Source organism: Hylaeus anthracinus, unplaced genomic scaffold, assembly GCF_026225885.1.
Source record: "Hylaeus anthracinus isolate JK02 unplaced genomic scaffold, UHH_iyHylAnth1.0_haploid 11982, whole genome shotgun sequence".
Taxonomy (NCBI): Eukaryota; Metazoa; Arthropoda; class Insecta; order Hymenoptera; family Colletidae; genus Hylaeus; species Hylaeus anthracinus.
Genome location: NW_026534330.1, coordinates 2738192 through 3225778, shown reverse-complemented (window position 1 = coordinate 3225778; position 487587 = coordinate 2738192). Strand labels below are relative to the sequence as shown.

Genomic DNA, 487587 nt, shown 5'->3' with positions numbered 1-487587 from the left:
CCATCGTTTGTACCTGTTGAGGCGAGTGTGTATACTCTAAGCGTTTCCAAGACGCCGCTCGCGAACGCTGACCATTTCTATCGACTTAAACATCAACTTCCGACGTTGTGTCTCTTACTGGAGAATCTTCGGTACGACAAAAGACTGGGATTGTGGGACTCGCCTTCCAGAATATTATAGCAACTGCAAAGGAATTTTCACGCTTCCTTCAATCTCGACGTCTTTTCCGTGACTGTTGATGTAGTGGACTGTCGATTAACAAGATCTTTTTAATTTCTTGGTTCATGATTCATTTTCGTACTAGATTGCACGTAGTCTCTCCCACGATAAATGGAACATTTGTTTTAAAGAGGAGGATCAAATTGATCGTTACATAGAAGTACACAACGAACTCGATCCTGAAGCTAATCGTCACCCTCGAGAACGAGTTACGAGCACGCATAAAACAAGCAATGAAACAAGCGCTAAGAGCTCAGTCGGGCAAAGATAAGCCGGGGTGTGATAAGGAGAAGGAACAAAAAGAACGTCGCGGGGATGAAAGAAGAGATTTGAAGAGAACGCGGGTGAACGGAGAAGGTGGGTGAAAGGGAAGAGAAGAAGAGGGGTTCTCGCAGGCATCTCGTCAAAAAAGATGAAGTCACCGTGGTTTTGGGGCGGCACAGAGTAGAGGGGTTGGGTTGAGTTCTTCAAGGTAGGGGCATGCGCGGCGTCCGGGGGTGCAGGATGGCGTTGGGGGTTAGTCGCTTGCCAACAACACGACGTGTAGCTCGTGCATCGCGATCGCTCGGTTTACCTGCCACACAAACGTCTTTTCTGCCTGCTCCTCGACGCTTTCGCGCAACCATCGACGCGTCGAGTGCTCTCCGTACGCAGTGACGGGTGGTCGAATACGAAACCGCGCGCGGTTCACCTTTCTTCCGGTTCCCCGCGAGAACTTGGCGCACCGACACTGACAACTGACGGAGAAGAAAGTTTGGATTCGACGATCGAATGTGCGCCCCTCGATTTTGTGTGTTTTCGCGCCCGTGAAACGGACACTTCGCCTCCAAAGTGCTCGTTAGAGGGGTTCCGAGGTTTTCCTGAGAGTTTCCACGAGAGCCAGACCGGAAGGATCGAGGATCTTCCGCGAAGGAAAATGCTTCACTTTGAACTCGTGCAACCGGAAAGCGTGGCCGTCGGAGGATCCTGGTGACGCACATCGGAGATGGACAACACTTCTTTAGAATTATAAACTAATGGAAACGTAGCGATATATTCTCTACGTTCATCGCGTTGAAGAGTTGCGTGGATTAGCTTGCATAATGTTATTTTGTTCTAATACCCATTCAAAGTAACGCGTGATTAATTTACGAAATTTTCTTGCGACGATTAAATATTATTTGATTCTTCGATCGCGCTTTCAATTAATTAATTAAGCTTATCGGGAGAAACTCACATTTACTCAACGTCGAAAATAATTTCATTTCATAATTCAGACTGGTAATTTTCGATATTGTTTTGTTCTAGCATGTTTGCACAATAACATATGGAAAATTTGCGAAACTGTTCTGGAAAACAGTAACAGAAATAATATTTGGCTTCCTCATAAACCATGCTTTTGAATTTAATTAATCAAACTTGTTCAAATATGGTTTTAATCGTTCGATGTGGAATTTAATTTAATTTCAGAGATACGCGTGAAACACGCTTTTTCTTTCATTCTTTAATATGAACTCTTGGTTCATCCGATAAATTTGTCCATTTCTGGTGGCGGAGCGAACCGATCTCGAGAAGAAGGTGCTCGTGGACGGAGGTGTTTGTGGAATTTCGCGTGGGATCTTCCTCGATCGGACGATTGATTTGCCATCTTGTGCATGACACAACAAAGGTGTGATGCAAGTGGACCGGATGTCACCGCGATATTACTGCAACGTGTTACCGTCACTGCAGTGAACGACGCAAAAAAGTGCGCGTAACTTCGATCAGGCTCGCACAAGGCTGCATTCCGTCGCTTTTTGGATCTTACGCCCCGCAAAGGGCCATCGACCAGAAAGAGAACGAAGGTACGACTACTCTGTAGCGAATTTTCGACTGGGAACGCGGCACGATTGAAGCGGCTAGCATGCTTTGTAACAAGACCAGCGCGTAGTGTATTCCTTTGACGAAACTCTTAAGCGTTCCGAACTTAGCTTTGGAAACAAGCTGGGTTTTCTCTCTAGCGTCGACCATGGCAATGCCAAACGCATTTATACGGTAATTAAAGTTAGGTTTAAAAGCAGCTTTCGACTATACCTCTCCATTGAGCTACCTACTCTCCTATTGCTGGACGATACAGGATGGCAATCGCAGCACAACTGGAAAAGAGATCTTCGTTCAAACGCAAATAGGAAACGCAGAATAATATTTTTTTAAATCTACAGCACATGTTTTTACATAGTATTTTACTAACGAATACCACGATATTTTTTGCTTGAGAATTTTTAATCTTTGGCATTGACAGCAAATCCAATTCAGGTTTCATTATTCGCCTATAAAGTAGCCCAATTTTTCGATGGAATTCCATTTTATCAAAAATGAATCTAGGGTAACTTCATAACGGACAGCTCGTACGTACTCATATACAATGTTGCGTGCACGTAACATCACGTTCGTTACGTTGTTGATACTTGCATTAGTCGTCAAACTCGGGCAAATATTTTGCGTAATGCTGGCGTATATTGTCACTAATTATAGAACTTTGTTTCCCGCGTAACAATGGGATCGCTTTATTTGTATGACTAATATGCGCGACCTCGTGCGTCAATACACAATGGTTTTCAGTTGGTTTCGCGATTTCATTTCGAATTTCTGTCTCCTAGCTAGACTGATTGAAAGAAGGGATTGTATAATTCGATCAAGTTCTCTGTTTAATGTGAATCCTAAAAATAGTATAAAAATAACAAACGACGGTGTATTGAATAGATCAACAAGTAAAGTCTCGAGGGTTGAAAGCTGAAGCCCCATTCGTTTCGCGGCTATCGGAGGATCTAGCATCAAATTTTTCCGTCAAATAAGCAGCCCACTCTCCTTGCTGAATAAGCTAGGCTTTCGAAAAATTTATGTACACTTCGGAGAGGATTTCTCTGATTACGAAATTGAATTGGCCTGGGCTTTCTACGCGTCATAGCGAGCGAAACTAAAAACGGGCTGCGCTTGATCGAATACCTTCGAATTCTCAGGGACAAAAGATAGTTTACTTTTAGCGCGTTACAATATTTGCCCTGCACTTCTACGGTTCCCCAATTCTGTTTCGCTTCGATTCGCAATAGACTTCCCGCGCGTCCACTGTAAAAGGGGCAGAAGAAATTCGTGCAAGTCTAGTATTATTTATACAGCGTCCCATGGGTTTTCCGTATAAACTCATCCAGCGTGTTCCGTGACTAAAAAGAGTACGAGTACGTCGTACAAAAATGAATCCACGAATGCTTTATTAGAAACTTGGAACAGAAATATAGAATTACACACAGTTGAAAGTAATATACTTTCGTTGTTTGAGAACGTCTGTACGTGAAAATCCTTATCTCTTGTTTAATCCGGATAATCGAGGTTCTCTTGTGCATCTATATTTTCAAATAAATTCTAGCTTGTTTCTCCTTTACTCCATGTAATACTTCTTCAGAGGAGAACAACATAATTGGTTCTTTGAGGGCAAAAACAGATGCTGTTATAAATGAAAGAATTTCATAAGAATTCCCTATCTATATAAAGAACGAAGATAAAAATCTAACAATCGTGTTACATCGCAATATCTCGAAATATCATCTGTACCATATTTACGCGGCTACCAATTTGTAGGAAATGGATCGCGTTATCTACGTAAAGTATCTATTTTTCATTTCAATTAAGGAAACAAACTGCGCGCCAACCAATGGGAATTGTTTACCATGTTCCTTTGGGAGGGATCCGTCAGTTTGACATCGATATGTGCGAGCATCGCGTGTTGTTGTCCTTTTCGCTGGAATCGAGCAAGTGGCGTACCCGTACATTAAATGCTCGAATTAATTGAAACGAAGGCAGTCGTTCGTGCGGCGTTTCGCGCTTAGGATCTCGATGTGCTTTTCGTCCGGGTCGATTTTATTCCGGTGTGCTCGATAAATACCGTAATCTCGAGTCATGGCAGCGCAATTACCGTGAAACGTTAGGAGGGACACTCGCCCGTGTAATTTGGTGTGGATCGTTCCCGTAATTCTTCCTTCGTGCGTGACGCGAAGTACGGCGAGGGGTTGGACGACGAAAGGGGGCTGTCTTCGAAAACATTATAACTGAGAAACTCAATCCAATTGTTTCCGACGTAATATGTAATCAGCCGCATGATTCTTGTCTGCTAGATCTACGGCTCCTAACCTGGCTATTTTATGCAATCTTATCTCTTCCTCTTCGTGGCGCGATTTGCAAGAAACCAAATTAAGAGTGCATTTCGTTAAAAGCGTTACTGTTTAGATTAGCTCTTGAGTGTGTAATCTAGAACGCTTACACAAAGATCAGAATAAATAGGAATGGAATGAAACTGATAGGATGTTGAAATTATCCGTGTGAACTGTTTCGAACTGTAATTATTCAGATTAACATCGCGTGAAATACACGATGGCATGTTTAACTTAAATCCTAAGCATACACTGATACGAAACGTGTTCAGTGTGTCAACATACATGGATCACGGAATAACAATAGATTTAATCTTTCGTTAGCGGGGAACACTGGCCTCGTGTAATTTGGTGAGATCGTTTCCGTAATTCTTCTTTCGTGCGTGACGCGAATCATAGCGTCGGGGGTTGGTCGAAGAGACAGGGGTAGAAGCAATTGGAGAGGCCCACTTTTCCCAGACGGAAGTTTTGCTCGATGCCGGTGTTTCGCGCGGATTATCATTCCGCGGGGCGAAACGACAGCAGCACAGGCGGGATTTCGAGCATAACGGCCACTCGAGCCGGCCGATTCGCTGGCAGTCGACAATTCATCTTCATTCCCGAAGCGTAATTTCGGCAATTGCTTTCTATCGATCGAACGGGCCTGGTTATTTCGAAATACAGAGAACGTTTCGTACACCGCTGAATGCACAACACCCGAAAGAGGAGATTACGCCACCGCTTGTTCTACGACGAGCTTAGAAACAATGGCTCCCGCGAAGCGTTTTCGAAGCGCTGCCAGGCCCGGGGATGTTCGCTGATTTTTCGACGGCCGCGCAAATATATTGCTCGCTAATTGCGAATAACGCGGAAACTTAATTAGCGCGCTCGTATCGCCAAGCTATTTTGTGTACGTCGACCCTCCGGAGCTTCCTTGTTATACGAGCGTCCAGTTCTCTCGGTTCTGTTGCCTCCTGGCGATCGCTTAAATCATATTCACGGATGATTTCGATCGAGCATTTCGAGCCTCATTTTCCAGACATCCTGCATAATTCGTATACCGTGGAGAGAAGTAATTACAAATTGCTAGTCAATTTTCCACTCCATCATGACAAATTGCGACGAGAGTAAAAGTTTCACGTTTCAGTGTTTAAAGGATCTTACTCTGGTTATATCTGCTCGCGCGATTAAATAAAGCAGGATTAGGAAAGAATTAATCGCTAGAATTTTAAAATTAGCGCAGGTCGTAATTCCAATTAAGAAACGCGGTAGGTACACCCGCCAGAGGAAGATGTGAATGTTTTACTTTGTTGTAAGCTTTCTGTGTGTATAATGCTAAACCGTGTTGTTTCTTTATCCCCAGAGTGCACAATTGAAATGTTGCCCGACAGACCGAATGAACTGCAATCGCAGTCAAGCGCGTTGTAGTTTGCAGTGGTTGGATTTTTAAAAGAAAAATAAAGCTGGTATACAGTATTCTACGTATAGCTGAAGGGACTTTTTCCTGGAGATATTTAACAATTTTTTTCCTGGACAACTGAAATGCAAACTGCCTGCCACTTTATATTTATTCACCGTTGGCGACCCGTCAACTTGAGCTGCCAACGTATAAAAGAATATTATATTCCTTGGCCACAAAAGTTGCGTCGCAGCATATCATAGATACAAATTTAGTTTTAAATTCTATGGAACAATACTTCCACGTCCGTTAATTTTCGACCTGTTTTTATCCGAAATAAATGTTTCTTTTCTTTTAAATTATATTAAAAAATCCTCTCGATACGAGAGTATTCTTTTTTTTTTGCATTTTCATCACTGTTTATTTGGCTCGAAAATCGACGTGAAATCCTGGAGGACTCGATGAATCGACGACGCTACGCCTGTTCTTTCGTGGCGACCTCGCAATTACAGTGTTAATTAAACGTGGGGAATAGCTCGAGCCTGTAATAACTGCTAATCCCGTATTATTACTGGACATCGATTATAACAGTTTGGGAACGTGACGCGCGACTATGTCTAAATTGAATTAATATAATGCGTAGGCAGCTTGGCGGAAGCTCGTGTGGCGAAGAGGATGAAAGGGATGGGAGAGAGGTGAACGATATCTGTTTCTGGGACTATCGGTATTGACGCGATTGCGGAAGAGGGGCAATGGATAGATAATTAATTACTTTTATTACAATTAGTCGAGCGCTATGCAGACGACTCCGCGTGTCGACAATTTAGCCACTTTGTTAATTGCGATTCCATTTATCGACGTTTGCGTCAGGGTCTCTAACGAAAGAGGTCTCCAGCGAAAATTTAAGAGGTACAGTTTTATTAATTGCAGGAGGACTTCAATTCAAACTCGAGGACCCAACTGAAATCCACGTTCTTCTGAGTTTTGTTTAAAGAAAATGATTTCACCTATCAGTTTCACACTTTCCTTGTGTCTTGCGTGAAATCTGGTAACCTTTTGACTGGAAATGGAGAACCTTCGCGGACAACAGAGAAATGTTCACTGTAATGTTCACGCGTTGAAAAATTCCAATTCGTTTTAAAGTTTGGTGTACAGAATCGAAGAGTGTACATAACTCGACGAAGAGTTTGCCAACTTTTTGAGTTCTGTCATAATGCTTCGCAAGCATATTCCGAAGACTTCAAATTTTCAGAAAGGACGAAGAAATCGTTTTCCTATGTTCGATAACGCGAAAGGATTTATTCGTGAAAAATCTCATCGCGCGCGTAAAATAAATTTTGAGTTTAATCTATTAAACAAGCCGGAATATTTGATCGGCGAATTACACGTCCGATTCGGTCCCTATTCGAGAGATTTATTACCGCTGAGTTTCGAATAAACGGCAATCAGGCGGGAAAATTGCGGAAGAGAGAAACGATGGCTTTTCATTTTCTCCTTCGTCTCGATCGCATTTTTGTCCCTGGAACGTGACCCGCAGGTGTCAGCCATTGTAAAAAATTCCATTTCGTCGTTGGACGTTGACGCTCGGGAGCCAATAATGATTCTTGGACGTGCCCCCGGTTGCATTTTCTCTCACCTGCGAGAATACTGTCGGGACATTCGACTGTCAGCCTAATGGTGGCCAGACCAGGCGACGAACAATTTTTCTCACGATATTCTCTTCCCCCTCTGCGCACCCGTGTGTTCCATATACGAGAACAAAACGGGTATTACATCCGAATACGGGCACCGTCGTGTTTTTCGTTGGAAATTCGCCGGACGTACCACAGAATTACGGTATTTCTGATAGGTCACCGTGTTTTATTCGGTTTCGTGGATATTCGGTTGGTCGTGTAATTGGACGCAGATGCCACGATGGCTTCCTGGAAGCGCTGATACGCGCGCTGTGTATGCATTTACGTGTACGTAAGCTCGAATAACCCAACAAACTTTGTGTTTCCTTTCTCTCCCCCCCTGGTATGTGTGCTTTTTTCTTATTTTTTTTCTTTCATTTTACCCCAACGTAACGCGCGTGTACCGGTTGCAATTGGTTGGATAAAAGTTGTTCCGTGTTAATAGTAATAACGTTACCCGGTATACACATGACAGGGAAATCCCTGGTAATGGAAAAGTACGGAGATGCGGCAACTAATCCCCTGTAATAATATCACGGACGCGCCGGGAACGGGTCAACTATTTCGAATTAGGTCGTGGATAGAAGAACCCGTTGATACCGTTGCGCGGAGTACATTTGAATATACATGCAAATTTGAATCGATTAACCTACAATAATACATCAGGAACGCAAGGAATACACGGAGAATATGTTTTGTAGCCGTGTTCGCCGAGTGGTGAATGCAACATCGCTCGGTGAAACGCGATGTATAGTCTGTGTGCTCGCGAGAGCGGCACGACGGGTTTGAAATCGATGCAAGACTGCCAAAACGATGTTATCGAAACCCTTGGGAAGGAACAGATGTTCGTCGAGGCTGCATTAAAAGGGTACGGTTGCGGAGGTCGGGTTTAATTCGATGACGGATCGTCTACATAAGTTATTAAGCCGCTCAGGGTGTGTTGACTTCGCGCGAACCAACGTTATACGCAATTTCCGCGTTAACGGTTTATTATAAATGCATCGTTAAACGCGACGCAAGATAGTCGTGCCGAAAAGTAATTAATTCAACGTTACACGATATGTCGCGTTCGACGTTATAGTATTTTGTTCCATTTGTCAAATGAATTACAAACCCTGATAATTATCGACTCTGGTAGCAACACGAGAATAATTTTATAACGTATTTTGTCCTATATAATTATAAAAATAAATTCCGTTTATTTCGATAAAAAGGAATAACCTAATATACACGAGATGTAAGGGAATGTTATGGTTGAACTCACGATTGACTTTCCTCGTGAAACATACGTAAATCGCGTATCATTCCTCGAAACAAATTTATATAGAAATTGTATGACCGAAATTACATTACAAAGTCGCGATGAGGAAGTATGAGAAACGGAGAGATTAGTTGCCGTAACCGTAATTACATCAGTCGCGGTTCCGTGTCCAGCAACCTTTGTGTTTCTTCTCGAGTGCTCTTTGATAATTAGGAGAAAGTTGTGTCCGTCTAACGAACTACCGCGTACTTTTAGACGGATACAAAAGCGAAAAGAAACGCAATCCCGAGTAGTAATTCCAAGAGAGGTGGACAATGAAAGAAAAAGACACGAAAGGAACAGGATAAAGGAACGAACGAACACAAGGCAACAAAGGAGTAAACGGCAACCACGGAGAAGTCTAAATAAAACAACGAAAGCGACGGGACAGGTAGTTGCACAGCGCGCGTTGAGGTACAGAGAGAAATTCCAATTCCGGAAGAAGAGGGATGGACGCAAAAGAAAAGCGTGGGTGTAAAAGCAGCTAACAGGCGATCCAGGAAACGCTCGATGCTTGCGCGTTTGCAGCGTTTAATTCAATGGCTAGCGAATAAATAATGTACCTTTGATAAAGTCGGAGACCTGACTCGGTGCAATTGACCCGAGAGCCAAAGAAGCTTAATTATTCAAAGACGAGAGGAATCCGTGTACGTACGCGGCACCATCGCCACCGTTTCACATCGGATCGACCAGCTATTTCATTTAGCGAACGGATCCCCCACCCGCTATAATCCTTATCGTGTGTATTAGCCAGTAATCTTGCCGGCTGAATAAGGCTTTACACTAGGTATGCCGCATTAGCACCGATCACCGCTACCTGGGCACCGGTTCAATTGGATCGTCGAGATCGTAGCAGGTATCAGGAAACCGCCAAAGGAATTACTTTTCCCCATTTAACCTTTGCGTTGAACGAGGATTCTTTAAGGGCGCCCCGGAGAAACGTACGCGGATCTTTCTCATCCGGGTCTCTGAGATTAATTGAACGAGTCGTTACCGTTCACGAATCATCGATCCGTTCGCGATTCGTCCACTTTGTTCGGGTCGTCTCCTTTGCCGCGAGATGAATAACGAAAAAAGAGACGTGGAAATTTTAAAGCTGCACGCTTTTGCCTTCTAGCTTCCAAAGGTTAAAAGGATGACGAACCGAGCTAACTCTGTAAATATTGAACAATAATATCCGGTGGGCAGCGTTTGGGCCACGAGCCATAATTTAAGCACCGCTATAGATCAAGGACGGAGCAACGATAATTAACATGCAGTAACAAGGTTACATTAATACGCGGCTTTCAATCTTGTTAAATTATGGCAGGTGGCGTGGCGTAACGTTCGTCATTGTCTGTTGCGTGCAGCGATTATCCTGATACCAAATAATTTGTCCACCTTGCGAGTATTATATCGAGAGTTACGCGAAGTTGATAAACGCAGCTGTTGTTGTTTTCAAATTGAATGCATACGAAGATATTTTGATCGAATTAAATGTAAACGGTACATCTGATTTCCTTTCGTTGAATTCGCATCACCGTAATTAATGGTTTTGCATTAATTATTCCGTCATCGTCGTGTGCATTAACATAAGTAATTACGTATTAAAATAATAATTAGTTATTTCAGATCCGTCTACGATTCAATTAATGAGGATTATCGAGTCGATATTGTTTAAGCTGTTCTATTGTGTCAATTTTGCCATTCCTTGATTTTTACACTCGTGATCACACAGGGAGAATATTTGTTTCTAAACCAAACGAAAAAACCCAAACTCTGAGAAAAATCAGAGGTAACCAGAACCGACGCTGAAGCATATTAACGAACGTTTGCAAGTGTGGTCGATTATGAGAATAAAAAGCGGGGCTGCAAAGGGCCGCAAATTTTATCACGGCTAATAAGAACTCCGTAGCTCCAGAAATTTTATGAGCGCTGCCCGCGCATTACTTCAGCGTTCCGATAGCGTAACACGGTAATAAAAGCAGACCATTTGAAAAATGCCTCTGCCAATAAAAACGTGGCAGACCATTATTCCATGGCGCGACCATTTGTGTAACTAGCTAATAAAGCTTATCATGCACGGAGATTGTAGATTAGCAATGTCACGGGAAATCTGTCCTCGATATTGTTGGACTTTTTCAAAAGAACACTTCGGTATACATTCATACTCAATGATAGCAAAGAATTTCTTTATTTCATCGAGAACAGGATCATTATTGGTCTAATCATTATCGATTATTTCTACTCCTGTACGTAACTATTCCTGGTAGTACAGAATTATCGATAGTACGGAACATCGATGGAAAACAGATAATATTAATACTGTACAACCGCCAGTGATTACACTGGTCAGCGCAAGTAGAAACAGTTAGTTATGATCAAACACGCTCTATAACTAAGTTCCCCCTTATTTCATTCTTATCACGATTTCCGCTTGTGGTTACAATAAAATTCATTTTTTGTTCCTGAAAAACGAGAATAGCCGTAAGTACAGGAAACTCGAGTATCAAAATGAGTCAATATTTATTATGCTCGAAACCCTAGACGAAGTTGAAAAATAAAACCCCATTAACGCGTCCAGTTGCGGTCCAAGCGCACAATGAAATCTCTGTGGCGGGCTTCAGTGGTCGTTGCTGTGTTTTAATTACGAAAAACCAGTGGCGAAATAGCATGCATCTTTGCGCCTAATCCGATACGGTTGCGGTAAAAATATTGGAGTATTTTCTCGCAGATGATAGGGTGTGACAATTATTTCGCGAGTTCACAGGAAAACCGTACAACCGGTTAAAGCGACCGTGAACTCGTGACAAGTTCCCTCTGTGACGCTGATTTGAAATCGAGTTCATTCTCCAATGCCTTTATTGTTCAATTTTTACGGGACACGAATAAAAAGGTGGCGCTCTTAACGAGGAGCTTTGTTTTCCGTTTCATTTCCGTTAGTACAGGACAAAAGACACCCCTTTCCATGGGCGCACCGCGAAATTTATTTTCAGGTCTATCCATCGTTCTGGATTAATCCTCCGAGGTCTCGACTGACCCTACACGTTTCTGAATAATTCACGATCTAATTTGGCTAGCGACAATGGTTTCGCGATAATTGTTAATTACGTTTGAATGTACGATACTGTGTCGCTACGTTTTAAACGTTTCAATAAAAGGGCAACCTTCGGCCGAATAGAAACAGCACATTCGCCTCTTCCTTTTCGGTTGATATCCGCATGAATCTCAGATTTCCTCTCCATTCATTCGGCCTCTTTTCAGACTAGCGTCGCGGAAATTCAAGCTCCGCTACGAAACTACTCTACCGTCCGCGCTACAACCTGAAATCTAACGACGAAGACACTCACAGTAACGAACGGTCTCGCGTTTCAGCCGGCGTTGCGGCTCTTATAACTCGGCTACTATACCGTCCTGATTTAACGAATTCGTTTCGAATGCACCTTGAAATCGTATCCTGAATGGATTAATTTATGCTCGGGTAAATTCGAGTAGAAAATTATGTTTCCGCGATGAAATAGTGCTCGCTGGGGAAAAGTCAGTGGAAAATATACGTTGGCTAAAAGTTTGGAAGAGATTCTGCGAATGGTAATAACGTTCTAATTGGAAAACGTTAATACGAACGACTACAGTATCAGGCGACGGATTCAGTGTCCTGAACAAGGGAGCCAGATAGGACATGCAATTGGAAACAGTCTGGGAAGAGGCGGCGACGCTCGTAAACGAATGCAAAACGAACGAGAGTGAAAGAGCGGAAGAGTGAGAGAGAAAAGGGTACAGGAAAAGGGGTTGGAGGATGAGCACTAGTAAGTAGCATCCGGAAGGTTGACCCCGCGGTACAACCCTGGCCATTATCATCCAAGCGAAAGAGAGAAGGAGGAAGAGTCTGGCCTTTGCATAACGTACACCAACTTACCGACCCGTCGGGGAAAACGTATTACAGTAATTTCACATGCAAAAGTTATTACCTGAAATTGTCTGAAAATTGCTCGCGAGACCACCCTTGGTGTCCCATCCTCTGCTTGACCTTTCGCCCCTTCGCAGTCAATTCCGCTGTCTTTTAAAGTAAACCAACGTGTACACGCTCTTCGAGTCGTGACTTACCTCTATCGCGCTAAAGTATTTATTTCTCGAGCTTTCAGTTACGAATACAAATTTATTCGCGCTGCAAATAAGTAAATATATTGCTTTTCTCTGATCATGGTACGATTGGTAGTGTTTGTTTTTATTATCGTTAATTTCCGAAAGGTTCTCCCTGATACCTGAAAGCTCGCAATTGCAGCGGGGTCTCCAGAGAAAATTTCTCGCATCGAGTTTCGTTTTCACGTAACAGTACGACGTTCGTTGCACCCAGAAACAGGTCGACTCGCCATTTTTTCCCTCGGCAGCTAGGCGACCTCCTGAGATAGGACAGATGGCGTGACGAATATCGCGTTCGACTGGTAATTACCAGCTGGAGGGTATAACGTGGGTAATGAAACGGTCAGACGTTGCCGTTCCCAGTGGGAAAGCAACCCTTCGTGCCACCCTGCGGCTACCTGCAACCCTTGTCTCGAAACCGAGCGGGAAGACTTATCGGATCCCGCTAACTATATCAGGCTTACGTCTCTTTCGGTATCCGGGAAACCTCATCGGAAGTGACTTCATTTCGAGTCGTTTTAGAGGTCGTTCCAGGGGCCCCAAACGTGGAAACTGTACGCAAAATGATATATACGGACGGAATATATACGTATGGAATACGTACCATAAATTGATACAGTATCGGTGATATTTTACCGATGGTATAATTTATAATTGCGACGTAAAATGGTACTTGGCAAAACTGACTTAGTTTAGAGGGTGAACTCGATCAGGCTACGTTTGGGAAAAGCATTGTGCGGCGCAGACACGCGTCAATCGTGGCAACAGTAAAAGCCTGTGGGAAGGTTTTGTCGACGGGTAAGTGGTTTTTCGATATAAAGTCGATCGCACTTTGAGGCCAAAGCGAACGTGTAACCTTCCTTTCACCCCTCCGAACATAATTTCATCCTCAATACCGTGAGTGGTTCTCGCGAATTTCTGTACCCTCTTTCGCCGATACATTACCTTTTTCTTTCTATACGCGTGCAAGATGATACGCCTAAGAGTAGCGAGAAATCCGATGGAACACCACCTCTTCACTCCCGTCCCATCGTCGACGTCCTTTCGATTTCTCGGAAAACAGACCATCCTGACGTTATTTCTACCTCCCCCGTTCGATCTTCCTGCAGCTTACTCGATCGATCTTTTATGCCATTCGTTCCACCGAGGCACGGTACCAGCACGTCGAGTTTCTGGCTTCAAAGCGACCATTGCCGATAACCGCGTTGTGAGATCGATACGAAACTTGAACCTGTAAGAATATTTCGTTCCCGTGACGTTATTCCAGTTGGAGAATCGCTGCACCGTGGCTCACGTCTGGAGAAATACCTCGCAATGGCTTAAAAAGCGTACAGTAGTTGCCTGCATGAGGCAATTTCGACGTAAATCTTTTCAAGCTTCTCCGAAATATTCGGTAGAATCATAATTTTTTGTCGTCTCTCAATTTGGTTCGAACCGGAAATTTATTCAAATTTCGTGGTCGACCGTTGATGGAATAAAAATACGATACTAAAATGAAGTATAATAAATACACGCGCGTGATCGTCCGACCCAACACACGCGAAGACGTAGTACTCGTTAATAACCGTGTTGTTAACTATTCCCGTTTTTAATTAGCTCGGCGCAGCTATCTTGCATAAACTTTAATGAAAATATATTGCACGGGCGCGATAAACTATTACAACGGTAGTCCACTATGAAGTATTCGCGAACTTATCTCGTACGAGATACTATAAACTGCGAAACACGTTATAGTCCAAGCTGGTCGGTAGTATGTTCCTCGAGATTTCGTTGAAAATTTTATTCGCACTGCGGATTACTTATGAATGAAATTAAACTGAACTTAAATGTACGTGAAAAGTTTATAATACCACTACAACTGTCTGTCCTGATATCAATAAATTATTTCAGAAGGCAATAATTAAGCCCAGCGTGTGTTTCGTGGAGTTTCAAGCTTCTACATTTGCGTGAAAGGTCTGCAATAAAGTTAAAACATTATGAAACGGCGTGTGTGAAACGTTAAATTGTGGAGCGAATCTAATCCTAGGGTTTTCGATGGTGTAAAATTCTCGCGTGAACTTTCCGCACTTTTAATCTTGCAATATCCATAGCAAACAAGCAGCCGAACCAGCGGAGAACGTTTCGCAAATGAACAATTTCAGCCGTGCCCGAGTGTACACTCGAATCTCCCCGACATCGGTGTCTAGCTTACTTATTTTGCATCACGAATACCTTATCTCTCGACCGTTTCTGTTTTTAATTAGAGGCGCTGTAGGTATCCGAGCAGCACGCGAATCGTAACGATAACGCGCGTCCATTTGCGATAAACGATTCCCGTCGTTGAATTGCAAAGCGTTGGGCGGCGCCTCGGGTAATGCAAATTTTCATATTCTACCTACGAACGCACAACTTTTCGTTAAAAATTAATCGAACATAAAGGTTCGCGGATGTTCTACCAGTCACTTATCTTAACGTTTCCACTGTTACGGATACAACGAAGAAACGAATGTTCTTTACCCGAGAGGATATTACTATGTTTATTACTGTGTTATTAATATTATCTTCGATCGTCGTACGAACGAAGCAACAAGGCCCCGTTAGTATACGCGCATCAGATTTGAATCGCAGAATTAATGAAAATTTGCGCGCTCGTCTGTTTAAACGCGGACGCACGGCGGTAAGCCGATCGGCTTTGCTTGGCTTACGACTCTGCGGGACAAATAAAATATGACAATTAGCATTCTTTAGAAGCCGCAAACCAGGGGAGCCGTCATATCGGGCGGGGGTTTAAAATTTTCGATGACTCACCAGTGCTCGGCTATGGATTCCCTTTTACAAGGCTCGTGGCCACGCGTAAACGTAAATACGCTCGCGTAAATCCGGGCTAAGCCGCCTCTGTCCCTGTTTCGACTTAAGTCGTTAACCCAGGGTCGTGATGTAACGGATGGTGCGCTCCTCGACGGGGTGAAAATAAATTCGCGACGCGTTTTCGCGAAAGCAGGCCAATAAAAGTGGGACTCGGCGAAAGAGTGCCTGTGCACCCAGCGCGTCCAAAAATTCCTATCTCGGGTTCCCTTGTAACGCACACAGGCGCAATCGTGTTTCTCTTTCTCCTGCGAAAATTCTGGGTGGCTTGACGCAAGGCAAAGATCGATTTCTTACCTTTGGCGCATCGTCTATAAAGCTCTTCGAATGATAAATTCCTCACGTCTTATCTCATTTATAATGCAACCTGCGAAAATTATTGAGATGAATTTTGATATACCGTTCTCCCAATAAGCGCGACGAAAGCGTAACGGTGTTTAATATTAATGGAAATAAGAATTGCGCAATGCTGGAAACCCATGACGCAGATCGAATTAGGAAATGTTGAGCCCGCGAATGCGGCCCCATCCCCTGCTTGCATAAAACATGCAGGATGAGATTCTGTGTACTTTGAGGATGATCCGTGGGCGCATCTGTCGCGCTCATAAGCGATTCCCTGTCGTAGGCCCCCAGAGGCCGGTGAAAGACGACCCGCGTTGAATCGCGGTTAGTCACGCGTGTCAAATGAGCAAACCTAAACAGATTACGCGGCGATTGGCCGATACGGTCGTCGTCCATCGTCGCTCGGGGGAGTTGCCCCCGTCTCTGGGATTCTCGCTATCGCGGTGACAGATGTGCCGGCTAATTTCGAGTCCTTCCTCCTTTTTTATCGCTCGTTTTATAGTGTAGGGCGCGGTATGCGGTTAATGGGGTATTAGATGGAAGGAATTTCACGAGGGTGAGTCTTCGTTCCTCGCCACGTCGACGCAAGCGTCCCCGGAAATTGGTTCCATTGGGTTGTTAAGCGCGTCGTTGAAATTTGTCATATAGGAGTCGCGCGTACAGGTTTTATGGAGGTCAGTACCATAACGATTCACCAGAACATGAGCTGCTCGACTGAATTGATTGAAGGAAGGAAAGCACACTTTTGGACTTTCGAAGCAATTCATGCATTACAAGTTTTTTCAATTAATTTTCTATACTTTCTCTACTTATACCATCGATTATTAACCCTTTGCACTCGGAACCCTTTGCATCGTGAATCTAACAAATTTTGTTAGCGACGTCACTGCAAACATAAAGAATTTCTCATTCATATAGCTTCAAGAAAGCTATAAGAATTTATAATCAAGCCTAATAATACCAAAAAGGCACGTTTCCAAAGTTAGACTATTTTATGTGATGTTATGCCTGTATGCACGTAAAAGAACGGAAAAAGTGGATAGCTATACGTCGACTTTATTGATTAGCTATTATTAGAATATAGAAATGTTGTCCATCTACTGTGTGCGGTCCATATGTGCCTTAGCGCTTCATGACAAATGAATACGCGACGTGGCCGTGACGTACACAGGAAACGAGGGAATTACTCGGCAAACGGGGCCGGACGTGAATGATAAAGTTTATTTTGAACGGCGGAGATGCGGGTAGTATTGTTTTCCCCAGAGATTTCGCGTTATTTACTCGTTTCTGGACCGACAGTGGAAATGCGGGAAGATGCGAGGCGTTCAGGTTGTCCTCCAGGATTTTTCTTCTGCGGTTACGCCTTCGCTATACGGGGCGAGTCACGGAGATTCATCTCCTTGAGTTACTCGTAAATTGTACGTTGTGTGAAAAAAGAGGTTTATCGCATGGTATGGTTATGAGTATGCTCTGTTACTCGAAACGTTATGAAACGTCGAGCGGACACTTACTATGTGGAATCGGAAGTTGATAATTACCTAGATGTTTCTGTAATAATTTGTAATTTGTGTGACGCGAGGAATGACGTCCATTACGCTTAATGGAAGTGGGTAATTGCTTAACGAGCTAAATTCATACACGTTGAAGTACGTGTTTCAGTAGTTATAGCCTCATGCTGTGACGACGCGTTCTCCTCGTTGGATTAATAAATAAATAAACAAAAGCAAAAGCGACATACTGTCCATTGTACTTTCGTTTGAAACATTTGTTCGCGCAATAAACAGTTCGCAAGTAATTTAATGTGGCCGAATTGGGTGATTCACCTCGTAGACTTTCCCCGGCAATTATACACATCGGATAACACTTGGGGCAACCGTTATGTTGAAAAGTTTGCCAGCGAGGGGAACGCGGAAAAGTGGTGGGCGGATAATGAAAAGTATCGAGATAAGTATTGCGGTGATGAATTATTAGCGATTCATGAAATGTTTGGAATTAAGCTACCACCATTTCTATAAAGAAAAAAAAAATATGATAAGAGACGAATCTACGAGCAAATGTGATTTGAAAATGATCAGTTTTGTATATCAAAACTGGGATTCCTTAAAACTTCACGAGGATTCGCGACGAACGAGTGGCCGTTGAGCCAAATTTTCCTCGATGCACAGACGGAATACGTGAAGCCAGGAAGACGTTATGCAGCTGGAAGTATACGTCATGTCCTATTCCCTTTTCCCTTCCTTTGGTCCCTCGAGCCCAGTAACGTAATAGTATTTCGTAGTTATGTATACGTGGGAAATGACTCGCCGCCTAAGATCAAAGGATCGTCGAGGGAGTGAAAATCCGTGAGACGGACCGAAGCAAAAATTCTTTACCTGGTTGCAAAGTGCTTAGCTTTTTTGGCTGATATACGTCACCCATTCGACGCTCACCCGGCCGGAATCGGATCGATACCAGCATCTAATTTGAATTCTTCCACGATATATAAAGTACATAGATTTCGCACAACGAAACACTGTTCCTATTTCATTAACTGCGATCCTTTATCCTCCTCCACCCCGAATGTTTCTCGGTAAATGAATATCCTTCGACTTTAATTTACACGCAGTTCGATAGGTAGGCGAATATGCTTGAAATTACTGAAATTACAATCTGAATTCTGAAACGAAATTATATTTCACGTCGAACGAATGAAAGCGTATTCAAACGTTGGCAATAAATCGGTGTACAGTTTTTTTATTCGTCATCGATTACTGGAATAAATTGCTGTCCATCTCTGGCTGAATACTGATTCGAGCCACTGTATGAATTCACGTCGAGCTCGGGTAATTCGATTCGTATCGCGATTCTTCTAACAACGCGGAGCAATTCACGTTGTAGACGAGCGCACCCGAAGTCGATTCTTCCGATTTATCGTCTACGTTGCCCCTCTGCGAAAGTTTGCATTCGATCCAGGCCCGGCGCACTTTGATGGATAGGAAAACGCGCGGTAAAAACGCCGATGGAGTTGCAGCGCGGCAAACAGATGCTCCATCAAGGGTATCGATCTGTATAATTTATCCGATGGATGTAACAAAGTGGCAGGGGGCTGCGTCAGCGGTCCGTGGTGCTTCAGAATCGACATTAAAGAGTCCGTGCAACCGCAATTAAAACGGAGCCGAGCAGAGGCATCCAGTTCGGTCGATACCATCGAGGGGGTGACTATTTGACTGAAACCAGTGCTCGATGCAATCGCCCCACGAGTGTCTCTAGAGAAGATGGACAGAATTTGCAGCAGAAAAAATTATTATCGAGATAAACTATTTTTAACAATGAATAAAGTTAAACGAATTAAGTCGAGTCCTTTTGGCTTGCTCCCGGTGCTTTACAAGGATAAATAAAATTCAACGCGATGCATTGGAAGCACGAATAGTAGAGATAATAAAAGAATGGAAAATAACTGAAAATAAAATATTTATCGTACAATGAAATATTTCCAGAGAATATATAAAAATGTAACAGCCCGATGCAGTAATCACTGTATAATAAATTGACGAAATTTTTGATCTATTATGTACTTTTATTATGTATGATCAAATTGTACCCATCTTTGACGGTGCTTCGAACGTGATTCGATTCGAAGTTCGAGAGCCTCGATGAAGTCGAAAAAATTGCGTGAAAATCCATCGTGGGAATTTCAATTGATCCCAGGCGAGAAATCTTCCATTTGCGGCTTTACGTGATGACGTTCGAGAAGGGAGGAGAGGGCTACGATCGTTCGTTAACGTAATTCAATAAAGTGGGTAAAAGCCGAAATGGAAGGATGAATGTTTCAAGAGAGCGCGTCGTTCTAATTCCGACGAAGCAATTCAGCGAGCGTGCAGCTCATGAAGGAAAAAGAAGCAGCAACCATTTCTTTTTTTATCCATTTCACGTTGCACACCGAATGGCAAATGGAACAGCATTAAGTTTTCACAGTCTACCGCTTGGAAAATATGAATTTCAAGATTTAAGGTGACTCGAAAAAAAGAAGGAAGAAATGATTGTAACGCTCGATGCGGTTTCGTTATAAATTATTCAACGTCTCCTGCCGCGTAGGAAGGGATGCGGATGAGAGGGCGAGACTTTTTCACACGATTTCGTAACTTTTTATGGAAAAACAGTACCGCGGAGGCGGGAATGAACCGGAGCGGGGAATTTTTCAGAGGATTTCGTTCTGTTTAAACGAGCTCAAAGCGGAAGGATATGCAGCTGAACTCAGCGCGGACGACAGCAGCTTTAAGTATGCAAAAGTCTGACAATGAACGAAATTTTGATATTATTCCATCGTCGGTATTGCGAAAGGATTACGAGGAAAGCATTAGTTGAAATAAAATGGCGTAAACTGAGAGCCTTTCATTTTCTATACGAGCCTGTAGCATACATACACGAGATCTGTATTGTATCGTTATGCTTTTATAACCGAAGGATGTATAATGTGCCAACACCGTCGTGTAATTTATATTTATGTCAAAAGACACGGACATCGTTATCAAACCGTAGCGTTGGAAGTTGCGGTCAGGAAACTCGAGTGCTGCGACCAATCGGCCACCCATTTCAGAATCCAATGTCGGATCCACCGAAGAGTAGTGCAATTACTGACCGACGGCATTCATCCGAATATGATTAAACTGGAAACCAGAGTAGCAATTTCGAGAATCTGACAAAGTTCCCGATGTGGTGATCCGTGTCAAAGGGCAGTGACCAGTTGACTCCAATTAAGAGCGGAATACTCTAAGTTCTTTGCTCTCAGCGGTCTTTCCCGGCACTTTTGTTTCAAATTCCTGGCCAAAGAGTAGAGATGGAACAATGTTACCTGTTTCAAGGAAATAATTGCTGGCCCAAGTCTTCTAATTAGTTACGTAACAAAGAAGTATCGATCGACGTGGATAACAATTGTGCTCTCCTGTTTTCCTCCGCGGTCCATATTTCTTTCCAGATTGTTCTCATGTATTTCAGCGACTTCCTCTTGTAACAGTTCCTCTTGTACAGTATTATTTTTAATGTAAAGGAAGCAACACTTTTTTGCAAAATTAAACACGTTAGACTCGGAAGTGGTAAAGTCGTGAAGCTTTTGGGACATAACATATGAGGACAGAAATGGTGAATACGGGAACGTTAATCTTGTCCTTTGAACGAACAAAGCCATTGCGCGGATGCAATTGACACGAAGAGTGTAGGAAATGGGGCAGATTCCGTAGTCGTAGCGATTCACTCGACTTCCCACACCTTTATCTTTTCGTACTTCGAGAGCATTGAATACCGCGTTCAACAGCATCGAGAACGTTTTGATCGTGGCACGAACGTCGCGTTGAAATTCAGATATTCGTTTACCTCTTGGCGGTCTATTGCTTTGCTTTGGGAGAAATCCTTTGGAAATACTAGGCAAACCTCGTTCTCGTTTATTTGCCATTCGTGATTCAATGTTAACATGTGCTCGATGGAAGACACCGTAGTCGATGCAAGCACATCCTCAACTTTCTTTTAATTATAGAAAATTGATTAAAGATGATCTACAACGTTTAGGTTAATCTATACCGAAAGTGGATATGCATTTCTGGCAGAACGAATCAACGCGATGCACAAAGACGACGCTGCGCGTTAATTATGGCAAATGCGAGATCTTGATCGGAGAGCGTCTGAAATTGTAGAGCGCGCTCCGTCATAATGACTCGTCTTATTAGTCCAACATGGCGGATCGCTGAAGGATTAGCTTGAAAGGGCCTCGGCGTTGTCTCGTGTAATCCGGTTCGATTTGATTTCACCTGTACCCCGAGATCTCACGAGACACATCGGGCGTAGTTCAGAATCCAGCTTCCATCCCGTGGCTTATACCGTGACAAATGGCGAGGTTTCGAGATAACGGCAAGGAGATCCTGGATTCCTATGCCTCTGTCGATCGATCGGTTTCAATTCGACTTGCTACGTGAGATTCTCCCTCTGTTGTTCCGCTTGGAAAGTGAAATATGAATTCCTGGGCATCCATGTCCAGTCACGCGTATTGAAAAAATTGATGCACAGCAATCGATACACCGATGTTTGTTTCGCATTCGCGAAAACAATGGACGATGGCTGCCGTTACCAAAAATTCAACTTCACCAGGTTTTGCGTGAAGGCTATTACGAAGCCATATAATAAAGAGAAATATAGGTAACGAGTGGTGTCGTATTTTAGAATCGTACAGGTTCGGAGATGTTCCTACCTCCTCATTGAATTTATTTTCGTCTTCTCGACTCGCTTCCAGCCGACTTCGAATCTCTGGATTAGAGTTGAATTCTATCGTTCAGTCACACGCAATCGGGGCATAACGTTAGCTTGCTGCGATCACGGATCCGTAATACGAGGCACAGGTTAATTCGCTACAGCTTAACCTCGAATTAGTTTCATGTTCGAGCCAATACTGGATGGGTAGCTTATCGTTTATCCGTGTTTGATAAAACAGAGAAAGCGTTATATCTCGCTAAGAACCGTGGACCCTCCAACAGCCAATCCGCTCCTACCCAGTTATTAGACTGTAACTTGGAGTAACTCAAGTGCCTTGCACAGCATAATTCAAGGGATCCTTGACTCCCGAGGGTAAAGTTTCTGCGTCTTCCCGTGATCTCGGTAACACCTCCTTCCCTATACGTATAGCGCGGTCCAAAAGTTCGCACCCTAATCACGAAATACCTTTTACAGAATGTAAAGTTTCGTATCGATTTTCGGTACATGTTACAGTCACGAACTACTCACTGGTGATCTCTATTGTCACGTGTTTCAGACGGTTTCATTTAATAGATATCCACCTGCTTTTCACCTCCACCTACAAAGAACTACTCTCATCAAATCATGTCCCACGCGAAATTCAGAAAGACTCGTTGAAACCCCTCTTGTCAATCACCAAAAGTAAACGTGTTATTCAGATGATGAACCCTGTATATCTACCATGGCGCGCATGCATTGTCATCGTGGCGCAATTACTCAAACGCAATTCTATGGCACGAATATGAAACTCGAGCCGCTCGTGGCCCGAAAGTGGGAGTGCATAACGCGATATTGGTCGATGGTTGCGCGTATGCGTTTATAGGTCAGGCAGAGTACTTTTGGACTTTACTATATATTGCTGATACCACGTATCGCTCCAACTCTGCATCGCGTATCCCTCGCGGCCATGGCGCCAAAGTATTGCGATATTATCGCGACGAGATCCCTCTCGTAAAAACTCGATCGTTCCTCATCCGAGTCTTCAATATTTGTGACAGTAATAATTCCCGTTCAGAAACAGATTTATTTCTGGCTTCCTGCGACGGAGAAAACTTCCTCGAAAAGGAAACGGAGCTCAGGAGTGCTGGCGCGTAAAGAGTCAGACATGCGCGGCAGAGTACCGATGAGTTTCTACGTGCAACACTAAATAGCCTCTCTATTTAAATTTCGAGGCCTTACGTAAAGCAAACAGTGTAAATATTTAAATGCAATTCCATTTTATCGAGACTACAAAACGAACGAATACGTCCAAGGAGAGAGGGGGGGGGATCGTTAATTATGTATCTCCGTGTCAAATGCAGGTACATCGATGAATGGTTTACTAGACGAGGGTATTGATAAAACACATGGACAAATCCCGTAATTAATGTTGCTTCATTCGCGTGCACTACAGCGAACGATAATCCGCGAGTTCTGATGAAAACGAGACCCGACGTTATCTTCGCGGGGCTTATTATCGTCCAAGGTATTACGGCTTTCGAGTTCGCTACATAATTAACTCGATCGGCGGCACGATAAACGAACTGCTGGCTATTTTGCGTCGGTAGGAAGTTACAACATCATTTTTCCTTCGAAGCTTTCAAGGCCTAAATAAAATGTAACAAAGGTTGCACCGCGGTAGGTCGACAAGAGTTTCTTAAGAGGAATTTGCATTATCTAAGAACTCAGGCAGAAGGTATGCCGTTAAAACTGTGTGATACATATTTAAAATATTCTTTTAAGAGCGCATTATTCCGTGTTTTTGTGTGTGAACGCGAGATGCTATTAAAATGTCGAGAAATTTAATCGAACGAGGAACGTCCTGACGGCCGACCGCATTCAAATTTACAACCGATAGGAAAGACGAAATTCGACAAGATTCCTTATCGTATTCGAGCCGGAGGAAAGATATAACGGAAAGGAGGGAAACGAACGGTAATAAGAATTCCGATTCCCACTCGTTTCATTTCGAGTTCAGCGAGGAGATCCGTCTTGAAATTGTGGATCCTGGCAGATCGTTTTTTCGATAACTCGGTGAAATGGGCTGGCAAAAAAGGCCGCGAGAGGAAAAGAGATAGAAGCGCGAGGAAGGGAGAAAGGTAACGGATAAAGCCAGAAGATTCGACCAGAATCTCGAAGGTCCGCTCGGGGTTGGCGATGGGGACAAAAAAAAACTGTAATTTGCAGGAGACATTTGGAACTTATGAGAGGCCCCTGTCGGGAAAATTTACCGCGAGCAGCCCGCCTGGAAGAAGCAAAACGTGTCCCCTTTATTCAACTGTTTTTGTCCGACGCATCGGCTCCGAGTGCAAAGTAATTTCAGAACTCGATTAATCAAGAAGCAAATTTCGACAGGGTTTCGCGCGATCCATTAATCACGTCGGTATTACGTTTACCTTGAAATCCCGGAATCGTTCCGCTTCGAAGGTGATGAAAGCCTGACGTTGCAGTCGAAATCCTTCTCTCTATATTAGATCAAATTCCTGGCATCCTCGCTAATTGAAAACGAAGAACGCGATTGGAGCTGACGCGAGAGGGGATTCCCGACGGGCGCCGTTGGAAAATCGAGTCTCGGCCATCGATGCTCGAAACCTCTGTATCGAGGGGATTCGCAACGATCGAGATTATAAAGCGTCGAATCTTTATAAAGTATCGAATCTTTATAGAGTATCGAATTCTTGGAGCTCTTGAACATCTTGAAAGTCTCAACGAGACTTGAACGCTTTAATCGAATTCGCGGAGCCAGTGTACTACCATTATATATTGTATACCTTCTCGCACTGTAACGCAGGTAGAAGATATGTATCGATAATATGAGCATTTAGCTTTTGGAACTTGTACTGTTATATACTATTCTTAAAAAAACCTCAAAAGGGTTTCCATTTCTGGGTTAACTTAGGATTCTCCTTACTTCTCATCGAACGTCCTCTGTTACGAGTTTGTGCAAACTATGGTTTGTCCATTGCGAACACACGCGCACTCGCCATGAGTTAGTGCGTGATACTGCCGAGGAAACGATGATTAATAACGGTATAGGAGCGTACCATTGTGCCAGGTCGCGATCAGTCGACAGCAGGGTTCCCTATTTTCGCGTATCAGCGAAGCAATAAAACACGTCGGCCCTTTCATTGGCTGTACGTTCGCGGGCGTTCTCCGTTTCAGTCGTCCGGACGCGTTCTGTCGCGGATCTCCATTCTGATTCGAGGCTGACCGGTCGATTAGCCGCCGCCAAGACGATAAAGTCAGCCGCAAACATGATTTATTCCTTGATAGAGAACACAGCGGTGCGTGGTATTGAACTCCGTGGATCATTGAATTATCGAGAGTTATTGGGCTGGTCGTCTTGATTACGTTGATTACTCCAAGCGGAAAGACGTATTCCACGCCATCGAACGCGCTCAGGAGGATCCTCGTTGTGTAACCCTTGTAGCACCAGCAGTATTCAATTATAATTTTGTATAACGGAAACTTTAAGTCTAAATGCTTGCACTGGAGGCTTAACCCTTTGCGCTCGAGGCCTTTCTTAGCATCTTATTCACGAATGCCAAGAGCTTAATCAGGTCACCTTTACCTCGTCGACAATCATTTTGTCGACGCTTCGATTTCCAAAGAAATGAAACCTAAAGCAACATTATTGCGTGTATCTCTTCCAAATTACTGTCCTTCTAGCTGTCGCAAAAATAAAATTTCGCCCAGCAGAGGTGCAAAGATCGTGTGCGAATCGTTGGCGATCCGTGCCGCGTATCATGGTTCCATTCCCGGCAGCGTTCGCCACGCGTGAATGCCCACGAGCGCGCACACCCGCATTCGTGGAATATGCGGTTACGGTAGCGAGGAAGTGTAGGGAATTGCCGATTAAATGAGCGTTACGCTGTGAAAAATAAGCCGCTGGCCGGGTTGTCCGTAATAATTTTCCCATGCTCGCAGGAGAAGTTCAATCGACGGCTGGCGCAGCGTCAATTTCGACGTGCATTCGCCGGGGCGCTTGAGCCGCGCGCGGTTTTGAAATGTAAATTTACCGTGGGTAACAAGTGCGCGCGGCTCTGCGGCTCATAACGAGCCGACGAGGAATTAGGCCGTCGCAACGGAACCGCGTCGAGCCACCCGCGGTCAGGAAAAACGGCCGCGATTCGTTACGTTATCCCTCATCCGAACCGCGCGCCTTTTTTTCCAAGCGGAAAAGAAATTAGCTCTGTCAGGGCGAAATTTCACTTTAACGGCTGGTGAGTACGAAACGGGAAGCTTTGCTGTCGCTCGAATTTTGATCGTCTTGGTCTCCATGAATTTCTTGACGTTCCAAAGAGGACCGACTCCAAGAGTACACGAGAAATCGATTAAGAAATTGAATGTGTATACGTGAATCTATTAGTGGAATAAACGTCATAGTAATACATGAAATTATACACAGTTTTAATTACGATTCGTGACGTATGACGAATTCGTTTCAACGTCAGCAATCTTATCAGTCAATTTAATACATTCAGTCGCAACATTCGCAAGTCCCGTAGACGACTCTAAACAAAATAATCGGGACGTAAAATAAATGGTACCCATTTCGAGGCTGTAAAATTGTCATTTTATAATTTTAGTACCAGAAAAGTTCCTTGCAAACGTTGGCGGTTTTTTCTTTTTCCTAGCCAAGAGTCGTTTCGCAGTCATAAAAATCCCGCTCCGAATATCGACTTGCGATCGCCGCGGCCGGATCGCATGATCTTAAGTGCGTTCGCCTGCATCAGGATGATCGCCATCGCAAAACTCACGCGATCGAGCCTAGGTCCCTCCTTCAGGCCTGCAGAGATAGCTATCGGGATCGCGAGTGCGAGTATGTCACGGACTGCTCCTAGCGGACAAGCTGTTCGAACGTGGTCGATGCACGACCTGGTTTGGCTCCATTTGGAATTTAAGTCGGTAATACTATGCAGAAACGAAATTCGGCCCGCGGATAGGACACAACGGCGAGGGCGTGCTCGCGATGCATAAACTTTGATTGAATTTTAAACGAAATCTGTGGAATCGTAGGAACGATATTCGCGGTCTGAATAGCGTCGTTTGATCCGAACATTTTGTTCCTGTAATGGGTAGTATAGATTACTGGTCCGAATTTGTTTGACTTCCTTAACGTTCTCCGATTTTCGTGGTCGTTGAAACGTTGAAACGGATACGAGGGCGAGTCGATAACGATATGCAAGGAAGATACGCAAGTATGCAAAGCAGATGTAATTTTTTTTACGGCGGATTTTATACCGCCCGATGAGCGTGCACGTTCAGATTTCACCTTCCGCGGCACGATTTAAAACTTGATAAGTTAGCCACGTTCAAGTCGCTTAACCGACTATTTATTACGTCCGATGAATCAATTTTTGTACTATTTCGTGCCAAAAATGGGTAAATAAAAAACAAGATCGAACATTTAATTAAAATTTGCGATGAAGGTAGAAATATAAAAAATGTATGTTCACCTCTAACAAGAAGTATGCTCGACCGCGTGGGAGGTTTAATTAAGGCTAAAGTCAAGCGTACGGAATATTAATTAGATTATTATTCTAATATATGTTTATGAAATAGTCGACTATTTTATCTAATAGATGCAATCTAGCTTACACGATCGCAGCAATTTGGCCACGACTGTGTATAATAACGAGCGTCTCCGCTTTGGCTGAAATAATTTCCACGAAACGTGCAACAGTCGTCCCATAATGACCGAGGGTAGGGCTTTTTTAACGATACGTGAGGCTAGCATTAAATAAGGCTTGTGTAGGTGTTCGCGGTTTCCTGTAACGGTGAGCGAGCTGGGAAGAATTTTACGAGCTCGTAAACCTGGGATCCTTCTCTCGATGAATTTCATTAGGACGTGCTTTCATCGTGATCCACCGTGAATTCGCCCTGCGACGGAATTATTAACCCTTTTGATACCATGGCCCACTATAGGCATCTGTTAAAATTTCGCGAGAGGTTAAAAAGCGATCCAGCGGACCGTCCCACGCATCAGTCACCGGTTAACTCGGTACTCGGAAGTGGGTCGGATAACGGTTAACGTTATTTGGGAAATTTACTTATTCCGTGGTTCAACAACACCCTCAAAGCAGACCGCCGAGCGCAGGATTTAACTTGGCGAAACTGTTTCGGGCGGCGTTCCTCTTGCAGCGTTTGGATTTCGGCTCCTCTATTGAGTTCGCTGCGAATGCGATGAAAATTAAATTACTTCCTTTAGCATGAACTCTTCCTCGAGGCTATCGGAGTCGCGCTCCCGTTTCGTAGATTTCGAAACGAGTTGATGGAAAAAAAATTTATGCCCTTGTGCGTTACAGAAAAATCGTAATTAAATTGAAGTGGAATAGGAAGACAGAGATCAGACACGATTTAATTACTTCGCCGTCGATGGCTTTTTATCTCGGCGCAGCTCGCTGGCTGATGTGTCTCTTGTTTAAATTTTCACGTCTTTTACGCGATACTACAATAGTTATCTAAAAAAGAAAAGGAACAGTAAATAACAAATGAAAGATGAAAAGTATGACGTATAATACGCTTGAAGCGACACGAACAACGAGAAACTTTTATTCGAGTAAAATCATAAATCGTCGTCCTCCCAAAAAAGGAAGTGTTCAATTAAACATTGTTGGTTTCAGGTAACCTTATCGGCTCTGTCACGAATTTCGCTAAGCCCGATTGGAAACGCGTTTTTTATCAACAAATTCGCCGACCTATTTTCGGTGCGAGATAAAAGGGGACTCTGACTTATATCGTCGATGAATCGTCTCCCTAATTGACTGTCTAGTTAGTAGCACCGTTTCGAAATAAAATTAGTCGATGGCGTCGTTCGCTTGCAGGGCCGTTTCCCGACGTAACGTGCAGCATTTTGAGATCGCGTTCCGGTGATACATCGTCGGCGTTTCTTCTATTTTCGCGTTCGAGAAAAACCTCGGTCGGGTAACGACGATGAAGCTTGTAACGTAATCAAGCTAGTTAGCCGTGGATTTTGAAACGGGAGACCGCACCGTTTCCGCCCGCTCCTTCGCTGGTGGTACAAAAATTAACGAGGACACCTTAATGGTAACTCGAAACGCTCGTTCTATTCGTCCGCGGATCGCTTTCGTTACAATTTTCAGTGCAGGGAAAACGATTGAAAAATTTTTCGAGTTGTTAAGCCGACGGTACGTTTATGAGTTAATGGAGCTGATGTCTTTGTACGTGAATGTGAAACGTAACTAATTTTTTTGGTCTTTAGTACATTTAGTACAGTGATGCGACTGCAACCGAGTTTTTGTCTCGAGACTAACAAAGTTTGCGTTCACGTTCGTTGAATATTTTTTGCATTTGACACGAATATAGATTCTACAGAAACGGCACAACGACTAGTAACGCGAGCACGTATATGCTGTTTTTCTAGTGGACAGTACGGCGCAAAGAAATACCCGATTGGTGGAGGAATAAATGCGAAATTTGCCCTGTTCGCTCGATCCATCGATCCCCTGCTGTAGGCTCGTTTTTTATGCGCCAAAGAGCAGGCTCGTTGCAACGGATGAGAGATCGTCGTTGTAATTAACGATTCGCGACAAAAATGTGTTCCCAAGAGTTATTGAACGTGTTTGGCTAGTCGTCGCATGTAAAATGCTGTTCCTCTCGTTTCAACGGGTCATGCGGTGAATTGAGAGATGGCTTCACGCATACGTGAATGCGCCCCAGTGCAGAGCTTCTCAAACAGCGATCCACCAATCCTTAGAAGAAAAGAACCGTTTTTCTTCTTTTGCTAAGCATCGTTGAAAAAATTGAAACAAAGAAATGGAAACCTACTCGAGTTGAGAAAAAAATCTGTAAGACATTGATGTATTCTTTCGAAAGAAAGCTTTGAATTTGACTTTAAAATAATAGTAATTTAATCGTTCCTTGAATAGTTCTGAAGAACTCTTTCCACAGTCTCAAAAAATTTTCCTGTGTGGGTTCGCTGCAAGAAGTTTGAGAAGCCCTGTCGCAGTGTGTCAGTGGCTCATACGCGGAAAGAATTTCCAGTTGTAATTCGAGGTTGCGCTCCCCGCAATTTATTCGCAAGAGTCACCCTTGGGCTTTTTTTTTCTCTTGCTCGACACCGTCGCGGCTCTCGTTTCACGTGAAAAGTAGGTCGACGGATTTTCGTCATTGAACGGAAGTTACTCGGGGAGCTCTCGTTTCCTGCGTGCACCAACATTCCCTCGCGTGTGTGCTAGTAAGATGTTTCCGGAATCGCGGAGGAACAGGGACATCGAAGAAGTTTCGTGGCAGATTATCGCTTACATGAATTCCACTCGTGCCTCGGCTGCGAGCAAGTTTGTTCACGTGTCGCGCGTCTTTAAACCTTGCCTCCCGGTTATCAAGTGAGTGAAAATGGGCCGTTCACCAAACGATGCAGAAAGAAGATAAAGTTACGGAACTCTTCGAAGCTAAAACTCCTGCGCGGAGTATTTTTGTCAAATAGACACTGCGAGAACGGAAGAGTACAGAGTTATTCCACTTTCGCGCGTGTACACGTTCTGCTTTAACCTCCTCGGTCCCTGGGTTGCTTTCTTTGGTCAGAAAAAATATCCTTCGCGTGCCTGAATCCATTTTGCGTCCCATGAATGTAGCCCAATACAGGAACTACGCTGTATTCGTTTATTTTGATATTCGATTATTTCAGCAATTCGAAAACGCTCGAACAGAGCTTGATCGCGGGTAAAAATTATTCTAACGTCTTTGTACGTTACACTGTACGGAAGGCTGAGGAGGTTACTCCTTCTGCGACGAGGTAAGGTTACCGAGATCTGATTAAAGAATGTGTGTTTCTTTCACGTTCGGAATTGCTTCCGTTCGCGATAAGAGACATTAAAACAAGCATGCTTCACGCGTACCGTTACTCATTTTTCACTTTAATGGGCACACTGCTGGTCAGAAGATTTAGGAGGATTAGAGGAGGTGGCTGATGTATTTTGTACCCTTGCAATTTTCTTTTTATTCCGACGTACAACCTCCAGTTAGCAGAAATATTCAGTTTTGTTTGCGTATAAAGCTGGTAGTGGTTTAATTAGATAATCCTCTTACTTGATCGATGAGATTTTTGGGTGCCCCCATTTGAATAAGGTCGCTGAGTTTCCGCGTGGCTCGGAATGCAGTGCTATTTCGAGCCGAGGATGTTTCTATACGAAACAACGACCACCGTTTCCAGCCCGATCGCGAGTTCTGACATTAAATTTTACTTAAAGTTCGAAAGTAGGGTAATGCGTTTGCGAAGCAGTAGCTCAATAAGAAGGCAAAAATAGGAGAGAAGTAATTTCGTTTCCAACGAATTTCGGAAAGAAAGTCTCCCAAGGCTGGGGTGTGCGAAATTTTCCTGGCAACTTCGGCGAGCCTACAAGCGCAATCTCCGTAAAGTGTCGGCCGTTATGGCAGTTCGCGGCGTCCATGTATTCTCGTATCTTTCGCGGAGAGCGCACAGCCGTCGACCTCGCGTGTCAGATATAAATACATCTTTTCCCCTTGGATCCTTGAATTTCGTAAAATTCAATAATATTATCGTTAAAATTACCGTTACTTCCTCTGCAGGCCAAATTTGTCAATATCGTATCAATATGGGATATATATAGAAATATATAGAAATTTCTCTTCAATATTTGACACGATATATTTTATTCAAAATTTGAATTAGCGAGCACGTAGAACGTAATCGAATACTGAAACCAGTCTAGAGAAATTTCTGAGCACAGGGAGATGTACTCGTTTTGCCAAAACCTCGTCTCTCTACTGATAATTGAGTGAAACTCGGTAGGCGATGATAGTTCGATAACGCAACGAATCGCGACAAGCTTCAACGGTGGAATGCACAATGAGTTGTGCACCGTGGTTCGACGAATGCGACAGAGAGAAATTAGAAAGTTTTGTCCTTTCTTCGTGGTTTCATCGCGAGGAACCGACGCGCGGTATTCTTTGACTGTATGCTCGAAGAATTTCGTGGTACTCCGCGCAAGCCAAGGAACAAATTCCTCGGCGTACGAGCCTCTTGCGGAAAGAAAAATCCTACGGAAACGATTGGTCGCTCTCGTACACGAAGACGGACGACGAATTCCTATAGACGTTGTCCGGGTGTGAAGGGAGTTACAGTAGCGCGTGACGCGCAAAGAACGAAATAACTCTCGGCTTCGGTTATTTTGATTAAATCTCGATCGCTCGCGATACCAGGCGAGAATATATAGGTTGTGAATACATGTAAATTTTTGTTTACTACGAGTTAATATGTTGGAAAACGTTATTTTGACTAAAAGTGGAGCAATTATCGTAACTCCAGAGTGATTGCTAAAACATATTACTTTGTAATGTGATGCTTGCCAAGTTAAAAGCTTTTGCTGTTATTGCTATCTTCCATCGAACAATGATATATACAATTCGCCGGATACATGTATGTAACTTCTCCAGCCATGTAGTTATATTCGCTTCAATTTCTTTAGCGGGCCCGCTGGCTGACTTTCTGGGTTAATTCGTGAATCCGGGCCACCGTAATGGCGTGATTATTTATCTTCTAATCTTACTTTCGGAATCCACGAGTCGGATCTCTGAATAAATAACATTAGGAGGGTTTTCTCCTTTTCCGTAATAGTTGCGGAGATCTTGGAGGAATAAGTCCTGACTGCGATCTAGCAATTTAAGTAGGGTTACAGTCGTAAACAAACTGAGAAATCCTTAAAGATAAAAAGATGAATAATTTTCTATTTTACGATAACGAATTAATTCTCGGACAAATTTGTCGAGTATCAAATTCATGTAACAATTTTACTCGCAGTGAAAGACTAGTTTTTCTCCTCTGCTGGGGTGCTGGAGAAATACTGGGCGATGATCGGCTCACTTTGAATTAATTCTTTGTCCGATTGGAACAGTTCGATTAAATCGTACGTGTCTGGTCCTCACGGCTATTCAGAATTTTTTTCGTTCAGCTGAGCCAGCCTGGCGAGAAATGGTAACGGAAGATAAAAATGGAAAACGGATACGCAGCGAAATCGAGAGAAAGAACGGGTTGGGCGCGAGGAAGCGCGGAACAAGGGCGCAAGGAGTGGAATACGGGACAGAGAGAAGTTTTTCCTTTCGATTCGGCACATTTTGTTTTCGCTAGAGGAACTCGTCCCTTTAATTACGGAGACAGCGCCGAAAGACGAGCGAGCTTGGACGACGAGAAGTTCTCCAATTCTAAAGTCGGGAGAACAAGCCGTGGGGTTCATCAGCTCGAGATTAATAGTCCCCTCTGTTTGTTTTACTTTCCCGTTCGCTTACAACCGATAAACTTTTTCCGTGATTAATCGTGGCCCAGTCTACGTGCTTTGAACCCCGCGGGTTAGAACTCTATCACGATCGTGGAACACGACAGTCGCTTGTCGAAAATTTTTCGCTGGTTAGGTAACGAGTTCTCGATTGGTACAGTCTGAACGTTTAATTGGACCGTTTCGACTGGTTGAAGGGTATTTGAGGTTCGAAGTTCCGCGCCAATTGATTGTTCGATTTGACGCCGGCACTTCAACAGCCGAACTGAAGTGTAGGACAAAGCGACGGAATGCTTTATGTATTCGGATGCCATTTAAAATTAGAAACAGATAAAGCGATCTTTATTTTACCGAGACAATGCATGCTTCAACCTTTCGTTGTCGCAGCATTATTTACTTACTTCCTCGCATAAAATATCTCTTATTCCTAAGTGCTTTAGTATAGGGGCATTTACACCGCGTTAAATATGAACGGTGTAAGCTTGCGAAAACAACATTTTCCACGCTTTTATCGTGGCTTTTATACCGAAATATCGCAGACGTTTTTCAATGCTCGATGTGGTAACAAAATGCACCCTTTGCTTTCCTCGAGTCTTTTCAACGCTTCAAAGAAACGAGCGAGAGTATGCAGCTCGCGATTTAGATTGTCCGTTGACCGCGTTCTTTTCGAAATCTTAAGCAAATATAACCGTCATACGACACGACGAGGGCAAAAAATTTCGCTAGATCTAGTATCCATAACGCGGTATTCCTGGAACAAGTTGCACGGACACGTTTCTTTTCAACTGGTAGCTTTCACGTATCAATCTTCTCTCACGCGATGAGACTCGGTCATCCGACGGCTTCATCGGCCTGTCCGCTCGAACTTGTGCCATATACACGCAGCCATTTCAACTACAGCGCCGTGTGTGTCCGATCAACGATTTAGATAACGCATTCTCTTTACTTCCTACCCCCCATTATCCTTTATTTCGCCATTTCGCGCAGTCGTCGAGCGAACGTATTTCCTGAGAAAACAATCGGGGAAATAAGGGCGCACTGGAAAAAGGAGGCGAAGAAGCGGTCTTTACTGCGGCCCGAGCAAATAAGAGTGGCAATTTGCGCAGGGAATTAGCATCTTGCGTTGCTCACGTTCAGGTGCACGCTCGCCCGAACTGAAAACGTTACGCCCCTTGGGGAACGAGAATGTTTAACTAGAACAGTCTTTTTTAAATTCATTTGTGGTCTCCACACATTTCTCATACGGTGATATTGGATTCTTTCGTGGCTACTTAGAGTTTCAAGTATTTATTGAAAATTATTTTCTCGTATGAGAAATGCGACAGAGAAATTCATTAGAAAACTTTTATTTTCCACGGAAAATTCACTTTGCACGCAACACCGCAGTTTATCCAACTTTCTTAACGAATACGTTGCCGGTAACGCAAATTCTCAACGTTTGCGCGTGCTCGTACACCCTATTAGCATGTACAAATTTAATTAGCCCCCAAGAAGCTATCAAAAGATGGCCCGCTTGGGAAGTTTCCTTATATCCGAACATCTTCCACGTTCATTATCCCGTACAAGGAGCCCTTAATGAACGATTGGACTGGGATGGTTCTCGCGGTGTCGTCCTCGTTGATCCTTGCTCCTTCTATCCTAGCGGCGAATGTCATCGTGGATAGCTTACCTTGTTCTCATGACCTCTCAGAGATCGATAAAGATTCCGACTCACCTTTTAACTCACAATTTCATCTGTTTACAAGTCCTAACGTACTCGGTAAATGTTCACATTATCGAGCAAAGTAACGGCAATGTATGGTATTAGTTCGATCTTGAAAGCAGTTTTTAGTTCATCCCTACCATTCGTGGAGAAGAACCCGGTAACCATGCCGTGAACACGTTGTCAATGCTCGGAAACCGCACAAAAACTGTACGGATCTTCGTTCAGGGGGTGAACGAGAGATTAAGGTAATCCCACCTAACCGATGACGGTCGTTCCAAAGGTTTCAACAGATTAATTGGTAGATCGATCGACACTTGCGATTCGTAGCACGAAAAAAAGTTCGGCAGCCACTCGTATTCACGCTCGCGGGATGTGTCGCTTTTGTGCTCTAATCTAAAACGGATTGGTTGAAAAACGATACGAGAAACGATGTCAGTTCTCCACACGATAGCGAAACACGCATACTTATCGATTTTCCGTGCAAGGTTTTCTTTGCAAACCTGGTTTGCAGATTGGTTCATCTCTATGGTAAAATAATGAAATTAAAAGCACACAGACGATTACCCGTGAAAATCGTGGAGCTTTGATGTTCGCTCGATATTGTAAGTTTTCGTTCGATGCTTATCGTGTTACATTTGCACAGCGAAGAGCGTACAATCGGTCCCCGTCCGTGTTTATATTTTATTTAAAGCAAATCTATTTCGCCGCGTTTCAATTTTCACGTTGTAGCACACAGATGCGTGTGTTTTATATAAATATCCTTTTTAACAGATTATTGATTGATGTACACCGGAGCTTCGTGTAAACAGCGCGATGGGTTTTTCCATTTGGTGTTTGTTTTTACATTTTTAATTTATTAACTTATACCGAGCGCAGAAACAAGGTGGCAGCCAGTGACAGACGAATGGTTCTTTTGCTATGCCACTATTTTTTTCCTAGCATCGCACGCATGTCCTAGATGAAATGTAGATCACGACGCTCCAGTTTCCATTCTTCATTTCCTGCGTTTTAAACGTTCACTTTGAAGTCTTGTATCTCAGAAACCGGCGCAGACATCAATTTCAAACGAAATACGTTTTCAACTGCATGCTTCTGTCTATTTCCTGAGCATCATTCACGCTGAATTTCGTTATTCCGCTGGTCGTAATTTCAATTTCAATCCAAATGTGCTGTACTATTAATTACGTGAGATTTCGCGCATCAGGCGTGTGCGATTGCATTTTTATTATACGCTTTAACTTTATCAATTGCGATAAATTCTTGGCAGTTCCGGAGGATCAAGTCCAATCTCGTTACTCTTTCGAGATACCTCTTATCACGAATCATCTCGTGGTTGCGGAGTTCCTACATGAAATAACGCTTCAAACGTGGTAGTAATAAACTGTAAATGTAGCTTCATGTAACGTCGAACGCTCTTTACACGCTTGTACAGCAGAGGGAGCCTGCTCTCTAGTTTCTCATCGCTCGAGTAAGCATTAACGTACGAGTTTCGGTGTTTTCTACGAGCACGCGGAGCTGAGGTTGAATACGTAGGAACTCTAGATACACGATTCCCAGGCAGCCTCAAAACGCCCGAAGTTATCTCCTTGCCTAAAGCAGAATTTGAATTTGTTTCATTCACGAGGTATGTTGCATCGCGAACGCAGCCACGGACAAAGCAGTCTGAGATTAACCGTAGAACACCAGGAATTCACTGAATGGAGGGCATTTCAATTGCACTTTCGCTTATTTATTCTTGTAAAGTCGGCAAGGGTATATCTAATTTAAATAGTAAAAGTGTAGCTGTAGTTTCCATATGTTTATCCATACTCTATATGGTATCATATCGATTCACCGAGCTCCATTTCCTTTCTGAATATAGCATTTATTCGACGTTGAAACAAAATTCCCAGTCAGTCCCAAAATGTCAGAAGTTGTTTCTCTCGCCTAGGGCGAAATTCGTTTCGTTCAGGTTGTACGTTGCATCACGAGCGTAGGCACGGACAAAGCAGTCTGAGATTAACCGTACAACGCGCGGGATTCGTTGAATGGAAAGTATTTCGATCGTGTTTCCATTTATCTCGCGTAACGTTTAACCTCTTAGTCTCGTCTGCGAGCATTTCTGCACGGTGGCCGTTTTTAATTCGGCGAAGTCTTTCGCTCGGCGTCGAAACGCGGATACAGGAATACAAATGTATGTTCCCTTTAAATTATTCAGCGAATAAAGCGAGCATTAATCCGCGGTGGGTGAGCCTCGCCAGCCGTGTGCACAGTTTAAGATGAAGGGAAAAGGGGATGCGCTCGTTTAACCTGAAATCGGCTTAATGTCTTTACACCGGTCCGCCACCCCCCCCCCACCCCCCACCCCCTCCTCCCACCACCGACTCAACTCATTCATCCCATTCGTTATCGTCCCAACTTTCATCCTCTCGTTTCGCATATTTTGCACGCATACAAGTTAAACTCTCCGCGAGGATTCAGCAGGGATTCCTCTGTTCATTTCCACGACCGAGCTGATTACACAAACTTTCGCGGCGACGTTCGTATCAGTATGTAAATAGCGTGGCGGCTATCACTGCGAAACCGTATGACTGAGATCATTACCATGAGCCCCCGTTTCCCCTCCGTCCATTCCCCAAGCGTCCTTTACAATCTACTCAAACACACGCGAGTATATCAGTTACCACCGTTCTTCAATTTGCATTTTGTTACAATCAGATTGGATGATTTCACGCTGAGTTACGACACCTAAAAGTTTCCTTTTTTATAGACAATTATAAATGACTGACAGACGCAGTGACCGTCAGCGTCCTTGCCAGGTCGATGCAATTCCGAGAAATAGTAGCGAGCATTGTAGTATTTCCTGACAGGAAACCCCCTTTAAAGTTCCCTAAAAGTGAAACGTTTATATCTGTTTTCTCTTTCGACCGATTTGGATGAAATTTGGTATATACAGGGATTTTTGGGGGTCGCTGATTTAAAATCTGAACTCAAAATTTACGATTGCAAAATCAATGTGCGATGAACCGACTACAGTATCACGTCACGTTCGGAAGTTTAGGGCGAATGGCGGGCGTGAACCGGTTGCGGAAAGTTCGAACGGTAAGTGTGGGTATACGCGGAAATAAATTTGGAACGGGGAACGCGTTGGTTTCGCGGGCGATATCGTGATAATGCAAACACCGATAAGCCGGAAATATATTGTTACCTTTTTCGTTTTACTTTTTTCTTTTTCTACGCTTCAGCGATATTTTTCGACCGTTGAGGTATTGAATATTGTCATCGACTTCTTTTGTGTACGCGGGAAACGCCGAACGAATTCGGTGATACGACCGTTTGTCAGAAACGGGCGGCTGAAACAAAAATCCGATTAGATGTTACGAGGGGTAGGAAGAATTTCGCTTCGGTATCGTTCACATTTGGCGATTTATTATCGTTATTTATCTCCCCCCTTGTTTTTTTTTTATTTGCGTTAAGTTTTATCCTTTTTATTATCATGTTACGTGCACGTGGGGAATTATAGTTTTATTATTTTTTGTTCGCATGTTAACAAATATATTGCTCGTATGAAAATATTGAAAAGTCAAAGAAGATTTGAAAACTGAATGCAAAGCAATGGTTGAAACGTGACTGGCACGAGTGATAAATCGACGTTTGATTCCGATAGACGCGTACGCGTATCTACGAATTCAAACCTTTTTTTTTTAATCGAAATTTACCGGGTCTTTGTATAGTCGTCGACTGCACGAGTGCGTGTGTGTGCTTTGGGAACGCTCGTACAATTTGTTCGCGTTAACTCTACGAACATGTACACGGCGTTAACGGTACGCTCGTCGAATCAACCGTAACAAGCGACCGCAACAGTTACCGTCGCAATGAATTTCCTGGCTTTACGAGTTCTATGAGTCTTAGACATCGCGGAGCACGTTTGCTTCGTATCTTCTTCGTTGCCACGAATTAATACAGAGGCTATAACGATTAGAATTTAAAGAGACTTAGCGGAGCAAAGAATGAATTTTTTTTATCTATTTCCCACTTAAATTGGTATGCTCGTTTTTCTAATAAAACAAATGGTACGGTGTCTTCGCGGTAAGTTTGAACGTGCTTCATCAAGGGGAGATTCACCGCCACGTGTTTACAAGGAAGAATCGATCGTCGACCCTATGTAAATAGTATTAGAAAACTAGTGCAATTTCTGCGGCGTAACGGCCTAACCCCTTGCGGCACGCTATCAAACGCCCTGTTAAATATTTAAGGGGATCTCAGGGTAAAGGAGTATCGATTATTCCCATTGGTTCGATGGTAACCCAAAAGAATTCGTAATTTGATTTTAGATTTCCCGCACCTTATCACTGAATACTCGGCCGAGTACTCGCACAGGGAATTCTATTTCCATCCTGTGCGGTTTACAATTGAGTCTATGTACATATTTGCGAAAGAATTATTTTGCTATGCTTTGAAACCTGGTATGAACAAGTATATAAATTCCTTTGGAAAACAAGATCGAGGTAATGTCTCTCGCGCCAGGTGGGGCCTGGAGGGATAAGAAAATGGTTTGGAACCAGGTATATAACGCGGAACGTTGGTGAAGCGTGTCGAAGATTTCTCGTCCACGGAAACTTTTCGCGATCCATTTTTCCGTTCTCCTTCGTCTTGTCGAAAATACTTGACAAAGGTGAGCCACTTAAAGCGAGAGCTCGAAGCTGAACGAAGAAGGCTTAAGGGTCACAGGCCCTCCTACTTAAACCCATATCGATTGCAGGAGACTTGAACATTGGCCTGCACACAACGGAAGGACACGAAATCGCAGAGGAAGCGTATCGCGGGCCAAGAAGTTTGTTATATGTTATTCGACCAATAACGATATTTTCACGATATTTCTCCGATTTCATTTATCAATAATCGTATCGATATCAACCCTCTATTGCATGAATACGAAGAACGAACGTTGCTTCATCCTATTTATTTCTGCCTGTTACAGATAAGTACAATGAACATCTGAAACAACGACGTTACAAATTAATTGTCACCATGAGAGCGCTCCTGATCCTGGCAAGCATTCTCCTGAAAATACACCTTCATTTCAGAGGTGAGTACCGCCATTTGTCATCTTCTCCTTAAGCATAAGAAACATGGTACTCAGAATTAGCGTTGAATAACGGTCACGGGCGTAAATGTATTACAAACCAATCTAGTGTAACCGTGTAAATCGTTCGTATATTAACGTTACATGACTGTATACATTTTGTACAGTATCTGCATTCGTTCCTCGTGTTCTAAAACAACATAAGTGCATAAAATCCGCAGTCAGGATAATTGAATTCCCGAAGGACAATCAACGTTTCGTTAGTTAATGTTGCGAGAAATTAAAGCCACGTCTCGCTGTAATCACGGTCGACTGAATAGCAAGTGGGAAGTTCGAATGTGTGCTTACACGACGGGAAAGCTCTTCCGCGTTCGCGTTTCAGCCAGTCATTTTCGTGCTGACACAGAAAACACTTAATTCACTGTGCCAGTTGATAGCTGACAAGTAATATCCGGTTATCGTGTTCTTGAAGACCGCACAAACTTTTGGCTCGTTAGCACCGACAGAAACTTTCCGACGGCCATAAACCATTCGTTCCCGCGGAGCCGCTAGCCCGGCGAGAATTTATTCGTCGCATCGATTCCGTTCGCGAATGGCAAATTTCATTCGCGATTGGGAAATTTCTTCGACGCGAATTATCCCACGTTTGATATATTTTTAATACCCTCTTTGAAATCGCCGCCGAAACGGTGATCTACATACGCGTAAAGCACTTTCGGGAACGCGTTTCCAATTGAAAGTTTAATTAAACGCACGATACCTTTAGCGGGTCGGACATTTTACGATCTCCAATTGCCTGGAATTAATTTTAAGCAATTTCGCTTATCGTGGAACGATTCAATTTTGAGAGTCGTCCCGTGATTCGCAAGCGTTACTCGAGGATTTTATACTCACTTGGGCGTTTCTGTCGCGACGCTTCTGGAACGAGCTGGGGCGCGTTTCTGTCCTCATTGCGCATTCGTATTCTCTTTGATAAGGAGCTGCGAAGGATTCAAATTTATTTCAGCACGATAAATTCACCAGCTTCAGTGTTTCTGTCGTTCCTTGCGTAACCCTTTGTTCCTAAGGACCAGTGCTATTTAACTCTTTAAGAACGGGTATTTTAAACGAGCCTCGTCGTGCACATAAATTGTTTATGTAAATTGTAATCAGAACTGAGGTTTTTTATTTAACGAATTATGCAAACAATAGCCTCCTTTATTATTGAAATATATTGAACCTGGGCTGAAATAACAGCATACACTGTGTTTTATGAATTTTAAATGTATTTTGTATTTCACATGCAATATAATACAATTTTAATCAAATAAACCGAGGCACTGATGGGTGTAGAAGTTATGACTGGTTTCACATTTGATACTCCTGAAAATGTAAAGCAATCATTCATTTATCGTATTCGAAAATGTATGGAAATTAATGTAATAATTTCGAAATTCAACAAAGGAAACGTGCTCGTGTGAGAATAAACGGGAACCGATCAATTCACTAGTTATTGAAAGCAGTTGATTAATGACGTTTCGACGCGCATTTAATCGTTTCCAATATCTACGAAAATAAAGCAGTATTAATGGAAAGTTACGCTAAATATTGTTCTAAAAATAATATAATAGACTTGTGGTGACAAAATCATTGTATCGCAAGTACCTTTACACTTTACACTTTTTATATCTAAACCAATACCAATACTCTAACCAATACCATGACCAAAATCGAAATGTTAATTAAAGAGATATTTTCATGGATTTAAGACTCGTAAAAGTGAACGATACGAGTGTACGATATTGCGATACGTTATCATCGACGAATTCGAGGCTAGCCGTCGTAAACTTAGTTTTGTGTTCCTGAAACGCGTAGATTTTTCGACGCGTTATCGGGATATATAAACAACGAGCAATTATTGACTCGTGTCCGCATATAATTGTATTTTATTGTAACGTTAAATCCTGTTACACATTCATGCCAGTAATTGTTAATTGGTCCCATTTAAATTGTCTAATTTTAGCATCGCTTTGCAAGTTTAAAGGGAGTCGAACCAGTCGGTTCGTTTTATTAAAAAGGTTTGCGCGTGTTTCTCTGCAATTAATAATTTTGTGTAATTTTATACCATGGTTACACGTACATGCCAGGTCATAAACAGAATAATGACCCGTCTTTGAATCTCCTGTCGCGCGTTTGTACAGTTTCTACGTTCAGAATGGAAAATATATATTTTTGTCAAAATTTGTTAAATCAATTAAGAGAAATTTATTTAAATTTTTCTCTTCTGTATGTTGTTTTACTGATCTAACGAAACTTAAACAACAGATGAAAATACCACAATTTAAATATTTACCCGATACTAAATTTAAAAAAAATTCATATTTACTCAACTTTATTTTATGCTTTACGATGAAAGAGTGCAATGCCAATGTTTGAGTTCGCATAGAATACTAAATTTAGCAATTTCGTGGCAAAAAGAGTTGGAAAGGTTTCGTTACATCTCTCGGCGTCGAAGAGTTAATATGTGTATATGAAATATTCGTTTTCCAGAATGATTTTAATGGGAAATATCGAAAGAGACAAACGCCAACGTAAAAACAAATGAAAAATCATCGTACCCATCGTCGTTTATAACAATAGAATTATTTTATACTTACGTTTCAATTAATTTAATTTCTTTAATATTGTAAAAGCTGAGTGATACACTAGGATGCTTCGAGAAGTGAACATTTTTTCGATTCTAGCGAGGGTTTACGCGGTCCTCCAAATATTTTTTAAAGCTCTCTAAAAGTCGATATCAGCGATAACTTTTGGTTTCACGGTGCGGTTTCGGGGCAGCTAGGAAAGCGTTGGCAGTAAGTTTATCGAGCAGCGAGAATTGTCCGTTCGCACGTGCGGCTACAAAGTACGTCGCAGCGTCCGCACATGGCAGTATCTCGTCGCTATCGTTATGTACCTCGTAAAAAGACGATAATGCCGGACGAGAAGGTGCTTCCACCGGTCGAGAGAGCCCGTAACGTGACAGGACACGTCGAGGCTCGCGTAAAATACCTGGGTGTTAAGTATAATCGATCGAGGCCGCGTGGTGGGAAACGACTTTGACATTATAAAAATTATTCAGAAGATTGCACGCCGAGGTGTCGTGTACAAGGGGAAATAAAAGAATGCAAAAGTGAGATGGAAACAGGGTTCATTGCATCATAATAGTCACGAATCGCTAAATATATCATAGAACTATCACATTCACCATTGCTGCTCGATACACTAAATTTACTGAATTCAGCTTGTCAGTAGTAATAATTCCTCGAAGGAGAAATTAAAAGTGCCCTGCGTAGGAACGAGGTGGGAGTGTACAAAGAGAAGATCGATAAGGAACGCGTGCAAACCGAGTCGGAGACGTTTGCTAGTGTACTTTTCAATTACCAACGCGCCCGGCGGGCAAAGTCGAAGAAAATTATACGGTCAAACGTGCGCTGGCGGTGCCAATAAAAACCCAATAAATCGCGGGTGCTTCCGGGCAAGCAGGCGAATTTAGGCCGAACTGTCGGAAGAAAGAATGAAACCAGCCAGTCACCGTTCGAAGAAAATGGTTGGCTCGAGCCTCTGGCTCGATCTACGATCGCGTGCACATGCGCCGTTTCCGCGTGCTCGTGTTCGCGTGCGATTCCAGGCCTGCCACGTGACGAGATCTCTCCTTGAGCATTTCGGTCCCCGAGAGCAGGACGATCCGCGGGCTCGGGGAAGCAGGTCAGGTTTAACGAACCGTCGAACGAGCCCCGAGCAGGGTAACGAGAGCTAATTGCCGACGTTTTCATCGTGAACACGGCTCAAGTACGCGGGATAAATAGAGGCTCGTTATAGCTTACGCGACGCCTAGGCTCGAGTATGCATCCGCGGGAATTTTATTACGTAGCGAGCGAACTTCGCACGGGGAGCAACTTATTGCATTTTAATGTCATCGAGATTGACTGGCCGGGATCCTCCGTGTTTTGAAAAGTGTAACGTTCTGGGATCGATGATACGCAAAGGGTTCTTCAAATATTTGCTTACTGCAAGGGTCGCGGAGACTTCAAATCATATTTTTCTCGAAGCAGTCTACGCTCTTTAATCGCTTATAAATTCACTTGTTTTCGAACACTAATAGCGCACAACGAGCAAATTAACGCCTAGGAACATTTTCCAGTCGACTGAAATTGCAAAACCTTTCATGCCTCGAAACAAGGATAAATGAACTTAGCACGCGTTCAGAGTGGACGGCTTAATTGGTGGATTGTAGTCGACTTCACGGACGTTAAGAATCGCTGGTTTACTAAAAAGTAGTAAAGTCAACAGCTTAAGTCCAAATGCAGCTGAATACATTCTAACGTTAAAATGATAAAAAATGAAGACAATGCGACGTCTTCAACCTCTCTTAACCCAATTTAAAGACCGTTATGTAAGAACGGATGTCGTCGATCATTTTCAGTACCTCTCCGTAACATCCAATCGAATGCCGTTCCACGGAACCGATCCCGGCTCGCATTTCCAGGGAAAAATATGCGCATATCACGTAACCGCAAGTACAACCGATATAACGTCGGCGAGCAATCGACGCTGCGAATGATACCTGGAAAACGCTTGGGATGTTTAAGTGTTTTCGAAGTGAATTCCCACGGAGCCCCAGTAGATTTGTAACGGGCTAGCTGCTGCAAACGCGGGCCAAAGCCGCGTAATTGTCCTGACTAAGTTATTCATTTAAGCCACTTACGGCTACACCCGGGTTATGCGTTATAGTTGGAACGGGGGTTGCATTAATCTCGTGGTAGGAGAGAATTCCTCTCTCCGACCCACTGTTTTCGGCCTCCGACGCTATCGTGGCCCCTCGCCCCGTCAGGTACCACGAAAATCGTTCTTAATCTTCGATCGTAGTTTCGCTCAGACCTTAAAGCCGCCAGCTTTCGTGGCTTCGAAGCCTGCTATTACCGCCTAAAGCTCGTACGATTGCAGATGAATATTTTAATGCATCAATACGACAACGCGATATTAATATTTGCATCTGTATCTCGTATACTCGTACGTCATAGATGCATAAAATTTCACAGTCTGGTTATAATAAATTTAACGCTCGGGAGGGCCATGAGTGATGATGGATGTTTTTTTTTTTTTTTTTTTAATTTTGAGCAGACGTGCAATCCCCACGAGCAATATTAATAGCAAATTTTCGAAAGTCACGCAGCGAGAGACTGCATTAAGATCACTGTTTCATACTCGCTAATAAACACGGACTCGTAGTCGTAGCTCGGTAACCATGATACTTGTTCCACTATAGTCGTTAATCTTCAAGTTGACGAAACATCTAACGAGATCATAGAGGTATCATCTATGCTTTGCATACATGCTTTTGAATTTTCTTTTCCAGGAAGCCAGGCGGAGCATCAGCGATCATTAGGCGCCAGTAACGAGTTGTTGCCGTCAACGGGTTCCGAAGATAAAATTGAAGATGTCATCGAGGGTCCTATCAAGGAAGTCCTCGCCCAAAGCGGAAGTACAGCCAATTTACCATGCAAAATCACCGATCCTGTCGCTGGAACCGTAAGTGTTCTTCGCATCAGTGTTTCCATTCCTTTTCTGAACCTTGTCTTCCTTCTGAACTTTATATATATATAAAAAAAAAAAAAATAACAATTAATTCCTGGCTGGCCGTAAAATAAAGTTTTTACGAGTAACGTAACATTTATAAACTGGGGAAATAAGAGTTTAGGGTGGTGGCTCACGTGGTACGAGCTCGCTCGCGAACGATTCGGCTGGAAAATGCATTTTTAAGATACACCGCTTGTTTGGGGCGCGACGCGGCAACTGGTGTATCGTTTGAAATTAGTTTTCGCGCAGATATGCGAGACCGCTGGCGTTTATACATTCACAAATTATTTTTTTCGCCCGCGAAAACACGTTCGCGAGTCGCGTTGCTTTTTCTATCCCGGGGATTATTTTGACGGCAGAATCGATTCCTGAATACTTTGCGGAGCTCTATACGATGGGAAAAAATAAAATCGAGTCGAGGAAAATGAAAATAACGGCAAGCCCAGGTATCGAGGCTGCTATACGGTTTCAACGAAATCCAAAGAGCGATGGAAATAATGCAACGCGCGATTCGAATGTAATAACATAACCAATAATACCATCAAGTTGGAAAATCGACAAGCGAAAACTACATTTTTTTCGCAGAAATCGAGGTGATAGTGAATCCCGAGGCTCTTCCGTATGCGTTCCGCTATTCGCTGTTTTCATCAGCGCGTCGCTCCGCCCTCTTTTTCCTATACCGAGCGAACGACAAAACTCGATCATCTTAATTTTCTCTGCTTCTACTGGTCTAATAAAAGCTTTTTTTTTTTGGACCCAACTGCAGCAACTTTTTTCATCAAAATATCAAAATACAATTATATAATTAATATAATTTGGTTGGGTTCTATTCGGCGTCTAGTTTTCGGTAACTTATTTTTACATTCGTCATCTCTAATTAAAAAGTTTACTAATTTCATATTAATACAGCAGTATCTAGAAATTAATTACGACGAATATACCTGAATGAGCCACTTATCGTTAAACTAAATATAATTAATTTTAGTCGGTGCAGTGGTAGCAGGAAATACTTGAGTCGATCAGGTAACGTCGTTCACCCGGTATGTATCGGTATTTCATATGCCATCGCGTTTCTCTCCCCCCTATTCGCGACCGTTCAATTTTCATTTCCCGTCAGAGCAGCGAGACGAGCGATTTTCATTTAATTTCCGTTTGCCAGACGGCACACACGAGTCAGCGGAGAGAAAGGGGTTTCATGGTTAGATGACACCATTGTCCCTCGAATCTTAAAAAGTTGAGGAAACCTCGACGTATTTAACGATCGCTCGAAACGAACGCAAGCCACGGAAATGCGCGTGAAGTGTTCGTCGAGGATACTTCGGCCTCTAGTTTTCGGTGTTAAAGTTCCTTTATTCGTTAAGAAAACGCTGGTCGTAATTCTGGACAAGTGTTCCTTCCGTCTTGGCAGTTAGAAAGTTTGCGGAGCACGTAACACTGCTTGCCCGAAAGCGTTCTAAAAAAAGAACCGGGTAAAAATAAAACGCGTGCAACCGCTTGCTTTTCCAAAACGAACTGTTCCCGTGGAACAAACTTGGGAAAAACAAACATCAAAGGGGAGCACCAGCCAAAGCAAAGTTTCGTCTGGTGTTGTTCGATAGATTGCCGTAATACACACGCTGGGGTACCTCTAAGTTGATTGCCTTTGAAACTTTCAATCTATTCTCGAAATTGCTCCTTTCGCGTTATAAATTCAATTTTCGCGAGAGCCTGGTGCTGTCGCGATCGAGTCACAACCAAACGGGCGACGAATTCCAATTAATTGGAATGCCCGCTTAATACATCGACGAGAAGCAGACGAATGTGAAAAAATGCAAGAGTAAATTTTTCGATGAGAATGAAATTCACGTAAGGAATTAATTGAAATACAGAACAGCATTCTTCTGAAATTGCAGAAGTTTCACTGGTATGTGCGCATTCTAAAACACCCCTAGAATATATCGATACAAGAGTATCAATTTCGAACGTAAACGCCGCCATGGTACCAGACCGTGTCTGTTAACGCTGGTAGCAAACTATGACCAGCTGGCTTAATTATTCTCTATTCGACGGAAACTTTAGACACTGCCTAGAAATAGAAATAACCGACGACGTCCGCGGTAGTCCTACGCAATTCGCCCAAGATGAATGAATGCAGGGAGGATTTGGCTTCGCGGCCACGGTAGCTGCTGAACATTTGGCGCATGTTAATATTATACTGGCGAATTGTGAAAAATGTCGCGGTTCGCGGCGCGGTGTATTTCACTGCGGAACTTGTTCGTTTCGGGCGGTCGTATGGGTGCACATGGTGCTAGGGAACGGGTGCATGTGCGACCCGTTATTCGATGTCACGCGGAGAGACGCTGCGGGCGAATCGCACACGTTTCCAAATTTTCCACGGACAGAGCGAAATTTCGCAGCCAGATAATGCACTGTCGTTCCAAATTCTGGTATCCTTTAACTTCCTTAGACGAGAGTCTTCTTTGAATTACTTTAATGATTAGTTGAACACGTTCACTGTCACATGCAGTGTTGGATGACGCTAATATCATGAACGGTTAGTAAAGTGGAGCTTGTCGAGGATTTACTTTCCATAAATTAGAAGACTACTGTGTACTATTCTTATCGAATTAAATAAATGGAATTTGAAGAAACGGTTATCCTGAATGGAGGTCCTTCGAGGTCCTTTACCGCACAAACTGCAGCTCTTAGTCGTCGAATTTTTCGCTGGTAGCGTAACGCTATTAAGTTTAATTATCACCAGGGCTGAATTTCTGCAAGCGGGAGCTTGAGACTGTGGAAGCATTATTGCCACCTCGATAACAAATAGCTCGGCCACAGCTCTCGCTAATTTTCCTCCTACCCTCCTGAACTTTTAGACAAATCGTCCACACCTTTCTCTTGGCCTCGCGCTATCCTTTCTATCTCGTTCTTTCTCGGGTCCTTATATTTCTCCTTCAGCGGAACGTTTGCGAAATTCTTGCGATCCATGAAACACGGTCGTGCGTTTTGGAATGCTGAAAAAGTATTCGGTGCTTTTCTCGAGTCCTTTGCAGACAGATCTGTCCAGGTGATGAATAGATAATATATATTTTGGTACTTTTGTTCTTGAAAAGTTGAGTCCTAACAACATTATTTTTTTACGTGTTTATGCTGTAGCAAATGTCTCCGTAACAGGCTGACAATAATCGACCATGGTATTTTAGATTGCTTTAAATTTTGATTCTCGCATTGTCTACCAAGTAGCGGCTCGACTTCATTTTTCTTCACGTTCTGTCTCGGCGGTTTCTCTCGTCTTTTCGGTCTCGTATCCGCGACACGGTAGAATATTTCAGAATATTTTACGGGGTTTCGGCGTTAAACCGATATCATAGCAGGTGCTCTGTTCAAGTTTCCCAAAGAGAGGAAAAAAAAACGGGTCGAAGAAAAGGAATGACAGAAAATCCGGGTTGTGTATACAGAGCGTCGGGAAGCTGGGCCGTCTCGTTCGATACCGGTGGCGTCGAAAGCCAGATGTCGGAATCGAATTCCGCTCGGCATCGCAACCGACGAACGATTTCTTTATAGAACGGATCAGGTCGAAAGGATTTTCGAGGAATTTTCATTTCCCGGATATATATGTATTGGGATGGAATACTTGATATGCTTTTCGTAGGAGGGGGAGGGGGGGGATACATTCTTGTCGGATGGGGCTGGTAATTCTTTGGTCAAACGGTTTTATGCTCCAACGTTTCTCCGTTTCCAAAGCTTTAAGTCTTCCCGGTAACGGAAGCTCAGCAGCGCATGTTTTCCCTTGGCGAGAACAATTCCACCAGAGATGGATAAGCTTCTCATCCGGATACTATCTTTAAAAAGAACGGAAGGTAATCGGTTCTTTATTCATTGCTCGTTAAATAAGAGTTGGAATTTCACAGTGAATAGAGTATTAATAGACGTAAATTTTCAATGCCCTAAGAATCCGCGGTAAGAAAATTAATCTTAGACTACGTTTCATGGTATTGAAGTTCGTTCATTGTAGGATAAGCATGATGTCGAGTCGAATGGTACGAGTTAACAATAGCCAATCGTGAAAGTTACGAATAGAGTTCTTCGTCATTAGCGGGTAATTTAAGAGCGACGATTATTCACTTAACCGATGAACATTCAGGTGCCCGTTGCGCTCGAAATACTATTCCTGTCCGTCACTGACACATTCCACTTGAGAAAAACTTTGATTCACAGCGGCTTACAGTTACGTATGGACAGGATTAATTACGATCGTGCTATAAGCTTCTTACTTCAGACTGTCAATGTTGAACAATTTACGAATCTTGATGTGTACTTTTCGTTCATTACTCTTTCAGTTCGTAAATTTAAAATGTAAGCTTTCTTTTTGACCATGTTATCTACGTTACATAATTTGTTATGTTATTATAATATTCATTTGCTTCTTCCGAGAAGGATGTAATTTTAATTTAAGTCCTTTCTACCAAAGATCAAGGAATCCTTCTACGGCTTCTCTTCTTTGCCGAAGGATTTCCAAGTACTCGAACCCAAAAGAAACCAGCGAATATTTTTGTTGCACGGATGCTTCCCGCTACCGTTCAAAGACGCAAAGTTCGGAATACGTATCGGAAAGCATGTTATTTATGAGAATTTCCGAGAAAATCTACTTACTGTCTATGAATTCTTTACTTCACCAGAGTCCCGCGAGGGTGGAAAAACCCGAGTAACATAATCTGCTTACGAACAGCATGCACCTTCTTTCTCGATCTGTATCGACGAAACTTTTTCGCGAAATCGTGCGAGGGACGAAAGCCAATTAGAAGAATGCTGTTTTGAGTACCGTGCGATGCGGTGCGCTCTCCATTCTCCTCCGATTCTTTCGTTTCTCTTGATCCGCTTTCGAGCACTTTGTTTGCACGGTGCAACCTCCTACAGACGGTGTCTACGTCTGAAAACGAGGCAAACATCCCAATTATTGACACGATTCTCGACTATCGATCGCTTCGAACACGTTCACAGCATTCGAATGTCGTTGATAATTAATGAAATGAATTGGAAGTGTCGATGACCGCATCAGTTGCATTCACCGTAAGTAGAATCAGATGAAAACCGTAGGGCCTGTGAATATAGAACAAGGGATTCAACGTTGATCTCGCCGTCTCGTTTCGATCACGGCACCGCATTATTGGGTGTCGTATTATGCATTACGAATTCCAGGAACTCTCATCGTGAAAAGTAGGAAGAAACCTGGAGAACCTACGGGCACTTATGTAAAACGCTCTCTGTCCATCGTCGGGGAGCAAGTATACTGTCGGTAGGTTCTACACTGGCGGGGTGCATGAATAAAAGATGAATTCATCTATGTCTTGTGTACGGGCCGGAGACAGAGAAACAAGGGGTGTTGCCTTAGGAGACTAAGCGGTCGAACGAGGTCACGGAAGAGGTTAAAAGAACGGAGGAACATCGAGGAGAAAGGAAAACTTGAGCGTACTTTGGTCGACGAGATATCAATTTCGAAAAACATCCAGAGCCATTAAAAAATGTATCGTTCCAAGTGCACGAAAGTTTCTTCAATTCTAGTTACTAGAATCACAGTGTCTTCAAAGTCTGCGACAAATCGATCGCACCCTGTGTGTACGAGGCCTAGCTAGTAAACGAAATTTAGGGGTAGAGATAGAGCAATATAAGTTTGTCGAAATTGCTGACAACTCGCGGTAGAAATAAAGGAGCAGGATCGAAAAAGGAGAGTGGAAACGTCGGATTGTCTGTGAAATACAATTCCGAAAGTCGATTCCCGACAAGCAGCGAACCGTAAACCTGTGCGGCACGGGTCGACCGAGGAAACTTTGCGTGGCCAGGTCACGGAAAGAGCGACGAACAAAATTTTTCCTCAATAGAAAGTTGACGGTTGCGAACTCCTTGTTTGCGTATGTACGTGTCAATCGCTGACGTGCGGACGCCGTATAAATATCTTGAAATTCCAAGAAGGTTATCGATTCGAAGTATTTAGCTGAGATTTTACTGAAATTTTAAACAGCGATGTCTATAGATATGTACTTGGTTATTTTAAAATTTTTCGTCGTACTATTCCTTGAATATTCGACATACTGTGCAAGTAAGGAATCGCAAGCGAATCAACAATGGTTCGTTTCTCTTGGTATATTACTATTTTCAGACAAACATATTTAAGCTCATAATCGAATTATTATTATTATAAACGCGACGAGAACGAAAAATGTGAAAGGGTCCACCTCGTAATGTTATCAGGGCGGATAAGGAATCCCTATCCATACGTCGGATATAGCACAACATTTCGAGGTTTACGGGAAGGAAATAATTTGCTCGATCACGGGAAATCCATGGCCGGATTTCCGGAGGGAATTTCCAGGAACAGGCGCCTTAAGTGGGTTCCGGTCAAAGTAACGTTGATTAATGTTGTTCCAGGGAACTACTATTCGCGTTTGAGAGAGCACACGGGAACTCCACGGCCTGTGCTTAATTCGTTATCCCGCAAACTTTGCAGGTATCTTTTTCCGAATTACCACGCCAGCGCTGCGTTGCTTTCTGTAACAACAGCTAAAAACTATAATGAAATAAAGGCCATTCATTAAATCGCCGAAACGAAGTTGGTTTTCATTGAAATGCTATCGAGGATACCTGTTATTTTCCTTCGCCAAGTCGATTCATAGAATTTTTACAGTATTAGAACGTTGGTATTCTCAATCATTTGTTCTTTCGTTTCAATGTTTCGAGATTGAGCAGCTTTAAATATAATAGGACGTCACCAAGCCATCCGATATCGCGCTGCAATCCGAATGTAAAGCTTGATTCGTCGATACGACTCTCGACATCGTGTACACAAATTTCGCATGCAGTGTGTATGCTTCTAGTTTGTACACACCATTCGTTGCGCGAGCACGGCTTAATGCGTCGCGCGAAAACATTGAACATAATAATGTTTGTACACGATGAGCTTCTGTTTTGTATCGGGTGAAAATCGATGGGGCGTATTCCACGTCACGTTTTAAACGTTGAATTACATCTGCAAAATGTTAAACGACACGCGAGTTTTAACAACGTGTTCGAAGGTTATTCGACGCGGGAAACGTATACGTTGTCGAAAATGGATGCATCAGAATCGATTACAAGTCACCGTTACTAAATGTAACTTTCTGCGAGTTGGATGCAAAAGCAACTTTTATCGCGCCATAAATCTGTCGTTGCCTATTCATTGTGTACGGTTAATGCCACCGATTTACGGGAAAACCGCGAAACGAGGGGTCGACACAACGTCAATGAAGGTAAATCACGCGTTAAGTGCTGAACCATGTGCAGTAAAGATCATAACTGTCACCTGCCGTTACGGCACCTTCGCATTTTACGCTGTCAGCGTAATCCCGACTGCGCCATCGTTAGATAAGAGATACACACTCCAGCCAGTCTTGTAGTACACGAGCATTATCTCGTAAGGCGTTTCTCACCTCCTTTCCCGGCAATTAAACGATTAAACGCAGGAAACGATTATGCCAACGTGCCTGCGGACCAGAGCTAGGCAGTGATTACATCGTGATTAATTTGTGATTGTTACACTGCGAATTCCGTGCACTCGTGGCGAGCACGAAGGCGAAAAATGTGCGCATAAATTGTTTCGGGAGCTTTTTCCCCAGAAACCATTTCATTATTGAAACAAAAGTAATTACTTAACTAGCATCGCTTGAACTATACACTTCGAATGTTCAAAAATGTTCTAGTCGTGTCGTTTCCCTTGTTAGTAATCATAACCCGGGATGAATTTCTTGCCAACGTAGTTACAGACGCGAGGAGAATCTCGAGCTGTAAATTTGCGAATAGAGGAAGAAGTACAAGGTAATAAAATGAGCTCGGAAAACTTTGAGGAATAATTTGAGTGCAGTATTCTCTCCCAACCACCGCTGTTTCGCGAAGACCAGTGCGCAGGACTAGTCTTCAGCAAATACTTATCAAGCTGACCTCATTAAACTTTGTACACAATAAGCAGCTTTGGAAAATTAAAGCCTCCATGCGACGAGAGCCGCCTAAGGGCGCGTTCTGTAATCACCTGCCTTCACCTCGGCTCTGTCTTTTTCCTACCACTGGAAATAACGAATTTATCGCGACCAGAGATGGACGAAATTTTGTCGAAACAGCAGATAACGAATGTACCTATAGGATATTATTTCACATTCATTCGATTGGTACAAGAATACGTGGATTTTCCATTTCCAGTTCTGTGTACATCACGTTATCCCTAAAATTTATACGATTGCTAATAATTTTAGAAAATTGTATCTCTATAAAAATGTCCAGATTCCAAGCACGACGAGCGTCGATTCATGGACGACAATGTACACGTCGATTTTAAGCCGGAAAGTAAGCTATCTGGGGAACGAATGCTGAAACGAAAAAGCAATCTCCTAGGTATAATCTCTTAGATCGATGCCTGTCCCGGTCTGTCGTTGCAAGTTTTGCAACAGTTTCGTCGGTTTCGTGTATACATAGAAATCCGAAACGGAGGAGTTCTGAATAATCGAAAGACTCGTCGTTTGACGACGATGCGAGGGAACTGAGCAGTGCATAGCCGTAATATCCTGGCAGGCTTACGCCCTGTTCTAGTTCGTCCTTAACCCTTTGAGGAGGATTTGCTTCTCCGAAATTACGATGATCGTAATACACGGGACTGCACAGGACGTTCGTGTGTGTGCGCGATTTCTCAACGGCAGGCGAGAAAACTTTCCTCGTTACCGGAATACTTTTGAAACCATTCCCCTGATAACCGGCTGAACTTTCGATGTTCCCGGGCGAATTATGTGAAGCGCGCATCGGGCGACGATAGTAATTGTTTCAGCGTAATTGGATGGCGGTTTTATTTTACGCTTGAACCGCGAACTATATTCAAGTATTTGCGGACCTGTTCAACGCGAAATCGTTAAATTTTTAATTGGGAAACACTATCGGCATTTAAAACCAGCTTCAAAATAAATTCTTACGATTCATTGATTATTCAACAAATATAGTATAGTAATATAATAGAAACGGGAACCATTGTTTCCATCATTAGACTTCACAGAAGCGACAATATACTTTCAATTTAAATTTAGATTCAAATTGAAATGTATAAAAGTTGATTAGATATAGATGGAACGGTACGACGATTTCTCTCTAGCAAAAACCCTACAGAACGAGCAAACGAAATTTTTTTAGGAAAAAAATTTGTTACTTTTCTGGGCGAATTTATATACAGAGCGAATTCAATAAAGTGGAATCGTAAAATGTGAGTAATTAAGTATTGAGTTTCATTCTCTCGTACAACGATTTCTATTTAAATAACGATGTCAAGCTGAATATTCCGGGTAGCATCCAATAAGTGAACGTAATTCAACAAGGAGGAAATATAGTTCCTACGGAGGAAAAAGCCACAAAGGAGTCCACGATCGGTGCTCCGTGCAGCATTCCAGGTCGCAAAATGATCTATTCCGGCGCAACGAGTATTTGCATAATAAGGAAGTATATAATTCAGTTGGAGCGAAATTTCAGCGACGTTCCACCAGCTATAATGGCCCCGTCGAACGGGCTCTTAGCTCTCCGAACTAGTTTGTTAAGATCCAGCCAAGATATGAAACGGCGACCATAACGTTATCCCCTGATCGCGGAGGAGACATCCTCTACGGGTTCATGGCAATTCCCATTTGCGAGAGTAAGAATGGAGGGTCGAAGATCGGAGAGGCGAGGCTGGAGAAGGATGCTGCGGATAGCCGTTTCCAATTAAGCTTTCACCAGTGTTGGTGGCGCCATTCCTCCCCTCGAAAGGGTTCGGGTGTAGATCTACATCTGCGTTCGTTGCACGTACGCCTCTACGGTTCGGCGTTGTACATACAGGTAGCTTCGCGTAGTACAAAGAGTTTCTTGCCAGCGCGCGCTTCAATAGCTTCCCTTGGGAATTCTCGGAACATCGGTTGCTCGATTCGCGTCTAAGAAGACCGATGGTTGAAACAATGTCAAAGGAAATTAGGGGTCGCGTAATGAAGTCGACATTTTAGCGTCGTACGTGATTTGCATATCGCCGAGGGCTTTAATAGATTCGAATATCAGCCACGATCTCGTCGGGCGATGCATTACGTTGAATTGGGACACAGACCAGGGACCGTCGCGTTTCATTCGCTGGTTAGCGAAGTTCCACTCTGGGAAAAGGAACATACGCAGAGGGGATAAAGTAATTGAAAATTGAAAAGAGAAAACTGAATTACAGGAAAAGAGACTTCGTCGGTGGATCGTCTCAATTTATCATTTTTATCTCGGTCGTATCCAGTAGCTTTTTGCAACGTTAACTATGGTTTACGTATCAAGTGGACCAAGCGAAGGTTGTAAACGAGCCAGCACCTAATTCACTTGGCTAGCACGTCGATTGAAACGACGACGAGGCTAGAAGTCGAGAGTTCGTCTTTGCCTTTTCAACTTCGTGTTCGATGTATTCAGAAAGACACGAGCAAAGTTCGCATAACTTCTCGCTGATCGAGGGGAACTGAAGTTTCCTGCAACTCGTAGCGGTCTGGTGTCTGCAGCGACGGGACTGATAAACACACAGACACGCGTGTACTCGCTTGAAATATTGGATGGTATGCCGGCACGAGAAGATAGGTCCTTTTCAGGTGGAATCCAGGATTACAGGAAACACCCAGGATTACGATGGTCGGTGGTTTCTGGAGTGTCATATCCCTGGAAACTGGTTTCATTCGGACGAATTAGATGGAATCGCAGTAATTACTGCGATTAGACTGGGATAAGCATTAAACCGGGTCATCGTAGGCGGTCTTCGAGCCACAGATAGATTGATTGATAGCGATCGCATCTAATTCTGATTCGAACGCCGATTATCCAGTTTTCGAACGTCTTGAGGTAGACGAGGGAGTCAGCTAGTTGAAGTACAAACACGAATCGCGAATCACAAACCGTGAGACTTACTCAATGTTTGATCCCAGAAAATGGCAGCTCGAATAGGTTAAAAATACAGGGTTTACAATGATTACAACGATTTAAAGTAAAATGTTGAATAAAATAGCCTCGATGCTTTCATCAAACTAATAATTATTAATGATTATAAGCGTATTAATAGAAATAGATTGAAAATGGGTGCGAACCTAAAATAGGAATTTGGTCGCTCCATTGTATTTCACAGTGAAGAACAAAAATTTGAGCGAATGGCGCCGTCTGTTCGACGGAATTAATAAAAGTCACCGAGGCGTGGCAGGTTCAGCAAATCCGAAGCGCGTCGCGAGTTTCCAAACCGGGCACGATACTTTTGATACGCGTACCAACGTATTTACAGCCGAGTCGCATCTGTTTCACAGGAAACTCGTCGTTGCTTCCCCGCTTTACGACGAGTGGCGTGTACTCCAACGTGTACGCGGACTTCCGCGAGTTAAGCACGAGCCATGCTCGACTCGCATGCCCGTGAAATCTGGAAGTCAATTTGCTTTATTTTTCCATAATCCGTGCGTTCGTGTAACGAACAACTGGGATGCCGGCGTGGCATGTTTGAGCGAACCTCGGAGTTTTTATTCGATGCCGTGGCATGCGCTGTGTCAGGAAACGCAAGAAATTAATAAACATCTCTTAAAGGCTTAGAGGGTGCCCTTTTTACGTTTTTACTATGGATGCAACATAATTTTTATTTGCTTCGAATAAGTACAGGATTTTTAGTGGGTGGTCATCCCTAATCCATCAAGGAAAATTGGATTTCCCCGAATAGGTACATCGCTTCTCGAATTTGTCAATCTATATCGAATGGGAAGAGGATAATTTTAGGAACTCTGAGAATAGACGGTGGCGCAGCGACGGATGCCAGACAAATTGAGTAAAGTTTCGCGGTCAGTACGGTCACGAATGAAAATTGCCTCGAAATTAGGGTACGCTAATGTCCACCGTAATTGATATTGGACGCAAGCGCAGCTTACTATCCTGCTCTCATTGCCTGATATGATTCACGCTGTTTCCTATACATTGTTACCGTAAGTGGCCCAAATGGTTTTAACACCTATCCTACCATGAGTCGTTTACACCGCCAAATTATTCTGCCACATCTCTTGGCTACCAGTACGTCTAATTCTACTTTTTTTTTTTCTTTTCAACAAACTCGACCCTTCGCACGAATTTTATTTTATCCTTTGTTGAATGATCGATAGCCAAACCGAACAGCAAATAAATGTGAGTACATTCCACGGTGACTCTCATCTGTCTCTTGTTACAGATTACATGGGTGAAGCGGAGGGACAGACGGTTATTAACTGTCGGCACCAGTACCCACTCGATCGACAATCGATTTGTCGTAATGCATTCGAGCACTGATTGGGCACTTCAGATACGAGCTGTTACTCCGCAGGACGCGGGTATATACGAATGTCAGGTATACTCAGCGATGAATCCACGTGTAATAAAAGACGCGTTTCTACGTCGCGATAGTGCTTCACTCTCCTGCAACATTCCGCCATGCATATCATTCACTCGGCCGTAAACCCGTGACCGTATCCCAAATTTACGACGCAATTTTACCGTGACTTTTATGAAACATCTTTCTGCGTTCACAATAGCAGAAAACAGAACGAAACCACGATTTGAATCCGACGCGAAGAATGCGGTCACGCCATATCCTTAAATATCGAGTCGTGGTCATTTAATTATTTATTCGAAACTGCGGTCAAATCTGGTCAGAAATATCACCTAAAATGTCAGCTACAGTAATAGGCGCATGAACAAGGGAAGGCACAAAAGGTTAAAGAAGACGTGCCGTTAACCTCGGTCACGATCCTTCTACTAAATGTCACCGATCAGTTGTGATAAAAGTAACGCTCACCGTGGCTATCATTAGCATTATTAGCTTTCGGATATGTACAATACTAAAAAGTAGCACTCGGAGTAAACAGTCTTAAGTGATTCCATTTTAAGAAAAGATAACGCATTTGTACTAAGCTTAATTAAATCTGAAAATCTTTAAAATAGATTAATTAATAAATTTGTTAATGTAGGAGTAATGTTGTATTATCATTAATTTTTATGTATCATCCGATGACCTAGTAAATGGTCGAAAGCGTTCATATCCGCATTGCGCAAACACGTTCGTAAATCCTCGTGCCACGGCACCGTTCGCCATTTATTATTCGTTTAAAATTGATTTCACCTCCGCTTGGAACTAGTATTTCCGATAGATCATTAAGACGCTCGTCTTAGATGGTTCCGCGGCGTGAATTTACACGTCGTGGAGCAGACATGATAATCAAGCCCGAATCCTGGGGAAAGCAACTAGTCGCGTCGAAATTTCAGGTTACGTCGCATCCGGTTCAACGGAACTTCGTGCGCTTGAAAATCACGGAGGCGTACTCGATCATACCGGGAGCGCCTGATTTACATGTGAAGCAGGGCTCGAGTCTTCAGCTGGAGTGTCAACTGATGGCGGCCGCGGAATCGCCTCTCTACGTCTTCTGGTATCGTCAGGGTCACATGATCAATTACGACGAGGAGCCAGGCGTGAAAGTCGAGCTGACGAAGAGTGGATCGATTTTAATGGTCAACAAAACGAAGCCATCGCACGGCGGAAATTATACGTGCGAGCCGAGCAACGCAAAACCAGCATACGTGGTGGTTCACGTGATCGAGGGTGAGCGAAATCAATTTAATCCCTAATGTTTATTTCCATGTTTCGTCTAATTCCCTTGCGTATTTTTTTTTCAATACGTTTCAGCTTCGAGCAATTTTGTATAGTTATTTAAATATCAGTCGTGTTTTCGACGATTTATCACGGTGCAGCACTCGTAATCGCGATAAATGCAATTCTTTGGTACGATCGTTGAACTATACTATACGTCAAACTGTTTACATTCCAATGTATGTTACTGTTAAAGACCCTGGAATGTGTAAAAAGAAATTGGTTTTTCCAAAATGCTGGGCTAGAACAACCCCTTAAAATAAAAATGGAATGAATGGCTGTCACTCTCCTTGTTAGCACGCGGTGTCGAACGACGTATAGCTGGGGATTGGAAAAAGCTCTGGGTTCGTGAACCACCGGTGATATTTCTGTGGTTTAATAGATATCCGAGCTAGCGAAGGGTGTGACAAGCGGAGCCGAGCATCTCCTCTCTCGAACGCGCGCGTCTTTTCGGGATCGTCGCGCACGTGATCGGACTGCGTCGTTGGATGTCGCAAGAGAGAGACAAAGGACCGAGGAAAGGAGGCAAACCGTGTCGCGTCTTGTGCTTCGACTCGCAGTGTCCGAGCAGGTCGAGCTCGTTTAAAACGTGGTAGTTGCCCTCTGGGGCATTTTACTGCTCCTTTGCGAGTGCCTCCCTTCTTTTTCCTTGCTACTCTAGAGACGTCTGGCCTCACCTGCATCAGTAATTCTTAACCACCGTGTCGCAACAGATCCGATAAATTCTTATTTTTTATAGTTTGCAAAACAATCATTGCAATTCAATGCAGAAACATCGGGGAAACCTCGCCCCTCTATCAAACTCTATCGAAGAAGCAAACTGTCACACGTGAATAAATTTATTTCCTCTTATCGATAAGAAAGTTTTTATTCATATTTAACTCTTACTCCTTTCTCGCGTTTTTTTTTTTTTAAATATTTTTGTTCCCCTGTGTCATATCAAACATACCTCCGCGTTACTTTTAATTTCCGTAAAATTTTCTTCAGGCATGCATTAAGAAGATGACCGCGAGATGCTTCCGTTCGAGTCTTAATTGATTATCAAGATCGCGTTGCAAGGAAGACGTCGTTCGAACCGTGTCGCGGAGAAGGTTAAGAACCACTGCTCTAGACTATTCCGCAGAGAGCAGGGTTCTTTTCGCCGAGAATAAAGTTGGAGTTTCTAATCTCGTTTCAGAAGAGGAGAAACCGGCGGCGATGCACGGGGGCGACAGAAGGAACCTTAGCCCCGCAATTTTGGCGAGCAACTTTCTGGTGTCCCTTTTGGCGACCGTCAGCTGGAGGATACCGAGTTTCACCAGCCTCTACCCGACGTGAATCACCGTTGAACTTACGGCAGCTCGTGCCGTTAGCCGCGCCACCGCAACCAGGTCCACCTTCTTCCGCAAGGACGACCCCGGCGATCGCTTGGATCTTCGGGGCTCGTCTTTCCACTCGCAACTCCGACCCCACGAGGACGATACTGACAAGGACCCTTCGAGCGAGAGTGTGCGCGAACATGTAAAACGTGGAAATTGCGAATCAACGCCTTACTTGCGACGGAGGAGAGACTTTGTGTTCTCCAGGCGTCTGTCGCGAGGAAACAGCGACTCCTGCACCCTCCTCGAGAGGAATCAGGCTTGATCGCGATCTCAAGACATTGTTTAACGGCGAATACCTCTTGGTTTCCTTCCCTCGATGTCCTATCAGTTCTCCAACCCCCTTCGATTCTTCGCGACACAAGAATTTGAGTATTTTCGAGACCCTTCTGGCGGACTACGTGAGAATACGGTACTCTGACAAGGTGGTGCGAATATGCGGGGCGGATTGTCGGAGCGGTGACTGACGATGATCGCTGTGTTTGGATGGACGTTCTCTGAGTGATCAAACGAGCAGCTACCGTACTGAAAAGAGTTAGGGGGCAGTCTGGTGGATCAAAATAATATTCTTTTACAAATTACCTGGATGATTCGAGTCCTAGAAGCATGATCCTGGAACGATTGTGGTAATATACAGAGGGTTGGTATCGGACTTTCAATCGAACTCTCTGCGTGGTCTAATATTGTAGGCCAAAACTTTAAAGCTTTTCTTGAAACGTCATTTTTTTACACGGTGTGCATGACAATTCGAAAATTATTCGTCACAGTGTCTAAAAAATATCTCATTATACTACATTATGAAATTGTAAAGAAACATTTACAGCCCAAACTACCAGTCTGCCCTCGTAATCTGGGAATTTCTTTATCTCGAGCAACCGTGGGCGCGTTCGGAGTAACGATTACCCTCCCGTTCTGGAATTGATCTAGGACTCCAAGATACGTTGTACGGTGAAAGGTGAGAGAGTGTGCCGTTGGGAGGATCGCGCGAACCGGAAGTTCCTTCCTCCTTCTGTCCTACTTTCGCGTCGCAAGTAGGAACTGCTGGCTCGGGGAAGGCTTCTCTCTCGTCGGTATCTTTCAGTGTGCATGATGAGTGAATTGTTTTCTTCGTACGTGCATTATACATATATAAATACATACATATACAGATAAATATATATATTCGTTACGTACGCGTGAGGCACACAGAGAGCACCGGTTTAATCTTTCCACGCGATTACATACCAAACCACTGGATATTCGAGTAAATGTTTCGGATAAAACCAACCGTGATTCAAAAAGTGTATCCTGCGGTCTGCGAGGTTTCGTTCCAAACAGAGGCGCTTTCGGAGTTTCAAAGCCACTACCAATTTTTGTTAACAAAGTCATGCGCTTGGTTTAAGGAAAAAAGCATCGATTACAGGATAAACTGATAATTGAGGGAAAAAATGTTTGACTGTTTAGTGCTCTGACGTTTTTCAATGGTGTTTGAACACGTGTTAATTCTATATATATGCTCGATATGTCTCATCCGAAACTTTGTTCTAATGTGCTAGCAGTACGGATATACTTGCGAGAAAGTTTAAAATGGTACGCTCTTTATATGTGCACGCATAGGATGTAAGTTACTGCGTGGACTCGAGCAGGACGTCGTATGTATCGCTACGTGGAAGCGTATTCTCTATTACCCGCTTTCCTAATCTTCGGACGATGCACAGTGTACTTCTACATGAATTTATTTGATTTCATTGGGAAGCAAAACGATCGTGTTACAATTTTAGTTCATACAACACATAAAGGATTTAAAATATATATTATTGGCAATGTATCGATCGTTATTTTTTAAAGATTATGATTGATTTATTAAACCTAATATAACACACTGTGCGTCGCGGAAGATTCGTCGCGGTCGAGCATGGCGCGTACGCGATCGTCGTCGTCGCTCGTCCAGGTAAATGGAATCAATGTAAATATTACATTCTAACTATACATTCAATAAAACATTAATCGTGATTCAGCGAGCTACGATTCAATCGCGGCATCCACGCTCTGTTCGTCTGTGTTCCTCGTGAAACTGTTGTTTCCTCTTTAAACAGAGCCGGATGGTTTCGCATCCGTTGAAAAAAGAAGAGGAACCACGTCGAGTCAACTTCGTCGTTTATTTTCCCCGCTCTATAGGTAAACGGCGAGATAGGAAATTGAATGCAAAGTAGCACGTTCGTCGACGAAACGAACGTCGCGCTCTGAGCGAAGTTTATTTCGGGAAACTCCGGGGGCGAAAGTTGCGGAATAGCTTCAACCGATAAACGTACACGCTTGCTCCGACGGCGGATATCTCTCGAAGTCTTCGAACTTTGCACGGAGCTTTAACACGCCGGTAGGTGAACGTTATCGCGGGACCTCGGCGCATTATCTTGCTCTGGAATCCTGTTAAATCGGATTCATTCAACCGCAAATTCGGCCGGTGAAATATCGAAATTCGCCAGAGGCTGGATGACGTCAAGTCCCCAAACATTATTCCCAGCCCATGGCGCGAGTTTGTTGGAACTCTAGAGACGATTAATCGATAGGGCTCGTGGCCACGAAGCCTCTCTTCTTCGCCAATCATAAGTTTATTTACAGGTGGGAGAAGAAGAGTCCATTTTACGAGGTCTTCTTTAGTTACAACTTAAAAATATTACGATACATATTTTTTACTTGTACGTTTTTTCTGTTGACTAATTATGTAGCGTCGTAACTCATAGCGCTACCCTTCATTCGATACAGCAGCGCTGATATCCGATGAAATCTGTTGGAGACGACGAATGAAGCAAGAAGCGCGCTGCTCATAGCTCATGCTGTCTAAAATGACGTCGTTCGAGTCCCGAGAACGTCGAGCTGACACGCCGTGGAGGAGATACCCAAGGCAATTAGTACAATAGGAAGTTAATTTCGCGGGCAGGTGTTAATCAGCGCCAGTTCGTCTTTCGTGCCTCGTCACGGCACGGTACCGTGTTATCCCATTTCTTCCTCTTTCCCGGGTTCAGCCTCGCCGCCTGTCCTCTAACCTCGTTCTACTCGACCCGACCGTGCTTTCTTGCCTTATTTTCTACCTGGCCGCGCGGAACTTTCGCGATAAAAGCACCGAAACTCTTTTAACGGGTGCTAAATTGAAACACTACTGCAATAAAGTGCTACGACCCCGTGACTGCCTCTACAAAGAACGTTCAACCCCACGAACTTGGTTTCTCCTGAATACACGGGGTGGTCCACTTTTGTCTTCGTACGGTGTTGTCTTCTGTACTCGATTAAAGGTAACGCCTCGGTTTGTCTCGAAAGGGTGGTGTCATTGTCGGGACACTTTCGTTTCCGTTAGAGTCACTCTCAAGATTTAGACGAAACCCTGCTCGTTTTAATGTCACGAAAAATCGCACGTTCGCCAACGAATATTGGCCATTCCCATACTCCTTCTTTTGGGCATTAATTTCCAGTTCCCTCGTTCCTCGAATTCTTTGTCTTAATTTAAATGTCGACCACCCTCCTAGTACGTTTTCCAACGAGATTTCGTGAATGTTTTAATCGTATCCTAATTTTCCAGACGCTTCGCAGTAACAGGGAAAGGGGAAACTGTATGTATATGTTGAATGCAGCGACCCGAGTAGCTTCGGGTCGTATATCTTGAACGCGAGCAAAATTCGGGGATCTTAATCCACGATGAGAGTCGGGTGCGTACTAACGGTAAAGCTCTTCATAGAGACAACTATATCCTGTACGTACAAACGCGGGGGACGAAGAGGAGCCCGGGGCCGGCCGGGGGAACAGACGAAGGGATGCTCCAACTTTGCTCAACTCTCTTTGGTGGTAGCTGCGAGAGCAGCCAGAGGTGGGGACAGACTTGGAGGCGTTCGGGAAAGTTCGCTATTTCTTCAAAGAAGAATGAGTACTCCCGTCTCGGCGAGCTTGCACACGTAACAGGGTAATTCTGCGAGCAGCGAGGTGTCTTGTTCTTCGAGCACTCGTCGTGGAACCGCGAAACGACGCTGTACCGCTTCTTGGCCCAGTTGTCTGCATTGTTGTGTTACCGTAAAAATGTCGCGAATACTTTTGCTCGATTAAAGTGTCCTTTATTTTTTATTGATAAGTTTTTTGAGCATCGACGATCAGTGATACTTAAGAAGATTCTTCTTTGAGTCTTAGGCGGAAATCGGAGTCAAACCTTGTGTTTAGTTAGAATTCATTTGTTTCAACCCAGACGCGAGGCAACGATTATAAGCGGAATAAAACGGTGGCAATGGTTTCATTTACTAGGAAAGTCTTATCGACGAAGCATCATCCCCGATCCGATTAGATCGTAAAATCCGTGACGGCACAGTTTAAGATTTCGCTATAAATTCTGGCCGATAAACGATCTCGTGCACATTCGCAGAACACTTTGTCGCGTATATAAACATCAGGGTGTACGTAACAAGCGAACCGAGCCAGTTCGAATCGCTTTCGCGACAATCTGACCTCGTGTCCGACACACCGGTGCCAGCTCGGCATCACGATAAACCTGCCAACACGAGATTCGAGAAGAATAATCGAGTGTGCAGGTGTGCTTCCGTTCGATTAGACGATTCTCAAGTGTGACGGAAGGTGAGATCAAAGCGAGAAGTTTGCTCCGATTGTTTGCCCGACAATTATTTTATTTTAGGATTTTAGGATTTGCTGTATGATATAATACAGGGCAATCTTCCTAACGATCTTATGGGAGAGCTTTGTACCTAAGTATACAGGAAAAAACGATTTGAGATCACTGTATACGTGGCCGTGGGTGTATGTAATTAACGAAGTATACGCACGGATGTAATTTCTCTAATTATATTATGTTTGTCGTCGCACATCAAATAATAACAGTGAAAATACCTCGCATTGTCAAGTAAATACGGTGGCCATCGCTACAATTGTCCGTAGCCGACTTTATTAGATCGCACTCCTCGGAGCAGGTACGTTCCTGACTAACAATTGTATAAACAATTAAATTCACGCGAGTTTAATAATATCGTGCTCCATATTGTAACTAAATATTCAACATTTTCATGCCGTTTACAGTGTCAGGTAGGTACTGTTCGCACTTCAACGTTATATATTAGAGCCAAGGAACAAAGGTAGGTCAAATTTCTGTTAATAAAATTAGAATTAAGCTGTATTCGTTATCTGTTATTGGAATATAAATTTTGCATTGGAAGATGCACTTTGCAAATTTGAGAGAAAATTGCGTTGTGTCGCGTGGCTTATTCGATGCGTAATTTATTGTATGTATTTCTCCACTCCTATCGTAGATACGCGTTATTTGATCCCGGTATTGAAAAACACGTAGAAGAGTTTCGGGAATAAAACCATAGATCGCATAAAATTTCAAAGACTAATATCATGCAAACTTATTAATCTGAAATCCGTACAAGTAACTTACGTACATATAATATTTCCATGTTTTGATGGACACGAAAAGTGAAGCTCGTATGGAATACAATTTATCGTGCACGCTTTCACGGAGCTGCAGTGCGCGTTCAGTTTCATCAAGATTTAATCATTTTTAGAAAGTTGTACGTAACACGTAGTGATGCGCACGAGACGAGACGAAACGAGATTTCTACGATCACTAGTAACACTAATACGGTCCACCGTTGTTTTATAGAATGACAAATGTAAAATGAAATCAACCGAGGATTATGGTTGGTCGTGTAGAGGCGATACGGATGAAGATCGAGTGATTATCTCCGAAGTTGTAATGAAATGTATTCCAACGCACTGCAGTAAAAAAGAGCGTTCTGTTTTAAAAAATAGACGCGTTCCGTGTAGAACACCGTTCAATCTGTAAGATAAGTGAGTTCACTGGTGATTTTATTCTCCGTTCTCCATAGGTAAGAATTGAAACCTTTAACGTTTCACCCTCCATTCAGAGGCGAAATTGGAAAATTATTGAGAGGCGAATCACGCACTATGTACGAAGCGTCTCGCGATTCGATTTTCAATCCCCGAAGCGCCATCGCTCAGTTTAGGTAAAATAACAGGCTCTCTTGTTTCTTCTTGTTTTTATACAATTCAATTCTTCCCTGCTTCAGGGTAAAGAATACTGCCGATAACGACGCTTTTCTTCTTTATAAACGAGAGAGTATCGCATTACTTTTCTTAGTAATTGAACAGGTTAGTTCAATTGTACGATTTTTTACCATGTTTCCATTCGAGTAGACTTTTGAACGTAACCATACGAGGGATAGGTTCATTGGTATTTTTTTTATTGTCTCCGCGAACAACAGCGTTCTTTCCATGTTTAAGTCCGACAGCCTCGTGGGAAAGCTCGCGAAAGTGCTCGGATGGGATCGATGTAGCGCAATGTTTTACATGACCGGGAAAACGTGGAACCGACGATGGTTTCGCAGATTGGTCTGTAAACAGAACAGCATTCGTCGCTTCTGCCATGGGATACGTACTTTATTACGAGCTTCGAGTTCTGTTCAAACAAGTCTCACTTCACTCGTATCGCGTACACGCCGATACGCTTTAATATACGTACGTCGTGTCTCCTTTTGCTCGTCATTCTTGTAGGGTTATGAACTTCAGAAGCTGAGTCCTTGCAATTTCCACGAGAAAGAACAAGATGATGAAAACGCGACGGGCAGCGTCGTTTACCTGGGAAGCGAAAAATAATATTAAAATCAATTCTCTCTTCAGAAGAACAGCAAAACGATGAGTTAAACTCTGCTTAATTCTTTGCGGACCGCTGCATATATCAATTATAGCGAAATCCCTGGAAAGCCTTTGACGGGTATGTGATTCAACGCCAATATCGTTCCTCGTGGCGCGTTTTTTCATTTTTGTCAAAAAGCAACGCGATATTCGCTCGCTGGACCCCGTGGCTGCTCGAAACGTCGAGCTGTCGAGGCACGGAAAGGATGTGTCGATTTTTATTGCGCTGATTTTTGAGTTATCGGAGACGTGATTGCGAGCGGGCCAATTAAATGTTTGTCGGAAGCCATTCGTCATCGTTCTCGTCGTACGGCTTTCGTCCAATCTGGTTGCATTCGATACGCTGAGCGTCAATATTATCGGCGTATCGTGCTCGCTACTTCGATGCGACGCGATATTCCGGATCGAATACCCGATGCTGCCTACGTCATGGTTCCTAGACGACGAGCTTTCGCTGAGCTTTCACTTTTCACCCGCCTACAGCTACAACGCGACGTCGAGTTAGTTTTACGAGTTCTCGTGCCACCCACTGTAACGTAGTTTATCGTACTCGCGGGGATTTCGTGTTCCTAAATGCTTCGTCGACTGAGTCGTTTACCACTCTCGGATGGTTTGTGAATACTCCAGCAACGACTCCCGTGGAGCCCAACCAACTCAATGTATTCATTTATTTCATTATTTTTCTCTTCTCCGCTTACTTTTTCTTTTATATTCGTCAACTAATAGGACCCTCGATAACGATCCTTCGCGTTCTTCGTACCTTTACACGTTAAACGCTAACGCCGGCGCAGCAAGAAATTGCACATGAGATGATTGCTTCATTGCTGTCGTTGCACGAGCAACACTTGCAGCTATCGACCCTCGAACGGTTCCCGAGTCTATTATTTATCGAGCCACGGCATGGTTCGTAAGTATAGACTGCGACGTCGCAAAGAGAATAGCCGAGGTTTGTCAAGCTATGCATGCGCACAGTAGGGAGTTAACAGGTCGTAGCGGTCGCGAATTCGTCGCACGAATTCGATAATTATATCTCTGCAGCATTTAAAAATGTACTCGCTACGCCCTCTCTGAGCGCCATCAGGATCGCGTACGATATCGCGGAGTGGTGGAAATTACAGGCTGGATTTACATCAGCATCATTGGCTCCGTTGCGGTCGAACTCTCTCTTCTAGAGGTGAAAATATTCATGCAGGATGGACGTGGTTATTTCAAGCTGTACGTAGTATATATTCTCGTATGTAATCGAAGTTCTATCGCGTCGAAAACTGTGCCACGTTTCTGCAATCCCAGCAAACTGAACCTCTCGGCGCAAGATTACTGATCGTCGGGAGGATGGTATTTTCGTAAGTAATCTTGTTCGTCTCGTTTACGCGACGAAACGTGCTTGTTTTTCACTGCGAACTACTTCCAAACTTCCTGATACTCAACGACGTTGCAAGAGTCACGATTAGGGGTTGAATGGGTGATAGGAAAGCGACTCTATCCAAAAACTATCGCGGGGCGTTCGTCTGAACGACCTCGATAGAAAGGGCGTGTGAAAACGAAGAGGTAGCCGCGAAGATATGAACACACGAAGCGATCGCGAGCAAGCCAACACAAATAGCGGCACTCCGCGCGGAATTGGAGCTCAGCCTTATTCTGCAGGAATATTTGTCCCGGGCGAGTAGCACGCAACGCGGCACCACTTTACGGTGAAAGATGCCTCGCATTACCCGGCTGCCAAGCCGGTTTTCCTCGGAAATACTACCAGCCTAGAGAGATACAAGGGGGGTTCCGATTGTGGCGCGTCTTAGACGTCGGTGGAATTGCTAAGATCGCGCCTGCCGCTAGCGGTACCGTCTTTCGTCGCTTTCTGAAACTTTACACCGAGTAGTTTGAATTTATGCTGTTTGGGTGTGTCGTTATATTAAGTTCAAGGGCGCTGAATAATTCACTACAAATAACTGAACGGTGTACATCGCGAGACAAGCGTGGAGCACGTTGGAGGAGGGAAATGTAGACTTGACGCTAGAATATTTATTCTACGTCGAACAGGTTTCTTGTGCAAGTTTGAACTTGGATAGAGTTAAGTTGACAGGACTCGAAAGTGACAAACGAATGTAAAATAAATGCAAGGGAACTTTTTTATAAAAAGTATTCGGTTCGAAACCGTCTGCGTCGCGCGAATGAAATTGTACGTCTGTTGAATATTCCAACGCTTGAAATTCGAAAATCAGTGTTACCATCGTGTCAGAAACGTTCTGATCGGCTTTTATTCCTATACTCGTAGCGAAGGAAATTCAATCACGTTCATCGGTATCGATTCGAACGAGCAGAGTTTCGGGAAACGTACGAAGCGATCCTGCTAGCGGAGCTTAATCCTGAAAAAAAAGCGCAGGGGACGGGATATGTGTCAATTCACGGAATTTAAAGTCGATAGGCAAGATAAAATCTCGATTTCACGGGACGAATGGCAAAGCACGTTCCGTCCCTATAAAGGAATGGACCCGTAGCTTCAAACTGGCCATTTCGCGACAAATGGTGACGGGTATTCTCGAAAATGCACCTATCGTATTTATTTGAGGTAGATTTATCACGAGAGCAAACAACTGGGCCAATCGTGCTCTTGAGTTAAATACCTCCCAGTCTTTCCGCGATATAAGTTTATTAAGTTCGTTCGATAAATCGTTATTGGCTTCGTAAACACGACTACTCTACACTTACGTTCAATCTGACGGATGCAATAGTTTCGGCGTTCTTTCAGGTCAATATTTGACCAGCAGAAATTCCGATAAAGCCGCGTCTAGTATGGAAACTCCGTGTAAACAGTGCCTGGGCCCAAGTTCTTCCTTCTTGTGGTCGCTCAAACGATTCGTTTCCTACGTCCGCTATGAATCTTTAACCCTTTGACAACTAATGGCGTGGCAAACTATGCCGTTTCAAATATGACTGCAGAAATAATGATTTTCTGTACGTTTCGAATAAATTTTACTTTTAAAGGTGCAAGGCAATCTAGCAGTTTGCAATTATTTAACTTATGCAAAGGTGACGGTATCGATTCGCTGCTGTACCGCTTGGTTACAGGAAGCTCTCGAAATTAGTGACTAGGACGCGACAATGGACACGCAAATGAGAAGAATACCTTCCGCGTGCTTGCACTCGAAAAGCGTCGCCGTAGAACCGTACCGTTTTCCGTACAGTAATTGTTGTACACGTACCTCGAGCAATTTGAATGCACGGTAGTCTGAACGCTCATCCCTCTTTCTGTCTGAGTAGCACGAATTTGCCCCAACAGCCACGATAAGAATCGAGCTCTTTTTCAAATCACAAAGGAGAAGGTTGAATCTTTCTCTCTATGCAAATGAACTTGCAGGCGTATTAATAACGCGCGCATAAAGACGACACGACGGTGCAATTGCTTTTTGGACAAGCACATATTCGACGCAGTCACGCCACTGCTATACGAGTTTATTGCAACGTCGCTGCATAATAATCAGTGGAGACCACGTATTGTTCGCTATATTTTGGTTAAAGGTATCTTTGTTTACATCTGATTAGACTTTTATTCAAATTTCCTTGGTCGAAACGTTTCTGTGATTTGGAGGAGTTTCTAATTTCACGTTTGCAAATCGAATCTCTAAATAATTTTGTTTTTAGACGGTACAGTACAAATTTCTACTGTTTATCTCGTTGATTCTTGAAATACAGCTCACTCGATTCGTCCAACGCAGCAATGTCTTCTTCCTCGTTAGGCTGCACGAAACATGCAGGTAGGAGTGCACTTTGCTTGCGCTTTCTACGCTCGGATGGACACCTTTTTGGGAGGCATTGAGTCCGTCACGGCTCAAGGGCTCCATTTAGCTTGGAGTCGAAAGCCAGTCGCTTTGTCGGAAAGGCCGCGAACCAAACTAACTACGTGGAGAAATCCCTGTTTTCCGCGAAAGGTCAGGGGTGCTTGGTTCGCAATCCCCGCAAAGCTGAAGGCGACACGCAGCGAAAAAAAGGTGAAGAAGTAATGGTCCGTGCGCGGCAAGCTTGGCCCTGATTACAGCTCTGTAGCGACGAGAAAAAATGGGAGTCAGTGCTTCAGCGTCTCTTACCGCTTCGAGGACCAAGAAATTTTATCGAGAATGTTGTTCAGATAAAAAATCCAATTTCTATCGATTCGGAAATATCAATTAAGGTTGAGAGAAAATTGAAAAATGACTATTCTCGTTTCTCCTGAAATAAACTTCGTACCTAACTTCGTGAATTTTTCGAACAAGAGATTCGAAGGTCCTGAAAATAGCCGAAGGTTGACCGTGGGGAGGAGGAATAAGCTGTACGAAAGGAAAGGTCTGTAACACTACGGGTTCCAAGCCGTATTCTTTGTGAAGCTTCGTCTTCGTGCGAATTTCCGAGGAATAAATGAGGGGTGGCATTTTTGCGACGACCCTTTTATTTAATTAGCAAACAAGAGCGGTAACTCGGGAAAAGAAAGCCATTTTCGCGCTGGGCTTAATGCCAGCAAAGAAGCGTCCCGTCGTTTTTGGGAAGCTGCAATAATTCCATGCCTTGAGATAAATATAAAAAAACCGTCCGAAGGATCAGACTTTCCTCGACGTACTTCAACTTTGCGAAACATCGACCTGGATGGTTGTTCTGATAGAAAGCAAGGGAAGTTTAATCGAAACGCTTAAGTAGACGGTTTTATCGTAATTGTGAACGTAAATCTTTGGCGAACGAACCAGCGACTAACAAGACACAGTTTCGATAAAAATTTATTTCCGTCAATCGAACAGAATTTCCATCTGCGCTTCGATCGCTGCCGAATGCTCCGTTCGTGTTCCTGGACCATTGGATTAGGACTTGGAGAAACCGTTTCCAAACGATCCGGTGATTACTCGTGCCGCCTGAAATTCGATTCCTCGATAACCCCTTGATCCCTAGTTGGAAATCCTTTCTCCTTTCTGCTCTGACCCGCTCCTTTCGAATCGCGTCGGGGTACCCCATAATCACGACTAAGAAACATCCAAGTGATATGACCCATACGTGCGTTTAATATTCATCGTACACAGTCTGATAAATCCGTCTTATATAGCCCTTATCTGTGAAAACATAGATCGCATTAACGGAGCTTTCAATTGATACCAGTCTATTTGAAGCGGAACAAGTTGCTACTTTTACGTTGGAAAACATAAATTTGATGTCAACAGTATTTCCGGAACTCGCTGAATACGATTTTGCCTTGCAAACCGCAGATTTCTCAGACAAATTGTGCGCATTGTCGAGCAGGGTAGCAAAATAAATGACAATTACGCGGTTCGAGGCTGCTCGGGTTACAATCGTCGGCTACCGACGAAAACTTACGGAGCGAACTTTGATTCCCAGCAATTGCTACCTGTCCGCCTCAGGGGCGCATAACTTTCAGCTGAAAATTTAGAGCGATCCTCGCGGCGTGAAAAACTGCGTTCGTGGACGCGACGTAACCGTAAAGTTTCAGGCGCAAGTTTTTTTCATGTCTTGCAGAGAAGTTATCCGCGCGTAATTGGAACGGTGTAACGGCAGTTCGCGATGCTTATTTCCTCTTTTTATGAAACGCTCCACGGAACTTTCCCGAACGTTTATGTGCGCCATGACGCAAACAGTCGAATGAACGTTACCCGTAGCGTCGCAATTCTACGCGTTAACAGTTCTATTTTCCGTAAATGAAGTTCTCATCGTTACAGGAAGGGTGTGTGTAATCGATCGCATACCAGGACGTTTTCGAAGACTGTAGGCTCGTGTTTCTGAAGAGAACGTAGATTATGTATCAGGAGAACCTGAACCAGAAGCGGTGGTACATTCCAGGATTCCAGGATTCGAGGATTATTGCGATTGTGTCGTTTCCAAGAAATTTCGTTCATTATAATTTCCTGGAATTTAACGAAGCTTTCGGCTAATTCTAAAGCTGCGTGCGAGGAGGGCACGATAGAAAGAGGAGGTGTCACCATTTTCAGGAAACTGCGAGAATTAATATATTCTTCTCAAATTTTCATTGTAGGGCAAGGAAATTCCTAAAAGCTTCAAGATCTTTTTCGTAGAAGTGGAGTCGATTATGATCTGAAAGTATCTCGACGCTGCAAACAATTTGGAGTCCAAAGTTAGAGAAGTTAATCCACCTGGATCGTGGCGCGTTACATCAGAAGCTTCAAGGAAGCAACTCGTTTGTCCGTGGTGGTATTTGGGGTGCAAGGACACAGACCGTTCGAGCGTGGAACGGAGAATATCAGAAGATCCTTGCGGATTACGTGCGTGATTGTACGACGGCGGCGTCACTTGCCCATTGTTCCTGCGATAATATACGAGCAGGCGTAATCCTCAAATTACGTTCCCGCGACGCGACGCTTCCGTCCATCCGTTTGCATCCGTCCGGGTGGCGCGCATCCACGATAATAGTTTCCTTGGCAATAGTTTACTAACGGGTACGTCGTAATACAACTCCAGTCACGCAATTTGATCTAGTCTTGTCCACCTTGCAGAAGAGTAGAGACTGCTTTAGAAATGGCGATAAACTTGTAGGAGTTTATTCTACGATTTTCTTCCTATTATGCTAGAGTCAGCAATTTTCAGTTTCCTTTAAAGAACGACGTGAACGCGATACACTTAACCTTTTTCGACGTTCGCTTTTCAGTTTGTAAATCGCGAAGGCAACGCCCTTAATCGAAAGGCAATTATCAATGCCTAGGCGCAGTCTGGTCACGTTGCGGATTCTCGGAAATCGTAGATTTGCTGGCAAACGAGGCGCGAGGAACAATGCAGCTCGATTCAATTTCGAATCGAAGCACTCGGGTGCGTGCTTGTGATGCTCATTCGCTTATTCTCCGCGAAACAGTCCGCGGTTCCGATCAACTTAATTGACATAGCCAATAATGAGACACCGTTGCTCTTCGGCGCATTTTGCAAACAGAATATTGTACTGTTAATTAAGGGGGTGGCTCGGGTCGAGAAGCAAGCAGAAATTAAATTTGTTCACCTGAAGAAGACTTTACTAACATACAGTGGAAACATCGTCCACTTTTCATATCTAATAAAAAAAGAAACCAGCTCGAAGGGTACCTCTCGCTTCGCGTCTCGATCGTTGCTATCGTGGTCGAACGAAGTTGAACAAACAGCCCATCTACTGTCTACATAATTACTCATCGGTAGACATTTCTTCTTAGCCAGATCGGTAAAGAAACGAGCTTGCGTAATGTTTGGAGCCTGGTAACTCCCTGGGAAGCAATTTCAATCCGAGCATCAGTTTTCCTGGCCTCGATTTACGTCGATTGCCGTTACTGGAGGAGAAGACTGCACGACCTAGAAACGCGTTAAAAATTGCCTGCAGCAGCCTGGTGGGATTACATCAGACGACAAACGGGTTCGAGGTTAATGGAAGGGTTTATCCCTTCAGTTCCGCGATACAACGAGCGGGATACGTTCCGCGACGGGCCGAGGAATCCCGCTGTATTTACAAACGGAGGATCGATCGAATCAACGGACGCGTTTATCGGTGCAATTCGTAGGCTCAACGACACGGATGGAGTAATTTAGCTTTGAACTTTGGGAGACCGTTCGCTCATGCGGGAAATTGATTTAGAGTCCGTCGACATCCTAAGCGCGGACTCGTCAAATCGTGCTTGAAATTGACGTCCCGTCGGTTAGGTCGGAACTTTCAATCGGCGCGAAACGCGTTAACGGATTGAACATTATCGCAGGGTGCTAGAAAAAAGTGTTTGATTTAGGGACTCGGATTCGTGCAGCAGTCAGAGTCGGAACGTTAGAAAGCAGAGTAGAAAGAGAACTGAGCGTCACAGCGAAGAGTTGCGATTTATAATAAATTCGATAAACATCGTTTCCTACGATATAATTGTTATCATAGCCACGATATAGCGTTGAACTACTTGCTACACTAGGCAGAGTTAGTGTTGCGACTTCTAGCGTTTCATATGCACCGAAAGACAACCGTTAAACTGTGCCCCGACAGGGTCATACAGACGCTTGTGCCAGTCGACGTAACATTCAACCGGATAACACGTGCAAGTAGCTGAGAGGCATTCTGGCAAAAGCAGGACGTAACTAACTTCGGAACTACGAGAGCAACATTTGTAACTCGCTGAAATCCTTAATTGCCGTAGGTTTACGTTCCCGTGGCTGGATCTGCAAACTGCTCAACCATTCCCCCAACACTTTGCGCCGAATCGCAGACCTTTTCGGGGAGTTTTCGGAGCTTAGCAAGATTTCTACTTTCTGCCAAATCGACGAACACAGTTCGCTACTTTTAAGCACCGATCCTCGGTATGCAGTTTTCAGTTGTTTCAACCGTTAATAATCGCGAGCTCGATTTGCAGCGGGTAATGGGAGGAAATTTTTTTTGCAGGTATATCAAAGACTCGAAGATTGAAAATTTAGTTGTACGATTTTATTTGAGAAGTACATTTCCGTAAGAAGTGAATTTTTCTAATAAAATAAATCAATGAGAATATGAACATCGTCTGATATAGTTTCCTACCTTGGTCTTGGACGGTATGACGCCATCGATTTTACAGAAACTCACAGTATCCCCGGTTGGCACGGAGGAAAGCTTCACGGTATTGATCTTCTCAGCAGTTTACCAGTCGTTGTAAAAGCTGGTAACCGAGTACACCGACTAAAGGTCAGTTTAATCTGTTCACTGGAAGAGGTTGCCAACAGCCAAACTTGTAGATTAACCATCAGATATTCAACAGAATGGACGAATTACGAGACAGACCACCATATCGATTCTGGCATGGAATAAGATCACAGAGCATTTGGCGGAAAGAATTAAAACGAACAGCATCCGAAGATATCCTGCATCCTATCTACTACATTTTCTGCTATTAATTCTTGCATTCTTATTTGTTTCAGATTTGACTACTACACCATCTTTTACAAGCTGTACTGCTTTCCTTCGAGTCGCCGTCAATTTACATAGCTCAAAGTGCATCGGATAATCACCATTAAATCCCAATAAAATTCACCCCTATCGCGCAAGTGATCCAAATCCGCCTCGATATATAATACTGCGTTGCTCGTACCGATTATTTCCGTAAGTACAATTACAGATTCGCCTCACCATGCACAGGACGTTGCAGGAACTATATATTATCCTCGACAGCAGATCATAATGCGGAGTGCGGCTTTGTTTTCCAAAGAAACAGTAGCCGGAGGATCTCTCGGCTACTTCGTAAGCCGCGTCGCGTTATCGGTGGATCTATCGATACATCGTTGGCGACAGCGAGAGGGTACGACGTGCTTTTCTACCATTAGCATCTCAGGAAAGCGCGATAATCAGCATATTCATGAATAACAGACTAGATTGGCTTGGTCGGTTGGACAGGAAGTATTTCAAAGTAAAATGAGCCGACCCCCGGCTTTCTGCGAAGCCCTCCATAAATATCAGATTCGCAAATTTCATTAAAGTTCAGCCAGGAACGCGTCGAAGCGCGTGTTAGCGGTTTTCAAGGTGATTCGACTTTTATGCTAGAGGATCCGCGGACCGAAAGGGAGTTCCACGCCTTAATCCTGCAATCTTCGCGGTTAAAGGGAACATTGAAAGGACGATTCACAGCTAGCGCGACGATATCCGACGCAAAGTGCTGCTTCGCGGATTCAATTCGAGATTAAAGAAGCCCTACGGGCCATCTGGGCATTCATCGACGCCAAAAGTCACAGTGATTACGGTTCACGCGAGTGTTGTGTACGCTTCATACCGTCGTCGCTCCCTGGAAATGCCTATCTGGTCCCCGAGCACTGTCTTTCTCGGCTTGCTCGCGCAAACGAAATCGACTTGCGTTTATCGACGGTATTTAGGAATTTTATTCGAATCGAAATAGTATTTTACGACTAATTTGGAGTTGCTTATAGCAGAAACCATCGGACCACCAAATTTGTTTCAAGTTTATTTGTAGCGTAAACTCCCGACTCCAGTAAAATATGTTGCTGGTTTTTCTTCTCTAAGCTTGAAATTTATCCTTTTCGGGAATTGCATTGGTCTCAATTAATATTTCATCCAAGGATGGGTGATCGACCATAATCCGCGTCATTTCGTCCAGGCAAAGAGGAGCGTTTCAACTGGAACCACCCTCAATCCCGTTGTCCGTAATGCGGATTATTTGTTTTTCGCAATGGGTGTTGTACGGTCGTCGCCCATTTACTGGAATTCGATGTAACGTCGAGTGTTTGTCGTGTAGCGATCGAGGGAAACGGGACTCGATAATATGTTTTATTTATTAAATTTATTTCACGTCTTTATGGCATCGTAACAACGCGAGAGACAGGTGGAAACGAACGTATGGTCTGTTACGAGCATTTGTTTAATGCAAATGGAGATCGAAATATCGTGCGCTGCGAGAAGTGGAAGCTAAAATATTGTCCGTAACATGCATTTATTTAATTCGAAATGAAATGTAAATATTTTCTGCTGCGAGAATTTGTTTAATCCACAAGGAAACGAAAATACTGCCCGTTGCAAACGTTTGTTTAATTGAAAAATTGTATGCTTATAGTAGAATAGTATTAAAATATTATATAAAACGGGTACATAACGCACAGATTATGGTATGGAGAGGTTCAGCAACAGCAGTTTTACAACCTAGACCTACCCCGCCTATCGGTGATCGAGATTTACGATCATGCGTTTTCATTATCGCGCGCACTATTGTCGTTAGCATGTCGAGGCGTAATTGCGTTTTCCTCGACAAACTTCTGCCCCGTGAGATGAATCCTGTTCATTCGGCGTTGCGTTTGCTCGGTACAATCTGAACGGTCATTTTCTCGTCAAGACAAGGGCACAATCGGATTTATCGCGATGAATTAAAGCCGCAGCCACACGTTGCGCCCGATTACGCGACGACGTGCAAGAGTTTTCATTACACGGCGCAGCCCACCGATCGCGTTTAACCCCGCGATTTATAGCATTAATCGACGTGTCAATCACTTTTGTTACGCTTGCTGGCGAACACCGTCGGCAATCCGACCGCGTTAGCGTACGTGATCGTAATTCGCGAACATATTCGATCAGGGACTTTGAAATTCGTTGCTTCGTTTTACACTTCTTTCTATTTCGTCGCGGAAAGTTGTGGGCACAAATTTTTAATTGAAAGTTAATACGATTATTAGCTTTAACGAGATAGCATTAAAAGTTCTCCGCGAGTAAGGTTTGTGCATATTTTATGAAGGTTACTCGGAGTAGCAATTGAGTTTTTAATGCAATAAAAGTGTGAAGAGAATTAGTAAGACATTTTCACGGTGAAGGTGAACGAGGGTATTCTTTAGTCCTGATTTGATAGATTCTATGAATGAATCGATTCCAAAAGCTATCATCTTTTCCTTTATCGTTTGCTTATGAATACACGTAATTCTTTTAAAATTATATATCACTGTATTTTGTGAAGCACAATGTCGAAACAGTGGTCCCATTTCTCTTAACATTCGACGAAGGCCTCTTGGATGGCGGAAGCAGGTCAGCTGGAAGTTCTTAAGTACTTCTTATATCATCGTCTATCTACACCCGGGGAAGTAAAAAATCGATACAACTAGCGAAACATTTTAATAGTAGCTAATACCTCGCTGAGAAGCAATATTTCTAGACATCGGACCGTTTATATCGACATTTCGTTCGTACAAATATTACAATTAAATTTACGAAATTGCTTACATAAATGAATACGATGATACCGATGGTACGTCACGATGCAGAATATATTATAGTATGATCGATTCGTGAAAAGTGGGGGTCTGAACATTCACTTACCGAAACAGTCTTTCTGGCGTTACGAGCTTCAAGAATCGGTGGAGGAATTTTCATAGTCCCAGAGGGAGCGAGCCCTCCGAGTCTTCGAGGTTTTGATAAATGGATTTGCAAGCTGACTAAAATTTTGTCGCGCGTGGAAAGTCCCGCTGAAGTTCCTTTGAGCTCCGATCAATTTCACGCTCGTAAAGGGCGACCTGCACTATTACCCGTTTTATGCGAGCCCTCTTATCCCTACTTTTCAGAGATCAATTTGGAAAGAACTGTCGGACGTCCGGTGACTTCCACTGTGAAAGGGAAACGAATTCTATTAACATTCGGTGAGGGGACGATATTAAAGTAAAACGTCTTTATCGTCCTCCTCTGTTAAAGGATTGTCGCGCGAACGCTGATAGTCTCGAATGGCAGCAAATAATTAAAAGCTCGTTTTCCAGAGTTCTCAAGCTCCAGTAGAGATAGACTAATTTATGCAAGCAAATTTGTCGAGATTTCATTCTATGAGGAACTTATTTGAGAATTCAAAGCTTCGTAGCTTTTATAAACTACAGGTATAAATAAAATAATGATCCGAGTCAGAACGAATACGGAAATGTCGCAGAAGTCAGTTTGAAGTCAGAGAAGTGTAGAAAGTAATTTGCTAGCAACTAAGTATCTAAGACATACGTTGCTTTAATGCTAGTTTAGCAGATAAAGGAACACGTTGTGTACAAGCTGTTAAAATTTCACGTCGAAGTCTTTGTTAGTTTCTGAGACATCGCTTCCGCTATCTCGAGAAATGTGGTATCGTGATAAACGGCTTGAAAGTTTCCACTTTCCGCCATCCTCTTCAAACTTTCATAAGTCTCTCAGTTGTTCAACTTTCGACTTCAAATTTTTCTGAGACATTCAGAACACAATAGACTGTATGAAAACGCAAAATAAATGTATACTCGACTCGTGTAGCAAGAAACATTCTCTAAGAAGTGAAATTAGTCTGTCAAAGAAGAGAAAGGGTGGATTATTATTCCAGAAATTGATTTCGCAATCGTCAGAATATTATTTTTATTTATTACGTCCTTTTATGGCGAGCAGTCAGACAAATAAAATTTCTTTTGGGCGTGTTATTTTCAAAATTAAACCTACAAAGCAGTTCCAGCTTTACGGTCAAAGAGCGTGTAAAGCTGGTCGTAAATTTCTCTGGTGCAATAAGGAGTATTTTGGAATAGCAGGGATACCGATGCCGTTCGTGTCTCTTTATACGGCGAAATTCGCTAGGAATGCGGAACAATCGCGCGCCGGGTACTTCGCAAGTAGGTACTTGCCGTTTTCCACGTACCAAAGAGTAAAACAGTAAAAAGGAGGAGGGACAGCTGGGTGACGCTGCTTCCACGTGACTTTTACCATTAGTGCACAGAGAGATCGTGTAACATTTAACCTTTTGCACTTCAATGAGTACAGCAGAGTATGGCCCATGAATAAATTCGAGTTTTGTATTAATAAACGAATAGAGGGTTCGATTTCGAGCGTTTGTTACAAGCTCGTGGGCATGAAATGGGTCGCACACTTATTTTCTCGACTTGAACAGATAGTAGGGGTATTTCGAACGTAATGGAAAAGCTTGCAAGGAAAGTGTTTGTTCGGTATCATTTTATCGGACTTTCCAGCATCACTTACGTTCCTTTTACACGAAAGTCCATATTCTTCCCTCTTGTCATGGCCAGAGAAGATAATTACGTAACCTGTTTTATTCGTGACACCCTGTGCTGCTACGTCACATTTATTATTCGTTAGCACTTACTCACGAGCTGCTTAAATTATGAATTAGGAATTATCCAAATTTTTGTGGGAGACACGACGACCTTACGCTGTCCCTATGAATATTTATCGACGCTTTAGGGCTCACCCTAGACATGTGTTCTATGACCTAAATTATGTAAATTAATTATGATTGCTCCTCCATAAATAAAACGCGATTCTACTATCAAAGGTTAGGAGCTAATCAAAAGTAGTTAGCAAATCGGAGAACGCTGTATTTCATCTATTCGCAATGACCGTACCGAATTTGCTAAGCCACTCGTGCGTCATAAATTAAAATTCATAATTGGCAAGCTCGCCGCGTCCTATAAGTGGCTAAATTTTGATCGAGGGTAGTTATTTATCCGATGAATATCTGAACGACGGTGCCGCTGTCGGGCGCACCATTGCGTGACGGTTCAAATATTTGCGTCGCCGAATGGTTCCGAACAATAATAGTTTATGCTTGAATTTCCAATCGTTCTTAAGTTATGGATATAATCAATCTACCAATTCGATGAAATGGATTCGTCGATACGATTCAATGGGAAGCCGACCTTAAAAGTTGAGAAAAAAATCAAGAGTGCTCGCGCAGTGGAAAATGTTTCATGTGAAGACTTTTAACGAACAATTAATAACGCAATCGCTTGGGCCGCGAGTGATCCGTTTCGGTGCACCCACAAATATCGCGTGTGTTTGTTCCCTGTTTCTCTTTGTTAGATCGTCGCGGCGGCGAATCGTTCCTAGCGGTCGAAGTCCATGAATATGCAGTCGCCGGCTCGAGCGACATTCACTCTTGAATTCGAGACGAATCTGCCGTCGAACGCGGCCACAGGTGTCTTTGTATAAATATCAACGAAACGATACAGCGCTCAGCGATTGAGTCCGCGGATGCTCTGTTCGCGAAATGCCAGGCGGGCTGAAAATTTTATTTAGAATTCAAAGTATACCTTGGTACCTGAATTGGACTACGTTGATGAATAATTAGTATCTATCGAATTTTCTGTATTTGTAGATTTAACTGTCTGGACTGTAACGATAATATAAACATATTATATATAAACTTGAACCAATTACGCTCTCGACCTAGATCGTCTCTGTTACATCTCAGAGTAATTGTTACCTTGCGTAACAAGTACAGAACGATATCGCTAAAAACATTTTCGATTCGTTCCTCGAAGGTTCGAAACGAAGTTTCAATTCGTTCCTCGTTCTTCTGTAGTTTTGTTGCGCACGTCGAGCAGGAATTTCAAAACCGCGCTGGATCGGAATACCCAGGAGATTCTCCAGCTGGGAACGAGAATCACGATGCCAGGTCTTATTGAAACGACCTCCAGATGCTCCCGTGTCGTCCTGACCTCCGACGACGTGTCTGGGAACGTCCGTCGTGATTTTTCGTCTTTACCGCATCGTAAAAAATAGAGGTGCGGTAAGGACGCGCTGTAAAACGATTTTAAGAGTCACCCCCGTGGTATCTGTGACCTGGGAATCGTGGCTCGTAATTTGGCCACGGAGGAACCCGTTTGCTCGTGACTTTCGCGAACGGATCTACTTCGCGGTCGTTCCAGCTCAGAGCAGCGGAGCGGGACGATTTTAATTAAGGAAACGATCGCGCTCGCGCGTTTTATCGGGTTTCGAAGGACTTACGCGTCTGCTGCGACCGTCTGCTGCAAACTCGTGTCCTCCACGATAGCACGGCCTTAATTATTTTTCCGATACTTATGCAAAACGAGCGACGACGGGTCTCGCAATCAACGCGCAGACGAGAACGCACGCGCCGTTGGCTTCCCGTTTCGACGACCTACGCGGGGGCGTAATTGTTGCATTACTGCTAATTGTCAGCGCCGAATGGCTCGATGCTGGGCTTGGATGGGTTTGAAAATTTAACGCGGGACGCGAGTGATACGCGGTTGGAACTTCGTTACGAGTCGGAGCTCTTTCGCAGAGACGCGGAGAATGTTTTTTCGCGTAGATGTTAATCAACGCAGTCCAGGTGTTATAAATTTTAATAATGCTCCGACCCTCATCGCCGTCCATGAATTGTGTAATTACAAAATTGCCACAGTTCGCGCCTCGCGTTTTTCACAAGCACCTCCTTTCGCATGAAAGGGTAATGCGCTTTCATACGAGGCAATTAACTGTTACATACGAATATGTGAAAGCCATGCTGGTGCAAGTCAAAGTTCTTTTGAATAGGAACAGGTTTTTTATCACAAGAGGAAGAATGACTCCGCTGTGACTTTCATGAATGAAGAGTGTATAATCTAACTCATAATACAGTAGACTTTCCAACGCCGAAACTTTACCATCAGGAAAATCAAAGTAAAAGTTTACTGCTGGAAATCGGCGAATTCCCGTGGGTCCCCTGTTTGCCTCCGGCGCGCAGCAATTGTGGCCACTCGTGCAACCTGTAAGATTCGCCGTCGCAGTCCCTTCGTAGAGCAGTAATTGTCTTCGTGTAAAATTTACGCTGATGGTGCTCGCGTGGACCACATTCGTACGTGTCTCGTAATTAACCAAGTAGCATCGAGCGATGGCGTTGTCACCCTTTGCTATTATCCTTCTGTTATTTTAAATTTATATAGCGACGATCACATTTCGATTGTTGAAATGTTTTACACGATTTATTAAAAAGATTCATTGTTCGAAAATCACGTCGACGTTGCTTCAACAAGTAGAACGTGTCGAGTTAGTCGAATCTCCGATCGTGGAGTAATCTAGAAGCGACCGCCCCAATTCATTTGCATAGGTAATGCGAATATGCCACGGGATATCTACGATTTCGACGTTTGGTTGACAATCCGCACGTGTCACCGACAATTTCTCTATCTCCAGATCGCTACTGTAAATGGGAGCTGTTCCTGCAGGTAACTCGATACTCGAGAATTATTCAGTGATAGCATAGGGTGCATCCTAACCCACTTTAACGGTAAATTTGAGAGATAAAATTAATGTCAGATGTTCATATAACGTGCGATCTCTGTGTTAGAATCTTTTCGCGTTAAAAATTTCTGGAAATTGTCCTAATTTTGAGGACGTCAAGGGCAGCTACGCGTCTCGAGCACAGATTAAGCCGCTAGAAGTGACTCCACTAAACCGTCTGTATACAATTTAATAACGTAGCACATCCAGACGCTGAATATTCCGCTTCTCGATGGAAATGGATTAATCAAGCATCGCGTTCCGCGCGTATCGCACGCGTGGCAGTCGGCACGCGAAAAGAAAGCTTCTCGTGGAAAATTTACGACCAGCTGCGTCTCCGTTGCCGCCGGTAACCCTGAATAAAGCAAAACTATTCCTTTCACGAAATGAAATTCTGCCTCGACGGAGCTGTTCCCTCTCGCGAGACACACATTTCTTCGTTTCACCTCGTTATTCCGTATCCCTCTGTAGCTTATGTGGCCCGTCGACCGCCCGAGCTAACAAGGGATTCGCTGTTTCCATGTCGCGAAGACGAGACGTGTCCTCACCAACACTTGATTATCACTGAGTGAATTTTTGTCGAATGTATTAGGACATTCCTGGATGGACCACCCATTAATCGGAAGTCATTGTTTGTTAATGCGTCCAGTGATGTGATTCTTACGATGGTCCACGATTGTTGATAACTGGCGAAACTATCCGAGATTTCAGTACTATAATTCACAGTGTATGAAACGTTTTCTTAGGTCAGTCAGGAGGAAGAGATCGTCTCGCTGCTGTGAAGCGCCGTTTGGGGACGCTGTGACAAACGGAAAATTGGAAACTATAAATTCCCAGTCTCCTCTCGGGCACGGATTCTACGATTCCGCAGAGGTACGTGTTAAAATACGTCGGTTATGAACGGTGGACGACGACGGCAAGGATTTCTGTCAAGCATTCTTTTCCTTCTATCCACCAACCAGAACGTTCTAATGACGCGAATGGCGAGTAAAGGCGTTTGTGTCGGAAACGCAATAGCGCTTCCAAAACTCTGATCGGGAATTGGTTAATTTCATGATTGGATACTAATCAGTTTCATTTGATGTTCCGAACTATGGAACTAATCAATTAGCGTTGGATGCATGGTTGCACTCCCGATAATTCTTGACTAGAGTTTCGGAGATGCAATCGTCTTCCCAGTATAGATGCTCCTTTAGCCATTGTTCGTTCAACGTTTGCACTGTATTCGAATTAAATACTGATTTTTAATGGTTGGCCCATATAACAATTAACGAAGACCGATAATTCTTGCCACGATTTTTGTATTCTTGCTAGAAAATTATATTTCAATAACTATTATAGGGGCCTCCTCGTTATTAAAACTAAATAATTGAACGTATTCGCAAAGTTTGAAATTAATATATCCCATCGTATTCCCTTAGGCACTACCATTCGCGTATTATTCTTCCCGCGCCACAGCATTACTTTCCCACTGTCGATAGAGACTGGCGGTCGTAATTAAAATCGGTAACCGTCACGACAAAGCTACCTGGCTCGGGTCCGTAACCTAACGTCATTCCGAAACGGCTGATCGTGCAAATTTCAGAGTTCCCGCGTCGTAAAAGGAAAAGAGGTAGCGAGAAGAAACGGACGGTTCGCCCCAAGAAGGAAAGCAGAGTGGTAGCGGATGATGGAAGAGGAGGACGCAAGCCAGAGGAGAGTCGCGAATTAGGGGTTGGTGGCGAGGAGAGCAGTGTGCGCGCTGTGGGGTTGAACAGAGAGCCTCGGGTGCTTCCCCTTCGTTGCTCCTCCCTCCCGAGCGATCTCTCACGAACCCGCTTCGGGATTCGTGGCGGTGTAGAGACTCCAGCAGACAGCCAGTCGCTCGCCGTTCGTTCGACAACGTGGCTCGGAAGTACTGTGTCCCGTCGATCCAGATGAGTCGTCCAGGACGACGTGGATGACGACGTCGACGACAATGCCTCCACTCGTCCGATTTCGCGCAACGTGGTCCAACCCGATCGCCCAGGAACGCCGATAGAAGCGTGCCTCGATTGCGATCGATGATCGTCCCAGTGGAATCCACAGGTACCCCAGTGGTGTCTCCGTTCGTCGTGCTCCAACTTACGCCCGTCCATTCGAAGATGAAGCCTTTGCTTCCTATGTGAACTCGATCCACCGAGTCATTCGTTCGTTAACGCGTGTGAAACTGCTCCGAGTGCTTTTGTGCGAGGATCGATCAGGTTTCACGTCGAGATGGATCGAGACTGGCATGGATAGATGAATCACAATACAGAATAGTAAAAGGAAACGCGAGAGAGGCGTCGGTCCAAACGCAGGACTTTACGCGAGACAGAAAATAATGTCGATTGTTCTCGACTCCGTGGATCGAATGGATAGCACGACGGGCGTTTGCGGATCCCTTTCGATCGAAGGATTCTTAGCATTCGGCGTCCTAGTGGTAAATTTCCTGCCAGGAGATTCGACGTCGATCGAAGGGTTGGTCGAAGGTCGACTGGTTCGGATTTAACTGGCATCTGATGAAAGTGTCCGGTGTCGTCTGCCTCGATCGTTTAATCGGTGGACCGGGGAGGTACCGAGGGATCCAGTTGAAAAGTCGGGGATCCCTTGATTCGAACGACTCAGTGGGAAACGTAATAAACCGAGACAGCACAATGCTGGCCGCTTTGGACTGAGCACAATGACAAGGGAGGTTTTTGATCTCGTTGCAAAATATTGAATCGATCTACTACCGGTGAATGGCAGGGCTTAGGACGACTTCCGTGTATTCTATGGTTGGGTCACGGTGCCGGGGATCATCCCCCTGACACACACGCAGCCATACAGGGCGGAATCGAGATTGAAAGAGACAGAGACGCACACTCGATACGTCGATCTTGCGCAGAATATGAGGATGGCACGAGGAGAACTTGGCGACAAACGCGTGACACCATGAGGAAATTGTCGAGCGAATCCACGTCGATTCCGGATTACACTTTGACCTACTGGATTCTCAGGTGTCGAAGAACTCGACGCCCTCATTGAAGCAAGCAGAACGGAACGATCCACAAGAACGTTTAGTGATCGTGATTTTGTGGCCAAACGGATCGTTAGGAATTCGAGGAAGAGGATCATGGGCGAACCTTCCAACGGAAATGAGGATGACACGGTGGTCAAACGTATGTAACGTATGAACTCTTATGGGAGTAGATTAGAGCAAATTAATTGACCGGTTCCTCGTTGTAAACTGAATATGTAATGATAGAACTCACTTTCTGTGAGGTGGAATAATTGAATCGAAGACAAAATGAATAAACATCTATTTATATAAATGATTATTCGTTAAAAATTGGTGTCTATTGTTTGTATCTTCCGATCCTAAATCACCGGATTGACCTCTTAGGCGTCGACTTCGTGTCCGCAAGGCTCGCTTGACCGAGAAATACCTCGCTGTGTCAAGGGTGTAGCCACGCGCGATTTGAATTGTTAAGCGGACCTTAATGGCTATTAATTAGAACGCACTTGGATAACGAAGAAAGGTAATTCGCATCGGGGCTCCTGGAAGACGGTCGAATTAGAGGGTGTGCAAATAAGGGGCGGAATAAGAAATCCTTCCCTCGTTCTCGGTTCATTTTTCGGAAGATTAATAACGCTTAATTGAGTTCGACCGTAATTATTTGCCAGTTCAAAGTAAAGTCATAAAACAAAAACAGTAAATGAAATTTTATTTGAAATACTAAGTGAAAAGTGGAAACATTTCCAAGCTCGTTGGGTGTGTTTATTCGGGCAGTTATTTAGTCAGCTTCTATTCGTTCAACGTGAAATTTAATTTCACTTCATAATCCAGGTTGCAATGTCTCGAATAAATAATTTGCATCTAGATCAGAATTGTTCTCTCATGGTCAAATAGTTCTTCTTTTTTTTATAATAGTAATTAAATAAATGATTTAATGGGTTCCTGATATACGAGTGTAATATATACAGCAATGTGCATTGAAAAATTGTATCTTTCGAATTAAAAAAAAAAAAGCAAGTAATTACGGTACAATCCAATATTATCGACACTCCTTTTAAAATACGTTACGTCGAGCGAGCAAAGTGGAATTAATGTCTCCGCAGTAATAATTTGTTAGAAGCAATTTCGTGGCCGATTATATGGGACAACGCGACGTATTTCCAAATGATTAGTCGTCGCATTTCTGCGATACAGCTCCGAGAATTACGGAGGCATCGAGAGGGTTAAACCCGTAACAATGAACCGGAAGGTGTTACGCGGTTCTCCCATAATTTCCGTCGTGTCAACACTACTCGTAGCACGATTAGGGAGATAAGGCTGGATTGCATGCGTAAAATGCCAGATATTCGTAATCTCGTAGGTCAAGAACCGTTTAATTAGCGCTTTTGGCATTCTCCCGGGGTCCAGGATAAACTGCAAGAATAATGACCGTCGAATTTCGTGCTGTCGGCCTTATTACGACCCATTCCATTGCCAGGCATAATGCGTGCTTCCACTACTTAACGCGATGAAGCTATCGTTTCATCGGAATAACTGCTTTTGAACGTTCTATGCTCGCGTTATGATCGGAATACAGATCTCCAGCTGTATTGACATGAATGGTTCACGTGTCTGTTGTTCGAATAATAGAATAAAGTCATCGTCGGTTACTCAAGCATGTATTTTGATACGGTCTTTGAACATGCGAGTTGCTTGCATAATAAAATTGATTAAACGTTATCGACCATCGAGTCAACCTCTTGTAATTAATGAAAGTTCGTCTTCTAGTAGCCATGTTATATTAATATCGTAAAACGGAACTGAAAATTACAAGGAACTTTCAAAGTACCCTGATAAAAGGTAAACGGAAACTTATTGTACTTTTGGTGGGAGCGATGAAGTGTTCGCTCCACTAGGAACTTTTAAAGGTTTAACCAAGACGTTGGATCGGTAACCACCACACTTTGAGGGTAAGCGATGGATTCGGTCGTCAGAACGTAAGTGGTATGCAAAAAGTACTTGTCCTGTTTTCGCTAAATTTAATGCAGCGTATGTTACCTGTTGCACTCGCTGTCGTTGCGTTCCTCCCAGTGTCTTAGGAAAGAAATTTATTGCGCTCCTTCTCCATGCTTGCTTAATCGCGATACTACGCTATAGAGATAGATCAATTCAGCGTTGTATGGAGTATTTTTAGATAGTTTAATCAAGTTGAGAACTTCATCGCTTACGAAATTTTGTCTCTTACAAATTACGTTAGGAATTAATTGGAAGAACGACACACAGTAATTGCAAAGCGTTTAGTGTCGTATAACATTGGATAGCTGTCGCTGTCACGGTAACGTCCATTGTTGCAAGTCGACACACGATTCATCACGATAGGAGTCATAAATCGTTCGTCTGTAGCTCCTATTAGAATCCATTCACCCTTCGTCGCTCTTCCATGGCAAACGATACACCGGCGTAAACAAGCGCTCAATCTCGTCCACTCTGTTCCGAGCACTCGTCGCTCACACTCGATCATACGCTTCGCAACTTGCAGATACCCCGTCTGTAATTCTAATCAATCGTTCGACGGGGCTTTGCAACGTGCCTTCGCGGAATACACGACAAATTGGAATTTCAAATTTGAATTTCATCGACTGGAAAAGATCGAAACCGTGTTAAAAACATGCAGTTTGATAGTTGCAAAGGATTCCTAATATTCGATTATCCTATATCACTGACGAAACATTGGAACATTGGTTTTGGCTGCCTTTGTCAAATTTCATTCTTGCTTATGGAATACTGTTCCATTGTACAACGGAACATCTTCGTCTGTGCCGTTGGAATAATTATAGCTGCTTCGGGTCAAGCTAGAGGAGACAGAAACATTTCCGTTTCGACGGAATTTCTTGGTAATTGGACGTAATTAATTATACCATTATTTCGCTGATTAATCTAAGTCGAGTCTGCCAGGACTCGGAACTATCCTTTTCAAGGTGATGCATCGACTCTTGCGCCACCCCGTTACATAGGTAGAGCTGCGAGAACGATAAATCTTAGGAGCCACGATTTCATTTCTTGCTAGACAGAAACCGCCCCGTTGAGCAAAATGAATTGCATATTGTTTCCGTGGATTACCTTTTACGCGATTCCGCGTGTATTTCCACTTTTACATCGGAGATATGCGCGCTGGATTCCAGAGAGCGTCTCGTGGAAGTTATCCGCATACGGGCTGGATGAAAACTCCCGCGTGTTATTCGTAGATCACGTCGAAGAATAGATTTCCCGTGTATTTGCGAACAATCCTGGCTGGAACATCTGGTGCTTCCTTTTGGTCGAGGAAATTTGGCGCGATGCTCGATATTCGCGGACGTCTGTTCGCTTGAATTACGCGATCCTTCGAGATTATCTTTTATTCCGGCACGGGAAAGCTCTTGGTACACTCCTGGGCAAAATTATGGCGTGTTCATCCTCGGCAGAATAGATCTGCGATAGGTAAAATAATTTTATTTTTGCAATTACCGACGACTGGACGTTCATAAATTAATCGATGGGGATTTCAGAAGTCCGTGGAAAATTTTCAGTCCATCGCGTTGAGAAATATTTACCATCGCCGTGAAACGGGAGATTCTAATTCGGCCCAGAGAACGAATCGAAGGTGGACGTTTAAACTGACGTGACTGGTGAAAAATGTACACTGCGTTAGCCTAGACGTGCGATCCCCCGTCGAAAAAAGGCGACGTTAGATCCGCGTCCTTCAGATTTACATGCGACCGAGAAATAATGTATGTAATTGTACAGAGAGCGCAAAGAAAGACAGAAAAATGGAAGGCGGACACGTCAATGCCGACATCGAGAATGAGATTTCAACGGTACATTCTTTACCGAGGATTACAACGTTACTTTGCATATTTACATATTCAGTTATCAAGTTACTCTCTTGTCCGGGACGCACAAAAGGACGCCAGTCGAGGGAAATGTTTATCATTCCGATGCAATTAATTATAAACTACGCGACACTCTTTTCGCGATCGTACTCCGTGGGGATTCGATAAAACTATATCATGATAAAACTAAATTCATGGACCAGTGATATTTTAATTCGCGAAGACATAATACATAATTAACTTATAAGGATAAGCAAGCAATGCTTCAAGTATTCCAACCATGGTCCTTCGAATTCGGAAGCTGCGCCGCCGCGCCGTACAGTTACGTTGGTGATCCTTGACAAATCCTCTTCGGTCTCGCGTTTTTGCTTGTCGAAAATCCAGGGGAAACAAAACGTGCTCTGACATTTGGAAATATCCTGACTGAAATAAAATATAAAATTTCGCATCGCGGAACTTGTTTTAACCGACGTCGTTCGTCCGCTGACATTTAACTAGGACCGACGCCAACGTTCGGAGTGGCAGCATTTTTCGCGATAAAACTTTCCTACCGAAAATTGAAAGCACGAATGCAACGGCAAGCGTGTTTGATCGAAGAATGATACGCGCTGATAGACGAAAAGACATAGAATTAATCGAAACGAACACATCTGGACACATCCATGGAGGAGATCTCAGTCGAAGAAAATGATTCTTTAAATTTTATTTGTATTTACTTAAAATTTGTATGTGAAAATAGTCAAAGAGCCATGGAACTATACATCATTTATGGGCTAAAATTTTCATCAAAACTTTAGACTGGAATGAAAGACTTGACTTTAAAAGGTGTGTTTCTTTTTTATATGCGAAACGTGATCTGAGTCTTAAAACGTATTTCTTCATGAAAAGAATGTTCGCAAAGTTCCTGTTGATTACACAACTTTCTTACCTTGTAGGTTGCAAAGTACAAAGAAAATAGCAAAGGAAGGAAATAATCGCGCACGGTAGTGCAACGTCTCTCTCCCTGTCCGACGGTCTTTCGCTTCTCTTGCGTTGTTTCAAGTAAATATCGCGTCCGTTACGTTGTCGCGAATCGAGCGTCGTTCATTATCTCGTAATGCGTCTCGTGCTTCCCGAGTCGGGGCGCAATGTGACTGGAGACATAAGCTATTTATCAGCGACTTCCATCCTTTTTCATTAAAATATCTTATATCCTTATATTCACGGCGCTACTATGTCAAGGTACTCAGGAGTTTAAAAGTGGCGTACTTGTGACCCTCGTTTTACCTCGTTCTCCCAGCGCTTTCCACTGCCATTACTCTCGCGCGTACAGGGTGAGCCAGCCAACACGCTCGCCTCGAATAACTCGTAAATTATACGTTGTAACAAAAATTGTTGTGTACGAAAGATGCATTATTTCCGTTGCCACCGGGCTATCAGCTCGGGTTATAATTTCTTTTGTGCTAATTTAAATAGACGCGTACCGTTTGCATTTGCCCTTTCGGGCTGAATTAAAGTACTCGCCCCGTGCATTTATCATTCGATACACAGGGCCATTACCATCTTCCATTTGTCATTTTTTTTTTTATTCGTTTCTTGATACATCGATTCAGGAGGGTGCATGCAACGCGAGGTACTTAGAACGCGTATAAGTCTTGGCCCTGATTACTTCTTCCTGTATGAGCGGTACAAGCCAACAATTCGTGTCGTTGCATAATTTAGAAGTTGTTGAAGGTGAGCCTGTTGGCTGACACGCCCCGTATATCCCAGGAAATTCCAAAACAGAACAGAACAGGAGAATCGGTAGGAACGAAGGGTTCCGGGGGATAAGGAGATGATTTCTGTTCTTAAGAGGGTCTCTCAGAGTCCCCGGGGTGATGCTCCGTTGAAGCCGTCTCGAGATACTTCCTACCTCCCTCTTTCCTGCTGTGTCTGTGCCGGAAGGCCAAGAGAAACACTGTAATGTCTGTCCATCTGTCAATCCTACCCCCCCCCCCCAGCGTGCGTGTCTTCGATCCTTTTACCTCCCCGTGAGGAGAGGCCGTTCCTCCGCAAATGTTAAGCCGAACCAGTCGCTGCAAAGGAGCCGTGAGTTTTCTTTTAATTCTGAGATTGCGCAGCGACATTCGTTTCCAGCGGATGAACGCTATCGTGATTCATGGATCTCTCCGTTTTAGCAGGAAGAAGAATAGACCTGCCCGTTGAGGCCGGTACAATTCGATCCTAACGCTGTGGATAAATAAAAATTTATCTCGGAATATAGAAGCGCGTAAATTACATTGGGGTGCGAAAGTTCTCCGACAATTATTCATTTTTTATTCTTTTTCCCTCTCTGATTTAAACAAGATTTCTTCCCATAAAAGAACAAGTACGTCCCTTCTTCCTCGCTTGACAATTGCTTCGAGAAGCATACCATGCCTTCCCGTGTTACATAATTCGTGGCTCCAAGCGAAGTTCCCAAAGTGCCGTCCCGAACAATTGAACAAGTACACGGAAAACTCGTTTCCGAAGCAGATTCCTCTGTCGCCCGAGCTGGGTTTCCTTCTTTGCCGCCGTACTGGCCACGTGCTTTGTAGGTTAATATTTAACCCACCATTCGGATCCAAGGCGTTCCATCCAGCTCGTTACAGGGCGCCGCTCGCGATCCGTAAAACCATTTAATTAGACTCTTTCAAGCTGAGTTCCACCTGAACTCTTTGTTGATCGCGGGAATAAAATTATAATACGAGGGGATAATCGAATCGCGATTTCAATATAATGGTAAAGACAGGGAATATAAGATGTAATGCTTGGTAGATCTGTTGAAGATAATTCGAATTAAAGATTTAGAGACGACTAGAGTAATACGATTTCGACGACTGTCCTTGTAGCGAAACGCCTGTTTCGGCAGCCGATTGGGTCTTTATTTAACAACGGGCACCGTCCTCGAGGTGGGCCAGTCGCACTGACCTCGGATCTTTTTCCCATTACAGAGATTCTCAGCAGGGGATTTCAATGATACGCGTCTGAGCTAGGGGCAGGCGTTCTGCGCGATCGGCGAAAGGGCCAGCCAGGACGCAGCACCTCGTTTCTTGCGTACACGGAGGATCAAGGGACCTTATCGCGCGCGGAACAGCGCACCAGAGGCAGCGAGGCCGAGAGGAAAAACGCTCGGACGCAGGTATCTGGATAACGGCCATGAGAATGCCAGAGAAAATCGAGGGAACGAATTTCCAGCCAGGACGTCTGAAGATCTCGTAATTGGCCAGCAGTCGTCCAGGAACGGATTCGAGAACGGTCGATGATCGAAATGGAGACCAGGACGAACGAGTCCCTGTCTCTGGTCGGATCCATCGTGAGAAACCTGTCGCTGAACCAGACGCGACACCCGGACCAATTGTTCTCCGTGGCTGCCACCGTTCGAGATGACGAGAGCATTCTCTCGAGAAACAACGTTGAAGCGTCGTCCAGAGGCGTCGAGACGGGCTGGTTCAACGACTCCAACACTGGTTCGACGTTCTCCGATTCTTGGTTCGGCGTGTCGTCGTCGCCATTCTCGTCGTCGTCACCCAGCTCCGACAATTACACCGGTATATCCGACCTGTTCGTGTTCGAAGACCTGAACGATTACATTAATCAGCTGAACGCTTTCGTTAATTTGAGCTACGCTGGCGTGGCAACCGATTTGAACTTGAACGGAACCGTGAACTGCACGTCCTCGATAGTCTCGGGTACAGCAGCAGATGTGGTTAGAGCAGGAAAGTGCGAAGGTGACGTTGACGAGAAACCGGACCCCAACAGCTGGTGGGCTCTGATCCTCGTGATCGTGCCTTGCTTGACTCTGTTCGGCAACGTGCTGGTCATCCTCGCCGTGGTTCGAGAGAGGGCCTTGCAAACCGTCACCAACTACTTCATCGTCAGCCTGGCTGTCGCCGATCTGCTGGTCGCCGTGCTCGTCATGCCGTTTGCCGTCTACGTTCTGGTGAGTCCGATCTAAGAGAATTGAAACGTATCTAGATGAAATAGTTAAGTAATAGCTCGTGCCGTGACCATGCCTTCGGCTCTATTTTCAATGTACATGAACGATGTACATTCGTTTCAGATTCATTTAAATCTTTCTCTTTTTCACTGGGTCTCTATGGAAAGGGGAAGAGATCCCTTATTCAATTCTATTGTCATTCATAGTGTCTTCGTCATCTCTCAGTCTTTTTCGCAACGTCAATGGAGAATAATTCATTACTTAATTCCTATGAATAAATTCGTGCTCTGTTTCGTTCGCACCCAATGCTTTCTAACTCTGAAAGGGTAGAGAATTATACTATTCGTGCGGCGAAGAAACTTGTATGGCTCAATTAGCAGCGCGTGGGTGAATGCGTAATAAATAGCATTTTTGCTCACACTTCTTTTATACCGCTAATTATTCTTCATTGCGTTTTTGAAACGAAGGTTAATTTTTTAATTTTCTCTCGACAAAAACCAACCCTTTTACTCCTCATTTATTCTCCCGTGTCCCTCCTAAATTCAATTCAACTCCAAACAGAGTACTGTCTTCTTATCCCTCTTTCTATTCGTTTAAAATTGTTGAGTGCAATCACGTTCCATTACCACTACGTTGTTATCGAAGAAATCTACACGTCTCCTCAAGTTACGCGTCCAATCTACAGCGACTGCTCAAGGTTCTCCCGTTTTCTATTAATTTTTGAAGAGTCTTCGGTATCTTCCACGGCGTCAAGCGCGTGCAAGCGTATTTCATTTAGCGTTTAACCAGAGAATTTTACGGGTCGGCGTTGCACGAAGGGTTCCGCAGTTAATTACGAGTCCTTTGTCCCGATAAAAAGCATAGTTGTCGGCCGTTATCTTGGTGCGGTTAATCAAAACTGTTTCCAGATACAAACTTCTTTGAAATTCGCGGCCGAACTTCCCGCTGCAATTAAAAGCCAGCATTACTTCCTGGCTCGCGCCGTCGTAGATTTACTTTCAGCGCGCAGTGGCAAAAGTAGGACTGGCTTGATTATGGTTAAATCAAAAGCACTTCGTATTTATTAACTTAGAAGGAAAGTACTCCCTTCATCTGCGAATTAAAAAATACAGTTAGGATTTTAATAAAAGCTCTGGCTGCTCTGCATCGATTTATTTGAAATCGGAGCAACTCTTCGAGGTCCTCCCGAATCCTGTGACCCACTTCAGCTCGCAACGCTCCCATCGAGTTACACCTCGACTGTCAAATGAACGAAGCAGGCAATTCTTTTTTACGGTGCCCCTGGTATTTATTTAGTTCTCGTTTCATTCGCGTTCGGGAATAAATTTCAATCTTACCAGGAGCAATGCAATTCCCTGATGGATTTAGTCCGCTTCATTACGGAATAATTCCGATCGTTTGCGCGTTTTTTTTTCTTTTTTTTTACGAACTCGTTTGTTTCTTACTAATGTATGTGCGCGCATGGCCCTTCCCTTGGACATCAAGCAGGAAATTTCATTTTTTGCGAGGTACTGCATCGACCTCTCGAAATTTGCGTAGCGTTAACAAATCTTAAAAATTTATACATCCAGGGCGGCATTTACTTTGCCTCGTTGCGTAAGGAATTTTCCTTAATGCACTTTTTTCCGCTGCAATATTGTATCAACGATAATATCGTACCTATTACGCGATAAGCGCCGAAGGCGTTACAATAATATACAAGATGCTTGACGTTGCAAAAAGGTTCCAAAGGTTCTCTGGTCTTGTTACGTTCGAAAAGACGAATAGAATCTTCCATCGGAATCGGTAGCGACGCCTTGAAATTTTCTTATTAATTTATGTTGATCTGCTTCGACAAGGTGAACGAACAGCCTCCCTGGGAAAGCTTGAGTTTCCAGAAAATCGAGAGCAATTTTCTAACAGAGCGGAACTTTGGGAAAGGTTGAGGTGAGCGCGCGATGCAAAACTTTCCCCATGAAGAAGAATAATAATTCTATGATTGCGAGGCGGTAGGGAGATATGTTGTTGGGTGAAGGAGGAAAGATTCGGATTGAAGGGTCGTAAAAGCGTCGTAAACGTCGAATTTCTGGGCACCGAGTCATTCGTATTCTATCCGTATCGCCCATTTTTATGAGAACTTTTATCCGAGCCACTCGAAATCACGGCACGACGAAAACTCCGCATTCAAGGCGCGATTTATTCGCGCGACCGATTTATTACGGAATTGCGCGCGGGAACTCGACCGACACGTCGACGAAACAACTGAATTCGCTTCTTCGTTGCACCTTATCGAATATCTCGTCCATGAATTATTAGGTCAATCGCACTTTCACCCAGCTCAACGCGTACAATGAAACTCTACGTTAAACTTCGACCAATAGTTCGTCCGTTCGTGTTTGGTAAGATTGATTTCGATTGATAATTGTATACAAATAATAATACAAGGATTAAATGTCAAAGAATTCACTTTCTCCTGCGTGTTGTTAATCGCCGAATCGTTCTTAGGTGTGAAAAGTATCCTCGTGAGAAATAATGAGCCACGTGGACGCTAAACGAGGCCTCCAACGCTGAATGCACGCATTGTTAAAAATCTGACGCGCCTCTTTTTCCCTGTTCAATCCTTGACCGTCACGCAACTCCCCGTATCATCGCGTACCAACCGTCACGTAACAGAGATATCATTTTACGTGTCACGGGGACTTACCCTGCACAACCATAGCTGGTTATCGTTTCCCAGCCACGGCTCACGTGCACGTCGAAACACAAATATTGCGCACGTACCGTTACCCTTCCTTCGTACTAATTAACCTTTCATTGGAACAACGGTCGAGTGTAATTTATGGGAAGCGGTATAATTTATTCCACGCGACTGATATGAAATGTAACGACCGTTAAATACATGGCCTTTGCGATATGCAAGAGGCGCTCTAATATTGGCTGTGCGATTTGTCGGGAAAAGAGGGAAAGTAAATGTTATCGCAATCGAAATTAGGCAGTTAGGAAACAGTTATAATTGGAAACGTTCTCTGAAGGATTCGAAGCACGTAATTCGGATTGAGCTCGCAACTCAGGAATGCTACATTTTGTTATTGAATTAATCCCGGGGAACACCGGTGCCTAAACTTTTTGCAAAGCACCTCTCCGTAAAAAAAAAAAAAGCAAACTTTCCGACCATGAGAAAAGTAAACGAAACTTTTTCTTCGTGTGTATTTTAATTAAATTACAACAGGTTTTCGAATGAGATATTTGTGAACTACCGAGTATGGAGATAAGGAATATGAAAAAAATTTACATAATAAAAGGATAAAGAACATTATGAAATTTTTGTTCGGATTAAACGGACTAGAAGAATAGCAGAGTTTTCGAGTCGATTATAAGTAGAAACGAGAAAAGTAAGACCAAGCACGTTATCACTCGATAAAAGTAACGCTCGCAGTCGATTAATCGTCGACGCTTCCACGATATCGAATTGGCCAAGACGGTCAAAACGTTCCAGGCTTTATCGAGATGATAAAATCGAGACGTCGGGGTCTGGATATTAACACGATGCAGCGTACTAAAATCCCTCGTTGAACGCTTAAACGATCGTTCGCAAGTTTCGCATTAAACGGTTTAGCGACGTGTGTGTGCGCACCCGTAAATGCGTAGCGACGATAATATCGCGACGCAAGTGTCGTGCCACAATCGAAGCACTTTAGTCAGGTGCCAGCGTCGAACTTGTTCCCTCCGTCGCCGAAATGCTAGGAGTAGTTGCTTCTGGCACCATGTCCACTCAACAGCTAGGGAACTTCTACTTCCTTGAGAAGCTCTTTTAGGGGACGATTAAATTTTTTGGAAAATCGACTTTGGATCATAGTCTGGGTCGTTAAACTGTGTCCTCGATAAAATAATGCTAGATTATTCTTACTTCTTCAGGATTACTTTACGTAGTATCTATTTCAGTTGAAAGTTTTATACAATTCTTTTCTACGCGTGTATTTATAGCTAAAAAGTATTACAATGAATGGATTCATGTTTAAACATACACGAATGGCTAGAGTGCATCGATCTTCTATGAGACGCTAATGTTCATTTTAGCCTGTTCGTATTTTAAAAGAAACTTGCGCCGAAGGTGGTCCCTGAGGATCACCTCGGCGCGGTCCTCTTACTCGTGACCTAACGCTGATTGGTAATTCGCTTTTATCGGTCCTCTGGTAGTTCTAAGCTTTTACGGTTACTCGGATCATGACTTTGCAGAAATTTTTAAATCCCTTCCCGAGCCATTATACGGGGCTGTATCGTCTCTTTCTTTAACAGCCGTGTCACTAGTCACGGTTGCAGTCGTTTAATCCTTACTTCTCCTCGGTAAAGGTTTCAAATAAGTAGGAAGCAGCAATCTTTATTGTCTTTAATTTCTAGTTGTTCATTTTGAAGTGTTTCGTACTGCGTGTGAAATTCTTATTTTCATTTTAATTGGAAATTTGCATCCAGAGTAAGTATTTTGACCATTTCTCCGCTCGGAAGGAATAAATTAATTAAGCAAAGACTGTTGGCGGCAAAGCGCGAATAATAAGAGACGGACGAGCGTCGTTCGTAATTTTCTCTATCGCTGGCCATTTTCCATACTATAGTCGTTTAATCGTTCCCGCCCAACGGTCGTAGTTTATGCGCGCATAACTCCCCGTCCAATTTGCTCGGTTATTAGAATTTTCATCCTTAGTTTTTTATTGCTCCATAGAAGTTTTTTTCGCTGTTGCGGGAGCGAGTTGGCCAACTTGATTCGACAACACGAACGATTCATTTCGAGGGATATTCTCCAAAGAATAGGTGGTAGAAAAATGTCACGTTACACTCTGTACAGAATTAACAATGACGTGTCCAACTGAGAATTAATCTCGAACATCGCGAAATTTTTAATGCTCGAAATCGAGCTAACCCCGCAAGACGATACACGTCTCCTTTTAGCGAAGCATTAACATCGTGCTTTTCGGTCACGTAGGTTCGGACAGCATGAGTTCTGCTTCGTATTCTAGCAGAAGTCATCTCGTTGTTATTAAATTTCGTCGAGACACGGCGTGAGCAGCTGCACGGGTCGCCTTCTCCATATCTCTCCTCCGCCCCGTTGCAATTCGGAGCAAACGTCACCGTAAATCTTATCGTGAATTTAAATGTAGGTCGACATTCGTTTGTTCTTCCTCGTGAGATCGTAATCGCCGCCCCTCAGTCACGGGGGAAATATACGTACGTCGAAAAGCGACGTTGGATTTTAATTGAAATCGAATTTTTCCAATTAGTTTCCTATCGTTCGTGTACGTTCGTATTTTTGTTACGCGCGACGTGCTTAATATTTCGTTGATTTACGAGGTTAGAGAGACGGTTCCGTGATTCGTCCCCATTTGGCGACGAGCGAGGGTGAGTTAGGCCCGTGTCCAAATACTGTAACGGGCGCCGTTAAGCATTGTTCGAAGGCGTAGAGTTTGTTTTTTCGTTGTCGGCCAAAAACACGTTCCCGCTGGTGCGATGGGCGGTGCAAAAAGCCATTAAGACACTTGAAAAGGGTCGTAAAAGGTCGACTTTTATGGGCGGATTCTCCCCGTAGACGCGCATCGTAGCACCCTGAGGTGATTTCATGCCAAATCGACCACCGTTTGGTGTCACGTTTAAGACTTAGGAAAATAATCTGGAAGCACGTGCATCGAAGAGGTCCTCGAGAGGGCGATTAATTCTTTCGCATTTATTTCTAAAATTTTACGTTAAAAATAGTAAATGCTAGAAAATTCAATATCCTCTGAAATAATACCAGGACAATTTCGCAACAATGTTCTCAGCTTTTTGGTGAACCACTAGCGCAGGAGGCAGTGGAAACCATTCTAGCGTCGCCCGCCAAAAGCTGAAAGAAAATTGCATCGGACAGAGCACGTGAAACGCGAGAAATAGAAGGACGTGGTTAGAAGGGGTAAGCAGAAGGGTCCGCGTGGAGTTCCATCGGGGGTGCACTAGCGTGACCGCGAGTAATTTCAACCCCTCTGGCTCCTTGTCCCTGTAATCCCTCCAATCGAAGAGGTAGCCTCCGCTGCTCGCCGTTTCACCGAGTGGAATAACACGGTAGATCGCCAGTCGGGGCAAGGTCTATGTTAATAACACAGATCACTTCATCGCATGCATGCTTATTTCTTGCCGGGCTCAGCCCAGTTTTGATTCGTGTTGTGTGCACAGAGGTTAACCCATCGGGCGGCTTGTTAGCATGAATATTAATGCTCGCGCCGGAGAAGCCACTTTTCTTCTGGGAATAGAGAGCACGGAACTCCTTGACCTTGCCAACCCACCTGAGAACGAATCAACGATTACTTTCGCCGACTTTCGTTCGCTTCCTTTCGTTGTTATTCTCGCGTTTGAATTTTAAATGCTTCCGACATTGGTCCAACCGATATTCGTCACGAAGAAATGTCTGTTCAAAAATAAATTTTCCTTCGACCTTATCCGCATGAAATGACACGTGCACCACCTACTTTTTACGTAATAGAATATTCATAACGCACTCATGCCACTGATACGATACAGGCAGGCGCAAGTAGAATTGGTAAACGCGTTGTCAGACGTACGTTGACTTCCCTCGTTCTCTCCACACCGTCTCCTCTCGCGAAGTTAAATGCTAAACGGTCTTGAGAGGGAAGGGCTCAGAAGCCATCGTTCTCGATCCCGTCTCGCCCTATTTCGAGATCGATCACAGCGAAACGCGACACCCTTGTGCGACAAAGTACGTCGAACTGTACGAAATTCGACACGGACGGTCATCGACGCTCGTTCTTCCCCCTGTACGCGTCGCGAATCCGGATCGGGCACGGGAAAATAAAACGAGACTGTGGTGACATTTACAGGAACACGATTCAAAGTTCGGTCGGAGGACGGTAGTTAAAAATTCGAGCCGGTGGGATTTACAATCCAAACGTGCGGTAACTGTAGTTTTCCTATTCCAGTGCTTCCCAGCTGTGTGGCGAATAAATCTTTAACAAATTAATAAAAAACCTGCAATGGCAGGTGAGTCTAGATACTGCAGAGAGTATTCTTTGTACCATTTGCCATTACCTACTTATACGAAGTTTATAGTAACCTTAAAGGGATGTAAAACGATCACCTTAAAAAGTGTTCGGATCAGAATTGCGTGTGGCAGCATCAAAAATTTTATGGGTTCGAAAGATTTATGTTTTAGAGGGGTATCACGTTAAAATCTGTATTTTATATGTTTTTAAATGTATTCCTATAAAATACTGTAATTTATTTATTCGATAAAGCATAGTTTAATTTAAAATTTATCTTATGACATTAACGCCGTAATGGATACGTGCATAATATGCATCGCAACTCAGTTCATGTTTTATTAATGATAAAACAAACTGTATGCGCAAAATAAACGAATGAAATTTTAATTTTATGAGTTCAAATTGAATCTCACGAGTATTATATTAATGTTCGTTAACTTGGTAAATTTTATATACATTGTATAAGCGTGTTAAGGTTTCCAGGTAAATATTAGCACGCCCTGAACGTTTCGCGATGGGGAAAAGGTTGGGAAGCACTGTTTTACGCAAAGGGTGGAACGCAAAAGCAAGTCGCGCGGTAGAGGTTCGGTTCGTGACAAAATTCGCCGATTACCAAAAAATGTTTTCTGCGCGGAACTAGAGCAGAACTAGAGCTGGCTTAAAATTCAACGGCTGACGGTAACGCGTTTCCGCTGTATATAAACGCACCGTAGGACAGAGTTCTCGACGTCGATCGCACACAGCGCGACGTCGAGTCCCTTCAGCTTCGCCACCACTTTCCCTGCGGCATTTTCGACTCGTGAAACACGTCGACGTCTTGCACGTCTACACAGACTCAACACGCATCCTCGTCGTTCCACGTAACCGCCATAATTTAGAAACACTCGTGCCCCATTTACAATACTCGGATATACCTTTTCTCCTCGTAGACTGTTGCGCTCTTGAAAGTGGTTGGGCATGGTCTACCATGCTGAAAACGCTTTACGTTTCATTCTTGCCTTTTTCTCTTTGACTGTATGTTTTCTTTTTCGAAAAGGAAATTGTTTCTTTGTTCCGTAAAGAAAGCTTGCGCGGTTATAAAGAAATGTATACCAACGGTTTCAGTCTCTATTACAGGTAGTTTAATTAACGGCGTACCGAGAAACCGAGAGACTAATGACTGACAAGAATGACCAAAGAGTAAACCCTTTTCTGAAGAAGTGAAATTCATGCAAGAAGGTTTTGTTCGATGCTTCTCTGCCACTAGCTTCGCAATCTCGGAGAATAAGATCCCAGCGTGCTCGACAGCGATACGACCGAGATACCTAGGATAGTTAACCGAGTGCTAAACTCGGTTGAATATAACCGCGAAGCCACTGAAGGAGGATGTAAAATTTCGTGGCAGATGGAAGCTGGCGCTCGTCAGGGAGGAGTTCATGTCGTTAGACGAATTTAGTTCGAATATGGGATGAAGACGTCACTCCAGATTTTAATGCAATCCGAGTCTTCTTTCGGATGCGTTCGTACGAATTTACTAGTCGTAGTCCTGACATATATCTTGTAGAGAGCACATATTAGTCCTTCGTTTCCACCCGTATTTCAATTACGGCTCAGCAAGCGGAGCATTAAACTTGTAAGTAATAATTGCGGTTGCAATCGAACTTTTACGACATTTTTCTTGGACGACGCGGGTTTACGTTTGTCGTAAACTGGCTCGCGGTTGCGAACGCGACAGCGGTGAACCATTTCAGATGAAATTCTGCGCATTCTCCGACGATTTGTGCTTTTACACTATCGCGATCGCGAGATAGTAAATCCGGGAAAACCGCGGCGGCGCTCTTGAACGTAATGGGAATGAGAGCGAAGCATGAGATTATGAACTTATGCGCGGAGAAGGAAACAGTGGAAAGTTTTAAAAGATCTGTACAAGGCGAACGATATAATCAGTCCAATCTAATAAGTTTACTTGCTGACGAAGAGCTTTGCTATAATTTATGTTGGGTGATTTCGTTCAGGGAACTGGAGAAAGAGAACGTATATTTTTTATGAGTTGATGGTTGCAAAGTCTTTAAATTAAGCTGCGTTATATTTGTATAAGAGACTGTAAAAAGACTGAGTAGACAGTAACTATCCAATATTGGGTATCAGGATCATGAACGTCAGCGTTATGAAAATCAACTTTTGAATCGGTCATAAATATTTTATTACCATCACTGAATCTGATATAGGATCCGTCGTAAGAAACTGGAGGCGACTGGAAACATCGACATTGTTCAAGATAAAGAAAACTTTGTGTCCGTTGAAGATAATCAGGTTGAACGTCGATCATGGTCGACATAGGTCGATAGGTTTTCTCGCTGAAAGCGAGCAGAGTGATTACCAAAAAAAGTTGGACAGCGAGCGTTTCGTAAATTTAGCATATCGAAATTCACTTTCCTCTCGTGACAACGCTGGAAGCCAACGGCCATATATCAAGTGAGTGAATCGACCTTAGCTGCTCGGCTTGAGTGTCCATTTTTCATCTGCACTTAGATGCTAACCGATAGGTTCCCGATCGTTCTTCCCAGCAGCGTCTAAAGAAAGAAACGGCATCGCGCGAAGGAAACCGTTCTCCCATCGCATCAGTCAAGTCCACGAAGACAAGACGAATATCTCGACGGTGATAAAATTGCTGGTCGTCATGGTACAAAGCGTCGAAGTTCCTTATGTTTTTCAAAAACCGCGGCAATCGATTACGTCCGCCAAGAAAGGTGACAGTCGAACCATTACCGAACTCATCATTTGTTCTTTGGTACATTGATCCACGTAGACTACGTGTCGCGTTACCTCTGAGGTCGAAAAACATTGGACATTCTTCTAGAGAATGAATGGCTATTGCATTTATCAAAAATGAAATCCATTTGTGTTTTACATTGCGACAACAATTTTACTGTTGATAATCAAATAAAATCCACAAGTAATCTACACTGTATCGATGATATTTAACTAAATCAGAAAGCGTCGCAGTACTAGTATTTCAAAACTCGTTTTAAACCTGACAGAGCTGTAAATATTTCATTCAATCAAGTATTTTAAAAAAAAAGTCTGTTATATTGTCCCTTTGCATCGTACATTTCGTTTACAAACGTGCAAAGCTTCGTCATAAAAGTCCCATCTATGGTTTAATCCTATAGAAAAAAATTTATCGAACATCGGATTACGCAAATCTGTTATGAATGTTCTCCGATGTCGAACTCGTCTGCGATTGATAATTTTTTTTACTGTGAGAAGTCGAATTAACTTGTAGAATGTATCCAATGAGTGACCCGCAACTCAAGGGTGGCCGATATTGCAAAATTCCCTTTGCCAGTGTACTCGCGATAAATTTGATTTCGATAAATCGCGGAATCATACCGTTTACTGAAAGAAAAATTTATTCCTTTCACTCGCGAACATTAACGATCGCGTTTTGGAGGGCCGCTGGCAATCGAGAGTTATAGATCTCTCGCAGATGCTAAATATACGACGTCATATTTCTCTCGAATCAACGTAAAGTGCATGAATCTGCCATTCCTCTGTGTCACCGTAATCCGACCTGATTGCGGCATGAAAATCGTATCCGTTATAACGTGACCCAGAAAGTTATGATCGAGCGAAAAGTTTCATAAATTATCGTCGCGGTACGTGAGCGACTTCTTAATTGATAGCTTTAGCACGATTCGATCAGTCATCGATGAAACCGATTAAGGAGGGCGGAGTACTGTTAATAACCGTTAGCTGAAAGTTAAATTAACGAAAAATATCTTGAATTAACGCATATTCGTTATAAAAACTGGTCATAGCATAGATGCAAACGAGAAAGAATGGATACACGAAGGTCGAGAGCATTTAGATGGATGGCTGACCAGTGCCGACTAATACTACTGCGGAGAGCACACGCTGCTCTTGAACGATGGGTAGTAGCATAGGTCCGTCTACGACCAAACTACTTGTACCGAATAACCTGGTACTCTAAAGTAACTTTCCGATATAAAATGGTTCGAAAAGAATTAATTTATGAAATAAACACGGATTCGTCCATTTAGAAGCCTGTGCAAGTGCAATACATACTGTTTCACCAAAACGAGGGATTCACTTTTCTCCCGTAACAATTTTGTGTATCTTCGCTCGGAAACTGCATGCGTTTTTTCTTCTCGTCGTCGTTTTGAGCCGTAAACAGTATTTGACGTCTGAAAATCGAGCAGAGGAAATTTTTAGAATTCCATTGAATTAAAAAGTTGAGATACGGCTATTTAAAGTACGGCCGTTGAATGAACATGGAGTCACTGCAGTATTTCCTCGGGCGGTTACCATTTTTGTCTATTTCAGTGGAACAATGAGAGCCGGTTATACGCAAGCAGAATTTTCATTTTAAACTACCCCACATTCCGATGCAATCTTCGAATATATTCCAATTTTGCGTTTTGTTGTTGCCGTGCATAGATTCGCGTAAACGATAGGGGGACTTTTATGTTCCTCTGGAATGGAGTTTTTTTATTAAACCACGTTAACCAAATAAAAGCACGGGAAACCAGAATGCAGCTACAAAAAGCGCAACCTGTTAGTCGTGCGTGTCGTTTTCTGTGACTTTTCTGGCGGACCATAATCGACCACGAGACGGTTCCATTATGACACCCCCTGGTGCACGTGTCGTTGGTAATGTAACACATGAAAAAACGCAATCTCGAAGAGCGTTAATTTTCCAATGCCCCCGAACGAAGCCAGGAACAATACCCGCCCACCGTGCCGCGGAGAAAGGTCATTTTTCAAAAGATCGCCGGATAATTACCGCTCCAGGGACCGTATCTCGACAAAGGACAAGCGTGAAACTTCCGAATGGAGACTGTTCACACTGGAACGAAACGAGGCATTCGCGATAAAAGCATTGCTGATAAAATATTCTCAGGGACTCGGTCTGTCGACTATTTCGAGCGGTGCTGGCGCTGTCATCGTTTCAGTGGTGTTGACACTTCTGTTCGCTTCGCGCCGCGAAGCTGTCGCAGACCTTGCAGAGGTGGCAACGTAACAGAAGAAATTGCAATTATTGTGACAGTAGTAGATGTGAATTTCATGGAGAGAATCTGCGTAGATCTCATAACTTCTCTCGACTGGTGGCTTACATTTGGGTGTTATTCGCCTGGGTAATTTCCTGTGATTCCTATGACGGAAAACGATAAAACAGCGTTCAGTGAAATACCTCGCTGTTAACCCGAACTAATGAGCTCCGGAATACGTGGTTGTAGCGTTGCTACAGGTGAACAGAGGCCACCTTTCTTCGCAGTATATGGTACATCATGAACTGGACTATTGCCAGGATCAATCAAATAGGAAGTGGGAAATTCGAGAAAACACAATTCTGCTCTCTATCAGGGGTGTGAAATTCGTTTTTCATACTACTCTAGAGGGAGGATTAGCATCTTTGATTAGCATCTCATACTGACAATACAATATTTTAATAATATTTTGCGTCTAATAACAGACACTATTGCTCTAATATTTTGATATTATTTTTCATGGTCCACTCCGAAATTGCGTTTTCTTACTTTTTATAACTTTCACTCGTGGTTCCCAAGAAAGAAATACAGTTTGGCTCACTAGGGGGCCACGTGGCCCCCGTTGAGAATCCTTCGTATAAATGAAATTGTGCCTGGATACAGGAAAGGGAAAGAAATTGTGTACAGAGGACCGCGTGTGGCGTTCGTTTTTAATTAAAAAACGGAACGAAATCTATGGAACATTGATATATAGAATAATCTATTTCGATACAAATCGTCTTCCCAGCGAGCGTGATACGCTACAGTCGAAGGAAAGACATCGATCGTGCCTGGTACAAAGCGATTCCCTCGTCGCTTATAATTTGACAGACCTACTTGGTCTCATTAAACTTTATCGCGGCAAAGCATTCTCGAACGGAAATGGAAGGAAGAGATGGCTGGACGGATTGAACCTTTTCTATCCGAAGTATTTCTGCCCGCACAATTACGGCACGTCCATTCGTCAATCTCCCCGTGAACGATCTTGCCCTCAATTGACGAGGCGCTCGCGGAACGAGTAATTTCCCAGAAAATTTCCTCGTTGCATTTAGGATCGCATTTGCTTCCACCGTCGTCGAAGAGAATAGGTGTGCCTTCCGCAAAAACGAAGCGGTGCTTGAAAGTCTGCGAAGACGTTGGCAGCGTAATTTTATTTTCATTGCTGGCACGAAGCAAACGTTCGATCCAAGGTATCCACTTAAAACTCGCCGCGAATTGTTACCTTTGCCCCCGTGGATTAATTTCTTTCCGTTTACCCACTACCGTGCTGGAACGACACTCGTTGCCCTCGGAGACGTCGGCCGCAATTTTAATCCCCACCTCGGTAACGTAATATCCACTTCCCACGTAATCATCTTGTAATTAACATCTACTTTAACCGCGAGTAATGTTGAAAATGAAAACGAGTCGATTAAAAAAGGCCGACCTACCATAATGTTCGTCGACACGGTTAGCGGCAATTTGAAACTTGGCCAGCTGGACTTCCCACTGCATTTACATCAACGTGGCGTTACGATGGCGAGCAAACTCAATCCATTCCAGCTTATTCCGTCGGAATTTCGTTGGACGGGGGAAATCGCTACGTCCATCGTGATGTTTATGGAAGCGAACGTTCGGGACATAAAATCGGCCACAGGGAAACAATTTTCTCGGGACAGTAGCGACGAACAGGACTAGATGGGGAGCCCCTCTATCGATCGTAAATTATTTGGATCGATGTTCGAACGAGGGTACGCCAAGTGCTGGGGGATACGTTTCCCTGGAAATCGACTTCTATTGTCCATGCTTCCGTCCCACGGATGCAGACATTCCTTGACCTCGAGCCACCATCCGAACGGTTGCTTCTTGGCTGATAACTGGAAATTGTATTCACACGGGATACGGATTGCGGACGGTGTAATCAAGTTTGTACAACTTGAAGAACTTCTGTGGAAACGAAACGTTATTTGTACCGGTGGATCATTTAAAAAAATACGCTGAGTTTAAAAGAGCCTTTGTGTCTTGGTGAACTGCCAAATTACAGCATGTTTGCGCAGACTTAATAGCATTTTTTTGCTTTCATAACTTACGTTCAAGCGATACGTGGAATTTAATAAAACCAGGTTGTCGAAGCTTCCACGGTAGTCTTCTTTCTTCGAGTTTCAACTCGAGCATTTTTCGAAAGTTTCAAACTTCCAGAAAATGTGAAATAAATTCCACTTCTTGTTTACACCAGTAAAAGAGGAAAGAGCCCTTAACGGCAGCGACAATTTAATGTTTTTATCGCTCGGAAAATTGTTTGGAAATCCTCTTGAACAGTTTGCCCATTTGTCGGAGCTAAGCGCGACTCGTACAATTGACAGAACGCATCCGTTAAAAAAAACAGCGTTGCGGGAAACCTTTTCCCTGATTTAATTAAACGTTCGTACGCGTTCGTAGCTTCGATTATCGTTTTATTGTGAAATACTTGCAGAAATACTTCTCGTGAAAGGAATTAATTGGTTAATCAGGAAATTCTCGTAATTATTTCGCCTTAATGAAATGGATCCAAGTGGCGAAGCGAAATCGTTGACACAGGGTGGCGTAAACGCTACCCAAGTTGGAGAAGTGAAAGTTGAATAGCCACAGGGTGGGACGTTAGGGACGGCCCAGCTCAGATTGTAATAGGGTGGCACGAGTAATCGAACCAGCTAGAGGGACCTATGGCTATGATTACATGCACACCTGTGCGTCGTTATAATTCCGCCACTGTAACTTTGAGATGTTCGCTCCTAAGTAGTTCAGAGAACACAGCAATCCGATCTGCGTGTTCATGCTACGATACCAACAAACTTATCACGGCATGTGCAAGCTAGGAACAGCGCTACGAAAGTAACAACGTGTCATCGAGTATTGCAGATGTCTCCCGAAAATCTGGAAGCGGTTCGTTGACGGAACATACCCAAGTTAAACAAAAGAAATGGTTCACGGTCACTTTATTATTCTTCGTAGGATGCCCGTTTTTCGTTCTGCACTTTCGGGTAAACTTTGTACGTTGGATCACGCACTCTTCCATTTTTACTGGCACGGATGGAAATGAACCGTTTCCCAAAGTTCCCCGGTAACTTGACGCGAGTAACGCACAGATTTATGACCTTTCCACGCGTTATATTTCGCGAGGATAACGCCGCCAGATCTCGTTCTATTTGCATAGCTATACCGTCTGGAAAGCGACAAAGTGATGCCACGTATAAATCTTTCTTCCTTTCATCGACGTCGCTTTGTCCAACGTCAGAAACAATGAATTTGCTTCCCTTCGTGAGGTGATCCTCGCTATTTATTTCTCACGTTTTGGTGAAAATGGCGCCTCGGTGGCGCAACACCAACGGAAAATCCACAAATCATCGAACTTTTCCTTTTCCTGGATCGCGGTTTGCGCAAAAATATCATTAATTCCACGTCTTCCTTCCGCGCTTCTCATCTATCCCCTCGCTGTAAATATAGTGGCCCGAAATGTTTACGGATAATCGATTACGAGCTCATTTCATTCGAAATACTTCAACCTTTGGCAACGACAGAAACCTTTGATTCCAGAGCTACGAAGTTCCTTCGGTTTCCACTCTTAGAACAGACGAGTTTTTTCTTTTAATACCAGTCAATTTAAGTTAAAATATATTACGGTTGATTTCTTATCGTACCGAATTCTTATTGTTAATTCATTTTCCATGGCTGATCTTCCAGGAATAATCGAGGCTCTATTGTAGTTTTACCGTTTTCCGTCTCTGTGCACGAGTAGTTTAAAGTGTGCGAACGATCGAGACGAAGGTGATCAAAGGAGTGGAAACTGACAGGACTTTGTTCCCTCGTGCAGACGACGCCTTTCTACTTTTCCGTTCTTTCCACTTCTAGCGAAAAAGGCAGCGTCGCGTGTTAATAGTCTCACGGGCTTTTCGATTTCGCGCTTCCTTTGATTCAACTTGGACCTGACGTCGCGCCGATCCTCGCAGTTCTTTCAACTCAAAATTGCTGCTGTCGCTCGGTGCCTTTGGCACCGTGTGCTTGGTACTTCGACATTCGTGAAACGCGTATTTGCGCGAGTCATCTGGAAACAATGTGACGTCTAGCGTAACGTGTGCCAGTGTTCGTTTTCTACAATTAATTGGAACTCGCGTTTCGTGGAACTTAAACTTCGTTACTCTATTTTAAAACTACTAACAAGCTTTCCACGTTGTGACGTTCCTCGGTAGACGAAGAAGATTTAAGTGAAAACCATCAGATTGGAGATCGATCGCCACTCTAGACGACAAATTCCATATGAAATCAAAGGTAACGCCAGATATATAGAGGGGGATTTTCTCCGAAGTGTAAAGGCTGTTAATCGTGAAGCGTTAGCCCACGATTACCTCGAGAGTATGGATAAAGGCCGAGAGAAGTTTCGATTGCAGACTTAGCCGACGGTCGCAGTTCCGTCGTAGTCAGGAAGAAAATAACGCGAGGGATATTTCTCGCCATATTTTGGCCGTTATCCAAGTCAAAGGCAGCGATAACGATGCTCCCACCAACCGTTGGATTGTACTATTACAGAAGTGGGTCAAAACGGACTGTGAAATAGCATTGTCGGTGCTCCTGTTTCCGACTCGTACGGCCATTGTTGCTAAGATAACTTTTAATTACGATCGTCACTGCCGATTGCCGTGAATTTACTTACCAATAGCCCGTAAACTGGTCTGGCTGGCGTTGATCCGTTCGACGGGAACGCTTTCAGCGCGATCAGCACTCGCGTGTATCGTTTTCAACGTGTCGAACCGTTTTAATCGAATGAGAAACGCGATTAATCGATACCAGAGACAGTTCCTATTATCGTGACTGTCTATTCAAAATAAAGCATGGCCGGTATCAGGAATCAAAACGGTTGGGCATTTTTCAGCGATGACCGCGATCTGGAAAAGGCACACGCGAAGTCAGGAACGGTTATCGCGGAAGGCATTTAGGGTCTTCGATCCGGAATCGGTTGGAGAGAATGAGATATTACGATGGCCCGCTGGAACTCGTCCAAAACATACACCGGATAATAATAAAAAAAGACTGTTACATTTGTTTCACGGTGAATCACTTGTGCTCTAAAGAAATACAAAATGCATTTATCAGCACATAACCGATTACATTTCTATTCGTAGTAATCGAAACCGGGGTCGTAGAACCGCGCGAACGTCAACATGTATCATTGAGCAGGAGGTTAAAGTTCCAAAAACCAAGTACGCCGAGTTCAGCATTTCCCAAGGAAGAATTCTTGCCGAAGCCGAAACGGCGTTCCCATAAAAACGCGTGCTCTAGTTCGAAACTGCCATTATTTGTCGTTCCACCGATTCTCCGGTTTTCTTCTTACGGTCGTGCCTTCCACCTTTAACCGTCGTTCGTCGCTATCCGTGTACCGAGTAAAGAACTTGCCAATCGCGTTTGCTTACGAGTCCCATCAGCCAGTGGGAATTTATAATCGCGTGTAAATTGTTTCTGTGTATGACAATGATTTTTCTAGAGGAGCACAATGTAAATCGAATAAAAAAACATTTTTCTAGTAAAACAGCGTGGAAATGAAGGGTTCGGCGAGAAGGGATGTACACGAAATTCACACTTTATACATTTGCATGCGAAGGGGATTTATATCCTCTTCCAATACATTTGCATGTAGATGGAATTTGCATCCGTTTCCACTAGATAATAATATTTAGTTTATCCTGGCACTTGCATCACTTATCAGATCAACTGTAAGAGCACCCGAACACTTACAATCCTGATTCGAATCGAAGAAAGCAATTACTTCGCCCTCGAAAAGGTCTTCCTTTATAATTGGATATTATTCGCGATGTAACGTTTTCCATCGATGCTGGAAAATAGAAAATGGGTGCTCGATAACGGTGTAAGCTCGCCCAGCCCGCGCTATTTATCGGTGATTCTGTTACGCAACGATCGTATTTACCAGGGAATTTTATTCTCCTGCCCGGCCATGATAATATTCTACTCTTTATCGTTTTGTTTTAACGGTTTGACGGCCTTAAAAGTTGCACGTAACATCGATAACGTACTATCGCGTACATCTGCTGCATGTTCATTAATATGGGCGACTTCGACGATTTAATATCGCGGTTGTGAACCTGGTTCCCTTTCGGAGGTTCGCCAACGGATATCGATAGGGACAAAATTTTGCAACTTTCGCACCCGCGCTTGCGTGCGTCTGCATCGTTAATTATCTCTCGTTTTATAAAAATTCGGCGACATAAAGCGACGCGGTGGCGTATCACCTGGGACAATAATTCGATTAAAAGGTATGTAAATGCGCGTAGAGTCTTCTTGCCGCGACGCTGAATGAAATCATGAGCGCGCAATTAAATACAATTTCGTGACGAGATGCGGAACAAACTTCGAGACATGACGGAAAACTACCAACGCGGAGACGCTTCGAAAAGATAACGGATAGACACGGTTGATTAAGGTAACGATGCAATCCTCGGCGATGCCAGAAACAGTAACAAACATTCAAACGAGATATACACGCACGGCCCAGCGAATGATTTAACGTAGCCTGTGGCTTGATTTGAATAAACCAGAGAACCTTGTTAGCTTTGGCAGGAGGATCACAGGATGCTCAGTTACTTTGTAATAATGTTGCATACACGATGCATCTGTTCGTTCAGTATAGATCTCTAGCACAAAGGACAAAAGAAGATACTCGTTAAGCGCAATATTTCAATTGTGCCATTCCAGTTGCTTCAATTAATTTATGACAAGTAAACAGAACTTATGAAGAGAATCGAACGGAACTAATTGCTCATCTTTCATTGTCATGATGAAAATCACCTGTGTCGCGATGTCGTATTTCAGGAAATCGACTGGGAATCGATGTAGAATGTTTGAAATCTGGGCGAGGATGAGTCGACGGGTTAAACGAGCGAAATGTGAAAGATAGTTTCGCGTATCCCAAATGACACGGTGTATCAGGATCACGGCGATGCTCCGCATAAATCAATATAATTCGCAAGCGTTTCAAATACGTTGTGCCACGCAGGATTTTCGCGTAATATTTGTCGACGGTACTCTGGGTAAATATTGTCAACGAATCGGGTATCGACGTTGTGGTGGAAAAAAATTTTTTTCGAGTATTGATTCCATCAGGAACGGTTTCAAATTCCATACGTTCGTTCGCGTAAGTTCGTTTTATCGCCAAGAAAACATTTACTACGAAAATATTATGTAACCCCGCGTTCGAAGTATGGAGATACAATGTGTATTTATCTCCTTTTATTTTCCTTCCCATGAAGGTGTCATAACAACCGGTTTATGTTGCACAACGAAGCGTGAAATACCAAGATAATATATTAATGACGTTTCGACCCTTGCTATGCTGAAGTCTATAATAGCAACAATCTGCTCGATCTAAATTGATCCAATGGAAACACACCCTTAGTTATCAGGACAAGGAAAAGCTCTATTTTTATACAACATTAGGTTAATTGCTTTATCGATCCCTGCCAGAATTTATTAAATGGGAAAAGAAGTACGCGGAGCTCGCAGGGATGTAACTCTAATATAATCGAAAATTCTGATATCGATTCAGTAACCGTTACATTAGAATTCCTCTCATCATCCATGGTCTGGATCCCTATTCGGAGGCCTAATCCGCGTCTAAACCCTATCCAATTCCTCGTCCCTCTCGGATCCCGTGATCGAGGGACGATCGGAACCTTAGTTTGTGGCGAAATCAGGCGATCATTCGAAATACATTAGCGTCATTAGCGAAAGAAGCTCGGAGAGCGAAGTGACAAAGTAGCAGGTGCTGTGCGAGAGTACTCGTGGGAATCGTGGATCGCGATTAGATGTGGAAGGTTTCAATGGCGTTCGGAAGGCACGTATGCCACTCAGGTATCGGAACGTTTTAGAGGAAATCGCTTGTATTTCATAAATCCCCGATTTCTGGTTCTCGGCTCGCGGGCTTAGCCACGCAAGGGTTCTCGCCGAGAACTTGAGGATCTCCGGGGATCGTGAAATTCGAGTGACTTTCATCCGGTGGCTCGTTACGCGTTATGAAAGAGGAGCGCTGTTTTAGCTTGGGGAAAAATGTTCGTTCCGCTGTTGACGGGTGAAAACCCTCCCAAGGAAATGAACGCGCCAAATTGACTCAAGAGAGTTCCACGCAATTCTTTATAAAACTGAGCTGCTCGTGGCACAACTCGGCTGAAACGAAAACAGCTTGTGGCAGAGATCATCGGAGACGCGCGGCATAATCAAGTTTTGCGTTTCGGTGGCAGATGTCCTTATATGCGTGATTTTTATTTGTTTGTGTAACTAGAAGTTATGGCGTCAATTTTTATTATTCGTATATCGCACAAATGGAAATGTTATATTTGTAGAGATTAATCTCAAAAAATGCAATCGTTCAGCAGTTAAGCCAGAGATACAGGATGGGCGAGGACGAGTAATACGTCGACGCGAGGTGATTCTTTGTGGAAAAATAAATTGGAAATGAGAAATAAAACTCCTCTGCACGAGGTTTCGTTTACGAGAGAAATCGATATTGACAATTCGTCCATTTGAATACGGATTTAGTTTCCGTCTGACCATTACACACTCTTTCTACTTGGACCGATGATTGCGAACACTGGAAGCGCTACGTTGTAATCTGTTTCTCTTTAATCTTGCTATACTTTGAATAGCTAGGATAAAAGAATGAAGATGGTACTGGCTCGAATAAGCCATTGTTTATTGTACGTTACACTTCGACTCTTTATTTCACTAATCTCTTTCTCTTAATTTATCGAAGATGACACGCTACTACGATGACAAGTTTATAGGCGGAATGTAAATTACTTTCGTGTACTTAATGTATCATATAACTTTGTACCACGCAAAATGAAAATCCTTGCCAGGCAAATGGAACGAAGAAGCAGTTCCAATGGCGTGCAATGCAATTCGTGGGTTCTGTGGAGTGCTAGATGTAATTATAGCACATTTGTCTGGCTTTTCAAACGGTAATCGAAGCTAATCGATACGAGTTCATACCACGACATAGTCAAAGCCATAGAGATTTGGTGGTAAACGGGAAACCGCTATAATCAGAAGTATTAGCTACAGTTGAACGGTTGTGGTTGCGGCTTCTCGTTACGTTCACAGATCTTTTGAACTAATTTTTACTTATGCTACTGTGTTGTTTTATCTAGCTTGACGAGCAGCACATTATTATTTATTTATCTGGTATTCTACTTTAGCGAATTTGAATAGTCGATGAGTCTAAATGCTTGACGTACCTATTCGTCGACCGAGTCGTTCACCTGTTGATGAACGTTCCGCCTACGGGATCAAAGGGATTTCCAGAAGTTGCCAGCAGCGCTATTGGGGAGCATGAGTTTTCGTCGAAAGCATGTTGCTAGTTCTCTCAAAGGCTTTCTTCTTATGGAATTTCAGAAGTTCGCGTTATTGCGTTAGGTATCCAGAGAAAACAGGTAACATTCGAAGTTGCTGTTGCTGCAAGAGGTGCATGGACACGAATATTTCCTAAAAATGTTCGCGTTTAATCGTCAGCGCCCGAAGCCGCGACGAATTTTGATAAGGATAAATTGGATGAGAAGTCATGGCGCGAAATCGTTTGTGTTCCGCTTCCCTATTGCATTTTCGACGATTGTCGAAACAACCGCGTGTGTATCTTCGCACGGCGATGATTCAGTGGCAAACCGGGAAAAATCGAAAGAAGAGAAAGCGAAATCGGACCATCTGTATTCCGCTGTTTCCGTTCTTTCGACGTGCGATATTGCGTCCATCGAGAGAAACAGCGACCCGAAAAAGCTTTTATTCGCTCGCCAGCTGGCTAAGGGGGAACAATGGGTAGTTAATCAACCGCGATTCGTTGGTGCGAGTCACCGTGGCTGGCCAGTCGGCGAAGCTTTCGTTTCAAAGTTTTCAATGCAACGACCAGTTGAGCGAGTTCGCGCTGACGGGACCGGCAGTCGACTTCTTGAAGAGTCGCCCCGATTAAGTGCTTTCTTCGGCAAACTTTTCCCTCGATTATCGTGGATAAAACCGGTTGCTTAAACGCTTCGTTCGGCGTAAGCAGCGTTAATTAATAGCTGCCCGAAGTCTGCTTCCTCGAATTGGCAAGTATTGATTGCTCCTCGCGCGTCGAGTGTCATGCACAACGCGGTCGTGTTTCGTATCGGAAATTAGGTTCGTGGAAACGATAGATGCGATCGAACGAAACTTCGATGTCGAACACGAGCGATCGACGATGTTCCCGCGTGTACTCTAACCACCCTGGTCTATCCTGGATCAGTGTTTCTTACATTTCACTATCCCGCAAAATACATTGAAACTTTTGCTTGACTATCTCGAATAGAATTTAATTACCGCTTCTATGGTTTACATATAACGCGCGAAGTTAAAGTGTTTAAAATTGACCAAATTTGTTATTTAGTTTATTTTCTTGTGCGAGAAAGTGCCTTTTCGATTCCTCGAGTATACAACAATTTTGAGAAATCGTGTCCCGGATTATTCTCTCGCAAGTTTATCGGTATCCGTTGAATTTAATCCAAATTATCGTCCGACGAAATATTGGAATTCTAAACCTCCGATAAGCTGTCCGGCGCACGCGAACTCGAAAACCCAAAAGTATCGTAATTCACGTGATCGCGTTTCCGTGTTCTATGGCCCGCATCGGGGTTCGTTATACATTCTGCGGCGTCTCCGTGTTACCACGAAGTTCTTGAAGCGGAGCACACGCCCGTGATCCATCAATCGCGTTCCCCCAGACCTGATTCCAGATTCCATCTAATACAGATCCGTCGACCTTTATTCGCTCCAGAGAGTTTGGGAAAGGGCACAACCAAAAACTAACAGAGTCGAGTACGTCCAACATTATTAACTTTAGAATCTATGATTCGATGAAGTTGAAACGAACATAGCAACTAGCTTGCGCGGTAGCATTCTATTCAATTTAAAAACTTGATGTTTATAGTTGCTGGATGAAATTGATTCCCTGCATATCCCTCCTCCCACTACTGACGCTCGACGATGGCTTCCGGGCGTATTCGAGCTCATATTTCGCGAACAAACGAGACAACTTCGAGTCGAACGAAACGGATCCGCCGTTTTTGTTTCTATAATCGCATTCCTTGAAAGTTGTACACGATTGTTAGCGAACTATCCGACCCCCCGACGAAATTGCGCGTCCGAAATGCTATAAACGCAGAGTTTGAATCTGCTGGATTTCCGTGATAAATAGCCAAGCTTAATAACATCAACCTGGATATCGGTGGGTTGCGGAACCGAGATAACATTCAGCTTGCCACCGTACTCGAAAGAAAGTTGGATAATTCCCGCTGGGAAACGGATTAACACGCGCTGACTGAAACTTAACGTTGCCATTCGCCGGAAACTTTTTATTCGTCGGTCAGGCGGTTAAAACTTGTCGATAACATGGACGATTGGGTCGACTGTTTACACTTGACGCTGGAGTTTTCGAGAATCAACCGACCAGAATTCAGTCGGATATTTCATTCACGCGCGCCGGCTTCAAAATGATCGTCCATGCTGATGCTACAAACACTTTAGGCGTGAAGGAAGCTTAATTAAATAATACAATTGGGAAGATGATGTTTGTTTTGTACGTATCACAGACCATGTCTAAAAAATTAGTTTACCTGTTCGAAAGCTTAGACTTCATAAAAGTATCTGGTAGGACCAGTCGAAACTTAGATATTGGTTTAAAAATATAAATTCTAAACAAATTTAGAGTAGCGCACACGCAATAGACAGGAAGACAATAAGACAATGTTATAGGAAAGCGGTTACCCAATGAAAGTAGCGAGACAATAATTGTAACACTCCGCGAGCAAATTTCTCTCTTCGAACGCATTGGCTTACCTCTTTTTCACGCGGCAGCGAGTCGCGAGCCCTCGTCGAAGTCGCAATTGCCCCCGCCCTCGATTCCTCACCCACCGATAAGAGCCACTTTTATCGGACGGCTTCTCATAAAAGGTTTCGCAGTAGAAAGAGGAGCCAGTCGATGGAGCCGCGATAGCGAATGAAATGGAATGTATTGTTCCAGCTCTGGCGCCCCCTCCGCCGAGTATCTCGATTTTCAGTCGATTGCGGGCTGGCTTGAATTTATTTCCGTCAAAGACCTGTCTTTCCAAGACGCAGGGACCGAAAGAAATCTTCGATTCAATGCCATTCAATGACTCACTTATTAACTTTCGTCGGTTCTCAAGAATTTGCGTTGCCGTATCGAAATGAGTTCTAAATTATTAAGCATATATAAACGCGATTATGTGCCTTCTTCTCAGACGCGTTGTTTGCTCGTTTTCGTGCACGGTCGCGTTCAGGCGAGCCCGTAAAAATGAATCGTCCAGTTTTTACGGCTGCCTGTCGGAGGTATTTCCGAAGGAGTTCTTTCGCTGTTTTTCCAGATCGTTTGCACCTTGACTGCGCAATTTTCAGCAAACTATTCGCATCTTGCCTCTGAAACAAGGCAACGTTATGAATCCGTAAAGCTTTAGGGCGGACACGTGAAACTTACGGTGGCCCGAGAACCAATTCGTACTTTGCTATCTTGTTAAATAGAAAATAAAACACGTTGTAAAGAACGTTCAGCGATTTTGACGGTACCTCGCCGGCGAATATTTCAATGATAATTTCAGGAAACATAAAAGAAAAAAACGACTGAAACGTATACTGCATCGTTTCAAACCTTTTTCTCGCCAGGCGTAAAACTGGCCTTCGTGTGGTTTCTGCTTTCAGTTCCGTCGTTCTGCCAGCCCTGCCTGTAATTCAATCATATTAATTACTCGTAATGGTGTGCCCTCTGGTGCCTCTTGAGGCACGACTATAGGACACCCTCTGATTAGCTTATTTAATGTCTCTTCAGGGTTCCTAGCAAATTTTCCCGTCGCCTGTAAAAACGAAGATGAAGGCGCCAGCGTCGCGTAAGGTTTGAAAAGATTCTGCCAGACGCCAGGGAAACGCGATTGTATCAAGTTTTACGATATTTCCGAGGCTTTGCTAACTAAACTAGTCTTAGCCAGCTTCTAACTTAGGATCTTCTCCATCATTTTTTTAACGCTTTCAGTAATAAAAATAAAATTATTCTTTGCTCCGTGACTTTTACGTCTGCGTAAAATTTAAATTCACAATTTTTGAAACGTTATAATGCTTCCGAACGCGACCAAGGTGGGTAACGAATTTTCACCATATTTGCAGAGCGAAGACTTCGGCAAGGTCGGTGGTTAAACGCTGCGTATCCCTGTCTATTTAACGAACAAGGGGCTGAAAGGAACAATAACTCCGGGCGATAATGCAGCGATCTACCAGCGGGTGCCGTAAATTATCTCTTTGTAATTAGAAGTAGGGTATTGTTATTAGCAGCATTAATTAACAGTCGGTATTAAAACGTCTAACGGCGGTTGATAATTGCTCGCGGATGGTTCAAAGCTTGCTTACGATTTTCTAACGGAAAACGCTGAACTGGTCGACGGTTAAAAATCGTTCGCAGTACAGCTCTTTTTAATTATCTCCGTTTTATTCAAACCTCCGCGGGTAGTTTATAGACTATTGGAAGACTTTGACGGAGAGAGACGTATCAAGTGAAATCTTTGTCAACGTCGCGCTGGTATACTTAAACGATTCAAAAGAATCGCGTTGTTATTTCCCGCTTATCCGTGTAACGCGATCGTCGGCTTTAATAAAACGCCGAGCGGGTTCCCTTTTCCCCGATCCGTTCAACGAGAGTTCCGTTGTTCAGATTTATTTAAGTCCTTTGCAAACGAACTTCTACTTTCCAAAGTAGAACGAGTCAATGTATAATCAGCCGCCGTAAGCGAGCAGAGACTCGAGAGTTAACTCTGACCATTAGAGGTACACCATTCAGCCTTTGATTCAACATCGAGAGTCGTTTCACGATTATTCATACATTACTTAATGAATACCAAAAAGTGAATATTTAAAGAATAGCATGGTAGTGGTCGCTGAGTGCAAACATTATGAATAGAGTTTAGGAAAATTAATCAACGAATTTAATTAGACCGAATAAAATGTACTGCATTTCACGCAAGCTTTTATTTTCTCTTTTCGAGTTGTACGACTGCTCAGTTCCTAAACCTATCGATCAAGACCAGAACGTTTCGTCGTTTATAGAGGTGCACTTTGGTATACATCTTGGGTGTAAAGGATCGTTCTTTCCTTTCGCGTACCGAAGCTTTTATGAGGCTCACTCGAAAGCAAAATAAACACCAAAGGTCCTATTAGCACACCTTTGACTGAAACGAACAACTGTACCCTCCTACGACTATAAACAGCTGCAAATACCCTTCGTTTCTTTTCCTCCAATGTTACTTACTATGGTTATCTTTAAATTTACTAGAATCTTAAGGAAATATACGAAGAGTCCTTTTGCAATACTGTTTAGCTGGATTCGTATCGAGGAAAGTATGGCAAATAGGATTACATTATTACAATAACAAATACCGACGACAATCCGAACAAACATAAGCAAATGGCTTTGGAACGTTGTCGAGCAATATCGCGCAATACGCTGACGAGAATACACTTTGCGCGATGTTTGCTGCGCCTGTTGATAGCTTCAGAGTTTCGTAGCTTTCTGGAAAGCCAGACGTTTAATAACGACCTACTCTCGCGCGGCTGCTAAACTACGCGAATCGAAAGTTGGAAACACAGCATCCAATCGCGTTCATCGTGATTCTATGTTTTCACGCAATTCATTGCGACGCATGTTACTAAATTAACTGATTTTCGTAGCCCTTTCTGGAATGGGAAATAGGAAACGCCTACGCTCTCTGCTGTACGTTCGTTTCGACCTCGTTCGATCCGTCGCAGATAGTCCGCGTGAAATTTACGTAGGTTCAGGTGAAACGATCAGTTCAAGAGGAATGAATTTCGCCGGATTAGGAGAGAGATTTACGGTTTTGTTTTCAGGAGTTGGAGCTCCTGTGCCGTGGAACAAAGGGGCTAGTAATTAGGGTCATGTTTTTAAGCATGCTGGAGGGTGCGGAATCCCTTGACCATCTTTTCTCTTCCCTCAGTCCTCGCAATTCCTTCGCCACACCTTCTCTACCGCCTCCGTTTTACTATGGAGTGTCATTCGCTGGAGCTCGCACAATTTGCAACCTGCCAACCGCGGTGCTTTCGGTCCATAAAACAAATTTCCACATACTTTGTTATTTCCTCGCGGGCCACAGATGTGTGCACGCTGTAAACAACTATTTTACAGCTCTGAGAAATATTTTATAAACCATTTCTTAGACGCACTAACGCCGTTTTACGGTGTTAATCAATAGGTTGGATTCAATAGATTTTCCAGGGGAAAAATTAAATATTTACATCGTTAGTTCATGGAGTCCATAATAAGGGATCGTATTAGTCGACAAATGAGTAGCATTGAGTCGTAAATCGGCGCGACGTTGGTCCGTCGAATGTCGTTTATCGATTGACAGGCGTCACACGGTTGAACATAGTTTTCCAAACACACACGGGCATGAACCAATCGAAACGGATACTCGAGCACGGTCCCTTGTTTCATCGTCTGTGAACGTACTCGCGAAAGCTCCTCAAAGGGCTTTTACGCGCGGCGGTGCCTCGAAAAATAATGCTCTCGAGGGCTGGAGGAGATTGGAAAACGGAGAAAAATGTTACTGGGCGAGACTCCGGGGCCGTTCACCACTCAGAAATGGAAAAGGGACCAAAAACTGCGCGTTGCGAGGGAACTGGTACGAATAAACCGTGGCGAGGTGGAACTACAGATCGCATTAGAAGGGAGTAACGCGTGCTCTAAGTTATTGTAATGATATACAGCGAGTCCTCCAGTTACCCGGATTCGTATGTACGAGATTGCGCCCTGCTTATGGGCTTATAAATATTTTGTATCGCAAATATTCAGTGGCTTGTCACAGTACCTGGGGTCAACTACAAAACCTCTACTTAGGGGAAAAAAGGAGTCGGCAACTGATTCGCAGAGATTATTTTCCAATTAATTGCTCATTCATTCTCTCTTACCCTATTATTCAAAAAGCTAATTTCTTTCCTTCAATTTTTCTTTCATTACAAAGAGATACAAATGTATTCTAAGGAGAGAGATCAGTTCTGGAGCCCGCTTAGGGTAGCGTTTCGACTTGAATTCATCCGCGTTGAATGGAACAAAGCAATTGAAAAGCCGCGAGAAAGAGATGATAAAAGCGTTTGGCGGTGCGAATCACGACGGGACTGTAGCAAAGAGAAAAGCGTGGCGAACGGTCGGAAAAGGAAGTCGAAGGGTGCTCGATACGAGTTTTCCGTATCCCCCGGGTGTATTGAGTGTTGGTTAAAGTTGGTAAACACACGAGATTGCGGGCGCACAAGCAACCCATAAATACATTTTGATGTCCCCCGCGGCAGAACGAGGGACACAAACGAGGCGAGGAGGAACACGAATCAATCCCGAATTTCCTCTCGGATGTCTTCCGTCGGGTCAACTTTTCCGATCGTTCAGCAAGAACCCAGGAAGTCTCATCCTGACAAGAGTAGTTGGCAAATAAACGGAAGCAGAGCGAGACTTGCGTTGTCTGATTTCTTTCTACCTCATAATCGTCGCATGATCTGTCTCCCATTAATATTTCCACATGTTGACGTGAAAATATTTAAAGTAAACATTGGTGTCCGAATATTGATGTTAGTCATTTCGTATGAAACATTAACAGCTGGCCTCGCGTTACGATGTAAGAGTACAAATGCAATTCACGCGCCAAACATGAATAATAACGACTCGCTGCGGATCGAGTGGGTGGCGCGACGCAGATTCTTTATGCTCTCGCATAACCAAGCCCAGAGTTGAAAGACGTGTTGCGGATCGCATTCATTTTTGTTTATCGCCGTCGTATAAGGCACCGCGGCACCTGCGTTTGCGTAGGTGTTTGAATTACAAAATTGCGTTATGTGAGAGCGGACGCAACGAGCAATTCTCGTTTTATAGCGACACGTGCGCTGCACATTTTCCAAGACGGTAGCGAAATTTTTCGGTTTTAATGGCGCGGCGAGCTTCATCCTATTATATTAAAAACGTTTCGCGCGCGCAGGCTGTTTCTCTAGCATGAGCTGCAAGGTAATATAAAATTCTTCCTCGAATATACAGATTTCTGAGAGCAATGATCACGACTTGTCGCAACCTCCTTGCGTAGAGATAATGAAATGATAGGGTGTCCTTAAAAAGGAACGACAGGTGTTTCTATGGAACAGTACCCTCTGTAAACGTGTTTAATTATTGACAACCGATGGGAACGCGGTAGAGCGTCACAGGAAAAGTAGAGGCGGTTAATATTTGATGGTTGAACAAATGTAACTGATTGGTATTTGCAGGCGAAGAAAGGCGAACGATATAAATGTCGCTGACTAATGAAAGGATATTAAATTGATCAGTTGGCGGGGTATTTCCTGCGCTGGCTTCCGGCTAGCCTCCAGTAGCGCCGAATGGCCGAAATGCTCGGTGGATCGTGAAACGTGTAGACACATCCAACGGTTCGATCGACGAATATTCGACGTTGGCTCGTGGTTCATCAAACTTGCATGTTTTTCCAACGATCATTGACACGTTGGCGGGAATGACGGAGAAGTAATAATTTTTGCAATTTCTCCGTGACACGAACTCGTGTTTTGTAGCTAATGACCTATTAAATTCGAAATGATCTCGACCTAGCTGCTGGCCCTTTTCAACACGGACTTCTATACATCGTTAAACGTACGCATTCGATTTAAATCCGTAGGTATACGTAAAAAAGTAAACAAAGTTGTAAAAGGCCTTTGAGAATCGTCCAGTGAAATGAAAGCGTTTTGACTGAGTTTTTGTTTAATACGAGTTCATAAAATAACACGGTTACCTGTGCTAGAGTATCAACAATGACACTGCACACTTTCAAACTAATAGTTGAAGTAATATTCGCGTTGTGAAATTCCAAAGCTCCTGTAGTTTTTCGTAGCGTGAAGAATTGTTTCCTCGTCCATGATTTCCCAGGTACCTCGCGCTGCTGCTGTCGAAAATACGAAGTGGAATCGGTGCAAATTGGAGTGATACCTTTCTTAACAAGACGTGTCTGACCAAGGACCGACCGCCTTCGTTACTTTTTCTCGAGGAAATGTTGCTACTCTTTTCATAGGTCAACGAACACAGTGTGGTTGAGAACTTTCCTGTTGTGGATGCTCGTTTCAATTTTATAATAATAATGCAATTCTGTACTTGTTCTGATTTAAAAACTTGATATATATTTAATACTAAGATAGATCGCTTTTTATCCGAATAAAACCATGTATTAAGCTGAGCGAGTAATGTTTCCGAATAAATTTCACACGAAGCCAGGAAAATCGTTGCGAGTAAAGTTCCTCCCCGACGGCGTCGAATTTCGGGGACGCGTATAAAAATTAATCCGCAACTAAAACTTGCAATTGGCCATTAAAATGAAACGTAATCCGTTTCGTTTTATATCATGACCGCCGCAGGATACACAAACAGATATTTAAAGCCTGTTTCAGGGTGTAAAGGTCGATGCTGTATTTCCTACGAAATTGAAAATCGCTTTGCTGTATAAATGATCAAAAACGGTAACGCTTTTTTTAATAAAACCTTTGTACGCTCTAAAAACAACAAAATGCCGCAGTTTTGCGCATCCTTGCCCCTTTTATTGTCATCTGCATCGACGCGATATTCGTCTTTGTAATTCAAGATACTTTTCATTCGCTTCATTCGCGAAGACCAGCCGTCGTTGGGAGTATTCGTGTTTTAACACTATGTTAAAATTTACCCATGCCAGTGGTGAATTCTTTCAAAAATTGAATGGCATCGAGTTTGATAATACTTTGATAAACCGTTTCTGAAATGAAGAAATTAAATTAAAGTATAAATCAAGGCAGAGAGTCAACTTCGTCCTGTAGCAATATTTCCTTTCCCTTATATTCAATAGCGCTCAGGAATGTAATAGCAGGCGAGTCTCTTGAAGAGATTGATCGCAGTAAAACATTTCAAAAACCACTTTGTTCGAGGACCCGTAACACCGTCATTTTGTTCGTTGTCGTAAAGTTGAGGACCCTTTCAGTTAGAGTCAGAGCAGAGGACAAGACGTTGCTCGATAAATCGTATTTGAGCTTTGAAGTATTCTTCTAGCATCGATCAAAGACACCTTCGAATGCTCTCATTTGATTCTGTAAGAAAGCAGACGAAAGCCTACTCGAAACTGAAAACAGCCACTCGTAACCGCTTTGCCCATCGAGGGCTTGCACTTGTTGCGCTTATATTAAATTTCTGCAATTTGACGCTTTCTCATACTTCCAATTAATCGATACTTCCGTCTCGATAATCTGCCAACGATTAATGGACAAATATATTGCGAAAGCTTGGAAAGAGAATATCTTTATTCGAGTATATAATACGAAGTGTGATTTCATCCGCAAAACTAAAAATTCTGAACGTTTTCAAACACTCTACAAGCGAAATAGTTCATCTGTAACGCAAAACCATTTCTGTTAGGTCCATGTTCCAGCTGAAGGAATGAAACCTTTTGAAAATCCTGCTGAATTCCCTTTCTCGTGGAATAACCCCATTCTGGTGAGGGGTTTCGAAACAGAGTTTTTAAAAAGTTGCGTTACCTTTTAATGCCTGTGAAACTGCGAACAAATAACTATTGGAAAATCCGTACTTTTGAAGTAATAGTGTTTAAGCACACAATGCATACCCTCTTTGCATACAATTCTCCCAAATTTTCTGAAACGAACGTGTTCGGCCAGCGTCCACAGTTTCAACTTGCGCTGGAATTTGCAACAATCTACGCCATGATATTATCTGCTATTGACATCTTCATGGTGAATGCTTACAGTCTCTAGCGCAAGTAGAAACAGTCAACGGTGGTCAGACAGTTCATCCAACTCGGCAGTAACACCTGAACTTTCTGGTTCCTTCACGTCCCTCATAAATCTAAGAATTTGCATCACACTGTTTCTTTCGCGATTTTCCGAACCTTACGCAATCGTAGCAGCCGATAAAATCGAATTCCAATTGAGTACGAAGAGGAGAATTCTAGAGAATCTAGACAACCGCGTGATGTCGGTGATGGAACGAATCAAATTATTGGGGTAGAAGAGGTGCACGATATATTGAAATATTTACAAGCATCGATGGAAGAATTTGATGAATTCGCATAGATGGATCGATGTCCTCTGGTATTCGATAGTGGTCCAAGTATTTCGGTTGAAATTCTCCATGACGAAGTCGAGCGAGAGGATTTCTGATAGACAGGATCCTATTTGATACAGAAACTCGTCGACTGGTAATTAGGCTCCGAGGGTGCAATCATGCCCGATTGATTGCCACATTAGCGCAGTAAGTAGCGAAACTAACGCATCGAACTCGTCGATTTGCGTACGCTGATGCTGGCCTTTGTCTCTATTATACGGAGACATAATCTTCACGATTCGACGCCAAGTATTTCAGTAATCGCTCTACCAGCGTTAAATCGTTACCCGGCGTGTAACTTGTTGAGCAACGGTAGATTATTATGCTCGATGAGTACGTAAAGTGGCAACATTCAAGAACAAAGGGATCGTAATGTTGGGAAATCTACGGGAAACAGGACAAATGCAAAGGATTTAAATAATATACCCAGGACATTCTTACTTTTTATTTGACGATACGAAATAATTCTTGTCCGAATTGTGATCATTTCAATCCTATGTGATTTTCAAATATATGTTTGCATGCAGAGAAAATAAAGCTAAAAAAATGAGAAAACTGTAAAACGTAATTGTGGCGAGTTTTTTTTTGGAGCTCTGCGAGGGATTTGTATTTCGGATCCGCTGCAGTTCAATCCTTTAGTCGGGAAAGGTACTTTCAGATGAAACGTTTGAATTTTTTTCATCGCGAACTGTCAGACTTTCGGATTCGAGCGGTGCAAACGAAAACGTTGGGAAATTAGTGTCCATCGTTTGGCGACTAGCGTACACCTTTGATAGACTTACTTTGAAAAAACGGTTCCTAAAAAGAAAATATTACGAAATAACAGAGGTCCCTAGGGGTAATCAGCTTTTCCACGGTTACCTATTTCGCGTCTTTGTCGTGTTTTGATAACCGAATCTAAACCTGTCGGAGGGTATAAAATATGACCACCGCGACACGATTGACACGAGCGATGCAGCTGTCAATTAGCCTATTGTCGGCAATTGCTACTTGTTACAGAGTTTGCAGGGTCTACAGATCGAACTCGATTTACATAGCGTTCGATTACAGGGCATAGCTAATAGGACATCGCTACCTATGGTCGACCTAATCCTGATTCGAAGTTTGATCGATCAAATTTTACGATCACCGTCGCACGCTACACTGACGCGTGTTTTGAGGCTATCGTGACCTTCTGAAATTCATAAAGTCTGTATGTCCGTGGATCTACGATATGGTATGGCCGTTTTCCAGCGTCTTTGTAGCTATACTCGAGCAGAAAAATTGACAGAGACTCCAATATCGATAGCGTTTCGTTTGAACATCAGTCTTACCTGGAGACCCGTTCTTATAACTGGAAGGAATTTCAATTTTCGTTCGTCCCGTGCATACAAACTTTTTCGTTTTGCTCCCACGGAAAAGAATTTCGAAGTGATTTACCTCGTATAGACAACCACAGCCATGGAGAGACAGTTTTTCTCCGAGCCGGTTTAGTTCCCGATCAAGCTCGCAGTAGCGATCACGAAGATTACCTGTATCTCAGCGACCATTCCCTGCGTTTCTACCTCGAATTTATCGGGAAAAGAGTGACGCCATACACCATCGCAGGACCCAAAAGAAAATTCAACTAAAATTCGATCGACCGTTTAGAGAACAACCCTTTGAAATATCACCTAAAATCCAGGATAAATTTTCGTGCGAATCACTCCTCGACGCGGAGCCTTTTGCCGAGCCGTTAACTTTCTTTTTCGTATTTGCTGTCGTCACTTTTTGTTCGATGCCGCTTTTCACCCGTCAGTGGGGTAGTTTCTATAATCTCCTTTACATCGCCTTACGGTCCATCAACTTTTTACAACGAGGTGCTGCTTTGTGCATTTTTCTCGGCCAGCCATTGTTAGAAAATTCTGTAACACACGCGTTAAGCGGAACATCAACTCAGTTGAGAAGAACGCGTCGGTTTCATAACGCGTTGGAACCTGTGGATTTAACCGGTATAAAGTGTTCGGTTGACGCGACCGTGAATGTATCGTTAATTTTTAAACGCAGGTCGAATATCACGCATCCTGGATCATATTTAATCGCATCGGATGGATCTGTTTCACTCCTGCCCTTTGCGTCCTTTCTTTCTCTATGGCAAATAAGCCGTAACGCTTTGCAATCCGATTTCAATCACTCGACCTCGCACGATGTATGGTAATACCACTGGGGATTATGGAATACCTTGCGGGGAGGAGTATGAAAACACGTATAAATCCATTGCGTTCGCTAGTCGGTGTTTTTCACGCTGTACGGAGAGAACGAAAGGTCGCGAATCGCGATTCACGAATGAATAAGTGCCGTGATTTACGGGCTGTGCGCGAATCTGTTCGGCGGAAAAAAATTCATTGAACACTGGGGAGTCGTTTTAATGGAGAATATTCAGCGAGTCGTGAGCCACTTTGTGGTCGAAAGTATGTTCGAACAAAGGCGGGCTACTCAATTTTCCAATTCCGCGGATGCAAGACGGAACCACCGAAGAAAACTTCAATCGCTCCGGAGTCGTGTTTGTGGTAAAGGCCACGGAGCTGCGGGCACGCGGATAAAGTTGACAAGATACAAATATTTCGCTTGGAACCGTGGCGGAAGGAATGACGATTGTTGCCGCGATGAAATAGGTCGCGAATCGGAGAGAACGAATGGGAACTGCACCGTGATTTATAAAGCTAAATGTGACTAAAGGTGCTAATAAATTGGTTGCCTTCCATCGGAGGTGTTCGAAGATGACAACGAGGCGTTGATCACGGTGACAGTACAAAACTGTGAGCTTGGAATTGAAGTTGTTATTTATGGTTTCAGAATAACGATAAACAAACGAATATCGCGAGAAGGCGAGATTGTAATGGATACTAAACTATGAGACCATAAAATGGCTATAAAATCATTGTCGAAAGGGGGGATGATATCCGTGAGATCTGGCACAGTTTGACAGGTTATTCGTCGATAAACGACTCTGTGGAAGTGACAATATCAAGATATGAATTCCTCCATACAATTTTTTGGGTCAACGCCATTGATGTCTTTCGATCTACGATCTCGATGCAGTTTATTGAAACAACAGATATTCGTGAAACGTGAACAAAAATTGATGACTCGAGAACCGGGTAACTAACCCTAGGAGACATACAAATATGAAATAAAAACACGAATTGAAATGTTACATGAAATTTACACATATAATAAGGCTCTTGGCTATGTTCCATCAAGTGCTTCATGTTTATGGACGAAATTCTATACCCACGCGGAACCTGATAGAACCGAGGCGTCTGTAACTGGATTTTCAAAATGTACAGGGAATATCGACCTCGATGATTCGAACAAAACTGTTAGCAGTTACATGACCACTCGGAAAGCGTATGTTATATATGGGAGTTGTCAGGGAAAAAGTTGTTCGCGATGCTAGTTCGGGCGGAAAATACAAGTGGTGGAAAGTGGAAAAAATGAGAGAGTGCCCTGAAGCTTTTGTAGCACGAGACTCGAAATTGCGTGGGTCCGGTTTTGCATACGTGACCGCTCGACATCGTTTACCTCCACGCCCGACAAACGAGTGAGAATAAAAGGCGCTGAAAAGCAGTAGTTTCGCGACCCAATCGACAAGCTTTTACCTTCCTCTTGGTGTCGCATGATTCTTCATAACCTACCTAGTACTTTCCAAAAGGTTTCACCATTTTTCCCCAGTCATGGTTTTCCAGCTCGCGGTATTCCACATTATATTCCGTTCCATTTTATCAATACAAGGTCGCAACAGAAATGAAAAATAAATAAATAAGACAGCATGAATAAGGCAACAGCGAAGAGCGTCAAGTTTCCCCGATTCGTGAGCCGAATTCCCGAGTGACTGGATGTGTTTCAAGATTCTTTATTCGCGACACGCCGATACATTAATCCCGGCCGCGTGAAATTTCTGCCTGCGTTTCGTCTCCTCCTATATTTCCGAGTGAAAATTCTGCAGAAGCATGGGCGAGATTTGCATTTGCGCGACGCAACGGTGATTTAATAAACAGGAACGATTCCGAGAGACGCGGCCGCCACGACGCCTCTAAGAAGCGTGCAAACGACAGCGACGGTAACCGACGAGTTTGAGGGCGTCTACGGGGTGCGGGAGCGTTTCTCGTTTGATCTAGACGCATTTTTGCAGGACGTCTTGGTATTTGCAGAAACACAGACGAGCAAATTGAACACAGCTAAGGAGACTTGCTCGGGGATTCGAAATCTCGCGAATGGAGAACAAGTCATGTACCTATCATAAAACCGATCCATATGTTCCTTATCGCGCAGAAAGTTCGACGACATCGACGCGAGGTGTTCAAAGGTTTCGCTGAGGTTTCGCGAATTACGCTACTGGCTTTATATAAGTTTGGAATTCGTAAATCCATTCGTAGTCTTACAGAGGATATCAAATAAAAAGGTTACAATCATGATACAACATATTCGATATAGCAATCGTTTTAAATCGCCGATTGAGGAATTTCGGGAGGTCCTCGTTCGTGAAATTTGGTGGTTCTGATTTATTTTGAAGGGAAGAGGAAGCGCCTATGTCGATTTCCCGTAGTTTGTGTATTTTCTCCTCAAAAGGAAACGAAATCTGCGAGAACTGGTCCTCATCTCGCAACAGGGATATCGAGGTTTCCTTATCGAAGCCGTAAGGGCAGCATCCCTCCCCGAAATCCGATCTCATTTCTTTCGGCAGCTGTTTTCCAATGATTAATGGTCGAACGGGCGATGATAGTTTGCTCGGGCGGCCGTACAAACGAGGCCAGTCAACGCTCTGTCACGGATCAATTTATTCGATATCTGGTACCGCATCTCCCTTTCCTTTATCGATATTCTAATCGAGGTAACCAGTCGAGTGGGAAAGCTATCGGCCCAGCGAAGTGCTTCTCGCCCCTCGTGTCGGACGAAAGCGAGAAAACGGATCCACTCGTCCGTGTTTTCGGTTTTATGAAAACGTATAATTCCGACCGCCGAAGATAATAGAAATCGATGCGTTATTATCAATGGATTATCGTCTGTTTGAACAATTTGTTTCATCGTTTCGGCAGTTGTCTCTACGCGTTTATTTAATTAACGATGATTTAATCGTCATTGTAATGAATCCGATGTATGGTCATGAAAATCCCGTGATTTAGCATCGTTAACACGAATTTAACCGCGATGAAGAGCATTTGAAGTAATCGTGCGGCGACAAGTGAATGATTAGCTATCATCGCAGTGAAATTTCTCTAATTAGTCTACCGAGAAAAAACGTTTTTGAATCTTTCGGTACCATTTGATGCGAATGATTCTTCTGACTTAGACTTCTCTAACACTTTTAATTAATTTCTATCCGCGGAAAGGTGCTTCCAGACGCGCGTAAACTCTCGAATAGCCTGCACATGGCTACATACTTTTGACCATATTTAGGCGTCATCGCAGAGATGGTAAAACGCCGGAGAAACTTTTCCATCGGTGCGATGGGAAGTTTGAAGCGATATCCAAACAAGTCGAGAGAAATCGGTCGCCGCGATTCCGCGCGGTCTTCTTGTTTGCTCAGCCATCGGAAGCGCAACTAGGACCGTTTTCGCGCGTTCGAGCCGTGCCTCGATCGATCCTCCCTGATTCCGTAGTCGAGACGTTGTCCCGAGTCTGACTGATGTTAACGTGGCACGGGACGAAGTGCGCTCCGCTGACCTTAAGATTAATGTCCGCGTAGATCGCTCGGCCACGATATCCTTGATAGCCGGGGAATAGAAAAACGCGGCAGTTGAACTTTTGCCGTGCGTGCTCTCATTATGCACCCGACGTTTAACTCCTCGTGGCTTCGCGTTGAAACGCGCCATTTGCAACAACGATCGGCTCGATTCAGGGCTGATTTCGAACCGAGGGCGAATAAAAAATTAAATTTAAATCGCCGGATTGTGTAGGCTCGTGTCGCGATACGAACGACGAACATTCGCCAAGTATTAACCGAGAGTAAATTTCAGCCACTGCTGGCCTGGATACGCAACCTCTAAAAAACTGTGCAGGTTCGTACGAAAGAAGCACTTTATTAGGTAGATATTTCGATCGTATATATTCATGGTCTTGTTCGATATTTCAAATTTGTTCAACGAAGGTATTTTGCAGTGGGATGAAGATTGCTTCGAAGTACAGAAGAATGTTTCCTTCGAAATGGAAAACATGAAGGAAAAGGAATTTTCTATTGGGGCGAGAAGGGCCTTCAGTTACTACTGTATGGATTGAACAAAAATTCAGAGTTACAACAGGGAGAACGCGTTGATAAGAACGGAAGTTGTTTAGTTCCGTTTCTGTTACGCTTTGATCACGGCCAGCTATAAATTCCCAACAACGTTGAGAGCTTTCCCGCGAATAAATCAAATCAAAACGTTGATCGTGCGGTGAAACCGTTCTTCCGTTAAGCTTTCGTATAATCGTTTCAGTTGGCCTCACGCTCGGGGAATGGGAATGAGAACGATAAGGATCGACTCTCGCGTGAGAAACACGAAGGCGTTACAACGCGTAAAATTTTAACGCATTCACAGGCGAAAGGTTTACACCATCCGAACGGGTGAAAAATAAATTACAGAAGGGCGGGCCGTGATAAACGGAATTACTCGTGCAATTTTCTGCGGCCGCGCGCCGGCAAGAGTGAGCGCACTAACAGTAAATTCAACGGTGTGGCATTTAAACACACCGAGGAGCTTCTAAATAGAAAATTACAGTCCTATCCCAGCCGTTCGAGTAAATTAACCTCAACGGCGCTTTAGCTTCATTTCAATCTACTCCGAGCAACTTCGAGCTGATTCGTTGGCGATTTATTCATTCGCGAACGAAGCGTCGACGTTCTGCTCCCTTTGACCCATCGAGTTTAGAGTAGATTACGCGAGGTGATTTTAACTATAAAAAATGTAGAGGACAGTTTTTTGTTTCTTCTTAGCTGTAGAGAAGGTTCCACTTAGAGACATCATATAATAGAGATCCTTCTCCTTTGAATCCTTAATTCAATCACCTAAAGTTTAACATTTAAAGGTTTTTACGAGTTTTAAAATTACCTCTGGATTCGCACGATGCGTTATGGATAAACTTTTTACTCGAGTTTGACCGTCCTTTCTTGGTGAATTTTTTATTTCACGGCAAATTTCCTTGCGCTTTAATATCCGTAAGACCATTTTGTATTGTGGAGTAACGTTTAGATGCGTACGTTGAAACGCATGATATATTCACAGCTGTTTCAAAGCAGTCGCGATAGTATCACAAGCTCGAAAGCGAGATTTGCGTAAAATGTAATGCAGCAGGAATTATGTCTACAGTCCTTTAAATAATGATATTCGCGTTACCCGCATCCTGTTTCATTTTTAATGCGCCTCGTCACATCCATCCGTCAGCCCTTCATTGGATATTAAATATTTGCTTTGTGCAGTATTTAAGGCATAAACGCTGCAAATGTAACGGAGTCTCCAACTCAATTAAACGTCGTTAATGGAGCGTTTGCGCGAACGACGTTGCTGAAATTTCTGTTCGCGGTGCAACGCGATTCGAAAATGTTCGAATTCGCCAGTGGTCAACCGTGATCTTTAACGGGGGAGATCCATAGGAAACGCGATGCTTGAAAACATCCCTTATGGAGTGCGTACCGATGTATGGATCATTATCGAAACAACAATATTTTGAAGAGACCTGGCAGCGGATGTAAAAGCAGGTAAATCCGTACTCTGAACATTTTTAGAGAGATGGTACGGGAAGTGGGTAATTCAAAATATACATTTTAACATTTTTTTCGGATGATTATTCAGTTTAAAAATGTTTCAAATTCCACATCGCTATTTAAACAATGTTTCCAGGCGCTATCCGAATCTATCGATTTGAAATTTCGAGTGCATGCAAAGTAGATGTCTGCTTATCTCCCCACCCAGTCGATACTTTTTAGGATTCCCGATAGAATTCAGAACTGGTGGGACAAAACAGAAATCCTCTTATAAAATGCATTAATTTTGTTAAATTTGAATTTTTTATACTTTATTCTGGTACCTCTCAAACTCTCAACTGAAAAAAATCCGAATAACCAGATGATTAATCATCTTTGTAATGGGAATTTCCCTTAAGGTGGCGGACGATTTTCGTCGCGTGAAATATTCGGCTACCCTTGCAGAGGACGCTCGCAGAAGCTTCGCTTTACACGCCTTGGCTGAGCAGGGGAAGAAATCAAACGGACTTCATCCCTAAGGCTCGAAATCGGATTACATCGACCTCGTCGATCTCTTTCCTTATCCCAGATACCCGGTACCGGCTCCATTTTCCCCGAGAAAATCGTATTCGGGGATGAACCGTGCGCGTGAAAATCGATGAGACGTTTGTGGCAGCCGTGGAATCGATGTCGACGCGTTACATCGGTACACGGTTCCCAAACGAAATTTCTGTGCGTTATCTCGGTGGTGTGGAGTCCTCCTCGCGCGAAACAAACGAGGCCGAATCAAATTTTTGAACGGATCTAGAGAAGAACCTTGCAGTGGATTAGACGCTACCTTAATAGAGCTCCTTTCCAAATATCTGGGAAGAATTAATAAAATGTCTTCACTTTTTTTATCAACAAGTTTTTAGGAGGATCGTATTTAAAATTATTTAATCAATATCAAAGACAGTAATACTTTCATTTAATCGAATTGGAATTTTCTATTCACTTAAATGGTAGAATGACAAATGTCCAAGACGACCTGAAATCCATTGTTAAGATGGAGCGACAGTTCATAGATATTCTACACTTGAAAATGTCGATTGTCGCTGCCGCAACCAATATAAGGTGGTACTTTTCAATCTTTTATTCTCTCGAACAGACGCGCTGGGACGCTCAGTAATGCATACCAACTACACCCGGCGATACTTATTTCGTCTTGAATAAAACGCGTACCTAGCTTGAATCGATCCTTTCACGATGTCTTCTGGAAGAAGACTGGAAGCCCGTGAGTTTCTTAGTATCTAGCTTATAAATGAGGCTTTCGATACACAGCCACTAATGTAAGCAATAATGCATTTTCGAAAATACCAGCAGACTTGGAATTCTCTTACTTAACTCCGATCGTTGCAACGAACCTGACTTCGTAACGAGGAAATTAGAATTTCATTGCTCCTCGTGATTGCGATCCTACTCAGTTCTAAGCAGCCTGGAAAATAAAGAGTCGCTGGGTGTCGCTGGGTGTCAATTGCCCAAATCGCACCTTTTCAGTTTATTCGGTATCACCGAATACGAGCACAATCTACTGAGGAATACCTAAAATAATTCAATAATTCATTATTTCATGATATCGTTCGATAATAAATGCTTAAACAATGTTACACGGAAGTTAGTTAGCAAGGATGGAACATCTTAAGTGGTAAAATTGCGCGACTCTCCTACGTCAAGTTCTGGAAAGTGATACCGCGCATTCTGTCGCCCAAGTCAGGTCTCGCGAAATTGCGCGTGTCACTCGGAAGGGTGGATGAGCAGGCATTAATAACTGACGGCGTTCAGTTAAGTCTCGTCGACTAATTGCAGCCTCCACGCGCGACCTATGTTTCCAAATGAAATCGCAACTAGGCTGCGCGATGCAATTTTACGATCACCGACGATTTCCATAAAACATCGTCGTTTGAGTGCTTCCTGTTCGCGCGAGCGGATAATTTGATTATCAAAAAACACGCGCTGCTTGGCGCGTGAATCGAAAATACTGTCCTGATTCTGGAACCGTCGAAACGAAACGCACGAATAATCGCGACGGGCAAGGATTACATTGACGAACATACACAGACAAACACACGCGGCCGAGTATATGTATTGCAATTAATTTTGCTCGTTGATTTTTCATTTCGTTCAACGAGCTCTAATATCACCGCGGGGACACGGTTTTCGGTCTCGGTGGAAGGGATTAAACAATTTCGTACGAATTACGGGAAAATTACGTTCACGCTGAGCAAAACGTGGAAAATTCTGTGTACGGACCCGTATACCGCAATCCGTGGGAATTTCGCGAGGTGATAAATTTCGCTTACGCATGGTCTTACATCAAACTGATAACGTAAGACTGATTCATACGGATGGACCGAATTGCGACCCGTGTGGCCTAACGGAGCTACCATAATATATTAGACAGTAAATCTGACGAACCGAGTTCACAGGTGACAGAAGTATGGAAATTGTTTGAATGCATATACTCGGTGGTTCGATCAGTGTCTGCTCGTATAACTATAATTAATACGATTTTCCTTGAAAAACATTGCCGAATCCGAACCGTAGGATGTTTCAAACCTTTGGCTACCTAAATCTACCGTTTCACAATAGCTTGGAGAAGTATTGAATTTTCCAGAAACCTCGTTAGGAGTTTCTATTGTTGCACCGTAGAACCGAGCCATAATGAATCGCTTCCCAAACGAGTCACCGGGGGCTCGAAAACAAAAGGGTCTGGCGAAAAGTTTGAAGAATGCGCCGAACGGTGTGCGCATCGAAAATTTTCCGTAGAACGGAGTCAGTGTCGGTGCAAAGGCGGTTGGGCGAAGCGAGGCGAGATAAAGCCTGTTAATTGGCTTCTAATCAGTGGCTCCGGGTAACGGGCACAGCCATTAATCTTACGGGGTTCCTGGTTCCGCCCCGCGGCGCTGCTTCTCTTCCTCCTTGCGCGTCGATTTTGACAAGATGGACCACGCTCGTCACAAGTCGGAAAGTTAATCTTCGTCCATTACTTGCACCGCTCGTATTCGTCCTTTCTTAAATTCAACAGTTTATGTTGATCCCCTACAGGATGTCCCAAGATACGTATGTAGTCTGGAATATTAGAAGTGTAAAGTAGCGGTGAAATATCATCTCGTGAGGCCAAGTATGAAATACAGCGCAAAGCCTCTCTTTTTTCAGGGTATACACGACTGAAGCACGCAGCTCAATTTCCTCAAGTCCTTTTTCTCTCGACTGATCCTTTCCCCAAATATCGCATCCTTCCATACACGGGAGCTTGCAAGTCTACAAATAAAACAGACCCTCTTAAATTCGAAGACTAACGAAATACGTATCTAGATAATCATTTCGAATAACAAATAGAACATAAATAGCGTTATTAAACACAGAAGTTATATTTGCTTTGTTACCATTATTATTTGCTCGGAATTTTTGGTAATAAAGAACACAAGGAAATGAAATCAGCACAGTCTGACCCATAAATACATGAGAAACGAGAATTACAGGTACTTGAAGAACATCTCAAAAACTTTCTGATCTTTTCTTCCGACTTGGCTGAAGGAAACTCCACGCGATACAAGGGAGTTTCTCGTCGATGCTCAAATCCCCTGCCGCAAATCGCTTTCCTTTTGGCCTTAATGTAACTCCGTTTTATACATATACGCGGAAGCAGTTGATCGGTTAATCTTGTTTACATCCCGCATACCAGATGGAGAGAGGGCTTTCCAACGTTCGAGAATCCGAAAGTTCAATATTGGTATCTTTGGTACTCAGGCGATTGACATGACGCCGCTCTGTTGTTTGTCGCGTTTATCCTCGGTCTGCTCAAATACCCTAAACAAAGTCACCCTCATCCAAAAATTTTAGACATTTCTACCAGCCGAACGTTGCCACAGCTGCGTCCAAATACCCAAGGAACACGCAATATTTCCAGAGCCATCTGAAAATTAGTTTACGATTAGATGTTCCACTGCAAGAAAATTCAAATTCAACTGGTGTCCATTCTCCGCGAGTTCAGCTCCCGCTAATTATGGCCCAAGTGCTTCGGAGTAATCAGAAAATCGCTGACTTCCGAAATGATAACGCCGTTTGCCCAACATGAGTCCTGCACCAAGAAATCGTGCGAAACACGCGCTGCAAGAGAGCTACTCGCAAAATAGGAAAATTTCGGTGCGTTTAGTTCGGTTGACGATTACATTTCGAATTAGCCTGCAAATTGGGCAGCGTAATTGCTCTTCCGAGATGTAATTAAACTGATAGCTATTTTCGTGAACCACCGGAAGAGCCACGTTAATTTCGCTACAACAGACTACCGGCGAGCTGCGAACCAGCTACCGTCGAGCTTACGCGCGGTTATCTAAAGATCGTGTTTGAACAGGGCTGCCTGGTGTTTAGGGAAAATGATATCCAGTACCTCTAGAACCCCCATGACGAATCGATATTTCTTTTTTTCGGTGAACCTAGAATTTGGTACTCGCCGAAGAAAGCGATGCTTTAAATAAGCCTCGAATCTCCAACACGCATTCCCCAGTTTTCCATGTTTTTCTATACATAAATTTCATTCTGTTTTGTCGGGAAACTAATTCCCGCAGATGGGGTCTTGAGAATTATCCCATTCCGACCCGAACAAATTACTTATGTTTTTCGCTCAAACCCTGTAATTTCTCGGGAGAAGATAAATAACGGAAATCGAGACGCTCCAGTCTACACAGTCTGGCAAATTACCAGTAAGAAGCTGTACTAGATGAAACAACGGTTGTCGTGTACATTTGCGTAAATCTATTCGTTTTATTAAAATGCGGAAAAAATTCTTTACTAAAATGTCCTGCACGAGTCTTCCGCAGACGACCGAATGCCGAGAAATCGAAGCAATATTAAAAACGCTTGCCAAACACTGTTTTCTCCGAGCAAACGTGAAAAATGTTGTGCTTGACAGCTGCAGCGGAAATGACGATATGAAAATCCCGAAAAGCTTCGCACCATTCCAATGTCCTCGATGCGCCGCGAAATATCGCAGAACAAAGAGGCCACGGCGAAGATCGATGGAAGATAAAAGGATAGCGGAATAAGCTCATCAACGAGGATGACTGGGATGACAAGTAAAGATCCAGAACGGAAGTGAGGTATGAGACGGGGGCGCGGAGAACTGGGAAACGAGCGGCGAGGTCGAAGAATTCGCGGTGGCGACAGAAAGAAGTAAAAGGAAGTTCGTACTCGGGCCACGGAAAAAGTGGAGTGAAAAATGTTCAAACGGAACGTAAACGTTCATTCTTCGTGGTGCCGTTGGAAAAGTAATTGAAACGAAACGGTCGACGGGGAAACAATCCCAGGAACGTCAACGCGTCAAAATCGGCTTCAAAAAACAGCGTTCTAACAAACGTGACGCTGGAAAGAATGAACGAGGAGTTGTTCGTCGAAATTGGACAGTGGCCCGACAAAAAGCTTACGCGATCGAGATCTTCGTTCGTCAACCGTGGCTCGAAAATCTCCCGCTGCCGCGGGCACGATCGTATTTCATTCCCTCTTTTTTTTCCGTATCCACTTTTCATCCACGACTCGGCAAAAATGATCGCGCGGAACACGGATCGCATTACCCCCGTGACACTGAACTCGGCTGAAAATCCAGTCGTATACGGGCGAAGAAAAGATGAAGCGAAGGAACACAGAAACCTACTCAGAGCCTTGGAATAGCGGGCTATGATTGGCCGATGCTATGCAAGTTATGTTTCCCCTCACATTGTTCACCATCCTGCTCAACCCTTCCGCAGCGCTTAGCCTCGCCTTATAACGCCACTGATGTTCGTCTTCGATACACGTTTAAGGATCCTGCATACCCATACACCTGTACACACGATCACGTACCCATCGTCAGCATTATCGACACATACCCACGCTACTTACGACTACTCGAGCACATTTGGAAGCAATATCTGTTTGTGGAAGCCCATTTGTGTCTACACAGGGTGCTTCATCGATACCGTTGTCAACAATGTTAGGTCAGTGTGTTTACGATAATGCCGCGGAACCTTTATCGCTGACGCACAATTGGTAATTCAGTATGTTAATAGATTAATACATTCGCATTACAAGCGTAGACCATGCTTCTCTTTAAAAACAGATACTATCTACGACGAATTCACCGAAACACCCCGTATATGCGTGAAACGAATGCCTGTAGACAACGCTTCGCATCCTGCAGTGGCAACGTTTGTGTGCAGCCTATCGAACTATTGGCAATACGGTCAATTGGAGTAGCTTCATCAACGTGGCGCAACACATACGAGCGGTTAAGTAATTTCTAGTCAAAGAGGCGTTATCCGTACGCTATAAAAGGGTGGCACGCTGGCGATAAGGGAACCGCACAAAGCGTTATGCTCGCAGAGTCGTTCAATTAGAATCCCGTAAGTTTCCTTTAGAAGGCATCGTCGCGGGGAGACGTAACGGGAAAAATACCGTCAGGAGAGGGGTGGTTTTTGAAGTTTGTAACATAGTGAAATGTCGGATAGTCGAACTGGGCCCAGTAACGGGAAAGCACGGCGAATAGCGGATGATGCTCGTTGAACTCTGATTAGTTTCGGTATCGAGCTCCTGTCCTCGACTTACTCGGCTTTGTAGTCGATATCTGCAGAGCACTGTATCGCTTCGAAAATCCTATTTGCTTTCGGCGCCGGTTAATCGCCACGGTTACACAATACCATTTCAAAGTTTCATATTATTGTAACCATTGTTTCATTCGATGCACTTGTTTCCTCCATTTGTTTCATTGATTCGTTTAGTAAATGAACTCTGTTATACAAATAGCAGTCGATGAACGTTGCATCGATTAATCAAGTAAAAGCGCTGTGAATGTCTATCCTGAAAAACGAGATCTTCCGACATTTCGGAGGCGGTGCCATCGTGCCGACTCGATGGCGCCGGATGGATGAAAGAGGATCGTTGCGAATAAATGTGTTTGCGTATACACGATCGGGTTAGGACTGATTCATCTTCGAACAGGCGGTTTGAAATCGATACGTGTCTCATATGAAAGGTACAGCACTATTGGTACATTCGGGCCCTTTAACTTTTTCCGATTTTATTGTCTCGTTATTGCAGCCAAGCTCTCTGTAAATTCCGCGGAATCCCGAAGCTTTGTGGAGCAAGCGGACGTTTGTACTTTTGCTCGTTACACTTGTATCAATCGCCTGGATTTATGCAGTGTGTTTAACATGTATAAAAGAGCATTCGTGGATGTGTTCAAGTTTATCGTCGACATTAACCTTTCTCGTTCGGAAAATCTGCTTTCCCGGAGGGCATACGCATTACTGGAAGTATTATATTTATTGCATTGCCCATAAATCCGTTCAATGTCCATGTAGAATGCTTTGACTATCGTTTATTATTCCACTGTATTTATTATAACGAAACTAGGAAAAACTAGGTATTAAATGAATACTAGTAAACGAGTTTCATCGATAATTCACTAATGAATTTAGGTACACGTCGTTCACACGTTAGGAAAGTTTTTGATTATCGTAGGGACTACTATGTTCCTCGGATCTGCAATACTGTGTAAAACATCCAGCAAACTTTTGGTGTAAAATGTTTACGTACGCATAAACATTTGCCAAACACCTCGCAAAGTAAAGTTCAGCTACACCTTCGCTAGAAATGCATCCCAAGACAGTTAAGGTTTCCGCAAATTTGAGCGTTGAGTCTGAACATGCGGGCTAAACTTCCTCGCCATTATAACGTCGAACAATAACGTTCGAACTCCGCTATTCGTGAAATTGAATCAGAATGCGCCCGACAAGCTTACATTTTTCTGTTTCTTCGATTCAGTCAACGTGCTCGCGAGCCAACTGTAAATTAACTTTCTTTATTGTTTTGTTGGAAGTCGGTTTTTCCTAAGTCTTCTAGCGTTCAATCTCACTCGAACGAACTTATTGCTCGCGGTTCGATGGGATGTTGCGCGCTCGATAGTTCTTTCTGTTTGCGTTTCAACTACAGCGATGCCGGAATGCATTTTATAAACGAATTTCCTTCGAAACCCCATCGTCTGTAACAACAGATCATGTTTCTATCATATTGATTGCGCGTCGATTGGAATTTGAACGCAATTAATTGGTTAAATTCAACCTTTGGACATAAAAGCCTTGCGCAGCCAATGCAACGACAATTTTTAACTCGCATTGCATAAATTCAACCCTAGTTTCCATGATTGTCGAATTCTGCGATACTGCATTTATACGTGCATTTGACCAAATTGTCGCAATAATACAGCTTTGTTGCGTCGCTCGATAACAAGCATCGAACGCTCGGTCAACAATCGATATAATAATATTTTCGTGATCCAAACATTAGCACGATAAATATTTACAGCCGCATATAACAATGTGCGCAACTTGCTGGCGAACTCAAGTACATCTCGGAGAAAATTAGGTCGATAAATTGAAGAAATTACGTATTCCTTACCATCGTTTTATGTAACACAACCCTAAATTCTTTTTTTTTAAAGAAGAATATATTTTCACCAGAAGGATTTTGACGATAGGAGATGTTTCGCGATATGAAGCTCACGCGAAGCGCGCGCAAATCCGCGTAAACGGGTGTTGATTGCCAGTTTTCAGTTTCACGCTGCGCTTGGTGCGTTTCATGGTCGATCGGTTTTAATTAGAGTATGGGAAAGGAAGCGATAGTGCACGAAGTCACCCTTAGTTAGAGTCCTATTCACCGCGAACCGTGGCTAAATTTTCCTCACGATTTAACCACGTTTCGTCGCCGTCGATTTCTCTCTCGACGTGGATTCATCCCGCAAAGAAAGAAAACATCCGTTTGTCAAGAAACGCAAGATTGTGATGTGTTTTTCGAATCCTTCTCGAATCGATTTTGAAAGTCATATCGCGCCGCTTTCTACGTTCTGTTTTCAATTACCCCTTTTTTTCTTTAACAAGGTCAGCGATCCTCGTGGACACGAAATCGTAGAAATGCATGCTCTCATTGCCACTATTTTTCGTCGCTATTGTCACATTTTCCTCGTTGGCGCGAGACAAATGTCCGCTGTTCATTTTAACGTTTGCGTTGGTCTCTTTGCCTTCCTTGGTATCGCAGTGAAATATCGTTCGATTGGCGAGCTCGTGAATGGTCAAAACTTTGAGCACAGAAGCACAGCGTTACGCTCGCCGTTTTGTCGAAACTATCGTGGAAAACGTTCGGAGCGCGCAACAAAATCGTGTAGCGATTGGCTGTTTTTCAGCATTTCTGTTTTTCGTCACGGAACGGGGTAAACCGTCGCGTTTCCGAGCAACGATCTTCCAAAACAAACACGAGTTTTTCGAGGGAAGACGTGAACGTCACGACACGGTGATTACTTCTTTTTTCAAGCTGTTAGATACATTTTCCGTTTCGATACTTTATCGAGGAGAATCTCTTCAGAGCAAACGCAAGTTACAGGTGGAGAAAATATTGTAGGAGTCTAAACGAAAAATAAGGCACGGGGATTCGACGCCACGATCCTCGGATCTACAGTCGACCGCTTTACCTACGCGACCAATTCCGTAGCCTACGTTTCGTGTTCTTATTTGACTCCTTATTGTTGGGTATGGGAGGCGCGGATACTACAATATTAAAGCATCTGCGAGGCTGTACTTTTTTCAAATGTCTGTGACCACAATAAGAATTTCAACGATTGTGCTAGTAATAAATAAATATTTGTTAAATTGTTGGGATCCCGAACTAGCAGCGCGCAACAAGTTACGCTTGAGGATGTAGCGATGCACTTGCTCGAGCTGTTGGATCGATCGCCAGTCGTGATCGAGGACCAATGGAGGTCCAATAATTCCCTTAGGATAGCGAAGCTCTCCCCTACGCGACTCGTTTGTCCTCAAAAGTTTTCGTCTGGCGTTTTGTTTCCGATGCTCGCCATTCGTTATCTCTATTTTCCCTTCATTTGCGTTTGTGCAGACTCGCACTGTATCTATTTCACTGAGCGTTCGTTTGACAACAATACGGTTCCGCGTTTATACGTTTGACGTGTAAGAGATCCGATTACTCGGAAACTTTTCCGCGCCGCGGGAACGCGACGTGTCCGTAGAGAAATGATGGCGCTTCGCGAACGAGCGTTTCGCTAGATTGCATTTCCAGCGATGATGTGCACTCGCAACAGTGAGAATTTTGAATTCCGTGGCCAACTGTGAACCAGACAGAATTTCACGTGCCTCCTGTACATTCTGAGGTCAGCCATTAGTTTGCACTCGCTAGATACTTAAGGAACTATCTGTTCATTGTAATCTACGGATAGAACTGTGCAACAAATAACGTATTAAGAGAACTTGCAACAGCGATTTATTCTACTAGACTACCTGTTTCCGTATTAATTGATTGATTCAGAATCTTCAGCTTGCAAGCATGAAGATGATGCTTCAATATTTACCGCAAATAAAAAGCCTTCACAAATCTATCCGTGAGTAAACTCGTTCTAGAACCCTGAAGAGTTTACTGAATATTTTCTTTTCGATCTCGGAAAGTGATCTCTCAGCTTTCTAGCGAAGCAAGCGAATCGTCTGCATCATTTCAGAACGCTGCTACGACGAGGATGAAACGAAACCTGATTCGACTACCCACTCGTATCGTCTATAAGAAAACTATTAAAGGACGCATTGATTTTTTTTCTTTTTTTTTTTTTTGTTGACTCGTCAAAATGCAGCATTCGGAGGCTGCTCCTCGATGAATTGAAGACGCAGCTATTAAGGAACACGATAAACGATTCTATTTTCGCGCGAGTCAATAGAATTAATTCAAATTAGACGTACCCTGATTTACCTTTCCTCGAACTATGTTTATCCATTAAATTCCGATGAAAAATTCTTATTCCAGATTCTCGTTTTACACAAATCTCGTCACTGATTAAACTGTAACGCGCTGAAAAATAAAAGCTAGAGACCAGGCGTAGCGGTTTCATTCATCTTCCGGAATAATTTACACTGGTTTGAAAATTTCCATCGCAAATCAATGGAGCAGCCCGTGTAATGTAGCCACGGAGAATCCGAGGCAGCGAGAGAAAGGAAAATATGGTAGACCGCATTACGTATGGGAAAAGCATACGAGCCGAGGCTGATAGATCAGTTTCACGAAATGAATGTAAAACGAGATACACGGCTAGATGGAGAACCAGAACTGTCGGCGGAAGATACAAGGCGAAATTAAGGGTGAAAGAGAGGGATATCGAGGCTGCTGGGCGGATTTCTTCTGGTGTCTAGCAACACTCTCCTGCGTCCTAGTAAATCTAAAGAAGATTCCAAGACCGGGAACTACCACGCGATGGATAAGTGACCGTAAAATCTCTTCACGATGGCGGATCGTTTCGCAAAAACGACATCGTTCACGGTGGGAAATGGACGAACGCTCGTAGAGAGTTGGGTCTGCTGGCGAAGGCATTAGGATAATACCGTAACCGAGCGAATGTCATATAACGCGAGTCGTAAACAGTGTGCTTGTCAATTTAAAAAAAGAATCAGTTTGAATTTTATACACTCATAGTGTATTTTCTGTGGACGATCCCAAACTGGAGGAAACGTGAATAGACGCTTGACAAAAGACTGTGAAATTTGTCTTATTTATTTGGGCGAAATACTCGCGACGGGGAATGAAAAGGATAGCTGAGAAGGGAAAATCGTTTTTGCGATCGACATTTGTATCGTCTATGGGAGAAAGAGGACCCCGACGGAACGGGAGAACAACAGGAGAACTTTTCTTCGCTGTCACCGCCGTACGTCAGGAGTCATAAATTATGTGACCTTACTGGTTCCCCGTGAACGTTTTTCCTCCTTTACTTTGTCTTCCTTGCCGAATTTTTGCGGTTTCCTATGCGTCCATTCGCAGGCTACGTAACCCGCAACGTCTGCGACACACATGTTACGCTCTATTGCCTTCTACAGTGATTTACCTTAAACTAGTGGAAATTGGCGAGCGGTAAAAGTTAGTTGAGAGGATAGTTCTACGATTTATTACGACGCCAAATGTGAATGCTAGGTGGTTCGAGTAAGACAAAAAGCTAGAAAATAAAAAAATGATAGCTGAATAAGGAAATAGATATTTTGTCGGAAAAGGCATTAGGTTACATTTGCAAAATGTCATGTCTCTTCGATAAAATTTGTTTCACTGCGTTCGCAAGCTCGTTTTTGTCGCAAACTTTCAGAAACCATATGGAAGAATACATTCTCCCGAACGACGCCCATCTTCCAGTCGGAAGAACGGCTCGCAACCGATCGTTCCTAAAATCTTCCTCCAACTGCTTTCAACGCGCCACGGCAACTATAAATTGTTTCATATCGAGTTTCGCGGCACACGGAAGAAATTGCTTTGTCTCGTCGAGACGACGGTGAGACGATGCAATCGATGAAACTCGTAAAGGAAGGAAGTTGGAAAAACGTTAGAAAGACACGGACCATCCACCTCAAGAAACGTCAATCGGCGGGAACGAAATGTGTAAAAATTGGCTGCGATAGCTCGAAACGATAGCGTGCTTTCAATCAACGATCGTATTTCTGCTTTCGTCGATTCAGCGTGTAATCGATTTACCCATGATGCTAGAATCGGTCAGTTAACTGGTCGTTTTTTCGGTTCACGACCTTGCCCGCGGTTAAAATTACAAATAACACTTAATTACGCTTAATTGCTTAATTGGCTCATTTGTGTAACTGCTGGACTACCGCGGTAATTGGCAAGTTCTGCACGTTCAACCTTTACACGACTGCGGGTTAATTTTTATGGTGCTACGTACACGAAAAACCCAATAACGACGGGCGTTAGGAACGGGTCGCTCTTTCGTATCGTGTCATGAATAACGTAATTGCGACATTCGATAAACATCGACGCGGAACGATAGTCATTGAACTACGTAAACTGAACTCGAACGCAACCTCGTAACAAGCAACATCGCTCGACTGTAGGACACCGATTTTTATGAAATTTTCCACACAAAAGGAGCACTCTACGTTAATTACATTTTACGCGACGGTTGCTCCGTACGTGAGGCGTGGAAATTTATAAATTTAGAATGAAAATAAAAAAACGTTTTTTGCTGTGCGAATATAATTAAATTATTCGAAGGTGAGTTCACTTTCGAACATTTAGAGCAACGCGTATACTTGTAAATTGTGTACGTAGTGTAATTCGATTCTTATCGAGACTGCCAACACGCTCGAGGAAATTGATATCAGCCGTCAGATGCTCGGCGACAACGTGTGCGCATTCTTTCAACCGAAATCGCTGGTCGTTGTTCTGAAAGTCGCTGCCACGATGCACCGTGACGGATTGTTTTTCCGATCTCGGAGCGCTTAAGTGCTTTCACGTCATTCAATGTCGCCTCGATGACTGATCGTAACTTGTACAGGCATACAGAGGTGCGAGACGAATGAAGCGTGCAAATTATCGCGCGCAATGTTTACCTTACCTAAGTTGAGGCTTCGAAAAACAAATCGAAAATAAACACTTGCTTTTTCAAAATAAAGAATAAACCATTTTCACGAAGAATGATCGAGAATTAATTAAGAGGAACTTCGATTTGGTTCGTAATTGAATGTAGAGAAACGTGATAATTTATTGCTGGGAGAAAAGTGACTAGTCGCGACGTCCTCGACACGGCCTATTTTATTGTTTCTATTTCCGATGGCTGTACATAACAAACGAGAGAGGTTTAGTCTGTCAGCGATTATTTAGGCTTCGTGTGGCTGCGTTAAGTCGTTCGGGTGGCTATTTGAATGACGTGGGCCGACGAAACGATAGGGATTTCGATTCTATTAGAATCAATGGGAGCCATAAATCGCTGCGGATCGTCTCGAATTGGGTTAAGTAGATTTCGCCTGTGAATATGGACAGCCGCGGTAAATCCTCTGCTCTAGACTTTGAGGAAAAATATGGATTCCGTGATTCTGAAAGTAATATTTTGGAACACGACGTTAACATTTACCGTTGAGTTAAGCACGTAAATTTTATTCAATCGCCTCTGTAAGCCTTCAGCTGTAACACCTGGGAATTATTAATCTTGAGACATTTCAAGACATCTTTCCTTTAATGAACTTTCAGGTACAGATTGCGCCTACTTGATTTACGCCGCTACGGCTTTCATTCCCTTAATTGATCCTGGAGAAGACTCTCGAAACTATTATTAACTCAACAATGGCAGATTAGGAGGGTGGAAACGGGAGCTGGACTCGAGTCGGTGTGGCTACCTGTAGAGCTGGAAGCCGAGGGCAGGTATATCGAATATCGAGCGAACGGGGAAAGTCGATTTAAACGCGGGTAACTGTGGAATCCGAAATCGGAAGCGAAGATGGCCCTATCGTGGGAAAAACGAGGAAATGGAAAACGGGGAACTTGGGGAAATCGTAACGAAGAGTCGGAGACGTCGAGGGGACGGAAAAAGCGATTTGGCCCGATTCCAGATACCGTAAAAAGGAAAATTACGACGTAACCGAGCACGCTAGAGCTTGTTACGCGGAATTTGGTAATTTCCAGATGATGGGGAATTAAGGCATGGTTAAGTGGTCGAGATAACACCATGGTTGTGCTTCGACGTAATTAACAACGACTGCAAGATCGAGAAGTAAAATGGAATTGCGTAACTAACGGAGATAAAGGAAGGACATGAGGGCGAACGCGAAGGGACAGAGATGAAAGCTCCCTCGAGGTTTTGGCGAGCCCTAGGATTGACTAGAGATGAAGACGATACGTGGGTGATCGATGCAATTTGCGAAGGTATAGGGGTTAGGAATCTTGGCAGGAAATGAAAAGGAAGTAATTGACTTACCAATTCATTTACTCGTATATCTATTTACGGAGACGTGATCCGTTCTCTATTGTTCACACATGTGGCCCTTTACGCTTGATTGCTAACGATAAGCTTTTCTCAAACGTTATCCTAAGGGAAATTAGAAATTGAAGCATGGATCTGGGACGCACGTGGTTTCTAGAAACTGTTAAAATGTTAAGTTGAATGTTTAATAAGCTTTCGGGATGTCAGTTCCGTAAACTTGAAACCGTAGTTTCGAGGAAAAGGACTTCGAGTGGTTACGCGAGGCCGCAGACATAAAATATTCATGATTCCTTAAAAATTCATCCCGGAAGAAATACACGTTCGAAAACTTTGTGCTTGTATTACATGAATATACATCACTTGCGATGTATACAAATATTTTTGTTTTTCCGAAAGCAGATTTTGTATTCAAAATGGCGCTCTCGCCCAAAGCTTATTTCATATCGCCATTTGAATTTAAAATTTGAAAATAAGATTCCTGTTTGCGGTTACATCCTTTATTCGTTCGCGTAGAATTGTTTGAAAAACTCTGATTCGGTCGAATGTGTGAATTATTTTCCGCACAGTTTTGGATAGCGTAGTTTCGAAAGGAATACAATTAGCGAAGTTTGAAGAACTGTTATTTCGATAATAAAGTTGAAAACATGTATTATATAAGCTCTATTAATAAGCTATTCTGGCACCATAATACTCTTTCTCGCTAGCATCGAAATCACGGCAGACAGCTGAAGCCTTTCATTGAAAACTCGGTCAACATACGTACCGATTTGAATCGCTTTTATTCCGTCGGACAATATGTTTGGGGCCACTTTCCAAACAAGCTCATTTTAATTCTCGCTCTTACTTTAATGATTTCCGTCTAGGCAGAACTCGAGAAGATCACCTTAACTTAAAGTTTCTTATACAGGATGAATGGCTGCTGCGACACGAGCATCCTAAGCTGGTTCACGTTGATACTCTGGTAGCGTGCCAGATGTTTGAACTCTTCCCCAAGTTGCATCGGTTAGAGGCCAGCTATTAGACACTCTCGAAGAATATTTCTTTGCTCTGATTATTCATCAGTCAAACATTTATGGAAATATATTCACACTGCTTTATTCGTATCAGCCTCTTACAATACGGTTTCGCTTCCAGATCAACGATCTTCCCTTTATAATATCCAATTAGAGGAGGTAAGTCATGCCTCACCGAAAATCCTCTTATCTTCCTAAGTGCTGCGACTCACGGCATGTTAATAATTACCACGCACGCTTAGGATTAAGGGGGAATATTACCTGCTTAAGTGCAGATGTCGATGTACGGCATCAGACATGAAAACTGCCTAGAGGGAGATACTTAGCTACTTGCTGTTATGTAAGTATACGTTATTAAATAGCGTATGCATTGTTACATAATAATAGCTATCTAAACGGTGCTGTTAATGCGACCCTTCTTCGATCGGTGAAAGTAGATAGGAGCAGATTAAACGAGGCGAGACCACGGATAGTCTCTTAAAAGATTTCGCACGGTGAACGAATTAGAATTCATCCAAACCGTCGGTAGGTTTTAATTCCGGCGCAAGCTTCGATTACACAATCAAGCCGCGATCGTGGACGACTGCGACTGCAGCAATCGCATCTCATTGGTACGCCACTCCGTGCACAGTCGTTTCGAGAGACTTTCATCGGGCGAGGAGATTTAATCCACCTCCGTGTCCTTCAATTTTAATACGGTGTCCGTAATCTCGGCTGGAAGGGGAGATCGTCTGGTCGATTGATTCAAGAAAACCTGGGTTCCGGTTTAGGATCCACGGTCTCGGGAGCGAAGAATCAAGGGATACGGGGTTAACGCGATCGAACGAAGTTCCAGAGCTCCTATTATCGCGGTAAAAATAATACACGAACGCACGTTCTCCAACGACGCCGAGAAGAAACGATGGTTTCTCGATAAAGGCGGAAGCTGAAGGGAGAAGGAGCGTGGTAAAGCGAGAGGGACAACTCGCAATTACGTTCTCGAGCTTCTAGGCAGCTAGGAACGGAGTCGAGCTAATCGATCGGTGCGTCCATTTCGCCCCCACTCCCTTCTCTCCCTACATCTCTAACGCTCACCCTCTGTCCCGTGCTTGTCTTCCACGTACTTGGCTTGGAAGCCCTTCGTCCTTCGAGGCATCGTGTCGTTGCAGCGGCGAGCTAGCGCACGAGTCGTCACACTTTGCGGTACGTTTCCCAGTTAACGTGTAAGCCGCATTAAACTGATTACGATTTACGGGTCGGACCGTCGTCGACCCTGTTGCGCCGCGTTAAAGCTTACCGCGGACAAATTTATTAAAGAAGACAAATTTTACAACTTTAATCATGCGTCTGCCACCATTTTGATCCCTCGTTTCGGGAAGATTCCAAAACTTAACACAAACGAATGGTACTGTATTTATTACGGTGATTAAGAACTGGTGGTTAAGACTTTAAAATTTTCCGATTTTATTTCACGCAACAGAAATTTATTACCGCCGAGGATAAAGCTGCTAACGAAACAGTTTCGCGGGACGACCGTGATTTTCAATTCGCGCTGAAGATCCCATCACGCGATCGTGTTTCAGCAAATCAGCGAAACTTTATGCACCGAGAGCTAGCAAATTCGTCTCGGTACAGCTGTCTCGCGTGCAACGTATCGCCAGTAAATTTCTTGCGCCGGTGTTCCTCGATTCTCAACCCTCCCGCAGATCTCGACTGAAGTCTTGTTTTAGCAAATGAATTTACCCTTGAAAAAGTTTTATCAACATCGAATAGTTTCGTGTATTTAGTATTAGGAATAAGGAAATGTTTTAGGCCCTGAGCCAACGTATCCACGCACACTGAGGTATCTGTGGACGTGAGAAACCCTGTCGTAGACCATGCTCGAAACGGTGCTCTTGATATTTCATGAAGTAACGAGGACTTTGCTTCAGCTCTTTAAAATGCGTCGCATTGCGATTTGTCACGCGATACTTGCCTTTTCACTTTCAACCGAGTATTGCGTTACATTTGCATAATCCAAATGTAAATATTTGTTAATACTTACAAAAACTGCTGTTAGAAGCACTTTTCCCATTTCACTCGCGATCGAGGTTACCCCTCTATGATTTTCATCTGTCATGCCCACGTATAGCTTTAGTTGACGGTTCAATTTTCCTGAAAGATTTGACAAATCGAGGACCATACGTCAGACGCGAATGCTTGGTATTATCGCGTCGTTAACAGCGCGTGAAACGTAACAATGTCGCGTGAAATGAGATAGCTAATGATGCAGATACGCGCCCCGGGGGTTCCCCTGGTGTCCGGGTAACAGTTCTGTGATTATTTATACGGAATATAGGGATCGTTGTGTGCCGCTCCGTGGTAGTATAATTGGGTTATCTGGCAATTTTCGTTTAATGCCTAAGCTTAAGCTGCAAGATTATCGATTAACACGGTCGTATGGCGTGACTTTGCGACAACGACGCTGTAACCGGCCTCGCAAATCGTTCGTAAACGGGCTACGTAACGTTTCCTTCCTTCGAGTAGCGACGGAGGCCGGGAATAATCGGGAAGTTTTCGGTCACGTTGCTCCTCCAGGGAAATTAACGATAAACCATGAAACTTCGCTATGGCGAGGGCTAAGTTCTGCGGTGCGCGAATTTACCATCGTCTACCGACTTCTTGCCTCTTTAATTATTACTTAACGATGCCAAAAACGCTGCGAACTAATTGGAGTAAGTCGCTCGAACCTGCGAACGCATCGTGGGAATAATTTACAGCACGATGATTTCAAGAAAATTTTGCTTTGGTACGGTGACTTGGTTGGGTCGTCTGACCATGGTTACCTCATTCTACTTGCGTCAGTGTTTGCAAACATTAACGATAGAAGTTATAATTAATTCTATCTAGTCAGAAAATGGCAATAAAGTCAGAGATGAGATATATAATACGATACAATCGTCGGCGTTGGTAAACGCCAACACAAGTAGAAACAGTGAGTAATGGTCAGACAAGGCTTAATCACGCAAGACGTTCATTAGAACGAGATTCGACAATTTAGACAGTCTTTTAGCACCGCGTATATGTAAAGCAGTCCTTCAAAAACCATTCTTCATTGATGTCATAGTTAAGCAGAGGGGAGGTAAGGTGGAATACTCGACATTGTTTGCCAAAGCAGCAAACCTTGATTTTGGAACTTCTGCTTGCATTTGTACATGTTAGCGTGTCGTCGCTAGTATCACGAATTTCACCGATCCCTGTATATTCTTTACACACTTGTCTACGTAATAACCAAGTTTCGGGAAGCAGTGACTCGCCAAACAACTTAAATTTGTGCTTTGACGCGCCTAGTGTTTCGACGATCGACGTTATATCACCATCGTCGTGACCTGAAGCGATTCGTTATAAATTCGCGAAAGGATACAATAGCGAGTGACTGCGCAACGGGTTGGTAATCAAGAGATACACGGAGTTGCGAAGAGAACCGGGACGAAGGTGTTCCCTCGTCGCATGCTGAGCGAGAAATGACTAGCTTACCAGGAGACCCGCGAGCTGTCTCGCGATAACGAGGCTTCCTCTACGAAGTAGGACGGTCGGCTTTTCCCTCTGTGAAATTTGAATATCGCTAATTGAACACAGTTTCTCTGCGTGTTTATTAATAAGTGGGAAACGCAGGCATAGAGGTGACGTCACTTGCCGAGCATGCAAATTTTTTAACTAGATGACAGCGTAGAGACACGACTGCAATCTTCCTTCTCGATCTCATTTCAATTTTCGTTATTAATTAACTATTCGTTATTTTATTTCTTACATTTAAATTTGTTATTGTTATTTTCCACGAGTTTGTTTCAACTCCCACGCATCGTCCAATGAAGGCTATCCAATTTGATATGATATGATACCATATAGATAACGCAGAGAACGTTGGAAGTAATTGTCCAGAATGATTCATATACGAATTCTCGGGGATCGATATTTCGCAAAGTTGCGCACGAGCTTCGAATATCGATAGTAACAAAAAAGCAAATGAAATTGCGACGCCATGCCCTCTCCGAGCGGAGCTCGTTAATTGAAGCCTACTCGTACCATTAGGTACCGCAGACTGCATTATGGCAGTGAAGGCTACCCGGTGAAACCGCGTTCTCCGACACCCAGTCACAATTGCGGTAAGTTTATCTGAGCGAATCGAAACCTCCAGGTAACAACGCGTCCAGATGCAACCGCAGGCAAACTCGGTGCAATTTGCGAGAACCGCTGGCCGCATCTATATCCACCTGTGTTGACCGTGTGATAAATGGTGATCAGATCTCGAATATACCTCGTAAGCGTATCACGACCTGTCTCCCCCTCGCTTAAATCCCATTATCGGAGAATCGAGCCGATCTTCATGATGGACTTCCATCTGTGATGAGTGCTGACTTCATGTCAACCATCCCAAAATGTCTCGATGAACAAGGGTTTCGGGATTCGTAATTAATTAATACCGAAACTCCGTCTCGTACTTCTACTTGAAATGCGATTAATATTCACGCTTTGCTTCGAAACATCCTGTATTTCCGAAAGGGATGGAATCGGCCAGCTATCAGAGTGTAATGGTACTTATTAACCCTCCATCGGACGCAATCGATCTGTCGGACACGAGGGACGGAATTTTGATGACGCCGTGTGTTTTAACCCCTTGATGCCCATCGTATCATTTTCGATACATATCGGATTATTCAGATAATTTTTCCATGCACGATATGGTATCAATAGAGTATACAGTAAAAATTGTAGTAAAAATAAATACAAAATTACATGAAATTCAATCCAGGAAAGATGGATGATATACCTAATTAGAATTCGGATGGAACAGACAGATGTTTGATTATCCTTGAACCAAAAGAGCGAGGAGAAAGACGATGCGTACTTTCGTTTTTCAATGTAACGCGAGACAAATGCTTGCAGCATCATCGTCGTAATCTCTCTAGCGATTTTCGACTATAATTCTATTATGTCGAATTCGCATAGGGCCGAGGCATTGATGCATCGTACTGTAACGTGAAGTTGACACATTCTCGATCAATCAGGCGTCACACGCAGCTGCTTTCGGATTCATGTGTGCGCGCGTGTATACGCTGTTAATCCTGCGCGGCCACTGAGCCGTTCCCTTCCTATTTTCATCGCTGCGCGTGGATGTTAAGTGGCGACCGATCAAAAATAGCCCCGGTACATTGGCATCGGTGTTCGCCGAGGCTCGACTTTCGATGAGCCTTGTAATTGAAAAGGGGTATGAAGAGCATCCCTTCAACGTGGCTCTAATACAAAATTCACAGGGAAAGATTAAGCCCGCGGTGCATTTCGTAGAGCGGAACAGAGGTGTCTCATAAATTTCTTTCAATTACGATCGGACCGAACTTTTAGCGTTTACAGCGGAATTCCATTGCGGCCGCGAAACAAAAGTCACGCCGAAATCGATACAATTTCACCTTAACGATGGCTAGAAATTCTGCCTACAGTGTCAATGTTTACTAACGGAAACGAAATTGAAACTAAATTAATACATACATGTATTTCGAGCGTTCGCAATACTCTAGGGAGTATATATTCCATCAGTTGCAAAAGTCGACTTTTACACGATAGTTACTTCGATAGAATTGCAATCTATGTACACTTCTATAAACATTATTTTTACAGCAATGTTATATTTAATATTACATCCCGAGGGTCGTAAAGTTGGAGATGAGAATACTTAATAGAAATTTCATTAAAGTTTTCAGGCTATGCCAACGCGGACACGGGCGTGGGAATCACTAAACCAGTTTCAAAAGTAGTATAAAAGGATCTTCTACACCGGAATTTACGACTCCGACTCCGAAACCTCAGAAACATCCGAGAGATCCCATTTACCTGACTGTGGTGACACGACAGTCAAACGAACGAGGAGACTAAACGGCTTTTACGATCGCTGATGCGCGATACTCGTACGAACCGGAGTTTCGCGACTCCTGTGACCATTTCGCGCGACAAATGAGTTAATTGTTCCTCTCTCGTAACGTGCCCTGCAACTTTCGGCGCGTCAGGATTTTCTCTAATCGCATCGAGTATTCCCTTAGTCGCGCCTTGGTGAAATTTTCGTTTCTCTTGCTTCCAGTGCATTTCATTTCTCTTCTCTTTGATGTCCCTCCGCGTTCACGGGAGTCGAAGCAAATGGAAAGAAAGGACGCGAGAAACAAAAGCGTAGAAGGCGGCCGCGCTGACACAGGGATTTCTTTTACGACATAAGTTCGGCTATGAATAAAATATCAAGCAACTTTTCCCGGGACTATTCTTTCGATCGACTTACCTTAAAGGCGCACAGGATGCTATAACCGAAACGATGGCTACCGCAGAATCAATGTCACCGTGTCACGTTAAAGTAAATTCAACTGTTTGCATAAATGAACTTGAAAAGTTCGAACGAGGACATTCTTTCGCAAGTAAGCATACCAAAAGATAATACGATTGCTTCCTTGAATTATATCGACGAGAGTGTACATATTTCGCTATCGTCAAAGGGTTCTCTAAGAAATGTCTCGAGTGGCTGGAAGAAATTCCAATATTTACCTCGGACTATAGGCAGCAGGATACTGGTATCCTTGTTTTCATCGTTTACGCATGCTCGCCGCGTTTACGTGTTAAAGGTGAGCTCTCGGTCTGTTTGCTTCACATACGAGAAGTTCCAAGCAAGTTATGAAAAAGTTTTTCCCGCCTCTCGGAAAGAAAAAGGTGAGAATTTCTCGCACGAACAAACCGTTCGCTAGGTTACCTCCGAGACTTTTTCCCTGCCAGAAGATTTAACGTCGTTCAGACGATTACTTATAGGTCTGTTACCTCCAAGTGCCTTTTCCGTCCCGAGAGTACTATCGAGTTAATTAAAACAGCTAATATTTTTAAAGGCGAAGAGAACTCGTCTGCGATACAGACGCGCACTGCGAAGGCTGATCCAACAAACCTAAGACCACTTGCCATTGACAAGTGAGCGTCACACAGTGATCGTTTCATGCATTTACGGTGTATACCGGTATAGGAAAAATATTCCAAACGCATGGAAAATAAATAATGATGTTATTATATTATATAAACGCGTGATATACATTTCGCGTATATTTTGCATATGTTTTCCATATTGGTATAAGTAATATCAGCGCATAAAATCCGCAACTTGATAATTACAAATACATTCACAAAGTAGTATATGATAGCTACAAGTACATACTTGACAGTAGGAACTATAAAAAATACTCTTACGCCAAATGTTCGACGATCGCACATTCATTATGCAGGGCATTCACAAGGGACATTTATTCGACCTTTGTCCGATATTAAACATTCAGGGCCCACGAAATATGCGGCAGCTTGCATGCATAATACACGTGCTTTAATTGCATTTATAATTACTATAATGAACGAAATAACTCGCGCCGCTCTGTAATTAAACAACACAGCGGTCGCGAACACGCAAGAAGCCGTTCAAATATTTGCTTTCGAGAAAGATCTTTTTTTCATTTTGTGCCACCATCTTTTGCAGACGGTCGGACTTCGGAGCACATTTGGTACCCTTGTCCAGCTACACCTTTCCTCGAGAAACTGGATCGAGGCTATAAGATGAAATAAAAATTAAATCTGTGCCGCAATTTAATTAACATTTCATCTGTCGGCGCGAGGGTGAAAATATGGGAAATTCGTCGCGAGTTTCTCAAACTTAACAAGGCGGTGCTGCAGTTTCCTCCTTTTCAATTGAATTTGCAGCAGTGAGATATTACCAGCAGGCGAATATTTTTAACCGACTTGCAACTTGGTTGCCCAGTCTCCACTCGAAGTTCGGACGTTTCTGCGAAACTTCCTGCGCGACGGACGTCGTAAAAGATTTATAACGTCTGAACTTTTTACGGTACAAAGTCGGAATTAACCGGGACGACGCTGGCATTCCGCGTATACCTTAATCGAACGAGTAAATTCGCAGGCTGTTAGTCGTATTATCAATCAGTTTCGGTGATTTGTTGCCTCTGAATTTGGGTCATTAGCTAAGGAAATTACCTAGAATCAGTCGACGCCGAGACCTAAAGTGGCCAGAGATATCTAAATCCATAGGTTGACGCATGGTACGCTCTACTACTGGAAAAGTTAACGCTAGCCTAGTTTCAGCTTGTAGGTCGAACATAGCCGAGAACTAGCGATATCCACTTCCTTGATCGAAGTGAAAGTAAGGCACAGTATAAAGGGAAGAGTAAGTATCAATTTTACGTTATCGAAGGGGTGATAATGCTTGTCGGAAGGGAGATGTTTATTGAACAGTGTGATGAGTGGTAATAACTGAGAATTAAATCAATATTACTCTCTCGAATGAATACCTATCGCTGCCATTCAATTGGGGAATATCGAATGGCGCTATCGATAACCTCGGTGAAAGCGAAAGTAATTCGGTATAATTTGAGCCCAATATACTTTGGTTCTCTGCTCTTCCACTGTAACCAAGATGCTGACCTAGAAACAGTGAGCGCCGACAAGCAGCAGTCAACAAGGGGTGATACGATCCCTCGACCATTTGCTGGCCGAAACTGATTGTGCTACTAGTCCAGGCAATAATTTCTCGGATAGGACAAAAGGGACCGTAGGACGCTCGTAGCCCGGATTATAGCATCGATATATTTCAGGGACAGATTCGGTACTCTAAAATTTATGTGCTTTTTCTTTATGACGGAAATTCCAGTAGAGATAAAAATGTGATTGATAAGTAGCCTCTATTTCCTTGTTGATGTGTGCCAACGAAGCATTATTTTCGGTCACACTGCAGCCATATATCAACACTTTAAATCGGTCTTTTCGTGCAGTCCTTTTCGATGCGAACACACGTAGTCAATTTGATCGTTTCTGTAATTTTTATAGACTGCATTGTTTCATAAATAAATATCGAAAAGGTTGTTATAATTTTCCACTAATCCACGTATTTTCTTTCCGTTTCAGGTAAGTTGCAGTCGCAGCCTGCGTAAGTCAGACTCAGATTTGCATACGTAGCGATGTCGAGGAGGAGACGAACGTCGACAGGTATCGGGATTAAATTCCAACTCACCGGTATTGAAAATAGTTGTCGAGATTCACGCGCTTCAACACCAAGCCGCAGACAAAATACCTCGCTGTTGAAACGTATTCGTTCTGGTCGTTCACGGGAAAAAAATATACGACTCCACGTTGCGCAAACCTGTGATTCGCATTCCGAGCGGGTCGTATTTCCACGGTGTAGTTAAACCTTTGCCCGACGCGACCGAAACGCTGCGCGCTGGCTGTGAGCCAGTGTTTGCGAAAACGCGAACAACGCTCTCCCAAAGTCGAAATTCTCGCAAGGGAAGTTCGACGATTCGGTTATTATATTTACAACCACGAATTTATGTGAATCGCACTCCAGGATATAAGAGTGTACTCCGCGGAAACTTCTAGTCTGCGAATATGTCCTTTTTGCAATTTCCTACTTCCCTTAAATTGCTTCATAAAAACCTCGGCATACCTTATAAATTTTCGACCATCAAATTTCCATGATTTGTAATGCTATTCGGTTAACTTCGTCGCTGTACTTTTCGCGAGACGATTAATATAATTGAATTTTGATGAATATTCGGAGTCGGGGCGTTGTTAATAAACTACTTGGAACGAAGGCTCCTCATTTACATTCAACTGAATTAATCGCCTCCGTAAAATCTGGAGTTTCACAAGAACGAAGTAGCTCTTAATTTCTTCGACGTGCAACGACGGGTGATAAGCGCGTTGCAAACAATTTCGCTGAAAATATTGAGAGGGCGGGGATGGAATTTCTCTGTACCCGGAGCAGATTCCTCTCCCGTTGCGGTCGCTCGCCGAGTCACGTATCAGGCATTCGTCCCGATGCCCATGGGAGAGCGGTTCTGCTGCCAGGAAACATGTGGACCGGAAATATCTCGTGTACACGACGAGAGTGGAACGTCACGGTCACCGTGAAGAAAGACTGAAGAATCCCGACTCCGTCGCGGCGGGAGGACGAGTGTTCCTTTCTCTGTGCCTCTGATTCTCTCCGCAGCTTTCATCCGCGTTTTGGAATCGCGCATACCGGATAGGAAATGCAATTTCGCGATAGACTCGCATCTGCACGCGAATCCACAGAAATCGACGACAGAGGAACGACCATCGAATCCTTTGGAAAATACGGATTCGCTGCAGCACGCGCTCGGAACTGATTGGCATCCAACCAGGTTGCCTTTCAGATTTCTATCGGGCCGATGTATGCATAATAGAACGTTCCTTCTCTCAAGGAAGCGGGTCTGCAGTTCATGAACCTGGTAACTTGACTGTTCAGCGTAGGAATAGCATCCAGTTAGCGAAGTTAGGTGGTAAGCTTTGAAGTACTGATGAGATTTCTTGCTCTTCGATCTTCGTAGTGCTCGTACTTTAACTGAATACATAGTGGCGATTGATCCCAAAAGTTTAGCGAAAGTGATTCATAGGGAATATTATCACTCGCCAATTAATGCAGATTAAAGGTCTGTAATTGATTTATTATTAGGGTGTTCCGAAATAAAAACTGCGACTACTAGATACTCTCTAATTACATTTAAACCGTTATAGAGTCGAAGTATATATTCCAATTTATTGTACAAGATTTTCTAAGCCACCCTAATATCTCGTTCAAAGTTTTCCATCCTCGATCTATTAGCATCTCGAAGAATAAAATTGAATGATCCTTTAATTGCAAAGGAGAAGTTTAACTTTCCATCTACTGCATATTTCAACCATTCAACGCGATGCAACTTTCTCGTGAATTCCTGAAACGCGAATATTTACTGGAAAGTTGGTTGTGTCTCGGGAATACGTGCATAGCGTCTACTTTCGAAGCAAGACGATTGTTTCTTTTGGTCCCAAGCGCTGAATGTGTGCCAGTCGATGAAACGCGTCGGGGGAGGTTTTGCGAACCTCTGGCGCGTCGTAAATCCTTCATGAAATAACACAGCTCCGACAAAGTTTCACAGCTGCGCTGGAAGTGACGGCGTTTGATCCATTCCCGTTAATTATACTCGACTAATCGTTGCGTAATCGAGTTATTCGTAACTGACGTGACGAATGCGATGGAATTTGATCGCTACGTTCAAAGAACCGTGTAAATTCCAACCGTGTAATTATTTTCCGTTCACTGTTCTAACGATAAATGCTTAACGATCCAGCTAAATCATGTCGCGTGTAAAATAGGCGAGGACTACGTCTCGTGGAATACCCACAATTTTTTCAGGCAATAATTTCGAGGATTAACGTCGACGATGCTCACCGACTGAGCATCGTTCCCTTGTGCACGAGCTCCCAATACCGGGGACGAAAACGGTTGTTGATAAGAGCACTTGGTCGACCATGAACGTTACGTGGTCGGTTGCAACTCGTAAAAAGTTCTGAAAGAAACTAGCGACGGTAAAAGTGCGCAGTAGTTAGTACTGAGCCGAGAATGGCATCTCGAAAGTGGAGGGCAATCTACCGTGGTCGCACGAATCTTGTTGAACTTGAACTGCGTTTAGGAATTATATACAACTGGACGGTCTAAAAAACGTCTCTATTTTATTTCTATTAAGTCGCCATGAGCATTTCTACATAGAATGTCCATTCCGAGCACTAATTCTAAACAACGTCCAAAATGTCCAAATAGTACAAACGCGTCGATATCTGGCTAACTCGATACATTTGTCGTGTAGCCGAGTTCGGAATGGTCTTTATCGTACACCCACGGGACAATGCTCGTTGTGACCAGGACTGCGAGGAACTTTGAAGGAGGATTTCCACCGAGTCCCCATTCAGGATCCTCTTGTTGCTGGCCAAGCGTTTCGTCGTTCGTCTTGGCTGAGTGCCGACAGTTGAGAAATGGAACCTTAGCAACAGCTGCTACGTGAAAAAAGTGAGCCATCGCGACGAATGGACACCGAAAACGATACTCCGATCACGTAATATTTTGTGTTCTGATCTGATCCCGAATCGAGACTTTACAGACATGAGACGCGACACGAGTGCCATCGGCAGATCGTTGGTGCAATCGACGTAGAAGATATAGAAGATCGAACAAGGATCAAGATTCTATTGCATTTTATTCACGTATACTGATAGTATCAGTATTTGGAGGAGCAAGCGCTTACTTTTTCGATGTTCAGCCATTTATTCTGTACGCGGTGGACATAATTGTCTTAACCCACATGGCGAGTCAGCAGACATTCGACGTGTTACTTCTCTGATTTAAGACAGCGAGGCACGTATCAGGCCATCGGAAACTTTATCGCGTTCTAGTTGGCTTCTTGCTCGCTTCTGTGGGAGTTTTCCTCCGGCGACCGAACACGGAAATCGAATTAGGGCTGCAGTACGGTGGCCTTTTTGAAACGCACTTTCACAATCGCCGAGAATAGAGCCCTGCCCTTGATGGACAACGCGCGCGTTCATGACGAGAAAGAAAGGATCGATGGCGACCGAGATGAACGCATCACGGGTATCTCGTTCGTTCGCGAGCTTTGTTTTCGTCCCGTTGAATGCCATTAATCGCGATTCGGCTCGTCAGGAAGCGAGGGTTTTAATTAATTTCACGCTCGCGCCGGCACGCGAAATGAAAACTGCTGCGCGCTGCGTGACAAGCCCAAAAGGGCCCCGCAAATTTTTACATGGTACGACCTCGACTGCTGGCTTTTGCGAGAACTCGCGTACTCGAGCAACGTGGCAACGATTTAAATTGAATCTGCAGGGCGTCAACCCGCTTGAAAATTGTGGTTCGCCGACGCTGGCCTTTTGCAGTGGCGTCGCTGTACAACAGTGGTCTACACATTTTTTGGAAAACGAACCCTTGTAAAATAGAAACAAATCCTCTGCGTAGATTTACGAAAAAATGATGGATATCGATTACATTTTTTAGTCATAAAACGTAGAAGAGTATTCGACTAATACCTTTGACCAAATCACTTGACAGTTCGTTGACTCTTTGAACCATTAGGGTTGTTAGGAAAACGCTGGTATAAGTGGTTTGATTGTTTCGCTCAACAAAGGGCTGGCAAATTGATGTTGAGGGAATCCTGACTCGTACTCTGACAGACGCCGACATAGCTTTGCAGAAATGGAGAACATAGACACATACCTCGGGAGATTGACACATATCTGAGGAGATTGTTGGCCTACAGCAGTATCCATCAAAGACATAGTAACAATCTTGACCTCTCGCGTATCAATCATTCGAGAACAATACGAAAGGGAACAGATATTGAAATATCGAGATGACAGTGTAGTCTCGAACAAGCAATTAATTGACATTTCGACGCGTTTACACGTGCAAGCTTACTAACTTTCTAAAATGGAATATTTCTACCTCTAGGAAAACTCTACACTGTGAGTTACATAGAGAGAAGCTTTGAAAGACTATTGCACGTCTTCGGTTGACAGAAATGTCAATCAGTGAATTTGGCGACAGACGGCGGTGCAACTCGTTGGGAAGATCCGATCACGGGACCAACTTAGCGTGAAAAATCCACCGTGGCAAGAAAGCTCCCTCGATAAGCTCCCGATATAAGCGAAGAACAGAGTTAGGAAGCCTGGAAAATCCTGGAACGAAAGTCGTGGGTGAGAGTGTAAGTAACGACACTTGTATTGGAGGTTAAGACGATCAACTTGTTAACGAGAGAGCTTATCAAATATGCTCGATAATCGACTCTTTACTTTCCACGCAGCGCGAACCGAAGCAACTGAAATGATAGCTTAAGTGCGAAATTTTCTGTGGATTTAAGGATTGAACTTTTACTTCGATGGAATTTCTCATGCAATGATATCGAAGAAGTAAGGGTAGAACTCGTGTCTCCGTTGATCATTAGCTTGTTAAGGCCGATATTCGTGTACAAATACTGAACGTTGAAGAAAGCAGAGCACGAATGCTTGCGAAACAAGTGGCTCGTAGTCGTTCGACTTCGACAGGAGGGTGGAAAGGGCGAAAGTAAACAGGCGTTGCATAAGCTTTCGAGACGCTCTTCGGACATTGGAGGATCCAGCGAATTACGGTTTAGCGGGCCAAGTTAATTCAAAAAAGAACCCGTCGCATAAACCGCCGTAAAGGCTGAATACCAATAAGGTTGGTCGACTTAATATTCTCCAAGTTCGTAACCAAGAGTTTCCTTCCGCCTGTAAACTGAACTCATTTTAATTCCGTGAGAAGCATCTTTGGCCCGTTCATTAGAAACAAACCAGCATTAGCAAAAGATAAACGATCAGGCTTCGCGTTAAGAAAGGCTTAAACAAGGCTATGCTACACATATAAATTCATGGTATACATGCAATTACAAATTTTTATAAGCTGGGTCTAAAAGGATTCGCAATGTAGTTCCTGTCCAAAAGTTTTAGGTAGATTTGGAAGTTCTCTGCAGAGTTGCCAAAAACGGGCTCGCAGGCACCGTGCGTAAAATTGGATGCGAGCAGTTGGTCGATATTTATCGCGCAACAACCAAAGCAAAACCCAAAGGCGTTAAATTTCTTAAAAGAGATTTCGTTTCAAACTTAGTCGAGACGATACTTTTCAAGACAACCATAAAGTCAATTTCACGCGCCGTTTGGTCGATTTCTGTCGCGAATTTAATTGTTGCGCGATTGGTATAAAAGACGCATGCAAACTATGCGATGAAATACTCAATCAGTTAATTCACATAAGCTGGACAATAATTCGCAATTGATATGGAGGGAATTACACGCGGTTCTAGCTCACCATTGAGCTGGGGGATTTACCGATTACACAAGGACGTGGAGGACAACGTTCGAACATGGCCGTTTATGGTAATATTGGGAGAAGATGTGAATCAGAAAACGAAATGTCAAAATGTGTTACTATGGTGCAAGTATAACTAATGAATAATATTCGGACATATTATCCATGCTGTTCGCGTAGCAAACATTTTATTTTATTTCGTTTTATTTCTCAGTTGTTCCACGTATTCAATTTATTCGTACAAGAACGCTACCTTCCAGGCGATGCCGCGAATTTTACGACATCGTGTATAGTCGCCTGAATGTCAAATTCAGGGTGCTGTTTCTCTGTAGTATTTTGTTAGGCGGGTACATCCCACAGGCTACTGAACCGTGTTTTACGAGATTCAACACGTATAAATCGCGAAAACACGTTGTTTAAACAGAAACAATTCAACCGATTCCCCCTAAAAGCAACTTAATTGAGGCAATATCGTCGTGTAAAAACAAGTATACTTCTATGAAAGTATTTACATGCGCAACTGAAAATCTCTGTGTACTGTTGCACTTGTTACTGCCTCGAGCGCTTCATACGCAGTGATTTACCGCGTTATTCGAGGACCGTTGGGTTTTGTTCGCGGCGTTAAACCAAGCTACATTATGCGGTGGTTTGCTCTGCGTGCATCGCAACAGGTTTACGATTCCATCATCTTCGTTTTAAATACGTCTTTGACTGACCAATTCAAGACGAAATTTTTTGAAGAATGAAAAGTCGAAAGTTACATTTCAAAGCCAAAAAGTACTTTCTTCGAAACGAACTTTACTACTGATCAAAATTTATCCCCTCCCATTTACGCTCTAATAGCTTACAATCGTGCACGATCGACTGCTTGCGTTCGCCAAGCGCGTTGTTTAAACTGCGTTCAGTCAATTTCCGGGGTTCTGACAAAACTTATTACGATAACCAGTAGCCAGTGATCGAACGTTCGGTTGATTCCTCGCGACCTGTCGTGCGACAACGAAAGTTTCAAACTTTTTCTCGCTGCTTTTGTAGCATCCGTAGATTCCGCGAACAATGGAAACAAAATCGAACAAGTAGAATTGAAATTGTATCGACGGTGTTCACGGACAAACGAATTGAAACTCTCCGAAAGGCAATGCATGGGATAGCTCCGGTTCTTTTCCACGATCTTCGACAACTTTAATGGTTACATTATTTCATTGCTTTTACCGTGGAACTTAAAATTACAAAAGTTTCTTTAATACGAAAGACGACGTTTCCTTTATTCCGGAGTATCTCGTTACATTGGATGTTCCACCGCAGGACGACGATATTGTAACGTTCGAAGATGTTTCTTCGTAATGGGAAAGACGTCGATACAAAGATACCCGAGCGCCCATCTAAACACTATTTACGTCTCTATAAATCGTCTCTTCGTTGCGTCGTAAGGCCTGGTGTATTCGGTAGAGACAGTATATTGAAATCGCCTACACAACAGACCATCGTAAACACGAAGCGTAGACCCTGAAGTTCTTTACACGTGTGGTTATAAACTGCTACTTTCTGTCGACACATCGTCGACGGCAGCGTCCAGTGTACGGAACCTTCTATTCTCAGGCAGCGTAAATTGTACTTTGTATATTGGTTGGTAGTTCCAAGTGTAATCTCAAAGTAAATCTAATAGGTAGAGATAATATTCATCTAGCTTAACATGAAAATCCTCGAGCAGCACAGGTCAACAGATAACCTTCTATTTTTATTTAGAATAATACAGAGCTTAACCAAGTGCCCAACCCTTTATGGAAATAATTAAACTTTACGCTTGACCTAGACTGTTCGCTTACATAGGGAACATAACGCAAAATAAAGAGCACTTAAGAAGAAGATCAAATTTTACAACGAATATACATGAATATGCTTCCTACAACAGTTTTCCATTTTTCCGAGCGTTATTCTTTGTTTCAATAAGGCTCTGAAACGATGCTCGACAGTCTTCCTTGAAATTTCCAGTATCAAATTTTTCGGAGACAATGTCCTCCTTGGGATTTCAAGGATAAGAAACGAAGATACAATTAACAGACACCTTGAAACGGTACGAAGAATACGGTTTAATTAGAAGAAAGGCAAGGACAATGACTCCGATCGTAGAAAAGGAAGACGACGACTGTTGTACAGATCAGCTAGTCTCCCGAGACGCCTGCGCCGTGGCAAGGAACAGAAACGCTTAACGTTATCAGCTTTGAGAAAAGGAATTTTCCGGCTTAGCTGGTCTTTCGTTGATAGCTGGATTAAAGGGCACGACTCTCCAGTTTATCGAGCATCGCTAGCCACGTGTAGGAAACTGATTCCGTTTGTGTAATGCACGCTTCAATGTATCGTAATTGCTTAGTTTCAGTCTATTGCGTATTCGGCATGCATTCAAACAACCAGCGAGCGTTCCTACCGGTTCTAATACCTATAAATTGAATATATTCTAATGGCTTAGAATGCTGCACTGCGCGCCAGATTCTCTTCTCTCTTCTCTAGATCGCGCACAGACGTCGAAGCTTGAAAAAGACAGTTGCTTTTTCTTCCTCGCGAGCAAACAACTTCACGTTCCGTCACTCCGCGTGTTTCCATTATTCCTCCGTTTTGTTATCGTTCCATTTTCTAAACTTTGTGTTTCTAAGATAAGCATCGATTCCTTGGCGCTACGGCAACGTTCGCGCAATACTCCCAGCGTTGTTTTGGAAAAGCTAGGATCACTCTACACGCGTCCAATTCCGCGGGAAGATTAACGAATGGTTTACACGGATGCCGAGTTTCATAATCGAAATTTCCAATTAAATTTAGGACTGCGTACCACTTCCGTTTATTTAAGCGTGGGAATTTCAACCGGTGTCATTAGCACAGAAATGTGCATCGCCGCTACAAGGGAAAACCAATTAAAATAATGTAATTCATTCGTCCCTGAAGCCCCGAAATTCGTTTCGACTGCCCGATATTGTCTGGGTCTGGACAAACTGGCGCGCTTCCGCTCGACGTTCGTAATCCCTGTTATGCTTATTGTCTTGTCGCTGGATCCAATTTCGTCGGCGCAATATTAACGGTTTTCATAACTTGTACACATATTGTACGCCCCGATTAAGCGAATTCTTGCACCTTGCGACTACGCACAGTCGTCTAATAGGTCTCGCGAAAGGGAAACAGTCGTTCGGTTCTACTAAAAATCTAGAATATAATAGCGCTTACAAATAAGGATCAGAGTTTGAATTACAGAATGAAATATTTCGTAGCGAACGCATACAAATTTAAACTGTTCAATCGCGCTAATGTAGCGAGCGAATCGCTTTGCATTGATTTCATTCGTCATCAATTATTCTGATAAAACGTTTTTCATCTCCGACGTCGTCGCTTCGAGGTTCGAGTTTCTTACATTAAAAGCAATTTCTCACGAGAAGCGACTTCCTCCGACCTGTTTGTACAATTTTTCATCGTTTGATGACACAATGGTTGACGGAGTTCCTCGGTCGTTAACTTAGCCTGTGTCACGCGAGTACAGGAGTCATCAATAATGCGCCTCCGATAGGAGTCTGTCAATTTTCATTTAGATACATTTGCCATGCTTCGATACACCAGCCGCGAGTTATTGAAAATACCAAATATCCCGGTAACTGTGCAAACTACTGCATCTTTGGCCTGGTGTGTAATTAAAATCCCATAACGCTCAGCCGGGCTCTCGTTAATTAAATACCTGATTGATCGATACCATAATCCGGTCTCGTTCGTAACCGATAACCACCGAATGACGCCATTATATTGGCGGTTTCGCCTCACCGAAGAGAAAAATCGTTGCTTGCCGGTCCTACTGAACATTCAAGGCGGCGAGTCTAACATTTTTCACATGCCCCTCATCGAGAGACGTTATTCGCCGCCATCGATGTATTATCTAGTGTCGTAAATTCCTTGGCAGGAAGGACGCGTTTTTCGTGCATGTTTCGCTAGGTTGATGATCCACGAATACATGAAGAAAAAAATATCACAGAAAGTGGAAGCTGCTTCTGCCGAAACAGCGATACTAGCGTCCCAATGTCGCTCCTGAAATCCAAAACACAGCCGATTGTTGTACGGCGAAGAGACGAATAGATTTTCAATTTCAGCAACGAGCAGCAATTTTTCAGACGACACGAATCACGGAGTTCCACGGCGAACAAAGAGATTTTCCGTAGAAAGGGATGAAAAGAAAAAGAGGAAAGCATCTTATCGGAGAGCGCAGCTTTTATTTTCGGTTCGAAGGGGTTTTTACGAGCAGGGAAAGACGCTCAAAGATTCGGTGGAAAAGTTCCGCGTGATCGATGGTAATCTGGCAACACATAAATTTCAACGCGCCCCGTGGTGTTTCAAATGGTAGCCAGAAGTAACCAGAAAGTGTTCGCAGTCGACGGGAATTCGAAGACTTTTACGGGCCTCGATTTACCGTTGCCGTTCGAAAAACTTTCTTCTGGCGACAGGACACGTGCATCGTGACCGCGCAAGCAAGGAAAGAAGTGCCTCTGGGACCGCGTGATCGATGGCTATCCGAAAACGTATAAATGCATCGTCTTCCTGAATGGTGGTTGTTACGGTTGCCATCAACGATGAAACGTGCCGAGGTCAGGAGATTCGACGAAAAAGGGGATCGTTTGGAAAGAAGGCGTTTCGTCATTTTATGTGGACGTGGTAAATTGCTCTGGATTGATTCGTTCCCGCAAGTCAAGCGCGGTTAAATGTCCCTAAATAGGATGACAAGACGTTTTAATATTTTAGCGTGAAGAGAAGATCGATACGATCTACGCACCGTCGCAAATACGATACTAGAATAGTTTACAAAAAGTGAACCATCCAAAGGTAAAATATTCATCGCAAAAAGAAAGTAACGTTCGCGTAGATATAGTTCTTTCTGCTCGACGTTCTTTTATATTCGTCGAGTTCCCGGACCCGAGAATATCGTTTCTGTCGACGAAATAAACTGGAAAAGCAAAGAACAGAGCACGCGGAAGGGAACACGACCGATGATATCGCAGAGAAGAGCAACGAGAACGAGCAAAGTAAAGAATCATCGTACTTTCTTAGATGATGTAATTAAATTCGACAAACCTGGTTAGCACCACGGACTCGTCCACCCGCTTCCATCAGGTGGCACAAAGTGGAAAAAAGGGGGACGTAGGCGAACAGAGTATCGAGGAAGTTACCGGATGTAACGTATTGGAACTTTGGAGAGGGACGCGCAGTTCTTGATGACGTGATTTAATTAGAAACCTTTTCGAGGAATCGCAGCTCGAACTGCACGATTTCGCAACTCTGGTCGAGAAACAGCGTCTTGGTGGGTAATGAGGTCGCTTTCGGTGGACTCATTAAATCCCGTTCGCCCGATATGGTCCTGTAAGGTGGAATCAGATGTTTCAATATTTTATCGACTTTCGAACGGTTTATGGAAACTCCACGGTTGTAATTAAACCGCGAACTGTAATCGCGGTTAGGGTGTTCTATTGTTTGCGCCAACAAATTTGCTGCGTTTTCGAGAGATCGGGTTTCACGTCGATAAATATACGTAGACACCCTGAGATCCAATTTAGTCGGGACCATAATCAGTTTTACAGGCTCTGTTTGTCTCCCGACTTGATATCAGGAAGGTTCGTGCATACGTCGACGCTCGCTGGACCATCGGTATTAAGCCGAAATTCCGGGAACGATGTCGTGTTCTGGTGATACGTCACGGCGTTTGCTCAGAGTCACGCTATATTAATGTATATTAATAGTTAATGTCGGCAGTGCATCGGACCAGACTAAATTTACCCGAATTCAATATTAACTCGTCCCTTGCCGTAGTAATATATTCTAATACAGTTGGGGGATGTCGCCCCTTTTCGGAACATCATCGTTCTGGGAAACGTTGAAGGTCAGGGAGTCTCGTGTTTGCCAAATGAATCAATAGTCGAATGACATCCTGACACACCTCGATGCAAAAGTAAGCGTAATAAGGAGTCCTGTAAGACACATTAAAAACCACCGTACCATAAAGATTCTTCGTAAAAATATCCATCGAAAATGGTTAGTAATGTTTCCCCTTGGAAGCCTTCTTTAAAAAGAAAACTGAGCTTGAATATTCGTCTGGTTCGACTCGGGTGTCTGATCATTACTCATTGTTTCTACTTGCGTTGATGTTTGGTGTCGGATAATGATTGTATCGCAAAGAATTCTAACAAAATTTATTACCGAGTGTATCAAACGTCACGATGAGAAGCTATGCATGCATATATCTCTGAATGTGTTTCACAATTATACCGAATCTTGCGTAAGGTTTCGTAGGCCCCTACATGAAACGCATCAAGGCCAAGCCGTGTGGTGTGACGTGTGTGCGGTTAGTCGCAACCACAAGTCACGAGGCGTAGCAAATAGACACGCGACCCGTATTCGGAAATGATTAACGGAGAACGGGGCACTTTCAGTTACGAACTTTGCGTCCGCTACGCTGAAACGAAAGAATTGGCTGACTACAGACGTGCGTTTCCACTTCGATGAAACGATTTAAGACTGTCCGCGTCAATTCAGTTGTTTCAATCTATTTAACCGCAGTAACGTGACAGAGATGGATAACGTAAGTCGTTTCAAATTATCTTCGCGTTATATTGTTAGTATTCTTGTATTTTGATGTTTCTTGTTATCCTCGCTTATAGCTCCCAATGCCACGACTTTATCGTTCCGATTTCGAGCATAAAATTTTATGCGTTTGCTCGTGGAATAAAAGTTCGACTGTGAAATATGGAATGAAATATTTCACAGTGAAAGGATAAAAATGTAACTGTTCGATCGAATAAATGTCACGAATAAGTTGATACGTGCTGGTTTGTTCCGAGATTTACTATTTGAAAAAAAGTCACGCCCATTTCTGTGTTTCCAATGCGAGTGCGTATTTGTACTTGTATGAATGAAACTGCTGGCAGACGGTTATCAGGATTTCATAGTGACATGCATGTATGCGCGCACAACTCAATCCGCAACGTCACCCGAGGTCTGATAATATGATTTTGAAACGCTTACCTGCCCAGACCTTGACGTTATTATTATTACCATATATTAATACCCCAGGGTTCATGTGCTTTGTTAGCACTTTATACACCATGCATTCGTGAGTGATCCAGTTTTAAAATATTTCAGTAACGTTTATACGTACGCCCCATTTTTCAAGTGTGTAGAAGGTCCGATCTTGGTAAGTCAACATTGTTCGTACGTGTTAGTCAAAGAGGCGAATGGATCCTTGGGACAACAGATCGATCTGGATCCCACGGACGTTTCCTTCTAGCAAATTCTTTCATCTTTATACAAGTCACTTTGCTGGATTACTTCAACGTTGAACTCGATTTGCACAGTACTCTTTTCTGAAATCGCCCCGATATTTTTCTTCCACTTCACGTCTTCGCAGCTTTTCCGATCGAATCCACCTTGTCGGTGCCCCGCTCCGTAAAATGTCATTATTTTCTGAGATAATGTGTCTTTACCCTTGATCATTGTAAAATAGTAATCTGCTTCTGTAGATTCACATGTCAAAGTTTTCTAAACCCACTCGATAATGTAACGTTACACTACCAATGTGTTATTCCTCATAATTCTCTTGGATTGTAATTCCCATTTCCCAATTTTCGCGTAAACTATTCGAGTTCATTTTTATAATCAGTCAGCTGTTCCCGACGTTCGTTGTTTTCTCCAATTATTCCGACAACCGAGAGCGAGAAACTAGCTTTATCGATCGCAAAGTAGCCGTTTCGTGGACGATTTAAAATTGCCACACCGCATTCTTTTCCAAAATGTATCGTACGCTTACTCTCGCGACATTTCCACGGACAATTTCGTGTCCAAACGTCTGTGCCTCAAATGCGCCGTATGTACATGGTAACTGTCCGTCGTGTACACACAGCATTTAACCCTTTAGCGAGGACATGCTCGTGGGATGTCCTGTAAGCATGCAATTCATAAACGCTCCGGATCGTTACGTTATATGGCCCGTGACGCGTAATACGCGCGATCCTCTGGGAAAACAGAGAATATGAAAATATCGCCGCGTGTCGTTAGAGACTCGCGGAAAATTAATAGTAAACGCCCTGTTGAAAAATTATATATCGTGGCATGAAAAAATTGTTACCATTTCAGTAAGAGTGATCTTTTTTCATTCTACAAAGCGATCGTACAGACTAGGACGAGCGACGGCTCGGTTTCAAACGAAGGGCCAAGAAATTCCAAGTTTCTATAATTACCCTCTACCTATTATTACACCGATTGATTTATTATTAATTTAACAAATATACTCGTACAATACTTATCGATACTCGTATTCGAACGGTGGTAATCAAGTCCCGCTGGTCATTATTAAACATCGATGTTTATTGAACGATTGGTATTATGCCATTTTCCAGGCTTCAATTCTGGTAATTATCAGACTAATTAAATATGCAGCGTCAATCTATTTTATCAGGTGTGCAGCGTTCACTCTCATAGATAATGTATTATAATTACAACGTGGACAGAAATAATTATGTTCTGGTTCGACTGAGCTATAATTACTTACAATATCCGAACACTCGTTAAACATGTGTCGTTCGGTTAATGTAGTAGTTTTCGTTCGTAACGCGGAGATTGACATAGCGATTCGCGCGATAACCGTGAACTTCTTTTTCATTCCAATCTGCAATAAGCGATGCGGCACTATATCATCGCGATCAATACCTGTCTCTTCTGATTTATTCGTCGGGTTTTCAATATCGACTGCCATACGCATGAGTACTAATTTCTCGATGTCCAAAAAACGAAATATTTCTACTGCCTGTGCTTCCATTGCCGCTAAAATTTCGTTTCCATAACGAGAGCATTCGTAATGAACTCGAAGGTCGGGTCCATGTTTATCTTCCACGATTTCATTCATCCAACCGATTCAGAAAAGTATTCCAGCTATAATCGTACTAATGTCGTTCACGCTCCATTTATTCTCGTCAAGAATCGATGAAAACAGTCGCTGTGATATTATTACGTGAGCGTTTTCACCATTAGGAGTTCCTTTAAAATCTGCTCTTGTGGAACAGATACTTTAAAATTTGATGTAGGACACAGATAGGAGAAAAGAGTATAAAATTGTTGCCTTTTAGCATCGTTTGCCTTGTCCAGATTATGACACGTCTAGTACACGCGGTCTTGGATGATCTTCATTCCTCGGACAAGAATGGAATCTTGCTTTACTGGCTTCGACGAGCTGCCTTTAATTTCCTGCGATTCTCAACTTTTCCGATTCAATGGAGGGGGAACAGCATCTCTGTTCACCCTAGTCTCTACCCCGGGGATGATTGAAGAAAAAGGGAGTCGTGGAAACGAAGGTTTCCGGACGAAGTCTGAAGATTTCCAGGACTTGCGTGCTCGAGGGCACAATGGGTGTTTTCAGGACCGTTTTAGGGTGAAGACTTTGAGAATTACAGCCTTGGAATCTCTTAGCTGAAGAGATTAATCTCTGGCACTTTGATCATTCAAGCATGATTTTCTAGAAATCTTTGGAATCTGCATCTTTGCATGTTAAATTATTTTTAAAACACACGTGGCCCAGGGTCTTACCAAATCTTAACTCGACACTGTCACTGGATGCTGGGGTTGGTCGTGTTCGCGCCTTTCGACGGAGGGTGAAGTCGAAGCCCTTCCAAAGTAGTCGAGCAATCGGAGACTGAGAGCAGGCTATGGCAAAATATTCGCGAACTGCGGCAACTCGAAGTAGTCGAAGTATCCTCGAAAAACTTTGGTCGCTAATATCAGCGTGGACACATGAAGCCTGACGCTTGCACGTTGACCTATACACGATGGCGTTTTCGGAGCACTTCGCAGGAAAAGTTTCCGCTTTTGCGCTCGCCCCTTGTCAGAAAAGTACGACGGTTTTTCGATCTATATTCTTGTCGTAAATCATACGCGAAAGGACAGAGGGAGAAGAGTAGATTCCACGAGTTTCGAAAAATATTTGAAGCGAGAATGCGTGATTAATAAATTCCACGCGATTGCGTTTTCCAAAGCCTAGAAACGACAGGAAAATTTACAACGCATCCTGTGGTACGTTCTGTAATAAAAATACGAAGTTCAGAGACGGATGCTGCAGGAAATACAGAAAGAAAAAACACAATCAACGAAGTTTATATTAAAAAGTTATATTCGGCGATGTTCGGCAATGAATTATCTAGCTGTCATTACTGTCTACTCGTTTTAATTACAGTACTCGTAACTGTAATTTCCTCCTATTTTATTGACATTCGCTTTGCGTTTCACTTTATTCCACGTGTGCTCTAAATACATTTATCATTGAAGTCGTGCGAGTATAGCCTTGAACGAAAACTCGGAAACGTTTAACGAGGACTTACACGATTTGGTGCACTCTCCAGTTTCAATGGCACTCTCGCGAACCTTCGTCCATTACCGTTTCATTAATACTTAGAACGTATTCCGATACAACGTTTATCGCGGGATAATCGTAGATCACCGAATAATTAAAACAGGCAGAATTAGACGTAAATTCCGAGCAAAGTACTTCGCCGTTGAGGTTCTGGCCAGATCCAGGAATCTCAGGTTCGCCATAAGGTAATTGATGAATGGCAATTACCGTCTAAGCTGGAAGCGTACTTGTCTAAAGCTTCCATTGAAACCCGTAGCTCCCAATACCGCAAAATGCACGGCTACGCATCATCCACTTAACGGTGAGTTAATTGCCGAGCCATCTATCTCACCCTTGCGAAGAACTCGAGCACTTCTAGGACGGTGCGGTGGGTACACGACTCGAGGTGACTGGTGTGACAAGAGAGAAAGCAATTTCTATGCATTTTTGAGGAGGAAAGGAATTAGAAAAAAAGGATTGAAAGAAAAGGGTCGGTAGAGGCAGCGTACCTTCAACTGACGGCAGCAGCGTTCAGCTTTAATTAACTTTTGCTAATGAGCGAGACAGAAGGCCTCTCGTAGTACCGATGTCAGAGTGCGCGCGAAATAAGGAGCAAGTAATTATGTCTGGAGGCGTCATTAATTAGGATACAGGGAAGTTCGTTTCGGTACACACGTGTTTGCGCACGCGACGCAATACGATTTTGCAGCACCGTTGCGAACCAAAGATCGAAACGTTCCCTTGGGTACAATTAATTAGCCTTTCACCTAAGTACAACGGAAAAAACGACTGGATCTGAGTAATGAATGTGCAAATAATAAACTCGCTACTGCAGATCAGCGTTTTCAAACGGAAACATTTAGACATATTTGCGTTATATTTTATTTTCGAGTGCTGAAAATCCAAACGTGTTAGGATTCTTTTTAATATTTTAACAGTATTTCTGTTCAATTAACTGTTTGTATACCAGTATTTGAAATTTAAATTACTTCTCTACACGTTCGAAATTGATTGCTCCGCGCGTCAGGTCAAGGAAAAGGCGTGGAGCCGGTCAGATTATTCGTGGACCTGGATGATTGCATTATTTGCCGTGGTGAAATCCCGTTTACCCGGACAAAATAAGCAAACCCTGCCGAGGATACGCTGAACACTAACGGCTAGTTGTAAAGTAAGCCTCGCGTCGGCGCCGTCGCCTCGAACGCACGTTAATTAAACGCGGATAGAGCTCTCGTCGTTGCACGTACTTTCCCGCCGGTGGCTTTCACAATAATGGTACAGACGCTTCTACAGAGAACTTCCGCCGTACTAATCGAGTTTTGTCTAAAATATTCTGCGGCAATTTCGCGTCCCGTCCTGCCGCTCCTCGAGAACACCCGTTAATATTAAATTGAACCGTGCTTCGTTGGTTTTTATTAACACTTGGCCCGGTTAAACTCGCTGGTCCACTCATCCGATAGCATTGCCTCTGATTTTTCTTCCCATCGATAGTTATTCATTGGATGAACGATGAAAACGATGAAGTCTTGTACGATAGCTATCGCGTAACTTCTTGTGTTGGCAGATTCAAACGATAAGGCTGATGCTACTCTGATCGCTGTACATAAGTTTCCCTTGCGTTCCACTAATCCTCGTTTAAAATGGCACCTAGAATTGCGTCGGTTTACGATATCGTGCGCTGTTTCTAGTCTTGTGCATATGCCGCCATTAACCGCCTGAGCGTTTATGATATACGTGCGTCGTAAATATGTGTCCACTCCATAAAGTAAGGTGGACGCGTAAACAACGGCGAGAGGAGGCATATAGAATATACGAGGGCATCGAGGCCGTGGCACGAGAATAGTTAAGGACAGAAAACGTGGCTCGCGAGGGACGTGTTCGTTTTAGCCGTTATTGTCGGATCGCATTTCGCCAAACAATATACTAGTATTTCTGCCAGTTGCGTGCGCGCTGAAACGCGAAACTCGATGTTATTAAATTTAAGATAAACGTGTCTGTTCCCGCGCTGAATTTTTCATCTCGACTGCTTCGCTATTACATACTTTACTTTATTAGAAAGCAAATGTCGGAGCTCGACATTTCGAATCTGGAAAAATGGCGTTCGAATACTGTCTTGGAGTCATGCATTAGCTATTTATACATAAAAGCAATCCTCGATTTGTTAAATGGCGCGTAGGTGGTACAGCGGAGTGGTTTGCTAATTTTCAAATAGATTCCACGTCGTCATTACATTTATAAAGTACATATAGGCGAGAGACAAATTACAGCGCACATATCCGTCCCAATATCGCCCATTGAATATTGATGAAGCGAGATGAACGCGTTAATTATGTATGAATCAACGTTTATTCCGTCATTAACATTCACACGGATACTACATAGTTTTGTACGCTGAACGGTTTATAGCTCTCGAATGATTACAATTGGTCACGAACTCTTCCTCTAATTACGAATTTGTCGTGTATTATTTCCAATTACGCACGACTCGTCACGCTTTTTCATTAATACAAAGGAATGCGATATTCCGTGATAGTTGCTCGACTAACGAGACCGTTGATATACGTAATTTCTGTAATATAAACTTAACGCGAAGATAATTGTGCGCATAATATGTAAATGTGCTCGATAATTTACTGCATTAATATAGTCGAAGTCCATAGCATATGCCAACTACAAAGTTATGCCTAAGCGCGAGGAAACTGTACTTCCAAAGTAGATCATGCCTGTCAATGATCAGACGTCTACGATAAGGAGTTTGAAGCGGCTAGTGGATGAAACGATTGTATAGCGCTTCGACGCGCGTGGACTTCAATAACATGTACTCAAGTTCATTACAGTCCCATGTTTTCATGTAAAAGTAATCGCATTAATGTGAATTAATAATTATAATAATACTAGTAATCGTTCGAGGGTATTAAATTATTTCTCTGCGAGACCGTAATTGCTTTTCAGCGTTCGCGCGAAACTTCCATCCTGTTTTGTAATAAATCCGACAAAGTGCGTCTTGTAATAAAGCTTTAAGTGCTCTCTCGCATTTGAGACGACAGAAACCAAAGGTACTGTTTTTCTAGGTCTGCTTTCTCGCACAAAGGAACGCGTGTTCGTTATTCCCTACGGCGAGAAGTTGGTACAAAGCAATAGAATCACGTACCATACTGGGTGGGATTTTTAATTAAAGACTTACGTCTCTGTGGCTCAGGCCTTTTTTAGGTGTTGACTGATGCGACGAATAGGTAGTATTTATTTTTGACCGAAAATCGATACGACAGTGAAAGTAAGTAATATATGTTTATTGCTTTGTAAACGTTAATTGCCATAATATTTTATATTCTAATGCTAATGCAGCTTTCTATGCAGTCGTATGAATACTGTAGGAGTGAAAGGGTTAACGATGATATACGTACAGTCTCGAAATCAATAATTTCCCTGTGCAATGCGTCACCTCGTTTGAACATCGAACGAGCGGATTGGTAAGTCATACACGCATCCGCTCAAAGAGAAATGATTGTGATATTCCAGTGAGCATTTCAAGAAATAAATGTATAATGCTTCTCTAAGAGGACTCTCATTCGAAGTACGCGACTAAATCTTTAAAAGACAGTTCAGCACTCGTTGCGAATGAAACACTCTGAAACGGCTTCAGCTTTCTAAAAAAGATTTCAAGATAAAGTTTCGCTACCCGAAAGCCCGCGGTCAGCCTTGAATATTTAATCAGGAAAAGCCTATAAAAGTCTGATTCAATAATTCCTTCGTACCCTCGCCAAAGGGGATTCCTCCATTTTCAATTTATTATTTTCTACCGTCATTTTCCGAACATTCTTCCTTCTCACCATTCGCGCTTTTACCTATTGGGCATTCATTAAAAATACATTACGTATTCCACCCTGTGCTTCTTCCAACTTGGTAAATATAAAATCCGCTTTATATGTGTATAATGCACAGGTGGAGCGCTAAAGTATCGCCAAGGTATCAGTCATAAAAACTGAATGCGCCATACAACTCGAAAACTGCACATACATTTTTAACAATCGTTCGATGGCTGAAAATACGAGTGGTTATTTTTCGACAAGCATTCCGTGGTTCAATGGTTACTTTTCAATTTGGTATTGGTATCCTTTCGATCGGAAAGACTATATCTTCGCGAGTTGGTCATCGAAAGCCAATTTTGCAGGATTCGACTTTTTGATCGTGCTGGGCCGTGTCTCAGCCACTTCCGGTTCTTCTGGCTGAACGCTGTGGATCCTCGTTTTATCGGTTTGTATAGGTCTTGGAAAGAAATATCGCGTACTTGATACGTCGGTGCAAAGTCTATATGTGTCGACGTTGCTATCGAATTGCTCTACGATCGTGGTACTTGATGTAGAAGAAGTTTGCGCGGATGCTCTCTGCCTCTACGGATTCGGTTAACTCTTTTCGTGCCGATAACAGCTTGGTTCTGTCGTCGATAATCATTTTTCCATCGAACTGTTGAAACAGGGTCTTGTTGAGGAGACCACTTTGAACATTTGCAAAAATGACACTGTGTTTAATCGAATATTCCACGTATATTCCAAACTTTTATATTTTTCTGAAACGTGTCATTATTTCAAAACGTTCAATATTTCTTTTTCAGCGTAGTCTTGGGTATAAACATGCTATGCTATTTTTATCGGTTCAGCGGAATATAAAATATCGAGGACGCCAGAAATGCGTGTATTTTTTTCACCGAAGCATTTCGCCCGACACGCTTCTATAGTAAACGAACTTTTCTTGTTAGAAGATATATAGAATTTCAAAGTTACTCACTGGCTGCCAAGTGTTTAGGCAAAATTTAAACTCAAGAAAATGACACAGAAACCCATAACGTGAGACGAAGTTAATCCAATGCTTTTCGATCAACATTCGTTCAATATTCAGCGTTAATTAGGAACGAAACACGGCGGAGAATCGAAAAGGCGAGAGAAATAGAGATCCGCAATGAGGTCGTGTAATTTTCCCAATTTGAATCTAATTTAGACAAGCCGATTGGACGAACGCATCTATGTGCATTCGTGGGGCGAAGCAGCAACGGACGGAAGAGCTTGAAAAGCTGGCCCGGAACTTTCAGGTTGCCGGAATATTTTTTTTCCTTTATTCCGGCGGTTCGCCGTACTGGCAATTACCGTGCCATTTACCGTGGCTGCCTGGCTGTCGCGCCTAACGCGGATTTTCCGCTTGCACGCGCCCAAGTTCGCGCCCGCGCGATTACCATCCAATCGACGGACGTCGATCGACTGCGGAGATGAATAAAATTTAGAGGACAAGTACTTCGTATGTTTAGATAATTCTATTCGGCTCGAACGAAATAATATACATTTGACGAAGTTACTGGAGAAATATGTAATAATTAGAAGCAACTCGCTAGCCAAAATAGTAAATCCCTGATTAATAGGACACCTGGCCAATCCACTCGTGAGCTTACAATCATTTCTGCCTGTTTTTTCGTCTCCGCGAAGGCACAAGCAGCGCGAAACTGATGTTGCTGACGATGTCCGTGATGAAAAATAAAGCAGCGAAAAAGGATAGTTCTTAAAAGTTTCTTAATTAATTAGAGCTCAAGTGGGTTACTGGAGCGACTATTAAGAAAAGTGGCGCAGAGTATGGCACAAGAGCTTGTTGCAAAAGGTTACGGTAACGTGTTACGTTATAATATTCTACACCTGACCAATAATTAGAATCGATAAATCATTCGTATGAAAGGGAACGTATATGTACAGATTGAAACGTTTAACAATACAAATTTTAACTATACTTGGATTTGCTACGATTATTGGACTTCATCTTATGAAAGTATTGAGGAATTGTGAAGGTAATTGCGCGTACCAGCATGGCGCGACTGTTATTCGATAGAGGAAGAAGATCGTTTTGGGATATAGTCAGCCTGGCTCGACGATGTCTACATTCTATTTGCTTGTAGTACTATATTCCCCTTAATTTCGTTCCCACTGTAAAGTTACTTCCGGTTCGGTGCGCGCAACAATCACAAAACTGCGGAACATTGAGGGAAGTTGCACCCCCCGATTTGCGAGTTTTTTTATCGTGAAGACGCTACTGCTTTGAAAAACGGCCACTGACCTTTAATTAAAACTTAGTACTTTCGACCGTCGGCGGAGGGCCAGTCTGTTTTCAGAGCAAAGAACCGAGCTTTTGCGTGTCAGCTTTGCGGCAACGAGATAACGCACGGAAAAGGTTAACGTTATCTCCCTACGGAATCCCGTTAATTTTACCATACAGGTGAACAGCAAAAATGTAAGATCTCCCGTGATCAATGACTCGTGTAAAGGGAAATGAAAAAGTCCTGTACCAATTTCCAATTCGATCATTCGTTATCGAGATATGTATACGCAGTTAAAATAAAATAGTGCGGGCAGCATTTGTTTACTCTACTGCGTAAAATGCCACAGTTTGAGAAGCACTGGTTTACGTTAATTCGTCTGTGGTTCGGGTTGCGGATGCAAAGTTCCGCAGTACGTAGTTTGAAAGTTCGCAAGTGTTTCTCGCGAGGCATCGTTCCGTGTTGTTCCTGCCTTTTGTCGCTTTCAATTCGTTCGGGTTATGGTACCTCGACCGCTTCTCGAGGGAGAGCTTAAAATTTTAATGTCTGCCTTACGAAGAACGGCAGAAAAATTTAATTATTTCGCTATCCAGTGAATTATACTACACTTCAACGATCCCATCCTCGTCCACCGGAACAGTACATGTCGATGAAACGTTAAACACCTCTGCAAGTGAACATTCCAGATGACTATGCATGCGTAAAAAATTCAACGCAGAGGGTACACGGTGTAAAAGCGAGCGTACTGTACCATTACAATTGCGCCGCTGGTCCGCGAGTTAGTCCAACGCATAACAAAAGAAAAATGAACCGAATGCATTCGCTGAAGTTTAGAACCAGCAACTTGCGAAATTAATAAATTCCCTCGGCAGTATTTCATTGCTTCGGTGTGATTTATAGAACTTATGTTGCACTCATGGGATCACGGTCTAGGGTGTAATAAATCAGTTGAATCTATTTTCTCGCCTGGTTACTCATCTGCTTTTATGTTTTCCTATTTTCTCTTCTCCGCGTCCGATTTTCGTGCTGACCCCGCCTCGCCCTCCATTTTCTCAGACGTCCAGCCACATTTTGTGTTTTCCTATATATTCTTCCCAGCACGACACTCGCCACGGGCGAATGAAGTGGCGAAATGACACTCAGCTGAATACACAGGAATAGGCAGGGATGGTCTCTTCGACTCGCGTCCAGAGAGCCGTTTACAACGCGGGTTCTATAATTAAGCGTTGCACAAAACGCCCCGGGCAAGGACCCTGCGCAAGGGTTGGAAGACGAACACGCGACGTTCTCATTAGTCAGCTATTTTGCGGGTCCTGTGTTTAATAAATTAGAAATTCACGCCCGCCCGAGTGAGTTTTCGAGGGCATAGTTCGATGGTGTACAAGATTCTATGCAACCACCATTGACGTCAACCTTGAGTTTCGTAACGAGTGGCGTCGCTTAAAGTAAAGATCTATTATTACTATTTGACGTTCAGGGCTTATTTTAATTTTGTGAAATTAAATTTAAAAGTGTACTGCTTCAACCGACCTGTTAATGAATTGAAAATGTCACCGGCTATGTAAACGTCGACATTAGATTATCTCACGCTAAAAATGTATTCTGCCAGCCGAGCATTTCCCAATCGATTCAAACGATCGAGTTTTTGCCCCAGTTCATCGTGCAGTCGCCACGTGAAAACGGTGTTCCTCAATTCCCAACGTGATAACTCGATCGTCAGAATTTCCACGAGTGGTTCGTCGTTCTAACCGAAATAATCGGGGTTTCTCGCGACCGTCAGCGAGATGTTATCGCGCGTTTAACCATAAATCACGCGTCTACGGTCGCGAAGAAGCTCCTGCTATTTGCCCCCCCGTGTCGTGACGCTCGTTTGCTGGCTAGTTTAATGAGTTATGCCAGCGACGAAGGAGCAATGTCGTCGGTTGCGAGTGCATTATGAGCTCGAATGTTCGAGGCGTGCGCGTGCGAGCCACGATGAACACCGCGCTGTTCAAGATACGATAACGAAACGTTGTTACCTCGCGAGCTATAGACCCAGCCACATTACCGTTTATACCGGCAATTTAACGTAATGCATATTAACATGGATTTCACGAGCGAGCGTTATCGTGGCAGTAGACAGCCAGAGAGCTTGAGCGAGAGAGATGGAGGCAGGTGAATGTAATTTTCTACGTGCACAAAGGGTGGAAACCGATTCACCGTCTTTGATCAATTTTCTTTGTCCCGTCGTGTTGGACCAAGTAGTCGCGGTATCAATGAAATATTGCAAAGATACATGTAACTGGGTATATCATATTGACAAATGACCTGTCATACGCCTTGGCGCGTAGCCAGAATAGACACGGCTGAACGGATAAATCGCAATGCTATCGGTGTTGCGCTCTGCACGTTGAAAGAACGATTAATCGCCAACCGGATTCCGTACTCACATAATTACATGGTCAACAGAAAGATAGCGAGAATTTTGCGGGAACTGATGGCGACATTAATTATCCTGATACTCATCGTAATTACCATATCTGTTGCGATGCTCTCCGCAGACACGAATAGAGCCACGGACACGTTTCCAGCAAATTTACCGCCGTGATGTGTATTTATGTGTTTATTTGACGCGAGGACACAGTTTCATATCAGGAGTGGTAGTAGAAAGCGCAGGATGAATTAACAGATAATTTTCACGACACTGCGGTGAAATACGCATGTGTCCAGGCTGAGAATTATCCTACACTTCGTTCATGTCATTTTATTTATAATCTTTTCGCGAATAAAAACTTTCCCAAAAGGAAAGATATCGATGGATCGATGCTCAAGAATTTCTTACGCTTTCCATCCCTTATTAGTTGCAGCTATTATCTATTCGCGAGACCTCCAGATAGGAGAAGCGAATATTCTGATCACAAACCAATGGAAACGCACAGGATGCGTCGAAACACCAGGGATTAATTAGCCTGAGTTATCGTTGCAGACAAATGAGTTGTCCCCAGATACGTTCTACGTAGAACAGTGATTATCGCTTACAAATTCCTGAGAGAGAGTCCCTGCTTCGGTTAATCTTTCCCGAATTACGTCGTAATGACGATTAAAGTTATACTCTTAATTTATAGGAATAGAATAATAAATTCTTTATATTAATGTCACAAAGAATTGCAGTATTCTTTAAGGCTGCCGAACAGATAGAACTCGGCAATAACGTAAATGGATCGTCGTGTACATTTTTATTGTGATAAGAGTAGATTAGTTTCTCCATAACGATACCAGTCGACAGGGCACGAATTCGCTACACAAAAGGCTGCAGGAGAATAGACACGATGTAAGAAACACGTGGACACACGGACCCCCTAAACGAAACGCGTCCCGTTCAATGACTACCCGGCTCAGCCATCGGTTCGTTCGTTTCTGTTAGGCCCGGAGAAAATCCGCGAAATTACTGGACCTTGGATAAATTTTTCATCGAGGGAACATTCGAGGAACGACCCATGTATTTCCCATAGGGGCTGGCTTCCCCTTTATGACCGGTCTACTGGTTCATGGTATAACAATGCGGCTTTAATACGATACCCCATACTTACGTTTAAATCTCTGATAATAGAGTCTCGTCGGCATTGTCCCATTCACGAGAGATTTAACATAATATTTGCCATTGAAGACCTACTCGGACCATTCAGCCTCCCGTTAGAATCCCACCCAGAGAAAGTGTTGCACTTCCTCCAAAGCACCTATCTCCTCCGCCTCCTTCTCTTCCCCTTATTCCTAGCTAGTTATTTCCCTGCTATAATCTTCCAGTTGGAATCACCGTCTAGAGAACAGGCTTTCTACGCGCATTGCCGTATATAAGCGCCTCTTAATCTCTGCGCCGCGTTGGAAATCAATTTCAACCCCCGCCTGGCGAATGCGAGATCGTTTCGTTTGGAAAATTGAAAACTCGATGTATGAATCATTTGCGAATTTTTAGAACCTGCGAACACTACTTTTAAAGTACGTGAAATTGTATTACGCGGTTTGCATACCAATTATGTGAATTTCGAAAGAGTGCACCACGAAAAAGGCAACCTCTCTTAAGTTTACCGCGATGTAAAAAGCGGGTGGAAAGCATTGTTCTACCCGATATATTCACTTGACTTTCCAACAACGCGTTTTACGGCTTCGTACGCTGGAAAACGTTTTGCATGGAACTCGCGTGCTAAAATTTGAGTCGAATAAGGGAGAATGCAAAGGACTATCGAGCTGCGAAATAGGCGAAGGTACAGTAACAACAATGTAATTTAATTCTGGTGTGCGAAGTTGAGTATCGGTAGATTCGTTTCAATTTTGTAACCGAAAGGAACGTCGAATGGAGGTAATAAAACAAATTCGTTTTAGAGAATTTTCATAGAAATTGCTTCGTGGCTATCTAGATGTTCGCGAGGCTGGCTGAACTGCATTGAAAATACCTCCACGGAAATATTCAATCGTAATGATCTTCATGCCCGAAGCGTACGACAGGAAATTAAGTAGGATAACGGATAGTACCTTTTCGAATAAAAGAGGAAAAAGGGAAAACGGGACGCTCGCAACCGCACAATTTCCTGGCAAAGCTGCTTTCATGCCGGCGCGTCTGAATTTCTTTTCTAGTTGCATCTGCGGCTAATGAGTAACGACAGTCAGCGGAGAAAAATTGTAAACAAGAGACAGTAATGATTGAATGTAACGTGGTACACTTATCATTCTTGAATGTGTCTACAAAAATGAACGATGAACATTTTGGATAGTAAATGGAAGGTGAGACGTATTTGCATTTTAAGTATGCATCGTGCATAAAGCTCATCAGAGGAAATGAAAATTTCACCATTGCGTCGAAGAAATTACACTTCTAACGCGTGACATTCCACGGACCCACATTTTTATTTCGTCCCGACGAAATGTACTTCAGTTAAAGACGGCATTAAGAACGTACTAAGAATTAACTTGGGAGTAAAAGACATTTAACGAGGGACTCGCAGAAAGTAGACTTGTAAAAAACGTCCCAAGGGAATACTTGACGAAGAACATTTCGTCTGCGTGTTTTGTCTTCTTTTCGTTTCATCATCGTGTACTTGGTTCGACTCGACCTTAAGGACACGGCTGACACGAAAGTGGCAAGAAAACGAGGCGAGTTTGTCGCAAGAACGCCCCTCGTCTCTTCGTGTTTTCCCTTCTTTCATATCCAAGATATTGAACAAGTTCAGAACTGTCCTCGACGCTTCGGGATCCTTTTTTGGCACTGCTGTTGCCGATATTTCTCATTTTATTTCGCGATTCCTGTCCCGCGGCGTCGGGAAACAGCAGATGGATGGTCGAAATGAAAACCGAAAGTCGAAACAGAACATGTCTATCCGATGGAACATCCGTCGAGATCGAATCGAAACGGCGAACAACGATAAACGATAGGAAGAAGATGAACTTCCGCGAAATATCAGTTACCGTAGCGTAAGCGGTGAGGTGAGCAATGAGAATTTATGATGCATCGAAAACAAGAAGAAAGCTTCATTTTCTCGCTACTACCGACTACAAGTTTTGATGGATAGGATTGGTTACTCGATTCATTTTACTCCTTCCGTGGAGTGAAAAGTAAGTATAACTGCGGAACGGTTACTTGTCAAGCTAATAAGGACCGATGCTGGTCAGCTCCAACAACAGATGATGAGTCTACGCAGTCTATACACAAAGTTTGCTCAAATTTAAAACTTGAAATGTTGTATATAAATAACGTTTCTGTTAAGACAAACAATGACACTTCTTACCGAACATTTATAAGCTTCTCCAATGGAATACTTGTAAAACTGTCCTCGTTTCGTAGCGTAGCTGCGACAAGGAATTCTTCGTCCTGGTAAATTGTTTTAAGTCGAAATCGTATCTTCTTCCGCAAAACTAGTCAGGAGACAATTTAAATTGCGCAGACGTCGTTACCTACTTGGAAGTTCGAGTCGATACGAGCGTAGTTTAAGTATCTAGTAAGTCCTAATTCCTCTTAGTTCAAGGTTCTTTTCCCACAGTCACGAGAAAGAGGTGGATAAATCTTTCGTGACTGAGAATAGAAGCCAGTGCTTATAATTAATTAACGAAGACGGATGGTTCGAAAGCCTCTTGCACAACTCGATGAAATTCAATTGTTCGTTGAAATTATTCCGCGCCACGGTCGTTAATCATTGAATAACGTCTTTTGATCGTGGCATTAAAATTTCCATAAAGAATTCTTGACTAAATATCCACCTAGCGTGCACCGAAAATTTCATTTTAATTAGCATTAACTTCCGCCGAGTGGAACACGCCCTCGGAATACTTTCATCGGAGCAACGGGCGCTTCTTTTCAAATGTATTAAACGTACAAAAGATTGTCGGACGAATTAGCAACAACTCTCAGCATCGTGGAAACGAAGACAATAAACAGTTTACTTAAGAACCCTCTTAAATTCACGCTTAAAGAAATTAAGCGTTGGAAAGCTTTCTTGGTGTTCTCGTATTCAAAGACAAATGGGGAATACTACTGCACATGCAGGAACTATGTTATGAACCGTTAAGGATCTTCTCGTTTCGTAGATGAGTGTCCAAAGAAGGAGAGCCTTTGATGGGTTCCAGAAACCGCGATCGATAATCAATCGATGAAAATAATTTCCTTCGACCATCGGAGGAACGCCATGGAAACTGTTATATGGAAAGTTTCCAGCGCATTCCTGCTACCTTGTGTCGGCGTTATCGTCGGAATAGTCTACTCCAAGTTCCTGGCTTCGCTTTGCATTCCCGAAAATACTTTTCTCTTTGGTCAAGAACAATGGAACTCGGTCGAAAGTTTCGTAAAACGTAAAGTCTGCCCAAGACGAAAACGAGTTCCCACAGAGAAAGTTATAATCGTTGAGTGAAAAATGCGCGAAAACGGCGGTGTCGTTCGTGGCCATAAAATGTATTCTGAATTCGGGGAAGTTCGTTTGCCGCGTGTACGACGCACACTTGAGCGAACGGACCCGACTGCCAGCTCGGTAACAAGTTGTTAAGACTACAATTAAAACTTTGCATTCCGCATCGTTCCTGAGCCGGTAAGTGTGCCAGCGTGCTCTACGGAATAGTCAAGTTTTCGCCGAATGAGCGAGTCGAGTGCTTCTCCAAGCCTTTTATGACACGCTCGGTTGACTGGAAAATTCTACCTTCTGCAGCTTCCTAAAACTTATAATTCAGGCTGCCAAGTGGTAGCTAGGTGCTGGATCTCTCTAGCCGTGCTCGCAATTTACAGAGCAACTTCAACCACGTGCAATCGTCAGAGATCGCATCGTGTTGTGAGTTATGGATCGAAGCGTAACATCTAGGAAGTAATGAAACTCTTAATCGCCGCTACGTGGAATTTCGACGCGAACTCGAAATTACACGAGATATTTCACACTAAGAGCATGTAGTAGAATACAACGAAATATAGTCACTGTCCTCGAAATTATCTTGTAAGAAAACGACGAATATTTTACGTCGCCGTCGAGGTCTCTAATGAAAAGTTTGTCAGCAACATTAGAACGAACTCTATCTCGGTAATTGCCACCGTCGGCATTCAGTTACGTTGGAAAATTACTGTTTGCCGTGGCATTAGTACCTACCGCAGTCCTTGGATCGAGATAATGGGTGATGCGCGCAGAATGTAAAGTACACAACCGTGATGCACTCGGTGAATCAACCGTTGCTCGTCTTTCTCGTAGATTCCATCAGGTACTCAACCTACGTTCCGTTGACGCGACCGAAGCACCGCAGGTGCATCCGATGATCAAATTGCCCGACTCTTATTGGCGTAACTCGTGTCACGCGTTGAATTGCTTGTTGCAGACGTTTCGACAGAATGACAAACTTCCCTTGGTGACGTATCTCGCTGTATCCTCATCGCGCACGTTTCACTCACTCAGCACACATACCGCTTGTGAGCAGCATTCCTTTCCTGGATCGATTAGTAATAAGAGCCCGCGATAACGCAATTAAGAATTCGCGACGTAGAAGAACGTGTTGAGAAGTGACAATTAAAACATAACAATCAGTTTATTTTTTATATATAAGTAATGGCAACAAACCGTAACAGTTTGATTGGACAGCAGTAGATGAATTGGACGCAACAAAGCACGAGCGATGGTAGTAGTAAGAAAGTAGGTTTCCTTGGTTTTTCCTGTTCTCGTTCCTCGCTTTGTAACATCCCAAGAACGGAGCTGCGACCAGTCTAAACGGATCGATCTCTCCTGGGCTCTCTATTGATATCGATCGCCTCGTAGCCAATTGAATTTACCCGCTCCGACGAATTTTTTTACCTGTCCGAGTGAGGAATTATTACAAGGCCTTTTGTACCTAGGAATTCTTTGTTAAAGTCCCGTCTGGGATCGTCGGGGCAGCCTCCAATTTGTAGGATCTTTTTATTCCTCCTAGTCGGGGATACGTGACCATGGCTACTTCGACGGTGGACTCTAATGAAGGCGATTACTTGCGCGCGCGTCAGGAGAGAAAAATGGAGAGTAAAAAATTGATAATGAACTCGACGGCATAACGAGTCGTGTCTGTACAGCGGTACGACACTGACTGGTTATCTGCGGTCGTGGTTGCTTCTAATTCGCGTGTCTATCGTGAGCAACGTTTCAGGAGATTTATCACGGGGTAAACGCTGTACAATTTAATTCATGAAGCTGTTTTGCGTACCGCTGTTCGAGGGCTATAATCATGCTAAAAGGCCAGCGCAGGGGTAACTATTTTTCACGCAGGCACGTTTGAGTCTGGCATTATTTGTTATGCAGGCAACGTTTAATTCGCGCGATTGGGGTGCCCGATTACGTGAAATATTTCATTTGAAACACCTAAACGTATACAGCGTTCGCGACGAAATCACGAAAGGCCATTTAAAAATTAGCTACACTATTGATTCATGCGCCTCAAACGGAAGGGTTCGTGCTCGTTGCGGGGGTAATTTAAATTGATATCTTTTGTTAGAGTCGCGCGCCAACCCTCACGCCCCATTCGCTAAAATAAAATGCTCGCTAAAATAAAATTCGTACCACCGAAATATCTCATTATGAGAATTAAACTGCTGAATAATACTTTACACGAGCCCTGCTCTCGATTTGTATTCGAGCTCCCGATTATTAGCATAATTATTTAGCCGGGAACCTCTAATTGGAGAAATGGTTTGCGCTTCGGTTGACGGAACAAATTGTGTACGTCACAGGAAAACTGCATCATGAAAATGCATTGCATAATTAGCGTCATGCGCGACGAACAACGGGAATAATTAGTCACATTGGCGAACACATATCGTCACCGTTACCTCCCTCTCGCTTTGTCTTCCATTGACACTGTAAATTCATGCAGAGATACTTCAGCCTCGGTTGTCATATTGGACAATAGCGACGGCGCTATAGTACGATGTCAAATGAACCGTAATGAACATTAATGGGATTGGCAACCGTAACGCCAGTAAAGCACATTCTCAGTGTACCGACCAATCAATTGGACACACGCGAGGTCCAAGCTTCGCGAGTCGTGTGGATTACGACTTGAAAGTGGCACGATAGTACGACACCAGGGCTAATTAGTCGGTCGTTCATCGCTGACGCTAACCTTTTGACCGCGGGACAATTTTTGCGAAAATTCACGGTACATTTGCGTAATTTTTATTACTTTAAATTAAATTCTATTCTTTTTCCAGACTCGCTGATAATGGTTAATGTTTATCAGTAGTCCGCACCTGGGCACCGAAGTCTTGTCTCCGAGGAGAAACAAAATCAATCAATTCTGTGCACGTATACACCCAGGGGGAGGAAACCGATAACCCAGAGACGTACATTGAGACTTTTCAACGAATTGACCACTCTAGTTGTTCTGGGACTACGTGCTGAGCTGCATCTTTTGTAATGGTCGCATTACCGGCTGCTGAAACGGCGATATCGATATGTTGCCACTGTGATTGGGTTCTTCTTTCGACGGAAACGAAGATGCAGGGTTATTAAACTATATAAATGGTGAAATTTTTATCTTCTACCAGTACTCGTGCTTGCTGCGAGTATTCGGCGAATCGAAGTGGAATTTTTTCTGGCCACGAGATCGGAATTTTCTAATACGCTCTTCGATACATTCCGGCCACAAATGTTATTTAATTGAACACGACAACTATCAACAGAATTGTTTTAAGCACTGCAACGTCCGCGATAAGAATTTTCATTATTTTAATTTTAAATATCTGATTTATGATATTATCCATGATAGTAACGGAGAAAACTACGCTGATAATTAGAAGGAGTGAAATTTAAGAGTTCTCTCCGTTGAGCATGCATTTTAAGGAAACTTTAAAGTATTTTATTCAAAGGCAGCTCGGGATCTCTGGTTACTTCGCAAAAAACTATACCGTGTTTTCTTCTTTCTAATAGGTCGCGTGTTTCTTCCTAGGTTTTACTTGAGAGAAACGTGATCGGGATTTACATAAGAACCACAGAAAAGCCTGAAGGCAGTGGAAAACAAGAGAAATGGATAAAATTTTCCTTGGGTATTGTTTTCCTCTAATGATCCTCTGAAACACGAATGAAATTCAATTATTCCTTGATTCTTCTTCTCGAAGTAAGTTGCCCCGATATGTAGTGGATCTCCTTAACCTTCTAAAAATGATACGATCACTAACTAAACAGAGTGCAATATTCTAGCAATATCGATGATAAAAAGTTTTAACAGAAAAAAGTAGTATCAAATTGTTGACGCGAGATACCTCGTTGCAAAACAATATCGGTCTTTAAAAGCATGTTTATATGGACCAATTTACCCCGCATTGAAAACTCGATACTTTGCGTTTTGTATACAAAGCGAAATCGACGAACAAAATAGCCCGTGTTTTATGTATCACGTGCCGAGTTTCGTTAAAACATTTGCCACGTATTTATAACTGCTCGATCGGTCGAAGTTCAAGCGCCACGATTCGCAACGTCCTATCGCATATGCCATACACGCATAACCTCGTGTTGCAGCAGTGTAACATCGAAACCACTCGTTTTGTTATTCGCTGCTGTTGCTGCACAGCCGCGTTTAACGGGAATATAATCTTCCTTATGGAGGAACCATCTATAGACCAATCGATGACGAAACGAAAAAAGCGTTAACGAGTCGTTTACTCAAGAGTACATACATCGAATCAAACGTCCATTCGAGATACTAGAAACGAGCTTAATCGCTTGAGTGGAAATCAACCAGAAATTCTTTCGCTGAGCAATCAGCGTTCCGATGGAAAAAAAAAAATATTAACGCAGAGAACGAGATACTTGTGAAATATTTGCGTTAGATATTCGATGCAGATGTATACGGTCTGCAATTTCCGGGCAATCAGAATTTTCGGAACTGCTCGTTTCCGACGTACAACATTATGTTCGAATTAAAACTCAGTTGGTGTTTGAACTGAAACCATCGTAATATGTTCAATTAACGTTCCCTGCGATCTATGCACGTGTGTTTGGAGGTCTGAAACAGCGTACATAATTTCTATGTATTATAGAACCGCGGCTCAACCTTTTCGAACGCCAGTCTATGCGATTATGCCTATTCGATCCATCTCTGGTACGCTCTATTTCCGACGAGAGGAAGCGAGACCGCTTTTCTTGTTCTAGTAAAATCCCGCGACGAATGAATTATCCAGAACGATTGAGCTGGGAGCACGAGGAAGGAACGGTATCCTTTTGTTTTTTGTTCGATTACGCTTGGATCACAAGAAGACAGGAAGAATCTCTGACAACGTTTCTCTTTTTCCATCCTCGCTGCCGTGGTGGCCATTAACCAAATAAAATAAAACACGTTCAGATATGGTATCTGAAATAAAATCTCAGAGTTAAAAAGCAGCGAATTCAAAAATATTTCTTACTCTGTAGATAAATCATTGCCAACCTTAAAGTGCGCATAATGTATCTATAATATTTATTCCAGTATTAGCTCTCACTATGCTCTCTTTAAATAACAAGTTACTCGAAATTGCTGTTTTCGTTGAAGTAGAGATGAGATTTTTATTCCGCAGACAGACGATGTTTTTTCGCAGCCCATATTTCAGTTGGTCTTGGAAGCCGAGTGTAGGGAATGCTCTGCAGTCTTATATTAAAATCTGAAATTATCCGAGCTTAGACTTTTCTTGCAAAAAATCTCAAAGAACCTTCTTTATCCGCTTGCTAATTAGAACACCCCTGTAAAGGTGTTACAAAAAAGAGAAATACTGCTCAGCAAGAAAAGTTTTGCAACAATTTATAAAAACAAAAGTCACCGAAGAGAACTTGAAATAGGGTTGCAAACTCTTTAATAATGTATTTAGTCAAATATATCAAAGGAATTCCTTTGATATCTAGATGAATTACCTCACTATTCTCTCTCTCTCTCTCTCTCTCGGAAAGAAGAAATTAATTTCATCAGATATTTGAATAATTCACGATGAAATGAATCGGTGAACTTCGAAATGGCGGTGATGTCCCAATATTAAAGTGAATAATTGTATAAATTACCCAGGAGCGCGGAATCGGAGACCACTACTGGGATTAATCGGAATATTTGCCCTCGTTACGTCGCCGTAATGGACGATTAAGGAAACCGACGTAACTTTGTTGCGAGCCTTGATAGGTATGTGTTTCTTTCGCGCGAACGACTCTCCAATAAATTGCTAAACGCGAGGGACGAGACGAACCGGTAGCGCGGGACCAGCGCAACATCCATGCAACTGTACTTTCCATCGACGTGTCGGCTACGTTGGGTATCATGTCGGCCGCTTAAACGGGTAACGGCGTCCCTATTAATTCTCGTATCGAGCGGCTGCAGTACTCGAAGCGATTCACCCATCGTAATTCAATGACACGCGGCAGAGGGTTGCGGAGACGAGGGTACTAGCGCGCGCGCGCCGCCCACCGATACGGAGCGTTGGTAAAATTGATTTGGAATTGATATAATCGGCAAAGTTAAGCCGACAGAGGGAGCGAGTTAGGCAGATGGACCTATTGATGGACACGGCGATGAAACGGATAGACGGGTATGGGCAAGGAGTAGCGAGGAGAACGAAGAAGATGGATGAATCGACGAACAGAGAAGGACAGACTTTGCCCGTGAAGTTAAACGCGCGATCCGATAAGGAGGTGCGAGAATCTCTGTTTGGAGGATGGGGGAAAAGCACTCGAAGACTCAATCGTGGATGAGGATTGTGAAATCAAGTCGATCGGGGTGACAAAAGCTTGCGAGAGGAACCAGATATTCCGGCGTTGCGAGTAGAGATCGCATCGTACCGGTAATTAGTTCCAGAACAATCAACGCGACGATATTCAAATCACTGTCTCGAGTGCGCGAGAATCTCGCACGACTGGCGAGTGATGATGTAATAATAATTATTGTGTGTCCCCGAGGGGTTCACGTGTCTTCCGTTTAAATCTCCCAATTTTATGTAATACATTTTCTTTTACAACATTTCGTAAATCTATCTCTAAATTAATTCACCATCCCCCGTTGTCAGCATCTTGGCGACTTTGAAAATAGATCTGGAGAATCAGCGAGCAATTTCCGTCGCGAGCTTGTCTGCCGTTAGGGTTCGTGACTTGTCGTCCAAGAACGATAAATCTTCGCACGTTGAAGTTCAGCACACACTTACAGACATCTCTAATCTCAAACGCTCGCGCTGCAATGATCGATCAAGGAGAGTCGAACGATCTGGCTCAGTTTCTCGATCGCGTTGCTCGCTAGTTAATTGCTTTCTAGGCTTTCCCGCTTTGCGTTCTCGATCTTCGCGGATTACAGGCTTTCATCCGAGACGAAACCGATACAGTTTGCTACCTCGAAATGTTTTACGAGAAATATTTATGGGTCTAACAATGGCGCCACTTATGGCGTAGCGGCAGGAAACTTTCGAAATGACTACTTCATTCCCGAGAAGATTCTACCGCGTCATCGTTAAGCTTCTGAGTGTCAGTTTAAACTGTGAGACTTGCTCTAGAGGAATAAAAATGTTCAGAAGCGTTCTACAGATATTGGCTAGGTAATCGACCCCTTGAAATTCCAAAGCGACATTAAAAAGCCATTAACCCGGCTAATGGAAGATTCCGTGTCCGGCCAGATTTTGACTGACGACTCTTGGAAGCGAGTTAGCTTTTTGCGGTGTGAGATGACTTCTCGAGATTAAAGTCAACTCCGTTGACAATTTTCGTTTCGATCATAGAAACGAAGACTCCTCCCGTCGTGTGTGGGTGACGTAGACTTTTCTGATATCTTGTATTTACCACGTTTACGTGTTGGATGGCGGAAATACCCAAAGCAAGTCCATTTCGTGGATTGAGCGTGTAGCGTAGGAACGAAACATTTTTGACTGAGTACAGAAATGGGCCAACTTGTTCATTCCTTGCTCGACGAAAATAATTAAACGAAGCGAGGATGAGAATCAGAGGTATACAATAATTCTGACGCTCGATTGTTTTCTTTTTCGTTTCTCAAACTATAAGAATGCTGGTAGATGACAATGAAACAGAAGGAAGAAAGTAAAGGAGACGTTCGGTGTAGCGTTAAGTATTTGGAACAGGAAGCCTGCGGGTGTCAATTTCAACAACATCTAAGTAGCGCAGGTGTCTCCATGTAGAAATTTTCATCAGCACCGGAGGAAGAATGAACGTCGTGCGATGTTCCATGCCACAGCGAAATATCGATTCCATCCCAAAGCTATTACACGGCCGTATGAGCAAAATTGTCACGGGCACCGTGCGAATATTGAAATAATCATATGTCGTGTAAACCTGGCACCTCGTTCCAGTCATTTTCTCGTAAAGGAACAATTTATACGTCTAAAGAGCGTGTCTCTTTTTATATCGGGACCAGTCGAGTGGCCAGCGAATTTCATTGAAATCGGAGTATCGTCGATTGCTAAATTGAAATGCAGTGTACCGATTAAAGCAACACGTTGTTAAATGTCACTTCCGTTCTGTGACGTGAATGTTTGGTAACCGATATAGCGAATTTCTATCGTTTTCAGTCTCTCATTATTAACAGTGGGGTGAAAGCACGATGTATTATATTTTTGGCAAACAATACACTCGAAATTTATTGATATTATCAATATTGTAATTTGACATGATAGTGGAATACAATCGTGAGAGAATGACTGTAACGTACCCGACAACAACGAAAACTGTTCGGTGAATATTTCGAAAGTTTTGAAAAATTGTGATTGAGTTTTAAATACGAATTGATTTTTGTTATTCATAACTTTTTGACAGAAAAATAATTACCGGTGCCTCGATGCTAACCTTTCATCTATCTACCGAGGAAGAAATAATGTTTCAAAAATGGATACGCTACGGTCAGTGGCAATATCTGTTCCCGCGATTTTATTGCAGATGGCACCGCGCAGGATATTGCTTTCCTCCACACGGCCGACCAGACACGGAGCATTATCACTCGAGTTTGATACGTTTCTTCCACACGCCCGTACCCTATTTCGGAATTCTCTTACTTCTCATGCTTTCCGCGATTCACATCACGACAGCCAGAGGGAGTGAATTGCTGAAAATATACCTACGTAACGGTTGATGGGAATAAAAACGGATAAGTCGGTAAAAGGTCGACTGAAACTTCGTTGCACGTGTATCCCGATAGCAGTTTATGAAAAGGGAGTGCACGCATCTATCTGTGCGCAAAGCATCGCAGAAATATCGGATTAGAGTTCAGGTCGAAAGTTTCTATGATTTCTCTTGCATACGATCAGCTCAAATCATTTTCTTCCTCTTCACGTTCGCAACTTGAAAGTTGCTCATTCATAAGACTTTTTCCCGGAGACATTTTATTCTTGGCCCTTGAAAGCAGACTTTCCTCCTCGGGACCAGCCAGATTGCAATAATGGAACTTCCTCGGACTCGTTGAACTCTTTCCTGGAAAACGTTCTCGAATCGTGCTTCAACGTCGAAGTCACCGAATGATACAGTTAAAGGACGATTCTTGTAGAGTCTTCATCGTTTGTCGATTTAGTTTCCTTAATCTGAACAATGTTTATTGTATTTAGATCGCAAGAAGAATTGGACGACGTGTCCAAGGACTAAGCCTGTGTTCGATGGACATACAAACGTTTCCTAATCCCTGTTGTCGCGTGCATGAAGGTATGGCATAGTTGAAGTAATTCGCTCGGTCTAAGCTACTGCGGACAACGTGGCGGCCATGCGAGCGGTTGGGCCAGAGGGTCAGAACTGTTTCGCGTTTCGGACACGTAGTTACGACTTAGCCTAGGATTAGATTAAATTTACCTAGCCATCTAACGTGGCAGGATAGCGTCCGCGAGGAGAAGACCGGGGAACAGCGTCAAGGAACTTGCCGAGAACGTCCGGGTTAACTTGCCATAAATTTAGATAGTCACGAAGTCCTTCCCGACGGCTTCCTTGAAACGAACTGTATTGTTGGCCACCACGGCAATTTGTACAGCTAGAAGCAAGACGTGGTTCCTCGGTGCGGAAGGTGAACATACATTCCCGTCGACCTAGCATGCTATACGCGAAAAATCATTCTTATATTGATACAATTCTCAGAGATCAACTTCAGAGAAACTTTAGAAAAAGTCTAGGAATGTATGAAAATGAAAATAATGTTGATCCCGTGGAAAAGCACGCGTCGATTAGTCCAAAATTATTTTTAATTAGATCCTTAAGCGAGATTGCGTAAAATCGGGTTTACGCAATAAACATCCAAGCCAATTAATAATGGAAAATAAGGGCGTGCAACGGGCAAGAAATCTCAATTAAAATCAGTTGACGATATCAAACGGTATTAATTAATTGTACAATGCGCACTTGCAACAGAGACACACTGAAACGAACACCGTAAAACTCCACGACACATTAAACAGAAAAGCAATTCATATGCGTTTGATACGTTTAATAACGAATCCGGTATCGAACAGGATCAAATCGCATCGTCGGATGCTACGCCGATTGTCGATACTAATTATAAATGGTCTCGTCTAACCCCAAGGTTAATTTGCCCATTAACGATGATAATCGGATATTAATGGAGATACGAGATAAATACAGTACCGTACAGAACGCTGTAATCGTGTTTCAACTTTGAAAGGCATCGGGTCAGCTTTTATTGACGCTTATTGACCGCATGACGCAACCATTTACCGAACAGCACTAATCATGATTACGCTGACAATTTTTAGCGTTTATTGCAAGTTTGTACATAATTTTTAAATACTCTTGCCACGCTATTGCGAATACTCAGCCTACTTCTAGGCGTTTGTACCCTCGAGTACGCGCTAATGAATAATTCGTCGGCTTTCACACCTTCGTGTCATTAATACGTTATCGGTTGAAAATTAGAAAAGTTTTAGAAATTCGAGGTTCCTAGAGGGGATAATCTTGCCACGAACAATGCTAGGAGTTGCTCGTTAGTGTCCCCTCGAGACGAAACTTTAATCACCCAGAAGAACGTCTAGCGTTCCGAAAGGATAAAGTCGCTTGTATCGGGTGCACAAAGAGTGGAACGTTCACTGGGCTGAGTTTTCGTCCCATGGGTTCGTATCACGCAAACTTTGATACTCACTACGCTAATTATTCAAACGAACTCACTTAGGCCGTTCGAGCTTTTACGATGGATCATAATGGCTCATTTTGTCGACAGCGTCAATGCCACCTGAGATAATATAACATTCTTTGTAATTGTATTAATTTTTTACTCTACACCAAAGAATAATACAAATATTCTAAGATTCAGTGTGAATGATCTACCGAAACATTGTTCTTACAAAAATACAACTCCTAAAGTGACAGAGATCTCTGAGAAGATTTTGATCACTGTTCCCTTAATTTGCACGAGTCAGACTTGCAGTAACTTGGGGAAGTTTCATCTTGAGTTTGCAAACTTGGACCAAAGGTTACCAGAAGTTCCACTTAAACCTACATTGCATATCAAATCAAAGAATTATATTAAAAACGTTTCTGTAGCAATTTACATTCGTAATTTTAAATAAATGTACAAAAATTTCATCCAAAGAACTGATGTGTACGAGCACCAACATAATGACAGAGAATTAGGAAACAGGATGAGGATATGGGCACCAGATTTACGAACATTGCCCGTGGATCCTGTTACCAACTTCTGAGACTCGTTGGATTTCGTCGACGGAACACATTCCACCTAGCGTCCTGTCGAAAACTAAAACGACTACAGTCTCGTGGCGTCAGCTTCATTTGGAGATGTTTGGAGCACCGAGATTACGTGAACGGTGTTGCGTGATCCACTGTCTTTTGATACAGTGATTCGTCATAATGTGAGAAAATCACCTGCCTTGATTCAAGTATCATTACCAAAGTCGGACCAATAACGAGAGCAATGTTTAGTTGTTGAATTTTACAAGTTGGCCAGAGGTTTCACGTGCAGAAGCCAACGTACCTGAGTCATGAGGCCAAAGAAGAATCCGTAACGCCCACTGAGAAAACGATAAAGTTTGGACCACGGTAAGCACGGCGGTGAAGACAAAGTACCGAACTTCTATTCAACCTGGTCTCGATGATCCGACTAACGATGAAGTTCACAGAGACGTTGTCGTGCTTCCTTGTTGTTCCACGATTCTGTTTCCCGCGAAACCAAACACTTCAGGCATCCTACTCGTATCCCGATGTTCGGTCATTATTCGTGATAGATACACAGAAGGGTTCGTTCGGTCGTTCGCCAAATTTCATACCGTAAGCGCAATAACGGTGCCATGATCGCGCGGAGGAGTTCGAAGTTTGGCAGATTATTGTAACAGAAGTAGGTAACGCAAGAAATGCTGGATACGTGTATCACGCTTTCCAATTAACTCTCGGATGCACATGGTATCGCTTTCGGTACACAGCAGTTCCAGATAATGTATGTTGCTATTATAATATTAACTGCGAATAAATCTTGGATATTAACCACCTGCATTCTCAAAAGGGTACGGTTTATCGTGGCTTATCAGGTGTGGGGAAGGTTGAATAAATTTTAATAAAAGTGATATATAGCATACTAAGGGATAACAAATGTATACCAACCATTCGTATATAATATTGTATATCATTTGTTTTGTCCATAAAAACAGGTATAAAACCGACATAAACTGTACCGTTTTGAATCTATTTTTATTTGCAATCTCGTTGTGTTTCTGACAAAGCTGAATGACGTGCACGACAGGAAAAAATGAATAGTCTCTGTATCTTGCAAAATGTAACTGTCCGTTATGAAAACCAATAATATTAAAGTTATTCAATGGTAAATTTATCGTCGAGGGGACATTCCAATTTAAGAGCCATTGTACTCGTGAACAAAAGTCCCTTTGTTTCTCGTATTTGGTTACAAAAATTTGTATCGAAGTGGACTGAATTTATACGAAACTGTTATGCAAAATCCATTAAATAATTTATTGCTCGTGCGAATACTAATTTAATTGGTAATGTGGTAAGAATTCTTAGTTTATCAAATTATCAATTTTCAATTTTACTGTTGCTTTCATATCAGTGTTTACACTCATCGTATCGTAGCTTATGTTTGCTTTGACAAAGTGCGCAACGTTCGCGTGGCCGTCCGCAGTCTGCAATGTGATAATAATGCCGAAAACGAGGTCCTAACGACCTCTTTGTCGAAAAGTTACGAACAAACTAGGAGAAACGAATCCCTGCGCGCCCCTACTGAACCTAGTCATTAAGGGTGACTCGCGGGGATAAAGTTTGCCGAAAGGCGACAAGACGAATGAAAGAACGGAAGACCGTAGTAAAAGTTCGACCGTGATATTGGATTCAACTCGCGGGAATGCCCCCACCTAACGCCTAACGTCGAATTCCTTTTACCGAGTTTAATTTACGGCCATAGGTTGATCCTTTGCGCTTCGAGGAACTTCGCGCGGATTTTAATTAAGTTTTTATTTTTTTTTCCTTTCCGGTGTTCCGTTTAAAGTTGAGAATTTGTTTGCTTAGCTGCTGTCGCGAAGGTGAGCAAGTGGAAGTTCGCTTCGTGGATCGGACATCAAAAGAAATTTCTGGATTCTTCTATGATTTTTTTTTTCAGATTTCCATTGTTAAAAAGACCGAAGAGTTTACACCAGGGTGTGCTGAATGACCTGTCGCAAAAAGCTGGAAACGTGGTGCAGAACTTTCCGTGCAACCCACTTCGCCCCTAACTTTGCGTTGCAAAACAAAATGTGCCACCTCCTGTGGCGGTGTTAAACCGTTGGCTTATTCAACTGTTTTATTTTTTTTTTTTTTTTTTCTAATCGCGTGGTTACCTTTTACCAAAGACCCATGAATATTTAGTAACAAGAAAGCCACGATGATGGAACTTTCAAGCGCGTAAAATTGCCTGTATTTTCGCGGAGAGGCACACGGATGTATCAGCCACGATATTAACAAGACAATACGGCGTGGCGCGCATCAGTGTTTATCGTGTGAGACACGCTGCAACGAACACGATCCGAGATCCTATAATCTCCGATTGTCGCTACGCTCGATGTTTGAATTATACATGATCTCTTACGAAGCGGGATTCTCGAAATATTTCCATACAGAAGATTGACAAAGCTCTGTTCGAGCATTCGTAAATTATTAAATGGGAGCTCATACTGTGTACCATTTTCTGGAAAGAACTTGGAAGTCGTGGGTGGGCCAGGTTCGGAACGAATCGACACTCTATCGGACACAGAAAGAAAAGCGGTACAACGAATCGCGAAACTTCGAATCGACTTCTTGCCCGAGCAAAGGACAAATGGTCGACAATCATGGAGATTCAAACTTTACCAATCCCGTTCGAGAGACTCCAACGAAACTTGGAACTTTTAGAACAGTGTAATAATGGAGCTTCTTGTGTGTTTACTTTCTATCATACAGAGACCAATTCGTTAAATGGACCTAGTCGCGAGACACTACAATCGGGTCGATGGCGATCGCTTCATCGAAGCAACTTCTTCCAATGGCACTTGTTATTTTTATTTTATTCTTCATCTTATTCATCTTTGAGTTAGATTTTCATACGGGGAACAACGTCGTTAAAAGCATATATAGTCAATTGGATACTTTATCCCGCGCGAGGTGTCCTGGAGCGATAAATAAATGACTCGATTCGAAAACAACAAACGCGTAAAAAGAGGAATTACTTTTTCAATACATAAATAAAGTAGAGGCGATACAAATGAAACCTACAACGAATATAATATTCACTGGTGTAACTCGAACGTTTTCAAATGGACAGTTCGTACGCGTGTAGTTCGTAAATCAATTTGCCGGAATTGTCGCGTTAAAAAGTGTTCGCAATCCGAAAGATCAATTCTGCAGTGGTTTCGACGCCTCTCCCAACATCCAGGTTTACACGATTGCAGAGCATCTGTATCTACCGTACAGCGACTAGAACCGTGTACGGTTTTTTCGATTCGTAAAATTCTATTTCTCCTTTTTCGAGCAACTTTCCATCAATTAAGAGCCGCGCGATTGAAAACGCGACCTAAATGCTGACACGATTCTGTTCGCTCGTCTCTCAATTTTCATGGTCGGTCGAAATTTCAATTCTCTACAAATAACTAATTCAGTAGTTGATTGCGACCTGTTGAAGCCATAGTACTAAATAAGGTGCAAAATCCAGCATTCTATACCTTCTTCCTAGATATTATTTTTCACTCGTTTTATAATTTTACTGTATACAGTCCGATTTTATCTGTAACAATTGTTTAATTAATCGACGTTACAGTCGCGTAATTGCGCGATCTTCACCAAGAGTATACACAACGTTTCGAGTGTGTTTCAGGACAAGGTCAGAATCTCTGCGTTTAATTAGGAACGTTCTTCCGAGAATGGTGTCAGTAATTTTCTTCTTCGTTTTGTTGCTTGAAATGTACGTCTTTAGCAGAGGAGGAAATTCCCGTAACAATACAATACACTTCTAAAGCTTTACCCTTCTGTGTAATTCTGTCGGCTGCTGGTTGAAATATTCCTTAGAGATGCTCTTTCAAAAATAGTACGCTTCCTCCGCGTCCCTGTTATAACTATTGCAATGCCCAAACACAAGCCAATTCTATCCGCTGACGTACATTGTGTATCGCCGACGCATCCGTGGCATGCTTATCCTTGAACCGAATTAGTCCACGAAAATACGGCTGGACAACAATTATTTTTTTCATCGCCATGAAATGTATGGCGGCGTTTAATCCGCGCTAGTATCGATCTCCCCGTGCCGTTCTCGCGCAAACGTTCGCCTATTTTTCAGAAAAATTTTCGTGACTCACATTTTCCCGAACGATCGTCGAGCAGGAATACTCGCAGCTGCTCTCTGAAGTATGAAATAGAGTGGTTCGTTAAAATCCAAGGATTTCGGTCGACTCTCGGAATTAATATACAAGGGGTGGCGTGGAAAGCGACGTTTTCCATTATTTGATTCGAATGACAATGAAGAGAAGAAACAGCCTCGAAGAAGGAAATTCCGTTTTCGATCCAGGCACGATTCAGGGGACAGTCCACGTGACTTTGTGTCCGTTCGACGGTCTGTGGTCGATTTGATCGCAGCTCAGATGGCGCAAATGGATTTCAATGAAAATTAACAGCAGCATTGTCGATCGAACTCTCGATACCGGTGCTCGAGAATGTCGAGTGTGTTGCCGTGTCCTTGATATCCTCTGCAACCTGCACGGCTAAACGCAGCGTATATACCACCGACGGATCTGCATTATATACGACGGTCGAGTAGATTATGTGAAGTGCATTAAAGCGAGCGCGGGATAGATGCAACTTGCAGTGCTGCCAATACATTCCATCTTCCACAGAAGTTCCAATCGACCTTCGGGACCTCACTTTTGGATGAGTTTGAGTATGACTAACTGGGACTATTGAAATCATTCCATATGTTTGAGTAAAAATTGCTTCGTATATCGGAACAAGAAATATTTCATATATCCAAGTAGAAATTGTTTTACGATCCCAGTCGTCTGTTTCGTAAAACCTACACCGGCAAACACACGATGTGTACAACTAACGTATGTATTTGCGTTATATACGTCGTTCGAATAGGTTACTCGGGGTTCATTAGGGCAGGTGTGGGTGAGATCAAAATTGCCATGGTGACAATGCACTTCTGGCTCTGTGGAACTTTCAGCTGACCTTCGGGACCTCAGTTTTGGATATCCACGAGTATCGATCCGGCCTCGGATTAATGGAATCGTCGAAATACCCGTGACAATCGCTAATTAATCTCCAGGCTTTGATATCCGAGTGAAACGACGTTGCCATATCCTAGACGTCAGGTACGTCGCGAAACTCCATTGTCTAGTATGTCGATTCTGTCCTATTATTCTCTTCCGTGACTTTTCCCGCGATTAATGGAACTCGCGACTCGTGGAAATAAATCTAACCACGAGTTCTCTGACTCCGGAAACGGAATCGTTGGGACACCTGCGGGCGTTTCAAATATAAACGAGCTCTTTTTTTTCGAAAATTTAGTAGACTGATATTTTAGCAAACAAACAAAGGGGTATTTTTTAACTGAGCAGTCATTAATTTTGGTGCGCAGCAAATCTACAGTTTTGATCCTAGTATTTGTGCCTATTGAGCCAAGTTTCTGCAGAAGAGGATGTACCAAGCGGCGATATTTCCCCTGGTCATGAATATGAGACCCTAAATTGGAAGATGGTGACCTTGTTGTTCCTTTCGGCAAGTAATTACGTGAATTAAATATTATCTGTAACCGCAACGTGACAAAGTTTCGGAGTTCCTATTCTCGTTCCATCCTAAATTATCCACACGCATGCGCGTGAACGTAGTCCATAATTCAGGGCAGCAGCTAAAACTTAAGGGCGGAAACAGTCCTACGGATGGAGTCGTGAGCTGGATTGATAGCTACGCTGTTCCTTGACTGTTTCCCGTCGCATCTTTCCCGCAAGGTCGATGGAATAATTTAAGGTCGACTTGTCCCGCTCCCCCTGCATCTAATTATAGCTCTCTCTGCAACGGCTATAAATTCCGCGATTATGTACATATCGTGAAGAGGCTTACATCGACCGGAAGTGTCGCTTTACCTTGACCTTTCTCGGATCCCTCGTGAGGTTTCGTCGCCCTAAGGGAACCCTGCTTAATTCCTACAAAAGGACCAGCTTCGATTTCGGAAAGCGGTCAAGCATGTCACGTTAACATCGGAACTTCAAGCTTCTGCGAGCGTGTCGTCCAATCTGCGAATTCGAAACGTGTAAAGGGCCTGATGGAGCAATGAGAGTGTAAACAATCCACTCGAATGGCATACGAGTCCTAAATAGCCACGTCTACAAATGATGAGAACCTCGTACATTTAGGATCCACCAAAGGTCTTCAAAGGCGTCTGTGAAACGATTGATAGCGACACACCAATGTTCGTGTCGTCCCTAACAGGTCAAGACGACGAATTTCGAGGGTCAACAGTTCACTTAATGACGGCCATCCCTGATCGATACGCAATTGCATTCGGACAGAAAGCTCCAGGAACGAGGAGTTAACAGCTATTTCGAGAGCCCATCGAAACGATATTTGCACGTGTTAAACGTGCTCACCGAACTAACGTCGCCCTAGGCTTGCGTCTCTTATTAAAGACGACGCCGCGCCATAGACAGCCGGCTGCCTCGTTCGTTATTTGTACGTTATTCACGATTGATTATCCCGCGCAGTTCGTGCGGCAGGAAATAGCTCCTCCAGCGGCGTAAGCGCGCGGCTATTTCGAAAGCGCGTCGATGTGAATCCCCTCCTGACGAGGGAGACGCGTTACCGAGCAACGCGCAACAGAGTTATGGCTGATTTAACCCGCTGCCGCTTGTGAGTTGGGTGAAGGGCTGCGAGAGTACGGGTTAAAATGAAGCGCTAGCTGGAAGATGCAGGAACAGACTTCCTTCGCGCTTGTAGGGGTCCTTGCACTAATGCTTTGTCGGTCTTCAGAATTTCTTCCTCTCAGCAATTATTAACCCTTCTACAGTTTGGTCTGGAACGTTAACAAGTACGGTGTTCTTATGCAGTGGACATGATTATAATCTCATTCTTATGATTGTTCGGGGGCCATTTATAATAAATGCAACTTTGTTTAATAACGAAAACCATAGATATTTCTTGATCCGTGTTTCATCACTTGTTTAAACAGCAAAAGGATTAACGTAAGGTAAATCCGAGTAAATTCTTCGAAGCAGACTCGGTCAATGTACGGCTGCACTGTAATCTCTTACATGATTTTCGACGTTAATTAATAGCTTGAATTTCCGTGGAATATCTGCTTGGCGGGCTCACGTTAATATTAGTTAGATATTCTAGACGGGTGAAAATGAAAAATCGAACAATCGCGCAGCGTTTCCAGAAAGTCGAGAATTATATGAACAAATTTAAAGGAGCGTTTATTGTTGATCCAAAGTTGTGACTCGTGCTTCCAACAGTTTAACATCCTCATCTACGGTCGGGGATCCTTATCAAGAGGAATTCAATCAACGAAGTGTTAAGGCGTGTAGCGATCAACGATCCAAAGTAGAAGTTCTTGTGCACAAAGTACACGGTATTCCCTGCGAAGCGATAATCTACGCTTAGCAGCTTAAAGGGGCTTTCCTCCAAAGGCTTAAACGTGTTGGAACAAATTTTGCATATTTCGCGTTCTAAGCAATAAGGATAACAGCGACGCGCATACCGGGTAACAAGAACACGCTCTACTCAAAGTAGACACGTGACTGTGACTGGCGCTGAACGCGCGCGTCCCTCTTAAATTACTTCGTCCTAAATACTTCATTGACATTTTGGCCGAAGCTCAGCTTCCGACAAAGACGCATTACAACGGTGCTTACTCGTATTCAGAACACGTCGGGATTTAGACTGTAGAGGACTTGTAATTAACGGCGCGTCATCGTAAATCTACGAGATCAACTCGTTCCGTTCGAAATTTCTGTTTCAAGCACGGTCGTTGAAAAGCGTCACACGCACTGAATAGCGGTTCGAACGTATCAAATGTGCGAATTGTTTTGTTTTCAACAGAAATCGTCATTTTTTTTTTTATGACAGAATTTGATATAGAATTCCACTTCGACTTGTTCTTGGTCTGTATTACATGCCTCATCCTGTACCACCGAAGATGAAGATGTAGTACCTTTCATGGAGCATGGAAAATAACAAACCAGCACGTACACCAAACGTACATGGAAAGTGAGTTAAAATAGAAGTCAAACGCGTAGGTGGAGATACATGCTGGAAAGAGAGCATTGGGAGCTATTGAACGCAGCGTGCTAAATGCATTGAGTAAAGTAGGATTGCAGAGCAGTTATTGCACTCGGTGAGAGGCCAAAGTTGTGTAATTTAACAATCAACAGGTTGTGATCAATCGCGTCAAACGCTTTTGTAAAGTTCGACCAAATAGTACATGGACTACGAAGAGAATCGACAGCACGGAGGACAGTATCACAGATGTGCAATAACGCTATTGTAGTACTCTAGCTGTTACGAAGCTCAGATTGGAAACCCGACACAACATCAGTCGAACCAATAAACCTTTGTGGTTGCAAGGTAGAAAGCTCTTCGAGGACTTTAGAGAGAAAGGAGTTCAGGAAATAGGACTACAAGAATTTAATGAAGAAGAATTAAGTGTTTTGGTGACAGGATGGACTGTGGAATGTTTCCAAACTGTGGGAACTGGAAACAAATAGCGAAGCTAAACCTGGTTGAGGCGATTCTTTTAAAGACATCAAAAGTATCCCGTATAGAAAACTATCGAAGAATAAATTAACATTGAAACAGGAATTCACGATAGAATGTTCGGTTAAGGATTAGTATTCCTTTATATGGAATATTAACTTGGCGTCTGAGGAGATTTTCCTTGTCTCGAGGCACGCGAGCAATAAAATTTCGTCATTTGCGACCAATAAAAGCAAACTTTATTTCCGTAATTCAACCGGGATCTCCTTGTCACGTTCTTTAAATTGAAATTCTTCTCCGATATGTCTGTATTCTTCTTGCTCAAGGAGTGAGACTTCTTTGAGAGTCAAGGGTGACAGCATTTCCAACGTTTAATGATATCTCGAGGGAAACGAAGAGGTACAGTCAAAGCAGCCCTCGAAAGAGAAGAAAAACGCGCATCTATCGAACGTAATAACGACAAACGCGAAGCGTCTCTGGGGTTTTATGAGATGGCGTGTTTCTTTGTCGCAGGAAATACACTTCTCTCTGAAACGTGCCGGTCCAATTTATTGTACGCTATAATTTAAGGAATATTAAAGTATAAGTGTAAGTATACGTAAAGTTAAGTTCGATTTTGATTTTATGTTTCTAAAGGACGCACTAAAGGACGGCGAGACCAGTAGATTTCTCCGAAACTTGTCATTGCCGACACCTTTAAGAGAATAAGTAGTAAGTGAAAGTAAAAATGGAACGAATTAATTTTTAGGTTTACTTGGAATAAAAAGGGAGAAACGCTGGCGTGAACAGCTGAAACAAATGTTCTGGAAATTTCATAATTCAAGCGATACTCTCTTCGTATTCCATTACCGCGTAACTCGTCAGAAACTGGCATAACATTTTAATTATGAAGCCAAGCAAACACGTTCCAACGATACAGGATAATAATCGCTCAAGTTCCGCGCAACGCTAACGGACTAATTACAAACTTACTTTTCGCTAATTGCTTCTGCAGTGCTATTTGTTTGCACGACTATATCGCTGCTTAAGGCCGAGGAAATTGCCCGTGAAGAATGCATAAATTATGCACCTGGTCAATCATGCATACGCAGTGGCGCGAACAGAAAATCTTGCTGTCTTTTTTCTTTCAAGCGTTCATTATTTTTGTCGTTGTTTCTTTTTCGACGCCACAAAAATGCCCTTCGCACCGGAAATAAGTGAAAAGCAGCACGACGGTATTAAATCTCCATCCTCAACGCGGCTCGCGACATTTTCGCGTTCCGACGTACCGGGTCTTCGTGACGGCCGAAAAATACCGCGAAAGTATAACTCAAATGCGACCGTTCCCAGCTGAACGCGGTAAATCATTTGGAGTTGTCCTATTAGCATAAAATATTTCCAAAATTATAAAATAATGACTACGCGTGGCGAGCAATTTATTCAACCTTTTTCAATATCCTCTTGCGATCATTTTTAAATTAAAATGGTGTCTGTTTATCAAACGCACGATCTGGCAGTGGATTGAACATTGATGTAGGGATGTACACTCAGGAGTTGATAAACATTTTGTTTTTCACGGTAAATTGCCAATATCTTCCGGGCGTTTCATAAATATCACGCATACACCTGCCTCTTGGAAAACATGCGACCGTTCGTTACTGTCTGTACGTCACGTTCGAAACGTAACTCGCGTATCTCACCGGTCGTATATTAAAGGGCAGAAGGAATACCATTGTATCGTGCGCACGTCGTATATTTCATTCACGTTATGGAGTCATAAAGTATCGATAGGCCGGTCGTGTTGTTCGCCACAGTTCTACGTACTGGAAAGTAAGCGTGCAGCATCTGGGTCGATACAGGCCGATATACAGAGGGGAAACGCAACTTAATACTATTACCTAATGCTATCTGCGAGAATTCGAAGTGCAGGGCCGGTCGATAGCCATAGGACTGAACAGATTTGCGATTTATACCGCGATTCTCTCTCGCGAATGAAACGTTCATCCACTACCGTTTGATTTGAGCTTGTGGGTACACGGATAGAGTGGTAGAAGTAAAAAAATTGCATTGGCAATATCGATGTTACATTGGGAAAACAGAGAATTTACTTGATAACAAACTGAGAATTCGTTACGTAGATAAAACTGAGTTAGTGGATCCGATACTTGATATTGGCGATATGTACGAATAGCGAGCGTAGGTTGTACCGAGATGGGAGGGTGATGGACCATGGATTGTTATGAACAAAATTGTAAAGAAACTTCAATTTTGATTTCAAAGTTCGATTTCCTCCACGTCGAATATCCACGTCCATTTTTTCGTGCCGAATCACAATCTTCTCAATAGTGTTACCTATTACGAAGCGTCCCATGTATCCGCGCCAGATAAAAGAAGCGTTTTACTCCGAATTTCGTATGCAACGAAATACGAACCCCTTAAGAAGTATCCGCAGCACAGAGAGATTCGGCATTAACGATAGTACTTCGGTTACAGTACTTTCGTCAATTCGCGGTCCGAATACCGAGCGATTCAATCGAATCGAGAAAAGCTGCGGTCGACGAGCATCGCGGCAAAGAAACTGGTACCTTTCGGAGAGGTCTAACGGAAAATGGGGACGAGCGTGTACGCGGTCGAGCGATAGGCGCGTTTCGTCCGCAGCTGAATTTCGAAAGCCAAGCACGGTTGTTCCGAATAAATCACGGGTTCGCTCGTTTCAGTCGACTGCAAAGCGCAGGTCCACGGCCGGGGCGGATACGCTCTCGAGAATAAAAAGGCGGATGAAGATGCGGAGGCTTAAAGGGAGGGTAAAAGAAGAAGCGGAGCGGCCGGAATGCAAAAGAGGAAAGATAAAGCTCGCCTTTTGATTCCGACGAAACGCTCTTTGATTCGCAGAGAAAGCTCTTGGAATGCCTTCTCCTGGGCGACAACGATTCTCCAGGAGGCTCGTGGACCGTTTGAAGCCGAAGATACGGCTGGAAATAAGAAGACGATAAATTCACGGGGCGAAATCGAGAAGGGCTCTGGCAACGGCCACTGGAATATTAGGTTCTGCGGAAACTTTTCTATGTTTCTTTTAACCTTTACATTGATAAAATAAATATACGTGTACAATACATAGATTAAATGATATGTTAATTTATTATTCCTCCTGAAGAACAGCGAGAACTTTCTATAGAGCCTGATACTTTGTTTCGTTGTAATAGATAGCGCGTATTATTTCATTACCAACAGCGTGCAGTTGTTTCACCGGCGCACTGGTAATTGCACACCCGTTTCCACGCGTTTCTGGTGATTTGCGTAGAATGCCAGTGCGAATCGGACACCATTAATTTGCGTCGAAACAATAGCTCTCCGATGTAATGAAAGTTAATTCCAGCGCCGTGATTCGGTGGCGAATTTAATCTTCACAGTTCGCCTATTCATTTTCCAGGTAAACGGATCTTGGAGCCTGCCAGGGTTTGTGTGCGATTTTTACATCGCGATGGACGTCACGTGCAGCACCAGTTCCATCTTCAATCTCGTAGCCATCTCCATAGACAGGTGAGGCAAATTAAGTTTAATGTTTGTAATAAAGCTTCTTCTATACTTCAATTTATCGAAATCGACACTGAACCGCAACGGAATATAAATTGCACTGCATTCGCGATACGTGGTATCGCAGAAGAATTTGTAACAGCGATTGCCAAGCAAAGAGAACACCCAAAAATCGACGAAATGCGGTTGACTGATTTAACCAGTTTACGTGACACGGGTAACAAACTCGAAGGTGGGTGAAAAGAACGGGTCGAGGTTGCTTTAGCGACCGCGGAACAAATTTGGCGTCACAATTCTCGGTAAATCAAATTTCCCAACGTCTCGACTTAAACAGCCACGAATAAGTTTGGAATTCAAACCGAACCGATTGGTAGCGCGTTGCTTCCTCTAAAAAATGCTGAACGCTCGCGGACAAGTTTCATGTTTCCGAGGGAGCTGGAGCTGGAAAAACGAAGCAAGCCGGATCGTTTCCTTGAAGTTACGGAAAATTGATAGTATTCATTCGACATCGCGGGGACTGTGTACACTAATATGAATTGCGTTTTCCGTTTTTCTTTTTACTTTTCCTTCCCACGAGTCGCATTGAACGCGGGACCATAAATTCCCAACGTACAAGCTGAAACTAACTTCGCGATACCGTGTCGCTCGTAGTTTGAAGCGGAAACCCGTTCGACCGGAAATGAGTTCGGACGAGTGAGTGATACCGCACTTCCCCGGATCCGCATGTTAAAATATGCAAGCCCCAATGCAGAGAAATGAGGATACTCTATTAAAGACCGTCTCGTTTTTCCTTCGAAACCCACGGAATCTGAATCCTCCCAACGCATTGTACGTCTTCCAGAAATTCTCACGGGTGAGCGTTAATTTAGCGATTCGATTAATCACCATTTCTTTGTGCTTCTTTTACGGCTGGAAATACGTAATCCTTGCGATTAAAAAGGGCGTAGCTGGTTACCGCTTACAAAGCGTGGCTATGAATATTTATTTCTGCTAAACCGTTGCCTCGGTATTTAATTCGCAATTATCCAGAGATGTCAAATTTTTGTTTGCTCTTTTATCAAAGGTTTGAAAAGGAAGTACGACGTTTACCGAGGTTCGTATTAATTCAGGACATAACTTAATCCAACGTCGATTCGAGGTAAAACGACGTCGATCGAGTCAAGGGACACTGTACCATGCGCGAAACTAATTTAAATTGCAGATACATCGCGGTGACCCAACCGATAAAGTACGCCAAGCACAAGAACAATAGAAGAGTTTGGATGACGATACTGTTGGTCTGGGCGATATCGGCCGCGATCGGCAGCCCGATTGTTCTCGGCTTGAATAACACTCCTGACCGAATACCGGACCAATGCCTCTTCTACAATACAGACTTTATCATCTACTCGAGCCTATCCAGCTTCTACATACCCTGCATTATTATGGTGTTCCTCTATTACAACATATTCAAGGTAAGAATTATCGAATATTGTTGGCAGATGCGGAGGGCTTAGAAATCTGTTCACTGGCCCGTACGTGAACATCCCTCTTCGGCCCTCCCACAGATGAAAATAGCCTACTATTTACGGTGCCTCTAGTCATACTAAAATAGTTATCAGTATTGTCTAAAAATCACATTTTCTTTGTCGCGTTTGTATCCAATTAAGGCAATCTGATTCCACGCGGAAAAATCACAGCGATCTTTTTTCTTCCGGGCAACTTGTTAGTTTTTTGCACAAGTAGCTCGATTAACTTTATTGCGGTGTTCTTTTCTGGACGAATTCAACGTCAGGAATACGTGTAAAAAGCGCGCAGTCTCGTATCATCCCTATAACGACGTCATACGTCGAGGGGTAAAATCCCCGAAATTATGCAGATATAATTTTAACGCCAGTTGGAGCAAAGTGTACCACGGATTCGGGATGTTTCGCAATTACGCTGCGGTCGATCGTAAATACGTTTGTTCCGACATTTTACGCTCACCGAGATTCGCACACTGTCCTGTTTACACGGTTTCCTTCGCTATTGCGGTATTAATTCCCAATGACGCAGAATGTCTCGACGCTAGACTGAAGCACACCTTAAAGTACTCCTTAAGCATGGCGTGATAATTACATTCCTCGCTTTACACGTCACGGACGTGAAAGCGCTCGAAGCTTCGCGTAACGTGAAATTGCATACTCGGAGCCATCCGAGCCATCCTTTTATGGGAAAATCCTCTTTCTTACATGCTGCTATCCCGATGTATGAAAAGTTAACGAATCGCATCGTCACGATACCGTTGATCGCGACTCGCCGATCCGAACGTTGACGAAAAATAAAATGAGTGGTTGAATTAGAGGGATGTAGTTTATTGTATCGTTCTGGAATAACTTTGTAATGGAAAGAGTCTGTACCAATTTTGCATTGTTCGTGTATCGATTGTTACTCGTTTGATATTTTTGCCCTTTCTGAATAGTTCTTTGTCGGAAAATATCAATGGTCAGGTTTGTAGTCTCGAAAAAAGCTGTTTGCTGTTTTAGTGTGGAATTGTCCAATTAGCAGTCTACCAACGGAACATTAATGAGATTCTCATGCGAACGACAGCTGCCTCGCACAGCCTGCTGAGGAATTATTCAATCGTTACCAAGATCGTTCGTAAATTTTGATCATATCCCGTCGCCTTGTGCCGTAGTCGTAAAAGCATCGTCGCGTGGTTTAATGTCGGGAGAGGAACGATTTCCTTCGACACATCGATGTAGAAGTATGAAATATCTTTCTTTTATATGTAGTCGTAACACGATCACGGAAGGTTGCGTTTCTCATAATGCACCGAGCATCTACAACGGAATTTCCTAATATATCCCGATGCGGAAAATATTTTCCCACGGAAGTGTCGCGATAAATCCCACTGTTACGATATGTGTAGTCGATAATGGTTGGCGGACGGGTTATCCGCCCGCGCGTACCATAGGAAGATTTATTTCACGCGTTCGCCGTCCTCGTTCCCTGATTTATCCTAAAACACCGATTTCAATCTACGAATAAACCATACCGTTAGCCAGAAAACAATCTACTCGGCGCGATCATTTTCGTAATAATCATCGCGTTTAGTAATTCTTTTATGGGCATAGATATGCTTCCCTCGCGCCCTGATTTATACTGAATCAGCATTTTCAATTTAACGTTTCCAGGCGTTGCGGAACAGAGCGAGGAAAGCGAGGGCCAACAGAAAACCGAACCTGGGCGATATAAAACCCGGCAGCATAATCGAGAACATCGCCAATACGCGCAGGTGAGTCGACAGCTTCGCGTCGATTTCGCTGTTCTATTCTTGAATTCACGAGGAATTTTCTAGGCGTTCCTTTAGCATCAGCTCCGGTTAAGGGAGAAAATGAATGGCAATTCTTTCACCGAGTTTCGAAAATCCGCGAGAAATTATAGTCACTCCGTGCCAGCGTAAAGATCCCTGGCGTCTTTTATTGCTAGTTCACGCAGAAATATCGATGCAATAAGTAATCCTTTGTTCGAAATTCTGCGAATCGTCCACGAGTTTGTCGACGGAGAACAGTCGAAGCCAATACTTCGTTGATTAAGAAAAGTGCATGCGTCGTTCTCAGGGATGGTCGGCTACGCGATAACGCCCACCTCTGATCGTTCTTTTGCATGACACAGTCTATGGGGAAAAATGCTGTTCCAATGTAAACTTATCGCCAAAAATATCTACTTGTGCTTTAATCGTGCAAGTCGTATATTCAACGCATGTTGCATGATTCCCATGAGAATGAATCCGAAATTCCACGCAAAGAAACCCAATCTCGACTTCCTTTATAGATCCCACAGGGTGGTTCGCGTAGAATAAAATCGCTTGATGCCCGGAGGGTTAAGTGCGGGGAATATATTCGCGAGTGGGTCGCGCGACGTCTTCCTCCACTTCAGCCAAAGACGAACAGTCTTCATTTGGAATGTGTCGCGTACTCGAGTAGAGTACCATTTTTTTCAATTTTCGCTCGTATAACTCTTGCATTCCAACGAGACGATTTCTCACGGAGATTGGCGTTCCCGAGAGATAGAATATGTCGCCAGACGAAGGAAAAAGCTCGCGTGGATAAGAAAGGCACGTAGACGCGAAAGGCTAAGGCGAGGTTAAGCCTCGGGCATCTACGGATAATACGCTTTTCTCGCGAGCAGGCTTCATTTCCGTTGTCCCGAGGTCGGCGCACTTGCCTTGAATAGCCAACTACTTCGCCTTCGATTTAATTGCCGGCTTTTGTGCCCATCTGTTCCCAACTGTCATACGTTTATTCATCGGCGAGCCCTGTTGGATCCTAGAGCCTACCGCTTTTCTTGTAAACCGATATGGAGGCACGTAGACTCGTTTGTCGGTGCAGATGATTTAAAACCCACTCCGCTCTATTTTGGTTTCTTCGAAAATAAGAGAAGGATCACCGAAGCGAATGCGTTCGCGGAACGCAGAGCTGCATCTGGGAAAATAGATCGTTTTCCAATTTACATTATTCTTCCAGTAACTATTTACTTATCAGGACTCCTGATTCCATGTTCTATAGATGTAGTCTACGTTCGTTTCGATACCCAAGATGAAAAGTCGATTTAATTATTATTTACATTGCGTATTGGAGTGGCGTTGTCGAAAGTGCTTACGAGCGTCGGTAGATGTAATTGATTAATATATTGTAGCGAGGAGAAGTTCGAGAGTGTTTACTTTTTGCGTTGCTCGAAGGGGAAAAGGACTTCCAGATCAGACTCATTGATGCGATCGGATTAAGAAGTTTCTGATCCGCGCGAAAAGTCTGTCGGATCTCAGCGCTATCGCCTGGCACCAGGGATGTTAACAACGACACAACGGTTCTCTAATTATTATTTATAGGTCTTTCCCAGGTCGCCGCAGTTACACAGCACAATGTATAAACACCGTCGATAAATTAGACTTAGATGTTTGTTGCGACGGTCACATTTTGGCTGCACGACCTCGTCTTTTCCCTCGGGTCCGATGTATTCAACATAATCTCGAACTCGCGTCATGCTCCACAAATTCTTCCTCTTCCTATTATTCTCCTGTTCTCCCGTGCCCTGTATCTTCAGCATCAACGTCGGCGCACTAGGCAAACTAAAATCTGATACGTTCACAGTGCATTTCATCCCAACAAAAATTTGTATACAACTGTTGTTTTCCGCCCTAGGTGTTTATACCTCCTATATAATCTACGCACTGTCTCGGGGCAGTGGTCGATCTCGTAAGAAAATCGCCTTACGCAAGACCTCCGTAAACAAAGGCGGTTCGCAAAGTTGTCCCCTGATTCCCAAACAAGACCGCTTCATCCCGCACGAGAATACCCATAAATAGCCCATGGCTGTGTTACGTTCTTAGATAAGGATAATGGTTTCAGATATTAACCCTGTCGGATGTTAAGTTAACGTTGAAATTTCCCGCACCACCGAAACTTCGCCATTTGTTTTCGCTGGCGCGCCGCGCGAAACTTCGGAAAACAAAATTATTAATTGTTTTCACGTGCTTGTATCGAGTATCAACGGCGAGAATTTACGACGGGCAAACTCCAATTTACGACTACGGAGTTCCGAAGAGTTGCGATCTCTAAATGGAACTGCGAATACCGAGGCTCTCGCCTATTCGGCCTGGAACGTCATCGGATACCTGTAATCCGATGACTGGAGCAGGCATGTCTATGGATGTGTTCATATTATCCGGATAATACTACAATCGAGTTTCGCCGATAATTTATACGCACATCTCGCGTTGATTTTACAGGCCACGACTCGAACGTGCATGCGTTATTCGAATTGGTAAACGATGTTCGAACTCCCGGTAACCGGTAACGGATTGATACTGCATATATCAGATTCGAACGAAAAATAAATACGTGGACATTTTTATATAGTATCTTAATTTGTGTTGAACTATATTTTTAATACCTCAGAATATAAATCCATTCACCCCCGCTCCAACTTCCCGTAGGGACGCCACCCACCGAATCGCGAAGATAACTTTCAACGAAGTAGAAGGGTTCCTTTGTCCGTCAGCAAAATTCCGTGCGAACGATCGTCAGACGCAAGCATAATCGCTTTGTGCATGATAAATTAATTTTTCTCCTTTGCCGGATTAACGTCGCCCGTCGTCGAGGAATACTAAAAGCATGCTAAGTGTAGAAGCTTTTTTTTTAGAGGCTTTTGACTAAGATCACGTAGTGGGTATTCTGTGGCAAGGTTTGCGGAGACCGCGCTGGGAGCAGCAGCCCTCGTGGCTCCCGGCATGGAAGAACCGACGAACACCGCGTCTGGGAGCAACGAAGACGAAGACGAGACACCCCTTGATCCCGTCGTGGTCATCTCGAACGACAAGAGCACGGAGTTCTTTTTAGCCACGGTCGTCGAGGAAGCAGCGTAAGAGTCCAATAAACTTCTCGCATTCTACCCGAGACGAACATTCGCGCTAAATCGTTGTTATCTTTCAATTTCGCCCGTTTTCTCGGCACCTTCGGATCCCTGTAAAATTGTTACGTCCGCGATTTAACGAGTACTATTTATATCGGGGACGTACACGGCCAACAAAAGTCGATATCGACGTTAAGGCGGGTCGTTTCGAAGACAATGCGCTTCGACGTGGATGTGAAACTTGAACTCCAACGACTGCCTAGACTTTGTATAGAGAGGAATATATAGGTCTTGTTAGAAGTTTCGTTTCGTGGAAGAATGGATATTTTATTATTTTATTTTCTTCTATGTACAGTCATTCCCATAAGTATTCGTACCCTCTATATCTATTGACGACATTTGTCTAAATTAAATGACAGGTTTGGTGCTTCCTAATAAATGTTTCATTAAAAATATTATGATGAAAAATTCATTTGGAAACATCAAATCTGTCATTTCATTCAGACAAATGTCCTCGATAGAAATAGAAGGTACGAAAACTTATGGAACTGGCTGTATTTTAAAAAATGCGCCATGAACTTATGAACTACAACGAGCAGCTGCCTTGGTGAAATGTTAAGAAAAATTGGTTTTCCGAACACCCCGACTAGTTCTTATAATCGAGCGTTCTATTGCGTACAAGGAAAGTGCCGAAGCGTGCAATTGTTTCCAGAAGGTCGTGAAAAGGACGCGGTATTGAAAAGTTGAGGAGCCATTCCCCCAAACCGCGAAAACTTTCTCGACCAAATGAACTCAAATCGAAACAATGGTGCAAGAACAAAGTCCAAGTCGGTTGAAACCGTTTAGCATTCAGAGTCTTTATGGTACTCAACGGATAAAGGACGAATATTTGATTTCCTTGCTCATTGGACGAAAGAAGTTTTCGGTTTCTTTGGAGGACGAAAGTCGATCTAAAGTTACATCTTAATTGGTTAGATTTGAGAATTAAGATAGCGTCGGTTCTTGTATGTCAGGACTGTATCTCGGTCTGGCATCTTCTGGAATTTCGCGAGCCACCGACTAATTGCAGTTCGCCCTCTATTAAGGAAGATACTCTGGTTAGATTTCACGATTAGCCTCCCGCCGTGTGACATTCTCAAAATGTCAGGTGCTAATCGAACGAATCGCAGGTCGTTCTTTTAATCCGATCCCTGGAACTGTTATTGCAGGAGAGGCACGCCAATTCATTGGCGCGAAGCGTGATCCGCGACCGCACACGATTGAAAAATAAAAGCAGACTCTCGATAAACTAGTTCACTGTGAAATCGATTCGTTTGATTGTCGACAGTCCACTGGTCCAGCAAGTTGGAGTGGTTACTTTATTGATTGAACGCGGAAGATGCAGTTCAAATGATGCTACTCGCGTAACTACATATTTTTCGCTGGGATCACCATACAATCCCTACGAATGTTCGTCTCAGCTTGTCGTCAAAACACTTCAGCTCGCAGGTTCGGAGTCACGTGAACGTGACTGGAAACGCTAAAATCGCTCGCAGGAATGCTACTGATACTCGAATTGCAGTTGTCGTTTCAGTGCAGTGGCTCAAGCGCAGCTGGGAACTCAGAGCGTCAGGAAAGATTCCGGGTACGACGGTGCTGCGAGCAGCATGGTGGTTCAGGACCCACTGGAAGCGAACTCCAGTCCTAGCCCGAATCCACGAGGTACCTCGGCACCGTCCTCTTCCACGTCCTCCTCCCCGCCACCTAGAGGTCCGGCTCCGAGCTCCAGCTCTCAGACCAAGAAGGACGGCGCCGAGACGAACAAGCAGGAACTTAAGAGGCTCAAGAGTACCGGTACCCTTCTACCTCTTCAGCTTGGCCGGACTCCGAGCGTCTTGTCTGGTTCGTCCACCTGTAAGAAGGATAAGAAAAACGCGGCCTCAGGCTCGAGGTTCACGATATACAAGGCTAACAAGGCCAGCAAGAAGAAGAGGGAAAAAAGCTCGGCGAAAAAGGAGCGCAAGGCCACGAAGACGCTGGCCATCGTTCTTGGTACGTCGCATTGATTATCTTTTATCGATGTATCATTTATTCTATTGAGTTCTACTGTCGGTAAACGTAATGAAAGTTACATTATGGAGAAATTGGTATCGATCCTCCGTATTAGAAAAATCCTTCGAAGATTCTGTGAATTTTCTTACTTTTGTTAACGAGCAACGCCACTGTCTCGTTAATAATACTTGCAGGTGTGTTCTTGATCTGTTGGCTACCGTTCTTCACCTGCAACATTATGGACGCGCTTTGCACGAAGCTCGAGGCTACCTGTCAACCGGGCGTCACAGCTTTCATCGTGACCTCTTGGCTGGGATACATGAACAGTTTCGTGAATCCCGTCATCTACACTGTGTTCAATCCCGAATTTCGCAAAGCCTTCCACAAGCTGGTCAGCTTTTAAACGGGCGATTCCGTTCACAATTGCGTTTGTCTTGGAACAGGGAGAATCGACAAGGCACTGGACAATCGAACAGCTCAACATTTGTCCCGGCGAAAGGTACGTAACATACATTTTTCCTCTTCGCACATCACTATTTATTCTTTGGAATTTTTGTGCATGTTCCCGATGAACTGGAATTTTTTTCTTTTCGTCCACGTTCCATATCAAAGTAATCTAAGAATAAAATAACTAGACAATTTTTGCTCACTTTTAAAAATCCAGTATTCTTTCCTAAGCTTCGTAATTAAAGTCATCGTATTATCGAAGAGAGAATTAAATTTCACGCCATCCTCATATTGTCCATCAGAGAATCAGACGACCGGTAATACTCTCTACGCAGGCGCATCCATCCGTCACGCGTCACTGTTCGAGTCCCTGGCGATGTCAAATCAAAGGTAACGTGCGTCAATGTTAAAGCTGAATTACCAAACGAATACTTAGACTAATTAGTCCGATAAAAGGAGCATCACGGTATTAGGCACGCGATAACGTGGATAAAATGTCAAATGGAATAGTCACATGTATTTTTACCATGACACGACTTTTCAATGTTATTTGTCTGGTAAATAATTTTCTGTTAATTGCATCTGTTGATACATTTTCGCCTTCGTCGAAAAACTTCGAGTAGTGTCATCTTCGAAATACATGTACGACGAGAACATCGCCCGAGCGGATTTGTCCGAGGTAGCGAACATGGCGTTAAAACGCAAGGGTGATGGAGCGTGTAATCGACGAGCGAGCACACGTTGTAGATATTATACTTCGTTGGATATTAAATATGCCGTGGCAGTATTACCGTAGCTCGTAAGATATAGCAATATTGTTTGGCTCAAAGCAAAAGAACCGAGGACGCCAGTTCTACGATGAACTGTTCCACGACCTGTACATTCGCGAATGCGATTCACTGTACTTATATCGGGTACCTTGAAGTAGAGAAGGGCTTGACGACATTGTTATTTATAAAATATCGATTAAGTAAAATTTATTTAATCGAAAAAGAATTACGTAGTGTTACATTTATTCGCGCAAACTTCGTCATTTTTCGTTACGTACGTTTTAACCCCAATTTTATAAACAATTTCATTCGATGAGTTATCGACAAACAAAAAGCCTGTCTCTAGTTCGAAGTACCGTCTTCTTCGAAACGATTCTATTGCCATTTCGCCAGTCGAGCCGCCTGCAATCGAAGTGCACGGCAGATCGAAATGCAAGTTTCCTGGGTTCTCGGGTCGCGAAACATGAGCTTTTCGCCAACTTTGCAAATCAACACGGAGACTGAGGGATCGGAAACTGTGTTCTTCGGTCTTTTAGAACCCACCCCCGCGCGGAGAAGGAACAGAAGTTTCACTCGTCGAACACGTCCGATACACTCCGTAACCATTTTAACTTTCAACGCGAAACCGTCCCAGAATAGCGTAGCTCGAGTTACTTATTTCTCGGACCATTTGAATTCAAACTTTTCTCGATATATTCAATTCGAGGAAACTTTTAAGAAGATCCGCTTTATCCCTGTTTTCCTTCAGTGCCGCTTAAGGACAAACACCGCAGTCACGATTTCATAAAATCAATTTTCCCTTTCGTGTTCTTTACTATCCAACCTTGCATAGAAGTGAAACCACTAAACTGATTGACTTGAAGATTCAACGGTATAATGTTCTCGCTGTATGTACAAAATTTCGTTTTAGACAATCTTAAAAAGATCGATGTCTTTTAAAGCAACGTGGAAAGGTGGTGCTTGCTGTCAATCATTTCCGCGTTATGTCGCCGTCGGTTCGAGCCTCGATCAGAATTTATGTACCGCGTATTGCGCGTTAACTGCTTCGAGCGTTCCCGTCCAACACCGAGGAAACGAAAATCGATATACGAGAAAGGCGTCCCCGCTCGTTTTTGCCTGTGCTACGAACAGCGCAGAGGAATTCTCCCGCGAAGATAAACATTGTACGTGCATGACCCGTTCGACGAAGCAGACAACAGGACACGAACGACGCATCGGAAATACCTGTATCGAACGTATCGATACCGTGCAGTGCCGCGCTTCTTGTTCCATCGCCGCGAGGGACCACGAAGTCTCCCACGAGCGAATTTTCAAACATATCAGTAAGAGTACGAGACACGATACCTGTCCGTACATTGGCATCCGAAACGCGTCTACACTGTCACACGTGTACCAGGGCGCGCGAAACGTGGAAGGGAAACGATATTTCTAAACCTTCAAAACAAATAGGACAAACGTACCAATAATAAACGTTATGGAAAATGTAATGTTACATCGTCCATATTAACATCGTATAAGATTCTCGATTTACTGAGAACGATCACGAAGAGTTTGCGTTTTCACGTCTGTGCTTTTTTATGGTCCGATCGTCGCCAAGGAAAGTAAATAAAATGAGACTCGATGGGCTTAACGCTCTTTCTACTTCCCTTTCCCGGCAAAACCAGCAAGATCGTGCAGTCTCTTAGTGCCGAGACAGAGTAAATATAGCCGGGAGGCGTACCGCCCGACTTCTTTGATACGATGAAGTTCCTTTTTCCGTTCGATTCGCTCATACGATACTCGAGACGGATTTCTAGCAAAATAAATACCGAGTCTTTAGCGGATAATGTCTTTGCAGCGGCGAAACTAACTCTGGAGTTTAATAACACGGAAAGTGTCGACCACTGGCGGCTCATTGCCGATTGGTACGTTTACCCTAGTTTGAGCAATTGAACGAACAAGCGTTTCGCGTGACCCGCGCTGTCGCAATAACGTCTACAATCAAAGCTTTTTACTCTGTATGGGTTCTACGAACACGTTCTATCACGTAGTCGTAAGCTTCCAATGTATATTTGTAAATAATCGTAGAGATTAACGAATTATCATTCGAGCCGCAGCGATTGGCGCTAAAGAGATCCTAGGTACACCGCAATTACTAACAAACACTAAAGGTAACGATAGAGAGTGTATCGCTAAACGCTAGGCAGAACAATAGGGAAACTTCTTCTCGATGAATTGTGATAAAGCTACCTTTTACTGAAACTGTGCGTTACGTCGTAGTTCGTTTCGGAGTGAGAGATCCTGATTACTTTCTTTCGCTCTTCGAGGTTTTTTCACACGGAAACGTGGCTGTCAGTGAACGGGTGTTAAATTTGCGTTACACGATGCAGGATCCTTTATAGTTCTATAAAACGTTTATGTGACATTCTCAACCCGTTGAGTATGAAATTATTATCGTTTGAAAATTAATGTTCTCGTTTTTACAGCTCGAAAATCACACGATGTCAAAAGAAATTGTAATACTAGTGAACGTCGTCTAAGTGATACTTGATGGGTTTCGTGAAGAATTATGAAAATCCGTTTAGTTTTGCGCGATAAATCCACTGTCGACCGACTGCAAACTTTATACTTTCGCGGTATTTAACTCTTGTTTCCGAAGAAAGCCCGGTGTAATGGTCGAAACGCTTAACTAATGACGACAATTTGTCATTGCTGCGAAAATTGCTCTTAGAACGAACGTATATACCCGATGTCTACAATTGCCGTACCAATTAGGAGGAACGAAAGACTAGCGAAAAGAAGAATTACTGTCTCATTTATACGCTTCCGCAACGCCGTAAGGAACTTTTCACTCCCGTTATTCCAGCCAGTGACGTTTTAAACGTGCTCCGATTCGCGGTAGATCGCGCCAGGTGCCATTTTACGCTGTCGCGAGATAAAGGAACCAGCCAGAGATTATTAATTGGCGAAGTTCTCGAGCTTCGCCCTCGATCGTTAACGGGGAAGCGAAAGTTCTTAGGGGCAAGGCCGGAAACACGGAAACGATTGTCGAATTTTTTCGCTCGCGAACGAACCTTTGAACCGAAACCAGAAGTATCATATTGCCATTAGCGTCTTCACCCTCCCGTACACCAATCCTTTTTGTTTCATTTCGCCGAAACGCGATAAGAAAATTAATGCGTCTTGCGAAATTGGAGCAACCGAAAACGCGTTTTATCCATTAGTTTATTGCTTCCCCTTTAATTATGTTCTAGAAAAAAGCCACACATGGAAAGCTTTTATTTTATGTCTCTTACCAACCTCCCTGTGTAATATAGGTCAGAAGTCGCGTAAAATCGGCAACTACCCCAGGTCTAGCTGCAAAACGTAATTTAGCCGAAGCGTGCTTCCGCGACGAGCGAAAGTCGACAAAGCCTAGCATTTTACACAGTGCTGATTTGTAGTATTAATTCTAAATCTTCATACAACAATTGTTTTTGTAATTTTAATTACGTATACAAAGTAGGATCCACCGATGCCTACCAATCCATCAGAAAGCCGAAAATTTGTTGTTGTTTATTAATATTTAATTGCAAATGAGTAACTGCCAGCTAACGATTCTTCTCATTTTCGGCGTTAGAAAGTATCGAGAGAAGTTCGTGTTCGAGACAACTTCCAGTGAGGCAATTGTTTCTTAATGTTCGAAGAAGTGTTTCAGAAATTTGCAGATCGATTCGTTGACAATTAATTGAAATATAGTATTTCTTCTCTAAATTTCTGAAAAACTTCTTCGAACATTAAGGAACAATTGTCTCACTGGAAGTTGTCTCAATGCGAACTTCTTTCGATGCTTTTTAACGATGAAAATGAAACTCCTGCGTAAAATCGGTGTATTTTTCTAACCTGGATACGTTCCCTTCTCTGTATATAGATATGTATGTACATGATAAACGTATGCAATGTACCTGTACACTATCTATGGGACGAGTATGGTGTGGCGCTGTACATCTGTGTAAATACATATATATTTAGTCGACGAAGAATGCGAGCGAACATGAATGCCTGCAGGAGGCTCGAGGAAAATTCGCCGGAATTCTGAAACGAACCCCGTATCACGCGAGGTTGGATTCCACCTCTGCGAGACGGGAGAAACAAAGGAGATTCGTGAAACAAATAATTGATCGAAGCGTAACGGCTAAAGTGTCCAGTGGAGAGTGTGTGTCGCTCTGGGTGCGAGAGAACTATGTTTTTCCTATGGATTTCTTAATTATTACTACGAATGGTCTATACAGGGCATAGATGTAAGCGGTGAATCTTTAATTTGCCGAGACTAACGATAAGCGAGATGAAACGAAACAAAGAAACAAAAATGAATGTCTAAAATGCTGTATGTACCGATGGCAATACTAATACATGTTCACACGCGAAACACGGACACGATCATTCAGAGACACGACAAACCGAACACACGGACACTTGTTAAAATTAATAAAATATAGTATAAATTAACGACGACTTTTCATTCTACGTGTCCCGAGTGAAGGTAAGTTTATAGCATAAGTCGTATACATATAATACAATTGCAAAACCATGCTTTCGACCATTGTCAGTATTCCGTTAACCACACAAAGACGCCTTTCCCCATATTTCTCCTCCTTTGTCCTTGCGTCCTGCGAAGTAGGAAGTCTCTAAATATCAGAACTTCAGATTCCCACTCGATGCAATTCACAGTGACGATGGTCATGTTCGAGAACTACAATCCTCGACCGAATCCAATCTGCAACGAAATCGTTTCACATCGACTTTTACGAATACCGCCGAAGCAAAGGGCGCCTTCGGGACTATGTAAGGGACTGAACCCTTGTTCTCGCAGACGTCCTGGATCGTTCACGTGAGGCCATTAACAGGCAAAGAAAAGGTGATGCAGCGATAAAACACGGAAAAGTAACGCGCAAGAAGGTCGACAGCGGAGTTTCTTCGTAATAAGAAAAACATACGGGCCGTTAGACCATTGTAGACTGAAAGAATCGCCGAGACAAAGAACAAACTCAACGATAACGTAGGTAAAACGTCGTGTGTCGGTAGTATTTGTTCGTTAAATGACATTTTCTTCGGCGTAACAACACTTTTGAAAACAACGCTTTATTTCCATGTCGTTGTAAATTATGTTACGTGTACTTATGATTAGATAACACCTACAACTAAATTATAAAACTATGAAACACTTTTCTTTTGTAGCGTTAACCTAGATTATGTTCGACTTTGGCAGTTTGATAAATATATTCCGTACATGGCCAAGTATATTGCAGTCCTTGCGTGCGTTTACCACGAGTACCGATTAAGCCCAACCTGGAAAAAAATCATAAAGAAGTTCTTTTAGTTCGGAGAAGTTATTAATATACAGAAAAATCAATTTCGTCAACGAAAGTTAAAAACTGGAAATCTGTTGCAATTAATATCCTCGTTACGCAGGCGTCTAGCTTTTCTCGGCTCCTTCCGCCGGTACCCAGACACAAACTCCTCGGGTTATAATTAATGTAAATAAGAAACTTGGAGAATGTTAAAAGCGCGTCTCATCCTTCTTGATTTACCTTTTCACTCCGCATTACTAATCCGAGCGTAAAGCAAATGTCTGCATAGTAAACTCGTGTTTTACCCAATACACAAAATGCAGACCAAGCGTCAACGTCGGTTGAATTATTAATTAAATTCCCCCATTAAATGCGAGGAGTGATGCGCAAGTTCATACCAAAATCGAGGTTTGTTAAAATTATCCACCGTTATGAAAGCAAACGCGAATAACGTCCAGATATCCCTTAGAGAAATTAAACGAAAATATAACCGATACCTTCATCCGATGGGAAGTTATAAATAATTGCGTACACAAAGCTACTGAAATTCAATATTTGTCAGTATATTTAAATTATATTTTAAATCGAATGAAAATGTACGTTATTTTACGTTACTTGGCTATCCGGTTATGCCAATATCTGAACAAATTCTGGAAAACCGATAAGATCGGGGAATTTTCGATCGATGCATAATAAATGTGACATTAATGATACACCGTATTCGGATAAGTATACCAGCATGCCGATATAACTGAAAATTCCTTGGGACGAAATCGCGAAACCGTTCCATTAAGGTATGGAAATCTCGCAATCGATGATTCGTCGTTTAAAATTCCTAAGATGTGCACACGCAAACGAGGCCCCGAACAAACAAACTTTCATCGCACGAGTATTTGTATAATATTCCTCATATCGAGGGGGATTTTTCTTCAAAAGCAAACCATCGGGCTCGTGCAAAAAGACTTTCTGATACGCGAATCACCAGAGTTACGCGATGCATAACCCGATATAAAGTCTAAAGCTCGTACACGAAGAGAATCACGAATTGCTTTTAGAAAGTTGAAGACATTCCAACCGCGACAATTTTAACTATTTCAAAAAATGAAATTGCCAAATTAAATTCAACGCCCAATTAAAATTTAGTGTTACTTAGTCAGAATTAGAGGAGGAAGAAAATTTCTTCGGCGCACCTGTGCTACCTTTCCAAAAATTGTTCTCGTTCGGCAAATGCGGTTGTTCCGCAGCCTCTCGAGACCAGTAACGCGCGTAATTACTCGTTGAAAATTTACCTTGGAGAAGCTGGTGTCGCGGTAACTCCGGCATACTTAAGCCCACTTTCGCGATGCCGAGCTCCAGTGGCCGTGGGGCAGGATTACTCGACCGTAAGGCATAATCCATCCCGCCGAAACCGCCCAGCTGCATCTGCAATCCTGCACAGAACCACACGGGTTTCGCGGGTTACATGGTAAAAGCGAAAAGGAACGATTTTAGACACACCTGTCACTAGCGTGCCTAGCGATGGTACTGTCAGAGAAGCACTACAAACTATTCTATTAACGCAAGTGCAACATTACAAAATGGAGAATTTTATTCACCGTCAACTACATCAATGTACATGCCAGAAGGTTCATAGTGAATTTATCAAATCAAATTAATCTCTGAAGGCACACCAGGTGGCGAAGGTCTGTAGGCTATAACCCCTAAAGCCCCATCCTTAGTGCTGACCTGTTAGGTACACATGAATCGCCCAACAATATTACGATTAAAGGTTTCAACCCTTAGCAAGGATCCTCGTCAAAGTCTTAGTTTATCGAGGATTCATAAGGAAAGTGTTGATGCGTTAATTTTTTTAAAAATAGGTAGATATACTCTCCCTTTTTGGCACACACTTTATGTAACTGAGATTCTATAAGGAGCTCGCAACATCGTTCGATATTAGACGCGTGTCATGACGTCTCATCGTTAATAAGCGTCATCGTTAGGCGTGCGTAATCGCGCGCGATCGATATACCTGTGGAGTACGAGAGCGGCTGACTTCTTGTCGCTTCGAATGGCCGCAGCTGGCCAAAATGTTGGAAATTCTGAGCCAAGTTCAAAGTTGGCATGCCTGTGGAAACGCCCGATGAGAGACTGCCAGGTATGCTCGCAGATATGCCGCTGAACCCGCCAGGTAGACTGTTGAATACGTTCGTAGACTGGGTCTCAGAGATGCTCTGGGGCAAGCCGGAGGCTAGCGTCGCACCTAAAACAGGAACGCGCCATTCTGTAGGTGCGACAGACATTTGTACGTTATGGAGCACGCACCTGCCTAACATAAGTGACAAATTAACCCTTCCGAACATAGCTGTAAAATTTCGAGAAAAGTATATTTCACTTTTGCATCTTTAGAATTTTTTTGACATTATGCTCCAAATTTAGAAGTATCTAACTTTACGTTGGTACAAGCACTATTTCGGTCGATACACGTAGACTCCAGTTCAATGGGGCAGCGAGGACTTAGAAACAATGACGAAGGTTCGTATAAAAATGCCAACTTGAAACCGAATCCTTTCCTCTTTCATCGGCGTATAACTTCTCGGATACAGTGTGCGGGCTTTACGTTCCCCGAACTCGAAGCCACGATAAAAAAAAAAGTGGGGAAAATGGAATCGTGGCCCGCATGCGGATGGCTTCGGCGACGATGGAAAGAAATCCATCGGAATTGGAGACACGCGGGAGCCCGGTGACTCGATGGAATTTTGAAAATTATAACCGTGTCGGACCGGAGTGGAAAAGTAAGACCGCCAATAAACTCGACGACGACGTGACCGCGACGTTCGAGCTGCCCGGATATAGAGTTAAAAAGATTAAATTTTTCTCGATATGGTCCCTCGGGGCGCGTTCGTATCTAACGATCGGGGAACGATTTGTTCGGAATTTTATCGGTTCGTTGAAAGCAGATACGGGCAGAATTTTTATACATATAACAAATTTGAAGTCGTGGAATAAAATAACCATGGAATCGATACCGTCGCTATTGCTATATGTTTCATTTTGTTCGTTAGCAACTGTTCGAAAGGAATCATACCTAAAGGGATATCAGAAGACGTCTGCGTGTCTTGAGTCACGAAGGTGGGTACTCTGGGCATCGTGGAAACGTAGTTTATGGACTGGATCGGTCGAGAAACTGTTGACAAAGTTGAGATCGGTATATTTGGCATATGGAGCTTCGGTCTCTCGGCCAACGTGTTGCCCAGCGGAATGTAATTCAGGGTTTCCGGTGAGGAAGATTGTTGGAACGATAAACCACGATTCGACTGAGACTGCAGCAGATAGCTCAACAGAGAGCTCTGCAAGTTATCCTTTAGCGCGTCCTTCGATTCCTGCGGAAGCACGTAGCTCGATACAGGACTCTGAATCTTGTTCAAGCTGTTGTTTAACACGTCTGGAAGCGCGTAGTTCAGCGGTAAATTTTGAATCTTGTTCACGCTGTTGTTCAACACGTCTGAGAGCGCGTAATTCAGCGGTAAATTTTGAATCTTGTTCACGTTGTTGTTCAACACGTCTGGGAGCGCGTAATTCAGCACCGAATTGTGGTCGTTGTTTTTGACAGAAGCTTTCGCCTGCTGCGACAGCAGATAGCTGAGCAAAGACTGCTGGAACTTGTTCTTCAGGCCGTTGGGGACGTAATAAGACGCAGCCGGGGTGAACCTTGACGGTGGGAACTCGACAGGAGTCATCGGCCTGTAAGAAGAATCAAACGACCTCGAAACGCACGGGATTCGTAAATGTGAATACTAATTTAATCATGCGGAGTGTCTTTCGCGAGATCTCCGACCGTTTGGCTGTTCAGCCGTCGGGAAATAACGTTCCCGCTCCGCGAACAGTGGAGAATACTTCAGCGTTGAAATATCTGGGAGTAACTGTTATACCCGGTGCGGTGGCAATCATAGTTCAACCGCAAAACGAGGTAATTCTTCGTGCACGAATAAGTTTGTTTACGAAGTAGCGAAATATTTCATCGAAAATCATTTTCTTCTCGGTTGCATCACAATTGACTCAACGCTAGGTAGAAATACTAAAGACAATTCGAGGACCATCTCTCGAGAACAGCGAAACAACCGAAGAGAAATGGTCGCGATCAGTCGAGCAGGTAAGCAATTTTGACAGTGCCATTACGTACTGTCTTTCGAAGGATATCAACGGCGATTCCGTGGTCATGACAGGCAAGCTGGCCATCGTGGGCATAACTGTCGATGGATGAGCCAGGTTCGAAGATTGCTTCGAGGTGACCGATGCGGCTGGTACCGTGGAAACTGTCGGCGTGGGAGGGTTGGTAGCATCGGAATCAGCCAACTGAAAGCAATTACCAACTTTTATTAGACCCTTTAAGACTCGCGGGTGCTACGTCGCTGGCGTGGGTCCGGTTCGAAAAGTTGTAAAAGGATCGAGGTATCGGGTGATTGAAAGTTCTCGAAAAGACCGTAGGACGGAATTTCCCGTTGATCCCGTTTTATCATCGCGTCAAAGAAACGACGTTAGAAGATCATTGCAACGAGAATTTCCGAATTTGTAATAATACGACAAATATTTTATTTTACACAGGAGGCGGTTTAATCAAATTATGAAACGCGCTGCAATAAAATGTGTCTTAAAACGAGGAATTAAAGCGACAAAGATTCGCCAACGTTGAAAGTGTATGGAAATTTTCCGCGGCATTTGAATCGAGGGAAATGGGACAGATAAAGCTAAGAGTTTTAAGAAGATGATCCCTCAGAGGTAGACCAAACACATCCACCGACCAAGAAACGCTAAAGAAAGTTGGAAATTCCATTGAAGTAATTCCACGATAGAAGAAGAAACAATTTGTAAAGATTCTTGGGATCTTAACCGATGTTCTCGGAATATCTTGAAAAAATCAACTCAATGAGATCGTATTCAAAAATAAAATGTTTGTTCTATCGTGGCGGTGTTTTTCGGTGATGTTTCTCGCATCCCTATGTAAACCGTAGTGGAAGCGTAGGAGAAGATAAAAAGAACAGGGAGACGTGCTAGCAGAGCTGAATGGCAAGGTGTCGACGTGCTAAGAGTGTATTTCGCTCACCGTATCGGATTTCACGCTTGGCATTGTCACCGGTAAAGCCATTTTCGGCTGGGAAGTCACAGACGTATGAAGTCGGGTGATAGTCTCAGCGGTGGTTGAGGTTGAGACAGTAGACTCTTGCAAGGGTTGAGCGGTTGGCGACGCCGACGTCGGTGTTGTCGTCGTAGTAGACGATTCCTCGTTCAATGGTAGAGCGTTCTCGTAGGGTGAAACCGGTGGCATGGAAACGTAACCGAGACCATGGTTTCCTGAAGAGCAAAGTAATCTTTCCTTTGTACGCTGCGCAGAGGTGGTTGTTTCTCACACTTTTCGAACATGTTTTATATTTAAATCGATATATATATATATATAGACAATCGTTTCGATAGTATCAGCAGAATACGATCTAGAATATGTTCTGGGATCTAAAAACCATTTACCGTGCTTCAAATACTCTTGATCCCTACCAAAGGACTCCGGTTGACTATACTTTTGATCTTTGTAAGAGTTGGTCAGCTTGTCGTACGAGTCTGAGTACCGAACATCGTCGCCAAAGGGTTGGGGTTGGTAAGAATACGGCTCGTTCAGTGCCTGGTCACGGAAGGACTGCTCGTTCAGTGCCTGGTCACGGAAGGACTGCTCGTTCCTGATGACTGTGTCTCGATCCCTGTACCGGTGGTCTCTGAACGACGTTCCGTCTATGAAGAACGAAGCCTGTCCCTTTAAGTCTGGCCCGTCTCGATAGGACGAGCTGTCCCCGTAGAACGGTCGACTTCTCGATGACGAATAATCTCTCAGGAACGGCTGATCCCTGAAGGACAGTCGTTCAGGATACGACGAAGTCTCCTGACGATAGTGTCGTTGCCTGTAGGATTGATACGGTTGCGTCTTGAGCGATTGCTCCCGGAATGGCTGATGTTGCTCGTGGAAAGGTGGGTGTTGCCTAGTTCCTTGATAAGGCGGGAAGTCCTCTAAAGGTGACAGGGTCCTCCTTTCATCCTTGTACGCGCTGACAACCACCGTCATCGCGATGATTATCCCCTGGAGGAAGAAATTAATTAGCGATCATTCCGTCGCTGATGGATGATATCACGGTGAACGTTGATTGACGTAACGACTCACCAGTTTCTTCATTTGAATTCCTTCAGACGAGAACTTTCCTCGGCTAGAAGACTGCGAGGTAGATCGTGCTACACGTGAAAATCGTCTGCAGTCGATCGATACCATCGACTTTCTTATATAGTTACTAAACGAATGAAAAAGCGAATCGCGTGTCTCTTCCACGCGCTCTTTTCCCTGGTTCTGTGCGTCTTCCAGATCAGGTACGAAACTGGATCTAGTAAATCACGTATATCCACGCCTTTCTCCTTCTATACGTTCTCCTTCTATACGAGGTTCATTGCCAGACCCGCAAAGGGCGCGATGTGTACTCGATCAGTCAAGACAAACTTGGAACGCAACGCACTACGCAACGTTAACCAAACGTTAGCCCATTAAATTTGTTCATTTCTGAAGATATATGCAAGAAGAAAATATATCTTATTCGTCGTCTCTATGGTACACCAGATCTCAACAGTTTTAGGCTGATTCTTCTCGTAAGAAGAAAAGGCAATTTTAAGCTTCATGAAGATTTATAGTCGACTGCTAAGAATATGTGTCGAATACGGTTACATGATAAAGTACCCATGGAAGGTTTAACAAGTCACCCTTCCGTGTACAACAAGGCTGTCATGTAAATCGATTGAATTGCAACCGATCTCTATTGAAACTGAAAACTTGAGCCATGAAATTTTTCATATTCCTTTCCGGAGGCAATCGATCTTCGATAAACGTCTTAGAGTGAGAGTGTTAGGGAACGTGTGATATACGGGTGTCTTAAGGTTTCCGCCAGGAACCACGGCGGGTGCTCGAGTGCACGCTGTTCGACTTTCAAGAAGGCAATAGCGAGGATAATAGGCGGTATACGTCACCTGTGTTACGTACGTTCGACATTACTTTTCGTATAAGATGTAGATAACCGAGGAGTGCAAAGTTCGCACGATCGATAAATACAACCCGCTACGATTGGATCGAATCGAATGCGAAATATCGAAAGCTTGAATATTCGAAATTGTCGGTCTGTGAAATGATTACCGCCGTTTATTTTAATTCCATACGCGATAACGTAACGAAATTAGACAATTTCATTGGAATATTCGGTGCATTCATCGACACTCGGACCCATCAAATTGCAGATCATGTCGATAAGGTAAACCTATCCCATTAATAAACCAACATTTGGATAAACGTATAATTACGAAAGATAGTTGAAAAGAAATAATCGAATATCGTTGTACAAGTGCGGAGGGTCCGATCATTAATTGCGCGTCAAAGCTTCTAATTTTCCGCGTGATTTTGTAATGAAATAATTATTAAACCGCGTATTCGTGTCATTAAAAATTGAATCGATGATTCCATACATTGGCACGTTCGCATGGAGTACGATAATAAAATAAATCAATAGTAAACATTACCTCCGTCGCGACCGAAATTGTTATGAGTTACAGCATGGTCTCGCCAGCGACAGTTTATTATAACGCAATGGCAATGTGTTTTCCCAGTAATCTAATCACAAAACAGATAACAGGGGAATGTAAACACAACGGGAGAAATTTACGTAAACGTCAAGTAGTTTACAAGAATTAGTTTTCCAAATTAAACGTCACGGTGCCTCTAGCAAGAAGATTGTTTAGAATTTAAATATTTGTTACGGAAATCCCATGCTTCTCGGACTATTCATTAAGAGATTATTCGTGTGCGAATCGCGTCAAATGAGGAAAATATTGCGCGATATCAGGATGCATCGTTTGCAAAAATTAAATTACAAGGCACGTCGTAATTCGCCGAGGATGAACGACGCCACGCAAACTAGGCGTCCGAGAAACTCATGCATTCCATTAGTGCTAGCTTCGCAAAGTCCAAATTTGTTAAGATTTTACGCGATACACAGCGAAACAATTTCTCTTATCTTCGACAGCCACGCTCCGACCTTAATTAGCAAATATTGCTGCACAGCATTCGATCGATCTTGACTGTCGAAAAATCGTTGGACCATTTTTCATTCTAAGCAGTGTTGGAGGATTTCAAAGGAGTGGCAATAAATTTCCTCGATATTGGGAATAAATATTCATGGTTGTATCGTATACCAATTAACCAGGTTAAAGCGAATCCTTTATATTCATTCCATTGAGAATCCAAAAAATGTATTAATTTTCAAGCCAGCGTCATTCCAAACGTTCCATTCATTTTCGATAGACGTTCGACCGCTATGTTCTCTAATTGTCTTCGAAACAAACAGTAATTTAGTTAAATTAATATTTTCCCATTGTTGGTATTGGTCAAACCGAGGTAAACTTTTCGATTGAAACGAGTAATAACGCTGAGTGCGATACTTGGTTAATAATTTTATGCCATACCACAATTCGAATAATCATTTGCATTAATATTGTTCGATTATCATTTATAATCAATGGAATATATACGCTTGCAAACGTTGCTCGGTAAAGGTGTTGTGTAACAGATTTAACGTTAAATGTGTTCGTAGGTATACTGTATGCGCTGCGAACAGTATTGCACACAGATTCTGTTTGGAAAGTAAAATGGGATACCATTTTGCTTGTTTGCGAGCTAACAGCTTGTGTATATAATTCTGTGGATTCGCATGAATCATAAGTTTACGATCGAGATTAAACCCCTCCAAGACCTAGTTAGGAAACAGTACCAGAGATTTACAAACGATATCCTGATGAAAATTCACGAATGCCATGTTTGAAGAAACAAGGTTCTTCGCGCGTCTGTGTAACATTTACGAGTAGAAATTTAGTCGCCTTTCCAATGTATTTTTCTTAGTTTAATTATACTTAGTTTAATAGATGCATCGAACCGTTTACAATCAAATTTCCATCGCTCCACGTAGAGTCCTATCGACGTATTCTATCTTATTCGTTATTATATCATTCGTTAATTACTTCAACTTGGAGTTATCTGATCTCGTCGATGAATTTTTCGAAAAATTCGAGGTAATTATCAAAAATTAATGGGTCTGCATATGCATAATATCGGCAAATGAAATGCTTTTTGAGGGTAGCTACGTTTAATTAACCGATTCGATCAGGTTTTTGTGTTTCGTGTATATAACGCGTCGAACTGAGGGAAAATAGGAGGAAATTATTTCTAACGTTTACAGAACGAAGAAGCACGATATGGGTTTCGTTATCTTTATGAATTCGCGAATGAACATGCTGCGCGGTTAATGCGATCATTTTCACCTCTCATGGAGTTAGAACTTTAGCGCACTGTCTAAAAGTTCCACGAGGCATCTCTTATTACCTACACGCAATAGTTGCGTGAAACGTTCCATCATTCTAATTAATCTACCGTTCGGATGACTGATTTCTGCTAAAACATTCAAACGTTAATTAAGGTATCTGTCTAGTCAAACTATGTACGGGAGAATTAGTGATGTTTGTTGTTTGTTTAAGAAAACTAGAACTGTCCTAATATTATTTCCAACAATATTGCGTACCAATTAACAATATTTCGAACGTTTTTCAGCGTTCAATTAAAATTGAAATGCTCGGTACAGAATCGTTGTCGAAATACGACGATTTAATTTTCGAAGTAGGTCTTCCAATTTGTGACGACATGTTGCTGTTTGTACAATTGATTTCCAATTGGATAAAATGTTGATTCCGCTGCGGCGATCGCGATATTTTTAGCGCACGCGCACTTGTGAACCCGCGATGGAAAAGAAAGAGGCCTATCTGGTTACTCAAACTTTCACGCCAAATAAGCATCGTGGAACCGGACGTCGGTGGACGGAAAAATTGTAAATTTTATTACCCAGACGACACGAGCTCGCTTCGTAAAATTGAGATTCGAGAGTCGCCTAATTGGACGTTTTGATCGCTGTCAAAATTGGCCAGTGCAAGTATTGCTCGACCACTGGAGTGCCCTTTTATCGTTGACTCTCGGTATTGTGCTTCCTAATTAACGACGTGTTGTGTTACGGCTGGCAAATAAACCTGACTAACCGTTCAAAAAAAAAAATATATATATATATGACAAAGAATAGCGAGCTTTTGCCTTTCGAGGTAGCCAATATTCTGTGTAAACTGCAGTGTACGTATCGTACCCGAACAGGAAATGTATACCACAGCTATATGCAGACTCTCTCAAAACACACTATACTATCCGAAAGGAGCGGTGTTTGTCGAACAGTATATATTGCCCAGAAAACCAAATAAACAAACATAAATATTAAATATTGTTCCATGGTTGGTAATAAATAAAGCGCGCAAATTGAATTTTAGCTTATTTAACGTATATTTAGAGCGCAGGTGTGAATCTCGTATTCATACTGGTTGGATTTGATGAACTATATACTAAAGCAACGAATACCGTACGAGATATATAAAATCAAATACAGTGGTTGTTTCTGCGAAATAAATTGGCTTCTTTTGGCTCGAATCACGTATTTTGTAACAAGTGTACAATCCTAGATACAGTAGAAAACATGAGTGTGTAGCTTAAAAAACGATCAACGTTAATGAACAGGGAGTACACACATCTCTTTTGTTGAGCCGTGTCTAAATCATTTTTCCGCCATTCTCGTAACAAATCAGAGCTGCACGAGAATTTGACGCAACCTCGCCACAAATCCACTACACGTGCAATTCATTACCCCAGTATTTTGGTACAACTTCGCGTACGCCAGCCTCGCGTGGATCGATACTCTTGTTTTATCTTACTTTTTAACTTTTTTACTCGACTAGTACCTCGATACCGTGTGTGTGGGGAGGGGGGGGGGGGTGTGATTAACTCGAAACGAAAAATGTATTAGGACAGGTATTTTATTGCCGCATCCTATTTATTTAACGCGAGTTGGGTAAACACAAAATGTCACCGGAGAAAATTGGAAATATCAACGGTACATCGAGTTCGTTCGCGCGGAATCGATTAATTTCGACTCCCTCCATCGTGATCGTAATCGAGCTTTTTCGCCATCATTTTCGTTGCCATTATTTAATTCCCCAGCAGCCAATATCCTCGGAATATTAACGCTGACGTCACATGACCATTTCGTTTCCATGGGATCAGCTTCCCGTCGATTTCTGTGACTCTGGTTTTCACTCTCCCGTTACTTTCGTTGTTGAGTCAAACTTCGTTCGAATCTACAATTATATTTGCGACACGATATATGATTTATACATGTCTTTTTCCTTTAATATCAATCATAACGGACACCGTGTTAGAGATATCCGAGTTTTATTTGTCTCAACCAATGGGCAAACCAACGACAGAAACGTTCACTGAAACAGTTCCTGGCGTTTCGCTCGATCTTCGATGCTTCAAAAGGCTATTCATCCCACGACGTTAATAGGCTCGCGAATCGGGTACATTCTTCGGTGTGCATTTTCTCTTCTCTCGTGTGCAAAGACTTCCAACGGCATACGCGTCAGGTAGGAAGTAAGAAATTAATTCATTCGCGGGAGTGAGATATTTATCGTTTTTCACTTCTCGTACCGGACTTTCATGGAGCAAGTTCGAGAACGTTCAAGTTCAGTCGACTCGACAAACTGGGCGCGGCAGGTTCCAGTCCGCGCGCGTCGTATTCATCTCGCAATGCGTACCATCGCACTGTGATTCGGAATTTTATTTTGGGATATCGCAAAGTTCCATTTTCAAGGAAAAATGAGACCTTCGAAGGGAACCGAGCTTCGTATATGTGCGAGCAATATTTATTTTTAAAGGGGAGTCCATTACAGATGTAATTGAATAATTAATGATGTTATTTATCACTTTCTTAGGGCTGAATAATCTGAAACATAAATTCGTATAAGCATTTGAACGTGTTTAGAGTAAAAATAGAGCACGATTCTCGGTTAGTGGAAGATATCGAAGATTGGTTTCGATCAAAAGTGAAAATGTAGGTCCTCGATATGAGTAAGGCGTGTCCTCGAGGCGTGTGCTAAAAATTTTATACTGATAGAAAATGCAAAGAGCTCGAAACGATTTTTCGATCGTTCCCAAAGGTGAAAACACCTTGATCGTTTAATTGGGGGGCGTATCGCGTTTGTCGCGAAGTCACTAATCGCGTGGCTTTTACCCGTCGTGGAAACTGGTCGGATGAGATTATTAACCGACTAGTGGATCGATCTTGCCGCTTAAATTAATTTCATTATGGTTACGCGCCGCCAAAAATGTCGACGTAACGTCACCCAACCTCGAAATTCATTCTCGCGCGGACGACGGCTTTGCATCTGCGTGTTTCCGCTATTTCAGAGACACACACGCATTACTCATGTGGACCCAGGGGATTTTATGTATGTTCGCGATGTTTCGTTTTGAAATTAAAAATATTCCTTTTCACTGAAATTTATTCTAAACTCCACCGCTTATAATTTGAATATTATTCATTTGTTTGAATGTAAACCGAATTGTGGTGCATGTACGTCATCGCACTGGCACCAGTGAAGCGCAAAGGGTAAAGTGTCACCGACCAAGAGGCTGAAACGTCACGAACAGGGCTCTCATTTAGGTTTTCCGATAACCAATTATGTTGCCTTGCTTTGGAGACTTATCGTCAAGATATTATTTAAAGAACACAGTGATAACTGAACGTGTTGAGTGTCCAAGGTATCAAGAAAGCCAATGAATACTGTTTTTTGTGTGTGTCATTCATGAATCAAAATCTGTTCAGAAGAATTGAAGTCTTATTCTCCGCTAAAATTCGAATCGTCTTTAGAAAAATTTGTTTCAGACATTTACTGATTGCCTTAATAGATATCGAAGACACCAGCTTATAAGTTAAAGTCAGTTTAATCGCTGCGTGTTGTCTTACGATGCATCAATTGCCATTTAAAGCGGTACAGCTGGTTCGTTTCCCAGAGAAAGTTGGCTCTGATATTTTCCAGCCACGGCCAAGTCCTTGAGATACATATCAAACCGGAAACATGCTAGCGACGATCTCAAAAGAGTCGCCTTCGAACTCAACCTAAACGTTAAAATTCATTTTAATTGTGGCGCATTTAAGTTTCCCCATCCATCAACGATTCATTTCTGCGAAAGTGGCTTTCGTTAATGTTTCTCGACGTATTAAATGGAACGATTAATCTTCGTTCGGAATATTGACAAGTTTGCTTGACAATGTAAATACACATCTCTTTTTTTGCCAGAACGTGTAGCAGGTTTAATCGACGAAGGATTCGCGCGCCAGTGATTCTCTGAAACGCTTGGACGAAGATCGATCGTGAAAATTTTGAAAACGGTGAGCTCGTGATGCGAGTGCCAAAGGGAATATTCACAGAGAGGTCAACATTTTAGAAAAGCCGAGGAGAAAGTATCAACGAACCTAGCGAGTAAACGAGCCAGTTTGCGGACCAGAGAGGGCGAGCTTATGGCAACGATACCGCAATGTCTCCAGCGTTGTGCCACTCTGCAAAAGTTGCAGCAGCAAAAATAAAAGAGATGATGGAAGAAGTCCTCTTACAAAAAACTTTCTCCGCTTGTTTCTTAATATTATCATTACTAGGAACATTGATGGTAGAAAAATGAAAAAGTGAACGATAGATTATTTTTAACGAGATAACAGATAAACAGCAGTTGCTTACTATGTATAGTGCACATCTTAGGATATGGACTGAAAGAGACTTCCTTCCGGTTATTCCCGAAATCTAGGCGTCGCGGTGTGCAAAACGCATTGAACGGAAAGCAGACTTAATTTGAGCGCTCGTTATACTTGCTTTCGAATTCGAGTCAAGTCCAGTTACTATGAACATAATTCTCGCCAATTCTAGATGCGCCATCCTCGTGTCTCGTTTAATGCTTCGCTTCGCGGCACGCTATTAGCCTGTATACACATGCATCGTGGGCTCGTCGCATTTAAATCGACCGCATTAAACGATGCGTCGCATTCAGCTGTGCCACATTTCGATCATCCGTTTACACAAAACGTGGTTTGTGTAATAATCACACAATGGCTTCATAATATGCTTATAATAGGTTTACAGTAGGTTCGTCGTATATTTCTAATGGGATCGTAATAGGTTTATCGCGTATTTGAATTCATGTATCTGCGACCTCTTTAAGAATGAGTTTGCATAGGTATAATTAAAAGATAATCAGTGAGAAAGATATCAGAGTGTAAAGAGAACTAAGTGTCCCAGTAAATTCCAAGATATAATAGATTTATCTTGCGGACGAGCACTTTTCTTGCAAAAGTCTCTTCAAGAACTCTCGTTGTCTCGCAGAATCGCGATACGTTTAGGGAAAAAACGACGTAGCGCAAATGGATCCAGTGCTGTTTAAACAATGCTCAGGAAAACGTTACGTCTATTTGTCAAACGGCTAGTCGTCCGCGGACAAGACGAGCGATCCATCTGTCCAGAAAAGAGAATTTCCTACGGGGAAACGTGTCGCATCGTGGCTGTTAAATTTCGTCCCTCGAGACGAATTTTCGTGCCCGTACGTTCAATTTACACAGCTACCGGTCGCCAGAGAGACGGCCAGAATTTTATTCAAATAATAGATGACGAATAAAAGCTCCGCGTAGTTATACATTTGCAACGTTTACTCGTTTAAACAGTCACCCGGATAAGTTTTTATACGTTCAACGTGAAATTGAGTCATTTGAAATTTCATTCATCTTTGGGATGCATAATTCATATCGTAATCTTTATTGATGAAATAACGCGCCAATAGTTTGTCTATTTCACACTTTAACGAAGCGTATAAAGTTGCGATTAGTGATGCGCACGAGACGAGACGAGACGAGACGAGATTTCTACGATCTCGATCTTGATCTCGAAAAATCTCAAAACATGCATATCGATCGCGAATTTCCTACTCGTGCGCATCGCTAGTTGCAATGCGTATCTTTCCTATTTTAAGCGTGACTTCTAGTTTACATATTTTATGATTTTGTGGCTTCTCTCCTGAAAAGAGCCCCAACAACAATGATAACTTTCAAAACAGAGAAAAACGAGAATGTCCGGTGAAACGTCCACGTTTGATTAACAATTGAGCGAAATTTTCCTGGAATATTTCTTCGTTGCATAGAATTTGACAAAGACATCGCGAATTGCGGCCGTTTATCGAACAGTATATATAGGAAATAATCGAACCGTGACAAAATCTTCGTAGTAATGTATTCGAGAGATTTGTTCTGCAACGTGGTTGCGCGTGATATAATATTCGGCACAATGGAGTCGAACGGCCGTGGACTCCGATTCGTTCATTCGTATTCGGTATCGAACAATACGCCGTTATCCAAGATCTAATTCGCGTCTAACAGTACGAATATAACACCGCGAAAATGCTGGGACAGTCGCGGGGAACGATTGGTCAATTTACTTGCAAAATTAACCAGCGAAAATTGCTCGAAAGAAATTTCAACGGGCCTCCTGATTGAGACGGTGCGCTGTCGTTATTGAACTAACTAACGACGAAGAAAAAAAGTGAGAGAAGCTGCCATTGTTAGGTCACAATTTTACTGCTTTTTACTATGTACAATTTCAACTCCTTGCAATTGTAACATAACGTCTACGGTAGTTACGGAGTTGGGGGCGCAAAGGGTTGATCCCGTGAATGCATTTAGTTATTTATTCGATGGTCGGATCAGTTCAGATTTTCTTCCGTCTGAAATCTTCAGCTGGTCGTATGGGAAGAAATCGTATAACGAAATTGATCGTAGAGAGGTGCTGACGGGGTCCATTTAAAGTGCGATTGGAATTTACAGCTGTAGTTCGACGCTAACCCGGAAAATAGCTGCAATAACATTTGTAGTTTGAACAAATGGAGGCTGCGTTCGATTCCAAACTGTACTAAAGAAATTCTATACGATTGCATATAATTATGTACTTCTTTAATAAATGTACCAGTGTTTGAAGAAACTAACGTACTACACCCATAGTAGCTGAGGATTAATACCCTAACAGCGGCCAGATTACCACCGCGCTTCGTCCGAGATATACACGGCGTTACTTATCATAATTAGCGAATGTTCGGACCGCAGTAAACAGCGTTGTTTGCTTATGCGCAAGAAGCACAGCAGGCAATGACAATGATTGAATCGTATTGTAACGCGTTAAATGGCGTAACACTGCGGCTCTTTGTGCGCTACGATAGACGTCGAAGAGGCCGTTAATTACGCGCAGAGATACGGCGCCGAGGAAGGAAGGAAGGCAATTACGAAACAACCCCGTTAATGCACTAAATCCTATGATTAAACGAGTACGCGATCACTCGCGCCAGCCTAAACGGGCCACGCCGCGTAATAATAATTTCATGGCGTTCGTTCAGCCTCTGAGACGCATTCTGCGAGGCGCTTAACGCGTCTAGGTGCCTTCGATCGCATCTATTCTGTCTTTTTGTTAGGAAAGCGTTGAAACTACATCATTTTTTAAATGAAATTTCTCCAGGGAGCGAGCTTCAAGAACGTTTTAATTCCATCTGAAGACTTTTCTACAAAATATCAAAGTTTCAAAGTGGTTAAGGTTTGTGGATCGAGTTCAAAGGCAAAGGAAACCTCAACGTTCCCACCATATTTTTGTTTCCATTGCGCCTCTGTCAAACGCAAACAGTTCTCACCAGGTCCCGAGCAAAGTATTCGAGAAGTAACCCAATCGAAAGTTGGCTGATTCGACCAGTCGCGTACGTAACGTAAATCACTCAGCCGTATCAGGGATAGGAGTTGGTCAATTTCGTTGCGGGTCGAACCGTCAAGGAAGGAAAGCAATTATGAAATTAATTCGTCCTTTTCTCAGGGCACGTTTTGCCGTGAAACGTACACGCGAGGGCCGATGCATCGCGTACTATACGTGCATGTCGATCACGCGACATATGGCACGGGTTAATACGTACCTACAAGTCACAATCCCTGGATGGATTTATTCGTTGGAATGGCATAATCTCATAAATGGAAAACAAAGACGAACGCCTTGTACATGATCTCCCATAACCCAAGCCATACCTCTGGGTTAAGCTAAAATGCAAATGAACCCAGTGGTCGCAGCAGTCGACGCTGTTTTGAATAAATAAATAAGAGGGATGTCCTGCACCAGAATTTAATTTACAAGCAAGCATCTTGTCCAGGAGCTGACGAATGTATCGTTATTTGGGTTAGTGAAAAGGTATGCACAATTGGATGCGCATTTGCGACCAGCTGATGGTCAGCGACACTCCGGGCCGACATCAAAGGAACGTCGGAATGCGAGTTAATTTTGTAGTCAAGGAAGAGAACGAGGGTTAAGAGAGATACAGAGGCAAGAAGGTGGATGCGGGCTGGTGGAACGAGAGAGATAGTCCCAACGGATCCGTCGACGATACCGAAAAAGGGAACCGTCATGCATATTCAAAACGAGGGTTTACATTGGTGCGGTTTGGCCGGTTAGTTCTCGCTCGCCTGACAGAAAAAGGAAAATAAAACGGTGGTATCTGAGCGACTTGTCTCACTCGTTACTCTCCCTTTCAAAGCCTGTTTCTCCCACGGTAGTGTTTCCTTTCCATCGTCGAAGAGCTGCAACCTGCACCAGAGCCGGGCGTGCCGAGCGACATTGAAATTGTTCAACGACAGGGATCAAACGTGTTTTCACACCATCGACACGTTTGGGTTTTGAATTGATCCATTTGTTTTAAATTATCCTGAAGAATGTTGTCCGACGATTTTAGACCGAGCGGGACGCGCTAATATTCTACAGATACCTTCCAATTAGTTACCTGTTTCATTACTGACCACCCACAGAGTGAATTTTATATATGTAGAAAAGAAATTACTCGAGTGCACGATGATTTAAACAGATCTCCGGAAATAATAATTAATCACAATAAACGAGATCCGAAAACAATACGATACGGACACGAATCACACTTATCCACGTATTATTTTGATTATACGTCCGCATTATCATATTTAATAGCAATTTACTGAACAATGGTTTAGAATTTCGAACGCTTCCTAAATTATTCCATCGTTCAGCTCAATTTTGGAGCATTTTGTACTTGGTTTCATTTCGTCCAATTAGTTCCTAATTCTCTCAATGATCTCTCTGTTGTCATTCAGCTTCCACACTGTCAGACAAACGGTAATGCTTATGAGAAAGCGAAGTTACAAATTTGCCTCGCATTATTAAACCTCCTCGAGCTTGGTGTACCCAAGCAGATGCCATTATTGGTGATTTACCATTTCCACGAAGTCTCGTTGTGACCTTAGATCGGAGGAAGTGAAGTCGTTTGGCCGTATCTATAAGGAAAGATGGATTACGCTGCGGGAGCGTACAAGCTCGGACAAGTTGCTTACTTGGACGATAAATAAAAACCATCATTGAGCCGTTCGGTCGTCCAAACCCCATTGGGATCGGGAATGCCACACCTGAGCGCACACCCGCAAAAGAAAAAGCTTTCCAAGCGGCACTGGTTTATTTCCCAGGAACCCGACCTGCCTCTTGTAACTAACAATGGCAGTGCCACGTGGGACTTTCGCATGATTGAACCGTTTTTCACGAAAAGAACTGTTCTTTTCGTTTTCCGTATGAAACCCTGATCGTTAGAGAGAAATACTGAAATTATAAGAGAATGTTCCGTTTTGAAATTAAGATCGAGTTTCAGGCCACTTTTCAATAGGAAATTGCCTCTTGGTAATTAATTACAGTGCTATAAGATTATCAGAGGCTCACACAGCGTCATCGTGATTGTATTTGACGTCTTAGAATTGCTATTATCAATTTTAAACACCAATTAATTGTGATTCCTGAATAAATGAATTTCAGGTTGTTGAATGCGCGCGTTTATGGGGCGTGAATAGGTATCGCCATCTCGCGGTGAGAGGGGCGAATTAAAATCCCGACCTCTGTACAGCGCTCCAGCGGGAAAACTCCCAAGTTTGTCCTCGATTAGTTCTTTTTTTAACCGGTAGATGGCGCCATTTGTCACAGGCAAAAAATTTATTTATAGCAAGGGTCTAAAAACGGTTTTCTATTAGTATTTTAGCGTTATAAACCTTCTGTAAGTTTTTAAATAACACAAATTGAATAGAAAATAAATTGTCGATAACCATTTGTAGTGGCGCCATCTGGTGGGAGCACGGTCAAGTTTGTCTAGAAATAGTTCTCTTTTTCGAACACTAGATGGCGCCATCTAACAATACAAATACCGACAATGAATTTTTCTATATATTAGAGGTATAAAAACATTTTCCTAGGTGTATATTAACGTTCCCAAGCTTCTATTGTGCTTACAAGTACATTTATTGCACGTAATCAAATAAATAAAGTAATAAAAAGAATGGTAGGTAACCGTTCATTTCGTAGCGCCATCTAGCGTTTAAAAGTCGGTACTATTTTCCTACAAACTTGGGCGTTTTCCCACCGGATGGCGCCACCCATTATAGGTTATCGAAAATTTATTGTTTATTTAATTTATGTTGTTTAAAAACTTTCAGACGGTTTATAACCTCAAAATACAAATAGAAAACCGTTTTCAGACCTCTACTATAAACAAATTTATTTTCTTTACCAAATGCCGCCATCTAACGATTGCAAAAGAACTATTCGAGGACAAACTTGGGCATTTTCCCGCTGGAGCGCTGCGGAGGTCGGGATTTTAGTTCGGCTTTCTCACCACGAGATGGCGATATCTATACATGCCCTATAAACGCGCGAATTCAAGAACTTGAATTTATTTATTTAGAAATTGAATAAGAACAATACCCATGGCACAATGTATGTTAACTGAAAATATTCTTTCGCTCAAACCTGTCGGAGAGCTTCAAACTATGAGGATAAAAGTGTTTCGTACGTTACAAAAGCATTAGAATTATACGAAATACATCGTGTCGTATGGAATTTGAATATACATTTTCCAATATGTTTTCAGGGCGTTTAGAAATTTATTCTGAATCTTAGGTACTCTCTAAAACTTAGTATGGTACTTCTAGAGCACCTCTGGTTCGTTGGACAGGAAACAAGTGTCCCAATTAATCATCCTCGCGACTGGATGCAATCCCGTCTCACGTTAAACTTGACCACCTGCCAGGAAACAAACATTATGCATCATGCACGACACTGACATTGTTTGGCATCGAAATATTCTTGGCTCGTCAAATTTTCCAACTGAAATTCTCAGTTTACCACGCATCGACTCGATCAAGTATCTTTGATGGAGCAGTTTAGATATTCTTTCGCAGCTAGTGTTGTGAGAGACGAACATTAGATCATCGTGGATTAGGTGGACGATTTATGATTGCCACCGATTGACGGAAACGAGACACGCGCATAACCGGTTTACCAATGACCTAACGGTTACGCAAGATTCTGAACTTTGCTATTTGCCATGCTATTTAAAAAATACTCTCCCCCTTTACGCTTTACACATGGAATTATGTACACCATGGTACCGATGCTAGTTATCTTAAGCTTCTCAAAGTCAAGTGGTTCTTCGTCTCATCGAATTCGTTGCACAGTCTGCAAAATTTTGTATATTTATTTCTTACGCTACAGTAATAGCGGAAGTGAAATCTCATTGGAAAAACGCCTCGGTTTTTTTTATCCGTCGCTCGTTTGCAATGGATGCGAGCGTATCACGGAGGCAAGAACATGTCAATATTCGGTTACGGTCAGTGGATAATGTTTTTCATGAATATTATATGATCGACGGATTATAGCGATCCGCTTTTATGCGATAATGATTATCATTATCGTTCCATTTATGGAAAAGTACCTCCATCGTACGAACGTTTATACATTTGGTTCATTGTTTCCGACGAGGGACAGCGCCCATAATTTTTCTACCGTTTCCCCACTCGTTTTCGCCCTGAATATTTCACTTGAGAGATAAATTAGTCATCGAGTCCGAGGAAAAGATCCTCTCCACAAAAAGCGGGCAACGTGATTTGACATTTAAATAACATTCAGCGCCGCGATGAGAGTCTGAACGCTTCCGTGTCTGGGTACTTATGGGACCAAGCTACTGCGAAGCTGGGAACCTAAATTATACCACTTGAATGGAAGCTCGTTTTGGACACAGTATATTTAGATTCTTCGACTGGCGAGTAATTAGATATCGGGACATTTCGGCAGCTTGCACATACTTATTCAACGTTTCAACAGCTCGAAGGATTTGCTACCACGAGACATAACATTTCTTTGAAGGTTCACACGTTCTCGTACAACGTAATTTATCCGAAGTTTCTGTCATAATGTAGCATAATACCTTTCAGGACAACGATACTTGTAATAATAACGCGCAATAAAATGAATCTACATACACGAGAAAAGAATGAGAATGTTGTTCCATCGAGTAAGAATTCTTTTACGATATAATAATTCAAGAAGGTACTCAAAGCGATCAGGGTTAAGAAAGGTGAAAAGGTGTTCTTAAAAATACCTCGGTTAGCCGTAAACTCGAAAAATATTCTACGATATCCCTGCATCCGTTTCTGTAGAGAATGGAAGTCTGAATCAGCCGATATAAATATCCTTCTTCGCGAATAGAGCGACGACAGCTATCTCTGCTCGCGGACAGGTGATATGTAAATAAACATGCCACTCTGATCTGCCGCGCTATCAAAAATAAAACGGGAACGTGATTATATTAGGGAGAGGAATCGAAAGGTCAACTGTTTCTTCGTTAGATTTTTTATTCTTTTCCGCTGTACAACTGCAGGAAACAATGTTACTCTTTAAATTTTCGTAGACATGATACCGCGCACGAGAAGTGTGAGTCGATCGTTGGTAGTATTTGGCCTGGACAAAACATTTTCGTGGCCCAGAGGATTTTGGCCTGTGGGTTCTATACTTTTCCCTAAGTAATAAATGTTCGCACGCCGAGGGACGATATGAAAGGGGGAAACCAGGCAGGTTTTGTCTAGCAGAGATCTCGATTGCCGACCAAGTAGACTGAAAACGGAGCGGCAATCCGCGATGCGAACCGCGGCACATGCGCGCAGGGGAAAAGGACGGTATCGAGCCAGGCTGGTGGCTTGCCCGTCAACAGACGGTGCCGCACCGTCAGTTTCTTCCGCCGCGCCTGAAAGGCGTTCAGTGTCGCACCGAGGAAACGCGCGCTCCTCGCAGAACCGTACGTTCGCTTTTTTTTTTTTCTTTATTTTCACCCCCACACGAGGCTGAAACGTGTGCGCGCGTGCACAGTAGCGTGCAACCCAGGTGCCTGAGGAACCGTGGAAGAATGTGATCACGACTTCCGCTCGACCGTCGCCGTCGTTCAGCCGGTAATTTCGCACACGGTAAGGCAAAGACACCTTTGCGCAAATCACGCTTCCTCCACGCTCGCACACGCGTGTGCGTGCGACGTGCGAACGTGCACGCGTGTACCAGACGTGGTTCGCCACCGTCCATGGTCACTGGACGTCACGAGCACGCGTTCCCTGTCTCGTCTGGAACCTTGACGATCGCTAACCGTGCAAACGATCGTACGACGTTCGACTAATTCCCCTAGAACCGCGATGGATGCTTCTATCGTCGAAGCTGGTCATCGAATTGCGTCGAACGCGGAGTAGCGAATCGTTCTCGGCTTGGAAACGGACGGGTGTTTACAATTTAGATGAAGGCGCGATTCAATTAAAACGTCGGTTTCGTCGTATAGCGTACTCGCAACTGCGATCAGAGAAACGTTCATCACGCGAGTGATTCCCGGCCGCTGCGTGAAGCCGCGAAGACGACTTCGCGCGAATGTTTGGCAAGCGAGACGGGAAGACATTACTTTTCGCGGTTCTCAGAACTGTACTGACGCGTTGGTTCGGACTCTGTATAACACGAGTTGTTGTTTATGCTATCGTAGAGAAATTAGTTTCTGACTATACATTCGGAATTTGATCAACGTTTACGCGACGAATGGATTAACTTAAAGGGCTATCGGATGAGGAATTACGTAGATGGTAAGTGAACGGTTGTCCAAGTTTTGGTGGTACGAACTTCTACCAGCCAAGTTTTATTTAACGAATATCGGTTAAAAAGTTGTTTATTCCTCCAAACTTCTATATCTAGATTCAGATTTTGCTCATCTCCTTATCCAGTTATTACGTTCAGAGAAAATTGGAGCTGCTTACGAGTTTCAAACTCAACGAATAAGGAAAAGTAGTCTTGGTTATTTTTCCTCATAGTTAAAGTTCCCTCGTTTTAATATCCTCCAGCAAATGGCTATAATAAAGGAAAATTAGATGTTTCCATGAGAGAACGCGCGAATCCCGTAACATTGTCTCGGTGCACTTTACTCGGTATGGTCTTTATTGGATTCCTGCTCGAGCACATTATGCAGAAGAGAATTAGCTATAAAAATATTTTAAACGTTTCCCATACCGTTTGGTTTATCCTCGATAAATTAAAATTCATTCTTCGAAACGAGGAATCATTTGAAACATCTTCGAATCAATGCAAATTCTATCTTTTATCGAGTTTGCAACTCGTTGTCGAATCCTCGTCGTCACAATTCATTAAGATTATAAACTGTGCCACGCGGAAGGATATTTTTTTAAACTGCGCCATGGACTTAAAAAAATTAAGAACCACTGGTTTACGCGATGGAGGCTTCTTTCAGCGAGACGAGCGTTAACATCAAGCGCTGTACACGCGCACACATTCCGCCGGCTGACAGTCGTCTCACGATACGCACTCGTTTCCCGTGGATCTTCTTCTTTTGCTTCTCCGTTCCTCTTTCTGGTTGTCTTTGGTGCTCATGCGTGCTACCATTGTGTTCTCCGTGTTCCACCCACACGCCCGCGTTTGTCATTCGTACGGTCCCGGCAGCTCAGGGCAAAATATGATCCATTAATAAATAATCAGGCGCCATTAGCTCCGGCGTATTGTGAGTTACTCATAATCGCGGATTGCAAATGAATGGGAATAAAATTAACGACAATAGGCGCGAAAAAATCGCGCAAAAACATGTTATGACTACTGACGCTTGCGTTCCGTTGGGAGCCTTCTTCGGAGCTCTAGTTTATTATGAGAATAATTATAGGAGGAAGAAACAGTTAGATGATTGTTTTTGTAGCAATAGAAATAAACTGCGTTAAACTAAGTTACAACTCTCAACTCTGTACAGGGCCTTCCTGAAGCATTCACACCTATCGCAGCTAATTTCATTTTGGTAATTTTGAAACCGAATGGACTGTTAGATGCAGCCAGAAAAGTAGCCAAACAAGAATTTGCTCGACGACGGAGAAGCCTGCCCTACCTTTAATTATACACGCTAGCACGAGTAAAGTGCATGGAAGGGTAGGTCGTCATGCTCGCAGTGGTGATAAATGCGATGATAAAATTAAACGCAGAGCCGTTAAACGTTTCGACCTTTAAGATTCGATAGCTTCCGGCGCCAAAGGGTTGGATGATATAAGAACGAGGCGGATAACTTTCTTTCCAAACTTTTCCATGATTCCTGTCCATTCCGCCCTACTGTTCCATGGAGTAGCGGAGCCTCCGATTCGGTGATCATCGATGGATCGTGCGATCAGCGAACGCCAAAGACACAGAGGGATAAGAAAGTGGGAGGTGAAGCGATGGTGATCCACACGACCCTGACTGGGAACCTCCCGAGGGATTTTCGAGGTCAAGGGGATCTGTAGCGTGGCCGGGTAACAGCGGGATAAACACGTCTCTTCGTAGAACAGATTCGACGCGAAACGTCGCGTCCATTGCTAGCTATTGGCTCTCGCAGTCGATCCCTCCGACCACCTTTGCACGTCGACGATATTAACGTGTCATCGTGCATCAACCACTTTATCTCCTGTTCACTCGCTTCCCTGTCCCCCTTTCCATGACTTCTGACCTTCTTGTCGGAGGGGAACCACGGCTCTAACGAGTGTAGAAACAAGGCGCCTCGGGTGTTATTCTCGTTAGTTCCGTGGCGACGCGCTTCTCCATTCTTCGCCTAAGCTAGCGGCCACTCGGCCACGGACTTTGCGCCATCTTAACAGGTGCTTGCTCGCGTCAAAATACAGCACAGACTTTCCACGAAGAAACGTTATTTATTCCGCGTCTTACCGTTTCGCGTACTTTGCACGTTCCGCGGTTTCGTTTGCCAAGCAAGGAGAATCTTTTGTTCCAACGACGTCTTCGACGCTCATTATTATACACCTTCATTATGCACACTTAGAGATACATAGCAATACGCAGAATGTGCAACAGCAAAGGTATAGTCTACGAGGTGGTGGCTCTTTAACCAGAGAGAAACGGAAAATGCAGAATAAAATGAACGCGAATTTTGCCCATCCTTGGTTTTGCGTCGTTCGTTGGAGAGACTCTAATGAAATTCGAGCGACTGGAGGATATCGTTATGCGTCGATGACGCGCAGATACTAGTTCGATCGGTTGACAGCTAATGCTTTCGAAGAAGTTTCCGAGAACGTTTGTCGCGGCGTCTTTTTCAGCGTATAGACGACAAAAACACGTTCATTTAAGCCATTCGATTAAAAATATATTAAGCGTGATTAGGAGTAATCGTATTAATGGGGACGCATGCAACTGACACGTGGTTTAATGCGTTTTTTATTGATTGACTTAAAGTGATACTTCGAAGAGTACGATCACTCTCAGACAGTACGCTAAGAGTTTTTCTCCTCGTTAAGAAGTACCATGGGAAGTTTACGTAACTCTGAACTGTAAGTTAAATGCTAAGATAATAACTTACAGAAGTTTCCAAGAACAAGTTGACGATCTATGTACGTGAAACTTGCATAACACGTTGACGTTTCGATCGCGTGCCCGAAGGAACAATAACACGAAAAGTACACGCGATACGTGATTGCGATCAATCGAGTGCCTAACTGTTGCGTTTCGCTTGTTTAGGGACTTCGAAAATCGCGCAGAAGCATACAGACGTCGCTATACATCGATTTCCTGTCTGTAGAAATGTTTAATTCATGTTCATTAATCAACAGAGACATATGTCAAATAGGAAATATGATAAATGGCATACATTTTTCTCGTATCGTTTGAATCTACATATTTGAAGATTAATTGCTTTATGTTTACACAAAGCAAGATCAGTTTACTAACTAACATTTTAATCGATGTTGAACCACGACATCTATTAATCTTGTTGTGACGTTACCGTGTTATATCATTGAGGAATCTGATTGTGTTTATTTATAATTGCGATGAGTTGAAAATAAAACCACTGTCAGGTGTAATGGTGAAATGAAACCTAAGAGAAGTTCGTAGCAGAAATTTCTTTTTTTTGGAGGTAGACCTTCCAAACGGTGTAGAAACCGTTGACTTAAAGTGATCGTCGAGCGTATTAAGCGATCGAGCGGTCAATGTCGCGGCGACTTGACTCGTCCTTCAATGCCTGCGCCCGAAGTTATGTAATTATCGATCCGTGAGCGGTAATTGAACCACGGTCACTCGTCGATTAATCTGCCGCTCGAAGAAACTCTCGCTGGCTGGTTACACGGCCTGTATGGCCTGGGGATAAGCAACGCCCCGCTATTCATCGACTGTGCAAATATTTTTTCACGGCGCTACGCTTATAATGTGTATCAAAGTGTAAATGTTTGCACTGTATTTACGAGCGTGTGTGCGCAAAGTCTAATGGCTACTTCGCAGGCGATGCTGGCCATATTTTAAAAAAAAACCCGTCCCCGGAAAAGGAACGCGAGCTGTGCTACCCTAAAGAGGTAAACGCATAAAAATGCACCGTCAACGTTTGCCATCGTCTACGCGCGCGTCCCCTTGCTTTTATCGGCGACTTCATTTTCCACTCGTGCTCTATCGACCTTCTATTGAGCAGCAATTTTCATTCACACTCGGGCGAAACCACGATTACGTAATACTGCACGAACCCGTTTCCACTTTACCGTAACGAAAGAAAATATTGTAACCGAGACAAATTTCGACATCACTTTTCACGAGAGTACACGTTTCAAGATCTCCAGATTGGACACGCTCGCGTTTAATTGACCGAAACTTTTAAACATGTTAACCAGGTTGCTTTGGTAGCCCTTCGAGAGAACTTTTCTGAAGCTAATGAGTTTTAAAGCTGTGCCTGATATATATAAGCCTGACTTTAGTTTTCTGCGAGTCGTGAACTTTTACTTTGCCCCGAAGGCTCACGAATAGTTTGAATGTCCAGAAAAACCCGAACAACTTGCTTTAAATTAAAAGATTTGCATGGTACGTAAATCAAACTTACAGGCTGCAGAATTTCCGTTGCTTGTTCAATCGTACAATGGCGATTATCGTAGTGTTTACAGTTGGCGTTTGTCTGACTCGGAAATTCCACTTTATCAATTCCATATTCCGCTATTCCGATGCATTCAAGCCCGCGTTTAATTAATCAATATTTGTCATAAAAACATACATAATAGTCCTCGCATTGGTTATACAAACACAATCCTTCATTCGGTCTGTCACGGGCTGTGCTTATCTACTTCGACTAGCGTTTGTGCACGAACTCGTAATGCACACAAGTTGGATGCTTCGCGGTGAAACGAGGTTGCGAGCACGGTGAATTACTCACTTAAGGCTTTCACGCGGCTAGTGCAATCGACACACGGATATTATAATGTCACGACGGCATTCGCGCCATCCGCGGCAATATCGAAAGGCCTTCCGAAAGGTTGAACTCTCTGTGTCCCTCCTCAGGAAAGACGATGTTCGATAACTCTAATTAGATCCGTCGCTCCATTTAAAAGCGAAGAGTTTTCACCGCGATCGCGGTTGCCCTGGGATAATTGAATTCGTGAATTCCATTAGAGATCCTCGAAAATCAATACACTCCGTCCACTTAGGCGCGATTCTTGTTTCCCGAAGAGCACGAATATCTATCTGGAACGTCTCAATTAGCCCTTTTGATATCGAGTCGAGTTCCATTCGTTCGCCGGAATCGATGAAAGTCGACGACTGAATTTTGTCGAATGTACAAACAGTGCGCTACTTCAGCCATTTTGTGACAAGTGGTACTTGGAGGAATTTTTCAAAATAAACTGCTCGATTGTATCAAGGATACTTACGTACACTGCACGTTTCCTCTGCCTACTTTATCGAGTATAAGTTTGGTTATTCGCAGAAGAAGAACGAAAACAGAAACCTTGATGAGAGAAGAGTAAAAAGATTTGGTTTTTATCGTTAACGTGTATCGTGGAACGCGGTATTATATGCGAACATGTTTTCTACCGTCTAGTACAGTTTCAAGACGGAAGCTTTATCAATTTTTTGAAATAACGCCTTTGTAAGTTTGGAAAAATGTGGTTTCGAGAAAAACGAGCTTAAAGTTTTCGATCGTTACTTTTTCCTGCAACACGCCATCTCCTTCGGGGTTTAAAAACTTTGAGAATTCGACGAATTTCTTGTATATTTATTACGAATTCTCCGCGAAAATAATACCGACTATTTTAAGAAAGAAATTTTTTAGTTCGCGTTCGCTATCTTAAAATTGTTGAAATACGCAGTAAAAACGTGAGCAGCTTGGCAAAAATTTACGTTTCCGCTAAAAATATGACATGGTTAATCTTATTTGCATTTGAAAACATGTTTTCAAGTTCATTTTTAATTGTCGTTAATCGCTTTTCCTCTACTTACAATTGCATAACATGGCTAATCTGCAAGAAATACATCGAATTTGTGCGCATACGCATTATCTGAGCTGCATACGTTTACTAATCTCTCGGAGATGTATTGAGATTACTCGCTTCGCTCGAAACGTAAATTCCTCTTTTACAACGACATATCGGATGCGAGTGTTACATCATACATGGTAAAACAAAACTTCAAGAGAACAAAGTCACGGGCACGATGATCCATGCTGACTTGGTATATGTGCACGCATACGGAATGTAGTTTACCTGTTCCAGGAAACGCTAATTCGGTTAGTATAGCCCAAAAGGGGGCGTTAAATTTCGAATCTACGCTCTATGAATTTTTATTTCAACCCCAGTAAAATATTCGGAAAAAATTTGTACTCGATTGTTACGAATACACTGATAGAAGACAAACAAAAATCGAAGTTAGTATTACGGAATTGAACACGCGCACAGCAAAACTGTGTCCCCCTTCTCCCTATTTGGAATTTCAGGTTCCACTGGTTGTTAACTTGTTACTGCCGACATTCTCTTCTGCCAGAACTGGTCAGACCGCTTAAGGAAATTGCAACAGAGGAGTTTTAACGAGCAGTCAGTGGCCGTGTGCATCACGCAGATTATCAACAACAGCACGCGGTATTACGGCATCCTGCGTTCTTCCGCTTTCACGATCGAAATACTTGTTACTCGCCCGCTCATCAAGCAGGTCCCAGAGTTCGCGCTTGCGCCCGCGACACGATGTCAGCTTCTTGAGAAAATTGTGGAGTGTCGAGACGCAGGAAATGTTTTCATCGTGGCAGGGAAGAGGCACCAGTATGGGCCGCGCACTCCCCCGCATTATTTTCGTAACACTCCTCTGTTTACGCACCGTCTCTGTATATAGACGCTACGCGCTAGCAGGTTATACAGAGGTGTGCGGTTGTGTGTACTTAACCACAGAGGATACAAGTCGAATCGACTGTGGGAACGATACCGCTATTTCGAGCCCACCGATCACCGAGCTCTGGAATCAGTGTTTGGCGAAATTTAAATATGGTAACGATTAGCGATTACTCCTCCTTTCATTGCATACCTGGAAAGTACAAACAAAACGTGCATGAAATTTAAAAAATTGGTCAGTTTATGACAGGACAATATTCCAGTTATCGAAAAGGCGAGAGTTAAAAAAAATATAAATTGTGTTCAGCTTCCATGCTGCTGGTTGCTACAAAAATTCAAAGTATAAGCCTTTCGTATGCGTATGAAACGTTTATATGAAACATTTGACATCTCAACCGTGGTAGGCCGAGGTAAATTAGTGGGATTGGCGATCAGTCGAAACGCTCCAAATTCTAGTTGTCAGGGAGCAGCATTCAATCTCGAGTCCTCGAGGCTCGTATCAGGATTAGCATCGACGAATAATACGAGAATATCGAAGGTATTGACGGCCACCGATTTAATACGATCAATACCGTTCCCAATGGAAGTGACAGGGAGTTTTATTCCCCCATCGTTTCCGTGCACCGTCAGCTGACGTTTTCTTCAAAGAACCCACGTTAGCATCGACCTTCCTGTCGTGGATTTATGGGTGGGTACAGCGCTTTTATTCTGATTGGAGCCAGACCAGTGGACGCTCCGAAAAATCGGAAACTCGAGGAATCCTAAAATATCTACGTGTCTGGGAGTTCTTTCGTTGCGTCTCCGCTTGACCTTATTCCCCCGGTTTCCTCCCTTTGCTTTCCTTTCTTTATCCTGTACGTTTCGTAGCCATTGTTCCTTGTTCTCCGAAACGATTGCACGGAATACGAGAAACGTTAAAAAATATCGCCAGCACCCGATGGCTCGACGCTCCCATTCGTTTCCAAGCGAGAACAAAGCAGACGAGAACAATACGCGAAGTCGCGGTTGTTCTTCGAACGTTCAAAGAGACGCGAAAACGGTTTAGCTTATCTAACGTTCGAATGCAGAGATGGCCAATACTTGATTGGAATAATAGATAACGAATAATAACCTCGTGCAGCGGGTTTGTTCGCGAGCCAACAGTTATTCAAATAAGGTTTTGTACGAGTGCAGTTTTTTGAGATTTGCTTAACTTATTATCGAGCAGCTGTTTAAAAAGAGAACGTTATGTTATTTTCAAGCTATTCAAATTTTCGTCCAAACAATATCTAGGTGAGAATTGTGCCCATGTTCGACGCACGGTAGACGTCACTCGTTCGCTTTTGAAAAAACTCCACTTCCTCCTGCGTCAGACGTGATAATGCTCGATAAACTCGCGGGATATCCGTGCACGATAGCTGCATCGCTAGGTATCCAACCTTTCTCGCTCGCGTACGATACGTATAATCTAGTTACCGAATAGCATCCAATCCTACACGAACGATAACTGTTTAATTAAATATGTTTTATCCTTTATCAATGCTCGATAAAACTTGCAACGCGGACTTCCGTGTATCCAACAAACGTTGCAGCAAAAAGTGAGCAACGAGTCTACCGTTAATAAACGATCGTTTCATAATCGTAAAAACAATCGAGATTATATATTTCATTTTTTACTCGTTTATCATCGATAAGGAAATTAAGTGACAACATTCGCATGTTGTCTTCGGAAGTATATCGATCAACGCAACGATTCGATACATCTTGTACTATTCATGAAAAAAAATCCTAAACGTGACCCGTTTTGGTCCTCCAGAAACGCGTAAATGCAACGGGAGAATATCGTCGAAATTAAAAACAGAATCGAGTGACATCAGCCAGCGAAATGTCGAGAAACGCCTGGCGGGTATTCGGTAAATTGAAAATCGGATGAAATGCGCGAATATCTGCCGACCGGAAGCGAGGCAACGGTTGCGGAAAAACGATGTTTGACAGCCGCGTGAAATATCCACCGAAGATTGGTCATAAAATCCAGTGAATCCAATTTGTGTACCGTTTGCTATACATAGCCTCGAAGACCTTGACTCTTGCCGAGATGTAAGAAACCGCATTATAAACTTTATTCGATCTTTCCTGCCGCAGGTGCAGCGGGGACCTAAAATGTGCAAGCCAGCCAGGAAGAAACACTCTTAACGTCGTAAGTGGCCTTCACTGTTCTTCGTTTTACTTTGCTCTCTCTACCGTAAAGCCAGCATCGTTCCTACCCACGATTTCCCCTGCTTTAAAAGAAGTCGAAATTATACATCAATTTTCATCTTCCTTGGTTGCCGAATGCTACGACCAGCAGACTCGAAGGCAGGTGAACCTTCGACTCTGAATTATTTTACCAGTTATCTAGTTTGCAAGTTAATATATATTCGATATTATATTTTCATATTATCCTCTTCACTCGTTCGTGTGCCTCCTCACTCCGTTCTTCTTCTACTTGGAACAGTTCTCGTTTTGTGGACATCACGCTAACAGTTCAATTTCACAGTAATAAACCACCATTCCTATCGTCCAACCGACCAAGTAATTCCCAACTAAATTCGCGTGACTTAATCTACGTTCAAGAGGATCCGAAACTTTCAATTACTTTCGAAGAAAAATTCAACGATCCTCCGAGGAAACCTATTTTGAAGATTCGCCGAGTAAGCTTCCCTTGGATTTGCATGAAGGTGAACCGAACCAGAGGCTAAAACCTATATTATTCTACATAACAATGCTTGCACTCGCTGATTATACTGCATTTTTAATTCGATTCCTCAACTCGCGAGCATGTATAATAACGCGAACTAAGCCCACATTTCCCTTATCTCTCACGAACAGAATGACAGAAATAACTCTGTTTAATAATCAAACAGGTGTCAAACTTAATGTAATCGATCGATACGGTATCGACGCGATGATTACGCCGAGACTGAAATCTTTCAAAGACATTTTCTGGAATGTGTCGATGCAAGAATATCAATTTCAAGCATAAATGTGTCGATGATATCGAAAAACACGTGTCAATCGAGTAGCCGAGCGTAACGATAAACAGTTTTCCTCGTCTCTAATCAACCGGACAACGAGCCACGGCACTTCCGGTGTCGTGAAACGCATAAAAGCAGCGCGCTATTTCCATGCTGAGAACTTGAGGATTTATTTCTCGGTGCAGGGGGAGGGGTCGTTCTAGCGTCGTTCTATTTCCACCTAGGCGTCTCTGTCTATGGTTCGTCCTACTTTGTAGCCAGGGAATAAAGGTCAATCGGTGCAACGATGCCAGCAAATCCTTTGCGCTTCGATACAGTATCGACCCGTCGAAAGAACCAAAAGCGTGTCGCGATCGCGATACCGATGCCGTGGCTGCAAAAGCGTCGGTTTCGAGTGACCTTTAGCGTCGCTCCGACAGCTCTGGGAATTTAAATCCAATTGTTATCGTTGCACGCCGTAGCGACGGTCAATCTGGGTTTCGCTCGACCGAGGAGGAAAGAAAGCCCGAGTACGAGATCAATCGACCACGAGAGGTCGATCCGAGGCTGCTGCGACCTGGCTGCCGAGGAATAACTTAATAAGGACTCCGTCTAGTATCGAGGTTGAAGGAAATTGATTTTTCCAGGACCTGAAAGAAACTGTTAACTTTTGTTTTTATTTTTGCCTCTGTTCAGGCTTGTGTGAACTCTTTTTCTCTACGGAATCAGTCTTCCGATTTTTCTATTACCTTCCTCCATAAGTATTTTCCGTAGAAATATTTAAAAAAACTAGAACTGCTGCGATAGATGTATATTTCCAGCGATCGGTTTCGCTGATAGTTTCATACCGATGTCAAAGGGAACAGGAATATTCCAGTACTTTTTCTATAGAGGAGAACATTTGAAATAGGGGAGCTGTAATAACATCCTAAGGCATGTACACAGCTGGAATTTATCGCGCTCGCTTTGTACACAATAGTAGATGGCAGACATTTTTCCCTTTGAGCGTATCTCGCTCGGATTTAACACTGTAGGGCAAAGGTGCATCATATTCTTTGCTGGTGAGCGTTTCCTAGAGGCATTACGCTGTTAAATGGTCAAACGCCGAACGTGCTTTTGAATATTAAGTAACCGTCCCTATACCATTTGCGCGATAGAATCGTAAGAGAGGCAGCATGCGATGCAACGAAGTCTTTCAACGATGACATTACCGTTTGGGATGCAGCCTGTCCGACGTGACAGCAAATTGGGTTAAGGAACGCTGTTAACTCGGTCCCCGAAGAGACCATCCGGCGATCGAGGTTGAGAAAATAGTGTTAAAGTCCTCGTGAACCGTGCCATCGACGCCAACAATAACAAAATTGATTGATGCTCACCTAGATTCCGTCTGACAGCTCGGTGAATGAACGAGAATTTATCGTTCGATCAACGAACGTGAATTTCGTCGCGAGGAAGCCTTCCGCCTTTAGAAAGTTAATCAACGCGGACCGTTTCGCGAATAGGGTAGAGATCGAACCTCTTCGTTTAACGAGATCAACGCCTAATTGGATTCTAATGCCGGTGAAAGACGTTGTAAGCATCTATGCGGCTCATTCTGCTGGAGGTTAATACTCAATTCATGTTAAGAAAATACTATTAAGAGGACATTGCCATTATGAACGTTACAGAATCGCTTCAAGAGGTATCATCGCAAAGTTACACCCAAAATCTGCTTCCACCTTCTTGTGAGCATACGTTTTATTTGAATAGAGCCTAGTACACTTTAATAATTTGTTTATTTCATCTGTTTCTTATTTGTGGAACGGCGCCAATTATACAGAGAGCGAAAATATTTTCGCCTAGACGCCAAACGCATCGCAGAATGGCTAAAATATTCCCGCAAATATAGAAATATTTGTATAAAGTATACATCAGAAACTCCTTCTTACAGGCAATCCCCATCATTACCACTCGATTTATGTTAGGTATGCGCTATTAAAGGACAGTATGCGAGTGTGTTAATCGAATTCGGTTAACGCATCAGCGCTCGTCCTAAATAAACAAAAGACATCAAACGGTAACCGCGCGACGATCGTTTGGTATTCTCCGCAGGTCTTGCCAACTTTCGTAATATCGCAGAACGACGCTGGAATCGGTAATGAGGCGGTGCGATAAGAACGCGAGAATCCAACTATTTCAACGAAACAGCCGCAATTAATAATTTACACGAATCTCGCTCGGAACTTTTAAATGGCCAACCGTGGCACTGGATCCAGCTTTAACTGCCGCGTGAAAATTTATGAGCCGACTAACTCGGTCCCCGTAAACTAATTTTCATCCTGTACGCGTAACCGAGTACAGAGATTTCACGGCAAGCGTTGTTTTGTATCGACTGCCGCGGTAAACCGTGTCACGGCCGCGACGTTTGGAAATTTTTTCAAGCTATCATTCGTCTTGCTCGCGCGCGAGGAAATATTTACTAGACTCTATCCAGTAGAAAAGTTTGACCGAGTACTGATGCGTTTGATGGCCGTTGAAATGAATTATCGTTGGAATAAATTTTGTAAGAGAAGTCTTCGAACTGCCGTCAGGAATCGGACGAAACCCGACGCGTGTGCGTGCTGATCGACACGGACAAATCGGCGCCAGGAAGATGACGAAAAGATTCGAGTTCAATTGGCAGATCGAGGTACCGCCAGCGCTCCGTCAGGGATGCATGTTCGATCGCTGGGGAGAAGAGAAGGATAATACGGACCTCGAGCTGAACTGCATGTTCAAGGTTGACGAATATGCCTTCTTCATCTACTGGCAGAGCGAAGGAAAGGTGAGTGCGCGTTTCCTAAGGTCCTGGCTCTCTTTTATCTACCTAAAGGAAAGCGATCTTGTCGTGAAGATTATGGTTGTAAAGGCAGAGTTGAACAAGATGTTAAATTACGTAGTAGTAGAGGTAGACGGGAACATAATTTACAACCAGTAGCAAAAGTAACTCGTAGTACCTAAACATAACGCGTATTGCAAAGTATTACAAGATTGATTGCGCTTGGATAAAATAGGCAGCGCGTGGGATGCAGTTTGCTGATTTACCCAATCGTTATTCTTGCTCCGGAAATAGGAAATAGAAGACTAATTAACAATCATAATTACTGCTTCTGGTTGCTATAATTTATCACATGTCGATATATTTTATTCCCAATGAATAAAATGAAGCCGGGCGACCTAGTATTCAAACTTTTAACGATATGGTTTAAGCGAATATACTTTGTAAAGAAAGGTTTCGCAACTCCACGATGTTTGTAACTTTGTGTACAGGAGGGAGACGTGATAGAGCTGTGTCAAGTGAGCGACATACGCGCCGGTGGATTGCCGAAGGTAAGGGAACCCTTGTTCTCCAGCAGTCTGGACGGAAAGTCTACTTTCGTTTAAAATATTCAACGGAGAACTTAACCGTTTGACGGAGACACTTCGACAATACTCGAGCGGAACTCAACGCTGTGCCGACGGACGTGTTTTGACATTTGTTCGAAACGTTAACAAGTTCACTCGCGCGTTTGTGTCTGGATGCATTCATTTTCAAGCGTTTCAACGTTTCCAAACCTTTAAAAAATGTTATACATCGACGCCTGTGTTCAATTAACGGTGTACCATTTCCGTAGCGTTCCAATTAAATCCTCCAGCGATTGAATCATTTTGAAAACTATTCCTTCGTTAAGAAATGTCAAGAGTAAATAATTACACCTTGGTAATTGAGCGAAAATTTGGTCCAATAGTTTGTTCATTTTGACGTTTCGGTCACAGTTGTTGACTTTCCTCAGAAATGAGAATTCTCGTCGATATTAGTTTACTTTCCTGACTATATACGTTCAATTGACCTATACGATTAAAAATTCACAACTTACTAAGGATAGATACGTGTACACGTGTACATAAAAATAACTGCTCGAACGAAGTCATTTCTTATTCATTTATGTTTCTTGCTAGGAAGCGTGTAGTCGCTTCTACGAAGTTACTTATTATTCAATTAAATTCCTCGGTAAGAACGAATTTGATATCATATTCCAAACTTATGCAATTATTAGTCATTTATTCTCGACTTTTCTTAGCTTTGAAAACATCGTGCAAGCGATGAATTGATCATACCTCGATGTTGCACAGGACCCGAAGCTGTACGACAAGCTCTTGACAAAGCACGGAGAGCAATTGGAGGAGAAAAGTTTGACGATCTGTTCCGGTGTGGATTACACTAACATCAATTACCAACATGTCGTCTGTCCAGATCCAGCGACGGCTAAGGTAAATTGGATCGATAAAGCTCTCTAATCCTCGCTGTTTTATTATTCTTCTGGCGAATTAGTAAACGAAAGCTCCGAGTAACGAGATGCTTTTTAAGGGACTATTCTGGTTATCTTATTGGTTCTTCGAGGAGAGCTCTGCGAATGGAGAATTCATCGTTGAAACAATATCAAAAGAACCTCGCTCTTTCACCATGCTTCACGATATAATGCGAGAAGTTGAATACTCATAAAATACAATAATTCGAAAGTCGCTTTTTCATACCGTCTTGACCACGATACTTCGTTAAATCCAATATTGTTTCCCCCAACGTCGGCGCAATTAGAGCAGCTGTGGATCAGGCGTAGAAATATTTTTCAATTCACCGGATAAGTAATTATTAAGGTAATCAATAAGCCCACGTGTTTGCTGTGTCCTGTGACAGGTATGGCTGGATGGCGTACGATCGATTACGCACAACGTGAAAGCCAACAACGTTTGCCCGCTTACGTGCTTGAAGAAACAGTGAGTTTACTAATGCAATTACACGCGCACACCCACGCTACCGTAATGTTTACGTCGCGAAATAATTAGCTTGAAATGTCGTTCGACGAAATGCGTATCGCTTGAAACAGAAACGTCACGCTTCTCTAACGTAACGTTTTATCACGGATACTCTTAGTAGCCTTTTGTAACTACGGTTTTTATTTAAACTCTATGTAGCATAAGAACGCTTGACATTTTTGCATCTAACGGCAAAACTGAGTGGATTACGGATCTCGTTACTTCAATCGAGACGATCGTTAATCGAAGCGTGACTTTGAGCGTACCAGTAAACTTTTATAGCGTGTCGATACTGGTACGTGTGCTATTCGTTTGCTACCCCAGTTTTGGAAACTGTGTCGTTAGATTAAAAAGATCAAGAACCACTGCCCTAGCATGACGAAGTTTGCGAAGCTTGAGAAAGCAAACAAGATCGCCAAACTTTTTCCGGCTCGTACCAAGTATCGTGACGTGACTTAGCGCGTTCCTCGAGCAGACAAACGTTTCGCCGCGCAAGTGGGAAAGTTATCCGGGAGCATGTTTTTTACTGAAAAGTACGCAAACTTTTTTTGCATTCCAGTTGGATGAGGCTCAGAATGCTGGTCGATCCGAATGGAAAAGTTCCGGTGAAAGTGGTTGCGAGAACTTTCGCGTCCGGGAAAACGGAAAAGCTCGTCTATCAGTGCCTCGCCGATTTAGGCCTCCCTAGCGGAAAGGTTCGAAGAAAGAATTTTGCCCGTATCTGATAAAAATGACCCCGTTCCGAAACTGAAACTTTGATTAAAATTTGTAGAACGACGTCATCGAGCCAGACGATTTCACCTTCGACGCCTTCTACGCGCTCTACCACAAAATCTGCCCGAGAAACGACATTGAAGAATTGTTTCAATCTATGTGAGTGCAGGAAGACGTAACTCTCATACGGCAGGTCTACGGTAGAAATTGATTTTCGTCGATAAACCCGGATGCTTTATATCGTTTGTTTACTTTCGGTTATACCAGCACCCAGGGTAAAGCCGACACGATCAATCTGGAGCAATTGGTTACGTTTCTGAACGAAAAGCAACGCGATCCCACTTTGAACGAGATTCTCTACCCCCTGTACGACGAAAAGAGAGCAATGGAGATCATCAAAGATTACGAGCAGAACGAGACGGCGCGAAATCAAAGTAAGACTTTCGTTTGCTACGTTTCCGAACAATTTTCTAGAGCTTCGGAAAGAACGATCAGCGAGTAGAAAGTATTCGAAGAAATTGACTTCGTACGATCGCGGATGTCGGCAATAAAATATCACCGGTGGATATAAATAAAATTTCACTGTGATAGTTCTCTAGCACAACGGTTTCAATTTTTGTTCTTGCATTCTCTTCTATAAATATCCAAAGAAATTTTTGTACGGTTAGAATAGTTTTTACTCACCGATTGAAATCTCCTGGCTCTGCGGTTCTCCCCATTGAACGTTTACTAACGATCGCCTGAGTGTTCGACCTAGTTTGTACCTGCTAAACGGCATCCTTTCAGAAGCAATCACGTCCTTTCAGAAACGATGACGAAGGATGGTTTCATAAGGTACCTGATCTCGGACGAAAACGCGCCGGTGTTCCTGGACAGGCTGGACGTTTACATGGACATGGACCAACCGCTGGCTCATTACTATATTAACTCGAGCCACAACACGTACCTGAGCGGTCGTCAATTTGGCGGCAAGAGCAGCGTCGAAATGTACAGACAGGTGTTGCTCGCTGGTTGCAGGTGAGGTCAATGAAATGCTAATTCAACAGGCGTTTCGTTCAACTTGCGATTCGCGGTGTCGTTTTAGTCAAAGATAATGCAATGGTGCCGTTAATAATACTTTCTAATGAAAGATGCGTCGAACTGGACTGCTGGGACGGCAAAGGAGAGGACGAGGAGCCTATAATCACGCACGGCAAGGCCATGTGCACCGACATCCTCTTCAAGGATGTGATATACGCGGTAAGAGACACCGCGTTCGTCACATCCGAGTACCCGGTCATCCTCAGCTTCGAGAACCATTGCGGCAAAAAACAACAGTACAAGTTGGCAAAGTATTGCGACGAAATTCTGGGTGATCTGCTGCTGAAAGAACCCCTCAAAGAGTACCCCGTAAGTACTCCAGTTTCACTTGTCAGTTGCCTGAATGATTGCGCACGGTATGGAACAGAGTGTTCCACGTTAATGTTTTGGCGAGTCTGCGTAAACAGTGCCCGATAACAGACAATGCCTCTACGTCAATCGGAATCTAGATTTTCATCGATAAACAAGGCCAGAAGCACTCCCGGTCTATTGTTATCGATGCTTATCTTTATTGAGCACTCTATGCAATGTATATTCGCCGAGTGCCCGCGATTAGATTATCCGCGTCCGTTCTAAAAACGTGGCTGATAGTTCTTACGGGCGTAAGGACAGATATCGATTGGATAAAAATAAGCATTAACGAATACCGACGATGTGTCCTGATAAAACAGCTGGAACCTGGGACGCCTCTACCACCACCCAGCGCGCTCAAGCGCAAAATCCTGATCAAAAACAAACGTTTGAAGCCAGAGGTGGAGAAACACGAGCTGGAACTGTTCAGACAAGGTCAGTTCGTCATCGAGGACGAAGTCAAAGAGGACGCCAGCGCCTTGCCAACTGTGGCGGCGGTCGTTGAACAGCAATCGGTAAAGGTAACCCCGCAGCATGGACTCCCTGATATCCACTTCCATCGCCCTTGTTCGTGGAACGGTTTACCCCAGTCAGACGCGTCGTTTTCAGGAAGAAGCGTCGACAGTCGAATCCGTCGCGTCGTCGACGACAGGTAACCCACCACAAGCTGTTGCCAGCGCTGGCTTGGGCGACAGTTTGGAGTTGGCAGTGGTTCAACCGTACACAGGAAGCACAACGAATGTGCATCCGTTGCTGTCATCCATGGTTAACTACGCTCAACCTATCAAGTTCGTGGGCTTCGACATCGCCGAACGTAAGACAACGAATAAATCTTTTTGTTCGGAATAATAGAGAGACAATGTATATATTTGGATGTTTATACAGAGAAAAACATTCATCACAACATGTCTTCCTTCGCGGAGAACACCGGGCTGAACTACCTGAAGACGCAAGCCATCGAGTTCGTCAATTACAACAAGCGACAAATGAGCAGAATTTACCCGAAAGGCACTCGGGCGGACTCATCGAATTACATGCCACAGGTAATTCTCGTGACCTATAAATGTTGATTTGTTGACGCTCCATTGATCGAACATCGGAAATAGGTCTTCTGGAACGCTGGCTGCCAAATGGTGTCCCTCAATTTCCAAACCGCGGATCTACCTATGCAACTGAACCAAGGGAAGTTCGAGTACAACGGCTCGTCGGGATACCTTCTAAAACCGGACTTCATGAGACGAGCAGACAGGAGCTTCGACCCTTTCGCGGAGAGTCCCGTAGATGGTGTGATCGCCACGCAGTGCAGTGTTCAGGTAAGTTGAAGATTTTTCTTTGGAAAGTATTTTTAATATTTATAGAAATATTTATGGAATTACTCCAGGTAATAGCGGGTCAATTCTTATCCGACAAGAAAGTCGGGACGTACGTGGAGGTGGAGATGTACGGTCTACCCACGGACACGATTCGCAAAGAATTCCGCACGAGAGTAGTACCAGCAAACGGCCTGAATCCTGTTTACAATGAAGAACCCTTCCTGTTTCGAAAAGTCGTCCTCCCCGATCTGGCGGCTCTGCGGTTTGCAGTTTACGACGAGTCTAACGGCAAGCTTTTGGGCCAGAGGATCGTCCCTTTGGATGGTTTGCAGTCAGGCTATCGACATATATCCTTGCGAACAGAAGCCAATTTCCCCATGTCTCTGCCTATGCTGTTCTGCAACATTGAAATCAAGATCTACGTGCCGGATGGCTACGAAGGTTAGTCTCGAATCCGTTCGAATCTCGTAACGACACATTTAGGATCATTTTATTTAAAACTGAATTTTCAGGACTTATGGACGCACTCACTGCACCACGGGCCTACAAAAAACCGGAGGGAATGTCGCAGAATAAAATGCGCGGCCTCGGAATAGAAGAAAGCGACAACAGAGGTAACGACTCCGCGCCTCCTCATCATCGCGAGCCACCTAAACCCAGAGGTAAAGTTTTGGAAAGTAACAGTTGACTCGAACCACAATTAAGTCTCCCCTGATCTTTGCTTTTTGTTCGTTCAGAGGAGATGAAGTTCGATCCCATAACGGCGGAAGTGTTGCGTCAAGAGAAGGGTTATCAGAAAGTGTTGAGGAAACAGCAGAAGGACTTGGAGTCATTGAAGAAGAGACAGCAGAAAGAGAAACTTACCGTCCAGAAGCAACACTGCGTTGCGATAGAGAAGATTATCAAAGGGAAAAAGTACGTAACAGTTCGCTTGCTTCGCTTTCGTGGCATCGTAATCATGCCTTCGATAAAGAGGCGAGCGTCTGTTTCTTGTTTCGACAGCAAAGCGGAGCTTTCGAGGGACCCAATCGTCCGTCGAGCAGTCTCCGAGCAGACCGTACAGTGGTCCCGGCTGGCCGACAGACAACGTCGCGAGGAACGCGATTTGGTTCGTTCACACCTGGAGGAACGACGGAACACCTTGTGCAAACTGTGCATGACCGCTCAGGTGTCTCAGCTGAAGCAGCTCGCGGCGCGACACGAGCGCGAGATCAAGGAAATGAACGCGAGACAGGCGAGACTCTCGGTGGAGAGCATGAGGGAGGTGATGAACGACAAAACCCTGAAGACTCGGGGTATCAAGGAGGGCAGGCTCAGGGAAAAGCAACAGAACAATACGAAGAAGTTCATGGAGGAGCGGAAGATCGCGCAGATCATCCAGAACAGGGAAAAGGAGAAGCTGAAGGTCATTCACGAGAAGCAACTGGACGAACTGCAAAAGGACATGAACGCGGTACGAAGAGATCTCATCTTGCGATAATTCTATGTATAGATTCTTGTACACCTAGATGATTGTTAGCATCTGTGTCGCTTTACATCTTGAGACTGGTTTATGAAAAATTCTTAAATAATTTCAGCTCTCATGTTTTTTCAGCTACGGTTCCAAATTATCATGAAATTATATTGTTAACGGTGCGATATTATTCCAGATCATGGACATGTACAAAAACGAGGAAATGGAGTACGAACTGGGCCCTAAAACCGAATTCTACGTGTGATGGCCGTCGCATTCGTACCTCTGCAGCCGAGACGGTTCTAGAGAAACTGAGGTGCTGCGTTCAGAGAATCCGCTATAAACGTTAATTACAATTGGAATTGGGATCAAGCCTCGTTAGCCGTAGTTCTTCGATCTGCCGACGTAATCACGGGCAGCGCGATCACGTCAGCGTCGCGAGAACCGGTAGCAACAAACAAACTCCGCGTTTATCGTAACTCTAGTTCATTCTCCTGGATATTTTTTTATAAAAGATGCATCTTGTAACTCTCCATACTCTCCGTCGCCGCACGAGCAAGTACCTAGACTAAGTAAGGGAGTCAATAAAAACTAAAGTGATCTAGTCAAGTTCTTATATTAACGATAAGTATATATTTATTATACGTACAGTAGGTCTGGTTCAAGTGTACGCGCACGATTGCGTCTCCCACGATCGAAGAGACGAAAATTGAGAAATATTTGTCTGCCTTTGGTGATTCGAGTAACGATCGCGTGTACACCCTTGAACCGCGCGTACCGTGTACACGAGAAGCGGAGTCGTCGATTTCAATATTTTTCGATTGTTAACGCTATTATCGAATTCTATCGCGTGGATGAACGAGCGAGCGACTGTGCGAGCACGTGTGTTTCATTGCCTAACGCCAAGAAGGATTTGCTGTCACCGTGACGATTTCTTTGCTATAATTGTATGTACTCCGAACAACGCTTGTTACGGTTGGAGACAGTCGATACGTCACGCCCGAGCATTAACCGTGGTGTGTTGTCACCGACCGTGATTAGAGTATTAGAGCCCCGCGGTTTTCAGTCACGATCGAGCAGGTACTCGTTTCGGGAATCCTTTTTTCCCCCCTCGGAAGAGTACCCTCGCACGAATGGTCCAAAGTCGTAACGTCGCGAGCCAAAATAGCAATGTACATAAAACTGAACTAAAGGAGAGCCTAGCATAATAATTACCACGTCGTTGTTTTCATTCTAATAATGTTATTTACACAAATGATTATATTAACCTATATTATATATATATATATATATATATATTGGATATAAAGGAGTAAGGAGAAATAAAGAGATTGCTAGCCCAATTCGTCATCATCGTCTATATTTATATATTTGACGTCGCGATACGATACCGTCAACAACGGTCTTAACGTAATCGCTGTCGAGACAGTTTATTGGAATTTTATAACTAATACTCATAATCGTGTCCATGGTTAGAGCGTTCGTAATCCTGAAGAAGATCGCGTTCAGGCTCGATATTTAGGTGGTTTGTTCCTATCTCTTCAAAAGGAACTGAAAAAAAAGATTTAATTAATTTAACAAATTAATTTAAAAACCATTTTAAATATTACATTCTGCCAAATGATCCACGAGGTTACGTGGAATACCAGCGATTTGATTTTCTTCGTACACGTTCTCCAGAGCTAAGTTTTCATCCTGCACTTTATAGTCTCGGAGGAGCGGATTTTCAGCTTGGTCCACTTGGATACTCTGGTAACTGGAGGCACCATTACCGTGATAAACACTTTGGAAGTTTGGAAAATACGGCTGCTCCACTGTCCTAGGAATTCTTGCCCCTTCGCAGACGACGGCAACCGCGAGATACAGCTGAATAGCAAACAGTAAACAAACGAACAAACTTCAACCTCTGTCAGCCAATTAAACATGTCTAAAAGTCTGGTCTTCCAAGTTTCAAGCTTCAACTATGAATTCTTGTAGAACTATAAAGTAAATCAGACAACTCACAAGGTATCTCATAACGAAGGCTCGAGGCGAATCCTCTTCAAAGTTTACTAAAGGGAATTTCTCCGCCCGCATGCGTTATATACGCGGTGGAAACGTTTCGAAAGCCCCATGCGGAAATCTGGCCGGATGTTTACAATCGACGATTGACGTGGACATGCTACACCAGCGTGCACGTGGGCATGAGAAAATCGGCGGATCACCGTGTTAGTGGTTTCAAAACCGCGAAGCGTTCGTCTCGTCGCCCAAGCTTATGCAACGCTATTGCTCAGCGTTGCGAGTGCGTGACGAAACGGTGATTCTTCGAAATAATCGGGAATCAAGTGGAAAGCTTAGTCCTCACGACGTGCCAGCTAATTAAATCCTTAGTTAGATGCAGCAACCGACGACCTGACGCAATTGGGTCAGGTGATAAAAGGCGAAAAAATGTTGGGGCCTGCTCGCAGGTGATCGCGACATACGTTTTCCTTAGATGAACATAAAAAACCCTAAGTACGTGCAGATATCCTGGGGTACTTTAAAGCATACAAGGCTGGACATTTTTTACTGCCATTTAGGATCGTGGGAAGGTGGAAGACGAGCTGTTTGTATTAGCAGTATGCAGCAGCTAATCTTTCCGTTATTAAATAAATCAGTATTATTAGGAGACACTTTATTAATATGTATGAAAATTAAACGAAGAAAGGAGGAATGTCCTGTAGAGCTCAGCAGTTGAAAGTTCAAGAAAGTAACACCAGCCAGCTTAACCTCAGCGCGTTAAGGCTTCCAATCTCAGCGGTCAAAATCGAGTTGCCTGGAAAGTTTGTTTGCCGATCCGTGGATAACCAAGGGACGACAAGGAGCGTCTCGGTGTAATATCCCGAAGCAACGAGTGTCCGAAAAGGGTCGGCTCGCGAAGTTATACACGACCTCAGTTAGGAGAGACTGTAATGTGATTCAGTTTCCTAGAACAATCAAGGAAACTTTCCTGGGTCGACGCATTAAGACCTCGAGAAAGGCAATCTCCTGACGATGAGCTGGTCCCGTCGGATGAAAAGGTTCGGAAACTTTTGTGAAAATTAGCGGGCTATCGAAAGTTTGCGTTTGAAACGGTAGCAGCGCGCTCGTCCAACGCGGTAAAGGCTGTATAAGCTTTTAACGAGTTTGAATTCTTGTCGTCGTCGCGATGAGAGCCCTTGGCTCGCGGTTGTTGAGACAGATCGAGGAAGGGGAAAGGTTTCAGGACGAACTGGACAAGTGAAATGGATACACAACGTGATTGATATTTCCTTCGTTTTTATTGTACAATCTGCAAAATGGAAACTTCGCTGAATTGCGTTCGATTACGACGCGCTGTGGCGGGTAAAGGCAGTAGTGGCAGTAGTTGGCAGTCTCGTTGGGAGAAGATGGTTTCACAGTTGAAGATCGAGGCTTTCTGCGTGTCCAGAACGTTCGAAGCTGGAGGATCGATCGAGTCTATTCTTGAATCCTTTAAGGGCACCACGGTTTCGCGGCAGGTTGGTGATAGACGGGCATGGGGTGAACGACAGGGTGGACGGGTTGCACGGGCACCTGCACGACTTTCGGTGGGTGGTACTGAGGGAGGTGTACGATTTGAGGCACGGGCACTTCGTACTTCTTAAAGTAGACCTTTGGTGGCTCGTACATCACTTTCTGATAAGTTTGCTGATAGTAGACGGGTTTCTGGTAAACTGGCGCGTAGGAGACCATTGGTTTATGATAGACGGGGACAGAAACCACCTTGGGTTGGATCACAGGCTTCACCACCACTGGAGGTGGAGGTGGAGGTGGTGCAGGTTTCACGTAGGTAACCACAGGCTGATGGACGACTGGTGCAGGTGCCGGATGGACCACTGGTTTCACGATAATTTGTGGTGGTGGCGCGTATGACACCGGATGAGAGTATACCGGAGGACACGGATTGTGATACGAGTCCCTCTTCAACTTCATCATCATAGCCTCGTTCATGGCTTTGTCCTCCATCATACCTTCCATCATAGGCATGGCCATGGGCATGGGCATGTGCATGTGCATGCTCGTCGCAGCCTCGGAGCGGACGCTCGAGAGCCATATGAGGCACGGTATCTGGGAATTAGGAAAAGTAATTACTGGTTTGGTTATAGATAATAGAAATTCCGTCGAAGCACACTAATGTTACACTCTAACTATACAGACAGATTACGCTAGCGTAGAATACTATTCGTAGCGATTAGCCTCACGCTATTCCGTCTGTAAAATGCAAAGTGGAAAATGATCTGAAGCGAGTCGAACAATCGACGATCTCTACGACTGCTTACCAGTAGCCTGAACATGACTTTTTGTCGTAGGCTGAACAATCCCTTCGAAGAACGCCGGATCTAATGTCCAGGACGAAACTAGAAGCGCGTCGTGCGTGGTCGGCGGTTTTATAAACTTTTGCTCCACTTAAACGGGGCAGGTTTCTTGCGACCCGATGTCGAATGTGATTCCCTTAAGCGGCCATAAAAAGCGGTCGTCGATCAAGCCCATGATGCAATCGGTCGCGCCCCGGTATTTCCTGAATAAATTCTGCACCTCGGGGCGTGCAGTCGCGTTATGTGGTCGCTGTTAGGCGTTCGTCATTTACAACACCGTCGGTCAGTCATTGGCTGGTTTCTGGACCGACAAAACCGGAGGGCAAGCCTTCGAAACGCGCTAGCTGCGGATCGCTGCAGGTGTAGCCTGCAGAAATTTGCCGCGCGGCCAACGAAAGGTACGATTGCTTGAAATATTTACTACTGCGTTATTTAATTTATGGCCAGTCAATTTCACTACGTTTTATCTGTGATTACGCTCCGTCCGATATCCAGGACGGGCTATAACGTTTCGAACCGATAGGGATTCTTCCTCTATCCTACATAGCATTTCTATAACATTTTATTCAAATTTAACCTTTGAAAAAGTATAACGTCCTATACTGTCAGAGAAATCCCTCGAATTTTTCTGAAAATTATCAGAATTTTACAATGCTCAGAAACAAGAGAAACAGTGAGTTTCGAAGTTTGTTTCTGAGTGAATCACTCGTAATTGCTCGACTTTAGACATAGACCCATATAGTGACTTTCAACATAGACTGTCAACCCCAAAGTCAACCGATGATTAATCATCGAATCATCATGGAAGGTTCGTTGCCTTTGCTGCACTGGCAACGAACTATTCACTGATCTAGAAACCGGTTTATAGATTCATTTGTAAAATCATCGACTTTTGCTTTCTCCGCGTTACAAAGTAATCATTTCATTACAGCCTTGGTGGTAATTAAGCCAAGAAAACGCTCCGAGTACGCGGTCCTCGGATCAAAGAAATCGTATTTGGATTAAGTGACCCAATTAAGAAATACTGTAATACAAATAAAAAGTGACTCGCACGGCCGCTTACCTGGCACTGGACGAATCTAGGGAGAGCAGCGCGCTTTCGAAATCGATCGCCGTACCGAATGGAAGAAAGTGTCGGACATAGTTATAAAACAATGAAAAGAATTTATTTAAACAGCATAACAATACATTAAGTATACACTATGTACAAGTGGTATTATTCCAAGAAACGACGCGTTTCTATCCGTTACATTTTTGGCTAAACTGCTTCAGAAGCTTGTGTCAATGATCTATTTGGATCAGTGCTTCCAACCGTGGCTTTTTTGATGGTGGAAGACGTGCTTGTAGACGGGTACATGGACCGGGTACGGCTTCGGGACGGGCACTGGGTAGTGCTTTTCAACTGTCACCGCGTATGGTCTCTCGACGACGTACGGCACCTGTACAACATCAACGTTTCAGTGTTTCAAAATTCTCATATTTGTACATAATGAAGCGATCAAACTAGTACTGCGAGTTCAACGATAATTGTTATCGATTCTAGAGTATCAAATGCTTTTCACTTAAAAGAGAGTGACAGCTACAATTCCTCACAGGTCAAGTTATCCAAAAATGGACAAAGCAAGATGTCGTCGACAACAATCCTCGCCAAGCTACACCGTCCCGAATACCTTCGCGTATCGACTGACGAAGAACTGAGGTAGATATTTCTAAATACCTCATTGTGTGAAACTTATTTTTCGATTCAAAGAAAAAATTGCTTCGCGGTTGATCGTACCATTCATCAATTACTTAATACTTAAATTATATAAGTGGTTGAACCTGCAGAACTGTTAGACGTCGACATAAAAGGGACCATCGCGTTATCCATTAAAGAATTAAAGCTTCTATGGCGTACAAAGTTCACCAAGTACCTTTTTCTCCACTACGTATGGCTCGGGCTTTTCCACTGGGATTTCTACGTGCTTGATGACCTCCACCGGCACTGGATGCGGCACTGCAACTTCGACCTGGTACGGCTGCGGGATCGGCACCTTGATGTGTTGCGGAACCGCCACTGGAACTGGGTGCGGAATCGGTATGGCGTACTTTTTGTAGATCGGAATTTCCACGGGTTTCGAGGTTTCGTGGTAGGTGGAGCCGCCATGGCCCTCCTCGTAAGAGGCGCACACCGTTGCCACCAATGCGGTTAATATCTAAAGTCGAGGCAATGATCGTTAAATCGCCAAAAATCTGAACAAACTTTCGGTGCACGTTTCGAAACTTTGCCACTCGAGAAATTCTCTTAAGTAAGATTAAGGGACTTGTGCGAGGTGACGGCGACGACAAGAAACTTCGCGAGTTGAGAAACTCTCGGTTACAAACTTACGAAAATCCTCATGGTATTCTGGTGTACCCAACGATCACGCTCGAATGAATCCAGTGCGCTCAAACCCGTAGTGTTAAATCGCCACGAACTGTTTGATGCCTTTCAAAGTCACGGCCAAGTGTTTATATACCAACGTCACTTTCTCCCTTCTCTCCATTATGTTGACTCTTTCTACTCGTCCTGTATATCCGTGCACCTATACGATAGCTCCTCGTTTGTCTGTGCAGACATAATAATACATCCAAGATTGGGCGAGCATTCGCTCTTCCTGGCATTCGCACGTAGTAAAGCCTACAATTTCTTTAAATCTTACACCGTAAATTAATAGCGTAATTAATGAAATTAGCATTACACGATGTTTCACTATCGCCACCGATCTCTTCGATTCGCACACCGAATGCAGAATCTGTCTCGTAAGAATTTTCTTTCAACGCGGACGAGATGCTCGAGCCTAATTAACGAACCATCCACGTAATTCCGTGTCAAGCTATTTACGCGTCAGTAATTAGGCGAACGCACGAGAGATATTTGAGAAACTTACCGCTCCCACGGATACCTTCCAAACACAATAGTCGCTTTCGATTTTCACCGTATCGAATGAACGATGTATCGGCGGGAAGGAAATAACTGCAGCGAAAGGAAGTTGCTCCCGGCGCCTCGATTATCTCTTCATTGAGTGATTACGGGTGCAGTTACTCCTATTGTTCTTCGATGATCGATGATTTCATTTTCGACAGTCAGAGGCGGGATTAAGTATAGTAATCTCTGGCGCAGACAAGAATCGAGAATGAGCTCGTTCGACCACGGAGAACGCAAGTTAGTCGTGGTCTAGTTCGCAGTCAACAATTTGTAAATTACTGTCAGTCAGGTTGACTACTAGTCTCGACGGTTTCATCTCAAGTAAACACGCGATACCTGAACAACGTTTACCGCTGTCGCAGCTTTCGCGCCCATGGTGTACAGAGTCACACGCGCGGTACTATCATCACGATCAGTTTGCGGGGAGATTCGCCACTCGACAATGTCAGTAGCATTTTTATTAACTAAACACGTACGTTCGTACATGATCATATTTATCCTAATAAAATAAGGACGTTGACGCCCTTGGAGATACTCGATCCAGGTGAAATTGTAGAATGCATCAAATTTGCTGCGATCGTCTGGCCGCGTCGTATAGACAACTTTCAAATGGTCCCTGGTACGCACACCTTGAAAACATTTTACGTACACTGTGCAAGACTCCAGCGAATTTCTTGCATCAATAGTGGGCGTGCCATACTTATTTAAATGAGAGAAGTTTTTATTTATTTGCTCCTGGAAGATCAATGAGAAAGCTGTGCATAGGAATTGTACATTATTTGATCGATTAAGAGTACAACTCTTTCCAAAGAGATAATATAGACAGGGGGTATGAAAGGTAATTAAATAATGGTCATTCTATAGGTTGACCCTAGAAAGAGGGTCGTTTTAACATAGATGGTGCTTATCCATCGTATATCTGATTGTATGAATCGACCACCCCAACAGACTACCTATGTTCACATTTACTTGGAACATTACGAGAGTTGTTCAGAGAGAGAGAGAGAGATGGTGGGGTGTGGCCATGGGAGAGAAGTTGCACGGAAGATTCGATTCGTACGCGGTACTCCCCGTATCAGCGAGCGGAACAGTGAAAGTGCATCCCGAGTAAAAGTGGTTTCGATGCAAGAACGTTGTTGTCTACTGTCTCGGGCTCATTATGGGGAATCAAGATCGCGCAGAATTCTCTGCTAGTGGCCGGTTTCTTTCCAGTCGATCCGTAACACATGACAAGGGAGCGAAGCGTGAGGGGGTTACGCGTTCCCTCTTTGTTCCGTCGATAGACCAGGAAGACGCGTTTGCTACCGTCACGACCCAATACCGTTTCCTGTCGATCTCAGGAAAAACAATCTCGACTAATTGAATCATGCGCAGGGTTACTCAGGCACGCGAACGTCAGCGGTTAACGATCTTCGAGTGCGATTCAGGGATGGACAAGATTCGTATGTAGATAAGAATGTAAAGAATGACAAATAAAGGCGAATTTACTTATTACGGAATATTCGATCAACCCAACCGTTATTCGAATAAAATGTTACCCATCCCTGGTGTAATCTTGATTAATTCAACATCAGGAGACATTTCATACATAGTTTATTAACAAAGAACACGCTACTAGATACTAGAGTAAGAAAACTTAACGTGTGTATAAAATCGTAACAATAACAATAGCATTGGCAACGTTGGTGTCGACCGAAACGATGTCGATACGAGCCTCGTATCTACGTCGTTTGCGTCGAGAGAGTATCGCCATCATCGACGTGGATGAATCTGGATGTCAACAATCTAGTCTGTACAGGTATGTTATATCTTCCCAGATGGGATATCCATAGGATTTCCTATCTATGAAAATATAGTCATGCTTTACAAAATAATTTACAGATTTCCAATACATGGAAAGAGAGTGTGCCCGCACAGATCAGATTACCGAGTTCATTTAAATAATTTTCGGACGTTGAAAAGATTCCAAGCGGATCAGCAGCTAGCTGAACGGTAGCTTAGTGCCATCCTTTGCCCTTCGAAGTGTAATGGAATACGTGCTTGTAGACTGGAACATGAACTGGATACGGCTTGGCAACGGGAATCGGGAATTTCTTCTCCACGTATACTGGATACGGCTTCTCCACTACAAAAGGCACCTATGCGAATGCGAGATTAGACGTTAGAGCGATCGATCATAGGGACGTGATTGAGCTATCCAACGTTATATCGTTAGTAAGACACTTGAACGCTTATGCTTACATGTTTCTCCACTACAACGGGTTCTGGTTTCTCGATGGGAACTTGAACTTCCTTGACGACTTCGACCGGGTAAGGATGAGGAATCTCGATAGGAACGTTGTGAGGCTGCGGGATCGGGATTTCTATCTTTTGAGGAATTTCCACTGGCACCGGATGAGGTATCGGGATCGCTGGAAAGATAAACAAACGCTATTAATGATTACCACGTTCTCGAAAATGATGGCGTTTATATATCTACTTCAAAATTAGATTAAGTCTAAATATTCAGTCTAAAATATTTACCATATTTTTTATAAATTGGTATCTCCACTGGCTTTGACTTCTCCTCGTAGGTCGAGTGACCGTGATCTTCGTCGTAATGACCTCCAGAGACCACTCCAGCAAACACAGTGAAGCCCATCAATGCAATCTGTACACGTAAAATGATTAATCCTGAGTTGAATGCGTTGGTACAGTGGGTATTTTTCGATTTCATCCATTAGCAAATAGAGGGTAGCAGTACTACTCGAGCTTAATAAATCGTTAACATATAATTGTTGAATAGGAATCTTACAATTTGATTCATAATTGCAGGTATTCGGATGGGTTCGTTAATTGTATGAGCACAGGAACTGAACGTTGAATGTCTATGGCAAGTAGAGCACCGAGCTTATATAGTAACATCGATTCCACCACCTTTCACTGATTCCTTGCACTAGAGTGTCGACCCTTTCCAGGGTATACTGCCTCAGGCCTCACCACATGGCAACCTTCGGAGGAAGTCTATGCACCGCACCGATGAATATGAAAGGTTTGAGTTTCATTTTTCGCGCGGTTCATTGAACCGTTCTCCGTCTACAGTGCACCGGAAGTTAGGATTACGCGTGCTCGAGACCGCGGGAAGTGCACAGAATGGAAATGTTTCGTCGTTAGGGTAATACGTTCCGTTCAGTGGGTCGCTTTTGGCTTGAATGGAAGAATTTTATCGATATCAGGTCTGGCCGTATCTTGTCTGCAAGGAGTATGGTACACTCTCGTCAACTAATTACCTAATAGAGTTGAAATGAATTTAAATTAAACCTTTAGTCGAATCGTTTCTTATTTATTCAAGTACCCAGGACACGAGGAAACCTTCTCCGTCGAAGGAGGAAGCCCGTCCAAGGCAAAGATTAATCTAGATTTCAGAACGTCCAAATTTAAATGGAATTATAAATAATTCTATGAGTACAGCTAAGTCGCCGACAAAGCGGAAGATCAAAGACGCCTTCGGATGCAACCGCAAATTTACACGGCCGTTCCACTTACCGGAAGTGAACGCCTCGTGCGGTTGCGATAACTTCCAAAGACGATTTCATCTACGTGGCAACTGAACGCGTGTAGGTTGCGTTCGGAATTGGATATTCGAGAACACAGGTCGAAAAAGAAATTCATTAATCGCGCGCATAAATTGTAATCGTCCTCTCCGAGGAATTTAGCGCGGATCAGCGAAATTCTTCGAAAGCACTCGGCTTACTGATGCGAGAAAGGGCGGCTACTCGTACGATTTCTTTTTCGGGTGTAGCCAGTCGCGCTGTATCACGTAAATCTCAATTTTACCGGAAGTGAAGGTGAAGAACGTTCTCTGCTGTAAAGAGATACAAAGCTGAGCAAATTTTTCGGCCCGACGCGACGGAATGAAAGTCAGAGCGCGTTCTCTGTGTGAAAGGATCTCTCGTGAAAAAGTGATCAACTCGAGGACTTCCTTTTTTACTTTTTTTTTTATTTATTTTACATTTGGTCACGCTCTTCCATTAATGAGTATCAACCGTCACATTTGCGTGGGGTCCATTTCCTAATACGTAATAAATGGTAGTAGAGCCAGCTGCGATAGTTCCTCAAGATTTATGGGAAGTCATGAACTATGTAACTGCAGGCTGTGTGAAATCGTGAGTTTCAAAAGGAAACAGGAATCTCCGACCTCACACCAATTCATCAACTTACAAATTCCACAGTCGATCCAAAGTATGAAACTTGATAACTTAATCTTTTCATCGGCGTATTATTCATAATTCTCAGAAAGAATTTTCTTCTGCGCTATGTTGAATCTTTTTTTGGGGCGAGGTTCAAGAACGGAAAGAACCAAATGACTTTTATCTTGATTTTCTCGCGGTTTCCTGTAGCATAATTACTCTACAAAATAACGATCCGTATATTACAAGCGAATCACATTCACCGCAATACTTTATACATATTTATGGAAGGGAATGTTCCTCCTTTCTTTGCTGAATATTATCTCTGGTGAATTTTATCGTCGTAATTAATCAATTTTTTCATCATTTTATTATAATTCCTCGTATCATCGCTAATTTAATGTCCAACTATATTTGCATAACAAATTAGAAAATGGAAAATTATCGGATCTGTTAAACCAGTAGAACACTATCGTGTCTATAAACACAGTACTTTCGTAGCGAATCATTGAATCGGTGAATTATATAAGCTTTATAATTCCTGCTTCTTCTACAGATATATTAGTGTTTTGCTGCATGGTTGCTTCGGCTTTTCCTCCTTTCTTCTTATTGTTGGCACTCTGGTAAAGTATGCTGGATTGTGGAGATAGAGTTGCACTTTTCTCACAGTTACAGACCATCGAAACGCTTCCCTGTGTTTTTTTAAATAAATGTTTCCTGAATTAGTGCCACTGTAAAAAATTCATTCCTTCAAGATCGATCCCACAGATGAGGGAAGGAGTCAAGAGTGGGAGAAGAAACTGTACCTGCCTGTAATTTCGTAGATCTTTTTTTTTTTTTTTTGAACATTTTTGGGCTCGGATGATACCAGTAGCGTTTCTCCGAGCCTGGCTTTGAAAATTTATAATTCTCATGCGGAGCGGGATCCTCTTACTTCTAGCAAGGCTTTAATTATTCAACGCCACCTCGTCGTCCAGGAAACATCGCGACGCAATTTGGTTGTCCGCTAACGTGTATATTAATCCCAGAAGCCCGGAGATGAGATAGAACAGAAGTTAAATGCAACTGTGGCAGGAATTTAATGCTAATGCGGATAATATGTAATATGGTAATATCTCTGGATAGGGGACCATGCAACCGTGAGCTATCATTTCACGGTGGAAAGTTTGTCTCGGATTTCGGTACGGTTTACATGGCTGCACTGTTTACTATGCGTGAATTTCCGTCGGGCTAAGTATAGAGACAATGTTTACATTAAACGCAAGTATTAGGTTTTCCCAGAAAGCGTAACGTTTCGATTTACGAAAGGGTCGCTTGCAAAAATAAACAAGACGTATACAATTCAGGAAGTAGGTGCGACAAATGATCAAGAAAGTCAACTGAATTTTCTCTTTTAAACGCCAGCGTTATTCCATCGGATTCCCCAGACACACATTCAATCAAAATTGTCAGACCTTCGAGATAGAAAATCGGGGATAACCGTTCTCTATACTTTCACCGAATATTGCCGTTTCTCCGAATTTGCTGTCCCGGGGCACGAAGGCCATCCAATTTGATGAATAGAGCTCTGATTTCTCGACAACATTCGCGAAAAGCATCGCCGCACGTTACCGTGGAACACAGAAGTTGGAGGGACTGCTGAATATTTTCCCAGTCTTGTGTTCTGGATAGGAAAGGAGACCTTCAGGAAAGGCGTTACAGTTCAGCTTGGGCGAGACAAAATTAATGGACACTGTCCATATCCTTGTGACTGTCCTGATTGACAGAATGGCATATCATCTGCATTCCTTACTTTCTCCGCGCAGACTTCATTTCGTTCTCGTCTTTTGAGGGATCGATCGCATAAAGAATCTTTGCATGATCGTTTGACGGAAGGATAACGCATCCTTTCTTTGCAAATGAACTTGACTATCCATCACTTACCTCATCATTTCTTGCGTTAACGATGCGCTCGTGAGGTTCGATTAAACGCTTCCTCTTTTCCGCGTTTGGGATTGAGATTGGTAAAATCGAGAGTGAAAGTCGATTTTGAACACGTTCCTCGTTCCTTCGGCACCTCGACGATTATTAAAAATAATAAGATGTCTTGATCAACGTACAACCGCATGCTGATGCGAATCTAACCTTGTAACGATCTAGAGGAATTTGGAGAGGAGCAAATTTCGAGCGTGACAGATGCATTCTCTTTTCCCCGTTACGTTACTTTTCTGCCGCGAATTAACGAAGGTCAGTGACAGAGGAAAGCATTCGCGGTGATTACTTTCGCTACGAGCGCCCTGTACGTACGCTCTCCTTTCTCCTCCGCGTCATACTTCATCATTGTCGCGAAATAACGACCAATAATCGTGACGTCGCGTGAACGTAACATCGTAACTTGGTAGTCTTTCGTTTCCTGTATCCCTGATTATAAATGTAGGAATTAATTTGTCGTGGTTTGCAATTTAAATCAACGTAGTAGTAAGCTTCCTCGCCCATAAAGCAACGATTGGAAATCATCTTACACCGACACGTTTGTAATCACATAAATAATTTATTAATAAATTAAATGAAAGTACAAAATCAAAAAGTGCAACGCGTAACATGTAGAAATAAATACAGAACAATCAACAATCCAACGTCCCGCGATCAATGTCCCTTGTGACGGTGAATGATCGTTTTGTAAATTGGAATTTTGATGGGAATTGGCTTCACCACGTGAACAGGAACGTGTTTCACTATAGTAAACGGAACTGGCTTCTCGATCTTCACAGGAATGATCTTCTCTACTGGTGTGGGCACCTTCTTCTCCACTTTCGTGAACACTTGCTTCTCCACCTAGACAAATAAATTTTACGTTTGTTAGAGCAGACGCAAAGCAAGACCGGATGAGATAATGAAATTAATCGAACCGGATAAGGAACTGGTTTCGATACAAAAACTGGAACTGGGTAGCTTTGCGGAACTTTTTCGACTTGGAGAGTATGGACGACAAATGGGACGTGCTTCGCCACTGGTACCCCTGTTGGAATGAAATTTAACGACGAGCTCAATTTTATTCGAGTAATAAGAATTTGGCTAAGATTTGCGATGACCTAATTACCAATTGTTTTAATAACGGGTATAAAATGGCCGCCTCCACCATGACCTCCCAGGTCATGCGAGTCCCATCCTCCCGCGTCTGTGAAACAAAAAAATTTGAATGTTATCAGAGAATCCAAAATAATTGTAATTGTCGTCGTGAATAGTTCTATGATAATCCTGGTTTAATTATCGATCGGACCTATTTCACCCAAACCAATGTCGTGCCCATCGTGACCTGTATCGATTTCCCCCAATGTCAGTCCATGACCGCCCAGCTCGCTAGCCCAGCATGACCCAACGACCGTCATCAGTATTAGAATCTTACAAACAAAAACATCGAGGAACTTCAGCATTACAGAAAAATGACACAGACATCTTAGGATCCGCATTGCGCTTAATCGATATCGATTACAGGCATTAACGATGGCATAATCACGTACGAGCTTCTCCATTGTGTTCCTCGGCAGCGCATATGAGTACCTTGTGAATAAAAGATAAACTCAAGAGGGATTCTTCCAGTTGCCACTTTATATAGCTGCACAGAGAAAATCACGCGACCCCACTATCCTATTCGCCACCTTCACTGTGGCACGTTACACTTCTCTGGTTCCTTCTAACGCCGTGGGTTCCCGTCGAGGCTGTTACATAACGCAGGATTTCCGTCTTTCCTTAAGGAGGCTTTCTTCCAGCGTGTGTAATGATTTTTAACGAATTACACTTCCCGAACGTGGAAGTAATTAGAATACACTCGAAAAGTTTGAAGTAAGAAGTCAAATTGTCGAGGCCTGTGAAGGTATTTCTAGAGAAGGGTAAGTGGATTCACGGTGCTTAGGTGCATTATTCACGATCCCCCTGCTTTCCAGAAAAATCCAATTTATATTTCGTGAAACTCGTTTAGTAGCCACTTCGTGATTTCACTTTCTTATTATTTATGGATATATTAGTTCTATTTGTAATAAAGCAAGGTCTGCCGATCATGGCAATAAATTTGTTATTTAATGTACAAAGATTAAAATTATCGAGACACTCAGGAATAGGAGAAAATATGACTCCACGTATATGTAAAATATGCAAATTATTTACCGAGTGGTTAAAAAACATTTAACATAATCTGTTTATTCAACTGATAAGATAGAAAGTCCCCATAATCGCATGATTTGCATCTTTCTTCCAACAACTTCCTTTTGTTTCCATTATGCAACTTAATAGCTAACCTTTCTAGACGCGATCGATCGAACTGCTACATGTTGCTACACAAACTGCACCACGTTTCACACTGTAACAGTACTTCCTACTTCCTGAAACTGGTCAGCAGCCTACCCATTAATATTAATCGTGAGCTTGAAACTTGTAGGTCTTCCACATAATTTCTTCCCTGCTCTTTCATTTGGCAAGGTCATATCAAGGCCACTGTGGTTTTTTGTACGTATTTTACTTTTACATTTAAGTGCATGTACTGTGAAAATAAACAAATAAAACTCTAGACGAACTAACAAGTAATCTATTTTTAACAACATGTATATTTAGACTTGCTTCTAAGAAGCAAGTATCCGATATAAACCCACGTCACAATCAATAATACATAATAATGAATAAAAGAACTATTCCGGTAAGCGTGAAAACTAATTTGCATCTGTATTGCTATGCTGACTAATAATCGTTGTATCGTCAGACTCTTGCGTTGGCTACCTAAATATGGAATACGTTAAAGGAAGCTTCACTTCCTACGAATTTTGTTTATGGCTCCGAGACAAGCATCCCTGGTCTTCACGGCTCATTTACGCTGCTGGATTGTGCCGATCAGGCTCCCACCTATTCCTGAAGTAGTCTATCCGCAACGTTCACTTTCCACGAATCTCCTGCCAAGGTATCAAAAATACCAGTGAAAGTTTTGATTGCGATCTGGAGCACTTAACTCGGATACATCAATGTGTAAGCTGTGTATTGAATTTGTGCGAAGCAATAGAAAAAGTACCTAATCCTTCCAATCCTGCGTGGAAAGTATCGTCCACGAGCAGAGAGTTTCTCCTTCGTGGAATCGTTAGGAATTTTAATGAACAATTTCAAATATTTATCCCAAATGTCAAATACTTCGCTTCCGACGTTCAAAAATTTACGATGTCAAGAATTTAATTGCGAATCACTCGTCGATTAACGTATACGAAAGTACAAATAATCTTGAACGTTAATTGCATACGCTCCGCGAGAATGTGTCTCATCCGATAATCACATGTATGTTTTACGAGGTAGATAAAACGACTCCTGATATCTAAAAGGAAATCTGCTCTCAGGTCCTGGCTACGATCCACTTTCTCTCCGAAAGAATTCACGTGTATATATTTCTCCAGACTTTTTATTGAAAAACATAAACAACAACGTTTGGAAATGGACTTAGCAACAATAGAACAGTAGTAACAACAGTGCTGTAACATATATACAAGTGAAGCTATGAATGCAGAGGCTTCTGTGTGCTTCCACCGCAGTTCCATCAGGGCTGGCTGTTCAGTCAGAAAGCGAACCTCGAGCAATGGCGGTGGACATCTCTGCGATCGTTTCGGCAATGGTCAAGTCGAACGTTCTCCGATGAATCGTTAAATCTAATGCTTCTTCGCGTGATGGTATATCGTTTTGTAGACGGGGATCTTGATCGGATACGGTTTGATGACAGGCACTGGCACGTGCTTCTCGATCGTGATGGGGATCGGCTTCTCCACGGGCACGGGGATGTGCTTCTCCACGGGGAACGGTACCTTCTTTTCGACAGGCACCACCACAGTCTTCACGATTTGCACAGGCACTGGCCTTGACACTGGTTGAGCCACGGGGTACTGCTGAGGGATACCCACTGGTATCGGGTGAGGCACAGCTATTTTGTAGTACTGAGGAACTGGTACCCCTGAACGACAGTAAATTAAAAGCATTACACGTTGGAGACGCAAATAACCACAATTAATTAAAGACGAGTCGAACAGTCTAACGCTCAACACTTTGTACTCGACTCGAAATAAATTGTCTCGAAGCGACCGAAAGCTAAAGTGTGATCGAAGTTGTTATTAAAAAAAATGAACAACACGCTAATTAAAAAATGACTAAGCTAACTTACCGATATGCTTGACGACTTTGACGGGCACAGGCTTTGTAACCTCGACGTGCTCGGATACAGGGACACTCTGGACTACACTGTGATGTCCTCCGTCCAGAGAAACGCCACCATCGCCACCACCTTCGTATCCACCGCCGAGGGAGGAGTAATCACCAGACCCTAAGTGTCCAGAGGATCCTTCGAAGCCACCGTGTCCTCCAGAGGATGCTTCGAAGCCACCTCCAGAAGATGCTTCGTAGCCACCGTGACCTCCCGAAGATGCCTCGAAACCGCCGTGACCTCCCGAAGACGCTTCGTATCCAGCGTGACCTCCCAAGTCGCCTCCGTAACCGCCTCCGTAGCTAGCACCACTGCTGTAACTATCTCCGCCACCATAGTCGTTGCTGCTATAGCTTCCACCACCGCCATAGCTGCCACCGTAATCGCCACCTCCGTAACTTCCACCCCCTGACGAGCCATGATCCTGATCGGACCTTTCTATCGGATAGAAACCTCCGTACAGCTGAGGGTGGTAGTAGTTCTGATCCTGGTTCACGATCACCGGCGCGGCCGCGGCCAAGGACACCAGAGAAAGCAGCGCCTGTTCCCGAAGGTAAAGTTCAAGTCTGAGCGAACATGCATTCGAACGTCGAGTGAATGGAGGTGAATGTACTTGGGAAAAGTCCGTCGGAGATTATCCTCGAGATTATTACCCTACCAGGAACATTAACGCGTTCGCCACCACTCGATGGGGTCACTGTCCTTTACGAATCACTCTACGTTTGTAATAACTCGATTCAACGTGTAGAAGATGCATGCGATGATTTGTGAATTTTTTCAGGTATTTTCTGGAAATTACTGAGAGCGACGGAATAATAGAAATGTTCTTTCAAGTGAAATGAATCAAGCGTAGATTGTCGCGTTAATGAAAGTTCAATCGACTCGTCGCAAAGCGAAGTAAATTCAGTCCTGCCAGACTCGACGTTACGTTCGATTATCACGAACGTACCGTTTGTCTCTGAATGTAATCGTAACGACGATCAAGAACAGTAATTAAGAGAATGAACGTTTAGTGCGATCTCTAACGAGCTGGCTTACTTCGCCTTGTCACGGTGGAGAGTGTTTTGGATGATCGTGCTGATACAGGCGTTGCCCGAATACTTTACTCACGATTCTGTTCATGTTTGGGCGCATTTGGCTTTGGATACCAGGTTGCTGGTTGTAGCAGTTCCTTCGCCGACTGATACATCTTTGCACATTGCTCGTCTTAATATACCGGTGAGCCTTTCACTGTCGACGATGTAGTTTAGTCTGAGCTCCCATGCCGGTGAATTGCACGCGACCGGTGCAATTCTTTCACCGCCATCGGTCCAACGAACACAGCTGTGTGCTGGCCACTTTTGTTAATTCGCCAACGCCGCGCGAATTAGACATTAACTGCATTACTCGTGGGCGTGCGAGAGTACGTACACTCACATTCTATCATCTTTGATTTGTTGTTGCTACCGTACCAGTAACATTACGTTAATACATGTTCAAGGATCGATGAATTCTGAAGATTCCCACAATTCGTTGGCTTCGTAGGTTTGTTTCACTAGTGACTCTTCGATCGTTTTAATTCACAATCGCCACTGAAAGGTATACAGGTGTAATTAAGGCGATAGTCGCATGTTACAGGATAAAAAATTGACGATCGTTAAGTCGTTTTTTTGAGGAAATTCACGGGACGGAATCGGATGAAACTGACTGCGTTAGTAGATACGCTTATAAAGATATTGCGTGCGTCTTTTTATGCAATTTTCTTTTAATAATGTATGAGTTACAAGTAGTGGTTCTGTCGAGAGCGATACTGCAAATGTTGAGCATGATTCTGTTTCAGTAGAGAAAGAGTTTTCCAACAATGTTTTACTGTTTTAAATAGCCAGGAAGCAAAGTGAAATTTAGTTACATTTATTTTCCTTCGTGGTTTCGTAGAAAATCAAATAAAAGGAATTAATAGACTATCACGAGCCTCCAGCGAGCGTGAGAATTCCTGTCCGATGAATAATCAATTTCTTTCATAAACCGACAGCTGGACAGGAAGAGAGATTTAAGTTCGTACTTCGCATGGAATCATAGCGATCGAATTTTCTGCATTGCATCGAGTCCGATCAACTCTCTATGTTTTATATTTCCCTTCGGTCCTTCCGCAATTATATTACCTCTTACTACTTCAGTCATCGTGTCGCAAAGTATCGAATGAAGTTCGAAAGTGTTCGACGCAGTCTCAAGTGTCTCGACGAAGGTACGTAATTGTAGTTCTACGATGTATCTTATCAAACTATCGTCAAGTATCCATTCACCGTTAATTATTAAATCAGGGTCTCGCAGAGATTTCATCTCTGCAACATTTGCAGAAGTTTATCCTGAACTTGCGAAGAGTTTGCTACGCCCAGGAAAGTTTTCGAAACTGCTGTAATTAATATCTCCAACAAAAACTGTAGAAAACGCTCGTGACGGACGACAAATGGGTGGCTGGCGATTGCATGTCCGTGATACCTGAGACACGTAACATGCTCACGCACCTCAGCGATTTATGAGTTGCGCTTGTGGAGAGAGCATAACGAAAACCTCTTAAAACCAACTAACAACGAATGGACGCGATCAGCTCGCAGCTATCCAGAAAATTATGATAATTAAAAGAGCAAGGCGAGGCTTAAAGAAATTCATGACTCAACTGGTCGTAATGATACTTTAGGTATCTTATGGAATCGATGAAACGGTCTGTTACTCCGACGAGGACTTCGTAATTGATCCAAGTTAACGATAAAAGTACAAGTTGTCGTTTAGATGGACAGCCGTGAATAGTATCGACGTTTCCGAGAGTTCAAGGTACACGCACGACCGCGCCGTGGAAATAGTCCCTGATTACACGGCAGCGTCCACGCGACTATTGCACTGCTAGACTAATCATTAGTCGGATTGATTCACAGGAAGTAAATGGAGTTTTCCGAGCATGGGAAATTACTGGAACAATCTCTAACTCTTAACAATGACGGATAGCTCTGGGTCATAGGGGCGCGTCGATGAATCTGCACGCGTAATCCATCAGGCAGCGTCGAATCGGAGTAAAGAGCGAACAGGGAAATGATACAACTAAAAAAGGATGATTCCTCTTGGTACTTCGAACAGTGCATTTCCATTTGAATAGAAACAAGTTGAACTATTTAAGCTTTTATACGAAGAAAATCATCCTTTCTTAAATGATCTCACGAACGCATAAATGAAAAATACGATTAACAATTAATCATTTATTTGGCAACCGAGCAACAAAACGAACAATCATAAATACTGCTTAATAATACATTGGATCAAGGTCTGAGACGATTGGTCGTCCCTTGTCAACGTAGGCGTCTCGATTCGCTGGACGATACTCAGCCTCGTGGTCTCTTAGGAAAGCGAACTTGAATCCTATTGCGTGTGTCACAAGACGAACATGGGAAACATGCGTTCTTATCCCTCATGCAGACGCGTATCGGTAAGAATACATCTCCGCGTCGCGGAGTTGTTTAATGCCATCCGTGCCCGTGAGACTTTACTCGGTGGAACACGTGCTTGTAAACAGGTATGTGGATGGGGTAGGGCTTCTCCACGGGCACAGGTATGTGCTTCTCCACCGTAATGGGCACGGGCTTCTCCACTGGTACTGGGATCACCTTCTCCACGGGAAACGGAACCTTCTTCTCGACTGGAACCGCGATGGTCTTCACTACAGGGATCGGCACTGGCTTTGCCACGGGCACGTGAACTGGATAAGGCTGTGGTACGCCTACAGCCACCGGATGTGGCACTGGTATCGCCACAGGTTGGGCGACAGGTACTCCTATTAGCGATCAGACAAAGAGTCTAGTGTGAGTTATATTTGGAACGAGTCGTGAAAGCGCGTTCGACTGATGGGGGGGATTCCTAGAAGAGGGAATCAGCGTGTCGATTTGGAAAATTTGAAGTGGTTGATGCTCTGCTCGCCAGATTGGGAGGTGTCGAAATTCCCGTGTCATATTTATAGATCATATAATTATATTTAATTTTAGACCGAATTTTTTCTCGCGCAACTAATTAACTTACCAATATTTTTGATTACAGGTATCGGGACAGGCTTAGTGATTTCGACGTGCTCGCTGACTGGTACAGCAGCTGCGTAATGGTGTTGGACGTGTCCTCCGTGTAATCCGTGATCGATTCCTCCACCTCCGTAGCCGTAGGAGCCATAATTAGACAAGCTATCGTGAATACCTCCCGACAAATGTCCCAATTCCACGCCGTGTCCTCCTCCGTAGCTACTACCACCCCCGGACACCCTGTTACACAAGGAACCAATTACATATTGGGAAAATAATTTAATCCCTAGGAACATCGAGCGATCCCTTACCCTTGCCAGCCTCCATAATCGCCTGGTTCGATACTGGCCAGCGCTGACTTTGCAATCAAGCATACTACGAGCACCTAAAACAGTCGAATTATAAAATAAATGAAAAGCATGGTTCTCTGAAATCTTTCATTAACGTTATAGAGTCTCCGACCCATTAGCCTCTGAAGAAGACGAGCGGCGCGGAGACGAGGGAAGCGTGTCTAATTAAGCCGAACAGATTTCACAACCATTACGCTCCAAACTCTGTCATCGGAAGCTACTAAATCACTTATGCGCGATGATGGGTCCACGGTTACTTCCTTCTGCAGTGTGAACATGGAAGCTCGCATCGAATGGGAACCGGAACGTCAGCCAACCATCGCGTACGGATGAAAGTACCGCGAATACCAATAAACACTTTTCACTGGCATTGTTTGCAGTATCAGCGCAACTTGCGAGGGGAGTGGAATTTTTAGTCACAGTCCACCGCTTCCCCACTTATCTCTGCCTGCCGTCTTTCCCTTAGGAAAGGCCTAGTTACTTACATGAGGCCAAAAGGTCATTTTCTGGCCACTCGACGAGGACAGTGGAGATGAAGAAACGGATGGGGATACTGCGGGTAGTTGACGATGGACCGCTCCTTCTTATACGCTTTCTCCCTCTCCCCTTCCAAGACGATGATCTCTCCTGAAAACCGGACCTGCATGCTCGCATTCGTATCTTACACTAGCGTGTAGGAAATACGTTCATGCGACGAAACGCGACACCGACATGCTCCTGTACATCTTAGACCACCACAGACTTTCGATGTCACGGCGAAGCTAGCATTGAAAAATTGAATGCCACGTGCTATGCATCCCCTTCTTGCTTGGACACAGTCGAGGTTTCGCTCTTTAAAGCTTGCAAATCTCTGCTTACTGGACTTGTGACTCGTATCCATTTGTAGAGCATCTATCTGCGATAGATGCAATCTGTTTCAACGATTCTGGTCCCCGTTATCAGAGTGCATCCGTGGGGTGAGTCCGAGTGGTACTACCGATGCACCTGGGTAATCATTCGACCTCCCCAAAAGGCATCCATTTCGAATGTCAACGATGGAATACATACAGACCGGAGCGACGTGGATGTAGATTTCTCTATAGGGCGATCGAGATTCATACGCGGAGGGAGCAGATCGTTGGTCGCTCTTCCTCGAGAAACGTTGACGGAATGCACCGCGCGATTCGCTGGCCAAGGCGGACCGAGTGAGCGTGGTGAACGCCCATCGCGATTGAGACAGCGATGAAAGTGATTTCCTTTCCTACTCCGGCTTCTCTTTCTTCCGTTTTGTCCTATTTCGCGATGTCACTTGTCATTGGGATTCTTGAGCGGAAGTCAAACGTGTCGGCTTGCTCCGATTTAAGTAAACGCGTGCTATATTAAGCGCCTTGGACTTGATCTATAATTTTTTGTTTGCGCGGTAGAAGTAGCGGTTAGCAGTGGGCTAGTTCTATAGCGATCTTTGTACGCGTGTCTTATTGCTCCATTTTATAAGATAAATTTATGGAGAATATGTGACGGTTTGAGGAGCTTCATGTACCCACGATAGGATTGAAAGATTCACGTTGTGGACAGCTTCAGTGAGAGTAGCGCGGTCTTTCACGCAATAAGAAAGGAAAGAAAATAAAACTGGATAGGTAAAAGGCAAAACGCGAGTAAAGCCAAAAAACTAGCATCGATGAAAGTATTTGCCGGTCCGGTGTGAAAGGAGGACTGCTCACCCGTTATAATAGTCGTGACTGCGTGAGCGACCGCCACTGGGATCCTATCGATGAAACAGGTTAAATCGTGCTACAAATCGTTCACGTACGGTTTGTCGTACGACGTCGTGCTTGACTAAGGTCGAGTCGAATGCAAGGCTATGTTACTGGATCGGATAGATCGATTCAGACGTCGCCATAACCGATGCTCGCGCAAGATAATCTAAAGTGTAGTAGTGATTTCTAGCACCTGTTTGTTTATTGATATTGGCGTGTTAAGTATATTCGTGCAATAAGAAAGTGCAATAAGAAATTCATTTGAATATGTCGAGCATCATTGGTTCCGTAATCATTGATCGTAAAATCGTTACATGATTGAATCGATGATGAGGTGCAAATGATAGTTTTGAAAAGCTATGTATTTAGAAAACACTTTGCATTTAGTAAACTCCCGTTTCGAATATAAAAATTACTATTTTCCAGAAATAGAACTCACACTTTTTGGAATTGTAATATAAATAAACGATTTTCCTGGAAGTTTTCCATCAAATCAATTGCAGAAATTGGTCGTAAAGTAACCTATTGCTACTCTAAGACGCCATCCCCGAAGAGGTTAAGCTCTCTGGCCGTACTGCAAGGGTGATTCAACGTGGAATGTACGCGCATCGTTCAAGACCCGGAACGGGTCTTTCTTTCGTACGTTGACCAGGACGCTGACAGAAAGGGCCATTGTCCAGGTAAATGGTCAGGGATCGGGCATAGGAGTCACCGGGCCAAGAAAGAGTGACTTTGATCGAGCGACTTTCTTCCCACGTAATTGCTCCCGATTCGTGGAGCCTCGGCAGCCCGACGGGATCACCGTGACTGGAGACAGCGGAGAAAAGGGGTATTACGGATGGTCAGGAAAGAGGCGAGTGAAAGGATTCCGTGCTGGACACGCTCGTAGATTCGACGAGGAGAGTTTATCCAATCCGGTCGTTCTCCTGGTGCAAAGCTGCTGGGGCGTTGTATCGCACGTAACTGAACACCGATCTCGCATTTTTCGGTCGTCGATGCTCTGTCTTCCTGCCGAACGGAATCGTGTCCGGCCACTTTCACTGCGACTTCCCTGCGATCGTACGGCAAATTGCGATCCCATTGTCTCAAATCGGTCCAGGAAACGGTAAATTCGAAAGGAAACTCACCTCCCACTCCCATTCACGTCGATCACGACGATGGTCGCGAAACGGAAACGGCGTCGTTCCGACACGGTCGCCTTTAACGATCAATTTGTCGCGACGATCGACCGGCAAGTGTGTCACGATCGTGAGCTGTTAGATAATCCGTCGCGGATAAACGTGGCCCAGCGAAGCGTGAGCTCGATGACACGGGAAGAGATACGGTCCTTTTCGGTCAACAGAAGCGATTAAATTTAATGGACGGTCGCGAGAACCGGCACAGTAAGTGATTCTGTTGCTGGTCTCTTGCGATACAATGCATTCATCGGTGAAAGCACACGAGATGCTTTCTACGCGCGACACGCTACGTAAATTAGCCGTTAGAATTGAATAATGAAGGTCCCATGTTTGGTACTTCGTTGTTTAGATCCAGAGGAGAATTTTTGAGCGATGGAAAATGGATGAGTATTTCAAATTGGTCGTTGGAATTTATGAAACAAAGTTTATTTGTAACAGATTTAAAACATACATGGAACCGTCACCATAACTATAACAGGTGATATAATAATAATAATAATAATAATAATAATAATAATAATAATAATAATAGGTTTTCGTGTTTATAAGGCGATGAGGTCCTCAACGACCCCAGGGGTGATGGGGTGGCTTCTGCAACGCGGCAAGCTGCACAGCGTTTGCTACAGCATTTTCCTTCGCTGCTATGACGTCCTTTTCCTGTAAATCGATGAAAACTCTGTCACCCTGTTTCCTTTTCGAAACGCATTCTATAATCTAATATAATCTAATCACACCAATTGTTCCTTTAACGTTTCGCAATACCTTAGCTTCCTGTTCACTTTGACTGATCTGTTTGTCAACGTCCTGCTTTTGCAACTCGGCGGCGGTCGCAGCAGCGTTCCGTTGAATTGCGGCTGCTGCAGCCGCTTCCCTGGCTGCGGCCACCCGTTGTGCAGCTGCAACTGCATCCTTCAAAGACGCCAATTTCTGCTGCAGGGCCACTAGCTGCTTCGCGCTAGATCTGGCGTCCGCTTCGGCGGATGAGGAAATTTCCTGCGACCTTCGTGAGTAATCAGAACAAAAGTCAGAGTGACGCCTTGGTACTTGTTGAACTAATCGTTATTATTTTATATCTGCAATGTTTACCTAGCTGCAGCCTCCCTCGCCGCAGCCTCTTTCGCTAGAGCAACCTTTTGCTGAATAACTGCAGCTTGCTTAGCCTCTGCTACCTTCTGTTGAGCCGCGTGCACGTTATGATTCGCTTCGTTGGCCTGCTGGATAGCCCTAAGAACGTCTGGAGGATAAGCGATGGTGGGAGTTCCGGGAGCTGGGTCCCTCAGAGCCTGGAATCGAAACGAAGGAATGAAAACACGAGCCGATGACATGGAAATATGAAAATTACCTGAACAGCGACGTTGTGCGTGGCTTGAACTTGGACTTGCGTCAGAGGAACGTCTGGTATTCCCGAAGGATTCCAAGGAGCAGATCCGTAGCTGCTGGGGGCCCATGGCGAGGTGGAAAAAATTGGCGCCACTCCGAAGAAATCGTATCCAGACGGTCCGAATAACGTCACACCTCGTTTGTCTTTCTTCGACTGCGATTTTGGCTCCGCGATCGCGACGAATGCGAGAACGACGATGATCTATGAGTATTTTGGGGAAAATTTATTTTTATGTCTGTTTACTAAGGTTTCTCTAAGAAAAATCAATTCTTTGAGTTTGAAGCAATCGAAGATAAAATAATATTTGTATATTGAATAAATAGTTGACCGGAGTAAGTATATTACCGTGTAGGAGGTCCTCATCTTGGAAGAGTTGTGGATGAAGATATCGATGATACTGAATTCTCTGACTCGAAGGACGAGTATATATACAGATTCGGATTCGTAGGAGAATGCCCTATCCGCGTCGATGTAATGACAAAATTAATTAAGACTATCGAGATAATGAAAAAATTGACATACCGCGGCAGAATTACAGGTCTTTATTGTCTAATTACGATTCGTTGCGGCGGCATTGCTGTACAATCACCGCACAAAGTGCCGACTACCTGCCTAGAAATTGATGGACCGCCACAAATATGATATATTCCCATTCAGGGAAGCAACGAGAACTATCTGTATCCCAACTTGCTTCCGGTAAGTCGCATTTCTCATTGGGAGAAGGTAAATTCACTTCATCGGCGCCATAAGTAACGTCTATCGAAAGTCACCTTCACTCTTCATACGTCCGAACCTTGATAGATCTTAATCCAGCGTTTGGATCTAGACTTCAGACTGAAATACTTATCGCCGTATGGAAATGTAATGATACAGCACCGAACGCTACCTCGTTTACAACACAACTTTATGCAGAACGTATATACAAACATATATAACGATACAAATTTTATAACAACGTTTAAACTAGTTTTTATGCTACATCCTGTGCTTGCTACTCTTATTCAATTAGCGGTGCCTTTCGCAGAGCTGAAGATTTTTATTTTCTTAGGAATTTTGTGTCCAAAGCCTCCTTCGAACACAAAGACGTCAGAACCATATCCTTCGTTATCCTTGAAGCCTTGCGGAGATTTATGGTATTTGAAACTTGTATGACTTCCTTGGCCTATAGCATCTTGAGATCCGTAGATGTCTTTATTCTTACGCGAGGATCTCGAACGGTAGCCTGAAATTTCATAGTAATTGTCAAACACGATACATTAATTCTTTTTAAAATTAAGTTTAAACGACATCGTACTCACTCTGTTTAGGGGAATCTCTTCTGTACGACGCATCATACTCTTCATCCATATCTTTGTCGATGTACCTAAGCCTAGAGGTATCTTCAGAAGTGTCTTCATTTCTTTGGTTCTCGTAACCTTCATCTTCCTCTTCCTCTTCATCTTCAGCCTTGTTATAGGGCTTTGGAGAAGTGTCCTCGAAATGATATTTAGACGCCGTATCATCGTCGTTGTCATCGCTCGACGAAGAGAAATCGCTATACTTTGTAAACGGCTTCTCTTCAGCTTCCTCGTCGCGATTCTGATTCGAGTATTTGCCAAACTTATCGTCGTATTCCTTGAAAGGGAAAGATATCGAAGGCTTGAAGTCACCCTCCATAAGAGGCGCATTGGAGTGCTTGTCTGGTTTGGATTCGTCGTCGTCGTCGTCGTCCTGCGCGTTTGGACGGTATTCCTTGTCAGAAGGATTGTACCCTGGATGACAAATTAAATTAGTGAAATGTCATCGAAACCCTGATTTTTGTATAAATTCTTAATTACAAACCTTCGTCGTCCTCGTCATCGTCGTCCGTGTCATCCGTTTTAGGCGGAGGAGGATTCTTCTCATTAAGAATTTCCACGTCTGTTAAAATACCCTGCGAGGGCGGAAGGTTTCGATGGCCACCAAGAGTTTGAACCTGTTGAATATTTCCATGGCCAAAGTGCAACTGTGGTTGCGTCTGGAGGGTTTGATATCCCGCCGAAGAATATCCACCGATATTGGGATAGACCTGTATCGCGGCACCCTTGTACTGTGGGAAATATGGATTGTTCCCTGTTGTCGAAATTGGTACCACTTGGCCTTGAAAACTGGAAAAGGGCGACAGAAAGGGCGCACTCATCTGCACATTGTTCACTTTGGGTGTTCTGGCTGGGAAGTTGAACTGATCTATAGGTTGTAAGATCAGCGATTGACTTTGTACATTCGCGAAATTCGGGAGAAGCTGGTGACCATTTTGGACCTGATGAATGGGCGCGGAAACCTTGTTGTACGGATTGTTTTGGAAACCGTTCACGTAGAACTGCTGTGCTGGAGGCTTGGGTAGTTGGTAGTTAGACTTGTACACTGGAACCTGGGTGTCGGATGATGCACCGTGGACACCTGAAAGGAAGTACGAAATAAGGTTGTACATAGCTTCCCTGAAGAGGAATTTTTAATTGATCGGAAAGAAAAATATGGTTAAAACTTGAATACTTTACCTATTGGTGATTTCTGATGCTGAGCTTGCTTTGCAGTCACAGGGTCATTCGCAACCTTGTAGCCAGCAGACATGGTGAACAAGTTTCCAAAATATGGCGAAGACTGCTCCTTCAGTTGTGAATTGGACTGACGAATAGATTGCGATGGGCCAGCATAGGGTTGCTTGAAGAATCCTTCGTATGAAGGCTGACCGATCACCAAAGATTCTCGTGGAACACCTTTGACATCCTTGTAATAAGACGATGACTTTGGGCTACCGTTTTTAAGACTTCTTGCATTCGGACTGGATAGCTTCGTTTGGTGAAATTTGTAATTTCGTGGAGCATTATGGTCAGACTCTACGATTCCTTGCTTTGGTTTCACAAAACTGGAAGTCGAAGATTTCTCGTCCGCGCGCACAGCCAAACTCAGTGCGGATACGAATAAAGTGGCGTAAAAGATCTGCAATGTATCGTTCATGTTTACGATCAACTGGCGTGGAACTATTTCACGATTCGAGCGATGAGCTCGTCGAGCTCATTGTTAATTCTTATAAACGAAATATAAACTGCAAACGATATCGACGCAGGTCACAGTTAACCGATTAAACGAGCACAGACAGACACCAACGTTTGTTCTTAACTGACAGCGACCGAGGCTCGGTGATCTTTTATATTCAGTGATTAGCGATGCGAGACGACTGAATGGGTCTAGCTTTTCTACGTTTGACAAAAAGCGTGTCGAGAAAATCCGAGTCGAATCTCCGCGACTCTCCACCGATCGCGGACGTTTGAACGGCGTGTCAACGACCTACTTGTTTCTTGATATACAGGGAGTTATAAAATACGATTTCTTTATTGCAGAAAAATCTTGTCAAATAGCACCACCTATTATAATTCTTGGACACTCTGTGTGTCCCCTGTATTTCAATACTATATCTTACTCTATTCTTGGTTCATTTAAATGTAATGTTTGTAAAAGCAATAATTATCAATTTTCTAACGAAAGTGGTAATGAGAGTAATGTTTGAGTGTACCCCATTTATCATTTATCTACTAAAGACCATCAACGTATTTGGTGTATTAATTCGTCTACGGTCAAACAAATTTCAGGATAATTAAATTTGTCAGCTGTACCTGAATGGTTACGAGGAAAATTAATGTTGTGTAAATAATATCGAACCAAGGCGTTTCAAGGCGTGTTTTAACACGAGTTTCCCGAAAGAGTGCATTTATTGGCTTGTACCATAATTATTTGCCATTCGTTTTAATTAGATGCAGTTTCTAAGTGCACGTCATTATGCGTATATACATCGCTCTAATGCTCATAGATTTGTCACAATCAATGAGTGTTTCTATCAAGAAAACCTACAAGTAATAACGATACCAGTCAATACTAACAACTGTCCATTGGTCGTTGACCTCGAATTTCCAGCGGAACCTGTTGTTCCCAACGGCGTAGATCGAAACAGCTATAAAAAATTTGTTTCTAATTGGTTTCAACTATCATTTCTGGTGAAAGTATCGAGCGTTGCTCGCGCGGCACATTATAGTTCCAATGCGTTGTCTCTGTTTCAAATCGAATCGTTCATGGTTCGTCGCATTGGGTATGAGAAATTGAGCGAGTAATCCGCTGTCGCGAGGAATCGTAAAAGTAAACTGCGAAGAAGCCGTCAATTCCGCGGTTAACGAATTTCGTCCGCCATTATTGGATCTTCGTCGCAATCGGATAACATCAACGCGACGTAACGCTGATTGCTTCCATTTTATGGACGGTGTTATGCCTCGCTCGTCAAGCAGAAAATTATGTTCGAAACTCAGGGACATCTCGGGGAGCTACGTACCACCATGGAGTTCGAAGAAAAAAAAATTTCACACTTTCCTGCACACCCTTTAAATTAAGTGAAAATATACCAAGGTCGATGTCAGGTCCCCACTCGACGAAAAACTTTCGCCTTTCTATGGTACTTCCAAGGGAATTTCCACGCATGTGTGATAACGTTAAACGATTACTGGACGCTCTCCTTTTTATTGTCCTTAGCAGGTTGACGGTGATAGTGCTTACTCGCAGAAGAAAACGCTAGGAACACTTGTGCAGACATCTTCGAGTATTAATTTAAAAAACATTAAATTTAAAGTGTCGAGGACAATTTATACCGATACCGATACCTACCCTTTGTTAATGGCAGCATGGAAAGTAATTAGAAAGGCGAGAGGAATAAGTATTTAACAAGTTCGAATAAATCAAACGATTGTTATATGCGTAAAATGAACCATCGAGCATAATAGATTCGATTTATCGCGTTAGTTTTTTGGGTGAAAGTACCGTTTTACACAAGCATCCAACTTACGTAAATGCGCGGATGTGCGCTAAAAACAACGAAAGGCAATTTGCGATCAATTCCATTTTACGTAATGCTTCGAGGAGATGTCAATAGGAATGGCAAATTATTTGAAAAGGTAAACAGTAAATGCAACGAATTGTAAGAACAACGTATACATTTTTGGTTTATGGATAATATGTACAACAATCGCTAGCACCTTAAAGACAAACAATTAAGACTTTCTCCATTAGTCACGATCGTTTAAACTTAAAACGAGTATCTAACTTAATTAGTTACAATTCATAATCAAGCAATAGCCTCTATGTGAACATATCGAACGAAAGGGATGATCGTTCGACAAAACACAAGACATTTACTATCTAGTTCTTATCGTACTAGTGTAATGATCGAAATTTTATCCCTACGATCCACGCATCGTAGGATTAAAATTCTACACACGATACCGCAAACAACTTGGCTATCAAACCGTCCTTTTTTGTGTCAAGTATCTTCGTGTATCGTGACCATTGTGCAAATTGGAGTGCAACGCGCTTTCTGACATTTTGTTAAAGTAATCCCTCAAGGTATCGTCGTAGTATTGCTGCTGCGATCGTAGCTTCTCGTCTTCGAAGAACTGCTTCAGCTGATCCTTGTCCTGGAAGTAATTCAGAGCGAGGCCCTTGGGCAGCTGCTTGTTCTTCATCAGCAGACCAAGAAAATTGTGCATCCTGGGGTGATTAATGCCGCCTTCTTTGCCGCCCTTGTGGTGTTCGTATCCCTTGAGGAAAATATTCTTATCGGTGGGCGACGAGGCGAACGAGGAGAACGAGTCGATCGAGCCTTTCTTAAAATCAGGGCGACGATGTCTCGTATCGTGTAGTTGCTCAAATGGTGAGCTTTCGGCGTGAATCGTGTCTATGTTCGTCGCAGAAGTCTCCGGACCACTTGTCTTGGGAGAGAACGTATGCCTGGGATAAGGTCTCGGTCCATGGAAATGACTTGGACCATTGAATCTAGGTGGTCCAGACATCGGTCTCTTCTTTCCTGGCTTGTCGTGGAAATGGCCCTTTGAGCGGTGAGAGCCCGAGTGAGGAGGTTTCATGAAGTCCCTGACGTGCTTGGTGTCTCTGAAATCGCTGTTCGGGCCAAAGGTGAATTTGTCTTGATCCGAAGGTCTGCGATGTCTATGGGGTCTACCGCTTCCATGGTAGGAGTGCGTAGAGTCCGAGGATTGAGCCTTCAGCATCTGCTCCAGCGCCGCCAACAACTCGTCAGGCTTCTTGTTAGTCAATTCAGCCGTCTGCGGTTTCGTTTCGCTATGATGCGCTTCGGCATCCTTGATTCTTTTCGAATCAGACAGAGAAGCCTTCAATCGCTGCAGCTCGTTCTTCAGCTTTGCGATGTCCATCACATCTGACGCGTTGTGACGATGATGCCCTGGCTTTCGGTCATTGTTCCACTTCTGGGAGTTGTATATGGTCTTCAGAGACTCCTTGAACATCTGCTCCGCGTAGGTCGCCAGGTCTGTGTTCAGTTTTGGTTTCGTCAGTAGCTCGCTCTGTGCGTCGAAGCTGGGCTTGAAGAAATTCCCTCCTGGCAACAGCGGAACGAGATTCAGATTCTGCGGCAGAGGTTCGCTGGCGTGCAGCTTGCTGTTCAGAGCATTCTGATTCTTCATCACGTCTACGTTGGGCACGAAGTTGATGGGATTGAACACGGGCCTGTCTTGAGACTGGTACGTTTTCATGTCGTTGTAGGAATCTTGGTTCTTCGAGCCTATTTCCGTCAACGAGTTAACGAAATTCTGAACGTTGGACGAGGAATCGGTGGTGGACACTAGCGCTGGCCTGGCAGTGACCACGCTGGTGGTGGTGAACATGGGGAATGGCGTGGTGAAGACTGCCGCGGGATAATGCATCGCCCCGTAGGAATTTATGATCGTGTCCACTGGACTTGGTTTGATATTTGGATTCACAATCTCTACGTTTCTTGTGCCGACGTATGGCAAATGAGCGTTCTCCAACCCCCCTGAACCACCTTGGAACGTGTTCAATGCATTAACGTTGTTGATACTCTGGCTACCGGTATTGTCCACCGTTGGATACGTGAGCGATGGCAATTTAATGTTCCTCAACGTTGATATACCATTGTCTACCCCTGTGTGCGGTACCTTTACGAACTGTTGGTTCTGCCACGTTCCTCCTTGAACGTTCTGATGGTCAGGGATCAGTTGAGGAGTGCTTGCTGCGAAAGTGGTCAGCGTGGGCATAGGCTGCAACACAGCTGGCAACAGATGGGTCGTCTGAATGTACGTCTTCGTTTTCGGAACTACGTTTTGTTGATAGAGCCCAGTCTGCACCTGTGGCTTTACAATCTGCTGAGTATTCGAATTTTGCAAATAATAGGAGTTACCGTTCAACTGCCTCTGATCGTTCTGACCCACCGCCATGGTCGCCGAGGCCAAGAAATTCGCGGTGGATCCAGAGATCATGTCCTTCTTGTTCTGCGACTCGGCAGTCACCAAATTGATCTTCGCTGCTGGCAGAGTCTGAGGCGTCGACGTGATGGTGGACATCGTGGGAATGTTCTGCACCTGCAAATTCCCGTGACTGACAAGATTTTGACCGTGCATGCCGTGTGGGTTCACCTGAATATTGAAATCTGGGTTGGATTGTATCGGAGTCTGCATCAACGTTGGGACAGTTTGATGAGTAGGCTGAGGGACTATCAACTGAGGCATGCCCCCGTGAACCTGATACGTCGTCCGTGGCGTAGCTGTCCCATGAACACTGTGAATGGGTATGCTCTGCAAGGGGTTCACGTTTGGGGTGACTGCGAAAACCGGAGAAACCGTGCTGGACACGTACTGAGGCTTCAAGTTCGTCGAGAATTTGTTGGAGTCGCTCACTTGAGGAAGCACCGCCTGCATCGAGTTATGAAAGCTGTTCTGACCGACGATGACGTCCGGAGCAGACGTGGAGACTCTCAACTTCGAGTCATCGCCGATTCCCGTGGGTGAGCTGACGGTGCTGACAGGCGTGGCTGAGACTATATTTTGCACAACGGCGTTCGACACGTCGAAGCCTTGGCTGCTGCCCATCGCCGACGAGTGATCAAAGTTCGCTACAGGTACCAAATTCACTTTGACAGGAACGAGGAACTTTGGTTTCTCTAGTTGGCCAATTTCGACACCGCTGGAGTGTGAGATCTCTAGGTTAGGAGATATTTGATTCCAGGTGTTGCTAGGGTTGAACTTGGAGCTCTGATGAGATTTGTGCCTTGCTTCCAACCCTGACTGTCTGCTATCGTATCGCGTCTCTTCGTAACTGTCGTCCTCGTCGCGATGTCTGTCGTCGTCCATCCAAGAATTTCCTCGCATCCTCTGCCTTGACTTCGTTCTCGAAGAGTGATGCCTCTTACCGTGGCTCTCGTACTCTGTGCTATCAGACACCGATCCTCGATGCTCCTTTTGGAGTCTCTTGGAGCTGTCGCCGCTGGAAGGTCGTCTTCTGTTCTTCTGAACTCTTCTGGGCCTCTCCGTGTACTCCATGTAATCCTCGTCTGATAAATCCCGGGAGTCTTCGTCACTTCGGAATCTGCCGTCCCTGTTGTGCAACACCCTCGATGTTTGATAGTTTTCTCCACCCGAGCCTGATACTATCGGCGAGTTACCGAACTCAGCGACTACAACTGGTCTTGAGAATCTGTGGTGATTGTTCGTCTGCTGAGAGGACGCCGCGATGCTGTCGTACGCGTCGTAGCTGTTGGAGTTGCTCTTCTCCAGGTCGTTCACCTCCTGATCCGTCCTTGGAAAGGACGAGGCTATGGGCCCGCTCTGTCCGCTCTGCCCGTGACCGTCGTAGTTGAAGACATCTTGCTGATGATAATTATCGAGCACTTTCTCCTGCTCGCGAGCAGCTTTGTCCTTGTCCCTCGCTGAATTGTTAGGATAATAACGAGCGTAAGAAGAACTCTCGTCGTTATTGTCGGTTATCGTCCCGTAGTTTCCTGTGTAATTCTTCAGGTTCTTTCCCTTTCCTTTGATCCCGTATCTCGAGGAGGACTCCGTATTCTCGTTTCCGCTTTCCACGGAGCTCGGGGGGCCTTCGTAAAAGTCCGGATAATTGGCGACCACGGGCGTGTCGTTCCTGACTTTCAACAGCTCGAAGTCGTTTTGCCGTGTCTGGTACTCGAACGATCTGCGATTGTTCCCACTCGGACGTGGGAAGTTTAAGAATATCCTCGCTTCCGTGGAGTAGGCGGGATCGTTTTCCAATTCGTCCGCATCTTCCTGCTCGACGGAGTCCTCGTCGTCGATGGTGAAGTTGCTCGGATCGTTCAAAGAATTGCTCCAAGTGATGTTGCCGAGTGGCTCCAGCTGGTCGAGGCGATTGGAAGACTTGGACGTCGAGGATGTCGTCATCGGAACGAAACCGTTTGAGTTTTCGTAGTGCACCGTGGTGTCTATTAGCGAGGTTCTTAGCTGATCTCGAAACTCCTTATCTTTCTCCTTGGATTTCTCGACGTTTTGTACCACGCTTTCCGAAGCGGTTGCAATTTGATCGAGAGTCGCAGCTTCTTCTTTGAGAACCACATCTTTGGCTCCTATTAGGTGCGGCCAGCTCAAAGAGAAGAAGAGGACCTGCATCGAATACGAATGCGTTAGCAGAGAAGAAGGTGTATTCGATTCGCAGCGTGAGTTCACAGACTTTCTCGTCATCCCGGACAATTTAACCGAATTAATTAAAGAAATATACTGACAGCCATAACGAATTGATTTTTTATACTGTCAATGAATATACATAGTATTTCTTTTAACGCGTTCTTTTTAAATGGCTCGTAGGATCAGCCTCGAACCGATCTATGGCGTCAGACGCGGTAAGACGCTAGCTGGTTCGAAGAAAGTTGGCGATCGCGTTCAAGCCCGAAAGAAGAAAGCGCTCCGATTATTGCGAACTTGAGATAATGGCAAAGCTAAACGGAATCATCGGCGAAAATAGCTGGCAGTCAAGGGACTGACCTAGAAAAGAAAAGCGGAGTGGAAAAGTAAAATGCGGAGAGCATGCGTGTGTACTACGACGGACAAGGACTGAATGTGCACGGAAGCAGATCCACAGAAACTTTCTCACTGATTCATGGCGACCAGATTCTGATTGACGGCGAATCGGGTCTTGTGTAACTACCACTCGAAAGATCAAAACTGCGTCGTCAGGTTGTGTACATGCATCCGGTAAAGTGTGTCATTTTCAGACGCTCTGATACATTTCCGATTAAATAAACACGGTTAATAGTAGCGTGTAATTTCGCGTGAAGAAAAATTGCTCTAATTGCGAAGAAAACGCATCGTGCAACGTACATCCACGCAGCTAGCAATAAATCTCTATCCCCTTTCGACGGATCTAAAATGGAGCGACGTAGAAAATATCCCTGGTCAGAGAGCGCGAAGAAAGTAAGGTCTTACTTCTAATTGGTTAACTCGCGCGGGAGGTAAATTAGGGAAAACACTAACGTCGAAATATTAAGATAGAAAGTGCTCCAGTTATACTGATCCGTGTACGGTTAGATACACACTAGAAATTTCTGTCGACGTTGAACCTGTTTTTCACAAATTTCTGAAATGGATTACATTTGTTAATTTAGCAACACCTTTTAGTAGAATCGAGACATTTCATGCGTGAGAAGGAGAGAAAAAATAAGAGTAAGGGAATCGAACCAATGCTGTACATAATATTTGCGTAATAATCGTTCTCGCGGTAGAAGGAACCAGTTGCTAATTAGCTACCGAGGCGATAAAGATCGTAACAAAGAAAAAATAAAAGTGTTAAATCGCGTAAAAATATGTCTCGCAAGGTGATGCAAACACGCGTTGGATAAATTGTTGAAGCAAGTTGTCACTGTTTCTATTCACTCGAATGGACATTTTTTGATGGCGGAAGGGGTTTACGAGAGTTTCACACTCGCCCACGAAATGCTACGATGGATTATTATGGACGGTTTATCCTTCGATAGGTCGCCATAAACACAAGAACTGAATTCGCACTCGGATCCCGGTACTTACGAGATGAAACAACATTTTCCTTGGTCGCGTGTCGGGCACACCCTCTAAAACGGAGAACCACAGTTAGGCAGGGCCGAGTGTCACTGAACGTCGCGTAGAACACATTGATTGCAGCTTGGTGGTCTGTCCTTCGAGCTTCTGTAATCCGAAGGACCTTGCGAGGCGAACATCCACGCGAGAACTGAGCAACATAGTAGACACGCGATTTTCTTTATACACTCCGGTAGCCAAGTGAAAAATATCGTTCTAAATATTATCCTAGAGCCCATCGGCCTGAGGATACTTTCATTCGCGACACGCGACTGCAGCTGGGAAATTGTTGTCCGCAACAAGTGCAGGATGCGACCACCCATCATTAACGTGGTGGAAGCCACGCAAATTTGCTGGACGAAGGAAAAGTATCCTAGTCCGTTCGCATCAGACTTGGAGATCTACGAATGTTCGGTGTAATTAAGTGCAATTACTTCTAATAATATATAACGCCTGGATTTTTTTTTTCTGCAGCTAATCGTTCTCACTTTTCACGAAGAATCTCGGAGCAGTTCTCGACGAGAAGAATGTAGAAGCTATTTTTGGAGTTCGATTAATTTTTGGCAATCGTTCGATTAATTTTTGGCGAAGAGATCCCACCCAGACGCAACGTAAACTATGGAAGATTCGCCTAGGATGGTCAGTAGTTCTTCGTCCAGGATTTTATGCGCTCTGAAACGCACGCATTATGCACAGCGCGCTCGCTCCTCCCGATGCAACCTGCCTCACACGATAGAAACGACGCTCAGCGTCGGTGTGCCAGGACGCTGCTGAACGCTCGAGGATTTGCCTGTGTAAGATCTCGCCAGCGCTGGCAATCGCCACAGTTTAATGCCTTGTGTCTAATTGCCGTGCTTCGTAGATATGCTGGAGATATCATCGTTGCTTCGCGTTGTGAAAACGTGGAATTAACTGCGCCCTACGACTATCGCGAGTAGTTTGTTCATCCCCACGCATGCAGACAATTAACACTAATTACCTGCCTCGCAACCGTGTCGCGTTCACTTACTTTTTTCCCTTTGCTTCCTTTTTTGGCTATTTTGATGCTATGATAATTCCCGCGAATTTAAATAATAGACTGTAAAATTTATGCATTAACATTGTCTGTTGTTGATTCGCGAGATAACCGTAAATGTATATTAGTAGTTTGCGATTCATCGTTCAGGAACGATTTGGATGGAAAGTGAAAACTGCCGGTGCTTTTGAATTTCGTAAAATAACTTGCAAGCGATGTTTGCTTTTGTCAGATAGCCACAATAACTGACGACCGTCATTCGAAAGGAAAACGTGAAACGTTTGCTTGAAATAACATATTCAGCCTTTTATTTTCCGCTACGTTATCAGACAGTAAATGGAGCAATCGATTTGCTTCGAGTAGCAGGTATTTCAAATAATGAAGCTATTTCATTGCGGTATGCGCAGTATTTATGTGGTATGTGTGGCATTTGTTTGCGTGGCGCGGCGCGTTTGTGGTATTCGTACGGTATCCGTGTTATGTGTCACGTGATGTCTAATTGTTAGACAGTGAATTTTATGCATCTGCGATGCTTACGAGAATGGAAAACGCATGCAGAATCTAATATGCATTTGGAAAAAGAAATTGATCGTTGCATTTTCTGAAACATATTTTGCGTACGATCTATACATTTTAATAAATTCTCTGGCAGATTTTTAAATTTATCTATCGATCGGTGAGAATACGAGAAGATGGAAGATCGAAGGGAATTAAAATTGACTATCGATTATGTATGAGTTTTATTCAAATATATATGAATGTATACAAAACGAGTGTCTTGAGTCCTTAAAAAAACTAAGCTCATAAGGTACCTTCTTGAAGCGAAGAATTTGGTTAGAAGCATCCGTGTGCTTCGACCGCGACCGATTCTTTGAAACTTTGATCTAAGAGGTAATAGATCTGACGTCTCAAAGAATCAACGCCCAGGTACAGTATTTCGCGATAAAAATTTATTGCACAATCCCGTATTAAATACTGTCGAACTAGACAATTCATAGCATTCGAAGAACAATGTCTTTTCCGCCGATCTGAGATCTCAGAAACACTTTAGCTCTTGACCTTGTAAGTCGTGAACCTTGGATCATCCACAATCTGAACGTTCTTCACTTTCTGCCTAGCCGTCGAGCGTTCACCGTAATGGCTGCCAGCCAAGTCCGCTGACACATCCAAATTGCTCGTCTCGTAGCTCGATCTTCCATTGTAAGAATTCGAATCGTAGCTAGGTCCACTACGGGCGTCATCTTGCGTCAGTCGAATCAAATCCAACACAGGACTCTTCCCAATACCGGAACTCCTGTCCTTGTCGATGGACTCCGTTCCAAGATTATAGGTGGAGGGTCGCGCCAATTCCTGAATACTATTGGCATACTGTATCAAGTACTGCTGAAGCAGAGCCTTCAAATTAATGTTCTGAGAGGGCTTAGGTTGGATAGGGGACGCTCCGTCCACTCTAAGGATGATGACGGGTATCAAAGAGTTCCCGGCTTGCACGAAAGTCGGACGAACATTCAAGATGGACGATGGGTTCCTGATGTACTCCGAGATGGACGGATTGTAGTTCAGCAAGTCGGAGTACTGAAGGTTGTTGTAGCTATTCAGATCGCTGTTGCTTAGGCTCTGCTTCGTTGCCTGCTCGTTCTCTGATAGTATCGTGTCCAAGTAATTCTGAACCTTCGGGGTGTACTTGGTAGCGATCCGGGAGCTCTCACCTGATGAACCGTAGACACTAGTGACGGGGGTGGTGGTGTTGATTGTAGGCTCCGTCACGTAGGAGTCGGTGTACTCGGCATTTGGGCTGTTGGTCTGGTACCTGAAACAGAGGAGTTGATTACATTACAGTGTGGTGCAAAGTATCTTTATTTTAAGCGATCTAAGTTCACCTAAGTAATACTTATCTTCGCCAGTGAGTTCACCACTAACCTGGAGGGTATCCGGCTGTAAAGAGACTCGTAATTCAGCTTCTGTCCGCTGGAGCTGGGCTTCGTTCTTCCTGAGTAAGACGACGAGAAGGAATATCCGGTAACAGTGGGCTTTCGTTGGTGCGCCAAGTTAGGCTGCTGCTTCTGGCTCACTAAATTCTGATAACCGAGCCGGTACACTTGTTGCTGGGGCAAGCTCGACGACAGCGACTCCGCGGAAACGAATGGGTTCGCCTGTTGTTCGTTCTGCTCGACTACCGTGGGAAATTGCACCGGACCCTGGGAGAGGACGGTGTTTTCCGTGGTGGTTGCTTCGTAAATCGAAGGAGCGCCCTGGGATTTAGTTCGTTGCGCCGTGAATTGCGGATATTCCACGTAAGTAGCAGGCGGGACGTCGGACACCCGGCCGTCTGGGTATTTCCAGAAGATTTTGTTCTCGTAGCGGATTCCATCCTCCACCGTATATCTGGGACCATTGCCAGACAGCTGCGCGGAGTCCTGAACATCGTAGCTCGACGGTGCGACGGTGGAGGTCTCGACGGTTTGAGCAACGGAGCCCAAGCCTTGGGGGTTGATACGGGATCGAGTGTTCTGCCTTTGGGCGGAGTAAGAGTGCATATTGGCCGAGAAGGGGCCTGTCGTGGCATATTTGTACGAGCCAGGGCTGGAGGTTACGTATCCGACTGTCTCCGTGGAGCTGAAAGCCAAGGACGATTGCGTGGTAGTCGGAATGTTCCTGTATCCAGAGTACTGAGCTCCAAACGAGCTGACCGCCGGTTTCTGCGTTGTTGGGAAGTTCTGGTACCCGAAATTTGTTTGTGGCTTCTGAGGCTTCGTCCGCGATCCGAACACAGGCTGGGATTTCGATGATTGCTGATAATTCAGGTACTGGTTCGATTGAGTCTGACTTTGAGCCTGGATCCCACCGAACGAATTATGTCGCGTTCCATGGAAATACTCTGCTCTGTTGGTAGGTTGGACCTTCTCTATGATGGTTTTAGGTAGGAATGGGCTGATAGATTCCTCGATGCTCACCGTGGTTCCCGATTTTCCAGCAGGGAAGTAGTAGTTGTATTTTCGAGGTTGCAGGACGTTCTGCTCGAGACCGTATCCGAGACCACTGTTGACCGTTCGTTTGGACTTCTCCTCGGACGTGACGCTTTCATCTTCTGTTCCATTACCAAAGTCTAGTAGAATGATCGGAGGCAAAATGGGTAGTCGATCCTCTTCTCCCTCGCCATCTTCCTTCGAGTCCAGGATCTCTGCATCCTCTGGGTTGTCCAAACTGACAGGCTCGTTCACGGACTCAGCCTGGGCGCTAGCTTTGGACAGATCCCTTCCTGAAGTTCTTGCATGGCTGAGGCCAATTACCAGCAGAATCGTGGCGATCTGAAAGCGATGGACGCAAAGTAAGGAAGAAGAGTTTTAGAAAGCATTTACTATTTAAACAAAATTATGTTTCGATGCATCATCTTCTTATAAAGTGTTCCACGTCCTCCTCTCTTACGGCAGAAGAATGGAAGGACGTTCGCGAAGTAGGCTAATAATTATTGATCGAGGGGAAATCTTAGACGTCTCGAACAGCAATCATTACAGGGGTCGACCTTGGCAGAAAAGAGTTTGGATTTCTACAAGGTTGCCGTCGAAGTCAAGCAGCCGGAGAACGAGTTTTATGCGCTGTGCACTTGTGATTTTCACCGCTTTCTTCGACAGACAACGCGCCTCGAGGGATATCCGCGCCACGTGAATTGAAATTTCAGCGTTCATCGATAAGAAATCATCGCTTCTTGTTCTATAGATAACGAGGTATCGTATACTTGGACGTGACTAAATTTTCTGTTAACTTTGAATTATTTTATGCGGATTATTTCGACTGTAACCCACAGTTACGATGCTAATAATTCTCGATTAGTATCGTACACCAATTAACGAAAACGAGTTTGGTAAGAAAGTTTACACGTAACGCGCGTATCATCAACCTGGTTTTCGTGAGACCAATTTACCTGGAAAGTCATTAATTATTGGCATTTCGGGGATGTTGTTTGCCAAACGAAAGCAAGGTTCTCATCGTATTTCTACGTCAGCCAGATATGAAATCAGCCGTTACCCAACAAGGACCAAAAGGAACAGATTTTATGATGGTGTGGCGCGCCAGTATTCGTCGAATACCTTGAAGGACTTTCACTGACTTGCTCAAGAGCATCTGCCACGACTACTTTGCCGGACGCTGCGCGACCGTGGATGAAAGAAGATAAGAAACACTTTCTCCATAATGATTTAGAAGAGACTATTCCGTAGAGAAAAGGGAATGCAAAAGTATCAGCAATGCGGATAATTAATCGTTCAATAATTTATGTTAATAGTAAGACTTGTTCCTCTACGTATCGAGTAGAAAATTAACCAGCCGTGAAGAGCAATACTATGTGTAGAGATTGGAGTAATTACGACAAAATCACTTAACTGTAGTCGATTGCATTATAAATAAATTAGCAATTACTACATACTTTTAACACCTAAAGTAGTCTGAATGACGCCGACCATGCGATGGACTACAATAAACAGAATTAAAATTCACGAAGCAGTAAAGGGGAAGTCCATGAGATGATCACTGAAACGACGCAAGAAGTATACCTGCTGCGAGCCTAATCAGAAATCCAGTGGGAAAGCCATCGAAGATCACTGCAGCGCAGGGCGATGCATTCGAGAAAATTTTCTGATCAGATATTGCACAACAACCTACAGTTTCTATTTTCCATAACTGATCTTATGTGGAGGCATTCTGGTTTTGGAGAACTAAAACTTATGAAATTTTCACGAATTTGTTTAAAATAAGCTAGTTGCTCTAAAAATGTAAAACTACGGTGATGTATTCACGTGTGATTCAAGTAACTATGAACTTTGTTATGTGAATAAAACTTCACTTTAACGCACAGATTTGACTTGTTCGTTGCAATATAACAAAATACAATAACGTGGTCACTGACTGCTTCGATAATGAAACAGATTGATTCACAAGTGGAATGACTTGACGAATCAATAAATGGTTAATTAGTGAGATGATCACTGGAACGACACTGGGATTAATCAATTATCCAATTGAGAACCGATGGAAACGATTCTTGACGGTGCATGTCAGTCAAGTGACATTCAAGGCAATTAGAAAATCTCTAATTTCTATTGACAAGTAAGAGCTAAAACACGCGATTCGCGAAAAAAACAACAAAAATCACGGTACTTACGTAGATCGCGTTAGACCTCATGACAACGGTCGACCTTAAACCTGCACGCTTTGCGGCCTCGTCGTGTGTATTTGGGACTGATGAAGCAGAGGCCGCAGCATCCCACCTTATATGCCTTCGCTTGAACCGCGAGAGGGACACCGTGATTATAGTTTCACCGCCGTAACACAGAGGCATTTCTCATTCGACACGTACGGAAAGACACCTGCCAGTAGCGTAGCGACGCTGTCCAGATTGCGTGCTCATCCTCGATCAGCACTTGGACGCGAGGAAAGCAGGAACTACGATCTGATTCTCGCGTAAGACTGGTAACATTAAAGTCACAAATAATCGACGCACGTTTTCTGCTACCTTACGGTTTCATGCAATCGCCCGAATCGTTGCGCAAACGCAACTTAATTCTGTTATGTCATCCTCTGCCTTCTAATCCAGAACTGGAAACCCTGGCGTGTACCTCTGGATCTTCTACTTTGATCTAATCGATTTTTATGTATGTCCAATTGAAAAGTTCATCAGTTATTCGAACAAGTTTTGCTCCGATCAATGTGAAATGTAATTTTAAGTTAAATTCAGTCATTTCTGCTGAAAAAGTAATTCACTGAAACTTTTTTATCTCGATATTTTCATCTGGTGAGAAAATTTGGCTATGATAATTTGATAACGCAATTAAGTAACTTTTACTTAAAAAATGATGCAATCGTTTATCTGTTCTAGTAAATGAAAACTCAGTTGATTAACAATCCTCATGGTACAGGTGAGGTCCCAACGTACCTGTATTTCTGGGAAATTATTTCAAAAGCCTACACCATTGGCTCTTTCCTCCAGCATCCGCTTTCTCGATTCGGCACGCTGCTGGCACACGCGCAAATGGTTGTGTCTGTGCACACTCACTTCGTGTCTCACTGACACTTCTGAGCGAGTGGACGTTCGTATCGCAACCGATGATGGTTTTATCACCGATACATTAGCACTGCCAGTCATACATACATATGTAGATATTAGCAAACATATTAGGTGATCGTTTAATAAAAATTACGGGACACAGATTTCTAAAGAATAACGAATTTCTGAGAATATTCGTTGAACAACCAAGTAACTGTTATCTTCATTTTATTATTATTCATTTATGCATTACTTAACTAATTTTTTCTTTACATCTAAAGATTATTATACCGTAGAAAACGTTAATGTAACGTACGAGCAATTTATATTTACAATGAATATTCTCATTGCTTACAAGACAATATCAAGGTTTGCTCGAATAAACTAAGTCTCGAGGGAAATCTCAACTGACCTGTATAAACGGAATTGAAAAATAGTAATTGTATCTTTGATCTAATTGCACTTTAAACGAACTAACGGTTTCTTAATTGAATTTTGTTAAAAATTCCAGTAGGTACGATTTCTATGACTTCATTTGCCATTGTGTTTAACGCCAGCAGTTGCACCTTAATCACACCTAATCATCGAACTAATCGTCCCATCATTTACGCGCCGAATAAACAGTCATGTATATCTTAATTACACGAATATAGTATACGCTACAGAATAAGATTTCTTCTTCGCTAATTACCCAAGAATTTCGAATCGTTGTTGAACCAGTTAGAGTGTTTCATAGACAACAATGATTGCTTAACAAGTCTTTATTTTTTTTTCTTTTAAGAATCATATAAAAAGTACACCTATAAGTCTGTAAAAAAAAAAGGGGAGAAAAAAAAAGAAATAACAGAGTAAGACGAAACACGACGTTCACGCTCGTAGCTCGGCGTTCTTCGATGAAAGACTAGATATGCGATCGCGCCTTCTATTGTTGGCGAAATGTCTTCAGGTTCACTCGTAACTATGTACTTCGAACGTCGAAATTTCCATCGACGAAACCGAACACCCTACTGACCACGTGTGGTCGACACTCGTCGATCGTTACGCGACGAAAACTAGCTAATCAGTTTGTTTTGCGTTTCTTGTGCAGGAAGTTCTCTTTCGACGGCAGGAAGCCACTTTCCAATTTTATCGGCCTCTCCTGATATCTGTAAGAACGTTGCGCGTTAAGTACTCGAAGGGAAGATGTCACGCGATTGTGGTTTATTCGCAACGACTACGCACAGTCCTTCTGAATTTTTCTTTACTGGAGCTGAGACTTGCCTGGCAAAATCCTGAGCCGCGATTAGATTGCTCGGAACGTACGAATCCAGCAAAGATCTTGGCTCTGACAGGTCTACATGGTTCTGAGCCGGAGTGGATTCCTCGTCTTGCGATTGAACAGGTGACAGGGGCGTGACGTCTGATTTGAAATCTTGAGCAGGCAATTGGGGTGGCACCAAGTTATCGTTCGGTTCCTCGGGATCCTGTAAAGTAGAAAATCGAGTTGAGTTAGTCAGTTTCATTTTGTATACAGCAGAAACGTTTTACAACATTTTACTTCCAGCAGCTCTTTATTCTAGTAATTATAGACCCTCGTTAACTCCGTTAATAATGTGCTCCTTTCGCTACTATGATCTCTACGTTTGTTCTCGACGATAGTGAAAGGTTTCTAGAAGTCGATCGCGATAAAAGAACGAAATCATAGAATCGCAAAAATTTTGATCATCTCTGATCAAGATTAATCTCTCTTTAACTCTAATCCTTCATCTCTCAAGTGTTACCAACCTTGACGTAATTTAGAGATAGGCTCTGGCTGGCTTGCTGGACATGGTTAGGCAACTGATCGGCGATCGTCGTCGCGGTGTCCAACTGTTCAGGCGGAGCACTGTACTTCCCGTTGGCAGGCAAAGAGTTATCCTGCGCGTAGGCAGGTGCACGAGCGTAAACATCGGTATAGACCGGCGTAGCATGCATGTAAACCATCGTCGGTTGAGTATAAACTAGCTGAGGGACGTATTGCGACTGGGGCTGAGCGATGTACGCTTGCGTGTACAAGAACTGCCTTCCTTGGTTGTACGACTGGTCTGATGGAAAGTACGTCGGTACGTTCACTAACGGTGCATTGGTGTACTTCTTTGGAGTAACGGGAGTAGCATAAACTGTGGTGCTTTTTATTGCCTGAAAGAATGGTCGTTTAGTCCTTGGCTAGTCTTAAATCCTTCCGCGCGACAACGGAAGCGGCAGTAAATTGCGCTCACGAGTGCAAGCCGTGAAATATTAATCGAGAAGCTTGTTACATCGGAAGCTTGATATTTTTATATGGCTGTCTCTACGTTTCGTTTCTTTGATCTGTCTATTTAATTCGGTCTTCAACGAACAAGCTTGATTTCGAATATTATTGTAAACGGAGTACGATCGTGAAAAGGATTATTATTCCTCTAACCTTGGTTGCAGTGGCGGCTGGACCGACAGCATTGTATTTCGAAGGGTACTGAAGCTGATAAGTCGGCTTCGCCGAAACAATCGGTTTCTGGTTCAGCGATGAATAGAGAGGAATGGATATCTGATCCGCCGCTGATGTAGTCAACCGAGGCACCAGTACGCTGCTTTTACCAGGATTTACGTCCAAATTCGGATAATAGGTCAGGACGTGCATCATGGGAACATCGACGTACACCGTTTCTGTAATAATACGGATATGTGATAACGAACCATCGTAAACGAACTGTTTTTAATTTTTAAATTTGTTGGACGAGTACCTTTGTTTTTCGCATATTTTGCGGTGACTGTTTTCTGCTGGGTGGTCTGCAGTTGATTCCCCACGGTCACTTCCGGTCGGTAAATAAACTGTTGGGGTTCGTAGACGTTGGGTCCGATCAACCTTTGCGGTGGGGGCTGCTTCTGTTGCTGATAATCAATGTAGTATTGTTGCAGCGGTTGTTCGGGTAGAATGCTGTTCTGCTGCTGGTAAACTTGCTCTCTTGTGGTGTATTTGTTGTACTGGGCGTAGGATTCCGGAGGAACGTGCTGAAAAAAATGTCAAGTAAATAAAACAAGTCTGTCAAATTGATCGAAAATATTTTATTTTATTTAATCTACACTTATAGAATACTAAATGTTTTACGTTTTGACTCGAAGGTGGAGTTACGTATGTCACTGGCGAACTGGTGGGCCTACTGTACTGGCTGGGTATCTGATATTGTTGCTGATTAATTTCCGGTTTCGCCAAGTACTTCGTTTCCTGTGGCCTTCCGATTCCCGACTTCGATATGCCCTCCACTCTCAAGTTGTCCCTCTCTATGTCCTCCAAGTTGATTTTCTTCTCCCCGTTTATGCCGACGAACAGCACACCCAGTATGAAATACAGTTTCTGCAAAATGAATAACGCACGTCGTAATCCACTGACCGAAGTCGATAAGTTGCTTAAACGGTAAGGTTAATTTAACGAGCTTTATTTTCATGCGGGAAACGATTGCACCGAATATTTAATTTCGATCATGTATTTGTTGCTTAACCATTGCGAATACTGGTAAAAAGTGAACTTGCATCAGGGTACACTTTCACTGCCCACGAAGTTCTGGGTTAAGCATCCGGTATGGACCACTCTTTTATACGCCGCGCCACACATCGGGCCCCTCCTGTGGTCCGAGTGTATTCCATCATCGATGCAAAAGTAAAAGTTTCTCTTCCTGGTACTCGCATAAATTTCGGTGCAATACGGGCATAATACAGGGTGTTCAATGAATTGCAATACGAGTGGAAAATGAAGTAGACTGATGCACATTTTCTGATCACCTCGTACATTAAAATATATACATTGAATTCAAGCCAAGAAAAATGGGAACGTGTACTTGTCTTGGACAGCTCACTATTATTCTTCGAATAGAATGACACGCTGCCGATGGCAAGGATTGCTGTACGAAAGAAAGTACTTTATCTTGGCGATGCGATCCCGTTGGATAAAGTATTTTACAGAAATGAAACCTCATCAAAGGAGAACAGTCCTACATTGAAAGATATATCGAAATAACACTTACCATGCTGCTCAAGCGTGAAAAACAACGATCACGACACAGAGATTCCAGCTCTACTACAAAACCAAACTAGATTCACCTTCTCTTATATAGCTTTTACCCCTACCCGTAGCATCCCCTGGCGAGGCACACACTTCACCTGAGAATCATGGCGCGCATAAAGGTCCTCTTCGAGCACGTGTTAGGGAACATACTGGGATCATTCCGATAAAAGTGAAGGGACCAAGAGAAGGCTCCGATTGTCCATTTCGCGCTTAAAAGCCGTGCAGTCAGCTTAGTGTCTCGTTGAAACGGAGAGGAGCATCATAAAAGGCGAATCGCGGAGATGCTGAATAATAGCACGTTGTTCCGGTGTCCTAGTCGCTTATCCTTGATTTTACTCGAGCGTACGCGTTACTTAACCTTCAGACGATCACGCAATTTTATTCTATTTAAAATACCCGATACAGCACTCGACTGAGAACGAATAAATTACAAGTAATTAGCCGAAGGGTTGAAAATTGCAGGAAATCCATGATACGACGCAAATAAGATCGAGAAATTCACTTAGATCGTCAGTTTTCTAATCCAAAAGGTACTAATTTTCTAATTTCTAATTCCTTCTGCACGAGAGTTATATGCACTTCTCGCGGCCGGTAGTCGCTAACAGCGGGCGATTAATTCGAGAAAAACGAGCGTTATTACACGTTTTCCCGTGAGAACTCGTGCAGGAAAATCGATGGAAACGCGGATGCGTTTCGTATCGTTCGGAAACTGGTCATTAGTCGAGTATTTCCAACATTCAGCCGGAGTGATCCACGCCAAATGCATTCTCAATGGAAAGAGGCACGTTAAACGGCTGTCGCGGCACTGTGGGGGTCGGCAATCTCCGCTAAAATCGTTCCAAGTTTTCCAGTACGAAGTCGTACTAATTATTCTGCCGGTTTAATCGGTTCATTAGTTCGCTAATGAAGTGAATTCGTTCTCGGACTGCAATCGACAGCTTTTATCTGGAATTCACGCGTTGTATACACAGGACGCTTTTCAAAGGTAGTTCGGAACTTTGAAGTCCTCTGGTATTCGTTAAATTGAATAAAAAAAGAGCTGGTCAACGTGGCTCCACGAGTCGATCCTTGCAGAGTAAATAGCGATTTTATATTTCAATAATGTGCAGTGAATTCATATTATTATTAATCAAATAAATGGAACGACTAAAGGAGGTCGAGGATGTCGGAGAACATCTCTTCTCGGAGTCTCTTCTTGGACAATCGAAGAGATGGTCAATAGATTCATGGAAAGGCGGGATAATCGTTGACTTAGCAGCTTGAAACTAAAGTTTTCGTTCCAAGCTTTATTCGATTCGACTGAAAGTGGCACACTTTGTTGGGATAAAGGATAAACTTTTCACCGTCGAATTTGAATACTTCATTTATTTATCTAAAGTGCGAAATCTCATTACTATAAGTAAGTCGAACGATGAAAGGAAAGCTTGAAAGGAAGACAAAAGAAGAGGAGACAGGGCAGTAGAAATTTAGTCGTCAGGCGAGTTTGCAAAATATCTGGCGTTTTGAAACATACTTCCTGAAAATGAAATTAGAAATTTTTAACCGTGGTCGTGTGTTATGTAAATTACACATCCGACTTATCAAGATGATCTAGTTTAGATACGACTGAGAGTAAAATCGGTTAAGAATGAAATTACACGTTTTGTCAGAAGATGTAAAAACAGTTGCAAACAAACTAGGAATACTTTGTTGCGATAACTATTTTCACTGCTCGTTAAGAAGAATTACGGTAATTCTCTTCGCGGTCGAGTGAAAATTAGCAGGAAACCACATCGAGACACATCCTCGACGGAAAGGTATTCCAAAGAGGCAGAAAAGGCGAATTTTCTGAAATATTAGTTTATGGCCAACGGAAGGAAAGGAGATCTCGTGACTGCTATCTCTTCGGCGGTCTCTCCACCCTGCGGAACATCAATCGATTCGTCATTGAATCACGAGTTTCCGTGAACCCTTTCTTCGACCATGCACAGTAACACGCCTCTCGAAAAGGAAATAAAAAGACACTTTCTATCCGCATCTCGGAGTGTGGAAGTAGAGGGACCGATCTATAAAACGATGACCGCCGGGCTCGTACCTCGAATCGAATTACCTTCAATTAACTCGAGAAACTTTCTCAGCCGTGCAGCACCATAATATTTGCAGAAAAAAAAGCATAGACTTGTGTTATTGTTTTTAGAAACCTATACGGATATCGTTCGCAGAGAGTTCACAGGTTACCCGAGCATTTACGGACATGAGCATTCGTCAAATGCAATATTTTCAATCCAATAGAGAATTACACCTCGGCGAGGAGAAAGCAAATTTCACGCAATTGCAAGAGACGGTTGTGAATGGATAACGATCGCGATGTCGAGCTACATTGTCAACTGTTTCCATTTTATAGATCAGTGATCATCCTTAAGTTTGTTCTTCATACAAGCAAGCTTTTTAACGAGCCTTCTATGACTGCGAACAACTCAATGACGATGTAACGAATAAAAAAATGATGACACGGAACTTTCAGGTCACCGTGTATATCGTGGATCTAAATCCAGCCTGCGAGAAAGTAAGAGGCTCGGTTCGTCCGATTTTATTTTCGACCACCGACACACTCACCGTGAACGGGAAAAATAAAGCAAAACATCGGAGAACGCCACTCTCTCTCTTACTTGCCGCCCATCCACGAGAGATTCTGTTGGATCGCACTTCCCCTTTCCATTACCGCGCCCAAACGATCGACCGGACGTTACCGCGATCCGGATCTCTTCCTTTCGTTCCGCGAACGTTGCGCTGCCCTTCCGCGTCCATCTCGAAGCGCTCGAGAAATCTCGATCCGGTCGAAACGCGTTTCCCGCTCACCGACTCTCGACCGCTATTATTTCGTCGTTTTTTTGATAGCTTTTCAAGTACCATCGAGCTCGACTATCACTTTCTTCGAGCGTTAACACCAGATCTAGCAATTAATTGATTGATTGGTCCTCTTGTTTCAAAGATACGATAGTGCACATTATAGATACGCGATCTGGAGTCAGGATGAAAGGGAAACGACATCCAGGAGAAGGAGACAATACATCACGCTTGGCAGAAACAAACAACAACGATCGTTTATTAACTAGTGACTGTATAACGAGTACAAGTGCGTAGGATGCGAAAGCCTCGTGAATAAAAATAGCGCCGTGGTGAATGGAGAAGGAACATCGACGGATCGATATTCTCTCTTAGTCGAACAGTAAGTAACTAGAGGAATATATTAACGAACAATACTCTAAAGAAGTCCTGCACCTCGCGCTCTATCAGGACTGACGTGTGATTATCAAAGACGATTATGTTGTCCATCGTCGATCACCGAGTTTCTCCTGACAGCGCCCTGGTTACATTCGTTATAAAAAATGTGCAGAAACTACAGGGACAGCGTTGTACATATAACTAGAGACCCATTTCTTCGACTAAAAAATTCAATCGATAGCTTCATCATAGCGTCAAAAATAGCTGATCTAAAAAATACCCCGAATCGAAGAGATGACGTCTCTGTAACGACTAACGAAACATAGCACCATGTCCACCGAGTTTCTCTTTACCCCTGAACGCGAAAAAATGTTATCCCTTCTTCGTCTTAGCGCCGAAATTCACGTCCTCCAAGTTATTATTCTTGTATTGCTGCGACTGCTGCTGGGCGGTCGTTTGCGACGGATAGCCAGAGTACTGATAATTGTACCCCCGAGGCGTCTGGGCCGTTACAAAGTTCTGATTCTGATAATACTGTCCCTGATCGTTCTCGTAATTTTGCGGCTGCTTATCAGTCTGGCTCAAACTGCCATCGTAATCCTGGCCGTCCTGAGAGGACGGATTTTCATAATTCTCGTACTCGCCAGAGTCCGTCTGATCCTTTCCCGGTTTCTCGACAGCGGTGTACACCCCTGGCGTCAGCGGATACTTGATGGCTTTTACTTGACTCGCCTGATTCTGCAACACCTGACCCTGTCCGATGTTCAGCTTCCCAAGAATGTTAGGGTTCACGATGTAAGCCAGTCCAGTCTTGGCGATGACGTTCGGAACGGAGACGAAACGTTGGGCTTGGCCGTTCTGGTTCGAGTACTGACCATCGTTAGTTCCAGCCTGGGTGTCCTTGTTGGCCTCGTTCACGCGATACTGAGCAGCCTGCTGTTGCAGATTTTGCGCCATCATCTTGGCCCAGGTCTGGCTCATGAGCTCCTCGAGTTGTTGGGCCTTTAAGTAAGGAGCTGGTAGAGGATAATCAGGACCCACCGGCTGGCCAGCAACGCTGATCACCCTATAGCTTGTCGTTGGCAACGGAATCTGAAGGGTCTTAACTCGCACCTCGCTCACCTGCTCCAATTGGTTCCGCGGACTGCTTGTCTTGTAAGTGCTGGATTGTCCGTCGAGATCCTTCCCGTTTCCAGAAATGTAGTTCCCTCCGTCCACGTATTGATTACCCATCGAGTCGTGATCGGCGTCTTGTCCTCTGTACCTGTTATCACCGCTGGGTTTCTTTTTCTCCTTGTCGTTGGAATCGGAGTACGGGTCGTTGGAGTAATCAGCGGGTGGTGGCATCGGCGGAGGTGGGTACAGAGGCTGAGTGTAATAATTAGGATAATAATAAGGCGGTTGGTAGTAGTAATTAGGATAAGACGCGGAATAAGGAACAGGTGAATAAGAAGGTGGAGGAGCCATCGCGTACGGCGTACTGTACGAATTGTAGTCGCTGTACGCTGCCGTTGGATACGTGTACGGAAGGGTACTGTAAGAATAGCTGGATGGTGTGGAGGCCTTGGGGTAGGAGTTGTAATTAGAGTAGTAAGGATCTCGAGGGTAATTGGTGCTGTAGCTGGCGCTGTACGAGTCTTTAGCATCGACTTTGGGCGCGTAGAGCTCTGGTGACAACTGCGAGACTGACTCCCTCTCGGCTCCTCTTTTGATCAACTTGGGACTGTAGGGGTACACCGGATATATCGGTAGGAAGGGCTCGTCGTTTGGATCGTTGCTTTTCCCATATCCTTGCACGGCGATCGCCGTGGACAACAGAAACAGTACCTGCAACAATGGAAATAAAAATGTAAGAATAAATGTAAACAGTTGGCGTTCAAATATTAAGCGAAATTCTCTCTATTTTTAGACGCTTATTATTCGAGGATGGGTATATACCAACCAGCATCTCCATGTCAATCAACCGTCGCCCACGCCTGTCGATAATTACAAGCCTCGGATCCGTGTATTCGTTGCTCGACGCTGTCTCATCCGTTCACCCGATTCACGTTTCACCGTCGATCGAATAGATCGTACCGACACGCCGGCGGGATCTCTAATGACGTATCAGTCGACATTGAATTTCTCCTTTATACCCAGGCGGCTGAAAAATCGCGGAAACTAGTTTAACATTTCACTGTTCTTATATGTAGATAGCTGGCGGCGGCCGGTTCAGTGAAACCGCCTAGTAAAACGCCTCTCGATCGTCATGTCGTCGTTGTACAAGCGCGACGCGACAAACTGGTCCAAAGTGCCGCGGGTGGGACAGCGATCCACCTATACTCACGTGACTGAACGACACGAAAGGGGAAACAAAGGCAACGACCGTCGCGGCCTAAACGTGAAAGCTCTTGTCTGACGTGGGACGAGTTAAGCTCCTTTGGACAGCGAGTAATTGTCGCTGAGCCGCTGCTGGCTATAAAACATCCTACAACGAGAAAACAAAGAGTGTCTCGTTCGACACGCGATCTTGAAGAGGCTCTCGAACTTCGTTTAGATGGAAAAAAGTCGAGGCGATTTGTTCGGAGTAACGTGGTCACGGAAGTGAGCCATTTCACGATTCCAGCTAGAGAGGACTTCGAGGAGTTCCGGTCGCGTTCGTCTATTCAATTTGTTTTACTTTCACCTGTACTGGCCAGCTACGAATCTCTGCCCTGGGGACCACACCTTCGACCACCGTCGCGATGGTAAATACAGGGTGTACTCTAACGTGCGGTCCCCAATTCTACAGTTGTATCGAAGGCAGAACACGATGAAAAATTTTACTTTACAAATCCACAAAATGAGTATGAATGTTTATATGAACTTTCTTCGTGACTTTACACGCCCTGTATAATAGCAGACACGATCTGAGAGAAGGCGCACGCGTCCAAGCCGCGCACTTGATTCGCGTGGAGGCGACAGCTTCGTTGTCGTATACGTTTCGCTCGAGAAAGTGCCCTTTCCAATACGAGCCGGGAGGAAAGGTTTATCAGGGATCTGAAACACGCTCTAATATTCGATGCTTTGCATTTTCTTGCGATATTCGCATGAGGGATTGCGGAAAGCGTTATTGTCTGGAATAGGAAACATCGGACTCTTGACGAAATAACAATGAACACTGTTGATCGCAATTGACGGCGATTTCAGCACCATAAACGTTACGATGTCAGTGATATATCCGTCCGTGTATCATAGTATGCAATTAAAATTTCCGATATCGGTCACGATCGGTTGCAGGGAACGGTTCCGCGAAGAGTAAGAGCAGAATTTTCCCTGTTTTCGCTCGAGACGCGCCTACCGGGACGGGCGTGAGAGTGAAGAGCAAGTATGTCGCTCGTAGAACCGGTCAGAAAATAGTGAAACTTGAGTTTTCAACCACGGAGATATAAGAAATATAATACTACGAGTTGCTCGGAACGATGTAGTCCCTGTACTTTTAATTTTTAGCAGCTCCTTCGTGCAGACATTTGATTGTTAATTATCTTAGTATTAAGAGATAGCTAAAATATTCGAATAATATAGATCGCCATTAAAAACACCACTATAGTAATTTATCAGTGATGTCTACTTGTCTGAACAGTCATACCCAGTCTCCTTCGGTTTCCTGAATTTTGTCTGTTTCCGTATGCTACGCGAGGAGGGTAGCAACGTTGTCGAGAACTGTCACGTCTGCCATTGTTCCGTGAATCTGGGATCCAGCCCGCAAGATGTTGTTGCCGCCAGCAAACACGCTGCTTTGCGTTGCACGCTTCCTAGTTCCTTATAAAGGCGGTGCATCGGATCTGCGACTCGCGGAAACTGCGATTTCATGGAAAGGGCTCGCGTCTCCGATTGCATCGGTTCCCTCGTCGACGTCTCTGTCAACGAAGACGCGTGTTTACTCGTGCATGCGCACGTGCGATCGTCCAGAAGTAGGTCGGGCTCGAGAACATCACCTGGAATACTGCATCAACGCATCCACGCGCTTTCTAGATGTGTGGGTGCTGTTTTATGTCGGACGAGAAACGGTTTGGAAGCGTGGTTGGGTAAAACTTTATTGGAATAATAAATGGCGAATAGAAATTGCAACTTTTGGAAAAGGCTGTTTTCGTCTAGATAAGAATTATGCCCGTCGTTATTCGAAAGTCTCGGCGAATGAAGCCTGATATTCGACGTTGATAAATTACTTTTGTTCGTCGCAATGAGGGTACAAAGACGGTTACTGTAATACGGGTAGGCCCTCGAGTACTCCGGATCCTCTATAAAGTTTTAAATATTTGCGTCCCTTGAAAAGCTTGTCGAGTAAATGGCGTTTTCCAGCTTGAGAGCGTCCCTGGCGAGCCCGATAAAGCTCTCTAGTTGCTCGAAAACTTCGATACTCGTCCTCGCTCGAAGAGTTCTAGATCAACATTGACCCGAAACGTACTCTTCTCCTTCTCGCGAAGACAGTAAAATTGGAGGAGTTTCCAACTAATTTAAGCTGGAAACTTTTAATCCCAGCGTGGCACCGTGCAACGCTATTAATACAGAAGAAGATGTAACAAATTATCCTGCTAAGAAGGAGTGTAATTTACAGAAGTCTCGTTTGTCTAGTCAAATGAAACGCAAGCAATTAGGTAGCCGTGTAAACGTACTCCAGGGGAACAGCTTCCTCGAAACTTGAAAATATCAATTGCTAGAACTGTGCTGCTATGCGCTGTTTATAACGAAAACGTATACGGATCAAATGCGACTGAAATACTACACCGACGACGAGTACCGTTAGTGTCACAGGAATAAAAGCAGAAGAAAAGGAACAGTACTCTTATGAATCATGTTAAACCGGTCTGTGCACGAGCGTCGGCTTACGAGGGACCCCAGGATACTTTCCCAAAAAGAACAAAAGTTTAGAAAGGAATCCGCCCATTTCGCCGGTGCTGTCCTTGGAGTAAAAGTGATCCTCTTTTTACGGTTTGGTAGCGCTTCTTGTCGCCATTTTTATTATTATTATTATTATTATTATTATTATTACTATACGCAGCCACCGTTCCCGTTTACTTTTCCCAACGATAACTTTCACGGTGAAATGGACTCTGATGAATGAAAAAATGTTCCAACCACGACAGGCTTCGCGCAACGTTGAAGGAAGCCTGCTGTCCGAGACGCATATCAGATTCTCCAGCGAATCCCACGAGATCTTGCAACCTTCTCAATTCGCGTGGAAGAAAATCGTAGTCGAGTGTTTTTTAATTAGAAGGCGAACGAATCCTTTCTGTCCAAGATTTTTGATTCTCGTTTTCTAGTTTTCAGTAGTCTAGATAATTATCGACGCGGTGAAAGCTTACGAATTCATCGCGTGCTATGAGGTTTCCAGATCGGGAGGTTCGGGGACAGGGCGGTTAGATGATTATAAAAGAACGTACTTTATTACAAAAACATCACTTTATTACAAAAAATGATTACACAGCTATGTAACAAACGTCGCAACGTCGATGTCGCGTATGACGGTCCTTAAAAGCAAGTAACAGCGATATAAATATGCAACGGCAACTTAAATAGGATAATTATGCTAATAAAGTAACTATAAATTAGCTCACTGCCTTTCGATTCTAGGAGTTCCTGCTTCTAAATCGACGTTCGCGATCAACTCTTCCGAATACGTTTCGATACGCAATCGAGCCTCGATGGGCGATCCTGTTCGAAACGTCTACAGTTTAATATTTCCCACTAGGACTGGAGTAAGAGATCGTGTCATAATATTTATTGCCCGTGGAACTTGGGCCTTCGAAGCTCTTCCCTGCAGGATGTCCGACGTATCTGGGGCTTAGATTCGAGTAAGATCCATGGGGCTCCGAAGGAGTGCCGTACGACGTCGAGGGAGCCGAGTAGCTGGCCGAGTAGGCGCCCGAGGATCCAGAGTAGCTGGTGCTAGGGCTGGAATAGCTAGAACCAGAGCTCGAATAGCTGGAAAGAGGGTTAGAGTAGCCAGGACCAACGTATGTTACCGTAGGACTCGAGTGACTGGACCCACCACTGGTGTAAGAGACAGATGGACTCGGATAACTGGAGCTTCCAGAATAGGAGGCAGAGGGACTGGAATACTTAGAGCTACCGCCAGAGTAAGAGACAGAAGGACTCGAATAGCTGGAGCTACCATCGGAGTAAGAGACAGCGGAATTGGAGCTTCCTCCGGAGTACGAGGACGAGCCAGATGAAGATGGTATGTAATTAGAGTACGAGTTGGATCCAGATGAAACAGGGAGGGTGTAACTGGAACTGTCGGAGGATCCGTGACCGCCAGATGATCCAGAAGACACAGGCAACGAGTAGCTGGCCGATCCACCGGAACTGGATATTCCGTGGGATCCAGAAGATAGAGGGATGGAGTAACCGCTGGAGCCAGATCCTTTTCCAAACGACCCCGCGTCGACGACCAATCCACCGCTCACCGAATGGGACGAGCCAGAGCCCAATGATTGGAGAGAGATGCTGTGTCCCGAGGAACCTCCTAAGGAGCCCAAAGACGCTGATGGTAGACTGTAAGACCCGTGAGACGATCCCAGCATTGCTGGAAGACTGACGCTACTCGACGAACCTCCGTTGCCGTAAGATGACAGTCCATGAACACCCGTTGCATAGAGCGGCGACGAGTAACTGGAACTAGCTCCTGAGCTGCCGCCGCCTTGTCCAAAAGTGACTGGTCCAGTCTTCGAAGAAGGGCTAAACAATGCGATGGTTTGTCCTCCTCCTCCTCCCCCTAAGCTGGCCGAAGAGTACGAAGCTTGGCCGCCGTGTCCACCCAAGGAGAGCCCTTGAAGATTGAAGCCATGTCCTAACCCGACTCCTCCAGACCCAAGACTCAGTCCTTGTGATCCCAAAGAGTATCCCAACGAGCCGTGTCCCAGGGAGCTTCCTAAGCTTTGAAGACTCTGAATACCTCCGGAATGTCCCAAGGAATATCCTCCTCCGACTGATCCTCCGCTGTATCCTGAGCTCAGGCTCGAGTGAAGAGGCGAGTTGTAAGAGGATCCTCCGGACGAATAGCTTCCGGAGTAATCATTGATGCCGCGTTTACCTTTTCCTGGTGGTCTCGAAGGCCGCTTCTCTCCTTGCGCTTCTCTGCAGGATATGCTCGAAATGGTGAGGACCAGAAGTCCCAGTAATATCTATAAAAGATGATAAAGTATCGTTATTTATTCGATATATAAAGATCTCATGATAATCGGGCAATTACTTATATTAATGGATGGAATTGAATAAAAGAGCAATGGGCCAGTGAAGTGAGTTGAAAAATACGAATTTAAAAGGTTGATAAAATCGAGTATATCAGGCATAGAGTGGAAGTAATACGATATAAATTAATGGATGAACGTTTAGGTGTTGGTTCCAGTTAAAATGATTTAGATTTCTGGAGAGACACTTACCAGTGTCCGCATGTTGGCTTGGAACGTGTTTATCCAGTGCGCTATTTCTCTTGGCCAAGTGACAACCGGGTGTGTAAGTGAAATTGTGGTTTCTGATGCCATTGCTACCAAGAAGAGTCCTTTTATATACAGATCCCCTCTTACACGGAGAAAGAAAGGTCTAGGTGAAGGTGAGTATCCCCCGCGCTGGTACATAGCACACCACCACCATCGCGGAGTCCCGTTCCAGCCGATCGTAGATTCAAACGAAGATGCAAAGTTTGCAAATGAGAGTGCCATGTGTGGTAAAAGTGACTAGATCGATATTTATCACTCATTGTTCCATGGGATCCTGAACGAGAACTTCCTTTTAGAGAAGTCGATGCTCTCTTACGAAAGGTAGGAAGAAAACGATCGGTTTCCTCTTTCGAATTACGTCGACCAAGACAATAAGAGACTAATTAGGACGTGTACGCCGACGTTCCTTTCAGAAACTTCTTATTCAGAGTTTGTCAGAAATTCGAGCGAAACTTTAGTGGAATCTAATAGGGCGCGCTTAAGTATGGAAGGTAGGAAGTTTCAAAGGATTGCCTAGTTCTACCTTATGCAAAATTAAAAGGATAAAAAATAGTTTTCGACCAATTGTCACCATAAATTTCACTTTTATGACACGGTGTTGCATGTCTCCTAAGTAGAGACATTAACAAAACATTCGTCGGTTTCTATTCAGCGACTCTGTACATTGGATCAGTGAAGAAAGTACACCGTGTAGCGAAATACAGCATAGAACTCGGTAATTAGTTCTCTGAGATGGCTTAGCACCGACACTCGTGGGACACGATAATTAAAACTTCTTCCTGGTAGATAATTGGCTGACGTTTACGAGACGTAACTCGGAGTGTTTTTCTGTGAAATTCGTCAAATGATCTGGTAAAAGGACATGGTGAATTCTAATTTTCTTATGGAAGGGGACTCTAGATTTCCTTCCGGAAAAAGATTACTGTGCAAGTGTACTCATACAGTTGTTTATACATACTTTAGCAATGAGAACGTTCCTCGTTTTTCTATAATGAGTATATTTGAAGTAACAAAGAAACGTTTCTTTCAGTTCATAGTGAAACCGCAGTTCATCGCAAAAACTATTGCATCGAGGGTATGATTCAATTCAGGTCTGCAATTAATGTTGACTCTGCATTATTAACGTATCCCATTAACGGGTTCCCAGAGGTAGGTATAAATCATCCTCCACGAAGGCACTAGTAATCTCATTAACCCACTGTGATAAAATCCTGATCCTTTGATCTGCCATTTATCTCTTGGTAAATTGTTTGAGAAAAAGTAGTACAGACGTTTTCTTTGAAGTTCACCGTAAGATTAGGATTGGTCTATTGTATTGGACCTAATCCAAAGAATAAGAGTGTTCGTCACGAACACGTTCACGATGTAAAAATTGACTCGCGAAGATGCAAGTCGGTCACGCGTTAGAGTTTGCACGTAGCATCGCGAAACTCTGTCGATGAAAAGGATATTCGATGAGTATTTAACGAAAGCAGCATCTTTTCTCCTCGTCTGTCAATTACGCATGCGATGTGCATCGATATATGAAAGTTTGTGTGCTGCACACGCTCCACATTTACAAGTCGCAGAAAGTAGCGTCGATCCTGGAAAGTGAAATGCTCGAACACCCTGCAAAAACTGACCAAGATTTTTGGTGTTTTTTACGCTTTTATTCTCGCGCGGCGTAATAGTGTCGCGGACGAAGAAACTAGCAGCGAAATAACCGCAGGATGGTGACCGTAAAACATTACGAGTCTGTGGAATGACAGTAATTTTTGCGTTAAATCGGTGTCGAGACAAAATGGAATATAAATGAATTGTTTCTGAGAGTCAAAGAAGCAACAGAAAAATGCAATCACTCGATGCGAGACAACAGACGACGTCAACCGCCCATTGTGTCAATGATCTGTAACAGCTGAAAACGCCGATTGATGTCGAAACTTTCACTCGTGGGATGAAGGAAGTCAGCGCCATTATTCTCCAGCGATTTCTCGGGTCGAATTCATGGGCCATCAAAAATACAAACACTTAGTCACCCGAGAAACGCATCGAGTCAATTTCATCCTCCTTCGACGTCGACAGCAATCGAAAGTTCTTCGACTTTTTATAATTGGCGATACACAGAAAAAAGGTAATTGAGAACGCTCGTTATGGCACTGTGAATTGAATACAACTAAATTAATTGTATCGATTGCGTAGAGAATAAGCGTTAGGTGTTACATCGTATGCGATATAAATAACTCTATGAGGTAAGACGATCGCGAAGCGATCCTTCATGTAGCAAAAACCAGAAAGGCTTTCGTTCTGGCGCGTTATGATTTTAATACACTAGGCTCCCCGATGCGATAAAGATAAATCGATATTTATCGCTCATTAAAAGGGAAGTATGACAAACGTTTGGGAATCACTATAACCAATAACAATTTAGAAACACACTACGCTCTCGATCGTAGAGTTTTGTAAAAAATTATTTCACGCAGCGACACCTTGCGTGTTGAATTTATTCCCAAACGGAGATCGATCGCTGGGAGAAATTGGGATGAATCTCAGACCATGTCGCCCGACAAACGGTCGACAAGAATTCACACCTGTCCGATTTCTGTTCGGTCGGTTTCTTAGGTTTCTCGAGTTCCCCAACGGTGCTTTGGAGAAGAAATCCTGACCGGACGAGTCCGAAGTAAGACGATAGAAGTGCGCGAGGCGCGCTAAAACGAAAACTAGGATGAGATTCGGGTCAGCCGCGGAAAGTGAGTTGACAGTCTGGTTTCCTGTGCGTATCGTGACGGAGCGGCGTCCACCGGAGCCGTTTATTCGTAACTGTCACCAGTTTTTCCGTTCGAGGCTCCTAGTTTCCACAAAATAAGTTAGCCGTCCCGCGGAGCCAATTATACCTGTTCAGTGGATACCTGTAGAAATCTAGAACATTTAGCGGTATAATCGTGCAAGTGCAGGTTCATCGCTTTGTTTTCTTAACTCGGTCGCACGGGTCTTTGATAGCGTTTTGTGGTTACATTGCGCCACGGTGTAATGTCATCGATGAACAGGTTCAGAAACTGGTCTAACATCAGAACGCAAAACAACCCAATTTACTTGTCTTCCGAACGCTCTCTGTGTCTATATTATTCAATCGTAACGAATTTGATCGCATTTGTTAAAGTGACATTTGCATGGAAAATAGGGAAACTGAAATTCATTTAGAATTAGGAGTCTCGCTCAGTCTCGCAGAAAATTTTATTCATAAGAGCCGCGTCGAACTTGAAGACATCTTGCGAGCTAAGGAAAATTACAAATCGTATAAACGAACATTCTTTACTGACTGCAATGGTGCCATTTACATTGGAACTCAAAGTATGACTCATCTTTTGTTAAATTTCCTGACTCGGTCGACAATGTTGTGTCTAGGAATTGACTACCGTGGTCTCCCGCTGACCGAGTCTCGCAAAATTGGCAAGAAAGCGTGTCCAAGTACCACAATTACCTCACAGGAACGCGGCCAACTATTACGACATCGACGGGAAGGTGTGCACCTGTCGACGACGGGCGTATTACGTATGCTCAGGATTATCTGAGTAATCTGGCCGCGTTGACCGTGGTTAGAATTATCGAACGACTTTCGAGGTCACGATCGAGGTACTACAGATCGCTCAGTCGCCTATTACGACTTCGGTGAGAGTTCCGCGGCGTGGCCTGTCGCACTCACGGACCGGAAGTGGAGATAGTCGGTTTTCTAGGGTGAACTTTCTTCGACGTGATCCTCGCAAAACGATGAAGCTCCTCGTGCGGGATCTTTTTGGAATATTATATCTACCGCAGTCGTTCTCGAACTGTTTGAAGACTTATCGTTGGATATATTAAACATCGATTCATAAAAGAGAATTAAGCGTGAAGAGAAAGTTGTATATCAAGTGCTCGTCGAAAACTTTGTCTTAGGTAGATGCCTTTTATACCAAGCAAACGTCCACCGTTCAGGATCGTCCGATACGAATTGTTCGCTGATTAATTGATACTTAAGGAAACAAGTAAATTCCAATTGAAGGTACAAAAATATTTATTGATAGTAATAAATAAAAGTGGTGTATATACATGATTTCATCAATGGAAAAGCATACAAATTTGAACGAATTCTACCGTTTATCCCACATCATACTAATACGAAAAGCAAGATTATTTTTATAAGCGAACTGGAAGCACCTTTTACCGATTTATCGCTAAGGACTCGTATACTTGAACGAATAACAAGGGTCGATGCAACGTGTACAATGTTTCTGATGATCGGTAAAGAATTACCGCGTCCCCACGACAGCACAGCCAAACGATTAACGCTATCGCACGATTCCCATCGAAAAGATACGAATTCGAGGACGAGCACCACCTTTCTGGTTTCGAAAAACCGATAACTTATTACGTATTTCTAATAATTTACTATCCTCACGATGCTGCCACAAAATATCATAAGTAAAAATTCAAACTATCAACAAAGATACCCACTGGCTGAACTTCACCCCATCCCATCTTCTTGAGAGGATACAAAATTCTCTACCAACATTTCATGTATCGATAACATTCCATTTTTCGAGCGCTACTGTACCAGAATTTTTCTCCACCGCAAAGGTGGCGATCCTCCTCAACCCACTGACCGTTGAACCTCCAAGGAAGTAACACTTAGAATTCCCACACGTGTGAGCTGTCAGCAGTCAATGGGTTAAACGAAACCCGAGCTAAATGCAGACCTAGCGGTGCATATTAACACGTTCGTCGCGTCATCATCGAAACCGTGCCACCTAGCACGACTTTGTTTCCTGACGCCTGCTGCGATACTTTCTTCTTCGACCTCGTCGGTCTCTCTTTTCCGCGCGGGTAAACGGTCAGTCTCGATAAGGGTAGGCGAGTGACGATGCACTCGCGAGGAACTGGATCACCCGTCATTTCCATATTTGTGCCGGTTTCGCTTGCGTGGCGTAGGTTGGCGCGTAGCTCCACGGATAAGTCGGCGACGCAGGTTTCTGCAGCTGATAGGCTACGTTTGGATAATAGTATAACGGGTAGACGGGTTTGACGGGCTTGTAGAGGAACGGATTGATCACTGGAGACTGTATCCCGTAAGTTGGATAAACCGAGGACGACTGAGGGGGATGGATGTGAGCAGGCGTCGCTGGAATCACAGGCTGCAGAGGCGTTACTGGACGAAGAGGTGCCACCACGGGGTGCACGGGAACAGGAACGGCGTGAATTGGCGGTGACGAAGGGCTGCTTGGTCTGCTAGTGGACGGAGTAGTTGGATTCGAGGGTGTGGACGATGGCGTGGTTGGTTTCTGGCCGAGATCCGTGGGAATGGGTAATCCGAAGTGCGTGGGCGAGGAGCCTGACGTTTGGACGGGCGTGAGGGTTCCTGGCGCGAAGAAACTCGGACCGTAGGAAGGAACGTTCGATAGGAAACCTGAACCAGCGATTAGGGTTGGCACGAAACCGCCGTAAACGGGTAGTCCCGCGGCGGGCGTCGGCAAGGAAGGCGCAGGCTGCAGCGTGGAGCCAACCTGCGAGGATCCATCGCCCTTCGCGGCCTGAGGAGGTTGCACGGTGGTAGTGGTGGTGGTTGTCGTTGCGGTGGTCGTTGGTGGCAGGGTAGTGGTCGTTAGCAGCCCGTAGTTAAGAGGTAACCCCGGGCTGATTGTTGTCCCTGGCAAAAAAGGGGATTGATTGAAAGCTGTATTTCCGGAGCCGACGTTTACGGTACTCGGTTGCGCGTTTAAACCGTGAATCTTCGTACGCTGTCCAAGGGAAGCCAGAAGATCTTGATTCTGAACGAAGCTCGGCTGATTTTGAGCATACCTTCCTGCAGCGTCTGCAGCTTGCTCTTGAGTTTGCGTCGCGAGGGCGCGTTGCAGCTGGACGATCAATCTGTCCTTTTCGAGGGACTGGATTTGCTCCAGGGTCTCTTGGGCGCTCAACGTTCCGGACGCGTACGACGGAAGGGGGCCTGCGAATGTTTGAGGACTCAAGGAACTCGTCTCGAAATTCTGCAGCTGCCCATTCGCGTGTTGAACTTGGTTATTGTGGCCTGTGAACTGTGAATCGTTGGGTGCGAAGTCTTGCTCTGTGGCAGGGGCGCCATAGAGTTGCTGGATGGCTTGAGAGTTCTGCGATAGAAACAGAGCAGCGTCGGATATTTGTTGCTGGGGCTGCAGGAGCTGTTGACTTTGAAAATTCGCTTGGTCGTTGTTGGGGTTCTGGAAAATTTGTGCCGCGTGGGTTAACGAAAATGTTGGGGGTGCCGTGTAGCCTGGGAGCTTCTGGTTCTGCGGCGGTAGGTAATTCGCAGCGTGAGACGCGAAGGGTTCGTTGTTCTGGCTGGATATCGGATTAGGTTCGACGAAGTCCACCTGTCTGATGGGACTGGGAACTTCCTGCTCCAAATAACCATTTGGCCGACTATCGTGGTTGCTCGAATGCTGTTGACCAGCGTGACCGCGGAACGGCTGTTTGTCTCGATGCTGTTGACTGTGATGAGCTGGTCTCGATTGGGGTGGGTTTTGATAACCTGGTGGCCCGTATTTTGTGATGGGTCTATTTATTTGGGCAGGATGTCTGTTCACGATGCGTCCTCCATGACCGGATTGTCCGAATTGGAAACGAGCTCTGGAGGTAGTTGAGAAACTACTGGGCCTTTTGTACGAATACCCTGAATCCCTTTTCCTTTGAACATCCGAATCGTCTGCATCGTCGTCGCTATCGCCTGCACCGAGATCGAGTAGTTCTAACTTTGTAATCTCTGGTTTCTCTTCGGTTTGCTCGGCTTCAGCAGCCGCTTCGACGTAAAAGGAGCACATAACTAGCAGACACGTCACCTGAAATGAAGATGAGCCAACAATGTCTGCGTTATCTATTTGTCGATACCAATGAAAATTATGTGGGATTATTCGAAACAAAATTTATATCGCCAAGATGGGTGAAGTTTTATGCGGTAGCACTTACCAAAAGGAGCTTCATGTTTGTAATCCAAGTTGCACTTATCACTGCACGAACGAAACGTTATCTAGACTACAATGCTTTTCGCGGGTTCCCTCGACATTTAATCGAAGCACCAGACCAAAAAACAACTAATTCGTTCAAGGATGGACTGTCTCCCGTCGACTAAGACCACGGCCATACCTGCACATGTATAAATACAGTCGGGTCGCGACCATCCACGAATTACAATAGACTTTCTTGCTGACTTTCATCGATCACACTTAGGCAATGCTGTTACGGATCGGTGATGTTACACATATCGATGTAGAGTATCGTCTTCTCGCAGCCGTTCGTGAATTTCATTGCCGCCAAAAATATATTTTACGACTCATTGGAAATTTCAGAAGCGACTCGAACTTCTTTCGCATAAAATACAGTTAAAGAGGGGAATGAAAGCGATACATACTTTTTTTTTTACTGCAAATATTTTCGCCATCCTCCTGTCCCATTCGAAATTAAATATAGGAAACTATATGTTCACGGTCAATGAAAAATGCAAAAATAGAAATAGAAATAGAATACATTAATTGTTGACGACAATGTATCCTTCTGTCTTGCGCCACCGCGGAAAGAAGCTTCCACGTCAATCATTGAGACAAGGTAAGATGTCGCGACAAACAATCGGGGCTTCAGGCTGTTTCCAAACTATGTTGTCTTGCGTAAATTGCTTGTTCGATAGGAAAATCTACGACAGGAGGATACAAACGTCAGGCTAACTTCCATCGGGGCTCCTGAAAAACATTCCGCGGTTGCGAGGAACGACCGCGTCGATTCCTGTCACGTCCGTATCCTCCGAAGCCTCAGTGAAAGTACTTAAAGTCATCAAGTCCCGAGGAATACGGAATAAGTGTTCATTTACAGTGATATATTCTTATTGTGTAATTCACGTAAGTCACGTGCCATCGTGTATTCCTCGAATCGATTCAAACCCATTGCGATTCATTGAGGGGCGCTCGATTAAATAACAGACTCGTAAAGTCAACCATGTTTCTTTCGTGGATCGTGATAAGTTGTCAGGTGCCCTTAAGAAACACTGGACTACGTCTCTATCGTTTATCCCTAACTTCTACTTTGTTCAATCGATATAAAATTTAGAAGAAGCCAAGATGAATCCATCGATCTCACAAGATCTATCAGGTGGTAAGGAGGAGTAAAACATGCAATTGGACCATATTTAATATGAATAAATTTGTATATTTAAGATTGTGATATACATCCGAGAATATCGTGGTTACATCGAAATATATTTGCAAGGAATGTTCCCGATTACATCGGAAAGAATTTTGTTCGACTATTGAGATTTATCCTGTTTTGTTTACAACTAGAATAGTACACAAGATTCGATGGAGAGTCACCATAATCGTTTCCGTAATCTTAATCATAAAGTTTCCCGAGTGTCAGTCCTGGTTTCGCCGCCTACAGGTAGTAGCTATAGTAAGGGAAGGTGCGGTAAGCATAAGACAGGTAAGGGGTGTACGAGTACGTTAGGAGAGCTCCCCTCTTGTCCCTTGGTGCATCCGAAATGGGCGCTGCAGACTCCAACCTTTCGGGCTCGATAGGGTTCGCTTGAGTGAAAGCTACGGCGAACAGAGCCAAAAGGAGGATAGCCTGGAATAGAAGATTCGTCATTTTATTAATCATGCACAAACTACACAAATTCATGAAATCAATTTCTAATAAAAGTCAGAATATATTCGTTGGTATTGCGAATCTCTTATTGACCCCAACGAGTCATTATTGCCAAAAGATTCAGCATTACATAGCAATTGTACCGCACGCATTAGATAATAATACCAAATCATAGCAATTTCGCAAAACGTATGTAATTTAGCAGTCGCGTACTCTGCGTCGACTAATGATTCGAAATTACAAGTGCCTGGCATTATCTCGCCAAATAATAACACGTTAGTAATTTCGATCACGATGAAGAGCTTCCGTTTGTCGGATGGTTGTTGGTAGATAAAATTCAAGGAAAGTGTACCGCTTAGGTTTACCAAGATCTCAGGATTAATAACAATGCAATTAACAGGTAATTGAGTGACTAAGAGAACGGAATGCAATTTGCTCTATAATCGTTGCGCAAAAGCGTATTCCGTATACTTACGATGAAGCACTTCATGGTTGGTGGAGTTTAGTGGAGGTTTTCGAGTTCAGCTGCTGAGTTCAACTGGAACTGAATGATGCTCCTGCACTTTGGCGGATACCTTTTATACCTGACGATCTGCTCATCCTGCACTCGTCATTCGTCGATTGATCAATGCACGAGGACAAAAAAGTCTCGCGTGTGCGTGTGATAGTTCCCTGTCTTCGTGAGCCGGTGGATGTTGCACGGGGTTGTTCCACGTCTTATTGTTTACAGTGACACATACGTAACCTGTGTACGTGTGTCCGTCGACTTTGTCGCAGACGACGAGGTCTGCTAAAGAATCTCGTTCACGTATTCCGTAGCAGAGCCATGTACAACCTCCGATGCACGGGTGAAGCAAGGGACCTTGGCAATCGTCCAAATACAGACGAAAGTGTTTTACCACATAGGACGTAATAGTAGACGCATCGCGATACAATTGTAACGAGTTCCCTGAACCTTAATGACAGCGACGAAACGACACTTGATGTGCAACCAACTAGCGTGCACTCGGTGGTTCGTTGACGCGTTTAAATCAAAGCCAAGAGGCGCATTTAATGCGCATGACGACTCTAAAAATATCGGTCAAGTACATCGTGTAGTTACATCGTCCTTATCCCACGGTTTCAGGAAAATATTTTTCAACTGCGCCGTTTCTCGAGTACGTGGTTAATAAGAAAAAGGAACACTAAGTATTATACGAGGAAAAACAGCAAAATCCACGGAAATTTTATGACGCATGATCATACGAGTGTGAATACATGTCTTCATCGTGGCCAATCGAACTTTCATCAAAATATTTTTCCTGTATCCCTGTCTCGAAGGTTAATTATATTAAGCTATAATTATAAATAAAACTATGTCCCTTCCAGAGCCGAAGGACATTTTAATTTTTGGGGAAATTCGGTCATTGTTTATGCGTTCTTCGTCGCATGCGCATTACCAGCGTCTCCCGGATCCTTCGGTCGACCGCTGGCATACCGATCTTTTTCAGTGCTTTTTTCCATTCATTTGGATCTTTAGTGGGCAGCTCATTCTTCCATATTTTATTATGTTTTCGTATGGCTGTGACACACAGAAATACTCTTCCGTGAATCCGAATCGACAAAAAGGTTTAATTTCCCTCGTGAATTTGGACGCCATCATCGGATGGCTTCGCGTGTATATGTTAATAGTTACGTATAACAAATTTGGAAAGAATAAATTGGGTTGAATTAATAATTAGACTTGTTCTGAATATAAAATGAATTTAATGTATGCAAGATTCAATACTCTTTGTATAAACTGATACTATATATTGGGATTATATTTTATACGTGTCGGTTTTTATAATTAGCGAAGTCGTATTCGATGCGTCAAAATATATAGTTTCCTCCTGTGATCCGGTTCCACGTCCAAATGGAAATGAGAACGCGGCATCTTTTTGCCTAATTAATAATCCCGATGCAATTTATTCGTCTCAGCGGCTTCGCTTTCAAATCCTTCCTTGGCACGATGTATCGACAATTCGACACCCTTTAAATATTTAGTTACGAATTTTAATGCGAAGTTGACCACTGTTATGGAACTGCAATGGTTGTACTATTGAACGTTGTGCGATTAAAGAATTATTATAGTCCTAAATGATACGTCGCTTCCACCCACTCGTGGTATATATTTTCTATTTCTTAACATATCTAATCGGTAAGTAAATTGAATGTACGCTTTGTACTATCATAGAATAAACGTGTTTGGGTAGACTAACCTATTGCTGAGCTGGTGGACTTCTTTTACAAAATAGAAATAAATTCCCTGGATCTGAAATGTCAACATTGTACGAAGGATAAGGGAAAAACGGTTAAATCGGAAGAATGGGGTTTCGAAAACCGATTGTACGTTCTACGTTAGTAAATGTTCCTTCTAAAATTTCTTATTTATATCAGAGCTTATTCGTTTATTGTATAGGGTATCTGCGAATAGAGGCTTGTTTCTAGTTATTGTCACTGTAATATTTGTGGTACTTATATGCATCCTTTGCATACTATGTAAAAGATGCCCAATTCGATGGATGTATTTAGAGAGACGCGCTCAACGAGAAGGTAAACCAGTAATAAGTATTAACGATAAGTAATATCCTGACAATTTTTATACTTTTCAGCATTACAAGCATAACCTTGACGATGGAGTACATGTTTCGGAAATTAAAAATTTGGTAAAAATATGTATTTCTAACGATACTTTATTTATTATATATGTATGTACAAGATTGTATTGAGTGCAATAAAATATGCTCCCCATGGTATCTTCTCCAGCCGATGGCGTCGATCTGTGAACAAATACATAGTTGGTTTAACCGCGTTCTCGATTAATTTCATAAATAGAAAAGATAACAAAATTTCAGATAGAGCTAATAAAATATAAATCATTAAAATCATTACAAAATCGAATTCATCATCGTACGAAAATCACGACTTCGAAAATTAATGTTACTTATGCATTGTTATCTTACCTTTGGTTGAAATCATTCAACTTGTGTCTCCCGAATAATAATTCTCATCGAAAAATTATACTGCTTCCTATAAAGGAACGATTGTTTATACTGTGTCGAGTTAAGATGCTACTTACGAGAAATTGCATTTAATTCTCAGAGGTAGTGACGAAGTGTAATGAATATATATATATATCACAAAAATTCAAAAAACAATTATACATCATTGAAATTGAAGATAATACGAAGAAAAAAGTATAAAAATCGTACTTACTACTACGTTCGATCAATATACATATATATACGTGTCTCAAGAGCATCGTTGATGATCATCGGTAACTCTGCGTGATAAAAGAAGTATATATAGATTTATCGCGCTCATCAGAATGCCGTATAGCAAAATAATCGAAATAGAATCAGATAGGAGCGAAAGACATAATTAGTAATCTTCAGTATTGATCAGTTGAACTATAATCTCATCATAAAAATATTTGTTTTTGCGATAATTTCATTAATTAATGCAAGAAATGTAGAAACTTACAAAATGTGCCGGTAATCTTTAACTTCCGGTGTTCCCGATCCGATCGTGATGTTTCCTAGAATAGAAAATGTAATTCTAAAAATTCTATTAATACGAGCGATATAAATAATATTCGATCGTAAAATTATCAGATAGGAGCGAAAGACAAAATTAGCAATCTTCACTATAAGTCAGTTGAACTATGAACTCATCACGTATTATATCGAAAAATAATCGTTTATTTAATAATAACGAAAAACATACCATTACATCAAGATTATTGAGATTTCTCAAATTTCCCTTGGACAAAAACTCTAGGTACATCAATATTTTCCTTCAAATTTATTGTACGTCTCTGTACATAATCACATGTTAAGGTTTTAAAGCCAATAGATTCAAATAGATTTGAAATTTCTTCTACAGAGAAATAATATGTTCTAGAATCAAAATAATATGTTATTACCATTTAATATTTAACATCACAGAAATGATCCTAAATAAAATTTTACCTTGTTCCATCTTGTCTCATATAAAAATTTTCACTTATTTTGTGACCAGGTTTAAACCTCAATTGTGCCATATCATAGAGCCCATAGTCTCTTAGAAGCACAACTCCTTTATTGTCAAGAATATTATATAAATTTTTCACAACTCTGTAATTGAGATGAGTTACAATTAAATACACTGTTTTTGATATCCAATCTCACATGCACTCTCAAACTTCGTTTATACTTACTTCTGAAATTTATTCGGATGTATGGCGGACAATACGAATATCAACGTGGCTGCATTTATGGGACAATCCACATCAGCGAAACAATTTTCCATTGTAATATCAGTTTGAAAAATATGCATAGTATGTGGATCGTACAACGCATGATTCTGTAAGAAATCACGCGAATTCCAGAATTTCGCTATAACTACGCTGCGAGTATAAATAATAAAATGTCCATACCTTTGTTAATTCCACTGCTCTGGGTGAAAGGTCACAGGCAAATATTTTCTTGAATTTTAATCCATCTTCTATCAAAGGATATATAAAGTTTCCCACACCGCAACCGACCTCCAAAAGGACGTTCGGATTCGCTTCGGTAGCCATGCCCATCAATTCGTTGAATTCTCTGGTCGTCCAATGTCTGTCTTTGAAAAATCTCGTGTCGTTTCGTTTATAAAATAAATCCCAGTGTTTTTTAGAATCCTTTTCGAGTTGATTAGCGCGAAATTCCGTAACTAAACGCGAATTTTGCGCCTCCATTCTCTCGATCTCTTTCGGAGTAAGATGCTTCGCCACGTGGCCAACGCTATTCTCCATCGATTCAGCCATTTTCCCGGAACTCGTAGTCACGATTTTATGAATGACTAACCTATCGTATCTTTCTGCGAACCTTTTTTAATTTGCCAGCGTACTTTGTGACGATCGAACGGAACATTTATATGAAAATGGAAGAACGAAACGACTGCGGACATTGAAAACTTGGAGAAAGAAACGCGAGAACCATTCACCTTCGCGTCCCAAAAGGAAATGAAAGGGAAGCCGACGCGTAGCGCCGGCGCTGCCTTCTAGCTCCGTTTGCCGCGCTGAATCAACTAGTCTGGTAACATTCAGGCGTGCCATCGTGAGAAAATTGACTGGGAAAATTTAAACCGGCGTCGTCGTTGCTTCACTGCGACTTCGCTATTGTAACGAAGACACAATAGACTCTGGAATAATTGTAACGTAACAAAATTCGTTATGCAATTTAATACATTGTATGGGAACTGTTCTCGTGCACAGTTCGTATCTTACTTTATTAAATAAGTCAATGAATATACTTATTTGGCGATGAAAGCCACGAAGATGAATGGAAAATGTGTTAATTCATGCTTAATGAAGAATAGTTTAATCATTCTCTCTTACGTGAAACATTCTTCTTAAGAAACTTGTAATTACATTTTTCGTTTTGAATAAAACATACTGTTTCAATAATTATATACAAAGGGATTCCTTCTACAACGTTTTATTACTGCAAAATGTTGACGTTATTATAACTTTTAATTAATATCGCCAATACAGCCTTACGAGGCGATGGAGTCATCGATATGAATTCCACGTGCGGACTTATTCGACAAATTAATATGCGGTCCCCGTTGGAAACGAATATTTTCTGCCTGCGTATAGCATTGTCACACAATGACACAGTACTGAAAGGGGTTAGTCGTGACTGAAATTTATCCGATGTGTCCACTACCTACTTCGTTCAAGTAGCAATTAAAATCTATGAACTTCACTGCACGAATGCAATTGCGCAAGCATATCTATCGATGACAATTCGTATCCTGTATTATGCGTCACCTATTAAATTAATTGCACGCGGCACAGTTGCGTTCGGATACATTTTTGCGTACAACTAGATTTCAATGTTTCGAATTATTATCCTGTTTACTTCGTCATTAAATGAATTTATTACCGCATCGTGCGCGTATGCTTCAACATTTGACGAACTACGATATACGATGATCTTAAAATTTATAACTGAAACGAGGTCAAAGGAAAATTAATCGATCAAGTAGTATGTAGGTCATTGCAGACCACAATTTCATCGATAGCTTTACGGAAGCCATGACGATAGATTAACTGAATGAAATGAAAAACACGTTTCGCTACTCGACGTCGTTAGTGCTTCTTCAAATAATGTATTTCACGACCTCCGTCGCGGCACAATAGGCGATTAACTTTTACCTCGAAGTCCCTAAACCTTTAACACTCGTTGTATTTTGGACAGGAGCTTGTTATATATTTTTGTATTCATAGTTTAACATTTATTTTGACAAGATGGATTGTACTGTCATAAAAGAATTCATAAAGTAATTTCTTATTTTATACCTACCAAGATGGCGTAAATTCTTGAACGACTGAGTCTGCCCTTTTCTTTTAAGTAAAATTGATCGCTAGGATAAGTCTCCAGAAATCCTGTGGCACTATTTCTGCTTCGTTCGTTCGCGAGAAGGGACGCTGCAATGTATCTTCGCATAAATGGGCCACGCAATAAGAAAAATCACCGCGGCGAGCAGCATGCCCTTAAGCAAATTAAAATTAATTTTTTTTCCGCGGACTCGTGGAACCTTCTTCCACAGATTCAAAACATTTATTACGAATGTTCATATCCCGGTGTAACAGGAACAATTGTTCCTTGGGCTATGTTTTACATTAACGCGAAAGCTAAAATATCTCTTCGAGTTTATCATTCCTTTCGCTCGCGTTTGCTCGAGAAACGCCGGATAATAATGACTCGCATAGACTTTGCAATAATTCCACTGGAAAATCGCGAATCGTGGAAACTGGAAACGTACATTTATTAGTAAATATGAGATTATAAGAAAAGCGAGACATTAAATGCATGACGTTCACTTTTGTTAGTCAATATACTGCCTGGAATTCAATAAATGTAATTAAATTAAAACATTACTGTGTGTAGAAGTATCGAAAAATAATTTTAATGTCTATGGATTTCAATCGGAACGCCTGATGAATATAATGGCTACCTTTATTGATTGTAAATAACGAACTTTTATGCATGTTGTTAAAGGTATTATTAACTTTGAGCCCGCGTACTTTTACTAGTGAAACTAATATACGCATTGCGTTAATAATTTGTTCACGCTTTTACTATACGAGCTTGTCGTTCGTAATCATCTCGCGATCTTGGCGAAGATATCGATCGCTCGTTCATTTAAAAATCAAGCCAAGCATAGCCCAAGTGATCGTTAAATCACTAATGAGTGTAACAATGATTTGCGAGTAGAAAAGTTTAGAAGACGCTGTTTTAATGATTAGTGTCTCAAACGGCGCATCACGTCGAGAGCCGAAGAGCGTCGATGAGGGATAGACACACGAGCACGTAATTGTAGGCGCGGCGAAGATGCCTCCGACCGTGCCTTTTCCATTTGTCGAGGCAGCCAGCGTCGAAGCATCTTATACCGTTCGTCCTCGTGGGCATTCCAAGCGGGAATTCTCGAAAGCCAGTTGTGCCGTAGAAACACGCGTCGCGGACTGCCGCTCGCCTGCGACTTTCGAGTGCTCATAAAACCGCCGTTTTCTCGCTTTGCGCCGCTTTCGTGTGCACCGAATTTTCTTGCCAACGGACCACCGACGAATACCAAAGTGCCGTAAACCACTTGACCCCGACGCCCTCAGGTACCAGCGGTCAAATTCTGGTAAGTAACAACTACCTGTCGAGTGTCTGTTACCGTCAATTTCGAAATCGTCCCTCGACGAGCAACCGTTGTACCGTTAATGGCAATAAATATCACTGTAAACGTTGAAATTCTACTCGAGTTTACGCTCGTCTTTGTTTTTACGACGATAAAAGAACTGGAGGTGTTCGTGTCAGATTTATGTCGAAGTGTGAAAGTTAACGATTGAAGCATTTTTTTTTATTAGTAAAAAAGAAAAAGAACTATCTCTGTGTTTGCGTGGTTTAGGAGTAATCGAAGACTTCGATTTTATTGTGAACAACTACTAAAACCTGATCGTTGCGGTATTAAAGTTTGATCGCGTCGATTAACGTCCCGTTAAGTATCACGCAAACGACTGGCCGATAGAAAATTTGATGCACGTCGGTCTTCGTATTTGTAATGGACTGATAAGTTAATTAACTGTGAAGTAGACCATGAGTTAAGAAGCCGAGTGGGGCGTGACGCGTAAAAAAAAAGTTGCACGCCTGAGCATGAATATTAAACGATCATCGCGATACTGACGATTTCAACGCTCCTTTTGTGCTCATTGCAAAATTATGGCCGATTTGTGTAATTAACGCGAATCTTTCGAAAGCTGGAAAGAGTGAACCGGTTACAAGCTTCTTAAAGCGTTTGGAGAAATTAGCATAAAACGTTTAAGTAAATCAAGTTCAAAGAATGCTTGTTTAGCTATTTCCATGACAGTTGATTTGCAGAGATTATCGTAAAAATGATCGACGATTCACAGAGAATCTCTCGAAGAGGCACCGTCGATCGATGGTTCCCACTTGCTAGGAAGAGACTACGTTCCGTTGACACGGTCCGCCAGCAACGATAATCGAAGGTTTCGAAGCGGAAGCGACAATCCTCGCTTAACAACTAATCGAAACAAAGGAGTCGTTCGCGGAACAGGGCGCTCTGCACTTTCGTTCGCGAAAGATTACAATGATCCTCGACTTCCTCGTGTCATTCGTTATTCAAGCACTCTTCTGTGATCGTGTTTCGATCTAAGCTAATATCAAGGAAATCCACCAATTACGTTCCTAGTTTGTTTTATTCCGTACACCGGGAACCTTAAAAAAATAAATAGTCCAAGTTCCAACGAACGATTATGCCAAGTAAAGTATTCCAAGCACGAGCACAAGGCCTTTAGTCGTAACGATAGAGTCTGCTCGTGGTCGATTCCTTTGCCTCGAGTGAAACTACAATAGCAGCTATAGTGATCCGTTTGAGATTCGCATTCCTGGACGAGCGTGTCGTTCTCAGCGTCCCACCCGCGGCGGGAAAAGTGCTCGGCCGAAACTTTCTAAGCGTGTATCGCTAACCGTGGTCAGCAATCTGTGATCGAAACACCCGAGCGCGTACGTCCGGAGGGCGCGAATCCGTAAAATTGAGCTCCATGAATTCGCGATATCACGGATAGGAAATTTTGTCTGAAAAGGTAGCCTAAATCCGCCTCCAAGCCACCTCCATTTTTTAAATTGATCCTTTGATTACATTACTCAAAATGTTTTGCATGTTCTTGCGTAACCGGTGCACGTATCAGTCGTGAAAGTTGCGTAACCGGTAAACCGATCCATTCCAGTTTTGTCAACATTTTTGCATACCAATACTTCTCGCCGCGGTCCGAAATGTTACCTTATTTAAATCAGCTTTGAATTTAGATTTCGAGAACCAATGAAAATATAAATATCACGAGCTTGTAGTGTATCGCGTTGCTTCCTGTATCTCCTCTGGAGAGTAGTCGTTGGAGTCACCGCTCTTAATTCCAACCTCTATAAAAAAGTGCTCGCGGGATTCGCTGGTCCAGGGACAGGTGTTACGCGATTGCGTCATTGTGTGCGAAAGAAAGACGTAGTGGAAACATCGTAAACGTTATGCAAGCAACAGTCCAGCAATCTTCGAGGATTGGCAGTGTTTATCCTTTCCACACGGTCACTCGCGGTCAGCAGAGAGTACCGTTGCACGTTTGCTTGGAATTGAATGTACAGGTTGTATCACAACACGTGCAAACCATTCCAGAGGCGGATTGAGGGCTGAAAAGTAACGAAAACATGGGGTCGACTGTATATTTGACAACCGAGGGGAACCCTCGAGTGCAACCTTCTCCGTGTCTCGCTCATCGTTAGACGCTACTCTCGAGAGAATTGCACGTATTGGCAAATTGATTTCGACAACTTGTTCACTTATCGGCTATATAATTACTTATGTCAGTTTAGACTCTATAGTATAACGTTTGTAGTATAAAGCTAAATCTGAAGTATTACTCTGGGAGGTATTCGATTTGCCACGGAATGACTCAACTGCAATTTACTGGTGTACAAAAAGAAGCTACAACTCTGGAACAAAGTCAGACGGAGCATATGTTTACACGGACTTTTTTCACCATTTTCGTGTCCTCAATCCACCACTGAACTGGGTCTCACATGTTAGGACGCGTTTTGTCGCAATCAAGCGATTGCTGATGTATCCAAGATCCGCGGGCCGTAAACGCCAGTCGTTGGCGAATAATTCTCGCGATTATAGAGAAAAGAACCGCGTGGTTGGCCAACGAATTCCGTTAAATTGCACGTCGGCCTTCCTCGAGTTCTTTGAACGATTCGAATGCGGCCTCGGTCAATTCCCTAGCGGGACACAACTGCCTACGTAAAAATAGCGGTAACAGACGACGCATTGTGTAGAACGGCAATTACAGAAAAGGCCATTTTTTGTACTCACCGCAGAGACGACATTTTTGCATAACTTCTACATATCCAGAGGAATCGGAAAACAATAGCCACTTAAGCGTCGTGAAACGGGTATGTTGTGAATTTAATGGGGATTTAATGTTTATCCTACTACAGCACGCTCTTACACTTAAATGCATTTTTTAAATTTATATATGGCGATTCTTCAATAATTGTAACCTCTCAAACGTTCAATAGCTTGAACAATTTTCAATTTTTCATTTTCATTTGATGGATTGTTCTTTAAAGTTGCAGTTGCCCCGAGTATTTCCGGCCTGAATTGTTCTAGTCGCATTTCTGTAGGTCAAGAAACAACGCTGCAATGCTCTGTCGCGCGGGCTTAGAATTCAGTGAAATTGTTGAACAAGATTCTAGTTCGCAAGGAGCACGAGATAATAGCGCAGGGACTCCGTAATCGATATTTCCCCATTCCCGTTGAATTTAACGCGAGTGTATAAACTCCTGTAATTCGATAATGCGACCGCGAAACGCGACTCGTCCGTGCATCCAGTGATAGGCTGGTGAGATTTAATCGCGACGTTTATTCAATTTGGATAGAGGAGTAAGAGCAGTCTGTATTCACTCGTACATTCGAATTCGAACTTTGAAATACTGATCGATATCGAAAGAACGTTTTCTAAAAATTCTGATCATTAAATCTGAATACCATCCAAGAGGCATTCTCTTCGGTGACCCTACGTACGCGTAATCCGCGTAACTTCCAACATTCCAGCCGGTGCACGCCTCACGACGGCGTAGCGATTAATAGAGATGACATAGCTGCTTATTAGCATTCCATCACAATTCTGACTGTCGTCCGGTGAAGGAGATAGCGAAGTCTATGACCCACTTTAAACCTCTATTGAACAAACTGTTCCTTTTGATTGTTAACCTCGCCGTTCTTTCTTTTGCTTCCTTTTCGGGAGACCATTATTCAAGAGCACAGCTGATGTTCAGCGAGATGTGGGATCGAACAAATTTTTCTAGTCGAATACTGCTCCAGATTTTAAAGCTGCAAATGATGTGGTTGGTATTTATTCATAGGTGAGCGATCTCTCCTTGGCAAACGATATCTAGGGAAAGTCTTTTACGGTTTTACGGGACGGACCAGATTGCACATAAATGTCAAAGCGACTCGCCTTTTACTCCGTCTCGTTCGAACGAAATTGCCAGGGATGTACCATTTGATATTCACTTCGTTTTGTACGTATCTTTTTATTTTTGCCCGTGTTTATCATCCTTTGGTATAATTTTGTTCCGTAAATATCACTAGGAAAATACCGAGCACAATTTATGGGACGGACTTTGTATTTTATTTACCGCTTGAATCAGAATATTTGCGATGTTCCTCGGTTCTTATGAATGTGCTCGATTCAGACATTGCGTCGCTCGATGTATCATGTCTCGTTGTTTTTCTTCACCTTTTCACAGTTGAATAATCAGCTATAGAAGAAACCTCTGCGTTGAATTACTTTCTCGATTTACTTCAAGTCTATGTGAAAATGAAAGGGAGAAGTAAAGGGTCCTGCAAACAAATACGAGTCAGTGATTAATTACTTTAATTAATGTCGTAAAAAGAGATTTATTAAAAAACGAAACCACGTTTCACCGAGATTCTTATTGCAGAAACAAGCACGGCATTAGCGAGATTGCAGATAAGCTTCCATCATTTCGTGGCACCTGTATTTCAACTTAGTTTCTTTCCGTGCCTGCATTCCAGAGAAAGTTAGCCGCGATGATTTGGCACGCAACCGAGTCGCATACTCGTCCACTTGTGCGTACCTGCGTTTCCATTGCGCGATAGCCTGCGGGCGTACAGGTGCTCGCGCGTTCGAAAGTTAGTGTGCATGGATAAAACAGAAGTATTTTAATTTTCCCATCACAAATTGATGGAGATTTCTTTTTTAAAAAGACACGCAACTGATAATAATGTTCCTCACGCAAAATGAAAATATCGTTAATGTAGCTAAAATTTCGATTGTTAGCATGGCCATGGCAATGAACGTTGCATCGGTAACGGACTCAGGCGCGGTTGGAAGCGCGGAAACGTATTAATTCCGGTAACGCGGTACATATTCGTGTCGGTTCTCAGACGAGAAAAACGTAATTTGTCACGCGCACCCCCAACGGACCTTCATCGAATAATTCGTCCCGGCCACGAAAAATCTCGAATTCCGTTTGAAATCGAAGCCCATTATTGGGAATACCGGGATGCCTCGAACATTACCTCTCACTTCCGGCAACAGGCTTCCAACTGTGTATTTCGTTTGATCCGGCAGAAATATGAAAGTTTTCCGAACTCCACTCAGGAAAAAATTCGGCTATCGGCTCGTTTCTGCGAATAAACACCGCTGATATTCGAATCGATACGACTTTAATTTAATTCCCGTCGCCTGCTAAAGGCCTTCACTGGTCTTTACGACCTATTTTTCATTACTCTTCGAAATAAATAATTTAAACCGCATATCGAGGCTAAGCTGCGTATGCGATAAATGTGTCGATCAAAGCTTTAATATTTTTCGTCGACAGGAAAGCACCACGGCTCAAAAGGGAATATTCCGTCAGAGAAAAATGCCTCTTTATGCCGTTTGAAACGCCCCCCCATCTGGCTAATCGATTCAGCACATTAACGGAAACGTGATCGGGGCTATTAAATCGATCGGAGGGCGACGCAGCGATTTTCACCGTCGACACGTTCAGGAGGCGGATTGTGTTCGATTTTGCAAATCCAACGAGAATTCGTGACTACGATCGACAGCCATGGAGAAACAGGAGCGGCTTCGGGCCACGCCTCGCTGACTCCAGATACACTTTAGAAAGGCGAATCACTTCGACGAGCAAAAAACCTCTCCAACGCCCTTCACTTTTCACAGGAAAAACGGAATCCGCGATGCCTCCGCGATCCTACCGTGAACGTTACGGGCAATCGAATCGTCCGACAGCGATCGACTTCCACTTGCGGAGTTCTAAGACACCGCCTAAGAAAATGTAGGTAGATTTCGTTGCAATATGAGACTCTCGGATCGACTTTTGCAGGGCTCATGTTTTCATTTCACGGTTGATCGGCAAAACCGATCGACTTCGTAAAATAAGAAGCAGAGAACATAGAAGTTATGAGCTTTGTTTCGGTAGTGCTTCTTAAAATTTTATCAAAATCGAGACCTTTTTCGTTGGTCGTTCGACAGACTACGAAAAATTCTTTTTCATTTCGAATTTTAACGAGAAAACGCCACGTTACGATTCTCAAAGAGTTTTCAAGTGGTGGCGTGTGTTCTACCACTATACCGAAATAGAAAGCTTTATAAATTTCCGCGATATAATTTCATTTACAAAAAATGGAGCTGACAGGTTACTCGTGTGTTTCTATCAAAGGGTTCTATAACGGAGTTGAGTATGAGCATGAACTTCGTAAAATAAAAAAGTCAATTCTGTCAAGCCGTTTTTCGAAATTTCGAAATGGTTTTAGTGCATAACTGTACGAAAGAATTGTAGAATAACGCGTAAAAAATAGTTTGCCCTAAATTGTATACTGCGTCGAGAAATGAGTTTTATGTTTCATGACGTTACGATGAACATACAAATCGCTATTCTTCGTCGGTGATTAACGCGTTTCGATGACAACGCGCGAAATGATGCTTGATTTGTTGTATCGCTGCACGTTCGAATATTTCGTGGCAATTCCATCGTTTCTGGACGCAGTTGAATATACTATGCCTTACGGCATTATTATTGATTGATTGGCTGTCAACGACATTCGTGCACAGAATTACGTTTCGCGGTGGATTTATACGGGCTGCGTGCACCCATCGAAAACATTTGGACCAATAGTTCCGTTCGGATGGATTGAATTTGGCGTAGGAAAACGCCGAACCGTTTAACGCTTCGATTATAAAAATATATCCTCCGGAAATTGACAGGGGTGTAGCGTTGAATAAACGATTAAATGAAATACTTATAGAAAACTTAAATATGGAGGTATCCTTTGCAGAAAACTATGCGTTTGAAAAGCGGTAGAAAATTGCGTCCCCTAACTTTGGATGGTAACTGTCTCATTCAATGCATTCACCGCGAACGCTTTTAGTTTCAAGCGTAGCGTAATCAAAGGGTTAACTGGAATTCTACGGTCGCGAGACCGTGAAAACGAGGAGTCTGGTAGAATCGTGGAATTATGCGAGCGTTTCATGAGACACGTAGCCCTGTCAAAACTTGCAGTCCTTTGAGGGGAAGCGATTAAAGCAGACCCTTGATTCCCAGTCGCCGATAGGGAAGCAAATTAATCTAGCCGGGACAACGCGGAAGCTGGAACGTAATTTTCGTCGCGGTATTTGTCCTTGAATCCTATGTATTCAGGACGAACAGAGCCTGTGAATGTATTAAGGTGTCTCAGAGAATATAGTGTCTGTCGAAACTTTCATCGAGTAAATCACAACCGCGACAAGGAATTATTTCCAACCTGACGATCTATAACGCTGAATGACATTTAAAAATTTTACCGCTACGTAAAGCCTTATGAAATCAACGCGTAGCCATTGGGTAATGTTTCTTGCACGTGTACTTATGCGCGATACTTCAGAACGAAATTTAGCGTTGCACCAGAAACTATTTCGGCGCATTGCGGAAATAACAGGCCCGCGTGTGACCCAGCTCGAATTGCTGCTTCATTGAGATGTAACTTCTGTTGCGCAGATTGAATATTGCCCAGGAGGATGGACGTTGAAACCGGGGCCATATTGGCCCTGCAAATATTGGCACTGTGTTCGATCGTCGCCGCCCTGCTGGCCTATCTAATGCGGCAATCGAGGAACGCCACCGACGAGTACGAGTCCCGTAACAAACGCCACGTGCTCGTTACCAGCTGCGACACTTGCGTAGGCCTGCAGATCGCCCTTGCGCTCTACGAAGTTGGTTACAAGGTAATTATCTCTCATCCCACGAGAATTCCACAACTTGCGTAAGCAGTTTGTCACGAAACTAACGATGCTGGAGGACTCCTGTCATTGTAAACAGCAACCTTTGCAAAATAAATATTACCAGACAATTGCTTTACATAAATATTTTTAAAAATCTTCGTGAGCTAGATATCGTTTCAGAAACAGGAATTTCTTAACGAGGATTTTCGTTACCTTTCTAACTCTTCTACATCTAAGGTCAGCATCCTTTCCACTTTCCGACGGATCTATTTATTAATTGAGTTACTGGAGGCAGTGATTAAAGTTTCATCATCGTAAGTGAATAGCGTTGGTTCTTTGGCTCCTATTATGAACACCGGAAAAGTTCGATATTTTATCAAATTTAATATCTCCTCCGCGTCAATGTCGTACGGGTGGATGTTCGCTGGTCGGTTTTCGCGACGTCAAAGTTTCCCAAGTTGGATACGGATAATCGATATCTCGAAGCATATTCGAATCGTAGTCGTCGCCTTGACGATGGTTCGAAAATTAATATCTTTGAATTTATCGCATCATGGGCGAAAAGGTTAACGGAACCCTCGAGGCAACGTGCAATTTGTAGACAGAGTGTAAATTACAGGACAAAAGATGTCGGGTGGCTGTGATCTATCGACGAAATCAATATCGTAACGTTAACGTTAACTGTCTACAGGTGTTCGCCGGTCTGCTGGATCCCACGGGCAATTCGCCATCGATCAAGATCCTGCGAGCGATGGAGCAGCAGAGAGAGCGAGAGGAGGATCCAACGAACGCGGGGCGAGGCAATCCGCAGGATCCGGAAGTACGTGCTCGCGGCCAAATCGTGCCATTGGAGCTGGACTCGACGAGAGAGGACAGTTTACGCGCTTGTTTGGACGCAGTTAGAGCAAAACTTCCGGCTGGCGAGGAAGGCAAGCGATTGTCGATTTAATGCGGCTCGGAAGGCGAAGATTGAACACGCTTCGTTGATCGCCTAACTCCGTTCATTTACATGCGTAAAATCACCAGTAGTTGGACACCGTGAAGCAATTTTCACAGGAAGAATTACTAATTTTGTTTTGTTTCCTGTTGTATCGCAACGTTTAATGCGTTGTTAAACCCAGAGAGTAGTCATACAGCTCCTGTTCATTAAATGAGTTATTCGAGTTCTCAACGAAAATTTTCGTTATTTCAAGGGAACGTTAATTAGCCATTGCGTGCTACTCAAGCTCCGTTTCAGGAACTTCCTGCATTCCTGTCAGTCAATGGCCGGTTCGGAATTCCTCGGACGATGCACTTCGATCTGTATCTATAGCACATTACTTTTAACGTTAATTAACGATGATACCTGCTTATTAACTCTGTGAACACGCAGAAATGTGTTTGTCCAATAGCTCCACCTATTTCTCCGAAATAGAGGCGATTCATGCGCTAACATTAATGCGGCTTTAACGACGAGTTCACGAACTTCCGGTGTCGGACCGATTTTCTGGGCGGCGCGAATTCCGAGAGGCAAACTTCCATCTTCGCAGCGTCTGCCACCCGAAAGCGGCCGCTTAAAGTACACCAAAGTTTGAACTTTACTTAATTACAGGTCTCTGGGCAGTTGTGCACACCGGCGGCTTGGCTCTTCCTGGTATTATAGAGAGGCAGCCGAGTTCCGCGTGGGAATCCATGTTGAGACACAACTTGGTCGCCCCGCTTAGAACCGCCAGGGTGTTCACTCCTCTTCTACGCGCCAAAAGAGGTTTGTTTTCAATCTAAAAATTAAGGAATGATTGAAACTTAGAGATACACTTCTATTATACACTTTTGGTGTTTGACAACGAAGGGACCTCAAGGTCTGGATTGTCAACATTTAGACGTTCACTATAAAAAAAAACCATTATGTGATAGGTCGCATCGTTCTATTCGGCGATTCCACGATGAGCTACGGGACCAAAGCTGGAACAGGACTGGTGGCGTACAGCGCCTCGCGAAAGGCCGTGGAGGGTGCTGCTGAGGCATTAAAGAGCGAGCTTCAGTCCTCCGGAGTCGACGTCGTTCTTCTTAAACCGCCACCAGTGAATCCTCTTATTTTATATAGCGCGCCCGTTCTCAAGACGTAAGACTTCAAAGAGTATTTTACAGAGCAGAAATTAAAAATGAAGAATTACGATCTCAGACTCGGCTTTAATCAAACTCTGACGTGAGAGGAGTCCACAATTCAGTGACTAAATTGTTGCTGAAGGTTTAAAGTGGAGAATTTAAAAAATAAAATTCCTACAAGCGTAAAAGCGAAACGTTGCCTTTGCAGGTCCGACGTGGAATCTGGCGTAGTGTCATCCGAAGGAACGTGGACAGCTCCTGTGTCGACCCACTCCATTCAGAGCTCATTAATCCCAGCACTTACGTCACCCTGTCCACGTAGCTTTTACGACATGGCGTCTAAATCGCGACTTTTCTGTCGTTGAATCAACCCTTGAAAGGCGAACGCTGACGAAGGAAGCGTATCGTTACACGGAAGACTTAATTAATATCGTGTTAGGTTACGATCAGCCAGTAATACTTCGTAAGAACGATGGTTACGGAGCCACGTTGACTTAACATTAATTAATCCACCTCTGGACGCGTCGATAATCGTCTGGCAATATTAACACCTTTCATATTAAAATCATTACTTCATCTGAGATTCTTATCGTTCTAGGCGAATCGACACGTCAGAGGTCTAAGATTTTAAGAATATGTACAGTTTTGTAATTAATACAATGTTAATGAAAACTTGTGGTTGAGAGATGTATTCCTTGTTATGTCCTTGCGTACATGGTGTCCCCAATGATCGACTGTGCTGCAAACTTTTCACAGTTGACGGACTAAGATTGCCCAACTTCGGCAAGCGTTGTTTGCGCTCAGTGTCGCAATTATTCCGTTTCTATTACGCAACTAGTAATCGTCTGGAGCTGTGTATATTAGTTTCGGTAGCAGTAGGAGCTTCCGTTGCGAGTTCCACGGATAATTCCACGCAGACATCCGAGGGAATCGTGGATTCTCGCGTAACTCGAGTGCAATGCAAACAATGCAAGTTTGAGTACGACTGACCGATGAATGGTGTATTCAATTCTAGTTTCGCGGATGTTCGAATAAATTTGATTTGTTAGTTCGTAACACGTGATAGTTTAATGTCGTCAGTCTCGAAAATTCTGTCAGCTGGTCAACGAATCGGCCATCGTTCATCTTGAACAACGAAGAGATTAGACAATGGACGATCCAGTTGTCATTCACAAGTACAACGACGAATACAGTGATATTTCTGGTTTTAGTACGCGTACTATCACATTAAGAAACGTTTACGCGTCTTAAACTATTCTACGGTCCGATATCGTCGTTGCATTAAATCCTATCCCAATTACTCGTCGAACCATGCGTAATCTTTTTCCATTACTTTCAGCGGGAATAAAAAGGAAACTCGCGAAGTCAACGAAGTGCTAGAAAAAAAAGATAATAGGACCAACAAATATGGTTAGCAGGAAGCTCTTAAAATATTCATAATTGCTTATATAATCGCGAGGAATCCGCGACAAACGTTACGTTAATGCTAACCGTTCGGAGGATTTATTAATTATTCATAAGCCAATTCGTCAGAAACATTTCATTAGTCGTTGCCAAGGTATAGCGGCGATAATCATTGAATCAGCGTGGCGGAGAGAGAGAGAATATTTGACTTTCCATCGAATCGATAGATTACAATTCAGCCAGAAATGAATGTATCATGCGAGGGAACGGTACGCGGAAATGCAATAAATTCAACAATAAACTGTATTGCCACGTTGGGATGCGGCTATTCAGCCGACATATTGACACTCGTTCGCTCTATCGTCGAATACGCGCAATTTATTGCTCATTAATCACGACAGTCCAATTTGCGTTGCCGATCGAATGTACGATAGGGTGGTTTCTTTAATGGAATCGAGCGGACCCGACGCGGGAATAATTGTAGCCCTATAATTTTGGAATTATATCGGGTTTCCGTGCTGATTAAAACTAGTAAAGCATCGGGTAATGCGTTCGCGTGCGCGGTACCGCTGCTTTGGATAGTTACGAGTACAACTTGAAATTAAAATTTCAGTTCGCTTGAGGCCTACGTTAATCTCATCGACGGTGTATACACGTTCATCACCGGAGGAAGTCGCGTGTGCTGCGAACTCGTTCGTTCAATTTGATTCATTCCATTCGTTACCGTTCATTTAATAACGAGTATCGCAATTTATCCTATGTCCTCAGGGAATATAACTCAGGGAAACGAATGTATGTCCAAATGGTCTCTAAATCGGTACGAGGAAACCTATAAAGACAGGTGACCGAGCATCTATCGAGTGGTCCTGCCATTGATTAGAAATGTTTGCAACAGGAAGCCTCGATTTCTCGCCTGGGCAAACATTTTGCAACTCATTTTTGCGAAGCTTTTACGCCATACCGCGACATCGACTCCAGCCCGTGTCTGGCAGTGACGAAAACTGGAGTCATAACGTCGCCATTAAAAAAACAATCATTCGCGGGAGCAGCTACTAGGCGGTTTTGTCTCTCGCTCTATCGTGATCACCGACGTGGTGTGACAAGCAAATTAATGCTTTAACGAGACCGTTCTTTTGCGAGCCAGATCGTTCCTATAAAATGAGATTTTCGCTGATCGTGCAAACAGTCCATCGACGGTCCTCCGAGGGAACAAATATGGCGCTTGTAGAGGTAAAATCGTGAACCATTAAAATCATTTAATCGCGATTACTTCAGACTTGAAGACGACGCGAATACAGAGTTGAAATCGAATCCGAATCGATCGTTCCAATTTCTAGGACTAGGACCAGCTTTCCTAAAACACATTACGAGCTTCGCGGCAAAGTATTACGAAGTCGTGATCGTAAAGTAAGGGCGCGGCGTGTTTCAGAGATCTTTATGCGAGTGGCAAAAGCGTCTTCGCGAGTTCGTTCTCGTCAGAGCCCTTATTCCCAGCGAAAAATAACGATCCACCCTTCGCAACCCTCTGGCAAACAGTCTCGTGTGATTCGAATGAATTTCGTAGGAATAATACGGCTACATAGGTCACATTTCGTTACCTGCTTTCTATTTCCAGAGACTGATCCTTGTTGCATTGCTTTCGATCGTGGTCACTGATGCTTATCCAAAAGCACTTGGAGGTACGACTGTGAAAAATGAGCAATCGAATCAGCGATGAGCAACATTTAAAAATTTGAAGTAAATTAAAGGACTCTAAGGACCGAGATGTGTTTTTCTGTTTGTCTTTCTAAATTTTTAACCAAACAATAATTTTGCCTATCGTTGACTCTAGTCTAGTTGTTTCGACGTTCAAACGTTTAAAAATTCGATTTCAGGTGGACACGCGCATTCCTTTCACCATTTCACCGGACCAGTAGAAGGTCATCACGAAGAGGTCAGCTGGAAGGACAAGCACGGCCACGTTCACCACGATTACAAGGCTCACCCCAAGTACAAGTACTCCTACGGCGTGGATGATAAACACACGAAGGACTATCATGGACAGCATGAGCATCGCGACGGTACGCATACAACTTTCCTAGCATTGATTAAGCACCGGGAAGAAAGTGCACCGAAACTCAATCTGGAGCTCTTAATTGGAATCTCGAACTAATTGGACGGTCGACCTTGGTCTTAATTAGAACTAGAAGCAGATTTGCCTGTCGACGAGTTTCCGACACGCTGGCTCTGCTATTTTTTCCAACGCGTGTCGCAGAGACGTCGAAACAGTAAAGCTGATGACTTGGAGAGACATTAATCTTCAATTTGTTTTGCACAGGTAAAGAAGTCGAGGGAGAGTACCATCTTCACGAACCAGGCGGCAACATAAGAGTAGTGAAGTATCATTCGGATCCTCATGGCGGGTTCTTCGCCGAGGTCCACAACCATGGAGGAAACGATCACTCTGGTGGCACTTACGGTGGTCACAAACACTAATAAAGGATACAACAAACACTAATTTAGCAGCAACTCTTCTTTGTTTTTGTTGTTATATTTGTTATTTCCCACTGGTCTTTCACGTCGAGCTTGTTACTTCGTGGAATGTTGAGCATAAAATAAATGAAAGGAGAAATGATACATCAGTCCCTGGTTACTGGCATTCATTTGTTTAAACCTCCGAATTAATCGTGTAATTAGCTTAAAGAGATTTAAAGGGACGACGACTTAATATGGCAAGTATTAACTCCATTGAGTCATCGAATTAACAAAGTAATCATGCTACGCTCGCCGACAGATCTTGAAACCGATTAAGGAGGACGAAAAATTTCGTTCAAGGGTATATCGATCGCCGGAACCAATGGAATTCCACGTTCGAAGTGGTTGTAACCGCGTTGCAGGGGTAGCACGGTTGCAAGAACAGGGATCGAGCCAGGGCTGTAAAGAGATCGCCACCCCAGTTTCGTTACTGACCCACCCCTGCCAATTCCGCTACCAATTTCCATCACCAGTAATTGCATTGCGCATACGCTCCGACAATTTCTACTAAGTTTGCGCACCGGATGATATTGAGTAGACACGGCTCGCCGTTGAAGCACAGACGCTAACTTCCCTGGGAGCTCATGGCTTCCTTTGAAGACTGGGCCGACGAAGATACACCAACGGTATCCTCCTCTTGGAGAACGAGTAATTGAATCGAACTATGCGTGGCGTTTAAATACTTTTTTTCCGCGTGGAGGTATTCCATGCGAATGAATCAGTGAAAATCGCTTTAAAGATGCTGGAAATCCAAATGCCAGGATAATATTAAAAATACCGTTGTAAATAGCGTCTTAATAAAATAGCTGCACAGATACAGTTGAACTCGAACATTAATTAATTCGTAAATGCATAAATCATCAGAAAATGGTTCCTTTTTTCGAAGCTAAAATGAAATTTATGCAATAGTGAATTCGAATGGAAGACTTCAGCGTGAAATTCCAGTCTGAGCAGAAGAACGCAGCCGTCACCAGATACGAATAGAATTACAAACTAATTACGTGCGGCTGTCGCTTCTGAAGCGAGAGGACGGAAAGGTGTAGCAACGTCGAATACAAACGACAGCGTCTGTTGCCCCCCAAAAATGTCACTTATTCGTCGGTGTTTACTGGATGTACGTAATTCTTGCATTTCTACAACGGTGCCTTGCGACAACTTCTGCTGCTGTACTTCTGATACGTCGTTCTCGCATCGACGGTTCTCGCGACAACCCAGATGCGACTCTAAGCTTGTTAAAATAATTAGTACCCAAAACAGATGGCCGTTCCCCACGTAGCCTCTGTAAATCTTTACGACAGGGATTGCCATAAAACTAATGAACCTAGAAGGGACTTTCACGAGTCCCCTTATTCGTTGATTTTCTAATTTATCGTCCATCCAGTAGCATAGAAAAAATATTTTCTCGATCCTGAAGATAATTTCACCAGGATCAAAATCGTTATAACGTTGCACGATTTCTGTTCACAATTTCCGTTGTTCTCGCACGTCGACAAAAGGGGGGGAAATTACCCCGAAAATATTCGTTCAGTTATTTCGCCGAATTAATCAACGAATGACGTCCCGTACGTACACGAGGAGAACAATCGCGAATGCTTATGATTGTCAGCGTATTTGCAGGGACCTAATTGCGAAGTAAATATTTCAATAAATGACCGAACAGTGGGAACGTTCCACGAAACTCGAAATGCATCGCAACGTCGAACCACTCGCTGTGCGCCCACGCACAAATGACGCATATCCGCTCAGCATACGAATGCGCGCCGCATCGCGCAGCAGGATCGATACAGTCGTTTGCCGAAGTAAACGGATGGATTACGAGTCGTGAAATAACCTTTCCTCCCCCAGAGAGGGAGAGAGAGGGAGGAGTACGCCCGAGAAAGTCGAGAGAGTCCCAGCACGGGTCAAACCTGGACTTCTCATTGGTTACCCCGAGGGATAGGATGTCTCGTCTCCCTTGCCGCGCCCCAGGGCTCGTTCGAAACGAATGCACTTATTTAATTAAGTACATTACACGGTCCCTAGTTATTTTAATAACGTTATAGTATTCCCTCGTCGAGATTAAGCTAATTATAATTTCCCAGGACTTCACGATGAACGAACGTTTTTCGAATATTCCGTGATGCGTTCTCCGTTTCGCTTCCGTGGACAATCTCATGCAGACGTTACACTCTGCCGTCGAGGTTGTAGCTTCAGAGTCACCGAAACGAAATGTATGTTACCTCTGACAACAAAATGTATCCTAAACTTGGAATCCTTTGCAACTTTGTCTCGCTAAGCACCTCGAGAGCGTTCAGCTCAACTTCTTAAGGAATGTCTCTTAGAAGATTGATAGACTTATGGACATGGCCTCTCGGAGATCGAGAGAAACCACTTACCTGTCATCCTGAGCTGCTCGAGAGTGTTCAACCCATATTCTTAAGATGTGTCTCTTGAAAGATTGATAGACTTATGAATAGAGCCTCTCATAGATCAAGAGACTTTCTTACCTTTTAACAAGGTACAGTTTTATAGATGTACTAAGTGGATTCACCGTTCAGGACTTATATTTGCAAGTAAGGTATTATCGCAATCGAACAGTTTTAAACGAAATACGGAATCTTGACAAAGATACCAAGAAAAATTTCCACGAACAAACTGCCGTTTCCCTTCGACTATTCCAGTCCTGATTAAACGTTGACTTAAAGTTACACCTGGTAAAACGTCAGCGCCTGGTTCCAGCTACTTAAGGGACCCGCTCGAACAGCGTAGGTACTTCGGAAACCCTTGCGGAAGTTCGAAGCCCTTAAAAGTCTCTTTGAAAATGTTGTCCGCGCCGAGCACGAGAACTCGATTCCGCCTGTGACGGCATAAATAGTACAAGTTACGCACGGCTGCCGTGTTTATTCTTTCCAATGAGAAAAAAAAAATTCCACGGAAATTCCGTCTGTGGTTGCGCAACACGAGGTACATAAAAATGCCAATAACCATCGACAAACTCGAATGAGAAACAGATTTCCCTGGACTGGCATACGGACCTGCAAACAAGGCGTACATTTAATTCTGAATGAAACGAATATAACGGAGCCTATCAAAAGCAGATCGGGCACACGGGGAATGCCTTTGTGGTTGATTTACCAACGGTGCATCACCATTGTGTACATATTTCGTTAGGATCGCTTTTTGCATCGGGACAGAACAAATAGCGGGTGTAGAAAAACATTTCCGCGTCGAGATCAATAGAGCGGAATCGATGGTCGTTTCAGTGAAACGCCAACCTATGTGCGTGGAAGGTCTGTCGTTATGTTAAGATCTGCCAAAGAAACGTCCGTACTTTATGCAAAGCGTACCGATTGGCACATGGCGGCCCTTTTTTCGCCACCGCGACGTTAAGTAACAGCGTCGATGCGAAATTCCGTCTACCAAAAACAACGAATGTTCGCAGGTATATAAACGCCTACGATCGTATGTCCAACTATCACTCGATCACGATCCCGTGGACACTGGCATTATGGTAATGAAGGTAGGCACCGACCACTTTGTACAGACCAAATGATTTATACTGGACTGATCTTATTTTTTCCACGCAATATCAACAAAATCGAGCTTTCGTATAATTAATAACATACCATTTCGTTTACAGGTCGTTTTAGTTTCCTTGGTCGCCTTCGCGGCAGTGCAGAGCGGGTCGGCAGGACACGCTCACAGCTTCGCCCATTTCCATGGTCCCGTGGAAGGGCCACACCACGAAGTCTCCTGGCACGGACATCATGGACATCACGTTGACTACGTGGCTCACCCCAAGTACGACTTCTCCTACGGAGTCGAGGATCATCACACCGGCGACTACCACGGTCAGAAGGAGCACAGGGATGGTAAGTCGTGGACGAATAAAGAACGAAACTTTATCGGTTTTCCCTCGAAACGTAAATTTCCCTCGATGGTCGAGTTACTTATTTTCCGTAATAAGGGTGCACCGCTTATCGTCCACCTGCGGAACCTTGCAGCGGAAGAAAGTAAATTACAAATGCAAATAAATTCCGCTCAACAGGTCGATACATTACGTTTCTCTCGCGCTGACAAGATCGTGCGCGTGCTTTATACGGAGTATCTCGGTAATTGCAGCTCCACCGAGGAAGGTGATTCTTTATGCAAAAAGAAAATGAGAAAAGTTTCAGTTTTACGACCGTTTATTAACTTCTCGGAACATCAAACAATTTCCTTATAAGAGTAATAAAATAAAAATATGTATTTAAGGTTGAACTTTTCGTTCGTGCGTCGCCTCATTCGAAGCGTCGTATGCTTTTTCAATATTACATAGTCTTCGATTGAATTCCATGGATATGTTCTAGATGCTATTCTCTCGGAAGATGTAAATAAGATTCAATTTTTCTCGATCAGGCAAGAACGTGGTCGGTGAATACTCCCTCAAAGAACCAGGTGGCAACGTCAGGGTGGTTAAATACCATGCCGACCCCCATGGAGGATTTTTCGCTCACGTACACAATTCCAACGGTAACAATCACGAGGGTGGTACATACGGTGGGCACGGAGGACACGGATATGGACACTACTAACGACGACAGGCGACGATTCCCATAGGAAATTGGATTACGTCCTCTGAATTAGTCAGAAGCGTTTCCAATGGCTTTGTTATATTAATTACTTAATATGCAACGGTTTGTTTGGACCAAAGAATAATGAAACAGCAGTTAACGCTGAATATCGTTATTCCTGGATCGTATTTGTTGATACTGTTATTGTTCTAACTGTATAATATAACTGTACGCTACTAAGCTTCCGTCAATGCTTCACTCCTCCCCTTCGTCGTCGTCGACGCGTTTCTCCAACGACGGTTTTTACGATCCAAGAAATTTCCAGCTGAATCTGAACAACCGAATCTACAGGTACGTCGCGGTTCGCCCGTGGAAATATGATGGCCGTAACAATCACGGTATCGCCGTAGTAAAGTTATCTCTGCAGAGAAATACGGGATCCGCGATATTTTTATCGATTCCCCACACAAACGAGAAGCCACGTAACTTCCCTATAAAGCGTCTAAAACGCGCTGCGTTCCCCAGCGATGGCGAAGTATAGTTGTTATCGTGGGTGACTGGAATTCTTGACTATCGCTTTGGCTGGTATGCTTTTTCATAAGTATTTCTAATATTGCCTCGTTGATACCGAAACATTCTATCGCGTAAAATCAACCTGTTTCTCAATCATTCCTTGTACAAACTGCGCAATGAACAGCTCAATTATTATCTCCGTGGCATCAGTGCTAGCTTCTATTTCGCAGCCAATGAATTTCATAAAGTCGTTCGACTTTCTCGAAACCAAAATATGAACTCGACAGATATTACCATCGATAATGTTAGGAGTACCGATATTACAACCACCCTTCGGCATAGTTCGCTGGTTTGTTCGACTCTCGTGCAGCCGCGGAGACGCGGCAAACTTGCGAGCAGTTACGAGCCAACTTCCGGCGTTTAGTTTCCCTCTACGCTCCGTCAAAGTGATAAATGAAGTCGCACGAGCCTTTTCTCCTAAACAAACATACGATTTCGAGACCTCTGTTCGGCGTGATGGAAATTTAGCCCGGAGGTTCTTGAGTACTTCCGCATTTTTATTTCGAAAATGAAAGTGATAGACCTACAAAAATTCGTTAAAATCAAAGAAGATCGATTGAGAACCCTTGTTCTCGTGGTGGTTATCGAAACTACTCCTCCTCTCTTAGGGCTCCGTTTCTCCCCCGTTCAGGGTGAGTTGGAGGTGTCGAAGGGTAACCGGAAGGCACTGACACCACCGTGAACAGCGATGACAGAGGCAACACCCATCCGAGCGTGGCCGCGATCAGACAGAGGGTGAGAAGTTGTCGGAAACAGGCGGCGGCAATAATGCGCGATGGACGCGATAGGGTGCGATCGATTTTCTCGATCCCGAGAGAATGGAGTCTTTATTATTCTGGCGCGAAGGCGGCGGTCCGAGGGTAGCTTCGTTATTCGTTTCGGGCAGTGGTCGCCCGAATCTGCTGGCAGCCCCAACCCCTCCGAGATCCAGCTCTTTTATATCAGTCTTACTTCTACTTCCTTTCACTTCTACAGCCTTCTTGCCTGTCGGTAAAAATCCAATTCGTTCTGGTGCGTTGCATGAGAAAATAAGAGAAGGAAATCCACAATTCTCGAAGCCAAGCACAACTGCTGTAAGGTTGGGAGTTAATACGGAGTTCGATGTGGTCGTTCTATTCAGCGACAAATTCAACATTGCTTCGACGTTCGGTCCCGGTTCGATCCTCGACCCTTTAATTCTTCAGGATCACTTTATCGCGTCTTGGTTAATTCAGCGTTCCATTTCACTTAACTTGGAAGCGAAGGTGGATCGACTGACCCACGGGGATTATTAAAGCTTCGAGGGTTTCGAACGGTTGGCGAGTATTAATGGAATTTATAATATGTAGTTCTTTTGTGTTCGACCACTGTTAGAAGCTTATATGTTTTCCTTCGACTTGAGATTTTTAAAAGGAGAATCCGTTTTCTTCCTCAATGCAGCCTGCAATAATTTAAATTTAAATTCTTAGGCACTAGGAAAAGAATAAAGTATAATAAACAAGTCTTATTTACGTGGTATAAACAAATTGGACACCAGAAATTTTATTTAGGAACTAAAATCCATCACAGGATTGAATGCATTTTTATTAAGCGGATTGAATTTCCTCCTTCATTCTATACGTGTTCAGTGTTAAAGTAAGTATGGAAGAGCCGTTATAAAGAAATAAATCGAATGTCAGAAAGCAAACGGTAACGTCTATTGGATTGCGAAACCGAGAAATTGGAAGTTCCCTTTCTCACGTTTAAATCGCTGCACCATTTTTCTATCAACTGGTTTGATTGACGTACGAAATTAATAAAATACGTAGGTCGGCCACTAGAGGGGAATCGCCCAGCGTGCAGTCAATCGTGGGTCGATTGTCGAAACGCACCATTTCTTGTTGCGATACAGTGTCATTTACAGCTCATACATTCTTGTTGGAAATTTGAAGGAAGCAAACATTACCCCGATCCTTTGGCGATAGTGTAAGATGAACAGTTTAGTACGAGTAAAGAAACATGACAGTGGAGAATAAGCACGGAGTATCGTGTAAACATTGGACACGAAAACACGCACCATGGAACGCCATGGAACCCCATGAAAATGCATGGAACGAGGATTGGAGCTATAACGGTGAGTACATTTTCGAAATAACGTATCGTCTATCAATTTTTTGAGTCAAAGAATAATTCTAAAGAAACATGGGAAATTCGTTGGCCCTCTTTTGAACAGGAAATTCGGGATAAGTTAGTTCGAAACTCCTATCCGATCATGTGGTCTCAGGAAACAAAGCGTTTCCGCGAAGTAAAGAAAGTGGCTTCCTCGCCTCGGAGACTCTCGGGTCGAGCTCCTCGCGCCATGTAAACATATTTACATAGAACTCGTGGGAAGCTTCGACCCCAGACTCGATGACGCGCCATACTTGCAATTAGAAAGTTCGTTCGCTTAGACTTCCGACACGAGAGGGGTGGTTTAAGTTCACCTTGCGCTCTTCCATCCCAATCAACGTCGAAATGATTCAATAAACTGTTCGAGAAACCACCGAAGCGTCCACCGCACGATTTCGCCAACGATTATTATTTCAGAGAAGTTTGATTGCACGCGATCGACCCCACCGCCAATTTTGCTCGTAATTTTATCCTCCAGAAAATACATATTTAGACTGTACGAATGGTAACGTAATAGTTAATACACGGTTGCTTTGGTGCCGCGTTTCAACGGAAATTAGTTGCCTTTTATAAACATTTTACTTTCAACTCGTGGAACTATATAAATGCGAATTCATATCAGAAACTCGGTGTAGAATTGAAATCCTAGCGACGCCGCTTCTCGGTTTTTATAAAGTTCTTTCATTCAGTGATTCGCGCACAATGGGGCGTCATAATCGACATGACTGAGGGTAACGAGAAGAACCGAGCTTATCGCCTGTTGCCAGCCTAACTCGTCCTCATTTAACTTTCGCAATACTCGTCGTCTCGCCGACTGGAAGTGTGTCTCGCGAACTCTCCAATCGTCCGTGAACTTTTCGCAAACCGTAACTGATTTCCACTGAAATTACTCTTAATATTACCGCTCGTCTCGGAATCTGAATATCTCTAAAGATTCGTACTCGAGGCTTTATTACCCACTATTATACTTTAACCGTCTTTGGTGGAACTAGCAGCGTTTAAGCCTTCGACTTCGTCGTGGCTCCAACTGTTCTATCCGTTGGTACAGCAATTGCAAAAGGTCTTAATCTAAATAGAAAAAGATACAAAAATGTTCGTCTGCTCTCCGTCGAGTAAATTTAATCTGTAACCAGTCGATTGAACACCGAAAATATTTGTAAATTCCGGAGTTTAGTCGCTGCTGGGTAGAACGCTATCCAATTATATAAATGAAGCCAGCTTCGAGGACGGGTTCCAATTTTTTGCTCCTCAAGTTTCCCTGCTGGAGGGATAAAAATTTCAAGGTATGCCGGGCTTAGAATGTTCTCCACGTTTCGGTTTCAAGTCGATACCTTTCTTCCTCCCCTCCGAAATCCGTTTCACTATTTTATTGTCTCTTCCACTGTCTCTTTACCAGGACCTGCTTCGAAAGTTTTACCATACGAGTTTCCGCTTCGTCTCGCAAGAATCGGCAATTCTTCTCTTTCAAAGAAGCAACAGAAGATAGAAGAAACTGTCACAGGCGATTTTTCGTTGGCGGGATAAACTGGCCGGATCTCGAGACACGCGAAACGGTTCTGTATCGCGGTCGAGGAAACAGAATTCGTCAATACGGGGTTCATCGAGCCGTGCACGCTCCGATCTCGATCGTTCCCTCGATACGATCTCGTTTCTCTATTGCGATGGTAACTGTTCACCGCTTTCTCCTAGATTGATCGATCGTTTCAGAGGACCTTGACGTTCGCTCTAATAATCGCCGTAAATTCGTTTCACTGCTGTCGATATATAACGTCTCAAAAACTATGGACGTTCCATCGAAGAGTTGCATTACGCACAGCTGGATGCTTCGAAAGAGAGCTTGGTGAATTTTTTTTCGGATGCACTATTCATTTATACAAAAATGGAGATAACGAAATTCAAAGTCTATTCGTTGAAGTCGTAAATAAGATTGTGTAAAATTGTGTAAAGAAACTGAATAGTTTCTTTAGAGATGGAAGAACGTTCGCGTATTATGGGCCACGCAAAACGAGGCCAGTTAAATCAACAGAAGTGGTTACCCCGAGGAGGAGGTAAGAAGACGACGAAGAGAACGAAACAGAAGAAGAATTCCTTTTCCCTTGACACCAGCGAGGTGCTTGGCAGCCTGCTGCTGGTCGGTAAATTCTTGAGTAACGATAATTCCGCGATACCTTACTCGCCGTTCGTCTACAACCGGTTCTCTTCGTCGCTGGATAACGTTAGAGCTTTGGTCCCGTGCCAAGATACATCTGCCAGCACTCACCGATCTACGTACACCTAGTGTATATATCTAGGCTCTCGTCGTCACCCTCGCCAAGCGTACCCACCCCCGAAATCGAAACCATCTCCGTCGTTCGTCACCTCGATTCGCTCATCTTCTTTGTGCTCTGTTCCTTTTCGTCGTCGAAATTTTATTCGAACCGAGTTATCATGAATCATGAATTTTATACATCAAATTCGAATTCTCACGAAGAAACAATTGCGTATCTTTCATTCTCGATTCGAAATTTGTATTCAGATAAGGATTTTGCCCATCTCCGCCTGTCGCGTGGAGAAATCGATTGTCCATCCATACGAGCTTCATTTCCACCGAGGTGGACGCCCATACACTGTGACGCGAGCAAAAGAACGGGTTATTTATGACCGACATGCGGACGCGCATCGCTGAAATTAAATTCTGACGCTTCTCTCAATGGACGTTTTCCAAACGGCACGTGTCATCGAGTTACCGTTGTTATAAAAGAAGGGCCGGAGTTGTTTTTCTAAGATTCACGTTGAAATTCTATTCCTGCTATTCCATCGAAATCCTTTTACGTGGAAACACGCCACTATATACGATTTCTCGCGAACCATTCGATCAAGAATAGAAATTCAACCGTTTTGACGGGGGATCTCGAAGTCGTCGTCAAGCGAATATAACGGGCAATAAATTAGTGAAAGCTCGACGTATTTTTAGTTCTGCCATCGTTCTTAGGCGATTAAAGAAGCTTCTCGTGTTAAGCTGGGCTTAGCGATGCATTCATTGTACAGTCGGAAGGTTCGTGCCCGTTTCGTTTCTTTCTACTGTCGTTAGGTTTAACACCGGTATCCGATTATCCCCGTTTCAGAGGGTCTCTTCTCATAATTGAAATATTGTTCCGTAACTTAAGTCAGGATCAACCGATTGTAATCCTATCTTCGTGGAAGCCTCGCGGGTTCCTTTGCGGGTGGTCGATACACACACGGTTTTCCATGGCGTTTCTGAATTTACGCTCTACGTTAGCGCAACGAATACGTTAGATCAATCTAGAGAAAATATTCTAACGGAATATTTAATAGGATAGTTCTTATTTGATAAAAAGTGGTTTTCAAATGACGTCAAATACGGTGTGATATGTGGTATGGATACCCTTCCTCCAAAGGGGAAAAAATGTAGAACAGAGTTGATTAAAACGAAAAAATTGAAAACAACGAGAGTTCGATCGATGTCATCAGATCGATCGCGTTGATTTGCAACGGGAATTCAATACTGCGAGACGCCGTGCTTCACAGTATGATTAACGCGATGAAAACGCCGCTTTTTACCGACTCTACGAACCGAATGAACGAAGTTCGTGAATGCGTTCGTGCCTTTTTATCCTTCGTCCGCTCGAGCCCCTCTTTTTAGCCCGCTCTCTCGCCTGTTCGCTCCCGGTTTCTCGTTCTCTTTCCATCCCTCGCTCCAGATGCCAGGCCAGAAGGAAAAGAGGCGAGCGGAAAAGCGAAAAGTGAATACTGGGAAAATGTGATTCGTGAAGTACGGCCGTGGCTGCGGGGCTTTGCATTACCATTTTGGCCAACGGCCAACCCCCTAGCCCCCGAGCCTCTGAGGAATCCCCGATAGAAGATAAGGCCTCGCCTCCTCTTCGCTCGCGGTTGGATTCAGTCGGCACACCCGCTAGATAAACACACTCGTGGGAGGGTAACCGACTCTTGTCGACTGGTCGAGGCCTCCGGGACGATTCCTGGATTTCCGCAGATTTACAGACCGGAATTCCTTATCGTAATCAACTCCTTGCGCGTAGCAACCACCCTTCGGATCCCTGTCTTGGAAAGATTCGAAGATTTCGGGGAGGAAAATGTTCGCCGAATCCCTCGTAGCTTTCCTACGTTCGTTAGCCAATTAGGTTAAATCAAGCATTCCATCGAACTGATTGAAATCCATTAAAGTTACGTATAGATTCTTACATTGCGTTAGCGACAGAAGATCGCGTCGATCCTCTAAAAGTATTTTTCAATTGTCGATATCTTAGAATATATAACTTTTTTCCAAGATCATTACGGTCCGCTTTGTCACGCGGGATTCGCTTCGTCTTCGTCGTCCACTTCGTAGATGAAGGATCTCAGGGTTTTCCATTTTTCTTCTTGTCTGGAAACGCCATGACTAACGACCACGTGGACACCGGCGACGTTCAAAGATCGTGGATGAAAATGACGAGGGTCGTGGAAGATATCGTGTGTCGCGGGTAATGTACCTGACCCTCGAAGATGGTCGACTGTTTTAACGCTACATACACAGAATAAACATGCGCAAATGGAAAACCATTAATCGTGATTCTTGTATATGCGGGTTCGAAGGATATTCAGAGGTATTCTCGGTTTAAGGTTTCTTTATGTTCACGTCAGAAAATTCCGACGCGATGGAACTTTATGACTTTCACGTAGAATCTAGCGCGTCTCGCAAACGGACAAATTGGAGCATTCTTCCTTCGGTAGGCAAACAACCTCTCGTTTTTATGATTCGCGTATACCTCGATAACAATCTTTCCCTTCCAATTTCGTTTCCGTTTATCCTCGAATACACGTGACGCTTAAAGAAACGCCGAAAGCGTCTTCGCAACCTCGTGGTTTGGAAAACGGATCTTTGTACTCCGACCACGATCGCGGTGGTCCTTTCCTACGTGTCTATCAAATTCTCTCGACTAGTAAACTTTGTGTACGGACTCTACCCCGGTCGCAGGAATGAGTTTACACTGAGTTTGCTCGAAAAGAGATAGTTTACGTATCGGAAGCGTATCTTCCGTGGCTGGTTCTTCCCTTTGGAAACTTTTCTCGCCGCGAGAATCTATATGTATAGACGCCGTGGCGTTTCGAATTCTCAAAATATTCGCTTCGCTGGTAATCACGTGTTTGCCTTTCCGTTGAAGGGAAATTCGGACCCGCCTCACGGATTCCAAGTAGTGTTTTTAATTGGGCCGCGGCGGGCATTCGCAAATTGTCGTCGCCGAGCTAATATTTGTACGAGGTTCGTCCTTTTTTCGCGAAACGCTCTGGCGAACATCTGCGTCAACGTCACTCGTATTTTTACGACGATGGATAATTTTTAATTTGCAAAACTCTCGTGTGTTTAGATTATTAATTAAATTTTCTGTGTCACAATGAAACGTCTCCTTGAAATAGGTATTTGATAACGAAAACATCCTGAGAGGTGTATCGCGCAAATCCTCCCCTTCGTTCGAACGTACTTTGTAAAACTCGGGAACGCGGTTTCTGCGTTTCAAGTTGTTTCCACGACTTCCGGTTCCTTTTCTACTCGAGACGTGTACCGTCGAACAACGACGACGAGCCAAAGTATCGACGAGCTTGGTGGAGTTATTGTCATCGCGTTTCGTTCGTCTCCGTTGTACGATTTCGACGATCGATCCACGAGGGATTCGAAAAGGGAGGTTTCGTCTCTCTGTGGTTTCCCCGCTGGAGAAACGAATAAACCCACGAAAAGCCTTTCATACCCTTTAAAGAAAGCTGGCACCGGTTGGGCTTTGAAATGGACCTTGGCAGCCGAATTACCAGCGTCACAATGCAAACGCGGATCCGTACGTGGAAAGCTTCTTTATCAGAGACTATGCAGAGAACGTCCCACCGCATTAAGCCAGATTTCCGCGTATTATCGTCTATTCGCTCGCTTCTGCTTTTTGTCCAAGTCGCGGAGTCACTCTTTAGATGCAAGATACAAGAATTGCGTTCGTTATTACGAACAGCGCGTCCTTAGAACTGAAAGTCACTTCGGGGGACGAATTCAACGCCAGGAAAATCTATAAGGAATTCGTAAGAACGGTTTTCGTAGAGATTCGCGATTGCTTGTATTTTTGTCAACTCGATAGGAGTTGTATGGGTTCTTATACGCGAGAGTACGCTCCTGTTTCTGATCGATGCTCGACTTTCCCTCGAGGGAGTGTCACCGTCGTTCCGGGATCGTTCATGGCTCGTGTGAAATTTAAATACGATTCGAACCCAACGTCAAATTATTTCCCTCCTGGTTCGCTTCATCCTTCGCAAACATTGCCGCCTCGAGGTGTCACGAATCTTTGAATTATCGGAGACGGAACGGTTTCCGATCCGACGAAATGTTCTTGGATACTGAGTGATTGATGCCACGACGGTATGGCGTTATATTAAAATATAGCCTCGACGATGCACAGTAAGACAGGATCTTTATTCTGCGCCGTGGTAGTTTCTATTAAGAACAGAACTATTCACGGTTTTCTCAAAAACAAAGCTTATCGCGCGCAGTAGGCGGTGTTTGTTCCCAAGCATCGCGTAAATTGAACGTCAAACATGTACGTGGATCCTTCGCTTTTATTCTAGCACCCTGCAAAAATTCCGCGAGATAGCGGAAACACAGGGAGCAACGGTGGCTTTGCCAATCTTTTCTCGGTCGATCTCACCGAGAACGAAACTCGACCTGTCTTGTTCAGAGGTAAGATAATTACAGTTTGTTTTCATGTTTCGTATGAAATTCAAGAAAACCACTCCGGAGAAAGGATCATAACGTAATTCGTGAAATTGACAATGTTGTATGCCTTTGAACTGAAAAAAATGTCCAGCATCGCTTGATTTTGAGTTTCTCGGTGGATATCTGAAGATAAGTCCTTGCGACATCGGGACGCTCGTACGGCATTGTTGTCGCAAGAATAACGAGGTCTCTTGCGAAGCGTCTTGTTGTTCGTCGCATGCGAACTTGATGCCTGTATAACGAGACGCGTTCGTTGCTTTTGGTACGTAAGATTGAGTTTTCTCAGGGAGAACATGGAGGAAATCGCGAGCAGACTATTAAGAACATGTAAAGTGTGCGCCGTCTACGTTGACAGCAACGACGAAGCTCTTGAATATTCTACGCGCAATTGACGGAATAAATATTTTATTTTTCTGATCGCAGCCGTTTCAGTCGCGAGTTGTTTGCACGTGCGCCAAGTTAATTCGTTCCTCTCACAAGAATTGATTCGTTTTTAATAGAATGTGTTGAAAAGTCGGCGTGCTTCGCCACGGTAACCAGAGAAATTATTTTTTGATTCAATTCCCAACAGATTGATTTTCTAGCCAGTCCAGTCTAGCCGTTTCGGATTCGGAATTGATTCTAGTATCGATTTTTTTTTTTTACAAAAGTCTAGCATACCTAGCGGACACACGCCAACCGTCGCTCTCCGGGTTGTTCTCTGGTGTGGCGAGAAAAATTTCCATATCATGCAAATCCGTGCACGGGCCGTGACACCTCCCACCGAAGGTACCCGCGTGACGACACCTGTTCTCTGCTGGAAAAACTGACCGGAAAAAAGGCGGACTTTCGGACGAGCGCCGATAGAAGCGGAACGCTCCGCGTTGCCGACACGCAATTCCACGGAACAACAACACGGTGGGTCTATTCGTCGGGTCCCGATAGCCGGAAACGAGATGCGGAAAGCGATATGCGTGTCGATCATTTCTAGCGGGAGCCATCGAAACGATGTATTGTACGTGTCACGGTGCATTGTGCAAGGAATTGCAATCTGTTCCCATTGAAAATCGCAAAATTAACCATGTGGCCCGCTCCGATGATATTTCGCGCGTTTTTCGACCTATGGCTTCCAATCGCGAACCAAAGCACGGTTCATGTTAACGTGGAGTAATCTGTAGAGAAAGTAGGCTTTGGAGAGCAACTTAAAAGTTTTGGTAGAAGTTTAGAAGCTTAGATTTTGCTGTCCTATGCATTGTGCATTTTTTAATTCCAACACGGAAACCCCGAGAAACCCCGATGGCGACTTCCTGTTCTGGTTTAACTTTACTATACTAGCGAGAAATTGAGAATGTCGCGATGGTAGCGGCTCTTCGATTGGTATCCAGCGACAAGCGTGGAGAACATCGTTTCATGGATGGAAACCGATGGAGCGTAACCCGTTCGCACCGCAGACGTGCAATTCCACCAAGCGACACTGGTAATCCGCGGCTGGTCGACAACGAATACTCGAAAAACGGTACGGGCAACACGTCGCGATTACCGACTGGTCTAATGGACCTTGTTCCACGTTGCGTTAACAATTTTAGCGCTTCGTGGTCGCTTCTCGTGGAAGTATTCTCCAATTTTGTTTCTACCGAGGTTCTTTCATCAAATAAAACGAATTGCTATATCAACGAGTAAACAAAGTCTTCGTTAAAATACCCCGACCCTCGGTGAACGTTCCAACAGAACAAAAAAGCGAAATATGTTGCGAGTCTGGCTTGGACGATGCACTTTTGAACACTCCTCGTCTACCGTTTCTTGCAACGGCCCTTTCGAATTACCTGGAAAAGTTTCATCGAAGTTCCATTATCCCGGAATCTCCGATTCCTCTCGAACAGTCTCTAGAGGAAAGACAACAGCCTGGCCGGCGGTGAATAGAGTGGTAAAAAGAGCGGTAACCAGACACAGCGGTACGGAAGGAAAACGATGTTCCGCGAATTTGAAGTATCTTCGTGATTCGTGGACTCCGTTCTCGGGGATGGAGCACCATATACGTTCCCGACGTTCTTACACGGAATACCGTTCGTTCTACGCGAACGGCGTTGCCATCTGTATTTTGGAGGACTGCCAGAGACACGCGAGTTACGGGAAGGGAGAAATTTAATTGTTCGAGAATTCGGATTAACGTTCTCTCGAACAGTAATCCGATTATGGGTTTTTCCGCTTCAATTACCGACTCTGAGTAGGTGTAATTGCTCCGAAGACTACTGGCCGAGGTAGTTCCCGTCAACGCGTCAGAATACGTTGTTAAATCGTTTGAATGGCTCGAACATGATGGACTTCGTTTGGAAGAATTTCTTCCCTGGTTCTCTCGAAACGACGTAGGTATTCAGGGTCCAGCTATACGAGATGATTGCAGCTCTTCCCTTAACCGATGCCTGCCACTTCCAGTAGCTGTTACTCTCAACTGTGTTCATTTCCTTTCTCACAATGTACCGAGGACTAATCGATGGGCTATCACATTTTTATGGTGGGCTACACACAACGCGTTCTCACTGCGTGACGCTGTGTTGCACTTGACATTAACGCTTCTCAATCGGCCCTCGCGGCTCGCATACTCGAGGTTAGATTCATGCAGATTGGCCGGATTGAATATCGGGATTAAATTCAGCCATGGTTCCCCCAATAAAGGAAGTTGCCGGTAGGAATTTCGCTCGGAAATCCTGGTGGTTCGCTGGCTAGGCACCGGAGGACCAACGTAACGAACTTACTCTATCCCTCAACAGCGTCTACATGCGATTCCCGCGTTACCGAAACACTTTGATTACATATTAGTACGTCTCTAAGTACTAATTTAGGGAGAACGGCAATCAGCAATGTAAATCGTTGGGATACCAGAAACGGAGAAACGTTAATCGAGAAACTCTCTTCATTCTTTGAGACTGTGTAGCTAGAATAGTCATTGAGGACTAGTACTCGCGTAGCTAAGCTATTTTCCTTGCTTCAGAGCATGTACTCGATAAAGCTGTTGCATCATTTTCCATATTCTCGTGAATGTACGGACAAATAAAAAATGTTTATCACCGTCTTGAACGTTAAGTTTTACGAGAAATCCTGGATCCCCGCGCTTCTCGACCATGAAGGGATCGCAGACGAAAATGGAACAGGAAAAAAGAAGGGCAGATGCGGCGTGGAAGAGAACGGGGGTTTTAGCAGATTAGAAACTCAAACCGCATCTTTCCAACGACGCGTCGACGCTCCCTGTGTTCGTCGAGGTGTGTAACCGCGAGTAAGATGATGAAGAAGGAGCTGGGTGTGGTGTATGTACTACGAGGAGCGTCTACGCGAAAGTTTCAAGTTTGGAAGCTTACCAAAGAGTAAATGGTGACGGTGGTTGTGGTGGCGTTCGTGGGGCACCGGGTCTCGGCCGCGCCGTGCCTTAAAACTTGGCAGCTGCGGCTTTTAAGCATTTTCGGTAGCGCCAGTATCTCTCCGCAGAATGCCAAAAATGCGTCCCTCTTAGGCTCCTTGGAAGACGATGGAAAGATGCACCGCTGCCACGCCAGCTTCCTGTCGGCGTCGAGGACGCACGAAGTTTTCGCGTGTCACGCATTATCGAGGATCATGGTCGACGAAAATTCAAATTATTCGTTCGTAAAGAAGAAGAATTAAACGAGAATCGCACGAGGTACGAGTGATTTTTTACCAGAATGCTTCCGATGGTGTAAGGTTGGTCCAGATACCAATGTTAGCGGTTTACAGATAGAGCCAATTACACGCGATAATTGGACCCTACTTGAGCTCCACGAAGAGCGTTATTTTTGGCCACCGGGCGCGACGCATTGTGTTTGAAAAGTTTTTTAATCAGCATCACGCCCGATGGAAAGTCGAAGGTTCGTGGCATTGGCAGTAGTGGAAGCACAGGGGTGCCCTTTATATACGAGCGGGGGCAGAAAGAAACCATTACAAATTGGACGGAAACGCCGGCGAAAATCTATTGGTAACGGAATGAAATACATAAATCGAGCCGGAAAATAAAACGTAGTAAAAGCTCAGCGAACGGTTTTCCCGGGGATATGGAATTGATCTGGTTCGAGGTCGTTGCATAAGAGAAAGAGGAAGAAGAGGAAGATGAAGATAAAGAAATTGAGGCGGTCGAGAAAACTGCAGCCAGTTCCAACAGGTAGCCGCGAAGACAATTACGATTTAAAAGCGGTTCTATTGCCGACTGCTCGTCACATTTTTTCACGGTTCATTTAACCCTTCGGTGTCACTACGGCGATATATGTAAGTAATGTGCAGTGGAACTATGTAGGTTCAAGTTTCCATTGCGGTGGTGCAACCCAAGTTAACGAAATAAATAAATAGACGATGTTATAGACATGTTATCGAGAAAAGAATTGTCATTGGGCGACATGTTTCTCCAAGATATTATATTTCTTATTCGGAGTTTCTTTCAATATTCGGAGATATCGTGGACAAAGAATGGCCACGCGTGTTCGTCAATCGAATTCACGAGATATCGTGAGAACTGGGCAGCCACGGGTAAAAGATGTTTGCGTTAGTCATTCGATCGAATTGAACATCTGTCTTTTCGCTGATTCTCCATAGAAACGCTTTTGTTCACCGACAACGGTTTCCCAGTTGGGTTGTTCTTCCAGCAAACCGAGTAATACCATCACGCTTATGCAATGTACCATTCAATTTGTAACCGATCAAGAAGATATTACTAATCTTATTACTCTCGCTACTGTGTAGTACATACACAGGGTACGATTCGGGTAATCGATTCGGTCAACCGTACCTATTTGTTTTCGGAACAGTATTATAGGAGTATCAAAGCGAACTCAAGAAAGAGTTCAATCGTCTATAAATGGATGGATAAATAAGGGTGCTTCTTCCCTGGTGAATAAAATGAAAACACCGAACGCAGACGCGGTATTAAAAGTTGGTACGGATAAAAATACGGAAATGCAGGGCTTCTGGGGAAGAAAGGGGTGGAGAGTCCAAGCAAAATGCGACTGGGAAAGTCAGAAAGATGTTGGAAGTCGCGAATTCAACGGGGCACGCCCTTACCTCGCCACCCCCTTGAAAAGTTTCTGGACCGCGACTCCGTTAAGAACCTCGAACGTCGTACTTTCCAGTCGCTGCATCGAGACTTTTCGAGGGCTTTCCAGACCCCGCTGGACATTTCGACTCTCACGCGAACGCGTTAAGAGCCTCGACTTCTGGCCGTGTCGTCGGTGTGAAAAATCGACGACGGAGGCTTATCGTCGAATCCATATCTGGAATATCCTCTCCCATTGTCATTCGACCGTATCTACGATTGACGCGCTACTGTCGTAAATATCAGGTGAGATGTTACATTTGACCCTTAAGCTCCGTTTCCACGCGGTACTTAGCGATTTCGAGAAACGAAGATAGCTGACGTTGGTTTCACACAGAGAGGGAACTTAACGTGTCCTCGATCAGCTGGCAGCGAGTCCAATTGCGCTAAATGCAACTAAACGCGAGTACACGACGGCTCGATATTGCGTGCGTGGAAGAATCGTACAGGAAAATTGGTTTTGTTACCAGCCGAGTGTCGTATAATGCGATTAGCGGAACGTACGTACGCGGAACGAAAACGCGTTCGATACATATGCAGCGGCTCGCTGGAAAACGACATCCGCGAAATGGAACTATTTTTCACGGAGCAGCGAGCCGATGTAACCGGAAGAACTTCCAGTGAAAAATTTAACGTGCACGGCCTGAAACTGCAGTTTTGATCGAAACGCGGCGATAACTCACGCCGGATTCACAATTCGTGCTTGTTTTACGGTGGCGAACCGACCAGGCGACAGAGTCACGGGGAAAACTTGGCCGCCCCGAGTACTTCCGGTTTATCCATTCGGAGGGACTAATCGAACAACGATTCGTCACACTCTGTTCCCGAAAACGCTTGTTGAACGTCGCTTTGGATGGGGTGAACGCGCCTAAATCGTACCTGGGGTATGTTTTCAACTCTGCAGGAAGTGCATCGCTGCTACCAGTGGAAAATGCGTGAACTGGTCAGCCACGTTATCGCGTGGGTCTCCATTTGACGAGTGGAATGATATTCAAAAGATTAAATGTCTGTTTCATAGTGTATCCAATTGGGAACAGACGAGAACAATACCTGTGCAGTTCGGCGAGGAAATTTTGCAAAATTTGCACACGACATTTTCATTCGAGGATTTCGAATGGATCTGAAAACTCGGTCACCTATTATTTCACTCGAATTTCATCGATACTACAGCCATCGTGTGTTTAAATATATTTAATTCTGCTAGAAAAATTGCTATAAAGTTCCGCAAACGATTAATTCACGCGAGGTGAGAACATTCTCGACGAGCAAGTTTGTACAGTACATTACGCAAATGTAGCCTCCGATCAAATGGCAGAGCATGTTGGCTCGCCTACGAGAATCCAATTGAGTCGTGGTGGGATAGTGGAGGCTTAGACGCGTCCGGAAATGAAAGTAGATCCTTTGGTTGCGATAAATCATACACTCGATTACCCACAGAGAATCCACTTTGATAAGGATTTCCCTTGGTTCTATGACTTTGCAACAAGCCCCGAGGTTCTCGTTGGCCATACCTCCGGGATTCTCGATTCCCTAATGCCCCCCGATTAGGAAATTGACCATGCTGTATTGAATGAAAGCGCGCATTAACGAACGAAAGCTCCGTGCTCGCAATTATTGATTCCGAGTCAGTGGATTTAGTACCGTTTACCTGGAATCGAACCAAATCGAACTCAAGTATAATTACAAACAACTGAGACATTCCTGACGCATAGTATTTCGACAAATATTTCAAATTCTATATGGCTGATCTCTTGAACAGCGTACCACTTAATCTCAAACATACTCTCGTCTTGCGAACTGGTACAACCGTCTGTTCGTGTTTTAGGAGCATCATGCGGCTGAATGCACGCGTTTCGGCTTCTCTTTATCTCTATTTTCATAGTCCAGACTTTTGTTTTACATGTACACCGCGGTTTCATGCGAATCCATTCGCTTTTTTCACCCTTACTCTGCCTACGTTCTCATTTTCATTTCACGCTGTTTCCACCATTCATGCTTCTACTTTATCGCTGTTATTTTCATTTTTGTAACTTATGTGCATACTTTCCTTCAGCAATCTCATCTTCATCCATGCGCGGCAGTTTCGCACCTGCAACTCTTGCAGTGTCGCTTCAGCGGAGTTTACGTTTCTGCTTACCTATGCAGCACTTTCTGCGTTGGAGCGTAATGCTTTTAGAGGACATTGTCCCTCGGCTTGCGTTAAATATCTTATCTCATCTATTTTTCTTTGGGTCCTAATGAAGGAATTCTTCACTTGTTTGTCTTTTCTCGAGTCACTCGTCCTTTGTCGTCTCTTTCGAGTCGTTTTTCCACAAAAGTGAAAATAAATTTCTCTCGCTTTTGATTTTTTATTTGCATTCCTTTGCTTCTACGAATGTATTCTGCTACAAGGATCGGCTGGCAGCACCGCGGTCCCTTCTTCTCTTCGACGGACGCGATATGAACCGGTCGAAACTCGAATAGAATTTTCCACAGGCACTCCGGACGCTTTGATTAAAGGCAACGATACGGAGTTCGTTATACGGTGCTTTCGGTTAAAGAGACACTCGAAACTCGCGGATTCAGGAGCGAATTTTTCGGTATAATTAGCGTTGGACGAAAAACCGAGAGAAATGCGGTGCACGTCGCTGAGACGAGCTCGACGTTCAGACAAGGAGGACGTGATTTTCATTCTAGACCTACCTTCGTTTAGATTGCTATCGCTCCGAAACCAAGCTTCAATGACGAAGGCTCGAGCCGTCCTCGTCTAATTGCCGAAATATTTATTCTGCCGTGTAGAGGTTATCGCAAGGTGGACTAGACGAGCCACTTGCCCTCAAGTTTAGATGAGAAAGATAGTTAGGAAATCTGCATGCTCTCTTAGTCGATTCACGATATGGTGTATAGAGCACTTGCTCCTGAATCTGCTAGATGGACCCAGGATAAGGCTTATCTAGCAGACCTGCCTTAGACGTGACGTTCTTAACTTCTCTGAGCGTGTGCCGGATTTTAAAGACCAGGTTTATTTAATTTTTACGCGCCAAGTTCACGTTCCCGGCTCTTGGATATCGAGACCTGTAGTAGCGAAGAATCTAGAATACACAGGAGATTTTTATATAGATCTAAGAGCTCCTAAAGTAGCCTAGGACTCCTTCGTAGTCCTGAACATTCTACTATTTATCCTTTAATGTTCGAAGTTAGAGCACCTCGGAAACCCTAAAGATGGGGCTGATCAACGTTTCCGTTTTGCACAGGAAGTTTCCGCTCGGTGTGCACTAGGTTTCCCAGGGATCTTCGGGGAGCAGCGGAATCTTTGCTGGTCCAAGGATGTTTACTCGGTACTCTCCTAGCTACAGATTGCGTCGATGGCGTGCCGAAGATAAATTGTTTTCACGGAAAGCTGCCAGTCAGTCGGTCGATAACCGAAAGAAAACGCGACGCAGATTGCTCGCGTTCATCTTTTTCTGTCTCCTCACCCTCGGATGCCAAGAGAACGGATCAATTCCACTCTGTTTGTCTTTGAACATGATGGGAATTTATGGTCGTAAGCACGCTTCGCTCGTTCCTCTTGCGGCAGATGGTTACAGCGCGACGCAAAGATAAGACCAAGACAAATTCTTAAAGCGGAGCAGAGTACGGCGCAGGCTGCAACGATGGGAAACAGAGGCGAACGGAAGAGCCGAAGTGACACGAAAATTCGTCAGGACAAAGACCGATGTGGCGCGATGCTTGTCCCGTTCAGGCTCCGTTTTAACGCTTCTTCGGTGCGCGTATACGTTTATCTTCCATGAACAATCGAGCTCTCTTAATCCTTTCGCTTAATACTTTCCTCGAGCAGCTCCGCGAAACCTGCTAACCCAGTGATAGAGGCTTCGAATCCAATGTTTGGTTTGGAAAGAGCGACTCCAAGTCTTTGGTCCTGAGGCCAGAGGAATTGTTTGAACAGCATACCGCTGCTTCTTCAGCTCTGGCAAGCTGTCGACAATAATTGAGAGACGATGTTCGATCGACGTGTATTAATTCCGCGTTTCGAGACGCGTCGGTGAAAGAGCTAATCGTAGCCGTCCCCTGGTCATCAATCTCGATACCGGTGCAAATCGATTCTCCCCCTATCCTTCAAAACTGCGGGCGTCTGGTAACGAGATAGGTCGCGAAGATAATTTTTCGCAGCGATGCCGAAGGTCCACAGCCAGAGAAGTAACCCTGGTGGCGCGTTTCCATTAGCATCGGTTAAAAGTGCTTTCCATTAGCGTCGACAGCCCACGGGAACAAAGAGGTCGGAGAACGAAAGGCGAGCTCGCTCGCGCGATAGAAGGGCGCGGTGAAACGAGGATGATGCCCGCTGAGAAAGACCAGCGCAGAGAGGTGCACGATGGGGGAGGTCGGAGGGCAAAAGGACCGACAGATAATGGCGCTTGCTCTGGGCTGTTGGTCTAGGTGCGCGCCTACTCAAAATAATATTGCAGCGCGATGGGGCCTTCATCAATCACGCGCCCTAATGAAAAGCCTAGCGTTAAAGCTGCGCCGTGAATGAGCCAGCCGGACCGACTAAACTCCGCGCCAACGATACGCCATCCGACCACCCCCGTGACCACCCCTCCGTCAATACACCAGCGAAACGCAATAATTTTCTGCACGAAGAACGGTGGAACCGAAAACCTCACGCCAACTGTGAAACGCGCTGGCGAGAGGTTGATTGTCTGGGATTGTGTTTCAATCGCGACCGATACCGTGCAAGCTATTTTTTAATAATCTCCAGGGAAATGATTTCGGGCTCGCGGAACGTTCAAGTGAAATTCTTCGTCTCTGTTGCTGTACAGGCACATTCCACGCCAAATCGATTACCTTTAACACTGGATGTCAGGGAATTTTATAAAATTAAATTAAAATCGCTTTACTCCCCTGTCAGCACTGAATTACTGTGAAATTACCAGTACAATATACAGTAGATTCTTATTTAGCAAATTAAGTGTAGATACTCTTTCCATAGAGCGTAGGGAAAAGACAAGAAACGAAGCAGCGATGTTCCAATGGCGTAGCGGAGATGGTTACTTAGCAAATTTGCACGGCCAATATATTCAACTCCCAGCAGTAAGTATCTCTTGTTCTGGAATCTCACTGAAAGTAGAACCTTTCATTCCGCGCTAAGATAATGCACTTTGCTGTCCGCTGTAAGATAATGGAAGACCTATAAGAACATTCTTTATATACCTAAAATACAGTTTGTATTTACCCAATTTCATAGTAAAATATCGAGGATCAGAATCAACCCCATTTAAGACTCCCTTCCAACGTCTAGTCTTTCATATCGTCGACGACCTTGCCACGGTGCTCGAGGTTGGCTCCCCTTTTGTGCTCCAGCTACTTTAGTTCCTTGTCATTGGCGCATTTTTCCTCGGGTTTGCCTTTATTCTCGGCCGACACACCTGTCAACACTTGGCTAATATACGGGCCACTTGGCTGCCGCTGAATGGTCCTCGAAATCCTTATTTCGCGAAGGTAACGCGAGACTTGTAAACGACCTTTCGACGCGGTGGAATCGTCTTCCCGTTGCTTCCATTCGTCGCTTTGTTCCCGTTTTTCTTTCTCCGCTTTACCATTAGTTCTTATCCAGTCGCGCCACCGATGTACTCTCACCGATGGCACGCCGTCTCGTCGGTGAGGGACTCTGAGAAATTCTTCTTCCCGTCGATGCCCTGTGAATCGAGGTTTCTCGGCTCTGTCGCCGAGGAGCTGCATACTTAAAACGTCCGCGAGCGCAATTATTTAACGGGAAAAAAACCAATACCGAAGCATTCGCACTGTTCCAGACGACGGTATTTACCCGAACCGTCTTGTTGACAGTGCTCGGTACCATTCGCTTCATTAAACTTCTCCACTCTACGTCTCGCTTTGTGAAATTTTTCCTCTCCACGGCCGTCTACGCGACGAAAAAGCATCGAGTTAACGATGTACCGAAGGGTTTAAAAATTCTCAACTCAAGGACAATGAACGCCTTTGTTCTTTGTTTCCCTCGACCTCCGTTCTGCCTTCCTTTCGGGCAGGACACCTGTCGCTCTGCGACTCGCCGTTAATGTACACCGCTGTTCTCCAGTGGCTCTAAATATACCCATCGTCTTCCAGGTTACGATACACCGAGAGAACGGGAGTGGCGGAGGAAGTTTTAAGATTGTCTACATCGCGGAGAGGCGATGACTCGAATAAACTATGGCGGCAGAGTACAATCGTGGTGGGTACGTAGTATCTAGCTAGCTGGATGTAAGTTTGCGGATACTTGTTCCTCTGATATGTGTGACAGCAGAGATAAACGATACTTCTAGGGAAATTCCCACTAGGAAGACAGTTATCACGAAGTGCTTAAGTTTATTCTTGCCAGAAGAAAAAGCAAGCAATATAATTTATCAAAGTGGGAAACGTCGTCCCAATTCCTTGAACTTTCAGAGGGGTGAAAACCCAATCCATTCTGAAACTTTCTTATTGGAAATCCTTCCTTCAGCAACGTGATCGTCTTCGCGTTTATTGCCTGGCCAATGTATCCGATATTCGGTATCCCAGTCGTTTCCTTCCGGGCTCTTCTTCTTTCTTTCCACTCGAAGACACCGCCGCGTCGGTGCAGTCGTGCACCAACTGAATCGCAAGCAGTCGGAGCACAATGCCTCGCGATCCCATCGCTGACGTTTAATTCCCTCGATACGCGTGCCTGCGTGCTCGCTACACGGCGCGTTACGACTCTAATGAAATTGATGAAATATGGCGCAGTAAATGGGCCCTTTTTTCTTAGCGGCGATTTTCCTTCCAGCGAGAATTCTTCACTCGGTCACACCGGATCGGTTTGCAACTTGTTGGACAAACTTTTCCTATCGAGGCTACGAGCTATTCAAAGGCTTTGGTGATATGATAACGTGCACCGACGCACGCGAAATTCGAGTTTAACCACAGAAACTGTAGAGGGACTAATTAATTGGAGTACAACGGGTGCGTGTTACGAAAGAATCGACCGATCGTGTTAACGACGACATAAAGCATCGCCGACGGTGTTATTAACGAGCAGGTTGCAACGAGTTGTGGTCGGGCGCGTGCACGTAACGAGCACTTTTCATTCGACTTGTTCCGTAGCACTTTTTATTTTTCCACGTGCATCGATTTGTATCGCTTGAACCGTGTCGCGTTTAGTCCGGGTGCGTGAGAGCATCTAGAACAATAGGGGAATATAATTCCATAGAAGAAAGGTGAAGCAAAACAAAAAGAGGGGCAACAAAAGTGACGCTATAAAACCTGACTTTAGAAAAATAGAACTATCAACTGCGAAATAAATAATACTGGAGACAAGTATCAAGTTCCGAATGCAGCTAATAAATCTGCTCAGAACGGATAATAAGCTGTAAGTAATTTACACTGAAAATGTAGATGCAGATTCATATTTTAATGTATTGAAATTACATTAACGGAACGCGGTCAGAAATTTGTTTTGCCTTTTAAATTCTGCACATTTTGCATATATTCGCGATGCATTTTCCTATACATACTTCGCGTACTCTAGTGTTCAAATAACAATTTTGTTTTCCTGAATATACTGCAAATTTATACAAACGGAAGATACACGTATAGCGTGTATCCAATTTCGAAAATAATTAATTACAGTTCAATATTTTAATTTCTTTTTGCATTATTACGATTACACCGCAAGCTTTGCAGTGTTCGCGCTCAGTTCCGGAATTGTTGGGAATATTTCGACTATATCCTAAACCTTTTCAAAGTCACGTCCATGGTTTACGTGGTCCTCGCACGTCAGAGCGGCGGAGACATAAAAATTTGAGAAAAGCGTGCTCCTCGTACGCGCACTTTTATACTCTCGGCTCTTGTTTCTGGAGGCGTACACGCGCGCGTCCGTGCGGCTCGAATTATGCCCGGTGGGATTTTTAAGAGGATTTTCGTGCGCGGTGTTTGAAAGTGTGCGACCACGAGCTCTGGTACTCGTGTTCCTTTTCGCTCGCCGCCGGCAGTACAACGAGAGTTATTAAAGTCTGCGCTCTTATTCCCCGCAGTGAATATCGCGATTCTTTATACCGAGTGTCTGGTTAATATAAGAATATGCTCCGCGGTAATTTCGCAGCTCGAAGTCGGTTGGCAAAGCGACCTCGGCTTTATTAGCTCTCCGCGTCGTGCTTTACAGGGAAAACTCCCATTATGAAAACGATTGCTTAGCCAATTATTGGACTTTCTCGAGTGGTACGTTTCAAGAAAACAACTATGAACATTTGTAAGCACTTTTATTATCGTATCTTACCCTCTCTCCTATATATATCGACATAAAATTCATGAGATATATTTTGGTTAGGTTGAAAGGCAGCCTTTGTCCGTGCCTCGCCTTTGCACGAAATTACTTAGTCTTCCATATATGTACACTGCGGCTGTGTGCTCAACAAAGACGTTTAATAATAATAAGGATGTTCGAGGACCCATCCTAACGGATAATTCACCGAAGAAATCGATTTTTCAACTCTTCAAATGGAAATCTCCACTTACCTTTAATCTTAGATTTGCGATTTCGGCGTGGCAAATCGTGGATTCGTGCTTGGGGTGCTGATCTCGCTTCCATTATCGAGACGAATTGTGCGAGCTGGTCTTATGGCCGCGATACCGGGAATACCTTTCGTCTATGGTGGAGAAAGAAGTCGCGACGAATAGTTCGATGCATAATTCCATGGCTTTATTTAAATGTAAATCGAAGCACTGGGCGTATTCAAATTTTACGAGCCGCGTGATTACAGCGGCACGGTGTTCGTATTTATACGCTAGCCTGCTTAATTGGCACGAATAACGAATTAGTTATCATATCGATGCGTCCAAATAATTTCGCCGCGAGCAAATGAAAGAGGACGCACGCTAATTACGAGCAAACGAAGCATCGACGCATCGACCAAACACGACGGCTGAGATGCGTCCCCATCGACGGAATTAGGCGTGCAGGCATCTTCCAATTGGGAGTCAATGCAAATGTTTAATAGGACTATATTATCTTATCCTAACATTAGTTGATAGTCTGTCACGCTTTCAATACTTGACGAATCTTCCCGTTGCTATTTCGATTCATTCAAAGCGCGATAAAAAAAGAAACGGCGATTCCTCAGCGATATAGCCCAGCCGTGGCGACCTATCGAGGATCGTAATTGCCGTTAATTACTATCGAAGTGAACACGGCAGTTTCCTATTTCGTTACTCGGGCCATAGTCGTCCAGTTTTACGACACGGGGCGCGAACATCGTGGCAAAAATTGCCAAACGGCCGATAGGGCGAAAAGTCAATCAGAGATCGGTGGGTGACGGGGGTTGTCGTCGATGGCGGATCAACTCCGATAATCTGCAGTCCGATAGGAAAGGAAAGAGGGGGACAGAGGGGTGTATCGAATCGACAGGGACGAAGGCGCGACCGATAGGCGGATGGTTTTGAAGCGATTAGCGGATCGAAGCAGAAATTCAGACTGCTGCGCCTGGCCCCGACTCGTTAATCGGACGAAAGCAATTAAAAATGTTTAATCGAACGTGAGATGGTGGCCCACGGACCTTTTTGCCGTGCGGCCATCTGATTTCGTTTCATCTCCGTTCGACTCGGTGTACCGATCGACCAACGCGTCGATTTTCTTTCGATTATTCCCCTCGCTGTTCTCGATAATTAAAAGGCATTTAGCGTATTGGATCGTTGAACGCTCTTTTCCCTCTCGATGCAGCTTCGTTACCCCGAATAAAGATTGTTTTTATGCACGCATTGCTCGTCATTTCGCAAATCCTTTCTTTCGTTTGCGTTTATAAGTACGATTCTCTCTGCGTTTTCGCTTTGAAAATGGAAAATGAGTGGATAAAGTCGGTTCTTTGGATGAACGATTATTCTCTCGAACGATATTAATAAATAGATCTGTTAGGGTATATTTCGTAGGCTCTTCAAGAGTCTAAATGTCCCCTTTCATTCTGTTCCTCTTTCTAGGGGGAACCATTGTAATTGCGGCAATCCAGAGTCAAGGAATCTCAGTACCGGACTTACAAACAGTTTTGTTTCCTATTCTCCCCACTCAAGCTCAGGCTGCGAATAACTCGACGCAATTAGAAGACAATCTAGCCACCAACTACGGGGACGAGACGCAAGAACTTCATTATGCGTCAATGAACTTCTGCGTGGCCTCTGTTTTCATCTTACCCCGCCGCTCGCGTGTTTTCTGTCGACACCTTCATTCGGTTTCGCGGCGGTTATTCTTGCCTATGTTTTGCTGAACTCTCTGTTTGAGCCTTTCGACAAAAAGGGCGTTGGATCTACTCACTTATCTTCCGTTCGCCTTATACAAAGTATCAAACCTTGAATAAAGGAACTGAAGCAGAGATTAAATGTCGCACGTTCGAATGAATCAAATATTTCGTCCTGTCACGTCTCTATTGATGGGATTTATGAGATTCGTGCTCGCTGGGTTAGGATTTCCCTTCGCGAGTGATACGGTTTCCTTCGCCAGTTAACGTTTCCATTTCCAAGTTCGAAACGACCGTCTCCATCGCGTAAAATGAAAGCACGCTTCGCGACGCGTGCCGTTGCGCGTTATAATGTATCGTCGGTAAAATACGATCGCGTGAAACTTTCAGCTTTGACCCAGCGACGCGTTTCCGTCGTCAGGAGTCGTTCGAGAATTTTTCACGACTCGCAGGAAGCGAAAAGTGCCGTGCACACGGCGCGATTGAACAGCGAAAACCTTGGCTTGTGATTTTAACGCGGTAGATTCGACGGGCTACGCGCGGCTTGACTTTTAAGCTAATGACGGTTTGAGAGCCACTGTTGGAGAGTGCTTGTCGCGCAAACCTCGGAGGGTTGTTCGTATTGTTCGCGAAAACAATGCTGTTCAGCAGGTAATTCGGCGCGAGCGTTGTACAACGAGGTGTACGTAGAAGACCTGTTTCCATACAAAGCCCTAACCGACAAGTCGAATCTTGTTTTACGAATTTTCGAACCACCGGTAGAGAGTGTCTCCGCTAGTTTGGCAGCGTCTTCCGTTACATCCCGATGTGGTACAGTTTGTGAGTGCAATTAAGGAGCAAATGGTTCGAAGATAGACGTTTATTAGATATTTTTCCGTAGTTTTAGTCCAAGCGCGAAATACGACTGAAAATTTTGTGACGGGGCGTTAAATTCACCCTGTATTCTTCCTCTGGGACGAGCGGTGGTCGAGTATGCGCCGAATGGTAAGCATCCCCGGAGAAAAATAACTTCAACGTCTCGGAGGAAATTCACGATCGACGTCGGTCCGCAGCCTCTTCAGAATAACTTCTTAATAAACGGCAGCTAGCGGATGAAAAGTGGAAGCACCCGTCGGGGCAGCTCGAGATATTAAATAGTTATTAAACGTCCGTTGTTTCGAGACTCGGTTCATGAATTGCAGCAATAAAAATGATATTATCGCGGTATTATTGCTTGGAAAGGCATTCGAGGAGAGGCGAAGCGACGGTGAATTTTCAATGAAATCGAGTAAGAAATGCAAGCTGCGCTGGGAATCTTAGTGTAAAAAAAAAGCGGCGATTATTCATGTAAAATAACAATTCAAGAAGAGAAAACGTTTCATTAAAATAGAAACTCCCTCAAGAAACAAGCTCGAGGAACGAGAGTGACCATGCTAAGCGTTTTCTTCCATGTAGATCTCTCGAACAAGGAAGTAAATTTTTAAGCATCTACTAATTCTGGATTGTAATTTCGCTTAATGGTTTCCTGGAGGTTTCCGTCGGAGGAAGCGAGACTTCCGCTGCAACACTTCCGATAATTGCTTCGGTGTCCTCGTTGACCGATACAATAAAGATAAAGTAATGCTACGTACAAAAATTTAACCTCCACCATTTTTTAAATATTCATTCATGACACAGGGTGCCTTACATTCATGGATACAAAAATGTTTATCGAAACATCATGTAATCCGATGTGCTGTTACCTATAGGGCACCAAAAGCCAATGTTTGAAACTTCGACAATGGAATTGGGCGATATCAAAGCAGAGCCTGCCATATTTTGTTTTGTATCGTGGCGTAACGTTGAGATTCGGATTGGGTTATCGTGAAAGTTCTGCGCCAACGTTGCCAGCTTTTTCGAAATAATTTCTTGTCCCGGGGAAGGAAGTAGGGCAGCCATTATCGTTGGATAGCATTCATTGGACGCCAGGATTACGCTTAAAACAGTCGAGAGAATTCAAAGGCCGCGTATTAATGTAATAGAACGACAAAAATGTCGTCGTGGCTGGCTGCGAGGTTACCAGCGGCAGAAAAGGGAAACAAATTAAAGTAAAAACGGCTTCCGGGAGCGTTTATTCGCGGACATTCTCTCCGTTATGAACGGTCGTACGCGCTCGGTTTGCAGATTTTTAGCAGTACATATCTCGCCTACGGGATTTCATTCCACTAGGGGGACCACCAGTGTCACGAAACATTCGAGTGCTTAGACAAAATGAAATTTTGTAACCCGAACACAACCACCCTTAACCCCTGATACCATCGACGTCGTAACGAGCGAAACGTAATTTCTTTCCATCGCACGATTGCAGGTTTCGCGTCTATGGTAGACGCTAAATTCATTAGTCTTCTCCAGCCAGGAGCCGCATTCGGTGGCATAATTTCGAGACAAGTAGTATACAGGATAGGGCCACTGGTATACCTAGAAATTTAATAACGCGTAACGGTCCCCTCGATATCCTATAACTTTCACAAATAAAGGTCTTCGATACCTCCAGAAATGACAGAGATAACAAAGATGATCAAAGTTATTGTTCCAAGTTGTATGCAGTTGCGAACAATTTAATGCTCGCGCCCGGTCCGATATTATATCGGGCATTTACGCCTGGATTGACTGAGTCACTACCACGTGTTAATTCCATTATCACCGAACTCGTTTCACTTTATTATGCCGACCCTTTGTTCACTGTAGAACAGTAAAATTGTCGTTGCGCCCGGTATACGAGCGTCATAAGAATCGACGTACTAGTCAAACGACGAGACTATAACCTTCGTCGTATGACGAATGACTCCGTGATCCAGTCAATTGCCTCTTAAAAGAAACTATCTCTGTTGAGACAAAAAAAAAAAAACAGACTCTCTTGCCTTCGGTTCTATGTTAACACAAATTTGTAAGGAACGTCCCCGATGTAATTTTTGCGTAAACTTCGTTTTCACTTTTTCCAAACGCTTGCCTTCCTTCGCCGAGACGCAACGCGACGACGAAGTGCCAATTACGTCGTCGAGGGTTTAATCTTTCGTCCTGTGCAATAGCGAGCGCAAATTCCCGTCGATGTCGAGTAAAAGCGAGTCCTTCAGACGGCTCGAGGTGATCGCTCGGTTAACTGACTCGTCTAATTGGAGCTATGCAGTAATTTCACACCACATGACGCAGACTGCAGTCGCTCGAGCAGCCTGGCGACGGAGCGAACTGAATGTCGAAGTCGTGGAGGAAGTCGCGTCGCGCATGATTATCAGCTACTCTCGCGGAATAATCTTTGTTTCGAGCGTTGGGCGACCGTTTCGCAACCATTTGTTCACAACCATAATTGAGATCGCCTGTGTCGAAGCTGACACGACTGAAACGTGCACTGGTACTTTGATTTGATACTGTTGGATGTACCGAGAACAAAAAGGAAATTGTATCTGTTTTAAGAGAAACAATTCCTCGGTGGTTCTAGTAATCGGATCGATGACTACGTGGCAGCTTTGAAGGATTTTGGACGCAGCAGAGCGAGCGATGGGACAGAGCAAGGATTAGGAAGTATCACGGAGGACACGGGGGCGAGGATCACGCAAGGTTCGTCGAACACGGATGATACAATGTTTACAGACACGAGTGACGCAGTCAAAGTGTTTGTAACCGATAAGTCAAGCATAGATTAGTCGAGTACGGTAAACAGCATCGAAGCAAGACATCCCTCGATACCCGCCGATGAAACGATCAGGGAACAAAGGATCACAGTAGCCGGAGGAAGGAAAGAAATGGACTGCGGTTCGGTGGAGAAGCGTGATTGAGTTTAAATCGATTGGAAAGATTAGAGATTGTAAGGAAATAAAAGGTTCCAAGCGAACGCGCTCAAGAGGTAACCAATGTCGAATTAAACTGGCAACGATGGATCACCTGTCTCTTTTCTGCTTTCTTCTCGATTAGCGGGGAATCCCAAATGTTTGAAGGTATTTCAAGATGCTTTTAGTGAAACTGTAAACTGGGAGCATTGATAAATGAAGGAGCTGGTGACGATAGCCTGTCTTTAGCTTTTCGTAAGTCACGCAAACTGGGTCTAAAACCATTTGGACGGCACTTCTCGATTAAATTTTCTTCGATCCAGAAATCAAGTATCAATGGTTCGTAATATACTTTTTTATAGCCCTCATGGAGTCATCCACACCACGAATTCCTGTGGGACGCCATCGGAGGCTGAAACGAGAATAAAAGGAGCCAATTTCAACGGCGGCAAGCTTGTCGCCGTTTCAGTGGAACGGCGTGTAATTACCAATTATCAGCGAGAACCGCCATAAAACTTCAGATCTGCGCGAACGATTCAAAGGGCTTGGGAGCGTGAAATAATAGCTCGTAAACCCGCGAACCGCTGATGGTCGGAGGCTCGAGCCAGTCGAATTTACTCAGGAATCGATGAAACTTTATTCCTGCTTATAGCGTAAAAGGTGCACGTTAAGTACCCTAAGAATGTAACGAATGGACTTTGAGAGTCTGCTGATTGTATGATTCTAGCTGCAGTTAGCGAGGGTATTGCTGCGCTAGTATCAGGTGATAAAGTATCGGTTTATGTGAAACCCTTTTGACACTTAAAAGAAACTAGTAATGTTCACAGGTTGATGTTACCACGTCGTCAATTTTGAAATAAATTGTAACTATCGATGAGTACGATTCACCATCGAAACTCAGAGCATTTAGCATACGGAAACGCAACAGACAGAGCTAATGACGATCGTTATCTACTCGGTCTTTGGGTAGATGGAACGAAGTAAAAGTATCGGGCACATTGAGCGCGGCAGTTCCTTTTGCAACGAGAGCGATCTCCTGCGTTGGGTTTTAAGGCTGCCGATAAGGTTGCCTCTTATCGATCCCGGTACTTAGGAACCTCTTCCTTTAGAAGGATTTTACTGTGCCTTTTCACTTACCCAGGAAATTTATCCGGGAGTTCTGAACGAAATAAGAGGTAGGAGGGAATCGTAACGCCTCTCGTACGATACGTATCTTATCTTGTCAAGTTTTACGAGAAGCTTCGAGTTTAAGAGTTCGCTCATATGCATAGAGAACGATTTTTTTTTTTAATACCGCGCGGTTAAATAGCTGATAAGGTACCTTCGGTCGCGTCAGCGCCGCGGAGAAGCTCTGTTACGACGGTCCTCTCTGAAATTTTTGCCTACGTGGTATGGATTCGACTGGCTTTCGTGAATTAATCTATGAAATCGTTACCAGAGGATCTCGTACAGTAACTGGAAGTGTATTCAGTCGTGCGTTGGGTCTTTGGTCCAATGTATCAGCAATTTACTCTAAATCTCTGGAAAGTAACTCCAATTACGCTGAAATATATTAAACAGACCTTGTTCACATACTAAAGCGAGATCATTGAACATGGGTAATTTCGTTAACACGGCAAACTTAATTAAACGAAAGAAGCACAGGTCAGCCGAATATATATCGAGCACACAAAGGATGGTAAATTAATTCCACCGCGGTGTACGCAGAGGCTTCGCTATTATCAACTCGATAATTCATAAACGTGTCTTGTGCCCTTAGAATAAATGTCACGGTCCAAGTTTCTCCATACATCCCGATGATCTGACGATTTGGAGGGATCGTTGTTTCATCGAAAGGTAGACTGGCAAAGTTAAATGACGCGATCAGGAGGCAATCGGTAAATTGAGATTATCGGTAGCTCTCGTTCGCCCTTAGACAAATTCGCAGGGTGCATTTGCGCCCTCGTGAACGGACACCTGCGCCCCTAACGCTGACTGCTACCAACGCACCGTCTGCTTACAAACTTCGTATCCATCTCGTTGCGATCGGTAATTCCGTGCACGAACCTTAATAGTGCCCGGGAGCACGTGCCTGCGATGAGTGTTCTTACGAACAATTAGGTTGCCAATCCATCGACAGTTCTTCCGTAGCTGCGAAAACGAATTGCCGTCGACGTGGGAATTGAAATCGAAACCCAATTTCACGGGGTAGATAAAGCAAATCGTTTGTTTCGTCTCTAATTGCGTGTGGTTGTATTGATCTTAATTTAGAAAGTATTTATCATGGCGTATGCGATGACTAAAGGTCATAACAACAACTAGTTTTTTTTCCCAGAATAATATTTGATAAAGCGCCTGGTATGCATTCGAAACGATGAGAAAAAGCTTTCGGAACGGAGTAATAATATTCTCCTGACACCGTGGAAACTTATAGAAGGTGTTCTTTTAACTGTGGGCAAAGTAGGTAGTCAAGAGGCGTGGCAAAGAGTAATGAGAACGGAGGTCTCTCCTCGCTGCATGCTAAGTGAGAAATGACTTACTGTTGAGAAACGTACAACATACCGCATAAACAATGCTAGAGCTTTTCCTCGTTGCATCGCGAGAGCCGAGGAGGACGTTGAATTTTACATTACTGTTTACAACTACCTACCGATCGCGTTTGTCGCTTTCAGCCCTTTTCCATTCAACTGATTTCAAATAAACTTCATATTTATATTTGCGTGCAAAATTAGATCTCGAATTATCAGGAATCAGCATAATCAGCAATAGAGAGTTCAGAGTCGTATTCATTTTCGTTGGATTCATGTACACGGTGGTAGCCGCGTTTAGTATCGTCGTTAGCGTAACTCCGCCATTATTTCCTAATGATGACATAGATTAGGGAAGCACCCAGACAGGCGTTTGTGTTCAGGCAACGAGCACGTCGGATCTTCCTGGCAAACGGAGGGGAAATCCTCGTCCGAAACTCGCCAATCCTCAAACTTTTGCGCACAAATTGCCCAGGGAACAATGTACGCATCGTTCGCAGTTATTGCGCGAAACAGTGCACCTTCCGTGACTGCTGAACAATGCCCGTTCTCCTGCTAAGCCGTGCAGCGGAGAAAACAATTACTTCTTCGTGCATTAATCGCACAGTTATCGAGTAAACAGTCGCGAGGCCGAGTCACTGAGATACAATAAGTCCTCTCGATTATTCGTTACCGCGCACGCTTTCCGATAGAAGAAAATGGCGAAGTGTGGACGAGGGCACTAATGAATTACTGCCATGAGAGATAGAGTAATAACTCCAAGGACTTTTATAGCTTTTACATGCATCGACGATTACCAGATTAGAAAACAGAATACAGTGTAGAAATTACATGGAAATGCAAATAGTATAGACCTGATCGAAAAGAGCGATGGAATTTGTGAAAAGTACGGTGCATCAGGATGGAGCTAACGACTATCGACCCCCCTCGAGATTGGATAATGTCCATGCTTCGGTTTCCCCATAGCGGAGGTAAGATTATAACGCAATAAAGGGCAAAGACTCGTGGCCCTCGGTGGCCGAGCACCTAGCCGCAGTCTTCCAGCAATTTTCCGCAGCGCTCTTCTGTGTCGTCCCTGTTCTCGAGATTTCGCTTTTCAATTTCCTCCGACCAAAACTCGATTTAAGGGAAGGTACCGCAGGTTCGAGCACACGGGAGAGCTTCGAATGGCCAGCAGCTCGACTACACGCTTGGGACCTTAGGATCTGATACATTATTTTATTCTTTAAATCCATTCGCTATGAAGAAGATATTTTCTATTAACGTTTCGATCTTTGGCCACGAACCACGCGTCGTGATAATTAAAGAAGAAAACCATTAAGGATCGAGAAAATATGGTTATCGGTATCCTGTCCCGTGGTTAAAATAACTTTTAATTTTCCTAGAGGTACTGCGGCCAAACGAGGGAGAGTAAAACTTACGAGATTCCACAGGACTCCGTTGGTCCTCGTAACGTGTAAAACTCATTCGCGTTACAGCAGTGAAACACCCCTAACGCCGCAAACTCTACCGGTTTTCATTACCCGAGCGAAACGTTTTTCACGCGACTCGAGCCACGTCGCGTCGACTCGAAATGGCGGGATTTCTATTCATTTATTCGAGGTTACTAACGCTATCGACGACGAGAAACGTTCGTCGGTCGAGTACGGAATATAAAATTATACGAACAGGGATGTTTGCGTTAAGAGCGCGCGCGACGGCTCGTCCGTCTGAAGGATCCTTCGACTCGAATCGCAAAGCAAACGTCCAATGAAGAGTCGCTATCCATTTTCTGGCGACGTCTTTCACCTTCATGGTTCGCGATCCGATTGGGATTTACGAGGATTCTTATGCGATCTCTCGTGAAACCGACCCTCGACGAGGGAAACGCAGACGGAACGTCGTACGAACGAACGACGCGTCGGAGGAATAAAAGTAACTGGACCCTAAAGGCGGATGTTGACACTTTTTAGTATTATTACCGAAATTTTAAAGACGGCTGGTAACCCACTCGAGAGACGTCTGCTCTCGTTCGACAGCCGGGATAACATCTTTATCGCTTATAAACCGATTCACCTATCACGGTGAAACTTTCCCGTTTCCGCTCCTTCAAAGGCAATTAAATTGCAACGTTATCCGCAACGCGCGGCCACGAAATACCTTTACACCGTGAATCGAGCGCTAGGTAAATTATTGCCTGTTGCGGAAGTGACGGTGTGTGTGCGAAAACGTAAATGAACGATAAGCAGTCGATGATGCGCGAGGAAGTGGGAATCAAATTTACTAGCAATCCCTGCGTGACCGAAAGTTTCACGCTTGTCATATTTTATTTAATTTCATTACAACCTTTTGACCTTTAATTTCATTAATTAACCTTTTGACAACAATCAAAAGGTTACTTTGTTGTTGTTTGCCACTGTTAACATTAATTAAATTTCTCAGCTAACGCGTTATTTGGATACCAACTGTAAACAATTAACGATCACAAACATTTTCACGTTGTACTCGACGACCGTTTGTACAATTAGGCATTCAAAAGTAGGACAATGTACTTGCATATTTATAAAATTAGGTGATAATACTAATAATAATAATACTTGTAACAATTCTCCCTGCTTTGTTCCGGAGAGATTAGGAATTGAAACGAGGATATTCGCCGTGCGAGTGCTCGATAATATCGGGTCATCCCTTGAACTGCGCCGTGAGCTGAGCACGGTTTTAATAATAATTTCATCCCCTTTGTACGCGGGATACCAGAGGCCTGGTGTAGCACGCATACCAAGATAATATATGGTAATTGGGCATTAAAGAGCGGATTACGCCGTTTAACACGCTCGAAGCGGCTGGTAGTTTCGCAAACAATGTATTTTTGTTTCCTCCCGTGTTGTGTACGCAGGCAATTAAGGACAGCGGCGCGATTAAAGGGAATGGAGGCGGCTCAGAGTGGCGTCGCTCTTTAAAGGTACTTTCCGTATGAAATTTGCATAGTAAGAACGCCAACTTTTCGAGATTTCTTCGCTTTAACGCTCGCGCGAGCCCCTCCGCGGGCCCATCGTTTCGCGCGGGCATTTCCCTACGCAACAATTTGCAACGTCGGAACGGAACTACCACTCAAGTTTGCCCATTTGTCTTTTAAACGACTGGCGAAGAATTAATGAACATCACCGGCTAAGAGTTTCCGAACGCGCCGTGGAATTATTCTAAGTGGGTTAATTATTTTAACTTCCTTCGAACCGCGTTACATTCAGCCCGTGGAACTCCGCCTCTGTAAAAATTCCGCGCGCGGAATTCGGCTCAATGGTTGCCAGGAATTTTCGGCTACCTCGCGAGCAACGGGCCGCTCTAATTAAGCAACCGGGAATTTTTCTAACGCAGCAATTGTTCCAGCGATCGGACGTTGACTCGGAATATACGATGGGTAAATTTGTAGCCTAAAGATAAGCTCGACCGAAACTGCAGCATTGAAATCGATTGACAATCACAGTGGCATGGTCGAGCGTACGTGAAAGTAAGAGGATGCCCCTAAGCTGGCAATCCGAGGTGTCCGTGACGGTCGAAATTCGACAGTGGATAAAATATGATTAAGCTTGGTGAAATACGAGCGACACCACGCAAACGGACGAAAAAAAGCTCGTACGACGCGGGAAAAGAACTGAGCTTTTAATACCGGATAAATCCACCTGACGCACGTAGAGTGGAGCTTTTTGCGTCGCGATCTATCCTGTTATCAGTTTAGGAAGATTATGCTTAGGTAATCGGCGACGCTGGATTCGCGAACACCGATCTTCGTATTATGGAATTTTCTGTCCTAAAACGCTACAGGATCGAATGTGTTACATGTACTTACATGAACTGATCTTTCTTAAATTTTCCACTCTGTGTACAATTGGAACACGTGGTCAGTTGGTTCACGAAATGCACGGTCGTCTAGAGGTTAGCGGTTCGGAATCCCCGGGTTTCAGATATCATCTGCGCAGGGTAATCGATGTTGACCATTTGCAAACAGCTCGGTATCGCGTCTCGACGAAGGATCATCTCCTAGAGACGCAAACACGAGAGCCGTCTGTTGGCAGACCAGAGAATGGCCCAACCGAGGCTGGTATAAATTGTTACCGCGTTGTTTGCGCAGTAACTATTACGTCACCCCTACTTTAGACCAATGTAAACATAGAAGGGATAAAGTAAAACAATCACGAGGCAATTGGCAATTTCAGTTAACCCTTTTCTGCGAGCGAGACAAAAGTATTCTTAAAGTGCCTATTGTGTGACGATTCCTAGAAATAAATTCACTTTAAACGGGTGCGTGGCATCGCTACGATAAATTCGCGAATGTATCCTCCGTTTTAAGCCGCCAAGGTGGCATAGTCCCTTAATCGCGAATCGAGATTAGTTTGCAGTTCCGGGGGAATGCATTATCAGAGTCGGGAGGAAAGTTACAAAGTGAAGTATTAGACTCTGATACGGACAGGTATTTTCTTCCTCCCTTGGGGGTGTTGCAGTTTAAGCGCGCGCTTATATCTCCTGAGAACTATCTCGCTGCCGAAGCGATAAGGCACGATCGGGTGTTTCGAATTTGTTTGAAATTCTCTAGCTAAGGGGAGAAAAAAAACTTCCGACAAAAACTTTGCAGCAGACACCATTCGTATTCCTGTCCCTCCGAAATCGCCCCCGAGCCGTGCTGCTCAAACGAAAACTCAATCCTTTCAAAGAACCATCGGTAAATCGTCATTTACCAGCTCATCGTCGAGCATAGTACAGTGGAGGGGTCTGTCTACCTTAGAAATAAAAAACATTTCTTCCCTTTTAAATGTTCTTCAAGCTTCGAATCTTAAAGGTCCTTTGGATTGGGATGCGATTGGTTCTGTAACGTTATACTTTCACGTGTAATTTTAAATTTAATACCGCAGCTGTCGTAGAAAATATAATATTAATTAAATATTCTTTAAGCTAAGTCCATGAATAAGTCTTTAAAATCTAGCTGTGTCTTCGATGGGAGCACAGTGATCTTTAGGATTTACCTCGACGCTCGTGGAACCACAGGTACGTCAAGAATATTTCAGTTTGATCTCTCCACGCTAGTCGAGGCTGTATTAAAATCGCGTACACATCCCTGCTTTGTCGGTGGTAATTGAAGAGGCGGATTCGAAAGTTCGAGGCGACCGACTCCTACCCCATAAAAGTTCTTGCTCGGATTCACTTCAATGCTGCCCCCGCCTGCTCGAATCCGCCCTGGACGACGAAATATCGCTCAACGACTCTCCTTTGGTCTCTCCTAAAAATTTGACCGCATTGCCAGACGGAAGGCCGAGCTTTTCCAGCCAGTCGCTAATAGTTGGCCTCTCGACGGAGACTGTCGTTGAACGAAACTCGATACGTTCGTGCGTGAACGATTTTTCTAGTCGTTCACCACTTGCAAAAATCCTGCGATAACGAGCAAAACAGTCCGATCCCTTTTTCTCGTATTTCACCCTTCGTACTTCGACCCACGCGGTCGTGGTAGCCAAAGACTGGGTAAACAACTGGTTTTGGGATATGGACGTGACTGTTTGGCTATGTTTTGGATTTTGTTTCTGACGTAACGAGAATTTTGTCATTCTGCTTTAAGGTCGCATACAACTTTTTTCCTATATCAATGTTTTCTTTGATAAGGTTCAAAGATTGTGCCACTTTGTAGAATCACCCTGTACAGTCGTATATTCATCAAATTGTGTTTTTACGTTCTGAGAAAACATCATCGCGAAGATCGTTAATTCAGCAAATAGAATCTATATTACAGTGTACGTAGCCGTGCTTAGTTAACGAGTTTCGAACAAAAACTGCAGGTGAATTTTTCCAGAGCCAAATAAATTCGCTTCGGTCAATAATAATTCCCCGCGATAAACGGGGTATAAAAGCAGCAAAGCACGATGTTTGGAGTATCGGGAAAGTTTAAACGCGGCTGGGCGTGAAACGATAAACGAACGATATTAAATATCTAATAAACGAGCGTTTCCGTTTCGTCGTGTCCGTTATTTTCTCGCATTCTACTTATTCATTTTCACAAAGAACCCCGTGATAGTGTTCGTTCGAGACTCGTTAATTCGAGACCGGTTATTAATTTCGAGTGTACAGGCGGCGAAACGGTAATTTCACAATCACCACTTGCTAGACTGAGAGTGTTTACTTGGTCAGTCGTGAATATATTCTCGCGACGAATAAACAGCCGTGTGAAAAGAGGAACGTTGATTCGAGGACACTTAGAAATTCGACAGTAATTACGTAGATTGCTAGTGGACAAATGTACAAATGATAAGAATAGGAAATTCTAACATATCCTTAACGAATGTAATACTTGGAATGAACTCAGTCTTTTCCATTAGGATGGATCCACCTTTACTCGATACGAGAATGATAAACGCGTGTCCGCGAGCTTCTTGTCGAATTCGTTGGAATTCGAACGCCAAGAACGCTTCGTTTAAACGGAAGAAGTAAAGAAGTAAATTACGTGAGGACGACGTGCGCTCGAGCGAAAGCTAACCAACTTAAGGGCTTTTGTCCTGCGAATTTAATCGCGCTGCAACTGGGCAATTTTAACCGTGAAAATAATTACCAGCATCGCAATTTGTAAATGCATAGTTGCATTACGAACGGTTTTTTTCTCATTATTCACGATGAAACGTGGCGCGTGCCGCGAAATAGCACGGCGTAATTATTTCTTTAATTTGATGTGAACAATGCACGCCGCGGTTTGATAAACGACGCGTTTCGTTGTATATTTACTTTCCTCGTTGACGTATTAATTGCAAAGATACTTCAACAATTCGAGATTACGTCTAGAACGAGAAGAGGGTCACTAACGATCGAGGAACTTCTTTTGTTGCGTGCTCCGTACTCAATTTACTTTATAACTATTCAACTACGTGAGTGTAATTTTGACGATGTTTTTATTCCATAGCATCATATAGTAAATATTTGAGAACCACTGCAACCCTCGGCGAATTATCGAAAGAGTAAATAACGAATATCTATTGCTGAATAACAATTGAATGGCTTTTTGTGCCATAAGTTCGCCGCGAGTATCGCTTTCTTTCGCTTCGCGTTGTAAAATACCGCGCAAGGGTGGTTTACGCATACGTTCGTAAAAACAGCTGCATGATAGATCATCTCTCAAAGGGAGAGAGCTTGGTACATTTTGTATCAGTGGACCGATATCTGTTATTTGTTCTCTAGAAACATGTCTTTGTTATCGTTGCTCACAGTTATGGATGACAACGCCGTTCGTATCTGCCATTCTGTAACCCATACGAAATCCGTCTCACGGTCGGTCTGCGGCCAATTTCCGAAGGAGATTGTCCAACAGAAACATGGAAAAATGGAGGAAAGTGCTCTCAACGAATAGCATGTATTTACGAAAACGTGAAAGGATTTGTCACTGTCTAGTTTCACTCGAGAAGACCTCGTCTGCTTAAAAACGCCATTTTTATTATTCCATATCGATCCAAAGCGTTATCTGGAGTTTTGTTAATTTTTATAATAATAGTCAACGATCACAGCTGCAGCAATGTCAATGTAACGAAATTGCCGCGCTCGAAGCTTCAAACATTTCGCATTTGCTCGTGACATAACGATTCTGGTTCGGGTGCAACATTATTATTTAGCAAGTTTTTACAGCGGGATAATATCATAACTAACGAGTGGTTCACGATTCATTCGGGCTCAGTGAACACCAGTGCAAACATCTATTTATTTTGAAATTGTGCTGGCTGGGAGCCTGCGTGCCGATCAAACCGAGCATAAGGAATAAAATCCATCCAACGTTAAAAATAATTCACACGGGTGCTTGCGAACACGACTGTTAACAATCAACGAACAATTACAATTATGCGTTGAAACAATTTCGTTGTACAAACGAATTGAACATTTGCTGGCAATACAAGAAAGTGCAATATAGTTTATTATTATAATGTTCTTTTAGCATATGGCCCTCGTCGGATTCAGACGGTACAAACAATCTTTAGAGTAAAAAGAAAATATTGAATTCTACTGTGTTTATCGACAAAGGACTCATATCGGAAGTTAACTAATAAAAGTCGCCGCACAACAAGTACGGGCAATAGGTAAAGTCGTCCCTGACAGGATGGATCTCGAGTTTTATCCCCCAGGAAACGGAGACAAATGGTGAACGATGAGGCTCGGAGCCGAATACCGATGGCATACGTAGCGTGTACCACTCGATTGTTACTGCTGCAAGTTTTCTTGGGTGAATAAGCGAACCGCAGCAATTTTTGAAACTCATACGCGTGTTTAAAGTGAATTCGTTGTGGTGTTTCATATCAGGAGTGGCATCTTGGCGTCATCCGATGACGATGGGGGGAAGAGAAACGCGATACTGCCTCATCGTAGATCGTTTGCGGTCGTCAGAAACGAGTGACGAATTTACAGTGACCGCAAACTGCGCACCGATAGCCAACTCTCGTGCGGTCAGTTCGAAACTGCAGGGGCATCGGACGTCGGCGTCGAGGGCTCGCTGCCCGTGCGGCTTTTCATTGAAATTCATTGGGGAGAAAAAAACAGCATGACCGCCGCCATTGCACATACACATCCTCCTGTTACGCCGCGAGGTATGCTGTATGAATTCGTTGAATACGCATGGAAACCAACCTATCCGCGAACGAGATCCCTCGAAATAGCTTACCGGGCTGCGTTCATCGATTTCACAGGGATTTCTTATTCGGAGACGATTATAGAGGTCGTAAACGTAACCATTTATCGTCAGCCCAAGTGGATTAAGGCTACAGGACCATTTTATTCGTGGGTGTATAAATCCTTAAATTATGGAAAGTATCGCAAAATGTTTCGAATGGAAGTTACACGGTCTTTGAAGGCGATATGTTCTATCGAGATTTAATTTCTGATCCTCTCGAATTATTTTGTAAGCTCATATTTTATACATGTGCTATGAAATAGAATAGTTTTTTTCAGTAGCGAGATAAGTAAGAAGTCCGACAGGCTCGCGTACGTGCTGGTGCAATGCGACAAAACGATAATTTCCGATTCTTCCATGAAATTCGTCTTCCTCAAATATTTACGGAACGGATTCGTGCCACGGCAACTCCTACGAAGGAAAGCCTTCTATCGCGGTTGACGAATCGCCACCGCGTTCCCAGAACTCGTTAATTCGTCGGAGATATCGTCGAGATCGTTCCTAAATCGTTCGCGAGGGTTGCTCGCATTTCTTTCCGGGCTTGTCGTCGCTTTTGTCCATCGTTTAAGCGGAGACGCGTACGGGGAAACCGATGGAGTCGATATTTCGAGGACGGGTGTCGAAGATATCCATAGGAAACTCTTTTCCCGACTCTCCGTTCTCGGTAACCGACACCCACGACCCCCTCTCGTCGTTATCCTGGCGAGCGGGTAATCCGAAACCGGGCTACCGATAGAGTCAGCCATTTTCCTATCAGACATTGGAAAAACGTGTCTATCGAATTGGAATATATAACGCCGGCCGGAGGTGGAGGAGATCCGGGGGAAGGATACGATCGTACGTGGTGGTTTCCACGTATCATCTTCTCTCATCCACTGCTCCTGCCGCCCGATTCAACCGGTTCGCGAGCCTCCATTCTTCTCACTCGTTCGTGCACACCGTGCCAGAGAATATTTCTTCTTATCGACAAGTTGCAATAGCGGCCTGGGATATACTCGCTAGTCGCGGTAAGATGGAATCTACGGCGAAGAGGTGAACTTATGGGAGCAGAAATAGGGCTCATTGTACAGGATGAGTCCTGGTGGAATAACTTAGGAGAGCGTTTGACCCCTTGAAAGTGAGAAGAGGGGCCTAATCATCATTGGAAAATTAATGAATATGAATCATTTGAGTATTCTCGAAATTTCTCATTTCAAAACCTGTCAATATTTATCTTGAAAAGTTCAGAAACAAGCTAGTGTTTAAACAAATCCGCGAGGGAAAAGTTAACAAATTCCTAAAAAATACTCTCGCAACTTTCCAGTGAGAAGTTTCGGGTCTTCTTATACGGAACTTCTTATTCCAGCCTTCTCATCCTTTCTGGCGACTAATTAGTCTCCCTGGCGCGGGCCAGCCCTTTAAATCATCGCTGTCTCCGTTTCGAAAAAGGGATTCTTTTCGGGGTGGGAAACGATGCCGTGGTTACCGCGAAACTTTTCTCCATTTTTGTTCCCGCGGAGCAAGTTTGATGAGACCGATGAAATTTTGCGAGAAACTTTTGTTAATCGTTGTGCTTATCGGCGAACTTTGCGCTTGCGTTTTATATCGTTACCAATTTTTAATCTACCTTTGCGCACCGCGAACGGAATTCCCTTACCGTCGAACAAACGGTCAGTAATCGTGTTTATACTTTCTCATAGAATGGGCCGCGCTTTTGGCTCGATTAATCGTATCCGGTTGGAGTCAATTTTCCGCGTTTTATTCGCCATTTATATAGCATTGCCTTTAACCTCATTGTTTCCACGTAAACTGCACCTCTGTGCTTTGCACGCGAAACTAAATAAACGCGCTACAATCGCTCGCGTGTTGATAGGCGTCAAAGGCGCTTTGAATTATTGAAGCGACTGTCTCGTTACGAGAGCGATTGTTGCTGTACCGTTCGATGAAACGCATTGGATCTCGATGAACGATTCGTTGATTCGTTCCCTTTACCGTGGGCATAATGTAGCGCAATTTTTGCGTTCGGAGCGATTATTAAGTGAAATGTTTATTGGAAATTGATATGCAACCAAACGAGAGGATAAGACAAGCGAACAGTTTATTTGATTTATTTAGTGACTCTGTTGAAACGCTATTTTCTTTTATTAACGTTTGAACATTTGAAGATTTTCGCAAGCAGAAAATATTAGCGATATTTCTTGCGATATTAGCAAGGTCTTCCTCGCAGAAAATAGCTTCCCGGGAGATATTAAGAAACGCAGCCGTCAAAGATTCAGGTTGTCGGCGAGACAAGGAAGTTTATTTTAAAATTAAGGCAGAGATGTTGAAAAATACACGGAGGAGGGTACCAAGCATGACGGGATAAAACGTCTAGCAGGGTCCAAGTGAATTTACAGGTGGAGAGAAGATACGGCTGGAGGGAGCCTTATTTTCCCTGAAACAAGTTTCTCTCCTACATAATAAATGTGAATATGTATATAGGGCATATGACCGCAACTAATCTCACATATGCGTGCATGCGTTCGTGTGTGTGTGTGTGTGTGTTTGGGTGTGAAACATTCTCGCGTCGAGTCCAGCGTCGTAATTTCAGCACTTTTCGTAAATAAAGCGAGCAGGAAAATGAAGAAAAATTATTCCTAAAAATACGAAACGATTTACCCCGGGTGCTTCGTGCGCTACGATTGTCTTTAAATGTTCATTGTTAATTGTATACAATAAATTCACCAAGTACTCGCTTAAACCCCCAACTAATCCAGCTTTATGTCCTTCTCGTTTCGTTTATATGCTTTCATGGCCCGCGTTATAAGCCTGGGCGGAAGCCCAGGATTTTTATTATTAGGTTCGCGAGAACAAACCGACATACGGCTAATCCCAAGACCTATTAGCAGGGAACTGGTGATCCTCGCGAATCGATGGCATTATTGACACGGTTCTTGAAATACGATTTCTATGGAGAACAAGTGTCGAACATCTAAACCAGAAGTGAAAACTTATATTGTTCAGCTTCGTTCAAAGTAAATTTGATTCCCTGGTGTATCGCAACTACCGAATTCTCCTCGACGCACGTTTCTCAATCCGACGTCTATAAGTTGCGTACTAGTTCCCCAGTCGATGGAATATTTCTTTACGTCGTCGAGTAGCAATAACGCTTCTGGAAGATACTCGACCGCTCGAAAGGATGCTATCCCTCTGAGAGAGGGGGATTTATAAAAGTAGAAATACGTCGAGTATTACAAATGCGTGGTGCATTAAAGGAAAATTAGTGATAGCTGACCTTATTCTATACTCGAAACTGATATCCAGACAGTTTTGCACATCGTCGGGCAAAATTAATTGGTCGTTCAATGTTACCGAAACGTATCCCTCGCCGCAACGTGTTTGCGATCCGATCGAATTCGATCTCTGAAACGTCGAAGTGTCTCAGGCACGGGGGCGTTCGCTGCTCGAGTTGCTCTGTTTCTGTGATTAGTCAGAGGGAATAGTTGCTTAAGCAGGAATGTTTGAACGGGTGCCTACGACACGAATTGTCGTGAGTCTCGACAAACGGCTCCACCCCAAATTAGGGTGCACGTGCCACGCGTTCGGGAAAATGGAAGACTACGTGGCTAATTAGCGAAGTTAGTCAACCATCGAGTCTTCTTTGAGATCAAGTGAATTTTGTGAGAACGATTTCATTTCCTTAAATTCGATTGTTCGCGAATCTTTCCATATAAAACAGAGACACGGTTTTTTACAACTTCAGCGAATTCTTTTCCCGGCATTAATCAGTTAGTATAGACAAAACAATCCACAAAACATGTCGCAACGGATGTACGCACTAACTTTTCATACGTTGCTTTTCCCACTCGCGTAACAGCCTGTTATTCAACAAATTCGCTCGAAAAGTAGCACGCTCGTCCGTAAGAAGAAATACAGTACTTTCGCTTCTACGTTTCTGTTTCGAGGCTGAAATCATACACATCGTGCCTGCCCCTAAACGTTGCTACTCGCACAGGAAAGTTCTCTTGCTTTTTTTTTTTGCAGGTAAAAAGCGCTCGAGTATCGAAGAAAAAGTCGACCCTCGCAAGAAACGTGTGATTCCCCGTTGGTTCGGTCTTGGATCGCAATCAGCGCGATGAGAAACTAACGATACGAGAACAAATGCTTCTTTTTCCATCGATAATGCGTTCGTCGATTATCATTCACGGGAAAGTTTGCGTGGAAGTGTGCGTTTCCTTAACGTTAAAAATATAATCAGTTAGAGACGCTCGGATCTGCTCGTTCTAGGGTATTTTTTTAACCCGACAACGGAAGAATTCCCGCGGAGAACACTGTTTTCGAAAGCCGAATAAAAATGACAGGTAGCCGCGGCTAACCATGGAAAATATATTACTGTTTGAACGAAAAATATTTCTGCTCGTTGTGGCGCATCGTTTTTCAGCTCGAATATCTGAATTTTTTTGCCACTCGGTGTCAGGATATCGGACGGAGTATTTACTTTTCAAATTACGTCCTTGCTCGATGACGAATCGATTTAACCGAAAAATAAAAGGACTATCAATATTTCACGATAAAAAAAGCTGGAGATGCTTCGGTTGAAATCGATTCTGCAAAATCAAATTAACTTGGAAGGTGGGTGCTCGACCTGTTAAATTGGTTTATTTATTTAAGAATACCAGAACTTACTCGTGCCGAAAAAAAGAAAAAAAAAAACAAAATTAGAAATCGACATACATAGTAACGGAATTCTACGTTAATCAGAAAAATCCTCTTTTGTCCTCGACATCTTTAACCAGTCGATCAGCGACGAACCTCGTCAATTGGAAGGACGAATCAGCTGACGCGCATGCGTACCGTGATAACGATGACTATGCAGGGGTTGTCCGAGGCTAAGAACGCCTGCGTCGGTGGTGGCGGTGTTTGTAAAATACACAAGTATTATATGACAAGGCGGTGGCTCGGCCCCCACTTTTGTTTGCGTTGCTGCATTATTCATGAGCGTACTTATAAGCCACTATTGCATCGCGTTGCATCTCCTCCGGTTTCGAGGGGTCGAAGTAGAGAGGGTGAAAAAGCTGAGACCCGCGTAGCCGGCAACATCGACGAAGAATCGACTTCTAGCATGAACTCGGAACCTGTAACGAAAACTTTATCGGAGCCGAGCCACGCGCTCAAGCTCAAATCCGGCTTTAGTCCGGTATCGAGTTTGCTACGGCTAGGCTACTTTCAGGTCCGTTGAAAACCGCTGTTCGACGACGATTACGCGCTCAGCGAGATTCGCGTAACGAGACTATTTCTCACTGCTTTCCGCGAGGGCGCCTTTTAGTCACTGGTCGAGCTTTCAGTGACTGCGATCGAACCTGGCGGGCCTTTGTAGGCATAAATTTATGTGCTATCAAGTAACATTAGAGTGTAGTAACATTATTAAATTGAATGGAGTTTTTCGTATAAAAGTTCATTCCTCGCTAATGGATGTATGTTTTCGTACATCCTTGCGCCGTGTAGCTAATTACTTTTTATACTTTCATTACCTCCGTGTTACTGAAAATCCATCATTGTTTTCTCTCTTTAAAAAGAACCTGGAATTTATTCACGGAACCGACAAGTACCATTACTAGCTTTAATGAGATTATTCACGTGTAAATTGGGATTGATATTGAACATCATTTAAACTGATAAGAGGCAAGATATTTTCGAGATTACTGCCATGAATTTCTTCCTTCTTGCCTGATCATTTTTAATTGAAAAATATCAACGGTCTGGCTTCAACTCCGGGGGAGTGCTGGAAGCCCGAGTACAAAGAGAAATAGTAAAGAAGGTGAACAATGGAATTTAGAGACAAAAGCAGAATGGAAAGAGGTGGCACTAATTAAAAGTTAATCGACGCTTTCTTCGCGATAGCGACGCAATAAGTGGCTGGATAACGTTGCCAACGCTCTCGCAGTACCCGGATAATCTTGAAGATGTTGCTCGCAAGAATCGAAAGTCTGATGCGACTCATATGATACATGAAATACTCCCTCCACACGTCACGACGAGAAAGCGTGAATTTCACTTGTCGTCTCGCACTCTCGTTACCGGAACTGAATATTTGGCAAACATCGAACATTCGAGAACAACGATCGTCGAACGTACTCTTTTTGTTTTGCAAAAGTTTAAGCTACCCGTGGCGCGAGTGTTTATGTCTCTGGATCAACCTAATCAATTCATCATCGTTTCTAATAAATTTCGACGCCAATAAGGTAGGCAAAGTTTGCTCAAGGGATCAATTAGCTAACGTAACTCCGTCCAAGCGTCTTTGGCAAACATAGAAAACGGTTTGAACACCGTGTAGACGATACAGATTGCGCCTATATCCCATCTTCGATATATAGGGAACAGGTAATGCAAAACCAATGTAAGCAAATCTCCTGGTAACGTACCACTGGAGAGACTACGTAGTCGACGTCGACGAAAATAAGAAGAGTCGGCCGACTTTCCGGGCACGGATTTTACGACGTGGTTCGTATATTCGATGTTACAGGTATAGCACTCGATCAAAGACGATCTTTTTGGTTCTATTTAGGAAGTGGCGCATTAGTTGAACGACATTCGAGGCATTTTGGTATTCCATTATGTTAAAAATTACGAGCTACGTAAAAGTCGTTCTCTCTAAAAGCTTGCCAGAAAATTCTGTTCCTGTATATTTCAAGGTAAATTATTTACTAACGCTTTATCTATTGGGGTTTTTAATTTTCTTACGGTAACTATGTTGTTGGTTACCCTTTTACAATGGAATTTTTGATATCGCTAGCGACAGTATGACAAAATTGACGGTCAGGCTTGAGTAATAGGTACCAATAGTATCGTTTATAGTCCTTTCGATTGAGCAAACAGAAAGCTCGAAAGGTAAATATCGAAGTGAAAGAACGCGATTTTTAAAATGCACGTAACGTCGCGATACAATGGCAAATATTTACACTGTTTGTAAACGAGACTTTGCACATAGAATACAGCTTTTCTCGAAAGCTGTACAAATAGCGAGAGGCTACCTTTGAGCACACGATGACGCGAGGATGTTTGGTTTGCGAGCAAAAAGACGTAAGATGTTGACGCTTGTGCCGATTGGTGCCTCGTTAAGGCTCTTCCGGTGAAGGATGGTTCTGTTCGTACAGATGGTATCGATGATATCGTTTAGATACAAAAATTATTTAAATACAGAGTTTCTATTCCTGCTCTGTCCAGTTCCGAATGACTCAATATTTTTGCGGCCAACTGAACCCGAGTGTTTATTTTTATTTAGTTATTTTGAATATCGTAACACGGAAGGAACCACTAAAATTTCAAATAAATATTCATACGCCAATTTTCCAATGGTGGATCACGGCAACATGGGTGCAAGATCGATCGATGTCACGGCTAAATATCAGTTTGAATTTTTGAATATTTCGAACAGAATATTTGCCTCCAAAGCCTCCGAAGTGGTAAAAATGAGGTTAAAAAAGCGTTCGTCAACGGGGAGGCAGATAAAATTCGTTTATTTCGGTTAATGGTCCTGTCGTATTTAATCGATTTAGCGTCGTGACAATTGATCGAGATCGATATTATATTTATTCCGGTTCGACGATGGCGGAGGACTCACAATTCCCGCGATACGAAAGCTCGTAATGAGTACGCGCGATCGGAGCGAACGGGGCGGCCCGTGGAATCAGAAAAACGTTTTATCGTTAATAGCGCGTAATGGATACCAGCGTTCTTACTTCTCGGCGGGCTTGGAGGCTATTATCGTACCCTGCTTTTCCACTCGGTCTCATAATACTATGTAGAAGGTATTATATATCTATTTTTACTCCACTTCGCCATACTTCTGCAATCCAAGCTTCATTTTCCTACTTATCTTCCCATTATTACGTCTCCCATCCCTCTGGGACTCGCGATCTCACAACCTACTCTACTTTCAACTTCGACGCCAGATTTTTTATCCACCGACACTTGAAAAATTCATATCGTATAGAAGTCCGTATTGGCATCGATCGGACTTGTTACGAGAGAAGAACTCGATGAATCGCATGTCTGCCCTCTCAAGTTTGTATTAATACTGACATAAATTTAACATTCATAACGCAACGAAATCCACATTACTGAAAATTTCAAAGATCTTTGAGACCATGGCTCTCTTATCGAATGATTAATGTGGTATAGCGTTAGGTGGGCTGTTCTCCGACGAGTATTCGTCGAGATATAAAAATGAGACGGCTCAAAGGATTTCATTTCCGTCGTGTTTCGTCGAGGAACGGCGAACATCATCTCGGCGGAACGTCAGGAAAAAAGAACGCGATGAAAATACACGGTCCGGAAATTTGACTAAACATAACCGTGGCGCGTGTCGACGAGCAAAGTTTCGTCCCGATACGCCGAGTTCCACGACGGCTTGCCGAGGGACAATAAATATTCCCATGGAGACCGTCTACTGGAAATCAGCCGTTTTCACCGTGCAGACTGGAGTCCTCTCGGCGACAAGCCGAGCGATAAAAACCGTAGAAAGTTACGTGATGTGTGTCACAGCCATAACGCGCGACAAACACGTCGAGTGAAGTTGTTGCAGCCAGCGCAGTGCGTGTAGCTGAAGAAAAACGTTTGCAAATCTGCTGGATTTCCACGCGGAATCGACTTTCGGAGTTACCGACGTCCAATTTGGGCGCCACTCCTAACTCGCATTAGAAATTCAAAACAAACGATACCTCGGTCGCTGTGTCCAAAAATACGAAATACTAGAATGTTCTGTACATTGTACACGCGCATAGGAGCGAGTATACAATTAAGTTCGAGTCCAGGGGAGCCGCGTTCGCACGGAACTGCTGAAGCGGAGTTTCTGAACGCGGACATAGGTCGACGGAACAAGTTGACAGTGTCATCAAAGTCGTTTGCAGTCTACCGCATTCTGTTAACGCGATTGAAGCTAGGCAGGATGCTTTGGATATCTCTCAGCTGCAAAATTGGCATCGTATTGTCTTTCAAAGTTTGGCTAAGATTGTTTATCGATTCGACTTCCGAGAGACTCGTACGTTTTCAAGAGAGAACTTCAGAGCTAAAGAGACCATAATTACAGACTCCGGCAAGAGTGCACGTCCATGTTTACCTGTCACTGTACACACACATACGGTAAATTTCGCGAGTCGTTCAAAGAGGCGGTGAATACAAAAGTGTGATGCAAAAAGCGGGCTGTACTAGGGCTCAGAAATAAAAGACAGAAGGGTTCGAGGAAGGGGTAGCGACGTTGGGCGACAATAAAAAGTTGAATAAAAGTTTAACTCGCGCGTCGTTATCACTAGTTCTTGCTGGAGGTGGATAACGAAAAGTTTCTTAAAAACGACAAAGTGGAGGTCCGACGTCCGTCGTTCCAGCAGCCATCGACCTCGTGACATGTCGTTGTCAGCGCAAAGTCTTAATGACAACACTCCACAGCTGAGGGCTACTAGCCTTTGACTCGGTCTTTTTGCTGGCCCTTTTCAGTTTACAGGCGGCAGTATAAGTTCAGTGTGCGCGAGAGCTCGCTGAAAAATACCGTAAAAGCTTTTCAACGATGGCCCGACGCTGAGAACAGTTTTCCTGTTGACTGTTGAAGTATATGTCACTTGGGCATTCCGTTTGAAAGATGTCTAATTTTGTTGCGAAAATAATTTTCTGAAACGTATATTTAAGATGGTTTCTAGGAGCTTGCACTCGTCTGTCACCGAAATGCTATCTTTCCCCTGTTAAATAATTTCGCAACGGCCCGTGAGACGTGCGTTTCGCCCTAATCGATCAAGCCCTGAAAGGGCGATTCATCTTCATTCCATTTCACTCCGTGGATCATAATTTTTCGTGACCATTACTCCCTATTAGATATATGGATACACCAAAGCATTGCTTTCGTTTAAGTAATTATAATACTTTATTCGGCATCTCTCGGATGTGTGCATTGGTCACAGCGATTCTGTAATTATTGAAACGCGAAGCAATCTTAGGTTTAGGGAATTCGAGTATCTTTTTAATTTTTGGGCCATCTAATACTACTATACTCTGGAGAAACATAACGAACGAGTTTATCGCTGTCCGTCGTTCTCCACGGGGAGACACCTTTTCATGCGCGTCGAGTAAGTAAAACAGATACGCGACTAAAGCGTGCCGAGAGGGGTAATTCTATTGTTAACCGACGCACCAAAATGGAAATGACAAGCGCGGCTGTACAAATGCAGCTACGGGACCGATGGATGCCACCATGTCCTGGACGCGCGTGTACGACGCGGGAGCATTCACACGCACGCTCCACATAGCCGTCGAGCATTGCGAAGAGCTTTTGAGCTCCCGTCCGTGTACTGCGAACACGAACGGAACAGAGGACAAGCCTTTTCGCCTGTATCGTACGTTTATAGAAGTGCTTGGAAGGTACCTACGCCCTGGCAGACCACTGTGTTTTCAGAGTTGCTGCTACAACGCGTTGCTCGACCAGCCGTGTCTCCCTGGGAACACCCGTGGGAAGAGCTTTACTTTGAAATACCGGCCTGACCGAATCCTCGCGCTTCTTACGTGCTCTGGTTTCGTCTCCCTTTTTTTCCGTAGAACAATTGGGACAACCACGGAGAGACTTAGTATCGGAAACCTAAATAGAGCATTAACTTTGGTGAAGATTGGATGTTCCGATGTCTTCTAAACAATGCAAAACTTCTTGTTGAAAATAGGTTTCGAGAACAGAACGTTCAACAATCTAATAAATGAGATCCAACGGGTCCAAAACATGGTATAAATAGTCATGAATCCTGGGAAAGAAGCACCGTGAAAGACACGAGGTGATCGAGGCGATGCATCTCGATCGAGACCAAATACAAAGGAGATTACCGAGTTTTCCATTCCGCAGTTAAAGCTTCAGGGACGCGCGGCACGTAAAAGGTCACGGTTCTTGAATCGCAGCGTGAATCCAACGAACGGGACTCCTTAGGAATTCCGCAGAGGTACGAATCAAAGGGACTGGAAAAGAGGATCAGGGAAAGAGGGAGAAAAGATTCCACGAAATTGCGTGGGTCATCCCTTTCCCTTCCCTTTCAACGCCGTCGAGAATCGTAACGAGGAGACACGTACGCTCGGATTTCGTCTCTCTGACCGAGCTGCGGCTAAACGCGAATGTTAAATTAACCGTGTAGCTTCCGGTGTTAATATTCAGAAGATTTTGCTACCGTCGGTGATCCGATCGCGATCGGTTCCCATTTTCGTGTGAATCTGTTCTTACCAGTCGAGTGTATTCCTCGAATCACGGTCCTCGTTTCAGAAACCAGTTTCGTGTGAGATAAGATTTTTAATTTATAATGTTGCAAGTATTGTAACGAAGGAAAGCAAATGCCCCACGTTCAAAAATTCCATGTTGCGGATACGCAAGCGATGGAAGCACCCGAGGAAGGAAATTCTCGCTTGACGAAGAGAAATTGAGTGCTGCCAGCGAACTCGATACAGAAAAGAACATCACGCCTCGTGAGTTTTCTTTAGAACGTAAAAGCTTGCTCGTTATAACATAGCAGGTTTTAAAGGAGCAGCGAAATTCAGTGAAATTATTCGTAGATATCTTTACTCTTACGTAAAAACAACAGAATTCGTTACCTTCGTCGTTAGCGGTGGCTAACGAGACCGTGTAACGTGATCCAAGCAATTTTCGCATTGTGGCCCAATGATATAGTCGAAACATTTTGACACTGTTTCTGAATCAGCGCAATTACAAACGGAATCGCGCACGCGGAACACGATTGTTTAGCAAGCATGGTCCTGATGCGGAGCATCATTAGCGCGAATGTACATACACTGTACACCGGTTGGCTATTTCGCGGGCTGAGCCTGGTAAATCGGGGACTTGTCGTGCGGAAATGAAGTCGCTATCGGTGCTTCTTTGTTCGCCATTTGTCCGCGTCAGAGCGAATGAGGAAGCCTAAGTGCACTGGACGGCCAAATTGCTCCGAATCCTCTTTGGAAATTAATTTAAGGGAATCAAGGCAAGTCTAGACTGTTTATCTTAAGGATTAAGACGAAATTTGAATGTTTGAGATACGATGATGACAAACACAAACTACACCCAAGGTTGTACACAAAAATGATAACAACTGGTAAAACGGAAGACGTAAATCAGAAATGAATTTCCGCGCATTTCGAGGTCTATCCATACTCCTTCAAAAATTTACGTGCACTCGTATCCGTCGGACAAAGTGAACTTTGCTTGAGTCTTCCGCGAATACAACGGCGACGATGGAACCCGATTCTCCATGTATCCGTGTAAGCCGACGATTTGCAGCGCGACAGTTTAAGGTACGCGCCCGTACAAACTAACTGTGGGGTGACTAACGAAGGCAACAGTCCTTAATATCCCGTCGTATTTTGTCGGGACGTCGTCCAACGTTGGCGTGACGATGCCTTCTACCCCCAGGGTTAATCGATTGGCCGTGCATTCGGCGAAGCTACCTGCCCGGGACGCAACGGGCGAGAGTTTATTGTTGGAAACACAATCTCGATTCGCATGAATATTTCAATAGGGTTGCCGCAGCCGCGGATAAATAGACAGTTAGCCAGCTTTATTTTCGTTGGTTGCGCTTGGTCAGTAAACACAATAATTAAACAGGATCGTTGGCGCGAAGGCCGACCTGGACGAACTAAGGGCATCCGCTATATTAGCTATACTAAAGAATCGAAGGTTAACTCGTTAAATAAATCTCTCCGGATATATACGTTCTAAAGAGCGAAAAGGAACATATGTTTTAAGCAAGCAATACCAATTTTAGGTGAAACTTATATTTAGCGGTCGCTGGCATAACCTTTTAACACGGTTCATCGATTTCGAGTGTACTCAACGTCGTCGCGACGAAACCGGCGTCGCAACGACCGCATGAGTAATGAAACCGTGGTTCGTGAATACGGTATGCTAGGGCCGACGTAATAATACGCGTGCACGTAATGTGACAACCCTGGCTGTTCGAGCACGCAAACGACGATGTCACAATCCAGGGGCTCCGCTGGTACACACTACAAAGATATATTTGCGAACAGCGGGGCTCGGGAGCAGGCCAGGATCCTGGTGCCCTTTAATGCACGATAATCGACTTGCATAATGCATGGACTGCGCAGCTGACCCAGGACATTCATTTCACCGTCGTAATCTGTTCATGCCATGGGACGAAGTCATAGAAAAAATACAAAAGCAGGGGATACATTGATTTTAGTGGCTGTTTCTGCGCGAATGATTTGGCAGTATCCTTGGTTTTATTGGCCGATGATGTTCGTTCTTGCGTATGTATGAAACCGGAGTTACTCCCACGACCTTTTGTATGAATTCCCTATCCCTCCACATCGAAGACACTTGACCCAACAGCTTCGTGGAACGCGTCGTAAAGAAGATTTACAACGCTGTTATTGCCGAAACGACGCGAGGGGGTTGTTGGTATTGCGCGTCAATGACTACGCCAATTCACCAACTGTGACGTTTGCGAGGGCATTGATAATAAATTGATAGATTAGATAAATAAGTCTTCCGTGGGAATCGTAGTATATGCCAGTTGCAACGCGTGCTTTCTCGTTCGAAAATCTTTTATGACTTTGTATGATAAAGCTCGACTCATTTTTTTTTACAGACCGTACTCCAAAAGAAATTAGGAATCGCGATATGTACGAAAACGAAGTCGACGAAGAAAGTTATGTACGTTGTTAAGAAAACAGATAGAAACAAAAATAATACAGATATAGTAATCATCGTAGCGTCACGATCGAATATTTGCTCGCGTCTGAATAACCATTTCCTCGTGTTCGGATGTTCGTGTTTAGATTAAGACCCTACGAGTGTAGGAGCTGTGCACACGTGGTACAGCGACGTCGGGAGTTCTCCAATATGACTCCAACAGAGAATAATATATTCCTCCACCATTTTTCATCCAGATTTTCGGATATGAAAGCAACCACGTCGACTTCATTTTTCTAATTGTAAGAAGTGGAACGCTACAAGATTGGGTTCCTAGTCTCTGTCGAGCATTCTTGTAACTTCTGCGCGCACAATGGCGCTGTTAGCCTACATATTCTTAAATAATCATCGCTTTTCGCTGTACTCAAACGGTGCAGAATTGAATTTTACAATTTTTATTCGTAACAGTTACGAAATTTATTTTTAAAGAAGTCAGACTGTCTCTCGATGAGAGTAACACGGGTAAGTTAATTTTACGTACGTTAAATATTTTCATATCCATTTTAGCGGAGCGGTTTGGTCAGCAACGTATCAAAAGTTTAAATTAAAAAATACGAAACCATTTAAAGCGGACGAAAGTTCAGTCAAACAGAAATACTTCTTTAAATGGCAGCTCTAAATTGTATGAAAAAATAAAAAAAGAAATTTAATTCAGCTGCGGAAAACTCGTCGGAATGAAGTTTGAGAAAAACTGAATTAATATGAACTGAATCGATATTTTAGAGCACAGGTAACCGTTACCAGCGAATTACATGCTGCTATCCATTGTCGCTCGAAGGAGAGTCTACGAACTCGTTGCCTCATTTTTCCCAGAGCTCTTTGCTAGTCATCCAAGCGATGGTACTTTATTGAAATCATTCTTGAGGAGCGATGGTACTCGTCACTTAGTACGCGTCATTGACGCGGCGACGGAATCGTAAAGCCAAGCTCGTAAATCGACGCAGGAAGACGACTGTTCGTGACGAATATGATTGTGTTCCTCTCCGTTGACATCTACGTCGGTCGCGTCTAACTTCGTTCAGCTCTCGCGATACAATCGTGATTTATAGATCAAGGGAGGGTGTGAAAGCAGCGCGGCGGTGAGACCTTTAATCCAGAGATGCTTTTCTCGCGCTCTGTCAGGACGAGGGACGCGCTAGTCCTTTGTAAGGTGCATCAGCATCGATCGTAAAGACTTTGATGGCTGGCGAAGTACGAATCAAGGTTTCGTTGAGTCGTAAAAACGGTACGTCGTTCCGCTTGTCAATTACCAACGTATGTGCCCTTGTCGCGATGCTCCTAGCACCAACAACGCAGATATTTCGTTCCATTTCGATGTTACTCCCCCTTCGCGATTCCCAGCATCGCCGTTTCATCCACGGATAATGGACCGTCGAGGAATCGAAATCAGACGTCTCGAGATCGTAGCCTGGATGCATGGAGACTCGTCTCTTTTTATCCTCAGTCGTTTTGTACCTTTATCTCTTGCAGGAGATATTACTTGTGGAGTGACACGTGTTGGATGACCAGTTTTCCGTTGGTATTCATCGCGAGACGTTGACTTCTTCCTCCAGTCGGAATCTTTACTCCTCGCCGCACTTTCTAGTGCAAAGGTCGTTCACCGAGCTAATTTTAACCAGTGCTGTACCTGGTCGTCTTTGAATTGATTATCGTTCTAACCAAAGAAGTGTATTTAAGGAGAAATTTCTCGACTGTTAACCAGCTTTATAGATGACCGAGACCGGAAGGCTTTTAATCCAATAGGAGTGTCTGCGCGAACGAAAATATTTTGTCTGGCGAATTACGGTCCTAAAACCACTTGATAATTCAGCCGGCCACCCGGGAGCGTTGGCGGATACTGGAGTGGCGCGTTTCGCAATAATGACAATGCAGTAACGTCAGGGGACGCTATTGTTTCCAACTGTGAAAACGTAACACGAAATTAAGCTGAATACAATTACGCTATAATGAATGGCCGTAATAGCCCAATTGTGTCACATTCTCAGAAGCACGCAAGAGTGTGCGGATTGCGCGGTAAGCCAAGAATTGCTCGCGCGCCGGTGTAATTCATGGGGCGACAACTTCTAATTATCCCACCACAATACATCAGCGTGACAAATTAGTAATCCTGCGAGGATCCACTTGACGAGACGAGAGGGCTAGTTCTATTATAGAATGCAGTTTTGCCAGATGGTTAATTAAATCAGTCGCGCGGTGACCAATCGACTTACCCTAGCAGCGTTCGCTCGATTCTATTCGTGTCTCTTTACGTGAACATAAATTTTCTCGGATGCTTTTACCCAAGGTGGGGTGTCCCCTTTGAAAATAGGGGAATTTCGAGCTGATTGTTCCGACGCGGAAAGCGTTCCTCTCGGAGTCGTCCGAAACTTTTCCTAGACGTTACTGTTCGTCTCAAGAGGAGGAGGCACAAAGGGAAAACGAATGCTACTATAATTTCACGAAATGTGGGAAGGTCATTTGGAAACGCCCACGAATCTATAGCTCGACGACTCAGAAAAATCCTCGACGGACTGGTACCGATCTGGCCAAGATTGTCTCAAGAGTATGCGGGAATGACCGATGGCGCGCTTCGATCAAACTGTCCTTTATTATCCGTGGAGGTTGTGTTTACATAATATTCGAGAAACAGGACTTTGAACTAGTCCTTTGAATAGAAGGAAGTCCGTGACACAACGTCTGCAGAATAACTTCGCGTGCGAGACGAAAAAGTCTAACGAACTCGTAAATCACGCCTTCCGATGGGCTGGAATAAGAAAGCAATAAATGTAGCGCGCGTCCCGCGTATGCTATCCGCTCGATTTATGATAATGTTTCATGGCCGCGGGTACGCCGCGGTCGGTATAAATTTAAAAGCGACGGGGGCAACTGTAGGGAAGCTTTTTGTTGCCCTAGCGCACAGTAATTACTTTCCAAGTACCGCTGGTACAGATTCGAGACTAGACTATAATTTCTTAACGACCCGGCCGCTTCCGACAGTCGCCGAATTCGAAAGTTTGAACTGCAGCCAGACCGATTGATCATCGATTGCAGATAATTTGTTTCCGCAGGAAGAGCGCCTACTTCCGCTTCAGCCATCCACGGGAACATCTTCAAGAATCGATGTTTCCCTCCGGTGTGTCACGTATACTGATCGTTTGCGATTTCTGGATGTCGCTTCTGCCCATTCATACTTGACACAATTTCATAATATGCTTATTCAATGACGTAGAGTAACATAGTTCCACTTTTTTTTTTTTTCAAATTAATTTAGTCTCTCTCGATTTAATTTCATTTAACCTCATTGTTTGAATAACTATTAGTAGAGTATAAATATGAAACGTATATGTTCTATATTTTTAGTGCCCGTTTGTTTGTTGAGCAAGTAGTCATTTATTCTTCAATAAAAAACGACAGGCTTGCCTGTGCAGTGCGCTCGTTGGAAGCTCGGTCGATTTTCCAGCGGATTAAAAATTTGCGTTGCGAATTCCACAAACGCGCCGCTGATCGCCGCGCTCTTTCATCGCCGTTAGAAGTAATTGAGCGAAGTATCGCTGCTCTGTACGTTTAATTAAATCGATTCAACGGTTGAAGTGATTTCCTGCGGGCCGATTGGTTATTCAAAAGTACAAAGAGTCGTAGCTGAACAAATCGCAAAACTTCTGTCACGATTCTTCGCGTCACCTTCGCCAAAGTGAATAAGTTTAGAAAGTCGGTCGTTGCAAAAATGAATTCAGAAGTAAAAACGGCAGATCAAATAAACAAACGCTAGCTATAAATTCCCAGATCGCGCAAAAATGGGATTCCATTCGTTAAAGCGTGGAACTTTATATTTTGTCCGACACGTCTCGCCCAGACCTCGAAAAGATCGCGAAAAATCGCGATTGAATAACGTCGCAACGCTGCGCTCGTTTCGATAGAAGAAAACGTCACGTAATTCGTACCACGAATATTTTCCTATAAAAGCCCGTTCGAATGTTCCCGACTCCATCAGTCACGTCGTTAGGGAAGCCTGTTAACGACGTATGACTTCCACGAATACCAATGGACACCCAGGTACGTCAGGCGATAGAACAAAACACCGTATCTTTCCTTCGCGTTCAGATAACTGTGTCCAACCGGAGCAAAGAATTTATTTTGCCAGTCTAGGTCAGCTTGTTGCATCACAGTTGCAGTTACATTATGTCGTATAATTTATGATTAGAAGTTTCGAGCATTAAAATCGAGAAAATTTGATACGTTCCGAATCAATACGAAGAGTTCTGTCGCAGCTTTGCCAGCTTTATCAATTCTAGGCTTCGCACCTGATTCTGCTGATCGCGTCGATTTTCGCGGCAGCGAACAGTTTGTTTACACATGGACCCATCAGGGTGTCCGTCGGAACTGCGATAACGGGAAGAATTTCGAAGGATAAGAGCAGGTATGGTGGAAGTCGCGAACCTAACGGGGAGTATTCAACCCCGTATCGATTCGAGCATCATCATATCGGAGATGATTACACCTACGGAGACTTTGAAGATGGTAAGACACAGATGATTCCTTAATTGTAATGCCTGAACAAGAATATTGTCCGTTTCTGTTGTCGGCATTGTCGACGATTTAACAATTGCTTCCAGGAGGGCCCATTATCGGTAAATACCACACTCCAGGTGACAAGTACAGCTTAGGTAAATACGACGACTACCATTACCACAAAAACGACGAAGACGACAAGGATGACAAACCCGATGGCTACAATCACAACTACAAACACGGCTACAGCCACAGTCATGGTTATACTCGACACCACCACCACACCAATGGCGAGGGTCTGGACGGAGAAGGCGACGGATATCACGGATATTATCGCGTTAACTTTGACCACGATCACGATCACCGCGTAGGTGGCGAGAATGATCACGGATGTGGCTACGGTGGTTGCAGGCACAGCGACAATTACTACGACAGCGGATTTGAATTTCATTATGGAAACGATGGAAAGGAGGGTGACGAGTACAATTACGTTGGGAACAGCGACCACGGTGAATACAACGATGATTACGCGCACGACAGCGAGCAGAGTCTTGATCATGACCGTAACGAAGGTGTTGATGACCACGAGTCCGATTATCATTACGGGTACGCCGAGGGAGCTGGTAATTATGGCAAAGATTAGCCCCGACGCAGCGAGTGACCACCATTATCGGCACCGTGAACAAGATCATGATCGCAGCAGGCATCGTTAGTGGCTCGTTCGTCGCGGACATTAAAGTAACTACACGCATGTTCTCGCTCGTTTCATTTCAAGAAACATAAATCGCAAATCATCTTTCATTAATCATATACAAATATTATTAAAGCAGTGCAACGTCCGTTATAGGAAATAAAGAGATGATCGTTGCGTTCATTGTATTTATCTTGCTTTGCATGCGAATAACTAGGAGCACGCAAATAACAACGCTCGTTAATTAAAAATTTCTAAAAATATTAGACTTCGATTGTTACGACGAACTGGATTACAAACGAAATGCTCGAGAGTGTTATTTAGCGGTGGCATGGATCGAATGGGGATTCGATGAAACAGGATTGTTTACGACTGGCGCGGATCTAGATGATGAATATTTCTACGTTAAATTGACACGCGTATCACTGTATGGCGCGGATGATGATGAGAATCGACGAGAGGCAAGATTACAGAAGCTTTGAGGGATGGATAATCAAAGATTGATGCTTCGTGTGCCGCGGGTTCGTCCAATATCAGTCGGACGGGGTGATTGATCGGAACATCGAAACCTTTATTGACAGACCGTCTAAAAATCCATGATGCTTTCACGTTTCGCGAAGAAAGAATAAAGGGAGCAACGTGCACGCGAGCGTTTCTTACATGCGTTGCTTTCTCAGCATGTTCCGTCTTCTATCAGTCCTCATCCTAAGCTTCAACGAAACATCGATCTCGTTGGAGCGATAAGCTACGTCTTCTTTAGTATTACGGAATCGTTATCGAATTTAAGCATGCCAATGAAAATGATCTGGTGGTGTCAGACCCAAGCCGCAACTCCCATTTTATTAATTCGCATCAAATTAATGCCAGATTGGAAATGTAAACACAAATATTTCAAGTGGTGATTTTTCACTTTCCTGTATCTTTGGTACCTCAGACCAAGAACAGTCGGGGAACAGCGAAATCGAAACAGAGCTGCGCGTCGGTGCATTAACGAGCGCGTTGATTAATTAAAATGTCGCCCTCGGATAATCGATTTCGAGGGCAACTGCGGGAAACATATTCCGCGATAATTAAAATCGATTCGATATCGAGAGCGTTATTAACGTCCTCCGTTTTTGTTTCCGCGACAGGGCCCGTTCCATTCTGTTTAAAACAACGTTAACTCAACAACGATCTGGAGACAATGAGCATTTTAATTACTGGCTCGTGTAAAGGAATTATTAAACAGTCATTTCCTTATAAGAATTCTGTCGTGGAACGTTTCGATCAACTCATTTTATTCTATTGTGTACTCGTCATCTTTATTACGCCTCGATGAAACAGAGCACAGAAAAAAGAATTCAAAATATACAGGGTGAAGCAGCTAAACTGTTACGTGAAACTTTTTCCTGTAAGATTTTTTTGTATCCACGATAGTTTAGGCATTATCGCTCTATAACAGTTGTCTTACAATTATGATTGTTTCTAGAGACAATATATCGAGACCAACCAGTCGCGGATTGGCGACAAGTTTAATTACTTACTACGCAAAGTTCTTTCAAGATGAAAGGACGTAAATTTCGATACACGTAGCGCTGCAAAAAATTAATGATTTTCTGCTCGTAATCCAGCGACTGACTCTCCATTATATCACGTCGAACCTGCTAGCCTATCTGAAGTTTAATTAGACTGCGAATCCCGGTTCATATCGCGTCATGGTCGAGTTCCTACGCGGCGGGCCAGCTGCGATGCGATCGTAAATCGATTACCTGTCCCTCTGCGCAGAGTCTCGACTCGACGCTTTCTTTGTACCTTTTAACACGTTCGCTGTCACTGATCTAATTTTGCGTCATTTTATATTTAGGGAGAGGCGGATGTCTTCGTGATTCATATTTAGCAGCACACCTTCTGAGAACACTTTTTTTTTTTACAAAAAAATATTAATTCGAACAGTGGAAAGGTGAAAATACATATTTTTTGTCTTCTGAGCAGATTAAATCGATCTGAAATGATCCAGAAAGCGAAGTTAAAATATTCGGAACGACGGTTCGAGGAGTGCCAGTGGTGGTTTGTATTCAGCTCAATTTCAGAAATCAATTTCAACCAAGGATGCTATCGAGGATCCCCAGAAGCAGATAGAAGCGCACTTAAGATTTAATCAGAATTTCTGGACCTCCTGTCCAGGGTCGAGCCGCTTCCCAACTTCCAGGCCGCTTCAGTTTGCGAAAAGCATGGGGTATCCTTCGGGCTATCGCTGATTGCTCCTGGTCATTACGTTGCGTTCGCTGGCTCGTCACCAATCAGAAGTTTAATTGAACAGGGTACTCTGTAGGAACCCTGCAGGCGATACATAGCGCAGCTATACACGTAAAAGAGCTGATGATACTAAGCACCTTGCAACTTGTTATCTAAATTTTCAACATTTTCAGAAAAAGTGTAAAAGTGTGTGCGTAAAAGTATCGGACATGAATTTTCGCGAAGATAAATAATGCCAACGTTACGATTCCGATGTAATCCGTGTTTCCACGTGATCAGTCCCGGTCATAATTTCGCTGGGTTCGCGTGTACGACGCGATTCATTTATAACGGGTGCCTGTTAATCCACGGCGGAGGATGTATGCGCAGAAACTGGGATGAAAATAATCGCTCCGCGAAACGGAAAGCGTATTTTTTGATCGATGTTCCTGCAACAACGGAAGGTAAGGAACGAAGAAAATCGTTACGACGTTCGCCTGGGGGTAGTATCCCCGATGAATCGTTTTCGACATGGCGAGAGGTGGAAGTGATATTCGTACGAGATTACCGACACTGATATCTCTGTGGAAATTAATTGTAGTCGTAGCTCGTAACGTCGGAGATGGAATCTTGCCAATGGTTCACCGAGTATACGTCTGGCGGGACGCTCGTGCAGTTGCATATCGATTAAACAAAGTATATGAATTTATCCCAGATTCTTCTACTTCGTCCATAGAGCAGTTTCATCTATGTATTTTTATTATAATTTATTACACACTTGGCCACACAGCGTGTTTTCATTTGTTCCACTTTCAAAACAAACGCTTATAAAAATGGTACGGGTCATTCCACGTCAGAGATTTTGTTAAATATGAAATTTATTACAGTTCTCGTCGAAAGGGTTTAAGTCGTCATTTCACTGCTCCAACAATTTCAATTTTCATACCTGCAATCGTGAAGTTATCAGAGAGTGAGAGAGAGAGAGCGAGTAATGTCAAGTGAGAATCGACAGAGGACTATAAATATTTAAACCACGGACCAGCGATGTGGTTATTCATCCTGGTAAAACGAATACATCTTTTACCGGAACGTCGACGAAGAGGTAGCCGCGGTCAAGCGTAACACAATTGAGCGGCACGCGAGCAAAAAACGAGGAAAAATTAATGCGCAGACAATGGACGGTCCAAGGTACGCGCTGCTCTTCCGGCTGCTAACGTACCCTGGACGTTCTTTTTTCATTTTTCCACGGCTGGTTGGAAAACGGTTAGCGGACTCGGAGAGAGTGTCGTCGAAGAGAATTCGTCGGAGTACGCCTTCAATTAAAAGCGAGAGAAATTTAAGCACGACGTCCCGTACCGTTGAAAATGAAAAAGATTAGGAATTTATCTTGTTTCGGTAGAAGGTCGTTAAGACTATTTAGAATATTTATCCAGGCTAGAATTGCGTCCATGTTTAGCGTGAGAGTTTGTTCGATTCCCCCTGTTGATCGTAATTCCGTTAGACTATCACCCTCTTTCGGATGCAGTCGCTCAGAGGCAGCTAACTCGATCAAATTAGGATCAATTCGGTCCCCTGCTTAAACCAAATGTTTATTAGTGTCGGTTTGGTCGACTGCGCAAACCAGAGGGATTCCAATACTCGCGTGCACACCGAAAGTCCACAGGTGACGCGTTGAAGCGCTTTCACGCTACGCCCTATAGAATTACAAAGGCTTTGATCCCTGACTTCGATAAAGTGCTTACCGCTACTAGTAGGATTACCGCGAGTGCTATTATAGCCGAGCCACCAATAATGCAAGTCGTCCTGAATGCAATAAGTCGCTGAGATATGTCTGCTATTTAGTCGAAATTTAACGATAAATCTTGTTCTTCGATAACGATCGGAATGGCCAGTTTTAACGAGCGTAGCTCGTTAAATTAGTATGACGTGGACGCGGAGCGAAAAGAAACGTTGCTATTTCCGTTTAATCAACGTCCATGGCACACTGAAACAAGAAATTGTTAACAAAGGAGTCGGACATGTACGACTATCCTATCGATAACTCGATATTTTAATCTACTGGACCGCTTCAAGAATATGTTAATTATATACTTTTTGTTTTTATTATATCTTTATTAGAACGTCAATTAGTCGTCTATCTTCGTTGTTTATTCTATTTTGTCTATCTGTGACTGAAAGCATAATGGACAATCCACGCGACACGTGTTCCACAGCTGTTACCATCGCCGGAGGATTAGTTAGGCGCCGGTAAATTGACATACGCGTGTTTGACCGTGTGTGCCTTGGCCGCGACGCGTGTGTACGACATCGTCCGGTGACGAGAAACTCGATTGTGCTCGATCAACAGGTCTTAAGATCGCGGACGAGGACGAAGTGAAAGTGTCGCGCGCGCATGGTCGAGCAAGCGTGACAAGTGCAAGTTAATCGGGATCTTGAACTTTGATTTGCCACACCTTGACGCAGAGCACGTGGCCTGGCTGTCGACTCGGCAAACGCGTTAATCTTCGATCGTGACGCGTCATAATTTCACGCGATGTCCACCGAGCGCGTCGAATCCGCAAAATGATCGCATATCGGTAAACGACGATGGAAGACCACTCGCGGGAGACCCAGATTTCTCTGCTGAAATTTCTCCGACTTTTTCGAGAAAATCGTACCCAAGCGTGGCCAACTTGACAAAACGATCCGCGATTGTGTCATTGTTTGTGTCTTGAACCGGAACGATCGTAACAATTCCGTTCCGTTCGAAGAACGAAAGCGCATTGAACGTGATCAACGCGAAGTCCATTCACTGTCTGGATCGCACTCCGTCGATCGAACAACAGGAGTCCCTTTTCATTGTGGCTGCCTCGAGGCGAAACCACCTTTATCAGTAACCGCTTTCACCGTAATTGTTGGTTGTTTGTCGTGCCCTCGTACGTAGGAACAATACTTGATCTCCCTTTTCGTGCGATGCGTCGGTAATTAAGTAGCGGGGAATGAAGATTGATGGACTGCGCGCTCAGCTTCTCCGGGATCTCACCGCTTTTGTATCGCTGTATCCCCTCTCGTCGTCCATCTATCCATAGATCCACGGATTTGGGTTTAGTTGTAATAATTGAAACGGTTACAAGTCTTCGAGTAAAATACAAATAAATAAAATACCATCGTAAGAGAAAAAGGAGCGTATCGAACGTAAGCGGATACTTGGCTCGTAAGGTCGCGACTTCAAGGAAACGAGCCATCTCTAAACGCATCCAGAATGAACAAGCGGTTGGGTATTCACCTCGCGTGATTTCCTTCGAAACGTTGCCACGAGAAAAGGGAATACTCGCGGATCGTTGCCAGACACCGGCCACTTCCGTATCTTAATAACGGAAAGACGGGCGAAACGTGGATGCAAATGAAACAGCATCCTGGCACATTGGCTCTTAACGGCCCCGGCATTTTTAACATTTCATTGCCTTCCTGTGCTTCGGCAGTCACGCTCGGACGCAACCGCAATTACACGAAAAGAATGCTCGAAATTGCATTTCCTTATCGCCGGCAGTTAAGTCCTCCTGTTCTAACTATTTCTGAAGTAACATCCTAGCGTAACGGCCGGCGAAAAATGGTACTCGTCCGCGAAATTTCGTCCATTCGCGCGCGACGTCGTGGACGACCACTCGCAAGGACAAGTGTTTCGGTTAAATGAGAAATTTCACCGAGAATTTTAATTGAGTCCCGAGGCTCGAGGGTGACGAGTTCTGAACGTTGTTTCAGCCAGGATCGCCTTCATTCCGCGCCATTGTTCAGCCGTTTCGTCGCCGGCGAAAAACATGCACGAGACTCGCGCAACACGGTATTACGCACCTGTCGCGATTTTTCTTCCGTTAATCGAGCAAAAACTCTTGACTCGTATCGGGCATTCTCCACTGGATCGCAGCGGACCCGAAACGAAAATTTCGTTCCTGTTAAAGTGACAGGTTGCCTTCGACACGGTAAAACGATTGTTTCGAGCACGGAGCAAATGCAGGGATCTATCGAACTCAGGTTCGATTGATGTTGGGTCACTGGTTTGTGACAGTTTCGATTGTTTCGTTTCTGATCAAATTATAACCACGCTATGCGCATAGGAATTTTTGTAACGTTGTCCATTAGATGTTCTTCAAAACATTATTATTAATCCTATTCACAGGAGGAACCTAATTCGATTGGGAGGAGCATTGTTCGCGCGGCGTGGACATTTTGTAAAGGGATGACTACAGCGATCGATCGCGGACAAATAAATCTACAGTATCTGTTTGTTCCAACGACAAAGTTTCCGATACGTGCATTCTTGTTTCGAGGCTCATAAATCACGACGAACGATTCAGGCATGAGTGTAATATCGAGCCAGCGAGAAGCTCGAGGCAATGAAACGGCGCTCTGTCACCGGACCACGATGTCGACGAGGAAACTCGTTTCCCTTCTGTCTTCCTGTATTCGTTTAATCGCGAGACGACCGACAATACCGGTTGGTCCCGCGCATCGACTTGACCCAGATCGACTGTCTGCCGCAATTTGCACTCGATACGCTTTACCGCGCTGTCCCCGAAGTATGAAACCGGGAGAATAGGTCTAGAAGGAATTTCATGGAGTCACCATTTCTTCGGTGCTCCAGCCGTGTCAATTGAGGCTTATTTGGTCGCGGTAGAGCGAATCTTCGGCTCGATCGAAGCACAGAAATGATAGAAACGGTATGGAGAGTAGAAATAAAATACTCTTGGAGGCTATTTAGAGTTAACCCTCTCATTTCAAGACACATTTATTGCTTCTCTAAAAAGGTGGACCCACAAGAAGACTTCCCCAGCATTTTCATCAACTAAAATTCTCTAAACTCGCAACTAGGATGCGTTGTACTCGAAACGTGTCGCGAACGTTTCATAAAACGTGTATTCCAAGACATTGCGAGGCGAGCCTTTTGAAACGTCACCGCTGAACTCGACCGAAGCGCGATCTAACGCATTCTGATTTTATTGCGCCTCGCTCCTCGTTTTCCATTTCCTCGTATATTGTGCGGCGCGCAGGTCTGTTAGAAATTTGAATATAGAGCGAGTATTTACTCCCGGAAAATTAAAGGATCTTCTCTTGATCTGATGTTCTATGCGCACTCTGTGTACCGCTGAAAAGCTTCTCGAGCTGACGCGTAAGGAGATCCGCGCGTAAGACACAGGCCACGTATTTTCGCGTGGCGCGTTTAAAACTAATCGAAATTAATTCGTGGACCGAAACAAGCTTCGACTATATTAAACTTTCACGAACAATAAGCGCTCATGAAACATTGAAAACCGCGATAACACGGATAGAATTGTTCGACGGCGATAAAGGACGCGAGGAAATTTGTGAACAGTTGCTTTTCTATTTCGCGTCGCCTGTTTCATCGACTCGGAATTTTATCGTGGAAGCGGGTCCTTTTATTCTCAAAAACGGCTGGTATTATCCTCCATAAAGGATCGGAGAAAAAGACCCATGCTTTTAACGTATACGTATCTAACGTATAACGGCGACGTGGTCGGCATACGTTGCTGCGTTTTTCCTGTGAGCAAGAAACAGGGTCGTTTCGTGTCGCGCTACGTGAAACATTATCAGAGCGTCGAGATTCGGAGCACTTTGTCTCTGTTACTCGCAATTTCTCGTTTGTAATGTACCCATCTAATCTATGCTTGACTTCTCAGTGACAAACACTGCATCACTCGTGCCTGTAAACACTTTGTCCCACGTTGCTTTCGCGTCATTCTAGCTATCGTGTCGTCTGTGTTTCATAAACATTGGGTTACCTATCGTCTCCTCTGTTACTCTGCTACCGAGTAATATTAAATGGTTTGACATGAACTTGCGTAACATGGAATTTTTCAAACGAATAAAAGCTGCGTCTGCGGTTATATAGGTTCTTGAAATCCAACATCTTGTGTTTTTCTTTGCTTCGCGTGATACCATCCGTCGTACTTTTACAAAAAGCTTTAGAGAAACGACGCGTAACCGTTTACGATACGAATACGCGTCGATGGCATCAAAGCTAACGATCATTTTCTCGACCAATGTCATTGTAACGTTTGCACGTTTGTCAAAGGTCCCGTTCGATGCAAAATAACTCGAGCAAACTAGACCACGGACTCGTCGAGGCGATGCAGTTTTTGTTGTAAAGGAAATTCGGTCCGTTAGCGTCCCGGTCGTTATGCGAATCAAACGCGCGCGGATTCCCTTCAATTAGCGCTTTCGACGTAAACATCACTGGTTACCTGTATCGAGACGATGTAATTGTTCCAGGCGAAGGATTAATTCAGAGCGAAGACAGGTGTTGTAATTGGTCTCCCGAAGATGAAGCGTTTCTGCTTCGAACCGCGGGAATAATTTACGGTGCACACAGAGACGCATACACACGTGCGTGTCACCGTGTACGTGTACGCGGAACAATCGATCGTTTGATGCAGAAGCTTAGCCGTTTGCCTGTGTTCGTCGGTTTAATTGAATATATTTATATTATTCTAGGCGGGATTCCGGCGTTTCAACGTGTCCTCTCGAAAACTTGGTAAATAATAATACTCTGATATCGATGCCAATGGAATCGCTCACAAAGGAAATTCAATTAGCAGCGGAGCGCTGACGAAACAACGAACGTGTCCTTTCTTTATACGTCGCGTCGCAGCATCGGTCTTTTAATTGGACCGTATAACGAACCGGTTTTGCTCATTTGCGAGAAAAATTTGTTTGATCCAGGAATAATTCGGATCGGTACGTGCTTACGCCGATGAAACATTTCCATGTCGAGCGTCTCGCGTTTCAACGCTTCTGCCTTATGGCTTAAGCCCTCTTTGTAATACAAATACCGTGTTGTAGAAGAAATTCTAAAAAGCGTTATCTATATCCATACGTTACGCTAAGTGATGCATAACTGAACTCTGCAGAATCTTCGCGAGATGGTGAAATGAATTATAGGTGAGAAGATAGGATTCTCGAGGTCTGATACGTCAAACAAATTGGTGGCTTGTTACCATTGCCGAGAAGAACGTGGAGAGAAAAGATTTCTTTCCAACGTCAGCCAACTTCCGGTTGGCTTTGCTTCGTGAAAGCAGCGTCTGTTATGCACTCCACTTGGAAATACGGGCGGTGTCTGCGTCAGCCGCCGTTTGGCATCAGTCAGTGAACTTTGCCAGGGGGAATAATAATTCAAATCACTCGAGAATTATCCGAGATATAACTGAAACGTACTTCAGTGAATCAAGCTTCCTAATGTAGGAAATTTTCTTTTTAGTTGTAGACTATTTCTAAGCATCCCTTTTTTTAATATAATACTTCCTCTTGTTAGAACACGGCTATCGCAATTTCTGTTAAGATAATAGTTCCTCGCTGAGGGACCGTACGTTTCACATGGACGCTATTGGTTCGTTAAATGGAGGTTTTAGTGTGCCATTACTGGCTGCACTCTTTCACTTAATCTCGTCAGCCGTTCGTTCCCGTTTAAAGAACAGCGGCAAGGTTCTTTGCTCGTCTTCCAAGCTTGGGGTCAGGGTTGAAGTGAATCGAGACGCTCTTCAAGATTGCCCTCCGCTCGAACGAGCGATTCCTTTATAGACTCTTCGATTTCGCTCGATCCTCGCAATTGCATGGACGGCTTTCGGTCTCCTGTCGAGGCAACGTACACGATTCGATGGAGTCAAAGGGACGCTCGAAATAAAAGGACCCGCAAATCGTGGTAACAGGACAACGGCAAACCACGGCAGTCGGTGAACCGCAGCGAGTGCAGCTTGTGTCGCAATATCCACGCTAGAATAGAGGAACGCCGCGAACATTAGCCACTGATAAATGGGGGTACCTGGCCTGTTAATGTGACGATTTTATATTCGAAGGTTCTCGCTAGTAGGAAACAAAGTAAAATAGGTATTAATTTTCTTTGTGCGTGTTTTTAAATTTTAATTGCGTCGAGCTATCGACACAAAAGTCGCAGTTGCGGAAAGCACTTTTCCTCGTTAATTAGAAGAGGGTATACCGAGGTTCGAAATGCGAACCAATACAGGGTGCAGCCGTTCCAAATATAACCAGCTATTTTTCTGATCAATCGTACCTTTCTACCGATGCCAGCGACGTTTTCTTATTTCCCAGCTTCTTCAAAGGAAGTTTCTGTAAATAACCAAGAGCGGGCCGTGCAGCTTCTAACCCTTTACTCCCGGCATCTCGTTTTTCTCCCGTTTCCTCTATGTTTTCCGGTCTACCTGTTAGACGTGCCGTTTGCGATTGCAGGAAATCAAGACTTTTGATCTTTGATTTCAACCGCGCCGGCTTGAGAAGCTCAGCCAAATTATTCTTTTGCCTTTTCCAAATCCCAAGTCGCGAACGATCGGAATTGATGATCAAACTTACGCTGATTGCTCGACGAAATCCTGGAGTTAGTTCTGATCGGATAACTCGCTGGAGATTTCGCGAGACGATCCTGAAGACCTCGAGGCACGAAGGGTTGGAAAACGTAACCGTATTGTACGATGCCGGAAAGGACAATCGAATGGATAGGGTTCCCCATCGAGGTATCCAGGACTCGAACAAACAGTTCAATAAAAGAATTAAGCTCGACTATTAAACGAACGAGCCAGCCAGCTTTTCAAGCGGATGGAAAAAACCAAAGGAGATCCGGGCATTTAAAGTAGTAGATCCGACTGGATTCAATCCAAGCACCACCTCCCCGAGCGTTAAGATTCCAAATAAATCCTGCCTCGAACGGAATAAGCGGATTATTCTTTCCGGTCGTCGTCCAGCGACGCCAGGCTTCTGGCCTCTCGAAAAGGAAAGAAGCCATTCAAAAGACTTTCCCAAAAGCGAGGAAGCCACCTTGCTTCGAGACCCTTCAATCATTCTCGATGGTGATCCACTGATTGGTCAAGCTTCTGCCACAGTGGAACGTTACTTGCTTTTGTCACGTGTCTGCCCACATATGCACTGTAGAAGGAAATATTTTACAATGAGATTCTTTTCGACAGTTTTTTGAGCGAAGGTGGACGTAAATAAATAGCCAGTGCCACCTCGAATACCAATGACACAATTAATCAGAGTGAGAAAATGAAAAACACAGAGCCACGGGCTAGGAACGAGCAGATGTTGCATTCCCGTGAGACGCCAAACGGTTCTGATCGTGAAAAGTTGTCGGAGGCGGAGAGAAGGGTCCACGGTTGACCACGACAGGAGCGAAATTTACCGTTGTGCACGCTTGTGTTGCACACGCGCGACGTAACGGGCAGATTCACGTGCTCTTACGAGCACATATGCTGAATGCCCCTCCGCATAGGCAGGTATAAAAGCGTAGAAAACACTCTGGAAAGTTGCAGTTCTCTCTTGACCGCCTTAAAAACCATGGTACAGATGATATTGAAGGTAGAGTGTCGAAACACGAGGAAGCAACGGTGAAAAGGGGGTGAGAGTGTCAGTTAACCCTTTCATGGCCAGTAGAGTTTTTATTTTTAAAAGAAAATTCGAAAATTTCGGTGATCGATTGATTAGATCGTTCGAAGAAGATTACATTCACCAAGCATAAGACACAATTTGTTTGTACAATTCAAATTCTAATATCTCTGAACAAGTGACGGGGTCAGAAGTTGTTCAATGTTCAAAATTTGTTACCTTATCGAGAATTGTCCGCGTACCTGACGAGTGTTTGTTATTCGACCGACGCAGAATCGCCCAAACGAGTAAATAGACTATCGGAAAATTCTATCGAATCGGTTCGGCCTCTCGTCCTCGTTTCTCTTTTTTAAATATTATCGTCGATATTTGGCAGTCAACGTTTTTCAATAATTCCGTGCGCCGCGATAAACGAGCAAACGAAATGGGACGAATACAAACAAACGGAACGGAATCGAATTTCATTCCACGACGGAACGCGAAACTTTTATTGGCTTGTATAATCGACGAGCCGACTATTTTCCTATCGGAAGTCAGCGCTTGCACTCTGACCCGGCGTAATTAAAACTGGGACGTCTCAGGTCTGGCGTTCTATCTCTCTCTCTCTCACTTTCCCTGTTTTCCCCGCAAACGAGATTCAATTTGTCAGTGTAAGTGCTGCGCGTGTGTAGTCGATTGGTTTCGGCTTAACCTGACCCGGCCCGCACGTATTCTGCAGCCATAATTAAGGGAACGCCGAGCGCGATGGTATATCACTCCCACGCAACCGAATGTACGATTTCCATTCGCATTCTGTATCGATGACGTGTGCCCGTTGTAATTCGTAAGGCGCGTTTTCTAGAGGAGCTTTTGATTGCTCGCATCGCGAGGAAAGTGGAACGATACGGCCTCGATTCTAGGAAGACTGACGAGAAAATAGGAAATCCTTTATCACAATTTTGTAGGGTATCGGAAACCATGCGGCGCGTTGAATCGAACTTCTTCGTAATCAGCTGTTGGTAAATGTTATTCTGTTCTTTCGTGTATCGTTGTTGTTAGACATTTCGTGAAAATGAATTCCTTCGATCAAGTTATCGGGACTCGAGGCACAATATCAATTAAATACACTAATATATAAAACATTGGCAGAGACCACTTTCGACTTTCACGTCTATCTGGATTTACTCTTCCCTGTCGCTTTCTTTTTCCTTATTCTCGCTAAATCAAACATATCAAACAATAAATACACATAGAAAAAATACTCGAAATGTCATCAGCCTAGAATCTCCCCCTAGCGATGAACGGAGTATCAAAAACGCCAGGCACCATACAAATTTGTTAGTCGCCGCGAACCATTTAATGCCATCGATGCCCATCGATCTCCGTACTCTTAGCGTCGGCTGGGGCTCGCGGATCGAGATCATCGATAACTTTCACCGTCCAGCAATTATTCAACCTCAACCTGTCGGATAGCCCATCGATCGTTCGCAACGAACGACTTCACAATCCTTGGTGGAAGTCGGTCCATTAAACGTCAACCCCCGCCCATATCAATATCCCGGAAATCTTGGAGGGAGCGACGGTTCCATGGCCTGGCAGGGTTTACGAGCCGTTCTCGAAGGTGACTTTTTTTCTGCACGTAGATCGGCATCGCCCTGACCATCGTGCTGACCCTGAGCCATCGATCACACGCAGGTGTGATAGCTCTGGAGCGGGACGAGACTTACCACGGCCAGCAAACAACGCTGGAGGATGCTTTCCATGGTCGGCACGCCTCGTTGGCCAGCTCATACGTGCAGTTCCATGGACCGGTCGAGGGACCAGACTACGAGGTGAAAGTGCCGCGTGCTGCGGAGTACCACGATGACAGCAACCATTTGCACGGACAAGAGCACAACTACGCGGTGGACTACGTGGCGCATCCAAAGTACGAGTTCTCGTACGGCGTTGAGGACCAACACACCGGGGACTTCCACAACCAGAAGGAGGCCAGAGACGGTGAGCGAGGGAAATCAACGAAAGCCTCGCAGTGGGATGCATTTAGAGCGCGAAGGAACGAGCGACTCCTCTCGGCAATTTCTTTAAGAGAATTGGACAGTCAAAGTCCTTTCTTCGGAAATTAATTCCGTGGATACGAATGCCAGTTCTTTTTACAAAATATTTTTTTTGATCTCTGAAACACGTATAATCACCGCGTAAAAGGAAAAGCTAGAGCTCGCATTCATTTTCTGGGAATTAAATCCCCGACGACTTTCCTTAAGAGGACATTTTCATGGTCGCGCTAGAAACCCAAGATGGCTCGGACATGAGAGAAATTTTCATGGACGTCCGCCATGAATATCCAACGGAAGGATAGAGGCAGAGCGACTTTTATGTTCGGACACCGTGCACTTTTATAGTGCACCAGCCATTTCAGCTATGAAGCTTAGGGAAATCGTGTGCGCGTGGGAGTAGTGGCATATTCTATACCGGATGAGAGGAGGACGGCCTATACACCTAAATATCTCCGTTATTTACGATCGTTCAAAAACGCTACATCACCAGGAAATTTGCTATTTTATCCTCTAAAAGAATACGCGAAAAATGTACGTTTGAAGAAACATCGATTCAGAGTGTTTCACACGAACATAGGTGACGGAGATATTCAGGTTTTCGCATTCGAATCATCAGTATCGACGACAAAAATTGGAAAGTCGTTATTTGTTTTATTTTTCGTACGATACAAGTTTCTATAAAAAAAATCGAAGTTGCTCGAATGAGGACGCCTCGTCTCTCGCGGCTTCTTGTACAGCTGCTTCCTGTTCTATTAACGTAGTCACTCGCCGACGGTGTTATGCTGATAGCTACTCCAGGCACAATTTCTCTGGCATTCAATTGCGTCTCGTTAGGAGGCTGGAAATTGGTTTCACGGCTTCCATTCGTTCCTTCCCACAGGAAACAGCGTGTCCGGCGAGTACAGCGTGAAGGAGCCTGGCGGTAGTATCCGTGTCGTCAGATACCACGCCGACAAGGACGGATTTCATGCCGTGGTTCACACTTCCGGCGAGAACGACCACGCTGGGGGCTTGTACGGTGGTCAAGGCCAGGCTCAGGTTCACGATCACCAGACGGCTACACAACAGGAACAAGACGTTCCCCATTACGCCTCGTACGCCGCCAACGAGGAGGGATACTGATAATTCTTCAGCCCCACGATTCTTCCGCCTTTCGCTATGTACCTGGATATAGATGTGCCTCCAGCTTTCTGCTCGTTGTAGGTTCGCGCGTTTCGCATACCAAAGACTCGCGTCTGAGCAGAGCTACCTCGTTGATCGTTAATTTACGTCAAGCTTTGAACGACCACCCTTGCGAGTGGTTGAAAATAATTTAATTCAGATCCTGCGTCTGAGTCCCGCGGAGATGGGCGTAAATGTTGTTTAATATTGTACATATAGGTCAATATTCCGAATAAATAACAGTAGTAGACGCGGTCGGTTGTTTTTCTTCTCCGAAGTTAGCGAGCTGCATCGAGTCTTACGTAAATCCTCCACCGAGAGATTGGATTCAATGCACAAACACTGGGTTACGAAATCTGTACAAAGGGGTTCGGTCACTCTTTCGCGATATTTGTCAAGCTTGAATTGCGAGCTTCCCTAAGACTTCGTATTTCGAGTACCTAACCAACAATTGCTCTGTCAATCCATCCAGTTTGCTCCTCTGGTCTACCCACTTCGGAATCCTCCCTAGAGGACTGTAGACTTCGAGTGTCTTCGTCTTTCATTTTTGCCTCTTTTATCTCCTGAAAGGTATAATTTCTATCGCGTACTTCGAAGACTCGTCAGACAGTAAGTTCAAGAAAATAAACGAACCGGGTGGGTTTCTGCTGCGCCTGCAAAACAGATGAATATTTCTCTTGCCGTTTGGCCGACGATTGGCGACGCCAGGAATGAGAAAAAAACCCTGCGGCGTAATTACTCGCGATCGCGAAGTCTAGGAGAAAAGGAGGTCGATCGCGTCGATGAAAACGGAGCCCGGTCACACCCGAACACAGTCACACGCAGCCCGTTGTTAAGGGGCGTCTCGTCTGATCAATTCGATACCAACGGAACGTCGTTATCGCGAGTGGATAAAGACAAAAGGGGAAAAGGAGGGTAATGGGGACGAAAAGCGAATAACAGGGGGGAGAGGATAAAAGGAAGGCTCGTCCGTGCGCTAACAATGCCTCGAATGCATGCCGATAGAGGGAAAGGAAAATGGAAACGAGAAGAACGACGAGCAGAGTGGCGACGATAAGGACTGGGAGGAAGCCAGGACTGGCTTCGCGTCCACGCTTTAGAAGACAGGGGCTACGATTTATTGTACCGCAAATCCGTAGACTGATGCGAGGATGGTCCCTCATCTCTTACAACCCGACCCTCGCTTTGAAATATACAAAACAGATTGCTACGCTGAGAAATATCTACAATGCAAAATAAAATGCAACGCTTTTCCCTGTGTTCAAAAGTAAATAATTACACTGATCCATTCATCAGCAGGACATGCACTGTGCTTTGTTTCATCTTAGTGATTTGTTTCCAGCCCAGGCTTCCAGGCCCAGGAATTAAATTATCAGAACAAACGCCTAGGTCAATGAAGAGTCGAGTGCAATTGGCCAAATGGATCGTTGCCTGCGAGCCCGCAAGTGGGTCGAACGAAACAATAAACGGAGGTGACTGCGTTTTGAGAATGTTTCGCGTGCCGAGATCCTCACGTGCCGTCGTTGCTTGGCATAACGACCACGATAATGACTGTATAGGCATTCAAGGGTGCGCGCGATGCTCCACGGGGACGTGGTAATTTCCGGCGAATCTTGGCAACTGCTAATTACCGTTGGCATCGCGCTGCGATTGCTTCAACCGACGGTCTCACGCTCGACGAGTCGTCGTCGGTGATCAAGCGTCGCCACACGGCGCCGCGACATTCCCTTTTCCCTCGTGGAACGGCTTCATTCGACGCCGCGTCGTGTTAACAAATTGCGGATGAGACTCTCGCGTGTTGGCCCCGTCGATGTAGCTAATAAAGTGCTGATGTAGCAAGCTCTTTGCTCAACGCTAAATTGGCTCCCGAGAACAGAGACTACGGAACTCGAGAGGCGTCTCGACGCGCACCGAAAAAGCCTTGAAAATCGCGGGTCCCGAAGGCAAAGTCAAGGACAACGAATTCTGGGAGTTTGGGCATCCACCATGAATTTATTCGAGAATTAGTAAAACAGAGACGCTGTTTAATTTGAAGAATTAGGAGACAGGCTTACAAACATTTCTTCAGAGAAATATGAAGTAGAGTAATTTATGTTTTAAAGTCCTAAATTCTGAGAGAAAACAAAGTATGGTAATTGACCGAGTCCGAAGCGTTTCTATTTCTGTTTTCGTTGGCTCGAAATTCGTGGATTGGGGTAACGATAGAAATTTTCGATTGGTCGCGCCGAACGAAAACAGTGGAGCTAGGAGTTTGGAAAAGTTTCGATTTATCTCGAGCTGCTGGTATTCCAACATAAATTACGGTACTCCGATGACGAGCCGGATCGACGTTATTAAACGATAAAAGAAGCTCCCGTTCGTGACAGTAAAAAGTTATGCCGTGGGTCAGGTAGAAGTTTCAATTATGAAACGAGATTAACTTTGCTAACTTTCCGGCAAAATCAACGAAACAGGAAGATCCCCCGTTATGATTTCCGGTTGGGAATAGACGGCTCCGGTTGGTTTTCCTCTCAGTCGCAGATTATCTCGGAATACATTTCCCGAGCAAAATTCCAGGGGATTCGGAAACGAAAGATCGGATCGCCGCTGCGCTGCTCGCAAGCGCGACTTTATTGCTGCAACTTTTGTTTGCGCTCGGTATCTAAATTATTTTTCGAGCCGTTTGAAACCCAGAAAACTCGACCGCAATTATCTTGCCATTTCTAACTTTAATCTCGCTATTTCCAGACAGATCTGGTCTTGTTAACTCGCGTATTTCTAACTACTCCCGTTATATATTGCATTATGACCATCTTCTTGCGGACTAGCACGCCACGAGACGTTTACCCCCAAAGTTCATCGCCCGGTCCCATTGTTCCACGCAAAATTCGCGATCCATTCTATCGATAACAAAGCGACTATGGCATCTATATGAACTTCAAACCCCCATGGCTTTGGATAAAGCTCGTGAAAAACAATATGAGATCTTAAATTTTCATCCGCGAACACAGTTACACAAGGCAACAATGGCGTCTGTGATATCGATATCGAGCGTAAACGTTCGCGAAGGCAAAAAATACGGTGTTTCCTGTGATAAATTTGACGACGCGCTACGGTGCGTTTAATCGGACAGGAATGCTGGCCATCGTTGCGTTAACATTTGGCGACGTCGCACCGACGCCGACAGAGCGGTGAAAAATTTCATAAATATATTATTCGTAATTATTCATTGACCCAGTTCGCATGGTCGGATGCCTCGGTCGAACCGCGACGTTAATAATCGCGAAAATACGGTAGAATCGGCGCGGTCCGCTCTTCCAACATCCCGTGGTGTTTGCTATATAGAAATAATTAATAACGAAGAGCCGTCGCTCTCATTACGAATAATGATCGCACTCGTCGCCTAACTGTATTGCGTCCTACAGTCACGAACAAGTACCTTTGCGGAGTCCGTTACAAATACACTGTTTCGGGGAATTTACCTTTCGCATTTCCAACACGAGCCGTGTTGAGGCCGTCCGGTATCGTTGAATAATGAAGGTCTAATGAGCGTTTCGCCGAACGAGATAACCAATTATTTTGCGTTCTATTCGCATTTGAAAATCATAATTTCGAAAACTACGATTTCGAGAACCTCTGGTACCGAATGCATGGTCCCAAGCAGAGCACGATTACTGGCTCGCTTGTATGCAACCAGAGGGTAGTTGCCTGTCCAAGTAGTTTTCGTTTCGAATTCCGTCAGTATACTCTAATTCTCTGATGTATTTGTAATGTGTCAATAGAGTCTTGGAGCGATTACCATAGAAAATTCTGTCCATCTAAACTTTGTGCTTTATCTAATCGAGCCATGCCGATAGATTGCACTGGCTTTCCAATTGGATTCATCCTCGGTGATTTAATTACTATGCTTATATCGTTTCCAATTCCTATGGTATCCCACGTGTCTCGAAGAGCAGCTTCGACGCCAGGTTTCGATAACCTCGACGACAATCGTGTCCTCAGACCCGTCAGATGGTGATGGTCAACCGATATCCGCGAGTCTGTTGCTGGAGTTTCCAGGGCAAGGGAAACGGCGGGGCACACGGGGCCCAGGCGACCGTTTCTGTGCTGCAATCATAATGAATCAGCCCGCAAATGGACAACGCGGCGGGAACGCGAATGGATAATCAATAGGTTTGCCATTCGAAGCAGAGAACGGGTGGACGGTCTCGCACGGCGTATTTCAATCGGCAGGAAACGCCAGGAAGCCATGGGCTGCGGCAATTTTCCGTTTCGTGCACAACGCGCGCCACTGTCGCGTCCAGGACACCGTTAATTTGTTTACTGCTAATTCGATCGAGCCTCGTGGCCAATCGTATTTCGACGACGGGCTTGTCGCTATGGCTCGATTACGAATCGCATAACTTTGCCCAAGTTAGACACCTGGTAAGGTTGTATTAACAATTAAGACTCTGTCGACTGCCTTATCATCGCAACACGTTCGATAACTCGAGCTACCCTGTACACTCTCAAAGGGCATGCATTTTAATTAAATATTTTCCAGCTACTCTCTGTAAAATTCGATAAAACAGTAGAATAATTACGCAGATATCATCGCAGCGTATAACGAAGGTTCAACGAAGTATGGCTTGCACGAACGAAATACGATACAGCCATGTATGCCGTGTTCCTCGGTAAACGCGTTAGCATCACGTTACCACGTGGTAGATAAAATAATCGTTTCTAAATAGGAAGATATGAGTTTTATTTTCTGAAAGCAGCCCCCTGGAAAAATGAACAAGAAAAGTGAATAATGGAAACATTTATTTTTGGCTCTTCCATCCGATTACAGACCCGGTCGCCCTATGGTTTCTCTTCGAAAGGGGTTTGGCACATGTAATTAACTGGGACGAAGAAATTCGACCAGGGATACTTAACAGACGCGTCCGTCGCTCCCGTTACACCAGGTCGCGTTAATTCCACTGTAATTGTATCGGCGTGTAGTTGCATTTAGTTTCGCATGTTGGTGGGAAGTGCGCAACACGGTGTATTCGTATGCACCGTCGATACTCCGTCGAAATCGCGGGAGTTCTGGCGTGCCAACGCGAGACAAGCACTTGGCGAAAACACGGCTTTAAACGACAAAGAGTGAATTTAATTCGCGATCATGCATACATCCCCGTGGCATTCGTAAAACGCACGAGTACGTTCGTCGCTGCTCGCTGGCAGGAATTCTGAAATTTCAAAGTATTAAATTTCCGCTTTTTACCTGTGAGAAATTGAAGCGTGACGAGTAACGAAGCGACTTCAAGTTCTAATTAAAGGGAGAGCAAGAGGAAACACGAGGGGAGGAACCAGCAGGGGGTCCTTTCTGTGCGTCAAAAGAAGAATAATGATGAAAGTTGCCCCGCAGTCGCGAGGCAACGTTGAAAAGAACGCAGCGGAGACTAATCGCAACTTTCTCCGCCGACAGAAGAGACACCGAAAGGCGATGGATTCCGAACGTCAGACGATGAAAGCACGGTTTTTTTCTGGCGGACCCGAGAGGGCAATAACGTAGTCAATCTTCCGAGGCATGGCTACCGAGCTCATGGTAATAGAACGCAGGCGGGAGCTAATCCTCGGGCGCGACGGACGAATACGCTAAAACGTTTTACGCGGAATGTTCGCTTTAGTCGGAATGAAATTAAGTGGCTGCGCAAGGTCGTCGCCTTTATTTTATCATGTGACTCGCCTTTTTTTTAAATTAAAAGGGCTTAGCTTTTCTTTCACGTTCCACAAACACGTATTTAATGGAACTCGTTCTAAACTATTATTCCATTTATTATTTTACATAAAGAAAATCATGTTGATAGTTACGTTGAAACATTCTAATGATCCCTTTAGCGACTTTCAGTCGCCAATTGGTCTTCCTCAGACTACAGGTGAGAAGTACGGTGGCCGCTCTGGATCGATCCCGAGTCTGGATCTCGAGAAAAGAGAAGGAGAATACTCGTGGACCTTGAGATCCAACGAGCTCCGCAGTCAAATATGTAATTCCACGGACGTATATACGCTGGGTAGCGAACGGCAAGGCAGACTTTGGAACGTCCGTGGAATTTATTTATGAAAAATGTATAAACCGGCAACGAGCGCGATGCGACCGGGTGCCGATGCAATAATATACCGTACACCTTCCCAATGGGAAACGAACACGAAGAGGGGAGCCAGAGAGAAACGACGAGAAATGGTGATATAGAGGGAAAAAGGGATCACGGTATGACCTACATTTGGCCTACGGGTCGCAGGGTAGAGCTATTGATTCAGTTCGCTCTTAAACACAGCCTCCGTTTCATTTCGTTCTCAGCTCTTCTACCATTTCGCGAATACCGTTCTCTCCTCGCCACTCTTTTCTTCTGTACCTTTTTCATTGAGTTTACTTATCGAGTGGCTCGTCTCTATAACGGCCCTCCTCTTATATCCAGTTAACTGGACCGTCCAAGAGAACACGTACACGTAGAAAAAACACCGCGTCGCTCGTGAAACATTTAAAAAAAAAAAACCCTCGATGATCCTTCGCGATTTTTTCCGTAGGAAGCAACAACTGTCACTTTTCTGCTTTGATAACTCATTTGTATCCTGTGACACGACCGGCCGCAGCACGCGAGCAACTTTAGGGACAACTTTGTAACAAGCTGAGGGACGAAACTTGTAACAACCCGATGGAAGACATTACTGTAACAATAGCTCAGGGATTGGTGAAATTTTATTCGAGTATAGCCGACGTAGTTTTCGCAACCCGAAATCTACTTTAATCCCTCATTTCATATCGCAATTTCGCATCTCTGCAGCTGTCTATGGATCACTTTCTCAAGAGGAGGCTCGAATCTCGGCGGTTACAATGAAGTTCCAGAAACAATTATTTATCATTCGTTTTCCTAAAGCATTGTCTCTTGAAGTACAGTTTGCGGTGCGGGTTTGAAGCCCGCACAAGCATGGCAGAGATTAAATACGCGGACCGCGGAAAACGTTGCTTCAGAACGGGCGCATAACGCAGCGGCTCGGAACTTTTATCAATGCACAGTCCGAGCAGCGAACTTTGTTTACCGGCCGTTTGTCAGTAGGAACAAAGCGCGTAAATTAAAAGCCTTAATCGTCCCCTCGCAGGCTGTTCGCGTAGAGATGCGAAAAAGTGTATCCGTCGTCCTTTCCGACTCGTTGTTTCTGACTGTTCAGTGATAACAGCGCGGGGTGTACACAACGAATTCAAGTGAAATCAACGCGGAGGCCGAGCGTCGGGACTCGAGCATGAATTCGAATGGGATTATCGTTGGAAAATTCGGAAAAGATGTTAGACATGCGAGGACCATACCGCGAGGAGCGCACACGTGCTGACGAATGATCCTGCATGAAAAGTAGACGCGAAGATTGAGTTGCGCGGGCTACGCGGAAGAGAAATCAAACATCCGAGTCCGATTTGGTACGTTTGTACGAAAGTGCGACGCGTGCTCGCCGAGCTTTCATCAAAGTTTGTACTTGTCCACGAGCTCTTGGGGAAGTGCGATCAGCAGGGGATTGAAGATGATCGCGTGCCGATCCAGGAAAACTCTTTCCGTTAGCTTGGTTTTATTTGATTTCAGAATAAGGTCTTATGTTTATCATGCAACAATGTGTGCTGAAAATTTCTATTCGCTAGCCATGTGTTCTGAAAATTTGTATGCTGTAGCGATGTGTGCCGAAAATTTGCATTTGATAGCGGCGTATACCGGAACTTTCTATTCTATAGCGATGGATACTGAATACCTACAATAAGTGTTTATCTTGTATAGCTATGTGTACTGAAATTTTCTCTGCTATAGAGATGTGTACTCACGATTTGTATTCTACAAGGATCGATACCGAACATTCCTATGGCGACGTGTATTGAAAGTTTCTATTCCTTAAAGTAACCGACAAAAAACATTTATTCCTCGGTTCTATTTCTATGGACCATATAATAATGACAAGCTGAAAGACACGATGGCTACGACCGATTTCCGATGGGTGACGAACGACGCCGCAGCGTCGCGGGTACCACGTTACGCGACTGACCGCACCGAGATAAGTTTCGGACATGGTTAGAGCGGAGCCATTTAAAGACCGCGGCATAATTAATAGACGCTTCTAATTACCGCGTTTAGCCAGCTAATTTCGGGCAGAGCTCGCACCAGAGTGCATAGAGGGAACCGTAACTTCGTACAAAGCATAGTCGACTGACCGCGTAACGTTAAGTGGCACCTGGTCGCTGCATCGAATTGATATACTCCTAACGAAGAGCTGACGTTTGATCGTGTGCACATGACTTCACCTCGAATGCATCGAGACCATGTGCGAAAATAGTCCTGGGCCAATTAAGTTTTTGTGATGTGCTTATCTTCGTTTGAAGTTTAGTCCTTTTGACAGGATTTTATTTTCATTACCACCTCGGAGCCTTAGTCTAAGCCACGAGGATCTGTTACTGAAAAATAAAAAGTTTCGTTGTTTTTTTTTTCTAGTTCACTTTGAGGCGGTCATTTCCTGATTCATTCAAACGATCGACCGAAAATAGATATTTTTACATCGCAGATTCCTATGGTGAAACAAACATGTATGCAAATCTGTTGCATGTTAACGCGCAGCACGTGCACATGGGTTTTAACAGGTATTTATACATTCCCGTGGCCAAGGCGCGAATCGATACAACAGAAGGAGTATGCTAGTCTGCGGTCGCTTTTGTACACGGTATCGGGTCGAGAATATTTTTATCCAAGCCGTAATTATAGACATAATTTGCTTCTACCCTACTAATAATCATCATAAATAGGAAACCGCGACAAAGGTCGTGGGCCGCATGCGTTAAACGAGCGCGACGGTTCTGCGATTCTGCAGCAGCTTTTTTTAACCGCACGAAATCCTTGAAAGTCTCACGTAAGTTATCGCAATTTTTATTCCCGCTTGACAAATTTATCAGGAGAATTGTTCCCGCGTAGAACCTTCGTTACGTAAATAATTGCGAGTTGAATATCATACTATCCGATACAATACTGAAATATTAAAACATTGGGAATATCGAAATATCGAAATATCCGAATATTATACTATATGGACTAATAACCAACGGTCACTGTTAAGTCTTTTTAAATTTCCGTTTAAATTAAAAACGAATTATTTATTTTTTGATCTCCGATACACTCGATTTTATTAACATTTATTTACTCTTTATGACATGTCATAAAGTGCTTCAGCCCCAGCAGTTGCTCTCAACATAAAGGGTTGCATTTTAATGTTACCGATAATAACATTTCCATATTTAAAATTCTATTTTAAACAATCATCGTTGGGCAGAATCCAGGTCGTCGTGCAGTAATAATCGATCTGGGGTTTAACGAGATAATTGCCCGCAGTTCTTAGGCTGCAATGCATCTATGGCTGCAACTTGTGCGAGAAAATTTAATCTCATAATTTATAGCGAAACGATGAAGAAGCTCTTAAAGGCTAGCGTTTATTGGTTATCGGTTTACAATCCATTTGGTACTTTGACGAAAAATACTTGGGAGAAATGAATAAATCAAGATATTTTCTGTTGTGCTTGCCTTTCCGTGTATATAAATAAATTGGATAATATTAGTATAGTTATCCCACCGCACGATATCGTTCGCTTAACTGTACATTATGATCTCCGTATTCAACGAATATCAGAACTCGGTTGTCATTTCACCCAGTGGCGCATATACATTCGCGTGCTCGTTAATTTTTTACCGTGCTTACACATTTTCACAATTCTGGATAGCATCAAAATTCTGTCCAACTTAAATCAACGAAAAGCTTCCGTTATCAGCATCAGCATGGCGGTCGGCGTTGCGGGTAAAAAATAGCACGAGCATCAACCGTAATTACAGCTTAAACCCACGCCTGGGGCTTTTCCAATCCACAAAAAGCCACTTGTACTGAAATTTAGGTCACCGTTGAAAATATAAAAATAAATACGTTCGTAACATTTAAACTTTCCGGTGTTTTGCTCGATTCCTCGTCACGAAATCACGCAATTTCAGTTCTTTCGTTTGATGCGAATTATACATAATAACGCAAATACAATTAGCCTCTTAACGGAAGCAGATAGGGGGTGGTGAATATTTAGCGAGTACGAAACGGTGTCCCTGAAACTGTGCAAAATATTTCTCACGTTACAAGTTTTTGGAGCTTTTTATTCGTCGATAATTGAGAGGTTGGCGATTAAAGCTTTTAGGCTCTCGAAACAAGGTTGGGGTACGCATGTGGGACACAGCAGTGGGATCGCCAGCAACAGCGTGAATGGTCACGCACGCGTCAGCGGTTTGGTCAGCTAACAATCAGCATCTCGGAACCGATCCTACATCAGACGCGCAATCACGATGAGACCTAGGCGACAAGATCGGTTCGTGGCCCCAGCGACGGTTGTCTCCCTGTAGGCGTCTCGTCTTCGTCGATAACCCGATTAATTCATTAGCGATAGACGCTGATTACGTCGTCGCGCTTAATACCCATTGTGTGTCGGCGTGTTATCGTATCCTTGCACCAAGATATCAGCATCTACCATCGATTGCTAGGATCAAGACGACGCCACTACGAGTTTCGAACGGACAAAGGGATTATATGCATTATAATGCCAATGGAAATTCGACGCTTAATTCTACGGCTTTTGGTGGATCCGTGCTCTACGCTCCTGTTGGACTTTGATAGCCAATCACCGATTGAAGCACGTGATCTCTAAAGATCACGGACATAGAAAATCGGATGCCGAGGTTGATTTTATCCTCGCAGACACGCCATTGACATTCCAGAAATACAATCGATCTTGACAACGACACGTAAGCGTGAATGTGTGTTTTTATTTCTTTCATTGAATACAGGCCTCTTTTTATCCCAAGGGAATTGCAAATAGTCAGTCGAAAAGGTTATTCGAGCGAACCGTTCATAGCCATTGAAACTATTTAACAACCTGTCAAATAATTCTAGATATAAATGAGCACCATTACGAATTTTCAAATACCATAATTACCATTTATCAAATTTATTGCTTGTATAGATGGCACCGATTTTCGTACCGTTATACGAGGCATCGCCGCACTTCTATTTCTGCAGCTAATTTTGGGCCGTAATTGCGTTGCACATTACGCTTGTATATAGCCAGTCGTTACCGTGTATTTTCTGTTACAACGAAGTTTACCGTTGAAAATCGGTCCTGTATCGTTACCGTTTTGACAGACCCATTAACATGGAAACTCGATTGATTAACGGTAGAGTGGCAGCTGTCAAAACGGCGTACTCTGAACGAACGTACCACGCACACCTCCCGCACCAGTCATCAAACATATTTTACGATGCTGGGTCGTGCATTGAACGTGCGCATGCCTACGATAGTTTCGAGCTATTTGAGTGTACAGTGTGTAACAGAAATATTTAACGAAGCTTTCAACGGCGACAACGCGCCTCTGGATTGGTGAATGTTCATTTAGAAATGCTGCGAAATTCAAGTACTTGACGAAGTTTGACAAAATTCACCGCTTCGGGGGCTGTAGCTATGTCTGTAGCTACGGTACGCCGTGACAAATATTTTTCGGTAGAAGCGAACCCGCACCTAATTCCCAGGGATCCTCTTCCTCTTCCATGTTTCGTGTTGCGCATCCGTCGATGCGGGCTTAAGTTGCCAATGTACGACACCGCCAGGATCGGCTTGAAATTCCTGAACCATAGCGCCTCTAATTCGGTGTTAACTCGAGATACCCTGCGGCGCTACGTTCTGATAGACGGATTATGCCTTAGCTCGTAATTTTCGCTCGAATAACTATTATCTCTACTCCCGGCCGCTTATTGCACCGTGTGTTTCAGTGCCTTCGATATCGCCCTGACTTTGACGGAAGGTTGTCAGAGTACTCTTGAGCAACACGGAGACGAATTGATCGGGATTGTTACAAGATCGCCTAGTTAACAACCATGCTTTCAACGTTGATATGCCACGACATCGAGTTTATAAAACAAAAATAAAATAATGATTCGGTGCTTTGTATTGTCCTGAAATTTTCAAAGCATCGAAACACGTAGGGATATTGTATACGTACGCACAAAATATTTTCAAACCAATCAATGTTTTACACCGCGTGGGAGCAATAGGTTCTACGTAAATAAATTTTGTTTTCAAACAAATTCAGCGCATCGCCTTCGTGTTCTTCCTTTTACTACAAACTATCGTGGTTTTTTCCATGAATTGAAACGAATCCTAACTTGCCAGAATTTCAGAGTTTCCGTAATAGAGGACGCTGCCGACCTTTCGAAAGTTTCGTAATTTGTAATCCATCGAATTTGAATAATGACAGCGACGCTTTCACGAATGGACGATAACATTCTCGCGTCAAACAATAGAAAATTCTACTTTACCGTTATCGTCTGTGCCGTTAAGATTATTGGGCGCAATGCACGCGTGCAGAAATTCAGCAAGGCTCCGATAACGAACGAGTACAGAAATTCTGAACGGTGCGCGTACACGTAGCCCGGATGCAATCCTGGTCGAAGGAGATTCGTTGAACCGTCGACCGGTTTCATGTCCGCGGCCCAGAGTACTGTTTACGATTATAACCCCACCAGGGAATTTCGGTTTAATAGCCACGGCTGCAACCAGTACTCAATGACGCCACGACGAAGGATTTCCAGCGCCGAACTGTAAATGAGACACCATCATTTCACGTTGTTTTCGCGAAGGATTTCGCAACGAGTGGCACTCTTTTTAAAATCACTCTAAAATTTTATAAAAAATACGAGACCACGCGATACCCACGTAATTTCCAAGAGTTGAACACCGAAGCTTCCTTGTTCTGAGAACACAGAGATGAATATCCTTGCGATTTAACAATGAAGTGAGCTAGGACTCGAGCACGCTATGGTTCAAGCTCGAAGGGCGATGCCCTGCTACTTTATCACCAAATTTCGAGCGATCCTTTTCGTCGAAGACAGCTCAGAAAGGAGGTTGGCACACGATACGGTAACGACCGGGTCTTAGCGTCGAGCCGCGTATGTAATTTCTTCGCGTAATCAGTTACGCGACATGCAAGCATTTCCTCGTATGCAAAGGTGATCTAGATAGCCCAGGAAAAAACGTACATTTCCAACACGCGTTCCTTCAAAGCCCGTTGCATGAAAACTTAATTGCGGATACTTATAGCATGGTGGCACGTGGGTGGCGTTGGAGATCCTAGACGGATGGTAGAGGGTTGGGGACACGATGATAAAGGCTCAGCTACTTATTTGTCGAAGTTACAGTAATCCTGATACTTGGAAGGCGTTGCCGTGGCCATTATTAAGCTGAATTGCGGTCGTCCATCAAACACAGCACGGGCCACTATAATTTGCGGCCAGCCGTGATATACTGCCGGTAGATATCAGCACAACGTAACGTCTTTCAGGGGAAAGTGACTTTTTCATCCGTCTTTCGCCTCCTCGTAGACGTCTTCTTGATCGGCATGTCATTAATTATTTAACGATCTCCTGGATCGAGAATACTTAGAAACTTGTAAACAATTATTAGCTCAGAACGAGATTATGACGTAAGTTTACTTAGTTTCGATGTTAACCCCGTCATCGAGACTTTCAATGTATTTATTAACAGATTGATGGAAATGTCTTTTATATCGTTAGTAAGCTATACTTTTCAAATTTCCAAGAAGATTTTATTCGTAATATATTCCCGTCATCGAACGTCCACTGTGTAACTCAAAGCCTTTGAGTCAAAGGCTATTGTGAAGAGAACGCAACACAAGTAGAAATGTCGAGCAATGGTCAGGCACCGTTAATCACGCCTTACTGAATCACACACGGACCACACGAATTCTTAAAAATCCACCAAGTTACAGCGGAATCCTCTTTGCGTGGAGCCTAATAATTGATGATAGACCAAGAAACGTAATCTTCCCGGTTATAATTCAATTAACGCCATTTCTAGGATTGTCGACGCCGCTGTCGACACGGATATATACAGGCACGTAGGAGTGCGAATTATGGTCCCGACGCAGAAAGTACCGATCGATCGGCGTAATGGGAATTTAATGGCCGTATGAAATCCTGTAAATACACGGTTCTCACCACTTCGTCCCCTTTACTTCGCGTTTCGTCATCGTCGTTCCTCTCGTCTTCTCCTTTATTTAACCCTAGGATAACTTCTATCGAGTTTGACTTCTGGAACCATTTCGAACCATCTCCAACTTACATTTTCTCAGACTTGGATCGAATGAATTTCAAGTATCCGTGGCGAAAGCGACGTAGGATACATTCTTGGATAAGATTCTGACGTAGAGTTCTCGAATGAGGAGAAATCCTCCCAGAAATCCTCTCAAAGTTATCCTTGCATTTTGCTCTCGTGACGTATGCTCACCCTTAATTGGACCAACGCGAAAGCCACTCTTCAAGGTCGTTTTCAGATCATCCGTCTGAACGAAATTGCCTGGAAGACTTACGTTACACGACGATTCGTTGCCGTGCGAACACTCGGGTCGCGCCGCTTTGAGCTTTTTTTATTAGCTCGTTAGACCCGGTGCCTGCCACTGTTAAGAAAAGACGCGCCTTGGGGTAAATAATTGAGTCTCTCGCGTTGGAGCTACCAGGAAAGCTGGCTTTTGACTCAAAGATAATTTCCCCTGATTGTAACGGGTAACTTTGCTAATGAAACTTCCAACGCGTAATAAGATATTCATAAAGGCTTTGCAGGGTCCGCCTTTGCCTGTGACCGTTCTTTAGCGAGAGCCTCGTATTATCTCAATTAACAAGATTTAGGTTTCAAGATCGAGTTTCAGATTTTCTTCGTGTATCGCAGTCACCGAGGTACGAAATTTTCACCGAGAAACTTAAATGCACGGTCAACGACGCGTTTCTGTTTTCACTCGACGTCGACTCGGGATAATTGAAACTTGATCTCAGGCTCTGAGAGCATTCTGGATGCTTCTGTTACGGAAAGGACAGCTCGTTTCAAAGCCTCGCGATATTATTTCTTCGAATATTAAGAAGGAGCATCGTTGGTACTTATTATATAATATGATACAAAAAATGTTTCAGAAATTAGACTTCGTGGAATAAAGATGAAACAAAACACCTAGAATCGAGTACCAGTTCTTGGGAAGCGTTAACAGATTCATCGCGAGAAGTTGCACGGAGAGCAAAGATCCTCGAGAACGTACACGACAAGTTTCCCGTGATGGCAGCTGGGTGACGAGGAGGTAGAAACACGAAAAGGGGTGTCTGTGAATCGTTGTTTAACCTGAAGAAGCAACGAAACAAGGAAGAGAGGAACCCTGGGATCTAGAAGACGAACAACCAACGGGGGGGAAGTGATAAATTTTACCCTGTAGGGGAATCATTTTTTCGCCAGTCTTTCTTTGCCACAGGAACCAACTCGACAACCCCGAGCGAGTCTCTGTAATTTTTATTTATGAGACTTCATTATCACTGGCTACCAATCTTCTTCGCCTCGGGGACACCGTTATAAGGCTGAAAAAGGCGGATCGTAATAAGCAACGAGAAAGGTGATTCCAACGCGGCGCCAAGTCTGAAGCAACTTTCCTCTATCGTAGCCAATGAGAAATATTAAATAGCATCGACCGAATTCAAAACTTTATCCGATAATGATAAGCAACCACCGTTGCCCGCGGAGTTATTATAATACTACGAAATAAAATACCATGGAAAGTAGGTATCCATCGATGGCTCGAGGGAAGCTCCGTCGGTTGACACAGTCTCGGTCCATCGATACGCTCGACCTTTTTTCTTTCTCTCCGCAGTGGGATCATAATAGGCCTCTCTGTGGAACTTCCACCGATAATAGCAAAGTAAATATATACGATATCTTGTTTGTAGATACCGAAGGTGCCGTGCGTTGCATTGTGAGCCAAGGTATTCTCAGGACTATTTAAATAAGGAATCTAAAGGTATTTCTTCATGTTTTACGTTTACCATGATCGGCTCCACGAGATCCGTGGGCGTCAGCACGACTTCCGGAACATGTATGGGCCCACCATTGGCCCGCTGGATGGCGCTTGGAAAATGGCTGGCGTAGAGTTTTCACAATGTTTGCGGTTTTTATTCGATACTGAGCGCCACCGCGGCGATACACCGTGGAAACGATCCGTGTAATTTCCAGGTAACTTAGTGGAAAGCGCTGTCGACGACCGACACCGGTGATTTATACGCGTTTAGCGGCCAATGACGCGAAAAGATTACACGGTCGGGCGAACGCGCGAGCGAGTGCACGCGTGCGCCTGCATACGCAGCGCAATTTTCCCTCTTGCCTAATGGCCCATAACCTTTGATTGGGCTGTGTTTACGTGGCGTTTTAAACGACCTGCCCTCTCTTCTGCCGCTCGTCGTCGTTTCCCTCTGCTAACGAGCTGCCTCGACGATCTCGTCCAGGATAAACGAAGCGGGCGTAGCTCACTTCGATGCACGACTAAGCTTTTGTAGATTATTTGCGCCGAGTATAGCATCTAAAAGAAATTTCACGACATACACGCGATGGAAACGTGAAATATAGTTGAGAAGCGATGAGAAGGCGTAAAGGAACCTCGAGACAACAGCCTCTTGCGATTTTCGAAAGGTTCCTCGACTGGTCTAGCAACAAAAATAGACAACGGAAGAAAAATATGTTCTCAATATCAGGCTCTTCGAGTTCACTTATGGTGCAACAATTATTCCCTGTGAACAGAGCTTGAACCGAGAACGATCTTCCGCGAGTATTTTTAACCTTTCTAAGGAGCCTGAGTCGGACCAGGTCCACTATATCAATTTTACTCCGCTCCGTTCTTTCCTCAAGTATTTCGCGAGGGAGCAATGATTTACACTCTTCGTTTGTTCGTTTAACGCTGCAACGAGGAAGGCGTGTTAAGCGCGTTGCCTGCAAAACGGTAGAAATATAGCCGCTACGACGTGAAGATTCCGAACAGGAACGTTGCCATTCGGCGCCATCCCTTTTCTCCCCGTGTTAATTAAAACTTATTTCCTTCGAATATTTTCCAATACAAATTTTATAATACTTCCAAGTAGTAGATACCTCCAAGTATACATATTCATGTATTTAGATTTGAACTTTGTACATTACAAACTTTCCATGCTAAATATTCCCAAATATTTATCTGTTTTCGAGGAGAGCGCACATCTTGTAGCTTCTCAACAGCTTCTCCAGCGTTTCGTCCTCTGAATGATTCACGAAGTAACAAAGGCATTCCACTTTTTGCTGCGCGCATTTTTATTTCCGTCGTCCCTAATCACGGAATACTTGCGATTCGCGGAAAGCAAACTTGAGACCCGGTAGGTATGTTGACGATACCTTGGATCGTAAGAAAACAGCGAGCGAAGAAGCTGGGAAGCTAGGTTGTGTGCACGGAATTGTGGGCTGTATGATGGGGGCCGGAACGTTCCGTACTCCCAAACCAAATCATGCCGCCATACTCTTTGTTCCTGTTTGCACCTCCGTTTCCCGAGTTAATAAACTATTTGTAGCCGGGTGTACTCGTACGGCTCGCTCGCTAGAAGCATGAATAATTCTTTTGTGGGTTGCTATCAGCGGCGCTGTAAAGCGAACCTATTTACCCCGAGACTTATTTTCCCGTGTAAATTAAAATTCATCAGGATATACCAGCTGTTTGCGGAGCGTATCCAGCTTTCGTAGCACGGGAAGTACCAACAAGCAGTATCGTGAATTTATACTCCCAATTTTCACCAAAGGATTCCGTCATTTTTCGTGTGTTTTCCGCGTTGCAGGGTTTCGTCCGCGACCAGGTGTATCACGTCCGCGACAACAAGAGCGTAGAACCGATTGCAGGCGACAGTTACGGACACAAAGAGCCCTCGTCGTTCGCGATTAATCAACCCAGGACATTTCGTAACGGCGTTGCAACACATCTGCCGCGTGTCACGTCACTAGACGTCAGTCCAGAGCTTCGACCAGCAAAAGCGCCACCCGTTATACACAAGTGCGGCACGGGCAACCAGAGCGACGTTGGTCGAGTCCGCGGGTCAAGATGATCGAGGAAAAGGAAATCAACGGTGCACAGAATGTTTGACGAGGAGTGGCGATCTTTATGAAACGAACTGAAAGCTCTGATTTTCCAGCATCGAGCAATTTTCGAAATGGTAACGCTTTAACAGTTCATTATAAGCGAGGAACTGGCTCCAAAAAAATGTATAACTCTTTTTGTATTCGAAAGTGCTAGAAACTGCATTAGTACTGCTTCACTTTAGACTGCACGTGACGCACAAAAGCTCGCAGTCAGTGCGAAAGTGGAAGGGTACTTCAAGATAAATTCAATAGCAGTTTAGTGATAATACAATTTTGGCTCGTTCTTTTCTTATCGCAGTCGAGAAGCAGACCGACCGTTAAGAACAAAGGAAGCTGGAGACAAAGGACAGTGGCAGAGTGGGGGTGGAGTACTCGGGTAATAGAATGGGTATGCAGAAGAAGGAAGGATTGCCTGGTAGGACAAGGAGAGGAACGAATGAAAGAGACAGACAGAGGTGTATAAGCGTCAACACAGAACTGTGTCGATGATGACAGACAAAGAATCGTGTCAATGGGAGTGAGACGAGAATAGAGAAAGAGAAACACGAGAAGGAAAATGCATCAATTAAAATTGTTCTCTAAAATTAAAATCGAATGTATTCATCTTAATTATATGACTACTCAACTCGAAACGTTTATCTAAATAACGTTAAATCTTCTCCCCGGCAAACAGGGTCGCTTGACCCCCAATAGGAATGCAACCCTGCATCTCATCGCCTGGTATCATCGTCGCAACTCACCCCAATCGCGTTCACACCGTTCTCTCGACGCTGCTTTGCTAGTCGAGCTACCCAAGCAGGAACGAAAGTTTTATTCGTCGCGAGGAAACATGTGTTCCAATTTGCGAAAGCGTACGCGCGTCTTTATGGCGCAATTACGCTGCAAAGGGGAGGGACAGTGCTCAAAAGATGTCGCCTTTCACGCGACGCTGAAGCTTTACGGCTCTGGGGATGGGAACAATATAAAACACGGACGTTGGCTTTCCGCTGAAGGATCCTTTCCCATCGCCGCGTCAGTATGGAGGCAGTGAAAGAAATTTACTTCGTCCAGACTGCTAATACGCAGTGGACGTCTCGTAAAATGAGTCCTTCCCCCTGGATGGCGCGGAATTTGATGATTTTCGCGTGCCTTCGCCTGAAGCAGTATGTAAATATTCCGAATCAATAAGAATAACACGATTATCATAGCTGAGGGTGGCTTTCCATATAAATTGATAAAGAATGGATTGACAAATTGATTAGTTTTCAAGTTCGAACCTCTACACCTCAAGTTCCTACATTAAATCTAAATTAAAAATCCCACTATGTTTCATTCCACGCATAGTACTTTAAACCTTATAATTCGGATTTTGTTTACTTTTAATTTGCAACGCGGGGTAAAAGGAGCATCTAAGTTGGAAATTGCATGGGGGCGCTAGCGCCTGTGGCATCGGCAACATTCTCTGCCCTCTGACTTAACTACGATGCCGCAGGATATTTCCTTGCCCTAAAAAATGCACGTGAAACGTGCAATTAACCCCGCACGGCTAAACGCTGCATTCACGGATCCTCCGTGCATAGAAACTGGGCACAGACGGCCAACTGCGGAACGCTACCAACCGAGCCAGAAAAAGTTTGTTAAATATTTTTGCAGCAATTGTAACGTCATCGGTTCTAGGATGTTTCGGTTGACCCACGGGTTTGTCGAACCGAAATGTTTTTGCTTCCATGAAATATTCAGTGCGACCTGGTGAGTTCTGCTGATACCGCTTTTGGAAAAACCCCTGTGTCGTCACTGATGATCCGATTTTGCTTACGAATTCCAATCTCAAATATCAGGTCATACTCGAGCAAACAAGTCTAAAAATACTTTTGTTTCCAATACCAGAGGAACGAATGTTTGTTTCCTCGGCTGACCAGGGATTGGGAGCTTGCAAAAATTCGAAATAGAAGTGCTTTTTTTGAAACTCGTCTACCTCATAGTTAGCTATGTAGTTACACGTGACGTTGGTCCTCTTGCACAAGCGTTTGCCGATCGCGTATTCCTCCGAGTATCGCAGGGTGGCTGAGAATAAATTAAACATCGAAGGATTCATTTAAACTTCCAGGGAACAGGTAATCCACGAACAGAGAAAGTTTCGAGTTGCATCTAATTACTGTTGCTCGAAGGATTACGTGCCACTGGTGCTCGTATCTGTGGACCGACAAGGTTTCTTAATTACCAGTTGCAGGAGCGCTGAAAAACAACGTTGCTGTATCGTTGAGCTCGATAGGAGGACATCTGTAATAAAAAAAAAAAAAACAAAAAAAAATAGTAAACAGTAATTTCTTGTATCGAAACTGTTCCAGGGGTTCCATAGCAGAGTTCCATAGCAGAGGCAAGACTAGCATTAGAATCGCATTGATATTTCAAGCGACCAATGCAATCGAATCTTCGTTTTGCTTTACCCCTGGGGCGAGTCTATTTTGCATCCAATGGGAGGTATTTTGCGAGGAAGCCCGGCGACACGCGACAGAACGCGCCGCCAGGAACGAAAATACGACACAGCGTCACGAAACGAAGCGTGGCCATAGTGATTAGATTTCTCTAGAATCGAGCGCATTGCCGTGCGCGGGGCTCGCTTCTTTTTATTCAATTGGCGATCCCCTTAACGTGATTTCTGCTAGAAAAAAAAAGAAACTGTGCCTCGTTAGTTTTATATATTTTATCAATTTCAGGAAATGCACTAACAAACGATGAATCGTGCTTCTGAAAGTGTGACATCGAAGTTTGGAGATGAGCTGTTCATTATGTTTCGAGAAATCTTGTGAAACAGTTCGGAGGATGTTATTTTCAGGCAAACGCGTTCAAACTTGTCGGACGATGCGCTATAGCAGCCTGACACTCTCCTGAAAATATTCTATAACTTGGTTGTTTCTACAAACTTCTGAATAAAACTTTAAAAACATACTCCGATATAGTTAAGCTTACAAAACATCTAAAAAGAAACTTTCGACATTTTCGACCTGACACCGCGGTTATTCCCCTTCCACTAGTCGGACAGTTCGAGCCACCTAACGCGCTCACCAAAATATTCTATGATATCGTTAATACTTCAATTTTTAGAATAAAATTGTAGACTTTTGAATTCACGTTTCTTCAAATGATCTTTCGAGGATCATCGTTATGCAATTATCAGTCGTAATAATACTAACAAAGATAATCTCCTTAATCAACAATTGTATTATCGAAGGGGACTCCGCTGACTCACCTCTTCCAGAAAGTAGGAAAGAGTGAGAAACAGAAAGACAAGGGTCGATTAGATCTCGACGCCGCGCCGCAGGGATAATACTCCTGGGTATATTCAGGCGAGATTGTAATTATGGTTCCTGACAGGCTTACCCGTGTCCTTTCGTCGGATGAAGAATAATTACTAGTTCCGGGTGCGTTTACAGGATCTGGTCGCGATTACGGCTCTCCATTCTTTCCAATTAAACTCCTACGCATGTCCTAGGAGGTCTCGCGTGCCACTGGAAAGTCTCGAAAAGTCTCGACATAGCACGATATATGGCTTAATTGTGCCAGAAGTTCAACCACGGACTAAGTAACTCGGAGGGAAGCGATACACCGTCGTACGAGCTTTTCTTCGTCACTTCCTCCAGGGCACAACCACGCGGGATTAATGGTCCTCGCGATATCGATAACGCGACGAGCAAACTCGCTTCGATCACCCGGTCCGCGAACAATCCAGGGGAAAAAAAAGTCTGTTCGGTTTCTTTCTTCTGGTTCCCCGTGAACGAGCAGCACGATAGCGTAATGGCAGACTTCCTGGTTCGCTAATGGCTGGACGTACCAGAGCCTCGCGCCAGCTACAATATCCTATACGCGATAATCGAGCTGATTTAAGGCCGCGTGTTTCCGACCATGCAGGAAAACACTTGGATGTTAGGCACACCTGGCAGGTGCAACGCTCGTATTCCCTCGATTCGGGTCCGCCTCACAGGTTGGCGTGTTTCTCGGTAATATTGGGTAATTTCACGTAATTTCGTGCTTCCTCCTGCGAGTCGTGGTATTTCACTCGCGATTCGCGTTTGTCATACGTCTCGCGTGACGTTTCGCCTTGATAAACGTCCATATCTACGTCATTATTTTCGACGGTTCGCCACCTGTCAACGCCTGTCTTCGCGTGTTTCGCGACCACGACTCGATGGAACCACGGTCGATCACTCTAGGTTCATTGACTCTCCTCGAGGACCCTGGACTAGGCTTGCGTTTACGAGGGTTCGTAGAGTTGTGTCGCGACGCGAGGGATCGCAGACTGTGCTGGCAACAAATCCAAACACGTCTTAAATAAATAAGCGAGTACTACAAAAATTCCTACAGCTGGCAAGTAGAACGCAGTAGAGAAAATGCTTGCACAAACTCTTGCCAATGTTATTCGATTCCCAATCCACAAGTCGGTTCGACGCGTTTGGACGCACCTTGTATAACCAGCAGGATTTCTCCCAAGGGTCCACGTCTCTGGAAAAGTTTTCGGTGATTCGAGCTTTGGTCCCTACGAGTCAACGTTTTGTTAGCAAGTTAAAGGTCGCTCCCCTCTTTCGTTTTTCAAGGAGGCGTAACTCCGAGGTGGTTGGAAGCGGATTTAATTCGCTCGTAATCCGATTTCCGGAGGAAGCAGAAGACTCTTGAGTAAAGAGAGTCTTAAGGAGGATCACGGTATCTTCCCTGTGAATTATACACTCTTGGACGTGGAACGTTTAAATAAACCCAACGTTTAAACGACTCTGTAATAGGAGAGGCAAGGGTCTTCGATGTAATGTAAATGTTTGAGAATTTGTCCTAATAATCGCAAGACCTTAAGATGGGTCCTCAAATTCCTGAAATTCTCAACGCTGATGCGTGATGAAATTGATTTTGAAGTAGTAATCGTTCCAGATCGTTTTATCTATTTTATTTAAAGCAGTATTCGGATGACTGGTGCAAAATTACATCGTTCAGGTTTCGAGTCACGCCTCTCCCACGACTGATGAATTTTACCTTGAACGCAACACCGCGAGGACGATTCCGTGCATTCGAGGAAGGAAACTGCTTACGAGGGGAAACTGCATCGTCACATCCGTCGTGTGTTCCAGGAACGTTCGAGCGTTTATATCTCACTCCGTGATACCGGCGCTGTTACCTACGTTTTGTGCAGGTCACAGAGTTCAGCGTGACGTCGTTGCATAACAACCGAGCGATCGATAATCCATCCGACGTAGATGCGAGATAACAAAAATCGTAGGCGCCTAGTCGAACTTTTATACCTGCCTACAGTAGAGACTAAATCATCTGGCCACCCAAGGCTACTCATAAAAGTCTATTTCTACCATATCACGCTTCCTGTTTCTCCTGATTCTTTCACGCGAATGACCAGTACCGTGTTAAAGCAGCAATCTGTTTTAGTTATGGATCCAATACGTCTTCCTTCTAATTTGCGTGTCCGTCCACGCAATGTAGCTCACGGTATACAGCTTGGCGTATGCTGAATGCACAGGTGGTTGAACTTGTTGTCTATATTCTGAGTACATTATAACGCGAACTCATCGTTCGACGTACACTCTGTACAGTCTATTTCATCTCAGGCGAACGGAAGCTTTCGCCGCGTCTAATTAGCCATCGACGGCGAGGATGGAAGAAGCGGAAAGTAATCTTTTTCGGCATTTAGCTACAGCTACGCCGGTTTATTCGAGCTGAAACTCCTCGCATAAATTCTTCGAGGGATATTGGGTTTATCAATAAGGCATCAACCTAATCCAAAATCCGAAAAAGAACGAGGGTCAAGCGAGCGCTCTTGTAATCTCGGTAGTCCCATCTCCGTATTGAAAATAGCGATATTCGCGTGTTTATCAATTCTTCGACACCAGTTGGAGCAACAGAAGGACATGGGCCTGCGTCGCATGCTATAAACGTCGATGGACGTAACCACGCAAATCTCTGGCAACGTTTATGAAACTCCTCTGCGCCACGTGGTGTAATTCTAGAGAGAACGTAGCGCTTTTATTGCCGTCCCCAGCTTTAGATGTTACAGCGGAGATTTGAAATTTCATATAAACGACCGTAAAAGGTCCTTTATCCGCGGCAGGCTGGCCTACGCGTACCGCGGTCCTCTGGAACGAGCGAAAGGGACAACCCTTGAGCGGTATTTTGAAATCAGAAATTCAGAACGAAACGATTCAACGTCACGACTGGAGCGTAATCGAATCGAGTCGGACGTCCAATATATTCGCATATAAATGAATAGATAAATGCAACGAATACTTACTCGCGTAATTTAGATACACCTAATCGTTCTATAGAAACTTTTAGAACTTTCCGAAGTCAACCCATTCGTGGAAGCTGACCCGAGTCATGAGTTGATGAACCCAGAGGGCGGCTACAGCCTCGCAAACTATGAAACCGCAGCCGCAGTCTCTCACTCGCCACGTAAGGCGGACATAAACAAGTTGGAAGTACGTGTTCAAGAATCTCGACCATCCGCGACTCCATCATCGTAAGAGTCTAAATGAATACGGCACTTGACGCAAGTTCATACATTCGCCTGAAACTTTCCGCATTCCCGAAACCTCCAACTACCAGACACAAGAAGAGTGCAGGAGACGTGGCCCCAGAAGTACCATCCACACGTGCGCTGTAAAGAGTGTAACAATGGACAATCATCTTCCGGGTTGAAGACTCAAAATTTATCTTCGGACCTTTAACCTGTGGCTTGATTGGAAAACTATTCCAAGGTCTTGAGATACTCTGAAGGGGCTCGTCAGCGTTAAGGACCTCGTAAAAGTAACTTTCGGATATTGAAAAGTGGAAAGTGGAAAAGTGGAAGTTCAATGAAAACACTTGATATTTACTCATGGATCATTCCTTGAGATATTATAGAGTATTTATGATAGAATACTAACCTCGTGCCTTCTTATGAATGTAAATTCTGAACCTTGATCTTCCATAACGTGTTCGTCTATTATAAACATGAGATTCAAAGGATGCCATCCAGAGGCTCTAACCTTGAAGGTTTGGAGGGTTCTTACCAGTGTCCTAATTTCGAATATAGTCCAAACTCCTTGGCGCTGTATATTCGCGGCGATTCGAAGCGCTTCGAGTCCATCGCCGACAAAGGGTGAAAGCACGTGCACGCATACAGAGGACAACGAGACGCGCCTGGAATCAGGTGACAATAGACGCGCTTGGAAATTGAGTTGGCACTGATTAGACATTGCGGGCGTGCCGTCGTGCCGCGATGGTTCGTCGGAATTTACTCTAGCATACCCGGGGAGTTCAATTCCACCCTCGATGGGGGCCAATATTATCCTGCACTTTAAATCAAGCTGGCGCCAGAGTGATTCGCAGCGGAACGCGAAGAGGATCAAGCTCTCGGCGAGAAGATGATGCCGATAGATGCAACCGATGTCCAGTAGGTGAAAGAATCAACTTGGGCGACCTGCCATCAGCTCGCCTCTTCAGGGGAATTCACCCACTTCGCTAGGGCAGCCTTTAATGAGAGCGGATGGCGACTGAAATCCCTCCTCTAATCAAGTCGATCCTTTCATTTATTGGATTTTAAGGTATACGTTCGAATGAAGATGCGATTGGCAAGTCTGAAGTAGCAGTAAGGTATACGAGGCGTGTTGGGTTAAAGTAAATATTGAAATTATATGTCAGGAGAACAAGTGACAATTTTGAAGTAGTTAAAGGAGAGAAGAACGTTGAATCCAGTGTTGCCCTCTGCAAGTTTCTGGGATCAAGACTTCATTACCACTGCATCGTTCCTGGAACTTGCAAGTCACCGCAGTGCATCGTCTCGTTGCGGAAAGGAGTGGAGCTTCACCTGGTAACCGCATCCCTCAGTTTCAAGTTCGATATGCTGTCTCGCGTGGGAGCATATAACGACCTCGGCATGCCAGAGATCACTGTATTATGTGGTGGCGGCATATGGTAAAGTTCTTGGACAGCTGAACGCTATGATTAATCCCTTGATCCTACGCTTACGGCAGAACCATTTCTAGAGATTCCAGAATACTCCTTCGAAGTAAAACGGTTGAAGTTCTCGAGCAAAACTTCAACCTCCTGTTCTCTGGTTCTGTGATACCTCGTTTATATATTAATAATTGCTATTGTAACATTAGATAAGCTTGCAAATTTCGGCTTAAACGGTTCCACAGCTTCAGGATTTATCTCACCACCCTCGTGAAATTACTGTACGAGAACTTTCTTATTTTACTTAGGATAATTCCGTGGTAACAGAAGTTACTGTAACGACAGGACCAATGTTATCGCTGAGAACGCTTTCAAAACTAAATGAGCGAACACTGGTTGTCGTATTGTTTCAACAATTTGCGTCCCCGGTGGAACAGCGACTTTATATACCACCGGGGCTAATGTCATATAAATCCCTCACCATCCCGATGCGTCCTCGCTCTCCAGTGCTCTCCTCGTATATTCAGTTTCAAGCGTCCCTTTCAAACGCGTGCAGCTTTGTACGCGCGCAATTGTCGCGGCGAGTAATTGGAAACGAGCAAATAATTGTGAATACGAAAGACTAGGTTCGCTGTGCTGCTTAATAGGGCACGATTTCATTTCCGTTACTCGCGGAAAAGTTGTCGGGTGTCGCAAGGAACGTCGTCGTCGTATATTGCGGTGCACCCTGACACATTCTTCGGTGCCACGAACGTGGACGGTTTATGCATTGCCATGAATACGCGTGTCGCGGTAAAACCGCGCGTGTTTTATGAAGCCTGCCTCTGACGATCATAATTTTTCCACTACCAATACTCTTTTCCTAGGTAAATATTTATGTTTTATAGCCACCGAACAGGCTGTTACGTCTGGCGAACATCGCAGGGGTGCTGCGTCTCCCGTAATATTCTTTTAAATGCAGGTAAACACGTTACACGAATTAAAAAAAAAGGTTAAATAACGTTTGGCCGTCAAACGTTATCGAGTCGAACGAGGAATATTGTCGTTGGCGTGTTTCAATATTTGTGATCCGTATTTGCATGTTCGGACACAGATTCGCGGAGGCTGCGATATACGCGCACCGCGAACCAAAACTCGCAGATTTTTATTACACTTTAAAGCCGTGCATCTGGTCCCGCGTGCAACGCGAAATATAAGACCAGTATGACGGAAAATAACGCGGCGAACCTGAGCGGACCGCCTCGTATGAAATTCGCGAAACGTTACGGTTGCGACTCAAAAATGTTACACCGTTCATTTGACATGGGTGAAATTAATATTTTACCGGCGGACGGTGTACAGTCGTCTCGAAAAATACAGCGACTTTACGGAAAAATAATTGATTGCCTGGTACGAGAGGTTATTTGTGTCCCATGATCCATATTAACGAAGCTAAAATGCTTCCACTCTCGATGAAAATATGAATAAAAATCTGTAACTGGCAGTGGGTAAGTCCAAATGAAACATGATGTCGCAGAGTTTGAAAGAGATTGTACGCGAGCTGGACGGACGAATTTTTCACGAGCCGTCGCGCAGTGAAAATTCGACCGATCTTCATTATCGTCGATTACCGACGATTCCAGTTTACGTAATGCGCTCGCATTTCACGCGATATGGAAACGCAAGAGCTGGAAGCTTTGGCAACCCCCGGGCAAGATAACCCTGCAGGTCGAACTCTCCTGGTCGTTACACCGATAACGAAAACCCGGTTTCCGTGAACCGATGTTCTCCTCCGGCCCTGTGGGAGGCGGTTGCATAAACTATTTCAACCCTTACGAGGATTACGCGGATTTTCCCTGTGCCCCTGCCTCGCCGTCTCCTTTCCTTTTAGTTCCCGAACTTATGTACGGACTCTCGTATGAAGCTTTTCCTTTATCCCGCTTTTCCAACAGATTGAAGCACCATGGAGCTTAACACGCACGATACTTCGTGTACTTTACAACCGTAAATTTTCATCGTTCGCCACCAGCTGCGGTTGTTCACGCAACTGCTTACTGTTATAGAACGCGGGTAGAAAAGTGGAACAAGGACTCGAATTTATTTCGTTACGATACACTTTCTTTTGCATATTTATATCGGTTCGAAACAGAAGAAGAGTAGCTTGTAAGAGCCTTGTAAGAGGCGTTCTTTAAATGTCGACGACAGCTCCACCGCCTCCATTCGGCAGGACAAACCGATTCAAGGAGGAAGAACTTGGGGGAACAAAAATCCAGGCTGCAATGCGAGAGTACGGGGGAGCGAAAGTTGCGGTGAATAGCGGGGCGGCGTGACGCTCGGATTTCCTCGACCATGTTTGGCGACCGTATTTTTTCCGCGATGACAGTACGGGCCGGCTAACAGAATCCCGAACTTTGGTACAGCGCCAAATTATTATCGTCCAGTGTGCTTTACATTGTGCCCGATCGGGTGGCTCGACGCCGCTGCGCCTGCCGCCGCGTAACCCCGTTTTCCCTCGTAACCGAGCCTCGACAAAGGGTTACGTGAACTTTCGGAATCGACCGAATTCCCGCGACACCTTGAAAAACTTTTACTGTGTACACGCTGATTCCTGCTCCCCCCGACAAATTCATATCAGTGAGTTGACCATGGAACTGTAAAGCAGCACATTATTATTTCAAACAAAAGTAATTATCTTTGTTTTGTGCTGCAATCTCTAGTGGAAAATCTGAGATATCATTATAACTTCCTTTTTCATGATTCGCATAAATACATTGAATTTAATTGTAAAATATATATATATATATATATATATATGACTTCAAAGTTATAAGTACGTCGCACGTTCGTTCTGAAACGTTTGGCCAAGATAAAGGGGCAAGCGTCGAACGATGGATAACATTAATCAAGACTAAATCACCAGTCCCCATCGCTGGCGCAATCGTCGATTCGACAAATTCACGCTTTTCCGTTTGCTATGTATATGTTTTATTGCAAATTAATTCCTGTTTATCGCGGGACAACAATTGCCCTCCATATTTCACGCGGCTAGATATGTGTTTCGTAATGTTAGCCGGGCCATGCGTAATAAACGACGCCTGATCGCTATCACGTAATAAAGCCCGAGATGTAAAACCCGCACGGAGGGGAAAAGAAAGATTTAACTCGCGTCCCAGCGACGGCCAACCGAATTACGTAAAACGATTCGAATCGTTTCGAGCGAATTCTCTGCCGGGGGAAACGAACCCTACGCGATGGTAATTTTAAACGCGAGGGCAGCTGCCGCCAAATGATACGACGTTTGGTTAAATAATTAATTACCCACGTTATAATTAGATATACGATCCGTGGATATCGTGCTAGCATTCGGTTCTGCTTTGTTATTATATTTTTATTTCGAATATCATGGTATATCAAGATTTCATATCATAATGAACGCAAATAACGCGAAAAGTAAATTAAATTTTACTTTTCATGTCTGTAGGTGTATATAAGCGTGCTCGAAACAAATGATCCGAAACGTAAATAGATTGCCCGTCCAAGGCTGGCTAATTACCCTTCCTTCGATAGTAGGTTTGCAGGTGTAAGAATTTCGTGAAACTCCTCGAGAAACTAAGAGCTAATCTCATTTGCGATTTGTCCGCTATTTACAGGAGTCTCTCGGTGCTATTCGAGCCATTCATTAGCCTGTCGTTTCCGTTCGTCGAATTTACTTTTAGCCTCTGCGCTATCGAGGAGGAGCACTGTTGCACTGACTCGCGGAATTGTTGATTAATTGTTCACGGGAACCCGTAAACTTTAGATGGCAACTGGAGGGCGGAAGCACCGCGAAAGGCGCGCATTCGCGAGTAGTGTTCCGAATGGTTGCTTGCTTTAACGGATCAATAGTCGAGTAGCCGAGTTAAGCATGCCATGGTTGTTCCGTTGTTGTTGTTGTTGTCACCGATAATACGCGGAACAACGCCTGGCGATTACGATCGACTATACCGTGCTTCCTAAGTGCTGGGTTTGGTTTCGAACTACCAAGTTTCCTCGAAAAGTTACGAGGTCGTAATATTGATAGTTAATCGGTACGTGGAACGAGAATCTTGGCGATTATTTGTTAATCCTATTATAATTTCATGATTATATCCATAAATTTTGTGCCAGGATTGGAATAAATTTGAATGCCGGATACGCCTACTTAATCCTTTTCCCTTGGACGATAATATACAGCAATGGCTATTTCAAGGTACCTGTTTCTTGTTTCATTTATGAAGTTGGCTACGCTTTTCAACATCTTCAAAAAATTTCCGACGACAGGTTCCCAGAGTCTTCCTTTCGACTTCATCTACTTTGCACTCTTGTTCACAACACCTTTCATTACAACGGACATATTGAAAAAGCAACGAGCAGCAGTAATTCGTACAGAGATTGAACCGTGTTCGTCCTTTCTTCTGTCCTCTTTCTTCGACCCTAGTCCCTGAAACAGAGCTCTCTGCGCATATTTACGCGCTCCCTTTCGTCCTTTTTTCTTCGTCCCAGTCGCACATCTCCTGTCCGTTCGTAATTGGCTTCGTTGTGTTGGCGAGGTTTCAATTTCCAATATGGAGCGGGCCAATTTGTATCCGCAGACGGCTCCGTCTCTATACCTCAACTTTGTCGCTGTTCATATATGTCGCCTAATGATCGAATCCGTCCGTCGATTCGCTCAAACTACCGTCAAACGTGCAGCCGACTAGTTACGGGATTCGAAACCCCGCGAGTCTCCCTTCGCTCGCGACTGAATGCTACCTCGAGCTATATGTGCATCGAGTGAGACGTTCGTGTGCACGATGCGGCGTACACGGACTCCTCTAATCCTCATCTCGGAGCCTTCTTCTCCCGCAAAACCTGTACGCTCTGAGCGACTCGTCGATATTCGCCAAGAGATTAGCGATATCCCATCGAGCTCGTCTAGTGGACCACGTCACAGATTTTCGTTCCAACCACCTGCACGCGGAAAGCGTCGAAATATATACCTTCACGTCATGGATCATCGATCGTTGAACCTCTTTTAACCACGGAATACTATATTTAGATATCGAATATCCCTTTTGGCTAAACCAAGTAAAAGGTACAGCTTTCCATACCTGCCATCATCGCACCTCTGGTTTGGTTAGCAAAGGACTAGCAGTACACGGTTCACCGATCCTCGAACCCCTGGAGTAATAAACATTCAGTTGCCTCCACAGGCGTTAATGCTCCGCGTAGCGTTACACTCGATGTCTACATTCCTCAATTGATCCAATCCACTCGCGTTTCCGCGATAATTCCTACCGATTCTTTCAGATGTAAGCGCGGAGGTTCTCGGTCAAGAACGATGACCGTAATTCGCTAATCGTGCCTGATGGCTGCGGGCGATCAATTGGATACTCCCAAGCAGAGCGCGGTTCATTTGCTCGCAGATAAAATCAGGGCAGCACGAGCACACAACGGCGTTACGTAGCCAGAGCGCTATCATCGGTTCGCGCCAGCAGGTACTTAACTGCAGGATGAGTTAAGCATCTGTTGGCCGTGCGTTAGCAAGTTTCTAATTTATTTACTTCAAACGAAACTTCGGGCCACGAACTGAGGGCGAGGGGGCGTTTTACAGCAGGTGTAAGTGTGAGAATAAAGTTCGCGGTGCGACAACGGGACTATAAAACACACTGGGCGAGCTGCATGGATTTTCGAGACGCTTGACGCATCGCCGAGGGAATTAAACGCGTTTTGTTGCAGCGATAACCACACCACGCGCTGTTAATAATTCATGCAGCGTGGGAATCGATTTAAAATACCGTTTTGGGTCATCGTTGCATGGATATTGGACTGGCGGAAAATTAAGAGAAAAATTGAATTCTTTTTTGAAAGAGTTGTTATCAATGATTCAAGAGTAACAGAGAAGACGACGAGTTTCGTGACTGCCTCAGTTCCGTCCTCGGTACTACCAGCTTTGTTAAGGGATAAAGGGTCTGACTTACGTGAGTGGAAATTCTTCGACCGTGAAATACACGAGGAAGTCCGGCGGCGGCATTCCCCTCGAGGACGTTCGCAGCTCGACGCGTATTCGAAGACAAACTTTGGGGTTCTCGATAAAGGAACGCAGGGGTTGAAACGTGCGAAAAGATAGAGGACGAGGCACACGGAACCAGAGGGGAACGTCGATGAATATGCGTCGTCACGCTTCGCATTCGATCTTCACTTGCTGCCAAATCCTTGAACGACCCGCGAGGGACACAACAGAATACCAGATCCTTACACGGATTTAGTCTACGATACTTCGACGATTGCACGTTCCTGTTTTGTTAATTTTATCTTCGAGTAAGGTCCTGCCAATCGATCAGCGTTGGGAAGCTAACTCTTTTCCGACATATTTAGTAATCGTGTAGCGTATCCTAATTTTCTTTCTAAGCGATGAATGACAGTTATTACTTTATAGTATCGTAAAATAGTCGTACACTCGGAGCTCGCGACGCAGTAATAAAGTGCAAATTTGCACCGGGGCTAAAATGAGTTTAACGCGCCTGCCGTACACCTTCTCATTCCATCGCAGGGAAACACGTGCATTTTCATCGTCATGGAGTTTTCCAAGTTCCATTACAAATACTTGTTGCTGCGAATTTCGTGCGAAATCTCCGTCGCTGCGAGGAAGTGGTAACTTTGCCCGGAATTAAATCCGCCGGAGTAATTTTGAACGATATTCAAGACTGTTGGAATGACAAGTTCGTATGGTTGGCGTGTTAGTTTTCCCCTGGGACGCGTGGATTCTGGAGTAAGAAAATTGTAGGTGCGCGTGAAATTCTGCGAGCGCTGACACATTTTGCGCTCCTTCGACCCGAAATACGTCGTAATCCATTTTGTTTATCCTGCAGCTAGAGTTCACGGAGTTTGATAAACGCGACGCAATTTCGACCCCGGTAGCAATCCCTTGACGCTCATGCAGCACGACTCTTAATCGCGCCAGGAACTCGATAGTCGGGAGTACAAATTAAAACAAGGTGTTGCTGCCATTATGTTATCCTTCGAAAAACTCGAAAATTCGGTCCGCGAAAGCATTTTCTCACTAAACTCTCTCATTTAATCGGGAGTCCCTGATAAACGTCAATAATGGGAAATAAAATGAAAGCTAAATTAAAAATTGACCGACAAGCACACGTGTCGGTAGCGTGCGAAATGGTTGATATACAGCAACGGTTACGCTGTGCGGTTTGCAGGAACCAAGTAACTTCACGGTTAATTTAACATCGAGGCATCTAAACGCGACACGTTTAAAGTATTACGCTCGTTAATCGAAATGCATTCGTCAACGCGTCCACCCGTGACATTTTCGTGTAAAACCGATGCATGAACGGGCACGTACCGAGCGTAGTAACAAAATTTTCCCTGCATTAACCGCGTTAATGATTTCACCGGATCAATTTGTCGATCGTTATTGCATTAGTCACGCGCGGAGGCTGCTCCGCTTGCCCGTGACATTGCCACTGGCTCGAAATGCGCGCACCTTTTCCCGCGATTTACCTATGAACAAGTAAACGCTACCTTTCATTAACGTGAATGCGTAAATGGGACAGCATGGTGTATGGAAAATGGCCGAGTTCTCCAGAAGGTTCGCGATTAACTTCTACATTGAGATTTATCGAGAAGATTCGGTGCTTCGTTTCTTCCGTAGCTCGCATTTTCCCCTCTTTTCCAGCGAGGGAAACACAACAGGCGAGAACAAATTTACGAGGACTTCCCTTCGAGTAAGGGCAACGTGCTCGGTGGTTGGTCTCGTGTGTTGGAAAGAATTCAATGAAAGGGGCTTCTAAACTTCCTTTAATGGCACAATATTTGCTCAGATACAATCTACGTTTTTTCCCCGGCAAGCGTTTGCTGTTTCTTATTCGAAATGGCTACCTTTTTCAAGCTTTTCCTTCTTACTCGTCCAGTCGTAACATAGATCACCTCGTTGGCGTATAAGCAACCAAGCGCTTCCTGTTTTAAGATTGAAAATCTTTTTATTTTCGAACAGCCGAAGTTCATGGCCCGTTATATGGTGTAAAATGCTGTGTTCCGAACACGAAACTCCAGTCGTCCAGCTCTTCATCTCTCGGCCTGAAAGAGTCTCATTGCAGGCAAACATGGTCTCTGGGACTCCCCAGAGTCTCTGCGAGCACCATCGCGAAGAGTACACGGACCCTTTCTCCGTTTTCCAGAGATGGTCACCCCGGGGGAGTTCGGTAAACGCGGCAGGATTATCTGCAGCTGCGTTGGCTGCGACGAACTCGAACGAGGATCGAAGAAAGGAAGGGATAGCACTCGAGGGCACAGCCACTCCAGACGGTTAGCAAGAAATTAATTCCCGTTTAATGCAGTCCCTGGTTAGCATTGCAAATCTCCGCTGGGCCAGAATTCTCGCGGCTTTTCTCGCGTCCACGACCTCCTGGTCCTCGTTTACCTCCGTCTTTCCGTCTGTCTGTCTGTCCGCGCCGCCACTTCGCCTACAACCACTTTTCCTTCTTTCTGTGTATTAGGCAAATTTCCCCGAACCCTTGTCCCTCCATCCCCGCGTTGTTCGATTTCCGTCGCATGGATATCGCCGTCGCTTTCGGCCTGTTTAGAAATTCGTTTTCTCTACTAGTACGGAACAACGTGGAATCTTATTCGATGGAGAAGTTTGTCGAGGTAGATTACATTTTGCTGTAATAGAAAGGTAAAACAGTATCGGGGTATCATGTTGATAACGATACTGCCTCTCGAGGGTGAAGGGTTGACACTTTCACGTAGAAAGTTTAAGCACACTTTGTAATATTTTTAGTTAGTGGTTCCATGGTGGACAGAGTTCGAATTGAGCTGTGTCAAAAAATCCACGTGTTTTATAATCAGATGGGCCTCTGTGTAACTTTAATACCCCGAGACTGAACGAAGGCAGCCTGGTCACGTACCGAGTGTTACGAACTTACACCAAGTCCAACGGAATTCGAATTAAACTTTGCCTGTTTGTCAAACACGTCATCCCTGCTCAAAGCGTTACTGGATTCGGTATAGTTCGCTATAGATTTGTTCCTGAAACGATAATCAAACGTCACTGGAAATAGTTGTTCGTCGAAGCTTCGATCCATCGACCGTGATAAATCAATCTGTATACTGTCTCGTAAACGCTTTGTGAAATTATCGTGTTACGCAATTGTTCTTGGAACGAGGATTTCCATCGCTCAGTCGTAACCGCAACGATTGCACTTGGAATAACGCAGCGTACGCGCAAACAAAGCTGCGATTTAATTTAAATAACGAATGAGGACTTAACGTTACCGAATTCAGGAAACTGTTAGGAATACATTAGCAGCGTCGGCTTTAAAAGGAATCCCCCAGTTATTATCATTGATTATACTCGTAGTATTCAAGTTAAGCTCACAATCTCCGCTGTAAAACAACCTAGGCCTTAAACGTTCTCCACCGAAGTCTGCGAAAGTTTGAAATGCAGATATGGAAATCTCCTTGGGCAAAAAAAAAAAAAAAAAAAAGACGGGTACACGATACAGAAATGAAACACAAATATTAGCGTTACATTTTGCCACGAATTTTCAGCTTAGGCGAAAATTTGAATAGGATTTGGGAGGATTGCACGAGATCGTACATCGCAATGGTGCTCTTCACACATTTTTAGTAATAAAAAACCGTTCCATTTATGGCTTCGTTGCGTTTCATTAGCTGCAATTAAAGTTCATATTTTTAATTTCATTTTTATAGCGGTAGTTCAAGTTAATCACAATACCGTGAAATTATTTTAATTTGAATGTTATTTTCATTAGGTGGGGGAAGGGGCACGGTACGAATCGGAGGATTTCAAACGTTAATAAACTTTTGGCCCCGTTCATGAAAACCACTCTTTGCATTATTACAGGCCGTGCACTCTCCGAGTGTATTTTTGCTGGCAATCGACCAACACCATTCGATATCCCAACTGTACATTACGCGGATTTGCATAAAAACCAGATTTCGGGAAAAGCGCACTAGCTTTTCCAAACTAAACAGCATTAACGTTGAATTTCGCGCGGTTCGGTTTATATATACCGTTGATAATAATTTCCTGCTCGTCGAGATGCTCGCGAATTAATCGCTTCCATCGGCCGCACGATATCCGCTCAATTTTCTACGAAATCATTTTCATCCTCGTTTTCGTTCGTCTACGTTTTATCGGCGTATTGGTAAATTATATGCACCAAACAAAAGGTATTTCAGAGGAAAATAAAAGGGAACGACGGGGGAGATATAAAATAAGGTATTTCATCCAACGGGACAACGAAATGAAAAATGCAAATGCATTCTGGTTATTGTTTACTGCGCGATAATCCTTTACGAGGTAGAGTGGACGCATCGTAAATATCTCCTTGTTCGTTAAAAAATTAATGAAGTCAGGCCACAGCCACCGCGCTCTGAATAATAAATTAAAGTGTTCGTAGTCGACCGGTGCCGGTGTAGTTCTTCTTTAAAGAAATTTGATTTGCTGGTTAGTTTACGAAAGCACTGTTAAGCTAAGCAATTTTTAAAAAATTAAATTGTGCGTTAGTCTTATAGAAATTAATATCCATATTTTTCAAAGAAAATTTCAAGACAGGTGTACCAACAGTGGTAACTTTGAATCTCCATTTATTGTTCTGATTTGTCATTAGATATTCATCATCGTGCGCTTTTATGAATTGACCACCGACCAATCATTGATTCTGGCAATTTCAGTGACATTTTAGGGGAAAATTAACGCCTCGGTGCTCGCGGTTATTCGCATGACCAAGTGATTCGGTTGGGTATTTTGTTTATTCGCACAATTTGTCTATTTAATCGATAGTTCTTCTGCCGATCAAAGCAATTATGGAGGAATAGACTCGCTGGCGTAAACGCGATGCTGGGATATTCACAGAGAGAGACAAGGTCGTTATGAGAATCGTAAGTAGCGTTTTCGAAAATAGGGCGATTGCTTCGAGCACTGGTGCAATCGATTTTACTACCAGCCACAATAGAATTCGATACGACCGGGAAAGCGCTACGATTATCGGGTGCAATTATCAACTTGACGTTGTTCGATTAAATGCAAATCAATTGACGCCTCTCTCTCTCCTAACGAAAGACGAAAAAACATTACGTTCAATGTTAACTTTTATCGAGGGTGAAGTTTAATAGTATAGATACACGTTTTAAATTCGTACAAAGCAAATTTTACATAAATTAAACTTTTCTTGCCTCGATAGAAGTACAATCTTTTACAATATCATCAAAGTTAATGGCTTTTCCAATCTCATTTTCCGTTAACAATATTACTAAATTGGAAAAGTGCTCTAGGGACGTGACATTGAACCCAGGCAAGTTTTAATTACTCAAGTTTCGTAAATCCTCTTTCAGAAGCTACTGTAACTCGCACGGTTGATGATATTTCATATACGATTTCAATATTAGGTTACGAAGGGTTCACGTTTCACTTTAGAACAGCGATTAAAGTTGCAAGACATCGAGCTTCAGCTATACACGGCATATCTCGTACTTGGTATTCGAAATTATTTATTTATTTTCTGCCTTGTCTACATCTTTGTCATGTTTGATTCCAAGATTGGCTGAAAATTGGCTCCCGCACTTTAGTGATAGTTCAGGTTCCCTTTCACGTTGTCGCCAGGACCGTTACGTTTCCTTCCGTCGTATCGATCATCATTCTCTCCCGGTGAATTATGCGATCGCGGGAATTAGAACGTCGATGGGACGCGTCGCAGCGTCGCGTAGATTCGCATAAGCGTCCGGCGTATCCCACGGGAGGATAGGAAGGAAGCGGGGGAGGGGATGCTCGAAATTGGGATTGCCGATCGCATTTGTGATTCGCGCAATTTCGCCCCGATCTCACGGACTCTGGACGACGGGAAACTATTTATGCGCGGGACGGTCGCCTATTTATGTGGTTTGCCTGGAAAGTAATAGCTGCCTTCAGCGTGACATGCTCGCTCGTCTGTACGTGCGCCGTTGAATTCGACCGAATCCATCGTCTGTGCGGAACAGTGCGGCGGAATAGATAATAGTCACGATCAACGAGACGAATCGGCCTGGATCACGCTTTGAGACGGATTCGCCTCGGTGAGCAGGCCGGATCGAGCAAGCGCACGCCACGCCACGCATTATCGAACTCTAAAACGCGAGTGCAAAATTAATATCCTCGATACTGGCTCAGCTTCGTGCTTCGCGAGCAGTTCTTTGGAAGGCGACGATCGAGCTAGATTACGTCCCATCAGAAATGCTGAGTAACCGATTTCGTAATTTCAGCGTCGATAGAGTAAAGCTCGCTGTCAGTAAAACAGACCAAGCTATCGGTAAAGTCGAGCTCGTCGCTGGCAAGGTAGTGGACGTCGTAGATAAAACAGAACTCGAGGTCTTCCATTCCCTTCTCGATACTCTAGTTTAACTGTCATCGACTTGCCAGCAGCCATTAGTCGCGAAGCTGCAGATTTAGGAGAGCGAAGCGAAGGAGTCGAACTCCGCAGACTACGACCAATTAAAACAGGAGACGTAACAAGACGCAATCGATTAAACTCGCGTCAGCACAATTACAACGCGCTCCGCGTAACGACCCAAGCTGTCCCTCTGTCATTCGACAAGCATGCTTCAAAATTGCGATCCATTCATCAGCCACCATCCACGGAGACCCAGTGCTGGTTGTCTGCCTCTTGGTATTAATAATTCGACCGGATAAGGGATCGTAATTGAATCAGTGCCTTAATTAAAAATCGCAATTAGTGTCCTTCGCCGTGAACCCAGGCTTCAGCAGCCTTACGTAAGCAGAATTGAATTAATATGCCGTCTGCCCTGGCGACGCTCAACAGCGTCGCTTAATGCTGAAATTACGCGACGGAAGAGGGTGGAACTGTAAGGGAAGAAAACAAAAGAGGGTGCCGTTACAATATCATACACGAGAGTCGTGTCAAATAGAAACATTTTACTACACGTTTTAACGATCGAGCTGGAATTTTCGATATTAATTTGATTTATGTACATACTAAAATATCTTATCCTCGCATTTCTCCCTCGCTTTGAATAAAGCATTGCGGATCCTTCGTGCAACGTAATAGTACCTCGAAACGGACTAGGAGATTCCGTTGGTCACGTGGACCCAGCTTTCATACCCGCGAATAATGCGATTTGCCATCGCGCGGTTAAAATCACTGGCCACTGGTTCGCCGTTACAGCAGTCGTTGAAGTTTGTTGCTGAAATCGTGGAAGAAAAGTGGCACGGACGATTGAAGAAGAATAGAAACGACGCGCGCCACGGACTCTCAACGAATGCAAATTGCATAATGGAAGACGAGACTTGAATCCACGGCGCGTCTCAATTCTTTTCCATCACGCACTACGATTCGCTTCTTCGCGTTGCTCAGTTTTGGAATGGTATATCGAACGAAGAGAAAGAAATTTACTAGAGGAACTTTTCTACTTTGATTCTATTTCTTTTCTTCGTCGTCACGGATTCACACTCGCGAGAATCGTGATACGTCTCTAGACAACGCGCATTAAAAATTGCGAATTTAATTCATTTGAATCGCTCGTTAATGTTTTGGTAAAATACTTGAAATCTTTCAGGCGCAAGCGTGACAGGTGTTGGAATTGAAACACGCGCGTTCGGAGTCTGTAATAGAAGGATATTCGGCGAAGTAGGCCCGGAGCAAGCCTAATCGTTAATTGTTCTGCCTGTATACGACTAATCAGGCGTTGATGCGTTCACATGGGGCCCGGGTGACCCGAAAATGCAATTAGATCGTGGCGAGCAATTACTGCGCGCGCGATGCTACAAAGTAACTGCTGATTACCGCTGCTATTGCACCGTACGATAACTTAACCAAATAGTGATACTACGTTGCAAGTTAAAGCCATACGCGTTCGTGTGCGAGTTGGGAACATTCTTCGTGAAATGAAACATTTCTCTCCAGCCTTCTCGATACCGTAAAAACCTGTGATCACTGTTGTGCTTTTACCTTATGAACTGTATCACTTACTCCTGTGGAATTTTACAGATTCCCGTTGAAGCCTGTTTATTATTTTTTGATTTACAATATCCACGGCATGTTCACTATTCACAGATTATTTTTTACGGCTGATGCGAAATTTGTGTTGACGTACCTATTTTCAATCAAATTACGTAATACGTATAAACGTGGAAAGTTTCAGAAACCCATCGGCAACAGTGTTTCAGAAAAAAAATTCACGAAAAATTGACTTCTCTCGGCGATCTGAACTGGAAGACCTTAATTTTCAGTTGGAACCATTTCAAGGTTGTCAATAAATGCCGGCTAGCACACAATTTTACATTTCGAGGCAAACATTCGTTTACCCCTGACGGTAAAATATGAGCCATGGTCGGGGAGGTAGGGATTATAAGAGGGGCCAGCGCGGCAGCTGATTTATGTGCTTCGTCCAAGTGGATCGCGGTCAGAAAAGTTTGAGAAACACTGCTTCCGCGTAACGATATTTCTGCGTTACAACTTCCTCGAATTAGACCGACGTAATCTCCTTGTTTTTTGGCAAAAGACGAGGGCTGGGAATGCAGCGACATAAAGGAACCCTGAAATATGTTCGGAAGAGTTTTCTCTTCAGCTTCCTATGATATGTGTCTACACATTCTTCCCTCGCGAGCCTGCAGTTCCCTTGCTCTCGTGCTCTTTTTCACAAGAGGGTTTCTCCCAGATCTCTTCTTTGCACCGTCATGGAATATTGCAATTCTGTCGCGTTGTACGTACCGTTTTATCCCTTTTCTCCGGCTGCCTTCCTTTCTGGTTTGTCTTCATGCGCGAGTGAGTCGCACTTTTGGATTTCGTTCTTTTCGTTCTTTCCCTGCCCTTTTTCCGTAACTAACGGGCTTTGCAGTTTCTCTTTTTCATTTTACCTGCTGACTGGACGAGAACAGGATTAGACCGACGTGAAAAATTCCACCGTACAGAGCGAAAGAGAAGGATTGAATTTTTAACGGGAAAGATTCTGGCCCCGCGAATACAACAAAGTATTTACTTGTACCGCTTCCGGCAAATTGATTGACTAACGTGAAGGGCGCGGGCGAGGAGCGAGCAAACAATTGGAAACTCTTCGATTGATGCATCCCGGGGAAGAGCTAATAAGAAATATTGACAAACTAAACACGGCTCGGCCTCGAGCGCGTAAACCATCAAGCTTGATGGATCAACAAGACTTCCTTGCATTTTCTCGAATCTCTCTAGCCAATGCAACGGGGATGTTCTATGTACACTTATCGACGTTCCTCCCTATTACATTATCTCCTCGCTCGAGGAACCTCTATACTCTTCTAGAGGAATGAATCGCATCGTCGAAAGTCCTCGTTAACCTATTGAACTTCTCCCTTGAACAATCTTCTTTATCATTTTCTAGAGGAACCTTATTCAGCTCTGAAGAACTGTACGACGGGGGCTGATCCTTCGTGGGATAATAAGGAGGAAACGTGGAATGATTTTTGCTAATAGTAATCTTTGATTTCAAGGAAATTGGCTTCGAAGTTCTATCGCAGGTCTGACCATTACAGCCTGATTCTACTTGCGTCAGCGTTCGTGGATATAGCTTTCCCTGGAATGAGTATCTACAAAGAAAGAGATGTATACTATTTAATATAAAATCTCAACACGCTGTTACAAGGTAATTACGTTAATAACGTAAAGGCTTTATCAACCGTTCAGTATTTTCCACGTGAAAATGAGTTCTCTTTTACTTGCAAAGCTTTGCTACCAGTATAGGCATGTGCCGCTTAGGGAGGGGAAAACTCACAAGCATTGACCTGTTAGATTCCTTGGCAGGTGTGCACGTGCCCTCTCAAGGAAAAGCGGGCGCGGATGGAGAGGAGCGGAGAAGAGCAGTCGGCGTCGGGGCTCGCGGGCCCGCGAGACTCGCACAAAACCCTTTGGTGCCTCCGTACGTGTCGCAATTACACGGAACAAACAGCCCGCGTCTTTCTCCACCTTTTTCGCTCCCGTTCGCTGCCTCTCTCCCAGCCCCCGAACAAAACAGCCTCGAAATTTGCATACGCGAGAACCTTTGAAACGCAACGGAATTCCCGCCGTTGGCTTTGTGCCGTCAAAGAGGAATTGTGCGGACGAAATTTCAATGAACGTGACGCGCGCACACGTACGTAGCGCAACCGGCTCGCTTCAGCTACCGGTAATTGTACGATGGTTACGGGAAAACCGCAGCCTATGTGTTCGCGTGTTATCAACTCGCGCGAAAGGAATTGTGCGACACGGAGTCGCTCCTGGTGCTCGTAATTGGAAAAACGGTGGATCAAACATGACCTGATCTCTCTGGATGCACCGTTTCATCCGGAAATACAGGATTGGATGACTTAACACAGACCTAGCCCTCTCTCACTCAAGTCTTTTTTCGATACGTTGCGATACATCTTATTTTTATAATGTAATCTTAACATTTTATGAGAACGCTGAAGGCAAGCATCGTTTTTCTAAACCAATCAAGGTGGTGTTCGCTCTTATACGGGCCACCTTGTGTATTTGGCACGGCACGTGAAACTTATCTGTTGGCTTTTAACCAAGCTCCCGCGATCCAATATGTGGCTTTTTTTGGGTCGATGGATATTCTGTTACGGTAATGCGATTTATCAACGGTAGTCTTGATATACATATAGGGTGTTGTGGAAGTCTAGGTACAAATTGAATAACTTCATAAGACTTCTTAAAAAATAAAGAAACAATTTTTAAGCCAAGTAAAACTCAATGAAAATTGATAATAGTCGATACCGTTTATTGCTCGATTATCGAGAGTATTAAAATGTGCGTTCTGGGCCGTGAGATATCGCAAGAAATCCAATAATGGTATCGCTTGTCCAGAGCGTTCCAGAAGTGAGGGAGGAAGAGAGAGAGGATGAATCGAGAAACTGTTCGCTACAGAGCCAGCACGAACGGCTTAACTGGTCTACACTTGTGGCCAATTTCACAGGGCATTCGCGTGCCTCGATTCGAATCTTGTCAATGCACGAGTTAAAGCTCGACCAGTGGAACTCGATGCAAAGCAACGTAACCCTCTCTGCTGGAGTCGCTCAAGCTCTGTTCGGTATTGAATCTGAATTAAATCCTGACTCATCCTACGGCTCTTAATCGACGTCAGCGGAAGCGCAGTATTAAGCCGTGTATGCCGAAGCACGGATACGTATAGCTTTCTCGAATTTCCAAACATACCATTCACCAGACTCTGCAAAATACCACCCTGTGTCTCGGTTGGTTCTGGTCGAAAAATTGCCTGGTCCTCCAGAAATTCTCAAGTGGAGACCACATCGGGCAGAGAACAACTTTTTTTTTAAGAAGGCAGATTTTAATATTTATTTGAAGCTCGTCGAGGGCTTTTTTGCGAACTCGATTTATGCAGAAAAGCAGAAATAAGCGATGTTATGCGATCGGAAGAAAGTGGACAAACTATGTAAACGGACCGATTAATTCAATCGAAATATTATACTCTAAGACTTTTGAACCGATCTAGATTTTTGAAATGCGCCACCGTGGATCACGCGCCTGTGAGATTGCCAGGATGGAATTTATTGCGTCTCGATTAGAGCGAATATTGGGAGATTGGGTTACTCTGAGCGCTGAAGATGCCTAGAGTGCTGCGCGAGGAAGAGAGGCCTCAGAGTCTCGTCCAAGATGCACGATGAACCGCGTCTCGCCGGGTGCTCTACGATCGAGTGAACAGATATCGGCTAAACGAAATGCGCTGTCAGCGAAATACAATTGTTAAATCGTTGAGACGGGCGTGCAGCATTCCACGTCTATTAACTCTCTTGGAACGACGATCATCGACGAGGTCGAGTCAGACAATTTTGTTTTAACAATACCTCTACTCTCGAAGAGTCGATACCTGGCCTGGATCAATGGTTGTTCGTGGGTCCACGCTTCTAAAGCGTCAGCGTAACCGATGTGCGACCGAACCGAAGTGGATCCGGGAGAAATATTGGAATGGAGACACGCGCTCGAAATAAGCGACGCGGTCGTCGAAAGGGGCGGGAAAGGGGTTGGGAAAGCGCGGGAGTTCGAAAACGTTAGAAACGGAAAAATATCGTTTAGGTGGCTCTGTCGAAAACAGTTTGCGCCCGACGACTGGCGTTGGCTGGCAGCCAAACGAACCGCTCGCGAACCCAGAACGATCCAGCGATCGCGAAAGACGCGCGCGAACGGAAGCTGGCCGGGGAGGGGTCGCGGGACTAAGCGGGGGATGAAATAAAACTGGGGTGGTCGCGACTCTGAGAAAATAGAAAGTTGCCATGGAAGCGCGTAAACATATAAATCTCGTTGATCGAGAGCGCAGCTAGGTTAGCTGCAGTTGGAAGTTAACGCTCGTTCCGCTTCCCTTTACTCTTCCTTGTTCGTTCTTTAACCGCGTTTCGCCCCTCCAACTACTGCTCTTCTTTCGCCTGATACCCTTTGTCTCTGCCAGCGGGGCACACTCCCTCGAGCGAGAATTTCGATTTTGTTGCGAGCTAAAACGGTTGAGAAGAGATTAGGGACTACCATATAAGGAACTCGTTATTCTTCGATAGGACCTAAGCAACTCATTTTCATTTATGATTAATTTACATTTACCACGAAGCCTCTCCTTTCCCTTCCTCCCCTTCGATAATCTTTCTTCTAATTCCGCAAAGTAACACTCGACACGAATCGTATGAGTAGTATCGCGACGCAATCGTTCTTGCTAATTGGTCGATATAAACGCAAACTCTCCAGATAAGAATAAAATACGCGCGGGTAAAATGAAAATATTTTTTTCCCCTGCATCCCGTACGTCGGGTGGCGTGCGGATTCGCCTATCTGCTATCTTTTTCCCGGCTGGTAGGGATCGATCGAGCGTTACTTATAAAACAGCAGCTGTTTACAGCCGGCGAGCGTTTAAAAATAACCATAGAAGTAGCTCGAGTGACGCGTAACGTCGTTTAACGCCTGCAGCAGGGGCGGCGACGTCGTTAATTCAATATAAGCTGGCTGTTTATCGCGCAACGATAATCCAGTCTCGCAGTGTTGGCGAAATATTGAACGCTTCGCGGGATAATTCGCTCGGATATTTCTCTTTCATCGCTATTCGATCCGCGGCGACGATCTCTTTCGGTGATAGAGAATTCCGCGAGCGTCATCCGTCGATTATCACTCGATTCTCGATCCGGCGACACCGCGAGAGGCAGGGGGAATAAAACTGGAGCGTAATATAGAGATGCCATCGCCCGTGGCCCGTGGAATCGAGGCTGTAAAAGACGAAGAAGGATAGCGACGGACGACATAAATGCGCCGCTTGCTATAGGCGAGCATTATCCGTGCGCACCGCTTAAGACCGATGTATAAAACGCGTATTCGTACTTTCTCCCTGCGGAATACGCCATCGCCGCACACGGAATACGGAATTGTGTATAAATTCGCGCGAACGGTTTTACTGACCGAAGTTGAAGGTCCGTTCCGCGCCACGGCCGACCATAACGGCGTTCTTGCAACCCACTAGTGGCCAGTTTCTCGCCACTGGACGTTGTTATGTAGCAGCGCACCACTTGGGAGTTACGTGAATTCGGCTATGTACGAAATTGAAATAAATATTAGCTAATGAAATGATCATGGAACGACGGGGAAGCTGAGAACTTTGCCGCTGATCATTCTCGATATTAATTTGGAACGAATCGACTTTCTTAATTTGTGATGGGACATCTTCTGATCAAAAGCTTTGAGACTGCAGAAAGAGATGGATTAATGTTCTAATCACCGATCAGCCAAATTACCGTTTTGTTGTGGTTATTGCTGGACGCAACGCGCGAATCCAATTACCCATTGTCGAGGTCTGGGTCGTATATTGGAAAATTAGGCTCGAATGACTCTCTGAGGGAAATTGCGAGACATTGATTGCGGGACTGCATAGAAAGATGATTAATTCCAACAACTCGTGGACCGATCTCGATACCACTAATTCCTCATAAAATGTGGAACGAATCAGTGGAATCCGAACGAACTTTTGGAATTTTCTAGACCGAGCACCTTCGAATAATCATGGTCCAAAAGTTGTTTTATTTTCAACTCCATCACTCCGACGCGACACGAAACGGGACGGTGCTCGACGACAGCAACAACCACCGAGCAATGGTTTCGAGCAAGTTTTGGTCAATTTGCCCACAAGTCACGGAATTGCTTGTCGCGTTACGACTGCCTAGTCGATACTGCTTGAGTTACAGTCCGCTCGTATAAAGCTTTACAATTTTCTCCTTGGAGCCCGCAGATCCAAACGCCTTGAGTTACCGTCGATCGGCCAGCAGTAAAGTCCTTATAACTGTTTAATCCCCTCGGAGGCTTTATCCAGCCGCATCGAGTTATTCCCTGATATACGATCGCAGTAAATGTTCAGTATCATTCGTTGACGATCACGAAAGATATAAAAAGGATGCCTGAAACGCGACGTCAGTTTTCGATCTCGTATCCGTGTATCGTGGTCCATATCTGTGTAACTGAACGCGTGTGGAGTCTTGCAGACTTGAAGAAGAAAATATCTTAGTATTTTCAAGATGAAAAATAAATAAATTTTTATCTGTGATTCAGCGATATTGGATCAGGGATGATCCTCTTCGAATTAGCTGATGCATAATCCAGTATTGCAGAAATAAATACCTTGGCCAAGCACCTAATAATTGGTATCTTGAAATTGCCTACATTTATCGCGACTGATCATTGTGCAAACAAGCTTCTCTGGCGATCAATTTATTAGCAATTATCGATAAACCGCGCAGCCAGTGCCAAAGCACACGACGCTCACAATTTGCCCTGTAGTCAATTAAATGTCTTTAATTAAAAGTCACAGGGAATTCGCAGTCGCCGGACGCGGGATCGCGTGTTCTTTTTTAGGGACGTTTGACTTGGCGCAAAATGGAGTACATTCGTATTCTTTGTCGGTGCTCGTTGCTCGAAAAGAAAGCAAACAAGTTTTTTGTTCCATGCACGTTCGATGCATTAGCCGATACGTCTTTTGTTTCGATAACATCGTTCCGTGGCTGCATCAGTGCCGTGACTACCACGTAAATAAAATGAACGGTCGATTTTTACAACGCTGTCCAGGTACTTATTTATCTCGAATGAAAATAGTTAAAACACAGGTGGATCTTATTCCGAGATCGCTGAAAAACTTGTCTGCCTCGAAAGGTGGATGATGGAAGTCTTCTCTTATCAGGAATATAAAGTTGATCGAAAATACTGTAAGAACGCAGTTGCTCGTAGCGTCCCAACAGTTTGTCGGCGAATTTCGGACAACCACCGTCACGTAGCATTGTGCTGCAGACGCAACCATTGTTTCGACGTCCCCTGGATTCGTTCCGTCAGCTGGTCCGAGCGTGTGTCCTCGTTAACGTTCGTCACGATCGTAATTTATGCGCTTGCGGAAACCGTGACGCAGTCGAGGTTATTATTAACGAGCCTAACGTCGCTGCTGGCAACGCTTCGCGAAAAGAAGCGTCTTCCAACGAATTATTCCGTCTCTGTTGGCTTGACTGCTCGAGCTGCGTCTTGACATCGTTTCCAGCGGGACTAATTTGCAGGACACTCAAATTTCGACGCGGTCGAATGTAAGACACCCACCGCGACGATGAATAAAGACGTTAAAACAGAAACAAAGATAAAAGAAGCTAGCGTTGAAAGCGATTAAAAACCAGGAATCGCGTAGTCGGAGGCGAAAACAAAGAGAAGAGACCTGGGAATTGACTGTGCCGAGCTTCTGGGCCATCCACAACCGAAACGAAGACGATGCCAGCGAAAAGATCGACGAATGAAAGAGTGCAACATATATTTATCCACGGAGCGCCGCGGAAACTGTGTGCTGCCCTCGAGCTGTTTTTGGAAGTTACCTTCGGGGAGTGGGGCTCCGCAAACAGAGGCTAAAAGGTTTGAGAGAAGCACGCTGAAAAGAAGTGGTTGCTGCTACCCGTTAAACCGTGAAATACCATCCGGAAACCCGGGAGCAAACGGTAATTTACTCGACTGTCTGTACGTTCGTCTCGAACCTTTCTTTCTTGGAATTATCTGCCCCCGAGTTTAAAGTATTGCGAAAATTTCAACCAACCATTTCGAGACGAAACGCCTGCTTCGAAGTCTCGCAAAAGCAATATTTCCACTTGTTGAAATTTGTTGACTTCAGATTTATCTTTCATATTCTTTATCATATTTCAAAAATTCCAAAGTCAACATTCTCGGCGCCCCCGAAGGAGCTGATTTAAGAATATGAGAGAAAACTTTTTAGAAACAAGTGATTCCCTAGTAATCATCGTGCTAGAAATTCTAGCCTAGAATGTCTTCCACGAGCAACAGATTAGAAAATAATTACCGCTGGTTGAGGTTTGCGCGTGTCACGGTTAAGCGTGTATTAATTCCATTTGCACTTTGGTTAAGTACCCGGTAATCAACAGCCATTATCGCCTCTCGTCGCGGTAATGCCATTAAAAATCAGTCCGAACCTTTCGAGCGTGGCTACGTAATGTTCCTATTTAATGGGTGAGCTGGTCGCCGCTGGTGGCAAGGCTTCTAAAGTTCCAGAACATGCAAACCATGCACAGTCGAAACCGGTGATTGGACCAATTCAGGAACATGCTAGTTCATACTGATAGGTATAGGTTTCCCAGCACTGCTTTGAGGCATTAAACAGGTATCGATATAAGTTCTCGACAGTGTTGCTTAAACGCATTTCCTGATATTTCTTGTAGTATCGATTACGTTCCAACATCGAGTACCATCGACACTTTAATGATGTTACGACGTAACAAGTTTACTAATAGATTTGTCAATTATTGGAATAACTTCGATCAAACGAGTATTAAAATTACAATTTCTTGGTTATTAATTTATCGTAGTTATCAAGTGATATCATTTATTCCCGTTAGTAAATTAATAATAGCAATGGAAACAATGATATTATTTACGCTTTATGTGCAGAGTTTCCATTGAGGCTGGAATGTAATTAAACAGATACCAAACTAACTGTAATTGATACAGAATGGTTTAATGCTAAAACATCAATTTCAAACCCAAACAATTCGATATCAATGCAGATCTCTGTTCTGTAACTGATCGCAACAATTAGCGTTCGGAAATCAGAGGAAAACCTAAAATTTCGCTTCGTGATACTGCATTTAAAACTACAGGAGGCACAAGGCATTTTTCAAGCTTTTTATAACATAAAACAACGTAATGTAAACATTGCTAGAGAGAAATTTGAGAAAAGAAAACGATCGTTTTTATCATACTTATTCCTAGCATTTTAAAAAGACTGTATAACGAGTCACGTCAAATTTACATTTCAATTTACCCTCGTTTCGCTGTTTGAAATGTCTTTCATTTAGATGAGAATGTTTCGCGTCCGTGGCGCGAAGAATGGTGTGCTCGGGCACAGTAGGATATGGGCGTCCGTGGTCAGCCGCGCGTACAGTAGAACGCGACTACGACCAGCCAGACGAGCAGAGCGAGAATGCGCGGTCAGTCGGGCGCGTCAAACGTAAACGGAACTCCTTCGGGTCCGTCTTTTGAAAGGACGTATCCCGAAGGCAAAGTCAAACACCATCGCTGTAAATCCGCAAGGAGCAAAAGCAACACCATGATCTGTCTTTATTTTCGGTACGTCTTTGCGAAAGGCGGGATTGTTCGTTCACCGTGAAGTAACCATTGTATTTGCAGCTGCAACCAAAGAAACACCAGTTCCCAGACACCCGGTGTATCTATTCAAAAGGCTGAGTGGGTTAGGTAGCGAAACGACGTCGAAACTACCGCAGTTCCAATTGCGAACCACAGCGTCCAAGAGGAACGGATGATCCGATCGCTGATCGATGGGACGCTCGACGATTAGCGGTAAACGCTGATTAACTTAAAACTGGAAACTGGAAGATTTCCTTGCAGGCAAACGCAGTATGTTTTACCTACGTTAAATAAAGAAAATAATTAAAGAGTGGGTTAATTGAAATCGTAAAGCGCAGATTACGGTTCGTCCCGTGTCGTTCCTGCAGTCTAGAATTAACTCCGCGGCTAGATTGCGGCCCTCCTTATGAAATTATCCCGAAGTGGATGAAGATTTCTTCCTCTGCCCGTGATGGGAACGAAATTGACGTAAAGGGACGGAACCCGCAGCCTTATCCGACATGGTAACGAGCTCTCCTCTTAGTAAACTTCCGTCCTAACGCACGAAGTTTATCCGCTGCCTTGGTAAATGCCTCTGATCTCTGTCCGTCGGCGTCGAATATCGAAGTTCCGCGGAGATAACTTCTCGAGATAATCAGCTCGTTGGTTTAGGAACCTTCGATCATCGTTCGCCATCTTTTGCCGACGTTTCCCTTCCTTGAACTTTGACTAGGCTGCCCACGATGAAACAACTAATCAAATGGAGCTTGCCCGTCAAAAAATAAACGATAACCAGATTCATCCGAAATTCGAAAACAAAACGAGGTCATACCAGGAAGAAAATGGATGAAAATTGTCTAATATTCTCCAAACGACTCGCTAATAAAGAGAAAAGCATGGAATACGTGTCGCAACAGTAGGAATAGGCCACTTTTCACCGGCAGAGATGGTCTTTATCGCGTGCACTCGAACACGCTCTGGTGCCGAGAGTGCGCCAACAGTTTCCATTTCAGGATAACGTCTCTAGAAATTCGAAGTCGCCTTTCATCGAGGCCGTTCGTAACAGGAGACAAAGGGACATTTATTCGCCGCCGCCACCGGAACCCAGTCTCTCCTTACGAATTACTTTCGCGTCGAGAATCGATTTCCAATCGCCCGCGGCCAGGATCTCCGCTGTTGACTCGGCACGAATCTGATAAGATGGGACAATCGCGAGAGGGTAGGTGCGCAGAGAAGTGGAACAGGAAGATTCGAGGAGTGGAAAATGAGCGAAGGGCCTCGAGGCCTTTGTAATACATATTCTTCCACGGACTAACAAGTCTAGAAATTATTCGTGAGAACGATTAAAATTTAACAGAGACCGATACGTACTTTATTAGAAAAACTGATGCACTGCAGGAAGGGATGAAATTGTTCCGACTTTGCCTGGGTGGCGGTGTTTTCCCGTGGAAAATTGAGAATCCGTACGCAAGGTGCCCTGGCAGCGTGAAACACGATCGGTCGGTGCTGTTCTTAATCCGGGAGCTCAAAGTGCCACGATAAAAGTTTTCGAACCAGGCAGGAGCGAGAGATGTAAATTCATCGGGGCTTCGGAGAGGCACGGGGATAAAAGGAGACGTGGAAAACAAACGATGGGAAAGTTTCGCGGGCCGCAGAGCGGAAAATCGCTGGCTTCCCAACTGAAGAGCACAGTAAAGCGGCAACTTCAACAATGACTAGGGTACAGAAACAATTTTTTTCCACCGAGAACTTGCTACGTCGCGGAACGGAACTCGTTAATGAAATTCTTTTGATCGAAATCTTGCGTCGAATTCAATTTTTCCTCCGATCGTTTGAATTCCATTAAAAATGAAACCGTTACAATTAGAAAACAGAATAATTGTTCTTTAACACATAGTGTTCTTTGAGTACGCTATGGTAGAGTTCAGTTCCACTTCAGTCTCCTTTTGTAAATCAATCATTGTTATAGTATCTAGTTACTGACAACATATTACGATAACTGATCGGTTCATTTCCTGCATTTATAGCAATCGATGATACGGATAATAATGCAAAACGTATGCCGCATAAATTCCATAAATTAATGTAATAATATTAACAGCCCATTTGGTATAAGTAGATACATTTTACATACGCAATATTTTGATATAAATTATCATTGCTATTGCTCTCCATCATTTTCATTTCTTCTGTGCGATTCTCTGCTAT

At 43.8% G+C, this 487587-nt stretch overlaps 19 protein-coding genes, 2 non-coding genes and 1 pseudogene across 34 annotated transcripts; 6 read left to right on the top strand and 16 right to left on the bottom strand.

The window, feature by feature from the left end:
• The first annotated feature begins 751 nt into the window (after positions 1-751).
• LOC128886210 (neural cell adhesion molecule 2-like) lies at positions 752-62920 on the top strand. Of its 3 annotated transcripts, XM_054140907.1 has the most exons (7): positions 752-1279; positions 1669-2042; positions 40196-40303; positions 45678-45850; positions 58122-58277; positions 59192-59525; positions 60751-62920. In XM_054140907.1, exons 3-7 carry the CDS (start codon positions 40246-40248, stop codon positions 60888-60890), a joined length of 861 nt encoding a protein of 286 aa, XP_053996882.1. In that variant the 5' UTR covers positions 752-1279; positions 1669-2042; positions 40196-40245; the 3' UTR covers positions 60891-62920. The 3 variants fall into 3 exon arrangements, with proteins under 3 accessions (XP_053996882.1, XP_053996881.1, XP_053996879.1); XM_054140906.1 differs by having other exon boundaries at positions 752-2042; XM_054140904.1 differs by lacking the exons at positions 752-1279; positions 1669-2042 and adding an exon at positions 12110-12518.
• Positions 62921-85926: 23006 nt separating this feature from the next.
• On the top strand, positions 85927-222095 carry LOC128886201 (dopamine D2-like receptor). Of its 3 annotated transcripts, none has more exons than XM_054140865.1 (9): positions 85927-87210; positions 93857-94845; positions 211762-211871; positions 213067-213319; positions 215021-215121; positions 218070-218246; positions 219799-220268; positions 220463-220767; positions 221018-222095. In XM_054140865.1, the coding sequence occupies exons 2-8, from the start codon at positions 94165-94167 to the stop codon at positions 220669-220671; spliced, it is 2001 nt and encodes a 666-aa protein (XP_053996840.1). In that variant the 5' UTR covers positions 85927-87210; positions 93857-94164; the 3' UTR covers positions 220672-220767; positions 221018-222095. The 3 variants fall into 3 exon arrangements, with proteins under 3 accessions (XP_053996840.1, XP_053996839.1, XP_053996838.1); XM_054140864.1 differs by having other exon boundaries at positions 218052-218246; positions 219811-220268; XM_054140863.1 differs by having other exon boundaries at positions 218052-218246.
• Positions 222096-222104: 9 nt separating this feature from the next.
• On the bottom strand, positions 222105-233070 carry LOC128886225 (mucin-2-like). Its single transcript, XM_054140929.1, has 8 exons — positions 232979-233070; positions 232297-232897; positions 231878-232125; positions 230957-231129; positions 229862-230517; positions 228806-229036; positions 228084-228224; positions 222105-226792 (listed from the first exon to the last, which is right to left on the bottom strand). Exons 1-8 carry the CDS (start codon positions 232988-232990, stop codon positions 226782-226784), a joined length of 2073 nt encoding a protein of 690 aa, XP_053996904.1. The 5' UTR covers positions 232991-233070; the 3' UTR covers positions 222105-226781.
• Positions 233071-248607: 15537 nt separating this feature from the next.
• On the top strand, positions 248608-270344 carry LOC128886487 (1-phosphatidylinositol 4,5-bisphosphate phosphodiesterase-like). 4 transcript variants are annotated; one of them, XM_054141416.1, is made up of 20 exons: positions 248618-249134; positions 258426-258480; positions 261847-262079; positions 262565-262624; positions 263408-263545; positions 263970-264049; positions 264648-264783; positions 264861-264961; positions 265070-265236; positions 265609-265819; positions 265933-266191; positions 266554-266754; positions 266843-267047; positions 267119-267276; positions 267340-267546; positions 267615-267987; positions 268059-268208; positions 268284-268461; positions 268549-268999; positions 269196-270344. In XM_054141416.1, the coding sequence occupies exons 3-20, from the start codon at positions 261909-261911 to the stop codon at positions 269262-269264; spliced, it is 3315 nt and encodes a 1104-aa protein (XP_053997391.1). In that variant the 5' UTR covers positions 248618-249134; positions 258426-258480; positions 261847-261908; the 3' UTR covers positions 269265-270344. The 4 variants fall into 4 exon arrangements, with proteins under 4 accessions (XP_053997390.1, XP_053997388.1, XP_053997389.1 ...); XM_054141415.1 differs by having other exon boundaries at positions 248608-249134; positions 266554-266748; positions 268284-268999; XM_054141413.1 differs by having other exon boundaries at positions 248610-249134; positions 268284-268999.
• Positions 270345-270348: 4 nt separating this feature from the next.
• LOC128886489 (uncharacterized) lies at positions 270349-271134 on the bottom strand. Of its 3 annotated transcripts, none has more exons than XM_054141417.1 (3): positions 271004-271134; positions 270610-270865; positions 270349-270550 (listed from the first exon to the last, which is right to left on the bottom strand). In XM_054141417.1, the coding sequence occupies exons 1-3, from the start codon at positions 271073-271075 to the stop codon at positions 270447-270449; spliced, it is 432 nt and encodes a 143-aa protein (XP_053997392.1). In that variant the 5' UTR covers positions 271076-271134; the 3' UTR covers positions 270349-270446. The 3 variants fall into 3 exon arrangements, with proteins under 3 accessions (XP_053997392.1, XP_053997393.1, XP_053997394.1); XM_054141418.1 differs by having other exon boundaries at positions 270646-270865; XM_054141419.1 differs by having other exon boundaries at positions 270418-270550; positions 270669-270865.
• Positions 271135-272272: 1138 nt separating this feature from the next.
• LOC128885883 (uncharacterized) lies at positions 272273-273456 on the bottom strand. The gene is made up of 2 exons (XM_054140206.1): positions 273298-273456; positions 272273-273085 (listed from the first exon to the last, which is right to left on the bottom strand). Exons 1-2 carry the CDS (start codon positions 273310-273312, stop codon positions 272471-272473), a joined length of 630 nt encoding a protein of 209 aa, XP_053996181.1. The 5' UTR covers positions 273313-273456; the 3' UTR covers positions 272273-272470.
• Positions 273457-274490: 1034 nt separating this feature from the next.
• Positions 274491-276544, bottom strand: LOC128885911 (mantle protein-like). Of its 2 annotated transcripts, none has more exons than XM_054140278.1 (4): positions 276243-276544; positions 275702-275992; positions 275247-275528; positions 274491-274772 (listed from the first exon to the last, which is right to left on the bottom strand). In XM_054140278.1, exons 2-4 carry the CDS (start codon positions 275711-275713, stop codon positions 274632-274634), a joined length of 435 nt encoding a protein of 144 aa, XP_053996253.1. In that variant the 5' UTR covers positions 275714-275992; positions 276243-276544; the 3' UTR covers positions 274491-274631. The 2 variants fall into 2 exon arrangements, with proteins under 2 accessions (XP_053996253.1, XP_053996252.1); XM_054140277.1 differs by having other exon boundaries at positions 275702-275920.
• A 757-nt stretch (positions 276545-277301) lies between these two features.
• LOC128886246 (uncharacterized) lies at positions 277302-287863 on the bottom strand. The gene is made up of 10 exons (XM_054140946.1): positions 287762-287863; positions 286613-287192; positions 286122-286405; positions 283529-283606; positions 283141-283263; positions 280042-280124; positions 279075-279147; positions 278804-278930; positions 278522-278691; positions 277302-278418 (listed from the first exon to the last, which is right to left on the bottom strand). The coding sequence occupies exons 1-10, from the start codon at positions 287783-287785 to the stop codon at positions 278278-278280; spliced, it is 1683 nt and encodes a 560-aa protein (XP_053996921.1). The 5' UTR covers positions 287786-287863; the 3' UTR covers positions 277302-278277.
• A 2109-nt stretch (positions 287864-289972) lies between these two features.
• LOC128885910 (zinc finger protein 512B-like) lies at positions 289973-292792 on the bottom strand. 2 transcript variants are annotated; one of them, XM_054140276.1, is made up of 4 exons: positions 291524-291664; positions 291000-291073; positions 290696-290928; positions 289973-290453 (listed from the first exon to the last, which is right to left on the bottom strand). In XM_054140276.1, exons 1-4 carry the CDS (start codon positions 291539-291541, stop codon positions 290140-290142), a joined length of 639 nt encoding a protein of 212 aa, XP_053996251.1. In that variant the 5' UTR covers positions 291542-291664; the 3' UTR covers positions 289973-290139. The 2 variants fall into 2 exon arrangements, with proteins under 2 accessions (XP_053996251.1, XP_053996250.1); XM_054140275.1 differs by having other exon boundaries at positions 290696-291073; positions 291524-292792.
• A 1696-nt stretch (positions 292793-294488) lies between these two features.
• On the bottom strand, positions 294489-295696 carry LOC128886245 (polyglutamine-repeat protein pqn-41-like). Its single transcript, XM_054140945.1, has 5 exons — positions 295679-295696; positions 295295-295534; positions 295039-295235; positions 294715-294952; positions 294489-294609 (listed from the first exon to the last, which is right to left on the bottom strand). Exons 1-5 carry the CDS (start codon positions 295694-295696, stop codon positions 294514-294516), a joined length of 789 nt encoding a protein of 262 aa, XP_053996920.1. The 3' UTR covers positions 294489-294513.
• A 543-nt stretch (positions 295697-296239) lies between these two features.
• On the bottom strand, positions 296240-298641 carry LOC128886503 (uncharacterized). Its single transcript, XM_054141451.1, has 4 exons — positions 297850-298641; positions 297155-297751; positions 296632-297084; positions 296240-296555 (listed from the first exon to the last, which is right to left on the bottom strand). Exons 1-4 carry the CDS (start codon positions 298307-298309, stop codon positions 296335-296337), a joined length of 1731 nt encoding a protein of 576 aa, XP_053997426.1. The 5' UTR covers positions 298310-298641; the 3' UTR covers positions 296240-296334.
• A 1992-nt stretch (positions 298642-300633) lies between these two features.
• LOC128886244 (uncharacterized) lies at positions 300634-304872 on the bottom strand. Its single transcript, XM_054140944.1, has one exon. The coding sequence runs from the start codon at positions 304870-304872 to the stop codon at positions 300634-300636; it is 4239 nt and encodes a 1412-aa protein (XP_053996919.1).
• A 3137-nt stretch (positions 304873-308009) lies between these two features.
• On the bottom strand, positions 308010-312546 carry LOC128886486 (uncharacterized). Its single transcript, XM_054141412.1, has 3 exons — positions 312414-312546; positions 309176-310563; positions 308010-309065 (listed from the first exon to the last, which is right to left on the bottom strand). The coding sequence occupies exons 1-3, from the start codon at positions 312432-312434 to the stop codon at positions 308303-308305; spliced, it is 2172 nt and encodes a 723-aa protein (XP_053997387.1). The 5' UTR covers positions 312435-312546; the 3' UTR covers positions 308010-308302.
• Positions 312547-313573: 1027 nt separating this feature from the next.
• On the bottom strand, positions 313574-317353 carry LOC128886473 (uncharacterized). The gene is made up of 7 exons (XM_054141397.1): positions 317312-317353; positions 316399-316644; positions 316034-316301; positions 315718-315956; positions 315060-315452; positions 314556-314758; positions 313574-314440 (listed from the first exon to the last, which is right to left on the bottom strand). The coding sequence occupies exons 1-7, from the start codon at positions 317312-317314 to the stop codon at positions 314356-314358; spliced, it is 1437 nt and encodes a 478-aa protein (XP_053997372.1). The 5' UTR covers positions 317315-317353; the 3' UTR covers positions 313574-314355.
• A 3114-nt stretch (positions 317354-320467) lies between these two features.
• On the bottom strand, positions 320468-322510 carry LOC128886243 (uncharacterized). Its single transcript, XM_054140942.1, has 2 exons — positions 322499-322510; positions 320468-322383 (listed from the first exon to the last, which is right to left on the bottom strand). The coding sequence occupies exons 1-2, from the start codon at positions 322508-322510 to the stop codon at positions 320929-320931; spliced, it is 1467 nt and encodes a 488-aa protein (XP_053996917.1). The 3' UTR covers positions 320468-320928.
• A 3622-nt stretch (positions 322511-326132) lies between these two features.
• On the bottom strand, positions 326133-334982 carry LOC128886242 (uncharacterized; annotated as a pseudogene).
• Positions 334983-339328: 4346 nt separating this feature from the next.
• On the bottom strand, positions 339329-343124 carry LOC128886325 (tRNA N(3)-methylcytidine methyltransferase METTL6). Of its 2 annotated transcripts, XR_008459794.1 has the most exons (9): positions 342983-343124; positions 341071-341816; positions 340852-340997; positions 340625-340768; positions 340380-340552; positions 340137-340191; positions 339870-339936; positions 339617-339683; positions 339329-339433 (listed from the first exon to the last, which is right to left on the bottom strand). XR_008459794.1 is itself a non-coding variant. In XM_054141066.1 (5 exons), the coding sequence occupies exons 2-5, from the start codon at positions 341437-341439 to the stop codon at positions 340393-340395; spliced, it is 819 nt and encodes a 272-aa protein (XP_053997041.1). In that variant the 5' UTR covers positions 341440-341816; positions 342983-343124; the 3' UTR covers positions 340379-340392. The 2 variants fall into 2 exon arrangements, 1 of the variants encoding a protein (XP_053997041.1); XM_054141066.1 differs by lacking the exons at positions 339329-339433; positions 339617-339683; positions 339870-339936; positions 340137-340191 and having other exon boundaries at positions 340379-340552.
• Positions 340004-340088, bottom strand: LOC128886517 (small nucleolar RNA snR60/Z15/Z230/Z193/J17). Its single transcript, XR_008459858.1, has one exon. It is a non-coding gene; the product is annotated as a small nucleolar RNA snR60/Z15/Z230/Z193/J17 (small nucleolar RNA).
• LOC128886516 (small nucleolar RNA snR60/Z15/Z230/Z193/J17) lies at positions 340256-340339 on the bottom strand. Its single transcript, XR_008459857.1, has one exon. It is a non-coding gene; the product is annotated as a small nucleolar RNA snR60/Z15/Z230/Z193/J17 (small nucleolar RNA).
• A 157-nt stretch (positions 343125-343281) lies between the features above and the next one.
• On the top strand, positions 343282-354737 carry LOC128886323 (D-beta-hydroxybutyrate dehydrogenase, mitochondrial). 2 transcript variants are annotated; one of them, XM_054141063.1, is made up of 7 exons: positions 343282-344309; positions 349586-350044; positions 351743-351969; positions 352658-352895; positions 353558-353710; positions 353860-354067; positions 354260-354737. In XM_054141063.1, the coding sequence occupies exons 3-7, from the start codon at positions 351763-351765 to the stop codon at positions 354414-354416; spliced, it is 963 nt and encodes a 320-aa protein (XP_053997038.1). In that variant the 5' UTR covers positions 343282-344309; positions 349586-350044; positions 351743-351762; the 3' UTR covers positions 354417-354737. The 2 variants fall into 2 exon arrangements, with proteins under 2 accessions (XP_053997038.1, XP_053997037.1); XM_054141062.1 differs by lacking the exon at positions 349586-350044 and having other exon boundaries at positions 354260-354736.
• Positions 354738-356224: 1487 nt separating this feature from the next.
• Positions 356225-362650, top strand: LOC128886241 (histidine-rich glycoprotein-like). The gene is made up of 6 exons (XM_054140941.1): positions 356225-356685; positions 357071-357134; positions 357330-357515; positions 357773-357927; positions 361589-361820; positions 362347-362650. The coding sequence occupies exons 1-6, from the start codon at positions 356614-356616 to the stop codon at positions 362520-362522; spliced, it is 885 nt and encodes a 294-aa protein (XP_053996916.1). The 5' UTR covers positions 356225-356613; the 3' UTR covers positions 362523-362650.
• Positions 362651-432606: 69956 nt separating this feature from the next.
• Positions 432607-435915, top strand: LOC128886326 (uncharacterized). The gene is made up of 3 exons (XM_054141067.1): positions 432607-432619; positions 434269-434623; positions 435560-435915. The coding sequence occupies exons 1-3, from the start codon at positions 432608-432610 to the stop codon at positions 435799-435801; spliced, it is 609 nt and encodes a 202-aa protein (XP_053997042.1). The 5' UTR covers position 432607; the 3' UTR covers positions 435802-435915.
• The last annotated feature ends 51672 nt before the right edge of the window (positions 435916-487587 follow it).

Excerpts from the sequence above, each read along its gene's own strand:
- LOC128886241 (XM_054140941.1), top strand. The coding sequence starts at position 356,614 with ATGAGATTTTCGCTGATCGTGCAAACAGTCCATCGACGGTCCTCCGAG. Across the intron at positions 357,516-357,772 it reads ACAGCATGAGCATCGCGACG|GTAAAGAAGTCGAGGGAGAG; the intron begins GTACGCATACAA and ends TGTTTTGCACAG. Across the intron at positions 361,821-362,346 it reads TCAGAAGGAGCACAGGGATG|GCAAGAACGTGGTCGGTGAA; the intron begins GTAAGTCGTGGA and ends TTTCTCGATCAG.
- LOC128886473 (XM_054141397.1), bottom strand. Across the intron at positions 316,302-316,398 it reads CTCCACCTTCGAGTCAAAAC|CACGTTCCTCCGGAATCCTA; the intron begins GTAAAACATTTA and ends CATTTTTTTCAG. Across the intron at positions 315,957-316,033 it reads AAAATATGCGAAAAACAAAG|AAACGGTGTACGTCGATGTT; the intron begins GTACTCGTCCAA and ends GTATTATTACAG.
- LOC128886244 (XM_054140944.1), bottom strand. The coding sequence starts at position 304,872 with ATGACGAGAAAGTCTGTGAACTCACGCTGCGAATCGAATACACCTTCT.
- LOC128886487 (XM_054141414.1), top strand. The coding sequence starts at position 261,909 with ATGACGAAAAGATTCGAGTTCAATTGGCAGATCGAGGTACCGCCAGCG. Across the intron at positions 262,080-262,564 it reads ACTGGCAGAGCGAAGGAAAG|GAGGGAGACGTGATAGAGCT; the intron begins GTGAGTGCGCGT and ends CTTTGTGTACAG. Across the intron at positions 264,784-264,860 it reads TAGGCCTCCCTAGCGGAAAG|AACGACGTCATCGAGCCAGA; the intron begins GTTCGAAGAAAG and ends TAAAATTTGTAG.
- LOC128886225 (XM_054140929.1), bottom strand. Across the intron at positions 230,518-230,956 it reads TTGATATCCTTCGAAAGACA|GCCGATGACTCCTGTCGAGT; the intron begins GTACGTAATGGC and ends TTCTTCTTACAG. Across the intron at positions 229,037-229,861 it reads GTCTTCTGATATCCCTTTAG|GTGCGACGCTAGCCTCCGGC; the intron begins GTATGATTCCTT and ends TTCCTGTTTTAG.
- LOC128886201 (XM_054140863.1), top strand. The coding sequence starts at position 94,165 with ATGATCGAAATGGAGACCAGGACGAACGAGTCCCTGTCTCTGGTCGGA. Across the intron at positions 94,846-211,761 it reads CGTTTGCCGTCTACGTTCTG|GTAAACGGATCTTGGAGCCT; the intron begins GTGAGTCCGATC and ends TTCATTTTCCAG. Across the intron at positions 218,247-219,798 it reads ACGGTCGTCGAGGAAGCAGC|TTGTCGTTTCAGTGCAGTGG; the intron begins GTAAGAGTCCAA and ends CTCGAATTGCAG.
- LOC128886210 (XM_054140904.1), top strand. Across the intron at positions 45,851-58,121 it reads CCGATCCTGTCGCTGGAACC|ATTACATGGGTGAAGCGGAG; the intron begins GTAAGTGTTCTT and ends CTCTTGTTACAG. Across the intron at positions 59,526-60,750 it reads GGTGGTTCACGTGATCGAGG|AAGAGGAGAAACCGGCGGCG; the intron begins GTGAGCGAAATC and ends ATCTCGTTTCAG.
- LOC128886323 (XM_054141063.1), top strand. The coding sequence starts at position 351,763 with ATGGACGTTGAAACCGGGGCCATATTGGCCCTGCAAATATTGGCACTG. Across the intron at positions 351,970-352,657 it reads TCTACGAAGTTGGTTACAAG|GTGTTCGCCGGTCTGCTGGA; the intron begins GTAATTATCTCT and ends AACTGTCTACAG. Across the intron at positions 354,068-354,259 it reads AGCGCGCCCGTTCTCAAGAC|GTCCGACGTGGAATCTGGCG; the intron begins GTAAGACTTCAA and ends TTGCCTTTGCAG.
- LOC128886326 (XM_054141067.1), top strand. Across the intron at positions 434,624-435,559 it reads CCAGAAGGAGGCCAGAGACG|GAAACAGCGTGTCCGGCGAG; the intron begins GTGAGCGAGGGA and ends TCCTTCCCACAG.
- LOC128886246 (XM_054140946.1), bottom strand. The coding sequence starts at position 287,785 with ATGCGCCCAAACATGAACAGAATC. Across the intron at positions 283,264-283,528 it reads ACCCGTTATTAAAACAATTG|GTGGAGAAGCAAGTGTTCAC; the intron begins GTAATTAGGTCA and ends TTATTTGTCTAG. Across the intron at positions 278,692-278,803 it reads ACCAATTTATAAAAAATATG|CGATCCCGATACCTCATCCG; the intron begins GTAAATATTTTA and ends TTATCTTTCCAG.
- LOC128885910 (XM_054140275.1), bottom strand. The coding sequence starts at position 291,692 with ATGCGAGCATGCAGGTCCGGTTTTCAGGAGAGATCATCGTCTTGGAAG. Across the intron at positions 291,074-291,523 it reads AAATGACCTTTTGGCCTCAT|GTGCTCGTAGTATGCTTGAT; the intron begins GTAAGTAACTAG and ends CGACTGTTTTAG. Across the intron at positions 290,454-290,695 it reads ACCTGTAATCAAAAATATTG|GAGTACCTGTCGCCCAACCT; the intron begins GTAAGTTAATTA and ends GATCGCTAATAG.
- LOC128885911 (XM_054140278.1), bottom strand. Across the intron at positions 274,773-275,246 it reads CATACGTAGTGGAGAAAAAG|GTGCCGTACGTCGTCGAGAG; the intron begins GTACTTGGTGAA and ends GATGTTGTACAG.
- LOC128886489 (XM_054141417.1), bottom strand. The coding sequence starts at position 271,075 with ATGCGGGCGGAGAAATTCCCTTTAGTAAACTTTGAAGAGGATTCGCCT. Across the intron at positions 270,866-271,003 it reads CCTTCGTTATGAGATACCTT|CTGTATCTCGCGGTTGCCGT; the intron begins GTGAGTTGTCTG and ends TTTGCTATTCAG. Across the intron at positions 270,551-270,609 it reads CGTGGATCATTTGGCAGAAT|TTCCTTTTGAAGAGATAGGA; the intron begins GTAATATTTAAA and ends CTTTTTTTTCAG.
- LOC128886486 (XM_054141412.1), bottom strand. The coding sequence starts at position 312,434 with ATGAGGTCTAACGCGATCTAC. Across the intron at positions 310,564-312,413 it reads TGAGGTCTAACGCGATCTAC|ATCGCCACGATTCTGCTGGT; the intron begins GTAAGTACCGTG and ends CATCGCTTTCAG. Across the intron at positions 309,066-309,175 it reads TACAGCCGGATACCCTCCAG|GTACCAGACCAACAGCCCAA; the intron begins GTTAGTGGTGAA and ends CCTCTGTTTCAG.
- LOC128886325 (XM_054141066.1), bottom strand. The coding sequence starts at position 341,439 with ATGGCTGAATCGATGGAGAATAGCGTTGGCCACGTGGCGAAGCATCTT. Across the intron at positions 340,769-340,851 it reads CATCCGAATAAATTTCAGAA|AGTTGTGAAAAATTTATATA; the intron begins GTAAGTATAAAC and ends TCTCAATTACAG. Across the intron at positions 340,553-340,624 it reads ATGAGACAAGATGGAACAAG|AACATATTATTTCTCTGTAG; the intron begins GTAAAATTTTAT and ends TTTTGATTCTAG.
- LOC128886245 (XM_054140945.1), bottom strand. Across the intron at positions 295,236-295,294 it reads CGCACAACGTCGCTGTTCAG|GCTCTGAGGGACCCAGCTCC; the intron begins GTAATTTTCATA and ends TTTCGATTCCAG. Across the intron at positions 294,953-295,038 it reads GCGAGGGAGGCTGCAGCTAG|GTCGCAGGAAATTTCCTCAT; the intron begins GTAAACATTGCA and ends TTACTCACGAAG.
- LOC128886503 (XM_054141451.1), bottom strand. The coding sequence starts at position 298,309 with ATGAACGATACATTGCAGATCTTTTACGCCACTTTATTCGTATCCGCA. Across the intron at positions 297,085-297,154 it reads CGATGACGAGGACGACGAAG|GGTACAATCCTTCTGACAAG; the intron begins GTTTGTAATTAA and ends TTTGTCATCCAG. Across the intron at positions 296,556-296,631 it reads AAGAGATTCCCCTAAACAGA|GCTACCGTTCGAGATCCTCG; the intron begins GTGAGTACGATG and ends ATGAAATTTCAG.